Source organism: Heloderma suspectum, chromosome 7 (assembly GCF_057233095.1).
Source record: "Heloderma suspectum isolate Gila_16-S chromosome 7, 16-S_ref, whole genome shotgun sequence".
Classification (NCBI taxonomy): Eukaryota; Metazoa; Chordata; class Lepidosauria; order Squamata; family Helodermatidae; genus Heloderma; species Heloderma suspectum.
The window spans coordinates 86,722,799-87,211,342 of NC_139464.1; the positions used below are offsets into that span (position 1 = coordinate 86,722,799).

Genomic DNA, 488,544 nt, shown 5'->3' on the forward strand with positions numbered 1-488,544 from the left:
CCAGATCTTCAGATCACTACAATGATTCAGGCCTGTAATTCTAGTTTTGAAAGGCACCAGCTCTTTTCTTTGCCATCTCTCATCCATTCTCTTCTCCCTTGGCATCCCAAGTCAGCATTATACTAAAAATGTTCTGGTTTATTTAAGAAATGATGGTACTTGAAGCTCATCTCTTAGATTAGGGCTTAACTCTGACAATGCAAATTAAGTATATTTAATGTTCCTGAAAGTATAGGCTGTATAAAACCCAGTTAATGAAAGTAATTTGCTTTAGATATTTGTGCTGTTGTTATACATCAAAAGGAACCTGTTCACTATTTTTATTTTGCTACTTTCAGAGTTTGACCTGCCCTCGAAGATAACTTTCTCATAGATTATATATGTCTGTATATATACAATTATGCACACACCTCTGCATTATGGTTTGAAATTACGTTGATTCTTTTGAAAAGAATACCAATGTCACTGAAGACCTGATAAGATAGTTTTATATTTAGCATGTGCCCATATTAGAGACTTCAACCAATTAAAGGTTTTCTTTGTTGATGGAGCATCTGCTTTGTAATTGATTAAATTGTAATAAATGTGCATAGTATGAAAACCTCAACGTAAGTATGTCTGGGAATATTATTTATTTATAATAATTCTATATTTTATTTATTTAATTTTAGACTATGTATATAAAAAGGTAAAGGTATCCCCAACCAGTCGTGTCCGACTCTAGGGTGCAGTGCTCATCCCCGTTTCTAAGCCGAAGAGCCAGCGCTGTCCGAAGATGCTTCCGTGGTCATGTGGCTGGCATGACTGAACACCGAGGTGCACGAAACACTGTTACCTTTCCCACCAAGGCAGTACCTATTTATCTACTTGCAATTTCTTGCTTTCAAACTGCTAGGTTGGCAGAAGCTGGGACTGAAGACGGGAGCTCATTCTGTCACGCAGCACTCGGGTCTCGAACTGCTGACCTGCCAACCTTCCAGTCTGCAGTTCAGCGTCTGAACCACTAAGCCACCGTGGCCCCAGACTATGTATATACCCCTTCCCATTTAAAAAATCCTGTTTTACAACAAATTAAAAAAACAATACATTATTATAAAAGCACAGCAACATTGAGACAAATTAATGGTTCAGAAAAGACAGGGTATTGATGAAGTCTGATGAAGTTTAGGCACCAGGTCTAAGAGAGCAATCCTATAGCCTCTAGATAGTGTCTGGGGGCCATGGGATAGTTCAGATTCCTGGATCCAAGGTAGGTGGCAGTGCTCAGATCTCAGACTCAGGAGTCCAACCCCCCCCCCCACACACACACACAGCAGGTGCAGAGAGAACTGTTCCAGCCACCTCTCCAAGGTTGCAAAAGTGACCTCGGATGGAAGGTAAAGGGAGCAGTCCCAGGGGAGGGGAGGGGACTGGGGAGGCCAGTTTAACAGGAATCCTCCAGCCTCCACAGTGCCTTAGCTAGACAGACGAAAAGGTCCATCTAGCTGAAGATCGCCTCCACCACTCCTCCTGCTCTGCATTGGATGGCCATAATCCTCTGAGTTTGGAGGCTTATGGCCATCCCCGTAGGATTCTTCCCTAAATGAAGTTTAGGCTCATTCTAATTTGCTCAGGGTTTCAATGATGTAGTTTTTTAAAAAAAACTGCAGTCGTAGTTTATCAAGATTATAACTGCTGCTTTATTTTATGTGTTTGATGTGATTGTGCTTTCATCTGTTGATTAATCTGTCCACCACCCCCCTCCACAAGGTAATCCACCTTGACAATGTTTAACTATAAGACAGTCAGGGCCAGAAATATTGAAGTTGAAAGGAAACACACCCAGATGGGAACGAACTCAGGACTTTCGGCTGTAATTCAAGGGGTTTGACATAAGTGGGGCACTAACCATTCAGGGAGCACAGCCAGTGGCATACAAACACAACCATCGATGGTGGCTCATAAGTAATGGAACAAACCAACATCATTTCAAACTTTAACTTAACCTTTAATACCTAGATGAAAATCCTTTGCAGCCCATGACTGCCTGAAGTCTGGAACCCATGGACATGACCAAATGCTGAGTTTCCTCCCTCAAGATGCTTTGCCAGGCCTTGACTGCAGCTGCCTTCAGCTGCTGCTTGTTTGTGGGTCTTTCTGCCTTCAGTCTTGTCTTCAGTAAGTGAAAAGCATGCTCTATTGGGTTGAGATCAGGTGACTGACTTGGCCGTTGAAGGACATCCTACCTCTTTGCCTTGAGCAACTCTTGAGTAGCTTTTGCTGTATGTTTTGGGTCATTATCCATCTGCAATATATAGCGGCGTCCTATCAGTTTGGCAGCATTCAGCTGAATCTAAGCAGAAAGTATAGCCCTATACACTTCAGAATTCATCCTGCTGCTTTTATCAGCAGCCAGGTCATCCATAAACACCAGTGACCCGGTTCCATTGGCAGCCATACATGCCCATGCCATAACACTGCCTCCACCATGTTTGACAGATGATGTGGTATGCTTTAGATCATGAACTGTTCCTTTCCTTCTCCATACTTTTCCCATCATTCTGATACAACTTAATCTTGGTTTCATCAGTCCAAAGAATCTTATTCCAGAACTGGGCAGTCTTTTTTAGGTGTTTGCTGGCAAAGGCTAATCTGGCCTTTTGGTTCTTGAGCATTACCAGTAGTTTGCACCTTGTTGTGAAGTCTCTGTATTTACATTCATAAAGCCGTCTCTTGACTGTAGATGTTGTTGACAATGACATGCCTACCTCCACAAGAGCGTTCTTGACCTGGCTAGATGTTGTGAAAAGGTTCCTCTTCACCATGAGCAGAATTCTGTGGTCATCCACTTTAGTTGTCTTCCATGGTCTTCCAGGCCTTTTGCTGTTGCTGAGCTTGCCAGTTAATTCCTTCTTTTTCAGGATGTTCCAAACTGTTATATTGGCCACTCCCAATGTTTTTGCTATCTCTCTGATGGGTTTATTTTGTTTCCTCAGCCTAATGATGGCCTCCTTCACTTGCATAAACATCTCTTTGGACCTCATGTTGGCAGTTCCAGTGAACAGCTACCAAATGCAAATGTAACAGTCAGAACCACCTCCAGGCCTTTTATCTGCTTGATTGGTCATGGGGTACCCAGGAAACAGGCCATACCTGGCCATGCAGCTGCTTGTCAGCCATTCGTTCCATTATTTATGAGCCACCAACAATGGGGGGGTATGCCACTGGCTGTACTTCCTGAATGGTTAGCGCCCCACTTTTGTCAAGCCCCTTGAATTACAGCTGAAAGTCCTGACTTCGCTCCCATCTGGGTGTGTTTCCTTTCAACTTCAATGTGGTGGTGTACAGAGGCCAACTGCCAAAACAGTTATCCTTGTTCCAATATTTCTGGCCCTGACTGTACTATGGGCTTGATCTATATTTAGTCATCCTTCAAGTAGACCAGGGGTAGGCAACCTTTGGGATGTTTGAGCACATTTGTAAATTTGGGAAACTGTCCTGGACACAACCATACAATGGCTGCCATGGGTGGGCATGACTATTCACAAAGGACAAGTAACCGGCCCAGAGGCATTCATGGGAAATTAGGATGGCAGCAGCTAGATGCTCCCACTTTGCTTTGAAGCAATCCCCAAAATATTTTACAATAAAAATTGAGAGGAGAAGCATGTCTCAGTGGCACCAAGGAAGGTGTCTGGGAGCACATTGGTGCCCCTGGGCACTACATTGCCTACCCCTGGAGTAGACCCATTGAAATCATTGATGTGTGACTAAGCCTAGATCCAACTGTGTGTGTGTGTGTGTGTGTGTGTATGTCTGTGTCTGTGTGTAGGTATGTATTTATTCACTGCAGTTCTTTCACTTTCACTAGTAAATTTACTTATATATCAATATGGCTGCAGAAAATCCTCTTATAGCAATGATTTAAATCACACATGGCAATGATACCAAGTAAAATGTCCTGAAGGACAGTAAACGATATGTACCTTGGGTATGCCACCTTGCATAGCACTGTGTTGTGTGCATTAAAGCAGAGCAGCAAAGGTGTAGCAATGCTATTCATCTTTTGTATACAATAAGAGGGAAATGTGAGTAGCCTGAGCTGCCAAGAAAGAAAGGTTTTATGAACCGCCCAGAGAGCTTCAGCTATTGGGCAGTATAGAAATGAAATGAAATGAATAAAAGAAAGAAAGAAAGAAAGAAAGAAAGAAAGAAAGAAAGAAAGAAAGATCCTATCTGGAGGATCACATACAGGTGAGCAATCACCCTGATTCGTCCAGATAGCTTAGTATTTGGGTGCTGTGCCCTTGGAAATGGTGCAACAGCCCTGCTATTCACCGGACCTGCAAACCAGGTTGTGATCCTGAAAAGACTTCCTACTGCAGTGAAGCAAAAAAGGTATAAAAATTGTAACTATAAAAATACAGCAACAATATTATAAATTGTAATAGTATCTTGGTGTGGTCTTCCAGTGGACAGGTGCATGGTCCTCGCAGGTTGAGTCAAGCACCTTGCTAGCTGGTAGAACACTAAATGGATAATTATGGTTTTATCATATGAAAGGGGGTAATCTGGTTCAGACCACTTTAGAACTGAATAAGATTAGGGTTCTCCCAGTCTTTTATATGGAGCTCTGCTATGGGCTATGGCCAATTTAGATTCATTAGAAAGAGCTCAAAATAATTTTTTGCATAGACTTCTGGCAGTTCCCACCTCGACAAAACTAGAATTGATTTGTGTAGAACTGGGTGTAATGACTATTAAAGCTGAAGCTCTTAGATTAGCCCTGCTTTTTTGGCTAAAAATTAGGGCTGTGCACCACCCTGTCATGAAGCCCAATTAACGATGTGAAGTGGGCTTATTCAGAGCAAAATCCTCATGATACGAGGTGGGTCTGAGCAGTACTGAGGTGCCCCAGGGTGAAGCACCCCCCCACACACTCACACATACAAAGCACCTCCTCCACCCCATATATTCGGAGCTCTACTTAATGCCTGAGCAGTCCAGACAGGCTGTCTCCAAAATGTATAAACTTCTGAAAGCTCACATGGAGCGGCAGGAGGAGGAGGGAGGAGGAAGTTGAGTGGACATGGGAAGACAGGGGGAGGTGTCAAGGGGAGCGCAGGAGGAGGAGGGAGTGTGCTTTGGTGAATAGGAACTCTCAGCCAGAACTGATGCCAGCAGTCTCCAATCAGAGAGAGTGGTGGAGGAAGGGGGTATATATACTTCGGTGAAAGGCTGCGTTTGGTTATTGCACTAGCTGTGTCTTTGAGAGAGGGCTGGTGTATGGGTAGATGAGTGTGTATGTGTGTGTGTATGTGTGCGCATCTGCATTCCTAGGAGTTGTTCCTTCTATTTCTTCACTTTTTATAGCCATTAGGCTTTCTTCAATATTTAAATTAAAAAGAAACTAGGGATGTATGAAAATCACTTACCTTTCGGGGATTATGCTGATGGTGCAGGGGGAGGCGTTCCATCCCTCCCCCCGGAATCCTCGCCGGGGGGGGAAGCACTCCGTTTCTCCCCCCTGGAATCCTGGCCGGCCGGCTGTGCTCTGCAGTGATTCTGCAGAGCCGCCAGCCGGCTCCGCCAGCAGCCAGACATCCGGCCACTGGCTAGCAGGGACGCAAATGGCGGCGGCTGTAGCCGCCGCCATTTGTGTCCCTGCAGTCAGCCGTGATAGGCTACGTAAATGTTTACGTAGCCTATCACAGCTGATTTTTTAAAAAAAATGCGCGTATGCAAATGGCGGCGCCCATGGGCGCCGCCATTTGCGTTCCTTATTTTGACACGTCTTAGTCTACGTAAACATTTACGTAGACTAAGATGGCGAAAATAAGGGGAACGCAAATAGCGTAGTGTTCCCCTTATTTTCGCTGTCTTAGTCTACATAAATGTTTACGTAGTCTAAGACATGCCAAAATAAGGAACGCAAATGGCGGCGCCCATGGGCGCCGCTATTTGCGTATGCGCTTTCTTTCTTTTTTTTAATCAGCCGTGATAGGCTACGTAAAGATTTATGTAGCCTATCACGGTGTTTTTTTTTAATTTAGCCGTGATAGGCTACGTAAATCTTTATGTAGCCTATCATGTTTTTTTGTTCGTTTGTTTGTTTGAACCTGGAAATGGCGGCGGCGGCAGCCGGTTGGAAGACCGGCCGCCGCAGCCACCACCGCCGAACTGCCGCCAGAGCCGCCGCCAGAGCCGCCACTGCCAGGAAGATCCGCCCCAGGTAAGTCCTGTCCCGAGGGGGTGGCGGGGGGTGGCGGGCCGTTCCGCCACTGATTTTGGGGGGCCGAATGCGCTGGCATTCGGCCTCCCCAAGATCCGTGGCGGAACTTTCGTACATCCCTAAAAGAAACAGCTTGATTGTAATGGGATCCTTCCCTCACTCCTTGCTTGTCTGTTCCCTTTGAGATGGTGCCTTTGCACCACCCCTTCCAGCTGCCTTCTCCTATTTCTTTCTATCTCCAACTCGTTTGTTATTTGTATTAGATATATTCATCTCTCCTTTCCATATTTTTTCAGACTAACATAGCTTTTCCTCGCTCATTGCTGCTACACTCCCCCTCCCCCGCCGTTCCTGTATGTCTTTGTTTATGTCACTTGGAAAAGGCTGCGTTTGTTGTTTAAGGTTGACCCTCACTTCTGTTTTCTCCATTCTATTTCCTTGTCATTTTTGTCTGTCAACTCTGTCTCTTTTAGATTTTTAAAAACCCAGTCTTATTTCAATTTTTAAAAGCAAACATTGACTTCTAGGCATGTTCCTCCCCACCCCCTTTTAAGTCATATTCAAGCATTTAGTTTTTTCTTGCTTTCTAAATTCTTAAAGAAAGGCATATTGTAGCAGCCCTTGTGTGTAGTGTTTGGTTCCCCTGCCTCCCGTGCTGAAGTGAACCACCTGTGACTTCTCTGTGTTGATCCTCCCAAAACAAAAATTAAATAAGGGTTTTTGTTAATCATTGTTCGCTTTCTCTTGGCTCTTATCTTATCGTCTGCACTGTCATCATGTATTTCTTGAAGTTACCCTGCCTTCTATAAAAGAACATGAAATATAAAACAATAAAGACACTCATCATTTGCTTAGTTCTGCTTTTCTTTAGCTCTTGTGTGTCTGTGTATGTGTGTGTGCTAGGATGTTGTTCCACCAACACTATACATCCACATTTCAAGACAGTGTTGAAAAAGCACAAGACACATAGTATTTATGTTAATTACCTTCTTATCCCAATAACACTCCACTGTGTGGCAAAGCAATCCAGCACAGTGTGAGGCATCTTTGGGGTGTTGGAAGGGGCAGAGGTGGGCGAGGTGCTGCTGTCACTAGCAGTACCATTAGATGAGCTGTCTGTCCCCTAGTCCAGATAGCGCATCCTGGGGCAGTAGGGCAGCAGAGTGCAGAGGCCATTTGCAATGCTCAGAGGCCACTGTTCAAGGAGACTGGCGTGGGCAGGTGCAGTAGTCACACTCTTGCCCAAGGCAGAGCAGCATTTCCTTCCATAGTGGAAGAGGGGAGCCCACTGATGCACATTAGTTCAGAGGTGTCTGACGTCCTCAGCATGGTGGAGGGCGAAGAGGGGAAGATCCTCCAGGGTGAGTTGGAGGAGGAGCAGCAGGCAGAGGCTCCAGCACCCAACCCCTCTTCCATTGTTCCCCCCGCTTGTGTGGTCCCTGCCCCCCAGAGTCAAGGCAGGCAGTCTGCATCTCCTCCTCTGCCGAAATGTCAGGGCAGCATTGTGTGGGACCACTTTGAGTTAGGATTGGATCCCAGCACTGCTGTGTGCTGCCACTGCAAGGCGTCTCTGAGCAGGGGAAACAGCCAGGGCGCTACAGCCCCAGCAGCCTGCTCCTGCACTTAAGGAGGCAGCATCAATCTGTCTTGCACAGGGAAGAGGCCCCCACATCCAGCAGGCCAGCAGCAGGGGCAAGCATAAGGCTGGCAGTAGGGATGGCGGAGAATTCCACCACGGATTTCAGTGCACTGGCATTCGGCCCCCCAAAATCCGTGGCGGAATGGTCTGCCACCCCCCCACCCCCACCCCACGGATCCTCCCTGGGACAAGACTTACCTGGGGCAGATGTTCCGGATGGCAGCGGCTCCAGCGGCGGCTTTGGCAGCGGCAGCTGGTCTTTCGGCCGGCTGCTGTGGCTACCATTTGCAGTCTGGTCTTCTCTTTTTTTACCCAGATGTGATAGGCTATGTAAAGATTTACGTAGCCTATCACATCTGGGTAAAAAAAAAAAGCGTACGCAAATGGCGGCGGCTACGGTGGCCACCATTTGCATTCCTTATTTTTCACCATTTTAGTCTATGAAAATATTTACGTAGACTATTATGGCAAAAAAAAGGGGAACGCAAATAGTGCCCACTACGCTATTTGCATGCCCTTTTTTTCCGCCGTAATAGTCTACGTAAATATTTACGTAGACTAAAATGGCAAAAAATAAGGAACGCAAATGGCGGCCGCCGTAGCCACTGCCATTTGCGTATGCCATTTTGGGGTTTTTTTACCCAGCACCAGCCAGTCCGCAGCTGGAAATCCAGCTGCGGACGGCCCTGGGCTGGCCAGCTGCTCCGCGGAGCCGCCGCGGAGCAGAGCCAGCCATCAAGGATTCCAGGGGGGAGGACTGGATCACCTCCCCCCCCATCGAGGATTCCAGGAGGAGGGACGGAGCACCTCCCCCCCTCCAGCAGACGCCGCCACCGGAACAAGGTAAGGGATTCGTACATCCCTAGCTGGCAATGCTGCCGGAACTCCTGCGAGTTCTCTATCTCTCACCCCCAAGAGGCTTAGGCGGGCCCCCATGGAGGAGATGGGGGGGAAGTATGGGTCCACCAGGTGGAGGTTTCCAGCATTCAAAAATCAGGGACCCCTCTGGGATAGGCACTGACTGTGTTCATTCAAGATACATTCAAAATACTCATTTAGTGTGTGCTAGAAATAGACAAAAGCAGATAAAAAATAACATCTTCCAGCCTGCCTGCCAGGTAATGTGAGCATTCAGCCATAGAGAGGCTGAGCTGGTGATTCTTCTGAGTAAGGGTTGTTTTGCATTTCAAAGAAACCTGCAGCAGAGATTAGGGATAGTGAGTGACCTCTGCTTCAACACACTTTCCCTTCTGAGTTTGGTCTGAGTTTCTGGGAGTATCAAATTCAACCTGCGCCTAGCACACAAGCCAGTGGGCCAAACTGCCTGTACTTTGGCTGGTGGGATGCCCTCAAGGGGGGCTGGGAGAGGTCATGGTGTCACATGTGTGTGTGGAAACAGGGAGAAGTTACAGCTCTTGGCTTTGAGAGTTTCTGTGGAAAACATCAGATTTTAACTCCGGCTAGCACAAAAACCACTAGGCCAAACTGTCTGAAATTTTGCAGGTGGCCTCCTCTCCAGCGGCGTGGAGAGGTCTTTGAATCTTATGCCTGCATCATAAAAACTAAAAAGGTTATGGCCATTTGTGTTTTCCCATGCAATTCAATGGGAAAACCCCCAAAATGAGTGACCCGGATATCCGAATCTCGCTTTGGATTTGGATCCGAGTTGAAGCAGAGGGGGTTCAATCAATCCGATGCAGATAAGGGTCACTTCAGAGAAACAACATCTGACGTGGATTTGGGGGGGTCCATGCACAGCCCTACTAAAACTCATCTTTTGGCAGGTATTAGAATTGATTTTGATGGTATTGGAAGAGATGGGCCCAAACTCACAGAAGCAAAAAATGCAACTAGTTGTCATGAATTTGGGATTTTCTACCTCCTTTCTTTTAACTCAAAAATATGATTGAGCTAAAATAATATTGCTTCAAAGACTTAAGGATACTGAGATGCAGTCTCAGGAGGCTGGGATCAAGGCTTGTCAATCCAACAACGTTTATGCCTCTTTTATTCCTTTGTACCTATCTCTTCCAAAGTACCTGGTAAATTTACCAAATATTAAAATGAGGGCAGTCTTCATTCAGGTAAGATTAAATATTCTCCCTTTGGCAGACTGGGTGGGTCAGCATAAGGGGGTCCCTAAGAAGGACAAAGTATGTGGTTGCTATTCTTTATCAGTATGTGGTTGCTATTCTTTATCAGTTGAAGATATTATTCATGTACTTCTAGAATGCTCTATTTATAATGATCTTAGAATCAAATATATTTCTCCATTGTTAAAATCATTGAAGGGAAGGCCATCTCTTGTAAAGGTTTGTTTTTTATTGTCTAATGCTGACAAATATGTATCTTTCAGAACATCTATCTTGTCAATGCTCTACAGATGCATGTCACAAAGTTTAAGGGCTGTATGGAAAACTATTCAGCTTCTGATGGTTTAATTATAGAGTTTTAAATTTACAATTATCTTTCTTTCAGTGTAACTGTGTATAATGGCAATTTGCTAAGATAAAATTCTTTGTTGCTATTGTTATAAATTTTAATACAATAGCTAATATAACATACAAAATTTAAAACATTTATAAAAACATTGAATTAGCAGTCCAACAGTTTTCATGCATTCATAGTTTTTTATTAGCATACATCTATTTGTTTATTTGAGTAAGCAACATTACCCCAGGTACTTCTAACTCTGCATTTTTGTTTTACATGTAGTAGAAAATCCAACCATATGAAATGATTGTTGTAATAAGGGCTATAATTATTGTTTACATATTTTCTTCCCACTGATGAAGACCAGTTAGGTCAAATGCATTTGGGATATGGGCAGGATAGATAGATAGATAGATAGATAGATAGATAGATAGATAGACACACACACACACTTTTTTTGGAAGCAAGTGTTGTTACTAGGTATGCATGAAAAGTGTTGGACTGCTAATTAATTGTTCTTTATACATCTTTTAAATGTTGTATGATATATTAGCTATTGTATTAACATTTGTAATATTGTTGCTATATTTTTATACTTATAATTTTCCTTATACCTACTTTGCTTCACTATTTTGTGCATGGTTAAGGATAGAACCATTACTGGTAATTGTTGAAGACTTCCTACTACACAATCGACAAGATTGTTCTCACAACTGACAATAGCACTGTCCACGTGGACAAGACATACCTGGATAAGGGGGAATGGGGCTGTAGCCCTGGCCCCAGCCCCAGCCCCAGGGTTATATGTACAACTGTCCCCACCCCCTCAACATCCACATGTCCAGTTCAGACGACTGCAAAGAGAGATCTATGCATATTCAGCTGAACACTCAGGTACTCTGCATGGTATGGACTTTGGTTTGACTGTAGGTCCTGATTGGATGTACCACCTATGTGTCTTCAGCAGAATACATAGACAGAAATACACATGTTGGGCCTGAAGTGCTCCCTCTTATCTACACATACGTTGATCTTATGAACAATGCTAATGTACACCTCTTTTCCTAACGATTATCATGGTGTAGGAAAACATAATTTGTGAAATGGCTCTTAGAAGCCTACATTCTGAGTACAGTAGGATGTCTACAGCCAACACTTTAGACATTCTGTCCCCTGGATCTGGGATATATCTTCAGTGCGGAGTTAATCAAGGCTTAGACATGCTGTATCCCAGAGGGTCATACTTCCCAACCTTTGATAACCTCTTGGTAAATCTGAGATTCTGTTCACTTGTAATTCAAGCTCCTTTCCTTTCCTTTCCTGCAAAATACTCTTTGTACAAAATGGCATGGTGGATTGTCAGTAGACAGCAAGCTGAAGGAATGCTTATAAATCCATTGAACTTCATTAGATCCACTCAGTAGTTCATGTACTTTTGACAAATCAAAATAACACAATTTAGAAGTGCGTGAATTTTCTGTCATAGCCTCATAGGTGATTTTTCATGTCCCCTCACACAATAAAAATGAAACATTCTTTGTAGGGTTTTTTTTTAATGGAAGTAAAAACATTCTTGACAAATAAATGGTGGGGAGAGAAAAGGAAGAGGCACTAGTTTCATCTCACTGAATAGCAACCTAAAATTAAACTTGTCAACCATTTGTGCATTGTTGTTGTTCAGTCATTAAGTCGTGTCTGTCTCTTCGTGACCCCATGGACCATAGCACGCCAGGCCTTCCTGTCCTGCGCTCTCTCCCGGAGTGTGCTCAAGTTCATATTCATTGCATCGGTGATGCTATCTAGCCATCTCATCCTCTGCCATCCCCTTCTCCTTCAATCTTTCCCAGCATCAGGGTCTTTTCCAGGGAGTTTTCTCTTCGCATTAGGTGGCCAAAATATTTGAGCTTCAGCTTCAGTACCTGTCCTTCCAATGAGCAGTCAGGGTTGATCAGGATTGACTGATTTGACCTCCTTGCAGTCCAGGGGACTCGTAAGAGTCTTCTCCAGCACCACAGTTCGAAAGCATCAAATCTTTGGCGCTCAGCCTTCCTTATAGTCCAGCTCTCACAGCCATACGTTGCTACTGGGACAACCATAGCTTTGATTATATGAATCTTTGTCGGCAAGGTGATGTCTCTGCTTCTTACTATGCTGTCTAGCTTTGCCATAGCTTTCCTCCCAAGGAGCAAGCGTCTTTTAATTTCATGGCTACAGTCACCGTCTGCAGTGATCTTGGAGCCCAAGAAAATAAAATCTCTCATTGCTTCCATTTCTTCCCCTTCTATATGCCAGGAAGTGATGGGGCCAGATGCCATGATCTTCATTTTTTAATGTTGAGTTTCAAACCAGCTTTTGCACTCTTCACTTTCACCCTCAACAAGAGGCTCTTGAGATCCTCTTCGCTTTCTGCCATTCGGGTGGTATCGTCTGCGTATCTGAGGTTGTTAATAATTCTCCCAGCAATCTTAATTCCGACCTGTGATTCATCCAGCCCGGCGTTTCTCATGATGTACTCTGCATATAAATTAAATAAGCAGGGCGACAATATGCAGCCTTGCCATACTCCTTTCCCAATTTTGAACCAATCGGTTGTTCCATGTCTGGTTCTGACTGTTGCTTCTTGACCCTCGTACAGGTTTCTCAGGAGACAGGTAAGGTGGTCTGGTACTCCCATCTCTTTAAGAATTTGCCACAGTTTGTTGTGATCCACACAATCAAAGGCTTTAGCGTAGTCAATGAAGCAGAAATAGACGTTTTTCTGGAATTCTCTTGCTTTCTCCATGATCCAGCGAATGTTGGTGATTTGATCTCTAGTTCCTCTGCCTCTTCGAAACCCAGCTTGTACTTCCGGTAGTTCTCGGTTCGCATGCTGCTGAAGCCTAGCTTGTAGGATTTTGAGCATCACCTTGCTGGCATGTGAAATGAGTGCAATTGTATGGTAGTTTGAACTAGGGATGTCAGAGAAATTCGCTCGAAAGTGAAATGGGCTCAAAATCAGCCACATTCGGTTCGCCGAACCCTATCCCGGGACGGGGCGCCCCAGTCTACCCGAACGTGAGCTCATGCGGCACTTTATTTTTTTTTATCTGCCGTAGGGGTGGACGAAAGTCACTTACCTTTCGTCAAAGCTTGTTCGCGGTGGGGGGGAGGCGCTTCACTGCTCCCCCCGCAAAGTTCAGGCCGGGGGGGAGGCTTCCTGCCTCGCCCCGGCCGAAATTCCGGCCGGGGAGGAGGCTTCCCGCCTCGCCCGGCCGCGAACTCGAAAGTTTTTTTTAAAAAAAAAAACACCCCCGTGATAGGCTACGTGATGATTAACGTAGCCTATCATGGCTAGATCTGCAAAGTCAGCCGTGATAGGCTACGTTAATCGTCACGTACCCTATCATGGGTGACTTTAAAAAAAAAAAAAAGCGCGTACGCTAATGGTGGCCCCCATAGGGAGCTGCCATTCGCGTTCCTTATTTGGTCTCTGTAGTCTACGTAAATCTTTACATAGACTACGGCGAAAATAAGGAACGGGAATGGCGGCTCCCTATGGGGGCCGCCATTTTCCGTACGCGCTTTTTTTTTTTTAAGTCACCCGTGATAGGCTACATGACGATTTACATAGCCTATCACAGCTGACTTTGCAAATCTAGCCGTGATAGGCTACGTTAATCGTCATGTAGCCTATCACGGGGGCATTTTTTTTTTCTTTGATTGGAATGGCAGCGGCAGCAGCCGGTTGAAAGACTGGCTGCCGCTCCCGCCCTGCACGAACACCCGCCGAACCGCCGGCCGGACCTGCCGCCGGGAGGGACATTCGGCGAAGGTAAGTCCTGTCCCGGGGGGGGGGCGGGGGGCGGGGGAGTGCAGAGGATTTCTCCCTGAAACTTGTTCGGGGGGCCGAACACATTGGCGCTCGGCCCCCCAAAGTTTCAGGGAGAAATTCTCCGCCATCCCTAATCTGCCGAAAGTTTTACGAAGGTATTTACGAAGGCAACTTTGCAAATTAGGACGAAAGATGGCGAAAGGGATTTCACGAAACTATTTAATAAACATGCAGTTTCCTTTCCTGCTACGACACAGCTTTCTTTCGCTGGGAGGGACGGGGTCACAAAGTTCACGTAGCCTGCCTGCCCTGAGGCTGAGCTGCATAGCCTCATCTTTTGTTTTATACTTTTATTGTCTGTGTGAGGTCAGGTTCAGGTCAGGTGAGGTCACGTGAACAAGATCCCTCCAGGCCACACCCCCACCCCACCAGGAAGATAACGTCATTGAGGGGAGGGAACTCATCGACCATTTATCCCCTGGATTCCCGCCTTTAGTTCACATAGGACGGCGGTCATGCAGCCTCACTTGCTCCAAGCTAGACTCCAGAGTCCAGAGACAGACTAGAACAGGCTCCGCTGCTGCTCTGTCCCAGCTGCTGCAAGGAGGGTGTTTCTTTCTCTGCATCCCCGCATTCTACGGCACTGCAGTTCAACCTTTTTTCTTTTTTCTTTATTACAGTGAATAGAGGCTATGTTAATCATCACTTAGCCTATCACGGGTGACTTTAAAAAAAAAAAAGCGCATACGGCTAATGGCGGCCCCCATAGGGAGCCGCCATTCGCGTTCCTTATTTGGTCCCTGTAGTCTACGTAAAGATTTACGTAGACTACGGCGAAAATAAGGACAACGCTATTTGCGTTGCCCTTATTTTCACCATAGTCTATGTAAATCTTTACGTAGACTACAGGGACCAAATAAGGAACGCGAATGGCGGCTCCCTATGGGGGCCGCCATTTGCGTATGCACTTTTTTTTTTTCTTTTCAAAGTCGCCCGTGATAGGCTACGTGATGATTAACGTAGCCTATCACGGCTGACTTTGCAGATCTAGCCGTGATAGGCTACGTTAATCGTTACGTAGCCTATCACAGGGGTGTTTTTTTTTTCTTTTGAAGTTTGCGGCTGGGGAGACAGGGCACTTCTCCCCGGCCTGAATTTCGGCCGGGCGAGGAGAGAAGCCTCCCCCCCGGCCTGAATTTTGGCCGGGTGAGGAGGGAAGCCTCCCCCCCTGGCCTGAACTTCGGGAGGAGCAGCGAAGCTGCGAGACCAGGTAAGTGACTTTCATGCATCCCTACTGTCTATCACCATCCCCACTACCATAAGGACCACTGATTCTGTCCTCCCACCACAAGGTCTAATGATGAGGGGATAATTAGGGAGGCAGATTATACAGTAGTGACAGTTTTGGTGTGATGGGGACAGTTGGACTTCTGTAAACATGCACAGGATTGCACTTCTAGTCACCCCACTTCTACATTTGCAATGCCATGGTATCTGTTCATTCTAGTGATGCATTGCATAAATGCCACCTTTTTTCCCTGCGCAAGGAACACAAGGCGGCTCACATTAGCCTCTTCCTCTCCATTAACGCTGACAACAACAACACTGAGGTAGTAGGCTGGGGCTTTCTGACTGGGCCAAAGTCACCCAGCGAGCTTCCATTGCTGAGTGGACTATACCCAGATCTCCAAGGTCTCAGATGAACACTTGCTCATGAGTTGACTTGAGTGCCAATGTCTTGGTAGAAAGGTGGGGTGGGTGGGGTGCAAAAATTCAGCAATCACTACATGAAGAAGGAAGACAACACCAAGAGGCTGGCCCTGTTGCTGCTGGGCTGGTGCCAGTCCCCCTGTGTGCACTGCAGAGACCGGCAGCAGCAGCATTTCCCTGGAAATGGACAGTGTGTCAGTGTGTAATATGAGTTGTAGTAGCCAGGCCCGCATAATCCTATGCATGTGGTTGGTCAGAGAAAAACAATGCAGTTCCCAGCATCCCTTCTTCAACCAGCCAAAGTGGCCGGAAGATGATGGGACCTTTTCTTTACGTAGACTACGGCGAAAATAAGGGCAACGCAAATAGCTTTGTCCTTATTTTTGCCGTGTTTTACATAAATCTTTACGTAGACTACAGGGGTCAAATAAGGAATGCAAATGGCGTTATCCTTATTTTCGCCGTAGTCTACGTAAAGATTTACGTAGACTACAGGGGTCAAATAAGGAACGCAAATGGCGGCGCTTTTTTTTTTTTTTTCCAAAGTCACCCGTGATAGGCTACGTAACGATTTACGTAGCCTATCACGGCCACATGGTCTTTTTTTTTTTCCAAAGTCACCCGTGATAGGCTACGTAATGATTTACGTAGCCTATCATGGCCACGTGGTCTTTTTTATATTTGTGCATTAGGGACAGTCATTTTAAAGGAAATTATTGCTTCACTTTTTTAAAAAAGAGCACAAAACTAGTCCTTTATTCACTGCATAGCTGAAACTTTAATCAGTGCGAAAAGGAATGGCAATCCCTAACCCATTTCCATTACGTGAAACAGAATATTTCACAATATACCACAAAACCCACTTACTACCAAGCTGTCATGAATTCTCTTTAAAGCCTTATAAAAGGACATGCGGTTGGCTGTTTGGCACAATGAACAATGGGATGTCTGACATTCAAGCTTAAGGGTGCAATCCTGTGCATGTTTAGACAGAGAACAGTGTTACAACTCCCAGCATGCCCAAGCCAGCATGGCTGGCTGGGGAATGCTAGGAGTTGTAGGACTTTTTTCTGTCTAAGCATGCATAGGATTGTGTCCTAAGAGCCTCATATTAACACCTCCATCTGTCCAAACGTAACAATACACAAATTGCTGCAATTTTCCCCCCATCCTAACAGGAGTATGCTCATAAAATAACAATTTGAAGTGTGGTCTTCATATGCAAAGGAAAAAGGACACAGAATCCTCAGGTCAATTTCCATTTGGGGCAAGAAACTTGTCCAGTATACACAGATGAAAAGCTGTCCAACCTTTGACCACACACTGGATGGAATGTTTTCATTATTCATACTTCCAGGCATGTCATTTGAGGGATTACATACAATCTGTGCTCTTCTATACAAGAATAATTCCCACCTCCCATTTCAGAGAAGAAGGGTATCGCCCTTGGACTGCCTAGCTCAGTATTGTCTGTTCAAGCTGACAGTAGCTCTCCTTGGGCTCAGGCAGAAATCTTTTCAGCATCTGCTACCTGAGCTCTTTGGAGATGCCAAGGAGTGAGTGAGCTACTGACCTCAAACCTACAAAACGTGTGCTTTTACCAGTGAGCTACAGCCTTTTCCCATAAAATGGTGAGATTAACAAATTATGCATAGAGTGTGAATTTTCTGTGTGAATGTGATCTCATTTGATCTCATCTGTGCCTGATCTCGTCTGATCTTGGAAGCTAAGCAGGGTCAGCCCTGGTTAGTACTTGGATGGGAGACTGCCTGGGAATCAGGCTTCCTGCACTGAGCACAGGGTTGGACTCAATGGTCTTGTAGGCCCCTTCCAACCCAATGATTCTATGATTATCTTGGCATAAAATTCCTTTAGGGTGCAATCCTATGCAGATAGCCTGTGAACTTGGAGGCGACCACCTATCCAATGCAGGGCAGGAGAAGCATGCAGGGGATCGTTCCCTCCATGCTCCTCCAGTCCTCCTGCCCTGCATTTTCAGCTAGCTGTGGGAGGGCTGAGAGGTGGAGGATGCTGCCAGACAACACATTGGATGTGTCATTCAGGCATTTCCATCCTCTCTCCCCTGGAATGCCCCCCGCACACGCCCCTTTTTGGCTGCTCTGGTTTGCGTAATAATATCATATTGTGATATTATCTCATATTATTAACCTCTAAGGAAGTCCATTTAAAAAAATTATGATAATCTATATTAGGAGTATTTAACTGCTCTTAAAATTCATATTAATGTAAAGAAAATTAATGAGAAGATGTTAAGAGTGAGACACCATCAAAGATGGGCAAAGCGCTTTCCTCATTTCTTGCATGGGTGAGTGCCAGAAGCAATTAGGTTCTCATATATTATCTGAGATAACAATGTTATAGAATAAAGGTCACACAAATTGCATGTGTTGTTTTCTATTATATTAGGCTGATTACAAAGAAGTAATAAGGTAGTCAAACTTTCCAGAAGCACAGATTCTCAGACTCTGAACTCAGTTTTCAGTTGAAAGATAGAGAAAGCAGCACAATGTTGATTTAGATCTTGTAATTTAATTAAAGCACAGATTGAATGGGGTTCACTCTTCTAAAATGGCATATGGGTACAAAGTTCTTTCTTATTTTATTTAGACCTGCAGGGAGCAGGTAGGAGAATGGCTCTCAAACGAAGTTGGCCTTTTATTACTTAGCCAAATGATAATGCTATCTGGTATGAAAATAAAAGAACTAAAGCAAGAACAAGGAAAGTGTCTTTTGTAACCATTGCAAGACCTTATAAAAATTATTTGTGGAATGCTACACAGCAATGCAGCAGCTAAGGCTAACTGATGTCGGATGTTAAGATGTCACTGGTTGAAATTATCTTCCTATCTGTATGACTTGGATTCACATCTGTACACATGTGCTTGGGCCACACAGCATTATTTGGGTCTTATGCAGAACTGTGGCTCACAAATAGCAGATTATGCACTGTGTTAGACTAGAGTGGGAAAATTAGCTCAGGAACACCAACAAAGATTCAGCTTGAAACAACATACAGGATTAATTTTACCACAAACATTCACAGAAAGGAAAGATAAGTTATTACACTACTCTTAGCATGAGTATTAACCAGCAGACTATTCCTAATGATAATGACAAAGTGAGCAAAAACAGAGGCATGGAGTTAGGGGTTGCCAAATAAGGAGTGGAGAGACTCCTGCACTAAGGAGTGGCCATGCTAGGAGTAAAACTGACATATTTCGAGCGATATCAGCTGAAGAAAAGAGAAGTAAAGTCAAAGTGAGTACATCTCCCTATTTTAGAAAAAGGGAATACCAAGGACTTCACTTCCTGGTTGGTCACAGTAACTTGGAAGCCCACAGTGAGCGATGGCTATGCTGACTGTCGGGGCTTCTGGTCATTAATTCCAAGCATACACAGCGGGCTTTGTTACCAAATGTACAAGGCCACCACAATGATGACGGGGGACCAATGTCAGGCTGAGCCCTTATTAGGAAACCCTGAGCTTTGTGCAATGCAGAATACAGTTCAGAAAGAAGTGTCTGAAAAGTGGGATAAAAATACAATAAATAAATAAATAGGAACAAACAAACCAACAAATAGGGCAGTGAAGTAGTGCCTTTCTCTGGACCCTGGCTAGCCCAAGGAAAATAAGAAACACAGAGAGAGACAAGGGAACTGGGGGAAAGAGGCAAGGAAGTGGAGCTAGCTAAGTGTTGGCTGCACCAGTTCAAGATGTGCAAAAACCTAGCACAGCAGCCTTGTCTCTTAGCTTGGCTACAGGAAGAGTAAACCACTGAGCTGAAAGCCAACAATCCTTAACAGTCACAGAGCTCACTCCCATGTGAGGCATAGGTTTATCAAATTCCAGGAGGTGATGCAATGGCCTGCAGCAACTGCAATATTCTGGCTATGAACACAGGGTAGAGGTCCGTCCGGTGTCCAGGCAGTTATACTAATTGGGAAATACCTAAAATTAATACTGCCTAAATGCAGCAGTGCGTGTTTCACAGGGGTGAAGTTTTATTTCAGTTTATGAGGCAGCAACTTAGTGCAAGCAAAGATGAAAGACCTGGTTCTGGAAACATGGGTTTTGCCAGAGAGAGAGAGAGAGAGAGAGAGAGAGCTAGAAAAGGATTACATGGAATAGGCAGCTTGCTAGATGAACCCTGGATGGAACTTAGAGCAATGCAATGGGGCATCTGAGTGTGTCTGGTTCTGTGGAAAATCTCCTCTCTGAGGGGCTCAACTCCACGGCACTTCCTTCTATCTCCATCCTCCCCTTGTTGCTGGCTGGGAACAGCCTGCATGAACAGTGTAAGTGTCTTCAGCTGAACATGTTTACACTGCTCCACATGGTCAGGAACCCTGTCATGGAGCTCCAGATCTGAATTCAGCTGGATGTGGCATCCTTTCAGACCTCTCTGTCAACATGGGGAGCTCAAGAGTGGAGGGGGAGGGATGGAGCAGGCATCCCTGGCTTCTTCCACTGCTACAGCAAAGCCCCCTTTGGCAAACGCTTGAAGAGGGCTTAGTACGACTTATGAACTTAAGATGCCGAACTACTAAGAAAGACAATGCTTTTAATATAAAGAAAGCAGTACTGATTTTTTTTTTTAATGGTCAGTTCAATATAACAATGCCATGCCATCACAATCTCAATATCATGTTCGTGTTGCTGGATAAGCATCACATGGCACAATAAGGGCTCCTTCACGTGGGGCTTTTATTGCATGCTCATGATTTGTCACTTACAGAAGTTTGCTAGTCCTTTAGATGATGCTGTCAGCCTCTCCAGGGCATCTCGCACAGGCTTTTTTTTTTACCTTTATCCTGCTTTTTAAAAGATCAGAGATAATCCAGTATTTAAATGTAAATCCACTTTAATAGCCATGTGAAATTCCAAAGTTCAACTATAACCACAGTGCCATGAGGTAAGCTACTACTCCATCATGGAAGAAGGGAAGATACTCTGGGCTAGTCTCCCCTCACCCCACTCTCTCTCTTCTCTGCCTAACCTACCTTGCAGGGTTATTCTAAAATAGAAGAAGACATGTATGATGATCTGAGTTCTTTGGAAGAATGGCAGGATAAACATGCAATATAGAGTCATTGTTACATATTCTGGGTGATCCTCTCTGATGGGGCACACTGTCCTCTCTGCTACCTCAGGGGACTCAGCAGGATGAGGAGAAGAGTATAGCAAATTCTGACAAAGCATTCCCCCCTCAGCATTTTCTCCCCTCCCCGCCCCCCCAATTCTTAGACCAAGTAGAGAAAGGCAGCAAATTCTGAGGAAGTGGCAAAGAGGCTGTGAGAACTTGCCAAGAAAGACAGCCCTGGAAAAGCAGTCTGTGTCAACCCATCTAAGGGAGCCAAAATCAAATGCGGCAGCCAGATTGATAACGGGGACCAGAAGGTCCAAACGTATAAGACCGGCTCTGGCCTGCTTGCACTGGCACCTGTATGTTTCTGACCCCGATTCAAGAGGCTGGTTTTAAGCTATAAAGCCTTACATGGCTTGGGACCACAATACCTGACGGAGTGCCTCTCCTGCCTCTCCTGTACAATATGCTCAACATCTAAGGCCCTCCTCCGGCTGCCTACTCCAAGGGAAGCTCAGAAGATGGCAACAAGGGAGAAGGCCTTCTCAATGGTGGCCCCCAAATTATGGAATGATCTCCCTGATGAGGCCCAACTGGCACCAACATTGTTATCTTTTTGGTGCCACGTTAAGACCTTTCTCTTCTCCCAGGGATTTGGCAGCATATGATAAGTTTTAATCGATCCTTGAATGCCTTATGGTTATGGTTGTTTGCTTGAGGTTGCTTGTTTGAAGTTGTTTTAGATATATGTTCTTTTTGTGTATATTGTCTGTTCATATTTTTTTTATATATAAATAGCTTTTAATCTCTGTATACTGTATTTTTAATGTGTGTTTTTTTTATCTCTGTAAACCACCCAGAGAGTTTTGGCTATTGGGTGGTATAGAAATGTGATAATAGATAGATAAACTTTCTGAGAAAACTTTTCCTGGGGTGAAATCCAACTAAAATTAATCATGCTCGAGGCTGCAAGCTTAAACGCACATACTAGGGAGTAAGCCCCATTGAGTTCAATAGGACTTACTTCTGCATAAACAAGCTTAGGATTCCAGAGACCATATTAGTGGAATACCTTTATTAGGCAAACTGAAAGATCACAAAAAGGTCTTCATCAGAGGAGATGTTACAAAAACAACAACCACAACAGGTTGCCTATTGCCTAATGGAAGTGGGAATAGGGTTAGATTCTAGTTTGAATGCCTGCAAACCCTCCTCCATTATATCATCTTAAGGCTCTGACCATGCAGATATCATGATTTCAGCCTTTTCCTCACTCCTGTCCCCCACTCCCACCTTCCAGCTAACATCTTGTAACATCTTGTCTGATGAAGAGATCTGGCGATATCGAAAGCTTCTGCATATTTGTGACCTTTCAGTTGGCCTAATAAAGGTATTACACATATATGGAGTTCTATGGCCAACAGCTTTGCTTTTTTATTGCTTAGGATTGTACTGTAAGTATAATTATATACAGTGAGATGGGGCAAACTAGTAACACAGATCTCAACTCCTCATTTTACAACCATAGGTAACTGAACAGGAATCTGATCCCTGCAGTACAAGGTGTCAGCCTGAAAGGGCAGGTTCATGCAATCAATCATTTATCACTCCTGTGGAGTAACAATCCTACAATTTCAGACTTAAAATAATTGCCTGGATGAATATAATACTTTCCATTTTGTTATCAACATACTTAAGAAACAAGAGTGTGATCCATATATGAATTATGCCAGCAAATTTTCACTTACGATTAGCATAGCAGTTCTGAAGCCAAAAAGGATTAAACCAGCTTTACTGAAAACATGCTTTCATAAATCCATGATATATCCTACCATTAAAATAGCCAGTATTCAGAAATGCATTTTTATCATCCACCTGTCAGTCAGCTACTCAAAACGTGAACAGAACAAAATAGGAATGCATCTCCCAGCAAACTCATGGCCAGTGATTTCTTACATTTCTGGAACTCCCGTTTTTAGTTTTCCAGTAGTTTTTATTTTATTCATGTCATTTGAAGTATTTCAAAACTGCCTTTTTTGGGGCGGCTATTTGCATTCCCCTTATTTTCACCGTAGTCTACGTAAATGTTTACGTAGAGCACACGTGCCAAAATAAGGAACGCAAATGGCGGCGCCCATGGGCGCTGCCATTTGCGTATGCGCATTTTTTTTTCACTCAGCCGTGATAGGCTACGTAAACATTTACATAGCCTATCACGGTGTTTTTTAAAAATTTACGTAGACTAACATGGCCAAAAATAAGGAACACAAACGGTGGCAGCCGTAGCTGCCACCATTTGCGTACGCGTTTTTTGTTTGTTTGTTTTTAAGCCAGACGTGATAGGCTACATAAGTCTTTACATAGCCTATCACGGCTGACTACAGGGACGCAAACGGCGGCAGCTACGGCCACCGCCATTTGCATCCCTGCTAGCCAGAGGCCAGATGTCCGGCTGCTGGCGGAGCCAGCCGGCGGCTCTGCGGAATCCCTGTGGAGCAGACCCGGCCAGCCAGGATTCTGGGGGGAGGGACGGAGCACCACCCCCCCAGTGGAACCCAGCGGAACCCAGCGGAGCCAGGTAAGGGGGGTTTCATATATCCCTATTCTGTCCTCCACCAGTCGGTGTTTCCCTCTCACTCAGTCAACACTCCAACCCACCAAGTTATTATGGGGGTGTTTGGGTTTTGCCATCCCCCACCCCATGCTTTAGGGTTGTTGTTTTTCCTGCAGGGTTACCCCAAGTCTGGTGATGCCTCTGTCTTATGCATGAGTGATGCAGTTATAGCTACGTAAGTGGAAGCGTAAGTGCAAACATGGAAAGGCTCTAATCAGTTTTCGTATAAATCCATCTATCCATATCAATTCAGTGATTGCTGTGAGATTATAGGCCCACTATTTTTCTCTGTCCTGGAAGGGATGTCCATGGAAGAACTGTTTGTCCCCACTCCCTCCCTTTTCCTATCTTTTTTTTTTTTTAACTACTGTCACACACAAGAGTTAACTGCGTTTCCAACAGCTGCAGAGGGGTTCCAGATGTCATGTTAATCCCTTCACAACTGTTATCCTAAAACAGATATGTTTTCCCTCTGAATGGCAAGAATGTGTGTCACTGACCATTTTACCTGTGTTATACTGAAATTCATAAGCACAATAGGAGGAGAAACATTTAGGGATGTACCAAACACATATGCCAGCGGCTAACAGGAAGAACTCAATGAAATATGCCAAAATTGAGACATGATGACCATAGGGTCTGAAAGAAGAAGCTGGCCATCAAGACTGGGATGGATAGTGCAATATGCTCTACAGGAACAACCTGGCAGGGTTAGATGAAAAAATATTGGAGCAGCAGAAGAAAAGGGAGGAACTTGTGGACAGGTGCAAGCCTGGTACTGTAATGCTCCAATCCTAGATGCCTGGCAGGGCATCCCTCTGAGGACAGAAAGAGAGATCTGCTCTCAGAGGGGGAGATCTGACCCTTCCCAACTTGTGTGCAAACCTCTGATCTTCTCCAGATCTTCTCTGATGTTGGAACGCCAACATTGGGGAACGGGGAAAGGAGATGTGCCAAGAAAGGCTGCATATCCACAACCTTCTTGGTCCCCAGACCCCCCTCCCCCCACCAAAAAACCTAGCTGTAGTTCTACACCAGCCCTGGCACTGCTGTAAATGAATTCCTGCCCATTGAAACCAATGGGAGGGAATTTGTTAAAAAACACACACATACAATGAACAAAGCCAGCCAGATGGGGAAGAAAAAACAAAGACACTGCTCCTTACTCTCTTTCACTGCTCATGCCAACACTGCTTTGGATACTTCAGAATCTCTGACATCAGCATGCACATCCCTCTATCGCCCCAGGATTGCTCTGTTAATTGATATTGTAGTGCTGTGGATAGAATGTTCAATCTGGACATGGTAGAAAAGCAATTAGGACCAAACGTCTAGACTATTTGACTTGGCTTTGTATGGTATTCTACAATGGCACTTCTCTTCTAAAGGAAAGAGTTAAAAGAATACAGACACTAAAGGAGAAGGCGCATCCTTGACATTGTAATTATTTTGACTAATAAAATAATAATTCAGTAAGACACTTGCCCTGACATTTTGCTTTATGGACAACATTGCCGCCAGGAAAATCCCCTTTAATTGATAAACAAATAGTATAATCTGTCTATGAAGTGAATTTGACTTTATTAAACCTTTTATTACTTTTAACTCCAAAAGCATTTCTTTTCCCCTGGGCTATGGGTGTTCGTATCCTAAGATCATTTAGAAAGCTTGACACTATTTGAAGAAAATGGCTTACTAGGTAATTTATTGTTCCCAGAAAATATTTCAGCTGGTGGTTTAATTTAGTGATAAGGTATAATAATGACGTTTAATTCCTCTCTGTGACCTTCGTATTACACACGTAAGTCAGGAGAGAGTAGCATAGCTTAAAAGTGTTTGGGATTGCAACTGTTTTTTTCTTCAAGGAGGTTACTCCAGTTGCTGCTACCACACACATTGCTTTCTACAGTCAAGTATAGCAGCTCCTTATCTCATTTTGTGAATATTTACTTAGGAGAGCCTTCTCAGCTAGAGAGCATAAAGTTGTTACTCCACAACACCACGATTGATATTTGCACATACAACATAACTATGAGGAGGGACGTGGTTGGAGGGGAGGACCTAAAAGGTAATAACTACGCCCATCATGTCCAGCAACTATTAGCAAGGCCAGAATTCACAACACCACAGTACAGACCACCATGAAAATTCCTCAGCAGCTGGCTTTTCACAGAACCACACTGTAATGTTATGCCACCCAGAAAAATATACAGTATCCCCATCGCACAATAGAGAGAATGCATGGGCTAAGTCGGGGGTGTCTAAGCATTAGAGCCACAAAATCATAGCACCTGCTTGTGGGTTTCTTGGAGTTTTCTGGTTGGCCACTGTAAGAAGCAGGATGCTGGGCTAGATGGACCTTTGGTCTGATCCAACAGGGCTCTTGTTATGTTCTCTTCCAGAAATAAAATAACAAAATAATACTTGGATCATAGAACCATATAAAAGGAGGGTTGGAAGGGGCCTACAAGATCATCAAGTCCAACCCCCTGCTCAATGCAGGAATCCAAGTCAGAGCATCCCTGACAGATGGCTGTCCAGCCTCATCTTGAATTCCTCCAGTGTGGGAGAGCCCACTACCTCCATAGGTAGTTGATTCCATTGTCGTATTGCTCTAACAGTCAGAAAGTTTTTCCTGATGTTCATCCTGATGATCATCGCAGGTAATTTTCTTTCACTTTTTTCTTTTTGTCTCAGACTGCTACAATCATACCAATACCACACACACACACACACACACACACACTCCCACTACCTTTTCAGAAGTGGCTTTGTGCAGGATGGCTTTTTTCTATATGTCTGTAGGCATGATAAAGGAAACTTCTCCAATTTGCACAAAGTATTTTCAATTCTCAGAATTAATGGCTTCAAAAAGGCCCCAGTTTACACAGCACTGAGAGCTTTCCACATACAGACCTCCACTTTTCCACAGGGTCTCATAGAAGACCACCTCTAGAACACCATTAATCTTCTATTAAAATGAGACCTACTGTGATTCTATGTCTGTACAAATTGCCATATAATTGTCCTTCTTCCCGAGTTGCTCTACATATTACCCATTTGGGTTACATAGCCATAATTCTGAACCATTTATTGACTGTGCATTCAATCTGCTTCATTGGTTTGACAGTAGGCAAGGTGGTGGTGATGTCATGGAAGAGAGATGATGGGCTAGACTGAGGGCTCCTTCACATGGATCTTTTATCCTGCTATTGAGATTGGTTACTCACGGAAGTTTGCAGGTCCTTTAGAGGATGTCATTAACCTCCAGGGTGTCTCCTGCACTAAATGATCTTTATTCCATTTTTAAATAGATGGGAGATAATGAGCTATCAAAATACCACACTTGTGTTCCACTTGAGTTCCCTCCATGGAAAAGGAAAAGTCACAATAAGAGGCACTAGACCACAGAGCCATCTAGCGCCTGTATAATGAAACATATGGAAGACTCAAATAAGGGGGAAAGGAGGGGGGAAAGGGAGAGAGGAAGCATGTGTAAAGAGAGCCTGTCATGATCCTAAATTTTTAAAACAGAAGCAGAAAGCCCTGTTTTAAATGCAGGATTTTAGGCTGGTGCAGAGATGCTCTGAGGCACTGTCCCATAATGCAACATTTTTGCAAAACAAACAATGCCAAAATAAAATCCTATTGAAAAACAAATAAAGAAAATTAAAGGCCATGCAACAGGGAACATCTGTATCCCTGCAATGTGATTTATTAAAATCATATTGTTGGACGAGAGACAGTCCTGCAAACACAAACACGGTAGAGAAGGAGGAAGGTCCAGTAATGGTGTAGAAGACATTAAGGGTGCAATCCTATGCATGTTTAGACAGAGAAAATCAAAAGGTCAAAATAAACAACAAATTGGACAGAACTGGACCCCAAGAATATAAATATACAAATATAGACACAGGCTTAACACAATTTATAAACAGAATATAGACTAATGGTACTTGAAGACATGGTAAACCAAAAAATAAAAGATGTTACTTACTACTCATACAGACATAATATATACTCCAGAACTGATTATACTGTGAGTTCACAACATTGGGAACAAACAGGTAAAACATGTACATTAGACTCAATAATAGCTACAGATCATTCTTCCATAAATACTGTAATTCAATTGGGGTTGGGGGTGGGGGTGGGGACAAACCTTTCATGAGGTGAGTAAATCCATATTTATTAGAAAGATCATCAACAGTTACAAACTGACAACAGAAATCAAACAAATTCTTGAGACAAACATCACACCAGATTTATCATCTGATATTGTATGGGATGCAATGAAAACAAATATTAGGAGTTAACAGTAACAACAACAACAAATCAGGTTCTATAGAAACAAAGAAAATTAATATGACCATGCAATATGTAAACCCTAATTATTACAAATTTGGGAAGAAAAGCTCAAAACATCTACCAAATATGTTAACCAAAAATATACTGAGAAACAGAATAACTATCAAAACGGTAAAAGGGATGAGAGGATTACATAGTACCAAGGAAATAAGTGACCAATTTGTACAAGGTTTTGCAGAATTATATTCTTCTGAATCCCCAAACACACACACACAAATGCAGGAATATCTTGGAAAAATCAAATATAAAAACATTACAGTAAAACACCAAGTGCATTAGAACAACAAAAGAAGAAATACAGTTTGTTTGTTTGTTTAACAAAACTCCAGGAACTGATGGTTTCATTGGCGGTTTCTACAAAACATTTGAGGAATCAACTGCTCTCACCCACTGAGCAACTATTTAATGGAATATTAGAAGACAACCAATCCCCAAATCCTGGCAAACTTCTTGCATAACAGTAATCCCCAAACCATGGAAAAACACATGGGAGAAATATTTATTTATTTATTTATTTATTTATTGCATTTCTATCTTGCCTTTTTTCCTCAAAGGAACTCAAGGCAGTGTACATGATCCTCCTCCTTCCTCCATTTTATCCTCACAACAACCACCCTGTGAGGTAGGTTGGGCTGAGAGTCTGTGACTGGCCCAAAGTCACCCAGTGAGCTTCCATGGCCGAGTGGGGACTAGAACCCGGATCTCCCGACTCCCAGTCCAGCACTCTAGCCACTACACCACACTGGCTCTCCTGATTCATATAGGCCTACCACCTATATTACCACTTAGAGATGTTATTATATTAAGTTATATTATATTATTTTATTAATTTTATTATATTAATTATATTAATATATTATATTAATGTTATGTTATATAGTATTATATATTGTATTAATATAATACTATATTAACATATTACATAAAGTTTATTATATTCATCATCATCTTCAACAACAACCAAAACACTAGTTACACAAGATTCAAAAATCTTCACAGGAATAATGGCAGGGAGACCAGGTGGTTTGGCTCCAAAATATATAAAATCTGACCAAATGAGATGTATTGAAAATAGACACATTTCAGACTCAGTTAGGAGAATTACCATTTAGTAAGCTAGTCATTAGTATCATCCCGCTAAATGTGATGACAACTGGATCGTCCTTCCACTTCTTCCTCACTTCTGAATCAGAAATTTATGTCAGAAAAGGAGTGACACATTCATCAACATCAGGTGATCATCCTACTGCAGCTTCTACCACACAGTTCACCACACACCTGTAATCGCCTCTTTCAAGTCCTCTGGCCAGTCTACTCGCGTCCTTTGGTCAAGGGCATCCATTCTCTTCCTTTTGCCTCTTCTGGACCTCAGCCCATGAAATGGTTGGTTTTCATAGCGCAACAATGCCATGAGCAAAACAATCTTCTGATGATAAACTTACTTCTAACTCCCACCATTCTCATGCCCAGTTCATTGCCTCATTTACTGATCCTTTGATTCCATAATTCCCAGCTGTATTACCTTGTTTTATGCTGCCTAGCATAAAAGCCCTTAATTAAAACAAATTGGTTTCCCGCATCTCATTCTTGATAGGAGAGCAAAAAGATGGCTGTTAACCCCCAGAACACTAATGCTTTCAGTCTGCACCAGGAAACAAAAAAAGAATAAAGGAATGCACATTGATTGAGCTAAAAATGGTACATTAAGGATTCTAGAGGTGCTGCCTTCCCACTATAATTCATAAAAATTCCATCTGGTCTCTGTAAGCCAGTTTTAAAAAAAATCAGTCCAATCTCATATATATTTTACCCCAGGGTTCAAATAGCTGATAAGAGTAACATTTTGGAGGGGCCTAAAATATATATATATATATATATGTTGCTGTAAGCATAAAAGTAGGTCAAGTGGCTTTTGGATGTAATATATTGCATATCTTGTGCAATTTAGCAGGCTCTATCTTCCAGAAATAGCATACTTCTGGAAAAAGTTTAAAGTGGTTCCCATTAGAATCAGTGTGGAATCATGCACTTTGGGCATGATTCAGCCAAGAGATGAGCACTTTTAAAAAGAGTTAAGCACATGCTTAGAACTTTTCTATTGAAGTCAATGGGATCTGAACTTGTGTGCTTTATTTTGGCTAGGTCATGCCATTTATTTGCATTTTACATTTCTGAAAATAAGGACAGCTCTTGTTATGAGTAGTTATGCTAGACATGTACTGATCATTTATTGCATAAATACAATGGCTTGGATCCAAAGGAAGTTTCCACTCACAGAAAGTCTACTTTACACTTTTCACCCCAGAACTGCATGAGAAGTGATACTAAGGGCATCTCTAAGGTAAAGGTAAAGGTGTCCCCAGCCAGTCATGTCCGACTCTAGGGTGTGGTGCTCATCTCCATTTCTAAGCCGAAGAGCCAGCGCTGTCCGAAGATGCTTCCGTGGTCATGTGGCCGGCATGACTGAACACCGAGGTGCACAGAATGCTGTTACCTTTCCTGGTGAAGCGGTACCTATTTATCTACTTGCAATTTCTTGCTTTCTAACTGCTAGGTTGGCAGAAGCTGGGACTGAAGATGGGAGCTCACTCACTCCGTCATGCAGCACTCAGGTCTCGAATTGCTGTCCTGCTGACCTTCCGGTCTGCAGTTCAGCATCTTAACCACTAAGCCACCACAGCCCCAAGGGCATCTCTAAACCAGCCTAAAATCCTACATTTTAAAATGGGACACTCTGCTTCCATTTTAAATGCAGGATCACAACGACTCCCTTTTCCCCCTCCCCCCTCCTTCTCCCCATATCTGAGTCTTCCATTATCTTTTATTGATCTTGCTCCTCTTCTTGCCTCTATTCCTCTTTACATAACAGGGTACTTTGATAGCTCATTATATTAAATCTATTTAAAAATGTGGCAAAGGGCATTTAGTGCAGGGGATGCCTTGGAGATTCACGGTGTCATGTAAAGAGCCCGCAAACTTCCATGAAGGAGCAATCTCAATCGCAGGATAAAAGCTCCATGTGAAGAAAGCCTAAATCTAAAAGTATGTTCCACTTGCAAAAGATCCTGAGCAATATGTTGCTCAAGTGGAAGACATGAGAACTGGTTAGTAGAGAACCTGCCTGTTATAACACTGCTTAAACGACTTCTCTTAAAGGTGAGATACATAGCAGTTTAGTATTTGTATGCAAATACACTCCAGGTGCCCAGCATTCCCCAAATTCTTACTTTTCTTTTCAGCTGGCTAAATGGTCACCACCAGTGGTACCAGCAACCAGCAGGAAAGACAAAGGCAGCAATGTGAGTATCCAGCAATGCCTTGCTGAGTATCTATAACATTGATGGGACCCTTCAGAAGGGGCCCCAATCAGGAGGAGGAGCAGGGGTGGGGGTTTGGGGAGAGGAAGGGCTAGGTAGGGAATCCAAGCCTTCATGGGCAGGAAGTTCCCCATTCCTGATCCGTAGCAAAGCCTATGGTGGGTTTGATTTTATTCCCTGGAGTTTGTCAGAAAGTCCTTACCCCAGCACCCCAGGCAGTCACTAGGTGAGCTAAATAAAATGGATGTCTAATTGCTCAAGTTTTACCACTGGAAATTGATCCACCCTAAATATTTCAGGGAATCACCGCAGCCATCACCACCTACTGAGTTAACAGAGCAGAAGGACTCTTTTAAGCATTTAATAGGGAGAGATCTCACTGGGTTATTAATTCCAATTCTGCCAACTCTCAGCCTCTGTACACACAATATCCTAGAGGGTTCAATGCAGTAGTTTGACTGAAATGCTCAGGGCAATAATGTGGGGTGAAATTCAGCAGTTCAGAATCTGCACATATCAGAATGTGCCAGTTGTAATTAACCAAATACTTAGTTATATTAACAGAACATACAGAACATGCAATTGGAGTCAGTTAGACAAGTAGTTCAACTTGTACATGCTGTGGAAGATTCCATTTAAGAGGCTATAGATGAGTCAGGAATGAATGGTCTCTCTCTGCCCTCCTGGGAAATGAAGCAGCATAGACTCCAGGGAACATGGCTAACTAACTCCAACTGATGACTCCTTAACCAAAAGATAAGGTTTTGCATTGATGGGGCTTTGGCTGAGAAATTGATGCACTGGCACGACCTGCTTCAGAGTATTGGGCAGGGGTTATACAAAAATCAATGAATATCCCCTTTTGCCCCTCAGGAAGAAAGTCAGGAAAGCAGGCTGTGGTGGCAGGATAAAATATAGGGATGTCAGAGAATTCTGCGACGGATCTCGGTGAGGCCGAATGCCAGTGCATTCGGCCCCCCGAAAACCATCGCAGAATGAAGCCCCCGCCCCCCAACCCACGAAAGGCACGCAGGACGAAGTGCCCGCTGCCCCCACCTCACAAAAGGCAGGCGAAACAGAGCACTTACCTGCTCCCGTCCGCGCCGCTGTGCAAATGGCGGCCGTCCTGCGGCCGCCATTTGCTTCCTCCTTCTTCAGCTGTGATAGGCTATGTAAATACTTACGTAGCCTATCACGGCTAATGCAGGGACGCCATTTGCGTCCCTGCGGAGGCCGTGATAGACTACGTAAGTATTTATGTAGCCTATCATGGCGGGGGGGGGGAACCCAGCATACGCAAATGGCGGTAGCCGCCATTTGCGTATGCTGGTTTTTTTCCCCCTCTGCCGTGATAGGCTACGTAAATATTTATGTAGCCTATCATGGCTCACTACAGGGACGCAAATGACGGCGGCTACGACAGGCACCATTTGCGTCCCTGCAGGGCTGCCCAGAGGCCGGATGTCCAGCTGCAGGTGGCCGGAGTCAGCTGGCAGCTCCGTGGCTTGGCCGCGGAGTGGTGCCAGCTGGCCAGGATTCCGGGGGGAGGCACGGAGCGCCTCCCCCCTCCGGCAAGGATTCCAAGTAAGCGGGGTTTTGTATACCCCTAATAAAATAGAGTTCCAAGTTCAGATACACACTTACACATTTTCTTTCTTTCCTTCCAGTTGAACCCCTGTGTTAATGGGTGTGTCTGAAAATAAAGCCTGAGGAAAAACATGCAATGTTTGATGGCTATCAGCTCTATAATGCTTCAGAAAGAGTAACAACAAAATGGATAGCATCACTGTATGTCAAAAACTCCATTTTCCTTCTGCACCCTGACTGTGAAATCTCTCCATTTGGTCAAGCTGAAGCGGCATGTAGTGATGCAACCACCAGTGAGTCTGTTATCTCAAGATAACCCCGGCAGCCCCAGTCTTCAAAGCCAGAGGATGACTCAGTTAACTGGGCTGAATGATCTCAGCTGCAATCCTGTGGCAACTTCAGTCCTGCAGTCCTGGCAAACTCCTCCCTCATAGGGTTTTGGGAACACTGCTGGAGTCAGCCTGTTATTTGCTACAGGGGATCTTCCTGAAGTTGTCAAGGTCCTGAGGTTAAAAAGGGGAGCTGCCCAGTCATCTCCATCTACCTGTGCCAACTTGCCTTTGGGCTTGTGAGTTCATGGATCCTGGATTGGGCCCTGTCCTGTTGGGAGACCCAAATTTAGGATAGGCTTAGGTATTACTTCGTTATTTTTGTCTGGAGTATTGTTCCAAAGGTTCTCTGATTCTTGTATACTTTGTTATCCCTTTCCCATACCTAAATAAAGAAACTTCATATCTACCTCTAGAGCTGTGTGTACTTTCTTCCAGGTAAACCTCAGTACTAAACTCAGTGCCTTGTGTTTAGGCTAATTGCTATTGTGTAATGTTTCAGGCCTGGGGGCTTGAAATGGAGGCTACCAGTTTGGACCTTTATTTCTCTGCCCAGGTGTGTCCTGAGTGGTTGGAGAGTCCCCTATCTCAGGCTGAGGTGGACAAAAAAGGGTGGTGGCAGTTACAGGTAACTGTCCCTGCCTACAGTGCAAGGAATTTGGGCAACCCCCTTTCTCCCTTCACTCTATATGAAAAGTGCTGTTACATACCAAAACACCCCCCAACATCTAAAATGAGTTTTAGATCAGCTACAAGCACATTTATTTATTTAAAAATTAAGTCTAATGCACATTGCGCTGTATCTAGGCTATAGCCTTTACCAAAAGAGATCTAGAAAACCTTAGCACTTCATTTGCTAACTCCTTGGCTTCATCACTGAAAACAGGATTTTCCCCTCTCTCTATAGTTCCTGCTGGTTAATTTTTACTTGAAGTCATAATTCTTTTTATCACATCATGACAATTTCCTAATAAATTATTGTGATGTCACAAAAAGAGGATTACGACCTTAAGGGATAGACTATGAAGTGGTTTTAATTTCCATGAAATTAGCCTTTATAATGTAAAAATTTTATGAGGTCCTAGTGCAAGGATGCTGATGTCTAAAAAGCACCTATATCCAGATAATAAACAAAAGGCATTCCTCCTACTTCAACTTTTGTGGAGATGACTCTCAGTTATGTATGAAAAGAATTTTCTGAAAGAATAGAAGGGTATAATGTGGCTCTATAGTTTGTCAGGCCTGTTATTCAAAGTAGCTCCACATTTTACACAGCAGTCATGTTTATCATTGGTACACTGGTGATTTCCAAAGCAAACATAAAGTGCAAATAACAGATGCATGTCCTTAAACACCCTTTTCATTTTCAAGCACTTTTCATTTGTATTATCTCCATTCCCAGAATAAAGTCACAAGACATTATTGTTTCCTTAAAGAAAGGCCATGACTTTATTAAATAACTCATCTGCAACCTGAGCCCCCACTTGGATATTCTACCTTCCAGTCCTGTGTATGTGAGTGGGTGTTAATGGATGCTTAACTTTGGAAGCTTTAGAAACATCTGTCTCCTGCTGTCTTACCGGTTGAGGTGGTCTTACCCTTGGCTCAAAGACTAAGGACAATAGCACAAACCACACTTGGCTGTCCACTGCCCACACACCTTAAAAGTTGTGCAAAGGATGGCTTGGTTTCTTCATCTAGCTCCAATCTGTTAAGTCATAGAGGTTACTGAGCCTGTCTAGCCTTAAAGGATTCCTCCTTTCTACTAGGTTCTCTCTGGCCAATGAACCTTGGAAGGTTACTATGGATAAATCTCCCTCTAGCACTTTGATGCTTCAGTATGTTCACCAGAGTTTTTTTATTATTTTCCCATTCAACCCACACCATACCCACTAGTTGTGACACCTTATTAGGGCCTAACTGACCAAATTAATTTGAGCAGGTCAAATTAAAGTTCACGCCCAGCAAGGCTTGACAGTGCAGAGTAGGAAAAATCACAATACACTATCAGTATTGCAGAGGGAGGGGAGATGTCACAGCTGCTGACAAAGCGTGCCAAAGTAAAACAGGTGTGCATGAAATAGTTGCACTCACACTGCATTGACTTGGCCACCCAAAGCCTTGTGACATCATTCAACTCCAGGTAGTGGGTGGGGCATCACTATTTTACATATTTGCTGTGAGAAATGCAAGTGCAACACTAGTGTGAGAACAGCCAGGACAATTGGTGCATAAAGTGCAGAGCTGTCGTGACACAATATGTTGTCAGTACACATAGGGTTGTATATGTGCAATAGGACATAAACCTCTTATATGTGTTGGTAAACTGATGCTGCAGCAGTTATAAGTTCATTTCTACGAATTGTCATCAGCTGACTCAAACCAACAGCACCTGTCTGCAGCTTGTTCATAGAAGACTGACCATAGTCAGCTGGATCTTTGAAATGTCTACTAAGCTGAAGCAACACAAAGTATGAGCTCAAGAGGTTTAGTGTTCAAAGTGTAATTCTGGGACGATTTACACACCATCATTTTCAGGCACATGGTTGGCTCCCACAATATAAGTGTGTGACCTGTGAACTCTGTGCTGAGAATCTAACTTGCAGGTCTTGGGTTTGTCAGTGGGTCAGTCATAGGGTATGTTTACACAAGGCATTTATTGTGCACTTGTGATTGTTCACTCACAGAAGTTTGTGGGTCCTTTTCATGGACCCATGCAAAATGCGGCAGCCAGATTGATAATGGGGACCAGAAGGTCCAAACATATAAGATCGACTCTGGGCTGCTTGCACTGGCTGCCTGTATGTTTCCGAGTCAGATTCAAGGTGCTGGTTCTAACCTATAAAGCCTTACATGGCTTGGGACCACAATATCTGATGGAGCGCCTCTCCGGCACAAACCTACCCATATACTACGCTCAGCGTCTAAGGCCCTCCTCCGGCTGCGTACACTAAGGGAAGCTTGGATGACAGCAACTAGGGAGAGGGCCTTTTCGGTGGTGGCCCCCAAATTATGGAATGATCTCTCTGATGAGGCCAGCCTGGCACCAACATTGTTATCTTTTCGGCACCAGTTAAGACCTTTCTCTTCTCCCAGGCATTTGGCAGCATATTATAAGTTTTAATCAATCCTAGAATGTCTTATGGTTATGGTTGTTTGCTTTTGAGATTGTTTGTTTGAAGATATTTTAGATACGTGTTTCTTTTGTGTATATTGTCTGTTCATGTGTTTTTTTATGTAAATGGCTTTTAATCTCTGTATATTGTATTTTTAATGTTTTTAATCTTTGTAAATCGCTCAGAATGCTTTGGCTATTGGGCGGTATAGAAATATTAATAATAATAATAATAATAATAATAATAAATGTCATCAACCTCCGGTGCCTCTCCTGCCATTTTTTAGGTTTATGCCGCCATTTTATATATCACTGAAAATGCAGTAACAAAATAACCCGCTCCAAAAACGGGGGGGGGGGTGAGCACATGTATTGTGCCCACCGTAAACCCACGAAGACTCTGGAAGATGAAGCACTGGTAAGGCTGCGGGATTTTTCCTTAATGTAGAGAGACCCATAGTTAACAAGTTGCTCCACATTTTGTACTTTGGATTCAGAAATAGGAGTTGCTTGATGGGGGCATTACATTTTAAATGGAAACTGATGTAGCCTTTGAGGGATGATTAACTTAGAAATAACAGGATGGGTTCCAGTAAACACTACAGGGAAGATTATATTTTCTGGCTGAAGTTAATATTGAACTGTTGAACTTTTCTTTCAAGCTTATGGTGTCTATACAAGGGATTTATTTGATTTGTACCCCACCTTTCCACAAAAGAAATGGTGCACAAGGAAGCTAACAATAACAGGAACCAGAATTGGCTATTAGGTATCAAATGATACTGTAGGACAGGGATGCAGAATCTCAGGCTTCAGGGTCAGATCCAGCCCTCCTGGGCTCCCAATCTGGTTCTCAGAAGGCCCCAATATTTGGTGGTTTCCTGGCTTTTGTGCAGTTTTTCCCCATTCTAAAAAGTTGAAATGCCTCCAAGGCTTTATTAATGGTGATAAGTGTTAAGCTAAACTATACTCGTAGTTTGGGGTTTCGGGCTATGCCCTCTACTGGAATGTTGCCTCCCTCCAACAGCTTCTCTGAAATGGAATTTAGCCCTTGGGCTGAAAGAGGTTTTACACACTTGCTGCAGCCTGCAGGGGGAAAAATTCTCTCTTACATCTAACCAGTGTAGAGGGAGTCAGTACAAATGAACTCATCAATTCATTCAAAAGGTTTTAACTCTTTTAACCTGCTGTTTTATTCTTTTTACCTTGTTGTTCACCACTCCGAAATCTTCCGCTGTGGAGCAGTATATAAATATTGTAAACAAATAAATGATCAATCAGAATTTGGGCAAAACATTTATGAACAAAGTTTTCTGAAACAACTTTCATTCATTTGCAATATCAGCCTGATTCTCATGATTGAGGGAAAAACCTTCAGTCATATAAAATATACAGGTCTATCAATATTTTCCTAAAGGAAATCAACCCTGAGTGCTCATTGGAAGGACAGATACTGAAGCTGAAGCTGAAATATTTTGGCCACCTAATGCAAAGAGAAAACTCTCTGGAAAAGACCCTGATGCTGGGAAAGACTGAAGGCAAAAGGAGAAGGGGACGGCAGAGGATGAGATGGCTAGATAGCATCACTGATCCAATGAATATGGACTTGAGCATGCTCTGGGAGAGAGCGCAGGACAGGAAGGCCTGGCGTGCTATGGTCCATGGGGTCACGAAGAGTCGGACACGACTGAACGACTGAACAACAACAATAACAATCAATATTTTGGTCAATCCAGTTCTCCAACTAAATGCAGTCTAAGGAAAGGAAATTGTTTTTTGTTTTGTTTTTCCTTTCAGATTCTCAGAGATCATTAAAGGGATATCCATACAGGCTGCTTTGATTGCAGGCTGCTCTCATTCCTAAGCAGCAACAAGTTTGCATTGTTATCAGAATTTTAATCCTAAGTATACTTACTATGGCGTAAGTCACATTGAGTTCAATAGGACTAATATCTGAGTAAACAGGCTTGTGCTGCAATTCTACAAAAAGTTACAAGGTATTGTTGCTGTTCTTAAAAAAAAACACATTTTAATAGGACTATATTAGGAAAGACAGGTCAGCTGGAAAATAGATATTTTAAAGAGACTTTTTTGTAGTGCATGACTTGTTGTGCTACTGAAGTGAAGACATCAATCAGCTGCTTTGATAGCAGTCAAAACATTATCTTCCAACATTATTAGATCAGAGGCCCTGCCCTTTCACTTAGAATTGGAAAATGGTATCACTGACATTTATTCTACATGTCCTGACTAGCTTACAGGAAATTGGAGCAGGGCCTTTTATTAATACAATTACTGCATTTTTTTTTCAATATCTGGGGTGTTAAAGCTCTGCTCTACACAAAGCTCAATATAACTTGGCTTTCCAAAAAGCCAGTCTATTTAAAGCATAACTCCTGCCAAATTCTAATGAATGTTTCATCCAACTGCTTCCACTTCCCAACATCTAAGTACACATACACAATATTCCAGTACTGGGGGAAAAACATTATTGCTTACAACCAAATTCCCACAAACATTCCATATGCAGCAGGATCATCCACTGAAGTAGTTAAAAAATAGATCTGGCTAATAGGTACTGAAGGATCGAACTGATCCCCCCACACACACTAAAGTGAGAATAAACCATGTGTTGTTTAAAATGAAATGCTTGCCTTTGTCTACCAAGCACATTTTAGTAAAATATTATGTAAATGTAATGCCATATTGCACCATCAACAATGACTACATTTCTTGGCCATCATAAATCACTTCTCTAACTGATGTACGGTACATATGCATACCTTTAATAATTACTGTGGAGGTCCCTGGTAGTAATCTCCATAATTAGCATCATTTGGAAATATGGTTCAGACAGACTCATTCTGTCATTCCAAGATGACTTTGCATGGCCATGATTTAGGCTGCTCACTGGTGAGCAGTGTTTAATTTCTCAAAAGCAATGTGCTGGGATACAAACCTACCTGGAAGCACTCGTGGCCCTAATTCCTATTTCCAGGTGTGTGAAAACTGGCTGTGGCTATGCAGTGTGAAAGGAATGCTTTCTGCACATGCTCAGGCACATCCTCTATTCTTTATTTACAGATTTCAGGGTCAACCTAGAACTTGCAAAAGAAGATCCAGCACAAAGTTACAATGAGTTCTGGATCAGATAAGAGGGATTCCACTTGAGAGGATGCAGAGGGATCAGGTGCAAGGCAAGGATAATACTTGCTCTGGTTTAGCCATTTAGCACTGATTTTAACTGGCTATTTTATATTTGTTATTTTATTATTTATTTATTTGAGTTATTTATATCCTGCCTTTCAGGATAAAATCCTACTAAGGTAGCTTAAAAGTAAAATGATAATACATTAATAAAAACATTATAAAACAATATTAAAAATAACAACTTTTAAGCATCCAAGGAAGTTGATGATAGAAAGCCCTGTGAAGGAAAGGAGGGCCAGTCCCACTGGAGCAGGAGCCCGAGGTAATCTTCGCCCGCCCGCCTGCCTGCCTCCATCTTCTGGGATCCTTCCCACAGAGCAGTTGAGGGTAATGGCTAATTATTTTGTTTTCTTTTAATTGCCCCATCCTACGGCCATTGGGATGCAACAGCTGAGTAATTCAAAGAAATAAAGAGGTCAGCTAGGCATTTGGTTGGGGAAGCACAAATCAAAGAGCATGTACCAAGTCAGCAACAGCATAGTTTTGTGATTACATTCACTGGTGTATTGTTACTGAATATTAATATTCTCTATTAATTGTTTTGGATTATACTGGACATTGCCTTTTGTACCTTTATAAAATGGCATTTTACTATCACTTCTACTATATCATTCTAGGATTTATTCAGTTAGAACATCTGGATATACTAGGTTCCAGAATGTCTTGATGGAATCACAACATCTAATTTAAATGTTAATATAACATTTATGAAATGATTTCAGGTGACATCTTTATTTATTTATTTATTATTCAAATTTATATACTGCTTTCCACAGAAGTATAAAGTGGTGAACATAAAATACGATGGTATAAAAGCAACAATAAATAAAATAAAAACAACACGATACAAATTGTTGTTCAGTCATGTCCGACTCTTCGTGACCCCATGGACCATAGCACGCCAGGCCTTCCTGTCCTGCGCTCTCTCCCGGAGCGTGCTCAAGTCCATATTCATTGGATCAGTGATGCTATCTAGCCATCTCATCCTCTGCCGTCCCCTTCTCCTTTTGCCTTCAGTCTTTCCCAGCATCAGGGTCTTTTCCAGAGAGTTTTCTCTTTGCATTAGGTGGCCAAAATATTTCAGCTTCAGCTTCAGTATCTGTCCTTCCAATGAGCACTCAGGGTTGATTTCCTTTAGGACTGACTGATTTGACCTCCTTGCAGTCATGATACAAATTAATCAGCAATAAAACCACACACTCTACTGTGTGCTACAAACCAAAGCTGGATGGGACAAATTTCAGGGAAAGCCTATGTGAACAGATGAGTTTTAAGAAGAAGTCTTAGAAGTCTTAAGCATCAGAACTCTGGGGGGCTGTCTAATGACATTTGGTAATGCATTCCGAGGGTGGGCACTGAAACACTAAAGGGTCTACTGCAATTGTTCTTGAGGCAAACCTCAGGATATGTGGCACCCTCAGAAGTGCTCCTTTTGAAGGTCGCAAAGACCAGGCAGGGACATACGGGCAGGGACCATTCTTAGAACCCTATATCTGAGACACGTGGCTTCAGCTCTCATCTTTTATTTTCTAAGATGGCAAAACAGTAGATCTAATACCAGGGATGGGGAACCTACTGACCTCAGCCTAGTTTCATGAGACCCTCTACCAGTGATCAGTTCAGACCTCTGGTAAGAGTGATCTGTCTATCCCCTGGCAGCCTGTTGGGAAAGAGAGAAGGGAGTGAGAATAGAGTGTCAGAAATAGAGCAGAAGGGGCGGCTTCCCTGGGGGCATGAACCCCCTGACAGATTAGACTTGGGAGGATGCAATTGTCAACAGAAGGGAAAAAACGGTTTTCCACCCCTGATCTATACCCAGGCCAATTCTGTGCCTATCAACCAGTGTGGAAACTGAATGCTGGACAAGATAATCCTTTGGTCTGATCCAGCTTGGTTCGATTTGTGCTTAATTTTGCCCTAATAGTAAATCAGGAATCTTGTAATAGCAATTAGTGCTTAAAAACAGAGGCCTAGGGCCAAAACAGACATTATTTTAAATCTATCTAGCAGCTGCATCTTTATTTTACTCTAGACAAGGTGGGGGGTAGTCCGAATTGGGTCTCTAATGTGGGTGGGATGGGCTTTTAATATCAGGATTGGGGTCCCTGCATATACACTAGAGTGCAAGTGGAGTGGGGAGAGATATAACTGCAAGGCACAGAGTTAAAGTAATGTCTGTTTTGACTCCTGAGGTGGTAAAGCCCGTGTCTGGGCTGTACTACTTTAGCTTGCAGGTGGTGGCTCACAAGACTAAATGCTCCTTACAATAAAATAGAGGGAGCATTTAAAATTTAAATGTCTTAAACTAGACCCAGAGGGAAAGCCGACAGGGGCTGGGAAGCATCTGGTTTGGGTTAAATCATCCCTAGGGGGTGAAAATGAAAATGTTTTAAATTGCCCAAATGTAGAAGGGGAGGAAATAGGCCATGAGTATATGACGGAACATGATAGCCAATCAAAGAAGCTTAACTGCCATAGTAAAAGATGCACATGCCAGAGACATGTGGACAGGGACACCATGTATAGGTGTCCCTGTCCACTAGAAGCCTCCAAGCCAAAATGGGAGAGTTGGAGTGCTTGGTTTGAAAAGAGAACCTGGATATATTGGGCATTACAGAAACCTGGTGGAATGGAGAGAACAAGTGGGCTATGGTCATCTCTGGATATAAACTCTACAGAAAGAACTGGGAATGGCATACTGGAGGAGGTGTTGCCCTGTATGTCAAGGAGGGCATAGTGTCGAGCAGACTAGAATACCTAAAAGGGGTAGGGTCTTCCACAGAAGCACTGTGGGTGACAATACCAGACCCCAAAACTAATTTAGTACTAGGAACATGCTATTGTCCCCCAGACCAGAATGCTCAGAGTGACCTTGAGATGGAAAATGAAATCAGGGAGACCTCTAAATAAGGAAGTGTTGTAATAATGGGTGACTTCAATTACTCCCACATTGACTGGATAAATATATGTTCCAGTCATGACAAAGAGGTTCTCGATGCCCTGAACAAATGTGCCCTAGAACAGTTGGTCATGGAACTGACCAGAGGGGAGGCAACCTTGGATTTAGTGGTGTCACCCAGGACCCAGTACAAGATGTAAATGTTGTTGAACCAATTGGAAACAGTGACCACAGTGCTATCAGATTTAATATATACTTAAGTGGAAAATTGCCCAGGAAGTCCAACATAGTCACATTTGACTTCAAAAAAGGAAACTTCTCTAAAATGAGGGAACTGGTGAAAAGGGGGAATCCTTTCAAAATGCTCGGACGTTACTCAAAACCATAACAATAGAAGCTCAGCTAAAATGTATACCACAGGTTAGGAAAGTCCAAGAGGTCACTGGCATGGTTGACAAGCAGTCTCAAGGAAGCTATTCGAGAAAAGAAAATTGAAGTCATGCCCAAATGAGGAAAACAAAAGAGAGCACAAGCTTGCACAAATGAGATGAAAGCAGACAATAAGAGATGCAAAAAAGCATTCTAAGGAGCATATTGCTAACAACATCAGCAATAAAGAATTGTTTAATTATATCAGAAGCAGGAAACCAGCTATGGAGGCAGCTATGGAGGATGACAATAGAGTTAAAGGAGGAGGATAAGGAGATTGCAGAGAAGCTGAATGAATTCTTCTCATCTGTCTTCACTGCAGAAGATATAGGACAGATCCCTGTACCTGAACTGATGTTTTCAGGAAGGGAATCTGAGGAACTGAGGCAAACAATGGTGACAAAAGATGAAGTTCTCATCCTTACTGACAAATTGAAAGTAAATAAATCACCAGGCCCAGATGGTATCCATTGAAAAGTTCTTAAAGAACTTAAATATGAAATTGCTGATCTTCTAACAAAAATATGCAACATCCTAAGATCAGCCTCTGTACCAGAAGACTGGAGAACAGCCAATGTAACATCAGTTTTTAAAAAGGGATCAAGGGGGATCCAGGAACTTACAGGATGGTTAGCTTAAGGTCTGTTCCAGGTAAATTGCTTGAAAGCATTACTAAAGATAAAAATAGTAAGCAGACAAGCCTTGCTGAAAAAGAATCAGCATACCTTCCACAAAAGGTCTCACTAACCTTTTAGATTTCTTTGAGACGGTCAGTGAACATCTGGACAGGGGTGATCCAGTAGACATTTCTTACTTAGACTTCCAAAAGGCTTAGGGATGGACAGACTCACCTGCATCCAGCTTCATTGGGCGCTTGTCGAGGTGCTGCCACTGTCCACCCATGCTCACAACACCGTGTGAGCTTCATCATGGCCCAGTGAATGCCTGACAAAGTCACAGGGCCGCCTGTGTGCAACAGGGGTGCTCATTCGCTTCTGGATAGGTAATGCTGTGTAATGGCCAGCTGTAAAGGGCCCATTTACACAACATTCTTCTTAAGATGCCATCTGCTATCAGAGGTTAGCTATCGTTATAGCTGTTTTTGTTTTTGACGCCACTGTGCTGAATGCATGCTCCATTCATGCCTCTAATGTTGCATAAATGGGCCCTTTACAGCTATCAATTAGGCAACATTACCTACCAGAAAGTGCACAAGCCACCATTGTTGTGCACAGTGATGGCTTGCTAAGAGGATGGGGCACTCACCCATGGGTCTGTGAGTTCAGTTCAGCAAGTGGGGTCCATGAGGGCAGGAGTCAATCAGACTCCACACATGCTCCATGGACTCTCATGACATCCCTAAAAAGGCTTTTGACAAAGTCCCTCACCAAAGACTCCACAGCAAACTTAGCAGTCATGGAATAAGAGGAGCGGCCTGCTTATGGATCAGTAACTGGTTAAATAACAGAACGCAGAGAGTAGGAATAAATGGTAAATTCTCCCAGTGGAGGGATGTAAATAGTGGGGTCCCACAGGGGTTTGTATTAGGACCAATGCTTTTCAACTTTTCCATAAATGATCTAGAATTAGGAATGAGCAGTGAAACAGCCAAGTTTGCCAATGACATGAAATTATTTAGGGTGGTTAACAAGAACGGATTGTGAGGGGCTCCAAACAGGGCTCTCCGAACTGGGAGAACAGGCATCTACATAGTAGCAAATAGTAGCATTGTAAGGAAATGTAAAGTGATGCACACTGGGGCAAAAAATCCTAACTTCAAGTATAACCTGATGGGATCTGAGCTAGCGGTGACTGACCAAAAAAGAGATCTTGGAGTCGTGGTAGACAATTCGATAAAAATGTTTACACAGTATGTGGCCGCTGTAAAAAAGGGTAAACTCCATGTTAAGCATAATTAGGAAAGGAATTGAGAATAAAACTGCCAATATCATACTGCCATTATTCAAATCTATGGTGCAACCATACTTAGAATACTGTGTACAGTTCTGGTCACACCTAAAAAAATATATTGTAGAGCTGGAAAAGGTGCAGAAAAGGGAAACTAAAATTACCAAGGGGCTGGAGCAACTCCCCTATGAGGGAGGGTTACAGCAGCTGGGATTGTTTAGCTTAGAAAAAAGGAGAGTAGGGGGAGACATGATAGAGGTGTATAAAATTATGCATGGTGTGGAGAATGTGGATAGGGAGAGATTTTTCTCCCTCTCTCAAAATACCAGGACATGGGGTCATCCTACAAAGCTGATTGGTGGGAGATTCAGAACAGATAGAAGAAAGTACTTCTTCACTCTGTGCGTACTTAAACTATCGAATTCGCTACCAGAAGACATAGTGATGGCCACCAGTGGGCTGGCTTTGAAAGGCGGTTAGACAAATTCCTGGAGAAGGCTATCAGTGGCTACTAGTCCTGATGGCTCTATGCTACCTATGCGGTAATCCTATGTACACCAGTGGCTGGGGAACATGTGCAGGAGAGTGCTGTTGCACTCATGTCCTGCTTGTGGTTTCCTGTGGGCAGCTGATTAGCCACTGTGTTAAGAGAATGCTGGACTAGATGGACCCAGCATGGCTCTTCTTATGTTCTTATGACAGTACATGGTTTGTAGTGAGGAAAAGACTAGGCTAGGATCCTTCTTCATGACATTTTCTATGCAACAGAGGTATATAAAAAAATTAATATAGTGAAGCATTACGTCATGTAAGCCCGGACCTAAAGTGGTACAGCCCAGACAACAGGTTTACCTCTTCTGGGCCAGATTTGGTCCTTGAAGTTTCAACAATGAAGGCTAGTGGACTACTCGTCCTCCATGCGCCATCTAGTGGTCAAAACGGGAGAAATTTTGGTTTGAAAAAGCAGACGTATAGAAGGCAAGATGGGGGCGCGGGGGGGGGGACTCCCTCTCAGGCAGCGTCCTAGGGATGATGATCATTTTAGATAGCTGATTCAAGGCGATTTGAACACGAGCTGTAAAATGCAGCGGTACTTTGGAGGTGAAAGTGCGGGGCGCGTTGCACAACCTGACATTACTTAGTTTTCGGCTGCAACTGGGCACGTAACAGCGAGGTGGAGAAGGAACCCCACAAAGTTTCGGAAACTCTAGTTCTTGATTAATACAAACCATCACCTTGAAGAAGAAGAAGAAGAAGAAGAAGTGCTTTAATCGTCATTCCCATCAGAAACGAGGAGGCATTCCAGATCCCAAGGCGTGCGAGTGTGTGTGTGTGTGTGTGAGAGAGAGAGAGAGAGAGAGAAAGAGAGAGAGAAAGAGAGAGAGAAAGAGAGAGAGAGAGATGCCGCTGAGGATGGGGCAGAGCGACACACACTCGCGCACACACGCAGTCCCGTCGCCTGTACTAGCAAGCGCCGGAGTCTTCACCGATTTGTAATTCTCTTTGTTCCTCTCCGGATCGATGCCCTCCTCCTCCTCCACGCCAAGACTCTCGCCGCCTTCTTCTCCCTCCAGTGACATTTGCAGGGAAAGAAAGGCGAAGAAGCCGCCTGTGAAATAACCTGCAGCAGGGTGGGATTCTCTCTCCTCCTTTGCAGCCTTGCCTTGCCTTGCCTGCTGCCTGCCTGCCTTCCCTTCTGCAGGAGCGGCCGCGGCCGCAGGCAAGCCCCCCACCCGGCTCGGCGAGGCATGGGCCACCCACTGGAGCCTGGAGAGGCAGCAGGAGAAAGGAGGAAGCCTGTGCCCAGCAGCCCTGCCCTCCGCGGCCAGCCAGCGGCATGGACAGCAGCAGCAGCAGCCCTCCTCCTGCCTGACTAGCGCCGCCGAGCTGGGCTCCTTCCTGGGAGGAGGAGGAGAGGGGCTGCATTGAGTTGCTGCCAGGCGGGATTGCGTCGCTCTCCGCCCCCTGCCCGTCCCCCGCGTCTGCCGTTGAACTTGTTGCTGCTGAGGGGAAGAGAAGAAAAAAGGAGGGCGGGCTGGCCAGAAGCCGCCTCAGCCGAGTCCCCACGACCGCCCGCGGGAGAGTCGCCCGCCTCGAAGTCCTCTCAATGCAACCTGCGCGCTCTGGCCAGACTTTGCCAAGGTAAGGCGGCTGCAGGGAAGGGCGGGCTGAGGGGAACTGGGCGCGCGCGCCTGGTTTGGCTAGGCGAAGCCCCCCCGCCAAGAAAGAGACCCCCTTGCCCCCCCCACACTTATGATGGATTCCCACCCCCCACTTTACATCCCGTCTCCGCCGCCAGAGGTTTGGGCGCCGCGCCACCTGCTCGGCAGCAGCAAGTGGCGAGGAGAGTTTGAGAGGGCTCGTGAGGCGCCGAGGCGAGACGGCACTTGCGGCGTCGCGGGGGCGCGAAGGGCGGGCGCGGGAAGAGCAGCATTGGGGGCGCCTGAAAACACATTCAGGCAACTGGGGGGGAGGGGGAGACGGGCGAAGAGCTAAGAGGAACCAGAGCCCCCTCGCCTCCCTTGGCGCCTCGAGAACTAGTTGGCCCCGCCCCGCAGTCGCATTTCCGTCACAACCCCACCACCCTTTGCCCTCGCCGAGAACCCTGAACTAACTTCCTGCCCAAGCCCAAAAAGGGCTGACCCCTTTTGCGTGACCGGAGCTTCGTATCGTTTATACTCTCCTGCCTGCCCCTCCCCCCTCTTTTTTCACTGCATTTTATATATACACACACGCACACACCACATACTGTACCTGCCCCCTCCCAGCCTCACAGCTCCTTGGGACTGCACAGCCCTACTTTTCCTCACACCCCTGTACCCAGTAACACACATGCACCCTACTTGATGTTCCCACACCCCATAATCTCTGTCCATAAAACTCCAGTATCTTTTTTACCCGCCCTCAACTATGCTTGGTCATTCATGGGATGCCCTGCCCCGCCGTGCCCCGCCCGACCCCTCCTCTGTTCCTCCCTTTCACCACCTCAACTATGAAGACTTCCTCCCAGCTGGCCTTCCCTTTACATCTGGACACTTCTTTCTCTCACACCTATTTGGTCCCTCCTCCCTCCCTCCCTCATCACAGAATCCTAAAGTTCCAGTTGTATGACTGTTCCTGTCCCCTCAAGACCAAACGCCCAACACATCTCTTTCTCTTTTCACCTCCCTTACTCTGTTCCCTTCTAAACTTCCCTTCCAACTACACCTGAGCTTTCCTCTTCCCTGTCTTTTGATGAAGCTCCTAGCTTTTCCCTCTCTGCATTTTCATCCAAGTGTGTTTCTTTCTACAAGTGACTGTTCTTCCAGAACATCTGTCCAGATCAAGTCAAAATTTGACTTTCCCAGTCTTTCTATATATCCTTCTTAATTCCCACTTTTTAAAAATTAACTTCACCTTCCCTAAGGAGGCTCCCAGAATTTTTAAACACCCTTTCCCCGACCACCTGTTCCTCATGACTTGAGCTGGTTGTTGTTGCTGTTGTTGTTGTTGTTTTAAGAAAGTTTGGCTTTACCAGAGTATGAGGTTTCTGGGTTTCCTTTATCCCTCTGCCCTGTTTCCCTAGAATAGAAAGAGTCTGGAGAAGGTGTGTTATTAGTATGATGCGATGATCTGGATGAGGAGAATCAGCCATGAATTCATCTTCTTCACCCTTCCTTCCTAAACCTGCTTACCAATAGGTGGAGTTGGAGCAATTAGCAAGTGTTCTATTTGTTTCAGCAGCACTAGCCCAAGGATTTACCCAAGGCAACTCAACCTTATCTTTCCTCTCTCCCCAGTTTTAGCCAGCTACTGGTGGGAAAAAGATTTGAGTTGGTAATTGGAGCACATTTCCAGGTATCAGCATGGAACAGCAAACTTTCTAGTCAGGAGATTGTGCTTTTGGCCTGGCAGATTAGCTGATTACTGCTTAAGGGACCCGGCAGGCTCTTGCGAACAGTATCCTTTAGCTCTATTTTTTACATCTTTCGTGATCTCAAACCGGTTAGTTGAGAAAAAAGGTTTTGGATAATAGTATGTGACAGCTTCTCATGTAGCATGGATTGTTAAGATATTAAATCAAATATCTTAAACTGACTTGAAGAATGAGAGAACAGTGGCAGTTTGGGGAAGGTGGCATAAAGGAAAATGGAAAAAATGGGCATCGTTTCTATTACTTAGAAATTCTGGCTCCCCTAACCTCTTGGTACATTTTGTTTTTACATTTCAGTAGACTGGATTTTTTCTAAGGAGAACTCCGAACAATACCAGTAGCAGTTTACACAATGGCAGCAGGAGTAGCGGCGTGGTTGCCTTTTGCTCGGGCAGCAGCTATAGGATGGATGCCAGTGGCCACAAACCCCATGCCGAATGCTCCCCGGCAGGAGAGGAAGCGAAGCCAGGACTCTCTAATTGTGCTGAATGTGAGTGGCACCCAGTTCCAGACCTGGCTGGACACCCTGGAACGCTATCCTGATACGCTGCTGGGCAGCTCAGAGCGGGATTTCTTCTACCACCCAGAGTCACAGCAATACTTTTTTGACCGGGACCCTGACATCTTCCGACACATCCTCAATTTCTATCGAACAGGGAAGCTACACTACCCCCGTCAAGAGTGCATCTCAGCCTATGATGAAGAGCTGGCTTTCTTTGGTATTATCCCTGAGATCATTGGTGATTGCTGCTATGAGGAATACAAGGATCGACGACGGGAAAATGCTGAACGTCTTCAGGATGATGCTGATCAGGATAATGCTGATGAATGCAATCTGCCTTCCATGACAGCTCGGGAGAGGATGTGGCGGGCCTTTGAAAATCCACACACTAGCACACTAGCTCTGGTCTTTTACTATGTTACAGGCTTCTTCATTGCTGTTTCTGTCATTGCAAATGTGGTGGAGACAGTGCCCTGTGGGGTAAGTCCTGGTGCCATCAAGGAGCTGTCCTGTGGAGAGCGCTATGATGTGGCTTTCTTCTGTCTGGATACGGCCTGTGTCATGATCTTCACAGTTGAGTATCTGTTGCGTCTGGCGGCTGCCCCCAGCCGTTACAAGTTCATGCGTAGTGTCATGAGCATCATTGATGTAGTGGCCATTATGCCCTATTACATTGCTCTTGTGATGACCAACAATGAGGATGTCAGTGGGGCCTTTGTAACACTACGTGTCTTCCGGGTCTTCCGGATCTTTAAGTTTTCCCGCCACTCACAGGGTTTGCGTATCCTGGGCTACACTCTGAAAAGTTGCGCATCAGAGCTTGGCTTTCTCCTCTTTTCTCTCACTATGGCCATCATAATCTTTGCTACAGTCATGTTTTATGCTGAAAAAGGCTCATCAGCCACCAAATTCACCAGCATCCCTGCTGCTTTCTGGTATACTATTGTCACTATGACCACCCTGGGGTAAGTGCATATGGGTTTTGTATTTGCCTCAACAGAATATAAAGAGCTGTATTATTGTAATGGATTATGTGTTGTTGATTTTTTTTAAGGCTTGTGAGAAAAGTGATGATGCATACTTGAGTTTTGATCAAGGAAGTGCTTATGATCTATTTATGATGATGTGCAGAAGTATGTCAGTTCACCATCTCTGAATTGATCAGAAGGATTAAAAAACTGAAATAATGGGATATTCTTACAATTCTAACATTGTTTTAATTTTCATACTTCATTTTTTTTCTTCATTTTTTTTCTTCCATTGTGAGATGTCAGGTTAATGTTTCCCTGCAGTATCACTTACCTATTTTCCTTTCATAGTTGAAGTTACAAGAGGGGTAACATGAGTTATATGGCTGCTCTGCTGTTACAACCCATAGCATATTGAAGTTTATGTGGGAAAACAACTTTTTTAGAAATGGTGCTAAGTTTATTAAGCATTAACAGCTGGTGCAGTGATATATTTCTATAGACAGACTTGTACAAAATTATTTGCTTAAGAAGGAACATGATGCAGCACAAGATAAGTAGTTTTAAATTTCAGGGAGATGGAGTTAAGCCTTAGCTTGAATCTTCCCTTGAAATCAGTGGTACTCCAAAGTGTAATACTGGCTGGATTTGGCTTGAGGAGGTAAGTTAATTTGAGCAGCATATTTGTCATGTTATTCTGAAGCACTCCCAATAACTTAGTCAAAGGTACTATAAAGAAGTTTTTTTTCCCCCAATTCAGATATTCATTTTTACAACTGTGCATTAACCTATCTGCTAAAAGTAAGATTAGTGAACAGCAAAACCAGCCTTTCATCTTGTTTATTAAATATCATGTTTGAAGCTTATCTATCTCTGTATCAAAATAAAAGAAAGTGGGGTGGCAGCTTACCTGACAACAACTACGGGATGAACAACACTCTATACAGAAGAGTATGAGCAAAGCGTTCCAAAAGATGAATGTGGGATACTCCATGGAAGATAGAATATCCCACTATAATTTCTTATTCAGCAATTTATTGGCTAATAAATAAGGGAAACAGTTGTGGGGGGTAAATTCTGAACACTGAATCCACTCCTCCTGGAGAGGCCTTATCATTTCAATAATGGATAGTAAAATAGATCTATTTTAATGTTGTTTCATACACAGGGCAAAATACAGCCAATTAAGTTGCATTGCTTTCAGTAGGAAAGATTTAAAGATGTATTTAAGTCAATGGGATGAAAAAATGCTTACCTCTGGTTCAATCATGAGTATAAATTAGCCTGAAACTAGAAGTGATGGTGGCAGAACCAATGCACCAATAATGGTTGTAGCTGGTGTGAGGGGTGATTTTTAAAGCAAAAGGGTGTGGAGTACCGAATCCTCCTCCACCCATCAGCTTACCTCTTGCAGCTCCTCCCTTCAGAGACTTTTCTCCCAGCCTGGCATACTTCTGGAACTGAATTGGAGACTAGCAGAGAGAAAAGAGGCTTGAGGGATACTGACTATGGAGAGGTACTTGAAAGGAAGGAGGAGGGCTCAAAAGCCTCTATCTGTTCATCTCTTTGCTCTTAAAATTAAGTACCCACCTTCTTCTTTAGACACGATTGGGGCAGATTGGGGTTATGTGTATATATCAGGCTGAAACTAGGAGTGGCAGTAGCAGAATCATATCTTTAATGTCTAGTTAGGCACTCAGACCTTAAAATTAGTAACATCTGGTTTGGTTCTCAGTAAAATATGAAAGGTAGTTGTTAAAGAAAAATAATGATCATAAGTTAATACACAATATTGATGTAATATTTACAAAAGCACTTGAAGTTGAAAGGTCTAGTTAGTAATTGTTATGTCTCATATTGTGGGCAAGACACATTTAGCTTGATTGTAAAATGCCCATCTGGTTGGTCTTGTCCATGGTACTGAAAGGGACGCTTGATTTTTGTTTCTTCATCTTGCCATTTGTTCATCCAAATTGAAAATGCTGCTGCTGCTGCTCCTACTAGTTGTTGTTGTTGTTGTTGTTTCATGGGATTATGGCACAAAGTTGATTCTTAAATAGATTGATGAAAGAAGTGTTGTGCTCTTGGTAAGAAAGAGAATTGCTAATACCAAGAATGTTTATTAATGTTAAACTTGATCTGAAGGTATTGACAAAAAAGCACTGTACTGTAAGTTATTACTTTTTCTACAATATCTTATTACATACAGATTAATTGATTCAATTTGTCTTTTTATATCAGTTCTGTTATAGTTTGTGTAAAGTTTGTGCTTAAAAATGTAGTAAAATAGTAAAGAATAATCTCAGCATATGGATTTATTTCTAATGCTGTTTTCTGTTGGGACAAGGCCAGGAAAAGTGAAAAGTAGAAATACGAAAGAACAAACTTAAGAGACAAAAGTTGTTATGTATTACTGACTTTTAAAATGAGTGTTACGTTCTCCAATCTTCCATTAGATTACATTTAATTTACATGGCTGGCTTAAAGTTTAAATAAGGACTTTAAGATTAGTCTGTAACAAAAGAAGAATGCTCTAATTATGACCAAAGTTAAATGAACTCTTATGCTGTGCTGAGAAACTGCTCAGCAAATCTTTTAGAATGCCATAAAACCATATGAAAGTTTATAGTAAGTAATCAACTAGCTTTATGTACATTGTAGAGAATAGCTATAATTCATATTTTTTCCACTGAGATAGCAAGGATATTTAATGAAAATCTTACTCATTTGAGAAGTTTGAATGCTAGGTTCAAAGCCATATTTCTCAGTTCTGTGTGATTCTGGGCAATTAAACAGTCTTCTAAAAATGCAGTAGATTATACTTGCTTTTTACAGAGACTTCCCATGTTAAATATTGTTGTATTTTAATATCCAAAAACAATTCATTTTTTATGCTCTAAGTCAAGGGGGGATTTAAGAGTGATCCTCAAAGAAAGGCTTGGGCTTGCTTGAAATAAGAACTGGGTAAAAAAACCTTGTATACATACAGTCTCAAACTCAAGATATCTACAACTACTTTCAGTATTGGTCTATTGCATATCCTTTTTTGTAATGCCTGAAATCTGGTGAATAGATTCTGTAGATTCTGATAAAGTATGGTGAATAGGCATTATGTAAACTCTGGTAAAGTTTACCATGGATAAACTGAGAATGCATATTTGCTTATTTAATTAGTATTGTAGTTTATGCACCACAAACTACTGCACCACTATTGTAGTTTATGCATCACTATTTCTTCAGCTAATGAAAACATCACACAGCCCTTTTTTATGTAAACAGGTCAAAGTAATCAACGCAATAATACATACAGGTATTAAAATGTATCTCTTTGCCTAATTAAATTAAATTATATCCCTTTATACAGATGAATAGTTTTTTAAAAGGTTATTTGAAGTAATTCTTGGTCATTTGCTGCCTCTCAATTGTGAATGGATAGGCTTATGTACTAAAAGACATAACACTGCCATTTGTAATATTATCATTCCCTCTAATAGGGAATTTAAGTGGTTGAGTGTTTGGAAATGAAATGAAACCAGACTACCTAAAAATAATGTAGTGATTTCTACATACTCAGGGAACACCTTGCATATGCAGAAGTACCTAAGTTTGTGAATTTAAAAAAGGTTTTTAAAAATTCCCCCCCCCCCCAAAAAAAACCTGCATTACAGGAACCTGTGAGCTTACAGAATGTTAATGGCAGTTGAGCCTACATAGTAGGGTAGGGCTGGTGAAGGGTCTAATGAAGACAGAAGTCTGACAGGCTGTGTGAGTCCATCCATCAATTCTACATTTAAGAGCGGTTTGAGACTGTCGTGTAGTTATGCAAAGCTATTGTATGGCACAGAATTTGGCTGACATGAGGATATTTTTGGTATATTTTCCATGCAATTATACTTTAATCAAATACAGCTCAATAACGTACAATATTTCATTTTCTATATTTTCAGATTAATGAAATAATCACTAGACAGGATCCACCTTCATGTAAATTGATTAAATTTATAACATCCAAAGAGACATATGATTTACATTGCCAATATTTAATAAAGGAAGACCAATTTACTATAAATATCTTGCATCTTTCTCCGCCTTCTTTTAGGCACAGAGAAAGATGCCAAATTACTTGTCTGTCTAGCCTAGTATTATCTACTGTGACCAGCAGTTGATCTCCAAGGTCTCCTGCTGAGATCTTTCCCTTCACCTGCTACCTGACTATTCTAAGTGGAAATGCCAAGCATTGTATCTGGGACATGCATGTAAAGCATGTGCTGTACCACTGTGTGATGGTCCTTCTTACCCTTGTATGGTTTGTGATTCCTGCCATATGGGCATATTCAGATATTTTATTTTTCCATTTCAAGATAGATGGTACTGTCAGAACTTTCCAGTACCTAGCATAGCAATTGCTTGCTGCCACTATCCCATATGAAATTAATTCTCAGTAATGAAGCAATATTCCATTTGTGTAAGTTATCTTTGTGGTTTTCTGATGGCACTTCATTTTCAGCAGAAACAGCTCTGTTGGCACAACTCTATGCATCTAATATTTGGTAGCAATCCTTAGGAAGAAATTGTTGCCAGTCACCTGCAGACTGGAAAGACTTCATTCACTTGCTAAGCATAGGACATCGTAGCTATGTGCATCTATGGATCAGCATCATAGTTTATATACTTCTGTTCTGGATTAACTTGGAACTACCATTCCCTAAAAGCAAAATCACATGCAAAATCACTATAGACTTGCAGGCTTTCTACAAGCTATGCAAAATGTGGTAAAGTAAGGTGGCAGAATGAAGGACTGTACCACGTCAAACTGCAGGCAGGCATTCATATTTTTAATGATCCCCTATATAAAAAGTTACTTTCATTTGTTAAACTAGCCGAGCACAGAGATTCCTATGCTGGACCTTTCCCTCTGCTCTGCCATTTTTTTACATGTAGACAGTGGTATAGTGGAGGCAGGGCTTGCAGGGACACAGCCCCAGCACTTTTTCGTTAGCAGGGACTCTGATGTCATCAGCCACCCCGCTCAGAATTCCCTGTTCCCTCTGAGTTTAGCTGCAATCCTCACTGTAGCTGTGCGGGGAATGAATTTTCCAAGCAACAATATATTGTTCCATGTTGGAATGCAAAGTATTTGGAATGACTTGGTCTGGAATGGGCAATTAAGACCTATTCGCTTTACCAAAGACATGCTCCTGGTGGAGATGAAAACTGCTAGAACTGGTTTGTTGATATGGATCGACACAGCTGCCTGAAACTTTTGGACTGCCCTTGGAGACTGTCACAATGAGCTCCTGCATTTCCAAATGTACCACTACACCACTGTGTGTGTGTGTGTGTGCACGCGTGCGTGCGTGAGTAGTTCAATCCAGCTGGGTGTGTGGACATTACTGTTGGAAGGGGAGGGGGGAGATAGAATGAAGGAGCATAGGGAAGGCTAATGGGTAATGTTGGGCTGCTAACTGAGTGTGCAAGGGGGCTGTTTAAATGAGAAGGGATCTGTCTATGAGGGCTGAGTTGAGAGGTTGAAGCTTTCATAGAGTATCATATTTTGACAACCTAAAATGTTTGTGTTTGATTGAGAGGGTGGGTGGGCAAAAAATATTTTAACACTCCTGCATTTTTTTTCAGATGTCCAATTGAAATACACCTTCCTTACTCTCAGCTGCACTGTTTTTGGATACCAGTTGAAGGCTGTATATCTTACAAGGTTGTATAATCTTAGAAGGGGGCATGGCTGTGAGGGGGCATGTGAAATATAGATTTCAATTTACCCAGGACCACTCAGTTGGGATCTTATGAGGTGGCGAAGAACATGCACACAACCAATGTAAGTGAAAGAAAAGGAGATGTATTGAAATAAAAAAATAAGCAAAAGTAGAATCTCCCCAGAGAGTTGCATGCTCTCTGAGGCTGAAGAGGTTACACGCCTCTCAGGTACAAACTTAGTTACAAAGAAATCTCAAAGAATTTCAGGCTCTCTGAAGCGCAAGAGGTTGCACACCTCTTAGATAAGAGCCCAAAACTAACAGTCCTCAAGAAGTTGCACCGTTCTCTGAGGCATACGAGTTTGCATGCCTCTTAGGTAGCAACTTAGTTACCCAAGTGTGGTGCATTAAATGACTAAGTATACAGTTAGCCCCTGTTTGATGCTCAGCTCCAGATCGGTCCACGCCACAAGTGGCCCACTGAGGCAACAGTGATACAGTGTCAGCCAGGCCCAAGCCTAAGCCTGCTGTCTTATATCCTAAACCCAAAGGGTTAAGTATGACAGAACAAAGATAACTGCAGCTTATCTAAGCCCTGGACAGTAAAATCCGTTCCCTGAATTTTACCCAACACATACTCACCACATTGCTATCAAGTACTTGGCCAGAACACTTACTATGTGTCCTGTGGATCAAGGGTATTGTTGGTATGTGCACACATACAAACAATCCAGATGCAACCACGCCCCTCCTGAACAATGGCAGATTCATTTTATACCCTTTTCCCTCATTGGGGCTCATGAGATCAAAGAGAGGTTCGGTATGTTCTTTGTTGATAATACATCATGTTCCCAGTTCCAGGATTACTGACAGATTGACATCTCCTTCTGACTCCCCAACAGTTCTCAAGGTTCTTTCTGTGGTCATAACGTGCCGTCCTCTTTTATTGGCCCATTTCCATCTTCTGTAACTGGTACTTTAGCAATCTTCAGCACATACCAGAGCACCCTCATCTTGCCCTCCTGCAATAAAGCCATTCATTCTCCATTCACATCTCCCCTGCCTGATCTGGGCTATTCACATGACATTGACTGGTTTAGAATGGTGACCTTTTTACATTTCATAGTGTTCTCAGTTAACACTCAGATGTCTTGGGTCACAGAATACATTTCAGGATGTTTACAATTCAGGCTTGTATTCAGGGTCAAACTTTGCATTCTATTTCTTTTCACACCACATTTGTTACATTGCAAAGAAAACAAGAGTACACTGTGGCGCTTGAAGTCTACAAGGTTATCTACTAGGAGCAGGGGGAGAAGTTATAGAGGGAAGCAATCTTCATTGAGAAAAATCAAGTAAAGGTGGGTTTAAGAAATGAAAGAAATTAATAAAAGTGATAAGTTATTAGAAGTAAATATTTAAGGGAAATATAAGTTGATATGAGGAGACGTTAAAAAGACAACTTGAAGAAAAATAGGAAAATAAAAATCACACTGTGTCAGGCTTGGCTGTGACTGTCACAAAGGGACCCTGCACTTCTGAATTTGCCACTACACTACTGCATGTAGAAAAAGTTGGTTTTATATGAGGAAAGGATCCAAGAATACACATAACACCCTCTGCAATCTAAAGTGATCTGGTTCAATATTCTACTCCCCTCTATCAACTTATTCTGCATAACTTGTAGAAAGACTATTGGAATTCTACACAATAGAGGGAAGTGTCATTCACCCAAAAGAAGGAAAACAGAAAAATATCCCACAGAAAGACACAGAGACAAATGTATTCATTTATAAACAAAACCCCAATGCATTAGAGTCACAGTTGGCACTTGATCTGCGGAGCCCATTGTGCTTTTTAAAAAAATGTCTGTGTCTTCTGTAAGAATACACCTTCAACGTATATACAGTTCCCCTGATGAAAGGCAATTGTGTCTTGAAATTAATTGAGGCTGAAATTCTGTGCACATTTACCTGTGTATAAATCCCATAGAAATGAGTGATGCTTGCTTCTGAGTTGATGTGAATAGGATTGCACTGTTAGTGGTATTTGTTAAGGTGAAAATGTGTCTCTGAACCCTTCTACCAATTGTGTTTGCAAATCTGTAATAATTTACTGTGAAAATAAACAGGGAGTTAAAATGTGCTAATCTACTCTACTTAAGAAGAAGTATTTTTAATTATTGTTGTTTATTATTCATATACAGTAGCTGTAGCACCATCAGTGTACATGACCCTTTACAGAGTAAGAAACAAATACTAAACAGGATTCTGCACCAAGAAGTTTACAATCTAAATGTCAACAGTGGAACAAAACAGCAAAAAGAGGCAAGGCAAGGCAGATGCTAGGGCAATATGAGCAAATGCAACTACATATAGTTAGGTTTTGTTTCAACTGGGATGACATTTAAGGAGGCTTTGCATAAAAGGTGGATTATGAGGAGAGATTGGAAGGAAGGAAGGAAGGAAGGAAGGAAGGAAGGAAGGAAGGAAGAGAGGTGACACAGTGCAGGTGTTCTTGGAGACACAGGGCAACAAAGTAGAATAGATGTCATTTAAAAAGCCAGGAGATTTTGGAGCAACTCAGGGAGATAAAGATGGAGGACCAAAGGTTGCAGACAGGAATATACCAAAATTAAGGAGACAAAGATAGGGCTGGGCAAGACCATTGAGAACTTTAAGGGTAAGGGGGGGGGAGTTTGTGCCGTATGTGGATGGGAAAGGTGAATAATTTTGAATATGTAGCATAACACCAAAGATGATCTACTGAAGACTTCTTGATTTCATAAAACTGTACCCTGCATGAGAATTTTCTTATACACAGCAACAATTTGCTATCAGGTGTGTTGTTTTCCTCACATTTTATTAGAAATAGATGGAATCTGGTGTTCTGACAGTTGAGTTGTTAGTAGTCATAAATACATCTGACTAGTGCTAAAGAGGTCAAAAGGCACAACAACAAATATTACACTGCAGCACTAATGGTATGTGCTGCCTGCCACACATAATAATGACAGTCAGGACATTATTTATTTGATCTAAATATAAAAAAAATCCAGGAACTTTAAATAAATGTTATGTCATCTCCTACCACTCCAGGATAAGAAATTGGGGGTGGTTTTACCAAAATACTGAAAAATCTTTGATAATGCTGGCTAAAATGCTCATTGTGTACACATTTGGTTGGGAAAGAGAAATGTAATAGAAACACAGTGAAAAATAAAACATCCCCTGCAAATGAAATATTTATATTATATCTTGTTGACATGAACAGAATTTCACAAGCACAAGTAAAATTCTCATCTTGTTTATTATTTACCAGCAAACTTCATTGGCCTTCTTACTTCCCTTCTCACGTAGCATATTGCTTCTGTAAATGCCTCCATCTCTGCAGAGTAATCCCTAATTTACACAAAACCAAGTGACAAGAGAATCGGGATCTATAAGTATAAAAAACAATTGTTAAAAACAATTAGGAATGAAAACTCAAATAATACAATTTTAGATGCAGCAGGCTTATCAGATTTCACAGCTAGTTGTCTGCTTCACCAGGACAGCACTGGAAAACATACTCTATATTTATATACTTGTAATTCCATATGCACAATGATAATACTATACTTAAGACATAGCTCATCTCAGCTGTTGATGTAGGAAGAAAAGGCTTTTACTGTATATTCAGTGTGATCTAATCCTCTTGGACCAAAGTGCCCACAGTTTGTGCATCTATAGAATAAAGTGTTATCAGCTATATTATCATCCCTATTCACTTGTTATCCCTCAGTTGATTTAAATCATATGAGAAATTCCCCTGCAATGCATGTTGGATGGCAGACATGAGTGATAGGAATGCATCTAAGTGGGCAGACCCAATGAGCACAGTCCTGTTCTTTCCCTCCAGTGATACCAATTGCATGGGGAGTGAATGCCTGAACAGAACTAATGTCACACTACTGCATGGACAGCGCATTCCACAACCAATATAAGGGATGTATTTGAGTTAAGACAAACTGGTCCCATGGACTTTACCAGGAGAAATCAACCAAAGTATGTATTCTAGTTTATCTAGGAGGAGATATGACAGCCAGGTGGAATTTTAAAAAGAAAACTAGGTGTATGAAAGACAACTTTAAACAAGACCAGACCATTCCAGTATCTTTGTGGGGAGTAAATCTCAAAATATTCTCTATCAAATACGCTAGACGTGTTGTTGAGATGTATACCATTCATAGCTGCTGTGAGTAGGTGTTCAATTTCTTCACGTTGTAAGTCTTTCACATATATGTTGTGTAATCATTTTTGCAAACACAGCCATTATATGATTAAATACCCTCAAAGTCTTTTGCTGACTCATCCAAAAGGCTATGTGCAGATTTACAGTAATCCATAGTGTAATCCTGTACGTGGTTACTCAGATATAAATTCCACAGTGTTCAATGGGACTTATTCCCAGGTGTGTATACCAGTGGGAGGCAATGTGTAAACTGCATGCAGCCCCCACTGCCCCAGCTGTCCCTTGGTTCCCCCCCATTTTTTAAAAAAAGTTTTTTTTAAAAAAAATGCCATCCATACAGGTTATGGAGTGCCAAAATGGTTAAATTTAGGTTGCGAACAAGCTAAATTTAGCCTCTGTAGTGCTATGGAGTAGTTTGCTGCCAAATTTTGGGCCCTTTTTCATCTTTTGGGGGTCACCCCACCATGGACTGCACAGCATCCTGCAGAATGCGGCCCACTGCATGGGTCTGGGGGTGAAAATGGAAGTATGGAAGTTGCTCATCCCTGATGTATATGATTGCAGCCAAAAAGAGATAGATAGATAGATAGATAGATAGATAGATAGATAGATAGATAGATTTACTATAATGCAAAAATATTCATTTTAGCAGCTCTAAGCATAATACTAAAACATCTCCATCTCCCTACTGACTTAGCTGTTAACATTTTCAAAGACAGTCCAAAACTTAGGCAACTTGTTTCAAATTTAGGGGACATTATGCAGCCTAATTTTAATATTTCTGTGTATAACCTCAGAGTTGCAGAGAACATAATATTACCAAGCAAGAACTGGGGAAATTCAGAATTCCTGTGCATTTGAAAGTGTCTGTGTTCCTGACCCATGAAAGAAAATGGCAAGAGTCTCAATACAATGATGGACCATTGTAGTCTTCCACTAGCTGTTATGCTTTTGAAGGTGTCACAGTAAAGGAGATTTTTAAGAGGTACAGAAGAGAGAAGAAAATAAGGGATATGAAAGAAAGTTTTAAATATTCAACCTGAGTGTGGAAATGTTAATCACCTGCTCTTTGTCTGTGTTTTAAAACTTCTCCAAGGCAACTGTAAAGGTGGTTGTTTATAGCCATGCTGTAAGCAAAATCTAGAAAACTAAGGGGGATGGCAATACTCAGTATACCACGCTACTTGGCCCAAGTCTACACATAACCAATCACTGTGGAGACATTAAGGTGAGTGTTACATAAATTATGGTCTTCTGATTCCACCCTGCAATAAGAGAATAAGAGGTAGACAAGAGTTTTTTCTAAACTTAATACATGTGAATGATGAAAAGCTGGTATCACTGGCAGAGCCAAGATGAGAGTTGACATCTTGATAGTTTCTAAAGATGATAGGTAGGTTGGGAATAACCTTGAGAGGAGCCTTGAAAGTGAATTTTGTATTTGATATGGTAGAAAAGATAGAGTGGAAAGGTGATGTGATTGAAACAATTACCCAGGAGAATGGCTGTTACCTTTGAGCTTGAATACATAGAAGGTTGTATGATGAGATCTAGTAAAGGCTGCAGAACAGGAGAGTGAAGTAGTCAGGTAGAGGTTACATATTAAAATTAATAGCATGGCTTTAATAATACTATGGCTGAAGGGACAGCAATTCAGCTTCTTGCTACAATATTGGGACAGGGACAGCCTGGCATGATAAGTATTCTGTTTCATCAGAAAACTTTCAAAAATTTATTTTTCTTATATTAAAATGTAGAAAGGGCCTTGGTGGGTCAGGACATTTAAACTTAGCTATGTATGAGAAATTGTTCCATCAAAGTTTTTTCTATGGATTTTCCCAAATGCGGACCTGAATGTAATTTATGGTCAGAAATGTGTACATTTCTGAGCTTGCAATGCAATTTCTGCAAAAGAAAAGGTCTTTGACAACATGTGCATATTGGAAAAATGTGCAAAGGCAAATGCGTACATTTTCAAAATGTGCATACTGTTTAGTCAATAGGTGCATGCATCCAAAACTGTGTACATTAAAAAATGTATACAGAAATGCATATATTATGAAAAAAATGGATACACATTTCCATATGGATGGATGGATAGATAGATAGATAGATAGATAGATAGATAGACAGACAGACAGACAGATAGATAACACACGCTTGTGGGAAATCTTGAGGATATTTATTGAAACTTATTTCTTTGCATCTATGTACCAATCTCATGAGATTTATTGGAGCTAATCAAAAGTAGTGTTAGAGCAGAGCAAGCAACATTTTGAACAGTGAGTGGCTAGGCCACACCTTTCTCTAGAATAAGCAGAGGGTGGCCTTGCACAGTTAAACTAGTTGAGAGACTGAGAGATGTGTAAACTAGGATTTATGCTTTGAATCACCCAGCTGTGCCTTTTAATAGACAAAAAGTAGCCTATCTGAGATGATAATTTCAAGAGAAAATATCCCCCTATTTATACTACTTCATTTACACTCACTAACACTAGTTAATATTGCTAGTTAATGTCCAACAAGATGAAAGTGACGAGGGTTTGGGAGGTGTCCGCTGTGGATAGACTTTGATAGTCTTTGGATAGACTGTGGATAGATGTTAAATATGTAGCTGGCCCAGTTGGCTGACTAAACTTAAAAATCCACATAATTTCCTTCAAATCTGCAATGTCTGAAAATGGTAGGTTCATTTTGTCATTATTGCATATGTATTGAAGCCATCTGATAGGAGTCCCTTGCCTCCAGATATCAGAGAAAACATTTTGAGAGGTGGTGAGCTGGTAGAGAGCAACAGGAAGTTTCAACTCAACTACAAACTTTATAGGATTGTCATACAGTTTACTGAAGAAATGTATGCAAAGCACTTTGAACATCTGAAAGGTGCTATAAAATGTTATATGTGTTATTACTAGCACTGGGCTGAAATATTTGGCCTCTTTGATTTTGGCACCTTTGGGGTGTGTGGATGGAAGAGCCAAATAAAGGCTGTATTTTTGGAGAGGGCAAATCCTGTACATTTAGGAGGGGCATGGGACTTCCCATTATGCTTGAAGATAGCAGAGGCTTTCCCTCGGGTTTTCTTTGTCTAGAACCCAAACAAAAGGCTTTGCTACTGCTTTGCTTTATGACAATCATGCCCTGGGACATTGTTGTTGTTGTTTTAAGGATAGCTGCTCCTGCTGGATGCCCAGCTCCTTCATTTGTGGGGAGTTTGGGGAAACTGAAACAGCTAGGGACCCGGCTTAAACATAGGTGAAACAAGAGTTCATTTTTGAGCCTACTGTATGAAGATGCTGAACTGCAGACTGGAAGGTCGGCAGGACAGCAGTTCGAGACCCGAGTGCTGCGAGACAGAGTGAGCTCCCGTCTTCAGTCCCAGCTTCTGCCAACCTAGCAGTTAGAAAGCAAGAAATTGCAAGTAGATAAATAGGTACCGCTTTGGCGGGAAAGGTAACAGCGTTCTGTGCACCTCGGTGTTCAGTCATGCCAGCCACATGACCATGGAAGCGTCTTCGGACAGCACTGGCTCTTCGGCTTAGAAATGGAGATGAGCACCACACCCTAAAGTTGGACACGACTGGTTGGGGACACCTTTACCTTTTTATGATAGTGATGGTGACAAAGGAGCAATATTTCTCCACCTCTGTCACACCTTTAGTGCCATCATCTAGTTAGCTTTTCTGGGTGGTCCTTCAGCGGGTTTAGGGAGCAATCCTGTGGCTGCTAGACAGTGGCTAGATGACCATAGGATATGCTGTTATCTGGGAACTGACCTCCCCCCACTTCTGCGTTGCCTCGGAGGCAGCGCAGAACAGCCCCGTCCTCTGTGCTTGTAAGAGGAGCGTGGAGCCGCTGGAAAGGGGCATGGCTGGGGGCATTCCAGGGCGGGGAGAGTGTAGCTCCCTGTACGACACATCCTATGTGTCTTACAGCAGTCTCCTTCCCCACTCCATGCTCCTGCAGCTAGACAGCCGCAATCAGTTGTCTAGCAGAAAAAGCACAGCAGGAGGAGCGTGGAGGGATCGATCCCCTCCGTGCTTCTCCTGCCTTGCTTTGGGTAGGCGGTCACCTCTGAGGTCAGAGGCGGCTGCCTATGTAGATAGGATTGCGCCCCTAGTGGTGAAAAGCAGGGGACCTCTCAGTGGCGTACTGTGACTTGTTTGACAAGTAGCTTGTTGATAAAGTTTCTCAAATCCATTCTGACTTCTGATTTAAATGACACCAGTTCTGCATTTCAATCAATTGAGGTATTCAGTGCACCATCTGGTCCTATTTTTGTTGGATGGATTTCAGTTATTGCAGCCTGATGATGTGGACAAAGTGCTTGCTAGAGTATACCGTACTGGCTGTATGTTTGACTCTTGCTCATCATGGCTTATAACACCTATCATGTGTGTGCTACTGGGGAAAGACATTTTTTTTCTTCAGTTTTACCAACAATGCCCCTGGGAATGATGCTATGTTATGAGCATCATTCTGTTGGGTCATTCCATGGGATAGAATGTAGATAGCTATGGATTGCAGATTTACGACTGCTTCAAGCAGTGATAGAGCTCTTTTTTTGACTGTAAAGAAAACCTGGGGAAAACCCTCTGCTGCCTCCCAGCATAATGGTAAGTCTGCCCAAATTTTGTTTTTAAAAATTCCCCTTTTAATAAAAGTGGCAAAAAATATTTCCCCACTGTCATAGGCCACAAATGGACTTGCAGAGGTCAGGGAAGTGGGAATTTCACCCCAGAACTAATAATGGGCTTTTGCCCCAAAATGCTTTTCTAATTTAAAAGTATTTTTTTAATAGATGTGCTCATAAAGAGCCCTATCCCTTAAACAGTTTCAATATCCTGCTGAGGACTTCTGAATTTGTACCTAGTGAATTTACTTCTTTTAGCCAACAGGAATTAATTTCCCATATCTACAGGTCCTACTGCAAGGGGAGAAAAGATGTTCATTTATGTTCCATTTTATTATCTTGGTCTGATCTTTATACTAAGAATGACACAGAGATGGTACAACCAGTTTTTGTAATCTTTATCTTTACAGTCTGCAGCCAGGAAGCTAACATTTCCTTGAGTTGCCTTTATCAGTTGTGAACAGGAGCAACAAGGCCATAGTAAACTGGCTTACGAATAAAGTTGATGTATTTTGCTATGGTGGATTTCAGCTGCACCATGCATCTTATGCTGAGAAATGGAAGATATGTTGCCCATCACAAAATTAAAAGAAAGCACTTACATTGTTTTTGTTTTTTAAAGGGTTTTATCTGTTTACGGATGTGAACCAAAATATTTAAAGATGAGCATCATTCTTGTGAAACTGCAACCATAATTGGCTTAGGGTTTTCTACATTAATTTAGTGTACGATCAAGTTATAAACAACTTAAGAATAAAGGTCATTCATAATAGTAAATGACTGGGTTTTTTTCTTAAAGTAGAAACTGATCTGTATTCATGCCTTTTTCCTTGCATGCAATTTTAATAATAATAAATTGAGCTATTGCATGTACATTTCCTTGGGCAGATAAAGCCAGTACATGAGCCAGGACTCTGTGCATGGCCCTGGTTAAGTTGCTTATGATCATACCACTCAGTTCAGGATGCAAAAGTCTGAACAGAAGGCTGGATTTAGTTATTTTCTCTTTCTTTGAACCAGCAATTTGACTGGATATACCAAATCCTGTATCGGTGTTTTCTGCCCCTGGGAAATGTTTGTGCAGTACATGTAGTTCCTTTTCCAGCTAGGGATATGCACCTTATTATTTATTTATTTATTTACAGTTATATCCCACTTTTCTTCCATCATGGAACTCAAGGTGGCTACATGTGGTTCCCAGGTAGTCTCCCCTCCAAGCACTGACCAGACTCAAGCCTGCTTAGCTTCAGAAAGGTGGCTGCCTCATGTGCCTTCAGACTATGCCCTGGAAGTTGGAAGCTTCTTCTGTCCACATATGGTCCTAGCTGGATAATGGGGTTGACTGCTATTCTATTCTGTTTTATAATAAATTAATTCCACCTGTTCATCTCAATTTCTCTGGATAGATTAGCCTAATTGTTTTAGGGACACAACTACATGATGTCATGGCTCCCAGTTCAGGGCATCTGCAAACAATAAGGGAGAAAGGTAAAGTTAGTTAAAATGTGACATAAAATTAGTTCCCTTGATCACAAGCTTTGCTAAGTATTCCCTAGTAGCTTCAGATTTTCTGCTGATACTACAAACAACCCAATAACTGCTTGCTTCCACCTCTAATTTATTCATAATTCTGAAAAAATTTCCCTCTCAAACCCTTCTGCCATTCTCCTTTTGCTTTTCCTCCCAAAGCTCCAAGGCAAGAGCTCCCTATCAAAACCCATTCTGACATATCTGTGCTGTAAAAGAAGCCAAAAGAGGGGCATTCAGTTGACTGCTCACTTCATTATCTATAGAGTTTTCTCTTAAAATAAATCACACCACACGTTGAGATTCTCTGTGATTTTGTGAGCTGAACAGGATTTTGAAGATGCTTCATACTTCTCAGAATTAATTTGAGAATCATGATGCCTCAATGTTTTCATCCATAAAACAAATCTACTAAAGACAAAGATAATGAGGAACATGAACAGAGATGAATATGAAGGCAGAGGTGTTCACCAGATGGTAGATAAAAATGTTGGGGCAAGTCAATAATTCAAATAATAAAAACATACCTGTTATGTTTTGCTGTTACAATATTTATTAGATATACTGTTATCAGCTACATTAAAATAATTGTCTTCAAAAACAACCTCAGAAGAGAGCTGAGGGGGCATATTAACATATATTGAATGGTATTTTTGAACTCTCATCACTGGGCAGGAAGCTATTGTTGTTCACTCGTTCAGTCGTGTCCGACTCTTCGTGACCCCATGGACCATAGCACGCCAAGCCTTCCTGTCCTGCGCTCTCTCCCGGAGCGTGCTGAAGTTCATATTCATTGCATCGGTGATGCTGTCTAGCCATATCATCCTCTGCCGTCCCCTTCTCCTTTTGCCTTCAGTCTTTCCCAGCGTCAGGGTCTTTTCCAGAGAGTTTTCTCTTCGCATTAGGTGGCCAAAATATTTCAGCTTCAGCTTCAGTATCTGTCCTTCCAATGAGCACTCAGGGTTGATTTCCTTTAGGATGGACTGATTTGACCTCCTTGCAGTCCAGGGGACTCGTAAGAGTCTTCTCCAGCACCACAGTTCGAAAGCATCGATTCTTCGGCGCTCAGCCTTCCTTATAGTCCAGCTCTCACAGCCATACATTACTACTGGGAAAACCATAGCTTTGATTAGACAGACCTTTGTCGGCAAGGTGATGTCTCTGCTTCTTACTATGCTGTCTAGGTTTGCCATAGCTTTCCTCCCAAGGAGCAAGCGTCTTTTAATTTCATGGCTACAGTCACCGTCTGCAGTGATCTTGGAGCCCAAGAAGGTAAAATCTGTCACTGCTTCCATTTCTTCCCCTTCTATATGCCAGGAAGTGATAGGGCCAGATGCCATGATCTTAGTTTTTTTAATGTTGAGTTTCAAACCAGCTTTTACACTCTCCTCTTTCACCCTCAACAAGAGGATCTTTAGATCCTCTTTGCTTTCTGCCATTAGGGTGGTACCGTCTGCATATCAGAGGTTGTTGATAATTCTCCCAGCAATCTTAAGTCCGACCTCTGATTCATCCAACCCTGCGTTTCTCATGATATACTCTGCATATAAGTTAAATAAGCAGGGTAACAATATGCAGCCTTGTCATACTCCTTTCCCAATTTTTTGAACCACTCGGTTGTTCCATGTCTGGTTCTGACTGTTGCTTCTTGACCCTCGTACAGGTTTCTCAGGAGAGCAGGAAGCTATACAAAATATATAAAACTGGTTCAGTCTCTGTGTCCCAATAAAAAATAAAGAGCAGATATACCTACAAATACTTCTGGTTGTAGGAACTTAATAATATTTGCTTGCTACCCCAAAATCAAATTCTCATGATTTTTGGTGACCAAATTCTCATGATTTTTGGTGGCTAACAGAAGTTATAATAAATGTGGGCAGCATATTGGTTCATTCCAGATGTGTTACTATAACTATTCTAATTAGAGAATAACAATTTTATTTAGACAGTTTATAGAGTAAAATATATAATTGCTGTGATCCTATTTGAAGATAACTACAGTAAATTTGTAAATGTAACACTAGAGAATAATGTCATGTCCCTTGGTTCTGAGGCTCCACATTACTGAGGGAGGACTCAGATTTAGATGGCTCACAGGTCACTCCATCAGGGGGCCCTTGGCACCCCCTTCTATACTGTTTGGGGATTGGACTCGATGGCCTTGTAGGCCCCTTCCAACCCTACTATACCATCCTATGATTCCCGGCCTGAAGACGTGGTTCTCCCATCATCTGACCCTGAAGATGACTCCCCTGCAGCTTCTCCTGCCCCTCAGCTATGCAGAAGCATGTCCCTTTAAGAACTGCAGTCAGCATTTAGCAAGGGTGGAACCACTGAAAGGCCAGGCTCTGCCAGCCTTCTTAACTGAGAATCTTTGATGCTAAAGCCTTATCCAGATGAACTGTCAATGTGCCCTTGTGGGATAGACCTTTTTAATCAAGTCCTTGTGTGAACTATTGAGGCACTTTACAAAGAACAAAAAATAATAAGCAACTATATACTTTGTATTTTATGGTTTTAATTGTTGTGAAGTGCCCAGAGATCTTCGGCTTCTGGACGGTATAGATATGTAACAAATAAATAAATATTTTTTCTGAAATGTTTAAGGCTGTCTTTCTGGACAAAGTCCACCCAAGATGGCAAACAACAATATAAACAAAATATAATATAACATTACATTACATTACATTACATTATATTATATTATATTATATTATTTAAAATTCCAGAAATACAGAAAAACAGCAATACATTAAAATATAATTCAGCCAGCACAAAACAATTTCCAAAGCCCCAGCAATAAAATAGTAGCATGTTCAATAAAAATACATCCATTATAAGCAATTTGGAATAGGTATGTTTTTAAAGCATTTTTGAATACCAAGACTGAAGGGGTCAACTGTATATCCCTTGGGAGGGGGTCCCATAGTGTAGAGGCCACTACTGAGAAGGCCCCACTATAAAGACAATCATGGTTGCTGACTTTTAAAATTAGGACCAATATGTTCTGCTCTGTTAGAGAAAAGTAATGCAGACGAGAAGTATAAAAATATTAAAAACAAAAGTCTTCTAGAAGACTTTTATATAGGTCAATTATAGACACAATGGAATTATAGTGGTTATAACACATCAACCTTCCCACATTTTCCCCATGAACACATGTTATATATTCAAATGTTAAATGAATAAGTAATCTGTCTAAGCATACCCAGATTATAGAAGTATACAAACCTTCGGCTTGTAATAATAGTGTAAGACCCTTTGTAATATATCAGTAAGGGCAGAGATGTAAATGTCTTTTAAAACACTAAAAAGTTAGACTAGGACTAGGGCTGCCCGGCTTCAAATCCCAGTCAGCGATAAAGCTCACTTGGTGACCTTGGTATAGTCAGTATCTCCAATCCTAACCTATCTCACATGATAGTTGTGAAAATAAAATGGGAGGAGGAGAACCATGTATGCTACCTTGGGGGAAAGATGGAATACAAATGTAAAATAATAATTATTACTTAGGTATTTATTTAATTTAAAAACTGAATCTATAACTTGCTTTAAACTGCAGGATGTATTCTGGAAGTCAACTCTCTGCAGCACTTCACACCAACAGTGCATGCATGTGTGTTGCCCCACCCAATTCCAGTGATCTGGAGCTAGCACATACAAGACTAAGGCAGCGAGCACTTCTGAACTGCAGTTTCACTTCTCGACAGTCATTCCCATTTATAGTTTTCAACCCTGTAAATCTCTGTATTAGGTCATTCCCTTTGCTCATTTCATGACCTCATAGCAGCTCCATCAATATCTGGGGGAGGGGAACCAGGCAGATATCTAGCCAGTACCATACCTCTTCAGTCTCTTTCCTTAGTCCCAATATCTCTCAGCAGCTAATCTCATCTCCTCCACATACTCATTTTTTGCTCTCCCACCCTCCTCCCCTGTGGCTTCCTCCCTTCCTTCTCTCTTGGGTCTCCACATTCCATCCATTTGCTTCTCTTATGCTCTTCATTGTTTAAATCCATTTTCTCCAGAACCCTTCCCATAATCCTACCCACCAGGGCACCAGGGCATCAAAGCAGCTTAGCCATTGTCTAGGAAGAACTGGTATACTAACAGCCACTCTGTTTACTACAGGATTTATCTTTTTGAGATATAAGGGGCAATATCTATATTTGTTTAGCGAATCTACAGTTAGGAATGTGAGAAGCTGCCTCATACCATGTGAGGCCATTGGTCCATCTGGCTCAGTTTTATTTATACAGACTGTTAACGGCTCTCTGGGGTTTCAAACAGGAATTTATCCCATCCATACCTGGAGATGCCAGAGATGCAAAGTATGGACTCTGTCATAGAGCTATGGCCCTCCTCCTAAACTTTCCACTTGCTGAAAAATGTAGATCTATATTTCTAGGACCATGGTAAGTACCAAGACATCCTCACAAAGTATGTTGTCCATTATGATATAGATGAGAGAAGCTTGATTTTATTTTGCTAGCTGTATTACAAAATAATACCAATGGAGTCCAAATAGGCTTAATGTATCTATTTGAGTCATCATCATCTTTATCCTGGTTCTTATGATTGGCTAAGAAAAGGTATCTATTTTCCTCTAGGCAGTGATTTTTAAAAGAGTTCTGTCACAAATAGAATATCTGCCAATTAAACATTCATACAGTACTGCAAAATATATTGTTCATAATTTACCATGCGTCCATGTGGATTTTTATTTCTCTTTGAGTACAAAGAACTATGCTCAAACATAAATAGAGCTTTGTGAAGAAAGAGATGTAGGTTAAAACCGACTTCAGGAGAGTACTCATCCAATAAATTTAGGAATTGCATACTGGGAGGTGAAAGGGACATTTTCTCTTAAAATTCAACATTTATGCTCTTCTGCATCCAATGAATATAAAAATATAAATTCTGTTCATTTTGCACTATTACAATTTTTAAAAGTCTATTCTTTCTGATCAGAAATCCAAAAACAAGATAACATCTGCTGTGGAGGAAACCATAGCTTACATACCACCAGTGTACTGGTAAAATTTCAGAGAATATTATCTATTAAGGCTACTTTCATCTGTTTTCATTTGAGGAAGAACAACATCTTTTTAATAGCAGGGTAATTTTTTCAGTAACAACAACAACAATAATACAAGATATATGTCATAATATATTAAGCAAATAAATATAATATACAGTGAAATACTTTGGAGTAGGTGCAATGGAGTGAGTAGTATTTCAACAGAACTCTCAACAGAACTGGGAGTTATTCTAATAAAGAACATTATATGATAAATGAAATAAATCTTACTGGAAATGTCTAGTAGTGTTTAAGAAGGAGTTGTGCTTAATGGATATAAGACATATTCTTATGTACTGATCACTATTTTCCTTTGTTCACTTTACAAATAATGTGTACTCCTCTTATAACTTACACCTGTATAATTAAAATCCATATTAAAAGGACCAACCCAGAAATCATATTCATTGGTAACTGACATTAATGGCATTACCTAATTAATTGTTAAGTTTCCTACAGGTGTTTCATCAATTGCATATTATTTCTTTCTTTAATGTAGTTAAATAAAATGCCACTTCTGAGCAGTTTAAAATGTGCCATGGAAAATGTGATTCATAGGAAATTCCTTGCTCTCAGAGTGGACAGGGAACAGAAATGCTCCATCAGAGCAATGGGATGGACAAATGAGATGAGAGAGCCTCTGCTAGGGTTCAGAGTGTTAAAATGCATGGTCTATAAAAGCAGGAGTATCACTCTTTCTTTCTCTATCATTTGCATTGCAATACTGAAAAGAACAAAAAGAATAGGTAGGAGCTATGGGTGTGATCCAGTCATCCAGATACAATCTGTATTTATGTCCCATTGCAACCATTGTGAATTTACCATTTAAGTAACTAGACAAGAATGTTCATTTAAATTGAACTTTTTCTTAATTGCACTTATTGGCCATAACAAAACTAAGTTAGGCACACTTAAGTCCAGTGACACGACATCAGTAGATGTAAGGTTGCCTATGTTTGAGTTGTATTCTGGCTCATGCCAAATTAAAATCTATTGAAATGCTTGAATGGATGGTGGCTTGGATCTAAAGGTCACTCTGAGCAAGCAGAATACATTTCCATAGCAAAAGGACATGATTTCCCTCCCCCTCTCTGAAGCCCCCTCCCTCCCAAACAGTGGCTATGGAGAGTCAGAAGACCCTTCAGAGAAGGGGGGGGGGAGCCGAGCAAGGGAGGTCAGCAACCTTTATATGTGAGCAGAAGTAGTTGCAGGATCTTTGGATCCAGGCCTCTCATCAAACCTCCTAGCTGTGTTTTACAATATACTATAACACTTTTATTAGTAGCTTATAGCTACGAAGTATTCCTTCAACTGTGATTTTGGCTGTTTTTACTCCTGAAGCCGAGAGCTGTAAATGCTGAGGTAGGGATGTATGAGAATTTTATTTCAGTCTGCAAATCACTCAAAAATGCCCCATTTGCAATCCTAGACACAAACACAAATGAGAGCACATTTTCTCTGAAAATCTTCTCAAATTCCCAAATTTACTTTCATGTCCACAAAATATGTACGTGAAAAATGCAAAACTTTCTTAAAATGCATAACTTTCTTAAAATGCTCATATTTTAAATCACTCATGCTTTAGTTTATGGCAAAAATTTGCACGATTTTGGAAATTTGAACAAATTTGGGAATTTCTTCCACAACTTTCACATTCAGTAGTTGGTTGTTTTGTGCAATTTTCCCATGCAAAACAAACAGTGATCACAAATGCGAGCAGAAATTGAAGAGAGGCGAGCTGTGAGCTGATGTTTGGAGAGTCCCGGCAAGCTTGAACGCTGCTCGTTTGCCCATCGCTATGCTGAGATTCCACAACAGAAGACATTTCACCAGGGCTGGGAAACTGTGGTCCTCCAGATGTTGCTGGACTCCAACTCCCAGCAAAACCAATGGTCAGGGATGATGGGGTTGTAGTCCAACAACATCTGGAAGGCCACATGTTTCCCACCCCTGCAGTGCACTATTAAACTGTTTTTGTACCTTGTTTTTCTCTCCAAAAGGATGCCCAAAGTAGCTAACAGCATCATGCAAATATAATAATAGCAAATTACTTCTTATTACATTTTTATCAGGGGGTGGAGAATCCTGCCTCCCCCCAGATGTTGCTGGACAACAACTGCCACCATCCCTGAGCATCATGTTGTCTGGGGTTGATTGGAGATGGAGTCCAACAACAACTGGAAGACCACAGGTTTTCCACCATTGATCTACAGATTACCAGGTATGTAGAACCAGCAATACTCTATTCCATACACACAAGGAAAATGCATTATTTGTTGAGCCTGTCATAGAATTCTTCAGCTAGTTTATGTAATTCATTTCAGAAAATGCAATTACTCTTCAGTATTGAGCTCTAAGGGTTAGATGCTGTGCAAGCATCTGAAGCTAGAGACCATGAAAATTTTTTAGGTTGTCTCATTAACAAATTGTAGTTCTGCAATGTGTGCTGATTTACTTATTTATTGAAGAGATAATAGGAAATAACCCATTTCTCTCTCAAGTCATAAATAATATGACAGGAGGATATTAAGTGCACCGAGATGTGACAGAAAAACTGAAAACTTGTAGAGTTTAGTATTTTATGGTGCTCCATTTTAACAACTACATGTAAAACAAACAAATATGTTTTCACCTGTTTTATTTTTTTACCAATTATTAATTTATTGAACTACTGATTTAAAGGTAAAGATTTTATAGATATTGTAAACTCAGCCATTCTGTTAATAACATTTTGAAACATGAACAAAAAGGGTGTCATTTGGACTATACTGCAAAAAAAAAAAGTCACTAGCCAAGGGTCAAGGAAAGGGCATTGGATCCATACTTGTCCCTCTGTAGATGGAAGAGCTCCCTCCATTTATGTTGGGAACTGGGATCCAGCAAGGCTTCCTGCTAGAAGAAGGGTGTGGTGTGGTTATTTCCTCTTATTCCCTATTCCCCTTGCAGCTCCCATCTCCAGTTTCCACGAAGTTGCCCCTGGGGGATCCAGGGGGAAAGGGGAATTGGAGCAAATAGCTGTTTTATCCCTTTTTCTGCTGAGTACAAGTATATCCAACCCGGGGAGTTTCAATACGATTTCACCATCCTTCATTTCACTGGTTCATGGTCTTTGTTAATATGCTTGTTATTGTTTTTCTTGTTTATTTGTTCAGTCACTTCTGACTCTTCATGACTTCATGGACCAGCCCATGCCAGAGCTTCCTATCAGCCGTTGCCACCTCCAGCTCCCCCAAGGTCGCCTCCGTCACCTCCAGAATATCATCCATCCATCTTGCCCTTGGTCAGCCCCTCTTCCTTTTGCCTTCCACTTTCCCTAGCATCAGCATCTTCTCCAGGGTATCCTGTCTTCTCATGTTGTGGCCAAAGTACTTCAGGTTTGCCTTTAATATCATTCCCTCAAGTGAGCAGTCTGGCTTTATTTCCTGGAGGATGGACTGATTTGATTTTCTTGCAGTCCAAGGCACTCTCAGAATTTTCCTCCAACACCACAGTTCAAAGCATCTATCTTCATTCGCTCAGCCTTCCTTATGGTCCAGCTCTCGCAGCCATAGGTTAATACACAGAATACCATTGCTTTAACTATGCGGACCTTTGTTGTCAGTGTGATGTCTCTGCTCTTAACTATTTTATCAAGATTTGTCATTGCTCTCCTCCCAAGAAGTAACCGTCTTCTGATTTCCTGGCTGCAGTCAGCATCTGCAGTAATCTTTGCACCTAGAAATACAAAGTCTGTCAATGCCTCCACATTTTCTCCCTCTATTTGCCAGGTATCAATCAAGCTGGTTGCCATAATCTTGGGGTTTTTTAGGTTTAACTGCAACCCAGCTTTTTCACTTTCTTCTTTCACCTTCGTCATAAGGTTCCTCAGCTCCTCCTCGCTAGGGGTGTACTAAACCCCACTTACCTAGCTCTGCTGGGTCCACAGGTGGGGGGAGATGATCTGTTCCTCCCCCCAGGATCCTTGATGGAGGGGAGGTGATCCGTTCCTCCCCCCCCCCCGAATCCTGCCTGGCTGGCTCCACTGTCAATCTGCGGAGCTGCCAGCCAGGCCAACCTGGAGCGGGGCCTCCAGCTGCTTCCAGGCTGCTGCGGACGTAAATGGCGGCCTGTGTAAATGGCGGCCATTTGCGTTTCTGCTTTAGCCGTGATAGGCTACGTAAATATATACGTAGCCTATCACGGGCCGGCATAGCGGTGGTGGCATAGGGATGCAAATGGCCACCACCGCTTCACCCACCGCCAGAGCCGCTGCCACCGCCAAAGCCACAGCAGGGTAGGCTCCATTTCGCGGGGCTTTCGCGGGGTGGTGGGGCAGGTTGCTCCGTTCCACCATGGATTCCGGGGGGCCGAATTCATTGGAATTCGGCCTCCCTGGGATCTGTGGTGGAATTCTCTAACATCCCTACTCCTCGCTTTCAGCCATCAAAGTGTTATCTTCTGCATATCTGAGATTGTTAATGTTTCTTCCAGCGATTTTAACTCCAGCCTTGGATTCATCAAGCCCAGCACATCGCATGATGTGTTCTGTGTACAGGTTGAATAGGTAGGGTGAGAGTATACAACCCTGCCCTACTCCTTTCCCAATCTTAAACCAGACTGTTGTTCTGTGGTCTGTTCTTACCGTTGCTACTTGGTCGTTACACAGATTCCTCAGGAGGCAGACAAGACGACTTGGTATCCCCATACCACCAAGAACTTGCCACAATTTGTTATGATGCACACAGTCAAAGGCTTTAGAATAGTCAATAAAACAGAAATAGATGTTTTTCTGAAACTCCCTGGCTTTCTCCATTATCCAGCGGATATTGGCAATTTGGTCTCTAGTTCCTCTGCCTTTTCTAAATCCAGCTTGTACATCTGGCAATTCTCGTTCCATGAATTGCTGGAGTCTACCTTGCAAGATCTTGAGCATTACTTTACTGGCATGTGATAGAAGTGCCACTGTTGGATAGTTTGAACATTCTTTAGTGTTTCCCTTTTTTGGAATGGGGATATAGGTTGATTTTTTCCAATCTGATGGCCATTCTTGTGTTTTCCAAATTTGCTGGCATATGGCATGCATCACCTTGACAGCATCATCTTGCAAGATTTTAAACAGTTCAGCTGGGATACCATCATCTCCAGCTGCCCTGTTATTAGCAATGTTTCTTAAGGCCCACTCAACCTCACTGTTCAGGATGGCTAGCTCTAACTCACTGACCACACTGTCAAATCTATCCCCAATATTATTATCCTTCCTATACAGATCTTCCGTATATTCTTGCCACCTTTTCTTGATCCCTTCTGCTTCTGTTAGGTCCTTGCCATCTTTTTTTTTGATCACACCCATTTTTGCCTGGAATTTACCTCCAATGTTTCTAATTTTCTGGAAGAGGTCTCTTGTCCTTCCTATTCTATTATGTTCTTCCACTTCCACGCATTGCTTGTTTAAAAATAATTCCTTATCTCTTCTGACTAACCTCTGGAATTTCGCCTTTAATTGGGCATATCTCCCCCTAACACTGTTGCCTTTTGCTTTCCTTCTTTCTTGGGCTACTTCCAATGTGTCAGCAGACAGCCATCTTGCCTTCTTGGTTTTCTTTTTCTTTGGGACGTTTTTTGTTGCCGCCTCCTGAACAATGTTGCAAACTTCTGTCCATAGTTCTTCCAGGACCCTATTTGCTAAATCTAGTCCCTTAAATCTATTCTTCACCTCCACTGCATATTCATGAGGAATATTAGTGAGCTCATATCTAACTGATCTGTGGGTCTTCCCTATTCTCTTTAGTCTGATTCTAAATTGTGCAATAAGAAGTTCGTGATCCGAACTACAGTCAGCTCCAGATCTTGTTTTTACTGACTGCATAGATGTCCGCCACCTTTGGCTACAAAGGATGTAGTCAATCTGATTTCGATGTCGACCATCTGGTGAAGTCCATGTATAAAGTTGTCTCTTAGGTTGTTGGAAGAGAGTGTTTGTTATGCACAGTGAGTTGTCTTGGCAAAATTCTATCAGCCTATGTCCTGCTTCATTTTGTTTTCCCAGACCATGCCTGCCTGTAATTCCAGGTGTCGTTTGACTACCCACCTTAGCATTCCAGTCTCCTGTAATGAAAACAACATCTCTTTTTGGCGTATTATCCAGTAGGTGCTGCAGATCCTTATAGAACTGATCTACTTCTGCTTCTTCAGCATCTGTGATTGGGGTGTATATTTGGATCACTGTGATGTTGAATGGCTTACCCTGAATTCGAATTGAGAACATTCTGTCATTTTTTGGATTGTATCTAAGCACTGCTTTTGCTACTTTATTATTAATTATGAAGGCTTCTCCATTTTTTCTGTGGTCCTCTTGTCCACAGTTGTAGATCTGGTGGTCATCTGATGTGAAGTGGCCCATTCCAGTCCATTTCAGTTCACTGACACCCAAAATGTCTATATTTAATCTTGACATCTCCCCAGTAACCACATCCAATTTTCCCTGGTTCATAGATCTTACAATCCAGGTTCCTATGGTGTGTTGATCTTTAGAACATCGGATTCGTCATTCACCACCAGCACCGTCAGCCACTAGCTGTCCTTTCGGCTTTGAGCTAGCTGCGTCATCACATCTGGAGCTAGTTGAACTTATCCTCTGTTCCTCCCCAGTAGCATTTTGACCATCTTCCGACCTGGGAGTCCCATCTTCCAATGGTATACCGACATATCTCTGGTTGTACTGATCCATTTAGTTGTCATGGCAAGAATACTGGGGTGGGTTGCCGTTACCTTCCCCAGGGATCGTATTTAGTCTGACCTCTCTGCCATGACCTTTCCGTCTTGGTTGTCCCTTCACGGTTTAGCTCATGGCGTCATTGAGGTGCTCAAGCTCCAGCACCACAACAAGGTAACGATCTCCTTTGCTGGAGATGCTTGTTATTACCTTATGTGATATGTTTGAGCCTTATATTTAATATATGGTTTAGTAATTCCTATGGATTAGTTCTTTCTTTCATGAATGTATGCTTACACATGGCAAAACATATCACAAAGTTAAATGAATTCCTTGAAAATATGATTAAATGAGAGGACAATGGTCACAATCCAATGCCACTGTAAGCATACATGGGAGACAAATGGTCAGGTACTCAAAGGTTTGTTTGAAGGTGTTCTCATAGCCACTGACATTGATGAAGAGAAAAGCTACTTTTAAGTTAGCAGACTTGACTTTTCAACAGTGTGAAGGGAGAACATGGCCTCCCCATCACATGTAATCATAGAGGATTGCTTACTCATGTGGATTACTGCCATCATGTTGTAAGTCTCACTGCCCATTCCTTAAGACACATGGGGGCTTCTACATTCCAATGATTCCATACTGTTAGGTGCTCCCCACTTCTCTGAGTGGTGAGACATTCCAGGAGCAGCACTTAGCAGGGGTTGGATTCCTCTTAAAGGAGAGATTACTGTGAACTTCCGGTGTTTTATAATGGTGTAATATTTGATTTATTTATTCAAGTAGAGCATACGTGGAGGCAATCAACGAAGTACCCCCACGTAGCACTTCCCTATAGCACATCTGTAGAGAGAGGAAGCTGTACCCCACTAGATGCCTTCAGCTCCAAACTTCTTTCTGCTTCTCTGTCTCCCTCAAAACTTTCACATAGAGATTAGCCATGCCATGAACTGTAGGGGATGAGAGAATGAGTCACTGTCTCTGAGATAGCTCCCATTCAGAACACTAAAGAGAGCACCAACTATTTCCTGCCCATCCGTTGAGGGCCGTTAACATCCTTTTGTCCAAATTCCAGATGCTGGCTAGGTATTGCTTTAAGGCAAGGATGGGGAACCTCTGGCCCAGTGCACTGCCACCAGCTTCTTCCCCAGGACCCACCTCCTCTCGCAACAGGGAAAAGCTCTTATCTGATCTACTAGGTGGGGCCTTGGTGGAAGCTGCTGATTCAGTCCTGCTTATTTCTGAGGTTTGCCCTGCTTACTTGTAAGTAGACATGCAGAGACTTTGTTTTTGGGTTGTTATTTATAGGTGCTGCTGAGTGATTCAGTCCTGCATACTTCACAGTAGACATGCAGAGGCTTGTCCTGCTTACTTGTGAGTATAGTCACTGTCCTCATGCTTACAACTAAGTAGGTTTGCAGAGGCTTGGTATTTGGGATGCTATTTGAAAGTGCTGTTGAGTGATTCAGCCCTGCTTACATCTGAGCAGACATGCAGAGGCATCACCTGAGTAGACTTAAAGTCAGTAAGAATCACATCTTGGCCCCACTCACAGATGGAATGCAGCCCTTGAGACTTTTTCCAGATTGGAATTAGGCCACTGGACTGAAAAAGTTGCCCTACCACTGGTTTAAAGCAAAACCCTTCATGACAATCACACCCACAGTTATTAGATAGCAGTCTCAAAAGTATACAGTAGCTGGGACAGCTCTGTACACGCCTCTTCACTGTGTGCGTGAAGAACAGTTCCTGACATTGCATTGTCACATAAACCCCGTGGAGATTTGGATTGGGATTGTGGTATGACCATACATGACTGTAGGCAAAAGCAACCTTGTGGCTGAAAGGGTTCTGCACTACTATAAATATATCTTAAAATGGCCATCTAAGGCATTCTTTTTGTGAGTCCTTTGTAAACAAAAACAGAAATAGATAATATCTATAATGCTCAAGACCACAGAGGAAACTTTCACTGAATTTAAAATGAGTCCATGGGCCGATCTACATTCCGCCCGCCATCACAATGAATTCGGTGTCCCGTCGGGTTAAATGCTGTCTCATTAAAACGTGATTATTCACACTCACCGATTTTCCCCGTTGCAGTTCTTCATCAAATGCATACTAGACTTCGGTTCATACTAGAGCGCTGTGCTGTTTTCCTGCTGTTTTCCTGCGCGCCCGCCTGGGAATCAGGCTTCCTGCATTGAGCAGGGGGTTGTTGTATACCTTCAAATGAGATTAAGTTTTATCCCCTCCTATCCCCTGCTCAGGATGTTTGTTTTTTTTTTAATTAAGGCGTTATCCTCACAAAATCAGGGCTTCTCCTCGATGTTTTTTTTTTTTTCTAATTTAGGCATGATCTTCGAAGTTGTGAAGCTTCAGGAAGCCTGATTCCCAGGCGGTCGCCCATCCAACTACTGACTGGGGCCGACCCCACTTAGCTTCCGAGATCAGACAAGTGTGCGCACATCCAGCCCTTTGCTTGTTGCTGAGGAAACGAGGGCTATTGAGGAAACTATGCAATCAGTAGCCGGAAGAAGACATGGGGCCGTCAAGAGCTGTGATTGCACAGGAGGGAAATACAAACACCGCCGTCTATGGACAGGCGGGGGAGGGGACTACGACCGGTTACGGTAGCAAAGGCGGAAAATTGGAGCACATTAAGGGGAAATACCGGGATATTAGGGTATTGAAAGCGGGAGATTGGATGTGGGAAATTCCGGTTCCAATTCGAGGCGGTACTGTGTAGGGATGGCGAAGAATTCCGCCACGGATTTCAGTGAGGCCGAATGCACTGGCATTCGGCCCCCCGAAAACTGTGGTGGAATGGCCTGGCACCCCCCCCCGCACCCCTGTGGATCCCCCCGGGACGAAGCTTACCTGGGGCGGATGTTCCGGACGGTGGCGGCTCCAGCAGCAGCTGCGGCGGCGGCAGCTGGCCTTCTGACCAGCTGCCACCGCTGCCATTTATAGTCTGGTCTGGGTTTTTTTTACATTGGCATGATAGGCTATGTAAAGACTTATGTAGCCTATCATATCTGGGTAGATAAAAAAAAAAACGTACGCAAATGGCGGCGGCCATAGCCGCCACCATTTGCGTACGCTTTATTTATTTTTTTTAACCTACCCAGATGTGATAGGCTACGTAAATACTTAGGTAGCCTATGACAGCTAAATACACGGACACAAATGGCGGCAGCTATGGCAGCCACCATTTGCGTCCCTGCAGGCTGCCCAATGGCCAGATGTCCGGCTGCGGGCGGCCGGAGCCGGCTGGTGGCTCCACGGCTTGGCCGCGGAGCGGAGCCAGCCGGGCAGGATTCTGGGGGGGAGGGACGGAGTGCCTCCCCCCCATTGAGGATTCCGGGGGGAGGGACGGAGCACCTCCCCCACCCAGCAGAAACAGAACGGAACGGAAGGTAAGTGTTCCGTCCATCCCTAGTACTGCGTAGTGTGAAAGGCAGGCGGTGATACCTCATTGGAAGTGAAAAAAGGCGGTAAGTGTAGATCCATCCCATATGTGTTTTTCTTTCACTCTTCTGAAATGAACACTTATGACATAATCTCACTGAGGAAAACATTATAATTACAATAATATTGTAATTATCTTATGATCTAATTTATGTGCACTATGTGACCTGATTCATACTGGTGATGCTACTACCAACAGCTTTGCTGTATAAACAACATCTTTGACATATCCATCCATTATCTTTTCCCACTGTAGACAAATGTCCTAGCAGAAATCTTTTCTTTTGAAAACAAAGTAATATTCCCATCTCAGGAGACTTAAAAATATGCAGTCTAGTTCACCACTTGGGTTGAGACAAGCATTTATACCTATAATTATTAATTTCTGGAAACTGTTCCCATATAAGTTCCCTTTCAGTTACTCAAATAGCAGCCTGAGTGCCAGATGTATTGATGTTATTCGCTTTAAAAACTCCAACAATTCTAACTTAATTATGAGTGTGTAAAACCAATGATTTAAATGATATCATTTGAGTAAGAGTTGGGAAATATTTCAAGCCACTAATTCTGAGACACTGTCATTCTTTATAGTTACTGGCGAACTTGTAATAAAACACAAATTTACTCTGAACATGAGGACTGTATTAAACCAATATAAAGTCCACCATGAAATGTGCTTGATTTGATGATTCATTCATTATAGAGATATTCTGTTACTATAAAGCCATGTGTGTCATGTCTCATTACAACAAACATTTTAATAACTGGGTTTTTTTGTGTGGAGATGGATAAATTGGAGAGTTTAAGAGATATACAAACTGGGAATTGGAATTAACATTTATAAAAACAAAAACCCTGATGCTTACTTAAAAGTCTACCACACTGAGGAGATTTGGTGCTGACTAGCATAGTGTAAAGAAGAAAGCTTGTGAATTGGGAAAGATTGATAAGATTCTGCAAGACCAAGAGAAAGTGCAGAATTCTCAGAAATATTCTGTCATTTAAAAAATTCATATAAGGTGTTTTAATTTCTGCCAAAATGTGTGAGAGCGTGCGCAATTTATTTTCATTTTAAATGTATGCTACCCTTCAGTTAAAATGTCCCAGGGCATCTAACAGAAAATTTGATGAAAATAAAATGCAATAACACAATAATAAAAACAGCAGAATAAAATAAAGTAAAATCTGGTAGGAGCCATCAGTTATAACTAGCTAGTTTGACATGCTGCAATGTTCCTCCCATACCCTGTAACCAGCAGCTGAAATAACTGTAATTCTGCAAGCCAGGCACCTCTTCATATTGCCATGAATTCTAAGCATGGCCCACCTAAATATGAATGGCATTTTTTAATGGAGCTACCAACAGCCCAACCAGAACAGAACAGCTACATTACTCCCTAGTACAGCATTGGTGGAAAACTAGGAAGGAGATGAAGGGGGTCCCGTTTTAACATGCCTCCAACTTTGCTACCTAATAGTTACTGTCCCTGGACAGATGACCACATATCCCCAAGTTCCTATCTGATCACGATCCTATGCACACCTGAGGGTATGCCCTATTTAACAAGGGACTTATTTCTGAGTAAACATATATAGGCTTGTGCTGCATGTCCACTGAAATGATTGTCATGTGGCAGGGGGAGCCTGCCAGGCCAGTCTGCCACATGCAGCTGCACACCTTCTGCTATGTAACTTCCAAGCAATTTCTAATCAAGCCAGTATTTGCAAGCAAGGATGCTGAATATCCTTGCTTGCGAATACTGAGAGAGAGCCAGTGTGGTGTAGCGGCTAGAGTGCTGGACTGGGAGCCGGGAGATCCAGGTTCTAGTCCCCACTCATGCATAGAAGCTCACTGGGGCCAGTCACAGACTCTCAGTCCAACCCACTTCACAGGGTTGCTGTTGTGAGGCTAAAATGGAGAGGAGGAGGATAATGTAAGCCGCCTTGGGTTCCTTGCAAGAGGAAAAAAGGCGGGGTATAAATGGGATGGGATGGGATGGATGGATGGATGAATAAATAAATACATTAATTAATTAATTAATTAAAATGTGCATTTTGAAAATAAGAAATGATAGTGTCATTTTTGTTTCATTTTACATTTTTTCAGCAATAACTAATTTGGACATAACATGGAACTATGGTTTGTTCTGAACATAAGTGGAAGTTAGTACTCTTCTCCTTTCGTGTGTGAAGGGGAAGGGGAAGGGGGAGTGTGCAAGCGTGCTCATTCCTGATCTCCTAAACCATGGTGATGAGAAATTTCTGTATTATATCCAAACTCGAGAACTTTAGTTTGTTCTAAAAAAAAAGTTGGTTAACAAACCAGGATTTGAAAACAAGTTTTATGTAGGTGTGTTCAAACTTAGTTCCCTGAGTTTGAGCATACTGTCACATGGAGCTGTAATTTGTTCAAAACTGAGAGCAGATGCTTCCACTCTCCTCTCACGTCATGCGTGAAGGGGGAGGACAGCACATGAGCCCAAGGTTCAGCAAACCTATTCCCAATTACTTAGTGGAACTAGACCAGATTCATGTTCCTGCCTTTATTCTCAAAGCCACTGTGTTTGAATATTATTTATGCAGAGAACTGCATAAGAATATAACAGCCTTGTTGAATCAGACCAAGGTCCGTCTTGTTCAGCATTCTATGGTAGTCAAATCTCCTACACTAGTTGCAGTTAGAAGATTTTTCCTAATATTCTGGGATGCAGGAAACTAAAGTGACTAAAATATTGTCTACATAAAACCCTTCCGGAGTATTTTTTTTTTTAATAAACTAGTTATCTTCTGCCTTTATAAAGTGGAATGTGATTTTAAATAATGACACATTGAATAGACATTGCAAGCATACTGTACAGCATAATTTGATGACTTGCAGGAACAATAGTTGCTTTGATAGGTTATACAACAGGAACAATGAAAGCAAAATTTCATTCCAGCATTTTTCAGAAGCTTGTCTGTGATTTTGAAAGAAAATTTCATAACATACAGACATCTGCGCATTGAAGCTTATCTTTATCCTTTTCGTCATGCAACTAGGTAATGTTTTCAAACAGATGTAATTTTGGATTTGCATTGTTCAAGATTTAATTCACAATTTGTACAGAGCTTTCCTGAAAGTTCAGACTAGGTTCAGCCATGCCTCAGACCTCAGAAAATTGAATGAGTAATCGCCAACAGATTAAGAGCCCCCCATTTCTAGGTACGTCATGTTAGCAGACTGAAGCCTTCCATTGGAAAGTTCCCTAATTTCCTAGTAAGAAATTACTTAAGTGGAAGACAGATAACCTTCCAATTCAAAAATTTTCTGAATTTCCACATGTCGACATCATATATTCGGTCCTAGGGATGGCGGAGAATTTCTCCCCGAAACTTCGGGGGGCCGAGCGCCAACATGTTCAGCCCCCCGAACAAGTTTCGGGGAGAAATCCTCCGAACCCCCCCCCCGCCCCCCGCACACACCCCCGGGACGGGACTTACCTTCACCGAATGTCCCTCCTGGTGGCGGGTCCGGCCGGCGGTTCGGCGGGTGTTAGAGCGGGGCAGGAGCGGCAGCCGGTCTTTCGACCGGCTGCCGCCGCCGCCATTGCAATCAAAGAAGAAGAAAAAACGCCCCCTGATAGGCTACGTGACGATTCACGTAGCCTATCACGGCTAGATTTGCAAAGTCAGCCGTGATAGGCTACATCAATCGTCACATAGCCTATCACGGGTGACTTTTAAAAAAAAGCGCGTACGGATAATGGCGGCCCCCATAGGGAGCCGCCATTCCCTTTCCTTATTTGGTCGCTGTAGTCTACGTAAATGTTTACGTAGACTACGGCGAAAATAAGGGCAACGCTATTTGCGTTGCCCTTATTTTCGTCATAGTCTATGTAAACATTTACGTAGACTACAGCGACTAAATAAGGAACGCGAATGGCGGCTCCCTATGGGGGCCACCATTAGCGTACGCGCTTTTTTCTTTTTTTTTTAAGTCACCCGTTATAGGCTACGTGACGATTGACGTAGCCTATCATGGCTGACTTTGCAGATCTAGCCGTGATAGGCTACGTGAATCATCACGTAGCCTATCACGGCTGACTTTGCAGATCTAGCCGTGATAGGCTACGTGAATCATCACGTAGCCTATCAGGGGGCGTTTAAAAAAAAAAAAAAACACTTTCGCGTTCGTGGCCGGGTGAGGCGGGAAGCCTCCTCCCCGGCCTGAATTTCGGTCGGGGCGAGGCGGGAAGCCTCCCCCCCGGCCTGAATTTCGGCCGGGGCGAGGCGGGAAGCCTCCCCCCCCGGCCGGAACTTCGTGGGGGGAGCAGCGAAGCGCCTCCCCCCCCACCGCGAACGTCCTTCGACGACAGGTAAGGGACTTTCGTCCACCCCTGTTCGGTCTCGAGAAGGGTGACCAGCAGAATCCACACTGCAAACAAGGAGGAGGGAGCTGCGCTTTCAAGAGGTGGGAAGGAGGAGCCCAGAGAGCTAAAGAACGCTTCTGAGACTCCTCCTGCCACCGGTGACACCGTACGAAGACTGCCAATGGTGATCACCCACGTCTCTCCTCTCCCCCCCCCACAATGCCCCCCCCCCATGGCGAGGCAAGTCAGATGCAGGCTAGGGCATTTCCATCTGTGTTTCACAGATTGTCAGGCATCTTTCATTCTGTCATCCACTCACTGACTGTATCAAAGTTTTTGTATGAGGATGTTATTTGTTTGCAAATGCAAATTTGTGCAAGTGCATATTAGTTACCATTAATGCACACTTGCACAAATGCGCACTTGCGAACAAACAACATTGTGCAACCCCACCCTCCACCCTAATTAAAAAAACTGGTCTGCAAATCCACAGAATCTGTGGGACTTAGAAAAAGCTGGGCCGCTACAAGTTCCATAGAAATCTGAACTCATTTGAACTCAGTCCAGTTGGGACTTTTGAAGCATGCTGACTCCTGACTCCTATTTCTGGGCTCCTTTTGATACTTGAGAAGGTTAAAAAATCCAGTTTGATGGAACAGTGGATTCCCATGTTCTGATGGTAAAATTGAGGATAATAACATTAGCAAACAACTTCAGCCCTAAATATCTCAGAGCAAGGATAGCGCGTACTGGAGGTGTCTTCAGTGACTGCCCAATAATTGCAGAACTCTCTCCCACTGCAAAGGTGTCTATAAGTATTGTATACTTTCAATAAAAACTGTAAAACCTTGTTCTTTTGACAGTTATTAAGCATGTATGGGGTTACTCTAATTGAATTGGGTATTTATTTTATTCTTATTTGGTTAGTTTGAAACATACCCTTCTATGAATGGAAGGAATCATAGGGTTGGAAGGGGCCTACAAGACCATCAAGTCCAACCCCCTGCTCAGTGCAGTTAGCCTGATTCCCAGGTGGTCTCCCACCCAAGTACTAACTAGGGATGGCAGAGAATTCCACCACAGATCATGGTGAGGCCGAATGCCAGTGCATTCGGCCCCCCGAACTCCGTGGCGGAACGGCCTGCCACCCCCCCCGTGGATTTCCCCCCAGGACGAGACTCACCTGGGGCAGATCTTCCAGCCGGCGGCAGCTCCGGCAGCAGCAGCGGCGGCTGCGGCAGCTGGTCTTCCGACCGGCTGCCACCGCTGCCATTTCCACTCTTGTAAAGAAAAAGAAAGACGTGATAGGCTACGTAAAGATTTACGTAGTCTATCATGACAAGGTTTAAAAAAAACCACACATGACGTGATAGGCTACGTAAATCTTTACGTAGCCTATCATGGCTGGCTGGGTTTAAAAAAAAACACTGTGTACGCAAATGGCGGTGACTAGGGCTGCCGCCATTTGCGTTCCTTATTTTTGCCCTCTTAATCTACGTAAATATTTACGTAGACTATGACAGCGAAAATAAAGGGGAACGCAAATAGTGTAGCGGGCGCTATTTGCGTCCCTTTTTGATTCCCCGTTTTAGCCTATGTAATGATTTACGTAGGCTAAAACGGCGAATCAAAAAGGGACACAAATAGCGCCCACTACACTATTTGCGTTCCCCTTTGTTTTCGCCGTCATAGTCTACGTAAATATTTACGTACATTAAGACGGCAAAAATAAGGAATGCAAATGGCGGCGGCTGTAGCCACCGCCATTTGCGTACGCATTTTCTTTTTGTTTGTTTTTTTATCCAGAGCCCTCCGCGGCCAGAAATCCAGCTGCGGATGGCTCTGGCCTGGCTGGGCCTGGCCGGCTGCTCCGTGGAGCTGCCGCGGAGCACAGCCGGCCACGGAGGATTCCGGGGGGGAGGAACGGAGCGCTTCACCCCCCAGTGAGGATTCTGGGGGGAGGGATGGAACGCCTCCCCCCCCACCATCAACATAATCCACGAACAGGTAAGTGACTTTCGTATATCCCTAGTACTAACCAGGGCTGACCCTGCTTAGCTTCCAAGATCAGACAAGATCAGGCACATCCAGCCCTCAGTTCCTTTAATTTGTGGAAGGCCTTGTTACAATAAATTCCTTACAATTAATTAATGTTCTAAAGTAAATAAAATGGGTTCGATCCAGAGGTGCTCTTCCACTTACATTGCTGCAGATCATCTCTTCCATGAATTATTATTATTATTATTATTATTATTATTATTTTATACTATTATTATTATATTTATTTATACCCACCTTTTTCCCAGTACTGGGACACAAGGTGGCCTACAAAGATTAAAACATATACAATTAAAACATATGAAAAAGGGACTTTTAGTTACACCCCTCTACATTGGATCCAACAAGGTGTGTGTGTTTAATGTATTTGTTGTATGACTGTTTCAATTAAGTTTTTATTGCAATTTTGGTTCTAATTATTGTTAGCTGCCTTGAGTGCCATTTCTTCAGTGGAAAGGAAGGGTATAAATCCAATAAATAAATAAATTCCCTTAAGGTCGATCTTATTATTCAGCAAGTTGGATCCAGACTTAGGTGTGTGTAACTGGGTTGGCTGAAGCAGACTTCCATGCCCACAGCCATCTGTTCAGCCCTCAAAAAATGTTACAAAGTGGGTCAGGGGACCCTGCTAAATAGGGTGAGCAATGGTGAAGTGATCCCCCCCAAATCAGGTGAAGGCACCTTCCATGAGCAGGACTTACTTCTGAGTAAGCATGCATACAATCAAGCTATAAACAGAGATTTGACAGGATGAGAGCTGTGAGTTTCCAAAGCATTTTTGAACCAGATTATAAGCATTAATCAGGGGTTCTCTTGTGAAACTACAACAGGATCAGTTTAGTCTCCAATATGTAGGGTAGGATTAGGATGCAAAGTGGTCCTTCTGTCCATGGAAGGATTCTCCCAGTCTGGGAAGGTTGTTTTATACCTTGCACTAAAACATTATACATGCATTTGATTCAGTGAAGACTTTAAGCAAAATTCCACAGCTGTCAGAGTTAGACAGAGTGTGCCCATCCCATCTGAGTGATGTCATGTCTGTTAGCACTGCTAGGCATAATTCCTGCCATTGTGCATCTCTGTAGCCCCCTGAGGGAGGGGTCTACCCACTCCATTGAGGAACAGAGTTATATGGCTGCTCCCTCCCCCTGTCTCTCTACTGAAAAGGTATGCACTGGGTAGGGAAGTCTACCATCTAGTAACTAAAGATGGTACTGCCAACCTCAAACACATGGACACATTTGAAGGCACAATCCTACGCATGTTTAGACATTAAAAAGTCCTACAACTGTTGTAGGACTCTTTTTCTGTCTAAACGTGCATAGGATTGTCCCCTAAATTAATTTAAATTAATTAATGCATTTTAAAAACAAAATAACTCTGAGTGGCAACTTCTATGGGCCCCTTAGTATGCACAGCAACTTTGGTGTCTAGGGTTCATGGTCTTGGAGTTGCAGCACTAACAGACAGATACATATCCTCCTTTATTTTGATTATTTTATTTATATGCTGCCCTATAACCAAAAAAAGAGTTCTCAGTAAAGTGAAACTAAATGCAAACTGATGCTCTGCTTGTGGAAGCTTGTGCAAATGCTTGTATATGTAGAAGAATGAGAACTGCTATAGAATCAACGTATCAAAGCACTGATCTCTCAAGCATTTGCAGAACAGCACTAGGGACAATTTTCTTTCTGCTTAAGTTTCTTGGGATCTGAGCTATAGTTTAAACTAAACTGATAATAAATAGACTTGCTGCATTTAAGCTACAGAAGAACAATCATTAAGTATCTGAGGATTTTGAATATTGAAATATGACTATCAAAATATAGAGGAAATGAAGGAATGCACAGTGTAGATGTTAAATAAGTGTGATGAAATTGTGTTTCATATATAATTTATTGGCTATGGTGATGAAAACAGATTCATAGTTTAATCTTCAGACAAGGGAGGGGGGAGGATTCTTTTATATTCTGTGGTAAAGCTGCATTGGCCAGAGCACTGCTTGTACTGCAGTCTTTACGTATAATGAATTATTTCAGCATGGAATAGTGAGTTGTGTAGGCACATAATAAAGGTTACTAAAATGAACTAAGAAATTGAGAAGAGAAGTGGAATAAGAAAATCTATTTGAATCAAGGTTGATGTGAAAAGAGGGCAATGCATTCCTTGGCTATGATTAGATCTGGCAGTTATATTATCCCTAATAACTTGCTTTCTAAGACAGAAGTGAAAAGTTATTTTTTGGTTGGATGAATGTATTATATCATCCAAGTAAGTTTCTATAGCCAAACAGTGCTTTCACTTGGAAAATAATATTAAAAAATCTAACAAACATACATGAAGCCCAGTTGAAAAGTCATCATAATATGGAATGGAAGAAAAAAATATTATTTAGAATTTATTATCTATTCTGTCATCCAGCCTTTGACAGGAGTGACTTTATAAGTGGTTTTGGTATACAAATATATGAATTAGCCATTATCTGAAATGTTATTGCTAGAAAACATCCCATCAAGCTGACTGGGATTTCTTCGAAGGTAAAAGCTAAGTAATACTATTGCATGTTATTCTAAATAACAGTGGAGATACTGGGTAAAGGTGGAACAAAATGTTAGAGTAAAAATGGGACTGCGACCAAAAGCAGTATCCTGTTCAATTTCCTCCTCTTTCCCTTCATAAAATACATAAAATAAAATTACTATGTGTCCTCATGCCACAGAGAATCAGTGTTTGTGTACCCCAACTAGGGATGGACGAAAGGGACTTATCTCATCCCGCAGCTTGCGTCGTGGTGGGGGGGAGGCGCTTCGGTTCTCCCCCCGAAGTTCAGGAGAGGGGGGGGAGGAGCCCTGCCTTGCCCGGCCGAAATTCAGGCTGGGGGGGAGGCGCCCCATCCCTCGCCGGCGAAATTCAGGCCAGGTAGGAGCGCCCCGTCTACCCGGCCGCGAAAAAAAAAGTAAACACATACACACACAACCGTGATAGGCTACGTAACGATTTACGTAGCCTATCACGGCTAGATTTCCAAAGTCAGCTGTGATAGGCTACGTAAATCGTCACGTAGCCTATCACGGGTGACTTTGGAAAAAAAAAAAGCGCGTACGCAAATGGCAGCTCCCATGGGGACCGCCATTTGCATTCCTTATTTTGGCACGTCTAGTCTACGTAAACATTTACGTAGACTACGGCGAAAATAAGGGCAACGCAAATAGCGTTCCCTTATTTGCGCCGTAGTCTACATAAATGTTTACGTAGACTAGACGTGCCAAAATAAGGAAGACAAATGGCGGTGCCCATGGGTGCCGCCATTTGCGTACGCACTTTTTTTTTTTCCCCAAAGTCACCCGTGATAGGCTACGTGACGATTTACGTAGCCTATCATGGCTGACTTTGGAAATCTAGCCATGATAGGCTACGTAAATCATTACGTAGCCTATGACGGGTGGGTTGTGTTTTTTTTACTTTACTTTTTTTTTTTGCAATGGTGGCGGCGGCAGCCGGTCGGGAGACCGGCCGCCGCCTCCGCCCCCAATGAAACGCTGCCAAACCGCCGCCGGGACCTGCCGCCGAGAGGGACATTCGCCGAAGGTAAGTCCCATCCCTGGGGGGGCGGGGGGGCGGCAGAAAATTTCCCCAACACTTTCAGGGGGCCGAATGCGTCGGTACTCAGCCTCCCGAAGATTCGTGGAGAAATTCTCCGCCAACCCTAACCCCAACCAGTAATAGCTACTGTACTAACAAGCAGGGAAACACATAACATATTGACATCAGGATATGAGATAAATTCCAACCTCAACATGGGCTGCCATTTTTATTGGCAAGCCTACAATTGCTGTGTGTAGTTCTGCCTTTAATTGAATATGCACATTACATGAAAACATACTTTTTGAAAAGCTCACTTAGAACTGACCATTTTTCTTTTTTCCAAAAAAAACCAGGCACATAACCCCCCAGTCTGGGTCAGGACTACAGCACAAAGTAATGTATGATCTTGCACCCTGAAGATATTAATTTGGTCATAACGTATGATCTTGCACCCTGAAGATATTAATTTGGTCATAATACATCTTCAAGTATAGTTAGATTTTGTGTTCAGAATTGTATATAATGCAGTCCCAAGAAGGAAAGAGGAGCCAAAACATTTGGAATGTCATTGCACTTGAGTAATGGGTAACATAACCAACACAGAGAGTAACATTACATCATTGTATGAGGGAGACATGCATTTAAATAATCAGGAGATTTGGATAATCAAGGTTCACATAATTGTTGCTGTGCTATGTTTCCTGTTCTCTCCTTTTCTTAAAAATGTAGTAATCTCTGTTAAATCTGAAATGTATGTATTATATGAGGTAAGTCAGGTATATTAACATGTGTAGTAAACAGAAGAATAACCCACACCAGACTATATTAAATAGTGTTAGACTTGTAGCTAGATTTCTGCTAATGTATGCAGCAATTGTCCAGTTCTTAATCCCACTGATGTCAATGACAATACTCCATAGAATTCAGCAGAAGAAGAATTTGGTTCTGTGCCTGACCTGCTGGAGAGAATGTGATAATGGAACCTCAGGGCCTTGCAAACCACAGGATCCTTTGCTATGGAAATTGATTTCAGGACTTTTGATTGCTTCACATATGTTCACCAGAGTACAAAGAGATCTGATGTTTTCCATTCTTTCTTGTCACTGCTGCTACTGCCATTACTAGTGATTTATTTTCCTGTAACAAGAACAGATGTGGAATCAATATATCTACACGCACACTTAAACAAATACTACAGAAGTACCTACACAATAGGATCACATAGTAATGTGTTGGAATAAATATATGTATCTTAAATAGGAGCTTATGCCCATAAAACACATAGGCATATAATGGTGACATGAAAAAGTTTCCCAAATAATTAATTCTCTTATAGATAGCTGGAAATATAAGGCTTTGACTCTGTATTTATACAAACACTGACTCATAGGCTAACAAGAATTGTTCTTGTTCTTACATATTTGGTATTCCAAGGGCTGCTTTGCACTTTAAGACAAAATGGCATTCATTCAAGAGTACATATAGCAAACGCTGTGTTCCAAATTGTACATTTTCTTCCACAAATGTGAACTGTATTTTATGAAATCCGGCAAAGAGAAAGGTAACTCCACTGCAGGCTTAAAATCTGGCCACAATATATAAAATGTGCTGACAAGCAAGTGAAAGCTACTCAGCATCTGAAGAGTGGGCCAGTTCATGTACTCCTGTTGCTTGTTGTGTCTCTGGCTTCATTTAGTGGCTTCTGATGCTTCTAGAATCCTAATCGAAAGGGGAAGAATAAAGGCAGGTGACACTGTGCTTGGTTCATCTGTAGTTGCATCATCTTCAACACAGACAGAGATGGGGGTAGTCACTTTATCACTTGCAGCACCCATGAAAGATGCAGGCAATGGAAATCAGTGCTAACCTCAATCAAGCATATTTGGAAGTCTGTCCTCAGTGTCTTGAGAAAAAGTGGGCAAATGATATAAATTTAAGCCAATTTCCCAAACAAAAAGAAACAATTCCTTTACCAGAGTCCTTTCCTGGTTTGTCATATTGGTAAATACACATTGGTGATACCCTAAGAATGCACATCATTAACTTGTCCATTGGGAACTATTGAACTATTTTCAAATGTTTCAAAACTCAAAATAGAAATTAGCTTTGATTTCAAAGTGTTAGTAAAGTAACAATTGTTTGAAAAAGAATTTCCTATTTTTTTCGCTTCATCTACTCCTCACAAAGCAGCATTGGTATAGTGTGATGTACACAAGTGTATCCCTGTCAATCTTCACACCACTGTGTTTTCTGGTCAGCAGACCTTGGGCAAAAAGCAAAGCATCCATTTATTTTTTTCAGCATTTTATACTTTGGTGGCTTGTGGAATTTGATACTTCAGGGAAATTATAGTTGATTTGATGGACTTGTTCAGGTAATGGAAATAAAACATGAAACTTTATTTGGTCATCATTTAATTGTCCTCCACATTCAGTCAAGAACAAGCACTGTCTTTTTGAAGAAGAGCTATGGCTTCGAATAGGGTTACAGTCTAACCAGACAATGAGTCTGGCAATGGCAGCAACATCAAGCATGCTGAAGAACAGTGTCATTGGGACCTGTTGAATTTACATCTGCAGGTGGCCATCTGGATTAAATGATCAAGGTCATCAAACCCATCTTTATTTTTGTTGTAATCATAAATAATATCTGATTTACTGTGCTCTCCACCCGCCAACAGGTCATGGTGCATGGTGGATAGCAATAGAACTGTCTTTGACCACTTTAGCACATGGGAAAGAAAGGTGAGTTTGCTATCAAAAGCAAAAAGGGGTGACAAGTTCTATCTTCTGGGATTTGCTTTCCCCCTATAGTTTTTTGGGCAATTTGTATGAAAATAGCCTCCCTCATAGAGATGCCCCTAGGTAACTAAACTGTAACTTTTCAGAAGGATAGGTGCAGGAGGTTTTGTGCCAGGGGAATATTTAAAGTTTAGAGCGGGGGGAAGGGTTCTTAACCCCACTGTGGTTTTGGTGGACAATTTATGTGAGAATAGCATACATTGTAGAGATACCCCTAAGTAAGTAACCTGTAAATGTTCAAAAAAATAGGTGCAGGGGTTACAGAGTTATGATTAGGGATGGATGGATGTACCTATATCCAGCGACCACCAGGTGCTCGCCAAACCCTCACCACCACCACCACTCACCAGTTTTCAGCAACCTCTGCGTGGCCCCCAGTCACTTCACGAGCCACCATTTTGTGCAAACATGGCAGCACATTATTCTGCATAAAAGGCCTTTTATGCAAATGTCAGCCATAAAGCCACCTTTTACACAAGATTAGAGGCGCAGCAAGTGAGAAGGGCTGGTGGGGTCTGCAGATGTATTGGACATCCGCAACATCTTTAGTTATGATAATCAAAGAACAGTTTGGGGTTTTATTTTCTGCTCACCTGACACCAGTTGATCACTCTCATGAGCACTGTGATTGGAAATAAAAAGGAGAGGCCTGGTAAAGTTAATCCCTGGTTGGAAGCTACAACTCTCAATCAGAAAACTCCATGCTCTCACCAACCTGCCATTTTGCTTTTATGGAGAAACGTAGAGGGGAAATGTAATGTGTTCTCTGAATGTCTGACACAGACCCAAGGCTTTGAGAGAATTTGCTTCAAGCCACTTCAGAAAAAACTTGCTTTACCTTGAACAAAACCTGAGTCATTCTGAAGTAGTCTGCTTTGGTTCTGGATTTGGTTTTGTCCAAAGCGAAAGCACATACTTGGTCACTATGTTCTAAAAGGACAAATTAGATAAACATGAACCTCTGAAATATTTCACAAATTTCAGCATCTGTGGCTGAAAGTTTCCCCATGACTCTATTTGGAGTTAATTAAATATGGCTTTACTTAGCAGACTTTGAAAATTTAACATGCAAAACTTGATACTTGATAGCTTCTTTTTTCTGTGATGCCCCTTACTGTGATGTTTGAAACAAGTGGTATGCGCCGACCATAAGATTTGTTTCAGACTTGGATTTGTCACTTTGTAAAATGGCCTGATTCTGCTCAGACCAAGTTGGAAGCCATCTGCTTCAACTCAGGTACTGAACCTGAATTGTGATTTGGAAACCTGAGGTGTCACGCTCCCATTGACTATCATGAATTTTTTTATTTTATTTTTTTTAATGGCTATAACTTTTTGTTTGCCAGGTGCAATGAAATTAGCAGGCAGAGAATCCCCTTAGGAGATTACGGCTGATGCGTTTCAGAAAAGTCGGTGCAGTGGTTTTTGTGCTACATGCCTTTATATTTTGTCAGTCACTGAACCGCCCCCCACCCCCATCAGCGTTTAGAAAAACAAAAGCAAAGGATGCTCTTTTGGAGACATAGTCAGCCTTTTGAAGCCCAAACAGAGCCTCATGCAGGGTCCAGCTTTGGTTTTAGTTGCTTTGGAGGGAAGCCTGCTTTGCCCTGGGAAGAACAAGAAATGGCCCAAAGTGGCCCAATTTGACTCAGGTTTCAGCCTTTGTCCAAATCCAATGCACATCCTTATTTGAAACTTTTACAAATAAATGTTCAGATCAAATATCCTTGGGACACTTGAAGCTCCCACACCTATCCTCCTGAGATTCTCTGAGATATAGGGCCTTGCCTACCTCTTTTTTGTCTGGAAATAGCACCTAAATTTTAGGTATCATCAGACTTCTTCTTTGCATGAAGCCCAGCTGCCAGCTATTCATTCCTGTTTGGCTGGCCCATTGTTTGTTTGTTTGTTTGTTACATTTCTATATCTCCCAGTAGCCAAAGCTCTCATGTGTAAGGGTTTCATTTTGTTCTTTTTTCCCCTTGCAATTTTTATCTAGAAGGAACAAGCAGATGCAATTAAGGCCACATCATTCTCAGCCAAGGAAAATGTTTTATTGTGTTGATATAATTGTGCACATCACTAGGTATATAATTTTTATGAAACTATTTCTTAATGAGGGCCATGTAAAATTCTAGGGTGGCAGGATCTTGGAGCTTAAGACTCCAAATACATTTCTACACTGAACTGTTTTTAGGGGGAATTAGAAAGGGGAGAGATTGCTATAGTTTCATCTTGGAGGGGAAACAAAAAAAGGCAGGGATGATGAGGTAATTAATGCTACAATACTACCTACAATTACATTGGAATAATGCTGCCTACAATTACATTGAATACAGTGTGACTTATTTCAAATAAACATGCATAAGATTGGGCTGCATGATTTTTTGAAATTATTATTATCGTTACCTAAATTGTATGGTTAGCCTTCAAGAACCTTATTAGGAGTCCAGGCAAAGGAAGGAAAAGGAGGCAGATAGGAGAGTCTGTATTCCCATCTGTAGAAATTTCAAAATTTAAATTAATCTGAAACAAAGGGCTGCAAGATAGAAATGTTTGCTCAGATGAAATGTTGCTATTTATCAGTTACTTATCACTTTAGAGAAAAAGGAACTTTTCATTTTCAAGCACCTGACCCTAGCAAAACAGGAGAGCAGTGGTAGCTAATGCCCAGTGGAACTGGTGGATGGAGCCAAGGGTCACCACAAGCACAGCCAACTAGATCTAGTGTTCTCCCTGTTCTCCTCTCTTGCAAAGACTGCTGCACAGGAACACCAAAAAAACAGTCTTTTGAACCCAGCAGCTGAGGCAAACTAACTTTTAAGATCATGCCTGAAAAGCAGTGTGTGAGGGAAAGGGGATCCACACAGCAACAGAAGCAACCCATATTTTGAATCCACAGCCACACTGCACAGGAAACACAAACTGTGACTAAATTCAAGATCATGAGTTCAAAACAAGGGGGTGGGGTGGGGGAGGGGAGGGGCTGTTATCCACACAGCTATGCAAAAGCACTCCTTTGGATCCACATTTTTCAGTTCCAGAAACTACCCCCATGGCACAAAAAAGGGAAACTAAGTCAAGTGACTTTAAGATCATGAGTGCAAAAAGTGTTGTGGGAGTGGAATCCCTTTTGGAGTGCAACTCCCATTGCACAGAAAAGGCAAATTCAGGAAAATAAAATGGAAAAAATAGGAGGAAATTATTCACACACACACACACACTTTTTAAACATTTGTTCTCTATCTCTCTTCTGTGTCTGATGCTCACTCAAGTAAAGGAAAGAGGCTGAGGGCTTTCAGTCCACTCCAGAGTCTCCCGCCCTCTCCTTAAGAATGATTGTCTGGATGGAGTGAGAGGAACTGACAGCCGGTGGTCTGCATAAATGGAGCATTAAAAAAAACAAAAAAACAATGACAACACAATGACTATTGGCTGTGGGTGCCCTAGTGGATGCCCAACTTCACAATATGTGCTGGGCCCTGCACAGCACAGGAGACCCAATCATGCCCATATCTGGGAAGCTGGGAGAATTGTCCTCATGGGCATCCTATCTGCCCTAGCCCCTCTACAGAACTACCTTGCTTGCTGGTAATAATCGTAACAATACTGGAGAAACATTCTGAGCATGCACCCCCACTGTGCATGCTCAGTAGCCCAGCCAGTAATGAAGATTGCAGAAGAGTATTGAGGACCAAGAAGCAACATGCTGGGGTAGGAGGCCTTTCTAAAGTGTGGGAGAGGCAGAGCAGTACCGTTCCCCTGCACACAAGGTAGGAATACCTCTGTAGGACCAATCTATTTGTGATGTGGTAGCCTGAGTGTTGAATTTAGGAAAACCATGTTCAGACCCACTCTGAGCTAATAAGCTTGCAGGAGGAATGGGGTAGCTGTCCTACCCAGAGAGCCACTATGCTGTAGTGGTAAGTCTGCCAGACAAGGACAAGGGAGACCCAGGTTTTTAATTCCTCATTCAGTCATGAAGCTCACTGAGTGAACTTGGGCCAATCACTTTGTTTCTGCCTAGCTTAACTCACGGGGGTGTTACAAGGATAAAACATTTAGAGAGGGATAACCCTGTATGGGCACCCTGAGCTCCTTGGAGAAAGGGTGGAATAAAAATGTAATGAATACATGATACATAAATATCTCTATTCACGAGGCGGTTGTGGAAAGCATTAACCTCATTAAGCCTCTCAGTGCTCCAGGAAGATGAGCGATAAAAATGTGATAAAAAATGTTCAAGAGATGACTTTAAGTCCAGACAGGCCTTTTGTACTGTGACCCAAGCATATGTATAATTGTTTGTGTATAACGGATGTAACACTGGAGACCTGGGCAAACCATGAAGTGTGAAGTCTGCAAATATCCTGAACTGAAAATGATATACTGTATGAGAACATTGCAGTGAGTTATTCATGAGTTGCTAACTGTTCAACCATTATATTTCTTGTTGGGATGTGATTTCTTATCCCAGGTAAGATGCTTTTTTAAAGTACCCAGTTAATATATACGCTACAACTATCTAAATATTTGAGGAGGCTTAATTAAATTAAGAATTGAGCTGATCTAGGAATATATTCTGTTAATATACAAACACTGTAAGTCTTTTATAGGGTAAACAAAAATAATAACATTAACAATGAAGCAAGCGGCAGGATCACATATATGCAGCTGTTAGGTGCTTTTGTAAAATGTTTTCTAAATTATTTAATCTCCTAGACATTTGTGTGTAACAGTCTATCCTCTGTAGGTCTAGGACCTCGGTGACAATGAATGGAAACTGTGCAAGAATGATTCCTAAGGGATGCCACTCATTTTGTAAAGGGAGTTTTCTAGCATATGGATAGTGTTTCAGGCTCTACTAGGAGACATATATTGTTAGTATAGTTGCCAATTACTCTTGAAATGTTTAAAATACGTACAAATAAATAATCAGTCCCAGTCATCACAATTATGTTGTGGAATAACCAGAGTTAAAAAATCCAAAATTCTGGTTTACTTATGGAAGCCAAATAGGAGAAAGGGATTAATCAATTTGCATATTACAAGATTTTGTTTGAAACTATTTGTTGCCTGCCTGATATGCTTCCAGCCAAAGTGCTTAAGCCAAACAATAATATGCTCTTCGTCTGTAGTATAAAATGTGTCATAGATCTGATTTTCCAATTATGAAGAACAAATTCACTCTATTTATCTTTGGTTTTTGGTTGGGTTTTGCCCTATTCAGATAAAGACAATTTATCCTAGCTGTTCACACTTCAACGAGGTGCATAATCATAGATGAGTTCTTAATAAGTAAAGAGCAACTAACTCATAAACTAATTAAACATGTTGAATGTCTTGAAACTCCTATTTCTGTTGAAATATCTTGTGACTGTGTACTTTTACTTTACAGAATTCATTCAGATTAAGCACTACAGTGATATTTCAATAGATGAATTCTCATAAAATATGTACCTAGCAGATTTGCTCTAGCTGAGATATGGGAAGAGTTGAACATTTGTTTTAAATGGCAGAGTACCTCTCAGAAGTAATCCTGAAATTAACTAGATAAAGAAATAAAATTTTAGCCTGAAAATGAAATGTATCCAATCACTGATAAAATTTAGAGCAGGGATGAGGAACTTCTTACCCACGGGCAAGATCCACCCTGTGGGGATTCCCCATTTAGCCTGTCTGCTTCTTTCCTAGGCCGCACCCTCTCTCCAAGGCCCTACCTAATTCTTATAGTGGACTTTCCTTCTTTCTCTATTGCTGAAGATGAAAAACTACTCATCTCCAGTCACAGATAGGAGATAAGGGCAGGGCTTCCTTCAGTGCTAGACATTGCCCCTTTCTCCTTGAATAGAGGGGCAAGGAACGATCATTCAGTGCTTCTTTCAGTGCTTCTTTCAGTCGAGCACATTCAGTGCTCGATGGCCTTGTAGGCCCCTTCCAACCCTACTATTCTATGATTCTATTATTCTTGGTGCAAAGAAAAAGGTGTCAGATGACAATACAGGATGGGGCTTCAGGAGGGAGAGGTCTGCCTTCTGACATCATCTGCCCCCCCCCAGGAGTGTCCCAGGGTCCAATCCAGCCCCTGGGGCCAGAACAGTTCCCCATCTCTGATTTAGAGCATAAGAGAAACTGGGATATTTCTTAAGTGCAGGAGAAGAGTCCAGTTTTCATGCAATACTTTTGTACATTAACATCATTTATCCACTTAAATAACATATCTTATAATCTCTTGTAAACAACGTATCTTTAAAGCTCAATATCATTTATAAAAACGGAAACAGAGCAATGACAAGTGAAATGAAAATTTCCTAGATAGTTAAAGAATCTAACTTTTGCCTTAGGTCACACTACCTGGACAGAAAATGAAAATATCAGTCCTAAAACCCTTTTTATACTTTCAGTCTAGATTGTCACCTGCAGCAACTATAGATTACCTATCACTGGCACCCATCAAACAGATGGTCATTTTTGAAATATTTCAACTATCTTGGATACAACAGTAGCCATTCTCTATTCAGATCTACATTATACTTTATTTATTGTTGTTTCAACCATCATGGTCATATCAACTAGGAATATCCCTACATACATACACATAGATTCTCCAACTCTATCCATTAAACATAAAAATTCTATAATATACATAGTTATATAAATCCTAGAAAAGAATAAAATTTAAAACAAACACCTCTATTACAAATTAAAATTTTAAAAACCCACACCTTTTTAAAAGGAAACCCCCAGATGACCCATTAGGGATCTAATAGAATACTATCAAGAGTAAATAAAATTTAAAATAATACTTTACATTTGTAAATGCAATAGGTATAACATAAAACTACTGTAACAAAGCCTCAAATTAAATCATTACAGCTCACCATATTAGTCTCAATAAAAGTTCTCAGTTTTTGAGCAGCCACTGCAAATCCCGCAACTCTGTCCATCACGAATTTTTGAGAATCAGATAGCAAACATATAACTTTAGCTTGTTCATCCTCAGCAGGTATATCCCTTAGCAATTTCAATATAAATTTTGCTCTAGGTGCCGAATACAGAGAGCACTATAATAGATAGTGCTGGAGGTCCTCTCCTACTTGGGCTCTGCATAGATAAAAGCGCTGTTCTATGGGGGTTTTGCAATAGCGGCCTTCTGAGTATTGTGAGGGCATCAGCTGAAAACGCAATGCTAAGAATACCTTTCGAAATGAAATAACTGACAACTCCTGTAAATATTTCTGAAATCCATGAGTTAATTTTTAAAAACACAACTGAGGAGAAAACAGTGAATTCTGAATTACCTCTAGATCTTGTTGGGAGTAAAAGTCCCATACCTTATTCTTTATATATTTACGAATCTGATCTAGAGTCCATTTCTTGATCTCCCCGGGTATTAAACCAAAGGCTAACATTTAGTCTTCACAAATTACTTCCCAGGTGGCCTGTCCATAGGATTTCAACTGTTCCAAAAAAACATTTTCTTGAAAGCCTAAAATCATCCATATTTAGAAGCTTAAAATAATACATAAACAAACCTTTAAAAAACCATGAAATTGTACTGCCATAATCCCTGTTGGCTGTAGGGATAGAGTGTGGGACACCAAGTAGTGATTTAAGAAATTTATTTTGGGTAATTTCTAACTAGGTCGTTTTTGTCAGACCCCAGATTGCTCCCCCATAAGTCAACTGTGGGAGCACGTTGCCCATATACATTTTCAAGGCAGGCATGATCATATTGCCACCTTTGGTTTTAGTACTAAAACCCAAGACCCCTTGAGAAGACATTAATGCTTTCAAAGCTACAGCCACAATATGATATATCCAATTGCCCCTGTCAGTGAACCATATCCCCAGATAATTAAAGTGTCTCGCTTGCTTGCTTGATTACTTGTCCATCCAGGACCCGGTTGTGTTTAAGGAAGCTTGCCCCAAACACTACCACTTTTGTCTTGGTATAGTTTACATTAAGATGGTCTTTATAACAGATTGTTCCAAACTTTTTTAATAAGCGTCTCATACCAACTTGAGTATATGATAGCAAAACCATGTCATCAGCATAAAGCAAAAGTGACAGGTTTGGGTGCAGAACCAATACAGGAAAATCTGAATATTTAAGCTCCAATATTAAATCATTTACAATAAGTTAAAGAAAAGAGGAACTAATAAACAACCCTGGCATACCCCCATCGAAGTTGGGATTGGCTCAGACAGTTGGCCATTCAAGCCTACTCTCACTTTCATATACATATCTGAATATAATATTCTGATAAGTGTAAATAGCCGCCTGTCAATATTTGTGTTCCAAAGTTTTATCCACAACCTTACCGATTTATTCTATTGAATTCAGCAGTAAGATCTACAAATGCTGCATATAAATATTTCTTAGAACCCATCGCATACTTATTAATGAGATGGTTTAACATGAAACATTGATAAATGTTCTTCTTCCCTGCCTGAAGCCTGCCTGGTCTTCTGCAATCATATTGTTGGACTTGACCCACTCTTCCATTTTAATCGTGCATACAATTTTGATGTCACATCCAAGAAACTTATAGGTCTGTAATTACCTGGGTCACTTTTATCTCCTTTCCTATAAATTGGTACTGTTATACTTGTCTCCCAATCCTTAGGGAGCACCCCATGAGTATTTATGTATAAAAACGGTTTAGCAAGCACAGGGTACCACCAATTAGCATTCCCAAGAAACAATTCTGGAGGTAATGTGTTTTCCCCTGGTGCTTTATTGTGCTTCAGTGCCTTGATCAATAATTTAATCTCTGAAGATGTTACCACAGGCCATGGGTTGGTTTCATTCAAGTCTGGAAATTTAATATGAGAATACAATTCAACATTGGAGATTTTCAAGTTAAAGGCTTGAGCCCATTCATCAGCTAAAATATGGGTATCTACATCAGCTTTCAGCTGCTTAGAATTCTGTGCTACTAAAAACCAAAATTTAGCAGAATCATTCCCAGCTGCAGCCTGTTCTAATTCTTGCCAAAGTTGCTTACAATAAAACATTTTCTTCCTCTTTAATAGTAGTTTATACTCTCTTCGTTGTTGCACCATATTGGAAATCAGAGAGTCATTTCCATTTTGTTTTATTTCCTTTGCATACTTATTCAGTTCTTGTTTCTTTTTCCTACATTCATTATCAAACCATTCTGCACCAAGCTTGTATTTACCCCCTAGACTACCAGGTTTACTTAATACTGGCTTTAACTTCTGTATCAGATCATTATAATTATCCAACACCGCTGAGTCCTTCAGGAACTCCTTTCTCCAAGAAATCATATCTACACTTAAAAGTAAGTTTCCTACCCTACTTTGAACATTCAGGTCCCATCTCAACCTACGCTGACTATATTGTGTATATATAGGAGTTTGCCTTTCCTTTAACAACATGGATGTGTTAACATCCAAGTCAATCAGCAAGGGTTGATGGTCGCTTTCTGGTTTATCCCCCACACGGAAGTTCTTAAAATAGGAAACTGCTCTGGATGACAACAATATATAATCAATGATACTGCCACTTCTAAGAGAGGAGAAAGTGAACTGACGTTCCATGTCTCCCGTCCTCGACCCATTACAGATGGCTAACTGGTACTTATAAATAATCCTAAACAAATTATACCTAGTTCATTAATGATTTTATCTTTTGATATGCTAGGAGCTAAATCCGCCAGCTCCTCATTCGTTAAACCAATTCTTCCTGCCAAAGCTGCATTGCTATCTCCTCTTCTACCATTAAAACCACTCAACACAATAATAGGTAATAGTGGATGTTCCTCTATGATTTTCTCTATTTGTCTATCTAACAAAGCCTAGATATTACTGCCAGGGATCACAGAACTCTTTGGTGGTATATAAACGTTAATACAAAGTAAGTTAAACCTGCCATCACTAACTAGGTGTACTACCTGAAAATAAGGGGGAGAGGTATTAAGACATCAATTTTCACCTTTAAGCTTATTGAGACACAAAATAACAATCCTCCTTTACTCCTTCCTTTATTATGCCTCTGATAGCCGGTTGTGAATAGGAAGCAAACCCCTGTATAAAGATTTCCTTTGCCCATGTTTCTTGAAGACAAATTATATGATTTTTTAAAATATTCTATGAAAGTACTCTCCAACAACTTATTAAACCAGCCTTCTATATTCCAGGAAAAGATATTAATAGACTGATACTCTAGGTCTATAAGTTTTCTTTCTTTTCAATAGCCATTTTGATACCAAGATCTGGTCTCACCCTTCAACTATCTCCCCATTTGTTGTAGCCCCTCCTCTTCCATGGCTGCTTCTAGCCCCAGTTGTATGTGTACCCTCAGCTTGGGGAAATAGGTATCATATTAGGATTCGTTAAAGTATACCCAGCCAAACCATTATTCTTCCTATTTCTCCTCCTCTTCATATACCTAAATATGATCTCTTTATTCCTTATCAAAACTGGGATAGGATTCATTAGAGATTCACCCTGTTTAGATACTAATTTCAAGTTAGATTGTAGTGGGTTTTATTGGCCTCTCTCCCTCAGGTGAATGAATTCTTATTGCTAGGGGTGGAGGTTTGCAATTAACACTATGCTCTTGTGCTGCAGCCTCAGTGCTATTTGATATTTAATTCTTTAACTTCTTTCCTACCATTGATAGTATAATTCTCTGGTTTATCTTCCACCCCAAGATTGTTTTTTTTTTTTGTTACATTCCTCTGTTTATCCTGACACCTGGCTTTATTAGAGTTAACCTTGGTAAGTGCATCCATTTTTTCTATGATCTTAAAAAGCGGGTTGAAGTTCATAGTTCCACAGTTCTTTCTTTGTTGTGTTCGCACTTTCTCACGATATTCCTTACTACTGTGCTCAGCTGTAGAAGTTTTTGCTGCAATTTCTTAGCAAAAGCCACCCTCCTCCTGAGCCAAGGGAATTCCTTTTTCCATGCTTATCTTAGACCCCTTGGTAGCAGCTATTCCCCTGGATTCTTTAGATGCAACACATCCTCCATCAGTACCCAAGTCCAATAGTGGGGATGGAACTATCTCATAAGGGGGTTTTACACAGCAACAATTCCTCCAGGGCAAGACCATTTATCCTATTAGTAACATTGACAGGGAGGTTAAATTCCTCTTCCTTGGCTACCCAAAATAGAGGGGTCTTTTCCTTCCTGTTAGAAACCAGCTCATCCAAGCAAGGTACAAACTTCTCATTCAACATTCCAGCTATTTGTCCCAATATCTCCTTCATCCCAACTACTAAGTCTTTAATTTCCAAAATGGTATTACTCATATGATCATGGCAAATAGGGATGGGGGAGAAATCCTCCATGGACCCCAGTGAGGCTGGATTCAAAAGAATCCAGCCCCCCGGAGTCTGTGGAGGATCGGAAGACTTACCTCCACCTCCTGGAGAAATCATTGCTGGCCAGATCCTCCCTGCCGGCCAGCTCCGGAGTGCCAGCGATACAGCCGCCATTGCCGTATCACTGGTGGGTCGGATTGACAGCGGCCGCTAATGGCATCCGGGACGCCATTTGTGTCCGTAAAGGCCTTAGTCTAAGGTAAATGCAGCCGTAAATGGCTGCATTTACCTTAAACTAATGCCTTTACAGCCGCAAGTGGCATCCTCGATGCCATTTGCAGCCATGCTTTTAATTAACGCAATAGGCTACGCAAGTATCTGCGTAGCCTATCACATAAAAGCAGGGACTGCTCCAGTCTGGAGCAGGGCAAGCACCTGAAAATGGCCAGCTCCCCAGCTCACTGTTCTATGAGACAACCTGTTGCTGAGAAAGCAAACAGTTCCTCCAAGAAAGCCCTGGTAACTACACTCCCAGCTTAGAGCCGTAGATAGGATGAACTGAGGGCTTCCTCCAATTTGCCTGGCTTCAGGGGTACTACAGTGTGGTGCCTGAAAAAGAAGTGAGGTCCCAAGGTGAACAGCCAAATCGCTAACAGAAAGCAGTTGATCTTCTAATAGCGGGTTCTCATCTTCAACCCCAACATAAACACAAGTGTTTTATCACCACTGCCTCTTGGTTGTTCTTATATTCAAGCAAAAATTGTGTTCAGCAGAAGTTGGCAAACTACCAAAAGATAGCAGAGTTCAGCCAAACTCCACAAACGACAAGCAAAAGCTGCCAGAACTAGGTGTATTCCTACATAGTTGCATACTCCCCCAGTTAACAGATAAGACTGCAAACACAAGTCTGTCGGAGGAGAAAAGAATTGAAAACACTCACTTAGCTGAGGTCTAACACTATCTGCTGCAATCTGCACCAGTCTGAAGCACTCAGCAACAAATTTGAGGCAATTAGGCTGATTAAAAGAATAAAAAACGAAAACAACGACAGAGCTCTGGCAGAGCAGCCTCTTCCATCACCATCTTGCCCCCAACCTACATTATTTTAAAGGAAACTTTCTTCTCCTCCTTCAATAGTTTTATGTTAAAGTAGTGCAGAAGCATCTGGTCCATTTTAGATTAGAGTAGTGAAAATTTAAGAGCGTTTCTTGGGACGGGGGAATATCAACTTTATTCTCGTAACTGAAACCTTTGCTATTTTTATTATCCCAAATTTCTGGTAATTTTCTGTCCTTCCAAAAGCAGATGTATTTATCTGAACAGAACAGAATTAAACTCAATGGAGAAAAATAAACCTTGTATTTAGAATTGGCTTGTTACTCAGCCAATTTGGTCAGTGAGCAGGGGTGAAAGGAAAGTTCATTAGAAGATTTCACAAAAGTGGTTGCTCTTTTTTGCTTAGGGTTTTTAAAAAACAAAACAAAACTCCTGCCATATAACAAAGCAAGATTCAGTTTTGCCTTGGAAGCTCTTTCTGGCCTGTTGCTTGGTATATCTATCTGTGGCAGAGGGAGACAGTCAAGGAGTTTTATAGGAGGAACCACTAGGTGCCTCTACAGGTAATCAGGGGGCATGGGGCATTTTCAGCCTTGACAGAAAATGGTGATGGAGCCTGGGGAGCCTTCATCAGCACTGTGCAAAGTGCTTTCTTGCTGACTAGCTAAGCAGCCCCAATGAAGACATGGGCCACTTATGTCAATAGCTTGTTAGCAACCACATGTTTGCCTGGTGCTAACTGAGGTACCCCTTGTCACCACCACTGCTTTCTGTTGGTTTGTGGTAAGAACAGGAATTCTCCTCTTCAATTGCAGTCCCTACAATTGCTGTGTCATGGCAGCCAGCGGTTTCTACCAGAGAACCCCCATTCCTGTAGATACTGTATAGAAATATAAAGCCAAGCAAGGAAGTGTTAAAAAGTATCCAAGCTAAGAGCAATAAGCAAAGTCATACCTGGTTCGAAATACGGTGAAGGTTAAACTGAAGTACTTTGGCCACATAAAAAGTACTTTGGCCACATAAAAAACCAGCCACAAAATTCTGAGAGTGCCTTGGACTGCAAGAAAATCAAATCAGTCCATCCTCCAGGAAATAAAGCCAGACTGCTCACTTGAGGGAATGATATTAAAGGCAAACCTGAAGTACTTTGGCCACAACATGAGAAGACAGGATACCCTGGAGAAGATGCTGATGCTAGGGAAAGTGGAAGGCAAAAGGAAGAGGGGCCGACCAAGGGCAAGATGGATCGATGATATTCTGAAGGTGACGGACTCGACCTTGGGGGAGCTGGGGGTGGTGACGGCAGACAGGAAGCTCTGGCATGGGCTGGTCCATGAAGTCACGAAGAGTCGGAAATGACTGACCGAATAAACAACAACAACAACATGTGCATTTGTCCTGTCACATCACAATTTGTATTATTTGCATGCCTTGAAGCCAGGCATCTTGCACATGTCCCCCACACACACATACACCCCAGAATGGCTCTTTCAGGTGGTATAAACTCTTAGAGTGTATGATACAACTTTTGTTCTAAGCCAGTCTTGTAGAGTAACCAGCTCCCAGTAGCAGTAGACAGTTTGTAGACTATTTATAAACACAAATAGCCATGCATTCCTTCATTTGTAATAAATTTTAAGAGCACTACTACCGGAAATTTCTTCCTACTCCTGCTGTGCCTCATCCTTATGATTTATCTATGCCTGCAACCTGGCATAAACTAAATGATAAGGAGCACAATGCAAATATGATTTTCTCAAGTCATTGCTTTCAGTGTGTTTGGTCATTATGGGGCTAGGAACTTCTCAGCCACAAGGAATAGCCCAGCCATTCCCAGGGACATAGACTTGTGATGGAAATGGTATTTTTACCTGGCATCACCCTATGATCCACCTCAACACAGCAGCACTTTTTGGCTTGTGGACTCACACAAATTGCTTTCTCAAAGCAGAGTGGCTGTGTGTGGAAATATCCTGGGACAACCACGTGACTGTGTCTTCAGAAATAACTGAGCCATGTGGATAGATAAGAACATATTGATGTTTTTATCATCAATAAGGGGTTGGACTCGATGGTCTTATAGGCCCCTTCCAACCCTACTATTCTATTATATTATTCTATGATTCTATGATAGCTGAATTAGCCCTCAGAGAACTGTGATGTACAAACTGAGACTGACAAAAATGAAGCCCGTCTATATTCCCCAGTAGGGATGTGTGAGAAATTCACTCCACTGAGGGTTTTTAAAACAGATTTATTCAATTTTCACCTCCTGGACCTAAATTGGACCTGAACGCAATTTGTGGTTGTAAATATATAACTTCCAAGCTTGTGATACATTCTGCAAAAATTGAATGCATTCAAGAATATGTGCAAATTTTTAAAACGTGCAAAGTTAAATGCATATATTTTCAAAATGTGCAAGAACATGGTTTAGTCAGTGCATTCAAAAATGTGTACATTTGAAAATGTGTGTGTTTAAAATAAGTACATTAATGTGTACATTATGAAAAATGTGTTTTCCATACAGATTTCTGTAAAAATATACATATATCACAAGCTCGTGCAGGAACAGGACAGAATAAGCTTGACCTCAAAAAACTGACCATTTTGGCAAGACGTCCAAGACTGACAGGTGCATCAGTCCTGACTCTCCACTCATAATGTGTGCTGGCACCCAGTCATATATGTGGTCATTGTAGTCTACTTCTGGAAATGGAAGGAAAAATGATTCCAAGAGTATGTGGAATCTTTCTCTAGGGCAGCCTTCCCCAATCTGGCATCCCCCAAATGTGTTGGACTACAACTCCCATCACCTCAACTGGAATGGATGGCTATTCTGGCTGGGGATTATGGGAGTTGTAATCTGACACATCTGGAGGGTGCCAGTTTGGGGTAGGCTGCTCTAGGGTCATAATGCCAAATTTATAAATCCCGGGGTCAGAAATAGCAGTTTTGCAAACCCTTAAAAAAAATTTAAAAGGCAAAAGAATAGTTTTGTTTTTTAAATAGCAACATTTTATTCATGTAGAAATGTTTTTATTGCTGGTGTCTTCTGCTCCCTGCATGAAGGCCTGAACAGCTGTGTTCCCAGCACAAGAATATGCTTTTATCTCTTCTATTCTGCCTGATGCAGTTCTGCGTAGGAGGCACAGTCTATTTTTTGTGATTTGTTTTGAAAAGCGCATCGGGTATTTGTGTCATCTCAAATATTTTTGTACTTAGCCTTTAGCTAAAAAAATAAAGTAAGGCACAAGTCTGAAAAACCCTATTTTTATAGTTAGTAATCACATGTTACAAAGAATATTATGATTCAACGGGAAAAGGTCAATAAACAAATAATCTGAGAAAACCTAATTATACCGAGAAAAATATAGCTCCTGTTGTCTAACAGCTGCTATTAAATTATTGTTCAAATCCCAAGTAACGCATTTACCTTATGAATTTCAGTCTACAAGAAGTCATTCAGCAGTGATTCTACTAATAATAGGGCATCACTATTAAAAGTAATAACCAATTCCTGTTTTGCACTACTTGTATGCCACTCAGATACAATATCTGCACTGGAGATTTTGGTTATTCATTTTTCACAGAAAGAGCATGGTGTCAGAACAATTTAAAAATTAATTAATACCCAATTGAAAGTCAAAATATATTTTGGATTTGGCCCTCTGTGAAATTGAATCTGCATCAAGTTACAAAATAACTGTATGAAAAATGTTACAAGGACATGAACAGAAAAAGTAAACCACACACATAATCAAAATTTTCACCACAGCATAGTTACAACTTTTTAATATAAAATTATACATAATGATGATAACCCAGAAAATATATTTACTATACCTAGCAGGATTCAGTGCATCGTGGATATGCAGGATTCTTTATTGACCACATGTTATTTTGCTGCTACAGGGTGTTTTAATCATGTTGGGGGCAGCAGAACTGAAAAACACTTCTGGCAACCAACACGGGCTTTTATTATCTGGCACTATAATATTCAAAGTCCAAAAAATCCCGTGAAACAGATTTTCTTACACACACACCTTAGTCTAGTATAGGCTGCATCACATCTATATAGGTAAAATGATATGTTTGTACACTTCTAATTCAAGATCAGCTAATATAATTCTAACCTAACTTTCAGAATACATTCAGCTTACATCAAGGAAGGTTTCTTTACGAAATCACAGGCAAACTAGCTAATAAATCATAAATCATTCCTGGCAAATAGAATATGGTCATGCTGTCCATCCAAGAGCATAATTTAGCCATTTGGTGTAATTTAGGATTCAAAATTCATGTAAATATCTTCTACATGCATGTAATTACACACATACTAGATACATACATGTAATTACATGTGTGATATATGTAAGGAATATATGGTAAAAATAGGGCTAAAATGATAATAAGTAATGATAACAGCACTAATAATAAAAAATATTTTTTGTTATTAGTGCTACAGTTATCCATGCTCTGATAACTTCTCGTCTGGATTACTGCAATGCGTTATACATGGGGCTGCCTTTGAAAACAGTCTGGAAACTTCAGCTGGTCCAAAAAAGGGCAGCAAGATCGTTAACAGGGACTGGCTAACGAGCTCATATTATGCCAGTACTTTTTCAGCTGCACTGGCTGCCAGTCCATTTCCGGGCCCAATTTAAAGTGCTGGTATTAACATTCAAAGCCCTTAGCGGCTTGGGGCCAGGTTATCTGAAGGATCGCCTCCTCCCATATGTGCCTGCCCGGACCTTAAGTTCATCCTCAGCGGCCCTTCTCCGTGAGCCCCTGCCAAAGGAAGTGAGGTGGGTGGCTACTAGGAGGAGGGCTTTTTCTGCTGTGGCACCCCGGCTGCAGAATGGGCTCCCTAGTGAGGTTCACCTGGCACCTACACTGTATTCTTTCTGGCACCAGGTGAAGCCCTTTTTATTTTCCCAGGCATTTTAACTTTCTAGACTTATAGCTTTGCTGTTTTAAATCTGTATTTTAAACTCCTGCACTTCTGCTAGGTTTTATTGTAGTTGTATTGTTATATTGTGGTTTTACTGTTCTGTATATTTTAAATTGTTTTATTGTGTGCTGTTTGGTTTTAATTTTTGTGAACCGCCCAGAGAGCTTTGGCTATTGGGCGGTATAGAAATAAATAAATAAATAAATATTATTAACATCTTAATAACTAATAATATCTTTAATAATTTAAAATAAAATGGATCACAATTAGTGCAGTGGCACAGCACTTTTAATGCACGTATTCAGACAAGCACAAATTTACACCATTTGTGGACTAGCACATAGTAATCATTTGCAGGACCTGTGCATATGCGGCCAACTGAAATAATATTTCCATTTGAGCATCATAAAGCACACAGGGCCATATCCAATGGCATCATTCCACAAACTCAAATTCCACTAGCGAAGCTCCGCTGATTCAGTTGCACAAGCAGTTGCCTATTACACTTGCGCTTGCACAACTGGTTGAGCAATGGGTTGCAGAAAGGCTATACACAACCGGTTGCACACTGGTTCACAAACACAATCATTTGCACCAACAGAATGGCAGAGCTGGATACTGTGATTTACAATACATATGAAGCAGATGATATGACTACAGTTCATAACATAATTAAAAACAGCATTTTTTCTTGCGGGTTTTTTGTTTGTTTTGGGCTGTCCTCCTACCCCACTTCATCTGGTTTCAAATGCTGTTGTTGTTGTTTAGTTTTAATCTCAAAACAAAACACACAAAAACATTAAATGTGCTCAAGAGTGTTATTTCCTGCTGGAGGCATGGGATTTGTAGCTTTCTCTGCCTCCTGAATTGAATCAGGAGAAAGAGAAACTATTTCTTTTTCTTGAAGTATAATTTGTTCCCATTTGCTTTTAATTCTCTTTAACAAATGTCTATAATGTTTCATGTTGTGAATACAGTTAAATTGTAATGGTGACTTAGACTGGGACTGAAAAGTCATTTTCTTCCTTCCAACTTAAGATCAATCTATTTTAAAAGTCAGAGAAAAACTTGCACTTCTCCCAAGTATGATCAGACAATTTTAGCACACTGTACCAGCTTGAGGTTGGTGAGGACTATATTTCAACAGTATCTGCATTCAGACATAACAAACTCTTGTTACATAAAAATGAGCTTTGGACTCATGAGTTTCTCCTCCCCTTCTTTCTCCAGCATGCCTGTGAGGTTGAGATTGAAAGCATTTGCCTCCATTTTTAACTGTACACAGTTTAACTGTGGCTAGTTATCCTGAAACAAACCAACTTTATATCTTCATTTATGAATCTGGCTTGTTTCAAAAAATCATAGTTAAGATTAACCACAGGATTTGGACATAATGCTAAACTGCAGTTTCCTGAAAATGAAAGCAAAAGCTTCTCATCTCCTACTCGCACACACCAAAGGAGGAACAGGAAAGCATGAGTTCATGGCTCATTCACAAAATGATAAACTATAGTTTATCAATATGTCTGAATGCAGTCATATTAGGACTAGAGGTGTGTGCATACTAACCATTCTAAAGCCTTATTGCTAAATAAAAATATAGTTCCTAAAGCCCTTTTGTTTCTTTTATCTCCAGTTCCCCTGGGTTGTTCTGTGTCTCAGTTTCCTGCCTTTGTAAACTGTGTGATAAAGAAGCGTTCTTCTTGAAGCGTGCTCTACACATTCATGAGGCAATCACTGTATGCTAGTTTGCCTCTCCAAGCTTTAGCATTAGACACAATCCATCACAAAAGCAACTCTCTCTCTCTTCAGAGTCTACATGGGGCGGGGTGCGGGGGATTGTACATTGAAAACAGGAGGAGAGGCAAAATTGTATGGAAACTAACAAACAAAAAGCAGCAGAGCCATTTCACATATTAACTTTCATTTGCTAGAAAATTGCATAAAGCATCAGTGGCAATACAAGTGTTTTTCTTGTCTCATGTACACATACCAGGAAGCCACCACTGTATGCACCAAGAAAGTATACATTTGAATTGGTTTGTTGAAAACATTCTGCATCCCCCCTCAACAGGGCACTCATAGTGATGTATAACTTTAACACCCATCATTCCTGACCATTGATCAAGCTGTCTGAGACTGATAGGATTTGTAGTCCAAAGGATCTACAGTTCATTATGTTGGGGAAGGCTGAAAGAGAGGATGCATAAGGGAAAGAAGGGACCAGAGATCTCTCCACTCTAGATAGCATTTCTTTGAAAATGGACCACATGAAGATTTTACAGAAACATTTTGGGCTTTTCCTTTATTATTTTTCTTTATGCTTTTTTCTTTACTTCAAAGCCATATCTGGTGTTGGCCTGTGGCATCCTTGGTTAGCTGCCATGGCCCAAATTGGGCCCACCGCTGATGATCCAGGCTCCCATGCAGAAAAAAAAAACAAGAAATTCTGGGACCCATACCAGTGCTGGGTTGAGAGCTACCATTTTAATTTCCCACCATGTCCTGGAGCAATGCTACATTGGGGGATTTCTGGGAAATAAAATGTCTGTACAATTTCTACATGACCTCAAATTATGCAGATTTTGTTGTGCTAACCAAACATTAATAGAAACATTACTAATTGTGAAGAAATGCTATGTGTTTAACCATTTATGTAGTGCAATGTCCAGTAAATACTTTGTGTGACCTCTGAGAGGCTATAATGTATCTATGTAGGCCTGTGGACTAGTATTATTGCTGTGCTGAAGGCCTGTTTTTGTAATAGCTGCTTAGTGACATTCTGAAGGGAGGGAGACAATCACTTTATATATTTATAGATGGGGCCTGGTTCACATAAATTTAATTTTGATTGGGTGGGGATTCTAGCTAGGTGGAAAAGAGTAGTTGGGAAATGACAGTTAAGGAGTTGACAGTTAGGGATTCAGGGAGTATGTTTGTAGTCAGTGATGGAGAAGGTCTGCTGGTTGGTGAGTAGTGTAATAGAAGGACTAGGAAAAAGCTGAAGAGAAAGGAAACAGCTAAGGCCCAAAAATTAAGCTATTTGTAGGATAATCTTACATGGCTAGGGAGCAGGTGGTTGTTTTGGGTCAGGAGGTACCCTAAGAGATTGCCAGAATGAGGTTACACAAGCAGGCAATAAAACCCTAGATAGACTGTCCAAGCAGCCAATAGCACAGGAGGAAGTTCAGGAGTCAGAGGAAGGCTGTACCCAAGAGCTGGGTGTGAGTGTATTTAGCTGGGGTGGAGGTTTAAAGAATGTGGCCTGAGATAAAAGAAGTAATTAAGAGGTTTGTAGCAGCAACCATGTATCTTGAGTCCATAAGAAATGTCAGCAAGTAACCCAAAGTAAATATTAGTATACCCTTATGTACAAACTATGCCTAGTGTTGCTGCCCATGCCAAAGCTACTCGAAGGTGGCCGTGGAAAAGGCTCAGCTTGTGGAACTCTGAGTTATAGTGGCAGAGAGTTCTTTAGGCCCAGAAATATAAGCATTTGCTAAAAATAAGAAACCCCACAGGTAGGATTGCTCACTGAAGGAGCAATTTCCCCAAAGTTGGTGGCAGTGCTGCAGAGAGAAAATCCCCCTTACTAGTCCTTGCTATGGATGGAGGAGCGCCCCCCCATCTGGGTTCACTAGGCGTCTGCCCAGCCCCTGCCACCGCTCACTGGCCCGCTAGGCTGCACCCGAGGCCCCCTCCACCCTTGGTAAGCAGCTCACAACTTATCCAGGCCCGTCTGCCTCTGTCCCGACTGCCATGTTTTGAAAAAACATTGTGATTGGCAGCCCTTGCCCATAGACTTATATGGAAAATAGTGCTGTGAATCTACAGTATATGGGTGATTTACAGGGCTTTTTGCGTATAAGTCTATGTGTGCTGACCCTTGCGATTTCCCCAAATGTGGGAACCTCAACTGCATAATTGGTGGTGGTGGGCACATAGATTTATACACAAAAAGTGCTGTGTTTCGCCCATATACTCTAGATTCACAGTGGTATTTTCCATATAAGTCTATGGGCATGGGCAGCCAATTGCCATGTTTTTTTAAAAGATGGCAATTGGGACAGAGACGGACAGGCCCGGATAAGTTGTAGGCTGCTTACTGAATGTGGGAGGCAGTCCGGGAGCTGGCAAGTGGGGGGGGGGGCTCGGCAGGTACAGCTCAGGGATGTGGGCACTGGTGGCCTGACAGATTTGCGGCCTGAAGCGGGCACCTGCACCATCCCTAGTCCTTGCACTAAAACTGTGAGGCATGGAGAGCCAGTGAGGCAGTTTAGCTGAATGAACTTAAGTTTGGAGGAGGAGGAGGAGGAGGAGATCTTCATAAGAACAGTTGTGCTGGATCAGACACAGGCTATCTAGTCCAGCATTCTGTTCCCACAGTAGCCAACCAGATGCTTATGGAAAGCGTACAAGTAGACATGACTGCAATAATAACACCTTCCTGTTTACCCCAACACTGGTAGTCAGTGGCATTCTGCCTCTGATACCGGAGGATTACCTATATATATATATAGCCATCATGACCGGTAGCCATGGATAGACTTACCCTCCATGAATTTGTTTAATCTCCTTTTAAATCCATCCAAATTGGTGGCCATCACTCCATCTTGTAGAAGCAAATTCCATAATTTAACTATGCAGTGTGTAAAGAAGTACCTCCTTTTGTCAGACCTGGATCTATTGGCAGTTTTATTTTCAGTCCCTTTCCTAATTACCCTGACATGAAATTTGCCTTTTTCTCAGCTGGGTTGATATTTCCATTGAGCTATCCAGCATGACTCCCAAAATGCCTTTCCTAATCAGTCTCTGCCAGCTCAGATCATCAGTGTATATGTGAAGTTAGGAATTATTTGACCCAGTATGCATTTCTTTATGCTTATTTACACTGAAGTAAGCATTTGCCATTTTATTGCCCTTTTACCCAGCTTGGAGAGATCCCCCTAGAGCTCCTCATATTCCTAATTTGGTTTTACTATTTTGAATAATCTGGTGTCAGCCACAAACCTGGCCACTTCACTGCTCGCTTCTAACCCCAGATAATTTATGAGCAAGTTAAAAAGTGCCAGTTCCAGGGATGCTGGAGAAATCCTCCGCGGATTCAAATGAGTCTCGATTCCCAAAAATCTGACCTGCAGGGTTTGCAGCAGACCATCTCCCCTTACCACCAGCCTCTGTGCAGGATGGCTTCCAGGTTTTAAAAAGACAAGGTCCACAAACGGTGGCTGTCATTTACAGACCTTGGAAAAATCATGGCTGTAAATTGCGTATTTTACACCATTTGTAGCCCTAAAGCACTTACATCTACATAAATTGCAGCCATAAAAGCACTTCTATGGCTGCAATTTATATTGTTTATTTTTCATAAGACATTTTTCAAAAGAAGAGATCCCACACAGGACAATGGTACACAGAACTGAATGTTCCCAGTGCTAGTCCTGACAGGTTCCGACACAGACATGCATTTGTTTGTATGCCGGAGCAGAGCTTCTGATGGTATGTGCTGTGTGGTCAGTGTGCTCACTGCATGCATGGAAAATGGGAACGAACAGCTGAGAAAGGCTCCAGTTCACCAGTGGCTTAGTTTCTGCTACACCCAGGGTTGTCAAGCCATTGAAAAAGCCCCTTTGTTGAGTGGCTGAAAGGCTCCAAAGAGTGGTAGGACGCCGGGGCAAGTGATTCCTTTCTCTTCACACCTTGAGCAGAGAATCCTCATTGATCTGTATTGGACTACTGGCAGCGGCTGCTCCCTCACTTGCCACAGTCTCCCAACCTGTTTTGGGAAGAGCTGCTGCTTTGTTCCAGTGATGTTTGTCAATGTGGATTTAGGAAGTGTCTCCATTTGTAAGTGTGTGCAAAGATCTCTGCCTCCTCTGCTTGGGTACAGCTGTGTGGCTGGTGCTGGGCTGTGGTAACCCAGCACGTTAGTTTAGAATGGGGCTCTGAGAAATGCTGGGCTATGCCAAAGAGTCTGTTAGGAGGCCTGTCCTTTGATTGATGATGGTCCCTTCCCACCATGCCTAACTGAAGAGGCAGATGACAGTGTGTGTCTTTTCTAGCGACCTCAAGTTGAGACATTGCTTTTTCCTCAGAATTTCCCTGACATCTCCTGACTTTAAATCCCAGCAAGACCACAAAGTGCCTGCTATTCTGTTCCTCAGGTACTCCCAGTGACAGGATTCACTCCTGAATTACTAGGCAAGACAAAAATGTGCCTCTTTTCTTCAATAGGAGGGTTTCACATTCAGTACATCATTCATTTATTTTATTAATGTTTTACTATCTTTCTGTTTTTGAGCTACTATTTGTTAGTTATTAAATGTCAGAGAAGGCATTCAAAATTTATGCAGTGGGTTCCTCCCTACAGTGCTTTACAACTCCTACTAGTCCTACCTATAATTTTGCTGTCAGAGACAATCCCATCATAGCTGAAAAAACTTATCCTTAGATTTCCTTTATTTCTTGCTTGCTTTTTTAAAGTTAAGGAGGCAGCATGGTATCCATAAACATATTTAATTATTTAGTTTTTAATTTTTCTTTTCCATCTGAGATAATGGTTAAAACCCACCATGCACGACTGAACAAAAGTCAATGAACAAGAATGATTCAGACCCAAATAGAGGCCAATTTCATTGCTGAAAATGTTAGCCTTATGTTTTGGAGCCATATTACACAGCAACATCTTGAACAGAAAGTATTAATCAGCTAATCAGCATAATTAATCAATTCATTCAGTTTGGATTAAAGATGCTTATTTTTAATTGGATTTTAATTATTCCTGTCTCCTGTGAAATGCTATTCACTACTGATGGTATTGTTGTAAGTGATATATGTATACCTCTTGTAGCAGTGAGTAACAAATATATTCCAAATGAATAAATGGAGTTATCTATTCATAACAAAATGCTATCTTCACTGAAGATCCTCAGATGATTGCTTTGTTAAGTTTAGAGACTGCTCTCTTCCTTACTAATATAGGTTCTGTGATCAACGAGTTTTGCTCTCTCAACAATTCCATGCATGAACTAAGTATTAACAACATGACAGTCCAGTGCTTACCATGAAATAAATTACAGTGATTTCAGTGGGACTTACTTGCAATGAAGGTTGCAATACACCCTTACCTGGGGGTAAGTCCCTTTGAACTCCATGGGACTGACTTCCCAAGAGAGGTGCATAGGATTGCCCTTAAAGTGTTCATAAGATTGTAGATAAGGTACAATCTCATGCACATTCACCTGGGATTTATTTATGAATAGGCATGTGTAGCATTGCATTGTAAAAGAGGATGATAGCAGTTTATAAAATTATGCATGGTTAGCAATCATTTTTGTTTTGTTTTTAATCTGTGCATGCTGATTAGATTTTATAAGTCCTTTTAGCTGAATTGTTGTTATATATATATATATATATATATATATATATTATTTTTTATTGATTTTTTTTACTGGGATTTTTTTTGCAAGCCAGCTTCAGAGAAGACATTCCAAAAGAGGGGATATGCATGCAGAAAATAAAGTAAATAATAAATCCAGGATGGAAAAAAGAAAGTACTACTTTGGATATACCATAACAAATGCAATATACGTGTTCAGTGGCATAAGGTGTGGTGATGTGGCTTTAAAGGATTAGACAAATTCATGGAGGAGGATAGGTGTATCAGTGTGGCTATTGGTCATGATGGAGAGAAGGAACCCCAGATTCGGCGAGAATTTGCCTCTGAATGCCAGGTGCTGGGGTATGACAGTACAATACAACTAATGCCCAAAGACACTGGGCCATTTTTCCATGACAACGGAAGAAGCGAATGGAGGGGTACCGGATTTTTTAAAAGGAATCAGCTTTGCTGCACTTTGGTCCATGCAGGGCTCCACAAGCAGGTTCTCTGCACCAATAAAAATCACTTCACAGAACATACTTCCTGGTGGGGGTGGGGGTTGGAGTGAATGTCATAGAATCATAGAATAGTAGGGTTCGAAGGGGCCTATAAGACCATTGAGACCAACCCCCTGCTCAATGCAGGAATCCAAGTCAAAGCTAGGGATGACGGAGAATTCCGCCACGGATTCCAATGAGGCCGGTTTCTTCAGAATCCATGGTGGAACGGCCTCCTGCCCCCTGCCCCCCCCCCCGCAGAATCCCCCCGGGATGGCACTTACCTGGGGTGGATTCGGCGGCGGTGGATTCAGCGGCGGCAGCAGCGGCAGTGGCGGCTCTGGTGGCGGCTCCGACAGCTGGTCTCCTGGCCGGCCACAGCAGGGCTGCTGCTGCCGCCATTGCTATCCTTGGACCATGATATTTACGTAGGCCAGAATATTAAATATTTATGTAGGCCAGAACGGCAAAAAATAAAGGAATGCAAATAGCGTCCATTACGCTATTTGTGTTCCCCTTTTTTTTCGCCGTTTTATCTTATGTAGATATTTATGTAAGATAAGTCGGTGAATAGGGAACGCAAATGGTGGCCGCTGTAGCCGCCGCCATTTGCGTATGCTGCATTTTTTGTGTTTTTTTATGTTAGCCGTGATAGGCTATGTAAATTCTTACATAGCCTATCATGGCTGTCTAGCTGGACGCAAATGGCAGCCACTATGGGGGCTGCCATTTGCATCCACACCAGGCTGTCCGCAGCCGAAAATCCGGCTGCGGATGGCCCTGGCCAGCTGCTCCATGGCCTGGCCGCGGAGCCAGCCGTTGAGGATTCCGGGGGGGGAGGACCAGATTGCCTCCCCCCCCCCGTCGAGGATTCCGCGGGGAAGGATGGAGCAAAGGTAAGTGAGTTTCGTACATCCCTAGTCAAAGCATCCCTGACAGATGGCTGTCCAACCTCGTCTTGAACGCCTCCAGTATGGGAGAGCCCACCACCTCCCTCGGTAATTGGTTCCATTGTCATATTGCTTTAACAGTCAGGAAGTTGTTCCTGATGTTCAGCTGGAAGTTCTGGGTCTTAAAATATTTTTTAAAAAAGATTTGTATGCTGAGGGCTTGTTTTGGTATTCTGTTTTATTTGATTTCTTTTTAGGGATGTACGAATCCCTTACCTGGCTCCGCACAGGGGCATCCGTGGGGGCGGGGAGGCGCTCCATCCATCCCTCCGGAATCTTCGACGGGAGGGAGGTGCTCCGTTCCTTCCCCCCGGAATCCTGCTTGGCCGGCTCCGCTCCGCAGCCAAGCTGCGGAGCCGCCAGCCGGCTCCAGCCACCCGCAGCCGGACATCTGGCCGCTGGGCAGCCCTGCAGGGACACAAATGGCGGCTGTCATAGCCACTGCCATTTGCATCCCTGTAGTGAGCCATGATAGGCTACATAAATATTTACGTAGCCTATCAAGGCAGGGGGAAAAAAACCAGTGTACGCAAATGGTGGTAGCCACCACCATTTGCGTACGCTGGGTTTTTTTCTCCCCTGCTGTGATAGGCTATGTAAATACTTATGTAGCCTATCACAACAGAGGGAAAAAAACCCAGCGTACGTAAATGGTGGTAGCCGCCTGCTGCCATTTGCATACGCTGGGGTTTCCCACCCCTCACCGTGATAGGCTAAGTAAATACTTACATAGCCTATCAGGAAGAGGAGGAAGCGAATGGCGGCCAGGACAGCCGCCATTCGCAAAGCAAAGCAGATGGGAGCAGATAAGTGCTCCGTTTCACGCTCCTTTTGTGGGGTGGGGGGGTGGGGGGGGCTTCGTTCCACGACGGATTTCAGGGGGCTGAATGCACTGGCATTCAGCCTCACCGAGATCCATCGCAGAATTCTCTGACATCCCTATTTCTTTTTACCATTTGTACAGTGTGTACATAATCTGTTTCTGACTGGCAGGGGCTGCTCAGCCAATAAGACAGGCTTCCCCCCTCCCCCTTTCTCCTTTCCCCTGAAAGTCCAAATGCATCTGCATTTCAGGAGCAAGCCTCATTGAGCACAATGAGAGTTTATTTATTTATTTATTTATTTTATTTATTGCATTTATATCCCGCCTTTTTTTCCTCTTGCAAGGAACCCAAGGCGGCTTACGTTCTCCTCGTCCTCCTCTCCATTTTAGCCTCACAACAACAACCCAGTGAGGTAGGTTGGGCTGAGAGTCTGTAAGTGGCCCAAAGTCACCCAGTGAGCTTCCATGGCTGAGTGGGTACTAGAACCTGGATCTCCCAGCTCCCAGTCCAGCACTCTAGCCACTACACCACACTGGTTACTCCCGAGTAGACACACATATGCTTGTGCTGGGAAAGGGGGGGGGGACACAGATGGGAAACCACCCTCCATTTTAACCTGCAGGATCTCTATAATGAAGGGTTGAAGTAGTTACTTCCTAAGACAATAAACCAAACAAAGGAGAATCGGAGCTTCGAGATCGTGCTTTACTGCACTTAGGGAATTGGGCTTTAAACTGTGCCATGTCAATTGAAGGAGATCTCTGTAAGTTCTGATGTGGGCATTCAGAGGGCAAGCCTCATTGACCACAAGGGGAGTTACTTCAGAGTAGACACTAATTGGTTTGTGCAGGGATGGGAAACACCCCTTGACTAGGGTCATGATTAAATGCACACCCCTGGGCAGGGCTAGCATACCCGAGGTATTGCAGGGGTTGGGGCACACAATAACTATATTGGAGAGAACCCAACTTAAGGAAAAGAATCGGACTTTAAGCAGTCTCAGGAAATCCGGTTTTCCCCTGAAAAGCTCCAGGGTGGCTTCTGGATGGCCATGACATCATGTATCCCTAACAACCTCAACATGCAGCTTGGAGTAAATCACTGGTGGAAACAGCCCCTGGGTTGAAAGCAGGTGGGGAAAGCAAACCTTTGGTGTGATCTATCAGGGCTTATGTTCTTTCAGTAATTTAGAAGGGATAATGTAGAAATAATGTCTTCTCAGAGAGAGAGAGAGAGAGAGAGAGAGAGAGAGAGAGAGAGAGAGACCTATTATTTCTGGATTTTAGCCCTCCTCCCCTTCTTCCTTTTTAGCTACAATGTTCCACCCACTTTCTTGGGAGCAAGTCCCACTGAGATCAGTGGGATGCTCTTGAAGAAGTGTGTGCAGCACTACAGCCTTTTATCAACATGATTTACACATCAATTCCTGCATTAATCCCATTAAAATAATTGAGGTGCTGGTGGAGCATTTTGAGAATTAGGCTTTTAGTTCATTGCCAGAGCAGAACCTCCACCTTGGCAGACTTCTGGATCCTATTGTAGTATCCAACAAGTCTTCTCATATGGAACTTATTATATGATCAAGACCTTGGGATATAAATATTGTAATTAGCAAAAGCCAGTTAAGAGAAAATGTATGGCTATAGAATATGCTTCTAATGAATCATTCAGTAATGAGAAAGTGTTAACGATAGAATGCTAAATTACTTCTCAGATATAATTGTTCTGCTTCTTCTGCGTAAAAATTGTGCCCACTGCAAAATCCCCTGCACTCCATCAGAAACTGGACTGATTTTTCTTCACAGTACAAATCGTGCTGTCATTCATTCACTCAGTTACAGTGAAGCACACAAAGCAAGCTTGCATGCACAGCTACATCCCTAGGGCTTGTAGTTTAGTGGTTCTAGGTCAGTAGTAGAGCACATCCTTGGCATGCAGAAGGTCCTAAGTTCAGTCCCTGATTTCACTCAGTAGATGTGGGATATACCCCTGTTTGAAACTCTGAAGAGCCACTGCCAGTCAATGATGTAGAATAACATTGAGCTACATGGAACAGGTCACTGGCTGGATGTGCCTGATCTCGTCTGATCTTGGAAGCTAAGCAGGGTCAGCCCTGGTTAGTACTTGGATGGGAGACCGCCTGGGACTCAGGCTTCCTGCACTGAGCAGGGGGTTGGACTTGATGGTCTTGTAGGCCCCTTCCAACCCTATGATCTATGATCAGTTGTCTGACTCGCTATAAAGCAGCTTCATATTTTCAGTTGGGGAACTGTGCAGGTAAATTAGTGTTGCAGGCGTAGTTCCCCAGCCTGGTCTGGTCTAATAGTCAGACTCCTTTAAAAAATGTTGACATCCTGCTAATATCTGTTCATGAGGGAGAGTCAAGACAGGACTGGATTGCTTGCATCTTCCTCCCCTTCCCTCCAGGACAGGTGATTTTGTCTTTTTAAAGAGTGTGGCTGCTCTGCATACACTCTGTTGGATCAGAATCCAGGGTGCAGCTAGGTAATTTTAGACCCTGCACGTAATAGTCTTCTGCCCCCCTCCCCCCTTTAGACACCCATGTGCCTTACTTCAGTTGTGAATCACATAAGTAAGATTTCTCTTCCATCCTCCACCACAACTCCATGTGTAAAGGAGCTTTACAACTGCTTCTACATTCCTGATGTACTGAAACAACAACAAAAATGTTTGCCAGTTAACTCACTTAAATCTAGGGATGTTGGAGAATTCCACCATCGACTCCAGTGAGGCTGGATTCTAAAGAAGTCCGTGGCGGGCAATTCCACCGCCCCCGCCACCCTGCAGAATCCCCCCAGGACAGAGCTTACTTGGCGGCAGCGGCAGCTCCAGTGGCAACTCCGGCAGCAGCAGCTCTGGGTCGTCTTCCAGCCACTGCTGGGCTGCAGCCGCAAATGGCGGCCACTACGCCGGCCGCCATTTGCGTCCCTGCCAAGCCGTGATAGGCTACATAACTATCTATGTAGCCTATTACAGCAAAAGACAGGGACGCAAGTGGCGTAACGGCCACCATTTGCGTCCCTGCTTTAGCTGTGATAGGCTACATAAATATTTACATAGCCTATCACGGCCTAGCGTAGGGATGCAAATGGCATCCCCTATGCAGGATGCCATTTGCGTCCACAGCAGCCCAGCAGCGGATGGGCCCCCCGCTGCAGATTGGCCCGGCCAGCGGCTCCGCAGGCTGGCTGCAGAGCGGAGCCAGCCAGGCAGGATTCCAGGGGGGCGGACCAGATCGCCTCCCCCCATCAAGGATTCCGGGGGGAGGACCGGATTGCCTCCCCCCCCCCCGCAGAACCCAGCAGAGCCAGGTAAGTGGGGTTTCGTACACCCCTACTTAAATCATAGTATCATCATGACTACAGGAATAAAATGGAGTTTGCTTCAGCTGCCATGATGGCCTCATCACTTGCCACCATCTGGGTGATCATTTGCCCTCCCCCTCTGGCTGGAGGACCCTGGAATTTATCCCCAAGTTCCAGCCCTAGTTGCACCACCTGATGAGAGCCACTGATGCCACCACCATACAAATTAGGAAATAGAAAACTCAGAGCCAAGGCTAAATGATGCCACAGTTCAGAAGAGCAGAAGTGTTAGCTAGACACCTAAATGGAGAAGGATTTATGAATTTAAACCCACCCAAAAAGCTTTCTTTTACTGTACATTTTACTAATTACTTAACATTCAAGAGAATATGCCTTAATGGGAATATGGATGAGCATAGAGCTCTAACCCCCAGGAGACAGGATTATGATTAAGAAATGACAAACCATGTGTTAGTACTACAGATTAATTATCACCTCAAAGATGCAAAGGAAAGCACAGGCAAAGGAGAGGGACCAAATGCTCCCCAGGTATATATTAATAAGCAACACTAACAAGCATGTTTGACTGTGATTATCAGGTTGACAGTTTAAAATGACTATGATATGCTTTTTAATATTCAAAAATATTCGTATTAAGATTTAACTAGCTCCAAGAGGACCTTTGGTAAACTTAACCATTTTTTATAAAATTGCTAATATAAATGCTTTAATTCTCTCTCCCTCCACTTCCTTGATCCTTTTGAATCTTCAGCCTCAAGTTATCTTCTAACTTTCTAGCATTTGAAGATGGCACTTCCATCACACTATGCCCAATACATCAAGGGACGTTGTCCATTGACAATGCTATGAAATTGGTATTGTACAAGGAGGCTGTTAGCTACAGTGTTACAATACCAATTTTATTACTTTCACTGGGGAAAAAAGCATCTAGAGAGATTGAAAGAATATAAGCATCCTCTGAAACATCTGTTTCTAAATTCCAAAGGGGTAGTTTGTTGCAGCAAAAACAACAAGGCTCTTGTGGCACCTTAAATATTAACAAATTTATTATGTCCTAAGCTTTTGCATGTTCCCTTTAAGAGTGCACTCCCTATAAGAGTGCTACCCATAAAGAGGGTATAGGACATGAATATGCATGCATACATTCACAATTTAAGGTGCTGGTTATTATAAAGCCCTAAATGGCTTGGTGCCAGAATATTTAAAGGACTGTCTCCCCCCACAATAACCTGCCTATCCATTGCAGTCATCTTCAGAGGCCTTGTTCTGTGTTCCACCAACAACAGAAGTGAGATTGGTGGGGAAGTAGGACAGGGCCTTTTCAGTGGCAGCTCCCTAGTTGTGGAATTTGCTCCCAAAGAAGGTTAGACAGCCCCCTTCTCTGTTGACTTTTAAGTGAGTTGTTAAGATGTTTTTCTGCCAGGCGTTTTGTGTATTTTAATCTTTCTAGTCATGGTTTTTAATTTAACTATTTTATTCTGGACTGTAATGCTCTCTGTTTTTAAGTATGTTGAGATGTTATTGTTGTAATCTGCCTTGGGGGACCTTGGTAGGGCTGACAGGTGCATAAGAATATTTGTTATAAATAATAATTCATACAGAAAACCTCCCATGTAAGCGTACATCTGCAAACTAATAACTCTATTACTTACAATGATTACCTACTTCAAAATGCTATTGTCATAATTGGTTATTTTTGTCCAGTACTAGCAAGTGAGAAAATGAAACGTTAGTATATGAAATCATTTGCATTTCATTGTTGTCCTTTAAGTGCAACCCTCTTGGTTCTCAATACCTGTTGTAGTTCACTTGAAGAGCACTTACAATTTTTTTCCACTTACCACTTTAAAACACTGCTTATTTCATGTAAGTGCAATCATTTGTTTTTCTCATTTTAATAAACTGAGAGCTGTCCAGGGGCATAACAGAAGCATGTCCAATGCACATGAAGATCTGGATACGAGAAATCCTGATGCAGACGATATAGTACTCTATAACATTTTGTTTTGCTAGCTCTTAAATTGCTCACTTTAAAAGCCTGTTTCACTGGAGTCAGGTATAATATTGTGCAACGTACTGTGCCCTCCCTCTTGGGTACAGAGGCAGCAATAATGAAAGAGGAAATTATGTCTAGAAGTAAAATTTGCTAAAAAGCATTGGAAATTTGCAACAGTAGGGCTATTCTTTCCTGCCTGAGGTCTGACTTAGATGTGGCAAACTTGTGTCACAGATACAGAAGGTTCTGGAACATCTGAATAGAAACTCAAAGCCCTGCCTTGCACAGAATTGCAGCATGGAGCCAGTGCTGCATTCCTGCCTGCTTTTCCTAGAAGCTAGAACTAGGAACAGAGGGTGCCCCCTTAAACCAAGTCAGAGTATTTGTTCACCTAAAGTCCACACTGAACCTGCTAATTACACATAGTGGAGCTATATATGATAGATTTCTTCACCCCAGTGTAACCACACATGGCCCCAATCTGGATTGAGACTGTGGAAATCTGTGGTTAAACCTTTTCCCACACCCATTTTTCCTGAAATCCCCCCCCCACACACACACACACACAAGGTGGTGGGGGTAAAAAGGAAAAGAAAGTTCCCATTGGAGTTAAGCAACTCTCCAAGGTTTCAGACAGAGAACGACTTTGCTTCACATACTACCCAATCCTTTTAACCAGAAAAGCCAGGTATCGAAACTGGAGCTTTCTGCATGCAAAACATATGTTCTACCATTGAGCTATGGTGTGTGCTCCTCATCTCGGCAGAGTAGAGCTGAACCACACTAAGACATGTAGAGTGGAGCATTCAGATGGACTGGCAACCTTCTTTGATAACATTTAGGCATCATTATCCCTTCTTCCATACTCAAAAGAGGAAGGGTATATGCATGGCTCCACCACCAGTCAGCCCTCAGTATATTTTAACTAAATAGATGCATTGGGTTTTGAATGTTACCCATTGAAATGCTGTGGCTTTTATTAATTCTATTTGTATGATTATTTTAGTTTGATGGCCTTGTTTTATACTAGTTTCCAAATTTTAGAGTTAACCATCTTGGATATCAACCCCAGCAGATATTTAGTTGACAGTGGTGTGCAAGAGTCAAATGAAGCAAGATGCTAAATATCTTAGCTACAACTTGCATATTGCATTAATTTCAAGCTGTAGCTAAGATCATTGTAGGAAGTTGTGTGTGTGTGTGTGTGTGTGTGTGTGTAGCAAATATATTCTTATGTTACAATATTATGTGTTGCTCAGTAGCCTAATTCATAATTGCTAAGCGTCAGCAAATAATTAGTTACTTTAGGAGTTTGCCCTTGATTCACATTGCAACTTGGTAGAATACAAACGATGTCACATGAGTGGTGAGCTTTAGGTGAAACCCAGATGATTTCTTTTTCTAATCTCTTCCTGCCCTTCCTTCTTCTCCCTCCCTGCCTCTGCTCCAAACAGCTTGAAGGGTCAATCTTTCAAAGTATATGCTTCACTGAATACAATTATTAATAATTTCCCTTCAAGAAAAAAATATGAAATTAAGTGTTAAAGTACAGATCTAAACATTGTTAAGCCCAGAGCTAAGCACAGAGTTTCAGCTACATTCCAGTAGAAGATAACTGACCTACTCCAATGAAAATGTGAAATTGGCACTGAGATAAAACAAGTCATCCTGTACCTGCTCTATCAGCACTAGCTCTTCATTTGGGCACAATTCTGCAAGGAGCTGAACACCAAAGAGCTCTGTACCATGCAAACTAGCTATTCCAAGAATTATAGAATGGCTTAGAGGATACCCTCCTCTAAAGACAATAGTCTAATAATAAAGATACATATTTAAATGTAGCCTGGCTCGTTTATGATTTTCAATGAAACTAAATGGTGGATAGAGGAAAAATAGAACAGATGTCTTGTTTTCATATTCCAGTAATTGTGGTTCAGAAGTCCAAGAGAACAGCTAGCAGGAGGAGGAAACCTCTGCTCACTTTATTGTTGGGATACATTTTGCAGTTGCCATGATGATTGGCGCCCCATGGCAAGTTGCCCATCCTCAGCCATAATGTTTAGCAGCATGCCATCAACTAAGTGAATCTGGGCCAACTTGTAGTGGGTTTCCTTACCATGGAACAATGCCTGTTCCATGGCATTGTTCCCACTGTCAAGCACAGAGAAAGTTATGACCTTATTTATTTATTTAATGTATACCCTGCCTTTCTACCAAGGAAATGCACCAAGGCGGCTTACACTCATAGAAACTAAATTAAATAAAAGCTTGATTAAAACAATAATAAAACAAATACATCAAAATGCAATTAAAAACACAACAACAACAGAATAAAAATAACCCAACAGACCAGTTTACATGCCAAAGCCTGCTTGATTAAAAATGTCTGCCAGTGGAAGGATAGCAGAGGGGGATCCATCCTAGCCTCTCTCGGCAGAGATTTCCAATCTGGGAGCCGCCACTGAAATGGCCCTCTGTCATGTCACCACCAAATGTATCTCAAAGCAGTGGTACCAAAATGAAGGGACTTTCCTGAAGATCTTAAAACCCTGATGACTTGTTGTGGCCCAGCTCCAGCGCTGCAGCGGGCCTTGTTGTTTATAACCAGACTCTGATCAGAGCCTGGCTATAAACAACAAGGCCCGCTGCAGCGCTGGAGCTGGGCCACAACATGACCCATATACACACAATGTTTGATGTTAAACTTCCTAGTAGACCCTCCCATGAACTTCCCCAAATCCTATGAGCTTCTTCATGATTTACATTAAGGCTGCAGTCCTGTACCCAGTCTCCTGGGAGTAAGCGCCATTGAACTCAGTGGGACTTACTTTTGACTGGATATGTACTGGATGGCACTGTAAAGCCATCATCATTTTGGATAGAATTTAAATTATCCCCATTCTGGATGGAAATGTTGGTGTCAAGCATTTATAGAAATGGTTGATATCAATATTTATATTTCTATTTTCACTATAAAAAATAGTCTCAATTCACTCCACCATATCAATTTTTTGCCAGAATTCCTTTAGGAGTTTATAGAGATGCTCTTGCTTTTCCTTTGAGTCAGTCCTTATTCTCATGCCAAATTAACCAGTGCTTATTTGTTTGAAGATTATTTCTTCACATTCTGCAATATTCCATTTTCTCACTTTCTGTTTCTTTTCTCTTCTAAACAATCACAAGGGGAGGAACAGCTTTTCTGTAGTCAGAAGTGCCGAAAAAAACAAAATCAATACAATCAAGACACATTTTTTTCCTATAATGAGGCAAAGGGCATATAAAAGAAAATGAGTGATGCAAAGTTGCTGCCCATATTATACAAATCCATTTAAAAAAAAAAAACCTTTCATTTTAACATGTTGTGTTAAGGGTTTCCATGTTCACTCAAAGCTTCAAAATACAAGAAAATTATAGCTGTTAAGGGCCTGCCATTAACAGATATATTATTTAGGCAATATGGATATGGTATGGTATCCCATGCTGTGGCTAGTTCCCACTTCACCTTGGTTCTCGATGACTGTCAGTGGCAGAGTGGTAGCTGTCAAACTGCTGGAGGTTACTCATCAAAGTTTAAAATCCTATACATAAGCCATTTCCTACCCTTTCTATCTCAAAATCGGCACAACCGACCTCTCCTAAAGTGCCACATTACAGATCAACCAGCTGAGCAATTTTCTGAGTATAAGCCATAGAACCTACTGTCCCCCTTATTTCAGGTTATAGAATGTTATAGAGAGCTTCAGCTATTGGGTGGTATAGAAATAAATAGATGATAGATAGATTAGATAGATAGATAGATAGATAGATAGATAGATAGATAGATAGATTCATCCAACTTATCCTTAACATAGGATAGTTAGAGTTTTGTTATGAATGACAGCCCCTTCAACATAGGGCTTTTCAACACAAAGCATTGATTGTGTGATTGGTATTCCTTAGGGTTGTTTACAGCTTCTTCAGATGATGTAAAGACTCCCCAGTTTCACTTCTGTGTCTAACCAGCACTGTTGGCAAGTATTTTTTAGAGCATGAAAATGCAGCATTTGATTGTGAAAGCAAAAAAAAAAAGCACAATTTCCTCTTGTGTATTTACACTGTTCCACTATACCACAGTGCCATCTAGAGGTTATGTCGTGGAAAAGCAGGAAAGGAAATGCTCTTTGTGTAGTTCTTGGATTTCAATTCTGTGACAAAACCAAAAGTAGACACAGGAGATAAACAGCCGATTAACAGCCTCAAGAGGCTCCAAGGACAATTATAAAAGACATTATTCTGTCCGGTTTCTGCTAGCGTTAACAAATACAATTCCCACTATCAAAGTAGACTGGGTCCTAATGTGACTGACTGTATGCTTAACATCCAATAGCAAATTTGTTCAGTTATATCTGTCAATTGTCTGTAATAAGAAGAACGTCTTTAAAAAAAATACAATTTGAGACATCTTCACTCCTGTTTTTATCAACATTTTAAGATGACTCATGATCCATATGTAAGATTCTGTCCATAAACTACCAAAGGCTTTGATAAATTGTTCCAGATTGCATGAGATTATAAGCAACTGGAAGAAATACCTCTGATCAATTTATGAGACACAGAAGAAGGAAATGATACAAGGCCATGTACCAAGGTGTATGGATATTCAGAACACTGCAGCACTGGCTTCGTGTTCAATTTTACTTCATAACTTAATCATCTGGAAAAGGGAATTAAACAGCATGGAAATTCTACCAATGATATTTCATTTGTGATGCTGCAGATACCATGGGGAATGTAGACATATATTCCTGTAGTGCTACAATCCAAGCCATCACTGGTGTTATTGTGAGGTTCAATTTTCCTGTTTTAATTTTCTTTCACAATTTTTCCTTTGTGTGCTCTTCTATCAGACAGCTTTGTGGGCTGTCATTCCAAGTCAATGTTTGCAATCCTGTACCTATGAATATCTAAAATTACTGATTTACACTACTCCACTAGTGAACTTTGACAACAACCAGTTGTTCATTGTCACCTTGATTACTCTATCCATATATTTGCAGACATTCACCAGACATTGAAGAAAAATCCCTCCATGTTAACAAGCAGATTATCAGTTGCTAGGTCCCTTAAGATGTTTTTCTTTAAAATTCTGGCCTATTGTGCCATGTGAACGTGGTGGCCAATATGTGCAAAGGCAGGTTAATGTAACTTGCATTTCATTCCTATATTCTTTTTGATTTTGTAGACAAGAATCCTTTCTTGAATTAAAGTGTAAAACCTCCAATTTACATATATAGAGCACTAACTTTATATACCTACTCAATCAGTTTTGGAGTTACACTTATGTTTTATGAGTATAGACCAAGTTCTATGTGTTGTACAATGTAACCTCTTCTTAAGTGGATCTTCCTTTGGCAATTGGTCTTTCAGCCCCTTCAGGCTTAATGCTTGCACCTTTATGGCTTGTTTTTTAGAATGCCCACTGGTGGCAAGACTAAATTTCACTCTGATCTATTTTAACCAAATTGAATCAGCATCACTCTACAGTATTTGAATCCATCTATTGAAAAGTGTCGTTGTGACACATGTCTTAAGAACACCTAACTGAACTCCATTTTAAGCCACCTCTATTTATATAGCGAAAAGATGGAGTAACATATTTTTATATGTGAAAAGATTCTGCTTTCTCTGGCATGAATAGAATATCATTAAAACTAATGAACCATTGGCTAGCATTTGAAAAGCCAGCTAACAAGCCATTTTCTTCCAGGAGCCTGTGAGACTTAATTAAATCAGTTTCTTTCTTTTTGTGTGCCTGTTGCAAGTGGCCTGGAATTCTTTCTAAGTTTTAGAGATAATCTGTTTCTCCTTACTAGAGACACTGACATCTCTTTGGAGGCCTATTTAAAAAAGGGATTGCTGATGTTCCTTTTAATCAAATTAAAAGTCTGTGTCTTCAAGAAACACTGCATGTCTTGAGGTATGGTCTGGCTTGTGCCCCCTAACACATAATTCATTGTGATTGGCTCAGTTTCAAGTCCAGAGTATATAGGTCATGTAAAAGAGTGTAAGAAGAGACCTGCTACCTGCATTTTTCATCTATTATTCTTGAGTCTTGACGAATGCAGGGAGGGTTTATTTATTTATTCATTCATTTCATTTCTATACCACCCAATAGCCGAAGCTCTTCATCTGGGATGCTCTTCATCTGGATTTTAGAGTTCTGGATTACCTGGTCTTGTTTCTGAAATGGAACTGACACATTGTAATTCCCCCATTGTCACTTCTGAATTTTGTGCGTGAGCACTTTGCTGCATTTGTGTCTTTGATGCATCTATGTCTCACCTACGTTACTGAGGGCACATATGCACATTGCAACAACTACCAGAGGAGTAGCCAGAGGAGTTACTCTGATCTAGCAAAAATGACCAAGGCTTGTTGCTCTGTAAAGGCTAAAAATATTATTATGGCGTAGGTTTTCTTGGACTAGAGTCTACTTCATCAGATGCACAAATTGCCGTCTTCAGTTAGCAAGTATAGATACACATAGTGTAGAAATGATATTGTAAACAGTGAGTTTAATGGTAATGAAATACAAAAAGTAGGGTTTTGCGCCTTCTCTCCATGCTATGGGAAATAATTGCATGGAAAAGAGAGCATGGCTGCCACCTACACCATAATGACTCCTGCAGGCTCCACCATTTCCCATCCATACCTTGGGATTGTAGGTCTGAAGTGCTCAGCCTGGCTCTATGTGTATAGGCTTCCCGCATGATTTAGAACCTTGATTGTACAGGCTTCTAAATCATTGAGGGATCTCCCCACTCCAGATCTTGAGACCCAGTGTGTGGACAGCAGGAGATGGGGCCAGCAGGGGATGCAGTGGTGGAGCAGGGTGGGGCAGAGTGTAGCCCCATTCTACCCCACACATGGTTGTAATCATGTGAGGGAAGAACAACTAAAGGGGGCTTCTGTGACAATTTAGTTAAAGTTAATGTATGCAGAATAAGCACAGTGACCATTCACAACAGCAGTAACTGGTGATAACAAAATCATCCTATCATTTCTTAGTTAACTAATACCTGTAGTGAGGCAGGAAACTATTGTCTCAGTTCATGACCAAATGGGCAGAATCAAACTTCTTTATAAGTCCTAATTCAATGATTTCACACTAGACTCTCCCTTTGAAATTATTTTGTTGAAGAATGAGAGCTTCCAGACCAGCAGTGGAGCGTCCTGGGAGATTTAAATGTTCTCCAAGTTGTTTCTGAATGTTGCATTTCTGATGTCTAATTTGTGTCCTTTTATTCTTTTACCTAGAGACAGACCTTGTGTAGAATGTATAATCTTGTGTAGGATGTGTAATCATTGGCAGGTGACTTCCAAAAAGCAATCTTGATGAGATAAGGTATTACATATCTAACTGATGCAATATAACAGTTAGCCTTATGTGAATGAGACTGAAGGCAAGAAATCATGTACATTTTGTGCTGTAATATTACTCACATTGACAACAAGGAGGTGATGGGTCATATGCTGCAGAGTCTGTGTATCAGCAAATGCCTCAAAAAATACTGTTTTGTTGTTGTTGTTAATCCAGTTGGGAATTCTGTGCCCAATATTTACTATGCAGTGCTATCTCCTCAATTTTCATAAGTGCAGGATCCAAGGGACCACTTACGAATGTGAGTGCAATTATACAACTGATTTCCATGCCTTAAAAGCTGTAATTTTGTGCATAGACAGAAAATTTGCATGCCAAACCAGGCAATTCTGTAATGGAACATTTTTGGATGCAGTACATGTTTCATCCATGCAATCATGGTGGCTGTCGATGCAAATTGGTGTTGTGTTTGTGCATGATTCTGAATTTCTTCCTTTCGAAAATCAGGTTCTGTATGCATAGTTATATATAATAAAACTGTGTTTCTGTCAGCAGGATCCATAAAAGTCACAAATTTTGGACTTGTGAGAGTTTGGGGAAGACAGCAGCATTATGATCTTGTATCAAACTTTTAAAACAAGAGCAAACATAAGTAATACAGAAGCATATATTTCTAAGCAGGGCTGGTGCAAGCCCTCCCAGGGCTCATCTACACCTGGCTTTTACCTTGGGTGCGAGTCAAGGTCCCTCATGATAGATGATGCAGTCGCGACTTTGCAGCCATCCATGGTTATCTCCAAGAAAATGGGGAGTTCCAAGGAGTCGTTTTGCTGTGATTTTTTCATTTGCTGTGGGTTTCCCTGCACTTGTGAGCCGTCTGTCCCTTCCCCAAACTGACTTCACATCTAGCAGTGGGGGTGTTGTAGGCGTGCGTAGTGCCTGCATCACTCTGTGATGCCCCTTTACTCCCCCAATCCCTTCGCAGCTGCTCAGTTACAGAGGCACAGAGGGGTGTTTTCATATTTAATCACACTTTCGCACATATTTGCAACTTTGTATCTTCACAACAGTTGCTTTTGGACTCGGTACCCAAGTACTGGGGGGGGTGTCTTGGGGGAGGAACAACATCACCCTTGGCACCATTTCGGAGTGATGGCTAGGCACGTAGTGCTCACGCTTGTGAGTGCAAACCATCGCGAGAGTCTCTGGCAAACTGACAAACTGATGGTGCGGAAATGAAGGAGCACAAAACACCCAATTTTTACCCTAAAAGCATCAGAAGGACACAGCAGAGCCCCTCAAATACAAAACAGCCACTGAAGTGTCACACCCCCACACTCATGGGACTGCACAGCTGCGCATTTCAGTATAATGGCTTAAAAAGGGGCATAGCAAGTCTGCTAAGGAAGCACGCAGTATATCGCGAGTGTATCGCAGGGCATGGTGATTTGAAGCTGCATCGCTGCGTAGTTGCAATGGGCTGGGGGGCCAAAGCGATGCCAAATAGATGGGGCCCCAGTGACCGAGGTGGGAAGACATGCTGTTGCTGCTGCCGCTGGGGGGCAGGAGAGGAGCATGAGCTGCTGTCACACAGTGGGGGAGGAGGAAGAGGAGCAGCAGGAGCACAAGTGCCACCGCTGGGGAAGGGGGGAGGGAAAGCAGCACAAGCCGCTGCCACGCAGGTGAAGGAAAGAGGAGGTGCGCAAGCCCCTACTGCTTCCATAGCACATGGGAGAGGGGGAGGACGAGCTGCTGCCACTGGACGTGGGTGGGAGAAGGAGGAGATGCAAGTAAAAGGAGCTGCACAGGGGCAAAAGGAGCATGATCCGCCATCACCTGGAGAAGGGGGGAAAGGAGTGTAAGCCACTGCTGCCAGGATTCCCTTAGCCCCCACTTCACTTCAATGCCCAAACATACACCAACGAGAGGCTTCAGTCTACAGCTTTTAATCCATTACGTCACAGGGGGTCATACAGATGCAAATTCTCAGAGACTTTCCATCTACAAAGGAATGCCTTCAGGGGATCCAAATGGAATTTACGAGAGTTGCCCGCCGTTTGAACAGGGAGGTGGTCTTGCTAGCCTAACTTAAGTGGGTGGAGGTCCCTCTCTTGTCGTGAGGCCTCTCAGCACAGCTTCTCATGCAAGGCCAATTGGGTAGACCGTCTAAGTTCCACCCCACCTTCTCTGCCTTTGCTCTGTGCCTGGGCCTGGCATCTGTTAGGTCAGCCTCTTGTTCATTGCCTCTCACGGGGGCGGGGTGAGGAGGGACCCTCCAGCTCAGCCGTCTGGACATTTGTAACCTGAGAAGCAGGCCTACTCATATCTGGACTAGCCTGGGAAAACACCTCCCCCATGACTGATGGTTCTCCTTCAGAATTTGAACTGCTATCCCACTCCCTGTGCTCAGAAACACCCCTGACATCTGCCACCACATGAGATGGGGAAGCAGCACTAGGTGCTGCTGCCACAGAGGGAAAAGGGCAGAGGAGTACAAGTAGGGATGGCGGAGAATTCCACCACGGATTTCAGTGATGAAATTTTCAGTGAACACCCGTGATGGAATGGCCTCCCACCCCCCGCCACCTTGCGGAATCCCCCCAGAAAGAAACTTACCTGGGGCTCCAGCAGCAGCAGCGGCAGCTCTGGCTGTGGCTCCGGCGGCAGCTGGTCTTTTGGCCGGCTGCTGCGGCTGCCATTTGCGTCCTGCCAGGCTCCTGTGATAGGCTACGTAAGTATTTACGTAGCCTATCACGGCAAAGAGCAGGGATGCAAATGGCAGCCGCTATGCCATTTGCATGGCTGCCTTTACTGTGATAGGCTATGTAAATACTTATGTAGCCTACCATGGAAAGAGCAGCGGCGCAAACGGCATAGCAGCCGCCGTTTGCGTCCCTGCTCTTTGCCATGATAGGTTACGTAAATACTTACATAGAATATCACAGCAGCCTGGCAGGACACAAATGGCGGCCGCTACAGCGGCCACCATTTGCATCCGCAGCAGCCCAGCCGCAGCCGGAACTCCAACTGTGGATGGCCCTGGCCGGTTGCTCCGCGGAGCCACCATGGAGCGGAGCCGGTCAGGGAGGATTCTGGGGGGAGAGACAGAGCGCCTCCCCCCCCCCACGAATCACATCTGTGAAAAGGTAAGTGCCTGTCGTACATCCCTAAGTACAAGCCACTGCTGCTGCCACATGTGGGAGGAAAAGAGTATGAGCCACCATGTGGGGAAGGGGCAAGTGGAGCAGGAGCTCCCGCTGGCACCTTCCCCTCTTTCCCCTCCACCCTTCCTATCTCTCAGTGACCTCCATCATCCTTCCCTTCAGCACCTCACTCTGGGGGTTCTTTCTAGCAGGGAGGTGGCCATGAAGACCGCCTGTTACATGGCAGCACAGGTGATGTCCAAGGCCACCTCCCCACCAATAATGCCTTGGTCTCACAAAGGGCCTTTCAGAGTGAGGGGTGGAGCAGCTTCTCCTGTCTACCCGAAGCCTCACTCTGAGCAATGCACTGGGTGGCCAGCACTCCAGGGAACTCACTCGCTGCTGCTGGTATGGCTCTCCATGTGTTACTGAGAGCAAAGCATAGGATGGGCAGTAGCAGCTGCTCCAGAAAGCTGTAATAACTACTTCCCTGCTGCAGGTCTCTCGTGCTCACAGGGCATTTGCCGCAGCATGAGAATGGCCAATGGGGCTCTCCTGAGCAGCCACCCACCCTATACCTTACTTAGAGAGGCATAAGGCAGCAACACCAAAAGCGCCCAGAGCTCTCCCAGCATCAGGGCACATGGGATCCACTGCTCCTCTAGATCCGCCACCTGAGGCTGGGGAGTCACCCTGCCCCATGGGAAGGCTGGCCCTGGTTTCGTTTCACACAAATTATGGCAAACAATGCTTATTCTGCTAGTGAGCAACTTTGAAACCAGACCAATTTTACCCCCCTAAGGCCAGGTTAAAGCCACAGTTAACTAAAGAATGTGGTGATTCCCTAAACAGGCATGCAGAGTTTCTTTGTCATTTTCAAAAACAAATTAGATTACACCACTGCCGCCACCACCACCACCTCTAAAAAGCCCTATATTGGCAGTTTAGAAAAAAAGACAAATAGATGGTTTGTTTGTTTTTTATCATGTGGCATTTATTGAAGTCATACTGTACATCATACAAAAATTAAAATAAATTTGCTACTAGTAGTATTGCATATTTCCAAGTTGCAATCAGCTAGCTTATTAAGCTTGGGATACTGGTGAATTCATTAGTTATACTGTACATCAGTCATTATTTGTCCCAGTAGAAAATTCAAAATTATTTTTCAAAGACTAAAACCCAAGTTTCATTTTTGCCATAACAACTATCTTTTTAAAGACAATTCAAAGGAAGCCCTCCTTCCTGGAGAATGTAGGATATATGCAGGGACTGATGGAAAATTATGGCCCTGTGCTATCCTCCATAGAGCACAACTTACTAAAGAGAAGGACAGGGAGTGCCACAGAAGCTAAATTTGGAAGGACTTGGCTAAATTTGGGGGGACATCTGCAGAGGCCACCAGATATTTCTACTTACTTTGGCCACCCCCCTGAACCAATGTCAGCCTTTAATATCTGGACAGACAGCTCAAACAACCCTGGGCAGATATCTATGATGGCTGCATAGCTGCAGCACTCTCTTATTCCTCTAGCTTTACAAGTTAGTGCCCCTTTAAAGTCAGGGTAGAGAAAGGTTTCCTCAGTAGAACAATGAAGCCAGGGATCTTTCAGTGGGGTTTTTTTTATATATATGAAATGGGCCAAGAAGTTGGGGCAGAAAATGCTATGGACAGGTTACAGCAGATGATGGTGGAGAAAGTGACAAAGTACAACTGTAAGTGTCAGAAACCTACATTCTGGTGAACAAAATAGTTATTCATCCTTAGGTTTTGTAACATAATATATTTTCCTGTCATTCCTTTGAATTACCTTGTGTTTCTGTAGTATGCTAGAGATCAGCCACACATATTTCTTCACAGGCTTAATCAATTAGACAGCCAGCTAGTCATATCTGGTTGCTTCAGATTGTCTGTGCCAAAAAAATGGCATCACCAAGCATTCTAGTCTGGGAAAGAAGCAGTTCCTAGAACTTTACCAACACATCAAAAACAGGGCTGACCCTACCGTTACACAAAGTGAGGAAGCTCCCTCAGATGGCAGATAGAGGGGGACAGAAAGGCAATGCTCTGCATTTCCCCCGAGTCCCCTAAGCTAGTCAGCTGGCCCATGTGTAGTGAAGGAAGCTGTCCCATCACCAGTATTGAAGTAAGACTCAACTGCCTTTCCAGCTATTCTTTATTTGGAAGGGGGTGCCATCTTGTCCTTTGCTTCAGCCAGCAAGAAGTCTTGGGCCAGCCCTAATCAAATACCACAACACTTTCACCCCATCATCATGAACTCACCTCTACTTGAACAGCAGGGGCGGTGGGAGAGATTCATAATATTTTCAAAGCATCTCTCTCTAGAAAGATTAACAGAATTCAAAAGCTTAGTAAAATTCATTATTTCAAAGCCTTATAAATCCATAGAAGCTATGGAACATAAAATGGATGAGTAAAAAATATGTTTGTGCAACACAATGCGCCCAAGCCTTCCCCAATCCTCCATTCCTCTGAGGCCCTTCTGGGGGTCACCCTGCCATCTGAGATTACATGGCTAGTAACCAGAGAGAGGGGATTTTAGAGACGCAGCTTTTCAGTCATGAATCACCTCCCCAATGAAGCTTGTTGTTGTTGTTCAGTCGTTCAGTCGTGTCCGACTCTTCATGACCCCATGGACCAGAGCACGCCAGGCCTTCCTGTCCTCTGCTCTCTCCCGGAGCATGCTCAAGTTCATATTCATTGCATCGGTGATGCTATCTAGCCATCTCATCCTCTGCTGTCCCCTTCTCCTTTTGCCTTCAGTCTTTCCCAGCATCAGGGTCTTTTCCAGAGAGTTTTCTCTTCACATTAGGTGGCCAAAATATTGGAGCTTCAGCTTCAGTATCTGTCCTTCCAATGAGCACTCAGGGTTGATTTCCTTTAGGATGGACTGATTTGACCTCCTTGCAGTCCAGGGGACTCGTAAGAGTCTTCTCCAGCACCACAGTTCGAAAGCATCAATTCTTCGGCGCTCAGCCTTCCTTATAGTCCAGCTCTCACAGCCATACATTACTACTGGGAAAACCATAGTTTGTAGATGTTTATTTGCAAATAATCTAAAATACAACAACTGTCGTAGTCGTCATCATCAATTCTGTTATTTCAGAAACTATAGACGTATAGTCTTCCTCATTTCCTTCCTAGGTTTTTATTTGTTAATGTTATTGCAATTTTGAAATGGATAATCCTGATCTAATAGTACATTTGTTTATTTAAAGCATTTTTATATTGCCCTTCATTGTATCAAATTTCAGGGCAGTATACAGTATAAAACAAATACAAACACCAAGAAAACAGCAGGTAAAACTTTCAAACAGACTTACAGTGCAATCCTGTACATGTCTAGTCAGAAGGAAGTCATATTCGAGTTCAATAGGTCTTGCACCCAGATACGTGGATGTAGGACTGCTATGTTAATTAATAAAATCTATTTAAATGCCTGGGCTCTTGAATTATAGCAGTGTTGGCAGCAGGCAACACTCTTTAGGGATGACAACTGATGCCAAGAAAACCCACGTCCTTGTAGATAATCGTTATACTTCTGATGAAAGAAGATGGTATGAGGATCAGACATCTGATCTGAAGAAAGAAGGTTGACAGATGATCTTAAAGAATGGACAGGTTAATATAGGTGTAGGTGCTCCTTTATAGTATATGTACACTCTACCACCTTTTCTGAACTTATTAACATAAGCCTTGATCATCAAGTCCTTAAACACAGCACATGAGGATGTGCTGCACATGAAGATAGGCAGATGGTCATTACAGGTGGCTTCAGTCAGCCCAAAACAGGTGATTGGCATTTTCAAAATATTATGGGTGGAAAGGCCAGACACGTGAATGATGTCACATCTCACTTGGGCTTTTCCAGCACTGCACGTTGGGTTCCACTCTAAAAGGGAAAAGTGAGCATACAGCTGGATGCAGAGGGAGGAAGGTGCTGTGCAGCTTCCTTTTGCATGTGGGATGTACACATAAATCTGCTTCTGGGTGTGAATTACCATCATAGATCAGGGCATGAATAGTTTTATGTGACACCTTATCTATTCAGATAAACAAAACCAAATTACATAAAGTAAGTTAAAGCAGTGGCAAAGAATGTGTGGCCCTTCAGATGTTGTTGGACTGCAACTCCCATCAGCCCTAGCCAGCATAGCCAATGGTGAGGGATGATGGGAGTTGCAGTCCAACAATATCTGGAGTGCCACACATTCCCCACCCATGCTCTAAAGCTATCTTGTAGTTTGTACAGCTTGTACAGGTTTTATATTCATGTATATCCTTTACATTAAAAGGGTGATAGAGAGGAGAGATGTATAACATCTTATTTCTATATGGCATATATCTTTTGAATTGACCCATGCATGAACATTTATTACACAATGTAAGTGAGCATCTCATTTATAGCTAATGCTGAAACAAATGGCCAGGAAACTGTGACTAATCTGTCACACTTAGCAATTGCAAAATATTTTGTTTCAAGAGTGTTCAGTTAATTTGGAACCATAAGGTTAACTGCATCACCTGAGGCTATGAGAAAGTCCAGCCAAGTCTATCACCAGTTGGTTACCTCTCTGCACATTGATCCAAATGCATAACAACATTTTTGAATCAATGTATAAACTGGCAGTTAGCGGGTGCATGGATAGAATTCCTCTTGAAGTTAATGGACACTTTTTCATGGTATTGATGCACAAAATGTGGGGAGGAAAATAGGAAGTTCTGTTTCATCCATCTACAGAAAATAGAGTTAAGTTTTAAAACCCTTTTAGTGTTATAGCCCAGTCCTTTGTTCTGGTATTCTATTGATAGAGTGCAGAGCATTAGATTTCAGGGTCTTCTTCCCTGGCACACTGCCTGCTATGATGCTGGAATCAAAATCCAACCTCAGCTCAGCAGGGACTTTTAGCCGCTACAACTTTTCTTTGGGCCAAACTACATGTTGTACTAAAACACGTGCCAAGATTGCCTAACAGCCCCTTTTGTGCCTGAAAATCTGTTTCAGGAGGGAATGGTTGGGAACAGAGACATGGCAGGAGACTCCCTGCACACAAATTGTCCCCTCCTGAACCAGCTTTTAAAGCAAACGTGCTACCATTTACCATTTGCTGTAATATATAGTTTAGCCTTTACCCCTTACCTTAATAGGTGCATCTGCCAAAATCTCATCTTCCAACCCAGCCATTAAAGGGAGGCCTGCCCTCATTTGCATCTAGCTTAACCCTATGTTTAAGTCCCAGTGATCATGTTGTGAGATAACTTGGGCTCAGTTCACCTCTTTAACCCCAATCCTCTTCTGCTGTGGGTTAGGCGTAGTGCTAAAGCTGAAGACACAACAGGGGCAGTGGCTTTATAGTTGCACACTGAGTCCTACTCTCCCTATTTGTTTTCATTTGGGCTGAAAAGAATGGCACTCATTAGTGGTGATGGACTGTATATAAGTAAGGGACAACATTTCTCCCTGCACATCCTGATGGATGCAGGATGTGCAGAGGAGCAGTCAGGCATTGGGGGACCTGTATATCATCATGAGGTCATGAAGTCAATGACAGAAGTGAGTAGGTGCATCCCCCATTAATTATCAAGCATATGTAGGACTGGGCTTTGAAAGAGGTTGGCTCAGCTTTAAATGAGTTAATTATTAAATTCCAAAGATTTACAAGGAGAACAAAGTGAGTGGCAAGTCTGCTGTTTGGACAATACATGCATAGTTAATTTGTTGGTTTTTCTTTTTCTTAAAACTGGCCTCTGGAGTTTAAGCTAAGCTTTGCAAGAGATTGGTTGCTAGAATGAATAGTTTAAAATTTATTAAACATTGACATAGGGCTGGCTCCAGGTTCAGTATTACCTCCAAACTGAAGAAGAAGATTGGGACTGCAAGACCAAGACAGAATGCAGTTGCATGGAAGACTAAGTTGTGAGTGAGCACAAAAAGTGAGACTGTAGAACATGTATGCTCTTTACATGGCACATAAGATAAGGTAGGAGCATTTAATTATAATTTCTATGTCTTTGGTGCATTGAGAGAATTTGTAAGAGACTTAATACTTTTCTTAAACCAAAGATTTTTCTTTAATCCTAGGATTTCGTGCTCTTCTGTTCATTTTCTCTCTCCTGTCCTTTCCCCATAGCATTTAGATTAACAGATGTGGAATGAATTCAGAGAGGATGTACGCTGTGAAGTAGAATTTCTTCCTTTAAGTGATAAATAGCTTTTTGTGAATCATACTATTAATACGTCTATAGTATGTATGTTTCATCCTTTATTTACACAAAGATACCTCCTCTTTAATTATTTATTATATCTTTCCCTAGAGATTGTGTTTCTTCAAAGCAGCTAGAACTTTATATAGATGAAAAATAAGCTACAGATTCTATAACCTTCTCTGGCTCTGTGTTTTTCACTCCTATGAATGAGTAAAATGGTCAGTCCAGAGATATTTGGATAATTGATACCGAGGCTTCAGTCTTTAACACATTACTAGGGAGTAAGCCTCACCAAACATAATGGGCCTAGTTCCAAATCAGCATGTATAAGATTGCACTGTGGGATGGATAGACTTTTCTTCCCCCTCCTCTCCATATATCTACCTTCAAGGGCCATTCAAACTCTGTCATTCTGTGTGGATGTTATTGGTTGCCAGTAGAGATGTATGAGAATTCTGTTGGGGGGGGGGGTGAAAACTTGATGGATTTTTCCAGTTTGGCCCTGTAGATTTCGTTCTGTTTCCCCCCCACTAAAGTTGACTCGATTGGTAGGGAGTCAAGCCAATATGTGAATTCACTGGTGTGTGTGTTTTTAATGGTGGCGATTTGCATAAATTGGGGGGGGGGTCTTGAAATTTATGCAGATAGTTTCATGATTTTTTTTTAAAAAAATAATCATTGACAGTCTCGCACAAGTGCACACGATTGTAAGTCTGCCTATCTGCTATGTACCCCACAGAGGCATATCCTCCACTTCTGCACTTCCCAAGGGGAGGGGTGTGGGTGGGGAAAATGACATGTTCTTCAACGAGTATGGAATATGGCTCTGCCAGGCTAAAAAAACTAGTGTGGTGGCGAGAATGAAACTGACAAGGATATTGATAAAAGGGGAATATGCCTCCATGGGGCTACTTAGCAGACAGGCAGGCTTATGATCATGCACACTTGCACAAGATGGCCAATAAAAAATATTTAAAAATGATGTCACCATTTGGACAAATTTCAAGAATCCTTCCCAAATTGCACAAATCACAATTTTCACAAATTACAATGTGTGCAAATTGCAGATGCCCCCTCCCCCCAATACATGAAACATTTCTGGAATTGGGAAAAGCATCCACTCAGTCCACCAGCACTTACCAGAATGGAAACACTGCAGAATACCATCAGGCTTAAATGGAATGGAATTCCCAGCATCCCAGTGAACAGACAAATCTGGGATGTAGATCCCCACTCTTCCAATGACAGCCATCCAGCTCCAAGGTAGTGGTGAAGCTCAAACTAGCCAGAGCATAGGATACCACACCATTAGGGATGTACGAAAGTCACTTACCTTTTCGAAGGGTGACATTCGCGGTGGGGGGGAGGCGCTCCATCCCTCCCCCTGAAATTCTCTCCGGCCGGCTCCACTCCATGGAGATTCCACAGAGCCGCCGGCCAGGGCCGCCCGCAGTTGGACATCCAGCCGCTGGGCAGCCTGCAGGGACGCAAATGGCGGCAGCCATAGCCGTCGCCATTTGTGTCCCTGTATTTTGCTGTGATAGGCTATGTAAATATTTATGTAGCCTATCACGGCAAAAAAAAAAAAAAAGGAGGGAACGCAAATGATGTAGTGGCCGCCATTTGCATTCCCCTTTTTTTTTTTTTGCCGTAATAGCCTACGAAAATATTTACATAGGCTAAAATGGCCAAAAAAAAGGGAACGCAAATGGCGGCCGCCATAGCCGCCGCCATTTGCATCTGCTGTTTTTGTGTGTGTGTGTGTGGTTTGTTGTGATAGGCTACGTAAATACTTACATAGCCTATCACGGCCTCCACAGGGACGCAAAAGGTGTCCCTGCATTAGCCGTGGTAGGCTACATAATTATTTACATAGCCTATCACGTCTATAATGAAGAAGCGAATGGCGGCCGCAGACGCGGCTGCCATTCGCAAGTCAGCATGGGCAGCAGCAGGTAAGTGCTCCATTTCGTGTGCCTTTTGTGGGATGTGGGGGCGGGGGGCTTCGTTCTACCACGGATTTTGGGGGGGCGAATGCACTGGCATTCGGCCTCACCGAGATCCATGGCAGAATTCTCTGACATCCCTACATACCATACACACACACACACACACTAGGGATGTTAGAGAATTCCGCCATGGATCCCAGGGAGGCCGAATTCCAGTGAATTCGGCCCCCCGGAATCCGTGGCGGAATGGAGCAACCCGCTCCAACACCCCGCGAAAGCCCCGCGAAACAGAGCCCACCTGGCTGCAGCTCTGGCGGCTCCAGCCACTGCCGGGCTGCAGCCGCAAATGGTGGCCGCTACGCCAGCCGCCATTTGTGTCCCTGGGAAGCCATGATAGGCTACGTAAGTATCTACGTAGCCTATCACGGCTCAGAGCAGGGACGCAAATGGCATAGCAGCCGCCATTTGTGTCCCCACTTTTGCCATGATAGGCTATGTAAATATTTACGTAGCCTATCACAGCAAAAGCGGGGATGCAAATGGTGGCTGCTACGGCATTTGCGTCCCTTCGCTGAGCCGTGATAGGCTACGCAAATATTTATGTAGCCTATCACGGCAAAAGCTGGGACGCAAATGGCATAGCGGCCACCATTTGCATCCCTGCTTTTGCCTTGATAGGCTACGTAAATATTTACGTAGCCTATCACGGCTCAGTGAAGGGACGCAAATGGTGGCCACTACGCCAGCCGCCATTTGCGTCTTCAGACCTGCCATGCAGATGCACCCAGCCGGCGGCTCTGTGGAGATGGCACAGAGCGTAGCTGGCCAGGGTAGGATTTCTGGGGGAGGTACGGAGTGCCTCCCCCCCCACACACTACAAATGTCACCCTTCAAAAAAGTAAGTGACTTTCGTACATCCCTAATACACACACACACACACACACACACAAAATAACATGTCTATTAAGGGCATAACCTTTAACATGTGGAATTTTGTGTGAACATGGAAACCCCTTAACATAATATGTTAAGTCCATTTTTTATTTTTTTTGCTTAATTGAATATGACCAAAACTATTATTCTTATAATCACTTCCCAACATATGGTAATTAACTGTTTGGCAATACCATCATAAATGTTTAAATTCTCTATTACTAGTTCCATATTTCCAACATCTGTAGAAGTTTAACTTATAAATCTATTTATCTTTCTTGACATAAAGGTACTGTCAGCTGTGATAGTAATGATCATTTGTTGAAGAAAGTGGGTACCTAGAATCTGTTCCCCATCACTTTCCAAACAGATGAACACTGTCATAGCATACAGTGCTGTCCATCTATCTGGCAGTTTATCTGTGGTTCTGATCCAACATCTTGACATGTACTGTACACATAAGGGAATCTGCACAAAATAATGTATTTCTGCACCTTTTTCCAGGCTACAGGACAGATATTTTCTGATGAATGGCTAGCTTTTCTGTATGAATATGAAAAACAATAGGCCCTGTTCATTTTACAAATTTCAAAGAATGAACACTAATTGAAATCATTGTAATTACTACTTAAGAAGTAATTCAGTGTTATGGGACAGTGATTTCTGAAACAGATTATCTGACTTTTCCATTCTAACTTTATGTTTTAAAATGCAGGAGAAATGTATGGCTATCTTATATCCATAAAGCATTTGCTAAGATGTAACAAAGGCCATGATTTTTCAGCTCTCTGTACTATAATGACTGCCAGTAGATAAAATGTTTCAGCTTGGAATACAACAGATGTCCCTGGAATGCCTCACTCTGAGGAAGCAAGGCAGCGGGGAGGATGGGCCTGCAGTCAGTGGTGGGGAGCTCTCTGAGTGGCAACACAGTGGCAACAGCAGGGGGAGTGAGGGCTTCAGGGGGGCATGAAAGCCCCTGCCTAACCTGCTGTCTGACGCAAGCAGCTCACATTGACCTGGTTCTCATGACATGGCCGGTTCATCGAGGTTTGTCTGCCTTGTGTCTGCTAGAGACAGGGCATTTAGTGTGATCACACCAAGTTTATGGAACTCTGTACCCAGCCTACTATTATTAAGCCAACATCGCCCTTGTTGAGTTTCTGTTGGTAGTTCAAAACATCTCCTTTGACACATGCTGCCTTTTCCTGATCTGGGATCCAGCCTGTATATTTTCAGTGTTGTCTTACTTGAATTGTATTATATTATTTGTTTTTTGTTCACCGTTCTGGATTTTTATAATGGACTGAGCAGTATATACATTTCAGAAAATAAATAAATGAAGTAGTGACCTGAAAGAAGTATAGGTGGAGAAGACAGAGAACAGAAAGAAAGGAAGAAAAGGAGGAGTCACAGAGTTGACTGGCGGGCTAACTGTAAACTCAAGGCAGAATTTGGGTCCAGTGGATTTAGTTTTCTTGATTGTGAAAAATGTTGGTAAGAACAGTTCTGGTCAGAATGAAATTTTCACTTCCTTCCCTTTACATTGAGTTTCTGAAAATGTTTGAACAACACCCTTGTATAGTACAGAAAATCAACAATAGCAAAAACAACAAACGCCATTTTACTTTTACGTATTGTAGACGTAACTGTAGCAACGCCAGTGCTTTCTTGGTGAATTCTGTTCTGCTTTCTCTGTGTGTTCTCCTCTTTTACTTATCTTTTCTCTCTTAGGATCACAAATGTAATTTGTATGCTACATCTGAAGCATGACCTTGGCTTCCTGTGTTTTATCATTCACAAAGCAAAGATTTCAGACTGAGTGTGCTTTTACCTCCATTGCAGCAATATGTTGGTTTCTAGCAGTTCTAATTTGACTTTTAAAATTAATATTGAGTTGCATGATGACTCTTATCTGACATCTCAATTTTCAATTTTATCTGTGAGTTTTAGCTAGCTTAAGTATCCAGGATAAGTGAGCGGTAAAGGTTTAATCTTTTCCATCTCCCTTTTTCCTACCTAGACGGTAACATTTTTGCCCTGTCTTCTGCCAGGGGGAATGTCTTGGGGAGAGTAGAGTGAAATGGCCTCAGGAGCCCAGCAAGAGCAGTTCCGCCACCATTTTGCTGAGGAAGGAATACTGCTTCAAGTTTAACTGTCTACCGTTAAATCGTAAACAGTATTTGCGCTGTGGCAAGGCAGTGGTCTTCAAGGTCACCTCACCTACAAAGCCTTGCTCTGATCCTATTTTGTGATTTAGGGTCTGTCTCCTTCCACAGAGTAAGGCATGGGCAACTGGGATGAAATGGCCCCAGAGAGCCCCATAGGAGCATTGCCACCCCTAAAATGCTGTTAACAAACAGCAAAGCAGTGGTGAATGGGCACTCTCTGGAGCCACCTTGCCCTATAATGCCTCACTCTGAGGAAGGATCACCTTTCTTCAGAACAAGGCATTGAGACAGCAGAGCAGCAGGAAGGTAGATGGAACTGGGCATGGCTGTAAGGAGTCTTTGGGAAGGTGGGTAGCAAGAGCATGGAGCAGCGAGGGCCTGAGGGTTGTGCAAGCTCCTACCACTCCGTCACCTGAGGCAAGTGGCTCACATTGGTTCATGGAAGGGCTTGCCCTGCTTTGACACCTGATGTTTTAAATACAATGTTTGCTTCTAGTAAAAAGTAAGCAACAGAATCCCACAGGAACATTTTATGACAGGGGCAAGCTCATTTGGTTGTCATTCCCCACCCCATGACGTCTTTCCTCAAGAATGTCTTGAAAAAAGCCAAAAAATCTCATAATATAAATTATGTAGAATATATTGAAGTAACCCTTGCTGAAGTAACCCTTGCCAAAGTAACAGTAAGTACTTTCAATTAGTGCTGTGCCGAAAATTTCTCCCACATGTTTTTCAACCATTCTCATTCAATTTGTTAGAAAATGTGATACAGTGCCAACAAAGAGCCACTTCAGTATATGAACCCTTTGTCTACTGTTCCCCCCACCCTTCTACTCTGCTGCAATTACAGGCATTTCACTAATAAAAAATGATCAGCAGTAAACATGTCATACTGCACATATAAAAATGTTCCGCTATGGCAGTCATTACTAGTCAATTGCAAATGTTGTTACCATGCTGGTAAAATGAAGGCATAAAGTCTAATGCCAATTCACATGATTGCATATCGTAACCACACCTTTCATATTATAGCTTTTGCGTGAACATGCTGTTTTTAAAACAGCTGCCTTGAAAGGGGGCTTCATTTCCAAAGGAAGAAACAGAAGCAGGGGGCAAGAAAGGAAGTCTGAATGACTTAAACTTCCTCCCCCTAATCTGCTGGGTAACCTCCATGGGGGAAATTTAGCATATCCTCTGTGGGGTAATGTGTATTTTCATGCTGCAGAGAAAGGAATGTAAAACTTCCTGTGGGAAATATGTCACCACCTTCTTCATCTCATGGTGGTTCTGGTAAACATCAGTGCCATGCCCTGTTTGGTTCAGAGCCTGCTGAAGATATTTTGTTGCCTGAGGTGAAAGACAAAATGGTGTTCCCCATTCCATATACGGAAGCTGACCAGAGTAATAGCTGAATCTTGCTTCAGCACATGCAGTGCAACAGATCTGCCTCCCAGCTCCTCACTGTGGCCCAACTCCAGCCTCAGCAGCTGCCTAAGGCAGCTGTCTCACTCTACCTAATGGGTAGGGCCATTTTAGCTACCACCTCAAGTGTTACCGGAAACATTCTTAAAGACAACTTCAGCCAAAGTTCCATAATCCACTTCAATTGCATGGGTACAAACTGAAATCCAAAGACTGGTTTAGTTTGCTTGTGGATTGTACAAAGCAATCACATGGTCATTTCAATTGTTGCTGTATTTTAATCTAGAAAGTAATTTCAAAAATTAATAGGGTAATATTTTCACAGCTCTTAGACATTTTTGTTTACCCTTGCAGAATATTTGATGAATTTCTATTTCTTCCATGTGTTTTTATTATGTATTTGGCAATAAGATCATGCATATACAGTAGAGTTAAGTGAACAGTGGAGAGTCCTACATGCCCTTTGAAAGGGAGGGGATGATCAGACTATTTTTTAAGATCAAAATGTGTCTTGAGGCATGAAGGCAAATGTATTTTAATATGTATCTATAATTTCAAAGCATTATCTTGAACTATAAAGCATAACAATCAATGTGATATACTATTACAAGTTATAATTTAACGTTGGGAAGCTAGGTTTCTATTTCTCAAATCATTATTCTTTGAAGGAGTATCAACATTATGAATTATTTCCCCAGGTTCCAGTGTATTTCAGGAAACCTTCATTTTGATTATGTTTCTATTGATGGCTCTCACTAGGGTTTTAATGTTTCCTGTGGAGCATTGGTAGCCCCTGAGTTGATGTTTTTGTAGGTCAAGTTGCAGTATGGTGTATTTAGCTTCGCTGGGAAAGTATTATTAAATATTAGCAGCATGAAAGGATGGAAGAATCTGTATAGGAATATTATTTGAACTGTAATATGTTAAGGTATTTCAGTCGTTATTTGATAATAAAACTCCCAAGACAATATATATATGTATAATGCATTAATGTAGGAAAACAGGATTGTATTTGGAAGTGGGGGGTTAATTGAAGAAGAGCAAATAAATATTCAATAACAGTTTTTAAATAAGGCCAGAACATGGGAACTTAGGTTGGAATTTACAGAATTGTGTAATTAGCCACACATTCATGATATTTTTGACTTTTGTTTTATTCCTTCTGGCAAGTAGTGGTCCTATTAAAAACTACTTTTAAAACTCAGGGAGATGCAATGTAACATAGAGTAGGGCAAGACTGATTTGGCATTTGACTTACCAGTTCATGGAAATTTGCAAAGCCAAGAACACACTGTAGAATAAGACTGTAACCAGTAAGTTAGATATTATGTTTGCCTTAATCTTAATGGATTTTTCAAATTTTGAGCACTGAACTAATTCCACTTGCAGGTGTAAATAACATTCTGCATAATGTTCCCATGGGGGAAAAAATATGGAAAGTTGTCACAATATGCACAGTTTTATGTTCTTGTTCTCTGTCATTTGCTACAGTCCAGGAGACTATTTTGAAAGTGCTACTTGTAGTAGCCTCTTTTAAAATTCCTAGATTTGCAGTCCTGCATTCTATTATAAACCCTTTTGCTGATATGGCAATGTAATCATGGCCAGTTGCACAATGCAGGAGGATGGGGGTTGATTGGAGTAACCATCTACTTTATCTACACCCAATTGTGTGTCTTGCCTGTAGTTATATCATCACACTTTGCAAAATGTTCAGAAAATCATAGTGCTTGGGCTGATTAAGTGGCACATGTACAGGGCCGAAGGAGAAAAATGGACAACGACTGCCATGCTAGGTGCGAAAATATGCAACTACACCTATTTCTAATCCTAAATCTCTTCCCAAAAAGATTCTGGGTCTCTATTAGTATGGACAATAAAAAATAGATGAAGTAAAATGTATGCAGTGAGGCTCCACTGTCCTTCATTACCATGCTAATGGAGCAGATATTTTACATGCAGCATAACTCAAAATGGGACAGGATATAATTTTAAAATATGTATGTAGAAGCACACAGGAAACAAATGATTTCACTCATCAGAGTTTATACAGCAGATAAAATCCAGATGAAAGTGGGTAGATGTCATCTGTCACAATCTGGTTTCTTCAGGTTTATAAGAAACAGATGTTGGCAGGCACTTTGTTAAAATTAGCTGAATATTTTGAAGAAATATCTCTTTGCTGTTATAACCATCAATTGGATTTAGAATCTTTTTGTAGACAGTATAAAATATCAATATATCCTTAAGAGGCTTTGTGACATAACAGGAAATTGTCCCCCTTTTTTGTTCTTCAGAAATGATTTATTATGTTCCAAATGCTTCCTAAGGCAATATTCCTTCTTCCCCAACACAAGTTAGTATATTTTGATACAACTACCATTCTTTTTTTCCCTATAACAAACAGGATGGCAAAGTTATGTGTCTCCTCTGTCAGCAGATTGAAACTGAAAAGATATGGGATTAAGGAACATATATTTTCCTCAGAAAACAGAGGGATATAACAGACCAATACTTAGTATTGATGTAACATGTTTTCTAATATTAGGTAAAGAGCACTTCTCCTGTATTATTGTCCTTACAGCAACCTGAGAAGATAGGTGAGTATTGTTTTAATTAGTGCTGTGCCAAAAAAATGCCCACATTTTTTTTTTACCATTCTCAATCAATTTGATAGAAAAATTGATTTTAAAAAGAAATTCAAAGGAGGAGATATTTTGGAGAAATTCTCATGGGTTGGTTTGGGGTTCTGTTCTTGGGCTTATGAGGTGGCTGAGAAGTGTACATGAGTGTCCTGTCTGTCATTGTACAGTAATATCTGTGGCAGCCTGTAGCTTCCTCAGCTTCCCACACTTCAGTTAAAACCATCATGAGGAAGACATCATGAGGCAATTCCTCCCATGGGGCTTTTTCAGTTCAGAAAGTGCAGGTGGCCTGGGAGGCTGCGGAGCAATGGAAAGATGTGTAGTAGAAAGAGAAAACACACACAGCACCCTCGGCCACCTCACAGTGGTTAGATAAACCCTCAACACAGTTGATGCTGTTGTCACCTACAGAAGCAGTGCAATAAACCAAAACCCTTAGGAAAAAGAAAGAACCTGTGCTACAGCCCATGCTAATAGTGAGCCCTATCTGTGAAAAACTGTTAGAGAATTTCTCCTCTCCTGGGACAAATTCAGTGAAATTGTTCCCCCAATTTCTCTGCCCACAAATAGGTTGGAGAATTTTGAGAGGCCATTTGTTCACAGCTGAAACTCTCCCCACGACCTGAGTTCAATCCCAGCAGAAGCTGGGTCCCAGGTAGCCGGCTCAGGTTGACTCAGCCTTCCATCCTTCCGAGGTCGGTAAAATGAGTACCCAGCTTGCTGGGGGAAAGGTAGTCACGACTGGGGAAGGCAATGGTCGTGAGTACCTTTCCCCACCCCACTACAGTCTGCCATGAAAACGCCAGTGCAAGCAGCGACCCTCTAGGAGTCAGCAATGACTCGGTGCTTGCACAGGAGGAACCTTTCCTTTCTAATACAGAACTTGGGTGGTCTGGTACCTATCCATTTGGAATGAAACTGGGCCACTGAAATCTAAGGTAGTAATTTCTGCCCAGTATACAGAAGTACATTACTTGTAAATTAAAAGAATTACAAAGAAGATATCTGATAAGGTGTCTAGCAGTACCTATGCAATTTTGAAGCCATAGAACACTGAAACTGTCAGTTGAGGGAGAGAAAATGTCAGTGGGTGAGGGAGAAGAAATTGGATTCCCTTGAGTCCATAACAGTTTATAGCATCCTGGAAGGGGGATTAGGGCTGGGAGTATAAATGGGTAGAACTATAAAAATCTCATTTTTCCAATCTTACATTTATTTTAGCCTGATTCCACATCAGTATATGGTTTTTTTATTGTTCACACAAAAATCATATGCATTTTCATGTCTACTTCTAATACGCACATTTTTGTGCGCAGCTTTTCCAATGTATGCTTTTTGTGTGCACCTTTTGCTAATGTATGCATTATTGCAAGCTCTTTCCCATATTAGAATGCATTACTGTGTGTAATTTTCACTAATGTGCACATTTTTGCTTGCAATTTTCCCTAATTGCCCCCCCCCTTTTTTTAATGGAGAACTGTATTGCAAAATTTGGAAAAGTGTGGATTTGCATCTGTTCATTTTGCATAGAAATTCAGATATAATGAATCTCTCACCCATTCCTACTTGGGGGCAGTAGTTCTGCACAACAATATTTCAGGAAGGAGGAAAGGCAAAAGACCACCACCACCATCAATCCACCATGCTAGATAGCAGCCCATCCTGAATCTCCAGTCTATAGTGCTGTATTGGAGAAAGTTTTCAGGAGGATGAGGAAGAAAAAAAGGTGTTGTCCCCCTGGCCCCAAGCCTTCCCTGTCCCCCTCTTGTTCACTTGTTCAAGGATGCCTTGTGCTCTGAACAGGGGTATTTCTGTTGGAGACTGGCAATAAGATTGCAACATTTTGCTGTTGGCCCCCAATTATTACATATTACAGACTACTAGGCACAGTGTTTATGTGGGTAGGGAGGGTTGTGCTTGAACAATTCAACCTTTGCAAATTCCTCTATGACAGGGGCAGAGAACCTCTTTCACCTGAGTGCTGAATTCCATTTCAGAGAAGCTCTTGGGGGCCACTTTCTAGTTGGAGTGGAGCCAATGGCAGAAGGGACAAGGCCAATATACCAAAAATTATATTTTATCTCCAAGCTCTTGCTGCTGATAACTAAGCCTCGGGAGAGACGTTTTATCCTTTTGGAATAGGGGGAAATGACAGAAAAGCCAGGAAAATACCGACCAGTCAGTCATCGAGGGAAAGGGGGTGGAACCTGGGGAAGGGGGTGTGGCCTTTGGGGGAACCCAGGAGGGCCGGTTTGGCCCCTGGGCCTCAGGTTCTGCACTCTTGCTCTATAAAATGACCAGATGAGCAGAGTAATGTATGGATCAGAACTTAGCTAACCACTTGATTTTGCCCCTCTCCAAATGTTGCAACATGGTTATCGACAGTTTAGACATACCAAAAATATGGATTTTGAGAGAATATTTACATACACTTAATAAACGTACTTAATATGTATACATTAGTGTATATATGTATACACTAATAAATATGTATGTAAATATGTATTTCATTGTGGGTGGAATTAACAAATATTTCCCAGTGAGTGTGGAAGTGGAATAGAATGGAATTATGGGTAAAAACATTTGAAACTGACACAGACTAGAAACAGAGAGTTTTATCCACCCCTAAGTGACTGTCTTTAATACTAAGGATTTAGCAGACAATTAGCACTCCCTGATTAGGTATTGTGTATTCTGAGATGCACTTTTACTCCAACTCTACATAACACAGTGTTTGATGTCAATAAGATGCCAGTGTGCTGTCTACTTCACTTCACCTTTAAAATTCCAGCTCACATTTGTCTACTATAAAATAAATCCAGTCACAGGAATAGAGATTCCACAGAAAACTGCATTGCCAAATATTTAGGCAACTGCTGTGAAGCTTTAAGATAGTTTCATATTCCCCATATGCTGGAGCCACAGTGTTCTGTTATTAGTTCACTGCAAGTAAAAAGCAAATTGCTGCAGACTAAAGCTGTTAAGCAATACTTCCCTGCTCCTTAATGCAGTTCAATTGTACCATAAAATCATAGCCACCATTCTCCAGTACTTCACACCACATCATAATTCTAGACAGCATGAGAGAACTGTAATTTCTAGCAACTGGCTATCGTCTGCTACACTCCACCAAGCATGCAGTACTGTTGCACAGATGTGGCTGGCTGCCAATCTTCTTCAGCACTCCACAGCACTCCACCTTCAGCTCATAGCTCAGCATCGCAGCATCAGGACACCATAATGGACACCACTACGTGCAGAAGAATTTAGCACAGCTGCGGCACTGTACACGGATGTGTATTTTAGCACATTACCTTACAAAATGCTTTCCCATTTGCAAGATGGAAAAATGACATTGACTGGTTAGTTCAAGGCACATGCAGCATGCCAAGTCACCAAAATAGCACTTGTTAGATCTAAGCAAGCTCCATAGAAGCATTGGTCATAATGGCAAATTTCTCTCTCTCTCTCTCTCTCTTTCACACACACACACACACACACACACACACACATATATATATATATATATATATATATATATATATATATATATGAAACTCCAGAGACAAACAGGCCAACCTCAACCAAAAGTAACTCACATTGATTTCATGAGATTTACTTTCAAGTTAGTAAAATAGTCATGGATCTTTATGTGTATAAGACCCTCTGCTCAGTCCCTAGCGTCTCCAGGCAGAGCACAGAAAGACTCTTGTCTGAAACCCTGGAGACCACTGCCAGTCAGCATAGACAATAGTAGATTGAGGGCTAGCATCAGGGATTGACTGGGCCATGACACTCCCCATTAGGGGACCCACTGCCAACCACTCAAGCATCCTGGTCCTACTGCCTGCTGTTCCTCCTTGCTGTCACTGTCTGTTCACCTTGTCTTCTCTGAGCATTCAAACAATGACAAGAATGAAGAGATAGCGCAGCAACCTTCACCTGCCTGCTTTCATAGTCTTGATCCTTCAAGCACACACATTCTGGCAATCTGACACATGACACTCAAATCAGTGAGACTTCTTTAATGTAGGAAATCCCATGGCAGTCACTTAATGGTTACACTCTTAAGAAATCATATAGCTGATAGTCATTAGCTATAGGCTGTATGTAATTCCAGAACAGCCGAAAGCTAAACACCGCAACCATGACAGAGATCCACACAATGGGTTTCCCTGTTGCTCTGTGGCTCAAAACACAGGGGAAGGGGCTCAGGATTCCTGGGGCCATCCTTCCCAGGCAATCAAAGGCATGAATTCCAGAAAAGGCCCAAACAAATCCACACAGAGAGAGATTTCGTCCAACCTTTGTTGGGATCTCTGCACTTCATGGTTGAGGACGATTAAGTCCGAGAACCCACACTAAACCCACACAAGCAGAGAGTCCAACAACCATAGCTTTCACTTGGGTAACTCCACACTGCATGAGTCTAGGCAGAGAAAAGTCCAAGAGTCAGGATCAAACCCAGCCTCCCAAGACTCCGGGCTGATGACAAAAAAGACACACAATCCACAGCAAAGAAGAGTTCAAAGTCTATGAAAAGGATCATGGTACTTTTCATAGGAAGTCCTTAGCAATCCAAAGTTTCGGTTAGAGAGTCCATGTGTAGAGTGCCTTCAGAGGTTCAAACGATGGTAGATCCAAACAGTTCCTAGCAAAGGCTCCTTGGCTTTGCATCGGCTTAAAAGCAGGAAGCATGACTGTAAGGCACCTTCTCCAGACCCCTTGACAGACAAGGGCTTTTGGCCTTTCAGCAAGGTCCCTGTCCAAACAGGGCATCTCTGTTTGGCCCTCCAGTGTTGATGCTTCAACCTGGGTGACCCTTCTGCAAACCCCACACTACCTCTGTCAAGTTCTCACAGAGAGTTTTCAGCCTTCCTCTTTGCCAGGACCGAGCCCAGCAGGTGGATGGGGAGTAGGGTGATCCTCCCACCCCCCGGCTCTGCTCTGAGAATGCAGACAGACATAAACTCACAGATTCTGATATTCCACCATCTGAATAGGCCCAGACCCTTCCAGACTACTTCTAATGAAATCCTATCTATAAACTACAAGACCCGCTGCAGTGCTGAAGCAGACCCCTGCCCTGCCACATGCTCCTTTCCCTCTGGTAGGTTGTATGCACTGGGCCATGAGGGAGAAGGGCAAGCCAATGGGCAGTGGTGACACCCCACTGACACCATCTTGCCCAGACCTGACTACATGACCCGATGGTTCGACTTGGTATAAGGCAGCTCCCTATGTTCTGAAGGAATGTTCTTTATAAAGAATGTAACCTATATGTTTAAGGCTGCAGTCCTTTACAGACCTAAGTGAATATAGCGGGGCTTACTTCTGAGTAGACATGTATAGGATTGCATTATAAATCACCTTTCTGAACATAAAAAGCCTCTGCGGTATGAATTAGCATTGACTTTCAATAGGGGAAGGGGATAGCTTTCAGATGAATAGACCTGTTCAGCCCAGCTTAGCTTCTCCTTTAATATAATAAATAGCTTTATTTCTTTGCATTTGAGCTTCTTATTAGCACCATGACCCAAACAACATTAATTAATTTATTTCAGTTTCAATGGCCAGATCCCAAGTGCTACTTTAAAGGTACTCAAGGGGTTGCATGTGCCCTGTGGGCTTTTCTATTGTTTTCCTCTCCATGTGGTATCAAAGGCTGCTTTTGAAACTCTCCTGAGCTTCAAAAGCAGTTGGTTATTTATTTACTTTATTTCTTTCTAACTTTTAAATGCCACCTTTCCATTAAAATATTGTCAGGGTGGTTTCCGACACAGTTGACTGTGTAGTGGAATGGGTGAAGGGGAATACTGTCTGAAAAATACAAGTCCCAAGCACCACTGGGCAGGCATAACCAGTTATGTGGATCTCTGGTTCACAGCAGCACACAGCACATTTCTCCAACCGTGATGCTTTTTCAGATCCCTTGTTCAAGACTGCTTGTCTATGCTCCTTTGAATGGTGAATTCTCACAAGCTATAGCTCTCATGCTTGAGGATTTCATTTGGTCTGCAGTGATTCACACTTCCCAGACTAATATGCTGGAACACAGTTACCCTTCAGTTTGTGCACTTCTCCAACTTTTGCGATGTAGTTCTCAGCTCAAAAAAAGTACCAAAATTCATATAAAAAGTGCATATGTTTGGTTAAAATACATATAAACTTTCATATTTTAGATGTATTTCAGATGTGTACGAAAATGTGTACTTCATGAAAAAATGTGAATTTTTGTTTTACAACACCTGCAGGAAGAGGATAGAATGGATGTATGAATGCGCATATGCAACATTGACACAGGCTAGAGATTGTCTCATCCATCCAAAGTCATGCAGTTTTTGTACTCTGAATAAGATGCTTCTAAAGGCATGGTGCTGCAAATACATAAAACACACCCAACATGGCTTTAGGGATCAGTTGAAGTTTTCCAACAAAGTACAGCGACTTGCAAAATAGTATTTTTCAGCAGCCTGGTATACTTATTACATTCAGTCAAGGCAATGACTTGTAGTGAGTCATCCTACCCCATTCATAACATTTTTAGGCATATTTAATATGCAGATCATTGCTATCCTGTTGAAAGCCTCCTCAATATGCTAGGCTTTGTGATGGGAGTAATCATAAGGTTAACTGTTCTAAACTGGCATGGGTAGAGATCATATTCATGCAGAGGCTTTTCATGATATGTGTTGACTATTTATTTATTTATTTATTTATAACATTTATATACCACTGTATCTGCTCAAAGGCCATCAAGGTGGTGCGCAATGACTTTAAACAATAAAACTTTAAAACAATAAAAACACGTAAAAACAAAAAGCATGTAAAATCTTTCCTTAGATTGTGTCATCAACAATATGTTACTGTGAACTAGATTTTGAGCTCCTGTTACATCCACCTCCCAGAATAATCTTGGAATATGTCAGGTAGATATTGGGTGGAGGCAGAACATCTGAGTGGAACTGAACTTCCCACTGGCTTCTGTCAAAATCTGACGAAGGGCAAGATCACACAGTACAGTTCTTGCCCAGAGAATGGTTTAAAAAGATACACAATGTAATTATTTATGTCATTTAAAACATTTGTATCCCGCCCTATATCATTAGGATCTCAGGGCAGCGTACAGATAAAATAAATTTAAACAGTGTAAAACAATAATTTAAATAGCTAAAAACATATTAAATCATTAAGATAGCTAATACCAATATAAAATCTAAAACAATTAAACAATTAAAACAGTGTGCAAACTCAGGGAAACCAATCTCAAAGTCTTTGGTAAAAAGTCATGTTTTAACTTGGCGCAGAAATGAAACCAGTGTCTGCGCCAATCAGGCCTCCAAGGGGAGGGCATTCCACAACCAGAGTGCCACAGCAGAAAAAGCCCCCTCCCACGTTCCACCACAGTGTATGTCTTGCACTGGTGGGACACAGAGGAGGGCTCATCCAACAGATCTCAATCCTCAGGCAGGCATATATAGGGGGAGGCGCTCCCTCAAATATCTAGGTCCCAAGCCACTTAGGGCTTTAAATGTCATTAGTAGCACCTTGAATTCTGACCAGAAACATATGGGGAGCCAGTGCAATTCTTTTAAGAGCTGTGTTATGTGATCTTTACATGTTCCAGTCAACAGTCTAGCTGCTGCATTTTGGACTAGCTGCAACTTCCAAGTCATCTTCAAGGGCAGCCCTACATAAAGTGCATTGCAGTAATCTAATCAGGAAGTTACCAGTGAGTGCACTACTATGGCTAGGTTATTCCTGTCCCAGAAAGGCCGTAGCTGGAGGATCAGGCTCCAACTACCCCAGGCCACGAAATCCACCTAGGGCTCCAGTGACAGGGATGGATAGGAGTACTCCCAAGCTATGCACCTGCTCTTTCAGGGGGAGTGAAACCCCATCCAGGACAGGTCACTTACCCAATTCCTGAACTTGGGAACCACCAATCTACAAAGCTTCCATCTTGTTTATTGGCCCTCATCCAGCCCATTACAGCCTCTAGGCACTGGTCCAGCACCTTCACTGCCCCAGCTAACTCTGACGACAAGGAGAAGCAGAGCTGAGCATCATCAGCATACCAGTGGCACCCCACCCCAAAACTCCTAATGACCTCACCCAACCACTTCATGGAGCTGTTGAACAGCATGGGAGATAGAATAGAGCCCTGTGGCATCCCCACAGCTTAATAGCCATGCGGTAGAACAGGAATCCCCCAATATCACTCTCTGGAATCAGCCCCACAGGTCGGAGCAGAACCACTGTAGCACAGTGCCCAAACTCCCATCCCACAGAGCCAATCCAGTAAGATACCATGATCAATGTTATCAAAAGCCACTGAGAGATCCAGGAATTTCAGCAGGGTAGCATCTTTCCCCATCTTTCACCTGGAGTAGGTCATCAGTCAGAGCAACCAAGGCCATTCCAGTGCCATACCCTGCCCTGAAACCAGACTGAAATGGGTCCAGATAATCAGTTTCCTTTAAGAATGTCTGAAGCCGCCCAGCCACCATATGCTCAAGCACCTTGCCCCCAAAAGGGATATTAGTGAAGGGGCAATGGTTCTCGCACACCTCTGGGTCCACTACAGCCACTGTAGTCCACTGGGTGCACTACAGCCTCTTCCAAGGTAGCAGAAACCACCCCCTGAGAGAGCAAAGCATTTACTCCCTGGACCTACCCAGCCAATCTACCCCTGCTAGATTGTATTAGCCAAGATGGGCAAGGGTCAAGCTTACATGTGGTGGGATGGACTGATCCAAGCATCTTGTCCACATCATCAGGCTGCAACAACTGAAACTGATCCCAGGAAACACAACCAGACAGAGCACTGGACACCTCCCCAGACTCTGCAATAACTGTGGCATCAAGTTCTGAGCGAATATGAGTGACTTTCTCCTCGAAGTGCCTAACAAATTTATTCCAACAAATGACCGAGCATTCCAGTCCCAATTTCTCTGAGCCAGAGATCTGTCCCAACAGGCTCTTCACCACTCAGAACAATTCTGCTGAACAACATTTTGAGGATAAAATCATAGAGGTGTAATAAGATTTTTTGCCATCCTCACTGCCACATAATAGGCACAATGAAGAGTCTTTGCTAATCTTCAATCATACTCGCTCCGAGACCTGAGCCACCTGAAATCTAGCCATCGTCTGGCCTGCTTCATTGCCCATAGATCCTCTGTAAACCAAGGTGAATTATGTCGTCCACAACACCAGAGTGGGCACTTGGGAGCAATTGTATCAGTGGCCTTTCCCATCTCACTATTCCATAGGCCTCGACTGAATCACCAGCCCTATCAGCCAGATAATCCCTCAGAGGATTCAGGAATCTATTAGATTCCATAAGTCTCCAGGGGCAGACCAACTTAATCAGGTCCCCACCCCTGCAGGGAGGATCTGGCTGCTACTGCCAAACCAAACTTCACAAGGAAATTATTAGACCATGACAATGGCGTTATTGACCACCAGCCCCAACCAGATCATTGCTCATCTGCCCAACAGCTAAAACCAGGTCCAGGGTACGACCTGTGATATGTGTCAGGCCAGCAATGTACTGAAACAGCCCCATGATTGTCATGGTTGCCATGAAGTCCCAAGTCAGCCCGGTCAGAACAGCCTCAATGTGGATGTTGAAGTCCTCCAGAACCACAGTCCTAGGGTTCTCCGGCACCACCCCCAGGACCACCTCAGCCAGCTCAGGCAGGGACACTGCTGGGCAGTGGGGTAGGTGGTACACCAGCAGCATATCTGTTCTGTCTCTTTGGCCCAACACAAGGTACAGAACCTCAAAACTGGTACTAGGATGGATGGGTTTCATCGTAAGCAAGATGGAATCCTTATGGATGATGGCAACTTCTCCCCTCCAACCCCCCAACCTAGATTGCTTCTGCACTGAGTACCCAGGTAGGGATGTCAGAGAATTCCGCCACGGATCTCGGTGAGGCTGAATGCCAGTGCATTCAGCTCCCCGAAATCCATGGCGGAATGAAGCCCCCCACCCACCCACCCCCACGAAAGGCATACAAAACAGAGCACTTACCTGCTGCCGTCTGCGCTGACTTGCGAAACTCAATATGGCAAACTGAAACCTTCGTACATCCCTATACCCAGGTGGACAAAGCTGAGACAGATCCACCCTACCTAACTCATCCACTCAGGTCTCAGTAATACACACCAGGTCAGCCCCTTCACCCACAATCAAGTCATAGATAGTGATTGTTTTTGTTATGGACCAACCTGGCATTCAAAAGCAGCACCAACAGATCAGAGGGTGGGCTGATAAGGCAACCTAGGTTTTGAGGTATGGGGGAAGGACCAGAAGATGGGACAGATTTCAAATATCTGTCCCACCTTTTCCTTACCTGACATGTCCAACCCCCAATGCCATACCTCCCTCTGCCTGAGATTACTCCAATAGGGGCACCTTGTTCCTCCCCGCTCCCCTGGGATTCACCTGAGCACAGGTACATCTTTAAAATAATATAAAATAACAAAAGGCCAATTCAGCCAGACAAACAAACCAGGCCAGTAAAAGGCTGGAGCAACAACCTAAAATCAAAATAGGCCTACACTACCTCCCTCCTCCAACACTCCATATTTCTACACTCCCATAAGCCTGTCATCCAGGCTATGCCTAGCCTCTCACCCTAGCCAGTTGCCCCCACCCCTCAACTCTCACCTAAGGGATAGTTGGACCTCAGCCTCCCCAGCTATCCCACACTCTCACCCTGGGATAGTTCACTCACCCATGTGTTCACATGCACATATGTGCACGCACACAGAGTTGCTCAAGGAGGGAGCGGTACCCTTGCCCTCATCGCTCCCTGAAGCAGCGACCCAAAGGAGTACACCCTTTGGTGTCAGCCCCTTTGGTGGCAAGCCTCCCCCTCAGCCAGCCAGCTTATATTTCTCCTTCCAAGAAGGGAACAGGTGGAGGTTGTCAGCAACAGCTGGTTCAGTACTGGGGGGTGGGGCTGGTCCTGCAGGAAATGGTGGTCTGCCAGGCAGAAGTCCACTGTAGCTCTGTTCAGGCAGAAGTCCACAGGAAGACAGCAGTGTTGATGATAGTAGTTGTGGCAGCAGCAAGCAAGCACGCAGCAGCAGGCACTCCCTCTTCCTTGGTCTACCCCTTTCTTTGATGGTGGCTTCTCCTCCTTCTCCTACAGGTCCTGGCTCTCTGTTATGCTGCTGAAGCTGAGCAAATCTGGCCCTGCTTGCATGGGTGTTTGGATGGGAAACAGCTAAGGAACCATGTGCAGTGGTAAATTTTTAAGTGCCCATGGTCATCATCGTGACAGTCTCCTTACCTTAGTCATGGCCCCTAGGAGAGTCCAAAAATGCAGGCAGCTGTGTTGATCTACAGTATTATCAACAAACCAGTTTTAGCAGTTTCATCTCCACCAGTAGCATATCTTTGGTAAAGCTAATGGGTTTAATTGCCCATTCAAGACCAGGTCCACCCAAAATAATTTCCATTTCAACAGGCGGAGGACTAGGGAGTGGGCAGATTATATTCATTACAAATTCATTCTTTTTTTTTCTCCTGCTGTTTCTTTGGCTAAACAGCAGCACTACTCATCGTTAATTCAGGTGAATACCAGGCAGCCTCAATCACTTTTCAGTTTTCACTACTTTAAATTCTCTTTTAAAGCCTTCCTCTTCCCCCTTCTCTTTCCACTAATGACTTTGCTTCTTTCTTTAATACTAAAATTCTAATTATTCATTCTGATCTTGCTGCTTCTGCCCCTCTTCCGTTACCAGCTCTTCAAATGCCGGTTCCTACTGCCACTTTTTCTATGTTTTCTCTGGTCTCATCTGATGAATTGTCTATTGTCCTCGAACCCTTTCACTTGTTCTCTTGATCCTATTCCTTCTAGGGATGGCAGAGAATTCCACCACAGACTCCAGTGAGGCCGGATTCTTTAGAATCTGGCTCCCTGGAGTCCGTGGCAGAACAGAGCAATCCCCCCCGCGCACTGGATCCTCCCTCCCTCCAGTGGTCCGGATCCGGTCGCTGCTGGCCGCTGCTCCGGTGTGCAGCTGCGAATGGAGTCCTGCATAGGGAACACCATTTGCGTCGCTGCTGTAGCCGTGATAGGCTATTTAAATATTTACGTAGCCTATCACGGCTAAAGCAGGGACGCAAATGGCATCTATGCAGAACGCCTCCTACACAGGATGCCATTTGCGTCCGCAGCACCCCAGCTGCGGATCGGCCCGGCCGGTGGCTCCGCGGACATGCCGCAGAGAGGAGCCAGCCAGGGAGGATTCCGGGGGAAAGGAATGGATCGCCTCCCCCCGCCATCGAGGATTGCCCCAGCGGAGCAAGGTAAGTGGGGTTTCGTACACTAGGGATGGCAGAGAATTCCGCCATGGATTCCAGTGAGGCCGGATTCTAAAGAACAGCCTCCTGCCCCCCCTGCCCCCCGCGCAATCCCCCTGGGATAGCACTTACCTGGGGCGGATGTGGCAGATGCGGTGGCGGTTCCGACAGCGGCAGCAGCTCCAGCGGCTGGTCTCCTGGCCAGCCACGGCCGGCCTGCTGCTGCTGCCATTGCCATTCTTGCAGCCGCGATAGGCTATGTAAGAATTTACGTAGCCTATCATGGCTAACCACCCAAAACAAAAACCCCAGTGTACGCAAATGGCGGCTGCTACGGCGGCCGCCATTTGTGTTCCCTATTTTTCACCAATTTATCTTACATAAATATTTACGTAAGATAAAACGGCGAAAAAAAGGGGAACGCAAATAGCGTAGTGGGCACTATTTGCGTTCCTTTATTTTTCACTGTTCCAGCCTACATAAATATTTATGTAGGCTAGAACGGCGAAAAATAAAGGAACACAAATAGCGGCCACTACACTATTTGCGTTCCCTTTTTTTCGCCATTATATCTTACGTAAATATTTACGTAAGATAAATCAGCAAAAAATAGGGAACGCAAATGGCGGCTGCCGTAGCCACTGCCATTTGCATACGCTGGGTTTTTTGGGGGGGGTTAGCCATTATAGGCTACGTAAATTCTTACGTAGCCTATCACAGCTGCCTGGCTGGACACAAATGGCAGCCGCTACGGCAGCCGCCATTTGTGTCCGCAGCAGCCTCTCTGTGGCCGGAAATCCAGCTGCGGACGGCCCTGGCCGGCTGCTCTGCAGCCTGGCCGTGGAGCAGAGCCGGCCATCAAGGATTCCTGGGGAGAAGACCGGATCGCCTCCCCCCCTGTCGAGGATTCCGGGGGGAGGGACGGAGCGCCTCCCTCCCACCACAAAAGATTCCGTGAAAAGGTAAGTGAGTTTCATACATCCCTATCATACACCCCTAATTCCTTCTCATCTTATAGTCAATATTATTCCTGTTATTCCTTCTTTGCTTCATATTAGTAGTTTGTCCTTGTCTTCTGGATCATTTCCCTCCGCTTGTAAGCAAGATACATTTTCTCCTAGTCTTAAAAAGCATTCTCTTGATGTGCTTTCTCTTTTTAATTATCGCCCTAGTTCTTTCCTGCCTTTTATTTTGAAAGTCCTGGAATGGGTGGTTTATTCACATTACCTCAACTTTCTTTCTAGTAATTCTGTCTTGGAATCCTTTTCAATCTGGATTCATCCCTTGCATTCCCCTGAGACAGCTCTTCGAAGATTACCAATGATCTTCTCACTGCCAACTCCAGAGGTCTCTATTCTGTTCTTATTCTTCTTGATCTTTCTGTGGCCTTTGACATGGTTGATCATGATCTTTTGCTGAACTCCCTTCAGGACCTTGGGTTTTGCGACTCTGTTTTTAATTGGTTTGCTTCTTACCTGTTAAGTCAGTCATTTAATGTGCTGGCTAATGGCTGCACTTCATCTTCTTTCCCCTTTCAGTTGGGGTTCCACAGGGTTCAGTTTGGGGCCTACTGTTGTTTTCTCTATATATGCTCTCCTTGGGTAATCTTATTCGATCTCATGGTCTCCAATATTATTTGTATGCCAATAATACACAATTATATCTTTCATCCCCAGATCTTTCTTCTGATGTTCAGTATTGCATTTTGACATGTCTTTTGGATATCTCAGCTTGGATACTTCGTTGCTGTCTGAAACTCAATATGGCAAAGACAAAATTGCTTGTTTCCCCACCACCACCACCATCACCACCACAAGTCCTCTCTCCAACATATATTTTCCATTTCTGTTAATAATGTTACTATCTATCTGGTTAAGGAAGCACATAGGCTCAGCTTCATTTTCAATTCCTTTCTTTCCTTTGTTCCATATACTGACGCTTTAGCCAATTTTGTCATTTCTTCCTCTATAATATCACCAAGGATCCGACCATTCTTATCTGTTTCTTCTGCCAAGATTCTTGTTCATGCTCTGGTCTTTTCTCACCTTGACTACTGCAATCTTATTCTCTTCACTGGTCTTCCTTTAACTCATATTAGTTCTTTGGTTTCTATTCAGCATGCTGCTGCTAAGATTATTTTCCTGACACATCACTTTGATCATGTTACTCCACTCCTGAAATCTCTTCACTGGCTTCTTGTTCACTCTAGGGTTCAGTCAGTCTAAGCTTCCTTTGACTTTTAAAGTCTGTCAAGGTTTAGCTCCTCCTTATGTTTCATCCCTTATGTTGCATCATAGCCCTGCACACGTTCCTTGCTCTTTGAATGCTATGCTTCTTAACCATCCAATGGTTTCTACTTCTCTTGCCCGGCTCCATCCATTTTCTCTTGCTGCTCCATACTCTTGGAATCTCTTCCAGAGTATTTGTAGACTGTTGATTCAATTAAAAAAAAAATTATTGAGTTTTAATCACATGTTTTCAATGTAATCAATGAGCACATAAAGATATTCTAACAAAATGCAAACATTACATAGGAAATCCAATTACAGTCAACAGGGATTTCGATGTATTAATAACCTTATATTTATCCATAGAAGTTCTTGAGGGGTTTAAGATTTAGTTGTAAATTATCTAAATGTATCTTTATCATGGTGGTAGTTTTCTCTGGGAACCTTGCTTGTTTCTAAATCTCAGTTAAAAACCTTTCTCTTTTCCAAAGCTTCTGGAATTTTAGTTTAGATTTTATTATTGTGGAAAATGTTGATTATTATTGCAGTATTTTCCTGTGCCTGTTTCATGAATTCCCTTCCCTTCCTTTGGTTTTATTTTGTGATTTTATTAGAATGTACACCTTTGTGGCAGGGACCTTCTGTCTTATTCTTATTATGTACAGTGCCATGTGCATCTATGGTGCTATATAAGTAAATAAACAAAACAGGGATAACTCACAACAATACTTTGTTGCTGGGAAAATCAATTGTGAGGATTGCAGCTAAGCTCAGAGGAAACAGAGAAGTCTGAAGGGTTATGTGTGGCAGATGACATCATCATCCCAGCTAATCAAAAAGTCCCAGCACTTTGATCCTGCAAGCCATGGTTCCACTACACCACTGACTATATGTAAGCCATTATGAGCTTCATGCAAGAAGGGTGGGATATAATACATAAATAGGCATAAATACATTTCTTGTCTGCACAAGCCAAATTGGTTTTCCTTGGACACATGTGCTCATAGGGACAAATGTAATGTGAGATCTGTCCGACAATAATTTCCTAGTGCACTTCTCCCATTATTTTCAGTTGTCACAATCATGGATATTGCTGCCAGACATATATACCATCATTCAGATCACACAAATGTTTGCCACATAACCAAGGAAAGTCAGGACTGTTCATGTAGGCAAGAAATCTGTTAAGCTGTGAACTGGCCTTAAGCTTATTGTAACTACTTGCAACTAATAAAATAATGCTTTCAGTGCTTTGCAACTCAACATCTTTGCACTCTGTGCCATAGACTAATTTCTAAAAGAAACTAAACAGTTCTGCTAGAGGAACAGATATGACCTAAGGCAGTGAAGTAATGAAGGCAGCAAATGTTTAGTAATTGAACTTGGTGTACGTGGCTGCAGTGTTGTGGGAAATGGCCATGTTCCAACTTGCTCAAAGCAATAAAACTTTTTACAGCTGGCATTGTGAAAGTACTCAAGGGTCTCTCCTCCAAATGGCTGTTATGTTCATACTCATATGAGAACAGTTTTATCCATAATGCGTTAAATAAAAGATACTTCTGCTTTGAGTGTGGAACAATCACTTCAGTCAGTTTGGTTCTGTTTTGATTCAGTGCAAATTACACTGTTATACATGTTCTCCTCTTGGCAATTTGTATGTAGTAGTTTTATGACTCCATGTGGAGCCACCTCCTTTTTTCTTTATTTAGCCCTCCAAGCCATGTTGGAGTAACTTACTGAACTACCACATCCAGAGGATGTGACTTCTATTCTTAGCTTCCTTTGCCACACCTGAGTGCCGAAGTGGAAGAGTGAAATATTGAGAGTGAAAGAACTGCTCATGATCGAAATAGCCAAGCATGCATCTAACATCTTACATTAACTTCTGCAAGGAATGGTGTGGGGGGGGGGGGGGCGTCAGTTAGAACTACACATTTTTCAACAAGGCTTGTTCACCCCAACATCTTTCTGTGAATTGTTAGGGCAAACACAAAGGTGCACTGAATTGTCGAAATATGTGCTATAATGTGAGTAAGCAAATAAATAAACAAACAGATCTTCTATAATATGTTTGCAGGAATAAGGACAAGCCTGTCTTAATTTAGAGTTACGTGCTATAAGCCAAACTTCTCCTTCGTACTCTCCCAAATTTGCATGTTTAAGAATTCTGAGTTTATGATGGCAAAATGAGCTATGTTGCAGATTTTGAACATTCTCACTATTTTTTGGACATATTACTAGTAAATAAGTAAAAGCATTGTAGATTCTAAATGCTTCAGCTGTTAGTGTGTGTTGTTCTCAACCATATATGCAGGTGTGTGTCTGTGTCTGTGTGTTGAACAGAATTGTGCACAAATGGCCTCTCAAAATTCCTCACTGTGTTTGTGGGCAGAGAAATTGGGGAAACAATTTCACCAAATTTCTCCAGGAGAGGAGAAATTCTCCAACAGTTTCTCACAGGCAGGGCTCATTGACAGGGGCTCTGTAGAGGAAAACCACCAGAAGACTATTGTATACTGAGGAGATAGGGATGGTGTGCCACAATTGTTCCTTCCTTAAGGCTCTTAAGGCCCTTGGGGTCCTCTGGCTTAAAATTTGTTTTCCAAGGTCGGTTGCGGGTTGGGATGGTATGGCCTTGGAATGCGGGAGGATACCATAAACAGCGGAGCTGGCTACCCTCCACTCGCTTCGGCTTATCTTTGGGGTGGTACAGCCATGTAAACCTATCATCATGAGACCTGAAAACAACAGGTGTGATTAATTGAGGTGCTGTCCTAAACAGCACGTAGCACTGAAGGTTCTAGGGTATAAAAAACCTCGTAGTTCTGCCCAAAGGGAGCTTTGATGCAGACATAGACCGGGAAGGTGCTGCATACCAGCCGCAGACTGAGGTCTCCTCGTTGTCATCCATTGGGGCTCCTGACAACTGATTGAGGAAAATAAGCTTGCTTGGTATCGTATATGTTTAATATCCTTTTGCCTGCTTTAAATAAAATCTTTTGACTTCAACTCACCTGCATGCTCATTGCTTGCTTCTGAATCCAAAAAAAGAACCTTTGCCTTTGGCAAAACAGGCTCTAGCACAACTTTTTTCTTTTTCCCAAAGGGTTTGGGTGTGGGTTTTGTTTTTTGTTTGTTTGTTTTGCACTGTCACTGCAAGTGGCAACAGCATCAAACTGTGTTGGCAGCCTAGCCCCAGTTTTGCATTCTCCGCAGTGCAGGTGTGAGGGGATGGACAGTGTTTTGTGGCTAGCTCCAAGGAACAGGCGGACCTAGAGGTATGCCAAAATCTGTCTTCCAATTCTTGAAAGTTTTCTTCCCCCATGAAAGAGGGTTCCATTTTTCTGCCTCAGTCTCAGAGCATTTTATAATTTATTTTGGTGGTGTTTTTGAGAGTATCTAATCACTGTCAGGTGTCCAGGGGTGCTGTGTCTGTTCTATCTTTCTGTTATACATCTGTCCGTTGCTCTGCAACCTCTGCAGCTCACACTTCCTGATCTGAAAAGGCGCTATGGGAGGAATTTAGGGATGTACGAATCCCTTACCTGGCACCGCACCAGGGCATCCGCAGTGGTGGGGAGGCGCTCCATCCCTACCCCCGGAATCCTCCCCGGCTGACTCCATGGAGCCACCGGCCAGGGCCAGCCACAGCCGGAGTTCTGGCCACGGCCGGGCTGCTGCGGCCACAAATGGCGGCCGTCGTAGCGGCTGCCATTTGCGTCTTTGCAAGCAGTCGTGATAGGCTATGTAAGTATTTACGTAGCCTATCACGGTAAAGGCAGCCATGCAAATGGCAGCCGCTACTCCATTTGCATGGCTGCCTTTACCGTGATAGGCTACGTAAATACTTACGTAGCCTATCACGGCAAAGAGCAGGGGCAAAAATGGCATAGCGACTGCCATTTGCATTCCTGCTCTTTGCCGTGATAGGCTACATAAATGTTTACGTAGCCTATCACAGCTGCAAGAACGCAAATGGCAGCCACAGCAGCCCGGCTCTGGCCGGCCGGGCACCAGCCGGAGCCGCCACCGCATCCACCCCAGGTAAGTTCCATCCCAGGGGGATTCCGCAGGGGGGCAGGGGGCCGTTCCGCCACAGATTCCGGGGGGCCGGATTCTTTAGAATTGGAATCCATGGCGGAATTCTCTGACATCCCTAGTGGAATTACCTTCTGATGTCTTTCCCTGGGCTTTAATTGAAGTGTGGGAAGCCAAGGAGAGTACTGGCTGCCAGAGATATGACTATACAATGAAAGACACTCAAACATTTCCCAGCAATCTCATAAGGTAAACACAAGAACCCCGAACCCAACCCATGAAAATTTCTCCAAAATGGAATGTGCAGAATGGAATGTCCTCCTAAATGAGTCACCAGAACAATTTGTGGAATAGGTTTTTAGATCAGAGAGTCTACCTTCCTTGCAAGGTTCAGAGCCCCCAATCATAGTTTTGTTTTTAAGAGCAGACATGCATTTAAGAATAGAAAACCAATTTTCTAGTTCATTTCTCATGCCTTGTCATAGAATTTGTACCTCTCCAAGTTCTGTGGCCCCTTGCCCAAGGGTAGCTTTATGATTGAGATCAAGATTACAATGAGAGTAAGAATAAAACTCCATATATAAAGTACATGCAGTTGTTCAAAGACCTTGATATAAATTGCTTTACCTAATTATTTAATTAGAGGTATAAACTCTTCAAATATTGCACTTATTTAGCTTTCCCAGATCCAAACTGCGAATATTTAAATATGCTCATTTTTTTAACTTCCTGTTTAATGTAGCAATCAAAGGCATGAAAATGACAGGCACTCACCTACTGGGATCACGGTGAGTCCTGGAGAATCCGAGCGGGCATGAGCAGGGGACGAGCAAGGACAGCATCTTGGCGGGCGCAGTGCAGGGGCTGTGGGCAGGGGGAGCCCGACGAATTCCCAGACCCAGTTGGGTGCCTGCAACATCCCTAGAGGGTAGGATAGGAGGAACAGGCCTTAATCAAATTGCTCAGAGGTTGGATCCACCAGCAACTATGGCATGACATTATACCTGCAAAAGCAATGCTGAAGGTAACTTCCACATCAGTTAATTTCCAATCAGTGGAGAGCCCAAGATGACTCCTCTCCTTCCTGACTATCTCCCTCTCTGCCTCCATAGTCCCAGACTCACAATGAAGGGTAGATTTCTAATTAACTTTGTGGCCAATGGAATATGAGCAGGATCCAATGGGGGCCTTCCGTGCATGGTTCTGGTGCACACAGGTTGTGCTCCTTCCATAACCAAGTGTTTCTGTTCATTTAGGGTTTGCCTCTGGGAGCACTATGTCATGGCCACCAGCAGTAGGGGCTGCATGCGCACCAGGGCTGCCAGCATGGCACGCATGGAAAGACCTATTGGATTCTGCCCTATATGTCTCAGCCACAAAGATATCATGTATAAACATGTATGTCACAGAGCTAAACTGCAATGTCTTTGTGTCTAGAAAATTTAACATGCAAGTGGGAACTTTGGTGATGGAAACTCTGTTAAAAGGGTATTCAAACTGCTCCAGTAAAAGGAACAGCTTGCTCAACCAATAAAGAGCCAGGTAAATAACAAAGTACAGACAATAGTAGGCCAGCCCTACTGTTAGGTAGAGTGAGGTGATTGCCTCAGGCGGCAGGTGCTGGGAGGCATCAGTGGAAGCCTCCTCACTGTTCTTCCTGAATTCACTGGCTCTTCCCCTCTGTTGGAAGACAAAGCTGTGCCCTGTAAACTAGCCTGCTGCCTCAGGTGTGGTGGAGGGTTGTATCCCATTGCCAGTGATTCAACTATTAGTTAGGGATGTCAGAGAATTCCGTGACGGATCTTGGTGAGGCTGAATGCCAGTGCATTCGGCCCCCCGAAATCCATCACGGAACGGCCTGCCAACACCCCCCGCCCCCTGCGGATCCCCCCTGGGATGAGACTTACCTGGGGCGGATGTTCCAGATGGCGGCGGCTCCAGCAGCAGCTTCGGCGGCGGCAGCGGCGGCTGGTCTTCTGACCGGCTGCCACTGCTGCCATTTGCAGTCTGGTCTTTTTCTCTTTTTTTCCCGCATAGACGTGATAGGCTTCGTAAAGACTTACGTAGCCTATCACGTCTGGGTTTTAAAAAAAAACCCGTGTACGCAAATGGTGGCGGCTATGGCCGCCACCATTTGCGTTCCTTATTCTTTTTCGTCTTAGTCTACATCAATATTTACGTACACTAAGACGAAGAAAAGAAAGGGGAACGCAAATAGCACCCACTACGCTGTTTGCGTTCCCCTTTCTTTTCTTCGTCTTAGTCTACGTAAATATTGACGTAGACTAAGACGAAGAAAAATAAGGAACACAAATGGCGGCGGCCATAGCCGCCGCCATTTGTGTACACGTTTGTTTGTTTGTTTGTTTTACCCAGAGCCCTCCGCGGCCAGAAATCCAGCTGCGGATGGCCCTGGCCTGGGCCTGGCCAGCTGCTCCACAGAGCCGCTGTGGAGCACATCCAGCCATCGAGGATCCCGGGGGGCGGATCACCTCCCCCCCACCATGAACAGTATCCGTGAAAAGGTAAGTGACTTTTGTACATCCCTACTATTAGTCCAGCTGGTTTCTCTACATGGAATGGGTGCCATCTTGTCCTTCTCCTCAGGCAACAAAATGTATTGGGCCAGCCCTGATAACACAGCTGTAAAATTCAGAATGAAACAAATTTTAAACTGTCTTGTCAAATGTATCCCAATTCAGCAATGTACATAGGAGCATTTTTCATCTATGGTTAATCAGGAAAGTGTGGCATACTGGCTGGAGTGTTGGGGCAGTATCCAACATTGCCCGTGCACTGGTGGGACCCACTGCTGGTGCAATGGGCAGCTAGAAGTTCCTAAAGCAAATGGAAATGAGCTGAAACACTTGGTTCCAGAATGGAATGGATCAGTGGAGCTAGCAGCAGAAGGGGGGTCCACAGAACCGTCCCATTCCAGAAACAGGAACGTAGGAAGCTGCCTTAGACCAAGGCAGACCATTGGTCCATCTAGCCTAGTATTGTCAGTACTGACTGGCAGTGGCTCTCCAGGTTTTCAGGCAAGAATTTTCCCAGCACTACCTAGAGATGCTGAGGATTGAACCAGGGAGCTCCTGCATGCAAAGCATGTGCTCTGCCACTGAGCCACTGTTACCGCTCATTTCCAGGGTTGGTTTAACTTCTTGTTGCACCACCAATAGTTCCCACAGGTGTGACATAATCAGCAGAGGCCCATGGGCAGCACGGGATACTGCCCTTGGGGTTGGATGTAGAAAACCCCACACAGTAATGAAGTTCACCAGGTAGTCTTAAGAAAGTAATTACCTCTTAGTCCAGCCTTTTCCAACATGGTACCCTCCAGGGCTGGATCTACACTTACCACCTTTTTTTGCTTCCAATGAGGTTTCACCGCCTGCCTTTCAGACTACGCAGTACCCGCCTCGAATAGTTGTGAAGCTTCACAACCTCGAATTGTCAAAGATCATGCCTGAATTAGGAAAAAAAAACATCGTGGAGAAGCCCCGATTCTGCAAGGATAATGCCTTAATTTTTTAAAAAAACATCCTGAGCGGGGGATAGGAGGGGGTAAAACTTAGTCTCATTTGAAGGGATAGAACAACCCCCTGCTCAGTGCAGGAAGTCTGATTCCCAGGCGGTCGCCCATCCAACTACTGACCGGGGCTGACCCTGCTTAGCATCCAAGATCAGACAAGCGGGTGCAGGAAAACAGCACAGTGCATGTGTGTGAACCGAGCATTCTATGAAGCACTGCAATGGGGAAAATGAGTGAGTGTGAATAATCACATTTTAATGCGAGAGCGTTTAACCTGACGGGACACCAAATTCATTGTGATGGCAGGCACAATGTAGATCGGACCTAGGTGTTTTGGGCTTCAACTCCCATGAGCCCCAGCCAGCATGGCTAATAGTTGGGAATTCTGGGAGTTTCATTTCAAAACATCTGGAGGGCCCATGCTGGCACTAAGGCTGTCTAAATCTAATCTGCTTCACAGGTTACCCCATATATGCCATCTGAGCTACTTTGAGGAAAGGCTGGATACAAATTTGATTTAAAAAAATTAAAAACTTCAAAAAATGATAGTTCAATTAATCTGAAGGGTTTTTTTTAAAAAAAAGCACGGGTAATTTTCAGCTCCTTAGGATGCAGGGGGAAAGGATCAATCCATACATGGAGACCACCATTTTTTTGCATACTTAGCTCACAGAAATAATCTACACGTGATTCACAGGTTACCACAGCATCAACTTCCTTGAACACAAGAGCTCAACTTTCCCATTTGTGGAAGTTTTTATCACAGTATTGTACAGGTCCCCACCTCACATCACCTTACACTGATCCAGCAAGTAGACTAGTTGTATGAGTTGTTTAGAGTGCAGACAGAAGATCAGCTGTAATGTAGTCATTCTCCCTAACCCGAGCCTGCATTTCTAAGGATATTGACAAGGAATTGAATCTCACTGACTTCCGTTAGACTCTTGACAGACATGATCAAAGTGTCACAATTACACGAATCCTTGATAGATAGCTATTCAGATCTGGATGGGGACTTTGGAAAGGACCAAAAACTGTATTCATAATCAGGTAACTATGAATTTCAGCAGGAAAGTCACTAGCCCATGTTCCATTCTGAAGAGGGTGCTTCAGTTGTGACAGCTGTGTTACACCTCAGCTTTGTTCACTGTGCTATAAGGAGACAAAAGTGAGAAATAGATGAAGACCATGTTCATACCCTCTCCATCCCATTCCATGTAGGGATGTACAAAAGTCACTTATATTGATGGGGGGGGAGGCATTGCGTCCCTCTCCCCGGAATCCTCGACGGGGAGGAGGCGCTCTGTTCCTCCCCCCCAGAATCCTCCGTGGCCAGCTGTGATCCGCAGCAGCTCTGCGGAGCAGCCGGCCAGGCCCAGCCAGGCCAGAGCCGTCTGCAGCCGGATTTCTGGCTGCGGAAGGCTCTGGGGGGGAGGGAACCATGTACGCAAATGGCGGCGGCTACGGCCACCGCCATTTGTGTTCCTTATTTTTGCCGTCTTAATCTACGTAAATATTTACGTAGGCTAAGACGGTGAAAATAAGGGGAACGCAAATAGCGTAGCGGAAGCTATTCGCGTTCCCTTTATTTTCACCGTCTTAGTCTACATAAAGATTTATGTAGACTAAGACGGCCCAAAATAAGGAACACAAATGGCGGCGGCTGTAGCCGCCGCCATTTGCATACGCGGGTTGTTGTTTTTTTAAACTCACCCAGCCATGATATGTAAATCTTTACGTAGCCTATCACGTCTTTTTTTTTTTTTAACCCAGCCATGATAGGCTACGTAAATCTTTATGTAGCCTATTACGTCGGGTTTTTTGTTTTTTGTTTTACAACACTGCAAATGGCGGCGGCGGCAGCTGGTCGGAAGACCAGCTGCCGCCGCTGCCGAAGCCACCGCTGCAGCCGCCGCCGCCCGGAAGATCCGCCCCAAGTAAGTCTCATCCTGGGAGGGATCCGCGGGGGGGCAGGCCATTCCGCCACGGAGTTCGGGGGGCCGAATGCACTGGCATTCAGCCTCACCGAGATCCGTGGCGGAATTCTCTGCCATCCCTAATTCCATGATGGATTCTGATAAGTATAGCAGGAGTATGCAAGCAAGAAAGTTGAGCACAAGTATTTTTGTTTGCTATTTTATTATACAAATTGTTATAAGGCTTGCTGTGATGTTATTAAGTATTTCTCATATAGGCCAGAAATACATGCACACCTACACCCACCCAAACAATAGAAAGTATTGGATAAGATTGCCTATTAGCTTACATATCTTGAACATATATTCAGTCAGATGTGGAAGTTTAGAACCAACTGATCCCATTATCCTTAAGACACTAGCCACAAAAACAGAAGGTGTTCACTGTGTAGACCTATTTATTTGTTTGAAATCAATTAGTCCTTAAACAAGAATTCATCAAAAATCAAGGCGGTATCATGTTCGATAATTTGCTCTCATAAGTACCTCAAACAGGGAAGAAAGTTTTCACAGTGTACAGAAAACTCCACTTTTCATGTGCATTTGCCTCCAATTCATTTTTCAGAAAATTATGCAGCAGAAGAGAACCCAGGGAGAATGGAGCTAGTAAAATAATGGAGATTGCTTGAAACTGAAATTCATCATGATGAGCCTCTGGGACCATCATGCTGAAATAGATGATGAGTGGGAGAATGACAGAAAGGCTATGACAGATTTCATACTGTTGTTGAACTCCTACTATCACTGAGACAGCCCAGCTGTAGGTCAAGCGCCAGCAGAGGCCTTTGAGGTTTTGGACCAAAAGGCTTTTAATTTCACAGGCTTCATCTAAAAATAATAGCCTCATTTTCCATTTACTTTCTAACTTGAATGTCTGCTAAACACGGATTTTGTTAGTGTGTCATGCCTTCTCAGCCTCTGATTTTTGTTGGCATTTATGGTTTTAAAGCCCCCAGAAGAGTGCTAGGGAATATCCTTGGACAGATAAATTGTATGTGGTACCACCAGAAAGCTTATAATCTCATTTTACCCATTGATTAAATGAAGGCGCAATAATGTGCAGTGATAGTTGGATGATGATAATGCTGACAATCATTCTAGTTTACAATCACAGATCATTATGCCACATGTAGTACAACATACAGAGTGATTTAACTTCTGACAGCTTCCACTTTTAGGATGCAATAATGAAGAAAAGCTATAAAAATTACAGACATTTGGTAAGGGATACGTTTTACAAGACTGCAGTTGTTTTTAAGGACTTGAGAATTCTCTCTCCCATTTAGACCCACCCCTCACAAAATAACATTACAACTAGGGATGTCAGAGAATTCCGCCACGGATCTCAGTGAGGCTGAATGCCAGTGCATTCGGCCCCCCGAATTCCGTGGCAGAATGGCCTGCCACCCCCCCCCCGCCCCCCCACGAATCCCCCCCGGGACAAGACTCACCTGGGGCGGATCTTCCGGGTGGCGGCGGCTCTGGTGGCGGCTCCGATGGCGGCTCCGATGGCGGCGGCTGGTCTTCTGACCAGCTGTCGCTGCCGCCATTTTTAGGCTTGTGTAAAAAAAAAAAAAAAAAGACATGATAGGCTACGTAAATCTTTACATAGCCTATCATGGTTGGGTGGGTTTTCAAAAAAAAAACGCGTACGCAAATGGCGGCGGCTACAGCCACCGCCATTTGCGTTCCTTCTTTTTACCATCTTAATCTACGTAAATATTTACGTAGACTATGACGGCAAAAATAAAGGAGAATGCAAATAAAGGAGAACGCAAATAGCGTAGCGGGTGCTATTTGCGTCCCCTTTTGATTCGCCGTTTTAGCCTACGTAAAGATTTACATAGGCTAAAACAGTGAATCAAAAAGGGACGCAAAAAGCACCTGCTACGCTATTTGCGTTCCCCTTTATTTTCACCATCATAGTCTACGTAAATACGTAGATTAAGACGGCCAAAAAGAAGGAACGCAAATGGCGACGGCTGTAGCCACCGCCATTTGCGTACGAGGGGTTTTTTTTGTTTTTTGTTTTACCCAGAGCCCTCCACAGCTGGAAACCCGGCTGCAGACGGCTCTGGCCTGGCCTGGCCAGGTCTGCCAGCTGCTCTGCGGAGCTGCCGCAGAGCACAGCCGGCCGTTCGAGGATTCCGGGGGGAGGAACGGAGCGCCTCCCCCCCTGGCCAAGAGTCCGGGGGGAGGGACAGAACGCCTCCCCCCCACCATCAACATAATCCGCGAAAGGTAAGTCATTTTTGTACATCCCTAATGACAACTATTTATCTTAAGTTCATGCTACAGGTAAGGATGGATGAAACTGTCCATTTCACTTTCTCCCACATTCAAAATTGTTAAAGGTCAAGTTCTTACTCTCTCCAGTATGAAGGACTTTGAGAATTTTGTGAATCTTGGTAAATTCTTATAAAAAAACCCAAACTGAAATAAAGTTCTTACTGTTTTGCACCAGCTAAATTCAATAGGTACAGCTATTCCCAGAATAGGCGGCTTTCGATACCATCGACCATGGTATCCTTCTGGATAGGTTGTCTGGGTTGAGAGTTGGAGGCTCTGCACTACAGTGGTTCCGCTCCTACTTGGATGGCCGATTCCAGAAGGTGGTGCTGGGGGATTATTGCTCTGTGCCATGGCAATTGTGCCATGGGTTCCACAGGGCTCTATTTTATCCCTTATGCTGTTTAACGTCTACATGAAACCGCTGGGGGAGGTTATCCAGAGGTGTGGGCTGAGGTGCCATCAATATGCGGATGACACAGCTCGACCTCCCTTTCTCATCAAAACCAGGTGAGGCAGTGGCTGTTCTGAATCAGGGCCTGGGCACGGTAATGGACTGGATGAGGGCCAATAAACTGAAACTCAATCCAGACAAGATGGAGGTACTGTTAGTGGGTGGTTCGTCTGCCCAGCTAGGTGATATTCAACCTGTTCTGGAGGGGGTTGCACTCCCCCTAAAGGATCAGGTTTGTAGTTTGGGGGTGCTCTTGGATCCAGAACTGTCACTTGAGGCACAGGTGAACTCAGTGGCACGGAGCACTTTTTATCAACTCAGGCTGGTATACCAACTACGCCCTTATCTGGACAGAGATAGCCTAGCTACAGTTATCCATGCTCAGATAACTTCTCGTCTGGATTACTGCAATGCATTATACGTGGGGCTGCCTTTGAAAATGGTCCAGAAACTTCAGCTGGTCCAAAATAGGGCAGCAAGATTGTTAACAGGGACTGGCCTGCGAGCTCATATTATGCCAGTACTTTTTCAGCTGCACTGGCTGCCAGTCCATTTCCGGGCCCGATTCAAAGTGCTGGTATTAACATTTAAAGCCCTTAACGGCTTGGGACCAGGTTACCTGAAGGATCGCCTCGTCCCATATGTGCCTGCCCAGACCTTAAGATCATCGTCAGCGGCCCTTCTCCGTGAGCCCCTGCCAAAGGAAGTGAGGCGGGTGGCTACTAGGAGGAGGGCTTTTTCTGCTGTGGCACCCCGGCTCTGGAATGAGCTCCCTGGTGAGGTTCACCTGGCTCCTACATTGTATTCCTTTCGGCGCCAGGTGAAGACCTTTTTATTTTCCCAGGCATTTTAGCATTTTAGCTTTCTAAACTTTTAGCTTTGCTGTTTTAAATTTGTATTTTAGACTCCTGCACTGCTGCTAGGTTTTATTGTGGTTGTATTGTTATATTGTGGTTTTAATGTTCTATATATTTTAAATTGTTTTATTGTGTGCTGTTTGGTTTTAATTTTTGTGAACTGCCCAGAGAGCTTCGGCTATTGGGCGGTATAGAAATGAAATAAATAAATAAATAAATAAATAAATAAATAAATAAATAAATAGTGAGGATGATGTTGTACTTGCCTGCCATGTAGTTGTTAGATGAGGACCATGCCAGAAAAAAAAGAGGCAGCAACTCTAATTCAAACATGGTTCAACAATACACACAGATTCAAACCCAAACGTTGAAGAGCTAAGTACTCAAAGCTCTTGGCCTGGATGGATGAATCTGTCCATTTTGCTTTCTCTCACATTCCGACTTTTTATATCTTTGTATATCTTTTTAGTTCTTTCCACCCCATGTATAAGGAAATTGGTGCATTTTTATAAATTCTTATTAAAAAAAACAAAAACAAATAGGAGGTCTTAAGCACCAAATCTGTTTTCAGTCAAAGAAAACAATCTATACACAGCGCTTTTGAATACTGAATGCCTTCCCATCATCAGACTCGGTAACAATAACTAACCTTCACCCTTTCGAGATTTGAAAGAATGCCTTCTGTGTGAAAGGCAGGCGTCATTCATTGGTACCTCTTGGTTGAGAAATGACAAAGGGGATTTTATGCAATATAATGAGAATGAAACTAAAAGTTGAAACTGAAGAAGATAATTGCTTCTGGGAACTGAATGCATGAGTGGTACCAGAGAGGGGAGGAGTCATGTACCTCCCCTAAAAGTAGTTTGCCTCCTGCCTAACCCCACTGACGGATCTCTGGGGTTGCTAGAAGAAAGGTAACTTTTCACATATAAACTATAATTAATTCATACACTTGAAATTGAAATAAGGCTGTAAATCCTAAGCATGCTTACTTGAATGAGAAACATACGTTTAGGATCATGGCTGCTGGCTACTTTTAGTCTGGCTACTTTTATTTTGAAGGAACAATTGCTATGCAGGGCTTTCCTTCAGATTGGGGATCCAGACAGCACTCTTGGGTGCAAACAGCAGCCAGGGGAATTTTTGCTGGGAGACCAGTGCAGGGCCCCCATTAGGATGAGGAACATGATGCAGATTAGAGCCCTGTGCAACTGCTTTCATTTCAAGTTAAAAGTGGCCATCTTGAGCATGCTTTTGAAAACACATATTTAACATAGTTTGGCCCTAACATGTGGGACAAAGTTTTACCCCTCTCAAAATGCTTCTGTTGCCCCTTCTTTGTCCCCATCCTTGGTATATTTTTTTCTGGTGCCAGCAGTGACTGATGTTAAGAGGGACATCATATTTATATATGAAATAATTGTTTGTTTTTATTTACCTTCCTTTTGTATTTCATTGTAAATTCTTTTAGGAAAGAATTTCTGAAATCACAAGGGAAGAAAAGTGATGGCTAAGCTCCAGTTAGTGAGGGCTGTGTATTCCCACCTTGAATCAGGTCATTGCAATTGGTAAATCAAACTCAACATTGAAGATATGTATATTTATTATTAATGCATTTTATGAAGCAGCAAGGCCCACCTATCTGCCCTATTGATTGATTGATTTATTGATTATTGTGTCATTCAAATATTCATTATTTAGATACCTTTTTGAAATCTGTGCACATTCAAAGAGAAGCAATGGAAGAGGTCAGTGACTGACTCGAAAAACTTTGCTGCATAACACCCCTGGTCTCTCCATGACTCAGCTTTTGTGTGAATACATAATGTATTCTGAAGAGCTCTGTTAAGTCACCCCACCCACACCCGCACCCACTTCTCCAGGCACTGTCTCAGACTTGCCTGGAGAACAGGCGTTCCTTCTGAATGGTTATTCTAGCCCAGCTGGAAAGAGGGCAGAGAGATACTTTTCTAAAAAAAATCAATGTGCCGATTACCTTGACAGGAAGATATAGCTTTTCATTTAAAGACTACACCATAGATTTACTAGGTTTTGACCCAGAATGTACTTTATTGTGTAAATACCTTAGATGTTGAGCATGAGGAATGCAAAAAAAAAAAAAAAAATCCAAAAATCTTAGATGAATTGCATACTCTCTGTTGAGACGCTGAGCACTTCATCTCTGTCACACCACTGTTAGGAAATGGAAATGGCTATTAATCTTCAGATAATTCATAAAATATGTAATTTTACACTAAGATATATTTAACCACTGTAAGCCCTGCATGAGAGCCTTATTTACCTTTTGATGTACAGAACTTTTTCCAGTGAGAAAATATAGATGGTTACTCTCGCTCAAGTCTCCTTGAATCCAGCAGGACTTACGCATTTAACTTTCTATAGACTTCCTATTTTTCTATAGGTTAAAAACAGGAGATAGCCCAGGGCTTGCTTTGAAGCAGGGTTTAGGCCTATTTTCAATGCTAAATCTCTGCTTTCATATATATGCAGTAACAAACTGCCTTTCTGCATGTACAGACCACCTTTCCTTTACAAGTCACAATCTGACCCTCTTGGGTTCCCCAAATAGCCACGATCCCTTCCCCTGGTCCCATCAGCTTTCCCCCAAGTACCGATCATTTGGTGGTTTCCCAGCTTTTGTGTAGTTGTTTCCTCATTCTTAAGGGCCGCGGTGGCTTAGTGGTTCAGACGCTGAACTGCAGACTGGAAGGTCGACAGGTCAGCAGTTCGAGACCCGAGTGCTGCGTGACGGAGTGAGCTCCCGTCTTCAGTCCCAGCTCCTGCCAACCTAGCAGTTCGGAAGCAAGAAATTGCAAGTAGATAAATAGGTACCGCTTCGGCGGGAAAGGTAACAGCGTTCCGTGCACCTCGGTGTTCAGTCATGCCGGCCACATGACCACGGAAGCGTCTTCGGACAGCGCTGGCTCTTCGGCTTAGAAACGGGAATGAGCACCGCACCCTAGAGTCGGACACGACTGGTTGGGGACACCTTTACCTTTACCTTTTGTCCTCATTCTTAAGGGTTGACATGCCTCTCCTAAAGCTTAGTCACTGGAAGTAACAGCTTTAAGCTAAAATATGCTGGAATTTGGAGTTTTGACCACATATTTTTTGCCTTTGGTCCCAACCCTTTGCTTCCCCCCACCACCACCACCACTAGGATCCAGCCACCAAAAGCTTCTCTGAAATGAAATTTGGCTCTCAGGCTAAAAGCAGTTCTACTCCCCTGATTTACAAAATGGAACATGACAAGCAGCCTCTCACATTTGGGATTAGAAGGGTTGCCTTTGAGGTCAAAAGGATGTAATGGAACAACGCATGGACTTAATAATGCCCTTTTAGAGTGCAATCCTATTGCTATCGTCGGCAGCCTCTGACAAGTATCCAGTGCAGGATGGCTGGAGCACGGAGCTGATCCTTGCCTCCATGCTTGAGCTGCCCTGCATTTTTGCTAGATAGATGATCTCACCTGTCTAGCTGTGGGGCTTCAAAGTGGGAGGGAAGGAGGCTGGGGTGCACGTAGGAAGCTGTGTAACGCAGCTTCCCTGGTCTGCTCCCCTCCCTGCCCCAAGGACCACCACCCTTTTCTTCTTCTCTGCACAAGCATGGAGACGTAGCCAGAACCACGCTGGCTACGAGGAGGGGGGAGGGGACGCATATTTTCTGAGCTCTGAGGTCCAAGCCCTGTTTCTGACCTTGGATCCCAGAAACCGAACAATCCTATGTCCCCCCCAGATGCTGTCTAGGGGGCATAGAATTGCTCTCTCCCATGTGCTTTTTTCACTTGCAGTAAAGCATCCCCCTCCCCCCCCCCAAAAAAAAAGTTCACTTGGAGGCCGAATAAGAAGAGATAAGCAAATATCTTAAGAAATCAAATCTTGGGAAATTACGCTGTATATTGAATAGCTTGCTCCTGTCAATAGGGGTTTTTTTAGGCTGGGAAAAACCAGGACAGAATGGGGGTAGGCAGAGATATTGTTATTATTGCCATTGAAAGCAGGGGCTGTGCTGCTAAAATAGGTGCAAGTGCCCTGCAGCCCCTTTGGTGATTGGTTGCACAGAGAGGGACTGGTATCTGCAGCAATGGTTGATGCCTGCCACTGCCCACACCATTTCTTCTCTCTCTGCCCACTTTTCTTTCTTTCTTGTGCTACATTAAAAGGCTCAGCCACATGGAAGCACTATGATGAGGAGGGACTGTTTAGCAGCTATTGATCAAGTTATACCTGCACCACTGTATCATCCATCCAATCTCCATGCAAATATAATGGCTCAGATTTTCACACACACACATACAACCAAATTCAAGGATGCAGAGTGAGGATTCTGATGATAAATGCAATGGGCAGGCAACTTTGTGTGGTAGGAGGCAGGCTGTCCTTCAAATATCCTGCTTCCAAACCATGTAGGAGACAGGAAATGAATTGGAAGCCAGTGCAGGTTAAACAAAAAATTTTGGAATAATATGTTCCAAAACTGCCACAGTTTGCACCAGCTGTAGTTTCTGAATACTCTTTAAGGGCAGCCCCATGCAGAGTGCAGGGAAGATGGCAATATGGATCAGCAGTTAGCTTCTTAACATTCCCCCCCCCTCCGAAATATCCACCCACTGGTGATCATGGGGTGGCCACTTATACATTGCCAAAAAAGAGGATACTGATTTTCTTATGTGAATTTATATGTATAGATGCTAACTAGAAATAATTGTGATAATTAAAATAGAAATACAATACATCTGTCCATAGTGGGGAAGAGTTTGACCAGGTTACAATGTGTCTGCTCAGTCTGCTATCCACTGTCTGAACAGAATGCTGGACTAGATGTACCCTTGGTCTGATCCAGCATGGCTATTCTTATGTTCTGATGTTAACTGTTGATGGGCAACTTCAAGGCCCCTGGGCATTCCCTTCTTATGGTTCATTGGATTGGATACAGACTAAGTTAGTTGAACTTAGTTCCCACTGAAATCAATGGGATGTAAGTTGTGACCAACTTGTTCCACTGATTTCACTGGATCAGTCTGGATCCAACACGTCGTCTTTAAAATGGACTTGAACTGGATACATATATTCAAACAGAGGATACCTTCAAACAGAAGTCTGTCATCTCTACAGTGGGACATATGGCCACCCTAGCTGATGCTGCCCATGTCCACTGTGGACTAATATTTCTCTTTCCTGCTAAGATGTCCCATTTTCTATGCCTATGAGATGTAGAGTCTTCACCATGGCTCATTTATCTTTAACTTACATGCTCTTCCTTCAGTTTTTACCTTTCTCCTCAACTAGATTAATTATGCTAATCACCCATGTAGCTGACAGAATAGTCTCTAATTACCAAATCTGTTTACTCATAAATGATAGCAATAGAATCCAAATAGGGGACACATTATATTAAATTCATACAGGATTTACGCTTATATACACACTATACAATTCATTCAAATATTTATCTATAATTAGTCTCATTGGAGTCTTTATTAGAATCTTGGTACATACATTTGTATAATTAAGGGCATGATGACTCATTGGTGACCATTACATGTTATTGTCTGTTATATGTTATTGTCTATTATATTCTCATTGCCTGTGACTTGAAGCCCAATCATAGCTTTTGTAACTACTGCTTATAATTTCCCATCCCATTTCCAAATCTCCTTGGTCTTTTATCTCTGCAAACAAAAGATATAATAGTATATAGCATCTCCATTGAATTCAGATGGTAAGGAATGCTTTTTTCTCTTGCAAAACAAAACAAAAACAAAAAAGATTCAATAGGGCTACCAACTTTGGCTGCAATCTTATAATCATTTACCTGGGTGTAAGAACCAGTGATCCTAACAGGGCTTACTTTTGAGTAGACTTGTCTAGCATTGCACTATTTGTTACCCTGCTCCTCTCGTCTTGAACAACAATCTATAATACAGAAATGAAGCAGATGAATTCCCCCCCCCCCAATCCCTTTATCTTTTGCCAAGAAAAGCATCAAGCTGCTATCAGGAGGACCAGTAAGGAAAAAAAGGATTTAGTAATAAATTAGAATTGCACAATAGATATAATTCCCAATGCATTTCAAGGAAACTTTTCATCAAGGAAAACGTTTATAAGAGTTATAAAGAATTATACACTCTAAATGAACCATTTCAGAGGTAACTACAGGCTGAATTTTCATATCACTAGATGTCATCTTACACCCAGTGCTTCCCAGTGGATGTTAGTCATTTAGCATATTTGGCTATGAGTCATCATTGATTAAGCAAGACGCATGTATGAAGAAAACCTTAGTCTAGATTGAAACTACTATTTGCTGGGGTTGTAGACGCTTATATAAATTATGTGTGGGATGAAAGCAACCACATGGGAAGCCAGTTACCTCTGGAGTGTGAAAACGTGAGATGAGCATAATCACACTCTGCTGCCATACAGAACTGGAGAGCAGTGGGTTGAGGTGAAATTTGCTATATAAAAAAAGGCTTTGGCAGTGTATCCTCAGGCAAGGGTGATCACAATCAAAAGCCATGAAAGAGAGGAAAGGAATCCATGTGATTTCTCTGTAGTCTATTCCTGAGGGTAATGCCTCATATGATTTGGGGGAGGGGGGACAAAACCCTCTGCTGTCCCCATTTATTTATAAAATCACAATCCCTCTGTTTCTTTCACCAAGGTGTCTGAAATATTTTTGAGTCCTCTCTTCCCTTGGACAAATCAATTTAATCATTCCCCTTAAGCTCACTCTTCTTCTACCAGTATCCCAAGCCCAGGGGTGCAAACCTTTCATTCATTTCATTTATTATATGTTTATACTGCCCCATAGCTGAAGCTCTCTGGGCAGTTCACAAAAATTAAAAACCATTAAAATACATTTTATAAAGTATAAAACCATTCTTGTAAGGACATAAAACAGATAGCACACACAACAGCAACTTATATCTAAAACAAACCTCAGGTCCACAGGCCAAATCTTCCCCTATTGGGGTCCCAGGCTAACTCTCCAGGTTCTCTAGAAGGCCATGCTTCCTCCCTCTGCTTAGGGATGTATGGATTTTGTTAAATCCATCCCATCTGTGTTTCGTGGTTTGTCAGGTGTCTTTCATTCCATAGAATGAAAGGAATAGAATATTTGTAGAACAATATTGTTCATTTGCAACTGCACATTTGTGCGAATGCACACTTCCATGAGTGTACATTAGCACAAATGTGCGCATTAGCAAGTGTGCCAATCCTCTCCAAAGTAAAGTGGTCCACAAGTTCATAGAATCCATGCGACTCCTGTAAAAGCTAGTCTGCTGCAGAATCCACAGGTCGGATTCAGAGAAATCCATTCTCGTTTGAATCCACTGTGGATTTCTCCAACATTCCTGCCTCTGGCTCCACCCTGTTTCCCAGCTTTTGTGTGGATTTTTCCCCTATTATAAAAGTTTGCACTGCCTCTCCTGATGCATTGTTACTGGCAGTAACAGCTTTAAACTAAAATATTTTGGAGTTGTGGCCTTCCCCCTTTGCCTTCGGCCCCACCCACCACTGGCATGCAGTCCCTGAGAACTACCCTCAAATAGTTATTTTGGGGGCTGAAAGAGGTTTAACACCCCTGCTCTACAGGCATAGAAGTACTATCAAAATGACATTGAAGGATGTGGATTCACAAACAACCTAATGGTAGGGGTGTATGGATTCCCCACCGTCTGTTCCAGTGGGGAATCCATTGGGGGGGAGGCGATCCGTTCCTCCCCGCCAGAATCCTCTGGAGCAGCTCCACTCTGTGAGGATTCCGGGGGCGGAAACGGCTTGGGGGCCCCTTACCTTCCCTCCTGCCAGCCAGAGCCATTTGCTTCCTCCCTGTCCCTGCCGATTGCCATGTCTTTTCTTTTTTTAAAAAAAATGGCGATTGGCAGGATGTGCCCATAGACTTAGACCCAAATAAAGTCATGAATCTTGCATCTAAGTCTATGTGTCCATAGGCTTATACGCAAGATTCATGGCTCTATTTTGCGTATAAGTCTATGGGCACATCCTGCCGAGCCGATCACCTTTTTTTTTTTTTTAAAGAAAAGACATGGAGATTGGCAGGGATAGGGAGGAGGCAAACGGCTCTGGCTGGCAAGAAGCAGCCAAGTGCCATTCCGCCTCCAGTCCTCCTGGAGCGGAGGTACGGGGTCCCGATCGACTGTGGATTCCGGGGGCCGGATTCCAAAGAATCTAGCCTCATTTGAATCCGCAGCAGATTTCTCTGACATCCCTACATGGTTGGCTGCAATTCAGATATACATTCAGGCTGGAGATCAGGAGGTCTCTAACATCAACTCTGCAATCCTATGCATGTTTACTCAGAAGTATATCCTACTGTGTCCAATGGGTTTACTCCTTAATACAGGGATGGGTAACTTCAGGGGGTCCAGGAACCCTTTCCAACCCCCAGACCACCCCACACTGGTCGTACTTCTGTTACGACAACTATGCCGCCAAATTTGGTTGCGGCCAAAAAATCATTGGCTTGCTTCCAAAATTTGGCAGGAAACCACTATGGGTCCTTAAAAAGGACACATTTAGCTTGAAAACAAGCTTAATTTGTCTTTTCCAAGAATCCGTAGTGGGCACAGAAGAGGAAGGGGTCCACATGCAGTTCACGGACTGCGTGTTGCCCATCGTCTTAGCATGTAATTATACTTACTAGGGAGTAATTCCCATTACATTCAGTATGTCTTTCTTCTGAGTGAACATACCTAGTTGTGAACTGCACACTATAAATTAGCAGATCACTAGACACACATAAAAAAGTGTTGTGTGCATCTGGTTATTTTCACTCCTTGTAGTGAACTAGAAGGCTGCTATTGTTGTTGAATGAATGAATGAATGAATGACCTTAGTCTAAGCATCTATTTTTATAGTTTGATGCAATAAGGGGTTGATTTCTACATTACTCTCCAAAACATGTATACTCAGAAGTAAGTCCTGATTAGTTCAATGGGGCTTACTCAAGGGAGGGGATATAGAATTTCAGCTGTAGAGTCAGGCAGCTTAATGGTTTTGTTCTTCTATTATTTTATATTAATTGCGTAATATTTAGCTGCACAGAAAATTGGGCCATTACAAAACAACAACAGAATTCTCCACATAGAATGTCAGATACAGTTGAATTTCTTTGTTTGTTTTTTAATTTATATTTATTTGTGTGTTTTGGGGGTTAGCATCTTATCTTTCATAGTCTTAAAGTGGCTTACTAATGACAATAAAAAACCCAAGAAAATATGGGATCAAAACAACAGAGATTAAAAAATAGCAAAAACACAGTAACAAAAAGAACCTCAATATAATTGCACAAGAGAACCATGACATGGTGCCTAAAATATAACAAGATTGCAGCAGGTGAATATGTTTAGGGATAGAGTTCCATAATATGGAAATCACCTCTCTGTCTGGTCAGCATCTACCTGAGCTCAGAAGGTGGAGATACGCAAAGAAGGACCTGCAGCAAAGTCCTTAACTGGTTGTCAGGATCACTGGAACAAGATGTCTTTTATCATGGGCTCTAATTCTTGTTAGGGCTCTATGTGATAAAGACAGCAGTAGGAAAGGACAAGATATAATAAATGTTTGCTTTTCTATCTCACCTTATCACTACCTTATCACAGCAGGACATATGTCAGAATTCTTTCAAAACAGTTTCAAAAGTAGTTATGTGTATTGCACAGATAAGTTTAAAGCAGGAGTGTTTGAGAAGCAAAGAATTAAGAATACCATACCACTTATGGCTCAAGGCTAGCTGTGCCTGCCTGTCATTGGCTGAGCTACTGTGATATCATGGAATGCTCACAATCTATCAGTAACAGAACCTATCAGCAATCACATTTTGACAAACAGTGGCTTCTGTGAAGAAAGGGAAAAGCCACTTTGGATGTGATAGGGGAAATCACATGGTCTGCTGGCAGGAGAAGCCGCAGAGGGCTGTTAGCAGGCAGGTGGCTGAAACCTTTAAAAAGCTATGAAGAAATAGGCTTTGACATCATGTTTTGCAGCTTTAGGTTGCATTCTTATGCATGCTTATCTGGGAGCAAGCTCCATTGAACACTGTGGGACATACTTTCAAGTAACCATCTATAAGATTGTGCTGCAAAATTGTCCTTTATCTGTTCCATTAAATTATGTTGCATGACTTTCCAGTGTAGTTATTGTAAGTGATGTATTAGATCATCTTGCTGCTGTCAATAGAATTAAACGTTACAAGGAAATCTCATCCTACCACTGTAATTTAGGAACCCATGCTCCTTCCCACTGTAATGTGAGATGCAACATGCCACATGGGAGAAACTCAAGCTGTAGCTCTTCCCCACACCAGTATTGCCCCTCAAGGACAATGCTGCAGGAAGGGAGAGCTACAGGATGGCCTTCTCCTCTTGGCTTAGGACCTTCCACATTACTGAAGTGGTGTAGGAAGGAGGTGTGCTGCAGCAGCCCCCATGCGGCAAACATAATATGGGAAGGTAGCTCTGAATGTCCTAGTTAAACCTACGACAGGAGGTTTAAGAGTTGGTAAATTGCATCTTGGAAGTACATGCTGAGAAAGCTCGATAGCAGTGAAAACTATAGAAAATATATTCCGACCGCTCCAATCTGTTTGTTTCTATCATTTGCCATATGCAGGAAGCAAAACAGGAATAAAGAAAAGGGAGAGAGAGAAAAGCTAAACCAAAACTAAGAGATGCCCAAAGCAGCTTTGAAGGAGATATATAATTTAGTTACATAATTTTATATACATTGTTTCATTCTTCCTCCATTCCCTCAAGATTATAGCACAATACTGGCTTTACACTTAAATACCAGCTGCTTATCTACTGTGGGGAATTCTTCCCATGCACACTTTCAAAGTCAGTGTAATATTTGGAGGTTATTATTACGAGAGAGTTCATCTGATGGTAGATTGAAGACCCGGTTTGGTGGGATACAAGTGCAACTTAGAGGGCTACCCTGGCAGAGCTTCCAGAAATTTCAGTTGCTGTAAAATGTGACAGCTAGACTGCTACATGAGAGCATAGAAAGCTTCCATATGCCCATTGGTCCATCTAGCCCAGAATTGTTGACACTGACTGGCAGCAGCTCTCCAGGGTTTCAGGCAGGGTTTCCTGGCCCTACCTGGAGATGCTGGGGATCGAACCTGGGACCTTCTGCATGCAAAGCAGGTGCTCTGCCACTGAGCTACAGCCCCTCTATTAATGAACATGGTATCAATGCTGAAAGATCTGCACTGGTTGCCAGTTGTTTTCCAGGTTCAGTTCAAGGGGTTGATTTTAATCTTTAAAGCTCTTAGGGCCTGTCTACCTGAAGGATCCCTTGTTTCGGTATGAACCTACTTGATTATTAAGATCAGCAGGAGAGGCCCTTTTGAAGACACCTTCACTTGCAGAGCCACACTTCTCAGGCATGCAGAGAAGGGCTTTCTCCTATGTTGCTCCCAAACTCTGGAACGTGCTCCCATTTGAATTGTGACCAGTCTCCATTCTCTCTGTGTTCAGGAAGGGGGTCAAGACACATGTTTTTAACTTGTATTTTTAATTGTTGGCTTGGTTGTTAATGTTGCTTGTAGTGTTTTACAATATTTTTATTTGATTACTGTTTTATTTTTGGATTTTTTTGTAAACTGCCTTGGTTGCTTTCAGAAAGGTTGTATTGAAGTACCTTAAATAAATAAAATGTTAAATTAAAAAATCACCTTGAGTGACAATGGGTGGCTTCACTTGGCTTCAGTTCCTCATACTGACTGAGTATATTTACATTCAGATCAAGAAAAAGAAACAAACCTAGAGAGGATATATGATTAAGCCTTAGAACAGTTAGTCATAAGAGGAGGGGTGACTCATAATTTAATACTAAGAGGATGCCTAAGACCTGGTATGGGATGTAAGAGTTGCCATGCCAGTTGGGAACAGTGAACACAACACTATAAAATTTAACCTATATGAGTAGAAAATGCCTAGAAAATCTAACACCGTCACATTTAATTTTCAAGGAGGGAATTTCTCAAAACTGAGAGAAAGTTGAAGAAGGGGAGTGTTGGGGGGAGCAGGATCTTTTCAGGAAGCTGGGAGGTAATTTATATACATATAGGAGAAGCTTAGATGAAATGTATTTGAAATGGATCAGCAGTAAGTTAAGAACAAACAAAAAGAAAGTAACATTTCACAGAGCCCATGGTTTCTTCACAGAATTGTCACCCACAGAGTTGTTGGGTGATGGCCCCGAGCTTGGATGGTTCCTAAAGAAGATAGGTAAATGGAACATCCACAATCAGTTTCATCTTTGACTTATCAGATGCTGTGGACAAACAACTAGGGAGAGGGTATGGCTTCATGCCTTCTTTGTGGGCTTTCTGGCTGGCCACTGTTGGAAGCAGAATGTTGGATCAAATGGACCCTAGATACGAGTATAGCATTGCTCTCCTGACATGCTTATTTGTGTATTTATTTATTTATTGGTTGGCTGCATTTTTAATCTGCCCAATAACAAATGTTCTCTGGCTGGATTACAAGTTGTTAAAAGAATACAATACAATATGAACAGCTAAAAGAATAAAATACAATGTGATACGCTACAGTGCAATGCAATGCAATGCAATGCAATGCAATACAATACAATATTGTCTGGGATCCTGGATTTTCTCCCACTGGAGGGAGCAACCCCTGAGCAAAATTCCACTCACAGGATGTGCCCACCAATGGAATGGGAGTCATTCTATTTTCTTCCCCCCTGCCTCTCTTTGTGTACTCCAAAAATCTGTTCTGGAGGCCTGGGAGACCCTAGAACAGCATGGGTGCAGTAAGGGGATGGGAACTGGTGAGACATGCCTCCCCTCTCTTCCACCAATAAGTTCTTTCTTCCACTGGATCATGGTCCCATCTGTGAATGGAAGGAGTTATTCTCATCCTGGAAACATAGTTAGGATTTAAGCCATTTTTCTAAGAATTCACAACCCTTTCCCACTTTCATTTACCTATTTTCTTTCTCCTTTTATTTAATACACCTGCATATAAATTTCATATATCTAATACATTTTGTCTAAACCAACAAACCACTTCCTGTTCCAATACACATAGTTCTAGTTTACCCAGTTAAGTTGGCAGAGATGCTGCACCACAATAAAATAGCTGTATTCAAGTAGTTCTGGATAAGGCTAGCAAAAAGCGTGATAGATCCATCCTGGGACTGTCCAACCACTTCCCTTCTTGAAGTGAAATTATTAATTCAGTCACAGAGAGCCTTTCATGAAGACAACAGCAAAGGTGTACTCTACACTAGCAAAGATGGATTCTACAGGCTGACTAAAAGTGTGCACACGCAAACTCCGTCCCCAACATCCCTTGGTTTCTGATTGCCCAAAGGCTGCCTGGGAACTATGTTGAATGTGTTATAGTACAGAGACTCATGGTCAATGCAGTGATTTAAAGTTATCCAGTGAAAATTTTCTGCAATTAATTTCCCCATGATTTTGCCATTTACGCCAATATCTTTGATAATACAGGCATTCATTTCTGAGAATTGTATAATTTAATATAGGTATATGTAAGTTATTGCTAGTTGAATTTCAACCAGAAGCCAAGAGTTGACATTTTCTGTGTTCATCAGCCAATGACAAGAGACAAAATAGCAACTAATCCTGCTCACTTCAAGTAAATCCGAAGTAGTTCAGTTTATGACCTTGGAGCAGTCAAGGATATTTCAGTGTTACCATTTTTGCTAAAAACTGTAGTCTTTCTGCTGATGGCAATGTCATTTTCTCACAAACTGGGGCAAACTAAGTTGATGATAAAGCAAGAACATTCAAAAATATGTATACCATGTAGAGTATTACAACATCAAAATATGTGTTTTAATACATTGGATCTGCTCTCATGTTCTTTGTAATGTGACTAGTGTGCCAGGCCACTTACATTTACTTTTGAGTTAGATGCATAAAAATATTAATTCACAACAAAACCTATCATTCTCTATGTTCACACTCACTTTAAGTCAGAAGAACCAATGTGCATTTACATATTGATAGATGACTTGGCAGAGTTGAGTAGCCTTTCATACCATATCTACACTGCTGGTCAATCAGGCACCAGAGATATTAGCTATGCTGACAGTAGATCTCTGCACCCTTTCAATAAACGTATGGAAGAGAGCAGAATGTGCTTACTGTCCACACTGCTGACCTCCTTGCACTGTTGAAGGTGATCATAAAACCCCTTCAGCTGAATGCATAGAAGTCAGACAGGGAGGGGCCTGCTGTTGCAATCCTGCTGTTCTATGAGTGTACACATTATGAAGATGCATAGGGATTTACAATGCAATCCTTTACATGCCTATTCACAGGTAAATCAGATTGACTTCAGTGTGGCTTACTCCCAGGTAAGTAGGTATCGGAACGAGGCTTGATAACTCAGAACCTAGGCAATGTGGATTACGCTTATTTATGCAATCTGAATAGAGGACGTTTATATATTGAAAGTGTTATATACTTCTTTCTAACAGCCTTACCAAATTGTCTTCAGAAGCTGTTACTATAGTTCTGAATCCTAATAACTACTTCATGTTGTTGTTGGGGATGCTCTCCAAATACTCTGATAGCTTTGGGTCAGGTATAGTAAGCCATCTCAAATTTATCCCTTCTAAGAACATTGGCTGTATGTCGAATGAGGATAAGGGTCTTTAGATCAGCATAATATTGGACATGATATATACAATGATTTTTGAAAGGGAACAGGGTATCAAACAAATTTACCAAGACGTCCAAAATATTTTATTCACACATGGAAGTCATTTCTTGATACACAGTCATTGGCCAGTTCTCACCACTCGGCCAGGCTGTTGTAGGATATTTAATCCACTATGAGCCACAGCGCATGCTAGGCATGCATGGCTGCCACCTTGAATTTGCAAGCCCCAGTTGTGGTGATCAGGGGTTGCGCTGTGTCATGTGAACCTGGCCACTGTGGGTTATTTGAGGATTAAACAACCCCTGCATAACTGACTTCTAATGGACTGTATTGTGAAGATTGTTTAACCCTCGAATAATCCATGGTGGCTAGGTTTGCATGACATGGCGCAATCCCCAATCGTCCCAGTGCATATTCAAAATGGCATGTGCTGTGGCTCATCACCCACAATAACCCACCTTGTCATGCAAACTGGGTCATTGTGTAATGGACATGCATGTGTGAATTCTCCCTGAATCCAAACCAGAATTGAATTGAAAAAAAATGTAGGGGTTAAGTCCATTTTGCTGGTGCAATAAGTAATGCTAGGATACTGATATATTGCACTTGTAGTTGTTAATCAGGCTTGGTTATAAGTCATCTTGACTTCAAGTTGAATCAAACTTGGTTGTCTATTTTTATTAGAAATATATCAGTGAGTTAAGCTTCTAAACTCTAAAAATTCTATAGTTGCAGTCACTATGGAAACTAATAGAACACTTCTGATCTGAATTCTAAAATACTTTACCCTGGATACATACAGTACCAGGATGAATTATACATTAAAGATAACATGGTTATATTTAAAACAGTAACAGAATTCCTGTGGACAAAAACAGGACCAAGATTTTCCTTGAGTGAATGGTTGGTTGTCTGGAAAGTGATTCTGCAAGAGTACATTTTGAAATAAATTTACTACACTTAGTCTGCAGGGAGTCCAGTTTCTTTGGTAGCATAGCATCCCTTTTATACTAAATGGACCTCAGAAATCTTGAGTCTTGAATGTATTTTTGGCCCAATGAATCCTTTTTTTTCTAGTGGAGTTAAGGCTTTCAGCAAAATTTCCACTTATTTTCTGTAGTATTCCGAGTCCAAAGCTTTGGTGGCAACTGAGTTTTAAATAACTTTTTTAAAAGGCATAAAGTCTTAAGCTCACATGTTCTATTTTTCTGTATGGGAATTTACTTTTGGCTTCTAAAGACGGTCTTGTTAAAACTGCTTTGCCTCCTGGCTGAATTTTTATTGGCTTCATGTCCCTATAAAAGCTGCCAAAAAGGCAATTATGTTAAAAAGAGATACAAATAATATAAACACATATTTAAGATAATTTCTCCCTCCATTTCTTCCTTAGAAAATAAAAGAAATATTGCTACTGATAAAAGAATTTGATGTTACAGGAGTATAAACTGTCTCACGGACTCACGCCAGAACTTTAAGGAAGTGAAGGTTTTTCTGCAGAGGAAAAGCATAACCTAAACCTCCTGATGATTTCTCTGAAGCTATTTTGGGCACTCTTTGGCACTACACTTCCTCCTTTTCATTAGATATTTTCATTTTGTTTATGAAAAAGTCTTATTACAAAAAGTAGCACTTTGAGCTGCATGAGAATTTTGCAACTCTTAGATCTTTGAGCAACATTGATTTGGGTTCAGTATGAACTTCTGTGTTAGACAGATTATTGTACAACATTGTTATCACAGTCCAACACTAATATCCAAATAATGTCATGGGCACAGCTAAACAAATCCATATGCATGCCCTGGGGCTTCAGCAATTTCCTCTTCTGACTATAGTTCCCTGTGCTAAATTGGATACCACTCCAGAGCAGGGCCGGCATCAAGAGTAGGCATGGTTGGGCATCTTCCGAGAGCCCACACCACAGCAGGGACCCACTGACAAGGGCCCCTGGGAGTTGCTCCTCCTCTTCACCATTACAATCTGCTTGTTTGCCTGGTTCTGGTTCTGGCCCAGACAACGCAGATGGTGAGAAGGATGAGCAGAAGATGCCACTGCCTGCTTGCTCACTGGCTCCTTGCCTGCTAAGCAAGCAAGTGGTGGCAATACTGAGAAAGAGGACGAGGAGCAGTAGTAGCTGGTGAAAATGGCAGTGAGAAAGTAGACTCGCTGAGGAAGGGGGCCAATGAGGGTGTCTTGCCCAAAGGCCCTCCAAAACCTGGAGCCGACATTACTCCAAAGGATCACCTTAACTTTTAGGAACTTGTTTGGCAGCTACACAAGCAGCTGGTGTAGGCATGGGGGAATGAGGACCCTCAAAGAAGGGTCCCTGCATGGCTCTTTGGATCTCATCCCAAACAGTTACGCTGAGTTTGGCCTAATCTCTCCTGTGCAACTTTGAGAGAAATCCTATGGCCCTTACACAGCATCTGGGGTACCATACGATGTTGCAGATCTCCTTTTCCGCATCTGTAGACAGAGCTGCAAGCACAGAGGAGGAGATCTGATTGTAGATCTTCCCTCCCTCACACCCCTCTCCCCCTCCCAGCAAGTCACAACTGCAAGAGAAGTCAGAGAGGGAGAAAGGGAGGCATGCTGGTGGGCAGAGAGGGGAGTGTAGAGGAGAGGCTGGATATGCAGTATCCAATGGCCTCCCTAGTCCCCTCCCCACCCATTGAAAGGTAAGTCAGGTAGATGGGTTCAGAGGCCCATCTAGTTGCTTTTCATATTCTAAACAGAGGAACAGTGGCGAAATTGCCTCCATCTTCCTCTCGCACTGCCTGGCTCTTGCTGGCAGGGCATACGATAAGCAGAGGGCTCTGACCTTCGAGCCCTCTGTCTATCAGGAGCACAATCCATAGGACTGCACCCTTAGTAGAAAATAAAGTGTTATAGTTCAATATATGATATAACTGTACTATCTCAGATATAACATACGGGGCCAATCAGTAGAAAACCAAGCCTATTTAAGTGTCATTGGAGTCAGTAAGTTTCATCTCATCTTTATTATTGGAAAGACATACACAGCTTTCTGGTCTATCTCATGCATTCATGGCAGCTATTTACCTTAGTTAAAGATCCCATAGAGTAATGTGGAGGAGCACATAATTTAGGCTATTTCTCTAAGTAGCATAAAACTAGGGATGTCAGAGAATTCCGTCACGGATCTTGGTGAGGCCAAATGCCAGTGCATTCAGCCCCCTGAAATCCGTGGCAGAATGAAGCCCCCCCGCCCCCCACCCCGCAAAAGGCACACGAAACGGGACACCTACCTGCTGCCATTGGTGCTGACTTGCAAATGGTGGCCGCAGCCGCCATTCGCTTCATCACTATAGCCGCGATAGGCTACGTAAATACCTACGTGGCCTATCACAGCTAACGCCGGGATGCCGTTTGCGTCCCTGCGGAAGCCGTGATAGGCTGCGTAAGTATTTACGTAGCCTATCACGTAAAAAAAAAAGGGAACGCAAATGGCGGTGCCTATGGTGGCCGCCATTTGCGTTCCCTTTTGGGGGGGGCATGATAGCCTATGTAAATATTTATATAGGCTATTACGGCAAAAGAGAGGGGCGCAAATGGCATAGTGGCCGCCATTTGCGTTCCCTTTTTTTTTTTTTTGCCGTAATAGGCTACGTAAATATTGACGTAACCTATCACGGCAAAAAAAAAAGGGGGAATGCAAATGGCAGCAGCCGTAGCCACCGCCATTTGCGTTCGCTGTTTTTGTTTTTGTTTTGCCGTGATAGGCTATGTAAATATTTACGTAGCCTATCACGGCAAAATACAGGGACGCAAATGGTGGCAGCTATGGCAGCCGCCATTTGCGTCCCTGCAGGCTGCCCAGCGGCCAGATGTCCAGCTGCGGGCGGCCCCGGCCGGCAGCTCCACAAAATCTCCACAGAGCGGAGTCGGCCAGAGAGAATTTCGGGGGGAGGGACAGAGCGCCTCCCCTCCACCACGAATGTCACCCTTCGAAAAGGTAAGTGACTTTCGTACATCCCTACATAAAACATACACTTATTTACAATTAATATTAGCCAGCTACCTTCTAAAAAGACTCTCATATACTTCTCTATGTTTAGTTCTGGGAAACAGGAATATAACTTCTATTACAAGTACATACATACTGGCACTACGTAAAACCTAAAACATTTAATTGGCAAAATTACTTCCAATTTTAGCTTAATATATTTGCGCTGACATTTGGAAATAATGTTAATATTTGTGTGAACTAGTAAAAGAATTCTTCTACTTGCATAGTTTGTTTGTTTGTTTATTACTGCTGATGTTTTGTTGTTCCAATTGCACCGGCACCATGAGCAAAATTTACAGAGGGACTAGAAGATGGCAGCCTAACACATTGACTTAGTACTTCATCAAGTGGTGAAACTCAGACACCCTGCCACCTTTTGGCCTCATTGCTCTTCCAGGATTGCCAGTTCGCAATACTTCGGAGGACGAGGATTGAGATTCCACTGCAAAAAACAGAATTATAAAAATGGCATGGGACAGCCTGAAAAGCCTCGTCGCAGGAGTGCCTCACGTGGGCCCCTGAAGAACCCCTTCAACCCATCCTGAGCCCTCTCTTGGTTTGTGACTCTCCTCCCTTGTCCCACAGCTCTCAAGAGCACAGGCAGCAGTAGACCAAATGGGAGGCTCAGAGTCATCACTGTAGCACCTGTGTGACTGCCAGAGGAAGACATTACAAGGATTTAACCAAGATTTATTGGGGGGGGTGGAGGAATAGACCCAGGGTCTACTCAGGAGGAAGGATTTACTCAGGGTCTACTTAGGAGGGTAGAAAACTCCTAGCTGCAGAAAATGAGAAAGCAGCCCCACTGCAATTACTGAAACCGGAGATAAAGTCATTGACAGCAGGGCCAGACCAACACATTTTGCTGCCTGAGGCAAAGATGGCAAATACCCCCTCCTCCATTCCATGTACAGAAGGCAACTGTCAGGAATGCCCCTGTTGCCTTCTGAATCCTCCAATAGCCAGAATTAGGGGTGTAAGACACCCCGCTTACCTGGCTCTGCCAGGTTCCGCAGGTGGGGGGAGGCAATCCATTCCTCCCCCCGGAATCCTCGACAGGGGAGGAGGCGATCCGTTCCTCCCCTCCGGAATCCTGCCTGGCTGGATCCGCTCCACAGCGATCTGTGGTCCCATTGCTGCAAGTATTACTCAATGTACTATTCAAGTGGAATGATAACTAACTTTTGAAGTTAGTATGGAGTATCCTGGAAGAGTGCAGGAGGGAGCAATCTATGGCTGCTAGTCAGCGGCTAGACGGCCATAGGATATCTGGTTTTCCGGGAACCGACCTTGGAGCCCACGCTCTCCCCTGACTTCTGCACTGCCTCAAAGACAGCACAGAACAGCCCCATCCTCTGCGCTCGCAAGAGCAGTGTGGAGCAGCCAAAAAGGGGCGTTCTGGGAGGCATTCTGGGGCGGGGAGGGCGGAAATGCCTGTATGACACATCCAATGTGTCATACAGCAGCCTCCTCCCCCATTCTGTCCTCCCACAACTAGACAGCTGCAATTGGCTGTCTAGCCGCAAATTCAGGGCAGGAGAAGCGCGAAGGGAATGATCCCCTCCGTGCTTCTCCTGCCCTGCTTTGGATAGGCGGTCACTTCTGAGTTCAGAGGTGGCTGCCTAACTGAATAGGATTGCACCCTAAATTGCAGGCTGGAACCCTGAACAGGAGCATGCATCACTGCAACATTTTGTTGCAGGTCACATTTGCTTTGGTATTTTTCCCTTATTCTAAAGAACTTGGGTGGTGTACTTCCTTAGTCATCCCTCCTTTGTATTTCACAACAACCCTGTGAGGTAGGTTATGCTGAGACTTAAGAACCAGCCAAAGTTCACCTGGTTAGCTTTGTGGCTGAGCAGTGACTTGAACCTAGATCTCTCCAGTTTAAGGTCTTGTCTATAACTGCAGCAGAATGAGGCGATAGGATATTGAAGAAGTAGAATGGACTGTACCACTTCAGGCTGGAGGTAGGACACAGGGCCGGTGTCAAGGGTGAGCATGGTTGGGCACCTGCTGAGGGCCCACACCCTAGCAGGGGCCCACTGAAAAGAGCCCCCTGGAGTTACTCCTCTTCACCGTTGCAACCCGCTTGTTCACCTGCCTCCTGCTGTGGCTCACACAACAGTGCTGGTGAGAAGGAGGAGCAGGAGATGCCACTGCCTGCTTGCTCACTGGCTCTCGGCCTGTCAAGGAAGGAAGTGGCAGCTATGTTGAGAAAGAGGAGGAGGAGCAACAGCAACTGAGGACAATGGTGATAAGAAGGGAGACTCACGGAGGGAGGGGGCCCACTGAGGGTGTCTTGCCCAAGGGGCCTCAAAAACCTGGAGCCAGCACCGGTAGGAGATAACATTCTTAACAATTCCTCTCTCTAAAAAAAAAAAATCATCCGGGGGAAAGTTACCATCCCAGTCCTTTCCTAGAAGTGTTAGTTTGACTTCCGGTTGGAGATGGCATCGTGATTGGCTCATCGCTGCATCTCTTCCAAGTTTCAGCTTTAAAACTACCTCTTCAAGGTTGTTGTGTTATCTGGGTATTTGCAATTAAACTTGCTTAAGCCTTTGTTTTCTGTTTCAACACTTATATTTGCTTGTTGTGCTTTCGGAAATGAGAGGAGGATGGCAACATCGAGGGGGAGGAAAGACTTGGGAACGCCGCTTACCCCCCCAACTGCCCCCACAGCAAAGGTTTCTAAAGATGCAAGAGAAGGAGAGAAGTTGCTTGTTTTGATAAAAAAAATATGTTCTCGCAGTTATCAGGGCAGTCAAAGAAGCTTGAAACAATTCAGGATTCCATCACTACCCTTCAAGGGTCCATGGACTCGATGAATATTTGTCTTCAAAAGATGGAGTCGAAAGTTAATGCACTTGAAGACCAGGTTACTGCTCACAAAACTGTTATGGATGCCTCTCATAGTATTCTGTCTGCTCAAATTTCTCAACTGGAGGCCTTTGCTCGGAGAGCTAACCTCCGTATTCTTGGCTTTAGAGATCTGGCTACAGATCTCCATCTTGCTGAGTTCATGGATAAATTTCTGTGTGAATTATTGACTTTTGCCTTCTGATTTTCCACTTGATATTGAGCGTGCTTGCCGTGTTTCCAGTTCTACACAAGGCATCAGAGCAGGACCTATTATTGTCCAATTTTTACGTGCTTCCACACAAGATTATCTTAGACGTTTAGCAAGAGAGCAGAGTGAGCTCTGGTGGGGGCCAACAAATGACAAGAATATTCTCTTTCCTGATTATACTAAAGAAATCACTGGTAGAAGAAGACAATTTACCAAGGAGAGAAATCTGGCAAAGCAAATTAACTTGCAATATTATATCAAATATCCTGCCACATTTTGCATTTTTATTGAAGGCCCGATGAAGAAGGTTTTAAGTTCTGATGCTGCAGAATCATTTCTCACTGGCATTAAAATCAAAATGAGGGATCCAACTTCTTCAGTTTCTTGAGTTGGAATCCAGTCATTTTCTATCTTTCTTTTTTTTTTTACTGTTCCTCTGGCAGTATTCACTGTCAAGCTTTGTTTGAGTTATAGTTGACAAGAAGTCTGGGCAGCATGCCAGATCAAATGCATTGTATACTACTGCATCCCCCCCTTCTGTTTTTTTTTTCCCCTTTTTCTTTTCTTCTTTTCCTCTTGTATATCTATAACATATACATAATCCCTGTTTTTGAGTGTGTTAATTTACACATTTTGAGTAAATACAGGTTATATGTAACTACTATATTAAATTTAGCTTAATAAGGTTATGTAGGGACATACATGTCTGTGTATGCATGTGTATGTATATGTATAACATATGCGTGTGTGTGTGTGTGTGTGTATGTTCTCATATGAATACATCTCCAGATATAATTTTAGTTAAAATATCAAATTGGCTTTTTAATTCTTTTTTAAATTATTATTATTATTACTATTTCTTGTTGGTTAAATTTGTAATGTTTGTAACTTTGTTCTGTGTATGTATTTAATATGGGGGAGGGGCCAAGCTGAGCATTGCAGTTACACGTCAGTCCAAACGGAAGGCAAAAGTTTTTATATTTTGTTTTTGTTTTTGTTAAGGTGTTTTTGTTTTGGTTTGTTAGGGGTGGGTTTTTTGGCACTTTTTCATGGTAGGTGGACACAAATTGGATTGAGTTTTATTTTTATTTTGGTTTTTTTATTTTCAATTTTTGTTCATATTTTGGAATAATTTTAATTTTTTTCCAAGTTTCTATGTAACAAGAATTATTTTGATGAAGCTTGAAATCATTAGTCCTAAATATAAATTAAGGATATATTTGTTATACCAACTATGGTATATAAATTAGTCATTGTTTGTAAATCTAGAAATATGTGTTTGGGTGGAGGGGCATGCAATTTGCTTTTCTTTTTTCAATGTTTAACGTGACTTAATGTCACGTTAAATGTTAAGGAATGTCAAGGAGCTGCGAAATGTAAGCAAACACAAAAGAGTTCTTATCAAGTTAAAAGAGCTTAATGCTGACATTAGGGGTGTACGAAACCCCACTTACCTGGCTCCGCTGGGTTCCGTAGGGGGGGAGGCGATCTGGTCCTCCCCCCGGAATCCTCCATGGCAGGGAGGCGATCCGGTCCTCCCTCCAGAATCCAGCCCAGCCAGCTCCGCAGCCAGTCCGCAGAGCTGCCAGCCGGGCCGATCCACAGCAGGACCTCCATCTGCTGCTGGGCTGCTGCGGACGCAAATGGCGTCCTGCGTAGGGGACGCCATTTGCTTCCCTATGCTAGGCCATGATAGGCTATGTAAATATATACGTAGCCTATCACGGCCTAGCGTAGGGACGCAAATGGCATCCCCTACACAGGACACCATTTGTGGCCACAGCAGCCCAGAAGACGACCCGGAGCCACCGCCGCCGGAACTGCCGCTGGAGCCACCACTGGAGCCGCCGCCAGGTAGGTCCATTCCGGGGATTTCGGGGGGTGGCGGGGGAGTAGTCCATTCCTCCTCGGACTCCGGGGGGCCGGATTCTAAAGAATCCAGCCTCACTGGAGTCCGTGGCAGAATTCTCCAACATCCCTAGCTGACATGGCCTTTTTTACAAGAAACTCATTTGATGGCTGCAGATCAGCAGATGTTGCAAAAGGATTGGGTTGCGGAGGACTATGTCACAGACACTTCAACACGGTGTAGAGGGGTAGTGATTGTAATCCATAAGCAACTCTCTATCTCAGTTCAACAGGTGATTTTTGATATTGAGGGGCGTTTTTTGTTCTTGGTAGGAAGGTATATGGGCAAATTAATTGTTATGATCAATGTATATGGGCCAAATATTGATTTACCGGCTATGTTTCATGATTGTTTTGCTAAACTGGTTGACTATGATTATTTGATTGTGGGTGGTAACTTTAACGAGGTCTTAGATCCTTTGTTAGATAGGAGTACAACTTCTCCCAAGACTCAATCTGCAGTCAGACTGGCACTTCAGGCTTATATGATGGAATATGGTTTAATTGATGCTTGCAGAATTTTACATCCTGCTGATAGGGAGTATATTTCACCAGTTCACCATAACTGCTTTAGATTAGACTATTTTTTTGATTTCTACAACTTTAGTATGTCAAATCAAAGACTGCAAGATTGAAACATTGGTAGTGTCATATTGGAACTGCAATTTTATGATACTCTTAGGGCTCCCGGTCTTTGGGGTTTTAATGTTTCACTTCTTAATGATGAGAAGTTTAAAACCCAGATGTTAGCCAAACTAACAGAGTATTTCAATACTAATGAGGGTACAGCAGTTTCGTGCACCATTGAATGGGAGGCTAGTGGAGCTTCTATTAGGGGCCGAATTATCTCTTATGCTTCCTATCAAAAAAAAGCTTTAAAAAACTCAAGAGATGCACTTAAATAAGAAGCTGAAATCTCTCATAACTCAGTTTGCCACTTCCCCCACAGCACAATTTTATCAAGAGCTACAGAATATTAAGTGTGAGTTGAATAATATCCTTTCACAACAGGCGGAATTTGCTCTGACATGCCTACGACAGAAATATTGGGGAAATGGTGAACGTCCTAGTAAGAGCCTTGCACATCGTCTTAAACAGCACCAACATCAAAACGTTATTTCAGTTATTAAAGATGAGAGTGGCAAAGTATATACTTCTCCTACAGACATAAACTCACAATTTTTAAAGTTTTATGCTGATCTGTATAGTACCGGTAATAAGATATCAGTGCAAGATATGGACACTTTTTTTTTCTCAGATTCATCTTCCACATTTAGATTCTTCACAACAGCTCCTTTTAGCTCCTCTGCATTTAGAGGAAATCATGAATGCAATAATAAAAATGAATACTGGGAAATCACCCAGATCAGATGGATTCCCAGTTGGATGGTATGAAACATTTTCTAGCTTTTTAGCCCCAAAGTTGTATTGCCTCCATAACCATATTTTTGAAGTGGGTAGGGATAGCGGAGAATTTCTCCCCGAAACTTCGGGGGGCCGAGCGCCAACGTGTTCGGCCCCCCGAACAAGTTTCGAGGAGAAATCCTCCGAACCTCCCCGCCCCCCGCACCCCCGCCCCGGGACGGGACTTACCTTCGCCGAATGTCCCTCCCGGTGGCGGGTCTGGCCGGCGGTTCAGCGGGTGTTCGAGTGGGGCAGGAGCGGCAGCCGGTCTTTCGACCAGCTGCTGCCGCCGCCATTGCAATAAAAGAAAAAAAAACGCCCCCTGATAGGCTACGTGACGATTAACGTAGCCTATCACGGCTAGATTTGCAAAGTCAGCGGTGATAGGCTACGTCAATCGTCACGTAGCCTATCACGGGTGAGTTTAAAAAAAAAAAAAAGCGCGTACGGATAATGGCGGCCCCCATAGGGAGCCGCCATTCCCATTCCTTATTTGGTCGCTGTAGTCTACATAAAGATTTACGTAGACTACAGCAACCAAATAAGGAACGCGAATGGCGGCTCCCTATGGGGGCCGCCATTAGCGTACGTGCTTTTTTTTTTTTTTTTAAGTCACCCGTGATAGGCTACGTGACAATTGACGTAGCCTATCACGGCTGACTTTGCAGATCTAGCCATGATAGGCTATGTTAATCGTCACGTAGCCTATCACGGGGGCGTTTTTTGTTTTTTTTTTTAACTTTCGAGTTCGCAGCCGGGCGAGGCGGGAAGCCTCCCCCCCGGCCTGAATTTCGGCCGGGCGAGGCGAGAAGCCTCCCCCCCCCGGCCTGAACTTCGCGGGGGGAGCAGCGAAGCACCTCCCCCCCACCGCGAACAAGCTTCGAGGGCAGGTAAGTCACTTTCATCCACCCCTACCTATTGTGCAAACTATCGACCTATATCATTAATTAGATATTAAAATATTAACAGCAAACTTGGCCGATAGATTACAACAGGTTATAGGTGTATTGGTTAGACCAGACCAGGTGGGATTTATTAAAAATAGACAGGAGGCTAATAATCTTAGATTGGTTGTTGATCTGGTTGCTTTAAACTCTGAAAGGACTGATCAGGCGGCCATCATTTCCTTGGATGCAGAAAAGGCCTTCGACAAAATTAATTGGAAATTTATTTTTACTACATTGACTAATTTTGGTTTTCCTATAGAATTTCTGAAATGGGTTAAAGCTTTATACTCAGCTCCTAGAGCGAGAATAATAACCAACAGTTTATTCTCAGCTTTTTTTTCCTTTTTTTTTTTTACTAGGGCGGGGTACCAGACAAGGTTGCCCACTTTCCCCATTGATATTCAATTGATGTTTGGAACCCCTGGCATGTGCTATTAGAAAATATAATAGTATTCATGGATTTGTCCATTTTGGATTAGAATTTAAAATTAGTCTTTATGCTGATGATCTTTTGTTGTTTATCTCGAGACTCCAGTCGTTGGTTCCAGCTTTGATGAAATTGATTAATAGCTGTGGTGAATTTCCAGCTCTTCAATTAATTGGTCAAAGTCGGAAATAATGCTGATTGGACATAGTGTATTAGCCTATTGGCAATTTCGATGGTGCCCAGAGTTTATTACTTATTTGGGAATAATTATTCCTAGAGATATATCTGAAATGATTAGTTTAAATTTAAGCAAGTTGATTAATGATATTTCATGAGATATAGACAGATGGGCATCTTTAAAGTTGAGTTTATGGGGTAAGGTGAATACATTTAAGATGAATACCATACCTCAAATTATTTATGTTATACGAGGGATCTCTATACTTATACCTGGCAAATATTTCCATAAACTCAGTGCTTTGTTCTTTTGGGGTTCCTCTTCACCAAGAATATCTTTAAAGAGGATGCAACTTTCAATTAATGAAGGCGGGTTTGGTTTTCCGGATCTAGCTATGTACCATCAGGCCTATTTGCTGACCTCTACTAAATTTTGGTCTTTTCCACTCAAATTAGATTTTCCTCCGTGGTCAGTATTAGAATCTTCTTGTCTGGAGCCTCTCTTTAAATGGATGGCATTAGGTTCTCAGTATATTAAGGTAGACAGAGCTCTTCCCACAATTTTGGCAATTAAGTCTGGTGTATAATGTCACGTCAATTATAGTTTGATCCATTTTCCCATGCTACATTGACTTGGGGAAATCCATATTTAAGAATTGGCAAGAAAATGTTTTTATGGCGGGCCTGGACAGATTGATCTTTACTTTAGATCAATTAGTGGGGGTTGATGATGAGTTTTTGGTATTTACAATTTTGCGAGATCAATTTGATCTGCCGGCTTCAGCAGAATGGCAGTATTTGCAATTGAACCATTTGTTGGTATCTAGATTTGGTCCTGCTGCTTTTACTGCCTCGGAGTCTCCTTCACTATTGGAAATACTTATTGAAGCTGATCAGATGTATTGACCTACAATTCATGTTTATAAACTTTTATTATCAATGAATAAATATGACACAAATGGTTTACAGCAGGAATGGAACAGGGAATTGGAATGTCCTATTTTGTTTAATCAACTGCTGTTTTGCACTCCTGTTTTGGCGTCTGTATTGGACATTTTGATGGAACTTCGGTTACACCTTATTCAGCGAAGCTCTTGTTTCAGGTCTATTGGATGCCACAACGTCTTTTTAGCAAAGGTTTGTCAAATTCAGCTAATTGTGGGAGGTGTAATACAGTCAATGCTTCTTTTATTCATATGTTTTGGAAATGCCCAATGACCACCTCCTTTTGGGAGGAAGTTATTGTATGGAGAAATTTTGTATTAGAAAGCTCTTTAATATTTACTGATGTAAATGTTCTTTTAAATTACTTACCTGCTTCTTGGAACATGGTCAGCATAAATGGATTTTTTGCTCCCCTTTGGTTGCTAAAAGATTGATACTATGATATTGGAAGGATAAAAGCTCACTGCCTAACGCAGTGGACTGAAGACTTAACAACACTAGTAACATTTGAAAGAGTGGTATATAGGCGTAACTTGCAAATAGACTTGTATGCGGATATTTGGTCTGCTTTCACTGAAGTTTATGTGTAACCTTTCCCCCTACCCTTTTTTTCTCGAATATTATAATTTTAGAAACTGAGGATTTTGAACATGTTGTATTTTTATTTTAATTTTTATTTCATTCTTCTTTTTTTAGGTTTTGTAATGTTTTCAGTTTGTTATGTTTTGTAAAAGTTCACAATAAAAGATTAATTTTAAAAAAGAAGAAGTGGTAGTTTTTACTTGTACTAAGGGATTTGTTTTGATTGTTCCTTTGTATAGAGGAACAATAAAAAAATGTGTTTCTCCATTATGAAATGGTAAAGTCCATTCAACTAGTGCAGACACAGGTCACTTCATTCTACTAGTGCAGACAGCAGTCACCTCATTCTGCTGACAAAATCTACATCCAATACTCCACATTCCACTCCACCATACCACACCAGCTCTCCCCAGGAACTTGTCTTTGCAGCTACTTCTTCTTAGGTGTTGCTTCAGGGTTAACATACCACCTATTAAAGTAATAGAATTGTGTGAGATTCCACATCTTTTTGAGTCTGTCTTTTATTGATCTTCATATGTTGGTGTTTATTATCCATCCACACGGTATGACCTTGCCAGAGATTAAGAGATATGTCTGGAAGACTTATAATTTATTGGTAAGGGATTTATGTGATTACTGTCCAAAAGAGTACTTGTTCTGCAGTGACTGATGAGAACCCTGGCAGTATTGACTGATCATTAGAAATATTTATATGGCAGATTCCTAAGGTAGCAACAGACTTGTAGAGGCGATTAACTGCAAACAACATGGAGTGGAGAGGGGGTCACATGCATAACCAGCTCTTGATTGCTCTTTTTCGTCTACATCCTTCTGAGAAAATGGAAAACATGTAAGCACTCCTATCACCGTTCTGAAAGAGAAGTTAGTACTTTGCAACTTCTCTTCCCCCAAGGACAACAAGTCCTTGAATTGCTTTCCTCCCCACTCACTGACTTCTTCAGAGGCTTTCTCCTGTATTGTTCCCAAACTGTGGAATGCAATTCTTGAAGAACCATGAGTGGCCCCCGTTCTCCTGGCTTTCGGAAAGGGTGTGAAGACACATCTTTTCAACTTAGCCTTTGAAAATGTGGAGTTTAATGTTTTGATGTTGTACCATCTTTTATGTTCTTGTTTTCATGATTTTACAGATTTATTGTTTCACATTTATTTATTTATTACATTTACATCCCACCTTTTTCCCTCTTACAAGGAGGAACCCAAGGCAGCTTACATGATCCTCCTCACCATTTTAGCCTAACAACAACCCTGTGAGGTAGGTTAGGCTGAGAGTGACTGCCCCAAAGGCCAGTAACCTTCATGGCCAAGTGAGTACTAGAACCCAGATCTCCCAAGTCCCAGTCCAGCATTCTAACCACCACACCACACTGACTCAACTGTTGGCTTTTTAGCAGAAAATGTGGTATATAAATGCTAATAAAAATTAAAAAATAAAATAGAGCCTCCCTTCTTTGTTTTGGAAAAGTAAAAGCAGCAACCATCCTTGCATGGTAAATATCCACATAGCCCTGTATTGGTTCCATTCCTTATAATGCAAGGAAAACCCCAACAAAAATCCATCTGAGTGTTATGCAGACTGAGTGCAAACACATGGTAGAGAATTTTCCGCAGGGCCTGTGACACCTTTTTGTTCCTTAAGCACTTGAGGAGAGAATCATAGTTATTTGTGTATGCTGAATATATTTTATATCTATTCGTTCTTTAAAAAGTTAATTGGACAAAGTGACAGAAAGAAATATAGCTTTAAGTAGTGTAAATGTAAACTCTAAACACAGGGCTATCTGGTCATTTTGTTGGGGGAAATGGTGTGTGTGGGGGGGAGGTTACAATATATAGCAAACTTACTGTGCTTGTCCTTCATGTTATATTTGATGGAAGTTAACTGTTCATTGTTTTTAATTATATACCACGGCCTTTGTCCTGGAGATAATCCAAAGAGTAGATCATCTTGGTGTGTAATTAACTGAAACATTTTCTGGGCATCATGCCATCCTTGGAGTCAGGTGACACAATTGTCATTAAAATTAGGAAAATATTAACATGCATATTTGAATTTAGAATTAAGGAAATGTTTTAGAACGTTCAACAAAATGCTACAAATGTTAATTTCTCATTGTCTTAATTTTGAAATAGCTTTAAAATGAGCCTGTATCATTCCCAAAGTAGTAGTGTATCATTGTTTCCCTACCCTTATGACAGAGAACAGCAGGTCATGAATATTTGTGAATCTCTGAAGCAGGTGGGTAGGTGTATTCAAACTTCTAGCAGAAGCTTTGAGAAAAGCCATTAGGAAAGGTTTGACCTGTTCATACTGGCATTAACCTTGCATTCCACAAAAAAGATCCAAATCCCTTTGAAAGCTGATGCTGTGGAATATTATGCCATGCCACATTATGACACTGTGGGGTGTATGATAGGGAGAACCCTAGTGGGTTTAGTCTGTCTGGAAGAAAACTGCATATGTGTGGCTTGCCATCACAAATGTATCTAAAGGAAACAGATGAGACAGTGACCTGGTTCGCATGACATGACAGCCCACCATGGCTTAATTTACCCACGGGGGCTGTCACGTCATGCTGGGCACCCACGGGCACCATTTTTGTGTGGTACCCATGAGCACCTGATTTGCCGTGGCTTGTTGTGTTGTGTGAACCCAGGTAGCAGGAGTTATTTGGAGTTAGACAACCCTCAAATAACCCATGGGCGGGATGTAAATGTAATAAATAAATAAATAAATAAATAAATGTGAAACAATAAATCTGTAAAATGATGAAAACAAGAACATAAAAGATGGTACAACATCAAACCATTAAACTTCACATTTTCAAAGACTAAGTTGAAAGGATGTGTCTTCACACCCTTTCCGAAAGCCAGGAGAACGGGGGCCACTCATGGTTCTTGAAGAATTGCATTCCACAGTTTGGGAACAATACAGGAGAAAGCCTCTGAAGAAGTCAGTGAGTGGAGAAAGCAATTCAAGGACTTGTTGTCCTTGGGGGAAAGAGAAGTTGCAAAGTACTAACTTCTCTTTCAGAAGGATGATAGGAGTGTTTACATGCTTTCCATTTTCTCAGAAGGATGTAGACGAAAAAGAGCAATCAAGAGCTGGTTATGCATGCGACCCCCTCTCCACTCTATGTTGTGTGCAGTCAACAAGCCACAGCAAGCTGGGCACCAGTAAGAGCCATGCAAAAATGGTTCCCACAAGCATAGTGCCCTCAGGTAAATTAACCCATGGTGGGCTGTTGTGATGTGCAAACTCGCCCAATGGGTGACAACACAGAGGCTATTGGAACTTACTTCAGCAACAGCATCCCTCTATGAGCAGAAGTACCCACCATTCTTATTTGGTGAATCACCATCAACTAATTTAGTTCTGCATTCATTATATTCATAATACCAAGTACAATGCAACAAAATTCCTTTGGTTCCATTCATAATGGTATTAAGAGCAACCTAACAAAATGCCACATGGCAGTGGAGGCTTTGGAAACTGAGAGTGAAGACTTTTGAAAATGGCTAATATCCAGAACCAACTTGCTTGGCCTAGGTTAGGTGAATGAATGTAAAAATGAAGGAGAGATAAATGGATAGAACAAGCTGGAGCCTTTGCCCTATGCAGCCCCTGATCAGTACAGCAGGCTCCTCACTGCAGATGTTCAGCCCCCAACACATGGAGGGTGACGGAGCCAGCAACGGGGCCACAACAGAAGGGCAGAGCTAGCGAGCGCATCTCTCATTGCCTAAGGACAACTCCTGAATAGGGTTCTTCTTCCAAGATCAAATGGGGTTTATTGTCTTCTGAATGGTATGCCCATGATTCTTATCCTTAAGGACAACATCTCACATCCATCCATTACAATCAACCCCAGGGAGCTCTTAGCTGCATGGTTCCAGCTCTTGTGTAATGGGACCAGTACCATACTAGGACATCTTGTCTGCTTTCATTTGCTCCCCATTCTTCCTTCAAAGACCTCAAGTGCTTGAGTTGCAATTGTTTTATGTTAAATCCAGCTAGATCTGTTGCAAGATTAAGCATTGTATAAAACTTTTTTATTGTTTTAAAAATGGAAGCTGTTGTGGGCAGTTTACTAACAACAACTGCTCACAACAGCTTCCAAAGCCAGGTCTTGGCAGTCTTCTGTAGGCTAAATTAGAACAATGTATGGCGGACAGAGAAGAGCCATCAGCAATCTGAAATAATGTATGGCTGGGTGGGTGGAAGCTCACGCAGTTATTCCTGTTGCGAAAGCAGGGGTGTTATAAGGATGTAAGAGGGTCCCTAGTTTCATCAGTGAAATGCTAGAGAGGATATGAAGTAAGTTCCACTGAGTTTGGTGCAGCTTAATTTTCTAGGAATTGTGTTTAGAATTGCACTCTTGAACAGCAAAAGAAACCCATTCCGAATAATAGGGGATTAGAAGGCAGTCTCAGAATATTTTAAAAATATAATATGAAATAATAATTCAGGCTTTTTAGATATGTCTAGAGGGGATGCATGGTAGGCTGTTGCCTTTCTGGGAAGATAACATATATCCCCTCCCAGATTTTGATTTTTAAAATCCAGTAAGGGAAGTAAGGGATGATGAGACAAGTGAGAACATGTCCCCTCTTGTGTGTTGGTGAAGCTTTTTCCTCTTGTACTCAAACCGCTAAGCTGTTTGAAGCAGATATTACCATTTGACTTTATGTTTGTGAAATTCTTGGAGGGAAATATATCAATGGCTATTACTTCTAATGGTCGGTAGGCAGGTGCATAGATAAGAAACGAATAGAGCACAAGCATCCCTACATTTTTGCACATTGTGAATTACAATAGTATATAATAAACCGTACACACCTTGACTAAATTAACACAACAACACATAGATTTCAACACATGCATTAATGCAAAATACAGCTCACTCTACCTTTTTCAACTTGGGTTTCCTTCATGCAGGTGTGTTGGGAAGAAAAATGAAGAAAAGCACAGGGGAAGAAGGGTTTCTGGGCCTGCGTGCCAGTAGGATCCCTATGTAGGGAAACTGTGCTGTTATTTTTAAAAGAACACCCACACCCACATACCCTGTGGGGTCTGGGGGTTACAGGTGCGCTCAGTGGTGCCGCTAGGGCTGGATCTTGGGGCCAAAGTCCAGGGCCCCCATATAACTACCCCGAGAGTGGCAGGTGCAGAAGTAAACTCCACTTTATTCCTCTCGTCTAAGGATGGGCCCAACCCTGTTCACTGCACAGAGCGAGCTGCTGGGTGGTTCCCGGGTGCTCGGTGGGTAGCGCGCGACTGCCAGCTTCCTCACGGAGCTGCTACTGTAAATGGTCTATTTATTCCTGTAATGTTGTGTGAATGGCTCCTTTACAGCCATAACTTGCATAAATGATTGTTTATGAAAAAAGCCAAGCCTCCATTTTTATGCAAAATGGCAGCTCGGTGAAGGAGTGGGTGGTCATCTGCTTGCCTGACTCAGCACATGCCGAGTTGTGCAAGTGCTGGGATCCGCAAACTAGAGGCCAAAAGGTGAGAAATTGCTGAGCTTCAAGCCCAAACTGGACACCCGCACCATCCCTACTCTATGCATTGCGGTGCTACTACTCAAGTGAGTCTGAAGTACAAAACTGCACATGCGCAGAGAATTCCTTTTTAAATCAAGGTTGCAATATAGTTTTGTTGTTGTTCTAAGGTATCAGGGATGTAGAAGCGATTTTAAAGCAAGAGGAGGGGAAAAATGTTTGTTATGTGCTTCACAACTGACATAACACACATGGGCATCTGAAGCTTCCCCCCCGCCTGCCCACCCGGCCACTGCCGCCGCCACGGAGCATTGTGCCCAGGGTCTAACATTACCTAGCTGTGCCACTGTGCGCACTGCCCTCATGGTCTCCAGGAATGTCAGCAGTAGGGAGCAGCATGGAGATACGAATCCACAGCAGCTCAGAGCTAGCAATTAGGCTGACAGGAATCTTGTTTCTCTTCAGCCTGGAGCTAGGGATGTGTGAATCAGCTAAACGCAAGCTTGCTGAAATTCTCCGAATTCTATCCCAAAGCTAGTTCTGGCTGAAGTCTGAACCAGACTGCACGCTTTTTCTTTTCTTGTGAAAATCTGTGCATATTCTCCCAAACATATGCATCAACTGTGCGCATCTTTGAAATGTACCCATTCTGTTCCCATTGATGAAAGCATATTTATGCACATTTTTCAAAAGCACACAGGTTTTCATGCACATTTTTCATGTGTACACATGCTTTTGAATGCATGGGAGGGGGGGTCTGCGAATTGCATTGCAAGCTTGGAAATATACAGTCTGTGACTGCAGATTGTGTCCGAGTCCATGTTCAGCCCAAAAGGTGAGAACCGGATAAATCCTGATCAAAAATGAACTGAAGCGAATCTCTCCCACATCCCTACCTGGAGCCCAGGCTGAGAGAAACTGAGCAACTGCAAGAACAGGAAAACAAAAACAGCACCTGAGCTGGAAATGCTCCAGATTTGTTAGGAAGCTGCCTGATCCCGGGTCAAGCTATTTGTCCATCTAACACAGGTTTGTCGACATTGACTGGCGGACCCTCCCCAGGGTCTCAGGCAGGGGCCTTTCCTGAGACCTGCTATATGGAGATGCTGGGACCTTGAGCATTCAGAGCAGGCGCTCTGCTACTGAGTGACAAAACACAGAAGCACAAGTCATGGAGCAGACTTCTACCCTCCCAAGCTGGCACCTTACATCTTGTTACATAGACAGAGCGTGCTGGAGATAAGCTCTGATTATGGCCCTTATTGCTATTATTCATTCTATAAATATGGCTCTGGGCCAGCCAATGGGAGAGATTTAAAGCATATCTGATGCTTACCCTGATTTATGCTTAATTCTCCCTTTGGTATCAGCGGGCCTAAAAAGTGCTTAATGTTAGCTGGATCATCTCCCATCAGTGTTTTTCTCCCTCCTAACTGTATGCTACGTAACACGCTATGCTGCAAAGAACTTCTCCCTTTGGAGAACCCCGATGTTACCTAGATGAGAGAGAACATCTCCCTCAAACACACACAACTGGGCAATGTCTGTGGACCCATTCTATTTTAAAGTAATAGTTTGTGGTCTCGTTCTAATTAGCATTTCATGAGCTAAAACTCATTGTGTTCGCAGTCAAACGTTTATTTTAATTTGGAAAGTTCATTGCAAATAAGTTGTCTTTTCTTGATTTAGGTAATTACAGTCACTTATTACACTAATGGCAAGGCCTGTTCAAGCTTTTAAAAAACATTCTAGCTTTCCGCAGAACACTTATTAAGAGGAGTGAGGGGTATGCAGTTCTCTTTGATCACTTTAATGAACCTCAGTGTTTTTATTGTCTATTACCATACATGCAAACCATGGCACAACAGTGTATATGCTCCTAATTAAAGTTTTATTCAGAAAAACATAAAAGCGACCTACGTCATGATTAACATTTTGAAAATATACTTCCTGATGACTATCAAAGTCCCTTTATAAATCACTTTGAAATGCTCATCCTTTTTTTATGGAGATTAAGTTTTCAGATGCTTTTGAGTTTATTTGGACTTTGTTTTGCTGAGTAGATGCTTCATTTGAGTTACAGGATTACCAGAATATTACATCTGCAATCATTTTAGCTGGAGTCTATTAATAAATGGAGCTTTACAAACCTTATCTTATTCACACTCAGCTATGTGAGGGAGATTCCTTAAATTTCCATTTAACATACAAGGAATGGAGGCTGAGAAATGTGGACTTCCTCAAAGAGAATCAGTAAGCTTGTGGCTAAATAAGAATTTGAACCCAGATAAATATCTCTTATCCTGTTCACTGTAAGTCAAGTTCTTTTGCTGTATCTGGTGCCTATGCTTAAAAATTAGGGGTTTGCACAGAAAAAAGATTCGCTTCAGAATCTACTTCTGCACTTTAGATATCTAATTGCTTTGGCTTGGACTGCTTTGGGCAAACCCTGTTTTGCCTTGGGTCTGAAAGGGATCCTCACTTCAGGAAATCTGAATATCTGCCCACTGATTATTATGGGGAAATCAACAAATGGATATAACTTGGTTTTTTTCCCCACAGGATTAGATGAAATTTACATCCACTTCTGAAGTCTGACACATTTCAAACAGGTGCAGAAGCTTTGGTAAAAGGAGGAGCCATAAAGTTTGAGGCTTTTTAAAAGGGACCACTAACTTTTTTTAAAAAAATGGCAGAAATAGACAAAAAATGCAGAAATTCTGAGGGAATGAAGCCTGTCAAATTGCATACAGATGGGGCAAAGGCTTTTGTTCTAGGCACCTTTAAAGTTGCTTTTGGGGGAGAGGGGGAACTTGTCACCCTTATTTATTTATTTATTTATTTATTTCTATACTGCCCAATAGCCAAAGCTCTCTGGGCGGTTCACAAAAATTAAAACCAAAGAGCACACAATAAAACAATATAAAATATATAAAACGCTAAAACCACAGTATAACAATACAACCAGAATAAAACCTAGCAGCAATTAGGGATGTCGGAGAATTTCTCCACGAATCTCCGGGAGGCTGAATGCCAACGCATTCGGCCCCCCAATATTGGTGGAGAAACGGTCCGCCCCCCGCCCTCCCCTGGATGAGACTTACCTCGTGCGAATGTCCCTCGCGGCGGCAGGTCCCGGCAGCGGTTCGGCGGCAGCGGCGGCCAGTCTTCCGACCGGCTCCTGCCGCCACCATTTCCAAGTTAAAAAAAAAAAAACGTGATAGGCTACGTAAAGATTTACGTAGCCTATCACGGCTAGATTTTCAAAAAACACCATGATAGGCTATGTAAATCTTTACGTAGCCTATCACGGCTGACTTTGAAAAAAAAAAAAAAGCGCGTACGCAAATGGCGGCACCCATGGGCGCCGCCATTTGCGTTCCTTATTTTCCTTATAAAGCTATTTGCGTTGCCCTTATTTTTGCCGTAGTCTACGTAAATCTTTACGTAGACTACCCGTGCAAAAATAAATCTTTACAGTAAATCTTTACGTAGCCTATCATGGTGTTTTTTGAAAATCTAGCCGTGATAGGCTACGTAAATCTTTACGTAGCCTATCACGTTTTGTTTTTTGTTTTTACTTGGTCCCAGCAGAAGAACTTTCACAGCCAGAGAAGCGGGGTGCTCCCCCCCGGCCAGCATTTCGGCGGGCAGGGATGGGGCACCTCCCCCCTGGCCAGAATTTCAGCGGGGAGGGACAGGGCGCCTCCCCACCCGCCAAGAATTTCGGGGGGAGAAATGGAGCGCCTCCCCCCCACCGCAAAGCAAGCTGCGGGACCAGGTAAGGGACTTTCATCCATCCCTAGCAGCAATGCAGAGATTTAAAATGCAGATTTAAAACAGCAAAGCTAAAAGTCTAGAAAGTTAAAATGCTAAAATGCCTGGGAAAATAAAAAGGTCTCAACCTGGCACTGGAAGGAATACAATGTAGTTGGTAGGCAAACCTCACTAGGGAGCTCAGAGCCGGGGTGCCACAGCAGAAGAAGTGCTACTCCTAGTAGCCACCCGCCTCACTTCCTTTGGCAGAGGCTCACAGAGAAGGGCCGCTGACGATGATCTTAAGGTCCGGGCAGGCACATATGGGATGAGGCGATCCTTCAGATAACCTGGCCACAAGCCATTAAGGGCTTTAAATGTTAATACCAGCACTTTGAATCGGGCCCGGAAATGGACTGGCAGCCAGTGCAGCTGGAAAAGTACTGGCATAATATGAGCTCGCAGGCCAGTCCCTGTTAACAATCTTGCTGCCCTATTTGGACCAGTTGAAGTATCCAGACCATTTTCAAAGGCAGCCCCATGTATTTAGGGATGTACGAAAGTCACTTACCTTTTCGCAGCCTGTCTTCGCGGTGGGGGGGAGGCGCTTCGCTTTTCCCCCCAAAGTTCAGGCGAAGGGGGAGAGGCTTCCCGCCTCGCCCAGCCGAAATTCAGGCCGGGGAGAAGCGCCCCGTCTCCCCGGCCGCGAAACAAAAAGTAAAAAAAAAAAAAAAGACCCCGTGATAGGCTACGTGACTATTTACGTAGCCTATCACGTCTGACTTTGGAAATCTAGCCGTGATAGGCTATGTAAATCGTTATGTAGCGTATGCACAGGTGTGTTGTTGTTTTTTTACTTTTTTTTTTTGCAATGGTGGCGGCGGCAGCCAGTCGGGAGACCGGCCGCCGCCCCCGCCTGCGCTGAACCGCCGCCGAACCACCGCTGGGACCCGCCGCCGGGAGGGACATTCGCCAAAGGTAAGTCCCGTCCCGGGGGGGTGGAGGGGGGGTGGCGGAGAATTTCACTACCGATTTCGGGGGGCCAAATGCGTTGGCGCTCGGCCCCCCGAAGATTCGGGGAGAAATTCTCCGCCATCCCTACATGTATTGCAGTAATCCAGACGAGAAGTTATCTGAGCATGGATAACTGTAGCTAGGCTATCTCTGTCCAGGTAAGGGCGTAGTTGGTATACCAGCCTAAGCTGATAAAAAGTGCTCCGTGCCACTGAGTTCACCTGTGCCTCAAGTGACAGTTCTGGATCCAAGAGCACCCCCAAACTATAAACATGATCCTTTAGGGGGAGTGCAACCCCCTCCAGAACAGGTTGAATATTACCTCACCGGGAAGACGAACCACCCACTAACAGGACCTCCATCTTGTTGGACTAAGCTTCAGTTTATTGGCCCTCATTCAGTCCTACTGTGCCCAGGCATTGATTCAGAACAGCCACTGCCTCACCTGGTTTTGATGAGAAAGAGAGGTCGAGCTGGGTGTCATCCGCATATTGATGGCACCTCAGCCCACACCTCCGGATAACCTCCCCCAGCGGTTTCATGTAGATGTTAAACAGCATGGGGGATAAAATAGAGCCCTGTGGAACCCCATGGCACAATTGCTATGGCACAGAGCAATAATCCCCCAGCACCACCTTCTGGAGTCGGCCATCCAAGTAGGAGCGGAACCACTGCAGTGCAGTGCCTCCAACTCTCAACCCAGACAACCTATCCAGAAGGATACCATGGTTGATGGTATCGAAAGCCGCTGAGAGGTCCAAGAGAATCAACAGGGTCACACACCCCTTGTCCTTCTCGGCCTCTCCTGGAAGAGGTCATCCCACAGGGTGACCAAGGCAGTTTCCATTCCAAAACCAGGCCTGAAGCCCAATTGAAATGGATCTAGATAATCCATTTCATTCAAGAGTGCCTGAAGCTGTCCTGCAACCACCTGCTCAAGCACCTTGCCCAGGAAGGGGATGTTGGCCACTGGCCTATAATTGTTAACGTCCTCCGGGTCCAGGTTAGGCTTTTTCAGGAGTGGTCTGATTACTGCCTCTTTTAAAGAGGCCGGCACCACTCCCTCTCTCAAGGAGGAATTTACAACGTCCTGGACCCAGCCAGACATCCCTCTTGTTTGATGTAATAAGCCTTGAGGGGCGAGGGGTGAGCACACAAGTGGTCAATCGGACTTGGCCAAGCACTTTTTCCGCATCCTCAGGCCTCAATAACTGAAACTCATCCAATAAAACTGGACCAGACGGTGCTCTGAATGCCTCTGCCAATGGAACTGGTGTCCAATGAATCTGACTGACTTTATCTTCAAAGTGCCATGCAAACTCATCACAGCGTGCAACCAAGGGCTCCACACACTCTCTCCCTGGCCCAGAATGTAACAGGCCACGAACTACTCAGAAAAGCTCCACTGGATGACACTGAGAAGATGCAATGCTGCTGGAAAAGAACTGTCTCTTTGCCACCTTCACCACCACAAAGTAGGCTCGATAATGACTAATGAGCTCTAATCTGTTTTCGGTCAGACTCAGCATGAGTTTTCCTCCACCTGTGTTCTAGCCGTGTCCCCTCTTGCTTCATTGCCCTCAGCTCAGGTGTATACCAAGGAGCTGGCCGGGCTCTGCTCAGAGGGAGAGGGTGCTTGGGCACAATCATGTCAACCTCCCGAGTCATCTCTGCATTCCACAGAGCGATCTGGGCTTTGACAGGAGCACCAGCCATACCAGCAGGAAAATCCCCCAGAGCCCTCTGGAATCCATCAGAATCCATTAGCCTCTGGGGGCGGACCATTTTAATAGATCCCCCACCCTTGCAGAGGGGGAAGGCTGCCAAGAGTCTAAACCTCAGCAGGAAGTGATCTGACCAGGACAAAGGGATAGATGTTAATTCCTCCACTTTCAGATCACCTGCCCTGCCCAGTCGAGAAAACCAGATCAAGCATGTGTTAGGCCAATGACAAGTTTGGGACAGCCCCATGGTTGTCATGGTGGCCATGAAGTCCTGAGCTGCCCCAGATACAGCGGCCTCAGCATGGAAGTTGAGATCCCCCAGGACCATCATCCTAGGGGTCCTCAACACCAAGTCTGAGACCACCTCCGTCAGCTCAGGCAGTGGGCAGTGGGGTGGGCGGTACACCAACAGAATCCCCAATCTGTCCTGGGTACCCAACACAAGGTACAAGCACTCAAGATCTGCACTCGAATGAGCAGGAAGCCTAGAGAGGGGAATCGAATTCCTGTAGACCACGGCAACCCCCCCTCCCCGACCCTTGAGTTGGTGTTGGTGCTGCACTGAGTACCCAGGAGGGCACAGCAGGGACAGAGTAACCCCTCCCAGTTCCCCCACCCAGGTCTCAGTAATGCATACCAGGTCAGCCCCCTCATCCACAGTCAAATCATGGATGAGGGGGATTTTATTTTGGACCGACCTGGCATTCAGCAGCAGCAGCAGCAGACCTGAGAGCAAGCTTGTAAGGCCGCCAGGAACCATCAGGTTGGGGGAAGAAGGAGAAGAGGGGATAGCCATAAGGTGTCTCATCCCCCTTCTCCTCAGCTGGCTTGTTAATCCCCCAATGCCATAACTCTCCCTACCTGTGACCACAGTTATGGTGGCACCTCCCCAACCCACTGAGTTGCTCAATGGACTTCCCAGGCACATCTTAGAATGTTAAGATGTAAAATATAAAACAGTATAACAGAATATAAAAGAGAGCAGGAGCTAAAAAGGAGCAGATATGATCTGTGTTTGCCCCTTTCTTCCTGGTCTTTAAAGCTGCTGCCCTCTGTTGCTGCTATTTGCTGCTAGTAACTGGTTGCTGGTATCTCTGAAGAGGATGGGTCTTCATATGCTCCTCCATGCCCTTGCCTCAGCCTGTCTTCCCAGAAACTGTGCTGGGGGAAACACAAGCTTTTCCATGTTCCTGTTTCATCCTTGATGGAGTTGATGTCATTTTATTGTAATTTGAAAGTTCATACTAACGTAGTGCTGCTGCACATATAAGGATGATCACATAACACACACATAGTAAAGAACACAGGCAGATATTATAGTATTACTGCTTTGATTTGGACAGCAAGTCCTGTCACAGGGAGGGCTAGGTTTTATTACGGTTTTATTCCGGTTGTATTGTTATACAGTGGTTTTAATGTTTTATATATTTTTTATTATTTTATTGTGTGCTCTTTGGTTTTAATTTTTGTGAACCGCCCAGAGAGCTTCGGCTATTAGGTGGTATAGAAATGAAATGAGTAAATAAATAAAAATCGTGTCTGAGCTAGGGGTGGACGAAAGTCACTTACCTGTCGTCGAAGCTTGTTCACGGTGGGGGGGAGGCGCTTCGCTGCTCCCCCTGCGAAGTTCAGGCCGGGGGGGAGGCTTCCCGCCTCGCCCAGCCGAAATTCAGGCCGGGGGGGAGGCTTTCCGCCTCGCCCGGCCGAAATTCAGGCCGGGGAGGAGGCTTCCCGCCTCGCCCGGCCGCGAACTCCAACGTTTAAAAAAAAACAAAACCGCCCCCGTGATAGGCTACGTGACGATTAACGTAGCCTATCACGGCTAGATCTGCAAAGTCAGCCATGATAGGCTACGTCAATCGACACGTAGCCTATCACGGGTGACTTTAAAAAAAAAAAAAAGCGCGTACGCTAATGGCGGCCCCCATAGGGAGCTGTCATTCGCGTTCCTTATTTAGTCGCTGTAGACTACGTAAATGTCTACGTAGACTACGGCGAAAATAAGGGCAACGCAAATAGCGTTGCCCTTATTTTCGCCATAGTCTACGTAAATCTTTACGTAGACTACAGCGACCAAATAAGGAACGGGAATGGCGGCTCCCTATGGGGGCCGCCATTACCCGTACGCGTTTTTTTTTTTTTTAAAGTCACCTGTGATAGGCTACGTGTCGATTTACGTAGCCTATCACGGCTGACTTTGCAAATCTAGCCGTGATAGGCTACGTTAATCGTCACGTAGCCTATGACGGGGGCGTTTTTGTTTTTTTTTCTTTTATTGGAATGGCGGCGGCAGCAGCCGGTCGAAAGACCGGCTGCCGCTCCCACCCCGCACGAACAACCGCCGAACCGCCGGCCGGACCCGCCGCCGGGAGGGACATTCGGCAAAGGTAAGTCCCGTCCCGGGGGGGGGTGTGGGGGGCGGGGGGGCACGGAGAATTTCTCCCCGAAACTTGTTCAGAGGGCCGAACACATTGGCGCTCGGCCCCCCGAAGTTTCGGGGAGAAATTCTCCGCCATCCCTAGGAGCTTTAAGTATGGTTTGCCTCCAATTAGGCTGGATAGCTCCACCTCTCTGTTGACTGAGCCTTTGTCCTATAAAGGCACCTTGTCTCTTTCAGCAGCTTCAGGCTGCAACAAGATAGAAATCACTGCGGTGTGGTGGTATTTTCATTAGGGATGTCTGAGAATTCCGCGACGGACTCCAGTAAGGCACCTCGGAATCCATGGCGGAACAGCCTCACCGCCACCCTGTGGAATCCCCCCAGGATGGAGCTTACCTGGTGGTAGATGAGGCGGCTCTGGTGGCGGATGCAGCAGCGGATGCAGCGGTGGTGGCTCCAGCTGGTCTCCCGGCCACTGCCGGGCTGCTGCGGCCACAAATGGCGGCCGTCGTAGCAGCCGCCATTTGCATGGCTGGCTTTGTTCGTGATAGGCTACGTAAGTATTTACGTAGCCTATCATGGCAAAAGGCAGCCACGCAAATGGCGTAGCGGCCGCCATTTGCATCCCTGCCTTTTGCCGTGATAGGCTGTGTAAATACTTACAAAGCCTATCATGGCTTACTGCAAGGACGCAAATGGCGGCCGCTATGACAGCTGCCATTTGCGGCCACAGCAGCCGGGCCATGGCCAGAACTCCAGCTGCAGCCAGACCTGGCCGGTGGCTCTGCGGAGCCGGCCAGGGAGCATTCCGGGGGAAGGGACGGAGCACCTCCCCTCCACCATGGATTGCCCAACACAGAGCCAGGTAAGGCTTTCGTACATCCCTAATTTTCATTGCTACAGTCCTCAGAATCTGAGGACAGCAACACAACCTCCTCTGGACACAGGGGAGCTGGTCCCTGGGGCCTTCCTGGAGAACTAGGTTCTAAGATGGTGGGGACCTCATAATGCCCTTCTGTAGCCAAGCCTTCTCCCTGATCCATTAATTCAAGAGTCTTATCATCTGAAGGCAAGAAATCAGTCATGGGCCATGACAATTACTCAGATACAAAGAGGCCCAGAATCTGCAACTATGCACAGAATGGGTGATTGGTGGGATTAAGGGAAGTGTTAGTTTATTAATTAATACTCAAAGAGAAACACAAACAGCAAAAGTAAATAAGAATTAGGATGCAAGATGATAGATTTTAGGAAAGGATTTAGGAAGGAATTGGTCTGGATTGGAATAAGAAGGTCACACGAACAAAACACAGCAACTTCACAACTAGGGATGTACGAAAGTCACTTACCTTTTCGACGGGGTGATTCGCGGTGGGGGGGAGGCGCTCCGCACCACCCCCTCAAAATCCTAACCCAGCCAGCTCCGCTCCGCGGAGATTCCACAGAGCCGCCGGCCGGGGCCACCCGCAGCCGGACATCCAGCTGCTGGGCAACCTGCAGGGACTCAAATGGCGGCTGCCATAGCCACCACCATTTGTGTCCCTGTATTTTGCCGTGATAGGCTACATAAATATTGCCGTGATAGGCTACACCAAAAAAAAAAAAAACAGCATACGCAAATGGCGGCAGCTACGGTGGCTGCCATTTCCGTTCCCTTTTTTTCGCTGTTTTAGCCTACGTAAATATTTATGTAAGCTATTACGGCAAAAAAAAAAGGGGAACGCAAATAGCGTAGTGGGCACCATTTGCGTTCCTTTTTTCCCCGCCGTTTTAGCCTACGTAAATATTTACTATGATAGGCTGCGTTAGTCCCTGCATTAGCTGTGATCTTCTAAAGGTCCAAAGTGGAACTAAAGCTTCAGAGCAGCCTAATTAACTCCAGACCACTTCGGAGAAGGCCCACTTTGCATGATGTTTGAATCTCTCCAAAACCACTTACTTCAGTTTGAGCTTCAGGCTTTTTCTGAAATGGACATAGCACACTCCTATTTTAAAAAAATGCATATTGCATAGGTAATGTTTTATTTATTTTGTGATACTAAAATTTGTATGAGTGGGGGGCTTGGCCAAAGGCCCCCAAAGTGACTTGCAGAACATGTTACACTTCAGTTTATATTCATTTGTGTGTGTGTTTATGTGTGTGTTTATCTGTTCATGAAGTTAAAAGATAATCTGCTAGTAATGAAATATAAGTGTAACATAACCTCTATGCTAATAGTTGTAATGCAGTTGGATCATTAAGCCAATGCCAATTCTCTGCGCCTAGGGAGGTTCATATGGGAGAAGGCATTCCCTGCCCCAAAGCCATTTAGGTCTTTAACGCTAGTTTGTTTATACCCAGAAATGTACTAGGAGCCATTTAATCGTGCAAAACTGTGTTGTATGTGCTCTAGAACTGGACTTGGGTCTCTACCAGCTACCAAATTATTGATAAGTATGGAAAGTAAATAGCAGCAATCCCAGGACTAGAGTTAAGGTTACTGTGCCTTTAACGGTTTTATCAAAAGGTCTGGCAGAGTTTTCCATCTATGTGCTACTACTAAAACAGACTTGGGGCCCTTCTTAAACACAAACTTCATTAGAGCTACATTTTATGAAGTTCCACATTAGAGCTCCACATTTGATTTGACATCGAGTCGTTCATTATTACTCTAATGATGAATTTAATGCAGAGATACTCACTTCGTGACCTGTAGGCCACAGATTAGTAATTGGATGGTGTCAGGTTGTTAAGGTAGGGCACTGACACCCATAAAAGAAGAAACTACCATAAAATGGACTACAGCCATGGAACAGGAGCTGTCTCTTTTTCCTCTCCTGCTTTTGTGATGGCACCCAACAGTGGGAAGCAGGCTAACAGAGCAATCCTAACCTTCATCTCAGAGAGCTCTAACATTAGAAGTGAGGAAGGAGCATGTTTCCACTCCTTTTCCCCCCTCTTGGCTCTATATATGTGTATATGTTTTAATTTAACTGATTCCCTACCATTGAAACCAATGAGAGGGAATTAATCTATGCCAGATCCAGGGCTAGTGTAGTTTACCAGCAGTTTTGATGATGTGTTTACAGGCCAGGAGAGTTGTGCATCATTTGGGTGCATAGCCTCTCTTGGACCACCCATGATACACCCCAGATGCACCTCCTTTCTCCGCTCTCTTACGTCAGAGTTCCACAGGGACTGGGGGTGGAGATCTGCGGTTGGATCTTCCACCTCTCCACCCTCAGAGCAGGGATTCCAATGTGTCCTATAGCTGCTGAGGCATCTTCCCAAGGAGCATAGGATTGCTGCTTAATTCATAAAAAAATTCATTAAAATCTACAGAGAGTTCCTTGCTATTTGGGGGGGATGGGTGTTTAAGGTGGTAAGTGTCACCAGCTTCCTTCCTTCCTTCCTTCCTTCCTTCCTTCCTTCCTTCTATTTCTATAAGGCTTGCAAATCAATATCTATCTTCTATATATATAAAAGTCAAAAATTGTGTGTGGGTTTGTGGCTGACTGCAGGGCCATCTGTAACGCAGGGAATAAGGGGGAGCTGCCCTGGGTGTAATCGCACTGTAGGGGCCCACTGAGCCTGCCATTTGGGCCCTACAGTTGCTGGCCCCTTTTACTTTGCATTCACACTTACCAGAGTGTATGACAGGAGTCACTGGGTTACATTATTGCCTTGTTTATACTTTCCCTTACTAACAAGTACACCCCCTCAATCATGGTACAGGCCAGCTTTCTGATTTCAGCTAAGAGTCATCTTATTGGCCATCTTTCATTCTATTGGTCTCTCTCCCATTCACTCTGACTTCCTTCACCTTGGATTGGCCGGCCGCCATTTGTTCCCTCCCCTTTACTCATGGTTTCTTTTCTGACTGTGCAGAGCATTTAGTTTCTCTCCCCTCTTCCTGCAATATTCAGGGAGCAAGCAAGTCAGTGTTAAATATCTTTACCCCTTTCAGTGCCAGATGTATCTGTTAGTGGTGTGTGATTAACACTAATGTGAAATGTGGTGCAGTGTGTGCTCGCCTGTCTGAGGGGCTGGGATGACACAGTAGAGTGGAGACTTAGGGCTTTATTCTCCATGTTTCTCCCATGGGCAGTTATATGTTGCGTGTTCTAGACTGGGTTCCCCGAATCAGTTGTATATCTTTGCTCCAACTGGAAAAACAACAAATGTTGTTTATAAACAAGACTTACAATGAACTTCTACTTTCCTAATTTTTAACTTTAGGTCCATAGTTGTTGGCGCCGTCTCCATCGTGTCGCCCATCATGCTGCTCGGGAATCTCCATGTTCTTCCCACGTAGTTATACCTTCCAGAATGAGTTTGTAACAATAAGTGAAAATTGTGCTGTGTGCTCTTTATAAGATTTTTTTTTTAATAATAAACAAAAAATCTCCTCAATTTTCCTTTTTACCTTTCTTATGGAGCCTTTCCGAGAAGCATAAACCTACCTTAATGTGTTTCTAACAAATAGTGCCTATGACAAAATTACATCCCGGGCAACGCCGGGTATATCAGCTACTATCTATATATTTATACATGGATTTGGGAGGGAATAATTTATTCCATATAAGCAGAATAATGCAGATGCCAACTGTGTTTCTCAAAATTCCTTGCGTGCTGTTTATTTCTTACTCTTCAGCTTCACATGGGTCTACTAATTATTCCAGCACTTCCCTAGCAAATGACCTACATTAACAGAGGGCTCTGATGTTAATTAGATGTATTAATTTTAGATACAATTGCTTTGGTTCCCTTTCCTGCATTACCAAGGAGATCCTAACACAGCTTTCCTAAAATTAAAGCAGCTAATAATGCTCTGTCTGCTTTTTACAGAAATGTGTTATGCATGTATTTGTTATCTACAAGTATGTAGAAAAATACTATATAAGTTAGATCATAATTTATTTTTAAAGGCAACCGGCGTGGCTCAATTAAATTGTACAGAAAACCAATTTAGAAAAAAAAAATCTAACTTATGTCTTTCAATTCCGTAACCACTCTTAGCCATGCTTTCTAAACTCTACTGTGTAAACTTACTTCATGGCTGGTGTGGTGATTTAAAAAAAAGAAAACTAACCCAAAACTTCAGTCTGTTCTTCCTTTACTCTACTCTCTCCATACCATTCAAAGCCCTATAAACATAAATCATGCCCACCATTTAGCCACTTCTGCCTTTGCTCATGGGGAAGGTGCTCCTACACTTAATCATTTTAATTTTAGTTCTTACAAACTGGGAATTGCACATGAAGACTTGCACATTTGAGGGTACTAAGGCTAATGTATGTGAAGTCTGTCAGACTTTGCTCTAGAACTTTTTTCAGTTCCAGAATTTAGACATCACACCTATAAAGTAATCAGACAGAGGAACCCCTCCCCCCTCCCCAGATCATTACATTAACATGCCCACAGTGCATGAGCAACAGCCAATCAACTCTCACCCTCCATCCCAAGACTGGCACACAAGATCGCACATGGTGACAACTGTACACTGACTTACACTGTAAGTCAGCACCACCATCTTCATGAGGCCAGCAACCCCTATACAGCCAGCCATAATCACCTGTTCCCAGAACTGGCACACATACAAAATTACAACACAGAAAATGGGTCCATTTCACCCACAATACTCAGAAACACACAGACCCAGCCCCCAAACTCACACAGTTTTCCCCTCCATCCCAGCATCAACGCAGACTTTTGTCTTTCTTCCTCTTCCATCAGTTTTTCCCAAGGCCAGCACAACAAGAAGCCTAGGAATGAGAATACAGGAAATCAATGCCAGCAACACAGAGGCCATCATACTACTTCTATCAGAATGAACAAAGAACATTCACATTGGTTTGCATGCATTTCTGAGGATCCAAAAACAAAACAAAAGGCATTTTCCGTGCCACACAGTTTGGTTTGCGGATGTCCTCTATATATATATACTTTGATTTCATTGCTGGTAAACAAAAGACTGTCATATCAGTACTAATATGCCAACATGGCATTAATTCTGCATAACCTTCAGAAATCAGGAAAGGTAGCAATTAAATCCTTAAAAAGTCACTTTTGAATTGACTAATTAATCATTTGTCGCCTGTGGCACTAATAAGTCATTAGTCTTGTAGTAGCTCATTATAAGGTGCAATGTGTAGATGGTCTCATTTATGCAACTCCTTACTGAATGTTGATCAGGTTATTTATAGATAATATGTGCTTGTTATGATCAATTATGGCTTACATCCATGAAGGGTTTTTTTCTGTTGAAAGACAACAAGGTTAGGGCTCAGTTAAACCATCTGTACAATCACAGCTTTGTTAACTATCCCCTTAATATCTTGTCTTTTTTTTTACTACAGATGGGCTACATCTTCATGGTGAAAAGCCAACCATACAGCTGATATTTTTAAAAGTTTTCACTGTAGCTATTCAGGTTACTTTAACAGTAAAATATGATTTAGTTACATGGACACGCTTGTGCACACACACACACACACACACCCCATCTCTTCCTCTGGCATGGCCATGGGGAGGAAATCGGAAGCTTTTGCTTCAGTTTTCAATTTGTTATTTGTTGTTATGTCTAGGGATGTATGGATTCCCCACCGTCCGTTCCGGTGGGGAATCCACGGTGGGGGAGGCGATTTGTTCCTCGCCCCTGGAATCTTCACGATGGAGTGGCTCCGCAAGGATTCCACAGAGACAAGGGCCGCCCCGTTCCTCCATCTGCATGCCCCGGATCCTCCCGTTTTCTTTCGGCTCCCCAAATGTACGTAAATAATTCCATAAGTACTGCCGAAAAATCCTTTTCGCATGCCCACCGTCAGTCTCCGTAAGCCTTGGGTCATAGGGAAAATGCCTATTTATTTTCGTAAAAAGGGTTAAGCCCTTCGCAGGGATTCCTCACGTAACTTCTGGTCACCTGACCTCACCTCACCTGACCTCACCTCCACAGACAATAAACAGAAAAGATAGAGGATTTCCATGGACTTTGCGACTCAGCCCCAGCGAAAGAAAGCCTCGGGTCACAGGGAAAATGCCTATATCGTAAAAAGGGTAAAGCCATTCGTGTTCTTCTTCCATTTCTGATTTACAGATTTCTTTGCGTGATTATTTTTGTAAAATCCGCCGTTCAGCGGACAAAAATAAAAAAGGGTCTGCGTGAGCTCTGGTCGGGGTCAACCGGGCTGCCCTGTTCTGAGGAGGATTCCGCGGACTGGATTTGTCAGAATTCGATCCCATTTAAAATTCGTGCGGAATTCTCTGACATCCCTAGTTATGTCTGAACCCAAAACTGTGGTTAATCTTAACTATGGTTTAGGAAAACAAGCCAGAAACCTAAACCATGCTTTGAAGTTGTTTCCCTAAACTACGGGTGTACAATCATTTCGGTGACAGAGCCTACGCTGGGTGTTGGGTGATTTTTGAGGGCCACATTTATAATTAAAATATATCGCACAACAATTTACCCCGATCAGGAACTTTAATTCCATTTCCCTAGTTTTTATTGAAACGTTACTTTTCATTCCTCCCGCCCACACCTGTACACCACCATTTATTTTTCCCATTGCTCTTCCTTGAAGGTTGTTTTAAAAGTTAGGCTTCTCTGTAGATTCTGGCAGCAGCGCTTAGAATCTGCAGACAGGGACCTCTGACACTGGAGGGCAAATCGTCTTCTAGGAGACAGTCTGAGTGCTCCCCTCAGTGTGCTCTCTGTTTCTGGCCATGAAAGTGCCATTCCTGGAGCATCCTCTTGGAAGTGGGAGGGCACCACAATATTGTACAAACAAAAAGGTTATTTTTAACCACCAGTAGGTCAGCTGGTGGGGGCAGTGGGGACCCCAGGTAGGTTTTTTAGGGGTGGCTTTTCCTTTCTGGCAGCAGCAGTAGCTGGGGGGCCCCATGAGATGCTGCCACACAAGGCTTGGAGGGATGCACGCAGTCCTCAGACTGTGTACCCCTGCCCTAAACCATAGTTAAGACTAACCATAGCTTATCCAGGTTTGGATAGAATGATAAATCATGGCTCGTTAAAAACAGAAGCAACCATTTATGATCAGCTCCTTGTGGCCAGGTCATAGGAAGAAGAGGGAGGGGGGAGTGCATAAGTCTGAGTCTCGTTCATATAATGCTAACCATAGTTTCATGTAATATCTGAACAAGGCCAGTCATATAAGCCAAGACAGCCTGTAGTGATAACACCCAAACAGAGATTTACCAGTGAAAATTACTCCTTGTGCTGTTGACTTACATTGTTAAACTCTGTACATTCCATAAGCGCAGAAATAAAATACAATTTGCAGATAGGTTTAACACATGGGGACAGTTATCTGGTGTTCTATCTAGGGATGGCAGAGAATTCTGCCACGGACTCCCATTGAGGCCAGATTCTTTTGAACAGGTCCACCTACCTCTGCCTCCCGCTGGACCCGCGCAGAGCCGGATCCTTCTCACCAGCCGGCTCCATACAGCAAGCGATATGGCCACCATTGCCGTGCCATATCGCTGAACACTCACTGCAGGAAGGGATCCAGACGCAAATGGCATCTGCTACACCATTTGCACCCCTATTTTTTCATGCAATAGGCTACGCAAATATCTACGTAACACCCCCCCCCCATGGACCCCCAGCCCCGGACCGGCAGGTAGGGGATTCGTACATCCCTAGTTCCATCTCCTTATGCTGATTTTTCAAGTCATCACTATTCAGAATAAAGTTAGACACTACTAGGATTTCAAGAAATGTTTCAGAAACAACATTTGGTCATATTTTTAAATCTATGTTTTAAAAAAATATATAGTGCTTTGACTAGCAGCTTGAATTAGATGTGCCTGTCCCAGACAGAAGTTGTGATTATCTTGACTATATACATTTACTATAGAGTCAGGGCACATAAAGGTGAGTATCTTCCTTTAGGTCAGTGGGGCACCCTGTTTCTGTTGCAGTTTCATTGTACATTTGACTACATATGAAGCTATGAATCATAGCCTATGTCAACACTGCAAAATTACAAGGAAAATTCTATTTTCCCATTACTTGTTTTTGACTGAACAGTCCCAGAATTACTACTATTTTCTCCTAAGTTTTTAGAAACTGAATATATTGGTAATATGATGACAAAAATAAGTTCTTCATCAAGTGAAACAATATATATTCACTATGGAACAATAACATGCTCCAGCCACTGTATGTGGTCCCTACTCTATGACCTCCAAAAAAAAGTAAAGATATATTTTCTACTGCATTTGAATAGTATCCAGGCTAGCAAAGTCTAGATGGAAGAAACAGAGAAGACCTACAAGCAAGGTGCATTCTTTCTACACAGAAACAGACCTGGATAACTTCAAAAATGTTAAGTGTACATGAAACTATTACTCACTGTGCATAAGCTGATCATAAGTCTTGACATTACCACAGGGCTCAGAACCCAAAAGTACTGGAAATCCATCCATTAAGTATTGATCAATTTAATTAAATAAGGATCAGTACCCAAAGATTTCAAAGAGGAGTATTCTTTTAGAATTAGTAGTTGTTGATTCATCTACATGCATTTTTTTAGAGCCAACCTAATTGCACGGTACGTGCGTGAGCAAAGGTAATGTAATATTTATGCAATCAACGTAAATGTAAAGACATATAATGATTTTGCTAGATGAGTTGTGAATATGAATTACAGATTAACATAATTATTAAACATCATAATATTTGCAGGGAGAAATCATATTTTTGTACAAGTAATGGTTTCTCTCATTATCTCAAAGAGGATTACATGAATTAATTGTTTGAAGAGTGTCTCCATAGGACAGATTACCCTTTGACCACTGAATAATTTTTACAGTGTGCTGGTATTTAGATATCAGTGTATGTAGGCAATTATATTACACAGGTATAAATAATATTTATATTTGGGTCATGTTCTCAAGCTAAATTTGACCTTTTTACCACTCTTGAAGCAGCTATGAAATGGTAAAAAGTTCACAATTCGCTTGTTCTCCAATGGCTCCATAGTGGTTTGCCGCTGAATTTTGGTGGCAAACCAACAAGTTCTTTCCATCACCGTGAATTTGGGCAGTGGGGGGCAGCAGGAGCTGCATGTTGCCCACCCCTGCTGTAGTGGAAAAGCAGGATATGAATATAATCAGTAAAATAGCCCTATTTATCCCCATTGTTGATTCTCCCATGCATTGCTGGGTATATTCAGCATTCAGCTGTTAGTTAACTAGGACTGATGCTCAGATTCATTATTTGCATCAACAGAAAGTTCACGCACCATCAATGAATAAATCCCAGTGTTTCCAAAACAGTTTTAACTCCTGCCGAAGGCTGGCTGAGGGGCGGGCGGTGTTAGGATGGGGAAGAACCATCCATAGTGAACTGCCCAGAGAGCTTTGGCTATGGGGCAGTATAGTAATATAATAAATGAAATGAATGAATGAATGATGCGCAATGTCTGTCTGAAGGCCCCTGATACACCTATAGAAAGTATAGGACTGGTGCCTGCAAGAGGAGCTGACCTGGGGCAGGACAGCCTCTGATCTGCTGGATCCAAAGCCTCCTAGCTCCCCCAGCACACCCTCAGATTGGACCTCTTAACTCCAGCAGTCTAAAGCTGGTGGAGTTAACTTTAGTGGAAAGGGGATTTTTTAAAAGGAAACAGGAAAAAAAGAAATGGAACACTCATTTAGAAAAATCTGGAAGAAGTAACCCTGGGATCAGTGAGCTGACATGACTTGAGAAGTGGGAAATCTGCCACCATGTAACTGACTTGCCTCCCCCTGCCCCTACCGATTGCTCTGTTCTCATATTAACAAATTTGTAGCTCTTTTAATGAACCTAGTTAAAAGTAAATATTTATGAATGTGATCATTAGCAGTTCAGTATGTAATGGGCTGCTTTCACATTGTAATCATATTTGTCTTTGTACCCAACCAGATGTAAATGTTACAGTCCCCATATGGGACTTTGTATAGATGCTTCATGCAATGCATGTAATGTGTGAAATCTCCTTGTGATACACGCAGTGGGCCAGTCACGGGCAGCATCTGCTCAGCACCACTATGTATTCACTGCAATGGCAGCATTGGTGTAAAACCTTTCTTTTTCAGTGGGGATTGGGGGAATTGTATTGGATTGTCTGCCGTTTTGGAACTTGGTCTGATTTTAATTGGTGCTGTTTGTTTGAAATGTTTGTTGTTGCTGCTGTATTGTATTGTTTGCGGTTTATTGCTTTGACCTTATGAGAAAACAGCTTTCAAATATTTTAAATAAATAAATGTTGGAGTGTTGGTAAGCACTGCCACAAAGAACTGTTGTTTTCCCATGGAGGCAATTCAGATATGTGAGGAATGTTGAAATTGGTTCCAATATCCTCCTGTTTGATATATTTTCCCACCAGACCAATATTATATACCCTTTTTCTCTGTGAAAGAATTCTTCCAAATTTCTTGATGTGAAATGGAGATGTGACTGGCTTATGAAGCTGTGCTGTGATATGCTGATGACTTATCAGCCTGCATTCAAATTCTTTTGATGTTTTGGGGTGGTAGTCATAGACTGGGTTCACACACACAACATGACAACCCACACTCAAGGTGTGGATTGTTATTGAAATATGGGTTGTTGTGTTGTGTGAACCAACCTGCACTAACAAACCATGGTTTGTTAACCGCGAACAACCCAGAGTTCACAGCCCAACAAAAAACCATGTGTTCGCTTCCCATGTTTGAACAATATCCCATGGTTCACTGGCAACCCACACTCAACCCATAGTACCATACTGCACTGCCTGAGTGCCATCTAATACTTCCTCATAGCAACAGGAGAATGAAACCTATGGTCTTGGGGTGCCATTGACTTTCTTTTCCTGGATGTTTTAAAGGTGAGAGTGAGTGAAGGGACAAACATGAGTGCTGTTGATGCTGAGCTTAATCCAGACTTAGTCATGCTTAGAGAAGACCAGGGGTATCAAACCTCTTTCAGTCTGAGGGCTGAATTCCATTTTGAGAAGCTCTTGGGAGCTGCGTTCCAGTGGTGGCTGAGGCTAAAGACAAAACTGGCAGGGCCAAAGTACCCAAAACTACTAGCGTATTTTACTCTTACTGTTGGTTATTAAACCTTAGGAAAAGTATTTCAGCCTTTTAGAATGGGGAAAAAACTGCAGAAAAGTCAGGAAACCACAAAACAACCAGTGGCCGGGACAATGGGGGTGGGGCCAGGGGAAGGGGGTGTGGCCATCGGGGGATCCCTAGAGATCCAGACTGGGACCTCGGAAGGACCAGATTTGGCCCCCAGGCCTGAGGTTCTGCACTGTTGGAGTAGACAATGGTCTGATAGCTTGAATCTGCTGTGCCAAGGAGTCAAAAAGGGTAAGCCCTTTGTTCCTGTTGTATTTCTGCTGGATATGTGGCAAAGACGTAGTTCACATTAACAATATAGGAAGTCACACAAAAAAAGATATGTTTGTGTTGTCATTTCACTTTGACATCACTTCCAATAGCGCACACACACGCACACACACACACACACACACACACATTCATTGGTGTGTGAATTACATTAAAGTATCCCTAGTCTAGATCTGCGGTGCCCCAGCCAGCAACATACAGTGAGATGCTGTATTATAACTGTATAATTCATGAATAGAAGATACCTCAATAGATTATCTTTGTCTTCTCTCAAATTATTTGATGCCTGCACACTTTTGCACCCATTGAAATTAAATTGGAATCATGTAACGTAATCAAGCCTGAATATCACATACCAGCTGTTTCATTCAGCTGGCTTGTCAGTCAATACACACAGTGTATCCTAACTATTCTTGACCCTGATTGAGTGGCTATTTTGGGAACACCTTGTACCCAAGAGACCAAATGTGTGTGTGTTTTCCTAGCTGCTGCACTCAGCAGGACTAGTGAGAAACCTTGCAGAGATTGTAATACCTTCAATGCAAGTTATTCAGTCTTTCCACCCTCTCCCACATTAGACCTCTTCTAATAGTTTCTCCTTCCACACACACACACACCTCTCTCTCTGGCTCTGAACTTCTCCTCCTCTCCCTCCACAGCAGCTTCTTGCTCCTCCTGATGACCTGAATCCGTTCCTTATCAGGCATGAGCTTCTTTCGTGCTGAGTGGCCACAGCACTAAATCGCCTCCTCTAATTTGTCCACCAGTTTGTTTGCTGGGGACTATCTTTCCTAAATATTTGGATAAATGAGTTATTATGGCTGAATGTGCTAAGAAATTGGTTCTCATGTAGTCCAACAGAAGACATCACTGGGCTTCAGACACTGCTGTGCATGGCTTTCCAAAAGTGACTGCTGAGAGCAGCATTACACAAATGGGAATAAGGTGCCTTCAGATCTGGTTTAAGAAATGCCAACAGTTGACTTCAAACATTCTGGTACCTGGGCAGGACTAGGGAGCAGAGCCCAGCAGACTCTCAAGGGTCAGGATGGAAGAATCAAAGCTGGAAATGGCTGGGATAGCAATTGCCGATTTCTTTTTTCTGTTCTTCAGCTAACCTGCTTCTCTCAGCTCAATACAACCTGTGCAGACAATTATAGAGCACCTACACACATACACACTGTGACTGTACACGTAGAATTTTGTGAAATGTTGCACCAAAGGCAAGTTCAACAACCTTATGCAGCAGATGTGGACAGTGCAAAGGCATCTATACAGAGAAAAAGTGCTGCTGCTTCCTCTGCTCCTCCTGTTAGGGTGCAATCCCATCCAGACAGGCGGCCGCCTCCAAACTTGGAGGCGACCGCCTATCCAGTGCAGGGCAAGAGAAGCATGGAGGGGATTGTTCCTCCTCGCTTCTCCTGCCCCGCATTTTCGGCAAGACACCTTCACTTCGATTTTGGCTGCCTAGCCGCGGGAGGGCAGAGCAGGGGAGGAGGCAGCTGTATGACACACTAGATGTGTCGTACAGGCATTTCTGCCCTCCCTGTCCCAGAATGCCCCAGACACGCCCTTTCTCAGCCACTCTGTGCTCCTCTCACGAGCATGGAGGATGGGGCTGTTCCGTGCTGCCTCTAAGGCGGCGCAGAAGTGGGGGGAGGTCAGTCCTCCGGGGCCTGACCTCGGAGCGCGGGCTCCGAGGTTGGTTCCTGGAAAACAAGATATCCTATGGCCATCTAGCCACTGTCTAATGGCCATAGGATTGCTCTCTCCAACACACATGCATACACAAATTCCAATGTCATTCAAGCAATTCAGGCAACCAGCCCAAATTGTTGGGCGTTTGGCCATGGTTTTTTTTTTTTTTCTGGTAAGTTAGCACCCCTAGCTGCTGCCAGTGGGTGGATTCCATTTATTTATTTGTTTTTGTTTGTTTTCTTACCCTCCTTTCAAGACTATAGTCTTCACAAGGCAGATTCACAAAGGGATTGGTAATCTCTTTCAAGACATTTTGGTCACAATACATGTTACCTGGAGATTTATTAACATGTTTTATTATTATCAACGTGCATAGCAATTTGTAGAGCAACAAACAAAAAGACCAGTCTCTGCCTTGAGGAACTTACCGTCTAAATTTTCTTACAGGGAGGAGGTGATAAAGGGAGGGGAGGAAGATGGGGGAAAAGGTAACAGAGGAAGAATAAGTAGGGATGTACAAAACCCCTACCTGGCTCCGCGCCGGGCAATCCGCGGTGGGGGGAAGCGCTCCGTCCCCCCCCCAGAATCCTCAATGGGGGGGAGGCGCTCTGTCCCTCCCCCCAGAATCCTCGACGGGGGGGAGGCACTCCATCCCTCCCCCCGGAATCCTGCCCGGCCGGCTCCACTCCACGGCCAAGCCACAGAGCCGCCGGCCAGCTCCGGCTCCCCGCAGCCAGACATCCGGCCACTGGGCAGCCCTGCAGGGACGCAAATGGTGGCTCTCGTAGCCACCACCATTTGCATTCCTGTATTGAGCCATGATAGGCTACGTAAGTATTTACATAGCCTATCACGGCAGGGGAAAAAACCCCAGTGTACGCAAATGGCGGCGGCTACCACCATTTGCGTACGCTGGGGTTTTTCCCCCCTGCCATGATAGGCTACGTAAATACTTACGTAGCCTATCACGGCCTCCGCAGGGATGCAAATGGTGTCCCTGCATTAGCCGTGATAGGCTACGTAAGTATTTACGTAGCCTATCACAGCTATTGAGAGGAGGAAGCGAATGGCGGCCGCAGGACGGCCGCCATTTGCAAAGCAACGCAGATGGGAGCAGGTAAGTGCTCCATCCCGCGTGCCTTTCGTGGGGGGGGGCAGGGGCTTCGTTCTGCAACGGATTTCGGGGGGCCGAATGCACTGGCATTCGGCCTCACTGAGATCCGTCACGGAATTCTCTGACATACCTAAGAATAAGCCATCTTATGTGGCAAGGAACAAATGCATCGAATTAGTATAATAGTGTATCATATATAATATAATCTATTATCACCATTCCTTCTGTTTCTGATGTCCAGGCTTTGAGTCCCATGTAGGAAAAATGGCACCCTCAGTGTACTAGAGGGAGGTATCAACAGGCTTTGGAGAACCCCAATGTTTGCAAAAGTACAAAAACTCTTAAGAGGTGGGGGAAGCTCTCAAAACAGCCCATTGTAGACTGAGGATAATCAGTGGGCACAGAACACTGATTAACTGTTGGAAAGATTCTGAAAACTGGGGAGGGGGAGGATGAAATGGAGTGTCTAGACTCCCAAGCAGCAGCGTTCTATACTACAGCATTCTGTTGCCAGTCCCACCGGTATAGTGTCATTTGAACTCAGTTCAGTTACATTTACTTACGCTTACATATGAGGACGACTAAGGGTAAATCTAAAGGCTTCACAAACAAGGTCACCCTTTCCCAAACTGGTGCCCTCCAGATGTTTTGAACTTCAGCTCCCATCAACCCCAGCCAGTATGGCTAATGGTGAGGAATTCTAGGAGTTGTAGTCCAAAATATCTTGAGGGCCGGTGGCTTTTGTGGAGGGGCTTATACAGTTGTAGACTGGTTTTTCAGTTAAACGTGTTGCTTGTGCAACTTGAACACAGTATCAAAACACTATGCACCATGTTAAGCTTATTTAAGAGCCATCTCTTTTACCAGGAATAGCTTCTGTGAATCAGCTAAGAGTGTTAGAAAGGAGTTTCTCTCTTTTTTAAAAAAGCATATATTTTAGTAAGTGTACTTTTCCTAAGATGTAAATATCAAACTATATGAGAGTTGTTTCCCTGACTCTTTCTGCAGGTTGCTCTGTGGTTCCAGTGCTGCCTAGTAGTACTCATGGTACTATTCAAACATAGCCTTTTCCCTTGGGGCACTTTAATTTCATTATTTTCAACTCTACTCTTGAAGCATCCCTGTTCTGTCACTCATGGCAGAGAAAAACATTAATTGAAATGCCACTTATTATTTCTGTTAAATGTATTTTCGGTAATTTCAGAGCACTACAGATCTCGGGGGCGGGGGATCTTTTTCCTTGCAAAGGCTCTGCTTGAAAAGCCCCAGTGTTAGAGAAGCCAAGGACATGTGAGTTTTCCTCATTTTGAAAATTGCCTGAAAAATTGCCTCCATGTCTCTCTCACAAAGCTGTATTTTTTTCTCCTTTTGGCACTATCCCAAGCTGCTTCCCTCATTGCTGAACTTGAAATGCTCTCTCACCTTGGCAAGGTTTCAACTGTGTCAGCTAAATCACAAAGAGGGAAACTCTGGCCAACAGCAAAATACCTTTCCTAGAAAGATATGATGGTGACCTAGAAATAATATCAAGGCAGGGAAAACCACATATACTGGGATCTACTGCAGTTTGTATATGACCTACTGGGAATGTATGATATGTGATGCCTAAATGGATATTTATTCATTGGTGTGATCATGTGGATTGGAACTTAACTATCCACCAGATTTCACACTACCAAAATGTTCTGATACAGTTCTCATCTCAAAAAACATATCAGAATATTTTAAAAATAAGTTTAGAAATGTACATTTTGAGAGAAAATGCATTTTAAAATATGTATGAAATGTGAATTTTTGTGCAGATTTTGTGCAGATTTTTGCACAGAGCTCAGCAGATATGGGACAGAATGGAGTTATGGTTGAACACACACACACAAATGACACAGCTTGGAGACAGGACAGTTAATCTAGTTCCAGATATCTAGTGTTGCGGTAATTTTCGCTAAAGTTTGAATACAACATGGATACGTACTGCCTCTCCTTCTTTCATTGCTCCTGGCTGCTGCAAATACAGTTGGAGATGGACAAATATGTCAGTTTTGCTTTCGCCTGCATTTAATTTTTTTAAAATCTTAAGTTCTTTCCATCTTGAATATGAAGAAATTTGTGGATTTTGGCAAATTCTTATCAAAATGAACCAGAATGAAATTCTCACTCAACCGCACCAATAGAGAACCATGTTATGCCTGCCTGCCATATAACTATTAAAGATGAGAAGTCCGTCGGGAAAAAGGAGAGGTGGAAACTCTAATTCAGTGCCACAAACATAGTTGAATACACAGGAATTCAAACCCAGACTTAAGAGCCAAGCACTCAAAGCCCTCTGCCTGGATGTCAGGAAGTTTCTCTGTCAGTTTCAGTTTTTCCCGCCTTCATATTGTTTTAATCTCAAGTTCTTTCCACCCCGAATATGAAGGAATTTGCAAATTTTGATCAATTCTTATCAAAAGAACAACTGAAATGAAATTCTCACCCATGGCTAGGTGCAGTAGATTGTGGTGCAGTATTTAATCACAAACTAATGCCTGGGACTGAATGCTAACTAGATCACTTAACTGATGTCACAGGCCATATTTCAGGGGTAGAATGCACTGGTGGCTGGTGGCTCCAATTGGGTTTCAGCCAGAACCCAAATAGGTTCAGCACCTTGGATAGCTCTGGTAGAGTTCTGGCTGGTTCTGACTGAAACCCAGAATGGATTCACAGCCCCACTGAAATTGGAGCCACCAGCCTCCACTGGTAGAATGCACGCCTTGCTTACAGAAGGTCTCAGGTTCAATCCTTGATGTCTCTACGATGAAAGGTGAGAGGGCTGGGAAACATTTACCTGAGACCTTGAAGAGCCACTGCCCGTCAGAGTAAGCAGCAACTAGGGATGGCGGAGAATTTCTCCCCGAAACTTCGGGGGGCCGAGCGCCAATGTGTTCGGCCCCCCGAATAAGTTTTGGGGAGAAATCCTCCGCACACACCCCGCCCCCCGCACACACCCCCGGGACGGGACTTAACTTCGCTGAATGTCCCTCCCGGCGGCGGGTCCGGCCGGCGGTTCGGCGGGTGTTCGAGCGGGGTGGGAGCAGCAGCTGGTCTTTCGACCGGCTGCCGCCGCCGCCATTCCAATAAAAGAAAAAAAAACAAAACCGCCCCCGTGATAGGCTACGTGACGATTAACGTAGCCTATCACAGCTAGATCTGCAAAGTCAGCCGTGATAGGCTACGTTAATCGTCACGTAGCCTATCACGGGTGACTTAAAAAAAAAAAAGCGCGTACGCTAATGGCGGCCCCCATAGGGAGCCGCCATTCCCGTTCCTTATTTGGTCGCTGTAGTCTACGTAAACATTTACGTAGACTACAGCGACTAAATAAGGAACGCGAATGGCGGCTCCCTATGGGGGCCGCCATTAGCGTACGCCCTTTTTTTTTTTTTTTAAGTCACCCGTGATAGGCTACGTGACGATTAACGTAGCCTATCACGGCTGACTTTGCAGATCTAGCCGTGATAGGCTATGTTAATCGTCACGTAGCCTATCACGGGGGCGGTTTTTAAAAAAACAAACAAACAATGGAGTTCGCAGCCGGGCGAGGCGGGAAGCCTCCTCCCCGGCCTGAATTTCGGCTGGGCGAGGCAGGAAGCCTCCCCCCGGCCTGAATTTCGGCCGGGGCGAGGCGGGAAGCCTCCCCCCCCGGCCTGAACTTCGTGGGGGGAGCCGCGAAGCGCCTCCCCCCCACCGCAAACAAGCTTCGACGAAAGGTAAGTGCCTTTCGTCCACCCCTAGCAGCAACAGGCTAGCGAGATCCAATGGTTTGCCTCAGTATGAGGCACCCTCATACATTCACCCCGTAGTCAGCTGTTATTGTGACTACCTTTTTAGCAAGACCATATACTTTACTGGTAGGAGGCACCAGCATGTTCTTCTAATAATTGCCATTTCATTGAAAAATCTTCAGTCACATTCTATGCTTATGGAGACTGTAGAGACATAGAATGTGTGATCCTGATTTACCCAAACTAAACTGTACTCATGTATCCTGTTCAGATCAGTGGAGGAGCATTTGCCTGTAAAAGAGCAATAATGGATCCTAAATGCTGGCTCAAATACTACTTGTGAATACATATTTTGCATCATCTTGCCTCTATGGAAACATGCTATGTTTGAGCCAATATCAAGTTTATATACAAATTCAAGCTGTCGGCATCAGTTGCCACTTGACATTGCCATAATTTAGGATAATCATGTATGGTTGAATTCAGTTAGACAGTGGTGAAGAGAAGAGAAACCAGAAGAAAACATTTTCTTTATAAGAGAGCAATCTGGATTTCAGCTAGTTATTATACTTCTTCAAAGACTATAGTGTTAATGGAGCAAAATCTGAAATTGAAGGAAAAAAATCAAGGTCTTACTTGATGTCAATCATTTCATGTCATTACGTATTACTAAGGATCTCAAGAATTGTCAAAAACATTAATTAAATATGACATTTGACAAGGATAGAGTAATTTCTTTCTTGTACTAGCTGTCTGAACTTCATTCTGATGTGTCCATGATGAGGTGAACTATTTTATATTTTCCCCAGGTGTTTTAGAATAATATGACTTTGTGTTCTGGAGCTGTGTATTTTTTCTTATAATGTAATGTAATTCTATACATTAAAAAGAGTTGGAATAGCAAGAATATCATGTAACATTCTGAAATATGATATGCCATAGAATGCCATGCTTGGACTAGAGATTGGGTTCAAATCACCAGTCAACCATGAGACTTTACTGGATGACCTTGGACCAGTTACTGTCTCTGAGTCTAACCTAGCTGGTGAGTATAACATAAGATAAAACCGTGCATGCTACCTAGAGCTCACTAGGGAAAGGGTGGGATACAAAAGTGATTCACTGGAATACAAAAGTAATAACTTTTGTATCCCACACTTTCCATAGGATTCTGCTCCTGATAGACAGTTCTCCCAGCAAGAGCCAGGCAGGGCAGGAGAAATAACCGAAGTGATTTTGCCTCCCATTCCTCCTAAAATAACACAATTTCAGCTAGACAGGCCCATTTAGTGACTTACCAGCGGTGGGAAAGGACAGCGACAGAGAGGCTGTAGGATACTGTGGATCCATGTTTCTCCTTTCCCCTAGTCTTCCTGCTCACTATCCCACCCCCCTTTTGCCCTGCCTGAGCTCCTCCGAAATTGCTCCTGCAGCTTCAGAAGAACAGCAGGGGCAGTGCTTTTGCAGCAGTTGTGAGTGGATGGGGGAAAGGGAACAGCCTGATTCCCTCTCCCAAGGCAATAGCAGTCTCTACGACCTCAGAAGTGGGAACCTACCATATCCTATGGTCCCTAGGACACTCTCCTGGGGATAATATGACTGCTCTATTAATACATAAAATAATTCAGCACTGTAAACAGCAAAAATTTACAAATCCAAGAATACTGAAGTCTATCCATCTGCCAGTAATTAGCAGGACTCAACAAATATGTAGCTGGTAGGATATAGCAAGACAAAAGGTTACCGGTGAGTCACTAGAGAATACTTGAGAAATTCATTTTAAAATGAATTTTCTTTATACAAATGTGCCTGTTTCCTTGATTGCTTCATATTTGTGTTGCTGTTTAGCTGTGCCATGTGGGATTATTAGTAGAGAGCATGTGTTTGCAGATTACTGTATCACTGAAGACAGCACTTTGCACTGATAGTTAAAATTATGCAAGGCATTAACATACTGATGCAAGCTAATTCTGTTCCGAGTGTTGAAGGTACTGGTTTATAGTGTATGCAGTCTTTGCATGCCTACTAACTGCTTCTCAGCCAAACTTTTAAGCATTGCCATTAAGGTTTTTATTATGTTTTATCACTGAGTCAAATAGTAAGTGAAAGAAAAAAGTCACATAAGAAGAAGAGACGGAACAATTAATGTAGAATACTCTGATGTAACCCAGTTTACTCTTCAAACCCATCAAGACGTTCCTGAAAACCTACTACTTTACTCTGACCTGCCCCTGATTGTATGTTATTGGACTGGGTTGTAGCTGTAGTTGTATGTGGTGGTTTTTGTTTTCATGCAGGTGTTTGTTGTTTTGTAGGATATTTGCTGCTGTTGCTGTTTCTCCTGTGTGTGTTTTTGTCATATCATGTTTTCATTATGTGAGTTTTATTGTTATATGCTGCCTTGGGAGGGCTTCTGCTGTGAAAGAAATATTATAAATAAATAAATAAATTCCATTGTATGTTAATGTTCCTTCTCACGTACATTAAAATTCTTTCTTTTTAGAAAGCCCACTCTTGTTTTGTAATATGCATAGATGCATAACATTTAAAAAAAAACCTCAAGAAATCTCCTCATAAACATTTGATGTCTTAAATTTCCTAAAAAAATTCTGCCCCAAATAGTGGTATTTAAAAATATTAGCAAAATTTACACACAAATGTATTTTCAGCACTATTCATCATGGTATGTCCTGCATAATCTTGGCAAATATTTCTACTTACAAAAAGAAACCATGCTTTAAAAAAAATCAATCTAAAAAACAACATAATTTAAATAATATTGCCATAGTTACACTTTCAGAACAAGGGATAATAGGAAAGGTATATTTTAGGAATCTTTAGATTCCTTAAGAAACTTGTATATGAATTTCACTCTTTTTCTCAATCACATTGCCTTATTGCCCTCTTAAAATTTCTTACGTGTATACTCTAGTTTCTTGTCCTAAACTCAGTTAGATCATGGAGCATGTAATTGATTTTCTCTTCAGGATTCCTTTACAAACAAGGCATATATCTTTTCTATTGTCAAAAACAATTTTTAAAATGTGAACACCCCCCCTCCTAAAACTCTTGACAGCATGCTTTTAATTAAGCTATTATGTCAATGAAATAAAAAGTTGTCTTAGGTTAATTGTCTCCAGCTGCCAAATAAATGCCTCTACAAAGCAAGACATTTAATTATCCCAAAGTAATAGGTATCGATCTTATGATGATGACTTTATTCCTATCATCTCAAATGAATGATGTACATATTAATTGTTTTATCACCTGGTTGGACTAGAGATACAAAGTATGACAGATGCTCAGCGCAACAGTACAAAAGTTGCAGGTGATATGTGTGGTGGTGACTTATTAATTTAGATGCCACAATATTAATTGCAGTTGACTTGGGCTGCCTTTCATACTTGGTAACACTTACTTGCCATTGACAGTCTCCCCATCCCCAAACATTGCAGAAAATATGAAAGTTACATGGACATTGCCCACACTGACATGGGTCAATCACACTGAGGGAGGACAAGTCCTGATAATGGCGTAGTGAGCATAAAAGGGGGAAGTTGACTAGCATTTAATGAAACTTGGGTTGGAGAAAAGGAGGAAGGATAATTTAAATGTGGGACTTACCTATTGTGGCCAGTAAATGGGAAGCAAAATACTTGGTTCCGTGTCGCATTGCATACTGGGCCAAATTAAAACAACACAGTTGGGACTGCGTTGCTATGAGCTGGCATAGTTGTGTACAACATGAGTAGAAGCCATTTCTGATCAATTATGGGAGCTTTAGGGCAGTCATGTTTAGATGCAACTAAACCTTCTCCCACCAGTGAGCACATCAGATAGTTTGTGACCCACATCACCTGGACCTGTATTATTTTCATGAGCTGTGAAAGCATCCTCCCATTTAAGAATTAGTACTTGTGTGTTGGTGTTGGTGTTTTGGAGGGTATGTTGCATCTGGATGTCCCGGTAGATGCATTTCATAGTATATTTACTTTCTTCAGTAGACTTTCTTGTTCCAAGGACTCAGGGCCAGTTGCAGCAGTTATGTATGTGTGTGTTTGTATGAGTCTGTGTATACACACACTCTCCCTCTCTCACACACACATATATACATGCATGCACGCACATGCCCACACACTCGCACACACACACACAATATCATTTAACACAAAATAGCAAATACAATTTCAAAAGTCGGAAAATCTTAATACAATGAATTAATAACCACGTTTTCTCCATTCAATACTTCTCTTACTTCTTTTCCAGTCAAACTTAAATTATAATCCTGGCTGTTAAACAACTTCAAAGACCTCTTTTCCTATAGTCCAACAATTTTTCTTTTGTCTCCAGTACTGAATGAATTTGTTCCATTGATCTAGAGTCCTTTTTGTAACTTGACCCTCCCATATTTTTAATAATATGAATCTTATGCATTAATATTCTATGCCAAATATTATTTTCCCATTCCCTTGAAGATGTATTCCTTGTTTCTTTTTTTCCTTTGCAGAGGGTGGGGGGAGGGCTATTAAAATCCAAGCTGAAACCAATATGTTTGCAATCATCCATTCATTCTTAATTGCTACCAATCCATTTATCTTACCTAATAGTAAAACCATTGGATCGGATCCAAAGGCAATGTATGCATTTTCTGCAGTCTGTGAGGAGTTAAATGCCACAAATATATGATCTTATATAAATTTTCCCTTGCTGCTACATCTATAAAGTGCTTTAGAACTTGCACACATATATCCTTCCATTGTTTTTCTGAGATATTGATGTTAAACATTTTTCCCATCTTGCCTTTATCCCAGTCTCCTGTTCTTAAAATTCTGAAACCATACTATATAGTTTTGATACCAACCTCTTTTGGGATAACAAGTAATTATTATTTTTTCAGACTAAGGGAGCAATCCTATCTAGATAGGCAGCTGCCTCCAAACTCGGAGGTGACCTCCTATCCAAAGCAGGGCAGGAGAAGCACAGAGGGGATCATTCCCCCCACACTTCTCCTGCCCTGCTTTTTTGGCTAGACAGCCAATTGCAGCTGTCTAGCCGCGGGAGGGCAGAGCGGGGGAGGAGTCAACTGTAAGACACATAGGATGTGTCATACAGGCAGTTATGCTCTCCCTGCCCCGGCATGCCCCCAGCCACGCCCCTTTCCGGCCGCTCCACACTCCTCTTATGAGTACAGAGAATGGGAACTGCCTCCGAGGCAGCGCAGAAATAGGGGGAGGTCACTTCTCCAGGAACCGACCTCAGAGCTCAGGCTCTAAGGTTGGTTTCCAGAAAACAACATATCCTATGGCCGTCTAGCTGCTGTCTAGCAGCCATAGGATTGCTCCCTTAAGGACTTTAGGATCTTGGTATATTATTGGTCCTAAATATTTTGTTTATACAATTCCTTATTTGTAACCACTGAAGTATTGGAATTTGAATATCTCTTTGTGCTAAGTCAGGGGTGGGCTGCATGTTAACCATCTCTGTTCTAAGTTCTTATATTCAATCAGAGAGCAATCCTATAGTCACTAGACACTGTCTAGATGACCATGGGATTTTTCGGTTTCTGGAAACCGAGGTCGTCCAACCTCAGTTCCCGGAAACCGCACTCCCCACCCAATCCCCCACCCCCATGTAGTCAGCACGGTTCTTTCTCCACCACCTCCACCTCCACGCTTGTAAATGGAGTGCAGAGAGGGCGAAAACGGGGTGGGGAGGAGAGGAGACTAGAGAAGCAGCTTTGGACAACTTCCTAGCAGGTCTCTGGGACCCTCCCCTCCCCCTCCCCAAAGACCCAGCTAGACTCATGAAAACGCACATCTAGCCACAAGTGCAGGGTGGGTCCCCTCTGTGCTCCATAGGCATCAGTCTGCAAATTTGGAGGCTGACGTCTATCTCGGTAGGATTGCACCCTTATTCTCCCTTCTTTCAAAAAGATTACATATTCTTTCCAATCCTTTCTGTGTGTGTGTGTGTGTGTGTTTAAATCCGATTGCAATACCTTGTGTATACTTTTTAACCCTTTCATATTTAAGTGGCCTTAGACATTTCTTCTTATCTTTTTCCTTCATGTAGCACACATACCTCCTTCACATAATCACCGGGGGTTGGCTTCAGATGTGACAATTTGAGGTAAGTAATATGCTCAAGCACAGGGGTAGACTATCTCCCAGATGTTTTGGGCTACAAGTTCCACCAGCCCCAGCTAGCCAGCATGGCCAATGGTCAGGGATTATGGGAGTGTTAGTCCACAACATCTGGAGGGCACCATGTTGCTTACCCCTGCTCAGCTGTCTTCCTCTTCCTGTTTCTGCACTTTCACCTATCAATAAAGGAAGGCCAAGGACATAAGATGTCCCCCACCCATTGACCATAGGACTGATACCTCCCTTCCAGTATAATTTCGATTAGAAATGGTCCTGAATTGTGGCAAAAGGCTCCATCTATTTTAGGGCTCTTATGGGACTCTCAGTGGTAAGCTATTTCTTTATCTTTGATTTTTAAAGACTGAGAACCTGAACATTATGAATCCTAGGGGAAAGGCATGATTTAAATAAAAATAAACCAGTTGGTTACCTGCAAACACAGTTCATGGAGAGAAATCAAATCTAATGAAAGGTTTAACTTAACTAACTGTGTCTATTGAAACAATCGAAGTGTTACATTTTTTATTTTTACAAAACTTCCTTAAATACAATGTTCTTGGTGTAAACTCCAGGGCGGCCACTGTAACTAGGGGTGTACGAAACCACGCTTACCTGGCTCTGCCGGGTTCCACAGGTGGGAGGAGGTGATCCATTCCTCCCCTGGAATCCTCAACTGGGGGAGGAGACGATCCATTCCTCCCCCCCGGAATCCTGCCCGGTCGGCTCCACTCCTCAGCCAGGCCACAGAGCCGCTGGCCAGGCCAACCTGCAGCAGGGCCTCCAGCCACTGCCGGACTGCTGCGGACGCAAATGGCGTCCTGTGTAGGGGATGCCAATGTGTCCCTACGCCAGCCCATGATAGGCTAAGTAAATATTTACGCAGCCTATCACGGCTAAAGCAAAAAAAAAGGGAACACAAATGGTGGCAGCTACGGCGGCCGCCATTTGCGTTCCCTTTTTTAGCTGTGATAGGCTACATAAATATTTACGTAGCCTATCACAGTGAAAAAGGGAACGCAAATGGCGGCCGCTGTAGCTGCCACCATTTGCGTTCCCGTTTTTTTGCCGTGATAGACTACGTAAATATTTACGTAGCCTATCACAGCCTCTGCAGGGACGCAAATGGCATCCTGCGTTAGCCGTGATAGGCTACATAAGTATTTAATTTACGTAAGTACGTAAGTATTTACGTAGCCTATCACGGCCATTTGAAAGACGCGAATGGTGGCTGCAGACACGGCCACCATTCGAGGAGCACCGGAACGGCCGACAAAGGTAGGCTCCGTTCCGGGCCCATTTCGCAGGGGGGCAGGCGGCTTTGGTCCACCATGGATTTCAGGGGGCCGAATGCGCTGGCATTCAGCCTCACCGAGCTCCGTGGCGGAATTCTCTGCCATGCCTAACTGTAACGTCCTTGTTCTGGTCCATCAACGGCTTGAATCTTGAGGTCTGTCAATGAGCACACATGACTCATCATGGCAATGTAAAGTTGTCTATGGCAGAAGACAGGTGTAGGCAGATAGATGCCAACTTGGCCCACAGTCTTTCCCTGGCTCTTGTTGATGCTAATGGCAAAGGCCAGGGAACTGGCTTGAAAAGGAAGGCGTCACAGTGTTCGCAAACCTTGACTCGGTTGCTGATATCAATCCTGTTGATATTTGTTGCAGGACGCATGCAAACAGGCACAGTCTGCCTCCTATGTCTGGGCTGGTTTGAGATACTGACCAATGCAGGGCTGGCTAGAGCTTTTCTGTTGTCCAAAGGCCAATGGGTCACCTCCATATGCAGGCTTGCTGAGGCGGGCATGGCAGCATCCAGGCAGGGGTGCAAAGCTTCTTCTAGAAGGGCTGGAGGGGTAGAATTTGTGCAGTGGCATGAGGCATGCTTAGACTCATGGTTTGCTTGCCTGTGACTGTTACCAGTAAAAGTTTGAAGTCTAGGCATGTTAGTAATGTATTGAATATATACATGTTATTTTGTTATATTTAACAGCTAGAGACTTCTTTTCTGAGCAATAACTAAACTTTGGGTTACTTTTAACTGTAGGTGTCTCTTAATCCCTTCATGATTTGTTTACAGGCTGTATGTTGCTGGCATATCATTCTATTTTGGCCTGCACCTGTGTTTATAAAGGTGTACAGAAGCATTTTTGTGTCCATATTTCATTTTGCTCCAATTCGCAATTAATTATGTTTATTTAATTATACTTGACATTTTTATATTAAAAATAAAACTTTGCAGTACATTGGTATAGAAGATAGCCTCATTCTTTTTTTAAAGCTTTATGGACATAAATAAACTCCCAACTTTGAATTACAGTGAAACCCATTCTTATTCATGGAATCTGTGTATCAAGAGCTTTCCAATGAAGTGTGTTTCATGAGAATCAAAGGAAGGCAGTCAAAAAGGGATGACTAACTAGCTCATGACTTTGAATTATATATATAAGATATTTGCCAGTGACAGAACAATTTGCTGAAGATTTGTAAGTTGCTGTCAGTTGACGGGCCCTGGCAGCTAGACTCCAGAGCACTTTCAAAGTCTCAGATACATCAAGAAAGTGTTGCTATCTTCTCCCCTTGGATGTCATCATCAAGATAGTTAACTAAAACGAGATCCTACAGGCACAGCACCTTGCTGTCTATCATGCCAAGGCTGAGGCCTGCTGACTGAAATGTCTGTCAGTTGACCCAGGGAACCAATGAGTCTTCACTTTGTATTGTAAGCTTTCTGAACTTGCTCCTTCTCTTTAGCCTGAGCAACAAGTCTCAAGTTGTCCTCCGTTTCTATGTCCACTCCACCTCTACAGTCTGCTAACTCAGAGCTTTGACCCTCTGCATAGCTTTTCTTTTTGACTTTGCATGTGATCGTACCTTCAGCCATCACTACCTGGAGTTGTTTTGCCCCATTGGCCCGTATCCTGATGCAGCTTAGGAAATAACTGACAAACCATCAGCCCTGATGTCACCTGAGGAGACTATGGGCATTTCTACACCAGCCTAAAACCCTGCATTTAAAACGGGGCTTTCTGCTTCCGTTTTAAATGCAGGATCACAACTGACTCTCTTTACATGTGCTTCCTTTTCCCCTTCCCCTTTCCCCCTCCTCTCCACCTCCCTCAGCTGAGTCTTCCATTATCTGTCATTGATCTCGCGTCTCTTCTTGCCGCTTTAGCTCTTTCGACGGAGGAAGCTGAAGCGGAACACAACAGGGTAATTTGATAGCTCATTATCTGCGATCTATTTAAAAATGGAACAAAGGCCATTTAGTGCAAGAGGGTCACGGCAGAGTCACTGTATCATGTAAAGAGCCTGCAAACTTCCATGAAGGAGCAATCTCAATTGCAGGATAAAAGCCCCGTGTTAAGGAACCCTATGTGAAACCTTATCTGTACTAGGATATTCTATGTACATGTAAAATCTTAGAAGAAAACTTCAGATTTTCTTTCCAGAAATATTTTTGGGACTGTATTTTGTATTTCGACTCTCTTTTGCTATCCTTTCTTTCATGAGACCCAAGTGTAAATCCGTCACATAAATCTATTTTTTTTTAAAGTCTATAAGTGAGCGGAAAGAATTCTAAAGACCATAAAAATGTTGTGATTTTAGTTCAGGTACTTCCTGGAGTTAGAAGCAACTTCAGTGTCACATTAGGAAATATCAGACTCTCCTTTCTACTATCAATGCCGTAATATCGGTTCTCCTGGGGGATGGCTCAGGTGGATTAAATACGACACAGCTTTCAACTTTCACACCATCTGTAAGAGTTAAGATCTTCTACCATGTCCTTGTATGCTATGCTATTCTTATGCTAATGTATATTTGTTACAAACTAGCACCATTTCAATAGAATCCTATACATGTCTACTCAGAAGTAAGTCATTCAGTTCAGTGGGATTACTCACAGGTAAGTGAGTATAGGATTGCAGTCCAAGTGACCTGATGACATGAGCAGCTGTATGAATGTAATAAGTTGTTATTGCTATTGTTGTTGTTATTATTATTATTATTATTTATTTGTTGATTTAATCTATACCAAGATCACCAGTCTAAAAAGCTTTGCAACAAACCAACAGTTCAACCACAAATAACGTCCACATGAAAATAAATAATTAAATTCAGAATATAATCAAAATATGAGCCCAAATTAAAACTAAAGCTGGGAACATTTCTAAACTGTGGGGTGACACAGGGCACAATTGTGTCCCCAATATTAATGTATCTATTTAAAGCTGTTAGGAGTTGTAAATAGGAAATTTAGGGCAAGGTTTCACTAGTATACTGATGACACCCAGCTCTTTTTCTCTGTGAGATCTGAATTGGAAGAGGCCATGCATGTTCTGAACCAGTGCTTGGACATAGTTATGGCTTGGATGAAGACTAATAGAGTGAAGGTGAATCCTGATAAGATAGAGACCCTGTGTGTGGCAATTCCCAAGTCTGGGAATTGAGCTGTTTGTCTGTTCTAGATGGGGTTGCACTCACTCTGAAGGAGCAGGTACATCATTTGGGGGTGCTCCTGGATCTATCCTTGTCACTGGAGGCCCAGGTGACCTCAATGCCTGGAGCACTCATTATCAACTTTGGTTGGTACGTCAACTACACCCATTCCTGTATAGGAATAGCTGTCAAGGGCTCCTTGGAGGCCTCTCTCAGTCTAATCCAGTAGCCAAGTCCAGACACAGACAAAAGGATTCCTTTCAAAGCTTTATTCTTCTTTTACAACTTAACAACTCTACCGTTTGCAACTAGATCTGAGCAGCACAGTACCTATGCCCTAAGTTGGAACAGTTGGTCCCCGTTTGAAAGGGAATTACTGGCAGACCCCTGAACTTAAGGACTAGGGAGAGTCCCTCCCCTTTTCCCTTGGATCCTCTGGGCGCAGCCGTTGTTTGTGCACTAACCGGGCACTACGCCTCCTTTCTGCGCCCTCCATTTGGCACCGCTCTCTGCGTCGGTGTCGCGCATTCACCAAGTCTACTTCCTGCGCTCGGTCACTCCCTGGACTGCTATCTAAGCTAGGAATGCCGGTGGGAGGAATCTCCGTCAGTTGTGGGCCCTGGGAAAGAGGAGCGCGCTCCTCTCCCAGGAGCGACTGCTCTTCCTCAGAATCAGAACTACTCTGGGATTCTATGGGCTCAGTGTCCACCCTGACATCCAGTAGTAGTCAAATCATGAGGTTACCAGTGCATGGATCATGTAGATAGGCTATTGTCAGGGTGGACACTGAGCCCATAGAATCCCAGAGTAGCTCTGATTCTGAGGAAGAGGAGTCGCTCCTGGGAGAGGAGCGCGCTCTTCTTTCTCAGAGCCCACAGCTGACGGAGATTCCTCCCATCAGCATTCCTAGCTTAGATAGCAGTCCTGGGAGTGACAGAGCGCGGGAAGCAGACTTGATGAATGCGCGACGCCGACGCAGAGAGCGGCGCCAAATGGAGGGCGCAGAAAGGAGGCATAGTGCCGGTTGGCGCGCAAACAACGGGAAAAGGGGAGGGACTCTCCCAAGTCCTTAAGTTCAGGGGTCTGCCAGTAATTCCCTTTCAAACAGGGACCAACTGTTCCAACGTAGGGCATAGGTACTCTGCTGCTCATATCTAGTTGCTTACAGTAGAGTTGTTAAGTTGTAAAAGAGGAATAAAGCTTTGAAAAGAATCCATTTGTCTGTGTCTGGACTTAGCTACTGGATTAGACTGAGAGAGGCCTCCAAGGAGCCCTTGACACTGTAATGTGTTCTATGTGGTTTTCTCCTTGCACCTGGTTCGGAAGGTGCAGCTAGTGCAGAATGCAGCAGCTAGGATGCTCAGATTCTCAGATTCACACATTACTGCTGCCTATTAGCTACCGAGCCATGGTCAAGGTTTTGTTGCTGACATTCAGAGGCCTAAACAACTTCTGACCATGATACCTAACTGACTGGCTTCCCCTATATACACCAAATTGCCCCTTGAGATCTTCCAAGGAGGCTTTCTTGGTTGTCCTATGGCCCACAATGTGTCATCAAGTAATGGCACATAAGCAGGCCTTCTCAGTAGTAGCACCCAACCACTGAAATGCTCTTCCAAGTGTAGTCCAAGGGGTGGAAACTGGTGAGCTTTAGATGCCTCTTGAAGATGCACCTTTTTATTCAGGCTTTTCCTGACTTATTGCACTGTTTTACTGTTTTTGTAACATTTTAAATGTATTTATTATTGTTTTTACCTTGTTTTCTCTATTGTATTTTTTGTGTGTTTTTATGTAAACTGCTTAGAGATGTTATGATTTCAAGTGGTATATAACCGGTTTCCATAAATAAATAATAAATAAAGTAATACACAGATGTTTGGGGGGAATACTCCTGGGATGGCAAAGATGTAAATGCTGCATATGCATGGTGTTCTCACGATGCCAGGGAACATGCTAGGCAGCAGAGAACAGGTTGGTGTAATGACTCAGGGCATTAATTGTGCAGCATATAGCTGAGCCTTATCATCTCGTCCTCCTCCTCCTCCACCTCCACCACCACCTTCTTTACAGTAAGTGCATGATTAAAACAAGGGGGGAAATCTCCATCAGTGACATGAAGGCTTCTTCCTTTTTTTCTAATCCCCACAGCAGGGGCAGAATTTTGGGAAGCAAATGGATATGGGGGAAAGGTTTAATCCTCCCCTCCCAATTAGGGATGTCAGAGAATTTCTCCACGAATCTCAGGGAGGCTGAATGCCAGCACATTCGGCCCCCCGAAATTGGTGGTGAAACGGTCTGCCACCCCCCTGCCCCCCCCCGGGACGGGACTTACCTTGTGCGAATGTCCCTGGCGGCGGCGGGGCGGTGGCGGGGCGGCGGTGATGCGGCAGCAGGGCGGCGGCGGCGGCAGCCAGTCTACCGACCGGCTGCTGCCGCCACCATTTCCAAGTTAAAAACAAAACAAAACAAAACATGATAGGCTACGTAAAGATTTACGTAGCCTATCACGGCTAGATTTTTAAAACACACCGTGATAGGCTACGTAAATCTTTATGTAGCCTATCACGGCTGAGTGGAAAAAAAAAAACTTGCGCGTACACAAATGGCGGCGCCCATGGGCGCCGCCATTTGCGTACGCGCAGTTGTTGTTTTTTAACACTCAGCCATGATAGGCTACGTAAACATTTACGTAGCCTATCACGGCTGACTGCAGGGACGCAAATGGCGGCGGCTACGGCCGCCGCCATTTGCGTCCCAGCCGGCCAGGATTCGCGGCAGGAGGGACGGGGCGCCTCCCCCCCGGCCAGAATTTTGGGTGGAGGGATGGAGCACCCCCCCCCCACGAATCAACTTTCGGGTTCAGGTAAGGGACTTTCGTACAACCCTACTCCCAATGCATGCTGGTCCCCATCGAAGTTGGTGCTGCGCACAGGTACTCTAAAGTAAAAAAAGAAAGAAGGAAAAAAAAGATAAGGCTCAGCTACACACTGCACAATTAACATAACATGTAATTTGACCCTCAGGCAGATGGAGCTGAGAGTTTGGGAAGCAAATATAACATCTTTCTGGAGGGCAGCAAGAGGTTATAAAAGGAGAGATGAAAATAACCTCATCATCCCTCACTCAAGGAAGGATCTGCCCTCTCCTCAGCCCACACCGCCACTCTGTGAGACCTTCTCCTTCTCCATTTTCCTGTGGTATCCCACACTGAAGGGAGGCTGGTCCAGGCCCAGGCCAAGAGGGTAGCCACTGCCAGCATACCACATGCCCAAAGCTCTGCCATCTTTTCTGTTTTAAACGGAGCTGTGCGCAAATGGCCTATCAAAATTCTTCAGCCTATTTGTGAGCAGAGAGACTGGGGGGACAATTTCACCAAATTTCTCCTATGGGAGGAGAAATTCTCCAACAGTTTCTCACAGATAGGGCTCACTATTGGCAGAGGTTGTGGCACAGGTTCTTCCATTTTCCTAAGGGTTTTTGGCTTATTGCACTGCTTCTGTAGGTGGCAACAGCATCAACTATGTTGAGGCTTCCACTTTTCTGAGGCAGAATTTTGAGTTTCTTTTGGTTTTTGAGTCTACCTAATCACTGTGAGGTTGCTGAGGGTACTATGTTTGTTTTCTCTTTCTTGTTACACATCTTTCCATTGCTGTGAGGCCTCCCAGGCCACCTGCACTTCCTGAACTGAAAAAGCCCCATGCGAGGAATTGCCTCACGATGTCTTCCTCATTATGGCTTTAATGAAGTGCAGGAAGCTGAGGAGGCTACAGGCTGCTACAGTGATTACTGTACAATGACAGACAGGAAACTCACGCACACTTCTCAGCCACCTCATAAGTAAGGTAAGCCCAAGAACCCTGAACTCAACCCATGAGAATGTATCTGAAATTTCTTCTCCTTTGAATTTCTTTTCAAAAGCAATTTTTTTTCCTATCAAATTGAATGAGAATGGTCAGAAAAATGTGGGAGAAATTTTCGGCGCAGCACTAGTTTTAAATGGGAGGTGATGACACCATGAGATAAATAAAGGGGTGTTACAAGAGAAGGCAGACACACATGTAATTCAAAGCCTGGAACAAGCAGGGGAAGGCAGCTGGGACACTGTACAGAGGCAGGTGGGCCAACTTACCATCTTATTGGCCCTGCCTGGGACTGTGTTGCTGCCAGAGAGAAGCCACCCCCTGGCTGGAGCTGAAGAGGGAAAACAAACTGCCCTGGGCTAATAATTGCTGATTTGAGCCGGCTGGGCCCAAGTTCCTTGGGAAGCCTCTTATCTGCCCAGGTCTTGCGTGGGGCGGCAGTGACGCTGAGGTGGTTCCATCAAAGGCGGGGTTGCCCCTTTGGGGGAGACACGAGGGCAAGGGACACCCCCTAACATCAGGTTGATTAGTTTTGCGGCTTCTATGTGTGGGGGTTGGTTGTTCTTTTCGCTTAGTTTCTTGTTATGTGCCTGGGAGAGAGGATATATGGCCAAGTTGGGGTACTTCAGGGGGCCCCAATTAGTGTGGTTATGGGACAAGGGAGATATGGCATTGGGAGGAGGGCTAGCCAGGTTAGGGAAACACGGCCCAGACATTTAATGGCTGTGCCATGTTCTAGCCATCCTCCCATCCGCAGGTGTGGTGGTTGCCCTATCAGCCTGCCTTTGGGTCTTCAGATGCTGCTTTTAAATGCCAGATAGGTTCAGAATAAGACCTCCCTCATCCATGATTTATTAGTGGATGAGGTGGCCAATGTGGCATGCATCATCGATGAGGTGGGTGACCAGGGAAGAGTTGGGCTCTCCAGCTCTGCCCACTGGGGTACTTGGTTCAGGATCAGGGAAGGCCTGAGGGCTGGGGGGCGGGGTGCTGCTGTGGTCTATAGGAATTCCATCACCCTCTTCAGGCTCCCTGTCCATGTGACTACTGTTCTGAAGTGTTTGTACCTTGTGTTGGGCCAGTGCGACAGACTGGGTATTGTATTGGTGTACTGCCCATCCCACTGCTCAACAGACTCCCTATCTGAACTGATGGAGGTGGTCTCGGGTGTGCTGTTGTGATCCCCCAGACTGTTGGATCTGGGGGATGTCAACATTCACACTGAGGGCACCTTGTCTGGGGGGCACTCAGGATTTCATGGCCTCCATGACAACCATGGGACTGTCCCAACATGTCATTGGCCCAACGCATGTAGCAGGGCATATTCTAGACTTGGTTTTCTCAACTGGACATGGAGATGGTGGTCTGAAGGTGGGGGACTTTGCATCAGTACCCATGTCGTGGTCAGATCATTGCCTGCCAAGGTTTAGACTTACGGCAGCTTTTCCCCTCTGCAAGGGTGGGGGGCCTATTAAAATGGTCCATCCCCAGAGGCTAATGAATCCAAATAGTTTCCAGAGCACTCTGGGGAGGTTTCCGGCTGATATGGTGGACTCTCCTGTCAAAACCCTGGTTGATCTGTGGAATGCAGAAATGACCCAGCAGTTGACATGATTGCTCCTACTCCTCTCCGGAGTAGAGCTCATACCGCTCTACGGTATATCCCAGAGCTGAGAGCGATGAAACAAAATAGGAGACAGCTTGAGTATTGATGGAGAACTCCTAGTGGAAGTAATCGAATGCTGGTATGTGCCTATGGTAAAGTATATTCAGGGGCAGTGAGGATGGCAAAAAAATAATCTTGCTGCCTCAACTGAATCTTCTATTTGCTGCCCAGCAGAGCTCTTCAGAGTCATCCAGGGGCTATTACATGCCAGTCCTAAGGACACTGTAGACCCCTCTGAGGCCCACTGTAATGCGTTTGCTAGGCACTTCCAGGATAAGATCTCTTGCATGCACTGGGACTTAGACTCCAGTGTTATAGCAGGTGAATCTGGTGAGGTATCCAGAGCACAGCCTTGTCCTGTTCTCCTGGATGAGTTTCACTTAGGGATGTCAGAGAATTCCGCCACGGATCTCGGTGAGGCCGAATGCCAGTGCATTCAGCCACCCGAAATCCGTGGCGGAACGAAGCCCTTACCCACCCAACCCACGAAAGGCGTGCAAACCGGAGCACTTACCTGCTGCCGTCTGCGCTGACTTGCGAATGGCGGCCGCCCTCCAGCCGCCATTCGCTTCTTCATCATAGCCGTGATAGGCTACGTAAATACTTACGTAGCCTATCACGGCTAATGCAGGGACACCTTTTGCATCCCTGCGGAGGCCGAGATAAGCTACGTAAGTATTTACGTAGCCTATCACAGCAAGCCAAAAAAAAAAAAAAAACAGCATACGCAAATGGCGGCAGCTACAGCGGCTATTTTTAACCTTTTTAGCCTACATAAATATTTACGTAGGCTATTATGGTGAAAACAAGGGGGATGCAAATAGCGTCGTGGGTGCTATTTCCATTCCGTTTTTTTCGCCGTAATAGCCTATGTAAATATTTATGTAGGCTAAAACGGGTGGGGGGGGGAGGAACGCAAATGGCACCCACTACGCTATTTGCATTCCCCTTGTTTTTTGCTGTAATAGCCTACGTAAATATTTACGTAGGCTAAAATGACTAAAAATAGGGAATGCAAATGGCGGCCGCTGTAGCCGCCGCCATTTGCATACGCTATTGTTTTGGGAGGGGCTTGCCGTGATAGGCAACGTAAATACTTATGTAGCCTATCACGGCAGCTTCGCAGGACGTATATTGTCTGCTTGTGGTCCACCCCTACATTTTTTTTTAATGTAAATGGCTTTTAATCTCGGTATACTGTATTTTTAATGTTGTTAATCTTTGTAAACTGCCCAGAGAGCTTTGGCTATTGGGCAGTATAGAAATGTAAATAATGATAATAATAATAATAATAATAATAATAATAATAATAATAATAATAATACCTGTGCACCCAGTGAGGGCATGATAGCCCAGCTTTTTGGCCCTTTCTAGCCACTTCCCGTCCCTCTTCCTCTGTCATCTCTTTCTCGGGGAAGAAAATAACTATTTGCTGACTGGAGGCTATTTGCACAACTTTTCTGCCATGTGAGGTGAGTGATGTCTAACTATAAGATTCCATTCTTCTTTTAGAGGATCTAAAAATAAGACCTATATATCAGGACTGTGGCCTGTATTACTTTTTAAAGCCAAGTTATTACAAGTAAAGGCAAATAATTACTTTTTATATAAAAACAAGTAATTAACATATAAACAAGCAAGCTTCCTTTTGCCATTTAAGGGATCATTTGTAACTATTTATTGAAGAATTAAATCCTATAGTTAGAAATTAATTGTCTAAAATAATTTGAAATAATACTATATTTGTTAGTTTGCCTTTAAATCGAAAGAGTGAGTACATCATCCCAATCACCATTTCAATACAACCTCTGTTCATAAGAGTAGAAACTTTTGTGAGGACAGTAACTGATACATTGTGTCCAATATCTGCAAATAATTAAGCACATTTTTGGTTAATATCTTTTGGGGGGCAAAAATGGCCCTGACAGGTCTTTTCAGTAATTATATCATTATCTTTAATTATTATCTCTAAAAGAATACATCTCCAGTTTGCTCAGAATTACCTCTTTCTAGTTATAAAGAGCAACAAGCTGTGACTGTGAGCAGTGCTTATTGTTTATCTGGGAACAATTTTAGAGCAGGGCACTTTATCCTTTTACCCAGTTATTTTTCAATCTGTCCTTAAATGTGTCATGTATTTTTTCATGCAATCATTTTTGCATGCAATTTAATCATCATAATTGTTTATGTTTTGAGAAGGCCAATTCTGAATGAAGATGATCACAAGTTTCAAAAAGATATGTGAAATCACTAACATAAATAAAGGGCACTTAAGAGTCATCCAGTTTCACAACCTGATAAGGAGCTAAAGAGGCTGAAGGACAGTTTAGACAGAAATCAATTTGTATTTGACAAGTGCTAATATCTTTAGCAGACTGATGTGAATACACCCTGCCACAACAACTCAAAGTTCATTCTTTGCGGAAATAAATAAGACATCTGGAAGGTAATTTATATTGCTTCTTATTTACTGCTGGTGCCATGGAACTCCTTTTTTCTTTAAGCCCTCTCTATTGATAGATATTAAATATCTGCTACTTGAAAACAATAGTGCAGTGATTTCTTTCCTTTTCTTTTTAAGCCACTACAGAGCTGAGGGTACCATGAGTAAGTTTAAAACGAAGTGCCTTTGTGAAGGAGCAAAGAGCACACTGATGATTTCTGAAAGAGCTTTTCAAATTCAGTACTTAAAAAATAAACAGCAAGCCAACTGTCTTCCTGTTCCAACCCGGACCATGGGGAATATGGGTGGCTGGGTTATGTATCCAGATGTTTTCACTTTTAATCAGATTTTGAAGTTTTGATCTCTTTAAAGAAGTCCAGAGATTAGCAGAAATGGTTCTGGAGCTGACCTGATTATGCTGTTTTTTGTCCTGTTCCTTATCAGACTGTGATTTGTGAATTGATTCTGAGGTCTGATGTGGGGGAACAGAATTGTCCCCCAGATCCAATTGGATGGTAACCAGGGAGTGTGGCTTTCTCTTTTGTAAGGGCGTCTGTAGTACAAGGGAGCACAGGTCATTTGCCAAGCGTATGCTTTAAAAAACATGGATTTGTGGGGGATTTTCCTTTTTAGATGCGTGAAAATATTACATTGAATTTAGGAATAAATCTTTCCTTTATAAACGTTTGTCTTCCTTATGTTCAAAGCTCTTGCCAACTACAAAGTCTTGCCTGGATGCTGATGCACATAACGTTTGAAAAAATACCTAGGAGGGACAGGCAGTGTGTTGGAAAACCACCTGTATATAATAAAAAAGGTGTGCATGACATTTATGGAAACTCTATCCATCGGGATATTTAAAAAAAAAAATGGTGAGTCTGTGGAAACTGTCAACATTCCAGAATTAAATCTGATTTGCCTCATCTCTCGGGCATGTTGAAAAGTTACCCAGAAGTGTCTATGAAATTCAGGGGTTATCCAAAGCATTCTTTTGTCCTTGATATAGCAGTTAGCATCCCCGGCTGAGGCTCTGACACGCTATCTTAGAGAGGATCAAGACTTCCGTGTACCGCATCCAAGTTGTTGTCTTTCTCTGTGTGTAAGGGCAACTCTTCCATGCATTGTTAAGCGTGTCTGATTGTTTCGATAGATGCATCTCTAATAACACACCACCAAAAAGCAAACCTTATCCGTCTTCTCAAGGACATGTTACTGGAGATGTCTTATTGCTATTGTTGCCATTGGAACTGTGAATCAGTGTGTGCTATGGCCAGAAGTCATCATTAGGCATACAAAGAAGAAAGTATTCTGAATACAGGAAAACCCTGACACTCTAAACTGATCCATGAGTCTCTTTGGAGCTTAAAATTGAGCTTCTTTGAATAGCAAATATATCAAAACATTGTTGTTGTTCAGTCATTCAGTCGTGTCCGACTCTTCGTGACCCCATGGACCATAGCACGCCAGGCCTTCCTGTCCTGCGCTCTCTCCCGGAGCGTGCTCAAGTTCATATTCATTGCATCGGTGATGCTATCTAGCCATCTCATCCTCTGTTGTCCCCTTCTCCTTTTGCCTTCAGTCTTTCCCAGCATCAGGGTCTTTTCCAGAGAGTTTTCTCTTCGCATTAGGTGGCCAAAATATTTGAGCATCAAAACATTACCATGTGTTTATGCCAGTACTGAATTAGAACGAAAAGTCAATTTCTTCTTTGGCTTTTCATTGTGTTATGTACTTGTTTGAACAAGTGCACTGGTTCATGGTCATGGCTTTATTGTGCATCTACTCCTACTTTTGACTGAGCAAAGATCAGACTTTTTAATGAAGTAAGTGTAAAGATATAAATACCCAGTTATTATAATGTTGCACAAAATGCTAGTTTCGCCCCCTAGAGGCTAGTCCAATTTGCCCTAAAGAGGAGAGTCAACTTCAGGCTGGGTCCAATTCGATTTTATTGTTTGCAAACAGTTCGACAAAGGAGCTCATGCTCAAAAGCAGAGTCGACCCTGGGCAACCCCTGCGCTACAGTTTTATCACCTCAACTTGCATTCCTTAGCCAGCGTGTTGCTTTTGATTGGTTGCCAGCGGTTTGCTTGGCAACCTTATCTTAGGGTTACTGTCTGCTCATTCCAGGCATGCGCAGCTCTTACAATACTACGTGCTGCTTAAGACACATACAATGGCTTTTAGGTTACATTTTTACTACAATTCCCCCCTCAAAAGGCTTTTCTCAAATTTATACTTATTTTTGGTCCAGCGGTGGACTACACACTTAAAGGTGCAAACTATTATCGCTGTGGCATTGACGGTTTTCTCTAAACAGCAAGTGAGGCCTAGGACGCCTTTGTTCTAGCTACTAGAATGTTGACAACAAAAACACATTTTTTTTTTGAACTTTTGGAACTCAGTTTTGTTCCGTTCATCAGGAACCCTTGAAACGAGAGCGCCCTCTTTCTGTAGAGCTACTTGAGTCCTTTCAGGGGTTCATTATTCCAACGGTGACCTTCAGGTGGGTCAGCTTCCGGTGTGACCCTCTCTGGTGCAGGTGATGCCTTTATTCAGTGTGATGAATCCACTTCTTCCCTTTGGCAACTTTTATAGCAATGGGAGTGGTGAGCAGGATCTGAAACAGACCCTTCCGCTCCTTGGTAGGTGGTTCATCTTTCTAGGACTGGATTAGCACCCAATCGCTGGGATTGAGATTATGCACTGGAGCATCTAAAGGCCAGGATTGGTGCGGTGTCGCAAACCTGTGAAAACAAAACAGACTGCAAAGCAGTAACATAACCTTGAATCTTAAAACTTTTACTTCTAAATTCACATTTAAGCTATCAGCCATAGGTGATATCCAAGTTGGGCGCTTATGGAACGTTTAAAAGGTGTCATTTTAATACTTCCCTTGGGGGTGCACCGTACTCGAGTCAAGGTGATTGGCAAGGCCTGTGGCCTTTCAACTTAATCTTTAAACAAATTCTAGTGAGCATTGTCTTTAAGGTGCGGTTCATCTTCTCAACTTGACTTGTGGATTGAGGTTTCCAACGGGGGTGTAGCTTCTAGTTAGTTTGTTATGCCTGGGCCGCTACTTCCGTCACTTGTCCAACAAAATGGGGCCCCTGATTTGATTCACTCTCTTCAGGTAACAAGAGCCTAGGGATTACTTTTTAACAGGATCTTGGCTACTGTCTGTGCGGTGCAGTCAATTGGTTTTATCATTACTAGCAGGTACCGATAGCCATGAGTCTGAGGCAACTCTGAAAAGTCAATTTGAAATCTCTGAAAAGGATAGTAAGCGCATGGGCGACTTCTCATTTGAGCTGGGGGCTCAAACATCTTTGAATCATTTTTGAGGCACAAAGGGCAGTCAGCCACTGTTCTCAGGTCTTGGTCTAACCTGAAGGAGGTGCTATCTGCCTCGGGCACACCCAAAATCAGGGTGTTAAAGGGGGATGATCCCTTTATTAGCTAACCATAATTTTTGAACTTGTCAATGAGCGGCTTCAAGCCTGCACAGGTGGCTTTTTTCAGAGGATACTGCCTTACGCACACAGGGCTCTCCCTTTTTAAAGAAGATTTTAATTGGTGTTATGCATTTGGTCGGGCAGGGGTTCTGTCTGCCCACACACATGGATTAACATTCTCTAAAATCTCAGTCCCTTTGGCCTCTGACACAATCTCGATTGCTTGAAGGGCCATCTGCTAATTTGAGCCCTGCATTGCTGGCAGCTGTACTACAATCTGATTATCACGGAAGAAGATTTTAGCTTGCAGTTTTGTTAACAAGTCCCGCTCCAAGAGGGCAACCAGGTATGCAGATGAAACTACAAAGGCATGTTCCAGTATGTTATTTCCAGTCTTCGTGAGGAGGGGCTTACACACGGGCAATTTAGTGTTTTTTTTCTTTAATTCCTTTTACAGTTACATGCTTTCCACTTTCTCTCGCCGGGGGGGTTTCACAGGGATCATAGAAAATGTGGCTCCAGTATCTACTAGGGCCTCACAGTCCTTGCCACCAACCCTTACTTTTACCTTGGGATTCTCCCGAGCGTTTGTTCGTAGGGTGGTGGCCCTTCAGCTAGACTCCCCCCCAACCCCGGAGGACCCTGCCCGCGTTTGGCAGCCTTCAGGGTGAGTTTCTTTACTCTTTCAACTCTGGAAAATCTTTTTAGTGTCTCTTCTCTTGACAATACGCACATTTATTGAGCCCCGGTCGGCCCTTTCCTTTTCTGCCCCCCCCCCCCGGTCGCTTCTGTGCTCTCAAGCCATGGTTTATATCTCCGCCCATGGTGGCTGCCAGCATTGCCTTTTCCTTTTTTCAGGAATGGCACTCTTTTCATGTGCTCTCATGTGCACCATAGCTCTAAAAACTTCATGATCTGGGGTCTGATAAGGCTAAAGCAGGCAGTGATATTAAGGCTTGCTTCAATTTAAGAAAAGCCTTTTTTATTTTAATTGTCCACTTCTAGTGGGTAGTATTCTCGTTAAAGCTTCATATGGGGGATTCGCCCCTTTTTATGGCTACTATAGCCTCCCTTTTGTAACAGGCACACTTATCTTTTGGCTTGCCTGTTCTGCAGATCATGTTTCAAATTCTCTGTGCCATGCACCAGTTTTAACTCTTTGTCTTCTCTGCAAGTTAGGCTGTTTGCCATTGCTTCGACAGAGACTCGCTTGCTTAGATCTTCTTACTAATCTCAACGACACACATTTGGGATAAGCTTGGAATGACTGGAAAACATTTGTTTTGTATAGTAGGGCATGGTGGAGCAGATCTAACCATTATACTGCTCCTCTGACTGCATGGTCAGGGCCCATCAATATCAAGGGAAGGGCATTTTCATACATGCAAAGAGTTCCAAGCCACCATTTTTGTATCGGCAACTCCACACTGCATGAGTTTTGGCAGAGTGTCAGGTTTGCCTCTGAGCAAATGGAACGTCAGAACAGTTCAGATTTTGAGAAAGAGCTGGAACACATGGGGCAGGAACTTTCTCAGGCTTCAGAAACACAGCTGGGCTTAGAAGTATCACAGGAGAGTGGGGGGCTCTTTCCCTTTCACCTCTTAAGTTAAGAGAATTTGCTGCCCCCCTTTTAAAGGGAAACTAACTTTCGTAGTTTCTCTTTGAACTTTTTGAAGGCTGTTTCCTTTGTAGTCTGTGAATCTCTAGCAATTTGTATCTGTATGCTTCATTAGGGTAAATGAAATCAAAGCCTTGGAAATCATAGAATCATAGAATAGTAGGGTTGGAAGGGGCTTACAAGGCCATCGAGTCCAACCCCCTGCTCAGTGCAGGAATCCAAATCAGAGCATCCCTGACAGATGGCTGTCCAGCCTTGTCTTGAATGCCTCCAGTGTGGGAGAGCCCACCACCTCCCTAGGTAATGGGTTCCATTATCATATTGCTCTAACAGTTAGGACGTTTCTCCTGATGTTCAGCTGGAATCCAGCTTCTTGTCACTTGAGCCTATTATTCTGTGTCCTGTACTCTGGGATGATCGAGAAGAGATCCTGGCCTTCCTCTCTGGGACAACCTTTCAAGTACTTGAAGAGTGCTATCAGATCTCCCCTCAGTCTTCTCTTCTCAAGGCTAAATATACCCAGTTCTTTCAGTCAAATGCAGCTTTTTATCTGAGTGTTGAAATCACAAATCAAACTGTACACTGAGCTGATCACAAACAAACACACAATCTACAACAACAGGAGTTTAAGGCTATGACAAGCCTCACAGTATTTTTTACGGCAAGTCTTTAACTGTCCAAAGTTCCAGTCCATGTGCAGAGTGCCTCTAACAAAGAAGGCTTTGGGCCATAAAGAAGGGATGTTTTTAACAAAAGCTCTGTGTCTCTTCATCAGTTCGAATGGGGAAGGTGTAACCTTACACCTCTTCTAGATTCCTCCACAGATAAGAACAGAGCAGTGCTGCTCAGCTTTCCAGCTGTGATGCTTTTCTTGTTTGTTTGTTTGTTTGTTTGTTTGTTTGTTTTGCAAATCTCACTCTTTTGTCAGGTCCTCACAGACACCTTCCAGCCTCTCTGCTTGCTAAGGCTAAACCAGCCACGGCGAAGGGGGGTTAGGCAAGTCCCCCTTGGCTCTGCTCTGAGTAGGCTGACAGAGATAAGCTTACACAGACCCTGATATTTTAAAAACTTGCTCTGTCTTTGTTTCTTGATTTTGCCACAGTCTTTAAGACGTCAAACAAATCTCTTTCTTCAGAAGTTGCAACTTTTTCAACTGCTTTTGCTTCTTCTAACAAACTTGGATACTGTGGCAGACAAACTGTCTCTGGAGGGCCCCCTCTCTCCCCCAACAACCTCTCCTCCCAACCTAACAGACTGAATAAGACCGCGGGGAGCTCAGGGCACCTTGGGCAGGGTCTCCCAGTCTTCAAGCTCCTTCCGTGGAGCTTGAATCAGGGAGAACAGGGGCTTTGGGCTTCACCTCGGAGCATACCATCATGACTTTACAATATTGAACTTTATATTCAACCTTTTCTCACCTTCAGTGGATTTTGGTTGGCACTCATCCAAATGCTGATAACCTCACTTTCCCTGCGGCAAATTTATCTCTCACTACTTGATTCAGACACCACCCGGGGTCTCTTGCCCCTGTGGTCCTTTGCCAGTAACATATTTACACATTTACACTTCTGTAACTAAGGGGGATTCTTTCCGCACCAATTCAACTAACAATCAATATAGGCAAATTGATCCCATTGCCCATTATTTACAACAATAACGTGCACTTTTCTAATTGTGGCCTCATTAAAGGAGCCGATATCTGGCCAGTTGACTCCAAATGACGGCCATTCCAATTGACAGAGTGTAACCAGCTTGCCTTTCGACATCTTAGTGCCATAATTATCTTTGACTTTACTAAAGTTCTTTAGCATGCATCCCAAGGGAGTGGCAGAGCTTTCTAAACGGGAGCTACCCGACCCCATTGTGCCTACCTCTATTTGAAACCATACACGGAGCCTGACAAACCTCCGACGCTTACACGGAGTCTGACAAACCTCAGACGCTTACACAGGGTCTGACAAACCTATGCTCCAAAGGCAACTCAAACAGAAAGACAGAAGGGAAATACTTACTGTGCCCAGCACCCTAGTGCCTTCTCTTCAGACCCGTTCAGCCTGGTTGACTCAATCAATGGAGTCCACGCCTTTAACCTCCTGGGTGTCCCGACCCCCGTTCTCTGGTGCTGTGGCAGACCTCAAAGGCGGTCCGGGGCGCCCCACAGGCACCTTCGCCGGTTCTGTCGTTTGACCCCAGGGTGGTCCAAGGGACTCTTAGCTAGCTCGCCAAATTGTTGCACAAAATGCTAGTTTCGCCCCCTGGAGGCTAGTCCAATTTGCCCCAAAGAGGAGGGTCAACTTCAGGCTGGGTCCAACTCGATTTTATTGTTTGCAAACAGTTCGACAAAGGAGCTCATGCTCAAAAGCAGAGTCGACCCTGGGCAACCCCTGCGCTACAGTTTTATCACCTCAGCTTGCATTCCTTAGCCAGCGTGTCACTTTTGATTGGTTGCCAGCGGTTTGCTTGGCAACCTTATCTTAGGGTTACTGTCTGCTCATTCCAGGCATGCGCAGCTCTTACAATACTACGTGCTGCTTAAGACACATACAATGGCTTTTAGGTTACATTTTTACTACAATTAGATCTGGGATGTTATTATCACTGTCCTGCAGACTGTTGGAGTATAGTTTAAGCCCCAGTTGTTTTCCTTTTTTGTAATTCTTAGCGCCTTGCATATATACTATTTTATTGCATATATAAGCAATTTTATATAAGCATATATAAGCATATTTAGTATATATTGCATATATACTATTATATACATATATAAAATGTATATAATATAGCAATGTTTTAAATCAATATGCATCCACAATGGACAAAACCAAAAATCCTATCTGGGCTGATATGACAGCGTGGAAGTCCCATATACAACCACTGCCTTGTTTCGGTTTGTCGCAATAGTTTTTCCTAGTGACAGAACCATAGGATATCACACAGCAATAGGATGTGAATAGCTCATGTAATTATTACTACACATTAACAATGGTAACTGTATCAACATCAACCATTGACAAAGATGTTATTTAAACTTTATGCGTTATAAATTTTAAGGAGTGTTCTGAACATTAGTTTACTTGGCTGCCTTTTCAGACTTCCCTTAAACCGAGTCACGTAGAGCTACTAATTGCTATCAGAAAAGAAAATGTTCAGGGAGTGATTTTTTGAGCTGACGTTACATTATATCACACCTTGGTAATGTGGAGCAGGGGTAGGCAGAAGGTAGATTGGGGATTGTGGTAGATCAGCACGGACTTTCATCTCCCAGTTGGTATACAATAGCAACACCAAAGGACCTCTAATCCTCCTGCCCTAAACTATACTGCTGAAATGACAAATGACTGAGAAAACCAGGAGTGGGCTTTTGTGTGGAAGGACTGTGAGCTCCATTCAGTTCTGGTATTTGAAACAAATTCCTGGGCTTGGAATTCTTTAATTCTAAGTGTATTTCTTTTTCACCAGGCTCTGCTTGGTGGATCTCGGGGGTTCTTTATTTAATAAAAGTAAAGCACCATATTGTCTGCCCGCCTGTGATGTCCAGACAAATTTTTGCAAGGTTAATTTCAGAGGGTTGGGTTAAAGCCTTTGTGTAGTATGTATAAAAGTGATGGTGGAGAGGGGCGGGATCTAACTTAGAAACAGTAGCCATGTATCTTGAGTGGAACTTTCATAGCGTTTGAATGAAACAGATTCCTTCCTGTCAGCTTACAGCTATGACATTACTGGGCAGAGTCTTGCCTAATTTAGAACAACAAATGCATTCTGTAGAATTTAAATGATAATAGCATTCACTCATTAGGATGCATGCCTGGCATGTAAATCCCCCAGCCAGATCAGTCTCTAATGAGGCTCCATACTAGAATTTGTAAAACTGGAAAGAGAAGCACTTGTTATAAAGGATGTTCATTTGTATTGCACATGTGTTCCAAAAGTAGTTGAGGGACATCCCTGGACTATAAATATATCAAGAAGATCGTTGACAGTTTAGGCTGCCAAGCAGCTGATAAAATGTGGCCTCCCTAATCTAAGACGGCAGGGGATGTTGCTTTAATTCAAAGTAGTTCTCAAATAGGGACCTTTCATACTATTAGTGTTTCCTAAATAGAACTGCTGTGAATGACTCAAAATAAATGAGGAAAGTATTGGAATTTTGTTAAAGGAATACCTGTTTGAAATTCAAGGCTTTTTTTGGATATTATGATTATGAAAATAGGCATTTTGACACAAAATTTTGCAAAGCATGCCGGTGTTTGGAGGCAATAATAATAACAGGGACAGCTTCTGAATAGAAAAGGAGTCACTCCTCTGCCACCCTTGTTTTGTTTTGTTTTAAGCCTGTGGGGTGATGAAGGCAAAACTGAACTTTTAGAATGAAAGCAGGTACCTTTTGAATAGACACGTACAATATATACCCATGGGGATGGGGGTATATGGGGATGGGGAAGTGAAGCTGTCCTCAGGTATTAGGACTGTAAAATGTAGAATGTGGTGAATGGAATATTTGCAGGGTTCTAATTAATAACAGCTTGTAAAGTTCTTGTCATTTTGTATTTGATACTCTGGCAGATGTTCTGCTCCTGCTGTGGTATGCTTGAAATGGTCCAGAAAAAGGAGGTAACTTCAGAGGACATTGCAGTAAGCCATAAAAGATGTTCATTCCAATGTAAATAGGAAGGAATGCCTTGGAGAAAACATGAGTTTCATCTCCTTTTTCTTCCAATGGAATGAACTCAATGTTTAAAGGGAACATGCATGTTAACCATTATTTATGTATTTATAGCGTGCCATTCTTTCATTTTGGTCTTCAGGACCAGCGTACAGACTGTAGCACCTTAAAGATTAACATGTTTATTCTGGCATAAGCTTTTGCTGACACTGTCCATTTCATCAGATGCAAGTTACAACAGCGATGGTGACCTGTGGCCTTCCAGATGTTATTGAATTCCTGCTCCCATCAGCAGCCCCAGCTAGCACGGCCAATGGCTGGGAATGATGGAAGTTGCAGTCCAATATCTGGAGGGCCACCTCTTCCTTACCCCTGGCTTACAATCATACTTGTATAGAATTGGAAAGGACCTACAGCTCAGCGGAAGACCACATGCTGTGCATACAAAAGGACCCATAATTCTATGCCTGGCATCTCCAGGTAGAGCTGGAAAAGAATCCTGTCTGAAAACCCAGATAGCTGCTGCCAGTTAGTGTAGACAATATTAGCTTGATCAGGGGTAGGCAATGTGGCACCTGTAAACACCAATGCAGCCCCGGACACCTTTCTTAGCACCTACCAAGGTGCCCTACTCCTCCCGCTTTTTAAAAAACTGACACATTTGAAACTGCTGTGAAATAGGTTTCGGTTGGTGTCAAAAACTGTGGGTTCAAAGGACTTGTTTAGTGCATAGGGGCTCATACCCCAGCTCTGCCTTGTACTCAGCCTTTGGGGAAAGTTACTTGTCCTTTTCCATGCCTCCCATGGCAGCCATCTTGTGGTGGCACCCAGGACAGTTTCACAAATTGCCAAATGTGCCCAGAGCCCCAGATGGTTGCCAACCCCTGAGCTAGATGGACTAATGTTATGACATGGTATAAGGGAGCTTCCTATGTTGTTTTCCATCTCGGGGGGGCAGGCTCCACATGAAAATCTTGAGACCGACTATAAGAAAAGCAGAGGCACAGACGAGTGCTTTAAATACATAAATTATATTGTTAGCCAGCCTCAGAAAACTTCGGTTTTACCAAACCTACCCTAAGAGATCACATTGTACTAGTAGGTCTCATCAGTATGTTCCTTTTTTTCTGCATTTAGGATGGACCACTAATATTCACCAATTTAAAATGTACTTGCAAACCTGTGTGTTGTGGCTCCTTTATTGCATTTAGAGACTTTAGGGAATCTGTGTAATTAAAATGAGATGTGTAATGAAAAAAAAGCCAGTACACATGCTAAATAAGTTACCAATTTATAGCTTCATCATCTAAGCCACTTCTTTTACATTCCCAAACCTATTAAATGCTATATTATGTTTAGTTTGTTTGTTTGTTTTTTATGTCAATGTGGTTTATAAGAGATGGTTCATTAGCACGACAAAATATTTTACTGTTAAAGACTGCGACTTAACCACTCAGGCCCTGTGCATGTAAACATGTCAGTGGGGTTGGGACCATGCCTGCTGGCAATTCTGGCTCCAGGTTTGGGAGCCCTTGTCCAAGATGCCATCAGTGGGCCCATCTCCTCCTTCCTGCCAAGTGCCCACATGCACTCCTTCTGCCTCTGAGTCCGATCCCTGTTGCTGCCCAGAGAGAAAGGGTAGATGAGTGAGCTTGCAGCACCTGCTGCTCTTCCTTTTGCTTACCCCATTGTTTGCTGGTGCTCCCCCTCTGGGCCAGAAGAACAGAGCTGGTGGCAAGCAGATGGCAATCACAAGAAGAGCAGCAAAAAGTCATTGGAGACAGTGTGGTGTAGTGATTAGAGTGTAGGACTGGGACTGGAGAGACCTGGGTTCACTCAACATGAAACTCACTGGGTGACTTTAGGCCAGTCACTGACTCTCGGCCTAACCTAACTCACAGGGGTGTTGTGAGGATAAAATGGAGAGGAGGAATATCATGTATGCCATGTTGGGCTCCTTTCAGGAAAAGGCGGGATATAAATGTAATAAATAAATCAGGCCAAGCTTTTGTAGGGGTTAGCTGTGGGTACCCTGCTGAGCTGTGGGCCTCAGAAGGTGTTCAGTGAAGATGACCCCGAGTTGACAGTGAAGAAAACAGGTTTCAGGATTAAGTCCTGATGATCCCTGGGTCAGCTGAGCCCTATCATCTTGCAGAAATCTTCATGTGGCCTGCTTATATAGCCTGTGCACCTTAAACATAAAGTTTGCTGGATGCATAAAGGCAGAGCATATGATTGATTGATTGATTGATTGATTGATTGATTTCTATATCGCCCAACAGCTGAAGATCTCTGGGCAGTTCACAAAAATTAAAACCAAAAAGCACAGAATAAAACAATATGAAATATGAAAGCATTGAAACCACAGTATAGCAATACAACCAGAATAAAAGCGAGCAGCAATGCAGGAATTTAAAATACAGATTTAAAACACCAAAGCTAAAAGACTAGGAAGCTAAAATGCTAAAATACTGGGAGAATAAAATACGAGATTGCCTGTCATAGGGTGAAAATCATTTTTATCTCTCGGCCTTTAAATAAATGTTCAAAACAAGACTTTACAACGCTGAAATTGCATAAGAGATAAGCACAGTATATAACAGAACCTTAGGGCTGTATTGAAAGTTAGTCTAACCTAAGTCTCATTCATATCAATGGGTCTACTCCAAGTAGGAGTAACATTGGCTACAACCCAGTAGGCTGTGATTTCAAGCTGTATATGTGAAAATAAGTTCATTTAAATGAATGGGACTTATTTCAAAGAAGTGTATTAAGGATTGAGGTGTACATTTTTTTAATGAATGAATGAAGCAATAGAAATGTTCAGAACAGCTTTTTTTTTTTTACAACTTTTATGTTTGAAATACTTAGAGCACAATCCTATGCATTTTTAGACAGAAAAATGTCTATGGCTGGTTGGGGAATGCTTGGAATCATAGGACTTTTCTTTCTAAACATGCAAAGGATTGCACCCTTGACTGATTGCCCATCTTGGGTAATACGTTTATCTTGCATATCAACACATTCAACAGTAGAGATGGACTGGCGACATCACTTAAAGAGGAAACATGAAAGCATTGAAGACTGAAATGCAGGGAGAGAGAAAAAGGCAACTTTTGTTGTGTTTGGTGACACTAACACCAATTTAACCTTATATCTCTGAAAGAGTCTAGCTTCACTGGCAGTGGAGTTACTCTAAACTAGACCTTGAACTGGTGACATCAGTATCTAGCTTGTGATCACACAGAACAACACATTAAAGTTACTGATGATATTTCAGCTGACATTTTGGTAGTTTACAGGTTTTCACTTGGCTTTTTTCCAGCTAGACTATAGTAATGAATATGGTAAAGGGTAAGGAAGAGTCTAGACATAGTAATACTTGAAAAGGTTATCATGATTTCTCTTATTTGGCTCTTCAAAGTGCTGAGTTACATTCATTTAAATGAATTGTGTGTTATAAATATATTTCTATAGGCATGTACATAACTTTGAATATGCTGTTTATATTACATAACCCTGTCATTTCAGTGAAATAGTGTTGCTGAAAGAGCTACATAGGCAAGCCTGTCTCTCTATACATCTTGGCCTTCTGCCTGTTCATATATACAGCCTACTACCTGAAGCCAGTAACATTTGTGTACATTTATTTATTTATTTATTTATTTATTATTTCATTTCTATACCGCCCAATAGCCGAAGCTCTCTGGGCGGTTCACAAAAATTAAAACCAAACAACACACAATAAAACACTTTAAAATATATAGAACATTAAAACCACAATATAACAATACAACCACAATAAAACCTAGCAGCAGTACAGGAGTTTAAAATACAGATTTAAAACAGTAAAGATAAAAATTTAGAAAGCTAAAATGCCTGGAAAAATAAAAAGGTCTTCACCTGGCGCCGAAAGGAATACAATGTAGGCGCCAGGCGAACCTCACTAGGGAGCTCATTCCAGAGCAGGGGTGCCACAACAGAAAAAGCCCTCCTCCTAGTAGCCACCCGCCTCACTTCCTTTGGCAGGGGCTCACTGAGAAGGGCCACTGATGATGATCTTAAGGTCCGGGCAGGCACATATGGGAGGAGGTGATCCTTCAGGTAACCTGGCCCCAAGCTGTTAAGGGCTTTGAATGTTAACACCAGCACTTTGAATCGGGCCCGGAAATGGACTGGCAGCCAGTGCAGCTGGAAAAGTACTGGCGTAATATGAGCTCGCAGGCCAGTCCCTGTTAACAATCTTGCTGCCCTATTTTGGACCAGCTGAAGTTTCCAGACCGTTTTCAAAGGCAGCCCCACGTATAACGCATTGCAGTAATCCAGACGAGAAGTTATCAGAGCATGGATAACTGTAGCTAGGCTATCTCTGTCCAGATAAGGGTGTAGTTGGTATACCAGCCTAAGCTGATAAAAAGTGCTCCGTACCACTGAGTTCACCTGTGCCTCAAGTGACAGTTCTGGATCCAAGAGCACCCCCAAACTACGAACGTGATCCTTTAGGGGGAGTGCAACCCCCTCCAGAACAGGTTGAATATCACCTAGCCGGGCAGACGAACTACCCACTAACAGTACCTCCGTCTTGTCTGGATTGAGTTTCAGTTTATTAGCCCTCATCCAGTCCATTACCGTGCCCAGGCACTGGTTCAGAACAGCCACTGCCTCACCTGGTTTTGATGAGAAAGACAGGTAGAGCTGGGTGTCATCCGCATATTGATGGCACCTCAGCCCACACCTCCGAATAACCTCCCCCAGCGGTTTCATGTAGATGTTAAACAGCATGGGGGATAAAATAGAGCCCTGTGGAACCCCATGGCACAATTGCCATGGCACAGAGCAATAATCCCCCAGCACCACCTTCTGGAATCGGCTATCCAAGTAGGAGCGGAACCACTGTAGTGCAGTGCCTCCAACTCCCAACCCAGACAACCTATCCAGAAGGATACCATGGTCGATGGTATCGAAAGCCGCTGAGAGGTCCATGAGAATCAACAGGGTCGCACTCCCCCTGTCCCTCTCCCGGCAGAGGTCATCCCACAGGGCGACCAAAGCAGTTTCTGTTCCAAAACCAGGCCTGAAGCCCGATTGAAATGGATCTAGATAATCCGTTTCATTCAAGAGTGCCTGGAGCTGTCCTACAGCCACCCGCTCAAGCACCTTGCCCAGGAAGGGGATGTTGGCCACTGGCCTATAATTGTTAACATCCTCTGGGTCCAGGTTAGGCTTTTTCAGGAGTGGTCTAATTACTGCCTCTTTTAAAGCAGCAGGCACCACTCCCTCTCTCAAGGAGGAATTTACAACCTCCTGGACCCAGCCGGACAACCCCTCCTTGTTTGATTTAATAAGCCATGAAGGGCAAGGGTCAAGCACACAAGTGGTCGATCGGACTTGCCAAGCACCTTGTCCGCATCCTCAGGCCTCAGTAACTGACACTCATCCAATAAAACTGGACAAGACGGTGCTCTGAACGCCTCTACCAATGGAACTGCATTAATGGTGGTGTCCAATTCATGACGAATCTGAGCGACTTTATCCTCAAAGTGCCGCGCAAACTTGTCACAGCGTGCTACCGAGGGTTCCACTGTCTCTCTCCCTGGCCCAGAATGTAACGGGCCGCGAACCACTCGGAAAAGCTCCGCTGGACGACACTGAGAAGATGCAATGCTGGTGGAAAAGAACTGCCTCTTTGCCACCCTCACCGCCACAGAGTAGGCTCGATAGTGGGCTCTTACCTGTGTTCGGTCAGACTCATTTGTACATTTCCACAAATGCTTGGTCTTGCAGGAGAAGTACATTTCCTTCTCCTGCAAGACCAAGCATGCAGAAAAAGAAGGGAGAGAGCTCTTGGCCTGTCTGAGTAGAAAGTGGTATCTTCTCCCAACTTCACTTGTCCCCACTGCTCCTTGTAGGGATGGCGTGGACACCCATTTCAGTCTGCAAATCTGTCAGACCGCCCGCACACACACCCCCTCGAGCTGTGCCCACCAAGCCCTCCCCACTGCTCGCTGGTCCCAGACCACCCTTCCATGTTCAGTAAGCAACCCGCAACTTACCCGGGCCCATCCACCTCTGTCCCAATCACCATGTTTTTAAAAAATATGACGATTGGCAGCCCATGCCCATAGACTTGTATGCAAAATAGCACCGTGAATCTAGAGTATATGGGTGATTCACAGCGCTTTTTGCATATAAGTCTATGTGGTCATAGCTTTCCAGTCTTTCAGATGAAGGTTCTCACTAAGACAGCCTAGAAAATGGGGTTTAAAGGGAACACAGTTAGTAAAAGGTGTGAGGAATATGTGGAGCATGACAGTGAAGCTCAGGAAAGTCTCTTACCTTTACGGAGAAGAGCTGCTGGCTTCCACACTTGGCTCTCCGCTGGGTTAGAGACAGAAGGCGTGGAACACAGAGCTATCAGAAGGCATGGAACGTGGAGCTGGTACTCTTCTGTAGCTTCTCTAGAAGACTCTGCCTGGAAATGGATGGTGGGAAATGAAGCAGATTAGGAAATTGCCAGAAGAGGCATCTGCAACAACTCAGAAAAGCGCAGGAAAGTCTCTTACTTTTGCATTGGATTTGCTTTGAGATTAGGTATGTGGCCTCCGCCTCCCCTTACGACCACACCTATCCTCCAGTTAGTCACTCCTCATTTGTAGTGGAAGTTTGGCCCAATGTTCTTTCTGTCCATTGTCCAGTGATTAACATCTGGGAATTCATTAATCATCTGCTTCTCTATGGACAGCATTGCCATGGCATTGAGTGTGGTGTTTTGAAGGAACATTTTGATCCTCTTCAGAGAAAATTATGACTCTGCTTCTACCATTCTTATAGGCATGGTGACAAGGATTCTCATCAGTATCATGATCTGCTCCAAATGTCTTGCCAAATTATTTTCCAAAAGCAGCTGTAGGAGTTCAGAAGCATCCTTGCCCTTGTGGAACTCTGCCCTCTGGTACAGGATAGAATACTCTGTCTTGAGTCTATCTTTCTCCAGGATGGGATAAGCCTCCACCCCTTCATTTAGTGCCTTCTGGAGGAATTTCTGGATGTATTCTGGAAACAAAGTCCCCTCTGCCAGCAACGCAGCCAACAGGTGCCCAGTGAAAGCAAAATGGTCTCTGGCATGTGTGATAAAGATGTTGCAGACTTCTGCTGTGGTTCAATCCATGATCTCCTTTGTCTTGCCCCCAAGCAGCTATGACTCCTCAGGCAACTCCAAGAACAAGGTCCCAATAGAATGCCCGACCAAATTGATGGCCGTCACAAAGTTCAAGGTAGCTCTCCTCACAGCTACAGGATCAAGGGCCTTTTTCTGTAGTTGAGAGTACAGGATATGTGACATGATCCTGTGGAAGAGACTCAACAGGTACAAGAATGCACCGTCTCCTTGCAACAGGTTAAGAAATGCATAGGACTGATGGTTTTGTCATCAAAGTTCTCCTGGTCTCTGATTTCAAGAAAGCATTTAATAAGTTCCAGTCTCTTCTCATACACTGCATTTACTGTTCAGAGGTTGAAGTTCCAGTGTGTCTGAGATGAACTTGGGAGTCTTCTTTTCACCACTTTCTCCAGAACTGCATTACATTTAGAGCTGCTCCCAAAGAACACTGGGAACCCAGCAAGGTTTGAAAAGAAAACCCGCACTTCCCTGATCTGTGACACAGCCTTTTTCATGATCAAGTTTAATTGATGCATGTAGCAATTAACATAGTGGCCATTCATCTCAGACCCTCTTCTGCACTCCTGCATGCTCACCACGCGCATCATGCTGGCCCCATTGTAGCTCTGAGAGATGACTTTCTTCTTGACACTCTCTTCCGGGAATACCTCTCTCAGCTGCTGAAGCAAGACTGAAGCAATGGTTTGGGCCCTCAAGTCTTGCACCGATGTAAATGAGAAGCTGGTACTGGTGCACCCTCTTTCTCAAGGTACTGGAATATCAGAACATTTGGGCTTCCTATGGAAATGTCTGTGGTGTTGTCCACTTCAGTAGCCACAAAAGGAGCACTCTTCAACTCCTTCTTAATGTGATCCTTTGTCACTGTCAACATGCAGCCCAGCAGTTCGTTCTGGATTGTCTCTGAGAGTCCTCTGAACACCCCAGCACTCTGCAGGTGAAGTTCCATGGCTGCATCAATGGATGCCACAAGATCAGTCAGTCCTCGGAAAATTCCTGGATTGTCTGAGTGCTCACTCCTGTCATGTCCACAAAGCACCAGTTCAAAGGCTCCACAGAAATGTATGCAGTCAATAATTCTGTTAAGGATGTATTTGTTGTTCTCCACTTCTTGGTTGTGATATCACAGATATCTTGTGGTCTTTGTCCAGTTGCTGTGCAACGTCCGCTTTGCCTAACATTTGTTGTTGCAGCCAGTTATCAATGTGGCTCCTCGATGCCTCATGCATCTTGGTCTTCTTGGTCAGATGTCGCCAGTCTTTTACACCCGTCTCTGTCCATGCCTTGTCACCCCCAAACAGCAAGCAGGGAAAGCAGAAAATAGCATCCCTGTGTTTACATCCTGCAGTCCAATTTCCAGTACCATGTTGAGCTGAACCTGCAAGTATATGACTTCCTTCTGTCTCTAGCAGACTGCTGGAGCATCAGAGCAGGAGTGTCTGGCCCCATTTTCTTGATTTTATTTATTTATTTTATTTATTTCATTTCTATACTGCCCAATAGCCGAAGTTCTCTGGGCGGTTCACAAAAATAAAAACCAAAAAGCACAGGATAAAACAATATAAAACATAAAAGCATTAAAATGGCAATATAACAATAAAACCAGAATAAAACCTAGCAGCAATGAAGAGATTTAAAATACAGATTTAAAACACTAAAGCTAAAAGACTCGGAGCGTGTTGATTTGGAGCTTGTTGGCTAAAGACAGCCTGGAGAATGGAGTCTGCATCAGGGCTCCAATGGCGTTTATTGTATGAATGTGATAAAATATGTCACCCTGAAAGCAAGGAAAGAGTAACTTTGCAGTAATGCTGAAAATCTATGCACAGTCACCAAGTCCCATTAAACATAGCTGGATTTTCTGGCTACAGCCACTGCAATAATTGATGAATTGTAATAGCAGACCATGCAGCAGAACATTTTTTGAAAACGTCACATGATGCAACAGGTTGAAAGGCATCCAGGTTGGCAAGGCTGTGCAGAGTAAGGGCAGAAGAGCCTTGAAAGGCATGAAAGTTGGCTAGGGATGGCGGAGAATTCCGCCACGGATTTCAGTGAGGCCGAATGCACTGGCATTCGGACCCCCGAAACCCATGGCAGAACGAAACCCTCCCACCCCCCGCCACTCCACAGAATCCCTGCGGGACGAAGCTTACCTGGGGTGGATGTGGATGCGGAGGCGGCTCCGGCGGCGGTGGCTGGTCTCTCAGCCGGCTGCTGTGGCCGCAAATGGTGGCCGACATAGCGGTCACCATTTGCGTCCTGCCAGGCTGCCGTGATAGGCTACGTAAGTATTTACGTAGCCTATCACGGCAAAGAGCAGAGACGCAAATACAGGGACGCAGGCGCCATACTAGCTGAATCACAGGACAGAGAAGGCTTAGGAAAGGCCACATTTGTTAGTGACCATGATTGGCCAGTACAGGTCACCTGACCCTGTTGCTATGCAGCCACTGCATGGGCCATCCAAGAGCACCATCCATTGAAAAAACCCTGCAGGCACGCCTTCTTCTGCTCGGCAAAGCCAGCGCCTTGGCAAATTCATTTCATTCTTTGCGGGAGCGTCCCTCCTGGATGCCCTGAGGATGATCTGTGCATGCTTGGCATGTATGCACTGTACAAGAAGAGAGTGAAGGAAAGGGCAGCAGCAGGGACGAGAGTGAAGAAAAGGGCAGCGGCAGCCAGCACAACCACGCCGTGCAGGGATCAGAAACCAAGTTCATGTAGTGTATGGAGAGAAGGAGGGAGGGAAGGTCCTAAGTAAATTGGGACCTTGACATTTGAGGGAGCGCCTCTCCCTACATATGCCTAGCCAAGGATTGAGAGCTATTGGAGGGGCCCTCTTCTGTGTCCCACCAGTGCAAGACATACACTGGTGGGATGTGGGAGAGGGCCTTCTCTGCTGTGGTACCCCAGTTGTAGAATGCCATCCTCTTGGAGGCCCGATTGGCGCAGAAGATGGTTTTGTTTCAGCGCCAAGTTAAAACATGACTTTTGACCAAAGCCTTTGAAGGCTAATGAAATTCCCTAAAGTTATACACTGTTTTAACTGTTTTATTGTTTTAGATGTTTTAATACGGATTAGCTTCTTTAATGGCTTAATATGTTTTTAGCATTTAAATTATTTATTGTTTTATACTGTTTACTTTTATTTAGCTGTATGCCACCCTGAGATCTTAATGATATAGGGTGGAATACAAATGTTTTAGGTAGATAGATAGACAGATAGACAGATAAGCGAGGGTGGGTTATGGGGGGGGTGCCCTGAATGCTCTTTAACTAGTACTGCCCCTGGCTCTCAGCCAGAAAGAGCATCCCCATTCCTGGAGTAGATATTGTTAGAATTGTTCTGAGAATCAGCAGCTTGTTGGAAGGAGTAAGGCTCCCTTGATGTACATTAATCATTGGTTTGTGAGGATTAGATGTGGGAAACACTTTCAGAGGGTCTGGTCAACATGTTTTGTAAAAAGCATTCATTTTCTGTTAGTTAACCTTCATTAAGAAGTAACTGGTTTGTTTTTTGCAAACAAGGTACAATACTGAAATGTTACTCAAGATCTATAGGAAATATACAGGGTGGTTGATGAACTGGATTAAAAAAAGTGAGAGCTCTTTTATTTCCAGTAAATATTTCATGAAATGGAAATCATTTCCACTTTTTGTTCCCTGGAGAAAGTATGATAGAAACTAAAGAAAAGTCCTGGCATGCACAATTGGCACCGACATATGGGCATAATGCTTTTTATAATATGAGAAAGCTCTGTCATTTCTACAGGATGCCTGTGACATGATGTAAATTACCTCCTACAACATATGTTGCCTTTCTAATATGTCAGCAATTTTGTATTCTGGTCAGAATGATTTGGGGAAAAATGTCTTGAACAATCAAGATCATTGAATTATGTATGTTCAAGCTTCTTATTGAGAGCTGTTGTAGCATAGTGGCTTGGAGACCAAGCTGCAAATCTTGTCTCTGCCATAAAGTGACTACGTGTGTTTAGACAAGCTATTCTTTGCCTCAGAACTACTTCCTGAAATATAAGAATGATTTGCCTTCCAGATTAATATTGGGGGAATGTACAGGGTCAGCCTTAGCAAGAAACAACTCACTTTGTAATTACCTGATTCAGTATAGTAATTTGTCCAGCTCGTAAAGCCAGGATGTATTACGAATTGAGCACCGTTTTTTCCAGAAATGCTTTTCCAGTTCAGAATGTAAAATGAGATTCTGAACATGTGTGGTCAGTGATCATCAAAGGGCCCAGGTCTAACTGCTTTATGGCTGCATGCACAGTACTTTAATGTTAGTTACTCTTCATGAAACTCTCATGGCTTGCTGCAAAACTACATGAACTACAAAGCCAGCAGTTTTGTAGGTGAATGTTCAGACACTCTTTAATGTTAGCCGCTTGCTTTCAAGTAAACTGTTGTTGATTGCTATCAACTATGTGATCAGAAATAGTTTGGTGAGTACCTCCACCATGATGAATAGCCATTGATAGCTTTATCCTGCATGCATTGTGCCTGTGAGCTAGTAGCCAACAGGGTAGCCACATATGAGTCAACACAAAAGAGAAAATGCATCACCAAAAACAGGATGAAGGAGTGCACCAATTTGCATAAAATGTGAATATGCTAACATATACAGTATGTATAGATGCAAATGTAGAAATCATTATTATAATTTAAAGAGAAATACAGTACATCTCACCATAGTAGTGTGGAAGACTGTGACCAGGTGGCCTGCCTATTCAGTCTGCTGGACATGGGCTAACTGTTGATGGATAACTGTTCTTATTGTTCTTTATCTTTAACCGAAATTGCACAAGGCAACTCTTCAAGCAGAGGATGGCTTCAAAGAGAGGACACTCCCCTGGTAGCCCTTCAAATAGAGGACTGCCCTCTGTAAAAGAGGACACATGGCCACCCTACCAGCTAGCCACCCTTGGTTTGTTTGTTTGTTTTAATACATATTTAAACCTCTCAATTATTGCACTGACTCTTTGGAAACCCCTGCCCAGGAAAATCAGTTCAAGACGTTTTACACTCCTTTTGCTTTAGCATTAAAACTTGATTGTTTGAGAGGGCTTTCTCTAGAGCTCTGTGGCTGGTTTTGTTTTTGTAGTGCTGCAACAGAGTTAAGATTACATTTCCATGGTTGTAATTGGATTGTTGGCTTTTGGGGGGCATTGTTTTTATTTCACTGTTTTGTGTATTTCGAAAAGGAAAGCATTTTATATGTTATTATATCATCATCATCATCATCAATAATAATAATAATAATAATAATAATAAACAGTAACAGCAATAATGATTTTATACTGTTTCCAATTTCTGTCCAGTAGTACCAATAAAATCTATAATTGAAAAGATGAAGCGACGTGATCCAAACACCAAGTTTATTCTATTCATAAGTAAATAGCAAGGTATGGATGTTTCTGCTCTATTTAAATGTGAGCATTCAATTCTGAATTTTTATTAGGGAGGGCACTGGTATTGAAGGGAGGGGAGCACTTCAAAATGTACCTCTGCACCACTGCAAACAAAGCCCCTACCAAGCTTGAATTGGACTTACACCTCACCTACACTGTGGCTCCTGCCATCTGTTTATATCCTCTTCCTTCCCTAAACCCCCTAAATCCTCACATTTGGAAGGGGCTAAGTGGCAGCAGAAGGCGCCATGGCTATTATTCTCTTCAGCTAAGTGGAGAGTCATCTGCAGTGGGGGATCCTGGGGCTTGTAGTCAAGGTCCGTCATCCCTTGACGGATGACAATCGGTTACAACTGGACATAACACTTTTGCTTACACTTTTGTTTTGTACCACTTTTCATCACTATGGTAACAACTAGGCCTTTTTATCATTCATTAAATTGGCAAAATGCCTAGTGAAGTTCCTGGGATATTGACTTTCCTTTTTCTTCAGGTTAAATCCCTGTAGAGGCTAAAGGTCTTTAAAGCAAATCTGACTCAACATGTTTTAAGTTGGGGAAGCTATGAAACAAGCAGCGGCCTATGCTAAAATAATGAAAACTGTAAATTTTCTGCAGTAAAATAAATGTCTTCAATATTTTAGAGTATCAAGAAAGAATTCATGTTCCTATGAAGGAATGTAGGAAATTGGATTCTTTTATACATCAGATGTGACCTTCAAATGAAACCTGTGCAATTGAAGTGATGATCAGAATGTGTTAAATCCAATTAACCTGCAAACCAACTCAGCATTTTCAATAATATATTTAACTTATAAACTAGTGTGTCCCCTGCCCCCCCCACCAAACTTTCTACCTTCAGAGAAAGCTTTCCACATCGCTTTGCCTGCTGAGGAACTTCTGCACATTATAGAGGATTCTGGGAACTTCAAGGATACACACACAGTTTATGCAGGGCACTCAGTTTATGAAGTGCCAACAGTCACAGTAGTCCAGATGAGATCTGGGTACAGTGTGATATAAAGTGGAATTATCACTTCCCACGACTTGGAAATCATGGTTCTGTTAATGTAACCTAAAATTGCATTTGCCTTTTTTGGAGCCTCGTCACACTGCTGACTCATGTTCAGCTTGTGAGCAACTACAATCCTGAAATCCTTTTCACATGTACTACAGACAGGTTTGCCATTACTGATTTTCTCATTAAGGAATGCCTGCGAAGCTTTCAAATAATCCCAAGAGTTCCCCAGACAATAGCTCTCTGTCAGTCCTGAAGCCAGGAATGACAGAGCAGTAGCACTGGGGCTTGGAATCTTGGGAGGACTCCCAGAGCCACTGCTTTGCCAGACCTGACATGCTGTGAAGTGCACCAGGGTGATGGAGAGGAAGAAGGAGGGGCAAGGAAGGGAAAACCTTCCTTCTTCTTGCTCTCCATTGCTGCTGTTGCTAGCATTTCTTCATGCTAGTAAGTAAAGGATAAGATGGGGAGGCACTTTGGAGGCTGGGGAGGGCAGGGATCAGGTGGGGGAAGCCAGCAGAAACCATTCACTGTTCTGGATATTGACCTGAGACAGACAAAGATATGTGGGGTTGGGTTCTCCCTCTACTTTGAGGTGCCCTTTTAAGAGCCTTGGAAGTTCATTTCTTAGGCAACCTTCCACAGCATCTCCACCAGATATGTTCACCTGGTGACATCATTCCTGACCTTTAGGTGGCAGATTAAGATTATGCTGTCCTAGGCACTTGAGAAAATGATCTGTGGGTGGGAAAGCCAGTAGTGACTCCTTTGGCATGGACAGATCATTATCTGTTTTGACTTTCAGGCTACCTGTAACCTCTGCAAGGATGGGCGACCAAATTTGATGGTCATTGTTTTGACAGAGTCTGATATGGACGGGGCAGGTGCACCATCTAGTTATATTATGGATACCTTTCAGCTTGTGCAACCTGAGGATGTGGACAAACTACTTGGAGGACTGAGGCCTAGGGGTGTACGAAATACTCACCCCGTTCTGTTCTGTGATGTCCGCTGGGGGGGGGGAGGCGATCTGTCCCTCCCCCCCGGAATCCTGGCTGGCTGGCTCCGCTCTGCGGTGATTCCACAGAGCTGCCGCCTGGCTCCGAAGCCCCAGCAATACGGCCGCCATTGCCATATCACTGGCTGGACAGATGTACTGTGGACACAAATGGCATCCAGCGTAGCGGACGCCATTTGCATCCCTGCTCTTTGACGTGATAACATAAATCACATCATAAACATAAATCTTTACATAGCCTATCACATGAAGGAACAGGGATGCAAATACGCCATTTGCGTCCCTGTTTTTCCATTTACGTAGCCTATCATGTAAAAAGGATTTATGTAGCCTATCATGTCAAAGACCATTTGTGTCTGCAGCCCATCAGTCCAGCCAGTGATACGGCAATGGCAGCCATATCACTGGGGCTTTGGAGCCGGCGGCAGGCAGGATCTGGCCGGCGAGGACTTCGCAGGGAGGCGGAGGTAGGAGATCCAATCCTCCACGGACCTCATTGGGGTCCATGGAGGATTTCTCCAACATTCCTACTGAGTAGGGATGTTAGAGAATTCCGCCATGGATCCCAGGGAGGCCGAATTCCAGTGAATTTGCCCCCCCCCCGAATCTGTGGCGGAATGGAGCAACCCACCCCACCACCCCACGAAAGCCCCGCAAAACGGAGCCTACCTGGCTGCAGCTCTAGCGGCAGCAGTGGCGGCTCTGGCGGCTTCAGCAGCTGCCGGGCTGCAGCCACAAATGGCGGCTGCTATGCCAGCCGCCATTTGCGTCCCTGGCAAGCCGTGATAGGCTATGTAAGTATCTACGTAGCCTATCACGGCTCAGAGCAGGGACGCAAATGGCATAGCAGCCGCCATTTGCGTCCCCGCTTTTGCCATGATAGTCTACGCAAATATTTACGTAGCCTATCATGGCAAAAGCAGGGACGCAAATGGCAGCCGCATAGGCTATGTAAATATTTATGTAGCCTATCACAGCAAAAGCAGGGACGCAAATGGTGTAGCAGCCATTTGTGTCCGCAGACCTGCCATGCGGATGCACCCAGCCAGCGGCTCCACAGAGTCGGCCGGGGTAGGATTTTGGGGGGAGGTACAGTGCGCCTCCCCCCCACCGTGAATGTCACCCTTCGAAAAGGTAAGTGACTTCCGTACATCCCTACTACTGAGGCCTACTACTTGCCCTTTAGATCCTTACCCATCCTGGCTTGTGAAATCTGCCAGAGCTAGACTGGATATCTGGACCTCTGGGATGGTAAATGTCTCCTTGAGGTCCCCACAGCTTTGAAAGAAGCTGTGGTGAGGCCCTTGATGAAGAAACCAAATTTAGATCTGATGGTTCCAGATAATTACTGCCCTGTATCAAATTTGCCATTCTTGGGCAAGGTGCTGGAGCATGTGGTGGCCTCACAACTCCAAGCCATTTTGGATTAAACTGATTATTTAGATCCATTCCAATCAGGTTTCAGGCCTCATTATGGGGTGGAAGGTTCTGTCTTGTCCCCCATGCTTTTTAACATCTACATGAAACCGCTGGGGGAAATGATCAGGAGGTTTGGGCTGAAATGTCATTAGTATTAGGGATGGCGGAGAATTCTGCCACGGATTTCAGTGAGGCTGAATGCACTGGCATTCGCCCCCCCGAAATCTGTGGTGGAACGGCCTGCCATCCCCCCCGGGACGAGACTTACCTGGGGCAGATGTTCCGGACAGCAGCGGCTCCAGCGGAGGCGGAGGCGGCTGGTCTTTCGACCAGCTGCAACGGCTGCCATTTGCAGTCTGGTCTTTTTTTTTTTTACCCAGAGGTGATAGGCTAAGTAAAGACTTACGTAGCCTATAATGTCTGGGTTTAAAAAAAAAAAAAGGCATATGCAAATGACGGCAGCTACGGCGGCTGCCATTTGCGTTCCTTTTTTATTCACCGTTTTAGTCTACATAAATATTTACGTAGGTTAGAACGGCGAAAAATGAAGGAACGTAAATAGCGCCCACTACGCTATTTGCGTTCCCCTTTTTTTCGCCGTTTTATCTTACGTAAATATTTACATAAGATAAATCGGCGAAAAATAGGGAACACAAATAGCGGCCACCGTAGCCACCGCCATTTGCGTATGCTGGGGGTTTTGGGGGGGGGGGTCAGCTGTGATAGGCTACGTAAATTCTTATCATGGCTGCCTGGCTGGATGCAAATACCGGCCACTATGGCAGCTGGAAATCTGACTGCAGATGGCCCTGGCCAACTGCTCCGCGGCCTGGCCGCGGAGCAGAGCCAGCCATCAAGGATTCTGGGGGGGAGGACCGGATCACCTCCCCCCCATCCCACCGCACCGCGAAAGATTCCGTGAAAAGGAAAGTGGGTTTCGTACATCCCTAATTAGTATGCAGATGATACTCAGCTCTACCTCTCGTTTCCATCTGCACATCCCAGGGAGGCTGTGGAACTCTTGAACCAGTGTCTGGAGGCTGTTTGGGGATGGATGAGGGTGAACAAGCTGAAACTTAATCCAGACAAGACAGAGGTACTGTGGGTTGGGAAACCAACTACTTTGGATGGAGGTTTACAATTGGTCTTAGATGGGGTTGCACTCCCCCTGAAAGACCAAATGAGCAGTCTGGGAGTCCTCCCGGATTCTGAGCTAACTGGGGAAGCCGAGGTGGCTGCAGTGTCCAGGAGTGCTTTTTACCAGCTTACGCTGGTACACCAACTGCGACCCTATCTGGAGAGAGAACGGACCTTGCCTCAGTTATCCGCACACTAGTCATGTCCCAGCTGGGCTACTGTAATGTGCTATATGTGAGGCTGCCTTTGAAGTAGGGATGTCAGAGAATTCCACCACGGATCTTGGTGAGGCTGAATGCCAGTGCATTCGGCCCCCCAAAATCTGTGGCGGAATGGCCTGCCACCCCCCGCCCCCTGCAGATCCCCCCCCCCGGTACGAGACTTACCTGGGGCGGATGTTCCGGGTGGCAGCGGCTCCAGTGGCGGCTGCGGCGGCAGCAGCTGCAGCGGCTGGTCTTCTGACCGGCTGCCACCGCCGCCATTTGCAGTCTGGAGGTGTTTTTTTGTTTGTTTACAGAGACGTGATAGGCTACGTAAAGATTTACGTAGCCTATCACGGCTGGGTTAAAAAAAAAATGCTTACGCAAATGGCGGAGGCTACAGCCACCGCCATTTGCGTTCCTTATTTTAGGCCATCTTAGTCTACGTAAATATTTACGTAGAATATTATGGCGAAAATAAAGGGGAACGCAAATAGCGTAGCGGGCGCTATTTGCGTTCCCCTTTATTTTCGCTGTAATAGTCTACGTAAATATTTACGTAGACTAAGACGGCCAAAAATAAGGAATGCAAATGGCGGCGGCCATAGCCGCCGCCATTTGCGTATGCGTTTTTTTTGTTTTTTTACCCAGAGCCCTCCGCAGCCGGAAATCCGGCTGTGGACGGCTTTGGCCTGGGCCTTGCTGGCTGCTCTGTGGAGCCACCATGGAGCACAGCCAGCCATCGAGGATTCCGGGGGGGAAGAACAGATCGCCTCCCCCCCCCCATCGAGGATTCCGGGGGGAGGGACAGAACACCTCCCCCTCCACCATAAACATAATCCGCGGAAAGGTAAGTACATTTCATACATCCCTACTTTGAAGACAGTTCAGAAACTCCAGCTTGTGCAGAATGCAGCTGCCCAAGTATTGATGGGGATGAGGTGATTTGATCACATAATGCCTATACTGTGCCAGCTGCACTGGTTACTGGTGCATTTCCGAGCCCAATTCAAAGAGCTGGTTTTGACCTTTAAAGCCTTAAATGGTTTGGGACCAAGTTACTTGAAGGACCGCCTTCACCCATATCAGCCTGCCCACAGATCAGAAACAGAGGGCCTTATCATTTGCCCACCCGTCACAGCAGTCAGGTGGGTGATGACATGTGAGAGGGCCTTCTCTGCAGTGGCCCCACGCCTTTGGAACAAGCTGCCATCGGAGGTTCGCTATGCTCTGTCATTGCAGACTTTAAAGAAGGCCTTGAAACCACATTATTTTACCTTCTCGTGATATGACTGCTATTGTTGCTGTTACTGCTGTTAACATTGTTGCTGGTTTTATTGTTGGCTTTTATTGTTATTTTTATGTTTTTATTACTTTTAATATTTGAACTGTTTTTATGTATTTGATTGCTATAAGCCGCCTTGGGAGGCTTGCTTTATTTATTTATTTATTTATTTATTTATTTCATTCCTATACCACCCAATAGCCGAAGCTCTCTGGGCGGTTCACAGAAATTAAAACCAAACAGCACACAATAAAACACTTTAAAATATATAGAACATTAAAACCACAATATAACAATACAACCACAATAAAACCTAGCAGCAGTGCAGGAGTTTAAAATACAGATTTAAAACAGCAAAGATAAAAATGTAGAAAGCTAAAATGCTAAAATGCCTGGGAAAATAAAAAGGTCTTCACCTTGCACCGAAAGGAATACAGTGTAGGTGCCAGGCGAACCTCACTAGGGAGCTTATTCCAGAGCCGGGGTGCCACAGCAGAAAAAGCCCTCTTCCTAGTAGCCACCCGCCTCACTTCCTTTGGCAGGGGCTCACGGAGAAGGGCCGCTGACGATGATCTTAAGGTCCGGGCAGGCACATATGGGACGAGGCGATCCTTCAGGTAACCTGGCCCCAAGCCGTTAAGGGCTTTGAATGTTAACACCAGCACTTTGAATCGGGCCCGGAAATGGACTGGCAGCCAGTGCAGCTGGAAAAGTACTGGCATAATATGAGCTCGCAGGCCAGTCCCTGTTAACAATCTTGCTGCCCTATTGTGGACCAGCTGAAGTTTCCAGACCATTTTCAAAGGCAGCCCCATGTATAACGCATTGCAGTAATCCAGACGAGAAGTTATCTGAGCATGGATAACTGTAGCTAGGCTATCTCTGTCCAGGTAAGGGCGTAGTTGGTATACCAGCCTAAGCTGATAAAAAGTGCTCCATGCCACTGAGTTCACCTGTGCCTCAAGTGACAGTTCTGGATCCAAGAGCACCCCCAAACTACGAACCTGATCTTTAGGGGGAGTGCAACCCCCTCCAGAACAGGTTGAATATCACCTAGCCGGGCAGACGAACCACCCACTAACAGGACCTCCGTCTTGTCTGGATTGAGTTTCAGTCTATTGGCCCTTATCCAGTCCATTACCGTGCCCAGGCACTGATTCAGAACAGCCACTGCCTCAACTGGTTTTGATGAGAAAGAGAGGTCGAGCTGGGTGTCATCTGCATATTGATGGCACCTCAGCCCACACCTCCGGATAACCTCCCCCAGCGGTTTCATGTAGATGTTAAACAGCATGGGGGATAAAATAGAGCCCTGTGGAACCCCATGGCACAATTGCCATGGCACAGAGCAATAATCCCCCAGCACCACCTTCTGGAATCGGCCGTCCAAGTAGGAGTGGAACCACTGTAGTGCAGTGCCTCCAACTCCCAACCCAGACAACCTATCCAGAAGGATACCATGGTTGATGGTATCGAAAGCCGCTGAGAGGTCCAGGAGAATCAACAGGGTCGCACTCCCCCTGTCCCTCTCCCAGCAGAGGTCATCCCACAGGGCAACCAAGGCAGTTTCTGTTCCAAAACCAGGCCCGAAGCCTGATTGAAATGGATCTTGATAATCCGTTTCATTCAACAGTGCCTGGGGCTGTCCTACAACCACCCGCTCAAGCACCTTGCCCAGGAAGGGGGTATTGGCCACTGGCGTATAATTGTTAACATCCTCTGGGTCCAGGTTAGGTTTTTTCAGGAGTGGTCTAATTACCGCCTCTTTTAAAGCGGCAGGCACCACTCCCTCTCTCAAGGAGAAATTTACTACCTCCTGGACCCAGCCAGACATCCCCTCCTTGTTTGATTTAATAAGCCATGAAGGGCAAGGGTCAAGCACACAAGTGGTCAATCGGACTTGGCCAAGCACCTTGTCCGCATAGGGATGTCAGAGAATTCTGCCACGGATCTCGGGGAGGCTGAATGCCAGTGCATTCGGCCTCCCGAAATCGGTGGCGGAACGGCCTGCCCCTCCGCCCCCCCGGGACGAGACTTACCTGGGGCGGATATTCTGGGCGGCGGCAGCTCCAGTGGTGGTTCTGCGGCAGCCGCCGCCATTTCCAGTTTAAAAAAAAAAAAAGACGTGATAGGCTACGTAAAGATTTACGTAGCCTATCACGGCTAGGTTTTTTTTAAAAAACATGATAGGCTACGTAAACATTTACATAGCCTATCACGGCTGACTGCAGGGACGCAAACAGTGGCGGCTATGGTTGCCGCCATTTGCGTCCCTGCTAGCCAGCAGCCGGATGTCCGGCTGCTGGCGGAGCCGGCTGGCGGCTCTGCAGAATCCCAGCGGAGCAGAGCCAGCCGGCCAGGATTCCGGGGGGAGGGACGGAATGCCTCCCCCCCACCATCAACATAATCCGCGAATAAGTAAGTGACTTTCATACATCCCTATGTCCGCATCCTCAGGCCTCAGTAACTGAAACTCATCCAATTAAACTGGACCAGATGGTTCTCTGAACGCCTCTACCAATGGAACTGCATTAATGGTGGTGTCCAATTCATGATGAATCTGAGTGACTTTATCTTCAAAGTGCCATGCAATCTCGTCACAGCGTGCTACCGAGGGTTCCACCGTCTCTCTCCCTGGCCCAGAATGTAACAGGCCGCGAACCGCTTGGAAAATCTCCGCTGGACGACACTGAGAAGATGCAATGCTGGTGGAAAAGAACTGTCTCTTTTCCACCCTCACCGCCACAGAGTAGATAGTGGGCTCTTACCTGTGTTCGGTCAGACTCAGCACGAGTTTTCTTCCACCTGCGTTATAACTGTCTCCCCTCTTGCTTCATTGCCCTCAGTTCAGGTGTATACCAAGGAGCTGGCCGGGCTCTGCTCAAAGGGAGAGGGCGCTTGGGTGCAATCATGTCAACCACTCAAGTCTAGGGATGGCAGAGAATTTCTCCCCGAAACTTCGGGGGGCCGAGCGCCAACGTGTTCGGCCCTCCCAACAAGTTTCGGGGAGAAATTCTCCGCACCCCCCCCCCGGGACGGGACTTACCTTTGCCGAATGTCCCTCCCGGCGGCGGGTCCAGCCGGCGGTTCGGCAGGTGTTCGTCCTTGGCGGGGGTGGCAGCCAATCTTTCGACCAGCTGCCACCGCCGCCATTGCAATCAAAGAAAAAAAAAACGCCCCCGTGATAGGCTACGTGACGATTAACGTAGCCTATCATGGCTAGATTTGCAAAGTCAGCCGTGATAGGCTATGTCAATCATCACGTAGCCTATCACAGGTGACTTAAAAAAAAAAAAAAAAAGCGCGTACGGATAATGGCGGCCCCCATAGGGAGCCGCCATTCCCGTTCCTTATTTGGTTGCTGTAGTCTACGTAAAGATTTACGTAGACTACAGCGAAAATAAGGGTAACGCTATTTGCCTGAACTTCGCGGGGGGAGCAGCGAAGCGCCTCCGCCCCACCGCGAACAAGCTTCGAGGACAGGTAAGTCACTTTCGTCCACCCCTACCCAAGTCATCTCTGCATTCCACAGAGCGACCTGGGCTTCGACAGACGCACCAGCCATACCAGCAGGAAAATCCCCCAGAGCCCTCTGGAATCCATCAGAATCCATTAATCTCCAGGGGCAGACCATTTTAATAGGTTCCCCCCCCCCTCGCAGAGGGGGAAGGCTGCCAGGAGTCTAAACCTGAGCAGGAAGTGATCTGTCCATGACAAAGGGACAGATGTTAATTCGTCCATGTTCAGATCACCATCCTCCTGCCCAGTCGAGAAAACCAGATCAAGTGTGTGTCCTTTTATATGCGTTGGGCCGATAACATGTTGGGACAGCCCCATGGTTGTCATGGCGGCCATGAAGTCCTGAGCTGCCTCGGATACAACGGCCTCGGCATGGAAGTTGAGATCCCCCAGGACCATCATCCTAGAGGTCCTCAGCACCAAGTCTGAGACCACCTCCATCAGCTCTGGCAGGGAGTCTGATGGGCAGCGGGGTGGGCGGTACACCAACAGAATCCCTAATCTGTCCTGGGTACCCAACACAAGGTACAAACACTCAAGATCTGCACTTGAATTAGCAGGAAGCCTGGAGAGGGAGATTGAATTCCTATAGACCACGGCAACCCCCCCTCCCTGACCCTCAAGTCAGTGTTGGTGCTGCACCGAGTACCCAGGAGGGCACAGCTGGGAGACAGTGGCCCCTCCCAGTTCCCCCACCCAGGTCTCAGTAATGCATACCAGGTCAGCCCCCTCATCCATAATCAAATCATGGATGAGGGAGATTTTATTTTGGGCTGACCTGGCATTCAGCAGCAGCACCACCAGACCTGAGGGCAGACTGGTAAGGCTGCCAGGAACCATCAGGTTGGGGGAAGAACCATAAGAGGGGACAGCTGTAAGGTGTCTAGCCCCTCTTCTCCTCAGCTGGCCTGTTAATCCCCCAATGCCATACCTCCCCCTGCCCGTGGCCACAGTTAAATTGGCACCTCCCCAACCCCCTGAGTTGCCCAGGCACATATTAAAATGTTATGTTATAAAATGTTCAACAGTATAAAAGAATATAAAAGATAAAAGAGATAAAAGAGAACAGCAGCTAAGAAGGAGCAGATAAAGTCCACGTTTGCCCCTTTCTCCCTCGTCTTTAAAGCTGCTGCCCTCTGCCACTGCTATTTCCTGCTGGTATCTGTGGCTGCTGGTGTCTCTGGAGAGGCAGGTGGGTGGGTCTTCACGTCCTGTTCTACACGACTCCAAGTGCAACGCTAAGTGTGCACTTAGCGTCGCACTTGGCGCGACACCGAGGTGCTGCCTCTGGCAGCCCTGCCTTAAGTACCTGTTTGGCGGGGGCAGAAGCAGGCTCAGGATCCACCTGGTGCAGCTGCTGGCTGGTAGGGGTGGACGAACGTCACTTACCTCTCCTCGAAGCTTGTTCGCGGTGGAGGGGAGGTGCTTCGCTGCTACCCCCGCGAAGTTCAGGCCGGGGGGGGAGGCTTCCCGCCTCGCCCGGCTGAAATTCAGGCCGGGGGGGAGGCTTCCCGCCTCGCCCGGCCGAAATTCAGGCCGGGGAGGAGGCGCCTCGCCCAGCCGCGAACTCAAAAGTTTTTTTTTTTTAAAAAAAACGCCCCCGTGATAGGCTACGTGACGATTAATGTAGCCTATCACGGCTAGATCTGCAAAGTCAGCCGTGATAGGCTACGTTAATCGTCACGTAGCCTATCACGGGTGACTTTAAAAAAAAAAAAAAGCACGTACGCAAATGGCGGCCCCCATAGGGAGCCGCCATTCGCGTTCCTTATTTGGTCGCTGTAGTCTACATAAATCTTTACGTAGACTACAGTGACCAAATAAGGAACGGGAATGGCGGCTCCCTATGGGGGCCGCCATTATCCGTACGCGCTTTTTTTTTTTAAAGTCACCCGTGATAGGCTACGTGACGATTTACATAGCCTATCACGGCTGACTTTGCAGATCTAGCCGTGATAGGCTACGTTAATCGTCACGTAGCCTATCACGGGGGTGTTTTTGTTTTTTTTTCTTTGATTGCAATGGCGGCGGCGGCAGCCGGTCGAAAGACCGGCTGCCGCTCCTGCCCCGGACAAACACCCGCCGAACCACCAGCCGGACCTGCTGCCGGGAGGGACATTCGGCAAAGGTAAGTCCCGTCCCGGGGGGGGGTGCGGGGTGCAGGGGGGTGCGGAGAATTTCTCCCCGAAACTTGTTGGGAGGGCCGAACACGTTGGCGCTCGGCCCCCCGAAGTTTCGGGGAGAAATTCTCCGCCATCCCTACTGGCTGGTCCTCCTTCCCCCAGGCTCCTTTTGCTATTGCTATAAGCCGCCTTCCCTAAAAGGCGGCCAAGAACGATTTTAAATAAATAAATAAATCGAGGAGTTATACTGTTTTATTGTTTATTCTGCTTGTTCTTGCTCCTTGCTGACACTACTATGATTTTGCTGTATCTACTTCTACTACTTTGTTTTTGTTGTTTTGTTGTGAATAGTATTCATACACACACACACACACACACACACATTTTAAAACCACCTTGAGAGTAATTTTGTGGATAGGCAGGGTATACATGTTTTAAATAAATAAAACCAAATGTTAAGGAATAGATCCAGCCTCAGTAAAAAAAAAAAAATCAGTGCTCTTTTCTTCAGGATAGAATAACTATAGGTGTAATAGACACTTCATGATTCTGTATTCAAAAGATTCATCCTTGATGAGGATGTTCCAAAACCGTAGAGCAAAGTTTATGATTTACATTTCTAAATGTTGGTGAAAGAGGCAGAATTATTGGCTGTATGTATCTCTTATTTAAAAGCAGCAAATGCTAAGCTAAAGGGAACCCAGTAAAACAAATAAAAATGTTGATTAAATAACTGCACCATATTCATGTCCATGCAGATTTAGTAGTCACTCCAGGAATTCAGAGTTCACATGGAAAGAAAGAAGATTTTAAAAATAATGTGACAACTAAAATAGAGTGGACTTTAATGCATAATAGTTGGTACAGATTCACAGCACTAGGGAGTCCAGACACCAGAGAGTGAGAGGACTGTTTGAGGCAGCCATGCAGTGTGCATCTGCTGTGCTTCGAGCAGAGGCAAAGCTTGTGAAGATATATTCCAAAGTGGTGGGAAGTGGGGAATGGTGGGCTTGACGTTTCTAAGCAATTGATTTGTGCATTAAAAAAAAAAAAGTGTGAATGTCAGGTTGTTTGTAAATGGAGGGAGTTGGCACTCAGAACTGGCAATGAAAGGGGACCTGATCTGTTCCTTCAGTTGGGAAGGGGGAGAAAAGAATGAGGTCTGTCTCTTACTGCCTACAGACCATTCTTTCTGTTGTATAATGAGAGCATCTTCTCCTTTACTGCTGCTGCGGCACTAACCCTCTTCCAGCATTAGTAGGTCAATCACTGTGCATTATTCATAAATAAATGAAAAGGGCAAGGAAAACCCTCCTCTTCGGCCACTTGGAATTTGGGGCCGATCTACACTTGCGTTTTTTTACGCTTCCAATGAGATTTCGTCCCCCGTCTTTCACATTACGCTGTCCCTGCTTTGTATTGGAACCACAATTTCCCACTTCCTTGCTACCGCTTTCAATACCTTGATATTCCGGTATTTCCCACCCATGTGCTCTGCTCTTCCATGTTCGTCACCGTGTAAGGTCGTAGTCCCCTCCCACACCTGCCCATATACGGCAGTGTTTGTATTTCCCGCCTGTCCAATCACAGCTCTCAACGCCTTCATGCAGTCTTCTGGCTACTGATTGCATAGCTTCCTCAGCACCCAAAGTTTCATCACCAACAAGCAAAGGGCTAGATGTGCGTGCACTTGTCTGATCTTGGAAGCTCAGCAGGGTCAGCCCTGGTCAGTACTTGGATGGGAGACCACTTGGAAATCAGGCTTCTTGCATTGAGCAGGGGGTTGTTCTATCCCTCCAAATGACACTAAGTTTTACCTCCTCCTGTCCCCTGCTTTGGCTTTTATTTTCTTTTAAATTAAGGCATTATCTTCATATCTTCAAATCTTCAAAGTATCGTAGCTTCTCCAGCCCAATTTCTCTGCACACTTGCCTGGGCAAGCCCAGGCAAGTGTAATTTTTTTCACAGTCCCCTCCATGCTCGCAGCATGGAAAGAAACATACACACATATTATCCAGGCAGACAGTCATCACCATTCATGGACTAACATCAATAAAAATGTCCATGGACAATTTTAACATCATCTCATGAGCGGCAGACAAAAACAGGGCAGTCTTCGAAGCTTTGAAGATGCTAGCAGCCCCCCAACCCGAGCGCTGGGTGCTGCTGCCGCTGCCCCTCTCCCTCATAGGGCTGGCGTGGGGAAAAGAGCATTGGGAGACATCCCCCAGCCTCTCGCCCTGGCCTCCAGCAGGTGGAGGGGGAAGAAGAAGATAGGTGCCTCCTTCTTCCCTCCACCCCCACCTGCTACAGAGGTGGCAGCAAGGGACAAGCTGGTCATTTTCCCTAAGGCCAGGAGAACATACGGAAAATGACCAGCCTCTCCTGTGCCACTGCCGCCGTAGCAATGATGGGGGGAGGGGACAAGAGGCACTGCCTTCTTCCTCTCTTCTTGCTGAGGGAACTGGTGTCTGGGGGGGGGCACTGGCAACTTCTCACCGGGCTCCGAGCCCCAACAGGATCCTCGCGCCACCCCTACACACACAGGGATAGAGAAAGAGAGGGATGGTGGGTGGGGAATCAGCAGAAACAGGAAGAGTTTCTGCTCCTCCAATGAGAGCCACCTTCTTTAAGAGCAGGAAAACAGCACAGCGCTCAATTGTGAACCGTGCTTACACATTCGATGAAGTACTGGAATGGGGAAACAGGGTGAGTGTGAATAATTACATTAATGCGATGGCATTTAACTCACCAGTCTACCGAATTCAATGCAATACTCCTCCCTTGGAGTATTCTCATGTGCCTTGGTCCTGATACTGACCAGACTATTGTTGAAGTTTGTTGGCAAAAGGTACATCCATGGGACTAATCCTGGCTCTTGCCAAAATACATACCTGGATGCTTGAAATACACTGTTTCTTGCTGCATCCTTTTATTAAGACATATTTTATAGTTAAGATGATGCATATTGGGTAATACACATGTGACAGGGTTCCCCTAATGACCTAGACCCCCTGAACAACTCCTAAAGGATCTCTTGCCTCCTTAAGAGTCCCACCTTTCTTCTTTTAAACTTTCCCTTTCCAATAATTTACTTAGGCTGTAGACATGGGGAGACTGACACGCTGGACACAGGGTTAACCACAACAGTTTACTGGTAAATTATAGCAAGCAAATCACAACTAAAGGTATTTACACAATAGAGCTGAGTGATACAAAGGCACTGAGAAAATAAAAGCTGTAAAACCCAGGTTTCTTTACCCTAGCTGTACTTAGACTTCTCCAGGCTGCTTATTCCTGCTCCCTCTTCAGGCTCTCATCTCCCTGACTCTGCTCTTACTGCTCTGGCCTTTCTGACTCTCGCTTTTTATATCCTCCTCCCCCAAAACCAACAGTATTGCTTCAAATCTGAAGAAATGAAACTTAACTGGGGAAGTGAAACTACTCCTCTCAGGGATACCCTCTCCCAACAAAACAAAGCCCCCAGGCCTCTAAGCCAGACTTTTTTCTTTTTCTTGCCTCTATAGGCCTCAAACCTTCACATAGACACACACATGTGAAATTTTGTTCCCATCTGTTGGCCTCTATAGATGTATGGTTCCACCATTATTTCTGAGCTAATGAATAGGATCTCTTGCAGCAATTGGTAGAAGTGAAGCCATGTAAGCATCCATCTCTCTCCATAGGCCACATAAAAGAGAATTCCAACAAGCATACTACGTATACAGGACAAGTCATATCGCTGGCAATTTTCCAATGAAGGCAACATATTCTCTTCCCTATGCCTCTGAATTCCTTACTTCCTGTTCACTTCCTGGTCTATGCAGGCATGCCTTAAGTCTGAGGTCCTCAACCTTTTTGGGCCAGTGGGCACATTTGGAATTTTGGTAGTGTTGTGGGCACTCTCACAAAATGGCTGCCATGGTGGGTGTGGCTGATCACAAACTAGTCATTTCTCAGAAGACAAACTGGTGAGACTAAAAAAGAAAAGAAAAAAGTAATTTGCCCAAGACCCTAAGTTCAAGGCAGAGGTGGGATCTGAACTCCAAAATGCAAGACCACCCTTTTGAATCCAAAGAAAGAAGGTGCTGGAGGGCAGCTTTTTGCTTTGCAGTATGGCAAACCCCCAATTAAAAAAAAAACCTTAAGAAATAAAAATTAAAATCAGGAAGGGTAGGGAGCCTGATGGGCAATAAGAAAGGTGTCCATGGGCACCAAGATTGGGCACCCCAGCCTTACGTATATAACAAGAGGGACTTGTTTTCCAGGCAAGATCACAGCCTTCAAATTCCGGAAATCATGGAATTTAAAAATGGGGGACTTTTTGCATATTCATTTTTGTGACATTCCCCTAGTTGACCTCTTGCACTGCTGTTGCTTCTGTTTCAAATATCACCAAATATCATTCTCTGCCAAACAGAAAAGCTGTACACGGTCTTGATTCTGAACTTCTCTAAGAGGCTGCAATCCTATAAAGTTTAATCTGGCAATGCCCCATTGAACTCAATGACACTTCACAGCAGACATGTATAGGATTGTACCATAAGCAAAGGCAGGCATAATCCATCCTGCAACCCATGATTCTGTATTGTAGGAAGGCATTTCCAAAGGGCTCATTTTAACCCCTTCTTCTCAGCTGGGCACTTGTACACCACAGCACACAGCCATTGCCTGTCATGGAAGCCCATATACGCCTTCCCTGTGTAGTTTCAGCTAGCACGCTCTTCCCCAAGACTGCACATGTCAGCTAATCATGCTTTGAACTAGGTGTGTGGGAGGATGAAGCGTACCCATAATGTACCATGCAAAAACTTAATCAGTAATTCTCAAAAGCTTTGTATGCAGTGGTATTAGTTTTCTACAATCCTAATTAAGGTTCTATTGGATTGCTTTTTAAATTCAGAAGAATGAGAGCTACCATACAGACTGCACTACATTACCTCAGCTGTTTCTATTATGTTATAATCCCTGTGTAGTAAAAGTGATATATGAATAACACTCCATGGATTCCCTTCATAAATGCAGTTAGCAGCAGACTAATGTGAGAGTTATATTGAGACGTCCTCTTTTGTACCTCTCAGAACACAAATCACAGTCCTACAATAGAAAAGGCTGGCTTGTTATTAAAAACAAGATACATCTTATGGAGATCATTAGGCAGTTCACAAGAAACCCAAGAACCAGAGTGAACATTTCTGTTGTAGCTAAAATTATACCTCTTTCTCTCTGTTTGTTAGTGTCAAGTTAATAAATTAGCCTGGTAGGTTAAATTGGTCACATCTTATAATATCTTGTTCTGCTTTCTTTAAGAATCCAACAGGAAATGTAATTTTTCCCCCATGGAAGTATACAAAATCTGAGAGATGGCTGAATCGAGGATTAAATTTAACACACACACCCCATGTTTGCGTAAGCCTTAACATAATTAAATGATTACTCCAGAAAAAAACCCCTACAGTTTATTCTTCTGAAGGATGGGGAAATAATCTGTTATGTATGTCTGTATCAATTAGGAATGCATGAGCTTCCCAGCAGTTGATCCAAAAGGGCTTGAGCTTGTGTGAGTTCTCTATTTGAATACTTGCAAAATGCTCAGAGGAGCTTGTAGAGCACCCCACCACTCCATTCTCTACCCCACCCTCCCAAGTGCTGAGAAGCTCATCTGAAGTAGCAGGGAAGGCAGTAGAGGTGGCAACAACACACATTTCTAGAGCCCTGAAGGAGAGTCTTCCCAGCAGAGATGGGGCTGAAATATGACTGAAAGACATGGGCAGAGCAATCCTAGGAACAGAGGAAGCTGCCTTGTACTAAGTGGGACCACTGGTCCATCTAGCCCAGTATTGTCAACACTGACTGGCAGCAGCTCTCCAGGGTTTCAGGCCGGAATTTTTCCAGCCCTACCTAGAGGTGCTGGGGATTGAAGATGCGAGGGACCTCCTGCATGCAAAGCATGTGCTCTACCACTGAGCCACAGTCCTTTCCCCGACCAGTGTGTGTGTGTGTGTGTGTGTGTGTGTGTAGATCCAAAGGCAGAGGAACCAACTTATCCAAAGCCAAACAATGTTTTTAATCTTTTTCCTCTTTGGATTTCCCCCCTTTCTTTTTACAGTTTCCCTTCCAATGGGAGGAAAATTATGTATGTTAATGCTAGGGCTGACATACATTTTCCCCCATTCTGAGGGTGTGTTTGGGGAATGAGACAACTATGGATACTGCAGATCCAATCCTCCCTCCCTAATCCTTTCCCCCCTGTCCCCCCTCCCCTCATAAATACACACAACATGCTAATGGAACACCTTCTTCTGGTTCTTCCAAAGGGCAAGGGCTAGAGAAGATTCCACAGCAGCTGGGAGGGATTTGTGAGGTCAGATTTCCTCCTCTGAAGTTGGACCTCCCCGCCCTGCCCTCGGAGGGGGAGATCTGAAACATCCTATGCCCTCCTAGGACACCCTCCCAGTAGCCATAGTATTGCAGCCCTAGCTTTTCATAAATATATAGCTTCTTCTATAAAGTACATTTGTTGGCTATTTCTTGCTGTTTCTATGAAATTAACTGATCTTCCTTTTCTAAATGAAACTGATCTAATGAGATGCACTACTTGAAATTCATGTAAACATAAAATACAGATGTGCTTGGGATTTCTATAAAGAGTAAGATGCACAAGTCGACAGCTATGCTGTTTGCATTGGAAATTTGTAGCATTTTTAAAAAGCTATTATTGGTGTCTGTTTCTGAATTCTTAATGAACCGCCCACACACTTACACACACCTCTGGTTACATAGACACAGAGAGTAGTATATGGCCTTTCTGCGGCATGTGCATGCATATTTCCACAGCGGCACACAATTGTGTTATTTTTAATGTATGCAGTTTGACTTTAATAAATATTTTAAATGTGCATATCCTGTCTCCAGGTGTCTTTGCCATAAATAATAGAAAGAATCCCTTAAAATGAAATGGGCAACCCTTCTCTTCTAAACCAGGGAAAAATATTAACCAGAGTAAAAACCAAGACTACTAATACAATAACCATAAAAACAATCATAAAAGGGATCATTTTTCAGTATGCTGATTATAGTGCGGTACACTCTGTGTAATCTGATACACTGGGCTGTATCCAGCAGTGGCCAGTACATTAGATGCACTGAAAAAGAAATGCTGCGTACTTTGAACATTGCAAACGTTTTCATGATTCCATCCAAATCTCTCCACATGCATGAGAAGTTTGTTTTAGTTTGTTTTTGACCTGAATTTATCTAGTTCACACCTCCCAGAACCAAACATGGACCTGAACGCAATCTGTGTACATTGGGAATGTAAGGTCTTTGTACACTGATGCGATTTCAAACATCTTTGAAAAATGTATGCCTTTGAAAAATGTGCACAAACATGCTGTCATCAATGGGTGAAAAATGCTACATGTAAAAAATGCACACCACTGATCCATACGTTTGGGGAAATGTGCACAAAAATATGCACAACTTTTCACAGGAAAAGAAAAACAAGCTTGCAATGTGACACAAACACAAGTTGGAACAAGCTTCAAGGTGGAATTTTGAGAACCTTGGCTAACTCGAGTTTTGCTGCTTTGCGCATCCCTACTCTCCATCCTCCATTACGTTCTGGAATAGGGTGGCCAGGTGTCCTGCTTTCCAGAGAACAGTCCTCTATTTTGGAGAGCTGGCAGAAGATGGTTCTGTATTTGAAGGTGTCCTCTCTTTGAAGAGGTGTCCAGGCCGAGCCTAGCTTAAAGGGAAAGAACCATAAGGAGGGAGTGCCCAGGGGCCATCATCAGCACCTGGAAACGAGAGCAGACTGAGCAGGCACAAGGGGCCCCTAGTCAGTCTTCTCAACTGTGCTGAGATGTCTTGTATTTCTATTTAAATTATAGAGGGATTTTTTTTCTAAATTTGCATCTATACATATACATTTGCATTTGCAAATGATATGCAAATTGGTGTCCCCTTTTGCCCTCTTTTTTGGTGATACATTTCCTCTTCTGTTGGTGCTGTAGCCACCTTAGTCTGGCAGTTGGAGATGTTATCTCTGTTGGAGATGTGATTGGAGATATTATCGCATAGATAACATCGATGTTATCTATGCTATAATATTTGTATATTATACAAATATACAACATATCTTTTGTACATGTATAATATACAAAATCTGTGGTTTTGTACATTATATAAAAACAAATTCTGTTTCCAAGGAATTAAAATTTGGGACCAAGAAAAGCCAAAGCTATGAGCTAGCTAGCTGGATATATTTTATTACAACCATAGATCAGCACTATGAGCTAGAAACGTGTTCCTTTAAAATAAAATAAAAAAAATGCCCCCAAAGCCAAGGTTTTACAAATTCGGGTCTCGGCTTGGTTCCCATTTCCAGCACTTGCCCAAGATCTGCTGGGTCATCTCCACACATCCTGTGAGACTCCAGTGACCAGCATGGAGGGTGGCCATTTGTGAATCACCAAAAAAGAGGACAAAATAAAACACCAATTTGCATAAATTTGCATATGCTGATTTATATGTACAGATGCAGACTAAGAAATAATTATGATAATTTAAAGAAAAATACAATACATCTCACCACAGTGTGGAAGACTGTGGCCAGGACTGAATCTGCACATAGCAGTTTTACCATTATCATACTGCAATGATAACTACTGGTGCACATGACACCAATGGGCACCAGTTGTTACCACTGCAGTATGATAACGGTAAAACTGCTATGTGTGCACTCAGCCCAGGTGACCTGTGTGCCTTGCTCAGTCTGCTGTCCAGGTGCTGCTGATGGGCAACTTCAAGGCCCAGCTCTTCCTTCTGGTTGCTCTTAATCTTTAAACCGGACTTGGACTAGACAGCCCTTCAAATAAAGGACACCTTCAAAGTAGAGGAGAGACTTCTGGCAACCCTTCAAATAAAGGACTGTCTGCTATAAAAGAGGACACAGGGCCACCATACCAGCAGGGCTGCCTTTATTTGTTCTGGGTCTTAAATCCCCCTGTTTACTTTCTAGCCACTGATGTTGTGAGGATTATTCACCGGATGTTTATATGTATATATCCCTAAGGTGCTACCTTAAGGAAGGTGAAAAACATGCTCATTCCTGGCTAATCTGGAGGACATGAAAAAACCCCTTCCTGGTTCCCAATAGGGCAACCAGCAAATTCCCTGGGGTAACAATGAAAACCTGAGATTGGGTGGGTTGCTCTACCTGTCTGGCTAAACTGGGGCCTGGACACATGGGATGAGGAGATTTGGCCCCACCAAATCCCCCCCAGATGTAAACCAGATGTTAACTTCTATCCAGATCAGCAGATTTCCCAACCCACAGTATTCCTGTTTTATCTGGAATAACCTTCAGATTTGCTGCCAGGATTTTCACTCTTGTAATGCTAAAGCCCAGTCTATTCACATTCTATTGGCAGAGCTCCATTTTCCCCCATTACAAGTTTTGAAAATGTTGTTTCTGTAATTCATGATTTTACACAGACTCATTTGAATAAAAGTAGTTACTCTACAAACAAGCTAGAGGCAGTTTTAATTATTTATACCATCCTCTTTCTTTTTAAAGAACCTTTCATAGTGAAAGGCGTCAACGGGTCATTGTAAATGAAAATGACTGATGGCCACAACAAAAGAGAACCAATCATTTCTAATGCAGATCTACAAAAAGATGTCAACACTACAGACCTGAAATGAAGTATGACCCCCCAAAATATGAAAATCATATTTTAAGTGGGGCATTTTCAGTGTGATACTGAAGGCTTTTTAGACACACAGCTGTCATTAATGTTAATAGGGGTTACACAGCTAAAGCCAATTTCATCAATTTAAGAGCAGATTCCTGAGTTAATAACCTACTACTTGACAGAACATGAGTTTTTTAATTAACAAAACCTTAATTTGTGCAGAAACCTAGTTATGAAAGAAGAAGAATGAAACACTGCTTTCCCACACCACCCGAGGGAGAGCCAGTGTGGTGTAGTGGTTAGAGTGCTGGACTGGGAGTCGGGAAATCCGGGTTCTAGTCCCCACTCGATCATGACGTTCACTGGGTGACTTTGGGCCAGTCATTGACTCTCAGCCTAACCTACCTCACAGAGTTGTTGTGAGGATAAAATGGAGAGGAGGAGGATCATATAAGCCGCCTTGGGTTCCTTGCAGAGGAAAAAGCTGGGATATAAACATAATAATAGAAGGGAGGAATTCATGGGGTCTCTGTGTTGCTGTCACTCCTGTCCCAGGGCTCTTTTCTAAAGTGGAGTAGGGGAGTTAAATTTTCAGACTGAAGTCTGAAGATCCTGCTTGACCAGTTAAACACTGAAGAGCAGTGGTGTAGCAGAGGGGGAACATGAGGGAGCACAGCTCTGGGGCTTTTTTCAGAGTAGGAGCAGGGATGTCATCTGCTGGGTCACCAGGGTATTTGATGGACTCTCCTTGCTCTGGTAAGTGAATAAGGTAATAACAAAGCTTTCAAGTTGTGTGTGACAGATCAGCACAAAGGAAGTTAAAGAATGAGGAAAATAATGAAGCAGAGGCTGGGTACTTCTTTCCTTTTCTTTGATACAGTTCCTACTTCTCTCTAGCAGTTTAAATGGTAATGCTACTTGCAAGATCTATTTCATTTCTAATTAAAATCTAAAAGATTATTTCAGCAGGCTGAAGACCTTTTGTTAAATCTCAATGTGTTTTAAGCATTGAACCTATGCAGTCCGAAGTAACCACCACTGAGTTCAGTAATTATGCACAGAATTGCATGTTGGTCCTAATTGGATATTATGCTATGTACTACTGTGTGTGTGTGTGTAATTATACCTACTGTCATGATGAGCTCTGGCACCTCAAAATTTACCATGACACCACTATCAGGTAGGGATGGTGGAAGAACCAGCAATTTTTGAGTTCGCCTAAAGTTTCTGCAAATCACTGCAAAGCTTGTTTTGGCTTGCTCCTGTTTTGTCTTTTCGACCTGTTTTTCCATTTGAATGGGGAAAGTGTGCATTCAGTGCATATTTTTCAAAAAGGCACAGTTTCCCCCCATTGACTAAAGTGTGAATATGTGTAGTTATAGAACAAATGTGTATTTCAAAGTGCATATGTTAAAAATATATATGCATTCTTCAAACATGATCGTAAATTTAGAAATTTGTGATCATTTCTTCTTCTTTTTTTAAAGTACTCGGGCTCATGTTCCCATCCAGTATTGTGAATGGGACATGTTCACATAATTTGCAAGCAGAAGCAAAATTCTGCTCTCAGGTGAGCAGGCCCTTGGGCCAAAGTAGCCCCATGACATCCATGACTACTCAGAGAGCGGCAGGTGATGAGCATATCAGGACAGCAGAAGCATACTCCATTTTCCTGTAGTCATGCTGGTGCTCTCATTTAAGTGAGTTCAGAGTGCAAAACAACACATGCTCACAGTAAAAAAAAAAAAGTTTAGAAGAAAGCAGGGTTGGCAAACAGTTTTTTGTTGTTGTAACATATCAAGAATGTAGAAGGACTTGTAGAGCATGGAAAGGTGGGTGGGGAGCAGAAGACAAATATTAGTTTTGTTCTTCTCTACTGAATTAATACGCAGCCATCTGGACTAGTAGATCCAGGCTCTAAAACTGCATAGCTGCACCACTGCATGTCTTTGGGGGCATCCCCCAGCACCTGCAACTGGCACTGCAGGAGAAAATACCATCAGTGCGGTCACTTGCCCACTCTCTTCCCCATCTACTGTGAGGTTAAACCCAGAGCCCAGCTTGGTACACTGTATAGAGAGGAGGCTGGGCAAATGTGTCCCTGGAGAAACTGGTTTGGAAGGAGAGTGGATGCATTCCCTCAGTCTCTCTTAGAATTGTGAGAAGAGAAAAGGGATGTTGGTGTTGTGAGCACTACCTCAGAAGCATTCCAGATCCAATCAAGGCAGAGGTAAGCAACATGGTGCCCTCTAGATACTTTGAATGACAGCTCCCATAATCCTTGACTATTGGACATGCTGGCTGGAGTTGATGGGAGTTGTATGCCAAAGCATCTGGAGTGCATCAGATTGCCTTCCCTTGAATTAAGGGATCTCAGATAGCAGGGCTGGAAAAGACCTCTGCCTGACACTTCGGAGAACTGCTAGTCAGTTCAGCCAGCAGTGGAATAGACAAACTGATAGTCTGCCTCAGTGCAAGTCAACTTCATATCTATTCACATCTAGAGCCAGTGTGGTGTAGCGGAGAGAGTGTTCGCTGGGAGCCGGGAAATCCCCACTCAGCCATGGAAGCTCACTGGGTGACTTTGGGCCAGTCGCAGACTCTCAGCCCAACCTACCTCACAGGGCTGTTGTTGTGAGGATACAATGGAGAGGAGGAGGATCATGTAAAAAGGCAGGATATAAATGCAATAAATAAATAAATAAATATTCATATATGTCACTTGTAGGACAAAGGCTTAGTAATGCTGCAGGTCATAATGCGTGCCTACCTCGCAGTAGGGTTGCTACCTTTGTGTTTTCATGGGGTTCCTGTGCCAGGGAGAAATTCAGCAGGTTAAATATTTCTGTCTCAGAAAAGGATCCACCTGTTGAATTTCTGCCTGTTTCAAAGTTCTTTAAGGCAAAGGTGTCCTTCCAGAGAAAAGTTGGCAGTCCTATCTGAGAGCAGCATCTACGAATGAATCATTACTGATAATAAATTCTGCCATTGTTAAATGAGCAAAGGGTCAAGCTCAAAACATTGCTATGAAGGATGTAGAGCAAATTTTCCAAAGGAGCTTAATTTGTCTTAAAATGCCAAAGGACATATATAGAATCTATTGCTGCAGTCATAAAAAATTACATTAGAGGACAATTCTGGCATCAGTGTTTGAGGATTGTAACAAAAGGGCACCAACTAGTCAAATTAAGCAATTTTACATCCCGCTGAAATTGCTAAAATGCTAAATTGGTTTTATAGAGAGATGATGCAGAATTCAGATTAAGCATAATTCATATCATTTGAAAATATTGTAGTGGGTTACTTCATTGTTTGTTCTGATATTGTTTCTTATAACTTGAAACTTGCAGCCCAATTCACACTTGCTATGGCAGGGATGTCGAACCTCAGGGGCTCCAATTTGGCCCCCTGGGCTTCCCCAGATGACCATGTCCCCTTTCCCAGGCCCCACCACCTTTTCCCTGTCTGTCAATCATTTGGTGTTTTTTTTTCCAGGCTTTTACATGTGTTTTCAGCCATTCTAAAAGGTTGAAATGCCTCTCCTAAGGATTAGTTTCTGGAAGTAAGAGCTGGAGAGAGCAATCCTATGTCCCCTAGACAGTGTCTGGGGGCGATAGGGTTTTTTGGTTTCCCGGCTCGACAATGCTATGAGCTCGTAGCTGGGAAATCGTGCACCCTGCCCCTCCCACTCCTAGCTGGGGCTGAGAGAACCGCATTGGCTGCCTGTCCGTGCTCATAACACAGAGCACAGACAGGTAAAAAAAGGAGCGTTCCTGGGAGGGGGGGGGAGGGGAGGGAAACAGACCACTGAAACTGTTTTATGCAGTCTACAGCCCTGTTCCTGCCCCCTCCCTGAAGCCACTCTTAGACACCCAAAATCTGTTCCTCCAACTATTTAATACAACACTGATCCTTTTACTTAAATAAAAAAGCAAATTAAATGTAATGTTCCATTAACCTAACCTGGCATAATAAAATGTGAAATTAAAAAAGGGGTGGGGGGAAGGTGAATTTCTTGTAATGTCAGCAAGAATGGCTTATAGTGTCAGTCATCCTTTAATTCATAAATCCCTTTCCTACATCTTACATCTGATTGAAAGCATTTGCATGAATTTTAAGAAATCATAGGTGTTAACTTTCCAGCTTCACCTCCATCTAGAGAAGATTAGAATCCAAGCTCATTTTGCGATGGATGGCTATCTTCTAAATGTCCCTCCCATTTACCAAAATGAGAAAAACAAAAACAAAACACAATTTACAAAAGCTTAAATGACTAATTAAAAGAGAGAGAGAAGAGAGAACTTCCAATACGGTCATCACAAGATATTTCTGGAGTTCTTCTTAAAATGCCATTAATTTATCTTTTTCCCAAATTCTTTCATCACTCAGCAAACTGATTTTTACAACTAGCACCAGTATGAATGATTCGCAATTTTGAATGCTGAATGGTTTTCTTTTAATACATGGAAAATGCCAACTTGACTTCAATAGCTGCAGACAAGGTTTTTTTTCTTTGTTTGTTCCAGAAATTATCTTAGAGAAGCACCACTATCATGGTGTCAAAAGCATCATATCATTTTTTTAATTGAACTTGACACCTGTTTTTTATCCTTCATATTGTTGGAAGGAGGAGGAAAAAACAGATACACTTCATTTTGCTGAACAAACACGGTGTATAATATTCTGACTTTCAGCAGACATCAGTGGAATGTCACTTTGAATCATCTGGAGCAAAGAAAATGTCTCCCTCCCTCCCCGCTCCTCACTCCCCTCAAGCACACGAATCAATCAAAGTCTCCATTTCTCTGCCTGCTATCATAACACATACAATGGTTCATGAAACTGTGTGTTATCTCACCAGAGTTCTCTGCATGCCCGACTGTGATTTTTAGCTCACTAGGTTACTGTTTTCAGAAAATTAGCAACATGCGCCTAGCAAATTGTAAGGATTCCATTCTTATTCTTCCTGTGGTAGCAAGAGGAATGAATATTAACATGTGTACGTCAGCCACCAAGGAACATTTCAGTAAGTCATTTGGAACTTACAGCCAGACATTACTTAAGAAATTATGCCTAGAGAAATGTATTCTATGAGGCGTCTCATAACTAATTAAATAAATAAATACTTAAAAACTGAATACCCAGCTTTCATTTAGCAATATGCCTATTCCATAAATTTCCATGTCAATAACAGAACTGTCAAAGCTACCTTATACTAAGGAGCAAACCAGACAAGATGGTGGAAGATCTTTGATTAGAGATGAGTTCCTTTCTCCCAGTTTCAGGGTTCACCAAAATAGGGTATCATTTTAATAAAATGGGGGTGTATATCAGTTCATCTGGTTAGGAGGGGCCCTTACCAGAATGGTGGGGGTGGACAGGTGTCCTCTTTTTTTTCCTTTTTTTTAGGATGCTTTCTCCTTTTAAACCCTTTTAAAATGCTCCCACCTGTGAGGGTTTCCTCTCCTCCCCCCTGCTTAAGTGAGCTTGCCCTGTGGTCAGCTCACCGCATGCTTGCCATGGCCAATATGGCAAGTGAGTTTGTGGATCCTTGTATGTTCATCACTTGCAAATCAAGTCATGAATAATAAGGTGAACATCTGACCAGTCTGACCTTCTGGACCAAAGTATGGATCTGAACTAAGTTATTCACCAGTTTTCATGCTTCCTGCCTGCCCCAGCACAGTCCCGGTTTGTGTCAAAATAATGCATATTTTGAGAGAAAATGTGTTTAGAAATATATCTAAATACTTATTGAAAGGCAGATTTCCACACAGATTTGTTTTGTTTTTTTAAATTGCAGTTTAATAGGGAAACAGGACAGAGCAGACTTATGGGTGAATGCATGCAAAAGTGACCCAGACTGGAAATAGATTTATTTATCCATCCCGGAGGGAACAATCCTATGGCTGCTAGACAGCGGTTAGACAGCCATACAATATCCTGTTTTCTGGGGAACCAGCCTTGGAGCCTGCGCTCTGAGGTCAGTTCCTGGAAAACCGATCTCCCCCCCACTTCTGCGCTGCCTCGGAGGCAGTGCAGAACAGCCCCGTCCTCCACACTCGCAAGAGGAGCGTGGAGAGGCCAAAAACGGGCATGTCTGGGGGTGTTCCGGGGCGAGGAGGGCTGAAAATGCCTGTACGACACATCCAATGTGTCGTACAGCAGCCTCCTCCCCCGCTCCGCCCTCCCGCAGCTAGACAGCCGCAATTGGCTGTCTAGCCGAAAATGCAGGGCAGGAGAAGCATGGAGGGAGCAATCCCCTCCGTGCTTCTCCTGCCCTGTTTTGTATAGGCGGTCGCCTCCGAGTTTGGATAGGATTGCGCCCTAAGTATGTTTGAATGAGCCATCATGGATCTACCATTAGCATGATTTTTTTAAAAAAAAAATCAAAATAAGGTTAACAGAATAAAGGCAACAAAAAGAAGAATGTGCATAGTAATAATAATAAATCAAAATCACTAAAGAAACAAAGGAATTCATGAATTATAAATCTTAGTCTGTTACTGATATGCTTATGGGACATCTACAATAAAATGGCCTAGGTAGGAGCTCAATACCTAATGAAAGGACTAATACAAATTCTACAACATATAAAAGGAGCATGTGTAAGTATATGACATTTTGTGTGTTTCTGTGTGTTATCAAAAGTTTGAAGTGCCTCAGCATAGGAAATGAATGGAAACCATGGTGCCATAATTCCATTCTTCAAGTTAGAATTCCTTGCTGCCATCTGCCATTAGGCAGATTGAGGTAGTCACCTCAGGCAGCAGAAGCTGGGAGGCGACAGCAAAGTGTTGGAGGAGAGAGCTGAGTGCTATGTAGCCTGCCCTTCACCCCCTAAACTAGTCTGCTGTCTGCTGCTGTGGTGGAAGACGCTTTCCCATTGCTAGTATCCAGGAAGGCTCAACTGCCATTCCAGACAGGCTTTGTACATGAAATGGAAGGGGACTCCATCTTGTTCTATGCCTCAGGCAGGAAAATATCTTGGCTGCAAGAGTCAGGAAACCTAATTATGTGTCAGGAATACCAGATACATCTCAAGCTTATTTAGGAGGAGTAAATCCCATTATAGCAAGCATTTATTATCTCTTAACATATCACTAGAGTCAATCACCCTTTGTACCTCAGAGTATTGATTTAGATATATCCAAGGGATCTGTGTAAAATATCCCTGCATCACTGTGTCCTATACACAACAATGCTTTAAGATTCAGGTTAATGCTCAAAGAAGCAGTGCCTCATGTATCACAAGGTTTACAATCCCCTTAAATGTCCTGAAGGAGCCATCATCTTATTCAGGTCCTTTCAGAAATTATCCTTGTACCAGAAACCATATTTTTTCAGGGGCGTCAAAAACCAAGATAACAATTTACTCATATACTACATTCTCACGCACACACCTTCTTCTTTTTTTCTTTTTTTCCTTTTTGGCATGATTTGTAGTGATAGTTGATAGCAATATGGCAGCATAGTTACATGTTTCACCCATTGACTGAATATATACTAAACAGCTGCAGACCAGTTATGTACAAGTCATTAACTTACTTGACTCTCTCTCTCTGTTTGCGTGTCTCTCTCTGATTCATCATCATTTATTAAAACTTGTACAAATAATTATAATCCTCTGCAATTAATTAGAGTGGAGACCAGAGACAGGATGGATGAACTTTGACTCAAGGTGACCGATTCCCAAATTTTCTGAATATGTTAAATAAAAGGATGTGTGGCATTTCTTGGAACACTCCCTGTGTGTCTCTGGACTATGATGGCATCTTTTAGGGGTTTCATTCTGAGGCTGTCCAGTAAGACACTGGGAGGAAAATCTGTGTAGGAGATACAATGGGTGTATGGGAATACTAATGCTTTCCAAGTGGACTGCAGACTTCATTAGTTTTTAATTTCCCATAATCTCTTAAATGCCCTTTCCAAGGGAAACCAGTAGACAGTGGAGGTAAATGTAAATTGATTTTTAAAACAGAGGGAGGGCAGCTTACAGTGATGTAGCAAAAATGACTAATTAGCAAAGGAGCCCCATTGCCTTCCAGGAAGACACTGAATTCAAATTGCTACCATTTCACCCAGATCCAGTTTGAACTTCTGTTCCCTTAGGTTCTTTCAGTGCTTTTACTGGGTATGGTTCAAGGGAGTCTGACCTTCTAACAAAGAAAATGCACAAGAACTGTAACTATAACCCTCTGAGGTGCAATTTACATTTTGTGAATTATATCCATAAGATCTTTGTGGTGTGCCCTGGGTTTTACCTTTGCATCATCATTCTCAAGGTGCCATTGCAATGCCCTTTACTGATCCACTCAGGAATAAGCACAATGGAGGAAAATGGTACAGAAGCTTGAAAAGTTTCTAAGTCACTTCCATTCAAAAACAGAAACATCTGTCTTGACCTTCCTCAACTTTCAAAATAGGATGGAGTGATCTTAGATCCATGGGCCAAACCATGTTCTGAAGTAACACAGGAGACTAGTACCAACAGGTAAATGTGATAGCAACAGGGGAAAAGGCAATCCAAAGTGGTCAAACCAATATCTGGTTCTGAGAGTCTAATTATATATTTCACTAAATGCATGGTTGCTGCCAGAAGCATCTGCTGCATATCTACTTCTACTTTATCTATCTATTTATTTAATAAATGGACATATATGCCATTGTCCATATTTAAAAATATTTTAAGCAGTTTACAAAAAATGAAAAACATTAAAATACATCATGATATGCATTAAAATACAATTAAAACACATAATACTAAAACATTTCTATGCAACATGAATGAAAACATTGAAACCAATTTAAAACCACTACAACACATAATTATAGACAAACGGACTGGGCAGCACACTCACTCAGGGAAGGTCTTGGGAAAGAAGTGGGTATTTAACTGGTGCCTAAAACATGTTATAGTTGGTGACTCATGGACCCCGGGGGAAGATCATTCCATAAACTGGGCACACCACAGAGAAGGCCTGCTGCCTGGTTGATGTGAGATGGCAGTCTGCAGATCTTCGTGATCTCACTGGTCTGTCTGTGTTGGGGAAGGCGATCTGCCAGGGAACCTGGTCCCAAACTGTTCAGGGCTTTATATGCCGGCAGCAAGACCTTGTACTTGGATCGGTAGCTAATAGGTAACCAGTGCAGTTGTTTCAAAACCGGTGTAACATGTGCACAGCCAGACACTCCAGTCAGCATCCTGGCTGCTTCATTTTGCACTAGCTGCAGCTTCCAGACAAAGCACAATGGTAGCCCTACATAAAGCTCATTAAAGTAATCTAAATGTGAGATTGCCAATGCATTGACTATAGAGGTCAGGCTCTACAGGAAAGCCTGTAGAGGAAAAGGCATACCTGAATTGGGAATAGGTGCTCCTCACCACAGAAGCTGCTTGGGCATTTAATAACAATGATGAATCCAGGAGCACCCCCAAACTATGTTCCTGTTCTTTCTGAGGGAGTTCAACCCCATCTAGAACAGACAAACTGCCAAATTCCTATACCTGGGAACCACCCTCCCATACAGCCTCCATCTTGTGAGGATTCAGTCTCAGTTTGCTGGCCTTCATCCAACCCATCACTGCATCTAGGCACCATTTCAGTACATGCATGGCCTCTCCTGAGTCAGATGTTACAGAGAAATAGATATGGATGTCATCAGCATACTGATGGCACCTTGCCCCAAACTCCGAATGACCACCCCCAGCAGCTCCATATAGATGTTAAATAGCATGGAGGACAAGACGGTATGCTGCAACAACATCATTGCCAGGGAACTGAGGCACAGTCCCCCAGTGCTACTTTCTGGAACCATCCCCACAAGTAGAAGCAGAACCACCGTAGAATAGTGCCTCAAATTTCCAACTCATGGAGACAATACAAAAGAATTCCATGGTCAATGGTATCAAAAGACAATAAGAGATCAAGCAGGATCAGTTGAGTTGCACTCCCTCTGTCTCTGTCCTGCAAGAGGTTAACCATTAGGCTGACCAAAGCCAATTCTGTCCCCAAACCAGGCCTGAACCCAGACTGAAATGGGTCGAGATAAGCCATATCCTTCAAGAATGTCTGCACTTGACCAGCCACCACCCTCTCAAACACATTGCCCAGAAAAGGGGTATTAGTGACTGGGTGGTAGTTGGTATAAACTTCTAGAACCTCCAGAGAGGGCTTTTTCAGGAGTGGATGCACCCCATTCTGTCCTTCGCTGAAACAGCATTTGTCAGTGGCTGATAGAAGGCCTGAGATTGAGGATTGGAGGACTGCAAATTGAGGCAAAGCAAGCATTAATTTCAATGTTGCCAAGACTGCCAAAATATCCAATGTAGGTCATGCTTTTTTTCCCCACATGGGCAATACTTTCCTAATGTTCGGGTAACCAGCAGACCTACATCAAAATTCAAGAATAGTCAATGGGGGAGAGTGTAGAGAACAGGTTTGTTCTTTACAAATGGTTGGAGTTCACATAATTGGTTGAGTAGGATAGAAGAGAAATGGGTAGTTTTTAAAAGAGATCACAGGTTCAGTTGTGATTGTCTGCTTTGGCCTCTCTCTCTGTCCCCTTTCTGAACAAAGCCATGGGGCATTTAGACAGAGGCTAAGAGGTAAGTGGGCTGCAGGAAGCCCAGGGGGCTGCCCTTTATCCTTCTGATTGGCTGTGAGCTCACCAGGTGCTTCCGAGAGCTCCAACTGAATTGGGGGTGTGTGGCCTGAGTACTCCCAGCAGCTGAGTGTGTGGGAAACTTCAGTCTGTTTCCCACCTCCCATCTGAGCAGAGCAGAGCAGAGCAAGCTGCTCCAGATGGTCCAGGGACTACAGAAGCAAGCAAGCTCCCAGAGAGCAAGCAACCAGAGCGAGTGAACAAGGGGAGCAAACAGGAGTTGGCCAGGGGAGTTCGGCAGGGGAGGTCAAGGGGGAGGCCCCTAACTTTTTTTTTCATTTTTTTATTTTATTTTATTTTTTAACTAACTTTTTTCCATTTATTTGTCTTGTAACACACACTTTCACACCAGTGGGACTCTGCTTTTAACCTCTACTGAGTAGAGGAGCAGGCACAGGCTAGTCTAGAACAATCACAAAGATAGACACAAAAAGGGAAAAGAGGCAATGGAAGGACAGGACTCTCCAGTTGTGGTGACCTGCAAGGTGTGTGCAATGTTTGTTTTCTTGCCTGAGAACAACATGGCCTACACCTGCAACAAGTGCAAGTTGATCACACTGCTGGAAGAAAAAGTAAGTGGACTGGAGCGGCGACTGTCGACTAAGGATGGACGAAAGTCCCTTACCTGGTCCCGCAGCTGTTTTCGGGGGGGAGGCGCTGCAGTTCTCCCCCTGAAATTCTTGGCAGGTGGGGAGGCGCCCCACCCTTCCCGGCCAAAATTCTGGCCGGGGGGGAGGCGCCCCATCCCTCCCCGCTGAAATTCTGGCTGGGAGGGAGCACCCCGTCTCCCCAGCCGCAAAAGAAAAAAGAAAAGTGTAAAAAAAAAAAAGTGATAGGCTACGTAAAGATTTATGTAGCCTATCACGGCTGACTTTGAAAATCTAGCCATGATAGGCTCTGTAAATCATTACGTAGCCTATCACATTTTTTTTTTTTACTTTACTGGGAAATGGTGGCGGCGGCAGCCAGGCGGAAGACTGGCCGCCGCCGCCGAAACGCCGCCGAAACGCTGCCAGGGCCCGCCGCTGAGAGGGACATTCGCACAAGGTAAGTCCCATCCCAGGGGGGCGGGAGGGTGTTGGAGAATTTCCCCACCAATTTCGGGGGACCAAATGCGTTGGCATTCGGCCTGCCGGAGATTCGTGGAGAAATTCTCTGACATCCCTACTGTCGACCCTCCGGGGAATAAGAGAACATGAAGAGTTCTTGGACAGAATGGGGGAACTACAGCAGCAAAGGGAAGACCAGAAGCTTAAAGAGCAACAGCAAGATGAGGCAGTGGGAAATGCTGAGGTGAAGAAAAATGGAGTAGAGGATACTCCTTGGAAAAGGGTGACAGTTAGGAGAAGAAGAACTAGACGCCACTCTGCACCAGTGGAAGCAGTGGAGCTGTGGAACCGATTCCAGGTACTTGCGGATGAGACTGGAGGACAGCCTGCAGAGGAAGAATCACAGGGGAACCTGCATGAGAGTGAGCAAGAGGCTGAAGGTCAGTCAAACAGAGGCGATGAAACCCAGGCCTACAACAACAAGAAGAGAAGAGTGGTAGTAGTGGGGGACTCCTTGCTGCGTGGGATCGAGACCCAGGTATGTCGCGAGGACCCGTGGTATGTTGTCTCCTGGGAGGACGAATTAGAGACATGACTGAAAGGTTGCCTGCACTCATAAAGCCCACTGACAGGTATCCCTTTCTTCTCATCCATGTGGGAACAAATGATACCGCCAAGCGGAGCTACGAAGAAATCACATCAGACTTTGAAGCTTTGGGAAGGAAACTCAAGAACTTTGGGGCCCAGATAGTTTTCTCATCCATCCTTCCAGTAGTTAGAAGAGGGATAGAAAGGGAACGAACAATACTGGCTACGAAGGTGGTGCTGACGAGAAAGATTTGGATTCTGGGACCATGGGCTTCTTCCTGGAAGATGGGCTGTTGGCAAGGGATGGGTTGCACCTCACAAAGGATGGGAAGAATGTGTTTGGCCACAGCATGAAGAACTTCATCAGGAGGGCTTTAAACTGAATCCTATGGGGAAGGGAGATGTAATGTTGGGGGTAACAATGGACATAGGCCCATGCACTGCAACGGAGAGAACAGCTCTGATAGCACCCAATAATAGTCTTCAGACACATGTAGGAAGAAAGCCAGACTATGAAGCACATGGTCTTCAATGTCTATATAATAATGCCCAGAGTATAAGAAACAAACAGAACGAACTTGAACTCTTAATACAAGAGGGAAATTATGACCTGATAGGTATAACTGAGACTTGGTGGGATGACTCTCATGACTGGAATACAGCAATTGAAGGATATAACTTGTTCAAAAAGAACAGAAGGAACAGAAAGGGAGGTGGGGTTGCACTGTATGTGAAAAATACATATCTCTGCACAGAAATACAGGAGGATGAGCTTGGTAGCCCCATCAAGAACATCTGGATCAAAATAAATGGAGCAAAGAATAAAAGGAACCTGGTGGTTGGAGTCTACTACCAGCCACCCAACCAAGGAGAAGACGAGGATGAAACTTTTGAAAAGCAAATAGCCAATGTTTTAAGGAAGCATGATGTAGTAGTAATGGGGGACTTCAATTTCCCTGATATTTGTTGGGAGACAAATTCTGCAAAACATGGCCCCTCCAGGAAATTCCTGACTTGTGTGGCGGATAACTTCCTCCTACAGAAAGTAGAGGAAGGAACTAGAGGATCGGCTATCCTTGACTTGATCCTAACCAACAGAGATGACTTAGTGGATAAAGTAGCAGTTACAGGAACTCTGGGGGAAAGCGACCATGTTGTACTTGAGTTCTTGGTTCTAAGAGAAGCAAAAGCTGAGTGTAGTCAAACACATACCCTGGATTTTAGGAAAGCTGATTTTCATAAACTCAGAACAATGATCAGTAAGGTCCCATGGGAAGTGACGCTAACAAGAAAAGGAGTCCAAGATGGGTGGGAGCTTTTAAAAAAGGAAATTCTCAAGGCACAATCACAAACAATTCCAACAAGAAGAAAAGGTGGAAGACAACAGAAGAAGCCAATGTGGCTTCACAAAAAGCTTAGGGATGACCTGAAAACAAAAAAGGACACATATAGGAAGTGGAAAGAAGGCCAAGTAACAAAGGAAGAGTACAGGCAGGTAGCACAGAATTGCAGGGATGGTGTCAGGAAGGCTAAAGCTGAGAACAAGCTGAGGTTAGTGAGGGATGCTAAAACCAACAAAAAGGCTTTCTTCAGCTATGTGTATAGTAAAAGGCAGATGAAAGAAATGGTTGTTCAGCTATTAAATAAGGATGGCAAAACAATAACAGATGACAAAGAAAAGGCAGAGGTGCTCAGTTCCTACTTTGGCTCAGTCTTCTCCAAAAGAGGGTCTATGACCCCCCTGGCAAAGGCGAAGTACAGGCTGAAGGGGCAGGATTGCAGCTTGAGATCGATAGGCATATGGTCAAGGAACACCTCATTACTTTGAATGAGTTCAAATCTCCAGGGCCAGATGAACTGCATCCTAGAGTAATAAAGGAACTGGCAGAAGAACTCTCAGAACCTCTGTCTATTCTCTTTGAGAAATCATGGAGGACGGGGGAAGTGCCAGATGACTGGAGGAGGGCTAATGTTGTCCTTATCTTGAAAAAGGGTAAAAAGGAGGAACCTGGGAACTACAGACCAGTCAGTCTGACATCAATCCCTGGGAAAATTCTGGAGCAGATGATAAAGCAATCCATCTGGAAGCACCTTGACAACAATGCCGTGATTACTCGAAGCCAACGTGGATTTGTCAAAAACAAGTCCTGCCAGACTAATCTGATCTCATTTTTTGATCAAGTCACCTCCCTTGTAGATAGTGGGAATGCTGTAGACATCGTATACCTCAACTTCAGCAAAGCTTTCGACAAAGTGCCCCATGATCTCCTGATGAGCAAACTAGCTCAAAGTGGGCTAGATGAAACAATGATCCGGTGGATCCACAGTTGGCTACAGAATCGGACTCAAAGAGTGTTTATCAATGGGACCTTCTCAAACTGGGGAGAGGTAACAAGTGGGGTACTGCAGGGTTCTGTCCTGGGCCCCGTGCTCTTCAACACTTCTATTAATGACTTGGAGGAGGAGGTGCAGGGAATGCTGATCAAATTTGCAGATGACACAAAATTGGGCGGGATAGCTAATACTTTGGAAGACAGAAACAAAATTCAGAGTGATCTGGATAGACTGGTGCACTGGGCAGAAAACAACAGAATGACATTTCATAGGGATAAATGCCAAGTTCTGCACCTAGGAAAAAGAAACCAAATGCACAGTTACAAGATGGGGGATACGTGGCTCAACCACACTACAAGCGAGAAGGATCTTGGAATTGTTGTTGATCACAAGCTGAATATGAGCCAACAATGTGATGTGGCTGCAAAAAAGGCAAATGCTATTTTGGGCTGCATTCATAGAAGCATCGCTTCCAAATCCCAGGAAGTACTAGTTCCCCTCTACTCAGCACTGGTTAGGCCTCATCTGAAGTACTGTGTCCAGTTCTGGGCACCACACTTTAAGAAGGATGCAGACAAACTGGAGAGGGTTCAGAGGAGGGCAACAAAGATGATCAGAGGACTGGAAACAAAGCCCTATGAAGAGAGACTGAAAGAACTGGGCATGTTTAGCCTTGAGAAGAGAAGACTGAGGGGAGATATGATAGCACTCTTCAACTACTTGAAAGGTTGCCACAGAGAAGAAGGCCAGGATCTCTTCTTGATCATCCCAGAGTGCAGGACACGGAATCATGGGCTCAAGTGACAGGAAGCCAGATTCTGGCTGAACATCAGGAAAAACGTCCTGACTGTAAGAGCAATACAACAATGGAACCAATTACCTAGGGAGGTGGTGGGCTCTCCCACACTGGAGGCCTTCAAGACAAGGCTGGACAGCCATCTGTCAGGGATGCTGTGAGTTGGATTCCTGCATTGAGCAGGAGGTTGGACTCGATGGTCTTGTAGGCCCCTTCCAACCCTACTATTCTATGGTTCTATGGTTCTATGGGCCACTTCACAACATCTTTGAGCAGCACAATCAGCTGTCCCTTTCCATCCTTCACATCCAACTATAACACACACTGGCAAAATAGCATTGATATCTCCTAAAGAATACAGAACGGTAGAAAAAGAAACCACTAGAACAGAGAAATTCCTTTCCACCAGCAAATTGAAGCAGATTAGAGCAGTATTAGGAGATGGAAGGAAATCTCCCTGTAGTCTTAGGTTGTCATTGATATCTTTCATAAGCTAGACATTTCCTTTCTTTTCTAGTAGTCCAGTTAGATGAGCTCCAGCAGTGACTATTCTCCTAACCATGCTCAAGAAATTAGCTGACCTGGGAATAGGGAGAATCTTCTTCTAATTAGAAGGAGTTATATCGGTGGAAATGGTATTAAGTGCTCAAATGATATTGAATTTCATTCAAAGGAGAGACCCAGAGCCCTATAAATACTTCCTGCAATATGAGTGATCTTAAATAGATGTGTTTGATATTTAGAATGTGTGCAGATGCTATTAACTGCTTGAGACAAAGTGCTATGAGGAAGGTGAATAATCATCATGGCAACTTTGACCAGAGATTCACTGAGCAATATGTGATGATAAATGGAGGAATAGGGTGAAATAATATTGCTGTGATTACAGTGAGAATACTGGCATGATGGCTCCTTCTTTTGGGGCAGAACCTTGTCTGTGTCAAGGGGAGATGATGGAGACCCCTGAGATGTGTGTGTGATGGGGAGGGCAGGAGGAGACAGCCAGCTGCAGAAGGAATGGACCAATCTCATTTTTGCTTTTGGTCCAATGTTAAGTTCAGTTCATCCCAAACTTTGAGATACTTTTTAAAGTTTGCATGAAAATCATAAGCATTTCTATACACATTTCTCCGAATACATGCATTTTTGTGTTAATTTTGGCTAATGTACACATTTTGCAACCAATTTTCCTACTTATTTTTGGAGTTTTCCAATAAAAGAATGTGCACAGAAATGCATATATTCAGTGGAAATAACATAAAAAGTATTATGTTATTTCCACTGAATATATGCATTTCTGTGCACATTCTTTTAATGGAAAATTTCAAAAATTTCAAAAGATAACTTAGTTTTTCTGTTTGCATAGTGGTTCAAAAGTGCGAAATTTGATAAGTTCACTTTTAAATTTTAAATGAATACATTTCTATGCCATTCCTATACAGCAGTGAGTTGGCTACCGCCAGCGTGTCTGCCCCCAAAGCCACAGCCTTCACTTTCCAAAACAGCCAACATAACCAAGAGTAAGAGCTTTCCAACTTTGATTCATCTCTTAAGAAGGAAAGGAAGAAGTGCAAGGGAAGACCAATATCTAATTTATGCATCTTGACTATAGCCCTGTAAGACATTTGTTCAGGAATGAACCAAGGGTAGGAATGAACACATGAAGATGGGACCAGGGACACGCCTGTTGGTCCTTGCCTCTGCACATTCATTGGTACACAGAACTTGAACATATATACCCTCATATGCACCATCTGTACATTCCTTTATTTTTCTCTTCAGGGTACAGATCATGCGTATAGGAGCCTACAGTCCTTTCAATTTACACAAGTAGGCTCTGTGCACAAATTTCATAAAATGTATGGAGGTTCCTACCCACCCACCCTTGTTCATTCCTACCTGGACTGAATACCTGAAAAGGACTTAGATGGCTAAAACATGAAGCCAAGCTTTGATGATAGAAATCATTACAAATATGCTAGGTGTCAGGAGTGCTTCTGAGCACAGGGAGTGGCAGAGTAGTTCAGATTCTGATGAAGAACCACCAGACATGGGGGAGGTATGTTCCCAGGCTAGTCCAGACATGGCTAGGCAGGATCCTCAGGTTTCAAAGGTCGAGCTGGAAGAGGAAGGGCCCTCTTCACACATACCCCTGCCCCCAGCAGAGACAGCAAACAGGGAGAGGCGGTGTTTGGTGAGTCTGAATTGATACAAGGCACAGACACAGAGCCAAGAGGAAGAAGGCCAGGGCAGAACTTAGAAGGTCCTCCTGATTGGCCCTGAGTGAACAGCAGTTCTTAGAAGCCTCACGAGAGAGAGACCTCCCCCCACCCCTTAAGTTAGGCTAGCGAACCCACCTTTCTTTCAAATGGTGGGCAACTTTCGTAGCTACCTTTTGAACCCCCTGAAGGCATTTCCTTGCAGACTGAGAGTCACTGAGAATTTGCATCTGTATGACCCTTTGTGGTAATGGATTAAAAGCTGTAGATTGAAGCCTCTTGTCTGTGATTGATTTCAGCGTTTGAAGTTCAGTGTGAGTAAAGGAGCCCTGACACTAGGAATGATGGAGAATAAGAAATCAAATCTAAAAAATGAGCCACATCTATCAGTAGACACCAAGAGAGACAAGCCAATGAAATTGTGGGGAAAAGTCTAGTTTGGAGGATATTTCCAAGGATATCCTCCAAAGATATTTGGAGGATATGGGTTAATGTCTTTTTAGGTGTTTAAGGGAGCTATCCTATGGCTGCTAGGCAGTGGCTAGATGGCCATAGGATACGTGGCTTTCCAGGAACTGACCTCGGAGCCCACACTCCAAGGTCAGTTCCTGGAGAATCAACCTCCCCCACTTTCCATGCTGCCTTGCAGCCCAGAATGGCCCCATCCTCCACACTTGGAAGAAGAGCATGGAGCGGCCAAAACAGGGCATTCCATGGGTGGGGTGTTCCGGGGTGGGGAAGACAGAAATGCCAGTATGACACATCCTGTGTGTCATCTGGCAGCCTCCTCCCTTGCTCTGCCTTCTCAAATCGGCAGTCCAGCCGCAAATGTAGGGCAGGAGAAGCGCGGAGGGAACGATCCCCTCCACGCTTCTCCTGCCCTGCATTGGATAGGTGGTCACCTATCCTCACAGGATTGCACTCTAAATTATTTATCGTTTTATACTGTTTAAATTGATTTTATCTGTACGCTGCCATGAGATCTTAATGATATAGGGTGGGATAGAAATGTTTTTAAAATAAATAAATAAATATAATTTAAGCTGTCAGCCCATTCTCCTAGGAGGAGAGCTAATAATGTGTGAATAGTTCTGTGGGAAAGCTTATGGGATGGTCATACCTCACCATGGCTACTGTCATTTTAGACATGGAATATGCTGGTGTATCCCAGGAAGGATGTAGAAAAAGACTAGGAGAAAGACAAGAATATAATTTGAATGATCTTGTGAGAAAAATCAGTCAAGAGCTCCCACACAGATAGGGCATTCCTGAGTCCAGCATTTGTTGTCAGCTGTATGACAACAAATTCTGGACACATGAATCCCTTGTCTGTGTGGATGGGAAGAGGGAGGGTACAGTTAAGGGGGCAATTTATAAAATGGAGCGTTTGGAATGTGACTCCTTTTATATTGGTGAAACTGGAAGACCTCTTCTAAAAAGGTATAAGGAGCACTTGGCTGATATACAGCATAATGAAACACGTGCTAGACCTTGGTCCCTTCATATGCGGGAGAAACATGCTGGTAGAGGAATGGTAGTGAAGTTCTCTCTGCTAGCAATTGAATCAAGTCTCCAAAGGAGAAAGATTAAAGAGGCAATGTTTATTGATAAGCTGAAACCTGACATCAATGTAAAGGCTGAAATGAAACAAGCCATGATGTTTATAAATGCGGCTTGATTGGCTCTTGAATACAAGTGCTGATGGTTAATCCATGTTCCTTCACTGAGGTTTGGCCTGTTCCTGATTGGCTCTGGCTCAACTTATAAGTGGTAGTGTAGCATACTCTTCTTTATGACCAAAGCTGGTGTTTTATACCGAAACGTTTCACATTTTAAAATCTGTATAGATATTAAAAATTTCTAATGCTATAACAAAAAAAAATTTAATTTTAAATCTATAAAATTTATAAACTGGGTGCACTACTGGTGATCATTTGTTTTGTTTTTGGAGTGCATGTTTGCATGATTTGCACACTAAGAATGAAATTCTCATACATCTCCAGTTCGTACACCCTGATCTAGGTTACTTTCCTCTAGGCTCAGCTTCAAAGAAGAAGCAGACAAATAGCCAAATTGACTGTGCTAAGGTACGAAGGAAGAGAATGGGAACAGGAAACCCATTCACCTATGCAATTTTGGAGAGAAACTTCATTCCAAACAGTCCTAAGCACAACTAATATGCAAGAACAGAACCAATATAATAAGTGGAAGGCAATTTGGCAAAGAACCGTTGAAACATTCTACAAGAAAGCCTTAAACAAAAGCAATTGCAGTAGTCTTTTGTCTAAAATTTGGCCCACTGAGATCCATATTGTCCTGCTTTAAGTCTACACTAACAGGCACCGCGTTCTGCATCACGCAGCACCATATTGAGAATAATGGCGAGACAGCGTAATTATCTCCACATTGTGAATGTTGTGTGCAGACCTTAGAAAAGAAATGATAGGATTTGGCAACTGTTTCATTTAGGTAAGCACTGGTAGCTCTTTCAATAACCTGCTCCAAAGAAGGCATTTTCATTTCTCTTTGGGCAGTGCTGGGATTGGAGCCACAAGCTATGCTTTTAAGGTGACCAGTAGCACCTGAACAAATAAGCAAACAGAGCAGATAGCTAGAAATAGATTAAGCAAATCAAGAAAACATGGCAAGAAGGGAATTGACTTGTCAAACAGCCTGCCATCTGCAATCTCTTCTACAGTGCTGCACAGTTGGATAATTTATATCGGATGCATCATGGAAAAAACCAAGGGGGTGGGGAGACAGGGAAACAGGAAGAGCAGACATAAGAGAAGGACAGATCACTGAAACTATGTCCTTAAAAAAGAGCTGGGTTAAATTCAGATATGTGAAGCTGAAATGACTGCACTTTTGAGAGCCAGATATTCTTTCTTTTTTTTTAATTAATTAATATGGGTGACAGACCTTCATGGTTGACCCTGATCAGGTTTATCCTAGGTGCTAAGCTGTCCAAGCCACATGCCAAAAGCAGGAATCACGATTGGATTCTGTACATTAAGGCTATGATTGTGTGAAGCACAAGGGAAGATCCTCATCACCAAACATCGGTCTCCCTGCTAAACACATCATACATTGGTGTGTTTGTTTGATGAAAACATTTTTACCCGACTCCTCCATCAAAAAGTCTCCCAGAGTGGCTAATGTAACAAGACAGTGCCTGCCTGCAAGCTTTCTTTCTAAAAGACACAACACAAAAGGAAAAAGAGATGAGGAGGGAAGAGGAAAACAAGCAAATAGAGACACCAATGTGTTTATAGTTCTTATAAAGGCCAGCTGGAATGGAAACAGTTCAGGAAGCAGAGATGCCAAATGGAGCTGCTCTTTCAGCAGAGCTGGTGAAATGGCCCTGCTTCCCATCTGCTGTAGCCTGATGTCAACTCCTCCATACTTAAGGAGCAGCTTGTGCTCCAGCACAAAAGAGGGGAGGTAACGTTGCTAGTGAAAAAGGGACTGTTCTGCCAGGACATATGTGAGTCTACACATATGGGGCCTAAAACCAGAACTACACATTCAGCAGAGACCCACCTCTGGGAAATCAGGATTCCACCTGTGAACCGGCAGGGGAAGGGGTGAATGCAATTTAAGTTTATTTATTATTTATTTAAACTATTGTTATCCTGCTCCTCAGGCAAAAAAAAAAGGCTCCCAGAGTAGCTGACACACAATCAGTAAAACAGTAAACCAAGACAGTCCCTGCCCTGCAGATTTGCAATCTCAAAAGACATGGCACACAAGGAAAAGGGATGGAAAAGGAAGAGGAAAACAAATTAAGTAGTCTTTCAGCAGGGTGGGTTAAATGGCCCTGCTTTCTCTCTCATCTCCCTCTGCTGCAATGGCTGCTGGTGATAACCGTTGAGGGAGAAGGAGCTTTTGTGAGGGAGGTCCTCCAGCAGGGCTAGTGGAATGGCCCTGCCTCTCCTCTCAAGTTGGAGAAACAATGGGTGGGAGGGGTGCTTAATCCTTCCGTCCCCATTGCCTTCCTTCTGCAAACCCTCCTTCAGCTGCTGTTCATTATGGCACAGCAAACATACACCTAGATCCCAGCCTGGGGCAAGACAGCAACTGTGGCTATAGGGCAGCCTTCCCTAACTTGGTACCTTCCAGGTGTTTTGGACTGACCACTCCCATCAGCCCCAGGCAGCATGGCCAATGGTCAGGAATCCTGGGAGTTGATTCAAAGCATCTAGAGAGCAACAGGTTGGGAAAGGCTGCTGTAGGGGAAATAAGTAAGCAAGGGTTAACCATCTTCTCAATGTTTCTTCAAATCACTTCTTTCTCCTCGCTTCCCATTTGCATTGCTCCTGCCTTTCTTTCTTACCTCACCCATCACTCTACATGCATGGGTGAGTGTATCTTGTCTCAATTACGTTACTGGTGGGATCATCAGTTTGGTGAGTATGGGAACTAGCCAGCCCTTCGAAGATCATGCCTGAATTAGAAAAAAAAACATCTTGGAGAAGCCCCAATTCTGCGAGGATAATGCCTTAATTTTTTTTAAAAAAACATCCAGAGCAGGGGATAGGAGGGGGTGAAACTTAATCTCATTTGAAGGGATACAACAACCCCTTGCTCAGTGCAGAAAGCCTGGTTCCCAGGCGGTCGCCCATCCAAGCACTGACTGGAACCGACCCCACTTAGCTTCCGAGATCAGACAAGTGTGCACACATCCAGCCCTTTGCTTGTTGCTAAGGAAACAGGGGCTGCTGAGGAAGCTATGCAATTGGTAGCCGGAAGAAGACATGGAGCCATTGAGAGCTGTGATTGGACAGGAGGGAAATACAAACACCGCCGCATATGGACAGGCGGGGGAGGGGACTACGATCGGATACGGTAGCGAAGGCGGAAAATCAGAGCACATTAAGGGGAAATACCGGGATATTAGGGTATTGAAAGCGGGAGCACGGATGTGGGAAATTCTGGTTCCAATTCGAGGCGGCTACTGCGTAGTGTGAAAGGCGGGTGGGCGGTGAAACCTCATTGGAAGCAGGGGGGGGGAAGGCGGTAAGTGTAAATCTAGCCCTTGTTACATAAGCAGCACAGGTAACAATGTTTGACTTCCTAGGGCCAAGCTAATCTTCCTCATCCTATTCGGAAGGAAAATATATAACACCTGCTGCATACAATAGGAATGAAGGTAAAAGTTAACCCTTTTGCTGCAGTCCTATCCATATTTAGGCAATTGGTTCCACTAAGTTCAATAGAACTTACTCCCTATTAAGTATCCTTAGGATTGCAGCCTAACAGAGCAATCCTATACATGCCTTCTCAGAAACAAGTCCCACTGAGCTCAATGGGGCTTACTCCAAGGTAAATTGGTATAGGATTACAACCTTAATCTTACAGCAATGCATATTTTATTTAGTTTGTGACTGCAGTAGGCAAGCATGATGAAATATAGCCAAACAAACACTCTAATAGCTTTACCTAATTATACAGTACTGCTATATCTAAATCACTTACATTTCAAAAGATCTCTAGCACAGGAGATTATATGGTGTAATCTAATTTGAAACATGGCATTTTGCATTTCCTCTTTCTTATTGTCTTAAAAGAAGCTTAAAATAATGGAAAATTTAATTCATTGCACACACAAAAAGTCCTCTGTAAAAGCAACTAAAATGGAGTAAATATCTGAACTAAACAATCTGAACAGCTATTAAATGTTAATGGATTTTCAGTTTACCATGGAGTTCTCTCTAACTACATTACTTCTGGAAATAAAAGCTTGATAAAAAGAAAGCTTGATTAAAAGTGCAACATTGTTTTTCCACAAGTTACATTCTAGGGAAAGAAAGAAAGAAAGAAAGAAAGAAAGAATCATTACAGAGGAAGGGAGAGAAAAAAGAAAGAGAAAGGTACTATAGGACATCTGATCTGTAAGAGAGAGATACACTGAACTATAAATGGGATCTTTTCATAAGGAGTGCTCATTTTCAAATTTGAGAGACTACAAGAGAGAATTCATTCTGGTGCTGTGCCAAAGCTCTAATATTCCAGAAGTTTTCTTTCCCTGTTTTTCTGCCTCATTCTCAGGGCACTCCACAATAATCTCCTTTGAATTTCCTTTTTGGTGGTGTTTTTGAGCATAACGTATTGGTCCCCCCACCCTCGTTCTATCTAAGACACATCTCTCCAGCTCTCTGCAGCTTCTCCAGCTGCCCACACTTCCTAATCTGAAAAGGGCCCATGGGCAAACATATCATAGGTGAGAGACAGGAATGCACACAACCAATAGTATTTTAAATATTCAGAAAAGCCACATATGGTTCAACTGTCCGTCTTTACCAGTGCAGTTCCTAGTTTCTGGAATTCTTCCCTAGTAAAGAATTGCTCCTATTTTGCCTGTTGGAGATGGCTTTGAAAAACGTTGTTCATATGAGCTGTGAGAGTAAATATTGTTGAATTTATGTGTGAATTTCTGCTGTTCTAGATCTAGTACAGATAAGTCAGTTGTGAGATTAATAGCACAATTCTAGGGAGGTCTACTCAGAAATAAGCCCCTACTATGTACAGTGGTAGTTACTCCGAGATGCTTACTCCACTTGCCTTGGAGTCAGTACCCAAGGCTGCAATCCTATATGCACTTATCTAGAACTATGCCCCATTTATTTCAGTGGGGCTTACTTCCGAGTACACATGCACGGATTGTGCTGTAAACCTTCTCAAGATGCTTTAAAAGAAGCTGTTTCAGTGGGTTTACTACCACCATAACCTGCTTCAGTCAGCCATGTAGGACAGGCTGTTCCAGAGTAAATGAACAGAAGATGGAAAAGAGCCTTCTGCACTATGTAATAGTGGGATGCTGGAAGCTCAGCCAGTATGAAAATAGGGTGTTGCAAATACCCAGGACTGCCCTTCCTATTTTCATCTGTGACACACTGGGGTATGAAACTGTGTGGAAGCAACAGTAAGCAGTGGACTCATCCCTAGTGGTCTTTGCAAGCAAGAATTTTAGCACCCCGAAGTCTCTCAGCTCTCAAAATGGGACACATTTAAAAACTGGGATTCTCCCCACTCCACTCCACCCCACCCCAGGGAAATATTGTTATTTTATGCTCTTCATAAAGAAGACTGTGAAATGCAATGAAAAGAGTGTGTTCTTAAGTTATGAAATCTAATTAATTCAAGGTTAAAGGAGACATTTGAAAGGCAGACCTCCCAGTTAAGGAATTCCCCATTCATTTAAATGGCAGAACCTGCTCCATGCACATATTTAGTTGCATGTGCAGAGCTGCTCTGATCCTGAACCAAATGGAGTCATCCACTGAAGCAGGATCTCTATGAGCACATCAGAGCCCAAGCCTCAAAAAGAATCTTTTTTGGCTTTAACAACACATCCAAATAAACTTTTTTTTTTTCTTGCATGCACACAGCAGGTAGGCTCTAAATTGTATTTTTCTACATCACATTTGTATCCTGCCTTTTCTCCAGGGAGTTCAGGGAACCATATATAAAATTATCCCATTTAATCTTCACAGTAACCTTAAGATGTATGTCAGTGGACGGGAGCATGGCTGGCCCAAGGCAACCTGTGAGCTTCACAGATGAGTGGAGGTGTGTTCCATTTGTCTAGTTTATTCAGTTTTAGATATGTATTCAAATGTTTTTCTCATGCCTTTTGGCCCAGTGGGCCTAACAAGGCAGCTTGCAAGTCCATTTTAAAATATTTTAAAGCTGACAATACAGTAGAGCAGCAGTGAGCAATTTGTGGTCCTCCAGATGTATGGACCTACACTTTTCATCATGCCCCATCATTGGCTGTGCTGGCTGGGACTAGGGATGGGCAAATGAGCCATGCTCGAGCTTGCCAAGATTCTCTGAACATCCGCCCACTGGTTGTCTCTCCTCAATTTGTGCTCGCTGTCAATTTTGCGCGAAAGGGGAAAATTGGGCAAAAGAAACATGGAAGTGGCACAAACAATTCCCAAATGTGCACAAATTTCCCAAAATAGACTAAAGCACAGTTGATTTAAAATGTGTGCAATTTAAGAAAGACATGCCTTTTGAGAAACTTGGTGCAAATGTGTACAAAAAGGACACATTTTTGCGAACATGAAGGCAAGTTCAGGAATTTGCAAACATTTTCAGAGAAAATGCACTCCTGTTTGTGTTTGTATATGGGATTGTGAATTCGACATTTTCAAATGTTGGGAACTGAACTGAAATTCCCATATATTTCTAGCTAGGACTGATGGGAGTTATAGGCCAAGACATCTAGAGACCTACACAAATTTCTCTCCCCTGCAGTAAACTAAATAGAAGTAAAAAGAAAAATGAGATGGAGTGTATTTCTCAAGCATCCCTAGCAGGCAGTGACTTCGATATTCTACTCTGTCCCATAAACAGAATCAGCCCTGCCCTTGAAGTAGAGAATTAGGAGTTAATATATTTCCAGGGTGGATTAGATTCAATAATCTTGTTTCTGTAAAGATCAAAATGCTAACGGATTGGCTCAGCATGCTTTCACACAGTGGAAAGACTGTCTATTTCCAAGCTTTTTGACTCAGGGTGATTCAGTGGTTTGTTGTTGTTTTTTAAAACATACACACAGAAATTATTAATGGCTGCATGCTGTTGAAATGTAATCTAATGTGAATCTAGGTTTCATCTCAATGGCATCTCTACATGCCCATAAAAAAAAAAATGCCAAGGAGAAAAATCTGTCTACATCCATTTAGTTTTCATGTGACAGGAAAAATATCTCAAGAGGTCTGGTGGGGCATCCAAAATATTTAGTCAAGATCAGCGGTGTAGTGCTACATTTGGAAGGGCAGGAATTCATCATGGCAGTGTTTGCACACATGCAGAGAGAGGGACCAGCAGTGAGAGGAGGCTGGTGGGTCCAAAGTCAGTGGGGCGGTGAATCCGCTCCGGGTTTCACTCAGAACCAGTCAGAATTCTAAAGAAGCTACCTGGGGTGCATCCTCCACTGGCAGTAGTACACAGTATAATACCAGTTTATTAGGACGAGTATAATTGCAATCCTCTGCACAGGACCTGGAAGTAAGCTCCAGTGAACTCAACGGTGAAGAGTTTCACCTTGTAAAACACACTGAGTTTTAACAAAAGATCTTCAGCCATCTGAAATGCAGCCGTTAGCTTTTAATTTGAAGTACAAACTAGCTTTCAAAGAAGTCTTACTATTTACTTACTGACTGACTGACTGACTGACTGACTGACTTACTTATTACATTTCTATTCCACCCAATAGTCTAAGCTCTCTGGGAGATTCACAAGAGTTAAGCTGCTAGACTGAGGTAGGAACCCCATCCAAGATCCAACCTCTGTTTGATTGTTTTCTTCATTCTCTGACTTCCTGTCTCAAACAATAGTAAATGATCACCTCATTCATTTGCCAAAGCAAAGAGGGTCTGTCAGTTATCCTGGCACTCCAGTAGATGACACCACTGCTCCTGTTCTAAAAAAATAAAATCCTCTAGCTGCTGCCTCGGTCAGAGCTGCTTTGCTGCATGCAAGCTTTCCCCCTCCTGATGGCATCTGGCCTATGGAAGGCTGGTGAGGGGGTCATTCAGCGCTCTACCCATAATATGTTCCCCACCCCTGCACTATAGCCTTGCAAATAACATTTTGTGGGTGCAGATTGTTTGACGTGTCCTAATGTCACAGCAGCTCTGTGTTTCTCTTGCAGATCAGTCAGCTGTCAAGCACTAGATGTGTGCACGGCATGACTGACTGTGACACCACAGGGTCTGCGGCAAGCCTCAGGAGTTATGATGTCCCCTCTGGCTAACATTGGCTCAATGTTTTTGATGTCACAAAAGAGTTTTGGTGCAACCATTAGGTGATTTTAGGCAGTCCTTTAGATGGGCATGTGTATTACTTCAGTTATAAAGCACTCAATTAACATTTCTCTTCTCCCCACCCTCACACCATGCTTTACAGTGGCTTCTACATTCCCGATAAGTGAGAACAAACAAACAAAACCCCATTTGACAACCCTGATTAAAAACAAAACTACGGGTATGTTCAATTTTGCCTTTTAAACTCACATACATCATAGTACCAGCATGACTGCAGGAATAAAATGGAATTTGCTTCTGCTGCCTTGACTCTAAATGTATTTACTTGGGAATAAGCACCATTTTGTTGCAGAAAAGAATAATATACTTTAAAACTGAACATAATAACGTGAATAGCTGTAATCGCATACATGCTGGGCCTACCATCCCCCTGAATATAAAATGTTTTTAAAAATAAGAAAGAATTCTGTGGTGATCAGTGTCAGCTTTGGTGGTATCCATGCTGGCTCAGAGGATGAGACCAGGCCTGTTTGCCGCTACGGTATTACCTGCTGATCTGCACTGCTGCCTAAGGGCAACAAGGAGTTTTTTTGCTTATGAATTCTCTAATTCTGAGGTTGATGGGCAACTCGTAGGCTAAGTTAAGCAACTTCGGAGTGTTACACATGCCACAGTCTTTGGAACAGCACTTCATGGGTGCAAACTGGTTGACATACAGTATTTGAGCAGTATATCAGAAACAGACTGACAGCACTTCCTAATTATAAAAGCAGTATATCTATACTAAATAAATAAAATGAATTTTCCAACCAGCATTTTTGTATCTTTTGAAATGTTCGATTTTCTGGTTCAGTACCATCAAACGAAAACTGTTAAAATTTTACTTCTGGTTTTATAGCACTTAAACTGCACACTTAGCAATGTAATCTAGCACAGTTTCATGAGACTCTATAAAAGAACCTGCAGAATACAAGCCAACTTTACTGGAAATCTGCAGTAACATGGGAATCCACCATCTTTCCATTAACAGCTGTTCAGGGCCCAAACAGCCTCTAGTCACAGTATATATATGCACTCTGTGCAAAGCGATGAGACATTTTCAATATTTACACTCAATTCAGATCTGACTACATTAGGTGCGGTAGTGCTGGTACATCTTTGGAGCCTTTAAAATATCTTATACTGCCTCTGATTTATCTGCAATATATCACAAATTATTATGCATTACTAAAGTTCACTCTTTATGAATCTATGTTTCGCAGTGAATGATAAAATCAGACTTTATAATGGACACTTAATGTTCAGTGGAGAATCATTTAGTCACATGCTTCAAGTTGATATCGTAAATGAATTGTTGGTCATTCATTATAGTGTGTAAATCTCTTTTAATGGGCATGTTACCAGTGAAATCTTTTGCATATTATAAGAGGTTCAAAAATAGGATAGATGCTATTAAATCGTAACCTGGCACTCATCTCCTAAATCAAGGGTAGGCAACGTGGTATCCATGGGCACCAAGGCACCCCAGACACCATTCTTGGCACCCATCAAGATACCCTACCACCACCACTTAAAGCACGCACACATGCACACACACACACACACACACACACACTTTCTTACCAAGAGCTGGGCTAGCTGTGAAATAGGTTTCTGTTGGTGCTGAAAACTGTGAGTTCAAAGGAGTTGTTTACTGTGTTGGGGCTGAGGCCCCACCTCTGCCTTGCACTCAGTCTTGTGGGCATAAATGTCCTTGTCCTTTGCCACACCTCCCCCCGCACCACTTTGTGGTGGTTCCCAGGACAGTTTCTCAAATGGCCAGATGTGCCCACAGTTGCCTATCCTCCAGGGGAGGCTGGTGTCTCCAATTTCAGTGGGGTGGAGACTCTGTTCTGGGTTTTAGTTACAACCAGCCAGAAGTCTAAAGGAGCTATCGAAGGTGCTGGACCCATTTTGGGCCCATGAAGCAACTTAACTGAAATCAAACATCTCAATATATATCCTAAATAGCCAAGATCAGCTCAGGTTTCAAAGTGAAAGCTCATAGAAATACATGTTAGGTTAAATTTGAAACATGTCGCTCCCGATCTGTATTTCCTCTACTTGAAAGGACCACAGCCCATGCAGAATTTTAATCTTTCCTTCCATAGCTGTACCTCTCCCACACAGCTGTTACCCCTAGTAAAAAAAAATAACCTCCAATTGGTGCCACTGGGGGCTTTTCACTACTGGTGAGAGTGCCATGTGGAAGGGGTCAATGGGGGGAATTGTAGCTGGGGAGGGGAGGATTAAACCTTTCCCAACATGCTGTGGTCCTGATCCAGATCAGGGCCTCAGCACTTACTTTTGTTTTGAATAAAACAAAAACTCATAGAGAGCTGCAGCCTGCAAATTTATCCTAACAAGCAGTGTTACCCTTAGTCAGACTGCTTCTCAGTAGTTACTGAGAGCTGATTCACACTTTCTGCTGGTTCTTGATCTTTCAGGAGGATTCCACCTTTGTCTCAACAAAAGTGTGGTGTTGGGGTAGTAAGAGAAACAGGCAAAGATCAAGCAGGCTTTTCAAACACAACAGTTCTTTATTGCTACAGAACTTGCCTGGAATAAAACTCCACCTATGAGCAACTGCAACGAGAGGAACTATGGGAGCTTTGAACCAGAGCACAGTTTAGTACATATAAATCCTCTGGGAATAAATCCTCACAAGGACATAAGAGCACTTCCTGAAAGGAGCACTTACAGAGGATGATTCTCAAAGGAAAATGGGAAGAGAGTGGAATCAGCAGATGAAACCAATGGGGAGCGGCAAGGCTGGCACCACAGAAAAACCAAGAGACAGAAAGCAGAATGGATGCCAATATTTAAAGCTTATTCCAGTGCAGGAGGATACTTTTCATTTAATTGCATGCATCACCTGGAAACACTTGACTAGAGTATGCACTTGTATAATTGGTATGTGACACTTCAGAAACACAAGGCAATTCAATAATAACAAATTCCATTAAGTACAGAATTTAGGCAACTATTTTAGTACTATTTAATACCATCAAGGAAGTAAATGCAGACTCCTACCATTCCCATCTTGGTGACCAGCACAGTAGTCTAAACCAGAGGTGGCCAGAAGATGGATCAGGATCTACTGGTAGATCTTCGGCTGACGTGCAATAGGGAAGGATCTCTAACTCCCAGTTGTTCAACAATAGAAATGTTTAAGTCAAAATTAAACAGTCAGAATCCATGAGCTGCAGTAACATGATCTAGATTTATTTATTTATTTATTTATTTATTCATTCATTCATTCATTCATTTCATTTCTATACCACCCAATAGCCGAAGCTCTCTGGGCGGTTCACAAAACTTAAAACCAAACAACACACAATAAAACAATTTAAAATATATAGAACATTAAAACCACAATATAACAATACAACCACAATAAAACCTAGCAGCAGTGCAAGAGTTTAAAATACAGATTTAAAACAGCAAAGATAAAAATTTAGAAAGCTAAAATGCTAAAATGCCTGGGAAAATAAAAAGGTCTTCACCTGGCACCGAAAGGAATACAATGTAGGCGCCAGGCGAACCTCACTAGGGAGCTCATTCCAGAGCAGGGGTGCCACAGCAGAAAAAGCCCTCCTCCTAGTAGCCACCCGCCTCACTTCCTTTGGCAGGGGCTCAAGGAGAAAGGCCGCTGATGATGATCTTAAGGTCCGGGCAGGCACATATGGGAGGAGGCGATCCTTCAGGTAATCTGGCCCCAAGCCGTTAAGGGCTTTGAATGTTAACACCAGCACTTTGAATCGGGCCCGGAAATGGACTGGCAGCCAGTGCAGCTGGAAAAGTACTGGCATAATATGAGCTCGCAGGCCAGTCCCTGTTAACAATCCTGCTGCCCTATTGTGGACCAGCTGAAGTTTCCGGACCATTTTCAAAGGCAGCCCCACGTATAACGCATTGCAGTAATCCAGACGAGAAGTTATCAGAGCATGGATAACTGTAGCTAGGCTATCTCTGTCCAGATAAGGGCATAGTTGGTATACCAGCCTAAGCTGATAAAAAGTGCTCCGTGCCACTGAGTTCACCTGTGCCTCAAGTGACAGTTCTGGATCCAAGAGCACCCCCAAACTACAAACCTGATCCTTTAGGGGGAGTGCAACCCCCTCCAGAACAGGTTGAATATCACCTAGCCAGGCAGACGAACCACCCACTAACAGTACCTCCGTCTTGTCTGGATTGAGTTTCAATTTATTAGCCCTCATCCAGTCCATTACCGTGCCCAGGCACTGATTCAGAACAGCCACTGCCTCACCTGGTTTTGATGAGAAAGAGAGGTCGAGCTGGGTGTCATCTGCATATTGATGGCACCTCAGCCCACACCTCCGGATAACCTCCCCCAGTGGTTTCATGTAGATGTTAAACAGCATGGGGGATAAAATAGAGCCCTGTGGAACCCCATGGCATAATTGCCATGGCACAGAGAAATAATCCCCCAGCACCACCTTCTGGAATCGGCCATCCAAGTAGGAGCGGAACCACTGTAGTGCAGTGCCTCCTACTCCCAACCCAGACAACCTATCCAGAAGGATACCATGGTCGATGGTATCGAAAGCCGCTGAGAGGTCCAGGAGAATCAACAGGGTCGCACTCCCCCTGTCCCTCTCCTGGCAGAGGTCATCCCACAGGGCAACCAAGGCAGTTTCCGTTCCAAAACCAGGCCTGAAGCCCGATTGAAATGGATCTAGATAATCCGTTTCATTCAAGAGTGCCTGGAGCTGTCCTACAACCACCCGCTCAAGCACCTTGCCCAGGAAGGGGATGTTGGCCACTGGCGTATAATTGTTAACATCCTCTGGGTCCAGGTTAGGCTTTTTCAGGAGTGGTCTAATTACTGCCTCTTTTAAAGCGGCAGGCACCACTCCCTCTCTCAAGGAGGAATTTACAACCTCCTGGACCCAGCCAGACAACCCCTCCTTGTTTGATTTAATAAGCCATGAAGGGCAAGGGTCAAGCACACAAGTGGTCCGGACTTGGCCAAGCACCTTGTCCGCATCCTCAGGCCTCAGTAACTGAAACTCATCCAATAAAACTGGACCAGATGGTGCTCTGAACGCCTCTACCAATGGAACTGCATTAATGGTGGTGTCCAATTCATGATGAATCTGAGCGACTTTATCCTCAAAGTGCCATGCAAACTTGTCACAGCATGCTACCGAGGGTTCCACCATCTCTCTCCCTGGCCCAGAATGTAACAGGCCGCGAACCACTCGGAAAAGCTCCGCTGGACGACACTGAGAAGATGCAATGCTGGTGGAAAAGAACTGTCTCTTTGCCACCCTCACCGCCACAGAGTAGGCTCGATAGTGGGCTCTTACCTGTGTTCGGTCAGACTCAGCACGAGTTTTCCTCCACCTGTGTTCTAGCCGTCTCCCCTCTTGCTTCATTGCCCTCAGCTCAGGTGTATACCAAGGAGCTGGCCGGGCTCTGCTCAGAGGGGGAGGGCGCTTGGGCGCAATCATGTCAACCACCCAAGTCATCTCTGCATTCCACAGAGCAACCTGGGCTTCGACAGGAGCACCAGCCATACCAGCAGGAAAATCCCCCAGAGCCCTCTGGAATCCATCGGAATCCATTAATCTCCGGGGGCGGACCATTTTAATAGGTCCCCCACCCTTGCAGAGGGGAAAGGCCGCCAGGAGTCTAAACCTCAGCAGGAAGTGATCTGACCATGACAAAGGGACAGATGTTAATTCCTCCACTTTCCTATCACCATCCTCCTGCCCAGTCGAGAAAACCAGATCAAGCGTGTGTCCTTTTATATGCGTTGGGCCGATGACATGTTGGGACAGCCCCATGGTTGTCATGGCGGCCATGAAGTCCTGAGCCGCCCCGGATACAGCGGCCTCAGCATGGAAGTTGAGATCCCCCAGGACCATCATCCTGGGGGTCCTCAACACCAAGTCCGAGACCACCTCTGTCAGCTCAGGCAGGGAGTCTGATGGGCAGCGGGGTGGGCGGTACACCAACAGAATCCCTAATCTGTCCCAGGTACCCAACACAAGGTACAAACACTCAAGATCTGCACTCGAATGAGCAGGAAGCCTGGAGAGGGAGATTGAATTCCTATAGACCACGGCAACCCCCCCTCCCCGACCCTCAAGTCGGTGTTGGTGATTTGTATTTCTGTATGCACGCCACTGCAGTGCATTTCTCATGGGGTTCAACAGGCAATTGCCTCTTCCCCCGAGCCACCATTTTGTATCTGGCTCCAGTTGGTGGATGTCAGAGTTCTAGTAAAAAAAAAAATAGCGTAGATCGTGAAAGCCATGGCCTAAATTGTTCTTCTGGATTTAGAGAGCAAAATGGACTGAGACCTCTACGAAAGTAAGAGCACATGCCTAACGGCCATATAATATCAATATGTTGGAACAAGGTATGTATGCTTAGATTGCGATCCTGGACACACTTGCCTAGAAGAAGTAAATTTCACTGAACACTGGGATGTATCTCTGAATAAACATGTGTAGGATTGCACTGTAAATGGAGCCCCCACCCATGAAATTCATATCTGTGAGAAGAAGAAATGGAGAAGAACATATACATTTGGGGCCCAACCATCGTCTTTTGGCCATGTAACACAGGCCCTCTTGCACATACATACCACAATCCCATATGAACAATCCTGCGAATAATGAAAGAAAAGTGCCTATTTTAATTCTGCAATTACATTTTCTACATTTCTGAAATTACACTTTGGCACACACTGGGATTTTTCTTCCAAGTTCCAAAACATTCCGCAGTTTACTTGCTATTTTCTTTAACGTATCATCCATCCTGAAGAAGAGTCCTACAAATCTTACTGATTTTTTTTTAAAAAAAACCTTTTGGTTGTCCTAATAAAGGAATTATCCTGTCATTGTTTTGATTTTATTCTAATGGACAAAAACAGCTGCAAACATTTTATAAAAAGCAATTGACTTTACAGAATTAGTTTGCTGGCCTTTTTCATTGCAAAATCATTGCAAGTTCACACTTGATAGACAAAATAGCTAGGTTATGTTATAGTAGAATGCCTGTAGTTTTTGAGACAGCATGTCACAAAGAAGCACAAATGTCTTTGTCTCTCAAACTACAAGTCCTAGTTTAACTGTGAAAGCAGGCTGTCTCTGTTCTAGAGAATGGTGGGAGCCAGCAATTCACCATTCAAAACATTTCTTCTTCTGCTCTAACACTGTTTTTGATTGGGTCCAGTCAGTCTCAAAAGATCTGTACGATATCGATACATTGATACAAGGAAATAAGTTTTCAACAATATCTCAAGCATGATCTATAATTTAGCTTCAGATTTTCCATCATGTAATATTAGGTGGAAAGCATTTTATAGTTTTTGACTGTATATATATTTGCCTATTTGTATACTTTTGTACACCCCTTCATGGATCACTGCCTTGTTGTGGCGAAGGGGCTTGCGTAACTCAGTGAAGCCATAAGCTATGCCATGCAGGGCCACCCAAGACGGACAGGTCATGGTAGAGAGTTCTGACAAAATGTAGTCCACTGGAGAAGGAAATGGCAACCCACTCCAGTATTCTTGCCAAGAAAACCCCATGGAACGTATCACAAGGCTAAAAGAGATGACGCCGGAAGATGAGCCCCTCAGGTCGGAAGGTGTCCAATATACTACTGGGGAAGAGCAGAGGGTATTTCCAAGTAGCGCCAGAAAGAGTGAAGCGGCTGGGCCAAAGCCGAAAGGACATTCAGCTGTGGATGTGTCTGGCGGTGAAAAGAAAATCCGATGCTGTAAAGAACAATATTGTTTAGGAACCTGGAATGTAAGATCAATGAATCACGGTAAGCTGGAGGTGGTCAAACATGAGATGGCAAGATTGAACATCGACATCTTGGGAATCAGCGAACTAAAATGGACAAGCATGGGCGAATTTAATTCAGATGACCATCATATCTACTACTGTGGGCAAGAATCCCTTAGAAGAAATGGAGTAGCACTCATAGTCAACAAAAGGGTGGGAAAAGCAGTACTGGGGTACAATCTTAAAAATGATAGAATGATCTCAGTATGAATCCAAGGCAAACCATTCAACATCACAGTCATTCAAGTCTATGCCCGAACCACTGATGCCGAAGAAGCTGAGGTTGATCGGTTCTATGAAGACCTCCAACACCTTCTAGAACTAACACCAAAAAAAGATGTCCTCTTCATCATAGGGGATTGGAATGCTAAAGTAGGAAGTCAAGAAATCACCGGGATAACAGGCAAGCATGGCCTTGGTGTACAAAATGAAGCAGGACAAAGGCTAATAGAGTTTTGTCAAGAGAACACACTGATCATAGCAAACTTTTCCAACAGCACAAGAGGCGACTCTACACATAGACATCACCAGATGGTCAATATCGAAATCAGATTATGTCCTTTGCAGCCAAAGATGGAGAAGCTCTATACAGTCAGTAAAAACAAGACCTGGAGCTGACTGTGGCTCAGATCATGAGCTGCTTCTTGCAAAATGTCGGCTGAAATTGAAGAACGTAGGGAAAACCACTAAACCATTCAGGTATGACCTAAATCATATCCCTTATGAATATACACTGGAGGTGAGGAATAGATTTCAGGGATTAGACCTGATAGACAGAGTGCCTGAGGAACTATGGACGGAGGTCCGTAACATTGTTCAGGAGGCAGCAACTAAATCCATCCCAAAGAAAAAGAAATGCAAGAAAGCCAAGTGGCTGTCTGATGAGGCTTTAGAAGTAGCTGAGGAAAGAAGGGAAGCGAAAAGCAAGGGGGAAAGGGGAAGATATATCCAACTGAATGCAGAGTTCCAGAGAATAGCAAGGAGAGATAAGAAGGCCTTCTTAAATGAACAATGCAAAGAAATCAAGGAAAACAACAGAATGGGAAAGACTAGAGATCTCTTCAAGAAAATTGCAGTTCTCAAGGGAACGTTTTGTGCAAAGACGGGCATGATAAAGGACAAAGGAGGCAGGGACCTAACAGAAGCAGATGAGATTAAGAAGTGGTGGCAAGAATACACCGAAGAACTCTACAGGAAAGATCTGAATGTCCCTGATAGCCATGAGAGTGCGGTCACTGAACTTGAGCCAGACATCCTCGAGAGTGAAGTCAAGTGGGCCTTAGGAAGCATTACTAACAACAGAGCTAGCGGAGATGACAGTATTCCAGCTGAGCTATTTAAAATCCTAAAAGATGATGCTGTTAAAGTGCTGCACTCAATATGGTAACAAATTTGGAAAACTTAACAGTGGCCTAAGGATGGACGAAAGTCCCTTACCTGGTCTCGCAGCTGGTTTTGATGGGGGGGGAGGCGCTCCGTTTCTCCCCCAAAATTCTTGGCAGGGGGGAAGGTGCCCCGCCCCTCCTGGCTGAAATTCAGACCAGGGGGGAGCGCCCCGTCTCCCCGGCCGCGAAATAAAAAAGTTATGGAAAAAAAATGTGATAGGCTACGTAACGATTTACGTAGCCTATCACGGCTAGATTTTCAAAGTCAGTCATGTTAGGCTATGTAAATCTTTACGTAGCCTATCACGGCTGACTTTGAAAAAAAAAACCATGTACGCAAATGGCGGCACCCATGGGCGCCGCCATTTGCGTTTTCCTTATTTAGGCACGGGTAGTCTACGTAAAGATTTACGTAGACTACGGCGAAAATAAGGGCAACACAAATAGCATTGCCCTTATTTTCGCCGTAGTCTACGTAAATCTTTACGTAGACTACGTGCCCAAATAAGGAACATAAATGGCGGCGCCCATGGGCGCCGCCATTTGCATACCCGCTTTTTTTTTTTTTTCAAAATCAGCCGTGATAGCCTACGTAAAGATTAACGTAGCCTATCACAGCTGACTTTGAAAATCTAGCCATGATAGGCTACAGAAATCGTTACGTAGCCTATCACGTTTTGTTTTGTTTTTAACTTTACTGGGAAATGGCGGCGGCGGCAGCCGGTCGGAAGACCGGCCGCTGCCGCCACCGCCGCAACGCTGCCGAACTGCCACCGGGACCCGCCGCCGAGAGGGACATTCGACAGAGGTAAGTCCCATCCCGGGGGGGGGAAGGGGGTGTCAGAGAATTTCCCCACCAATTTCGGGGGGCCGAATGCATTGGCATTCGGCCTCCCTGAGATTCGTGGAGAAATTCTCTGACATCCCTACAGTGGCCACAAGACTGGAAAAGGTCAGTTTACATTCCAATTCCAAAGAAGGACAACGGAAAGAGTGTTCAAACTACCATACAATTGCGCTCATTTTACATGCCAGCAAGGTGATGCTCAAAATCTAGGTGAGGCTAGGCTTCAGCAGTGTGCGAACCAAGAACTACCGGAAGTACAAGCTGGGTTTCGAAGAGGCAGAGGAACTAGAGATCAAATCGCCAACATTTGCAGGATCATGGAGAAAGCAAGAGAATTCCAGAAAAACGTCTATTTCTGCTTCATTGACTATGCTAAAGCATTTGATTGTGTGGATCACAAAAAACTGTGGCAAATTCTGAAAGAGATGGGGGTACCAGACCACCTTACCTGTCTCCTGAGAAACCTGTACGAGGGTCAAGAAGCAACAGTAAGAACCAGACATGGAACAACCGATTGGTTCAAAATTGGGAAAGGAGTACGAGAAGGCTGCATATTGTCGCCCTGCTTATTTAACTTATATGCAGAGTACATCATGAGAAACGCTGGGTCGGATGAATCACAGGTTAAGATTAAGATTGGCGGGAGAATTATCAACAACCTCAGATACGCAGACGATACCACCCTAATGGCAGAAAGTGAAGAGGATCTAAAGAGCCTCTTGTTGAGGGTGAAAGTGGAGAGTGCAAAAGCTGGTTTGAAACTCAACATTAAAAAACGAAGATCATGGCATCTGGCCCCATCACTTCCTGGCATATGGAAGGGGAAGAAATGGAAGCAGTGACAGATTTTATTTTCTTGGGCTCCAAGATCACCACAGACGGTGACTGTAGCCATGAAATTAAAAGACGCTTGCTCCTTGTGAGGAAAGCTATGGCAAACCTAGACAGCATAGTAAGAAGCAGAGACATCACCTTGCCGACAAAGGTCCGCATAATCAAAGCTATCGTTTTCCCAGTAGTAACGTATAGCTGTGAGAGCTGGACTCTAAGGAAGGCTGAGCGCCGAAGAATTGATGCTTTCGAACTGTGGTGCTGGAGAAGACTCTTACGAGTCCCCTGGACTGCAAGAAGGTCAAATCAGTCCATCCTAAAGGAAATCAACCCTGAGTGCTCATTGGAAGGACAGATACTGAAGCTGAAGCTCGAATATTTTGGCCACCTAATGCGACGAGAAAACTCTCTGGAAAAGATCCTGATGCTGGGAAAGACTGAAGGCAAAAGGAGAAGGGGACGGCAGATGATAAGATGGCTAGATAGCATCACTGATGCAATGAATATGGACTTGAGTAGGAGTGTACGAAAGTCACTTACCTGGTCTCGCAGCTTGCTTCGCGGTGGGGGGGAGGCGCTTCGCTGCTCCCCCCGAAGTTCAGGCCGGGGGGGCTTCCTGCCTCACCCGGCTGAAATTCAGGCCGGGGGGGAGGCTTCCCGCCTCGCCCGGCCGAAATTCAGGCCGGGGAGAAGCGCCCCGTCTCCCCAGCCGCTAACTTCAAAAGAAAAGGGGAAAAAAACGCCCCTGTGATAGGCTACGTAACGATTAACATAGCTTATCATGGCTAGACCTGCAAAGTCAGCCATGATAGGCTACGTTAATCGTCACGTAGCCTATCATGGGTGATTTTGAAAAAAAAAAAAGCGCATACGCAAATGGCGGCCCCCATAGGGAGCCGCCATTCGCATTCCTTATTTGGTCCCTGTAGTCTACGTAAAGATTTACGTAGACTACGGCAAAAATAAGGGCAACGCAAATAGCAAATAGCGTTGCCCTTATTTTCGCCGTAGTCTACATAAATCTTTACGTAGACTACCCGGGCCCAAATAAGGAACACAAATGGCGGCGCCCATGGGCGCCGCCATTTGCATACGCGCTTTTTTTTTTTTTAAGTCACCCATGATAGGCTACGTTACGATTAACGTAGCCTATCACGGCTGACTTTGCAAATCTAGCCATGATATGCTACGTTAATCGTTCCATAGCCTATCACAGGGGCATTTTTTTTTTTAACTTTTCTTATAATGGCAGCGGCAGCAGCCGGTCGAAAGACCGGCTGCCGCCCCTGCCCCTGACGAAGACCTGCCGAACCGCCGCCGGGACCCGCCGCCGGGAGGGACATTCGTGAAAGGTAAGTCCCATCCCGGGGGGGGGGGGCGGGCGGAGAATTTCTCCCCGAACAACCTTCGGAGGACCGAATGCGTTGGCACTCGGCCCCCCGAAGTTTCGGGGAGAAATTCTCCCCCATCCCTAGGTCACTTGAGCACGCTCCGGGAGAGAGCACAGGACAGGAAGGCCTGGCGTGCTATGGTCCATTGGGTCACAAAGAGTCAGACACGACTGAACGACTGAACAACAAATACAGTACAGTACAGTATTTTCCCCCTTGTACACAGTTTTGAGAGGGTTTTACCCTTAAAGACGACCTAAAAATAATGTTATATTAAATATTAAAATGTTATTTTAATATAAAAAATAAAAAGCAATCTTGCTGATCTACTGAAAATCACCCAGTGATATACCAGTAGATCCCAATCTACCCTCTGAGCTCTCCTGTGATAGGGGATTCTAGCCTCAGTTCTTTCTGTAATGCTAATGGGGTTGCAGCCTAGGCCAGAAGTCCCTGAATTTCCAGGCTGCAGTAAAGCATACCCTTTCTCATCCCATGCCTGGATATGCTTTCAAACCATGATTTCTTGTTATCATGTGCAAACCTCAAATGTAGTACCTGATTAATGAATGATTTCTTAGACTTCTGCTATCTCCCAATGTGGGACCTTGTGAAGGTTGTCACGCAGGGTATTGAAAGGGCAGGAATCCCTCCATATTGCATTTCTTAGCATTTTGACTTTGAAATTGCCCTAACCTTCTACCTTAACTCAGCATTTAATGGGATTATTTTGCCATCAAAGAAGCCCAGGTATTTGAGGCTCATGTGGCTGTGAATGCATAAGGGAGCAGTTAAGAGTCAAATGTGAATGCATTAATATTGATATTCCTTCAGTGTTTAACAGAGCATCCTTAACATTGTTTTGAAGCAGAAGGGCTATGCGTGTTGTACAGCATAGCAATATGGAGAATCCATTTATGCCTGAGTTGAAGACATATTTAAGCATAATTTATTGGCTTCTCTTTCAGAGGGATAGGCTGAACAGAGCATAAGATGGAGTTTCAAAGCAACTGTAATTGTGTTCTGACAAAGAGCAAAAGAAAAATGTAGTATCCTGATGGAATATAGTATGCCATTTCAGTGTTGCAACAGGCAGCAAGTCAAGGTGTTCTCTGCCTACCTCCTACAAACAAGCCATGGTTTAACCTCAGTAGCAGTGTAGTGTAGGCCATGGTGTATAGTAAATAATAAAATGCTAAAGGTAATGGCCCTGTTGACAGATAACACTAAGCTATGATGGCTAGGTGTTTTTTGCTAACCTCGGTGGCTTAGCCTGTCATGTGGGGGGAGAAAACCATATTCTCCATGGTTAGTAAGCCACCCCCACTAACCACCCCCTTGCAAAGTGGTTAAGGGCCCCCAGGGTGGCTTACTGTGTCATCTGGCAGGCTGCCCGGTGGTTAAAATGGGCTCAGGAGGACTTCCAGGCCACAACCATAGAGTTCGCCACTTGGCTGATGCTCTAGCTGCCACAGACTTTCTATATGGACAAACAGCCATTTCGGATGCTGGAGTAGAGGCCGGGAACATGTTTGCACCATGGAGGATGACGGGATGCACGGTAACCACAACGGGAAGATTACTAGGTAACTACGGGGGAGGTAGCAGAACCTACACGGCACTGAGTGACAGGCGTGCATGTCATTGTTTCACTAACCTCCCCCCTCTGTAGTTACCCTAAACACCCTCTCCCCCTGCACGTATGAACAGACCCAATGGATTGTACTCAATGATAGTCCTCCTACTACTTAAAGTGTACCATTGAAATGAATAGGATTTAAATAAGACAAACACTGGATACAACCTAATACTTCTTTGTGGCCTTTTCCCCTTCCCTTTACTGAGAAGTATTTGGAGCCAATGCAGACAAGCATACTGAGATTGAGAGATGTGGGATATGGTATAAGTTCAGTTCATGCTGAAATGGTCAAGAAAGAGTCATTTAAGTACCACTCAACCCAACCCATAATCAGTAAGACAATTCGCTTTGTAGTGGCATGGTGAATGTAGACATGGCGCATTCACCATGTAGGCGTGGTGAATGCACTAGTCATGAGCATGATGAAGCAAATACTCAGCCTTAGTAGCAGCACCCAGGCCACATCCATTCACCTCTTGTTCTCAAAACTGAAAGGTAGTTTGGCCAGGTGAGATAGTCTAATATGGAAAGTAGTTCTTTGCTGTGGTACAACTTCTTCCAAGTCAGTTATGCTCTATTTTAGATCTTTGAGCATCTTTCTGAATGCTCGTTTAACCACTCTTGGCTAAGGTGTGCATTTTTCATATCTTTCCAGAGTGTATTCAGTGGTGCACTTAGATAGTTTTAGAATCTGGACTAAATGGTCTTACCCATGCCCCTTTATATGGCAATGTGCATTATTTCATTGACTTTGAAAGGTGGAAAGCCAGCCATGCTGTGCTTGGGGGTCCTAGACCTCTGCCTCAAAGCAATGTCCCAATGGCACCAACTCAGTATATTCATTCTTAAAACACATACATTACTGATAATTACATTACATTAATTACATTACAGTAAACTACCTTTTGGCTGCATTCAACATTTTATCTGTTCACTTATTGGTTAGTAGCAGGCAAAGGTGTGTCTTCCTAGGGTTAATAGACTAGGAGTTCCAAACCCAGGAATGGTTTGAGGCCAAGGCAATAGATCCTCGGAGCTTGGTACCACAAAACCATTTTTATTTCCTTTACTGTCATTTTCTTTCTAAGAGGTGCCATAAAGAGAGAGAGAAAGATTACAGGGCCATCTGCAAGCCTGCAGGCTGTCAAGTTCATGAAACTGTTTATGGAGCATCATAAGAATGTTCTTCCATGCAATTGAGAACAGTGGTAAACAAAACTCAGAAGTAATGCAAAAGCAAGTGTCTGTATGGATGCAGGGTAATCAAGGTGGGAGACCAGAGTCAACACTCTTTAGTTATGGGATAAGAGAGAATGAGACAAAAGAATGGATTTGCATGGACAATGGTATCTTTGCAAATTAGGTTTGGTAAAGAGCATGGTTTTTATCCTAGAGTCCGTCCAGAACAACAACTGAGGTTGTGTCACCTGGCAGCAGAGCCCAGGGGACGCTACCCCACAGATAGGGGTGGTACCCACATGACTGGGGATGGAACCCCAACTCTGACAGGGGTACAGTCCAACTCTGAAAGGACGCCCATGAAAAATGCTGTGTACCTCCAAGGTGCACAGCTTTCGCATGTACATCAAAGTCTATTGCCACCACACAAGCCCATCCACACAATGCCCACCTCAGGGTGACCTAACACAATCCATACTACTACTACTTGATCACATGCTTAAAGCAGGAATTAAAAGATAATTCAAGCTGGTGAACCCTACCATTGACTACATGTCAAATCACATGTATAGCACACAGATATACAGATTATTCTCAAGGAATGAAACATTCTGCACTGCAAACCTAGGTGAATGAATCAGATCCTACAATCTTGTTTCATAGTCCCCAGTCTCCTGAGTGGCAGGATGTTCTCAAGAGCCTGTTGTTGTTGTTGTTTATTCGGTCAGTCGCTTCCGACTCTTCATGACTTCATGGACCAGCCCACGCCAGAGCTTCAGCCGTCGCCACCCCCAGCTCGCCCAAGGTCGAGTCCGTCGCCTCCAGAATATCATCCATCCACCTTGCCCTTGGTCGGCCCCTCTTCCTTTTGCCTTCCACTTGCCCTAGCATCAGCATCTTCTCCAGGGTATCCTGTCTTCTCATTAGGTGGCCAAAGTACTTCAGGTTTGCCTTTAATATCATTCCCTCAAGTGAGCAGTCTGGCTTTATTTCCTGGAGTATGGACTGGTTTGATCTTCTTGCAGTCCAAGGCACTCTCAGAATTTTCCTCCAGCACCACAGTTCAAAAGCATCTATCTTCCTTCGCTCAGCCTTCCTTATGGTCCAGCTCTCGCAGCCATAGGTTACTAAGCGGAATACCATTGCTTTAACTATGCGGACCTTTGTTGTCAGTGTGATGTCTCTGCCCTTAACAATTTTATCAAGATTTGTTATTGCTGTCCTCCCAAGAAGTAAATGTCTTCTGATTTCCTGGCTGCAGTCAGCGTCTGCAGTAATCTTTGCACCTAGAAAGACAAAGTCTGTCACAGCTTCCATGTTTTCTCCCTCTATTTGTCAGTTATCAATCAAGCTGGTTGCCATAATCTTGGTTTTTTTGAGGTTTAACTGCAACCCAGCTTTTGCACTTTCTTCTTTCACTTTCATCATGAGGTTCCTCAGCTCCTCCTCGCTTTCAGCCATCAAAGTGGTATCATCTACATATCTGAGATTGTTAATGTTTCTTCCAGCGATTTTAACTACAGCCTTGGCTTCATCAAGCCCAGCACGTCGCATGATGTGTTCTACATACAGGTTGAATAGGTAGGGTGAGAGTATACAACCCTGCCCTACTCCTTTCCCAATCTTAAAGCAGTCTGTTGTTCCATGGTCTGTTCTTACCATTGCTACTTGGTCGTTATACAGATTCCTCAGGAGGCAGACAAGATGACTTGGTATCCCCATCCCACCAAGAACTTGCCACAGTTTGTTATGATCCACACAGTCAAAGGCTTTAGAATAGTCAATAAAACAGAAATAGGTGTTTTTCTGAAACTCGCTGGCTTTCTCCATTATCCAGCGGATATTGGCAATTTGGTCTCTAGTTCCTCTGCCTTTTCTAAACCCAGCTTATACATCTGGCAGTTCTCATTCCATGAATCGCTGGAGTCTACCTTGCAAGATCTTGAGCATTACCTTTCTGGCATGTGAAATAAGTGCCACTGTTCATAGTTTGAACATTCTTTGGTGCTCCCCTTTTTTGGTATGGGGATATAGGTTGATTTTTTCCAATCTGTTGGCCATTCTTGTGTTTTCCAAATTTGCTGGCATCTGGCATGCATCACCTTGACAGCATCATCTTGCAAGATTTTAAACAGCTCAGCTGGGATACTGTCATCTCCTGCTGCCTTGTTATTAGCAATGCTTCTTAAGGCCCATACAACTTCACTCTTCAGGATTTGACCACACCGTCAAATCTATCCCTGATATTATTATCCTTCCTATACAGATCTTCCGTATATTCTTGCCACCTTTTCTTGATCCCTTCTGCTTCTGTTAGGTCCTTGCTATCTTTGTTTTTGATCATACCCATTTTTGCCTGGAATTTACCTCTGATGTTTCTAATTTTCTGGAAGAGGTCTCTTGTCCTTCCTATTCTATTATCTTCTTCTGCTTCTGCGCATTGCTTGTTTAAAAATAATTCCTTATCTCTTCTGGCTAACCTCTGGACTTTCGCCTTTAATTGGGCATATCTCCCCCTGTCACTGTTGCCTTTTGCTTTCCTTCTTTCTTGGGCTGCTTCCAGTGTCTCAGCAGACAGCCATCTTTCCTTCTTGGTTTTCTTTTTCTTTGGGACGCTTTTTGTTGCCGCCTCCTGAACAATGTTGCGAACTTCTGTCCATTGTTCGTCCAGGACCCTATCTACTAAATCTAGTCCTTTAAATCTATTCTTCACCTCCACTGCATATTCATGAGGAATATTAGTGAGCTCATATCTAACTGATCTGTGGGTCTTCCCTATTCTCTTTAGTCTGATACTCAATTGTGCAATAAGAAGTTCGTGATCTGAACTACAATCAGCTCCAGGTCTTGTTTTTACCAAGTGAATAGATGTCCTCCACCTTTGGCTACAAAGGATGTAGTCAATCTGATTTCGGTGTCGACCGTCTGGTGAAGTCCATGTATAAAGTCGTCTCTTAGGTTGTTGGAAGAGAGTGTTTATTATGCACAGTGAGTTGTCTTGGCAAAATTCTATCAGCCTATGTCCTGCTTCATTTTGTTCTCCCAGACCATGCTTGCCTGTAATTCCATGTGTCGTTTGACTACCCACCTTAGCATTCCAGTCTCCTGTAATGAAAATAACATCTTTTTTTGGCGCACTATCCAGTAGGTGCTGCAGATCCTCATAGAACTGATCTGCTTGTGCTTCTTCAGCATCTGTGGTTGGAGCATATATCTGGATCACTGTAATGTTAAATGGCTTACCCTGAATTCGAATTGAGATCATTCTGTCATTTTTTGGATTGTATCCAAGCACTGCTTTAGCCACTTTATTATTAATTATGAAGGCTACTCCATTTTTTCTGTGGTCCTCTTGTCCACAGTAGTAGATCGGGTGGTCATTTGATGTGAAGTGGCCCATTCCAGTCCATTTCAGTTCACTGACACCCAAAATGTCTATATTTAATCTTGACATCTCCCCAATAACCACATCCAATTTGCCCTAGATCTTACATTCCAGGTTCCTAGGGTGTGTTGATCTTTAGAACATCAGATTCGTCATTCACCACCAGCACCATTGGCTGCTAGCCGTCCTTTCGGCTTTGAGCTAGCTGCATCATCATATCTGGGGCTAGTTGAACTTATCCTCTGTTCCTCCCTAGTAGCATTTTGACCATCTTCCGACCTGGGAGTCCCATCTTCTGATGGTATACCAACATATCTCTGGATGTACTGATCCATTTAGTTTTCGTGGCAAGAATACCGGTGTGGGTTGCCGTTTCCTTCCCCAGGGATCATATTTAGTCTGACCTCTCTGCCATGACCTTCCCATCTTGGGTGTCCCTTCATGGTTTAGCTCATGATGTCATTGAGGTGCTCAAGCTCCAGCACTACGACAAGGTAACAATTTCCTTTGCCAAGAGCCTTTTACAGGCTCCCTTTTCTTTTAAGTAGAGAGTCCTGAAGACTCTCCACACTGGGCTTTTTATGCCACAATGTTACTGCGGCTTCTGCTTCCCGATTCTTTGCGGGATTATGACCAGCTCCTTTACACAAGCAAACATGTGGTTTGAATTGAGGAAAGGCTTTCCTCAGCAAGTTCTATATGTTTCTATACATTTCATTTTACAGCCTCTAGATGGTGCTGTGATCATAGCGCTTTGCCATCATTGCACACAGCTGATAGAACAGATTAATGTTCCTTGTTGCTTTATCTCTGATCTTTTTGAAAGTGTGATAAAGGGGGGAAAGCATGGGAGAAATCCTGGAGGTTGACAACATCATGTAAAGGACCCACAAACTTCCATGAGTGGCCAATTGTGAGCGTGAAATAAATTGCTCACGTAGAAATGCTCTTATGTTGCCTTTTGTGACTCAAATGTACAAGCTGAGCAGACAGGAAAGTAGGCATGTACACAGCCCTATTCAGGTATTCTTCTCTCCATGTGGAAACAATTGCATGGATGGAGATCATGTGCCCTTGTGCTGGCCCCACCCCTGCCATCGTTGGCCCCGCTGCTATGCCCTCCACACATTGGGGGCTGGTTTGCAGAGGAGAAGCCTGCTGAATGCATGTAGGTTGCTGCTGTGAGCTAGGACTAGGGTTCTACTGCCGACATGCATTTGACAGGCTTCCCTTCTGGAGACCAGCCTCCAATGCCTGAACAATCTGCCAGCAGGAGATGTGAATAGGGATGAGGGGGGGAGAAATTTGTTTTGTTCACATTTTAATGAGAATTTCACTAATTTCATACTTTTGAACCACTATGGAAACTGAAACTCAACTATTTTTCAAAACGTGTACTTCTCTGAATTTTACAATGGAGTTCTCCAATCAAAGCATGAACACATAAATGTGTATATTAGGGGAAATAACATTAAAAATTCATTGTATTAGGAAAACTGCTTGCAAAAAAGGTGTATATTAGGGGGAAAATGTATGCAAAATGTATGTATTAGAAGAAATTGGCACAAAAATGCTTATGAATGTTCATGTGAATTGTTGTTGTTGTTGTTTACATTTACATTTATATACTGCCCAACAGCCAAAGCTCTCTGGGCAGTTCACAACTGTTAAAACCATAAAATACAACACAATAAAACATAATAAAAGGTTTTCAAAGTTCAAAAGTAGGATGTAAAACCCAAGTAAAACCCAACAGCAGTTGCAACCCAGGGAAAGCCTGGGTAAAAATGAGGTGTTTTAGGATGTGTTTGAAAGACTTTTAAAAAATTCTCAAAGTTTGTGACAAAGCAAAGTTACAAATGGAGAAATTCACAAAGATTGGAAAATTTAAGACTGGAAAAAATAAGACATTGGGGAAAACCAAAACAGACATATTTTTCCATCCCTAGACATGTCATTGGGGCAGGGTGAGCATATGTGGTCCTGCTCACTCGCTCACTCTCACGCGCGCTCTCCCTTGCTCTCTCCATGTGATGTTAATTGCATAAAGAGAACACCCGAATAAAGCTAGATCCTTCTAGACTGAAAGCATTATAAGGCCCCCAAAGGAACTGAATCTTGCCAGCCAGCTTTAAAAATGTCAAGCTTCTTTTTCCTTCCATGACCAATTTCAGACAGTCTTCTTGCTCCCTCTCCCTCTTTCTCTTTGAGTCTTGGCAAACGCCCTACCATAGAACATGACACTTGGTCCCTAGCCCAGCAGTAGCAGTAGGCGACCAGCCTTCCTAGCTGATCCTAATCCCCCGTTAATGAACATTCTTCATTTATAGCCAAGTCACTAAGTAGGAAAACATATAGGTAAGCAACAGCATTTATATTATGACTTGTGTTGTTACATCTTAAAATAATTAGGTATTGGGGACTGATTTTAAATTGTAAAGGGGTGTGTGTGTTTGGTTGCCTTTTTTTTTTTTTTTACTTGCCAGAGGGAAATTGGCTTAGCTTCACAAAATTTTTAATACATCAAAAACCATTGAGATTCACATTTACTACTTATTAAAGACATTTTTCCTGATACCTACGGGATGGAAGGGAGGGGTGAAGGTGCTAACAATGAGCAGTGCATCGTAGCAACCTTAATACCTGGGACCTTTCATCACTTAAACTTTTGTTTAAATGTTAAAAGTATAAAATCAAATTGAAGACAGGAAATCTGGATTCAGACCCGAAGCTTATTCCATCTATTCAAATAATGACAGGTTTTTTCTTTCTTTCTAAGGACTAGACAATATGGAGTTGTCATAGCAATAGTCCTGCTGTGAAGGATCATATATATTTAAAAGATCAGTAACATTTGTTCAATAATCTTACATTCACCTTGGCTAAAATGGATACACATCTTCAGTATCAAGGTCTGGGAGAGTATTTCAAGGCCTAGGAGGAATTGCAAAATCAGTTGTGCCAGCTCCAAAAGAATCCTCAAAAGAAATTAATCTGGACTTCCATGAAATGATCTACAGGAGACTGTCATTAAATTGATTGATGCTTTGTTCAAATGCACAAGTATGTGCCGAGCCAATATACCAATCTTTGCAGGATGATATTAAAAGTCTCCGCTAGTGGCAAAATATTAACACATGGCACAACTGAGTACATTTCATTTCAGTTCCCTTCTATTTTGGGAACGAAGCTTGTAGCACAGAAACACCGATTTCACCCTTTTTTGCTGCTGTGTTCTATATTTGCAGTCTTCACTCTGCAAACATCTGGCCAAACATAACACACTTTCACACCCGCTATAACTGAACATTTTAAAGGTGTTTTTTAAAAAAATATTGTTATTAAAATTTTGGTCAGTTTTACAGAATTAAAAAATAATAAGAAACAAACGGAAAGATTATCAAATGCAAACAACACATCACAAGTCGTACTTTCACCATCACAATGTCCATGGCCTTTTTATCCTAGAGTGTATTTCCAGAACATTATCAGAGGTTGCCATGGTCTAGGAATCATTGACCTGAGAGACCTGAAAGCTTTCAGGTTTGTGTGTTTTGTTTAAAGACCCCTATTTATTTATTTATTTATTTATTTATTGAGAGAGAGAGAGAGAGAGAGAGAGAGATGCTATTTCTGTGTATTTTCTAAAATATTATACATACCTCATCTATTTTTTAAATATAATTACAGTATATATTCCCAGCCTGGTGCCCTCCAGATGTTTGGGACCTCAATTCCCATCAGCTCCAGCCAGCATGGCCAGTGGACAGGAATGCTGGGAGTTGTAGTTCACAACATTTGGAGGGCACCAGCCTGGGGAAGGCTGGTAGAGAGCAATACATGCTGCATTAGTTGGCTACATCCTTTGTTGTATGGTATGCAGTCACTTAGTCATGGTGCAGTGCAAGATTTACTGCCACACACAAGTTCTTCCATTTCTGTTGCTGCATGGGACACCATTGGAAGCTCCCAGAAAACAGAAGAGGCTGTTGTGTAGTAACAGTTCATGGAGCAGGATTACTTTCCCCCTGCTAATTGGGATTGTTTGTTCAATTTGTGGCTGGGATTGCATCATGGTTCATGGATTCTGGCACCTGTACAACATGCAGTCATCTGTCACATTCCAGGTAATGTCAGCTTTTAGTAAAAACAGCAACAACACAAAATCCTAATCCAGCTAAAGTGTAGGCATGACTAAGGGCTGAAATAGTCATGGCCTCAATGGGGGATTCCCTTACAAAGCTTATAGCAGCTTCAGAGGAGTGATTTTCCTTAGGATCTCAGCAGCAAAGGAAAAGGTGAAACTCCCCCCATCTGACATCTGTCATCCCCAAAATTATGCATCCCCCCCCCAACTGCTATTGCATTTTTTAAAATGTGCACATTAAATGCAAAGAGGAACTTAGCATCACATCTAGTTTGGCCCTAAAGCTGCAGTCCTGAGCACACCTACCAGAGAATAAGCACATTGAATACAACAGGACTTTCTATTGAGACAAAATGCACAGAATTGCACTTTATGTCTCGTAGAAAATAATGAGACTTAAAGTTAAACACACCTAACCAATTTCATCAGCTTCAACAGGACTTAGTCAGGACTAACTTTAACTGGATTGGACCCACTGGGCAGAATCCAGTGGTATCCTTGCGTGTGGGGCCAGCCCCACCAATTCTGGCATTGTATTCTGCCCCATGTTTCTAGTTCTCAGATCCACAGGAAAGCTTTTTATTGATTGATTTATACCCCACCTTTTTATGAAAAAATGGCACTCAAGGGAAAAAAAGCAGTATCTGTTGAACATCCCAGTCCTAACAACACTGACAAGGAAGTGAGGCCTGATTTAATCATGATGCCGTCATACAAAAACATCATCTGTGATATTTCTCTGATACCATCTGACTGTGTTTGCAGTTTCATTGATGTATTATATTCCATTCCCATGTTTGACACTTCAGATCATTCCCTCCCTATCCCCAAATTTCCAATACTTTTCAAATGTATAACACCACAACATCTCCAGGGCTGGAAGGGCACCTGTTTTTAGTTTGATGTGTTTGTTTCATATTTGCTTGTAAGCCTTGCTTTTTAAAAACAACAATTCGTTTGTACTGGTAAAGCAGAAGAGACTTCTAAAAACATAGCTACTTCTGAACAGCTATTCATCATGAAAGTTCAGTCATTCTGTCCTATCAAACCAGTACAGTCTGTAACACAGGCATACGTAGTTCATCAGTTATGGCACTTAAGTACATTCCTGAAGGTTATGGATTCAAATCAAAGTCTAGATCTGTCTAGGACAGGGGTGCAGAATCTGTTTCAGCCCAAGGGATGAATTCCATTTTGGAATGGAATGAGCAATGAACCATAACCATAAGACAAATCCAGGACTGATTAAAAGTCATCATATGCTGCCAAATGCCTGAGAAAAGAGAAAGGACTTAACTTGGCACTGAAAAGATAACAATGTTGGTGCCAGGCAGGCCTAGTCACGGAGAACATTCCATAATTGGGGGCGACCACTGAGAAAGCTGTCTTCCTTGTTGCCGCCTTCTGAGCCTTCCTCACATGAGACACGTGGAAGAGGACCTTAGATGGTCTCCTGGCCAAAGCTTGATCTAAATGGAATTTTTGAATTGCATATTGCCATTGTTCATGGAAACCACCAGTTCTGATATCATTTTTAAAATCTCCATGGGGATTGCTCCCAGGAAGGTATGTATCTGAATGGAAAGTATTTGATTAGAACTCAAGCCCACATGGATGTTTTGGAAAGAACTGTGAACAGATATTTAGATTCCACCCACCTGGATTTTCAATTCCACCATAATTTTTTCTATGTGTGTTCTTCCAAAAGATTCATTTCAAGAACACTCCTGTGGAGGGAAACGTTATTTCAGATATTTCCCAATGCTGGCATAAGAGTGTTTTGAGGTATTGCCAGTATGATTTAAAAATATCAATTTCATTTCATCAGCCTAAATCCAAATTCATTTTATATTCATAGGTTCATAAAATTGAAGGTCAGGAGAGACAATCTAGTTTGACCTCAAAAATAAATAATGGCTAATGAAATCTAACCAGATAGATCCACATGGAGCCTCAAACCCCACCCCAAATAATTCCAGAAGTATTTTTGAAAATCAAAATTTTCTTTTCTCTGATAGTCTTAACCAACAATAAAATACAAATAAAAATATTTTCATCATTATATTGCACACATAGCATTGATAATATAAGTAACAACCTGAAAGCAGCAAGAGTAGTCTAGCCTGTTCACCTAAGCAGAGGAATGACACAGGGTGCTTTTGGTTAAATAGCAGTCCTCCTTTTGTTACTTACATTGAAATATGAATATATATAAGTGATGTATCTCTTAAGGTATTTTTCTTTCATATTAGAAGGAAGAAGCAGTATTCAAGATTGATCACCCTATAAACATTGGGAAAAGGGAAAGGGGGAACATTCAACATGTTGGAGGGCCCCAAAATGAATATAATATATAGTTTTTATGTGTCTAAATAAATATAATTTATTAGAATGAAATAAAATATCCAGCAGTGAGGGTAATACCTGGGAAATGTGAGCATCGTCTTTCTTGGCTGCAAGAGGATTAACTTGTAAATTCAGAGCCTTGCTGCATTATCAACCACGGCATGGGCCCTATTCTCGTAAGTCATAACTACCCACCATAACTAACTTTCTCATAAGTCATAACTAACCACCATTTAAATTTCCTTGTTAATTAGTGACAAATGGAGAATATTGAATAAGCAATTTTTAAAACCTGCTAGTGAGCTATACATTTTAAACGTGTCAGTCATGCCCCACTGCAAGCAGAAATATAATAGTCTGCCTGGAAAGTATATTATGGGTGTTATTTCCTGGAATGCATGCAATTTTTGTAGTCCTTTTGGCCTATGGAATAACATGATAGATGTCAGACACAGGATTTGTTGCCTGAGTCTGTGGTACTGTTATGATCTTGTTTAGAAAAGAAATCACTCCCTCTAATAATAAACTCAGGTTGTGGGTGCCAGCAGGATTAGAGCCCAAATGGGAACACTGAGAAATGAGAGAGAGGCCTCCCATTACTTGTAGATTGAAATCTATTTAAGGCTTTATTTCAGAAAAATAAAAAATATAAAGAAAGTGGCATGGTGGTTATATGAGCATTAGAAACTTTCTCTACAATTACAAGGAAAGAGAATGCAACAAAAATAGAAGATTCATTAAAAGAACGGCAATTGTCAAAGCTGGTATTATGAATTTGGCTAATAAGATAATGGCATGAGCTTCTAACATTGTTATGATTCCTCCTTCCAACTTTCTCCTGTTTACAACTTGTGGTTTAAGCTAAACTAAAGCAAACTAAACGAAGTGTTAACCCTCCCGTTACTTCCTCCTGCTCCTTACTTAAATAGAAAGGCTACGCTAGAGCACTGCTAGGTTGCTCTAGGCATGTGAAGAATAGGGGTAGGAATTAGAGTGAAAGGGAAACCCAAGACCTGGAAATTATTCCAAATGCCAACTCTGAAGATGGGATTCCAAATCCCATCCTCAGAAATCACCTCCAAGTCTCAAGCTCAGAAATAATTCTAAGTTCTACTTTCAGAAAATATTCTAAGTTCCAAAGTCTAAGATTCTAGAGTGGTCCATAATTACCTAAATCCTTGGGTCTGGTGACACAGCAGAAAGAGTGAAGTGAAGTGACAGCAGCAGCAGGAACAAGAGCAGCCATGAGTTCTCATTGCCTGTGCTTTTATACACTTGCTCTGGTCAAAGGTGGGGCCCCAAGGAGCACTGAGATAACCATCCTCCAATCAAAATGGGGTGCACTTGGTTAGAGCATTCACTCACCAATCAGAAGCAAGGTGTCTCTTCTACTTCCCACAATTGCATGTGTTTGGGGAACATATCTGGCACCATTACAAACGGGTTACTTTGAAATGTCCCAAACTATGACCGAAGTCTGCCATCTGGGTATGTTATCTTGATTGACGCATTTCTCCCTGGTATATCTTCTTTGAACTCCCAGTCATCTTTGGCCATTTTTGGTCATATCCACCTGAACACCTCCTCCTGGTTGTCGCTCGTGTTCAGGGCTACAGCTTCCCCCGCCCAACTAGCGTTGAATAAGGACATTCTCTTATCAGCAGGCGTACACCACGAGATGTCAAAACAAGACTTTTCCTCCTCTTAGAAGGCATCTGAGTATGCACAGTTCTTCTGTTCATATCACTTAGACACTCTGCCAGGACATCGTGGCCTTGAACAAGTGAAGCCGCTTATAAAGACAGCTGCATTTTTTCCCCTTTCTTCAAAGACAGTCCTGCAAAATCTTAGTTAGAGCCTCAGTTAGTGAAATAATATCAATTAGCATAGAATCAAACTTCACGGTCTTCTCGCCCAGGGTCAAAAGTCTGGAATATAAAACTGGTTATGAGTCTGGGATCTTTTAGGGGCTCTTCTTGTAGGTCTCCTCCAAACCCTCTCTCAGGTCATTCAACCATTCCAGATCAAATTAGCCATCTTTACTCTTTCTTAACCATTTAAGTACCAGATTAATGCCCATGTTCCCCAGCAACTGGTGTACATATACAGCCTCTGATAGTGGAGGTAGCATATAACCGTCAGGACTAGTAGCCATTAATAGTCCTCTTCTCCAGTAATTTGTCCAATCCCCTTTAAAAGCCATCCAAGTTGGTGGCCATCACTACATCTTGTGGTAGCACGTAGTTCAACTATGTGCTGTGTGAAGAAGTAATGGGGCTTCTTTCCTCACTCTGCAACTTCCCATTCATTGCCCCCTCCATTTTGTTTTTCATATTGCTTGGAATTCCTGTCATTTCTAAGTGACATCCTGTCTAATAATGTTACATTTAGCATCTGTAACTGTTTGCAGACCTCCCTGTTAACCATTTGAAAGTGTAAGAATCTATGTAAATTAGTTTAACTACTTATCATTGTCCAATTTCATGTTTTATTTTAAGTTATATATGTTATAAAGCTTGTGCATTGCATGCACCAATCATGAACAACTTCTCAAAGGTTTAAGGAAAATGCTACAACAATTTTCAGGTTTCATCAGGTGCAAAAGAATTAGAAGAAGCTATCCAGAACAGCTCGCCTCTCTGCTTTCCAACTGAACGTAACTTTACTATTAGTTCTTTTTACCAAAACATTCTGCAGCACTTTTCTAGGGAAAGGTTACTATTTTATAATAACACTTCAACTCTTTCCTCAGCACTGGGCATTATATAAGCATAAACATTCTTAGTGGGCATGCAGAAGATCACTTAATGTGGATACATTGCTTCTTAATACATGTAAAGCATACTTAACCAGGAAAGTACAATATCATGGATTCTTCCACTTTCGGAAAAGTGTGATACTGGTTAAGTACCGGCCTTGTGAATGTGCCCTTGAAAAGTGTGAAGAGATGAATGCAAAAGCACAAGCATGGGGCTGTATTTATATGAAATTAATTGGTATAGAAATATACCAGTTTATGAACTGCCGTTAGACCTGCAAAAACAGCTAAAGCAGAGTGAGCCTTTATACTGGACGAGGTAGATGTAATGATACATTGTGGTGTCTGGGAGAGGGGATCTTTGGTATATACAAGAGAGAGAGAGAGAGAGAGAGAGCTTAAATATAACATCACTCATAATAGAAACAGTAGTTAAAAGTTAGATTCCCCATTGTCAGTCTCAATTACATGCCAAGATCAAGAGCCGCTGGATTTTGATAGCACAATATATGGCCATGATTTTTCTGTAGGTATCATTCAGCATATGCAAGCCTTCTTCATGAAGAAAACACTTCCACTGAGAAATTATAGCATCTTTTAGAGCATTGATATTTATTTAATATAGGACATAAATTATGGGTGTGCATGTTATGGGGGAGGAGAGGGAGAAAAAAAGTCAGGAGGGAATCATAGGGCAATATAAGTCAATAGGATGCTTATTACCATATCTTATATTTACCCATTTTTACAGATGTACTTTAAAGAAATCAGATACTGATCATAGTAACACAACATTTATTCATATTTGACCCATTGTTCTGAAATCATTAAAGACTGAAACCATCATTACTTCCCCTGCTAGGAAAGTGGCTCCCCTGTTAGTAGACCCCAATGGCAGAATGGAGAGGAACAGATTATGTCCCTATAGACAGATGGCCCACCAAGGTATGCAGGAATACCCCACATCTTATGGAGGAATCTCCACCAGCTTCTTCCCAAAGAACCCAGCTCCATCTGTGAGGGGTGCATGGCATGGCGGCGGCAGCAGCACAGGGTGATGCACAGGCACTCACTGCAAACTGAGACAGGAGGGTTAATGGTGTTGGCTGAACACTCTCTGACATGCTGTCTATGGACCCTATATTCTTTCCCCAAGTAATTGCCAGGACGGAGAATGAGCCCTTTCCTTGCCTTTTGAAACAGCTGTAGCGGGGAGGGTGAAATTGGGTTTTGAGATGGCATCCCCTCTGGGGAGTGAAAGGAACTGAACAACCCCCTTTCCTTCTGAAGTGACCATGAGGGAAGGAAGAATTTGGACTCTGAGACATGGTATTTTGTCTCACATATAAATACCTCCCCCAAATGCTCACCTCAGGAGTGAAGGCAACTGAGCCGTCTCTTTGTTTCTGAAATGTCTGAGGCCGAGGCGGGGCAGGGGAGGAGAAATTGATATAGGAGAGCACACCCTTTTGTTGTCATATGCTGTTTTATATATTTTTGTATACTTGAAATGCAAGATAAATCCTCCTTCTTCTGATCAATCCCCATGTTTTTCAAAACACACAGAAATTCAGTGCTAATGAGGATAGAATGCTTAGAAGATTCTAAGATTGGGTAGTGAAGTCCTCATCTAATCCCAGTTAATAATTAGGTGTGTAATTGTAGAAAATCAACTTATATCTAACTAAAAAGGGAAGATAAATTAGTTTTTAAAGGCAGAGAACTGTCCAACGTACTGAATTTAATTTCCCATTATTTAGATTGGTATAAAGGAGTTGGAAGACACTATGAGTTGGGTACCCACAGGCAGACATGGACAATTTCTGTTGATCTACTAACACTTAAAATAATATGGCTGTAAAAATTATATTACCACTGTATCTGATTTATAGCAAGAGAATAGCCCTGCAAAATAGTGCCGGTCAGTGAGCTCTCAGCTTACTCCACCCACGCTGGGTCTTTGCAGGATCTGCAATTTATGATATCTTTTTCCATGGGGAAAGACTTAATGAATAGCTACAACTAAGATAAAGTTGCATTCAAATGTAAATAGTGACCTATACAAAAGAAGGCTCATGATCAAAACAAGTCTTAAGAGCATCTTGAGAATGTTCTTCAAGGCTTAAGAATCCCTAGAAGAGTGGTAGGTATTGGTTGAGATGGCAGAGATTTCCTTTCCTAGAGGTACGTATAATCAAGTGGGCATTCTTAACTGAATTTCTGTAATACATCTTAGTGGGAACTTTAATACAGAAGGTCAGATCTTATTTAATAATCAGGATTTCTCCCTGAGCATACATGTACTGGTGCTAACTTAAAGCTTATTTCTGACCAGGGATATGGAATTTTGGTAGTATGGTTCCTAGTTACGTTTCAGACAAGGTTGTTGTTGTTTTTTCCTGTACTACTTCAGCAATCAAGATTAGCACCACCCCCCCCCCCCCCACACACACACACACACAAAACTGGAATATAGGCAGTCCATATCAAAGCAGAATAAACTGTGTGTTAGCCGCATCTTCAAAATGTTTAACCACTGTTTAATAACTGGCATTTGCCATAACCATCCAACTTATTTTAACCACCCTTCCATTTCCTTGCCATTAACCCATGTTCTTAACATTCTAATTGATTGGTACTTGCTTCTTGAAACTGTTTATAGCTTACATCAGCCCAGGGAATTTTGTCAGCTAATTTTTCCTCACAACTCTTTTTTTAAATTATTTTAATTTCTGTTGCACCATATGCATCTGGAATAGTGACTAGGAAAACATTTTATAAATAGCATACAAACACACACAATTTTCTCAAAAGCAATTTTGTTGTTGTTGTGTATATGATCAAATAAATGTTTATTTAAAGGATAAGAAAAGTTTTCTAGTTGCATTAACATGTTCACATTTCCTATAACTGGCAAAGAATTAATTATAGTGTCTTCCCAGTAACCTTATTACACAGTGCCCAGCATAAAGTGATTTAGTATATCCCATCACTTAGAGCCAATGAAGCAAATTAAGTAATTGAAGAAACACTAGCAAAACAGCAAAGCAAGGCAATAGCTATTAATAGCAAAGTTTAATAGTCTCATTAAATATATTTCAGCAAAGATTACTCAGTCTATCACTTCAGTCCCTTTCCAAATCTTCTGAGTTCATCCAGTCTCTCCTGAATGTTTCTCATTGCTGAATGGCAGCTGCCCAGTTCCCAAAACGAAAAATGGATCAGGATAAATTACTGACATAAATCTGATCTGTGACTCCCTGCTCAATAACATCTCGCTAGAAATGCTTTGGGCCAGTGCTTGGGAAGAATCATAATTATTCCTCTTCTTGCTTAGGTGCACCCACCTTTCTGCTCCCTTTGTAACTTAAATAGAAAATAGTCTGGTACATGTTTTATGATATGCTGAGATAGATTTCTGAATTTCAGTGGGACTACTAAAGCCAACTATAAGAAGCTGCTTTACTCTGTTGAGTCCAGTGCTGTCAGCCCTTTCAGGCAAGCAGATCACCAAAGTATCCCATGCAGAATCTCTGAAAACTGTCTCCAGAGATTATTTAACTGCAGATAGACTGAACCTGGGTCGTCAGAAATGCTTTGGCTACAGTACATTTTTAGAAGTATACACTGAATGATTATGCCTCTCTTTGGGACTTGAGGGCTTAATCTGAATAAATATGGATCATCTGAAATAAAAATACAATTCACTCCAAAACAAAAATCACTAATACCTTATATTATGTCAGCTAGGATTCATGTTGGGAGCAAACGTACCTACAAATTCTGATTGATTGATTTTATTTATTTAAACATTTTTTTGGCCACCTTTCAGGGCAGAAGCCCTCCCAGGGCAGCTTACAGCAATAAAATATATAAACAGTTAAAATATTAAAAGTGATAAAAACATAAAAACAATAAAACAACAATAAAAGCCAACAATAAAATGAGCAACGATGTTAACAGTAGTGACAGCAACAATAGCAGTCATATCAGGAGAAGGCCAAGGTAAAATAATGTTTTCAAGGCCTTCTTAAAAGTCTGCAATAACAGAGCATTGCGGACCTCCGATGGTAGCTTGTTCCAAAGGTGTGCGGCCACTGCAGAGAAGGCCATCTCATGTGTGATCACCCACCTGACTGCTCTCATGGGTGGGCAAATGAGAAGGGCCTCATTTCAAGTAACTTGGACCCAGACGGTTTAAGGCTACCTTGAGAACCTGAGATAATTTACTTTCAAAGTAATTTAAACATTTTCCAGCACAAGAGAGGTGGTAGCCTGATCCTTCAGATCTAATCCACAGAAACTAAGAAGGATATTTTTGACACACAACCTGCACGATCCAAGGAATGAATTGCAGGGCAGTACCCTTGTTAGGATCCAGTCTCACCCATCACACTATATTCCATCCCTAAATAAAAGACTCTTAAGGAATTCACAGTCCAGTTCCATAACCCATCACTTTTGCTGGAGTGTCTAGGACCAGTGGTAACAGTCTGAGTTTTTGTGGGTGGGCAGAATGAATTTGCTGGCATGAGATCCGATGGACCTACAACCCCTTGTCTAGCAGTAACCACCAGTGCAAAAGTATTGCACCAAGTCAGTTTTGTAGCATTGGCTAAGGAGGGGGGTGGTCTCCTTGCATGACATCCTGTGGACCTTTCAAGACTGCTAGGAGCGCAATAACTATTGCAACTCAATGGAGACTTCATTTATCAGGGAGGGTTGCCTGGGAAGTAGAAGATAAAGAACGCTACCCAACTTGGCCAACATAGTATCCTGTATCATATGCAGTAGCACATTACAGTCTTTGGGCTTCTGCAGATAAAGAGGATGTATAGGGTCATCTGGAGTCCCATCAAAATCAGTGGGATTCAGGGTAACTTCAGATGTGTGTTTGTCGTGCCAGGGTCCATGATCTTCTATATATGTGGTGCTTGGCATGTCTGATTTTTGTATTTTTCTCAACAGTTTAATAACACTGTAAAGTTAAAATTAACCACCCCATTCAAAATTAACCTACAAAAACCACATTTACCGCTAGGGCAAATCAGCTTGAATCCAGGTAGTTTTGGGAGGGCTATGCTAGTGCTTATGCATATTTCGTTTCTATGATGAACCAAGTAACTCTGGACAGTTTCAAAGTTAAAAAAAAAATCACCTCCTTCCCATGTGTGTGGGTGTTTTTTGTTTTGTTTTACAACTACGTTACTATGCAAATGATTCTTGCCGGAAGCAGACTTTTAATATAATGTCATATGGCAGAATCTGAAATTAGGCATATATGGCTCTTAATGCTCTGAGAGCCCTGCTAACTGTGTCTGATAACTAAATCTGCAAATTAGGGGCGGGGGATCCTTTAGCTTAGTGCACCCATCAGCCTTGAGGAGCTGCCGTTTGAAAGCAATTACATATACTGCTAAAAACTCTTTCTAAAGCTGTTGACAAAAGGTAATGCCTGTCTATTATCTAAGGTTTGATCTGCAAATGTGATCAAGGTACTATCTTGACGCACTTTGTTTGGTAATGTTAAATCAAATGTAGGGCATCATAAAATTGTGTTTATGCATATTTAAATAATGTTTTAGGATCTTTATCTATGTCATTTTATAACACAAGGCCATTTGCAAAGCTGCTGCTTCTTTCCAGCACATTGAAGCATATTGTCTTTTGTTCCTAAACCTAAGAGGGTGCTCAGCATTCAAACAGCCATAATATTTGAGTGTGAAACTCGCTGACATTTGAAAAGAAGGGTTTGGACAGAATTTGATGATATTACTTCCATTGTGGAATATAAAAAATGTACAATTCTGTACAGGTCAATTGGGAACACTGTAATATTTGCACAGACAGTTTAAAGAAGATATGTACAGAATTACAAATAGCCATCTGATTTTATTGTTGCCATTGCCTTGAGCCATCAACATTTCTGTTTCTGTTGCACTCTGATTTAGTACCCAGTAACAGAGTGATAGGATATGACAAGGCTGTTAGACTCATAGTTTGAGGCTAGATATTTCTCCAATAGAAGATATTGACTCAGTGGACCAGATCCATATCTAGAATGGAAAAATAATTGGAATACAATTGGGAAAACATGGGATTGATTGTTTCATGTCAGTTCTTTCTGGTGTGGCTCATATATTCACATCCAAAACAATGGCCTTCACATGATGGGGCCTGGGGTACAGTTCATGTGAATGATGTTTTGTATAGTGATATGTGAACTTAGCCCAACAGAAATCATAATTTGTCAAGTTATGAATTCTTCCATCCAATCTTGGGCAAAAGTTCTCAATTATTTCTGAGATCTCATTGTCTGTATATACAAATTTGTATGTACACATGTGTCAACAGTTGTGCACATGTGTCAACAGAGTGCGTCTTATGAAATGTAGTTTGGCATTATTCTATGCACCATAACATCATGCATCACCATGTGATGTTCTGCTGTCTGATTGGCTGGTTTCACATGCTCTAGTCTTTACCCTACAGTTATTTATGGAGCTGCTGAAGAGAATGTGAGCAGCTGTGGAGCTAGTGACTGTGGTGCAACCAGCGCAAGTAGGAGCTGTGAAAGAGGCACCTCCATCTGCCACAGCCCAGATCTCCTCCTCACCCACCAGCCACCCTAGGCTGCACTGCTCCCTTCCCAACCTCCTCCTCCTCCTCAGATTCCTTTTCCAGTATCCTCATACCATGTCACCCACCAGCACCCATCCCAAAAGAAAATTTTACTTGCCAAACAGGGGAGGGGGGGATTATCTAATGCTGGAAAGGCATGGCATTGGTTGATTAGCTGGATTCAGAAAGGAAACCAACCCAGGAGTGAAAAACAAACACTGAATAAGAGTGGATACTAACCCATGTGCCTACGTGGCTGTTTCTTCAAACATGATTGGTTCGTTGAAGGATTTCATATCCAGACTTTTTACACTGATTGGTTTGGACAACAGTAATAAAAGTGTTAAGTGATATCACTCCAAAACCATGAGTATTGCAAATTGGACATTTAAATTTCCTTCAGAAAGTAAAGGGTTAAACCACCAACATGCACAGAAATGCTGGAGTTCAGATGCTTTAGTCATACAGACTGCAAAGGTGCTCATAATCCATCTTGGTTTGAATAAATAAAAAAAGTTTGCTAGGTGACCATCCAAACTTGGTACACGTATGAGCATTGCGAGCGGAGATGGGTCAAAGAAGAGTCAGACAACGAGGCTTGGGTTGAAAATTGGGCCACATTTATTGAAATAGCTGCAAAGGGAAACCTAGGACGGGCATCTGACTGTGCCAGCGACTAGCTGGCACTTCTCGGGCGAAAGCACACCCAGCCTGAGGGGTGGCGTCGATCTCGCCGCCCCTCCGGACTGCCCCTTCTGGGGGAGGTAGACCTTCCGGTGTCACCCCCAACCCGGTTCCGCACAACACCTGGGTGAGTGAGTAGGGTTGGTCTCCCAGGCAACCCTTATCCCCCCGCCGAGCCGCACAACCCGTTCGGGGGGCCTCAGGCGTCACCTGTCACCATAAAGTGCCTCTGCATGCACACCATCCCTAATCCCTTTCTGCTTTTGCCCGTCCTAGCCGCCACAGGAGTCACAAGCCTAGTGCTTGTGAACTCCCCCCACCTGCGCAGAAGAACTTCCCGCAGGCCCCTTTGCAAATCAGACAGAAATATGCTATTCCCTACATTAGACAGGTGGACACCGTCCTGCCTGTAACACTCCCTCCTTGTCCAAAGAATTTCCTTTGGGTGATGCATCCATCACCCCGTTCACATAGGCCATAAGTCCTTTCTTCGTTCACTTTCTGATGCGCCCTGCCAATGGCAACGTCATTCCGAGCTTTCCAATTGATCCAGGTGTGAGAAACGTAATGGCTACTTCCGGCCAGGTATGCCGGACCACCTGCACCTTCATCAAGGCCCGTTCAATCAGGTCCTTGCCTGGCTTACAAGTCATTCCCTCCAAGTCGTTCCCTCCAGCGTGCAGCACTTGGACCTGCAGAGGAAGACTGACCAAGCCTTGGTGGAACAGGGTGAGGAGGGGAGGGGACTCCCAGGGCATGTTCCATCTGCTAAGCCACTGGATCGTAGTGTGTTGGGTAGCGGAAACTAAGATCCGAAGGCTGGCGTAGAACCATACGTGCAGCCCAAAACACCATACTGTGCCCGCATAAGAGCACCCGTACCGGCGTACGTCGAGTCCGGCCGTCTGAGGAAGAAAACATCAGGACAAGCAAAGGGAAAATTGCAACAGAAAGAAAGCGGTCAAATTGTGAGGGCCCTCCTAGAATGCTTCGAACCGCCATCATTCCACTGCCATAACTTGCCTGTGAGAGACACCTGAAGTGGCTGCCTTCAATACATTGCTCAATACCAAAAGAGGGTTCCTATCGAAAATTACCTGTCCTAGCTAGGGATGCACGAAAGTCACTTACCTGGTCTCGCAGCTTGCTTCGCGGTGGGGGGGAGGCGCTTCGCTGCTCCCCCCGAAGTTCAGGCCGGGGGGAGGCTTCCCGCCTCGCCCGGCAGAAATTCAGGCCGGGGAGAAGGGCCCCGTCTCCCCGGCCGCGAACTTCAAAAGAAAAAAAAAGAAAAAAAATGCCCCTGTGATAGGCTACGTAACGATTAACGTAGCCTATCATGGCTAGATCTGCAAAGTCAGCCGTGATAGGCTACGTTAATCATCACGTAGCCTATCACGGGTGACTTTGAAAAAAAAAAATCTTTACGTAGACTACGGCGAAAATAAGGGCAACGCAAATAGCGTTGCCCTTATTTTCGCCGTAGTCTACGTAATCTTTACGTAGACTACAGTGACCAAATAAGGAACGCGAATGGCGGCTCCCTATGGGGGCCACCATTAGCCGTACGTGCTTTTTTTAAAAAAAAAAAGTCACCCGTGATAGGCTACGTGACGATTAACGTAGCCTATCACGGCTGACTTTGCAAATCTAGCCGTGATAGGCTACGTTAATCGTCACGTAGCCTATCATGGGGGCTTTTTTTTTTTTTACTTTTCTTGGAATGGCAGCGGCGGCAGCCAGTCGAAAGACCGGCTGCCATCCCTGCCCCTGTCGAAGACCTGCCAAACCGCCGCCGGGACCCGCTGCCGGGAGGGACATTCGTGAAAGGTAAGTCCCATCCCGGGGGGGGGGCGGGGGGCAGGAGAATTTCTCCCCGAAACTACTTCGGGGGGCCGAATACATTGGCACTCAGCCCCCTGAAGTTTCGGGGAGAAATTCTCCCCCATCCCTATTCGGTATGCCAGTCCCATGTAGTCTTGCAAGGATGGTACCTAGTAACAGACACACCCATGAGGGTAAGGCCCAGAGCCTGTCCATCTGATTCCATGACAAAGCATCGGCAACTGGGTGTGCCAAAACCCAGCACATGGCGGGCCCGTAATCAGATGTAGACACCCAGACACTGGGGCATGGATGCTGTGCCCAATGACATGATCCCTGATTTCTGTGGGATAGGGACTAAGTAACTCGCACAGTGGCCATGTCGTACAAAGAGGGTTAACAACTTGGCTATGAGGTCCGCCCCAGTGTGTACGGCTAGGTGAATGGGGAAGGACTCTAGAAGGCTGGTCCTGACAAATCCCAGTGGTGGCCCAACTCTGAGGCTGCTGCCCAGGGCACCACCAAACCAGCCGTGCGATTCTGAAATTCAGGGTACCAGCGGCACCTGGTAAGATCTGCGGGTTGGCATTGAGCATTAAAATCCCGCAATATTGAAGCTGCAAGTGCGTATCCAGACACACAGCGCGAGTGACCTTGGTCCGATGGTGCAGCCGCTGCAGTCCCTGTATTGTCGAACAAAGCCGGCACAAGAAGGCACAGCCAGGGGCCACTACCCTACCAGGGAGATTGAGAAAATTGCCCTACAACTTCATACAAGAGCCCCCGAGGGAGACCCTAGGGAGATGTAAAAAACCACCTGGAGTTGGCCTGAAGGCCAGAGATTTGTCCGGGGGGGGGGGTAGAGAACATTGCCCAAGGGGATCAAATTTGATTCCCCAGAATGTAATGCGGCATACAGGCCCACTGCCCTGTGAGCGAAAGTGATACCGAGGTCAAAAGAGAAGGGGACAAATGCTTTGATTAAGTGAGAACACTGCCCACGCTGCTGGACCCCATGTAGCAATATGCCCAGCAGGGACCAGGGGTCAGTCTACCAGACCGAGACAACCATATCTTCGGAAGAGGTGTTTCGAACAGGGCCCAGACACCCAGGGGGTCTCATCAAGAACGGGCTGGCTTACAGGAAAGAGGGGCTATGGAATAGCCTGGACTCCCAAAGGGATGTCATGGGGAGTAGCATTTTAAAAAACCGAAGGAGCGGCACCCTTCTGACCAGGCTGGGGCACATTGGGAGGGGCAGTAACCTGCTACAGGCTTCCCACAGTCTTGCCCCCCCCTAGGGGGACCCTGCCACCCCCGGGCTATTGGACAGGAAATGGATGGGTGCGATCTGCTACCAAGGGAGCACCCATGACGGAAAATGGCAATGGTTTGGGAGCATGTGACCATGGGGCTGTACTCACAGCTCAGCATGCAGTGCCGCATCACTGGGCCCGAAATAGGTGGAGGCCACTGTCAGACCTATTGCTGCAATCCGGCAGGGAAGGAGACATAACTAGTAGCCCAAAGGCCCTGGTCTCTCAGGTCCCAGCGCATAGAAGGTTATTAGCGGCCCTTCCACGGACGGCCTCGGCATAAGGCAGCTGTGCCACTCCTAAGGTGAAGGCCAAATGCAGAAGAAGCAGCCTGGATGGGCATTGCTCCTCTCATGGGATTAGCGAAAGGACCTAGCATTGCCACGTATGTGGGCGTCTGGACGTGTGGGGGTAGGGACAAGAGATCCTAAGTTTAACCCTGCAGGGCTCAGCCGGACGCTAGCGAAAGGGGAGTGAAATGCTACTGGAGATATGACTGACGGAGCCGCATGTGGCCCGGGAGTCATATATAGGGGTGTGTGGTTGTCTCACCCATACCCGGGGCAGCTGTGCCAGAGTCCCTTATAGGTAAGGGGGATGATGCCGCTAACGTTGCTAACAGGATGCCCCAGGAGGGTGAACCGCCTCAAATGGTGGTGTGCCGCCTGGGAGACCCTGCGAAGACGGGGCGTAGCCTCAATAGTGTGCAGGCGCAATGGATCGGGGCCTCAGCGCCCTGGTCCCAGCGGACAAGGTGAATGATGCTACTTGCATCGCTGCTGACAGATCTGCCTCAGGTGGGTGGGCTGCCTCCAGCAGTAGTGTGCTGCCAAGGTGAGCCTGCAAAGAAGAGGTGGAGGCCGCAATGGCGCCCAGACGCACTGCAGACAAGGTGGCTGGGCGATGTTTCTATGGCATCCAGATGCACTGAACCCACTGTGACCATGTTCTGATCCCCAACCGGCAAAGTGGATGGCGTTGCTTGGGTGACGGGGGATGAGGAAGTCGCAGGAGAAAAGAGCCCCTCTGGGGGCAGTGGGCTCTCGAGAATAGCCGGTGAAGAGGGGGTGGAAGCTGCAACGGCATCAGATGTGCTGAAATAGAAAAAATAGCCGCATTGGGTCTGTTGACGCATCCTTTCGGATTGGACCACCGTGGTTTTCCTAGGCCTGGCCAGGGGAGGGGGAGAATTCCTGAGGAACGCTCAGCAGCCTCCAGGCGAGCAAGGATTAAGGTCAGAACTGGTCCCGCCTCTGCCTCAGACCTGGAGTTGGGCCCAGGTTGAGGTCTCTTGGCAGCAAGCCTTACCCTTCCCCTTCCTTGCCCATGGCCCTTCTTCTGGGGCATGATGCAAGAAGGTGGAGTTCAGGGTCGGTGCTTGGTATCAGACTGCCAGAGGCCTAGCGCCAGGGAAAATAACAAGGACCTAGGTCCCAGTGCAATACTCCAACCACTACTCGGCCAATCCCTGAAAGCACAAACGCAGGCAGGGGCGTAAACCCACAGGAGTCGAGATCCTAGAGAGGGCTAACCAGCAGGACCCCAGGTCAACCAAGGCAGCACCTATAGCCTTTTACTGTAGGGCGGAGGCAGGCCCAGGGTATGAGTGGGCCGAATGCCTGGCAAGTGCAGGCAGGTCACTGTCCACCCCCCAGGTAGGGCAACGCCAAGGATGAACGGCCCGTATAACTGCCAGATATGAAAGATGGGGGAGATAGAGAAGGCATGCGCTGAGCACGTTGCTCATGGGAAAAAGTATTGCATTATATATATTTAGTAATTATCATTATTTATTGCATTTATATGCTGCCTGTTTACCACTTGCAAGGAGCCCAAGGCAGCTTACATTATCCTCCTCATCCACAATTTCACAACCACCCTGTGAGGTAGGTTGGGCTAAGAGTCTGTGACAGGCCCGTGAAGTCACTCAGTGAGCTTCCATGGCTGTGTGGGGAGTGGGGACTAGAACTAGGATCACATGGCCCCCCCGGCAAATGCATTCGCAGCTACACCGCATTGGGTCTTGTTTGCTAATGCCCCTACAGCAGCGAGAACAGCTACTAAAAGGACCAGGGGCCATTCACCGTGGAAGTAGGGGTCGACGAAAGTCACTTACCTTTCGTCGAAGGTTGTTCGCGGTGGGGGGGGAGGCGCTTCGCTGCTCCCCCCGCGAAGTTCAGGCCGGGGGGGGAGGCTTCCCGCCTCGCCCCGGCCGAAATTCAGGCCGGGGGGAGGCTTCCCGCCTCGCCCGGCCACGAACTCGAAAGTTTAAAAAAAAACAAAAAACGCCCCCGTGATAGGCTACGTGATGATTAACGTAGCCTATCACGGCTAGATCTGCAAAGTCAGCCATGATAGGCTATGTTAATCGTCACGTAGCCTATCACGGGTGACTTTAAAAAAAAAAAAAGCACGTACGCTAATGGCGGCCCCCATAGGGAGCCGCCATTCACGTTCCTTATTTGGTCGCTGTAGTCTACGTAAATGTTTACGTAGACTACAGCGACCAAATAAGGAACGGGAATGGTGGCTCCCTATGGGGGCCGCCATTATCCGTACGCACTTTTTTTTTTTTTTTTAAGTCACCCGTGATAGGCTACGTGACGATTAACATAGCCTATCACGGCTGACTTTGCAAATCTAGCCGTGTTAGGCTACGTTAATCGTCACATAGCCTATCACGGGGGCATTTTTTTTTTCTTTCATTGGAATGGCGGCGGCGGCAGCCGGTCAAAAGACCGGCTGCCACTCCCGCCCCGCTCGAACACCCGCCGATCCGCCGGCCGGACCCGCCGCCGGGAGGGACATTCGGCGAAGGTAAGTCCCGTCCTGGGGGGGGGGTGCGGAGAATTTCTCCCCGAAACTTGTTTGGGGGGCCAAACACGTTGGCGCTCGGCCCCCCGAAGTTTCAGGGAGAAATTCTCCGCCATCCCTACGCAGAAGCCAGAGGGCAGGGGGGCGAGGGGCGTGTGCACCGCCGAGGAGGGCCAGCGAACCTGGCAGCGCGCAGCAAGCCGGAGGCGAGGGACAGGCGCAGCGCAGCAGCGAGCGCTGACGCCCCCGGAGCCGCAGCCAGACCCAGTGAGAGGCTGTGCCTCCCAGCGCGCCGAAGGCGGGGGGGTGCGGGCGCCACAGCCACGAGCGCCAGCGCCCTCGGAGGCGCACCAAACACCACCGAGAGGGCCGCACCCCCAGCAAAGCAGGAGTGGAGGGAGGGGCCGGCGCACCCAGCAGCGCGGCAAGAGGGCCGCGCCTCCCGGCGAGCCGGAGGCAAGGGGCGGGCGCAGCGCAGCAGCGAGCGCTGACCTCCACGGAGTTGCGGCCAGACCCGCCACGGGGCCGCGTCTCCTGGCGAGCTGGAGGCGGGGGGCGCGCGCGCCGCAGCCGCAAGGGTCGCGCCCCCAGAGGCGCGGCAAACGCCAGTGAGAGGGCCGCCCGCCCAGCCATTAGGAGGCGAGGGGCACGTGCGCCACCAAGGGAGGGGCCAGCGCACCCAGGAGGCACGGCAAGAAGGCCGCGCCTCCCAGCGACCCAGAGGCGAGAGCAGCACAGCAGCGAGCGCTGACGCTCCCGGAGCCGCAGCCAGACCCGGCACGGGGCCGCGTCTCCAGCGACCCGGAGGCGGGGGGCGCGCGCGCCGCAGTCGCAAGGGTCGCGCCCCCTGAGGCATGGCAAACGCCGGCGAGAGGTCCGCCCCCGGATCGAGCCAGAGGGGAGGGGCATGCGCAACGCAACCGCGGGCGCCCCCCTCCGAAGACGCGGCAAGACCCAGGAAGGGGCCGCGTCTCCCAGCGAGCCAGAGCGCCAGCATCCCCCCGGGGGCACGGCAACCGCCGGTGAGATGGCCGCCCACCCGGCAAGACGGAGGTGAGGGGCGCGCCCGCCGCAGCATCGAGCGCCACCACCCCGGAGGCCCAGCAAGCACCGGCGAAAGGGCCGCCCCACCGGCGATCCAGAGGCAAGGGGCGCATGCGCCACAGCGGCGAGCGCCAGCGTGCGCGCCACAGCAGCGAGGCCGGCGCCGACGAGGCACGTGTGCCGCTCAAGCGAGCACCAGCACCGGACAGGCCGTGGGCGCGCCGGCTGCAATCTTGGGGGGAAGCAACGGGACGGTTCTGCTGACAGCCACGAGTTGGTCGTCGCTTCCAGGTCAGCCGCGAGAGCGAGAGAGCTGGTTTGGAGGGGGCGCAGAGCTTAAGAGGGCTCTGCCGACTCCTCCCCTGCTTGGTGGTGCCATGGGGGGGCACCCAATAGGCAGCAGCCACCTCTTCTCACCCCACCCGCCCGCAATGTCCCCCCCCCCTTTTGCCAGACAAGCTGGCGCCGGGGTTAGGGTATTTGTGAGTATAATAGATTCTACCAACAAACCATCTAATTTTGAGTTTTGGTGGCATCCCTGCTTTGTATGAACCAGGCAGTGATATGCATTGATATGCATTGTATCAATCAATCAATTGATATGCATTGCATCAATCAATCAATTGTATCAATAAATACAATATGCGTTGTATCAATATGATACGTATTGATATGTATTGTATCAATTTATGATATGCATTGAATGCATGATATACATTGTATCAATATATGTATTGATATGCATTGTATCAATTAATATGCATTGTATCAATAAATCAATTGGTATCAATTGATATGCAGTCAATCACTTGATATGCATTGTATCAATCTCCTTCTGTCCCCACCCGCCACCTGCCCCACACACAAAAGAATGGAAAGATCACACAGATTATGCAGCTCATCCAAAATATCATTCATGCCTGCTCTGGGGCAAGAAATGAAAGAATCAATCCTATTGTTACACAAAATCCCATACTCTACGGCCTCTCAGTAGCATTGAGCCAGAGAATTTGTTCAGCACTGAAAGATACAAATTGTGAACTAGAAAGCTGCAAATAATTTTCATATGTGGTCACCGATGCAATTGGACTTTCACATCCTGAGCCAGTTGCCAATCAAAGGCCAGTTGTACTTTTGTTACTTTAGCGGCACCATTGCTGAGGCCATGGGGGCTGTCCTGTCCAACTTGGTTCAAGGCACCCAGAGGGGCTACAACCAGCAAGGTACATGCAGGCAAGGACCTGGCAGGTCGGGTCAAGTTGGGGCCAGGCCAGGCCAGTCTGGTGTGAGGGTGCTGAATAGCCAGGCAAGTGAGACCAGGCAGGGTCTTCCAGGAGCTTGGCTAGCTCCCGGTTAGCTGAGATTCAAGCAAGGAGAACTGTTGACTCAGTGACAGTCAAAGGCTTTCTGAGGCCTTAGAAAGGCCAGCAGCTCAAGACCTGCAGTTAACTCCATCCCCTCAGAGAAGTAGTTTGTTTCTTAAAGGGCTACGGCCTGTTTTGTAGTAGCTGGCTCCTACAAGGTGGGGGTGGTGACACACACACCCTGTAGGAGGGGGAGTGTCTTCTGCACCAGAGAGTCAGGTGGAGGCACATCCTCTGCTCTGGGAGGCCCTGGCCTAGCGGGGACTGGATTAATGGAGGGAGTCTCCTCTGCCTCTGGGCCTTCTTCAGACCCAGAGGACAGGTCAAGGCTGGAGAACATGACAGGGGCTGCTTCCTCTGGTGCTGTGATACTATATGAAACAGGGAGGCCAGGTGACGTCCGACACTTCCGCGCTCAGGCTGAGTTCTATTGTGCAAATATTAAGGCAGAACACATAAACTTGTGGTTAGGGATATATGAGAATTTCATTTTTCCTCACAAAAGATATGAGCACACCCCATTCAAAGCCCCAAACATGAGCTCATTTCTGCCGAAAATATTCACAAATTGTCAAACCCATGCTCACGTTCATCTTGTTCCTGATTCCCAGTTTGACTTGTGGAAATTTCCTAATTTGCACACATTTCCTGAAAAAGCCCCGCTTTAGTCTATGGAGGAAATGTGTGCAAATTAGGAGATTTCTGCACATTTTGGTACATTTGCCCAAATCTCCCACTTAATTGCCGCTCAATTTGTGCAGATCTCCAGTTTGCACAAAGCAAGCAGCGATTGCTGATGCTGACAGGAATCGGGCACGAGATGAATGGCGAGACAATATTTGGAGAATCCTAGCGAAGTCAAAAATTGTTTGTTCACTCATCACTAGTTGGGGTACGGGGACTGCATGCTTTGGAATAGCCGCCTTATTTTGGTAAGTTCTAATCTTACTTTGCCTCACTTTGGGAGGTAATGTTCAATTCACTTGCTGTAAACAGAACCCTGATCTTTTAGGTTGTGGGCATCCATAGCTAGCAGATTGTGATGCTGACCATGTACAGCGATTGCAAATAATAACCCATAGAAACCCATGTTTTAACTACAGCAGTTGAATGCCTTAGCAAATGTGAGTAAAATGTGCTTCTGTTTGCATACTTTGGCCTGATTCCCTGCACATAGGAAATCAACTTGCCAGGAAGAGGGATTCTAGGTGATGCCTCCTTCCTGACACACGCATTTTCTATTGCAGAGAAATTGTATTTTGTAGGGAGGAGCATTCCATCATGGGAGCCCCGACATGAAGCATAAAGTGGTGCGGCCCAGACATGGCTTTACCACCTCAGTGAGAAATAGGCCTTTGTCATTCTCGTTTCAAGCATCCCTGCTGGGATCCTAATGATTTTCATTGTGTTGCTGTAAAAACATGTTGGTCTATCAGTCAAATCTAGTAGACTTTATTGTGTGGCAAACCCTGGCTTTGATCCAACAAACTTTTAGATTTTCACCAACTGAGAATGATCACAAGTTAATTTATATTTTCTACTCTTGTGCAGTCTGCATGGTTGGCATCTTTGCACATGCCATCTTTGCACGTGCTCAGATGTTGATTGTTTAACCCAGGGGTGCTGAATCATAGAACTGTGGGCCAAACGTGGCCCACCTGGGATCCAATCTGGCCCTCGAAGTTTCCCCAGAAGGTCACGCCCTTTTCACTGACCACCAATCATTTGCTGATTTCCCAGGATTAGCATTGTTCTTTCCCCATTCTAAAAGGTTGAAATGCCTCTTCTAAGGCTTAGTTACTGGCAGTAAGAGCTTTACGCTGAAATATGTTGGCATTTTTGGTATTTTTGCCCCCCCCCCTTTTTTTAACTTTCAGATTGGTGAAAGTCGCGGGACTCTCATTTCAGAAATTAATCTCAGCACCAGTTCTGTTGCTCCCTTCACTTAGATATAACCAAAACTAAATGCCAGATCACACCTCACCTTCAAGTGATTTAAAAATATTGCTCCGATAAGGCCAAAACAGACAGTACTTTAAATGTGTGTCTAGCAGCTACATGTTCTTTTCATTTTTACTCTAAAGTAGGTGCAGGGTTCCCAATTCAAATCTCAAAAGCCCTCCTACCTCCCACACAAGGGTCCCAAGCCAGATTGGGGGGGGCTGCACCTACTCTAGAGTAAAAATGAAAAACAGACATAGCTGTTGTTGTTGTTTATTTGTGCAGTTGCTTCCAACTCTTCGTGACTTCATGGACCAGCCCACGCCAGAACTTCCTGTCAGCCATCACCACCCCTGGCTCCCCCAAGGTCGAGTCTGTCACCTCCAGAATATCATCCATCCATCTTGTCCTTGGTCGGCCTCTCTTCCTTTTGCCTTCCACTTTCCCTAGCATCAGCATCTTCTCCAGGGTATCCTGTCTTCTCATTATGTGGCCAAAGTACTTCAGGTTTGCCTTTAATATCATTCCCTCAAGTGCGCAGTCTGGCTTTATTTCCAGGAGTATGGACTGGTTTGATCTTCTTGCAGTCCAAGGCACTCTCAGAATTTTCAACACCACAGTTCAAAAGCATCTATCTTCCTTCGCTCAGCCTTCCTTATGGTCCAGCTCTCACAACCATAGGTTACTACAGGGAATACCATTGCTTTAACTATGCGGACCAGTGTTGTCAGTGTGATGTCTTTTAACTATTTTATTAAGATTTGTCATTGCTCTCCTCCCAAGAAGTAAACGTCTTCTGATTTCCTGGCTGCAGTCAGCATCTGCAGTAATCTTTGCACCTAGAAAGACAAAGTCTGTCACAGCCTCCACGTTTTCTCCCTCTATTTGCCAGTTATCAATCAAGCTGGTTGCCATAATCTTGGTTTTCTTGAGGTTTAACTGCAACCCAACTTTTACACTTTCTTCTTTCACCTTCGTCATGAGGTTCCTCAGCTCCTCCTCACTTTCAGCCATCAAAGTGGTATCTTCTGCATCTCTGAGATTGTTAATGTTTCTTCCAGCGATTTTAACTCCAGCCTTGGATTTATCAAGCCCAGCATGTCACATGATGTGTTCTGTGTATAGGTTGAATAGGTAGGGTGAGAGTATACCTGCCCTACTCCTTTCCCAATCTTAAACCAGTCCGTTGTTCCGACGTGGTCTGTTCTTACCGTTGCTACTTGGTCGTTATACAGATTCCTCAGGAGGCAGACAAGATGACTTGGTATCCCCATCCCACCAAGAACTTGCCACAATTTGTTATGATCCACACAGTCAAAGGCTTTAGAATAATCAATAAAACAGAAATAGATGTTTTTCTGAAACTCCCTGGCTTTCTCCATTATCCAGCGGATATTGGCAATTTGGTCTCTAGTTCCTCTGCCTTTTCTAAACCCAGCTTATACATCTGGCAGTTCTCATTCCATGAATCGCTGGAGTCTACCTTGCAAGATCTTGAGCATTACCTTACTGGCATGTGAAATAAGTGCCACTGTTCGATAGTATGAACATTCTTTAGTGTTTCCCTTTTTTGGTATGGGGATATAAGTTGATTTTTTCCAATCTGATGGCCATTCTTGTGTTTTCCAAATTTGCTGGCATATGACATGCATCACCTTGACAGCATCATCTTGCAAGATTTTAAACAGCTCAGCTGGGATACCATCGTCTCCTGCTGCCTTGTTATTAGCAATGCTTCTTAAGGCCCATTCAACCTCACTCTTCAGGATGTCTGGCTCTAACTCACTGACCACACCGTCAAATCTATTCCCGATATTATTATCCCTCCTATACAGGTCTTCCATATATTCTTGCCACCTTTTCTTGCTCCCTTCTGCTTCTGTTAGGTCCTTGCCATCTTTGTTTTTGATCATACCCATTTTTGCCTGGAATTTACCTCCGATATTTCTAATTTTCTGGAAGAGGTCTCTTGTCCTTCCTGTTCTATTATCTTCTTCCACTTCCATGCATTTCTTGTTTAAAAATAATTCCTTATCTCTTCTGGCTAACCTCTGGAATTTCGCATTTAATTGGGCATATCTCCCCCTTTCACTGTTGCCTTTTGCTTTCCTTCTTTCTTGGGCTGCTTCCAGTGTCTCAGCAGACAGCCATCTTGCCTTCTTGGTTTTCTTTTTCTTTGGGACATTTTTTGTTGCCGCCTCCTGAACAATGTTGTGAACTTCTGTCCATAGTTTTTCCGGGACCCTATCTACTAAATCTAGTCCTTTAAATCTATTCTTCACCTCCACTGCATATTCATGAGGAATATTAGTGAGCTCATATCTAACTGTGGGTCTTCCCTATTCTCTTTAGTCTGATACTCAATTGTGCAATAAGAAGTTCGTGATCTGAACTACAGTCAAGACATACCTATTAGACACACATTTAAAGTAATGTCTGTTTTGGCCCATGGAATTCATGAAGAATATTCTAAAACTCCCATTTGGATATATTTTATCCAAAACTTCAGCAAAGAGAGAGACAGACAGAATTAAACTCCAACATTTTCCTTCCTGATGCTTATTTAGTTATTTAATTCAGAAAAAGCAGAAGTCAGTTTGTATATAATTGGGGTCTGTTTCTTCATCTCTAATGCCAAAGGACAAGGATCCAGTGGGTTTACAGCTGCATGAATTGAATTTGGTCCATTGAGTGCCTGCTCCTGTCTTCTGATGCTATTTCCTGTGCTTGCTACAAATCTATAGAAGGATTTATTTTCCTCTAGCTGGCTGTAAGTAGTGACTGGCAAGCAGTTTGCCCATGGGAATTGTCTTTACCTCCATCTGGCTATGACCCAAAGTAACCATTCCTAAATCATATCACACTTCATACTAAGTACTTTGTACAGAATACTTGTCGGGGGGAGGGGATAATTGTTAATGTTTGTAAAGCAGATGTTCTCTGTGTCAGAAACAGACAAACGAATCTACATAAACTGCTTCTTATGCCTGACCTAGAACCAATATATATGTCATTCCACTTTTCATAAATCACATTTTAAATTATGGGTATCTTAAACATATTTTTAATAACACCCAGTGCTTCTGAAGATTGATGATTCAGTGGTATTTCTGTTTTTCCTTTTGGCACTTTTAGCCTACCCTGTGGAGTTTGTTGATGGAATGTCTGGTAATATAGTGAGCCTTCAGTGAAATTTATTATCCTTTTTAGGCGACATAAATATCTTAAATAAAACTTTGGCATCAACATCAAAGTCTTAAAGTATGGCTTGTGTTCTCTCCAGCTATTTTATATTTTATGTGTGTTTGATGTTAATGTGAATGTGGTATCAGGCTTAATAAATGTATGGTAAAAGGAAGAGTAAATGTCAGTAAGCTTCACTGAACACTTTCATTAAACAGTTGTGTAGTGTGAAAAGGCACCTTAAACTTAAGAGACGTTGTAAATCCCGCATGCCAACATTAGGTAGTTCTTTGCGTTGTAAAGAGATTTATAATCCCCGAGAGAACCTTCCAAAGTAATCAGTTGGTTGGCTATTCTAATTTTTTTTTAAGCCAATGTGATCATTTCAGGCCTGAGAGGTTTAATTGGTGGGTTAATCAGCTGAAGCATTAGCTGATTAATTGGTGGGGCCAATTTTAATCGGTAAGGGCAAATCTTAATGAGTGGCACTGAGAGTTAAGGGCAAACTTGTTCATCTTTTGGAAGCTGTTTTGGTTCTGATAACAGAAAATGACATAGAAAATAACCAAAAATGGCCTGTATATCTAACAATGAAGAATAGCTTTTTTATTAATTGGTAAATGATTTCAGACTTCCTTCTGTTTCACAAGGAGATACCTACAATGAGTTTTTGGTAGGTGGAAGAAATGTGCAGTGAATGGTGAAGAGAGTGGCTGGAAATAAGGAAGTCCTTGGTTCAAATCACACCCCTGCTATGCTAGGTGACCTTAGGCAAGCTGCTATTTATCAGCCTCATCCCCTCCCATCTGCAATGCAGACATAATATTACAGATCTGCTTTACAAGGGTGTCATAGGAACTGCAGCAGTATAATATGTGTAGACTGCTTTGAATAGTTCAAAGCACTATATAAATGCTAAGTTATTATAAACACCAACCTTATTTGATGCCAGTCTACTTTGCAGTGGCATCATTGGAGCAGATTGGCTCTGTTTAGGCACCTTGTTTCATTTCACACACTCTTGACTTATTTATTTATTTATTTATTTATTTATATCCCACCTTTTCCCCAATATTGGGACTCAAGGCAGCTTTTCAACATTAAATCTTGTATAATTAAAACCTATAAATAGAAGTATACAAAAGTTAAAAGTTAAAAATATAATTAAATCATCAATAATATTAAAATTGCATAAAATATCAAAATGTTAAAATGTTAAATGACAACAAGATATATAACCATAGTATCCATCCATCCTATTCTCATAGGTCCAGACTAGCTATCCCTAAAGGCCTGCTGGAACAAAAAGGTTTTTACATGCCTGCAAAAGCATATCAAGGAGGCTGCCCCTCTCGCTTCCCTAGGAAGGGAGTTCCAGAGCCTCAGTTCCAGGCAGCCACTGAGAAGGCCCTCTCCCGCTTTCCCACCAGTCGTGCCTGTGATGGTGGCAGGACCATGAGAGAGGCCTCCCCTGAAGATCTCAGAGCATGAGTAGGCTCATAGGGGAGAATACAGTCTTTCAGATAACCTGGGCCTGAGCCATATAGGGCTTTATAGGTCATGACCAGCACTTCGAATTGTGCCCGGAAACAGACTGGGAGCCAGTGAAGTTGTTTAGCAGGGGAGTGGTATGCTCTCTGTAGCCAGCCCCAGTCAACAGTCTGGCAGCAGCTCTTTGAACCAGCGGAAGTTTCCAAGCACTCTTCAGAGGCATTCCTATGTAGAGTATGTTACAGTAATCCAAACGGGATGTAACTAAGGCCTGTGTTACTGTGGCCAAGTCAGACATCTCAAGGAACAGGCGCAGCTGGCACACTAACTTTAACTGTGCAAATGCACTCCTGGCCACCGCTGAAACCTGGGCATCCAAGCTCAGGGCTGAATCCAGAAGTACACCCAAGCTGCGAACCTGTGTCTCCAGGGGGAGTGTAATCCCATCCAGCACAAGCTGAAGCCCTTGATCTACCTTTCGACTGACCAGGAGCATCTCTGTCTTGCCTGGATTAAGCTTCCATTTGTTTGCCCTCATCCAGTCCATTACTGCCAACAGACACCGGTTTAGTGCCCCAACAGCTTCCTTGGAATTAGATGGAAAGGAAAGGTAGAGTTGGGTGTCATCAGAATACTGGTGACACTGAACCCCAAAACTCTGGACAACCTCTCCCAGTGGTTTCATGTATATGTTAAATAGCACGGGGGACAAAACAGAACCCAGAGGAACTCCACAAGCCAATGGCCAGGGGATTGAACAGAAGTCCCCCAGCACCACCTTCTGGGTCTGCCCCTCCAAGAAGGAATAGTGCCTCCAAGTCCCATCCCAGAGAGGCGGTCTGGAAGGATACCATGTTCAATGGTATCAAAGCCGCTGAGCGGTCCAGGAGAACCAATAGGGACACACTCCCCCTGTCTAGTTTCTGGCGTAGGTCATCCACCAAGGTGACCAAAGCTGTTCTGTCCCATAACTGGGTCTGAAGCCAGACTGAAATGGATGTAGATAATCTGTCTCATCCAGGAATCCCTGGAGTTGGGAGGCTACCACGCGCTCCAATACCTTGCCCAGGAATGGAATATTGGAGACTGGCCAATAATCATCCAATATGGTGGGGCTCAGGAAGGGCTTTTTTAACAAAGGTCTCACCGCTGCCTCCTTTGGGCAGGCTGGAACTCTGCCTTGACTAAGGGAGGCATTAACCACTCCCCTTACCCACTCAGCCAGTCCACCTCTGGCTGCTTTTATGAGCCAGGAAGGGCAAGGATCTAGAACACACGTGGTGGCTCTCACCTCTCCCAGGATCCTGTCCACATTCTCAGGCTGTACAAATTGAAAACTATCCAACAACACTGGACAAGCAGGGTCCAAAGTTACATCCACTGGGTCTGTATCAGCTATAGCGTCCAAGTCAGAGCGTATCCAAGCGATTTTGTCTGCAAAGTGCTGAGCAAATTGTTCACAGCGGGCTGTCGAGAGGTTAGGCTTCAGATTTACCTTTTCATTTTTTTAAAAGTGCATTTATATTCACATTGTTTTGTTACTAGCAGCATGGCAGAGTAATTAACACAGTTTTTAATCTCATTAATGAAATTCATGGTTGGCATTTTGAAATAAAACTAATGGGAATGTAGGTTGGTTGTGTTACTTCGTTCTGTTTCATCATGGGCCTGGTTTCTTTAGGTACTGTTCATATTTATAAAATCGTAACGTTCTTCATTTTTCAAATGAAAATGTAGTTATTTTAAAAAGGAAGCTAATGGGGAAAAGTGAAACAAAGATGATGAATTAATCAACATTATTTTAGTGCCCTATCTTATGGTTCACGCCGCTGTTGGATGGAAGCCTCTGATCTCGGAGGCTTCCTAGTATCCATTGCCCTACTGGGCTGCTGTCAGCAAGACAGGAGGACTGCCAGAGGTGATTTTCACTTCTTTGTACTTCTCTTTTTTTTTTTCTTTTTCCTCTAGACAGGCCTCTGAGCCCATCTAGCAGAAACATGCTGCAAGGGGTGAGCCTGGGGCTGGAGAAGACATCACAAACATTATAGCCTGATCTCTCCTCTCCCCAACCCTCCCTGCCCACCGGAATGCCCCATTTCAAACCTCTGTGAGGTCCTCCAAGGGCTATTGTGCAACCTCAGAAAGCAAACTTCTTTCCTTGGCAGCTGAGGGGGAGTGGGGAGAGGGCAGGGGGAGGGATCAGATACCAAGCTCCCCCTTCCAAGGTCATAGCAGTGTCTACAGCCTTGGAGAGGAAACTCCAAAGAATCCTATGGTCCCTGGGATGCTCTCTGGGGACCATGGGATTGCTTTCCCCAACTTTATGAGGTGTGTGGTCAGAGTATTTGACTTGGTCGAGGGAGACCACAAAGCTGGGTCACTATTTCAGCCTAGAAAACTGTACCTAACAGGGCTATTATGGTAATAGGTGTGGTAGGAAACCAGCCCCTGAGGCCCTTGGAGGAAGAGTAGAATAAAAATGTAATAAATAAATTATTTTCCTCAAGATACCAAATTTGGAATGCAGTTTGATTCTAATATGTTTACTGTCTAATATGTTTACTGTGCTAGCAAGAATATCATCATTACCTGCTAGCACTTCCATGTAAACAACGTTGAGTTCCGTTGTAAATAACGCCAAGATGAGCATTAATTCCATCTGTGTACATATTTATGTTGGCATAAAATGTTAGAGTTTCGATACAGAACATGGAATTAACAAAACAGGGTTTAGCAAGTAACTCCTTGCCATTTTGGCAACTGCTCCATTTGTTCTGGGTTCTACTCCATTTACTTGGATAGCCACAAAGTGATGCCACTGAGGAGGTGAAAAAGCAGCCAAGGAGTTAATTATTCTAGGCTTAAGAATACCTTTCCCATGGCCAGGGTGTTGGGATCCTAAATCAGGGTAGCTCATCTAGCTAGAAGTCATGGCCTTATCCCAGAACTCCTTCAGCATGATTTATGTATACATGTTCTGTACTGAGAACTTTTCATTCAAGCTGCGATCCTGTGCACACTTATTATCTAGGAGTAAGTGCAATTGAATGCAACGGGACTTATTTTTCATTAGACATGCATAGGATTGCACTTTTAGTGGCTTATCCCTTAATCTAAGTGTTGATTCATTTGGACTCTGGTATGGTGGGGGGGAATTTAACTGTTTTTATGTATTTTAACTATTTTTATGTATTTTATTGTTGTAAGCCACCTTAGGAGGGCTTCTGCCCTGAAGGTGGCCAAGAAATATTATACATACATACATACATACATACATGCATAAGCAAGTTGATCATAAAGTACAGGATTTTTACAGGAGTTGTAGGGATGACTGTACTAGAGCTGGATTCTTAGAATGTGTTAGTCTTTAAGGTGCCACAAGATTCTTTGTTGTTTAGTTGCAACAGACTTACACAGCTACCCCTCTGGAACATCTTAGTATCACTTTTCTAGAAAAGTCTTCTTTATGGCACTTTTACACTGAGCTAGCTGTGCTACCAGATCACTGAGCTACCAGATCAAAAGAAAGCTCTCAGCCATTACCCCATTCATTAAAATAGGTCTAGTTAAATATAATACAGTTTGCACAATGACAGGGTAACCAATCCAACAGCATGCCATGCTAGCAAGTTGTTCTCTGGTTGAAGTTGTCACCTGGTTTATATTTTATTGACCAGTGTGTTCCTCAACACCTAGGCTGTTTGCCCATTCAGACAATGACAAAGTCAGAAATCTAAGCCAGTGTAGGGCCCACCTCCACCCTGCCTCATTTATAGCATTAATCTCTTTAAAGGAATAGTAACCACTTTCACTAGAAGGCAAAAGTGTTAGGTGATGACAAAAGATGACTGAAAACTGAGAGACAAACAACATTTAACCCTTGGGTTTAAAACCACAAAAGGGCTCAAAGTCCTGTCTAATCCAACATCCTGTTTCCCAGAGACCAACCAGACCCCCATGGGAAACGCAGAAGCAGAACATGAGGGCAATAGCCTTCTCCCGCTATTATTCCCCAGCAAGTGGTACTCAGAGGCATGGTGTTGTTGATCCTGAAGGTAGCATATAGCCACCATAAATAATAGCCACTGATAGCTTTCTCCTCCATGGATGTGTGTGATCCCTTTTTAAAAGCCATCTGGTGGTGACTGTCATTGCATCTTGTGGTAGCAAATTCCATAGTTTAATTATGCACTGTGTGAAGAAGTATTTCCTTTTTGAATCTCCCACCAATCAGCTTCATGACATGACCCCACTGGGCTCTAGTATTATGAGAAAGGGAGAAACATATCTCCCTATCCTTTTTCTCCATTCCATGCATAATTTTGTACACCTCTATCATGTCTCCCCATTACTTGCCTCCCAGATGTTGTGACCTTTCCTCAAAAGACAGTTGCTCCAGTCCCTTTAACATTTTAGGGTGCAACCCTATGTATGTTTAGACAGAAGGAAGTCCTACAACTCTCAGCATTCCCCAGCCAGCATGGCTGGTTGGAGAATGCAGGGAGTTGTAGGACTTCCTTCTGTCTAAACATGCATAGGGTTGCATTTCTAGTTGCCCTTCTCTGCCCTTTTTCCAACTCCACTATCCTCCACTGTTTTCTGCTCCCTCAAAAGATTTCACCCTTTCTCTCTTGCTGCCTCATATGATTGAAACTGCCTCCAAGAACACTTGTGTGATGCCACCTTTCTTACTTCATTTAAATCCCTCCCCAAATCCATGAAGCCTTTGGCACAACCCTGTAGATTCCATGCCCTGCTGCAACTCACCCTGTAACTAATCCTAAGCACATGGAATTGAAAGGAGCCCACATTGATTCCATGTTTACCCCTGCCTTTCCTCTGTCATTTCCCCTGTGTTGCATTACAGACTGTAGCCTCCTTGGGCCAAGGCCTGTCCTCTTGTATATTACTAATACAAAGAAGAAAATTATATTGATAGTAATACTTATATTAATAATAATACATAAATTGTTGCTGTTGTTATTATTATTATTATTATTATCCATTTTCTGAACTCCATGCATGTTTTTATAAATCTCTATCATGTACCCTCAGAGAGAGCAATCCTATGTCCCCTAGACAGTGTCTGGGGGAGGTAGGATTTTTTGGTTTCCCAGCTCCGAGCTCGTAGACAGCACTATGAGCTTGTAGCCTGGAAACCGTGCTCTCCCCACTCCCTCCCCCTCCCCTTCATAGCCAGGGTGGAGAAAACAGTGCCAGCTGCCCCTCTGTGCCTGTCTGTGCTCATAACATGGACCACAGACAGGGTGAAAAGGGGGCGTTCCTGGGGGCGGGGAGGGGAGGAGACCATGGAAGCTTTTTCAGACAGCTTCCTATGTGGACTCCAGTCCTATTCCTACCCCCTCCACAAAGCCGTTCTTAAATGCCCAAAATTGGGCATCTAAGGCAAACTTCAGGGCAGCCAGAGCACGGAAAGAATGCTCTCCTCCGTGCTTCAGAGGCTCTGCATTGGATAGGTGGTCACCTCCAAATTCAGAAGACGTCAGAGGCAACCACCTATCTCAGTAGGATTGCACCCTTAGTCACTCAAAAAAAAAAAAAACCTATACAGCCCCAAACAGTGTAGCCTTTCCTCCCCATAAGGAAGGTGCTCCATCCTCCTGATCATTTTGGTTGCCTTTTTCCTGCCCCTCTTCCAGCCCTACAATATCTTTTGAGATGTGGAGTACTGTACATGGTGGTCCACGTGTGGTTGCCCCATAGACTTCCATAACAGCATGATGAAGCTGGAGTGGTGGAAGAGAGCAGGCTGATTAAGATTCACTGAGCCTCTTTGCAACCACCCTCGAATCCGTTTTATATTTGAAACATCTGAAGCTAAATCAAAACATCATATTTTTAAAAAATGCACATGGCACTCTTTATGATTTATACAGTTTTTGCTAGAGGCACCTGTTGTTGACCTGGAGGATTTTCAGGCTACAGCCCTATTCCAGGTAAGCAGAAGCCCTGCAGCTGCTACTAGTAATTAAAATCTGTCAGGACTAGTACTCTTGGCCCCACCCAACCTGTTCCTGCTACCTGAGCACATCTAATTGGCTTCAGGCATTGATGCCACTTGGCAGTTTGGGGAGATTCAAGCCGATGGGGAAGCAATGAGCTTGGGATAGCATGTTGGGAGTTGAGGCTTCTAAATGTCTGTGTCAGATCTTGTTCTTGCATTTGACATTAAGGGTGTAGGAAACATGATTGTTCCTGGATAATAAGAGCCATATTATACATTGGGGCAAGAGCAGAATGGAGCCTTCTGTTCAAAGGCTAGTTATATTGTCTACTTAAGCCTAGTTTGCATGCAGTTGCTTCCCTAATCTGGCTAGCATACCAGTGCTAAAACAAAGCATATTTCTGTTCACATTTAAACACAAGATAATAGCACCTCTCAATGAATCTGCAGAACAAAAGGGCATTTGTTCCTCAAACCTCATAAATACATTTTGGTGATTTTTGTACTTGAATTTTTATTTGGGAGCTGAAGTGAACTTGTCAGGCATAATTGACTTGAATTTGACAGTGGAAGATTGTATACACTTTTATGGATACACTTAAGAGCTGTGTACATAAAATGGTTCTCATTTTGGATTGAGCATGTTGATCAGTAAACAAGTGTACTTTAAAAGAGATAAAAAGTTGAGAGAGAGAGAGAGAGAAAGAAAGAAAGAGAGAGAGAAAGAAAGAGAGAGAGAGAGAGAGAGAGAGAGAGCCTGTTCTTGACACTTGAATGGGGAACATAGTTTCATCAGTCGGAACAGGATTTAATTTCCGTTAAGTCAGAGTTTGGATCTTCATTAAATATTAATGTATATTTTCATACAGGAAACATAGTCATGATACATACCACCAAGATGTAGATACATTAACTGATGTTTCCTGTTCTAGCAGCGCACTCCTATGCATGCAGTCCATGGGTTGTGCACCCCTGGTCTATGCCAGGGGCACAGAACTTCTTTCAGCCCAAGGGCCAAATTCCATTTCAGAGATGTACTTGGCAGCCACATTCCAGTGGTGAGCAGGGCCAAAGGCAAAAGGCGTGGGGCCAAAAAACAAAAACAAAAATCTCATTTTAGCTTCAAGGTCTTCCTGCCAGTAACTAAGCCTTAGGACAGGCATTTCAACCTTTCAGAATGGGGAAAACCTCACAAAAGCCAAGATAACACCCAATGATTGGTGGTTGAGAGAAAGGGGTGGGACCAGGAGAAGAGGCATGGCCTTCTGGTGAACCCCAGAGGGCCATATTTGGCCACCAGACCAGAGGTCCTGCATGCCTGGTCTACACTAACTGGCAGTGACTCTCCAGGGACTCAGACAGAAGCCTTTCCCTCCCCTGCCTGGGGATGGCAGGGGCTGAATCATGAATTTTTGGCATGCGGAGCATGTGCTCTACCACTGAGCTACACCTCATGTGGAAGTCTTTATATCGCGTTTCTCTCTCTGGCCAGGATTTATTTGCAGTGGTGCCATTAACCTCGGACCTCCGAGCAGGAGTCCGTAGCCCCGCAACCTCAAAGACTCTGTTATATAGGTAGAAGGATTGACTGCAGAATCAGCAGGCCTCAGACACAACTGTTCTTTAATTCAGCACACACAGAAGTGACAACTTAGCAGAAGCTCCACCCAGCTACTCCCAGCTCTACAGGAGCTACTCCCAGCTCTACAGGAGGCGCTGCCAAGGTTCAAAACAATAACTCAGGAGCAGTACCTGCCCCCCAGGATACATAACAGCTCCCAGACAGCACCACAGCAGCAGTTGCGGCAGAGTTGTCTTACACTACCACCACCCTCCCTCTCTCTCTCTCTCTCTCTCTCCCAGAGAAGAGGTTGGGTGCACTGCAAAAGGAAGCTCCAGTCATGCCTGCCATCTTCATTTGTCCAGAAGCACTCTGGGCAAACGAAGAAGAAGGACGCAACTACAGCTTTGCTCTGCAGTGCACCCCGACCTCATCTCTGTAAACCCACTTTTTGAAATAAAAGAGGATCTGCCACTGTAACCTCTGTAGAAAAAAAGAAAGAAAGGGGGACCCATTTGTTCCCTTCTTCCCACCTCCTGGTAAGCAGTGGGGGGAGTGAGCGACCAGGTATCAGGCAGGAGGAAAGTAATGAACCTTTGTCTTTCTTTTCATAGAATCATAGAAACATAGAATAGTGGGGTTGGAAGGGGCCTATAAGACCATCAAGTCCAACCCCCTGCTCAATACAGGAATCCAAGTCAGAGCATCCCTGACAGATGGCTGTCCAGCCTCGTCTGGAATGTCTCCAGTGTGGAAGAGCCCACCACCTCCCTAGGTGACTGGTTCCATTGTCGTATTACTCTAACAGTCAGGGAGTTTCTCCTGATGTTCAGCCGGAATCTGGCTTCCTGTAACTTGAGCCCATGATTCCATGTCCTGCACTCTGGGATGATCGAGAAGAGATCCTGGCCTTCCTCTCTGAGGCAACCTTTCAAGTACTTGAAGAATGCTATCCTATCTCCCCTCAGTCTTCTCATCTCAAGGCTAAACATGCCCAGTCTCCTCATAGGGCTTTGTTTGGGTGGGGGTGGAAGAAAGACAAAGGCCCTGTTCATTCCCTTCCCACTGCCTGGTGAGCAAGGGGAGGTAGGCAGAGTGCCCAGGTGGAGTAGGAAGGGCCTGGAGAATATTTTGTCCAGGGTTCCTTCAAACTTGGCAGCACCACTGCTTATTTGAGTTAGAATGAATGCAGGATGAACAACCAAGCTCATATCTTCCACATTAAGTTGTTTGATCCCCACTCCACCCCATTTTACATCTAGCTGGGTAGAAGAGATTTTCACTCTTGCTACCAAGAGAGTACATTCAGTCCCAAGAAAATAAGGGTCAGAGATTCCACATTAGAAGTTGTAGCCTCCAGGCAGAACTGAGCACTAATACATCTTATTTTACAAATTAAGCATTCCCTCCAACCTTGGCCGTTAATTAGTTGCTTTCCTTATAAAGAGTCAAAGTCAGCTGTACTTTTTTAAAGGCATAAAGATTTCCATTTTTGATGGCATAAAATGAAGCATGCTCATCAAAGTGCAAACTTTTGCAAAGGAGGTGCGTATCCTACTGGATTCTTGGGACTGTAGTAATTTACACACCATTACTTTCTCACAGTTGCGTTGCTAATTATGCCTTGGTAATGATAATTATTTCACCATAGTGATTGCTCCCTTCATCTCATGGTAAAAACAATGTTGATCTAAAATTTTAACTTGTAAAACTGCACATAGTATTTAGTAGATTCTTTCTTCCTTTCTTTCCGTTTTGCTGTGCATACGTAAGCTACAAAAAATGCAGATACCAGTGAGCAGCTCTGTGCTTCTTAGAATCAGGATTTAAAACCATGGCATCCATTGGAGGCATATATATAGTTTATTAAAATATTTATATGGCACCCTTCTATTCCAACTGTGACCCTCAGGACAGCTTTAGCAGCAGCATATTTCAATTGAGTCTTTGATACACATAAAGAAGAGGTGGGTTTTGTCCCTACCCAAAATCTGTACTAATGCTGGTATTGAATTGATTGGTCTATGAAACTAGTACCTTATTAGTTTTCATTAGGGCTATGCCAAACGTTGGGCTATTTCATTTCAGAGGGCAAAAGAAGTGGTTTCAGCGGGCCAAAATATTTCCTACAGCTCTGTCCTTGCTTGTTTACTTTATTTGCTACTTCTGCACTCCCACTGTTTTCCCCAATACACTGCTTCTTTTGTGCTTTTTTGTCATCTTCTTGTGAACAGTCAAGCTGGCAAATGCAGACAAGGAAGGATCACCAAGTGAATACGATGATGTCACAATGCTACAAAGCCACCTTGATTTGGCTATATTATTATTTTCCAAGGACAGAAAACCTGTTGATAGTCAGGCCAATGCTTCGTGGATTAGCACTGCCCTGACTCTGAATGGATGGACATTTTGAGATAAATGCAGGACATGGTTTGAGATCACATGATACGGTGACTTCACTGCAGCTTTGGGTCTAGTCAGCACCTGGTTCAGAGACTACTGGGGAACCCTGCCTTGTGTTCTATGATGGGAGAAACATGGGATATTACCGTGCAAAATTGTTGTTGTTGTTGTTCAGTCGTTCAGTCGTGTCCAACTCTTCATGACCCCATGGACCATAGCACGCCAGGCCTTCCTGTCCTGTGCTCTCTCCTGGATCGTGACTGTATAGAGCTTCTCCATCTTTGGCTGCAAAGGACATAATCAATCTGATTTCGATATTGACCATCTGGTGATGTCCATGTGTAGAGTCGTCTCTTGTGCTGTTGGAAAAGAGTGTTTGCTATGATCAGTGTGTTCTCTTGGCAAAACTCTATTAGCTTTTGTCCTGCTTCATTTTGTACACCAAGGCCATGCCTGCCTGTTATCCTGGTGATTTCTTGACTTCCTACTTTTGTTGCAGAACTCAGAGTCAGAGAGACCACGGAGTGAAGGAAAAAGAGTTTCTTTATTTAACGCGCGGGCTTAAGGCTGGAATCATTTCCAAAGAGACAGAAGCCCCGATTTACATCAGCACATTGTTTTTATAGATATTGTGACACATAGGAAACAGCTCCTCCTCTCCCTCCCGTGTGGGGTTGCAGTCCTCAACATTTCTTCTCCTAGCACCATTGTTTATAATACAAGAAATGGGTTATAGGGTAGCCATGATAAGCAGAGAACAGAAGAGAACAAGATATACAATTCTATGACCTTAGCCTTTGTTGACAAGATAAGAAATTCCTGTGTCTCGTCATCTTACAAACATATATTTCAGAGAGCAAGAGCTCAGCAAGAACATGAAGCATGAGACTGCATGAGGCTACTTAGTCTGACCCCCGATATGGCTGCTACATTCCCCCCTTAAATGCATAATTTCATTACAATTATAGCATTTCATTGCACAAATAGACATTCTGGTTTGCGAAGCATAACACAGGACTCTTATAGCAACCCTCTTACTTAATATCTTGTTGAGCTATTAGAGCGTAGAGGGCGGCAGTTTTACTAGCCGAGACATAAAACAGATTGGTTAAACAGCGCATAAGACAAGGAATGCAAAGGCATAACAGTATCTCTATGAACAACACTGGTAGAATTAGGATGAACAATGCTTTAAGCCAGCTAAGATCTGGAAGCCAAGGGGTTAACCAATTTAGCCAATTGTTTTCTTATTGTTATGTTAGCCACTATATTATGCATGCAGATTATTGATTTGAACATCTACAGCATTACTATTATTAGTCAAATTAAATGATGGAGGAGAAAAAGATAAAAAAAAACCTGTTTGCAGGTATATCTTTTGGCAAACAAAAATGTTTTACTCCAGTGATGTTAGCCAGATGAAGCCAGTAATTATCAGCGAATTGCTGGGACAGATTTCCCTCTCTAGGGGCAGACCCCCCTTTTTCGCACCTTATTAAGGAAACACAATGCAACACTACTAACACTACAACACGCATGTTTGATCTTTTGGGATCTGACCGTACGCTGGGCAGCTATTCACCTAGCTAGCTGCAGTAGGGTCTAGTCCCCTTCTTCAATTCTCCAGTTGCAGGTCTGACCGTACGCAGAGTGGACAGTCTCCCAGTGTGCCCACAGTAAGGTCTAGCCTGAGTCTTCTTACTGCTTTTTCAGAATAATTTTTTTAAGGATTTTTGAAAAGGAAAGAAATCCTTTCAAAGGATTTTTGTTTACAGTCTACTCCCCCCCTCTCACTCTCTTGACTCATGTCCAATGTATTCAAGGTTTAACTCCAGCTGCTTTTATAGCTGCGGGGGTGGAAAGTATAACAGTTTTTGGTCTTCTCCACTTGGGAGTTAAAGGGTTATTTTTTCCCTCTTTAACTCATACTTTATTTCCTGGTTGGAAAGGATGAACTTCTGTGATGGGAATTGGGGGCTTATTTTCTAAGACAAAGCGACACTGGGCTTGAAGAACTTTGCCCAGTGTTTGGACTTCTTGTTTAGGGCTAACGTTTGCTTGCTCTTGATGCCACTCCAGTGTCAATCATGAAGTCAATGTCACAGCCCCTCACAGTCAATGTCACGGCCCCTCTCAAGCTGTCTTCTCTCTCGCCCATTCTGGCTTCTTAGGTTTTCTCTTTTGTATTTGATTTATTTCATTTGGGCATTCGTGCCACTAATGTCCATCTTGTCTGCACTGGGCACACTGGTTCTTTCTCAAGAATCTTCTGCCTCTGCCGGGTCTTCTTCTTTTCCTCGCCCATGTCTTTTTGGGCCTCTGGGTCAAGGGGGGTATACTGGCGATAGGCATCTAAAAGACGCTCCAAGTATGCTCTGGGGCCTCGGTGGCACCTTGCAGCACTTCAGACACTTTGGTCATATTAATTGACTTCTTCATACTTGCTTTCATGGCTTCTAACAGCAGAGTTTGATACTGGGTGAGGCGCTTTAGCCCCGCTTGTGTGTTGGGAGAGAGAAATCTCTCTCCCTCTCTTGCTTTTTCTCTCTTTTGCTGATCTGCCTGTATTGCAGATCATGTTTCAAACTTTCTATATAAAGCTCTCTACTCCATGCACCAGCCTTGTCTCTTTATTTGTCTTTTTCAAGTTAAACTCACTTACTTAAACCTTTCTGCCTTACACTAGTCCCAATGACACACATTTGGGATAGGCTCTTCTTCTCCTTCTAGTTACATTTTCTCATCTTAAAGAACTATTACATTATTGTGGCTACTTTACCCTAGGTAATAAGCTCCAGGCATAATCAGCTGCTTTTAATTCACCCTGGGGGCAACTATGGCCACGCTTCTTCTCTACAAATGTTCTTTCTCTTTGCCTCTTGCCTTCTCTTTCTTCTTCTTTTTCTCCCTTCTCTATGTCTGCCACTTTCTCTATTTCTCTGTCTTTTTCTACTTGCCTCTGTCTTTCTCTACTTGTCTCTGTCTTTTCTCTTGTCATCCACTGGGAACCACACTCAGTATCATTTGGAGTTGCAACTAACACTAATCTGCAAATATCACATATATTTTATGATATTTAAGAAATCATAAAATATACACAACAAACTTTTTCTGCAATTTAACACAATGAAAGGAAAATCCTTTTTGCTTGGTAAGGCATGATGGAGCAGATCCAGCAGTTAGCGGGGGAAAGCTCTCGGGGCTATCTATCACTAGACAAGCTAGCCAGGGATTTACAATATCACACGCACACACACACACCTCTTTTCTTCTCTTCCCCTTTAACTTGGTACACAAAAGCAAAGTGCCGAAACTCAGGACGCTGGGGGGTGATGGGCATCACCTTATACTTGCATTTTTCAGGCAGCCATTAATCTTCTTCGGGGAGGCGGTGGAGTGATTTGCAGGACTTCAAAGGCAAGCTTCTCAGTTTGTTTGTATTTGTAAATCCCAAGCTCAAAACAGGACACGATGAGGTACAGGGCAGCTAAATCTTTGCTTTGGCACGGGCAACAAATAACTCGGGTCAGCTTTCTTCGCTGGGGTCTCAAACAGGAAAACAGTCTTAATTTAAAGTTGTAACATCACTGAAAGCTTCAGCTAGCCAGCTACACAGATTTCACTGTTTTTTTAAGACAGTTACTCCAATATCTTCTTTTCTTCTCAATCAGGTTGGGTCTCCCAGCTTACACAGTTTATTGCAGCTTCCAGGAGCATGGTAGTAGCGTGATTTTGGCTTGGCCAGGAACATGCTGTCTGGTTTCTCGGTCTCTTCAGCACACACACTCAGGCAGTCTAACACTGGACACTCGAATTAGTGAGATTTCTTCATTGCAGGGAATCCCACGGCAAAAGCTTAACAGTTACACTCTTCAGAAATCATATAGCTGATGGTCTACAGGCTCTACGAAATTCTAGGACAGTTCAAAGCTAAACACGGCTACCTTGACAGAGATCTTCATCGTGGTCTTTACGCTTCATTCTGCCCTGGGACAGTCTTATGGCACACTTTTCACTCGAAGAGGGGTCTTCATTTTCTATTTCTTAGGGATTTCATTTCAATTAGGCAAGGTGATGATGTTGCACAACTCAGAATGTTGTGGGCAATTTTCCTGCCCCCCCTCTCGGCACGCTAGGCTAACAGCTACTTCTTCGGCCTCACACTCCCACACTTCGTTAAAAACCAGGCTGTCCTGCAACATTTATCTAATTAACAGCCTCAGATCTTGTTCTTTTTTTTCTCTCAGCTCGACCTTGAGCTTTTTGCTGTTTCCTCTCTCTATTCTGAATCCTTTAAAAAAAAATCTTTTTCCTTTTTTTTTAACATACATCTCAAGGGGGTGCAAGTCTTGCTTCCCCCACCTCCCATAGCCTCCCCCTTAAGATGAAGACGGACACAAAGAGGGAAAGGGGATTGGTCAGTGAGTAAGGGGTCTCACTGGCCGACACAAAAGGAATTTCACACCACACACTTTGCTACTGGCCTGGGCACCCAGACGGTCGATGGTATGCAACAGAAACCGCAGTAGCCACTCACACAATCATCAATTTCACCACTTCATTCATATGTCCCTGCCACCCACTTTTCCCACGTTTCCACTAGAGCGAAGCAGCTTCCTCAGCACCTTGCTGAGTACTAGTGCCTGCTCGGGGGAGTGATCAAGTCCCCCCTTCTACCCCCAATCGGGTGGGTCACCTTTTGTATACGTATACTAACACTGACCTTACTTCCGAAGGCGGGGCCCTCTTTTTATTCCATATACTTGCCTTTCTCCCGAAGGCTTCCAATGTGGGTTTCAACTTAATTGCAGCTGCTATACAGGCAGGGCTCAAGTTCCTTCCTCCGCTTCCCAAGGTTCTCTTGCTGCTCGCTGCCGTTTGGGCGATCCCGGCGCAGGCTTTTTCCCGTTCACCCGACAAAAAGGTCGGTGGCAACAAGAAAGGGAGGCATGCGCCGAGCTCTCCCAGTGCGGCGATAAAGAGCAGGCAACTGCCACCTCTCTGTCTCAGAGCCTGCCAGATCCGAGTCACGGCACCATTTATGTTGCAGAACTCAGAGTCAAAGAGACCACGGAGTGAAGGAAAAAGAGTTTCTTTATCTAACGCGCGGGCTTAAGGCTGGAATCATTTCCAAAGAGACAGAAGCCCCGATTTACATCAGCACATTGTTTTTATAGATATTGTGACACATAGGAAACAGCTCCTCCTCTCCCTCCCGTGTGGGGTTGCAGTCCTCAACATTTCTTCTCCTAGCACCATTGTTTATAATACAAGAAATGGGTTATAGGGTAGCCATGATAAGCAGAGAACAGAAGAGAACAAGATATACAATTCTATGACCTTAGCCTTCGTTGACAAGATAAGAAATTCCTGTGTCTCGTCATCTTACAAACATATATTTCAGAGAGCAAGAGCTCAGCAAGAACATGAAGCATGAGACTGCATGAGGCTACTTAGTCTGACCCCCAATATGGCTGCTACACTTTAGCATTCCAATCCCCTATGATGAAGAGGACATCTTTTTTTGGTGTTAGTTCTAGAAGGTGTTGGAGGTCTTCATAGAACCGATCAACCTCAGCTTCTTCAGCCTCAGTGGTTGGGGCATAGACTTGAATTACTGTGATGTTGAATGGTTTGCCTTGGATTCGTACTGAGATCATTCTATCATTTTTGAGATTGTACCCCAGTACTGCTTTTCCCACCCTTTTGTTGACTATGAGTGCTACTCCATTTCTTCTAAGGGATTCTTGCCCACAGTAGTAGATATGATGGTCACCTGAATTAAATTTGCCCATGCCTGTCCATTTTAGTTCGCTGATTCCCAAGATGTCGATGGTCAATCTTGCCATCTCATGTTTGACCAGCTCCAGCTTACCTTGATTCATTGATCTTACATTCCAGGTTCCTAAACAATATTGTTCTTTACAGCATCGGATTTTCTTTTCACCACCAGACCCATCCACAGCTGAGTGTCCTTTCAGCTTTGGCAAAATAAATAAATACTAATTTATTTATTTTTATTAAATTTATTAATCGCCCATCTGGCTGGTCACCCAGCCACTCTGGGCAATGTACAAAGCATATAATAAAACAGTTTAAAACAATAAAATTCTACAACAAAAACATTTTCTAAAATACCCTAACCCACCCCAAATGCCTGCCTGAACAACCACGTTTTTAATACACGGCAGAAGCTCATTACTAAATAAATCCTCTCAAAAAGCACTAAAATGCAGTGGGTACCTTGCTCCACAGCGAGATTGGTTTACAGTAAGCCTACTTTAAATGCATCTAAATCCCCAAACAGCATGGGCCTACATTTTTTGGTGCTTGTTGTTGTTCAGTCGTTCAGTCATGTCCAACTCTTTGTGACCCCATGGACCATAGCACGCCAGGCCTTCCTGTCCTGCGCTGTCTCCCGGAGTGTGCTCAAGTCCATATTCATTGCATCAGTGATGCTATCTAGCCATCTCATCCTCTGCCATCCCCTTCTCCTTTTGCCTTCAATCTTTCCCAGCATCAGGGTCTTTTCCAGAGAGTTTTCTCTTCGCATTAGGTGGCCAAAATATTCGAGCTTCAGCTTCAGTATCTGTCCTTCCAATGAGCACTCAGGGTTGATTTCCTTTAGGATTGACTGATTTGACCTCCTTGCAGTCCAGAGGACTTGTAAGAGTCTTCTCCAGCACCATAGTTCGAAAGCATCAATTCTTCGGTGCTCAGCCTTCCTTATAGTCCAGCTCTCACAGCCATACATTACTAATCAAAGCTATGGGGAAACCATAGCTTTGATTAGACGGACCTTTGTCGGCAAGATGATGTCTCTGCTTCTTACTGTGCTGTCTAGGTTTGCCATAGCTTTCCTCACAAGGAGCAAGCATCTTTTAATTTCATGGCTACAGTCACCGTCTGCAGTGATCTTGGAGCCCAAGAAAATAAAATCTGTCAGTGCTTCCATTTCTTCCCCTTCTATATGCCAGGAAGAGATGGGGCCAGATGCCATGAGCTTAGTTTTTTTAATGTTGAGTTTCAAACCAGCTTTTGCACTCTCCTCTTCCACCCTCAACAAGAGGCTCTTGAGATCCTCTTTGCTTTCTGCCATCAGGGTGGTATTGTCTGCGTATCTGAGGTTGTTGATAATTCTCCCGGCAATCTTAATTCCGACCTGTGATTCATCCAACCCGGCGTTTCTCATGATGTACTCTGCATATAAGTTAAATAAGCAGGGCGACAATATGCAGCTTTGTCGTACTCCTTTCCCAATTTTGAACCACTCGGTTGTTCCATGTCTGGTTCTTACTGTTGCTTCTTGACCCCCGTACAGGTTTCTCAGGAGACAGGTAAGGTGGTCTGGTACTCCCATCTCTTTCAGAATTTGCCACAGTTTGTTGTGATCCACACAATCAAAGGCTTTAGCATAGTCAATGAAGCAGAAATAGACGTTTTTCTGGAATTGTCTTGCTTTCTCCATGATCCAGCAAATGTTGGCGATTTGATCTCTAGTTCCTCTGCCTCTTCGAAACCCCGCTTGTACTTCTGGTAGTTCTCGGTTTGCATACTGCTGAAGCCTAGCTTGTAGGATTTTGAGCATCACCTTGCTGGCATGTGAAATGAGCCCAATTGTACGGTAGAATCATAGAATCATAGAATAGTAGGGTTGGAAGGGGCCTACAAGGCCATCGAGTCCAACCCCCTGCTCAATGCAGGAATCCAAGTCAGAGCATCCCTGACAAATGGCTGTCCAGCCTCGTCTTGAAGGCCTCCAGTGTGGGAGAGCCCACCACCTCCCCAGGTAATTGGTTCCATTGCCGTATTGCTCTGACACTCAGGAAGTTTTTCCTGATGTTCAGTCGGAATCTGGCTTCCTGTAACTTGAGCCCATTATTCCGTGTCCTGCACTCTGGGATGATCAAGAAGAGATCCTGGCCTTCTTCTCTGTGACAACCTTTCAAGTACTTGAAGAGCGCTATCATATCTCCCCTCAGTCTTCTCTTCTCAAGGCTAAACATGCCCAGTTCTTTCAGTCTCTCTTCATAGGGCTTTGTTTCCAGTCCCCTGATCATCTTTGTTGCCCTCCTTTGAACCCTCTCCAGCTTGTCTGCATCCTTCTTAAAGTGTGGTGCCCAGAACTGGACACAGTACTCCAGATGAGGCCTAACCAGTGCTGAGTAGAGGGGAACTAGTACTTCCCGGGATTTGGAAGCGATGCTTCTATGAATGCAGCCCAAAATAGCATTTGCCTTTTTTGCAGCCACATCACATTGTTGGCTCATATTCAGCTTGTGATCGACGACAATTCCAAGATCCTTCTCGCTCGTAGTGTGGTTGAGCCACGTATCCCCCATCTTGTAACTGTGCATTTGGTTTCTTTTTCCTAGGTGCAGAACTTGGCATTTGTCCCTATTAAATGCCATTCTGTTGTTTTCTGCCCAGCACTCCAGTCTATCCAGATCACTTTGAATCTTGTTTCTGTCTTCCAAAGTATTAGCTATCCCTCCCAATTTTGTGTCATCTGCAAATTTGATCAGCATTCCCTGCACCTCCTCCTCCAAGTCATTAATAAAAATGTTGAAGAGCACTGGGCCCAGGACTGAGCCCTGCGGTACCCCACTCGTTACCTCTCCCCAGCTTGAGAAGGTCCCATTGATAAGCACTCTTTGAGTCCGATTCTGTAGCCAACTGTGGATCCACATGATCGTTGTTTCATCTAGCCCACTTCGAGCAAGTTTGCTCATCAGGATATCATGGGGCACTTTGTCGAAAGCTTTGCTGAAGTCGAGGTATATGATGTCTACAGCATTCCCACGGTCTACAAGGGAGGTGACTTGATCAAAAAATGAGATCAGATTTGTCTGGCAGGACTTGTTTTTGACAAATCCATGTTGGCTTCGAGTAATCACGGCATTGTTGTCAAGGTGCTTCCAGATGGATTGCTTTATGATCTGCTCCAGAATTTTCCCAGGGATTGATGTCAGACTGACTGGTCTGTAGTTCCCAGGTTCCTCCTTTTTACCCTTTTTGAAGATAGGGACAACGTTAGCCCTCCTCCAGTCATCTGGCACTTCCCCGGTCCTCCATGATTTCTCAAAGAGAATAGACAGCGGTTCTGAGAGTTCTTCTGCCAGTTCCTTTATGACTCTAGGATGCAGTTCATCTGGCCCTGGAGATTTGAACTCATTCAAAGTAATGAGGTGTTCCTTGACCATATGCCTGTCGATCTCAAGCTGCAATCCTGCCCCTTCAGCCTGTACTTCGCCTTTGCCAGGGGGGTCATAGACCCTCTTTTGGGAGAAGACTGAGCCAAAGTAGGAATTGAGCACCTCTGCCTTTTCTTTGTCCTCTGTTATCATTTTGCCATCCTTATTTAATAGCTGAACAACCATTTCTTTCCTCTGCCTTTTACTATGCACGTAGCTGAAGAAAGCCTTTTTGTTGTTTTTAGCATCCCTCGCTAACCTCACCTCGTTCTCCGCTTTAGCCTTCCTGACGCCATCCCTGCAATTCTGTGCTACCTGCCTGTACTCTTCCTTTGTTACTTGGCCTTCTTTCCACTTCCTATATGTGTCCTTTTTTGTTTTCAGGTCATCCCTAAGCTTTTTGTGAAGCCACATTGGCTTCTTCTGTTGTCTTCCACCTTTTCTTCTTGTTGGAATTGTTTGTGATTGTGCCTTGAGAATTTCCTTTTTTAAAAGTTCCCACCCATCTTGGACTCCTTTTCTCGCTAGCATTGCTTGCCATGGGACCTTACTGATCATTGTTCTGAGTTTATTAAAATCAGCTTTCCTAAAATCCAGGGTACGCGTTTGAGTACACTCGGCTTTTGCTTCCCTTAGAACCAAGAACTCAAGTACAACATGGTCGCTTTCCCCCAGAGTTCCTGTAACTGCTACTTTATCCACTAAGTCATCTCTGTTGGTTAGGATCAAGTCAAGGATAGCCGATCCTCTAGTTCCTTCCTCTACTTTCTGTAGGAGGAAGTTATCCGCCACACAAGTCAGGAATTTCCTGGAGGGGCCATGTTTTGCAGAATTTGTCTCCCAACAAATATCGGGGAAATTGAAGTCCCCCATTACTACTACATCATGCTTCCTTAAAACATTGGCTATTTGCTTTTCAAAAGTTTCATCCTTGTCTTCTCCTTGATTGGGTGGCCGGTAGTAGACTCCGACCACCAGGTTCCTTTTATTCTTTGCTCCATTTATTTCAATCCAGATGCTCTCGATGGGGCTACCAAGCTCCTCCTCCTGTATTTCTGTGCAGAGATATGTATTTTTCACATACAGTGCAACCCCGCCTCCCTTTCTGTTCCTCCTGTTCTTTTTGAACAAGTTATATCCTTCAACTGCTGTATTCCAGTCATGAGAGTCATCCCACCAAGTCTCAGTTATACCTATCAAGTCATAATTTCCCTCCTGTATTAAGAGTTCAAGTTCGGTAGTTTGAACACTCTTTGGCGTTGCCCTTCTTTGGAATTGGAATGTAAACTGACCTTTTCCAGTCTTGTGGCCACTGTTGAGTGTTCCAAATTTGTTGGCATATTGAGTGCAGTGCTTTAACAGCATCATCTTTTAGGATTTTAAATAGCTCAGCTGGAATACTGTCATCTCCGCTAGCTTTGTTGTTAGTAATGCTTCCTAAGGCCCACTTGACTTCACTCCCTAGGATGTCCGGGTCAAGTTCAGTGACTGCACTCTCATGGCTATCAGGGACATTCAGATCTTTCCTGTAGAGTTCTTCGGTGTATTCTTTCCACCTCTTCTTCATCTCATCTGCTTCTGTTAGGTCCCTGCCTTCTTTGTCCTTTATCATGCCCTCTTTGCACAAAACGTTCCCTTGAGATCTCCGATTTTCTTGAAGAGATCTCTAGTCTTTCCCATTCTGTTGTTTTCCTCGATTTCTTTGCATTGTTCATTTAAGAAGGCCTTCTTGTCTCTCCTTGCTATTCTCTAAAACTGCATTCAATTGGATATATCTTCCCCTTTCTCCCTTGCTTTTCTCTTCCCTTCTTTCCTCAGCTACTTGTAAAGCCTCATCAGACAGCCACTTTGCTTTCTTGCATTTCTTTTTCTTTGGGATGGATTGAGTTGCTGCCTCCTGAACAATGTTACGGACCTCTGTCCATAGTTCCTCAGGCACTCTGTCTATCAGGTCTAATCCCTTAAATCTATTCCTCACCTCCACTGTATATTCATCAGGGATATGATTTAGGTCATACCTGAATGGTTTAGTGGTTTTCCCTACGTTCTTCAATTTCAGCCGACATTTTGCAAGAAGCAGCTCATGATCTGAGCCACAGTCAGCTCCAGGTCTTGTTTTTACTGACTGAATAGAGCTTCTCCATCTTTGGCTGCAAAGGACATAATCAATCTGATTTCAATATTGACCATCTGGTGATGTCCATGTGTAGAGTCGCCTCTTGTGCTGTTGGAAAAGAGTGTTTGCTATGATCAGCGTGTTCTCTTGGCAAAACTCTATTAGCCTTTGTCCTGCTTCATTTTGTACACCAAGGCCATGCTTGCCTGTTATCCTGGTGATTTCTTGACTTCCTACTTTAGCATTCCAATCCCCTATGATGAAGAGGACATCTTTTTTTGGTGTTAGTTCTAGAAGGTGTTGTAGGTCTTCATAGAACTGATCAACCTCAGCTTCTTCAGCATCAGTGGTTGGGGCACAGACTTGAATTACTGTGATGTTGAATGGTTTGCCTTGGATTCGTACTGAGATCATTCTATCATTTTTAAGATTGTACCCCAGTACTGCTTTTCCCACCCTTTTGTTGACTATAAGTGCTACTCCATTTCTTCTAAGGGGTTCTTGCCCACAGTAGTAGATCTGTTGGTCACCTGAATTAAATTCGCCCATGCCTGTCCATTTTAGTTCGCTGATTCCCAAGATGTCGATGTTCAATCTTGCCATCTCATGTTTGACCACCTCCAGCTTACCTTGATTCATTGATCTGACATTCCAGGTTCCTAAACAGTATTATTCTTTACAGCATCGGATTTTCTTTTCACCACCAGACCCATCCACAGCTGAGTGTCCTTTTGGATTTGGCCCAGCCACTTCACTCTTTCTGGGGCTACTTGGAAATACCCTCTGCTCTTCCCCAGTAGTATATTGGACACCGTCCGACCTGAGGGGCTCATCTTCCGGCGTCATCTCTTTTAACCTTGTGATACTTGCCATGGGGTTTTCTTGGCAAGCATACTGGAGTGGGTTACCATTTCCTTCTCCAGTGGACCACATTTTGTCAGACCTCTCCGCCATGACCTGTCCGTCTTGGGTGGCCCTGTATGGCATAGCTTATGGCTTCACTGAGTTATGCAAGTGCCTTCGCCACAACAAGGCAGTGATCCATGAAGGGGATTTTTTGGTTCATCCCCTTTCATATTTGATATTTCTCATTGTAATCTTTACAGCCAGCATGGGGCAACTACACATAGTGCTGCCTTCCATAGAGCAAGTCCAACTAGTGATGGCAATACTCTCAGGCTTGCTTTCGGACTACTCCCGAGCTAAAGATCTTCATTTATATGCAGGTATCACAAAGCATGTATTAGCTTTCACAGGCAAAAATGTTAGACTGAGACCTTCTGACCTTCTGTCATACATATAAAGTGCACTGACATCTTTGTGTAGTTAGTCCCACATGAGCAAAGGACAGAGGATTTGAATAGAAAGAAAGAAAAAATATTGGAATTTCAAGAATGAAAAATGCTATTTAGAATCTATGTTCCAAATTCAGAATGTCAACATTTGTCAAGAGTTCAGTACAAAATGAAATGTCGTGCCAGCTGTATGAAACCGGGTCTGAATATTTAATTCAAATATTACATGATTGGGGAAGGGGAATAAAGTTGCGTTTTTGTGAATGATTTAGCCATCTGTAATAAGGGTGTGTGTGTGATGCAATGGGTCTCTTCGCACAGAGGGGGAAATAAGCCACGGTGGCTTATTTCCCCTACCGCGCATGCCGGTTGCATGCCAGGGAGATTTACATAATTACCCGCACTAGCATGGCTTGATGTTGTGCGAACCTGGCGAGTGTGACTTCTTGTTGCCATGGTTAACAAGCCAGTCCAGAACCCTACAATGGCCCATGGATCCTAGGTAGCTTGTTAACCACCGCAACAAGCTACCCTCACCGGATTTGCACAAGACGACAAGCCACACCAGTGAAGGTAATTAGGCAAATCCCCCCCACCCCTAGCACGCAACCAGCACACACATCAGAGGAAATAAACCACCTCCGGGATTGTGTGAACCTGGGGCCATTCATGGTGCCGACTTAGTCCTTCGCTCCATCAGTGCTATGCAGTACCTTTGCTGCAGATGCCCAACTGGCAAGGTATATGGGGCGAGTTACTGCGGAGTTTCGCTGCAAGAATCTCCACTGGGCCAGGACACATCGCAGTTGCTGTGATGCGAACTCTGACGTCCACGCTGCTCCTCCTATTTATAGATGCATGTCCATTCCATGTATAAATGCAGAAACACACAGCTGCGCAGCTACATGTGCAAGGAGTCTGTGCCATATTGAGAGTTTCCTCTCACTCTTTCCATGTTTTATGTCTGAGCAAGTTTTCCTTCAACATCTCTCACAAGATGTGGGTAGTCAGCTTCTACGTTGCCATGACAATTGTTTGTACACAACCCGAACCACAGTCCGAAAGCCAGGTACTCTCCCGATGCTTTGCACCTGCAAAGTCAGGCCCATGTGAACGCTAGGTGCCCGTTCCTCAATTTGAAATGGATCCCCCCCCCCCCAGCTTCAGGTGTACCTTTCCACGATCTTGGCTGTCCTTGGGAGCATTGCAAGTCTTTCCAAAGTGTTTCTGGACCTTGAGGCTTGAGTGTCTATAACTGAACCTGGTCAGCGTCTATAACTGTGATACATTCATATTTTATAAAACACCATACAATGAATGTTATTTGCTGAATTAGATCAACGATTTGAGAAAACTGATTTATTTCCCAATTAATTAAGATTATATTCATCTCATTGTGGCTTTAGTATGCCAGCAACTTTCCTGAGTGTTTATAATTTTATGATCTTACACACTTGCACAGAATAGATTTTGAAAGCCAAGTTTGTAGCTATCATAGTTAATAAAAATGATGTGTTTAGTCATTAGATAGGAAATTAACTAAAACTAGGCTTAAATAATGATACTATAACCATTATGGACTGTGCATTCCCAATCTCACTTATTGGCAAGAGTGAGTATATTATAACATCAGATAATAAATCCATTCACAAATCCAGTTGATTCGTTCCCCACCCCATCAGAGAGACATTCCAAATTTATTTTGTGTTGTAACATTGTGTACTGTATAGCCTGTGAACTATGCTTCCAACTCTAGTTACGGCATATAGGTGATAATATCTTAACAGCTGTGAAGTATGTTCCATTCTACTATCACACAGACCTTAAGCTAGCCCACCATGAAGCCTCCAGGATAATTACTGTCTTCCTTTGAACAAAAGGTCAGTCTCCGCCATCTTTCCTCTCTCCTTAAGTCAGGAGCACCTTTCTACAGCTATTCTCACATCAATTCTGTAACATTTGCTGACTGATCCTATAATACAGCCACAAATAGTGCATGCCTGGCATAAGAAAGAGACAGTATGATCCTATACAAGTCTACTCAGAAGTAAGCCCCATTGACCTAGCTGGGACTTAAATCCCAGGCAAGAGCGTACAGGATTGCAGCCTAACAGTGCAATCCTATACATGTCTACTTAGAGTTAAACTAAGGTATCCTTCTGGATAGGTTGTCTGGGTTGGGAGTAGGAGGCACTGCACTACAGTGGTTCTGCTCCTACTTGGATGGCCGATTCCAGAAGGTGGTGCTGGGGGATTACTGCTCTGTGCCATGGCAATTGTGCCATGGGGTTCCACAGGGCTCTATTTTATCCCCCATGCTGTTTAACATCTACATGAAACCGCTGGGGGAGGTTATCCGGAGGTGTGAGCTGAGGTGCCATCAATGTGCAGATGACACCCAGCTCTACCTCTCTTTTACATCAAAACCAGGTGAGGCAGTGACTGTTCTGAATCAGTGCCTGGGCACAGTAATGGACTGGATGAGGGCTAATAAACTGAAACTCAATCCAGACAAGACGGAGGTACTGTTAGTGGGTGGTTCGTCTGCCCGGCTAGGTGATATTCAACCTGTTCTGGAGGGGGTTGCACTCCCCCTAAAGGATCACGTTCGTAGTTTGGGGGTGCTCTTGGATCCAGAACTGTCACTTGAGGCACAGGTGAACTCAGTGGCACGGAGCACTTTTTATCAGCTTAGGCTGGTATACCACCTACGCCCTTATCTGGACAGAGATAGCCTTGCTACAGTTATCCATGCTCTGATAACTTCTCGTCTGGATTACTGCAATGCATTATACGTGGGACTGCCTTTGAAAACGGTCCGGAAACTTCAGCTGGTCCACAATAGGGCAGCAAGATTGTTAACAGGGACTGGCCTGCGAGCTCATATTACGCCAGTACTTTTCAGCTGCACTGGCTGCCAGTCCATTTCCGGGCCCGATTCAAAGTGCTGGTGTTAACATTCAAAGCCCTTAACGGCTTGGGGCCAGGTTACCTGAAGGATCGCCTCCTCCCATATGTGCCTGCCCGGACCTTAAGATCATCATCAGCGGCCCTTCTCCGTGAGCCCCTGCCAAAGGAAGTGAGGCGGGTGGCTACTAGGAGGAGGGCTTTTTCTGCTGTGGCACCCCGGCTCTGGAATGAGCTCCCTAGTGAGGTTCGCCTGGCGCCTACATTGTATTCCTTTCGGCGCCAGGTGAAGACCTTTTTATTTTCCCAGGCATTTTAGCATTTTAGCTTTCTAAATTTTTATCTTTGCTGTTTTAAATCTGTATTTTAAACTCCTGCACTGCTGCTAGGTTCTATTGTGGTTGTATTGTTATATTGAGAGCCAGTGTAGTGTAGTGGTGAGAGTGACGGACTGGGAGCTGGGAGATCCGGGTTCTAGTCCCCACTTGGCCATGGAAGCTCACTGGGTGACTTTGGGCCAGTCACAGACTCTCAGCCCAACCTACCTCACAGGGATGTTGTTGTGAGGATACAACGGTGAGGAGGAGGATAATGTAAGCCGCCTTGAGTTCCTTGCGAGAGGGAGAAAGGCGGGGTATAAATGCAATAAATAAATAAATAAATAAATATTGTGGTTTTAATGTTCTGTATATTTTAAATTGTTTTATTGTGTGTTGCTTGGATTTAATTTTTGTGAACCGCCCAGAGAGCTTCGGCTATTTGGCGGTATAGAAATGAAATAAATAAATAAATAAATAAATAAACCTCATTGAGTTCAATGGGACTTACTCCTAGGTGACTGGGTATAGGATTGCAGCCTTAAAAGTCCAGTCCTAAACATGTTTGCTCAGAAGCAAGTCCCACTAAGTTGCTGAGACAGCCTTCAGAGTGCACATGCACACCATCATGGAACCTTTTGCAACACAATCTTATAAGTGTTTACTCAGAAGCACAGGGGGTCTCACTCCCAGGTAAGTGCTTATAGACTTGCAGCCGAGCATACTGGGACTGGGAGTTGTGCGAGTTTTTTCTATCTAAACATGCATAAGATTGTGCCCTTAAAGGTTCAGTCATCTCAGAAGAATTTGCTTTTGAGCAAACATATTTAGAACCAGGCTTACTGTTAGTTTCATGGTGATGTACAACTAACTCTTTATTTAAAAGTGCTTTTGCAGCTCAAAACTGCAACACTATCAAAAATACTATTTATTTCTAATGTATTTTTTTGTTTGGCTTGATTTCGAGGTGGGATGGGGGCTTCTTGTCAGCAGTTGTAAGTTAAAAGAAAGGAAGAATTGAGAGGAAAATGTATCAAAAGTTGATGTTTATATAGTTATGTAAATAATTCATTTTTTGTTTTACTAATCATGTGTATATTTGATTTATTAACTTAATAATCAAGAGCCTTAAATATCATAATTTTTTGTTATATGCATTTAGAGTTGATTTTCCTTGGCATGGTAAAATTATGGCTTCTTCTTTCTCTCTCCTTGTTATATGTCGCCTATATGCCAAAAAAAGATGTTCTGAAAATCAAGGGGTTTAAAAAAATAAACAATAGGAAAGGCTTTCAGGTCTTTGATGATGTCAAGTATACTGTCTCTTCTTAATTTCATTGAAAACACCATCCATAGTATCACTTTAACACTATTTGTTAAGTACCAGCTGAAGCAGCTGACAATTAGATTTGATTTCCCAACCCCACCCCCGGCTGCTTTAGACATGGGGGTGGGTGCAGAGGAGAAGGAAAGGATGGCAGGCGTACAATCTGCTTCAGTGCAGTTTAAGGGAACACAAAGGAGCTATAACCTTCTGTAGATGTAATGTGAAATATGTGAGTGGTTGCACTAGTTAAAAATATTGAATTAGCGTGTGATGTTGGAAGCATCAAAATCTTATTTTATAAACCATTTATTCCTGCTTCGCCCTCCATGAATAGGCAATACTGAACCACTTGTCGATTTGATTTCTTTTCTTTGTAATCTACTGTATGTAGAAACTTTTTGAATAAGCTAGTTCTTGAACAGAAGAATGGCTAGAAACATGGCTGCATAGATTTGCTATAGATTCCACTGCCTGACTTTAAAAAGTGAAGAAATGGAAGTGCTGTTCCAACTTACAAAAGTTGGAAGATCAAAACAGATTTAAAAAGGCTTCCAACATAATAATTACTCATTACTATCTCAATGGGTCAGTCACTGAGATCTTGTATGGTAATATTAGTGTTACATGAACATGAAACTACGTCTCGACATATGTTATTCTTGGCAATAAATCCTGGAAAAGAATCATTATAAGGGAGAGAAGGTGTGGGGAGATTGGGCGTAGAGAATCACTTTCCTAAACCCAGCCTGCGCTGATCTGCTAAACCAAGCATGTTGAACCACTTTCAGCCCAACAACATAATTTAACACAACATAGCACAACAACCCTGTACCTCTCTGTCTGAAATTTGGCAGGCATAATTCCCTCAAAAGGAGCTACTATGCCTGCCAATTAATTTGTCCAATTCTGAAAAACGGGGGGAAAGGGTTTTTTGTTGATTTCTAATGATAGTCAATGGAATAAGATTTGGATTTCCAAATTGAGATTCAGACCCGAGTTGAAGTGGGCAGCCTCCAAATAGGACTGTTCTCCGAATCACCAAATTGGAGTCCAAACCAAATCTTGTGGTTGGTGCACACCCTACTTGCAATTCACAGTCCATGGTTCATGGGCTGTATTTTGTTTGGTGGGTCTTGGGTTATGCTGGCTGTTTTATGCTAAATACTGGCCCTGTTTGTCATGCATGTTTTTGATCACCAATTAATCATTGGTGTACAGATGCAAGAGAGTCAACTTATACATTGATGTCCTGAGAGTCAATTTATACATTGACTCTCAGGTCTGACAGGATAGCACAACAAACGTGTAGTTTCACTGCATCGTAGTAGCAGGTAACCTAGGTTAAATAATATAGAACACAAAGGTAATGTGTATGGTTGTGTACCATCTTGTATATACAGAGTCACAATTGAAAATGTATGTTCAAACACTACATTGTCCCCTGAGAATCATATCAGAAGTAGCTGATTTGTGTCACAGAAACCAAGATGACCTCCGCTATTCCATCTTATGGGGCCACGGTGGCTTAGTAGTTAAGACGCTGAACTGCAGACCGGAAGGTCGGCAGGACAGCAGTTCAAGACCCGAGTGCCACGTGATGGAGTGAGCTCCCGTCTTCAGTCCCAGCTCCTGCCAATCTAGCAGTTCGAAAGCAAGAAATTGCAAGTAGATAAATAGGTATCGCTTTGGCGGGAAAGGTAACAGCGTTCCGTGCACCTCAGTGTTCAGTCATGCTGGCCACATGACCACAGAAGCATCTTCGGACAGCGCTGGCTCTTCGGCTTAGCAATGGAGATGAGCACCACACCCTAGAGTCGGACACGACTGGTTGGGGACACCTTTACCTTTTTTTTTTTTACTATTCCATCTTATAATGAAAACTTATCTCCTAACCTAATAAACTTAATGAAATTTATTGAATATAGTTACAATTTATTCTCCCAATAAAAAATGCCCCAAATATGTGCAATACATCTGGTGTACAACTAATATGGTAAGCCTTGTATGACAAAATATTGTGCTGACATTTCTATAAATTGTGAAATTAAGCTGTTTAGATATCTGCCTCGAGTTCCTGGTAATGAACACATCCTGGTAATGAACACATCTGCCAAAAACAAGCATTTCATCTCTAATGCTGGGTTATAAGTTGCAATGTTTGCATATTATTCCAATTGGTTGGACTGAATAAATTGCCCCACGAACACAGTCCAGCAAAAATATCCATCTCAAGTATCCATCTTGCCATACTAGATAATGCAGGATGTATCTTAAAGGCAAGAGCTGGGGTGGGCAATTTGTGACCTCCAGAAGTTTTGGCCTACAACTGCCATCAGCCCTAACGAGATGTAGGCCAAAACATCTGTAGGGTTACAAGTTGCCCACCCCTAGGCTAGGGTATTGTTTTGACATAGTACTCCACTGTAGATGCTGTGGAGTCACAGCTCTCAAAAACAACATACCAGTGATACTCATTATAAGGGTGAGAGGATATGATGTCATTGTTGCAGTGGTCTCATTAAGCTAGGACAAGGAACATAACAAATAAGAGGCTTGCTCTGCACGCTGTAGGATTAATCAATTTTCTCATTGCATGGGGTTGTCATAACCTTAACAGTGCAACATGGGGAAAAGCTCCTAGTCCCCCAAACAGCTCCTGGCCTCATCGCATGACTACTCTGTCCAATCATCCACCAGAATACAGTCACTAACCATGATCAGGACCAGTGTCAATGGTCAGCACCATTGAACATCTGTGAGGCCAGGAGGGGCCCTACTGCCAGTTCCTGGAACCTCCTAGCCTGCTCCTTCTCCTTGCCTGGAGATCTGCCTTATCTAAGTGAGCAAGCAGTGAGGCAAGTCAGTAGAAGAAGCAGTAGCCTTCTCTTGCCTTGTCTTGTCCTCTCTCTCTCTCTCTCTCTGGGAGGTGGTTCTGACTGGGCCCAGAAGGAAAGGCAAGTGAATGAGCAGCAGCAAGAATGGCAAGGAAGAGGAGAATATGAGCACACACATAGATGGGAGTCCACTGAGAGAAACTTGCTCACGGAACTGGCACAAACCACCATTTGCCAGATCTGGGCAGACAGGCAGCAGCATTGTACTAGCATGATTAACTGCCCATTTGGGGAGTATTCTCACCAAGCCAAGCATCTGTGTAAAGTGTAATATTAAAGTGTCATATAGGTTTTGTATTTTTTCCCCAAAAAAAATTTGAAACAAGGGCTCATAGTTATCTGTGGGGCAACTCTCATGCGCAGAGTCTTCAACAAAGCTGAAAGTTGTAAGCAATTAGTGATAATCTGGAGGAGGTAAGAAATTAATCTCAGACATTCATTTTTATTATCTTATTTAATCCCTTAACAGTCCTTAGATTTAGGATACTTCACATACCGGATTTTCTACGTGCATATCACTTCTGTGTAAGAAATGTGATGTTCCCCCATTGTACACCATCACATGCAGGGAACGCACTGATCTAATTTGCTGCATGCATGGGAATCTGCCACCAGCTGGTGTTTTGTGTGGTGAATACATGCAGTGAAATAGATTCAAGTGTGTTCATCACTCATCTTGGTGTGCATGTGGGGTATCAATATTTTCCTGCATGGAACTAAGACCCATGTAGGAAATGCATCATTATCTTTGCCCTCAGACAAATGGGTTGACGGCAGGAACATATTGTGGAAAGAAACTGGGAGCAAGCTTACTCTAACTCCCAAATACATTAGCCGATTCCACAGTATCATTTGGCACTTCTGATAGCCCTGCATGGTAGAATGATGAACACATGTATGTGTATCAGTGTGGGGGGAGGGGAGAGATGGGATGACACCCTGACCTAGACACATTCATCTGAAAGTCTGTAAAGAGGAGGGGTGGGCAATTTGGGGCAGTCCAGAAGCCCCTCCCCATCCCCTGGAACCCTCTCCAGTGGACTGCACTCCTGCACCACACTGCTGAATTCAGCAGGGGCCACAGACAAAGCCAGGGGGCACATGCAGCCCATGTCCCTAGATCCATCATCATCGCTGGAGGCCCAAGAGACCACAGCAGCTCGGAGTGCCTTTTACCAGATTCAGTTGGTTCACCAGCTATGGCCTCTCCTGGGCAGGGATACCTTGGCCATGGTGGTACAGGCATTAGTAACCTCAAGACTGGGTTACTGCAACATGCTTTGTGTGGGGCTGCTCCGGCAGCTGGAACTCATGCAGAATGCAGCAGCTTGAGTGTTGTCAGGAGCTGCCCCTTTTCAGCATGTAACTCCTTTGCTGAGGGAACTGCACTGGCTGCCTACTGGCTACCGGGCCAGGTTTAAGGTTTTAGTACAAGTGTACAAAGCACTAAACAACTTGGGACCAAGATACCTGAGAGAGCACCTTCTCCCTTACCAAGTTGCCCGGTCACTGAGGTCATCAAAGGGCATGTTCCTGGTGGTTCCACATGAACACATGGCCCAACTGGAATCCACCAGGGAAAGAGCCTTCAGGGTGGTGGCCCCCTCCCTATGGAATTCTCTGCCTTTGGGAGTCAGACAGGAGCCAACATTGTGTTGCTTTCAGTGCCTCCTAAAACATAGTTATTTCAGGAAGCCTTCATCAAGCAACCAGCCACGATTTATAAAACTTGGTTTTATCTGAACAATTTTAAATTATTTTAACATGGTGTTTTTATTCTTTTTCCTGTCCGCTGTCCACCACTCCAAGGTCTTTGGATGTGGAGTGGGACACAAACACAATAAATAAATAAATAAATAAGTCCCGCATGTTGCCCACCCCTGGTATAAACTACAGCCAATTGATGTGTGACTTTATGCATATAGTGCTTTCTTCAGATAAACAGGAATCCTAAAAAACCTAAATGTCTCCCATTCTACATAGAGCTGTGCATTCTGTGCAGCCCTTCAGAGGAACGCGTATGGGTCAGAGTAGGGAATGCTACCATGATTCTGCTCTTTCTCCTGCATGCATTAATTCTACCCCGAGTGTTGTCTGGAAAGGACTAATAAAGGAGGTTCATTATGGCTTTTAAAAATCCTGCTTGATTTTAATCCATACCAATTAAGCATTACTTGAACTATAAATCCAGTTCTCTCTATTGTACATTGATGAGACGCCTCATTAGCCAATTTTATTATTACAGACACATACGTATCAGATTTGAGTCATAAAGTGAACTTTGTAATGCTTTTAACAGTGTTTGCTCCTTTAGGACATTCAGAAAAAGTGTTGCAGGCAAAATTATTTACAATAAAAATGTGTGTGTTTTTAAATCCTAAGAGGAATTTGAAACTTTTATAGGATTCTTTACTATTTTCACAGATTACTCCACTCATATAATGTCTGTTGCTATACCTATTAATTGGCTAACAGAGTTTTTTTTTTTCATATGGAATGTTCACCTGATTTATTACTCCATAGCTAAAACTGAAGCAGATGCAAGATACTGTATTATTCAGTTGCCTTGAGTAGTATTTAAAAATTATACAACCACAAAACAGTAAAGAACTGAGCATTCACAGAGAGAATTTAACCCAAGTAGGATGCATTGACTGGAGTTCTACAATACAGCACTCTGTGAATTGAAGCGATGCCACTTGAGCATAGAGCTATATATATCTCAGCATCAATTGGCCATTAGAGAATCCTTCATTAAAACCATTGGGTTGGGAATTACTATCAGCCATCAAGAGGCAAGACCATCCATACATCAGCCCAGCACAGATTAATCCATATAATTCAGACCACAGTATGCCACAAGAAGTAGTGGGCTCTTCCACACTGAAGGCATTCAAGATGAGGCTGGACAGCCATCTGTCAAGGATGCTCTGACCTGGATTCCTGCATTGAGCAGGGGGTTGGACTCAATGGTCATGTAGGCCCCTTCCAACCCTACTATTCTATGATTCTAAGAAAACTGCATTCACCCCAAAGGAAAATGCACACAGGACAAGCAGTCCAAATTACTCAGGATGTGAACAGATTTAATATTTTTGGAATAGTGGCTATGGTACAGCTATTGATGTCTGTAATATGCAGGTACATTTCTTCTGTTTTGGTCTCTGATCAAACTGGTTTTGCAAGTTTTCAGCACAAGCTGTACAGAGGAAAACCCAGCTTGTCCATGTATAAGTGTAGGTGCATAGGCCAAATTTGTGCAATTCATTCCTTTTTTTAAAAAGGGGGGGTCAAATTGGGCCTACATGCATGGTCAGACATTATCTTATGTACATAGTGAGGAGACACATGAACCCATTTTATACCATCTAAAGCGGAGTGACTGACTGTATGAACCAACTGTATTTCCTCTTAAAAGCAGTATGGAAAAACAAAATACTTAACAATTTCAGACATTTGATAAGTAATATTTCATGTAAAAAGCAACTCTGTGAAGGAATTGCTTTCAGCAGAAGAATGCCTCTCTTTCCCAATAAATGCTTGCCTTCTAGTAATATATGTAGATATAAACTTATTTTTTTTAAAATCTATAGAACAGAGAAACTCATGAAGGTTGCAATCCTATGTTTACTTTGTTGTTGTTCAGTCGTTCAGTCGTGTCTGACTCTTCATGACCCCATGGACCATAGCACGCCAGGCCTTCCTGTCCTGCGCTCTCTCCTGGAGTGTGCTCAAGTCCATATTCATTGCATCGGTGATGCTATCTAGCCATCTCATCCACTGCCGTCCCCTTCTCCTTTTGCCTTCAATCTTTCCCAGCATCAGGGTCTTTTCCAGAGAGTTTTCTCTTCGCATTAGGTGGCCAAAATATTCGAGCTTCAGCTTCAGTATCTGTCCTTCCAATGAACACTCAGGGTTGATTTCCTTTAGGATTGACTGATTTGACCTCCTTGCAGTCCAGGGGTCTCGTAAGAGTCTTCTCCAGCACCACAGTTTGAAAGCATCGATTCTTCGGCGCTCAGCCTTCCTTATAGTCCAGCTCTCACAGCCATACGTTGCTACTGGGAAAACCATAGCTTTGATTATATGGACCTTTGTCGGCAAGGTGATGTCTCTGCTTCTTACTATGCTGTCTAGGTTTGCCATAGCTTTCCTCCCAAGGAGCAAACGTCTTTTAATTTCATGGCTACAGTCACCGTCTGCAGTGATCTTGGACTGGAGCCCAAGAAAATAAAATCTGTCACTGCTTCCATTTCTTCCCCTTCTATATGCCAGGAAGAGATGGGGCCAAATGCCATGAGCTTAGTTTTCTTAATGTTGAGTTTGAAACCAGCTTTGGCACTTTCAGCCTCGGCAAGAGGCTCTTTAGATCCTCTTCGCTTTCTGCCATTAGGGTGGTATCGTCTGCGTATCGGAGGTTGTTGATAATTCTCCCGGCAATCTTAATTCCGACCTGTGATTCATCCAACCCGGCGTTTCTCATGATGTACTCTGCATATAAATTAAATAAGCAGGGCGACAATATACAGCCTTGTCATACTCCTTTCCTAATTTTGAACCAATTGGTTGTTCCATGTCTGGTTCTTACTGTTGCTTCTTGTCCCTCGTACAGGTTTCTCAGGAGACAGGTAAGGTGGTCTGGTACTCCCATCTCTTTCAGAATTTGCCACAGTTTGTTGTGGTATCCAACATGACACCACCAATAACTGATTTTGCGGTAGCGTAAACTACTTCTAGTGCAACACCAAGAGGACTTGCTGGCATAACAGGTTTTCCAGAAAAATCCCTCACACCAGCAAGCACTTCTGATGCTACACAAGAGGTAGTTTATGGTAACGTAATGTCATTTACTTTAGTAATAGTGTCATGCAGCATACTGCCCAGAGTGTGATACTTACTTCTAAGTAAAGATAAAATAGGACAGGACTGCATTGAGCAGGGGGTTGGACTCGATGGCCTTGTAGGCCCCTTCCAACCCTACTATTCTATGATTCTGTGACTGTCAAATGAAGACAAAGAGCTAAAAAATGTTCTGAATATATTTTCTGTGTACTCTGGGATTAGCCATTTAACTCCTGCCCCTTGAACGATCTAAATCAGGCATTTTGAAGTCCAGAGGCTTTCACACATGAATGGCAGCAAAACATTTTGTGATTATCTTTGATCTTGTGACTTCATCACACTGAATAATACTGATGTTCTCAATAAGAAATATACTTTGGGACTGAAAAAAAGTGTAAGCTCCAAATGAGCAGAAACACTTATTTCTGGAAGGAGGCAGGCTGGCAGAGCTCCCCTATGTGTGCTCCGCCAACCCGCATCCTTCCAGAAATGAGTATTTCCACTCGTTTGGGGTTGCCCCAGAAGCACAAAATCTCCCTTGCGTAAGCAGTGGGCACGCTTGTGCAAGGGAATCTGTGGGGTGCAGGAGAATTACTGGGGGCCTAAGTGGCCCATTGGATACCGCCCCAGGCCTTTAACGTATCTACATATAAGACAGGCAATTTAATTTAACAGGTTGTGGCGTGTACTAGCTGAATATAGTGCGTAAATGTGTTGATGCTTTTTTTAAAAGTGCTCTGAAATTCATCAGTTATCATTTCTAAGATAGTTTGAAATACATTGGGGGGGGATCCAAATCATACATGATATTGTATATTACATGACATTCATGATTTACAGGGGAAAAAGTAGTAACAATCTGTAAGATTCTAAGATACTGTTTCAGGTCTGTAGGGATTTTAACTGCAACTGTTCTGATGGTAGCATTCACTCCTCTTTGAATCACCACAAATTTATGATGGCCAATAACATATGACTTCAGTAAGCAAGTCATATTTTTCTCTCTAAAGGATATTTTCAACATGTCATTAGAAATTGAATGGGTACAGCAAATCAGCAAAATTATAGTTCCATCACCTTGAAAATAAGGGAGCTTTTTAAAAATATGATAAAAGAGGAGCCACATCATTTCATTTTATCTTCTGTTGTGTAGTAATTTCTCTATTAGCTGTGATCTCTAGTAAAGCATGACCAGTTTCTCTCAGAAATATTTTATGGCAGCTCAAGGTTTCAAAACAGCTGTTATGCTGGAAGCTTCTTAAATTTTACTGCCCATTCTTTATAGAGGATTACAGACATATTGGTAAACTTAATCTTGTGAGAATAAGGGGTAATAGTAAATTAATCAAAATGTGAAGTAAGCCCAAGGATTGATTTGATTTTTTTAGAGAGAAAATCACATGGAAATATACAACACATGCTTTTCTCCTGCTTTTCCACTTTTCTGAACTTCAGCAGAAAAAAAATCCCATGGAGGAAAAATTACATGGAAATATTATATATATATATATATATATATATATATTAGAAAAAATATACAAAATATACAATATAATATAATATATATAATTATTTTATATAATTAAATATACAAAAATATTATAAATATTTTATATAATTAAAAATATGCAAAAATTCGCAAAAAATACCACATGGAAATATACAAAAAATATACTCCAAATATCACATGGAAAAAAATCTTTTCTCCTGCTTTTCCACTTTTCCTATTTTCAGGTCATACAGATTTGTAATCCGTGCCATGTTTTAAAATGTTGGAGGTCTAATTTTAATCTCTGAATTGGATTTAGCCCACTGAAACTGCTTTGCACCTCCATTTCACTGAAGGAAATTGCAAAGCTCTTTTTAATACCAGTGTGACCAAAATTGCATCAATGAACTTCAGCAACATTTTTCCAGATTTATGATAGGCTTTGCAAGTATATGATCCTAGATAAACCTATTTACAAACTTGCCTAAATAAATTGAGCTTATTTTGCTTCTGCTACCATATAGTAGAACAGAATCTGACCAATGTATTTCCCCCCCACCCACCCCGTGACTAAGCTCAATAAGGTATAGGCAAATAATCCACAATCTCTCTTCTGATATATTTAAGTCCAGGAACAAAAGGTAATACAATAGATTTATGTAGGATTAACATTTTCTGACAGGATCAGGATTACATCCTTGGGTTCTTATTATTTGCAGAGTTTCTTTCATTATTCACTCTTTTCCTTCTTCTCTCTAGTCTATAGTTTGAGAAATTCTATGCTTTATGTTCCTCATTAACCAGATATAACTAAATCATTTGCTTTAATCTGCATCTAGCTTTTGAAGTCAGTTCTATTACTATGGAAGACTTTCCTGTTTTCTCCAGTGAAAGTATATAAAAAAAACTTGAGACAAAGCATCAGAAAACTAACAGAGTAGACTTGTTGATAGTTCCCATTCCAAATGCTACAATGGGGAGTGGGGACCATAACGTCTCTGCCTAGGAACATTCAATTAGTGGTAGCAATAGATCCTGCTGCCTGTGTATTAGAAGCTTCCACCATATACACAACCCCCAACCCAAGTCAGGGTTGTGTGGCAATCAAACATCAATGTTGTAGAAACACATTGAAAGGGACATAAAATAGCTTAATGGCTCCCCAAACTCTGCTCTACTGCTTTTTGTTGTGGTACACGATGATAGCAGCTGCTAGAGGCAAACCTATTTCACTTGCACTATCTAATACACACAGGAATGTTACATTTTAGATAGGCCATAAAGTCCTTGGAAAGACTAGTATATCTTGGCTTTCCTAAGGCATTTAGATTACTGGCTAGCTGAAGTATACAGTTTGTCATTAGTTCTTAACTTAAACAGTTCTAAACAGTTACACCTCCTCTGTATTGCATTCTTACCATGGTCTCTTGTCATGTAGGGGTGGTATTCCTTGCATGTTTCCCTGCCCAGAGTACCATGGAAGTATTAGCAGTGATCACTTTGTTTTCAGCGTGGCTTATTGTGACATGCGAACACAGCCCAGTATCTGCTTCAGCGCTCATTCTTCTATTGCCAACTCATGCAAACATCATTGTTTTTCCTAAGTTCACAGTTCTAGAGACCAGAAATCATCTGACATTTATATTCAGTGGATGAAAAAAACATTGGCCAAGATCCTTGCTGTCCATCATTTTGTCAGTTACACAATAAATCATTTATGGAGAGCAGTCATCATTTTTAGTGTCATGTTTCTAAAGTCTTATGAAATTACCAATACTCCCAGTACTGATGGCATGCAACAAAAATTAATGAAACTACACAAATTAGTTTCTTTTCTGTTTATCAGGAACTGTTTTAGTGTTATGGAGGAAAAGTAAATATCAACCCACAGACCCTCTCTGTATAATTCAGCTTTTTACATACATCTTTTATTATCCAAGAACCCATATATACATCCACACAGTGCTTAATTGTACTTACATTTCAAACCATGGTGTTTTACTTTGCAACATACTGTTAAAGGCACTCCTCCACATTTCTGTAGTTACAAGAAAACTGTTTTCCCTTGTCTTTTATGGAATGGCATTAGTTGAAGTGTACTCCAATTGAGTAGTTGTACTTTAAGAAAACACTTCAGCCATAAACTTGAGTTTATGTTATAATCTTTTAAATGTTTATGAGGATAGCCCACTTTATTTGAAGGCAGACTCGGCTTGGAATTGAGAAATAGAAAATAACATGAATCCAAATCAATGGTTTACAAGTCCTTTAGGAACGCCAGTGTCCATATTTGCCATGGAAACCAGGTCTGTTTTATATTTCTCCTCCAACCCTTTCCTCCTTTTCTCTCTGGCCATTTGAAAACATAGTGAACTGCAAGGGTCACAGGTGCTATAGTTTGATAATGGGGAACCCTTAATACACTGGCAATTCACAACCACTAAAACCTGACAATTCAGTGGAAAAGGTAAAATGGTGGGATCATGTAGGCCTTATTCACATGATGCTGCAACAGCAGTAGCCTAAGAGTCAGTGGAATACACAGTACAAACAGGAAGGCAGTTTCCACTGGGGCAGTCTAGACAGCCTGAGGCCTATAATGATTTGGGAAGTGATGCAGTGGTTAATTTTGAAGTGCAGGTGCTCATCATGATGGTCTCCATAGCCATGTTCCCAAGGAGAGTCCGAAAAAAGCAACTGTGTTGATCCATATCAGCAAACCAGTTCTAGGACTTTTATCTCCACCAGGAGCAGGCCTTTTGTAAAGCTATTGGGTCTTAATTGCCTATTCAAAACCAAGCTGCCCCAAAATGCTTTGCATTACAACAGGGAACAATTTATTGTTGCTGGGAAAATTCATTCCCCTACCCCCCTACCCCAGCTACTGTGAGAATTGCAGCTAAGCTCAGAGGAACAGGTAATTCTGAGGAGGGCTGGAGATGAGATCAGCATCCCTGCTAATGAAAACGTGCTGGTGCTGCATCCATGTGAGCCCTGGCTCCACCGCACCCCTGGATCTGAGAGAAGAAGAGACAGTAAGAAGGGAGGCATAGCACGCAAGACTGCCTGAAGCCTCCCACATATCAGATGACCGGATGTGAAGCTGATGGGACTCAAAAAATTGGTAGTTTTGAGGTCTGTGTAGGGCTGCCCCATGTGGCCAGACAACAAACTGCAAGTTGCAGCATCTGCCTAGGAGGGAAAGTACCCTCATGCCCTGTCCTGTTTTACGTATCTGTGTGTCTCTGTGTGTGCTGTCTGCTTATATATTTGTATGTTTGTATAATGTATTTTTTTAGGTTTTAATCTTTCTAAACTGCCCAGAGAACTTTGGCTATTGGAAGGTATTTGTTGTTGTTCAGTCGTGTCCGACTCTTCGTGACCCCATGGACCATAGCACGCCAGGCCTTCCTGTCCTGCGCTCTCTCCCGGAGCGTGCTCAAGTTCATATTCATTGCATCAGTGATGCTATCTAGCCATCTCATCCTCTGCCGTCCCCTTCTCCTTTTGCCTTCAGTCTTTCCCAGCATCAGGGTCTTTTCCAGAGAGTTTTCTCTTCGCATTAGGTGGCCAAAATATTGGAGCTTCAGCTTCAGTATCTGTCCTTCCAATGAGCACTCAGGGTTGATTTCCCTTAGGATGGACTGATTTGACCTCCTTGCAGTCCAGGGGACTCGTAAGAGTCTTCTCCAGCACCACAGTTCGAAAGCATCAATTCTTCGGCGCTCAGCCTTCCTTATAGTCCAGCTCTCACAGCCATACATTACTACTGGGAAAACCATAGCTTTGATTAGACGGAAGGTATAGAAATGTAATAAATGAAATGAAATGAAAATGTGTTCACGAAACACCAGATGAGCAACAATGCGGTGTGTTGATGGTGGTAGTAATGATTACTGATTATGGTGGCTATCACTACCACCATCTGTATATGAGCAATTTTAGTGAACAACATTTAAGGCGCAATCCGATGCATGTTTAGACAGAAGAAAGGCCTACAACTCCCAGCATTCAGCAGCCAGCATGGCGGGCTTAGAGTCTCCAAGAAGCCCTTAGAGTCTCCAAGAAGCCTTCTAAGAGTGTTCTAAGAGTGTTCTGTTGGTTTCTGATCAGAGGTCAGGAAGCAACTCAATGTCTGTACCTGTGTTTTTATATGCAAGGTGGATGTGAGCAACAGCATGGTTTGAGTGAGCATGAGGAAGTGTTCAGGCTAGGGACGTCACGTATGTGAATTTCATTCCCAGTCATTACATTTCAGAACTTGCCTGTTCACACCTCCAAATGCAAATGCATTTTACAGTTAAAGCGTAGCTTGTAATGCACATTCGCAGAATGTGTACTTTAGGGGTGAAAATGCATTTTGGAAAATGTGCATTTCCACAATTTAGCCAATGGGGAAAAGTACACATTTGGCTGTGCATTTTAAAAAATGCACACCCAAATGCATACTTTTCCTTTTCAAACCGGGGAGCAGGGAGTTTGCAGATTCTCTCCTCCCTAGTTCAGGCTACACATTGTCACCCTTATGCCGTAAAGTCATTTGAAATAGGGATCACTCTGCTTTATGCAGGAGGCAGTGCCCAACAGATCTAGGAGCATTATTAGAAGACCCTGACCATCCTTTTGCTCCTGTAACCTTGGTAACCCTGAACAATGTCTCCCCTATGCCTTTCAGGTAACCTCAGCTTTATGTCACCAAAATAATAATAAAAAAGAGAGCTTCTAATGACACAATGGGCCACTCTAAAATATTTTTAGCAAGCATTATTTCTGGATGCATGAAACTAATCAGTGCTGCATATACTGCAATCACACTTCCATCTATCTCCTTAACCGAGGGCATAATCATCCATTTATGAACCATATTTTTCTTTTGTTGAACTGTCAGGGCAATAGATGGCTTTAGTGAACTGAAACTGACTCTCAGCCTCATCTCCATTTACTGAAAGGGAGTCTTATCTGTGCAGCACATATGCACTCTGCCACAGAGCACTATATTTAAACTTCATTACAATTCTTGCATATTAACGCTAAGGTAGTTACCATGATCTGACCTTAGCCAGAACACAGCTGACATTTGCATTAGTATTTAAAGGAGTGCACTTCATCTACACAAGCACACTGGGTTCTTTGTGTTGTAAGTGACACACATTATCTGGCAGTATTCTCTATTTCTGATTGTTGATGAATTAGGGTGCTAAAAGATTTACCACCCTTAATTAGCCCATGGCCTTCTGCTCCCTGATAGTTTCTTTATGTGTAGAACTCCACTGTCCTTGAATGTACTCACACAACATCCATTTTTCCCCAAGTAATCATGATCATAATTTGATAAACGAGTCAGTTGATTATTCTGTCATGGATGGCTTTCCCCTGATAGTACTTTTTGGTAGGCACTGACCATAAAGGAAAGATTACCTTCTCTCTCCATGGTTGATGCATTCATATTAGGAGCACAGGAAGCTGCCTTATACCGTGTCAGACGATTGGTCTATCTGGCTTAGTAATGTCAGCCCTGACTGGGAGTGGCTCTCCAGAGGGTCAGACTGGGGTCTTTCCAAGCTCTACCTGAAGATGACAGGGATTGAACCTTGCACCTTTTGCATGCAAAGCATGCGCCCTACCACCAACCTATGACCCTTCCCCACAAAACATCTAGAGGCATGGCCACTGTTTCTCTCAGTACAAGGCCTTGTCTAGAAACTGAACCCAGGAACTCTGATCCCCAAAGCTAGAATCTTGTCACTAGACTAGCAAGCCAACCAAAAATTGTAGGCCATAGATAATTAATATTATCTGGGTTCACACAGCCCTTCAGATGAAGCATCAAGACTGCTCCAATCCAAGTCAAGGGCTTCGATCGAGTGAGCTGTTCATATCTGAGTTTCTACCAGATGAAAAATGAGTTTCCACCATTTTCCCACCAGCAGATCCCAGATGAATCTCAGGCTAAATATTCATTCTTGGGGAGCTTATGGGTTGGCACAGGAAACTATGGTAGAAAAAATGCCCCAATAAAACCTGGTGCTTGCAGCGATTTGAGCCATTGTTAATATTGATCATTGGGTGGCACAGAGTTGGACCTACAGATGTGTAGATTAGCAAAAATTGAGCTCATTGAGGTTTTCTGATTTCCACCTTGAAGCTCATTCTGACTCAGGTGTGTAGCAGATTGTGACCTTTTTTTCTTTGTTTCATGGAAATTCAGACATATTTCTGTGCACAGTTTCTAAATTTTCACATTTTTAGAAGTACACACACACACACACACGCCCTGGATTAACGAAAGTGTGTTTGTGTGCATTTTTCAATGGGCTTTTTTCAAACATACTTCTGTTTTGAATGCACTCTTTTGGGTGTGTGAATCGGCTTGCAAGCTTGTAAATGTGTGGTCTTCTGATTGCAAATTGCATTCAGGTCTACCTTCAGTTCTAGCAGGTGCAAATTGAATAAGCTCATATAAATTTACAAACCCAACAACTTTTTCCCACATTCCTTGTTGAAATCCAATTAAAAAATCCTTTGAAAAGATTCCATGGATGCATTTTGGTCACGGTCAAGGGCTGACTGATGACCATATTTGAGATCAGGGAGGAATTCACATGCATTCACACACAACCCCAGCTTTGTTAGGCTGCTGAATCTAGTCTAGCTTTTCCTGGTAACATGTTGTTCAGCCCATTTGTATGAGTGAGCTATTAGTTCTGAAAGTAACCTCCTTGCCACAAAGCTACTCAGCTGTCAATCTGGGTTGTTCTCTGGGCTCCTGTGTGTGGCTCTCATTCCATATACCAGATTAAGCATCTTGGCAATGAATTAGATGTAAGAGAAGAGATAAAGACTGAATCTGACAATTTCAGTTTCTCAGTTTTCCAATCTTAACTTTGTTTCATCTCAAAATTTGAGAATTTCTCCAGTCTTAGGTCAGAACTACACCTTGTGTCATATCATTACAATCCCATCATGGTTATGCTATATCCCTCTTGCACATTTACACCTCGCAGGATACACAATGACATTTGGTGAGGTATTTTGGATAATGTGGAATAAAAAGCAGGAAATAGTGCTATGATAGTGGTATATAGAATGTGTATTGTGCCCCAACAGTTATCAGTTCACTTCAATACCACTATAAAGCGGTAGTGTAGATCTAGCCTTAAGTTCAGTTCATCCTGAACATTTGAGAAGTTTGCATGAAAATTCATAAGCATTTTTGTGCACGTTTCTCCTGATACATGCCTACTTGTATTCACATTTTTGCAAGGAATTTTCCTAATACAAAGCATTTTTTAACGTTATTTACCCTAATATACACATTTTATATGCATTTTTTAACTGGAGAGCTCCATTACAAAATTCAGGTAAGTGCAAATTTTAAAGGGTAACTGAGTTTGCATAGTGATTCAGAAGTGAGGAATTAGGTAAGTTCTCAGTGAAATGTGAACTAAATGAATTTCTCCCCCATCCCTAAGAAAAGAGTGCCCCATTTCCTGATGAATAAATGGCAACTTGTCGCAGAAAAATGTGTGCTATTTTCCCCCTGTTTCATTTGGGTACTGCGCAGTAGTGGACATTTTCCCTCTTAATGATTCATCAGCTATACAAAAAAATTCCCAAGTTCACACAAGCATGCAAAGAGGAGAACATGCTGTCACTGGTCCCTCAGTAAGCAGCTAACCAGGCATGAAAGTGAAAACTGTCATGCATATGTTAAAGAGGCCAAGCCAAAAATACTTCCTGCATTTGAAATTGATAAAGTGCTCTCCAGGATGATCTCCAGACTTTACACCAATTGTCTGTCATCCAAATCAGGGTCTGTATAAAATTGTGCCTCTTCTAGAGGACATTGAGGGCACCATTAATAGTTCTCTTCTATACAAAAATGTTTTAAACAATTTCTGGGATCTGAAGTGCTTTCAAACCAAGACTATGGAATGCAAAAGTATATCCATTATTGGAGGTTATCATCATCTAATATCCATTTACTCCTCCCCACACCATTCCATTTTCAGAGTATGCAGTAACACTTTTAAAATACAAAGTATGAACTATTTGAAATACCTCAAGCTCAACCACAAACAGCCAGGCAGCCAACCCAAACAAATGTTAGAGTACTACATTAGTTAGAACCATCTTGACCGCCATTTTTTGCTAGAAAGGTTGGGTCCAAACAAACAAATAAAACTACTAAGTTCAGATTTTGCTAAGCCTCAACAAAGAAGGCTGCATCACTGAGGTAGCTTTGCTAATGCATCTTTGGCATATGTCCTTTGTACATGAATAAGAACAGTAAAGGAGAACACCGTATTTAGTCTATCTTGCACTGTCCATTTGATGACCCATCCCAGCTACCATCTGGCCCCTCACCTCTTGGACACTATCAATGAGCAACCATCCCACAGCTTTAAAAAGGACATAGGAGACAGAAAGCAGCTTTTTACATCCATCATCTGATCCAACCGCCAATCAGCCCCTTTCCTCTTGGATTACAGCAGCCGTCCCCAAGCTGGTACCCTCCAGATGCATTGGATCACAATTCCCATCATTCCTAACAGCATGGTCATTTTCATGCTGGCTGGGAATGATGGGAGTTGCAACCCAACACATCTGGAGGGTACCAGCTTGGGGAAGGCCAGATTACAGTAACAACCAGCCACTCTGCATTGGATGGAGGGGGAATAGGTCCAGCCTTCCTTAGGCCTAATGAAATGGATATTTTCCCTGACTGTTCCAGACTGATTCTCCATCTCTTTTACTTTACTTTGCTTTACTTTACTTTACTTCCTAGTGTATCATGTCTTTAACTTTAGATATTGAGCCTTAGGGCACAGCCTGTGTTATTTTAAAATGTTTATATATTATGGAATTATGGGTATATGTATATATATAATTATATATAATATTATATTATGGAATTATGGAATGAACTCCCCAACAAGGCCAGCCTGGCGCCCACATTGTTATCATTTGGGCACCAGGTTAAGACCTTTCTCTTCTCCCAGGCATTTGGCTGCATATGACAGGTAATGGGATATTTTGTGTGTGTGTGTGTGTGCGTGCGCGTGCATGCTCTGTTTATATGTTTGTAGGTAAACTGGTTTTATATGATGCATAATATTGTATTTTTAATGGTTTTTAATCTTTGTAAACCACCCAGGGACCTTTGGCTATTGGGTGGAATAGAAGTGTAATAAATGAAATGAAATATCATCTAGAAATTGTAGATGCTTTATAAGTAATCATTCTTAATAATAATAAACTTAGAGACAGTGACTCGACACAGGACAGGAGGCGGTGTCTTAGATATGTCAAGACATTATGATGGATGTTTAGTTAAGTTTCATTTACTTTAGTTTAGATGCAGCTGTTCCACAGTGGACTGTGCCCAGGGCAGCTCACAATAAACACCAATTCAGTATCAAAATAAAGCATCGTATCTGAAGGGGGGGAAACCAATTTGTTACAAAATAGATCAAATAAGACAAAATAATTCAATAAACTTAGCAAATTCAGTTTTATTATGAAATAAGCAACGTTTAATAGATAACGAGTATAAAGCAAGAACAAAATTAAGAAGATAAAACACAGCAAAAGCTAAACCAGCCCCTCACTGCCGGTGCTGGTCCTCATGCACCCCAAGGGGCCACTGCAGCCTGGTTTCGGTGCAGTCAGAGATCTCGGGTGCCGGGGCTTCTCGCCAAGCTAAATAGCTCGCCATTGGCTCCCGCATCGCTCGCCCAGAGGAGGATGGCTCCAGCAAATAGTGAGGAGCGCCATTGATGGGAAGACTTCTTCCACAGCCTCTCAAGTGCTCCAGCTGCTAGAGCTGGTCTTACTGATGGATGGAAGCCACAGCAAGCCCTGGGACACTTGCGCTCCCAGTGACCAATCCCGGCCAAGAGACAAGCCACAGCAGCTGCAGCTTTTGTACAGTCAGCAAGGGCAGGCCCTCCTACATGTACTACAGTCCTCTAACCTCAAGTCTCCAGAAGCATGAATTAAGGTTGCCATGCCTGAATACAAAAGGAAGGGTCACAGGTTTGTAGCAAATATAATTTATCAACCAAGAGAATCCTTGGTCAAGCAAGTCAAGCTGATCCATTGCGGAACCTGAGATTAGTAAATGGAATAAGACACGTTCAGCAATAAAAGTGATTCAGGGATATCACAATAGTAACAAGATGGATTCAGAAGTCATATGACCCAAGTAGGGTCATATGCGTTCTGTGTTTTCACCTTCAATCTAGTGGAAAGTAGAAGAGAGAAGTACAAGAAAAAACATAACTATTTTCTGAAAAAATATATATTAGGTTTTTATTTTCCATATTGATGTGATCTGAAGCACCCCGGATCTTATGTCTTTGGTATAGTTTCCTGCACCAATGTGCCTGCATGTTTCCAAAAAGAATTATAGGATATGTCATTCCAGACCATTTTGGGGGATGCGGTATGGAAGGATCAGATATAGTTTCTTCCAGATTTTGTTGGTGCACTAATAATCCTGAAGACAACTTCACGTATGCATGATAATACTCAATAACTCACTGCTGAATGTGTGAACTCTATTAAAAATTAGTGTGTGATGATGTCAGATGACATGAAAGCTCTGTGGTGGCTACTTCATAATTCCATCATAATTATACTACATCATAATTCCATGTTGCATAGGAATGGGTGAGAAAATCATTTGGTTCACATTTTAATGCAAATGTACCTAATTTCACACTTTTCAACCAATATGCGAACTGAAACTCAAAATTCGCACTTCTCCAAATTTGCAATGGAGTTCTCCAATCCAAAAAAGTGTACAGTATATATTAGGGGGAAGTGCATGCAAAGATACATATATCAGTGAAAATAATGTTAAAAAAATGCATCGTATTCGAAAAAATACCTTGCAAAAATATGTGAATATTGGTCAAAAATGTGTACCGAATTTACTTTTTGGGAGATACGTGTACAAAAATACACACGGATTTTCATGCAACCTTTTTTTTTCCCACAAAGTTTGGGACAACAGGAGCTTAAGAATGGAAAATGTGAAACTGAAACTGGTGGATTCGTCCATCCCTAATGTTGTAATGATGAATATGTGCATGTGAACTGATTTTGCAACACTCTTATTTTAAATGCAGTTATAAAATGTTATGGCCCAGTGACAAGCCGGTCCAATAGGCAATATTCATGAGTACAGAGAGGCTGTGAAATCTTGAGATACAATTACCAGGAAATATGGGCCCTTTAAAACCACAGCTGCCAACCAATTAAGGGCACAATCCTGTGGGGATAGTCAACCACCTCCAAAGTCAGAGGTGACCAACTATCTAATGCAGGGCGGACAAAGCATGGAGGGGATCTTCTTCTCCATGCTCCATCCATCCTGCATTTGTAGCTAGACAGCCGATTCCAGCTGTCTAACCAGAGCGCTTCAGAGTGGGGGTGGGGAGGCTGGACAGCACATAGGGACAGCACTTCCATGGTCCCCTCACATCCCCGCCCCCTGGAATGTCCCCCTTTCGGCTGCTCCATGCTGCTCTTCTGAGCACAGAGCTGGGGCCAAACTATGCCACCTACAAGGGGGCAGGGGAGGGGGCAGGGAGTTGAATTCATGAGAACTTACTTCAGAGCCCTGGCTCTGATCTCAGTTCCCATAAAATGAAAAATCCTATGGCCGTCTAGCCACAGTCTAGCAGCCATAGGATTGCACCCTAAATAATGTTAAAGTTGACTAATCATCTACCTTCTCCAGTTAAATTTAAATTTAAATAGCACATTGATGAACCTCAATATCAGTGCCATTTTGTGTGAAATTGAAGAATGGAATAGCTTAGAATGCAATAAAGAAAAGCTACCAGTGACTGTTACAAGAAAAGGCAATTTGGGACATTTTCTCTCTCACCTATTGGAGTGACACACCAGAATCAAAATAGCCTTGAAGTATATTAAAAATGTGGACTTAACTCTCACTCTACTGATTAAGATTTGTACTAAAAAATTAACTGTAGCTTTAGCTGGTTAATTTTCTGATGAAAACCTTCAGACTTAATGCAAACTGATGATGACAATACACCGTGGGCACAGAAATATATAATCAATATTTTTGCAAATGGTTTAAATATTAAGTTCTGCAGTTCTATATTAGGAAGAAAGCCCATTCTGCAGCATCAGAGTTGCTGTAAACAAAGAGCAAAACTGAGAAGAGAGTCCTTACAATGAAATGAAAAATGAAGCTAATATGAATCAGCCAATGCTTTTAAAACAAGCACAGCTGATTTGAGTACCATGTCACATACCTGGCTACATTTCATAATCTTGCTAGGAAAGTAGCCTGGAGCAGAAACAATGGAACAAGAATTCAGAAACACTATTAGCCCAATCAGTATTTCCATAGCCTCAGGCTACTAGACACAAACCACTTTTAGTTATTTTTAGAAAGGTACTGCTGTGACACTGAGCAGAAGTGAAGATCTTGAGGTTGCATAGTGATGTTCACAAGACATCCTGTCTACTTTAGTGGCTTTGGATAAGCTACTCCATGGGAAGAATTCCAGTTCACAGGATTTTAAATGTTTTTTTAGCTGTATCTCATTAATCTTTTTAGCATTGTTGTTTAATATTTGTACTGTGAACAGTGTCTTGAAGGTCTTGACCAAAATTAAGGCTCATTATGCTAAATGCTATACAAATGCACAGTTAACAGAAAGCCACTCTAGTAAAAGTCTAACGCTGTAACAGATTATTAATGAGTAAAGCAGGAACCAGAAAGGGTGAGGTGGCTAAGTGGTTCACCAAAGCTCAAAGTGTCATTCAGAGGCAGGGCCAGAACTCTGGTCCCCTGAGCCCAGCACTTAATAGTTTCAGGATACATACATAATCCCACTGGAGATCCACTTCAGCATACTCTGCAGCTGATATACATAACTGAAGATCTGGGTAAGGTTTCCTCCAAGACGTTTGATTAATGAAGGACTAATATTCAACTCTTGAGTTTTCTCAGGACACTCCCAAATTCCCGAAGCAGTTCAGTGCAAACTCCTCATATCGTTAGAGAACCAACAGTCAGCCACATCACGCACAGTTTCTCCTGTACAAACTCCATTGAAATGAATGGGGAGCCTCACAATAGCACCACTCCAGCTCCCCACTCATTTCAGTAGCCTTGAAAAACTTCCCATGGAGTGTGGAAACTGTTCTTCGAACATGACCTTGCAGTTCCTGTTTGTTTCAAATGAATTTTTAGAGGAGAACTACCCCTCAGGTTGTGGTGCTTTGCTGCTGAGACAGTCTCTCTTTGGGGAGTTTCTACTACATTTTTATCAGTAATCCCTTTCCCCATATTTCAAGTTAAACCCAGGTGTTAGATGTTTTGGTCCAAAGCCTGGATTATATCTCTTGGGTCACAAGGTACATTTCCTTCTGGTGTATGCCAGTTCCTATACTGTCACCAGCCAGCCATGTGCATCAAATGCATGACCCAGCTTTCAGAATTCATCCACAAATGCCCCAAATATGCTACTTGTAGTTGCATGTCAAAATTTGAATCTTGGCGATGGTGCGCCCTGTTTTATGAAGACACCATGCTGTCTAGGGCATGATGACACTTGAGGTCCAACACATCTGGTGGGCCTTTTAGCCCTCATCCCAAAGTGAAACATTTGCTCACATGTATCCCTTACCCTTGCTTTTCTCTTTCCTCCTTAACTGCATTCATTTTGTGGTGTCCTCCATTGTCAGAATTTAGATTGTAAACACCTCAAAGTCTTTGTTACGCTGGCATGTGTATCTCACAGACCCAGGGGTCTTGTGCACTAGCACTGAAACAATTCAGTGCAATGTTCATCTTCTGATATTTCCCAGCTTTCTGATGCATCTACAGCCCCATGCAAAAGTTTATTCAACCTACCGTTGTAATTCTGCTTAGCAGCTTGAATGGATGGGAAAAGTTTAATGAAATATAGTACACAATAGCTTTCCATACTCAGCCCTTTTATGTGACTATACAAAAAATGAAACAATTACATCTGACATGACAAAAATATTTTCAGAAATTAAATGAATAGCACTTATTAAACCTGTGGTGAATCTTTTTTCCTATTGTACTCTAATTTATTTTCAGAGGATACAATATATGGCTCGGTGAACGTCTTAAATTTTTTCCTCCTCCTAAGGGATTAAATACATCCCCTAAATCTTTCAGCTACAAGCTAAAATGCACCAATTATTTTGCTGTCATAAAGTTCTGGTTGTTTTTACTGGTTCTCTGATTCAGCATTTGTGTTACCAGTGCAAACACTTGTAAAGAGAAAAACAGCCCATTGTTCCAAAACAGTGTTTTACAAAACCCCATCTTGCACTAGAGAAAAAGGAAAGAAGGATGGTGGCTGTACAAATGCAGGATGCAGGAACCTTCAGCTCCTACCCTTTCTGGATTATTAATGGTGGGGTGGGGTGGTTCCCCTCACTCTATTTTTGCTCCATGCTCCCCTTTTTGTCTGCATTTGTGTTGTCCTCTGGTCACTTTGGGCCAATGTCCCAGGAACGAATGAAGGCTAAGTCACAGCTAACTGGACTCCACCCATCACATTGGGCCCCAAGTCACCTAAGTAACTATAGCACTGGGACAGGAACTAGCCCACTGGCTCTTCATGGTGGCAAGGTGAATCCCCGGGCACTCTAGAACACTTTTACTTTCTCGCTTTGCCTTTAACACCATTGGAGAAGCCAACACTGTTAATCAGCTGGATCAAGGAGAGAAGATAGAAGGCTTTGCTTTGCTTATCTCTTTCCTTGGTTCCCATCTTTAAAATGCCAGCCGCTCTATCAGCATTGTATTATGCATCAGCAGCACGAAGATATCCAGAGAAAGCACCGATGCTATTAGGTCAAAAGTTTATAACTGAGTCTTGAGAGGTAATGAAGAGATAGCTGGATGCTGTTTCAATCAAACAAAAGATCACAGATTATCAAACAGCCAAAGCTATTTTAGGAAGAATGGAGGCAGAGGAGCAAACCGAATGCTTATCTGATTTTGTATTGAAAGTGAACATTATTGTCATAGAGAAGCTGTAATTTAGTGATATAAAGAGTTTCTGTTTCATCATCTGTGCTTGCTTCTGTGGATGATGCCACCTCAAAGGGCTCCAAGGACAGGTGGAACAAACAGAGGGCTGGATCATGAACAACAACCTTCTTGCCCAGTGCCTCTCTTTGCCACTACCACTGAGAAAAATATTTGCTTGGATGTGCACCTTCCATCTGGCTTAGATGAGGACGTCTCTCCCCATCTTGAACAACATCATCAAGTGATGCTGTGGTCTCTCAGTTTAGCAACACACTTGTGTGAAGAGCGGGGGTGCTTTTTTCTGTAGACAGTCAGCTCTATTTTTTCTTTTCCTCTAATGCAGATTCAGCTGTGGACAATATGAACAAGCAGCTGGACTTAGATACAACAGGTACAGCATGGTCCTCACCATGTACCTCTTGAATTTGGCCAATTCAGAATTTTGGTTTGGTTCATTTTTTTTTATAAGAATTCACCAACATTCCAAATGTCTTCATATTTGAGATGGAAAGAACTTACGATTTAACAAATTCAAATGCAAGGGAAAAGTGAATCTGAGAGATTCATCTATCCATATAAGAAATACAGCTTCCCTACTGTCTGCATGTGCGAACAGTGTGCGAGAGGGCTCTTGAAGAGGGAACCTTATTGAACCAAAGTCCCTTCTTGCATGGAGGAGCTCCATGCATATATATATAATCAGTCAACATGTATATCTCTACACATGGAGAGACTTTTCCCAGACAGAGTGGAAGGATTGGCGATGGTGGCTGGGGATGTGGCTACAGTGTGCAACAGGGGCAGAATCATAGAATCATAGAATCATAGAATAGTAGGGTTGGAAGGGGCCTACAAGGCCATCGAGTCCAACCCCCTGCTCAATGCAGGAATCCAAGTCAGAGCATCCCTGACAAATGGCTGTCCAGCCTCGTCTTGAAGGCCTCCAGTGTGGGAGAGCCCACCACCTCCCCAGGTAATTGGTTCCATTGCCGTATTGCTCTGACACTCAGGAAGTTTTTCCTGATGTTCAGTCGGAATCTGGCTTCCTGTAACTTGAGCCCATTATTCCGTGTCCTGCACTCTGGGATAATCAAGAAGAGATCCTGGCCTTCTTCTCTGTGACAACCTTTCAAGTACTTGAAGAGCGCTATCATATCTCCCCTCAGTCTTCTCTTCTCAAGGCTAAACATGCCCAGTTCTTTCAGTCTCTCTTCATAGGGCTTTGTTTCCAGTCCCCTGATCATCTTTGTTGCCCTCCTTTGAACCCTCTCCAGCTTGTCTGCATCCTTCTTAAAGTGTGGTGCCCAGAACTGGACACAGTACTCCAGATGAGGCCTAACCAGTGCTGAGTAGAGGGGAACTAGTACTTCCCGGGATTTGGAAGCGATGCTTCTATGAATGCAGCCCAAAATAGCATTTGCCTTTTTTGCAGCCACATCACATTGTTGGCTCATATTCAGCTTGTGATCGACGACAATTCCAAGATCCTTCTCGCTCGTAGTGTGGTTGAGCCACGTATCCCCCATCTTGTAACTGTGCATTTGGTTTCTTTTTCCTAGGTGCAGAACTTGGCATTTGTCCCTATTAAATGCCATTCTGTTGTTTTCTGCCCAGCACTCCAGTCTATCCAGATCACTTTGAATTTTGTTTCTGTCTTCCAAAGTATTAGCTATCCCTCCCAATTTTGTGTCATCTGCAAATTTGATCAGCATTCCCTGCACCTCCTCCTCCAAGTCATTAATAAAAATATTGAAGAGCACTGGGCCCAGGACTGAGCCCTGCGGTACCCCACTCGTTACCTCTCCCCAGCTTGAGAAGGTCCCATTGATAAGCACTCTTTGAGCATGTATTTTTTTCAGTGCATGAGTGGGGGTTGTGTGAACCTCCCTGTAATTTCCTTCTCCACCTATCTATTCTTGGAGACAATGTGTTCATGTGTACAGGTGGGTGTATGACTTGATTAAGTAGAATTTAATGCTGATTATTTAGAATGTAGGAGTGCTTAGCATTCTTCCTGGAGATATATGCACCAAATTCACCAGATCCTTACTCTACACACTGCTCCTCACCACAGCTATGTGTTGATTCTTTGTTCTGAAGTATGCTGGAGCAGAGGTGTGTCTGTCTCTTCTGTCTTTTCTTTTTCTAGGAAAGAAAGAAAGATGTGTATTTTAGGAGTTGTGTTTTTTAGGGCACAATCCTATGGGGAGGTCAGCCACCTCCAAACTCGGAGGTGGCTGACTATCCAATGCGGGGTGGGCGGATCCTCTCCTCTGTGCTCATGTCACCCTGCATTTGTGCCTAGATAGCCAATTTGGGCCATCTAGCTGGGGACTTTGGAGTGGGAGGGGGGAGGCCGGACAGCACATAGGAAGTATCGTAACAACACTTCTGCAGTCTCCTCCCCTGCCCCAGGAACGCCCCCTTTTCACCTGCTCCATGCTGTGGTTACGAGCACAGAGATGGGGAAGAACCGTGCCACCTGCAGGGCAGCAGGGGAGGGAGCAGGAGCTCAGTTTCTGGGAACTGAGCTCAGAGCCCTGGCTCCAAGCTTGGTTCCCAGAAACCAAAAAATCCTATGGCCTTCTAGACACTGTCTAGTAGCCATAGGATTGCTCCCCCTGGGAACTTATTCAATCTTGTTGAAGCTTCTTCGGTCATATACTTTACTTTGTATTTGCGGTCTTGTGACTTTTATTCTAGTTATGATTTCCCCTTAATTCACGAAAGATTTTAACTTTATTCTGACATCAGTTTTCTCTCTTATTTCTGTTTAGCACAATGCTTCTCTCTGAGTAATGTATCAGTGTAGTTGCTGTTTTTAAAGCCAATGGGGCAGGATGCAGCAGGTTTGAACTCAATAACTTGTTATAATTTGGTGTGCCCAAAATAACAGCCACAACAAGGAAAAAAGATTAAATTGGTTGCCTTACAAATTAATGTGCATTATTAAAAGTAACAATTATTATTTTCAAATATCACAAAATATTAATTCTCCTCTCCCCACTTGAGTAAAAATAATGGAACACCTGACCAATATTTTTAAGTCACTCATGTTTTTGAATCATGTTTTTACCTTATGCACTGGTACCTGCTCTAGTAATGGCTTTGCAGAGCTGGTCTGTCTCTGGGATCATAGACAGCTGCTAAGTTGTTCATAACCCTTCCAAGCTGGTTATTGTATGCTTTATTGGCTATGAGACAATCCCAAGCAATGCATTATTTACTGTTGTGTGTTCTGTCCATCTCACTTTGTTTGACTGACAGTGCTCAGGGTCAATGGATTTTTGCATTTCTTAGGTACAGTGGTGAGGAAAAGTTTCTGAACCTCTTAGGATTGTCACATATTTCCAACCTAAAAAGTTATTAGATCTTAGTCTAACCCCATAATCCTAAATAAAGAACAATAAATAACCTGACAAAACAAATGACACACAAACAGGATGCTTTTTCAATGTTTATATATTCACAACTGATTCAGCGTTCAATATCTGTGTGTGAAAACGCATGTGAACCTTTAGATTCAGTACCCTTGAGCAGCAATGACTTCAAGTAATTTCCTGTAACTGTTGGTCAGTCTCTCACATTGGTTTTGAGGAATTTTGGCCAATTTCTCCTTACAGAACTGCTTCAACTCAGTGACATTTGAGGGCTTCCTTGCATGAACAGCTCACTTCAGGTCCTGCCACAACATTTCAATGGGTTTTAGGTCTGGACTTTGACTAGGCCATTCTAAAACATGGAATTTCTTCTTCCAAAGCCATTCTTTTGTAGATCTGCTTGTACGTTTAGAATCATTTTCTTGTTGCTTGATGCACTTTTGGTTCAGCTTCAGCTCATGGCCTGACATGAGAATCTTCTGATACACTGCAGAATTCATGGTTGTCTCAATGATGGCAAGCCATCCAGGTCCTGACGCAGCAAAGCAGGCCCATCACATTCCCACCACCATGCTTGACAGTTGGAATGAGGTCCTTCTGGCCATTTTTCACCAAACATAATGTTTTTCATTGAGGCCCAAAAGTGTTATTTTTGACTCATCTGTCCAGAGAACAGAGGAGTGTTCCTTCAGTTGCCAGCTGCATCCTAGATGCCTTGCCCACATGGCAACTTGAGAATCTGTCCTGGACACTTTGCCTGAGTGGCAGCTTCCCCAAGCCATTGGGAAAGCTACCACATTGGCAAGTCCCTAACAACCCACAACCCTCACAGTTATATCTGATCAGAGATAACTGTGAGGATTGGAGCTAACCGATCAGAGAAAACAGCAGGGATTCTGCTCCTAGTGCTTGGAGATATCAGATTGGAGATAAAGGGGGGATTCCTTCAGAGGATGGGATTTGAAGGCCAAGACCTGCCCCTTGGAGGAATCCAGGAATGGTCCATTGGGCTGGAGGCTGCTATCCACTGTTGTAAGGGGTACTGATGAAGTCAGTGGAGGCTGGTGGCTCCGATGTCAGTGGGGCGGTGAATCTGCTCCGGGTTTCAGTCAGAACCAGTCACAACTGTAAAGGAGCTATCCACAGTGCTTCTGCACCTTGGGTAGCTCCTTTAGAGTCCTGACTGAAGCCCGCTGGGGGCAGATTCACTGCCCACTGACATCGGAGCCACCAGCCTTCACTGGATATCTGCACACATGATTAATAAACCCAGTACTTCACTGTCAAGTGAGCATTTCAATAAAGAGATTATTGTTTACCTCTTGGAACCACTTTTCACTGTGGTGTTAGGACTGTGGCTCCAGTTAACTTGCTCTGCTGGACCAGCAACACAATTAATTAACTAACTGCCTCCTTGCAGCTGCACCAACATTGCATTGTAGGCTCAAATAAGGAAGTATCCGAAATAAAAAGAAAGCCACAGCAGGAAAGGGGGAAAATCGATGTTTGACAAACAGAAAAGGACAAACCTGTCAACAACAAAAAGGGCAGGAGATTTGTTATTTTAGGATTTCCAAAAGGAGCATTACAATCAATGGGAAGTAAAAGAAAATTAAAACCTATAAAACAGGGAGGCTTTGATAAACATGATTTAATTGATGCTCTCTTCTGTTTAAGGCAGGTTGTCACTGAACTAATAGTAGTAGCAAGTGGAATCAAAACTTGAACAGAAATGGAGAATATTGAAAGAGGTTTATGCCAAATAGAATGATGCTGAGGTAAAGCAGAAGGCGGGCAGGCACTGAGGAGTACTGACTAATCAGCCCAAACATTGTTTAGGCTGATATGGAGCATTATTTGAGCAGGATTTGAAAAGCTTTCAGAGTATTCTTGGATAATACTATAGATGTAAACCTCAGGTGGAAGCAGCTTTTCAGGATCTAAAGGTGCAGCGGGTGTGAGAAATTTGGAAAGTCAATGCTTGGTTTAGGATACTTAGACCACAATCCTCTGAATACTTACCCTGGATCATGATGATGATAATTATATTGATCTTATATTAAGCTTACTCCCAATGCATGGGAATGGGTAGAGTTCAAAGTGGTGTTATTAATCTTTAAAGCCCTAAATGGCTTGGAACTGGGTCACCTGAATGATACATTTTTCCCATATATACCTGCCAGGACTTTAAGATCATCTTCAGAAGCCATGCTCTGAGTGCCTCTGCCAAGTGAAGTAAGATGGATGGGGACTAGGTAGAGGGCCTTTTCAAGTGGCGGAACCCTAGCTGTGGAAACCCTTCGCCAGAGAGACACAAGATCTTTTCATTTCAGGCTTTTAGGGGAGTTTTTTGAGTTCTCTGCACTATTATTATTTTTTTTGTTGTTCCTGGTTTTATTCTGATGCCATTTTAACTGTTTAAGATTTTATGTCTAGTTTTCATTTTTCTATTTCATGGTTTTAACTTTTATTTGTGAACTGCTGGAAGAAGCTTTTTCTTGATGAGCAGTACAGAAATGATGTAAATAAACAATTGAATACTGACTGGTGTTCAATTGCATTGGAGACTAGTGCTCCTGCTCTAAAAACTAGAGTCAGATCTGGGGGCTCATGCCTCTTCCAAATCCTTAATCAGGACAGGCAGATACCATGTCTGGGGAGGGCAAAGAGTTACCAAACACCCTACACTACAGGTAGGGATGTGGGAGAAATCCGCCACAGACTCCAATGATGCCGGATTCTTTAGAATCCGGCCCCTTGGAGTCTGTGGCGGAATGGACTACCCCCACCACCACCACCCGAAATCCCCCCGGGATGGACCCTACCTGGCAGCAGCTGGTCCAGGTCCATTGTCTTTGTTCCACAGCCATCCGCTGCCGGGCTGCAGAACAAACGAGTCCACGGAGCCTGGCCAGGGCCGCCCACAGCCGGACTTCCGCCCGCTGCCGGGCTGCGGCCACAAATGGCATCCGGCATAAGGGATGCCATTTGTGTCCCTGCCCTTGGCCGTGATAGGCTACATAAATATTTATGTAGCCAATCACAGCAAAGGGCAGGGACGCAAATGGCATCCCCTACGCCAGACGCCATTTGCGGCTGCAGCCCGGCAGCGGACGGAAGTCTGGCTGTGGGTGGCCCCGGCCAGCGGCTCCGCAGACTTGCTGCAGAGCGGAACAGGCCGGGGAGGATTCCGGGGGGAGGGACAGATCACCTCCCCCCCCAGCGGACCCTGGAGCGGAATGGTAAGTGGGGTTTGTATACCCCTAACTACAGGGCAAGGAGTTACCAAACGCCCTACACTACCAACTTATATCATTACACCAATTTGTTATACCAGTTCAACTTCCATGGGTTTCCCCAAAGAATCCTGGTGTATAATGTGGTGCTGGTGTTGGCGTGGTTACTTGTGAATCGCCAAAAAAGAGGACAAGAGAGGACACATATTTACATAAAATTTTCATGTGTTAATTTATATCTATAGATGCAAATTTAGAAATAATCATTATAACTGAAATAGACATACAGTACATCTCACCATAGTGCAGGGGACTGGTGTGTCTGCCTGTTCAGTCCGCTATTCAGGTGCTACTGGTTGATGGCCAACAGTGATCATTCTTTATCTTTAAACGAGAATTGGACAGGACAGCCCTTTAAATGGAGGACATCTTCAAATAGCGAATGGTCCTCTGGCAGCCCTCCGAGTAGAGGGCTGTCCTCTGTGAAAGAAGACATGTGGACACCCTAGATAGTGCCCTCTGTTGAGATGATTAACATAATAGAAACGTAGGGCTCTTGGCACATTTTTCAGCCATGCTGTTTTGAGCACAATTAAAATGACAGATGAGCAGACCAGCAAATCTAATGCTGCTTTAAACTGACTGTGTTGCCTGTCTGTTTACCTGCCTGTATGCTGTTACCAACTCGCTTGCTGCTGATGTCTACTCACCACAGCCACCCCACCCCACCCTAGTGCAGCTTCTGAAAGTTAATGAAGTGGCTGAGGCTCCAATCGTATGCACAATAACCTAGGAGTAAGGTTCACTGAGCACATTTATGTCTGAGTAAACATATATAGGATTGCACTGCAAAGGACCCTTCTCCCTGTCCCACACATTCTGGCTGAAGCAGGAAGAGAATGGGGCAAGAAAGGGACGAGGAAGGAAGAGGAGAAAGGAAAGGGACGAGGAACGAAGGGCAAAACAGAGAGTTTGGTATGCTCTGTCAGGTCAGTAATAAAGGTGGGGTCAAGGCACCATGAATACACTGTACAGCTCTCTTTATATGTTATACTTGCTTTCACCTGTAGTCATCTCCAGTAGGGAAGGGAGAGACATTAATTCAGTTCACATTTGAATGCAAACTTACCTAATTTTGCACTTTCAGACCAATATGCCAACAGAAATTAAGTTCTTCTTCCAAATTTGCACTTTTGTAATGGAGTTGTCCAATCCAACAATGTGTACAAAAATGCAATATTAGGGGAAAGTGCACCTCAAAATGTGTATATTAGAGAAAATAACATTCAAAAATGCATATTAGGGGGGGAAATTAGGCTTGCAGAAACTGTGCATATTGGGGGAAATTGCATTTAAAATGCATGCATCAGGAGAAATGGGCACAAAGATGAGGGTTTTTTAAACATCCACAAAGTTCAGAACAAACTGAACAAGACTGGAAAAATTCTTGAAGATTGAGATGATTGGGAAAACAGAAAAACAGAGAGAAACTGAAACTGACAAATTCATCCATCCCTACTCTTTACCCCCCTCAGAGCTCCCTGGGAAGAGGGAATGACTATGAAACTAGTTTAATTCTATGGTGTAGATGTGACCAGAGTCTCCAAAGGGAAAGTTAATGGGTGGTCTCACACTTTATTTCTTTGGACTTGCCTTCACTGTAAGGGGTGGGTATACAAACAGAGCCCATGATACCTCAACATGATACCTCCTGGGCAGAATATTCTGGCTATTTAAAATCTGCGCTAATTAACATCCTGATCCTAAACACATTATGTGAATGTCAGTGCTGCTGATTTTGGTAGAGAACCAGGATGCGTGGGTTTTAAGTTTTAGTCTTAAAATTCTCCACATGCTTTAATATGCACAAACCGAAGAAGATAAAACAGTCAAAGATGGAGGGAACACACAGAAGAAGTTGAAGAAAAGTGTCAGCAGTCATGGTGTTGTCGAAAGAAAACACAGGAAAAAATAAGTTGTAATGTTCTTGAAAGTAGAAAGTTTGGATGACTCAGGAGACCGATAATTGGAAATGGAACCTTTAACCTATGGGGCAGAGACTCAGTTCAAATAGAGGTGGGAAGAAATGGAAAGTCATTATCGGTGGTGTCCAGGGGTGGTACCTTTGACTGCAGTCTTCAGATCACTTACTGATAGTAATGGTATTTAAGTCACCGGAAGATCAGGATCTAAGTGAGATTAGGTGGTGATATTAGTCCAGAGCCCAGCTCATTGAAAGCAGTTTAATAGGCAGTTGTTGGTATCTTTGCTTTTACATTCATCCCACCTAGTGTCTCGAAAGGCAATCAGTAATTATGAATGTGACGCTATCCCCGTAGCTTGAATGAAAGATGGTTCCAGACAGAGAGCTCCTAGTAGGGGTGGGAGAATTGGCAAACTTCAAGCTCATCAAGCTTCTCTGAGTTCCACTTCAAAGCAAAGCTCAGGCCACCTTGTTTCCCTTCCTGATTGCAAGCTTTTGTTGCTCTTTGAACCATAAAAGTAGGAATTTCAGCAGTGGAGGCTGGTGGCTCTGATGTCAGTGGGGCAGTGAATCCACTCCAGGTTTCAGTCAGAAATGCTTCACACCTTGGATAGCTTCTTTAGAGTTTGGATTGAAACCTGGAGCAGATTCACCGCCTCACTGACATCAGAGTCACCAGCCTCCACTGAACTCCAATGTGCCTTTTTTAAGGATACACACCAAAATGCAAACTCATTCCCCATTGACTACAGTGTGAAAAGGTGCACTTTTCCAAAATGTACACTTTTGGAGTGTGCTTTCTGAAGCACACATTTTTTCAAATCAGTGTCTCAAGCTTGGGATTGGGCAAGCCTTGCCTGAAAAATGCGCTCCCAGAAACATTTGGGTATGCAAATGGGGCAAAAACAAATGAAATTCTCTTACATCCCTAGCTCCCAGAAGAAGGCACTGTGCAGCTGTTCCGTCTTTTTGTCCTTAACGTATTTTTTCCATTATGGGAAAAAGGCAGAAGAAGCAGTAAGAAAACACATGAGGGTCACAAATAGAAGATAACATCTGGAAACACACACACCCCTAAACTTCCACAAGTGAGGAAGGGAAATGGCACTATAAGAACTTCATCTGGAAGCAACCTGGGAGCTATTTCATAAACAAAGAATTTCATCGGCCCCACCTCAATGTGATACAAGTGTGTTGTATTCACTAGAGCTGCCACTTCTTCTAGGGACAGGTCTCTGTGTCTTCATAACATCTGCTTAAGAGAAAGAAATACATCCTGGGAAGCTTTTCCCACACTTCCTCTTCTGGGAGGACAGGGGGAAGGCCCAATTATTGTTTTTTCTGCCTTTCTTGCAGCTGTTAATGCACAATATAACCTGTCCACTCTAAAAGGTGGGTAACCTTAGCACTAGGGATTTTTTTCCCAATACCCTGCAAGTCGTGTGACACATTTGCTAAGCAATACATTTACCTGAGATAGATATAGAATTATCTAAGGGGAAGTGCTAGAATTTGGTCTCTCTTTAAATTGGTGCTTTTGTTATACAGGGAGTGAAAGTTAACTTCCTCCAGCAGACAAAGAGCTCACACAAGTATCTGCTTTTATTGTGGGGCAGGGAAGGGAGACTTAATTGGGCTCAGCAGGAATGAATTAACACTGCTAGGAGAGACTATCGGGATCTCTACACATCAAGTTTATTGCACATTCATGGTTCACTCACTGAATTGTGCGGGTCCATTACACGAGGTCGTCATTGTCCAGTCATTATTCCACTATTTCCTTCCACCTATCCCATGTTTTTCTCAAACGGAAAAAATTGGGTGTTTTTTCCAGCCCATGGAACAGGAGCGCCATGACCTCCACGTGAAATTCTCCCATGGTGGAAGAATGGACTCTGTCTGTCTGCTGTGGGCGTTTGCTTTCAGTTGTTGGGGGGCAGTCAGGATGAGGAAGGCACTGAGGATGCCGGACGTGCAGGAGCAGATTTGACAGGCACGAGGGCAAGAATCGCCTGCCAAGTGCATCTCCTGCCTCTGCATTTCTCAATCGGAGTGAGAAGAGGGCAAAATGCCTCCCTGCAATGAAGAGAGACACATCTGATCCCCCACCCCACCAAGCTCAAAAGCAATGTCCTCTGTTGTTTCGGAGCACCCTGCCAACACCCCGAAGATGCCTCCTATTGGGCTTGCTTGGTTTGCTACACTGTGCAGTATTATATTATTTACATAATGGCTCTTAATGTGTGTGTAGTGCTTTGGCCACTGTTTTTTGAAATGTGGACTGTGTTCCGCTTTGCCACACACTGCTTGTCCACATCGCACAAGCACACGCATGCACACAAGAGCAAAAGAAAAGCAAACACTGAACTACCTACAAGCAACGGGGGGAATAGCTATAATCCTAACAGAAGAGAAAAGGGGTTTTAATTTTAATTTTATTCTTTTAGGGAAAAGAGATCAATAAGAAGGGAAGGAATACAGGAATTAAGAAGGGGGTGGAGGAGAGCCAAGAACAATGACAAGTACTATATTTATTTATTATATATATATATATATATATATATATAGAGAGAGAGAGAGAGAGAGAGAGAGAGAATGAAAGTAAGGGCAAACTAATGGTTGAGAGAGAATTGTGAAGTTGGGGGAGAGCTAAAGAACAAGGCAAAGCAACTAAAGTGAATTTTTCTGGTTTTTTAAATGAACAAACAAGAAGAATGAAAGGTAACACCTACTACAGAAGGGTGGGGTGGGGAGAGACTAAGAACCAGGGAGAAAACTCAAACTAAGTACTAAATGTTTGGTTTTTAAAATGAAGAAGCTACAAAAGAAAGAGAGAGAATAGTTGAATTAATAAAGAAGAAAGAGAAAGCTGCACACACACACCAGATCTCTGTCTAACAGCAAACAAAACCAACTACCACCTAACCAGTGTGCGTGCTCTCTCGCAATGAACAAATGCACTGAGCTCCCCACTCCAGTATTCCCCGCTCCTCCACCACCACTGTCACTGATTGGAGACTGCTGGGTTCCATTCAGCCCTAATTTGGCAAGTAGAGTTGCCATTCACCAAAGCTCGCTCCTTTCTCCTCCTCTCCTCTTCTACCCCTCCCAGATCTCTCTCAAGTTGATACATTTTGAGCCAGCCTGGCTGGGCTGCTCAGAAAGCATCGGAAGAGCTACCAATCTCCGAGGCAGATGAGACGCCTCGTCGACGAGCCACTTTGCTTCAGGGTGCCTCAGTTCTGTTCTGATCCACTTCGTATCATGCTGAGGCACCTCCAAAGCAGCCTGCTTCTCATTATTTGGGATTTGGACCGAAGCGGTGCACAGCCCTACTAAATTGCAAGCGGTGTCTCAACTCTTGCTGAAGAGACTTTTAGTAATAACTTTCCACAAAGAAGCTAGAAGGATAATGAAAACTAGAAAAAGGGGGTTCAAGGAGGCAAGAAAAGACAGCATTACCTAGGAGACATGTTGTTGTTACTGTTGACCAGAAAGGCAACTAAGCTACTATAGGTAATTAGCTTTTATAACTTAATATAGCAAGCAGTTCTTAATTCTTCCCCAAACATAAATGATTCCTTAGATTATAGCAACTCTTAGTATTTTAATTCCATGAATGTAATAATGTATAATTAGTGTCTCTGAACCATTTCTTCACTGCAGTGTTCAGTAACTGGCAGAGTTGCCATGCAAAATGTTGTGCCAGTATCAGTCTCTCACTGGCGCAAACCATATTGTGTGTTCCTGGTTTGCCTGGAGCAGAGATAAAAATCTGGAAACATTTTCCCCCATTGAGAATAATGGCAATAAGCAAAGTGCTATAATGGTCTTGTTTGTCAGCTGCTTAGCTTGATCTAAGATCCTGTTCTCAGGTGAAATAAAAATGTGGAAAGAAATAACGGAAGCTAAGCTTCTCACTCTATATTCCTGACATTACCAGAACTTCTCTGCTGGGAAGTAAAAGAACGTATGGTGCAAAATGTGGGAGTTTGGCTGCTAACCGGTACATGGTATCTGTACCATATTACACCTGTCCTGAAAGACCTGCACTGTTTACCAATTGCTTTAGGGACCTCATTTAAGGTGTTGGTTTTAATCTTTAAAGCCTGAAACACCTTAGGCCCTGGCTATATAAGGGACTGCCTGTTCTACTATGAACCTGCCCAGGTATTATGGTCTGCAGGAGAGATCCTTTTGAGGGCACCATTACCCACAGAGGACCATTTGTCTGGCTCACATGAAAGGGCTTTCTCCTGTATTGCCCCACACTATGGAATGTGCTCCCTCAAGAACTGTGTTTGCCCACCCTGCAGCCTGTAGGAATGGTGTGACAATGCATCTTTTCCATTTAGATTTTTAAAATGTGTTGTTTTAGTATTTTAACTGTTTATAATGTTCCTGTCTTTTTGTTTCAAGGTTTTAAAATCAATGTACACCACCTTGATGTCTTTTTAGCAGATAAGACGGCATATGAATGTTAGTAAGGAAATACATACACAGTTCCTAATATTTGGGATAAGGGCTGTCCATACCCCTCACACACGCATGCTCAATGAATACATGAAGGGGGGGCGAGTACAGCTGCATGCACATAGGTTCCCTTCCATACCAAGGCCAAATATGTGGGTGCCAGAGGACAAGACCAGCAGGCATGCTGGATTACATAGAACATCAGGAGCTGCCTTGCCCTGAGTCAGGCCACTGGTCCATCAAGCCCAGTGTTGTCAACACCGACCGGCAGCAGCTCTCCAGGGTTTCAGGTGGGATTCCTTCCGAGCCCTCCCTAAAGACGCTGGGGATCAAACCTGGGACCTTCTGTGGACCAAGCAGGTGCTCTGCCCCTGAGCTACAGTTCAGTCCAGATTTGGGGGGTTATGGTTAACAGGCACATGTTCTGCTTTTCTGTTACGCTGGTGTATGTGCACATTTCCTTTAGCAAGGAGCTTTAGGACCAGTCCAAAGGTTTGGGGTTTTGGAGTTTTAATTCCACCTGTCTACTCTGGCTAGGGTTTGACTTGTAGTTTCAGGGTATCAGATGTCATCATAGGATCTTGTGGAGAATAAGTAAAACAGTGAGGGCAGGCTACTTTCTACTCGCTTGAGAACTTTTGTTATTTGCTTCACCAACCCCCTTATGTTTGTCTGGTTCCACCCTAAGACATCTGCATACCTAGGCTCTTCCTCTGACCTGCCAGGATCCATCTTCTTCCCTCACCAAGTCCTATTAGGCCCTGTCCCACACCTGGATTTGCCAGAAGCCATCTTGAGATCCAGTGCTCAGCTTTCTTAAGTTTTAAGACATGAACACCTGGCAATGTGACATCAGGCATGGCGGCTATTACTCTCAAATGTAGACTCACACCATCTTGGTTTTAACAACCAGATATTTTATTGAATGTTCTAGATATTATTTATTTAGCAAACAACCTGGAGTAACTGTGTTGACACCACCTCTGGTGGCATAAGAGAATATGCTTCTGTACATCTTTATGTATTACATTGCTCACAAAGCCAGAGATTACCACAAGATGTGACCATTTAGGTCCATAAATGAGGGTGCCTTACTACAGAGGACAAAATAAAATACACTCACATAAAGTCACCAACAACTACTTCCAAACAGATTGCTAGCTAGGAACCAAATAATAATAATAAGGGGTAATCTATTTATTTATTTAAGATTATTTTTAGGCCACCATTAAGGGTAGAACCCTCTCAAGGTGGCATACAAGATTAAAAACCATACAAAGTGAATACAATAAAAATCATAAACACATATTCAGTGCAAATCCATAATAACAGAGGCTTTAAGGGCAACAGCAACCAGGCTTTTCGATACCTACTCAGCCTGAGTGTTTTGCTGGGCTTCTCAGCCACCATGAGGTATTAAAAACAGCAACATAAAAGAAAGGACCCAGCTCATTGTATTTTACAGTTATATCATCCTTGCTAATTATCTATCAATCATTCAGTATGGACTCAGAATAGAAATTACAACATAATTAGAGTGTAATTGTGTTGTGGAACCTAGAATATTGCCTCAAATGCAGAAATCAGAAGAAACCTGATCATCTTGGCTAGTTGTTCAGGGACTCATGGAGGGGGTTGGCTGTCATGTTCTGATAGATGTAAGGCACTTATAGAATCACTGGCGTTCTCACTGGGATTAGTAGTAATTGGAAAACAAACCCTGAAATTTAAGTACATTTGCCTAATTTTCATCATCAGACTGCAGAATCTGGATTTCTGCTTGCAGGTTTTCTAGATACTATGAGCACAGAGAAGCACCTGCCATGCAGTGTTCTCAAGCAGCATGGAAGGTTAATTTGTTTAAATCATGAAAATGCTTTTATGAACATTTTTGGAACTTTGGGTAGCCAGCCAGGGTACTGGTGCCAAACTTCACCTTTCTTCTTCTATTTATTCCCTCACCCTCCTATTTTATTGTTTTACTGCCCATCCTCACATGTGCACACACAATAAACAAAATGCGCACTCCATAACTAGACTAAAAGCATTGCTGTTAGCATGACTAGCACAAAACTCTGCATAAACCAAAGAATATGTAAGCCTGGGCTATTACAATCAATGGAAAGTTCACCCCTGGCTTAAATAGGGTGTGGGTATTGTCACACTTTTCAGAAGCTTAATAGGTATTTTATTTCTGGATCAAAAACTTTGCCAGGCTTGTATATGACAGCCTATAGCCTATAAAATGACTTCCTCCTACTTAAAACAAAATCTGCAGTGGAAGAGGAGTTTCTGGTCTTATGGGAAAGCTGTATAAGGCATAGTTGGTGAACAAGCAGCAACAGCTTAAGACAAGGAATTATTTTTAGCAAATGTAGCCTGCACTGATGTCTCAACAGCATTGAGTAACAAAGCTTGTCCCACCTGGGAGAGTTTTTAGAGGATCATCCTAGCAGACATTGGATTCCTGGCATCTCTTGCTGTGAAAACTTTGTCAGGTCCCTGAAGCTTTCTGTGGCTTAGTTTACCATCTGTACTGTGGTCATAATTAGATATTGTTGGGGCACCCAAGCCTTGGGGATGGAATCCCTTGGCCTGGCTTAGTAAACAGTCTGTTTTTATTAGCTTGTGGGCACCTGCTTCCTTGTCTGTGTGAATGCGAAGTGTGTGTGTGTCGGGGCGGTACATTCAAATATTATCAGTTTGCTGCAGATGTCATGATTGCCATAGTCTGATTGTCTGCATATTTGTAACAGCTGGACTGAAACATGATTTTATGTACTTGATATTGTATAGATCCCTGTCCCCTGTACAGTCGTAACAAAGCTTATGCGTAAGTTGTGCATTGAAATTCTTGATACTACCCTCTTGATCAAGCTCATTGCAAATAATGGATTTTTAATTTGAGAATACACTATAGACATTCATTGTTATTTTATTAAAACAGCAAGTAATGTTTGCCAATTAAATATTGGTCAAATGTGACCCCCTGATCTGCCACCCTGGACCATCACAGGTCTTCCACACCTGCTATTTATGGTGCTGGCTGGTCTACCATCAGTCACTATGTTTTTTTATGATGTTGTACATGAGCAAAACCATAAGTAAATAAGGGAGCAATCCTATGGACACTAGACAGTGTCTAGAGGACCATAGGATATGCTCTTTTCCAAGAACCGACCTCGTACCCCACGCTCTAAGGTCGGTTCCCGGAAATCTGACTGCCCCCCTCATCCGCGCTGCCTCGGAGGTAGCGTGGAGAAGCCCCATCCTCCACACTTGGAAGATGCGCACAGAGCAACTGAAATGGGACATTTGAGGGGCATTCTGGGGCGGGGAGAGCAGGTCTGTGTGTACAACACATCCTATGTGTCATATGGCAGCTTCCTCTCCCAGTCACCCCACCACCACTAGACAGCTGAAAACGGCTGTCTAGCAAAAAAGAGCAAGGCAGGAGAGGCGCAGAGGGAACGATTCCCCTGTGCCTCTCCTGCCTTGCTTTGGATAGGCGGTCGCCTCCGAGGTCGAGGCAGCCACCTATCTACTTAGGATTGCGTCCTAAAGGAAGTGGGACTGGGGACACCAGTTGTTTTTTTTTAAAGTCCAGGAGTAGTGATGAGGGGAAAGAGAAGGAGCATGGACTTGATGGTCTGGTCAAAGAAGCTCAGCAGGTTTGATGGTCACAATGAAGTAAGGGAGTCCTTGCACTACAAGTGATATGAAACTGGAATCAGCTAAGCATGTAATAGCAATAATCACAATACCTAAAGGCAGAAATTATGATTTAACCTAAGCAACTTAGATTTATAGTTACTGTTGTGCATTCTGCAGTTCAGGTGCATTCAGATAAATATTTGTTATTAATAGCAGTGAGGTTAATTGACTCCTACGAGAAGAAAGAAATGGATGAGTTATTAACTACATTGCCTTCCAGGCTTCTAAAAGTATATTTAGGGCTTCAATCCTATATGCACTTACCTGGGAGGAAGTCCCATTGAGCCCAATCGGACTGCCTTCTGAGAAGACCTAGGATTTCACTGTTAGCTAATAATTACACAGAGTTGGAGAATGTACTCTTGAAGTGAAAGGGTCTTGTGGACATAATTATTAGGCATGTGGGTAAGAGTGCTTCAAATGTGGATAAAGAGAACACACTCACTGATATAGCAACAGATGTTATGAATGTGTTTAGGGTAAGACTTTTATTTTCCATTAAGATTATAAGGGTCAATTTATGTGGAATATTTTCATCTTTTACTACTGTCTTTTTACAGTAGTAATTTATCTCAATACCAACAATGTAATCTACAGTATGTGTGAAAACACCTAAACTGGGTGCATGCTTTGCCTGCAGGTCAGGAGACGGAACAGGTCACTTCTGTAAAAATCACTAATAACTAACCTCAGTACAACTATATATTTAAGCTTGACTGTACGCACTAACCACCCTATTTCAACAAGTGCAGTCATGGTGGTCCAGCATTTAGGTTATCTTGCGTTATTCCGGATCAAGGTGATTACGCGTGCCTTCCAAAATGAAATGAGAATCGAGTTGTTTCTTTCTGTGTAAAATTGTGGCTTCATCTAGCGTTGCCTGCTCTGTGGGCTCTTTTGGGTACTGCTCCTTGTTTGCCTTTCTGATGGTATCGGAATTAATTTGTGGGAGGGCAGCGGCTTTGGGAAGGATCCTGTTTGGGGTTGCTGTTGTCTTGATATCTTCTGAGTCTTCCTAGCTGTATGATTTGATTACTAATATGCTTTGGAAGAGATTGTCAATATTCAGGTCTCACTTTCATCCTAAGTTTCATGACTCTGTCAATATTTATATAGTGTTATGTTTTAGAGCAGCTATTCTTTTAATTCTCTGGTTAATTTTAAAAGATGTTTAAAGAGAATATACATAAAAAAATAGTTCAGTTAGAAAGTAAGTTTCTCAAGCACATTTTTAATTTTTTATTTTAACTTTTATTCTGGTTGTATTGTTATATTGTTATATTGTGGTTTTAATGTTTTTATATTTTATATTGCTTTGTTGTGTGCTTTTTGGTTTTAATTTTTGTAAACAGTCCAGAGAACTTCAGCTATTAGGCGGTATAGAAATGGAATGAATGAATGAATGAATGAATGAATAAATAACTTTATCCCATTGGGTTGGATCCAGGGTCTCCCTTCATTGAGAAAAAGGGACCTTCTGCGAGACAAAGGTCTCGGCTCACAGAAAATCACTCTGACTAATTTTTAGGAATCCCCCCTACCCACAGACTACAGCCCGCTCCATTCTTCAGGGTCTCCTGATTCTGTGTGTAGCATTTTCAGGTGGGAGGGGCTGCCGTGTGAATGAAGAAGTGTGGAATTCCACTTCCACTAGCCCAGTCGCTAATGCTTAAATCTAAACCGGACTCGATCATAGGAAAGCAGATACCACAAGAGAGCCACACAGAATCTGTCTGGTATATAGAGTGAACAGGCCCAGCATCAGAGTTGGCACCTTTGGGCAGTTGCCAATGGCCTGAGCTGTCACGAGGCCCCCCCATCACTGTGCCTGCCACCAACCAAAAATGCCAGCTATAGCCACTTAGGCCCAGCAGTCCTCTCAGGGTTCCTTTGCCCAGTACTGGAGCCTGGGCAGCTATGGCTGATACCTGCCATTTTAATTCCCACACACACAATGCCTCTGGGGCACCAACATCATCAACTTGAAGCAACTCTACATTGGGGCCCAAAGCGAATTGTGGAGGAATTTAAATGGTGGATGTCAACAGCAATACTTGCCTACTAGACTGGCTTTTTTGTTGCTGCTGTACCCATCTAATGCTTGCAATGAAAGGGCAGGGCTGGTTCAAGATATGTTGCTGCCTGAGGTAGAACAGCAAATAGTGGACCCTCCCCAAATCAAGGTGCACAATACCCAAAGCAAGCTTCTGAGACAGAAAATCCCACAAGCATCTCTCCCTGGGAGTAAAAATACGATCATAATAAATAATTGTTTGCTGCCTTTTCATGACACCCCAAATCAGCTGCCCAAGGCAGCTGCCTCACTCTGTCTAATGGTAGGGCCAGCTAGGGTGGCCATGTGTCCTTTTTTACAGAGGATAGTCCTCTATTTGAAGGGCTGCCAGAGGACTGTCATCTATTTTGAAGGCACCTTCTATTTGAAGGACTGTCCATGTCCAGTATAAAGACAAAGAAGGGAGAGCTGGGCCTTGAAGTTGCCCATTGACAGCACCTAGACAGCAGGCTGACCAAGGCACACAGGTCACCTGGTCCCAGTCTTCCACACTATGAGGAGATGTATTGTATTTCTATTTAAATTATAATAATGATTTCTAAATGTGCATGTGGACATATAAATTAACATATACAAATTTTATGCAGATAGGTGTCCTTTTTTGTCCTCTTTTTGGCAATCCACAAGTGACCACCCTAGCCAGCCCTGGGCCACTCCTTACCAGAAAAGGGCCTACTCAGGGGTATTACAGGCCCCAGCAAACCATCAGGACTCCTGAAGCCATGCAGGAACAATTCAAGAAATCCCATCTGCCTTTAAGGTCCATTTCGTCTTGACTGTAGCAGTCAGATCAAACCTGCATGGAGCTGTGCATGGCAGGAAGTAGTGATGACAACAGCAGTATTTACCACTGTTACCAGAACAATATTTCAGCATGCCTCTATGTTGTCCAATGGACATAAGGTGTAGGTAAATTGGATACAAGTAAATAATCCATTCATGCATAGCTCTGCTACACGTGATTGGATGAAAGTTTAATTTGGCCCTCAGATTGAGGGGCCCTGGGGATTTCACAGTAGTGGCACATCCCCTATGGAACTCCCCCCTGTGCTGCAAGGGATGTGTGGTTGGCCCCCTCAGCTGCAGTACTTAGAACAAGAAAAGCCATGTTTGAAATGGCTTTTAACTGATGTCTTTAATTGGTCGTGCTGCTGCTTTATTCCTCTGCCTCTGGAAATGCTTTCTATTCTGACTGAATTATATTTTAGTGTATGGTTATATGGTCATATTTTTTGGTCATATTTTTTAATGAAAGTTTTATTATAATATTATTACTGTCTTTTTATGTTTGTATTTTGTTCACCACCTTCAGAGGACTTGGTTCAAAAAAGATGATGATGATGATGATGATGAAGAAGAAGAAGAAGAAGAAGAAGAAGAAGAAGAAGAAGAAGAAGAACTTTTACATCCTGCCCTTACTCTAAGGAGCTCAAGGTGGCATATTTGGCCACCCCCCATTTTATCCTTACAATAATCCTGTAAGGTAGATTAGGCTGGGAGATAGTGACCTGGTTCGCACGTAACAACTCAGAATATGGGCTGAGTATGGATTGTTGAATCCTGGTTTGTTGTTATGTGTGAACCAGAACTATGGGTTAACTATGGTTGTTAACCATGAACAACCCAGGAAGAAAAGCTATGGTTTGTTGTTGTGTTGTGAACTATGGGTTGTTTTAACTATGGGTTGCCATTCCGTCTGAACCCAGAACCATGAGTTCTTCATGGATTGTTTTGCCAGGCTACAGAGGCAGTGGGCAAGAGTGATTAAAAAAACCCAAACACAGCTGCTCTACATGCCAGTACTACAGTGCCACAAAGGCATTTAGGATACAGGGAGGTATAGAAGGAGGCGGGAATCAACCAACCCAGGGATTAAAAAAAACAACCTGTGCTTTGCATGCTCATCTGGCAGACAAATCATAGCTAAACTTGGAGTAAAGCAACAATCCATACTCTGGGTTTTCATTATGTGTGAGCCAGGTCAGTGACTGGCCAAGGTCACCCAGTGAGCTTCATGGATGTGTGTGGATTAGAACCCAGGTGTCCCTGGTCTTAGTTTTTCTTTGCCAAGAAACCTACCATAACTAAACAATCGCCATGAAAAAAGAAATAAATATATGATCCTGAGAATCAACCTGAATATTACAAAATGGCTGTGGTTGTAAAGCATACAGTGCCACAGATTAATGCCTTTCACTGAACCAAGTATCTTCCATGCATCTTGTGACATTCTGTTGTTCTGAACAGAAGCAATGACTCTTGCAGTAATGCACAGTTTGCAAGATGCTATAGGGGGAAAGTAATGCATTCTTTCCGATCTTGTCCATGTTTCTCTTTCCAAATCCCCAAAGAGTCAAACAATCTAATCTTTCCACTGCAGAAGGGTGGGGGGAATGCAACAACCTTGTTGAAAAATGGTGCCGCGTTCATGCAATGAACAATTTCTATAAACAGGCCACTTGGAAATTTTTCCATTAAGGAGATAGGTGAGACAGGGGGATGATGCAGGACTTGCTCTGATCATTTATGTCAGATGTTCCCTGACTTATTTCTACTTGATCAGTGTAGAATAAAAGCACATTGGCCCCACATGATTGCTGCACAGCAGCAAAGCCTCAAGAGAAACACACTGGAGAAAATGGTTAACTTCTGTACAAATGTTATGAGTCTGTCAATAACTATCCAACTGGGCATTTTTGCTTCATTTTCATTGCTGTAATATTTGTGAGCTGTTGCAGATTTTACAATAATTGATATTTATAGTGTAGGATGCGACACAGGAAATCAGGGGAAATTGCAACAGCTATGATTAGAGGGGGGGAAAGTGTAGCTTGAAATTTTTCTAATCACAAAAGGAGCCAGTGTAATCTTCTGGGAGTCCCCTGCATCACATGGTACACTGCTCACATGAGTAGACCACTTCTGCAGTTATTTACATGAATCACCCCCCTTCAGTAATGTCCACACGGACTTCAAGCACTTGACCCTTCCAAAAAGAAACTTAGCACAGGATGTCATGATTAATGTTAAAAACGTGTGTTTAATGGTGGTGGTGGTGGTGGTGGTAGTAATAGTACCAGTAGTATATGGTTATTTGTCTAGGCCACACATCATTGCAAGAACAGCCAGTTTAAATACAGTCACAAGTCTTTATAGCCAACTGATAAAACAATTCAAAATTTCTCATAAATGTGCCATCAATCATGAGAAAAATATTGTCACAAATTAGCATACCAATAAAGAGTTATACTGCAATCCTAGAATCATAGAATCATAGAATAGTAGGGTTGGAAGGGGCCTACAAGGCCATCGAGTCCAACCCCCTGCTCAATGCAGGAATCCAAGTCAGAGCATCCCTGACAAATGGCTGTCCAGCCTCGTCTTGAAGGCCTCCAGTGTGGGAGAGCCCACCACCTCCCCAGGTAATTGGTTCCATTGCCGTATTGCTCTGACACTCAGGAAGTTTTTCCTGATGTTCAGTCGGAATCTGGCTTCCTGTAACTTGAGCCCATTATTCCGTGTCCTGCACTCTGGGATGGTCGAGAAGAGATCCTGGCCTTCTTCTCTGTGACAACCTTTCAAGTACTTGAAGAGCGCTATCATATCTCCCCTCAGTCTTCTCTTCTCAAGGCTAAACATGCCCAGTTCTTTCAGTCTCTCTTCATAGGGCTTTGTTTCCAATCCCCTGATCATCTTTGTTGCCCTCCTTTGAACCCTCTCCAGCTTGTCTGCATCCTTCTTAAAGTGTGGTGCCCAGAACTGGACACAGTACTCCAGATGAGGCCTAACCAGTGCTGAGTAGAGGGGAACTAGTACTTCCCGGGATTTGGAAGCGATGCTTCTATGAATGCAGCCCAAAATAGCATTTGCCTTTTTTGCAGCCACATCACATTGTTGGCTCATATTCAGCTTGTGATCGACGACAATTCCAAGATCCTTCTCGCTCGTAGTGTGGTTGAGCCACGTATCCCCCATCTTGTAACTGTGCATTTGGTTTCTTTTTCCTAGGTGCAGAACTTGGCATTTGTCCCTATTAAATGCCATTCTGTTGTTTTCTGCCCAGCACTCCAGTCTATCCAGATCACTTTGAATTTTGTTTCTGTCTTCCAAAGTATTAGCTATCCCTCCCAATTTTGTGTCATCTGCAAATTTGATCAGCATTCCCTGCACCTCCTCCTCCAAGTCATTAATAAAAATGTTGAAGAGCACTGGGCCCAGGACTGAGCCCTGCGGTACCCCACTCGTTACCTCTCCCCAGCTTGAGAAGGTCCCATTGATAAGCACTCTTTGAGTCCGATTCTGTAGCCAGAATCCTATATAATAAATCCTATATTTATTTGGCCAGGAATAAGGCCCATTTAACTCAGTGGGTCTTACTTCTTAGCAGACATCTATAGGATTGCATTCTGAATTGTCTTTATAGCAGTCCATGTATGTCAAAAATAGTTTTGATGCCAACTTCTCTCCACAAAGGCAAAAGCAGGCACCTTTTCTGTTATGCCTCTGTCTCACTATACTTGTGGAGTACTTGTGACCCTTTAGATGTGGTGACCCTTTAGATGTGGTGACCCTTTAGATGTAGTTCCAGAGAGCTGTGATTCCATTCAGGGTTTTAGTTACCACCAGCCAAAACTCTAACAGTGCTATCCAAGGTGCTGAACCTTATCCCCAAAATTGTTTCAGCACCTTGGATAGCACTGTTCAGCACCTTGGATAGAGCCATAGAGTTTGGGCTGGTGGTAACTAAAACCCTGAATGGACTCACAGCCCCTCTCAAACTGGAGTCGCCAGCTGCCACTGGCTGGACTACAACTCCCATCATTTCTGACCATTGGCCATGGTGGACAGGGCTGATGAGAGCTGATGGAATTCAACAACAACTGGATGGCCACAGGTTCCCCACACCTGCGCCATATATTCTTTTCAAAGCAATGTTCTTGGCTGGTTTCTGGGAAATAAAAATAATTTATCTCCCTTTTTTGTTTAAAGAATAACTCCAGCCAATGACCCAAAAAACGAAATTGATGTGGGAACAGCAGTTCTCCAGAGCTCCTTTGCAAAGCTATGCATGGCTCCACTGCAAAGCTCCATATGAGCTTGAGAATCCAAAGCCCATCATCTCCAACACATAATTGCACATGACGGATTTTCCTACATGTGATAAGGATGACAAGCTCCTGATCACACCACGTTCCATGTGCACAATGGAACTGGTGGACAGAGGAGAATCTGGCTCACTTAGGAATGAAAACTGCAAGTGGTGGAAACCTGAAAGTGACAAGACTGAAAGGCGCATGTGCATTTGGCACACGCTTGAGTGCTTCCAAAAATGCTGCTTGATGTTGCTACCAGTGGCATTTTAAATCATCCACTGTAGTGTGCAGTGCTGAAATGAATAACTAATTAGGGTCCACTTGCCAGTGTTTAGTCACCAAGCAGCTTGGACACTATAGGGAAAGTTTTATAACAATTTGCTGCACCTTCCTCAGACAAGCAGCCTTTTTTGCAGTTGTCAAACATAATTTGACAACTCTATAATATCATTTCATATTTGGCATTTCTTGTTCCACTGTGTCAACTCAGACCATCCCTATTCTTCTCTAATGGTCTTTTCTCCAGCCAACCTCCAAAATGAAAGCATCCAACAATTTGCTTGCTTTTTGGTTTCTTTAACGTACCGTGAGACATGCCAGCATGGGAGAATTTCCCTCATTTTCGAGATTAATTGCTTGGCTTTTTGTGAATAAATGTTGACATGTTTATTTTTGCTTTTTATTCCACCTTGTCCTCCGGAACCGGGCTGAGCATAAAAATATGAAAAGGGCATCTTGCATTAAAAGTGTAAAACAGTAAACAGAAATAGCCCTTTATTTGTTATTAGCAGCAGCAAAAAAGTGGTGATTTTGTTTTTAGACAAGGTGCGTGAGGAGCATGCACCTAATTTTACAGCAAAATCACAGGGGGGGGGTGCTGCCACCATGCCACACTGCTGGATTTTGGTGGCAAATCCAGTGGCACAGGGGCAGGAGGAAGTGAGTGTATGACCCCCAGTGGGGTCTCAGGGCCATTACAGCCATCTGACCCCCAGAGTTTCCCACACCTGAAGTAGATCATTTATTTGTACCTTGATTAAAGATTGTTGCTGTGGCTTCTTCTTTTTTGGTATTTATATTTGCCTTTTTATTGTAACAATAATAATAAACCAAAAAACGATTGAAGCCAGAACTTTGACCTCCCCACCCCACCCCAGTTATCTCTTGTAAATAATCTTTCCCCCACCCTTATTTTCTTCTCTCTGTACTCAGGGTACATACACCTACCTGCCTGGTGATCACTTATACATCTGACAAATGTGATTGTAGCCCACAAAACTTTATATTATGCCACAATACAGTTGTTAGCCTTGAAGGTGCAGAAGATGCTTTAGTGATACCTTATAGCAACCTTGGAACTGTTTGTGAATTCTTCATCCCAAAGGTTCTCTATTTCAGGGAAGAATCTGTAATGCGAATTAGAATACGTTGGCTTGTTCCGTTCCCATTCCGTTTTCTTGCAAAATCTGATATATATTTTTTGCCCTCTAATTTATCTGTGGCTGTGATTACTGCTGCCTTTCATTTTTTTATGTATTAGTAAGAAATGACCTTGCCTTTTAAAAGGAACACTGTCAGGTTCAATGACCTTCTATTTGTTTTCCTTTCCCAGTCTCTGAAATCCCCTTTTTATACGCTGTAAAAAAGAAAATTCATTGTACCATCTTTTTCTCTTTCAGCAAGCACAGCAGAAGTTAGACAAGAAACCCCACATGGGTATAGCATTTGTGGAGAGAATGTAATTGAACTGGAAGGGAGGGTATCTCTGTACGTGTTTGGGTACATTTGCGTCTTGTGGTGTGAAATATGACATGTTTTATCCGTCTATATTCTCTTTGCCTTTTCAGCGGTGTTTTTTGCCCTCTAGTGGTTTGCCAGATTATTGCAGCACATTTGTTGGGTTCTCCCTCCCCACCCGCTTTGGCCTTATTATTTCATTGATAAATTGGATTCATTCCTAATGCTTACCAAGCAAAAAAGTGTTAGGAGTTTCTTTGCAGCATCCATTGTGCATTTGTTAAAACAAAAAAATTAAAAGGTTTAGAAAACCATCTTAAATTCAATTCCTACATCAAGGAATATGGTACACTGCTTTCAGTGAAAACTGGGTGTGAGTTCTGTGAAAGAGAAGGGTGCCTGAATGGAAATAAAGCTCCATGTGGATAATACATTCCATCAACAGTCAATTTAAATGCTGTTCTGCTAATTGCATAAATGAACATAGATGAGGGAGAAAAGTCCAGTCTTCTGCAATCTGGTGTCCTCCAGATGTTTTGGACTTCAGCTCTCATCAGCCCCAGCCAGTGTAGCCAATGGTAAAAAATCTGGGAGGTGTAGTCCAAAAATCTGGAGAGCACCAGGTAGGGGAAAACTGGGATTGTGACTTAGGGACATAGGAAGCTGCCTTATACCGGGTCAGACTATTTGTCCATCTACAAATAATACTTTTATTATGTGCTGTACCAATGCTATTATCTAGGTGCCTAGTTGAAATCCTTACAACAATCCTATAAAGTCAGCCAGTATTATTATCCCCCTTATATCTGATGAGGAAACTGAGTCTGGGGGAGAGTGGCTTGCCCAAGGCCACTTTAAGTTGATGGCAGATTCATAGCTCAGTCTCTTAGCCACTATGCTGCATCAGCTCCCATGTAGACCAGTCCCACCTACTCTAGGGCTGGTGTCAAGAGTAGGCATGGCTGGGCACCTGCTGAGGGCCTACACCCCAGCAGGGACCCACTGACAAGAGCTCCCCTGGGGTTTCCCCTCCTTTTCACCATTGCATCCTGCTTGTTCACCTGCCTCTCTCATTCTGGCCCAGACATCAGTGGTGGTGAGAAGGAGGAGCAGTACATGCCATTGCCTACTTGCTCATTGGCTCTTGGCCTGGCAATCAAACAAATGAGAACAAGTCAAGCAAGTCAAACAAACAATGACGAGAAAGAAAGCAAAGAGTAATAGCAGCTGCTGACAATGGTGGTAAGAAGGGAGACTCACTGAGGGAGGTGTCTTGCCCAAGGACCCTCAAGGGCAGGGTCTCAGATAACGGCCTTTCCTATCACCTGCTTTCTGATCCTTTTAACCGGAGATGCTTTGGGATCGAAGCTGCAGCCATCTGTATGCAAACCGCATGCTCCACCCCTGAGCTACGGTAACTCCCCATGTCACATGTAACAACTAGTGACATATAACAACTGATGGCCCTAGATGGGGCAAAAGCCACACCCAAACTGTTCAGTAGGGCTCAGATGACCATTATGACACCAGTGGGAGGTGCATCCTTATCTGTATCCACAGCAGGAAAGGCGGCTGACATATGGGGCCCTCCCTTGTTGGATTGGAGCAATTATCTTGATTCAGGATTCAGCAGCACAGAAGCTGATCTCAGTTTAAGTGCAGAACTGGCATATTGCGTTGGCTTATAATATGTCCAAGTCAAATAGATAACATGCGGGTATGTTACAAAAGCATCAACTGGTCTTTGGAAAGAAGTATGGAACTAATATGTTAAAGAGCTTTTTAAATGCTTACTTAGCCACAAAGCTCACGGAATAGCCTTGGACAGCTCTCCGGCCAACAATCTCTGTCATAACCTTCAGAAGATAAATGGGATGATCCCCTCGCATGCTGTTCTGAGGTAACGAAAGGAAAGGTAGCATTTAAAATAGATAAACAGGGACACAGGAAACTGCCTTATTCAGAGCCAGACCTGTGGTCCATCTTGTTCAGTATTTTCTACACTGACTGCAGCAGCTCCCCAGGGTTTTAGACAGGGGTCATTCACAGCCCTATGTAAAGCTGTGGTGGATTGTACCCTAGACCTTTTGCATGCAAATTATAATTCAGTCATTTGCCAGAGCTACCCAGCTGGTGCTGAATCCAGGGCCCAGGGGAACATCTATTCACACGGGAAGGCAGTTGTGTGAAGCAGCCCTTAAGAATATGAGAAGAACCCTGTTGGATTGGACCAAGAGTCCATCTTCTGCAGCATCCTTTTTCCCACAGTGGCTGGAGGAATGCTTTCAGAAAGCCCCTCAGATAGGTCATGACAGCTCCACCAGCAACTGTTTCCAGGCCAGGAAGTTCTGTTTCTCTTTCATAGCTGATAGCCACTGATAGGCCTAGACTCCACAAATATGTCTGCTTCTCTTTGAAAGCCACAGAGCCAATCCCTATCACCATAGCCTGTGGCAGGGAATTCCAAATTTCAAGGTGCGTGATGCTTTCTTTTGTGTTACCAAATCAATTTGCTAATTCATTTAATGAGATGGGCCACATTTTAGTGTTAAGAGTGAGAGAGAGAAAAATGTCTCTATCCACTTTCTCTGCACCATGCATAAACCAGTGGAGGCTGGTGGCTCTGATGTTAGTGGGGAGGTGAATCTCCTCTGGGTTTCAGTCAGAACTAGTTACAACAGTAAAGGAGCTACCCAACCCAGAGTGGAGTCCCCGCCCCACTGACATCGAGCCACCAGCCTCCACTGCATAAACCTTTATCATGTCTGTCCTGCCCCCTCTTAAATACCTTTTCCATAAACTAAACAGCACATTTCCCCTCAGCCTTTCCTCATAGGGAAAATACTCCAATACTTGATTTTCGTTGGCAATGTTAATAATGCCAGGGAAACTCTTCATTTTCAAAGGGTTGAACCAAAGGATGGCTTTGTGCTATGGAAAGCGCTTCTGCTTGCACAAATCAGGGCACCTGATCTTTGCTGATCACTCCTACCTATTGCAGCCCTCTTCTGAGAAGCTGCTCCTGGAGGTTAGGGGACCCCTTTTGTCCCCCCTTGTACAAGCAGAAGACTTTCTGTTAACAGAGCCAGCACTGGATACAACCCTAAGGGCTTTCTCCATCTGGAAGAAGGTTTTCACCATCTTTTCAAATGGCTTCCCATCCCACACTGTTAGGTACTCACTGGGGTAGCTGAAGCATGCAGATAAGTTTTGAAGCTAATGTCACAGGTGGAACATGCTGGGGTGATATGATGTGAATCTACCAGCACCACTTTCAGGGCCAGAAACCTGAGACTCTGCTGACACAAGCAAGCGATGTGACGTATAAAAAGTCATTTATGACCATGAATGAAATAATATTGTGACTATTGTAGGCATTTCAGGTAAGATATGGGGAAATATAGCTCACATTTTTAATTTTATTTATTTTTTTACCTCAGGTATGGTGACATGGTTCCGAAGACAATAGTTGGGAAGATATTTGGCTCGATTTGTTCCCTGAGTGGGGTCTTAGTCATTGCTCTTCCAGTTCCAGTCATTGTCTCCAACTTCAGTCGCATCTACCACCAGAATCAACGAGCTGATAAGCGCAAGGCACAAAAGGTGCGCCCCCCCTTTCCATTCCACACACTCTGGCTTGGTATGGCATACATACAAGATGTACGCTGTATGTTATCCGAGTGAATTTATCTTTATTAATAAGAAAAAAATATTATAACTTTAGAACCTTTATATAGTTTTCTCTATTTGAAGCTATTTTTCAGTCCCCCCAACCCAAAGAAATAACTACTTTCTTGGTTGGTTATTTGGTCTGGTGAATGACTGAAAGTATATGGCTTAGATTCAGAGTTCCCAGGGATGCCCCCATTGGAGTGGGGCATGGGAGAGGTGATTTTTGCTGATTCCTCCTTCCCTACAAAGTCCCAAATATCTGCTCTGGGCGGTCGGGGGACCTTACAGAAAGTATGGGAGGTGGTGCTGGGGGAAGGGGGAATCAGGAAAATCCCCCCCCCCTTCCTCCAGCAGCAGTCTTTGTTAGACTGCAGAGCCTTCCATGATGAATCAAAAGAGCCCTTCCGTTTTTGGAAGGACATCTCTGAATCCAACCGTACATCTAGAATCATTGAAGATCTGTGTCCTATTGTTCCATAATATTTGTCAATGAGGCCAGAGCATATGCCATAAAAATCTGTGGAGACAAGACTTTTATTTTTAATAGACAAAATACTTTAACATGATTTTGAATGGATTTTTATAAAATTTGAATGTGTATTATTAAAATTCAAAAACTGCAAATGTATCCTTTTTGTAATCTTATAAGGTTCGGGGGGATGGAACTGGGGTTTGCAATAAAATATTAAGCCTTTATCTAAAAATCTGTTTAAAGCTGCAATCCTATTTTGTTTTATTTCATCTCATCTCATTTATTCAAAATACTAATACACTACCTTCATTCTGCCAGGTTTCAAGGCACTTCACAAAGACTAATCTGCTTGAGCTTATATGTGAGACAGCCCTACTGAAATCAGTAGTATTTAGTACTGAGTAAACTTACATAGTATCAGACTGCATTGGTGCACTTCAGCCAGTTAAATTAGCTTATATGGAATGTATCTACCAGTTTAACTGGCTTGCTGAATGCATCGTATATTAATTGTCCCAAACAACCCAGTGTTTGTCCCCTTTTTGAAACAAATAATAATCCTTTTTTCTCATCCTTTCCTTCCATCTGTGCATTCACCCATTTATGGGACTTCATGAAATGTTTAATCTCAGCAGAGACAATGAATTATGAATAACAGTGTTCTTCATAATCAGCAAAAATCAATTTTACTCTGAATGCCACAAGAAACTTTAATTAACAACCCACATAAACCCTGATTCCCTGGAGAGGTCTAGTAGGGTGCTTTTAATAAAATGTGCAGTGACTAGGAACTCATGGGAAAAGTGACTATCACCCCTATTATTATACCAGGGCTTTCACAGGATTGTGATCTATTAGCAATCTTTGCTTTATGTTGCTTTAATTTATTCCTCATCTCTTGTTTTATTTCTGTAGTGATTATAGAACCTGCAGGAGGGCGGGTTATTGCGCCTGGTTCTTTGGCCAATGCAGAATATAAGTGGATATATCGTATATCACTTATATGGAAAATGCAGTATATAAATTATAAAAATAAAATTTATTTATTTATTTCCTAAAATATTCCCAGTGTTAGAGTAATGCTTTAAAATCACTTCATTATATAATAAATTGCACTTCCATAATGGGCACATAAATGTAACTTGTAGATTAAGCATGGTGTGAGGATATCATTTGTGTGTTTTAGAGTCTTGCAAGCTGCCTTGTGCAGGCAGTGAGCCCTGAAAGGTGGGTTAAAAATCCCACCTTAAGAAGAAGAGGAACAGGAAGGAAGGTAGGAAGGAAGGAGAAGGACAAGAATAAGGAGAAAAGAAAAAGGAGAAAGCAAAGAGCCTGATCTACATTTCCATATAGAATAAAAGCTTAAGTATAGCTTTTCCTCAGATAACTGAACCAGCCATATCAGTCACGTACCATAACTGTATGAATAGACAAAAGAACAACACTGTAAATGTTAGTAAAATTCATACCTTATCTGAGCTTTTAAGTAAATCCAGTTGCGAAAATATCATGCTGCGAACAATTCTGTGAAACCCCCACAAAGGACACCAGAATTCTCAGCTAAATGAAAAAATGCTTTACATTTTACACTTATAATAATCAATTAAGGGCCAAAATAAACGTTCTGTCTAGCGTGCATGGTTGCAGGGCAAAGGGTTAAAAAAAAGAAAGAAAATATTCCATTGACTCCAATAGAACTTTTTTCTATTTTTGACCGCCCGCCCCCTGCATGGGAATTTCACACGCACAAATGGGTGGAGGGAAAGCTCCCCGCACCAAGAGCACCATGGCTCCACCATGCCTCCACCTAAAGCTCTTGTTGTATTTGAAAATATAGGTCCTTTATCTGTTTTGTCCCAATTAATATTGTCTATTAATAGTTCCATAACATCTTCCCAGAAGATTTGTTCCCCATTGCATGTTGGGGTTCCTAATATGGACTCGCAACGAGTCTGTGCTAATTAACTTGAGGTCATTATTTGTCCCAAAATATAGGAAAGCAATTATGTTGTTGTTGTTGTTGTTGTTGTTATTTATTCCATTTCTATACCGCCCAATAGCCGACGCTGTCTGAGTAGTTTCAGAGATTAAAAACATTACAATAAATTACAGAAAAACCATTGAAAATACACGATACAAGTTTAAAAACCATTTACATAAAACACACAAAGAAACAGTATACATGAAGACAACATATATCTAAAACCAACATTGAGCAATCATCCATAACAATAAGACAAATCTAGGACAGATTAAAAACTCATCATATGCTACCAAATGCCTAGGAAAAGAGAGAGGTCTTAACCCGACACCAAAAAGATAACAATGTTGGCACCAGATGGGCTTTGTCAGAGAGATCATTCCACAGTTGTTAGGCCACCACTGAGAAGACCCTCTCTCCTGTTGCCTCCTTCCAAGCCTCCCTTGGAGGAGGCACCCAGAGGAGGACATTGTATGCTGAGCGTAGGGTATGTTATGTTATCTTGCTTCCATGTCCTCCCTTTAACGATGTTGGATGGAGGATTAATAGCATCCCATATGTGAATCGTGTATGTCTCTGTGGTAGCAAAGAGTTACTACCTGTGTTATTGATGTGTACTTTATATAGAGATGAAAGAACCAGACTTATTTGTCCTTTGACTTTTCCCTTTCCAGGAAGGTCTTATAATAATCTATATAATATTAATAACAATAACAACAGCAACAGCAACAAAACAACGTTAGCAGGCTTTTCTAACATTGTTAGAAAGTATGTTTGATTCCCCTCCCCAACCCTCACATTGTATGGAATCAGATACTGGGGCACCAGGATGTTGGACTTTGAAGGTCCATGGGCTGTTAATAAACCTGAGGTGACCTATCGATGCAATCTTATACATGTCTACTCAGAAATAAGCACCATTGAGTTCAGTGGGACTTACTCTCAGGTATGTGAGTATAGGATTGCAGCCTTAATCCATTTTCCTTGAATCCAGCAGACAACCTGAAGTTTTTCCCTTACCTTTATACTTCAGATTTAAAAAATTGAGACTGAACAGCAAATTTTCATACTTTCTGCCTAAACAATTAGTCTTGTAGGAACAGCAGTTGAGTACAATACTGTTCATGTTGAATCAAATCAATCTCTCTTATAAAAATCTGATAGTGCCTTCGTTAAGAGGATTAGCTATTAAAAAAAACTTCAATCACTGGGGTGGTGAGGGGAGGGGAGGGCTTTGTCCTCTGAAACATAGAAAAAAAATCTAATAATGAACACACAGACTTAAAGAAAAACAAGGGGCTTTTGAAGGTGATGTACATATGTATTATGATGGGAAAATAACATAAATACCCCCAGATACTCTGGGCCCAACATGTATCTACTGGATATCCAAGCTTCCCAACATTTGTTCAGAGAATACAAATACCCCTGCTTTATGAAGTAGACACAGAATTCATAACATATGAGCAAGAAAAATAATGCTGGTGTGGCTGGGCACCTGCTGAGTGTCCACAGTCTCACAGGGGCCCACAGACAAGTGCCCCCTGGAGTTGTTCCTCTGCTTCACCTTTGCAACCTGCTCATTCACCTGCCTCTCACTCTGGGCCAGACAACGGAGGAGGTGAGGAGGAGGAACGTAGGTGCCAGGGCCTACTTGCCGACTGGCTCTCTGCCTCTCAAGAAAGCAAACAGTAGCAATGATGAGAAAGAGAATGAGGAGCGACAACAGCTGGTGACAACGGCAGTGAGAAGGTAGACTCGCTGAGGGAGGGTGTCTTGCCCAAGGTCCATCAAAAGCCTAGAGCTGGCACTACTGGCAGCATTAATCTTAGGAGAAGCGTTTTGACAGCAAGCCAAGAAATATGTTCATACTTGTCACGTATCAGCTCCTCCCAGAACACCAACATTTTTAGAGTTTCCAAATTCAGTATAAGTTAGGAAAGTTGTGACCTCAAGTTCACTATTAAGGTTCTGGGGCCAGACATACCATGAAGCAAGAGGAAGTAGCTGTATCAGGCAACAGATGCAAAAGGGATTGCCATGTTCAGCTTTCCAGATGCCAGCGCTGTGTCATTAAAGAACTGAGTGGGAGAGGGGTGTCATTTTGACTCTTCACCTCATGTGAAAAAAACAAGGCCAGGACTGGTGAGGTAGATTGTATTTTTGGTCAGCCAGCTTGATATAATTGGATTCACTACATACTCAGTACACAAATTCAGTCAAAAACATCAGTGTATGCAGTGACAAAAGGGGTATGTATTTAGTAAGACATTTTTGTGGGAGAGGGCATGAGTTGCCAGAAAGTTCCATTTGCCAGGTTAGCGTCGGCAATTTTGGAGGTGCGGAGAAAACTCTAAAAGAACCTTTAATCTGAGTTATTCCGCCATTCCTCCAGAGACAGCAAGACACACAGCTGCCTTTACACAGTGTCAGCATTCTACTGATTAAGGGAAGAAATGGAAAACATCACAGGAAAGAGAGATGACTTGCTCCAGTAGTCCCTGTTCTGTTCTGAGCGGATTTTTTTTCCTATTGCACAAAAAGGAAAAGTGCTTTGCATTGGCTAAATCAAAGCCGAAACCCCTCCACTGCACCTGACAAAACACTCAGGTGGCAGATGCTAATGGAAAAAATACAGTTCTTTTCATTCTCTGATGACATACACAAACCATCCATTCTCCACCTGGCACCTCTTGGGGACTAAACATATTAAATCGCCCCAGTGAATTCTGTCAAAAGCAGCTGAATATGAACAGTAACTGATAAGTTCAATTTTGGCAGCCTGTTCTATGATTAGTAGTGCACTGGCAGCATAAGAAAAAAAAATGACAGGAGTAATTTCAAGAGCAACTAAGTGATATTTACTGGGCATGTATTTGCTTGGAACGCTGCTTAGAAAAGAGCGAATTGCCCACAGATTGCACCTGCCATTAATGTCGCATTGCAAAGATTTAATATTGCTGAGGGCTCTATGCCACAAAGCGCTGGAGGGCCTACTAGGAAACATGCTGTTCTTTCTCACTTTGATTTTACATAAACTATAGTGGGTAGGGAAATACTTGACCTCCAATCTGTGTGGACTCTTAAGATCAATTCACATTCACATGAGTCAAGTTGGTGACAATATGGGGTTGGGCATATCTGGGTCAGTCACAGCTGGCACTACTATGAGGTACCATGAGGCTTTTGCCTCAGGTGTCAGATTCTGAATGCTGTTAAATGGCAGGATGGTAAGATGATGATGATGATGATGATGATGATGATGACGACGACGACGACGACGACGACGACGATGATGACATCATCATCTTCTCAGCTGTCTTGGGTGCACTTTGGACTGAGTTGTCTGCAAGGTAAAATGTTTGTGGGATTCATGGAATCATAGAATTGGAAGGGATGATAGAGGTCTATCGTCCTGTGATCATCTAGTCCAACCCCCTGATCAATGCCATATCTGCAATGCAGGATGTGACTACAGCATCCTTGACAGGTGGCCATCCAACCTGTCCTTAAATCCTTCCAATAAAGGAGAGCCTTGAGACCTCCTAAGGCAGCTTGTTTGACTATCGAACAGCTCTTACCATTAGAAAGTTTGTTCTCATATTTAACCAAAACCTGCTGCCTGCACTTCCCAGCCCTTGGTTCTAGTCCTACCCTCTGGAACAACAAGTCTGCTCCATCTCCTGCACGACAACCTTTCAGATATTTTAAGACCACTATTATGTCACTCTTTAAGCTCCTTTTCTCCAGGCTAAATATATACCCACATTTTTCAACTGTATCTCATAGGACTTGGTTTTCAGACTGCTTACTCTCCTAGTCACCCTGATCTGGACATGCTCCAGTTTGACAACATCTTTCTTAAAATGTGGCACCCAGAACTGGATACAGTAGTCCAAATGTGGCCTGCCGAGTGCAGAATAGAATGGAACTATTACTTTACTTCTTGTGATCAGGAAACTACACTTCTGTTAATGCAGCCTAAGACTGCATTATCTTTTCTAGCAGCCACATCCCACTAAGCCACCTAGATACTTTCCACATGTACTACTGCCAAGCCAGGCATTCCTCATCCTGAGTGCACCTTAAAACTCAGGCCAGATTTATCACATTACTAATTATGTCAATTGGCTCTTACTACTTAAATCTTAATGGAACAAAACTTCAGGCCATGCCTCTTCCCCTTGCTTCATGAGTTGGCCTGGGCTAGAAAGCATTCCTCTCTCCTTCATGTATTAAAAGTATTTCATTTAAGCTTGCCAACAAATTTGCATAATCCTCCTTATGGGATTTTGCCATAAAACCAACTACAGAAAGGTACAACCTCTCGTATTCCAGGACACCAAGGGGAGGCTGTATTTGATCCTAAGGAAATTGTCTCTTTCTAACTGAGCTTGTAATCTTTAATGTTGACTTCCCACTGTTCAATTTGCACATCTTAGAAGCTGGAGCCGACACTTTCACTTCAGACTTTTTGCAGTCTTCTTTGTTCGGCTTCTTATTGTCCTGTTCTTCAAGAGTAAGTTGGCTCACTCATAAGCTGTGCCAGCAAGGGAGGGTGGCAAATGTCCGCCTTAAAAGTTGTATTTCTCTCCCCACCCAACTGAAATTAGAATTGCAGAATGAAATATATAGACGTTTTGTTATTTGGGAAGATTGAAATATGCAGCTTCTGCCAAATTTACCCTGCCATTTCTAGGAATGGGAGAATCTACCAAGTTCATTTTTGGCAAGCCCAATAGATTTCCACACCTATATTCATTCCATCCCATTTCAACCTTGATTTGTGATTTATTCAGGGAAAAATCCCTGAACATTTGTGCATACATTTGTGCATACTTTTGTGCATTTCTGCATTTTACTAAGCACTGTCCTGAAAATTTCTCCCATTTTTTTTTTTACCATTCTCATTTAATTTGATAGAAAAGAAATTACTTTCAAAAAGAAATTCAGAGGAGGAGAAATTATGGAGAATTTCTCATGGATTGGGTTTGGGGTTCTTGTGCTTACCTTACTTGTGAGATGGCTGAGGAGTGTGCATGAGCATCCTGTCTGTCATCGTACAATAATCTCTGTAGCAGCCTGTAGCCTCTTCAGTTTCACACACTTCAGTTAAAGCAATCATGAGGAAGACATTACGAGGCAATTCCTCCCATGGAGCTTTTTCAGTTCAGAAAGTGCGGGTGGCCTGAGACGTTGCAGAGCAATGGAAAGATATGTAATAGAGAGAGAAAACACACACAGCACCCTCAGCCACCCCTCAGTGATTAGGTAAGCTCAAAAATACCACCAAAAGAAATTCAAAATTCTGCCTCAAAAAAGTGGAAGCCTCAACACAGTTGATGCTATTGCCACCTTCAAAAGCAGTGCAATAAACCAAAAACTCTTAGGAAAAAGGAAGAACCTGTGCTACAGCCCCTTCCAATAGTGAGCCCTATCTGTGAGAAATTGTTGGAGAATTCTCCTCCTCTAGGAGAAATTCAGTGAAATTGTCCCCCAATTTCTCTGCCCAAAAATAGGCTGGAGAATTTTGAGCAGCCATTTGTACACAGCTCCAATTTTAATACACATTTTGAAATTTTACACATTTCTCTCCATAGACTAAAGTGTTTTTGTGAGCACTTTTCTTGAATATATGGATTTTTAAAATGTACACATTTTCCCCTGACATGCTAACGTGCTTTTGTGCACCGTTTTCCTTAATGTGCATTTTTCTTAATATATGCATTTTTTGCATGTTTTAAGCTGCTGAACTTTAGCTCAACATCTGGAAAAACGTCAGTTTTGGAACATGTGTTCCAACTTGTGCTTTGGTTCGGGGAGTGCGAATTAGGTGTATTTGCAGGAAGATGTGAACAAAAAGAAATTCCCACCCATCTCTAGCCCCTTGTTTGCCCAGACTTTTTTTTTTCCTGAAGCTGCTGGCTGCCTCTGGTGTTGTATGTCTGCTGAGACCTGCCTACAAAATCCCTGGAGTGACGTTACTTGTAAAAGAGATATAGAATGAAGCTAAAGACTTACCTTCATTGACTCTTTATTGCTTCTTAAACTCTGTTTAAAATTAGTAGCTTGCATTCCATCTGTGGGATCAATGCAAAGCAGGGAATCAATGTAACCAGCTATCAGAAAGGCCCCAGCAGGACTAATACTTCAGCCCTGATAAGATCACCTCTGCACAGGAGAGAAAGCAGAATCCTATGGTGACCCTCAGCCCAATTGGAGACATTTGGGACTCCCTATCCCTAAGGCACTGCAAGTGGCCACTTCCCTGAGAGACAGCCCACTTAGACCTTCCTATCCACTCTGGGACTTCAGGAGTGGCAGCAATGAATCTCAGACCTAGTGCTACCGTGCCCCACATTATGAGCCTGACACCATCAAGCCTGGTGATAGAAGTTATAAAAAACCATTAGTTCCTGGCTGCTCAATAGTAATACAACAGCTACAGATAGCCTTTGCTCCTTCCCTCTGTTAGAATGGACTGTTATTGACACAGTACAGAAAGTCCCTTTTGAGACAAAGTATTGGGGATTTTTAAGAGATAGGTGAGCACTCCTGCATTCGCCTTGGATTGATTTGGAAATTATCTGAGTTCTTTGGTGTGGGAGGCCAGTTTCCTAAGTATCCTCCTCCTTGCTTTACTCAACAGTGGCAGGAGAACAACCACATCAATAAGGGGAAAGGGTGAAGGTCTCTATCATTTCTCCCCCTCCCTCTCTATCACCATAGTGTGCTGGGTGGCAGTGTGTCAAGAGGAAAGGTGTGGTTAGGGATGTCAGAGAAATCTGCAATGGAACGAAATGAGTTCAGATTTTCATGAATCTGACCTGTGGATTCCACAGTGGACCAGCTTTCCCCCTTTTGGTTTGATTCTGTGGACGTGCGGACCAGTTTTCTAACTTTCCCAAATTCTGTGCAAATTTCATTGCAGAAGAATACGCCCCCCCATGGCAAAAATCATGTGCATTTCCCCCATAGGCTAAAGAGTGAAAATGCACATTTGAGTGGAATTTGCACATTTTCACACTTATGAATTTGTGCAAATTAGGAAGCTAAAAGAAAATCTGATTCTGTGGATGGGCACATGATGGAACGAAAGGCATCTGACAATCTGTGAAACACAGATGGAGTGGATTTTACACAATCCCTACATCCCTAGGTGTGGTGGCCCTTGGGATTTGTATAGGGGTGTATGAACCCCACTCACCCGTCCGGTCAGGGGCATCCGTTGGGGGGGGAGGCAATCCATCCCTCCCCCCAGAATCCTTCCCGTCCGCAGCCAGATTTCTGTCTGCTGCCATGCAAATGGCGTCCGGCATAGCGGACACCATTTGCATCCCTGCCCTTGGCCATGATAGGCTACGTAAATATTTATGTAGCCTATCACGGCCAAGGGCAGGGACGCAAATGGCGTCTGCTATGCTGGATGCCATTTGCGTCTGCAGCCCGGCAGCGGATGGCTGTGGACGGCAGCAGATGGACCCAGACTGGCCGGCACCAGGTAGGGTCCGTCCCTTCCGGACTTCATGGGGTGGCGGGGGGGGGGGAGTCCGGGGGTCACTGGAGTCCATGGCGGATTTCTCCGCCATCTCTAGATTTGTATTCTTCTCAAGGATTTGTACTCTTCTCAAGGCCTACCATCATAGTCTTTGGGAATATTACAAATCCAAAGGGCCAACATACCATGGTGACAGAGATGGAGGGTGGAGTAGACAGATTTCTCTCCTCTCCTGATGCTCTACGCTCAATGTAGCAAAGCTACATTGGAGAAGACAAATTTACAGTGCAACAAAATATGTGGGGACAGAGTTTTCACACTAATTCTGGGACTTTGCCACTACTGCTTATTTCATGGTACAATCAAGCCCTCTCCATCCCTCCTCTTGTCCTCCTGCCACCTTTTTCGCCCCTCCAGTTCAAAAGGTGATAAGTGTGTCTTGGTAATCTCATTTTGTTCTGGAACATTCTCCCCTTCTCTCACCCTACCTACCACCCCTTATGGTAGCTTGTAACAAACTTGCACTAGCAAACTCTTCTTCAGGGTGGATGAATATTAGACACTGATGTAAATGTCTAAAATAAAATACTATTTATATACTAGAAGGAACTGTTTCTCCTATGTCTTACTAAAAAAATAAACAAACCCCCAAATGTGCAATTATGTAACAAAGGTGTACAAGCCCCCCTTTTGAATTTTACAGAATGAAGACGTGTGAAACAGGGTACAGTGCTGTTGCTTCCAATCTTGGCACCTGTAACAACATGTGAAAGCTCTTGCTAGGATCCAGTTGTCAATCAAGTGAAGCATTAAGCTCTTCATAAGAAACTTGGGAAGAGAACAAGAACTGCTTCTCAGCCATTGGGTCCTGGACATCTTTATATTGATCCCTGGAACAATGACAAGAGAGAATATTTTTCATGTATTAAATTATTGCTCTGGTTGCTAATACTTAAAAGTGGAAATTACTAATTTCCCTTGATAATGGCAATTAAAAGTAGGCTATTGAAATCTAAATGTGTTTGTTCTTCAACATCCTGGAGCATATCCAAGGAAAGTAACATAAACCAGGCCACAGTGTGTACTGCTTTCATGTTACTAGTCCCAACACTCAAATAAACTGAGAGCCACCGGTTTAGATCTCATTGTGTTACGCAGATGTTCCTCTACAACTCAGAATGTTCTGAGCAATTATGTGTGACAATTCACAGCAGTTGAACAGCTACACATTCTCTTGGTCTATTGTCCTTTCTCTCTCTCTCTCTCTAAAGGAACCTTTAGTGGAAGAATCAGAAATGGTGTAATTAATGTGAGATGAAAGCAGCACTCCTGACCTCAACGTACAAGCAGTGGCACGATCACACTGACAGTAGAAATGGAGAAACAACATGTCTAATGTAGAAATATGTGTAAACACTGACTCAAACGCCATTCATTGTTCTGGTGGGCTGATGCATGAGGAGAAACAAATGCTTCTCTCTCATGTGCATTATAAATGTGAAAACATGGCCCAGTTGAAAGACTCCCTTCTGTGATTAGGGAGCTTGGTATTCATAGAGAAGTAATTCCAATTAGCTGTACTATCTTTCTTTGAAAGAAGAATGATTGATAGATACAAAGGGAAGTAACACTTCTTTCTTTTTCTGGGTTCCCCCCCCCCAACACAGAAAGCCCGGCTTGCTAGGATCCATGCGGCAAAGAGTGGGAGTGCAAATGCTTACATGCAGAGCAAAAGAAATGGCTTACTCAGTAACCAGCTGCAACAGGTAATGAGCATGTGCTTTCCAAATCCAAAAACACTCTCTAATAATAGCCCAGCAATCCTTGTTCTGTTCCACACCAGAGGAAGTCAATCTGCCTCCAAATGTACCATGACAGTTGCCCTTAGGCTGAAGGGGGGGGGGGTCATCATACTTTACGGGCCTGTGAGAAGCCAGCCCAGGCAAAATGATTTTCCTTGGGGCCCAATTTGCTGTTTCGGCCCACACAAGTCTACCGATGTCTCTATGTGGGAAGCGCCTTCCCTTGTTCAGCTCCAAAAGCAGCCTTTCTCCCACAAGCCTCCAATGTACCATCCAGTCATCTGCTGCTGCCTTCCCCACAGCAGCTCCCCTGGTCACCCACCCGTACCAACACTAGGCTGGCCTCTTATGCATCACCCCAAAAAGGACAAAAGAAGACCTTTGTTTTCATAAACATTCTCTGTTATAATTTATATGTATAGATGCACATTTAGAATGGATTATTATAATTTAAACAGAAATACCATACCTCTGACCAGGGTGGAAGACTCTAGTCAGATGACCTGTGTGCCTACTTACTCTGCTCTCCAGGTGCGAAGTGTTGATGGGCAACTTCAAGGCCCCTGGGCTCTCCCTTCTGGTGGTTCTTCATCTTGATACTGAACTTCAGTTGGACAGGCCTTCCAATAGAGGATGCCTTCAAACTAGAGGACAGTCCTCTGGCAGCTATTCAAATGGAGGACTGTCCTCTGTAAATGACACTTAAATCCCACACAGCATTGAGAAGGAGGCCCAAACAGCCTGCTGATCTCCACCACTTTTCATACTGGACTAAAACTTTGATTTTGAGGGAGTCACAGCTTTTGTCCCAGATAACATCTGATCTCTTCTACAAGGAAGATATGTTTGAATCAAAAGATATGTTCGAGTTTCTGATTTTTTCAGCATTCTGGCTTGTGTGGAGAGCCTCCACAGATACAGGTGGCTCTCCTCTCCATGAGCTGAGGACACAAACACGATGGAGGAGAAGAGGGGGTTAGGGTGCTCATTCTCCTCTCACATTGATTTTAACACCATTGTGAACACCTGAAAAGGGCTAACGTCTCTCTTGCAAGTGATTTGCTTTTGAACTGGCCCTTGTTGGCTCTCTTGCCGTTTACTTGTTGCTCTGCACAGTGCATGAAGGACAAGAGAAGCAATTGGGGCAATAGGTGTAACACAGCAGAAATCCAAGCTAATGTATGAGCACCCGTTGACTGACCCGGGGAGCTAGTTGACTAAGCTGCCAATTTAATTCAAGAGGGGACATCATCTGCACCAAGAGTAGCAGTCTTGTGATTCAGGAATGACCTCTTCCAAGAGGTGCAAATCTGTTTCCCTCCGACCTGCCCACCTGCCCCCCAGCCTTGAGGGGTCCACTTATTCAGGAAAGCTATGGAGCATTAGGAATTTCTGCTTGTTCTTTGATATGCTTGTAGAGGTAGAGGTTGGCACAGTTGAAAATGGTGTTAGATCACTATTCTGACATGGTTTTTATTCATTCAGTAGCACTTAAATTAGTTGTGTTCAACTTGTCCAGTAGATCGTAAGCATAACTTGCTTCCTCTGAATCACTTACACTGCTGTGTTTCATAGAATCATAGAATAGTAGGGTTGGAAGGGGCCTATAAGACACCAACCCCCTGCTCAATGGAGGAATCTAAGTCAGAGAATCCCTCTGGTGTGGGAGAACCTACCACCTCCCTAGGTAATCAGTTCCATTGTCATACTGCTGTAACAGTCAGCAAGTTTTTCCTGATGTTCAGCCGGAACCTGGCTTCCTGTCACTTGAGCCCATTATTCCATGTCCTGCATTCTGGGATGGTCGAGAAGAGATCCTGGCCTTCCTCTCTGTGACAACCTTTCAAGTACTTGAAGAGCACTATCTTATCACCCCTCAGTCTTCTCTTCTCAAGGCTAAACATGCCCAGTTCTTTCAGTCTCTCAGTCTTTCAGTCTCTCATAGGGCTTTGTTTGGGGGGGGGGGGTGGAGGAAAGACAAAGGACCTGTTTATTCCCTTCCCACTGCCTGGTGAGCAAGGGAGGGGGGAAGCAGAGTCTCCTCATAGGGCTTTGTTTCCAGCTAGTCAAGTCCCATTGATATAAACTGAACATGTGCAGTAATCTCTGTTATAAACAGATGAATCCATTTTAAGAGTTGGTTTGAGATGGTCGGTTTGCTTTTGTGACTGAAGTGATGAAGCGACCATAGTGATACTTTGTGGCAAACCAGCCATTGGCTTAAATGCATTGGCTTGGCTTGAACTTAAGTCCAAAAACATTTGCTGAAATGCAGTGTGAATCAAGTCATTCAGGGAAAAAATGGAAAAGGGATTTTTTAAAAAAAGCCGAATAAACTGTTTATATTTTATACTGACCAGTATTTCCATGATAAAGCATTGTAGTTTTTTTACGTCAGCCAAGATGTGCTTTGATCAAGAACCTAGCTTAAATTCCATTTTTGTTCACAAATGAGAATAATATAATATTTAATGTATTAACAGTTATGTGGTGAAGAACAAGAGGTCTTTGTTAGCAAATCTGGTTCTTCCTTTGAAATCCAGCACCACCACCTGCTTCACTGTCTGGAAAAAACCACGGTAAGACAATAAACCTGCCACCTCCTTGTGATCTGTGGAAAAAAAATATGGTGCTGGTTTACTGATGCCCTAAGTTAAGACTTACTCTGATGCTGTATATTTTCATCATACTTATGAAGAGAAATTTTGTGAAATGACAGTATTTTGAAATTATTTTGGTGACATAAATTTGGACTCATTTGAGACTTCATTCGCTCTGTTGAGAATATAGCTGGGTTTGAGTGGTCACTCTTTCTGCTTAACAAATGAACAGCCAGATCAGATCATTTCTGTTAGAGGTGCCGGGGAGGAAGTCATGACAACAGGGTGCTGTAGTAATGCCTGACTTCCTTTCCTGGACTTTTTTATTTTATTTTATTTAAAATATTTATAGGCCATCTTTCAGAGCAGGAGCCCCCACAAGGAGGCATGCAACATTAAAATGCACTTCACTAGTAGGAAGTGTACAGCAAAAGGAGATAACTGCTCAGGCATGCTCTTTTTCTAATCCTGGACTTGTCATTCCCAGTCTTTAATCCTCAAAAATTATCTGACATCAAGAAGAAATGCCAAAGTGGTGGTGAGAGGAGTCGGAGATCAGTATAGACATTTGTACAAAGATAATGGTGACTGTTGGGAATGTGACACCAAAGCTCTGAACCAATACCTAAAACTCCCTATGACAGTCCTGTTAGCATCTTACTGGGCAGAGGGGATGGGTTAGGTTCAAAAAACTGAATCCACAGAAGTACTGTGAACCACCCAAAGAGCTTTGGCCAATGTGGTGGTATAGAAATGTAATAATAAATTGTATGGATTTTTTCAGGTTTATTGAGGGGGCAAGGGTTAAAAAAAATCTGGCTGGTATTTCTATCCTTCATCAAGATGGTCTGGTACAAACTTCAGTCTGAAACACCATTCACCCTTATTTGAGAGGTTTTATTGTGTTTTATATTTGTATATATTGTTGTGAGCTGCCTTGTAAGGGCTAAAAGGTGTCCTAAAAGGTAGCCTGTTATAAACAAAGTAGAAACTACTTCCAATGAAATATGAGCAGGAATGAGTTGCATTATTCTCTAAGAAGAGCCCTCTTTTTATCATGGCCAATTTTCAACATCATTTTATTTCCTTTTTATTTAGTAAAACATTCGGACACAGCTTATAATCATTGAAGACCCTAGGGTGGTGTGCAACTATGATTAAAATAATGTACAATACAATAAAAACACTCACCCTATGCAGGCAGTACACTTACTCTTTAGTTGACCATGTGAGCCAGGAGCGAGACAATGCCAGGTAGCTCCATCCTGATATCATGTACTTCATATAACCTCTCCCCATGACCTCTGCAAGGATGTCTGCACAAAGGGGGGCTTCTGTATGTACAACCATATGCACTGAAGCCTCTCTGTGACCTGGAACCCTAAGCCTGGACAGTAAGCGTTAACACCCACCTTGGACTACTATAAATGGGGTTTTTTTAACCCTTAATGCTGCTTTTTGTTTCTAAATCATGTTGAGCAGAATCACGAGTTTGTGGATGAACAAACCTATGAAGAAAGCTGCATGGAGGTTTCTACTGTCAACCGACAGTCTGGCCACAGCCCTTCTCTTTCTTCCCAACAAGGAGTGACAAGCTCTTGCTGCTCACGGCGACATAAAAAGACATTCCGCATCCCAAACACCAACGTAACTGGCAGCCGCCCAAGTAGTGTCCAAGAACTCAGTACCATACAGATCAGGTGCATGGAAAGGACACCTCTGTCTAACAGGTACTACAGTTTTATAAATGATTCCAGACAGAGATAACATTCTGCTCCCACATGCCCATGGCAAAGAATTGGCAGGAAGCTTCAGTCCATATGTGTGTGTGTTTGCTTTGTTTCTGTTAGTAGCCTGTGTTCTGCCATGTTACAGGGAACACAGCTGCCTATTCTTGAAAATAATGATTTTGGAGAGCTGGATTGGGAGAGTAAAAGTGAATGAATGTTGATTAAATATCGAGGCAAACCATTTGTGTAAAGTGGGCTTTACTGACAGCTACTTTCTGACTCTGTCTTCCCATTGTGGAAAACCACCCATGAACTGAAGCCACCAACGAATTCAATAGGGACAATAACTTTCCAAATAGCTATTCAGAAGCCGTAGCCATACTTCTTTTTCTTGACAGATGATAATTGATAACACAGCAAACAACTCTGATTAAAGTTACCATAAAAAGATCTTATTGGGAAAACGTTGCCGTGTAAGATGAATATTGAATGTACTGACAGCAATTTACTCATATTGTGACTGAAAGCACACCAGTTGATCCCATATGACAAAACAAGTGGGAGTGGGTTTAAAGTATTTCTCTCAGTACTTAATATTTCCAATTAATGTTCTAATACACTGGAAAATTCTCACCTGCCTAACCTTTACTTAACTTGAATGTGTGTCATGACTAAGAATTAAGTCCCCCTGAGTTGTAGTCCATGATGATTATACCTCTTCAAAAGTGAATTACATTGTGAGATGTTGGATAATTGGAACTAAATTGACATGACTTTTTTTAATGGTGAATTCAAAATACATTGACCTTTCAAGGCATTTTGGTGCAGTAAATTGGTCGGATGGAATCTCTGAACCATATTGAAACAATACCTACAAAACAATCAAAATATTAATTTAGCGCACCAAAATCCACCCCCATCCACTTGAAGTCCCCGATCATCTGTCGGTCTAGTGAGCAACCAACCAACCTATGGCAGCTTAATCTCAGTGTGGCTTAGTGTGATGTGCAAATTCACCCTTGCTGGATCAACTGCACTGGTTGAAGCAGATTCTCTGCCCTTCTTTCCCACACCAGCTCCTCCTCCTGCCTGAAAATGCTACACAGAGACTCGGGAGATCCTGCTGAATGGGATGATCTGTAGTATGGGGGAGGGGGATCCCCGAAACTCAGGAAGAGGGACCTCCCATGTGTGGAGCTCTTCCTCTTGTGGAAGGCAGGTCCTGGATCCAACTCAACATATTCAGCTCATGTTGTCTATATGCATTCACATGCACACAAAGATTTCTTGTGTGTGTGACCTGCCCCATTTACTTCCATGGAGCCCCTGTTCCTTACAAGCACTTCTTTGCACCAATATATGGTGTCCCTCCACTGAAATGAATGGGAAGGTTTTGTGGGCAGAGGGACTTCATATGTCTGTAAATGAGGTACACATATAAAAGGTATCTAGATTGGTATGGCTATTGTTAGTAACATAGGATTATTCTCAACAGCAAATACAGTTACCTAAAATGCAGACGGTAACTAGGACTTTTCTACACAAGGCTGTTAATCGGCTCTTAATACACTGTATCTACTTTCAGTTTTGTGGCAGAATTGAGATCCAAGCACTACACAAGGAGCATTTCCTTTCCTGCCTTTCTGCTATGTAACCTCTAGGTGGCACTGTGGTGTAGCAGAATAGTACAAAGACACAAGTGGAAATCGTGCTTCCTTTCACTTCTACATTTAAGGAAGCAATCCTTTGGACTAGAGGACCTAGAGGACCATAGAGGTCCACTGTCTAGAGAACCACAGGATATGTTCATTTCCAGGAAATGACCTTGGAGCCTGCGCTCTGAGGTCGGTTCCCAGAAAAGCGACCGCCCCCTTCATCCACGCTGCCTCTGAGGCAGCACGGAGAAGCCCCATCCTCCATGCTCAGAAGAGGAGCATAGAGCAACTGAAAAGGGACGTTCTGGGGGGCTTTCCGGGGCGGGGAATGCGGAGCTGCGTGTACAACATATCCAATGTGTCATCCAGCAGCTTCCTCTCCTGGCTGTCTAGCAACAAAGAGCAAGGCAGGAGAGGCACAGAGGGAACGATCCCCCCGTGCCTCTCCTGCCTTGCTTTGCATAGGCGGTCGCCTCCGAGGTCAGAGACGGCTGCCTATCTAGTTAGGATTGTGCCCTAAATGCCGCATTTTCCCTGCTTTAAAAATACTTGCTGAAAGTGCTAGTTAGACACTGAAGTGAAACTGGTGGGTCATGACATCGTCTAAAGAACCCATAAACAACTGTGCACAATGACAAGCGCACAATAAATGCCTCATATCGAAAGGCCCTAGGATTAGCGGGGTCCATTAGAAAACAGCCTCAGTGTTCTGTTCATGGTGCTTTTGCAGACCTGTCCATATTTGGAGTGCTACTGTTTTTATTCTGTGCAAGGAGAACGTCATTTCTCATTCTTCCATGTAAAATGTGTTGAGGCCAGTGGATGAACAGTAGAATAAGCACTGGAAGAGATGCAGACCTCTTAGTTCCATCCTGAAAGTATCCTGGATGGTTTTCAGACATACCACAATTGAATAAAAACACTAAGCAGATAGAATGTTTATATAATTTTTGTATCCATTTTTTTTTTAACTCCTCTAGCCGATCCAGTTTAAATGCCAAAATGGAAGAGTGTGTTAAACTAAACTGTGAGCAGCCTTATGTAACCACAGCAATAATCAGCATTCCAACACCACCTGTGACTACGCCAGAGGGAGACGATAGAGCAGAATCTCCAGGGTATTCAGGAGGAAACATTGTCAGAGTATCTGCTTTATAAAAACAGTTAGACTAAAGACCACTTAGAAGCTGGACTGCAGCAGAGAGAATATGATTCTGAAGAAAGGGATGCAACAACCCCTTGTGAAATGGAATAGCGACAGACAATTGAAAGATTCTGGAGATACAAAACATTTGGGGGTTTCAATATTGGAATTGTGCACAGTGGGCAACCAAATGGAATTTCTACACGTCACTTGAACCTTTCTGGAGCAAACTCTTCTGTAACTGTTTTGATTTACTCTGTGAGCACAATGAAATGCCTCCCATTGATGCTTCTTCTTACCATGAAAAAAAAATCTTTTTAATAAAATATCTAAAACAAAACAAACAAAAAACACCATTCAGACTGCTTATGTTCCAACCGAATGCAAAATCAAGGATGGAAACAAACTTTTGATAATGTGTTCTCTTTTTCCTGTTGATAAACCCTGAACCTGTTGACAAGCTGACTTTAAAAGAGAGAGATAGAGTAAATGGCTCATACCATATTTGTACTGATTGAAAGAAACACAACCATAATGCATGTGAAAATTCCTTGGAGCTGTGTTCCGAGTTTACTTCTGTTGTTTATTTCAGGTTAGGCATGATAACATTTTACTGTAGAAAAGGGGGCATTTCTGTGCACTTACAAAAAAATGCTGATTGTTAATGTTCCATGGTTGTATGAATAACTTTCTTTTGGGGAGGAAATGAAGTATTTCTTACTCAACACATGCATTAGTGAACTTGAGGTGTTCAGTTAGTTTAGTATTTATCATTGTTTTCTCTTGCTTCCTTGGTACTGTTACAACTGCAATAATTCAATGTACATCTGTTGTATCAGGAATCAGGCTTTTATTTATATGACTGCACAAATTCAGCAATGCAGATAAATGAACCACGTGGATAGACAATACAATATTCTCTGTAATATGGAAAAGTTTTAAATAATTTCATAACCAAAACTGTCGTACTACAGATGTCAATTTTTTTTTAAAAAAAAGTTTCTTTAATTCTCATTACCCTGTGATTCCTCAAAGCCGATCATTGCCTTTTGCTAAATTTCTTTCCTCTTTGAATGTCAAGGGTTTCCATAAATTAGCTAAAAAGCCCTGTTTTATGAACACCATTCTATATTTTTATGTTTCTTGAACAAAATGAAAGTCTTCCTAGTTAGTGTTACAATGTAATTCTCATCTGAAGTAACCCTAACATGGTTTAGTGACTGAACATCTCTAAAACTTCACTGCTATTATATACTACTATGGGAAAAGCTGAGCACTGGGAGACATGCAATTAAGATTTGCTGAAGTTTACTAAAACACTGTTTATTAAATCTGTATTCTGGAACATTTAGTAAGATATCCCAACAAGGACTACTGTTGAAATGAAAGCCTTGGACCCAATATTGCAAATCAATAGTTGGCGTCACAGGATGTACCACTGTAGGATCAATACACACACTTTGCTATTTAAATTTGTTTTTGTTTCATTGTCCAAAGGGTTTTTAAAGTGCTGTTTCCAGAAAAATAACTTTCTTCAATAATTGCTAATCTGTTTAGGAACAAGGTGGTTTCCCATCATTTCAACTGTTCAAGCAAAAAGAAATATTTCTAAGCAAGAACAGGCACCCTGAACTTGTAGGTGCTTCTAAAGGAATTGCTAGATGGATTTGTGTGGCACCTCTGCTACAGAGGGTCCTATATGATAATGTATTGTCAGATGTAGCCTCATCTGATTATTGAGCCCACTAATGTGTGGAAATAAGAATGTCCTTAAGTGGTTTCTTGTCTCAGCCTATGTCATATTAAAATTAGTATATTGGATGTTGGTGATCAAATTCCATCCTCATCTATTCCCAATTTGTCTCGTACGATTTAGCGACATCTATTGCTGTAGTATTATGTGACCAGCATCACACCCAAACACATTTCACTTTTCCAGATCACGGATCCTTATTTATAGTAGAGGAGGATGGGGAGCATAGAAGTGCTGTGCTGTCCACTTAATCCAGTGGATTAATTGGCCTGGACCTGGCTCTTCTTGCATCAGCTTAGCGGTAATATGCCTCTGAGCAGTGGGAGGAGCCAGAAAATGGCAGAAACCATGCTGGAACCTGCCATTTTTTTCTCAGTGGCCAGCTCAAGACAAAAGCTTGCATGAATGGGTGCAGGATATTACAGCTGTGGCAAATATCCTGTCTTCCTTTGATGTGGATCCTCCTTGACCGTAACTGAGTCAGAGGGAAAGACATTATCGTAATGTAATACCTGTGGGGACAGAGGATCAATGTGATTGTGCCAGGGCAACACAGAGACACCCGTGCGAGTATGTTCTATTACTTTGATGCAATCCTTTTTTAAGAGTCCAGTTCTAAATGTTGGGGTTTTTATTTAGTATGTTTTTCACCCAACTTTCAATAAAAACACAGATCCAAGGTTGCTTCAAGGTGAAAAGCCATGTACTTTTATCTCTCTCCCATCTTTTCACCTTACCATGGTGGTTATGTATAACTGAACTTATTCAAGAAGAAAAATATATTAGAATAGGCATTTTAAAATATACATTATTCATTTGCATTGGAACACCCCCTTCATTACTACTCATGGGAGTTTGCAAAGCCAGAGTTTTCTGTTCTCCTCTGTAATCTTCCCAAGTGACTTCATTGAAACCACAGAATCATTTCACTCTTCCATCGCAGAAACATTTTGACAACCAGTTGATGTGGCCCTTTGCTCCTGTGTTGACTTTTGCACATGACACACTAGATGATGGTGAAGTAGAGTTCAGCTTGCTTCACATTCGTCACTGGACTCTAATAAAGCAAAGAATGGAAACTCAAAGTTTACAATCAATACTCACAATTAACTTGGATGATAACTGGCTTTGCACTTTTGTGCTGGAATAATTTCTGGATTTAAAACTGCCCTAATATTAACAATTTGCAAAAGCTTTTTTTTTTTTAAAGTAACACTGAGCTTCTTAATAAAATGTATGGATGCTAATTTGCTAACAGAAGATGGCAGTCACAGAAAGCTGCTGGAGATGAAGGCCCTGATCCATAATATGTAATCTGCATACAGGAACAGGTTTTAGCACAGAAAACCTGGGTTCAAAAAAGGCTGCTGTGTAAGAGGAAAACAGAACTGATCCCAACCACAGAGTGATGAATGTGAAACCCCATGCCTTACCCCATAGGGTACCCCTTGTGCATGAGGCAGTGTTGTTCCATGGATGCAGCCGCCTTCGCACTACCTGTTTCCTCTCCCATGTTTATTTTGATCAGAGCCAACTCTGTTCCAAGTTACAAGCTGTATAACCCAGTAAAGCTACACTGGAATTTAAAGATTTGGTCTCAAATGATGCTACAGTTCATATAGATGGGGAAGTGGAACAGCAATGCTCACTTAACAGGTTACATTCCAGCAGTGTGACCTTCGTTTAATCCCCTGCCCTTGAATTTGGTAAGATTTTTGCGTAATGCTAGTCTGCCTATCACTCATGCAAAATATTATGACTTTTTTCCCATCTGAAATTCAGAATCTAAAAATTCTTTTAGTGTTTTAGGTGATTTAAATGCTGTTTTTGGTAGTGAATGACTTGACGACTGTAAAATGCATCTGTACTGTAAATGAAATGTAATTATTTCTGTGTATCACACAAAGAAACCAAGGTTGTTGTTTTTTTGACCATTTTGGGGTGGGTGGGCTGAAATTCGTATTGTACTTTAGAAGGGCAGTATAACAAGATGTGTTATGCTGAATAAACCAGACATCTGAGGACAATTTAAATAAAACATCTGCATGCTTGAATGGGAGAACTGGTTTTGCAATAACCTCATTCGTGGAGCAATTTGCTCCTGACGATACTTCCAATGAACCTCAAGTGAATGTGGGAATACTTTGCTCAAATTTCTGTTGTAATTCCAGATGCCATTCTTTCTAGCTGCTGTGCAGTTAATAAGCACTATATCTCCAGGACATCAAGATCAACCTCTCTCCTCCACTGTCTCAAAATAGCCCACATTTTACCATCCTACTAAAAAATTATAATGCATGACATCCTTTCAACTATTCACCCTGATCCAGCTGCACGCTCCTAGCAATAGTCTGATAATCAGCTATAGCGCTGATCAGATGCTATATGGGGAGGAGGAACTGAGAGCCATTAAATCCAAGTTTTCAGATAGGGCTATATGCGCTCCTCAGCCTGATAAGATTGTGCTAGGAATTGTATATGCAGCACTCCTTTCACACATAAGTTTACATTGAGCTACAAATATCTGCTTCCCTGCATGTATTCCCCCTAGCTGATTGGGGGGAAACAGTGCCTCCTCCTTTATCTAACCACCAGCAAAGGAGAGTGACCAAGAGATGTGCCATGAGCAACTCTGCTCTAGAATAACACTGGAGTCTGATAACCTGCGTGGACAGTTGTCAGCTGTGGTAGGTTAGAACTAGGGATGTCAGAGAAATCCGCGATGGAATCAAATTAGTTTGCATTTCTATGAATCCGACCTGCAGATTCCACAGAAGAACAACTTTTTCTGAGTTGCACGGATTCCGTGGACTTGCAGACCAGTTTTTTTACTTTCTGGAATTTTATGCGAATTTAGTCATAGAAAAATATGTAAAATAAAAAACACCAGTCAAAAATGCACATTTCTGCCACAGGCTAGGGTGTGAAAATATGCATGGGGGGGGTACTCATGGGGGGGAGGGGATTGTGCATTTTCGCAAATACGAATTTGCACAAATTTGGGAAATTGAAAAAAACTGATTCTGCCAATGAGCAGACAATGAAATGAAAGGAACCTGACAGTCTGCAAAATGCAGATGGAACAGACTTTACACAATCCATACATCCCTAGTTAGAAGAACCCAGATGGCCATATTAATCACCCAGTATCATCCAACTGTAGTTGTTCTAGGAGAATCACCTATATATTCAAGTACTAAAATGTCACTTCTTAAAGTGTGAGAGTTGCTTCTCCCATGGGAGAGCAGAGCTTCTGATCAAGTCATCTCCCTAGGCTTGTCTTGTGTATGCCAGGAATAAACTCATAAACCTCAAGGTAGGTCTGGGAAAGGCCCATCTGAATCCCTAGAGAGCCACTGAGACACACTAAAGGGAGTCACAGAAAGACTTGATAGGGAGAAAGCCATTCATATTTCAAATAAAGAAAGCCATTACAAAATATAAGACAGTAGTGGTTTTATTGCCTGCCACATTACACCCTACTCTCCCACTCCTCATAAATTTCAGTGGGAGCTGGAATAATTTTTAAATCATGAGAATACAAATTCCCTCTTGACCTAGGACACTGTTGTCCCAAGGGTGCATCCCAAGAGGCAGGGGTGTTGAACCTCTTTCAGCCTAGGAGCAAATTCCAGTTTGGAGACGCTGTCAGGGGCCGCATTTCAGTGGTGGGTAAGACTGAGGGCAAATAGGCCGGGGCCAAAATACCAGCATAGTGTAGCTTAACGCTCTTACTGTATCTAAGTCTTAGGAGAGGCATGTCAACCTTTTAGAATGGGGGGAAAACTGCACAAAAGCTAGGAAATCGCCAAACAATTGGTAGTCAGGGGAAAGTAGGGGTGGCACACTCCGGGGAACGCTGGGTTCTGCACCCCTGCCATGAGGGATGCTTCCTGGTTAAATCTTGCTGACACGGATGTGAACTGCACAAATGTAGAGATGCTTCCCCAATTCAGTGGACTGTTCCCTAGAGGTGGATTCTTATGAGATAGAACCATGTGGTAGCCACCTGAAAGCTTACATTTGGGATTCAACAGTCTGAAGTCTCCAAACCGACACACACCTCTCCACCCCCAACTTCCAAGCAGCAGCAGAGGAGTGTCAAACTTCACTTGTTGACCACTGGGCCAAAGGCTACAGGTGTTCACCTCCCCAGGCAGGTACACATGTCACATAGTAAGCTTTTAATTGGCTATCCCAGGAGACTCAGTCCTTGGAATTCACTGCTATAGCATGTGGACAAGAATGTGGCTAAGTGGGGAAAATTCAATAGTACATATAAAATACAGTAAAATGCACTTTTCACAATTCAATAAATATATTTTAATCTTTTTGCTCTGTGGCAATGTAAGCCAGTCAATATTATAAATGAAAAATAGATGGGCAGGGAGCAAACTGATGAGACACTAACTGCGTGAAGAAGAGCAGCTAATCAATGTCCTGTAGTTACATAATCATAGGTCCAGTGCAGACAGAAATGCTCTAATGAGTTGCATCCAATGTTAGTCCTACTTAGAGTAGAGCCATTGAAATGAATGGGACTTAAGTTAGATTAACACTGGATACAATCCAGTGAACTCAAGTGGTACCTCTTCTGCCTCTCACATGTCTTGGTTTGTTAAATCACAATTTCCTGCTATGTCCAAAATGGGAAATGTGAATTAAGCACTGCCTACAATCCTGGTTTGAAAACTGAGATCAAACTGTGATTTGCAATCCTGATTTGTGAGCAGTATTTCAATCACAGTTCCCATGTTGGATGTCATGGGAAAACATAATTTAACAAACCAGGAAGTCTCCTCTCAACCCAGTCACACTAGGAGAGAAGAAGGGGAGGAGAAAGCCCTTGAGCTTCTGCTTGTTCCCACTCCAACCAACAAACTGTGGTTTACTGGAGTGAAGGGCATGACATCTTGAGCTAAACCACAGAGTTGAAAGGGACCAAAAGGCAACCTAGGCCAAGGGTTGACTTCTAGGAACCCACCATCCCTCCCCACAGGTCAACCCATACAGTCCAGATGAACATACGCCCCATGTAGGGAGAGGGTGATCCACAGAATGCTTCCTACAGAGCAAACAGATGATTCAAGCAAATGAGCCAGGTCGTACACTACAGGAGAAACACCCCAAAAGCTAAGAGTAAATTCCAGCCAGAGTTAAGCAATGTCAGTGGGACAGTTAACTCTGGTTGGATGATTTCCAAAGTTTTATTCCTGAAAAGTGAGCAGGGCAGGTGAAAGTGGGTTAAAATTTATGCTCCTAATGATCCCATTTGGAAAGTATGTAGAATTTCTCTTCTATAAATCCAGTTCCTAAAAACATACACCACTTAATCTCCTATCCCCAAAGTGAATATTTCAGGTGTAGGGCGGAATACAACCAGGCACTTATGCCCCCGCCATTTCTCTTCCACCTCACCAACTACTTGCACAACGGTGATTTAGTGCTTCCAGGGCAGCCCCAAACAAGCGGAAATTCTCATTTCTGGAAGGAGGCAGGTTGGCGGAGCTCGCACAAGGGAGCTCCGCCGACCTGCCTCCTTCCAGAAACAAGCAGAAACAAGTTTCCTTCCAGAAACACTCATTTTGGGGCTTCCCCTAGGAAGTGCTAAATCTCACTTGCATAAACGGCGGATCCCACTTGCACAGCAGAATTGGTGGGAGTCCCTGCTTGCGGAAGAGAATCGACAGGGATGGAAAGAACTGGCGGGGACATAAGTGCCCCATTGGATTCCACCCATAGTAACTATACTCATTATT

The 488,544-nt window shown here is 43.3% G+C and overlaps 1 protein-coding gene across 2 annotated transcripts; it reads left to right on the plus strand.

Moving 5' to 3' along the window:
- The first annotated feature begins 46,506 nt into the window (after positions 1-46,506).
- KCND2 (potassium voltage-gated channel subfamily D member 2) lies at positions 46,507-484,843 on the plus strand. 2 transcript variants are annotated; one of them, XM_084810849.1, is made up of 7 exons: positions 46,507-46,827; positions 48,896-50,065; positions 461,919-462,081; positions 473,769-473,867; positions 476,387-476,482; positions 477,986-478,233; positions 480,869-484,843. In XM_084810849.1, the coding sequence occupies exons 2-7, from the start codon at positions 48,951-48,953 to the stop codon at positions 481,044-481,046; spliced, it is 1,899 nt and encodes a 632-aa protein (XP_084666975.1). In that variant the 5' UTR covers positions 46,507-46,827; positions 48,896-48,950; the 3' UTR covers positions 481,047-484,843. The 2 variants fall into 2 exon arrangements, with proteins under 2 accessions (XP_084666975.1, XP_084666976.1); XM_084810850.1 differs by having other exon boundaries at positions 48,899-50,065.
- The last annotated feature ends 3,701 nt before the right edge of the window (positions 484,844-488,544 follow it).

What these genes read in the sequence shown, in the direction of transcription:
- KCND2 (XM_084810849.1), top strand. Translation starts at nt 48,951, where the DNA reads ATGGCAGCAGGAGTAGCGGCGTGGTTGCCTTTTGCTCGGGCAGCAGCT. An exon ending in GTCACTATGACCACCCTGGG is followed by an intron (nt 50,066 to 461,918) that starts GTAAGTGCATAT and finishes TTTTTACCTCAG; the next exon opens with GTATGGTGACATGGTTCCGA. An exon ending in AGGACACCTCTGTCTAACAG is followed by an intron (nt 478,234 to 480,868) that starts GTACTACAGTTT and finishes TAACTCCTCTAG; the next exon opens with CCGATCCAGTTTAAATGCCA.